General features: G+C 43.9%; 9 protein-coding genes and 1 pseudogene across 12 annotated transcripts; 4 read left to right on the forward strand and 6 right to left on the reverse strand.

The window, feature by feature from the left end:
* The first annotated feature begins 87107 nt into the window (after nt 1–87107).
* Nucleotides 87108–209394, forward strand: BSN (bassoon presynaptic cytomatrix protein). The gene is made up of 13 exons (XM_036739627.1): nt 87108–87512; nt 149388–149903; nt 150195–150449; nt 177989–178426; nt 178819–183732; nt 183778–185559; nt 194653–196849; nt 197191–198041; nt 199356–199470; nt 200203–200343; nt 201454–201508; nt 202285–202381; nt 208513–209394. The coding sequence occupies exons 1-11, from the start codon at nt 87108–87110 to the stop codon at nt 201492–201494; spliced, it is 11655 nt and encodes a 3884-aa protein (XP_036595522.1). The 3' UTR covers nt 201495–201508; nt 202285–202381; nt 208513–209394.
* A 15083-nt stretch (nt 209395–224477) lies between these two features.
* On the forward strand, nt 224478–243106 carry APEH (acylaminoacyl-peptide hydrolase). Its single transcript, XM_036737647.1, has 22 exons — nt 224478–224738; nt 224829–224961; nt 225670–225796; nt 226856–226949; nt 227264–227339; nt 227522–227679; nt 228998–229135; nt 229490–229581; nt 229812–229852; nt 230232–230353; nt 231196–231256; nt 235311–235408; nt 236585–236636; nt 237346–237434; nt 238431–238569; nt 239764–239847; nt 239936–240016; nt 240414–240502; nt 241155–241345; nt 241720–241822; nt 241914–242020; nt 242254–243106. Exons 1-22 carry the CDS (start codon nt 224727–224729, stop codon nt 242357–242359), a joined length of 2193 nt encoding a protein of 730 aa, XP_036593542.1. The 5' UTR covers nt 224478–224726; the 3' UTR covers nt 242360–243106.
* On the forward strand, nt 227749–228254 carry LOC118831073 (40S ribosomal protein S17-like). Its single transcript, XM_036738240.1, has one exon. It carries the CDS (start codon nt 227817–227819, stop codon nt 228252–228254), a length of 438 nt encoding a protein of 145 aa, XP_036594135.1. The 5' UTR covers nt 227749–227816.
* A 319-nt stretch (nt 243107–243425) lies between the features above and the next one.
* MST1 (macrophage stimulating 1) lies at nt 243426–262103 on the reverse strand. 2 transcript variants are annotated; one of them, XM_036739027.1, is made up of 18 exons: nt 261905–262103; nt 259294–259432; nt 257493–257605; nt 256370–256484; nt 255387–255523; nt 254699–254819; nt 254303–254421; nt 253526–253700; nt 252007–252137; nt 251774–251876; nt 251355–251485; nt 250736–250771; nt 250299–250410; nt 249774–249851; nt 249258–249404; nt 246458–246564; nt 244552–244691; nt 243426–243936 (listed from the first exon to the last, which is right to left on the reverse strand). In XM_036739027.1, the coding sequence occupies exons 1-18, from the start codon at nt 261954–261956 to the stop codon at nt 243775–243777; spliced, it is 2118 nt and encodes a 705-aa protein (XP_036594922.1). In that variant the 5' UTR covers nt 261957–262103; the 3' UTR covers nt 243426–243774. The 2 variants fall into 2 exon arrangements, with proteins under 2 accessions (XP_036594922.1, XP_036594923.1); XM_036739028.1 differs by lacking the exon at nt 261905–262103 and adding an exon at nt 260212–260277.
* Nucleotides 262104–268890: 6787 nt separating this feature from the next.
* RNF123 (ring finger protein 123) lies at nt 268891–386663 on the forward strand. 2 transcript variants are annotated; one of them, XM_036737990.1, is made up of 39 exons: nt 268891–269164; nt 279539–279650; nt 280050–280134; nt 283561–283640; nt 284300–284397; nt 284921–284975; nt 285311–285396; nt 296412–296498; nt 297104–297171; nt 298644–298769; nt 299027–299141; nt 299303–299407; nt 302048–302173; nt 302262–302354; nt 302800–302873; nt 305672–305789; nt 306893–306992; nt 307354–307415; nt 307724–307795; nt 311848–311968; nt 332518–332619; nt 335165–335271; nt 336081–336273; nt 338916–339061; nt 339744–339827; nt 341976–342083; nt 343348–343525; nt 347767–347841; nt 348988–349075; nt 349937–350024; nt 350643–350727; nt 355240–355379; nt 355809–355997; nt 360513–360588; nt 361038–361122; nt 385094–385236; nt 385756–385850; nt 386087–386172; nt 386262–386663. In XM_036737990.1, exons 2-39 carry the CDS (start codon nt 279569–279571, stop codon nt 386362–386364), a joined length of 3924 nt encoding a protein of 1307 aa, XP_036593885.1. In that variant the 5' UTR covers nt 268891–269164; nt 279539–279568; the 3' UTR covers nt 386365–386663. The 2 variants fall into 2 exon arrangements, with proteins under 2 accessions (XP_036593885.1, XP_036593886.1); XM_036737991.1 differs by lacking the exon at nt 268891–269164 and adding an exon at nt 269655–269686.
* On the reverse strand, nt 378090–381576 carry AMIGO3 (adhesion molecule with Ig like domain 3). Its single transcript, XM_036737992.1, has one exon. It carries the CDS (start codon nt 381012–381014, stop codon nt 379497–379499), a length of 1518 nt encoding a protein of 505 aa, XP_036593887.1. The 5' UTR covers nt 381015–381576; the 3' UTR covers nt 378090–379496.
* Nucleotides 386664–386837: 174 nt separating the features above from the next.
* On the reverse strand, nt 386838–391113 carry GMPPB (GDP-mannose pyrophosphorylase B). 2 transcript variants are annotated; one of them, XM_036737476.1, is made up of 10 exons: nt 390906–391113; nt 390606–390754; nt 390026–390106; nt 389665–389713; nt 389330–389472; nt 388680–388838; nt 388462–388540; nt 388252–388379; nt 387251–387433; nt 386838–387153 (listed from the first exon to the last, which is right to left on the reverse strand). In XM_036737476.1, the coding sequence occupies exons 2-10, from the start codon at nt 390735–390737 to the stop codon at nt 387022–387024; spliced, it is 1086 nt and encodes a 361-aa protein (XP_036593371.1). In that variant the 5' UTR covers nt 390738–390754; nt 390906–391113; the 3' UTR covers nt 386838–387021. The 2 variants fall into 2 exon arrangements, with proteins under 2 accessions (XP_036593371.1, XP_036593370.1); XM_036737475.1 differs by having other exon boundaries at nt 388246–388379; nt 390906–391008.
* Nucleotides 391114–394284: 3171 nt separating this feature from the next.
* IP6K1 (inositol hexakisphosphate kinase 1) lies at nt 394285–467419 on the reverse strand. The gene is made up of 7 exons (XM_036738116.1): nt 467233–467419; nt 465928–466007; nt 406661–407007; nt 402126–402336; nt 401424–401608; nt 399395–399570; nt 394285–398638 (listed from the first exon to the last, which is right to left on the reverse strand). The coding sequence occupies exons 3-7, from the start codon at nt 406881–406883 to the stop codon at nt 398141–398143; spliced, it is 1293 nt and encodes a 430-aa protein (XP_036594011.1). The 5' UTR covers nt 406884–407007; nt 465928–466007; nt 467233–467419; the 3' UTR covers nt 394285–398140.
* On the reverse strand, nt 444932–445074 carry LOC118832227 (annotated as a pseudogene).
* A 4693-nt stretch (nt 467420–472112) lies between the features above and the next one.
* On the reverse strand, nt 472113–507256 carry CDHR4 (cadherin related family member 4). The gene is given in 20 exon segments (XM_036737515.1): nt 472113–472352; nt 473615–473645; nt 474717–474842; nt 475089–475145; nt 490097–490236; nt 490361–490581; nt 491446–491602; nt 492098–492237; nt 492854–493057; nt 493627–493720; nt 494918–495074; nt 496429–496612; nt 496739–496875; nt 498554–498657; nt 500594–500692; nt 501794–501882; nt 502316–502478; nt 505263–505444; nt 506963–507046; nt 507166–507256. Coding segments are annotated over 20 exon segments (2700 nt in total).
* Nucleotides 507257–513682: the final 6426 nt, after the last annotated feature.

A 513682-nucleotide genomic window follows, 5' to 3' on the forward strand; every position in this document is an offset into this window, starting at 1 on the left:
TTTGTAGGAATTTCAGGAACCTCCTCCTATGCATCAATGACACAGCATTCTGGAGCTAGGGAGGCAGTATTGGCATGGCACAATTGAAAGAACTTTAATCTGGAGTCAGAGGACCTGGGGTCAAAGTCAAATGCCACTTCCCCCATTCACTATCTGTATAACTTTGTCTGGGCACTTCAATTCCATGGGCCTCAGATCCTTCATCTGTAAAATCAAGAAGTTGGACTAGATTGCCTCTGAGGTTCAAGATCCTATGACCTTCTCTCCCTTGACTTCCATAACATGGTTTTCTCTTGGTTCTCCTTCCACACATGACTGTATGCTCATTTTCTATCTCCTTCATTGGACTTTCTTTTTTTCTTCTGCCCCTCAAGTGTGAACACGTTCCCCAAGTCTCTGCCTTTGTCTGGATGTTAGGTGCAAAGGTTTAGCAGACACAGAGACACAGGTTCTGTGTCCTCACAAAATAGCCTTGAAACTTGACTGTGCCAATGTAGACTACCAGCCATGATAGCTACTGAATCCTATTTTCTCCTTGTTACTGATTATTTGTCCTCCATTTTCCCTGGTCTTGCTTCCTGGATCTCCTACATCAGAAAAACCTGCATTCAGTGCCTGGCTTCCCAAGATGGATTTCCTTGGTAGAACTTGGCTTCTGGCATGACAGCTCCCCAGATGGAACTGTCTATACCCAGAGCTGCTGTTCACAACAGACATTCTTCTTTTTTCTCTTTACACCCTCTTCCTTGGAAATCTCATCCATAGTTTCAGTTATCACCTCTGTATGGGTGATTGGCAGATCAACCCCCAACCTGAGCTCTAGTCCCAAATTTCCAATTGCTTATTGGACTTCTCCAGCACTTCTCAAACTGTTAAGTTCTCAAACTTAACATATCTGAAATCAAGCTATTCTCCCACCCCCACCCTGACCTCCCCTTCTTCCTAACTACTCTGTTTCTATCAATGGCATTATCTTTGAGTCTTCAAACCATGTCCAATCAGTTGCTAAGTCCTAGTGATTCTACCTCCACAAAACCTCTTGGGTCTAACCCTGTCTTCCTACTTATAATACCATTACCCTACTTAAGACCTTCATGATCTCACCTGGACTTTTGTCACAGCTTCCTGACTTATTTGTCTGACTTCAGTCTCCTCCTTCTTGATAGCTACCAAATCACTCTACCAAAAGCACAGGTCTCATCATGCCACTTAGTCTACAACCTTTGGTGTCTTCCTATCGCCTACCAAATAAAGTACCAGCTCCTTAGCCAGGTATTCAAAATCTTCCATGATCTGGCTCCAACTCACTTTTCCAGCCTTACTGCTTTCTATATACTCTCTATTCCAGCCAAATTGGCTAGATCTCATCCTGCTCTCTGATTTCATCTTGCTCCCTCTCCTCTCCCATCATGCTCTTTGCATATTTGTGTTTGTTGTTCCCCATGCCTAGAATGGTCTCTGTTTCTTACTTTTCACCATTTATCCACTTTTTGAAATTCCTTCTAGGCCCAGACCAGGTGCTATCTCCTCCTTGAAATGAGGCAGTTATGTAATGCAGTGGCTAGAGCACTGGTCCTGGAGTCAGGAAGATCTGAGTTCAGATTTGGCCTCAGACTAGCTGTGTGCCCCTGGGCAACAAACTTGACCTCTGTTTGCCTCAGTTTACTCAGCTGTAAAATGGAAATTAATAATAGTACCTATCTCCCAGGGTTGTTGTGAGGATCAAATGTGATAATATTTGTAAAGTGCTTAGCATAGTGTTATATGAATGCTAGCTGTGATGATGGTGAAGTATCCTAAGCCAAAGGTAACCTCTTCCTCCTCAAATCTCATGTGTCTCTGACCTCTCCTGTTACTTCTCCCTTTCTAACTTTTGTATTAGAGTTATTTGCCTTCATTTCTTAGCTTATATTGTAATCCCTTTGATACTAGAAAAAAATTATTGTTTTATCTTTTGCATCCTTATCACCCAATAGAGCATCTTGTTTGAACATAGTAGATGCTCAACACATCCTTGTTTAATTTGTTTTTTAATTGACTCAGCATCATCAACACACCAACACACATCCACCTATCCTAATCAATGTAGATCCTTGTGCTGGGCCTTGAGGTGGAGACAGAGACCTCAGTCCCTGTCCTTAGGAAGCTCACAATCTAGTTGGAGACATAGGACATGATTTAGAAAGATGGATAACAATATATATGCTAAGACTTAAAAAACCCCTTTTTAATGTTGAAAGAATTCAATTGATTCTTTTGCTTTGGCTACAATTCTTCCTGACCTCTGAGGACTTTGTGAAGATTCTGAGAGTCTCTGATGCTCTAATCAGCAGATGATAGAGGCAGCTATCAGGAATCAGAGCCAAACAGTCTCTGGACACCCTCTGATAAGCATGAAATAAATACTTTTCTAAAATTGGTTGCAACCAAATACTACTGTTTTCCGCAAGAGCCAATGAACTAGAATTTCACTTCTGGTCTTGAATCTTGACTACTCTGCCCTGGACCAATGGGAACACTCAGGGTTTGTTGGCTTTCTTGAACAATAAAATCAATCAGCAGAATGCTGATGGTGTCAAAGAGAACTCATTATGTTTTTCCCTAAACTTTGACCCTCCTCCATACTTGCCCATTTTTTGTGGAGAGTCCCATCACCTTTCTAGTCACCAGGTTTACAACTTTGGGGTCCTCCTTGATTTGAACCTTATTTTTCCTTCACCCTCCATAAAAAGTCTGATATCCAGTCTTGTCACATGAGCAGGTACAAGATCATAGTATCTTCAGAAGGGGCTGGTTTTCAGGTGTGAAAATCATGAGAAGTATTCTCAGTAAATTAAGGCTCAGGACTTTTGGGTTAGTTCTCCCTGACCTTCCAATAGGAAGATTGCTTTAAAGAATCATTCAATATTGATTGTGCTGGAAAAGTCCTTAGAGCCCACCTAATCTTAGCTTCCAAGAAGCTGAAATGCACAGAGAGAAAGAGGCTTATTCAAGGTCCCAGTAAGTTAGTAGTACTTTGAAGGCTGGAACCCTCAGTGACCACTTGGTTATGTTGTAGAGAGGCTTCCAGCATCATGTCAGGGTTGAAGCGGATGTCCTCTTTCATTTCTGAGATTCTATGATTTTAACTCAGAGCTTCTGATGACCAATCCAGTGTCCTTTTCAGTACAATGTGTGTGTGTGTGTGAATCTATACTGCTTAAAGTTATTTTTAAATTTAATTTTTAAAATTCTAATTTAACCAATACCAAAGAAGAATATTTCCATGTATAAAGTAGAAGGGGAAAAGAGGATTACATGTGAAACTATGCATTTCTATTATGTACATAGCCTGATCTTTTTAAAAGTACAAGACAAATTCAATGTTACTTTTTGTTTGTTTTTTTGGGGGGGCAGGGCAATTGGAGTTAAGTGACTTGCTCAAGGTCACACAGCTAGTACATGTGTTGCCACCTAGCTGCCCCATTCAATGTTACTTTCAAAGCTGTCCTGCTTATGTGTTCCTTCTGAACTTCTTTCTCTTCTTTTCTGTGCATTTTTAAAATAAAATGCCTTAATGACCTTCTTTTCTTTTTCTTTTGGTGTCAATACTATCGGAAGCTCCCTTGTACCTGCTCCGCTGCCCCCACCCCTCACCCCCCAGACAAAGAAATACACAATCCTTGTAGCAAGTAAGCATAGTCAAACAAAACAGTCACCCACATTGACTATGTGTGAAAATGTTGTCTTCTTTTGCACCATGAACTTATCATCTCTCTGTCAGATTGGCAGCATGCTTCATCATCAGGCCTCTGGAGTTGTAGTTGGTCATAGCACTGGTAAGAATTTTTAAGTCTTTCAAAGTTGTTTGTCTTTTTAATATTGTTATTACTGTGTAAATTGCTCCCCTGGTTCTCTTCTCCTCACTCAGCATTAGTTCAAACAAGTTTTCCCTGAAGAGTTTTCTGAAAACTGTCCCTTTCATCATTTTTAACAGTGCAGTAATGTTCCCTTTTCATTCATCTACCATAATTTGCTCAGCCATTTCCCAATTGATGGACACTCCCTTAGCTTCTAGTTCTTTTTTATAACAAAAAAGGCACTATGAATATATTTGTATATGTTGGTCCTTTTCCTCTTTCTTTGATCTCTTTGGGGTGTAGATCTATGCTGTTTGTCTTTAAGTCAAAATTTAGGGACTTCTGGGGCATAGTTCCAAATTGCTTTCCAGAATGGCCAGACTGATTTACAGCTCTACCAACAATGCACCAGTGGGCCTGTTTTAGAATACTTTGTTATAAGGACACAGGAAGATGTTTTTCCCCATTGGTACCCTGGGTTTCAGGTAGATCCACTTCTATGGATAGATATAGATTGTCAGCTCCTCACTATGGGCAGGAAGAATACTGTCTTTCTTCTCCTAACCCTCTCCTTTCACTCCCCCCCCACTCCATCTCCATGCTATACTGTGCTAAGGGACATATGTTGACTGTGGAATTTAAATCAGAAGGAAATAGGAGGCCTTGAGAAAGAGGATAGAAGAAAATAAAGAAGCGTTGAGGTGGGAGAGGCAGGAAAGATTGAATGGGAGAGGGGAGGAGAGGTGCAGCTCCTGAATGCAGTGTTTATGGGAATGCAGGATAGCCTAGACAATACTGGGAGAGGAGGGTAGGGGGAGTGGTGGGTGTGGGGAAGATGGAGGTGTGTATGGAACCATGTAAGGAGAAATGATAAAAGAAGGGGTGAGAGGCATAGAATATGAAGAAGAGAGAGAGAGAAAAGGAGTATCTTAGTAAAGGGGCAGAGAGTAAATAGAGAGAGGAGAGATGAAGAAAGTGAGGTGGGTGTGGGGGATCTGCAAAGGCTTGGGCTGTACATCTGTGAATAGGTGTGAGCAGTTACTGGGTGACAGGATAAGCAGTAGAGAGAAGGGAAGGAAGGTTGTGTATGTGAGCCTTGCAGGGTCTTAGGATACCCAGACCCATGGGGAGGGAAGAAGTGTCCACGGGTGTGGGGGCAGGCCCCGAGGCTGTGCAGAAGCGAGATGGGGAAGGGAAGTGTGTGTGTGCTCTCTAGATGGTGTGACATGCCCCACCTCCTTACAAAAATCACCAGATGCTACTATTCCCAGAGAGTGGCTTGCTGGTTGCTGTTTCTCAGATTCAGAGTTCTTCTGCCTCTCAGTGGAATTGATCTGAGAGTGGAATTTCTGCTAATTTCACAGTCCATTTCACTCCCCTTGGCCCTGGTTGGGGTGCCCCCTTTTAAAGAACAGGAAGAATGGGAAGAACAGGGCCTTCTGGGGTGGGATGGGGGGGCCTTGGAGACTAAGGCATCAGTTCTGGATGAAGGAAACTGGGAATAGGGGTGGAGAGGGAAGGCAAAGGGGGTTTGGGTATCTAGTTCTCTATATCACCGAGGTTGCCCCTTGCCATTTGACTCTGAATTGGAAACTCACAAATAACCTTATGTGGCTGTTGGAAGATTCCCTGGCCTTCTGTAAGATGGCTTTGTTATTTGTATAGCATTAAAGTAAGACATGGGCAAAGAGTGGTACCATACTGACCTGCAATATGAAACCTGTAAAAATAGACAGTAGCAGAAGCTGACCTAGACCTCCTACCCTCCCCCACCCCCCTTCCCATTTCCATCTCATCCAGCCCTGGCCTGCCTGGGCCCACCTGGTCCTGTGCCACACCCCTGCTTAGTTGGGGAGGAGGGGAGGGAGAAGCTGTGTTTCTCTCTTGCTTGAGAAAATGGAAAATGAGGCCAGCTCACTAACAAATTTTTGCTGAGCACCTGTTATGTGCAGAGCCCAGTGTTGGTTATGGTGGAGGAGATACAGAAACAGACAACAACTCCTTTTAAGATTTATATAATGCTTTCTTGATGGTAACCTTGTCAGGTGAGTAGCTGTCATCCCCATTTGACAGATGAGACAATTGAGGCTTTGAGGGATTAATGAATTTGCCCGTTATTACACATCTGGTAAGTTCCTGACCTGGACTTTAAACTCATCAGGTCTCTTCTATATTTAAGCTTGGTGCCCTTTCTACCATTCGAGGAGGACCCCTTCTCAGAAAAAAAAAAAGTTTTTAAATGCATAAAATAAAATAAAGAAGATTACAAAAGAAACCAAAAGTTAACAAAAGTTGAGTGCAATTGTTTTTTCCCTTCCAAGTTCATGGACCCCCGAAGTCTATCCACAGAACCCTTGGGGGTTGGTAGATCCCTGGTTAAGAAGCCTCTCATTGTGTCATAGCTCCAGCCTCAGGGAGCTCATTGCCTAGTGGGAGATACAGCCTATACCCAGATCACAACACCAACAACCATAACAGTTATTGTGATATGGATCATAAGCGAGGAATGATTGATGTTCTTTCTCTGTGGGAGGGAGGGTTCTCTCCGGGTTAGGAGCATAGCTCCACAGAGAAGGTGGCAGGGCAGAGGAATGAGGCACAAGGAGCTTGGAGGAAGACCTAGCTAGTCCTGCCCCTTTATATTACAGAGAAGGAAATTGAGACCTAGATAGGAGAAGGGACTTGCCCAAGGTCACTCTGCTGGGAGCTAGAAAGAGTTAGGATTTGAACCCAGGTCCTTTGCCTCTAGGCCTGGTTCTCTTTCCATTCCACCATGTGGCTGGAAGATTGTGGTCCCTTGGTTTCCCTTGTAGAGCTCTCCCTTGGTGTTCTGCAAAGAAGTTCCCAAAGTAGCCTTGTGTCAAAAATGGAGAACTCTCTGTGCTTTACAGAAGGCAGAATGGTCCTGGGAAAGATTCCAGGTGAGACTTACTGCCGAGTGAACACTGTCCAATGGCTAAGGGGGAACTTGAGTCCCTCTGCTGCCCCTGAGCTTTTCCTTTGCACTTTTTCTTTATACTTCCCTCCTCTGTCTTTGTTGATCTTGTCATAAACTCTGGTTTTCCACCTGTGGGCGTAAACACCAAACTGGGCATAGTGTATGGATGCCTGTGTGGTCTGGGGCCCTTGGGCCCACCTGAGATTGCTCACTCTGACCAAAAAACCTTTGTAATTAAAGGTACAGCCTCTCTATGAGCTCTCCCACAGTGCACATAGGCCTAACTTTCCTTTTGTCTTTCTCTAAGACTTTGAGCTTATTTCTTCTCCTTCCTCCAAATCTCCTTTTATATGTCTTCAGTCCCATCATGCTCAGATCCACAAAGATATCTCTCCCTCCCCCTTTCCCTCCCCCTTTGCCTCCCCTTTTCCCTCCCCCTTCCTCCCCCTTTGCCTCCCCTTTTCCCTCCCCCTTTCCCTTCCTCCCTCTCTCCCTCCCTCCCTCCCTTCCTTCCTTCCTCTCTCTGGGAATTCTGTGCGGTTAATTCATTAAGCACCAAGTATGTCAGACATTATACTAGGCACTAGGCTTACAGTGACAAAAAACGACACAATCTCTGCCCTTGAGGAGTTTACAGTTGATTGGAGGGAACAACCTATGTAAGTGAATATAAAATATAAACAAAGTAAATGCAGAATAACTTTGGAGTGGGACCCTAACAACTGATGGCATCAGGAAGGCCTCACATAGGAGATGGCCCTTGAAAGGATGTGAGGGATCATCAAGAGTGGTGGCGACAAATGAGAAAGAACATTCTAGGCCTGGAGCACAGCCTGGACAAAGGAGACAGGAAGCAGGAGATGGATTAGAAAGTAAGCAAGTTTGGCTGGAACCTCGAGTTCCTGATGGGGAGTAACGTATAAACCAATCTAAAAAAAAAAGGACCACAGATTTAGGACTGGAAGCAACCTAAGAGGTCACCAAGGCCAATGTTAATCATTTTAGAGATGAGCACAGAGAGGCTCACAGAGGATATGGGACTTGCCCAGAGCCATACGGCCTCACAGGTGGAATTCAAACCCAGGTCTTCCTGACCCCAAGTCCAGTGTTCTGTCCATTGTACCACACCGACCATCAAGATAGGTTGGAGCCAGATCGTGAAGGGCTTTAAATTTCAGGTGGAAGTATTTTTATTTTATTTTAGAGGCCGTAGGGAACCACTGGAACTTCTTGTGCAGAGGGATGACATGATGCTTTAGGAACCCTGTGCAGACCTGTGTTTTAGGATCTCTGTTTGGCAGCAGTGTGAATGATAAATTGGAGAGTGGAAGAGACTGGAGGCAAGGAGACCAATTAGGACCAATTAATTAACAAGAATCAAAGGAGCACCAGCTATATTTGGAGCCTTTTACTAAGAACTGCCCTTTGCCCAAGGTCTGGCCTTTAGATGGGAAAAGCTCTGTGGGAGACCAGATAATGCTTTTAGTGGTCTCTAAGAGAAGAAATTGCCCGCTCTCTGGCAAACTACTGGGGCTCCTGAAAGGCCAGGAGCATCAATTAAAATTCTAGGTTCAAAAGTAAGACTCTGAAAAGGAACTAACCTATAGACCATTGTTTCAAAATCTTATCCTATAGTCCCTGGAAACCTCTCAGGGGCTGCTAGGGTGGGAGTTTAATCTTTTCATTTTAAGAGGCCTAGATGGAGGCGCTAGGATGGGGTACCCTTTTTTGTCACTACTGAATGCACAGCCATAAGTGCCTTGTATTAGATAATGTGGTATATAATATTCTTTAGTAGGTAGGTAGATAGATAAAACATTTATTAAGTACTTAACTATGTTCCAGGTACCATGCTGAGTGCTAGGAATATAAAAACAAGAAAAGAAGATGAACCCTTCTCTGAAGGAGCTTACAGTCTAATAAGGAAAGACAAAACAAAAGGGAAAGGGGTGAGCGAGAAGAGTGGGATAGGTATTCCATGTGGGTACCTATGTGCTAGATATAGGAAAACTATGCTTAAGTAACCAATAAACATTTATTGATTATTACGCTATTTATTGATAATTATTTATTGTGCTTAGAGTACTGTATGCCTCAGGAAGTAGTCTGGGTGCTCCTCTTTACATCGCTTGGCTTTATCTGCCTCCATATACCCTGGACCTACTTGCGTATTCTGGTTTCCCCTTCTCCAGTTTCGCTCAGCTGTACCACAAAAGACTTATATTTGAAGAAGCACCAAAAAGCAAGTTATACTCATGTCTTACTCTACTGATGCTAAGACTATTGAGAAATCTCCTCTTTGTAGGGGTGAGAGAGCCCCTAACCTCTGACTTGCAGCTAGGCAGTTACTTCAGTACTCTTGAAAGTAAAGAAGGTGACTATCCAAAAGACTGAGGCATTCACCATGTTGTATTTTGACCAGTGACTTGACTGGTAAGAATTTGGGAAATTGACAGAATCTACAGGCGAATGTAATAGACTAACATGTTAATGTCAGAGTGACGGTTTCTTAATCTGTTCAGTTATCAGGATGGGGGAATGAATATTGCATACTACACCAGTGAGTCTGAGCTCCCAGGTTAGATACACACACCCGGAGAGATTCTGATAACATCACAGTGACTAGGAGCAAGTGTTTCAATCTCTGGCAGTCACAGGGCAGTGTGGCTTCAAACCCTCAATCACAGAATCATAGGGATTATAAATTTAGAGCCGGAAAGGTCCTCAGAGGCTAGCTTGTCCAACTGCTTCATTCGGTAGCTGAGGACACCGTGGCTAAGGGGCTTGCCCCAAAGTCACATGGGTAGTAAGTGGCAGAGGTTAGGTCGGAACCCCAGTCCTCTGTCTTTGAATCCATTACTCTTTCCATCGTACTACACTGAAGTCCAGAAGAACCAAGGCAGGATGGCTGTGGAAACAGTAGTGGAGGGGTCCTTGTTTGTATTCTCCTCAATGATGATCCTCCCCCAAGGTTTCTGTACAGACATTTTAGAGGTGGAACATTTGCCAACACACCGGTTTTGGTGGTTGGTGTAGTTCTCCATTGCTGCCTTTCCTTGTGAGGAAGGATTGTTCATGGCCTACCGGAGAGCTTGAGTAGTTTAGGATGCTCTGGGCAAGCTACACTGGGGACATAGCAAAGGATTGTGGGTTTCATGTCTTTGACATGCGTCGATTCAACAAGTTCATTTCAGCAAACATTTATTATAGGCCTGTTCTGTTCTTGGCACTGAGGATGCAAAGATGAAACAGGACCTGGTCCTTGGCCTTAAGGAATTTATAATATAGTAGGGGGAGTCAAGACAAATACAAGTATATTTGTACTATAAGATAAATGCATAGTACAAGTATAATACAAAATTGTAACTTAAGACTTGCATAGGGTGGGGGATGGGGGTGGAGAGGGGGAATGGTCCTGACCAAAGATGGAGCAGGGGCAATATTCATAGAGGAAGATTTGGGATCTAGTGGAGAGATGGGCGAAACCATTCCAGATGTGGGAGGTCAGCATTCATAAAGGCACAGAAGTGAATTTATGGGGTACCCTATGCAAAGAATGCTCCCCACTCCCATTTCCCTCTGAATTCCTATCCTGCTGAAATACTATCTCTTCTATAAGGTTTTACTTAATCCTCTGTCAGGAATGACTTTTCCTTTCCCGCCCCATACAGTATCTCATTTTGAAACTCTCCTCCTTATTTTGCATTCCCCTCTCAGCTTAGTTTCCAGCTCCCAGACATCCAAACCATGTTGTCTTATTCTGGAACTTTCCTCAAGACTCAGTCGTCTTCTGCCTGGTATATCCAACCACCCCTGCAGCCTTTTCAACCTGTAACATCCCTTCGCAAGGCCCACCCCCTTTTCCCATTGGTGAGTTCTTCTTGGAGCTGCCATTTTGTAGAGAGTCCCAGGCAGGCCTTTATTCCCTTCCTGTCTCTGTTCTTGGCTTTTGGACTTTGAAATCATGCGTCTTCCTTTATATCTCCAACCTCCCTCCCCTACCTCCCCCTCTCCGCCCCTACCCCTCACCATGCACACACACTTTTCAGCTTCCTTTTGTGTGTTATCTTCTTCAAAAGAATGTAAGCCTTTTGAGGGTAGGGACTCTTTCTTTTTGCGTGGTATTTGTATCCCCAGTACTTATCACTGTGCCTGCCAAGTAGTAAGCACTTAATAAATCTTTCCTTACACCGTTCTCATTTTATAGATGAATAAACTGAGGCCCAAAGAGGTTAATTGACTTGCCCAGAGTCACACAGGTAGTACCAAGGTACACAAGGATATGATGCCTGGTCCATTCACCTGTTCCTTTTCTATAAAAATATAATTCATTAAGAACCCAGCTTGTATACTTGCTAATTCTTACTCTTCTCTTGTAATCTGTGTAATAATACCCTCCTCAGAGGAAAGGTTAAAAGAATTACAGATACCCAAGTACAAATTAAATGCCTTGTTCCTGCTTAACTGTTATGGATACTATTAATCTAAATATTTTCCTTTCTTTCGACTTTAGATTTTTCCTTCCGTTTTTATTGTTCTCTTGCTTCCAGGCAGCCCCAGGACCTTTTTATGACTTTAATCTTGTCTGTTCTAGCTGGGATGCTATTTAAAGGAAAGGTGTTAATAACCTCCTTAGCACCTTCCTATTACTCTGCTTTTGAGGTCTGAATGCTCTCTTTTTTCTCTGAATTGTCCTAATCAAAATAAAAATGAATAACATAAGGAAGTGCTAACCACAAATTAGAGTTACCTGTTTCCTTGAGAAGCAGTAAGCTACTGTAATTGAAAGAGAAGTCAGGGGGCAGCTAGGTGGCACAGTGAGTAGAGCACCAGCCCTGGAGTCAGGAGGACCTGAGTTCAAATCTGGTCTCGGACACTTGACACACTTACTAGCTGTGTGACCTTGGGCAAGTCACTTAACCCCAATTGCCCTGCCCTCCCCCTTGCAAAAAAAAAAAAAGAGAAGTCAAGCAGAGTGTGGCTGACCATTTGTCAGGGATGATGCAGAGAGGATTCCTGGATGTGGAGGGAGGATGGACTAGGTAGTCTGCTACATCTTTGGTCTCAGGGTCCTTGCATCTACATCTTAACTCACTCAGAGAATGGCCCTTTTGATGGAAGGTTCCTCCACTTACCAATCTGACTTCTTAAAGGGGACAAACTCTTTCCCTCACAAACATTTTAAAGCCACCCAAGCAAAATAGAATAATTTTAAACAAGGCTATACAAATTCCTTCATGAAAGCCAATATTGAGTAGTCTTGGCTGCCTTGTTGAAACGTTACTCCAGTGGAATGGCTGGTAGCATTAACACAGAGAGTGTTTATTCTTAATGTTTTTTTAAAGCAGGGGTATAAAGCAGAGACACTTATTTCAAATCATCCTGTTCCATCTATTTTACATGGACATATGTGAGAAAGCAGTCAGGACCCTGGGTATTCTGTATTGCCATTCCTAGGAGAGTCTTTTTTTCCTTAGGAGTCATAGGATCTCTGGCCTAAAGACCTAGAGTTATTCAGGAATTGCTGATGCCTGTGTCTTGAGAACCTGGGAAGAAATGCAACAGATCAGATTAGTATGGAAGCCTGAGCCCAGCTCTGTGGAATCTTGTTTTCAATGGGCATTCTGAGTGGGAAGTCACATCAGCATTTGTTCCCAGCTGCCTCTTCTATTGCTCAGATCCAATCTGAAGCTCTAAGGAGGAGGAAAAGGATGAAATTTACTTTCTGTTCATGTCTTCAGTAAATTTGACTGGTATTAAAATGTTCGCAGAATTCCCAATGGCAACATGAGCCTTGCTGGCTCAGAAAAAGGGGTATTTGATTTCTCCATCATCATCACCATCACCATCATCATCAAACAACAACAACAAGCATTTATTAAATGTGCCAGGCATTGTGTGAGGCTCTGGAGATACAAACCTAATAGTGTGAGAGTCCCTGCTTTTAAAGATCTCACATTTGACTGGAAGGTTACAACATACTCACAGATAAGTAAATACAGCATATATTCAAAAGAAAAACTCAGTGATTTGGGGTGTGTGTGTGGGGAGGCACAAACAATTGTGGGAATGAGGAAAGGGCAGCACTTTGGGCTGAATCTTGAAGGGAGCTCGGGCTTCCAAGAGGTAGATGAGAAGATTGAGAGTGTTCCAGGTGTTGGAGGAACAGGCAAAGGCAGAGATAGATTTTTATGTGGCGAGAAGAGCAAGGAAGCCAGTTTGACTGGAACAGAGAGTATATGAGGGGGAGTTAGTTATGAGACATCAATCTGGAAAGATAGATTGGAGCCAAATTGTGAAGGAACTTCAACGCCAAGATGAATCTATATTTTATCCTACAGGCCACAGGGAGCCACTGAAGTATGTTGAGTAAGACAGTGTTACTGTCATATCTGTGCTTTCATTTTTCTTCAGTTGCATCTGACTCTTTGCAACCCCATTTAGAGTGGTTTGCCGTTTGCTTCTCTAGCTCATTTTACAGATGAGGAACTGAGGCAAACAGGGATAAGTGACTTGCCCAGAGTCACACAGGTAGTAAGTGTCTGAGGCCAAATTTGAATTCAGGAAGAGGAATCTTCCTGACTTCAGGCCTGGTGCTCTATCTCCTGCACAACCTAGCTGCCTCTGTGCTTTAGGAGTATCCATTTGGTGCCTGTATGGAGGGTTGATTGGGTGGGAGCCTAAGAGGCAGGAAACCAATTAGGAGGTTCTTGAAATAGACTGGGGAGAGGAGATCAGGCCCCTAACTGGGCTGGTGGGGAGAAGGGGCAAGATAGAAGAGATGTCGTGAAGGTAGAATTGACAACAATAACATGATGAAAAATAGAATGAAAATTACAATAACAGATTGGGAAAATATTCACAGCCAATATCGCAGGTAAAAACTTGACACCTAAGATCTATAAAGACCTCTTAACAAGTCTTAGCACTACCTCCCAGTCCCCAATGGATAAATGGTCAAAGAACATGCATGGACCTTTCCAGCCTTGTTTTGTACTGCTACCTTCACAAACCCTTCAGTTCAGTCCAAATGAAGTGTTAGTTGTTCCCAGAACTTGACATTCTCTGTCTCTTACTTCCATGTATTTGTACAGAGGTATGACCTTCCCTCTTACTTGGAATGCTCTCCCTCCCTTCTCATCTCTGCCTCTCTGAATCCTTGCCTTTCCTTCTTTGGTTCTCTTGAGGATTATTTCCTGATCGTTCCAGTTACTAGTGCTTTTTCCCTGCCGAAATCACCTTTTGTTCTTGGCTCTCCTCATAAGTGCTTAATAAATGGTTTTTGGAATGGCATTTAATTGAACCATTGAAGGAACAAGATAAAGAACAAGCACGATGATCAACTTCAGTAACTTCTCTGCTGGATCTACCTGCCTGCACAGCAGAAGTGACCTATCTGAGGTCACACAACTAGTTAATTATGAAGCTGGGACTAAAAGTCAGCCACTCATTTGCCTCTCTCTTAGCCTAAGAGCCCCTTCCAGTAGTCCACAGAATGAGGAGTTTAATTCAATAAACATTTATATGGAGGCAGCTAGGTGGCTCAGTGGGTAGAATGTTGGGTCTGGTGTTAGGAAAACCTGAGTTCAAATCCAGCCTCAAACACTTACTAGCTGTGTGACCCTGGCTGAGTCACTTAACCTCTGTTTGCCTTAAGACGCTGGAGAAGGAAAGACAAACAACTCTAGTATCTTGCAAAACAAACAAATAAACAAAACCCCACAAAAACTCATGGGCAGTATGGTCCACAGGATCACAAAGAGTCTGACAGAATCCAGAAAAAAACATTTATTGTATCCTGTGTATACAGAGTCCTGCCTTGGGGTTTAGGGAGATACAAAGTTCAGATAAAGCAATCTTTGCTTTCAAGCAGCTTACTATCTAATAAGGCACAAAGGGACCTGTGTTGGGCAGGTACAAAGCGAAGTGCTACATGAGGTGCCAGGGAGACCAGCCAGCCTGGTGATTGTTCTCCATCCATGACATTCTGTCTCCCACTTTGGTGCTTTTGTCCTCTATGCCTAGAACATTCTCCCTTCTTGTCAGCACCTCTTAGAGTCCCTAGCTCCCTTCCAGGCATAGCTCAAGGGCTTCCTCCTGTATAAGTCCTTCTCTGATCTTCCCAGTCTTTAGTGCTCTTGCTCACCCCCTCAGAATCACCTAGAATATGTTTTATGTTTATTGATGTGTGTCTTTGTTTCCCCTTAGTAGAATGTGAGCTACTTGAGGGCCAGGCCAGTTACATCTTTGTCATTGCATCTTCAGCACCTAGGTCAGTGCCCCAGCACATTGTAGCTGCCCACTGAATGCTTGTTGATGTGAATCATAATAGCCGGTTATCTAGAACACAAATATTAACTGATGCCAGATATGATGTTTAAAAAGGTTCAAGAGACATAGTTTCTGGGTAATTTAATCATTTTATTAATAAGGCCAGCAGGTTATTAATTAAAAATGGTCATTTGGCCATCTCTCTCAGACCAAAGATAATCATGGTAGGTGGGCTCACAGTTTATATACCCCTCAAAGCAGTAGGTGGTCCATCAAACAGCAATCAAATCTAATATAGGTGGACTATATTAAAATGAAGGGCTGGGTATCTCTTGGATAGAGAAAGTATCTCTGTATCAGAAGTCCTGTAACCAGTTTGATTCAATTCAATTCAACAAACGCTCTTTAAGCATCTGCTGTGGACAAAGGGTGCTCAAATTCCACTGGTGCTTTGTCATTGCACAAAGTGAGCCTGGGTGCCTGCAGGCTGTGGCAGGGAAGCATAAGGCTGGCTGTCCTACCCTGGGGAAAGCTCCCGAGTACAAAGCCAACAGTAACTTGTCTTCATCACTATCAACAACATCATTATCACCATCAATCATCATCACCACCATCATCATCACCATCAATCATCATCACCACCATCATCATCACCACCATTATCATCATCATTACCATCATCATCATCACCATCATCATCATCACCATCAATCATCATCACCATCATCATCATCACTATCATCATCACCATCATCATCACCATCATCATCACCATCATCATCATCACCATCACCATCATCACCATCAATCATCATCATCACCATCATCATCACCATCAATCATCATCATCATCACCACCACCATCATCATCATCATCACCATCATCATCACCATCATCATCATCATCACCACCACCATCATCATCACCATCAATCATCATCATCATCATCATCATCACCATCACCATCATCATCATCACCATCATCATCATCACCACCACCATCATCATCAACATCATCATTATCATAGAGGACCTGCCTTAGCAAGTGTAGGGAGGCTCCTGTCACTTGAGGGCTGGCCCACAAGTGCTAAAGTTTTCTGGCCATAGCAACTCAAGAAGCAGTCCACTAAGACTAGGAGAGGTTTGAGTCTGCTTGAGTGCAGGGCAGTGAATTCTGAGATCTTTGGTATAAACGTATACATGCTTTAAGTACTTGATAATGGATATACAGAGGTGAAAAACCAAACCTTCCTTTCCCTTTTCTCATACTGTAATAAAAATGGGATAGATGATGGGGACAGATAAATAAGTAAGAAAATTCATTTATTCAATAAACATTTATTAAGCACCTACTTTGTGTTAGGCACTGGAAATACAAAGGCAAAAACTAGCCTCTGCCCTCAAAGAATATTCTCTTGGGAGGAAACAACACATAAACAGAGTATATTATAATGAGAGCAAAGGAAGAGTGCATGGAGAAGGAAATATGGGGGAAATATACCTGATACTTGTGGTTTGGTAGTGTGTTGTACTAGAACGAAGACTGGATTTGGAGGAGAATCTGGCTTTGAATCCCAATTCTGCTACTTGTTAGCTGTTCCATTTTGGGCTGGACAGCAACCTCTCTGGGCCTCTATTTCTTTGGGACTCTTTGCAGCTCTAAATACTATGACTCTATGACTGAGGTTGGGAGAACTAGGTATATTGTGTTGTTTAGTAATTAATATTTTTGTAGCTGCAAGTTAAGAATCTAAGATGGCCCCCTGTTTGGGTTGTGGAACTAGCATATGGATGATTGTTTGAGAAACAGGCAAAACAGAATAGGGGAGAATATGCTCAAGTCATTCTCATTTTTTTCTCATACCAGGTCATCCTTTTTGAGTCTGCAGAGGCTGTATGAGTCTATTACCAGGGCCCCAGGTAAAAAATCCTTGTGTTTGGGGTAGGCACCTCAAAAGAGGAGGTAGAAATGGGCACCTTTGTTGAGTCATTGGAGTTTCTCAATCCACTACTGGCCTGCTGGCTAACAACAGCTCACATTATTATATAGCATTTTAAAGTTTACAACAGGCTTTCTTTACAATAAGCCTGCAAAAGTTCTTACTCTCATTTTAGAGATGTAGAAATTGAGGGAGTTTAAGTGCCTTGTCTATGGTGGTTCAGCTAGAAAGCATATGTAGAATCATAGATCTCTATAGCTAGAAGGCACTCTAGAGGCCATGTGATCCAGTCTCCTCATTGCACTGAAAAGGATTGAAATGACTTGACCAAAGTCACTTTGTAGTTAGTGGTGAAGTCAGGACTTGAACCCTGGTCCCCTGACTCCACATCTCCTGATTCTAAGTCCAGCCCATTTTCCATGGTGACACAATCTCCAGGGCCATGGGATGGAATCTTTCTTTTGGTTCCTTGGTGATGATGGTGATGCAGAATCTGTTTCCTCTGATTAGGTAGCTAGCTCCAACCCAGATCTTCCCTGACTTCCTTTCTAGGGACAGCTCCCCTCCTGCTTTGTGAAGCACTTGGCAAATGGTACTTCATGCTGATTAACATTTAAGCCTGAGATGAGGCACTTAACTCTCTAGCAAGGCTTGCAAAAGCCCAAGCTTGTCGGGGAAGGGCGGACTGAGCTTCGTGGAAGGGAGGGTCCTGATGAGCTGCCCTGGTGGAGGGCAGATGACTCAGGTTTTCCACTGACTCCAACACTGACTGAGGGCAGGTGGAGAATCTTTGGGAAGAGAGCACTGAATGTGAAGTCTAGCCTCCTTCTCTGGACAAAGAGATGGATGGCAGACTAGAGGTGTGCAATGAGGTGTATGTTGTCAGACCTGGCCAAAATATTGGTTTGTTTTGCTTAACTATACATCTGTTGATTATCCCCAGTTTATCCTGTACATAGCTTGGCATGTTGTCTCACCATTAGACTGTGACCTTCTTGAGAGCAGGGACTATCTTTTGCCTTTCTTTGTACCTGCAGTGTTTAGCATAGTGCCTGGCTCATAGTAGGTGCTTAATAAATGTTTATTGACTAACTACTTTTTAATTACAAGGTAGGATTGGGGGTGGTGGGGATTGATTGGAAAGTAATAGGCTGTTTTTAAAAAGTCATTAAATATTTGGGGGGTAAGAATTGTGAGCTCAATGAGGATGAGGTCTTTTTTTTAAACCTTTTTTGTTTTTAATTTTTTTAAACTAAAAAAGTTCAAAAAAAGAGAAGAATTCCATACTTACAGAACACAAAAAGAGGATTTGTATACCTAGTGCTTAGCACAAAGTTTGGCACATAGCACTTAATAAACACTTGTTGACTGAATAACAGAAGGAAGCCTTCTTTCCCAGGAGTAAGGGAACAAACAGGAAGAGAGAGCCCTGCTATGGCATCCTTATTTGCTGGCTTGTTTCCACTTGGGGTGCATTGCAAGCGTGAAGCTGGACCTACAGTACGTGCTGGCTCTGATTTTTCCTACAGTGGCATCCAATTAACACCCACAAGTTTTCACAAGTGCAAAGTGGTGCTGAGCAGTCCCTCCCACCCCACAGGCCTGGATGAGCTGAGGCCCACAGTGGAAGGAGCTGAGTTCCCATTATCTCTCTTTTTATTTATTTAGACTTTCTTGTCACAACTTTCCTGTTCTCTTGATTTTTCATCATGAGCCAAGAGAGGTTAGAGCCACCCACCCAAAGCTCCCCTTTGACTTGTGCTGTCTGGCTGTTCCAAAGGGCCGATCTTGGAGGGTGTGAAGAAAGTGAAATACGTGTCTCTTCCTCCTGCCATTTAGAGAGCCATAGGAGCATTGACTGTTAGATGAAGTTTGAAAGGACTTTATGGCTCTTATGGCCCAATGGTAGAGTAGAAAGAGCCCTGGCTTTGTAATCAAAGGTCTGGGGTTCAAATCCTACCTTTCTTACTACTTATGTGATCTTGGACAATCACTTTCACTTCTTTGGATGTCATTGTCTCATCTTCAAAATGAGGGGCCTGAACTAGATGGTCTCTAAGTACCTTTCCAGCTCTAAATCTATTTTGGTTTTTCATATATAAATGTTTCCCTTGGACTCTGAGGTGGGTTGTTTTTTATTTTTTGAGATCCTATGAATTTCATGTCCTTATTGAGATGTCGTCTGTGTCTGGAACAGTGCAAATTAGAGACATAGAACATCTCTTATATACTCTCCCCTTTCTCCTCTGACACTTCAGTCATCCTGGTACAGGTTTTGATCACCTGATTACTATTGAGGTAGCCAGTAGGTTGGTTTCTCTGCCCCAAGTCTCTCTCCACTCCATTCCATCCTCCACTTAGCTGTCAAATGGATCTTCCTAAAGCACAGTCCTGACCATATTACCTCCCGACTCAGTAAATTCCTTATTACCTCCATGATCAAATGCAAAATCATCTGGCTTTCAAAACTCTTCATAATCACCCTCCCCCCACTTTCCAGTCTTCTTATACCGTAGCCCTGTTGCTTGTACTCTCTGTTCCAGTGTCTCTGGCCTCTTTTCTGTTCATCTGCCAACTCCAAGCATCTTCACTGGCTCTGATACCTGGGATGTTGGCCTTCCTTATCTCCACCTCCTGCCTTCCTTGGCTATCTTCGAGTCCCAGCTAACATTCTACCTTCTGTAACAAGACCTTTCCACTCCCCCTTGTTGTTAATGCCTTACCCCTGAGACAACCTCTAATTTATCATGTATATAGTTTACTTGTACACAATCATTTGCATATTCCCATTAGACCAGGAGCTCTTCTTAGAACAGGGGCTGGTTTTGGTTTTTGTACCCCCAGCATTTAGCACATTCCCTGGCCCATAGTAGGAATTTTATAAATGTTTATTGAGTGACTGGACTTGATGCAGGTAGGGATGTGGAGATATACCCAGGCCAAGGCTTTGCCTTCTCTCTCACCTCAAATGATCTCATTTTGCTTCTCTGCCCACCGAAAGTGGCAATGCCCTTTAGGTAGTGTAGGGTCTGGGCATTGTTTTTAAAAGCCATTGAAGCCCTTTCCTTTGCTGTCCTTAATGAACATAGAGGAAGCCCAGTCAATAAATAAAGGGCAGGGCACTCAGCAGGCTTCACTAATGGAAACAAAATGAAGTTCATGAAAAGCCACAAGAGTTCTACCCACAGAACAGAGTGGAAAGTACTTGAGGAGGTTACTTCTTCGTTACAGGGCTGCTCACCAACTTCATACCACTGGGAGAGGGAAGCCTGAGCCCTCCCCTCTCTGTCTGTGAAAATAGATGGCCAGTCATTGTAAGGATTGAAGGCAGAATGGGTTGGGGGCAAGTGCCTAGAGACCTAGACTCCAGAATCTCACAAGGTTGTTCTCTTTGTCTCTCTGGGCCTCGGTTTCCTATCTGCAACAAGTACAAATACAGCCTTGGTTAAGTACCTTTTGTGGGTAGTGTGCACTGTCCCTCCTGGAGCTTATAGATGAGAGCCTTGGTCTCCTAGCTACCAACCCCACAATTGGGGGCGGAGAGAAAGAATAAGCATTTATTAAGCATCTATCATGTGCCAGGCACTGTCCTTAGTGATTTACAAATGATTTACAAATTTACAAAATGATTTACAAGTGATTTACAAATATTACCTCCTTTGTTCCTCACAACAGCCCTGTGAGGTAGGTACTATTATTATCATTCACACTTTACAGCTGAGAAAACTAAGGCAGAAAGTGGTCAAGTGACTTGCCCAGGGTCACACAGCTAGTAAGTAGATGAGGCTAGATTTGAGTTCAAGTCTTCCTCAATCCAGGCCCAGCCCTCTTATCTGCTGTACCACCTACCTGATTGTGGAAGGAACTGTATAACTTGGTGTAATTGGATTTGGCGTTTAAAGGACTGGGGTTTGAATCCCAGCTCTGCCATGACCAGATGTGTGTTCTTGGACAAATTCTTTACCTTCTCTAGGTCTCAGATTTTTCTCTTCAAAAATGAAGGGGTGGGCTCTTAAGGGATGATTATAAGGCCCCCCTCCAACTCTTAAGACTAAGGAGCCAGTGTTTATTCCACCAAATCACCTTGGAGTGAGGAAACTTGTATGTCTAGAGAAAAACCTGACTTTTCTCAAATCCATCCTGGAAGAGGAGGAGCTCCCCACAGCCTCAGTTGTTAACTCCTACCCTGTGTGTCATGGTGCTCCTTCCTTCCCAGGGCCCCCAAATGAGCATTTTCTTCTTTTAAAAAATTTTGGACTGGGCCTGTGATCTCATTGGAGATCAGGCAGTGCAGATGCCAATGCAGATCAGCACCCACTAGCTCTGTCATTTCTAGTCTTAGAGTTGCCTAGAGGGCATTGAGGGGTTGAGTGACTTGCCCAGGATCACACAGCCAGTATGTGTCCAAACCAGGACTTGAACTCAGATCTTCCTGTCTCTGAGGCCAGCCCTGTCACAGTGCCTTGATGTTGCTTTCCTCTTATGTACTTGTCTAGCCTGTCTTTCACCACTGTCTGTTTTCAGAAGGATGAACCTAGTAGGGGACATTCACTAATCCCTGGCCTAGAGTGTGGGGGTGGGGATGAGAGAAATGGAATATGCTGCTTCTTTGAATGGGGAGGCATTAGTCACATCAATTTTCTTTTAAAAATATTTTTTTTAATTGTGAGTCACGTTCTATATGGAAGAAGTGAGGCAGCAGATGAGTAGGCAGGCTAACACGCAACTGGTCACAGTAGGCTACTATGGGTACAAGACATTGAGCCTTAGTGAATGGGAAGGAAATACTAAAATAGGCCTGGGGCAGAGATGAGGAGCAGAATACCCCAGGGTTACTATGAGGAGTTTATCCATGGGCCATTGACAGCAAAAGACCCTTCACTAAAGAGTCCTTTTGAGGGTCACTGAAGAATATGACTAGCATGTACTTAGCTCCTGGCTAAAATGAGGCCTCATGCTACAGTGGAAAGGGCCCTGGACTCAGCCAGAAGGCCTCCCATTCATGCCCCCAACTCCGACATTCCCGTCTATGGACAAGTCACCGTCTTTGCCTTAACTTCTCAACTGTGAAATGGGGATAATTACGTTTGCACCACCCACTCACACAGGATTATTCCAAGGAAAGCACTTGGCAAAACCTTAAAGGTCTGTTGAAATGGAAGCTGCTATCATGATTTCATTATTGGCACTGAGGAATCCAGGTGGCCACATTTGCTCCGAAAGAATGTATTAGCTTCACCAAGGGGAAGCACTTGGAACACCAGAGGATCCACTGCCATCTCTAGAATATTTTATAATATTTGCCCTTGCCTTCTCCATCCATATTTGAAAGAACAAAACACAGCTTGAAAGACAAATTTCAGTCTCACGACAAAATGATTCATCTCCATATGTCATTGATGATGGGCCTCTCTTTCATCACTGCCTGTGTGGCAGCCACAGTCCTGCTGGTTGAGGGGGAGAAGGGTTGAAGAAGCACTGTGGCTACTCTCTTGTTTGCCTCGATACAGTTTTCATCTAAGCCTAGCCTGCTGTAGCTCAGTCTACGCAGGACCAGTGGAGGAGATATGTTATACATCTGTCTGGGCCTGGGTTTGGTATCAAACCCTGAGGCTTGGGAAGGAACACGTCCATGTTCCCAGAGGCTCAAACTGAAATTGTACAGCTTGGTTCCATCTGAATGGCTGCCATTGCTGTGGGGCAGCATGGGGTCGGACAGACTGCCAGGAAACTATGTGCCTGCCTGTTTGTTGCTCCCACATCAGCAGTGGTTTCAGCTGCCACCCATGATACAAATAGTTCATTATGCTGAAGCTGCAGTCTGTATCCGAGGAATTGTTTGGCCCAGTGAGGCCCAAGTGTTTATGGAAATGCCAATTGTATTGAGCATATGTTTGCCAGGGTCAAAAAGGTTCCAAATGTGTGTGGGGACTGAGGTGGATGCTGCTATGAGAGAGAGGGAATTCTCTAGGCATTCGTGGCTGGGCCGAGTGACTCTGGCCATCAGGAAAGAAAATAATGGCTTTGGGGAAGGATTGCGATACCAGATGTACTGTCATGTGTAGAACATGGCAGTGGGTTCAGCTGTGATGGGGTTTGCTTGATAACATCCAGAAAGGTTCCTTTCAGGTTGATTAACCCTTCTGTCTGAGCAGCAGGGAAATGAGCTCAGCAAAGCTCATGGTCTGCCTTAGGGAAAGTGACTATGTATATGTGTGTATGTGTGTTTGGTAGAATCAGTGACCACACAGGAGACCTGAAGTCCTTGGAGAATCAAGGTTAGTTGTGTGGGGGTCCTCAGGAGTGCTGCTTGGAAAGAGAGCTGGGGAGGTTTGGGGGCCTTCTGTTTCTATTTCAAACCAAACCAGGCTTGTTTGGCATTTAGAACTTTTCACAATCTCATCTCTTCCTATCTTTCCAGTCTTCTAATTCAGTCTTCTCCACACACTTGACAGTCTGGCTATCCTGGTTTACTCACTGTCCGCACACATGACACCCTATCTCCCAACTTGGCATATTTGTACTGGCTGTCCCCCATGCTGAGAATGCTTCACTTTCTCTCCCACATCCCCCTTCCTTCAAGGCTCAGCTTAAATTCAACCTTCTGTAGGAGGCCTTCTCAGCCCCTGTGTCAATACCCCCAGGTTCTAGTACTTTCCCTCAGAGATTACTTTCTATTCACAATTGTCTGTATCTTGCATAGGGGGCAGCTAGTTGGTTCAGTGGATAGAGTATCAGGGCCTGGAGTTAAGAGGATCTGAGTTCAAACTTGGTCTCAGACACTTACTAGCTGGATGACCCTGGGCAAGTCATTTAACCCTGTTTGCCTCAGTTTCCTCATCTGTAAAATGAGCTGGAGAAGGAAATGGCAAACCACTCTAGTATCTTTGCCAAGAAAACCCCAAATGAGGTCATGAAGAGTTGGACATGACTGAAAAAAATGACTGAACACCAACAAATATCTTATATGTACAAAGTTATATGCATGTTGTATCTCTCATTAGAATGGGAGCTCCTTTAAGGGAAAGAGCATGTTTTTGCCTTTCTTTGTAACCCGAGCTTAGCACAGTGGCTGGCACATTGTTGTTGTTCCTAGCTGCCTGGCACATACTAAGTGCTTAACAAATGCTTATATATAATAGATAAAAGTGGTCAAATATAAGTGATAAATAGATAAGTGGTCAAAGGATATGAGTGGTTTTCAAAGAAAGGACAGTGAACTATCAACAGCTTTATGAAAGAACAATTCAGATTACTAGTAAGAGAAATTCAAATTAAAACAACTTTTGAGGTTTTACTTTACAACTATCAAAGTGGCAAAGATGATAAAAGAAGGAAATAGACAGAATGGGAGAGGTTGAGGAAAGCTAGGGCACACTAATACATTGTTGGTGGAACTGCTTGTTTTGGTCCTACTGTTCTCCAAAACAGTTTAGAATTATGTAAGAAAAGTCACTAAGCCATTTCTTGTTCAGCCTAGTATTTTCTAGGCCTGTTCCCCAAGGAGAGCAAAGAAACAAAGGCCCCATATAAGAAAATATCCATAGGTAGCATTTTTTGTGGTAGCAAAAAACAAGAAATAAAATGGGTTCCCATTTATTGGGAAATGTACAAACTGTGTTAAATGGATATAATGGAATATTATAATGCTGTATGAAACAGTGAATATGAGGAACTCAGAGAGGCATGGGAAGACCTGTACGAACAGTTGCAGAGTGAAGTGAGCAGAACCAGGAAAGCAATATATACATCATGGCTACAACAATGTAGATGGAAAAGCGCTAAAAGGTAGCTAAACTCTTGACTATTGTGTTCAACCTCAGCCTCAGAGAAAATATTCAATTCCATTCAATTTAGTAAACCTTTATTCAGTCCTTCTATGTATCTGGTACTGTGCTAAGTGCGCAGGGATGCAAATTAAAAAAAAAAAAAGACAGCCCCTGCATTCCAGGAGCTTACTGTCTGATGGAGGGAGACAATACACATAAGGAAGTTGAATGGAAGGGGTGGGGCAGCAGAGGGTACCTGGCACAGGAGTGCAGGAGCATAATGTTTCATGGAGTAGAAGTGGAGCAGAGCTGCTCATAGAAAATGGAGTTACCTGGAAACTTCTGTTGTTGTTTAGTCATTTTTTCAGTCATGTCCAATTCTTTCTTCATGACCCCATTTTGGGATTTTCTTGGCAAAGATAATAGAATAGTTTGCCATTTTCTTCTGCAGCTCATTTTATAGATGAAACAAATGGGGTCGAGTGACTTGCCCAGGGTCACACAGCTAGTAAACGTCTAAGGCCAAATTTGAACTCACGAAGAGGAGTCGTCCTTATTACAATCCCAGGGGTCTGCGCACTGTGCCACTTATTGTTCCTTCCTCCAGCCCCCCAGTAGGAGGGGAAAGGCCACTGAGGGAATTGAGGAAGTGCTGAGTATGAAAAGCTGAGTCACCCAGTCTGGTGATGAGCTTTCAGGTGACTAGCTTATCCTGGGGGAGGCATGATGTTCTGAGGCTGGAAACTAAGCAGGATGGAAATCGAGACTGGAATGAACCACTGCCCTCTCTCACTAGAGAGGTGGGGGACTGTATCAGGAGGGCAGAGTTTATAATCTCAAAGAGGATCATAAACATGTCTGAAAGGTTCGGAACCGCCGGATATAAGAAACTCTCAACGTAGAAGGCAGAAGAATCAAAACATTTATTTAGGCTCCACAGTAACCAACCCATGAACCAGCAACCCCATTTTGATATGTTGATCAAAATCTTCCAGGCCCAATAAGTACGCCTTGCAAGAGTAACCAGGAGGCTACAGAGAAGCATGATTGCGTAAAGCAAAATCATGCTTCCCCCTCGATGGTAATAAGATTACCCACTGGCCTGAAGTCTTTGTTCAGCTTCCTCCCGTAGATCAGCTCTGCTACTGGCAGCTCCTGCCTCAGCTGTGTCTGTGTCTGTAACTGTAACTGACGTAACTGTCGTAACTGCCTCTGTAACTGCCTCTGGCTCCAACTGTCGCTGTAACTGTCGCTGTAATGGCCTGAAGTCTTTGTTCAGCTTTCTCCCGTAGGTTAGCTCTGCTACTGGCAGCTCCTGCTTCAGCTGTGGCTGTAACTGAGGTAACTGTCGTAACTGCCTTTGTAACTGTCGTTGTAACTGTCTCTGGCTCCAACCGGAAAAGGAAAAGAGAGTCTTCAAGCTGTCCTCTCCCCTCTTATAGGGTTTTTGACATCATCAAGCTCCGCCCTAATGACCAGGGCCGATTGGTTCCTGAGTTGGCCCCTCCCCCTAGCATAGCCGCCAACACCTCCCCTCAGCCAGCCCCATGACTCCTCACACAGGAAGCTGTCTGTTTCCCGGCATGCTCCCCGGGCCTCCTGCCCCGGAAGAGCAAGCCACAGTGTCCAGAGGCTCAATGAGGCAAGCTGAGCCATTCAAAGAAAACAAAAGCCATTATGGCTACAGGGACCAGGAGTGCAGAATGTTGCATACTGTGTCGAATGCAATACTGAGGACTGTTGATTTTTGCTTGACTGTTTTTCTTTGTTGTAAGGGAGGGAGTTCAGTGATTGGAGGTGGGAGTGCATTTGGGAAAATGACTGGTATAAAAACCAAAAAGCATCAATGAAAGTTTATAAAAACAGCTAAACCAGCCCCTTAGGAATGTTAATCAGCTGATAAGAAGCTTCAGAACAGCTGTCTCTGGGGAAAGATTCTCAAAGGCTTGTCTCTGTAGAGACGTGTTTTCTTGGCAGAGATTAGAGCATATAGTTAAAGAATTAATTTGGAATGAAGTAAAAAATCATTTATTAAGTGCTTACTATGGACCTGTAAGCTCAACCAGTTGTTTTTATCTGTCATTTAACAAGAATTTTTAAAGTCATACTGTAAGTAAGCTTGGATTCATTAGAATGTAAAAGGTGGGGCCTCCCCCCTCCCCAGGGCAGGGACTGTCTTTGTCTTTGCTTATATATCTATTCCCAGCATATTTGTTTAATGGTTTTGCAGTCATGCCCGACTCTTCATGACCCCATTTGGGGTTTTCTTGGCAAAGATATTGGAGTGGTTTGCCATTTCCTTCTCCAGCTCATTTTACAGATGAGACAAACAGGTTTAGGTGACTTGCCTAGGGTCACACAGCTAGTAAGTGTCACACTCGGTGACTGCTCAATAGATATTTGTTGACTTACTTTGTGCCAAGCACTGTCCTAGGGGTACAGAGACAAAAAGGAAACAGTCTTTGTTCTCCAGGAGCTTTTAATTTACAGGGTAAATTTTAATTTTAATTTACATCTTTTAATGAACACATTCCAATCCTTGATCTAGGAGACATCTTGGAAAGTCTTAACGTTCTGGCATGAAAATAAACTACTCAAGAAAAGCAGGCAGAATGCTGTCTGTCCTGTACTACTACTTCCTGGTCCTTTTTTGGACTCAGGCCTGAGGAACAGTATAAAGGACACTGGCACAGATGCTGACATCCTCTTTGCCCCCATCAAGTGCTGCTGGTAGAGGGACAGTGAGGAAAAGGGGGGGTGGGGAAGGGGAAGGAAGGAACATTGAGGATTGTTTGTGAGACATGACAAATAGTTTGGCCTTGATGGTCTGGGAAACACAAGCTGAAGTCATATCCTTGACCTTCACAGTACAAGTATCTCTTCAGTCTTAATCTAAACATTTCTGCCGTACCTATTTCTTAATTTTTAAAAATTTAAAATTTTTTTTTGCATTTATTTCTTTAAAAATTTTGTTTTTTAAATTGTGAACTTAATCATTGACAAATATTGAAATATACAAAAAGTGGATTTCATATGAAACTGTGAACATCTATTATGTATGGTTTTTAAACTATATTAAATTTAACAAAATATTAACAAATTTACCTTTTTTTTTACCCTTTTGAATTTTCTTTTATATATTTTGTTCTTTTTGAGCTGCTCATTGCTAGCTACTGACTTACACCAACCCCCATACAGAATCTCTTGAAATAGCTAAGTATAGTCAAACAAAACTAATGAACACATTAGCTGTATCCGAATGAATATCTATGCCTCTTTGTGGGGGGTGGGGGGGTCAGTCCTTTATCCCTCTGTCAGGAAATTGGAGGCATACTTCATCAGGCTTTTGAAATTATGCTTGGTTACTATGTTAACTAGAGTTCTGAAGCTTTTCATAGTTGCTTTCCTTTACATTGTTGTGGTCTTTGTGTAAATTATTCTCCTGGTTCTGTTAATTTCACTCTGCATTAGTTCTTACAAATCTTCCCCAAGTTTCTCTGGTTCAGGCATGTTTGAAATTTCTTATGGCACAGTAGTTAGTATTCATTACATTTACATAACACAATTTCTTCAATTGTTCCCCATTTGACAGGCACCCACTTTGTTTCTAGGTCTTTGCCACAACAAAACATGGTGCTAAAAATATTTTTGTACTGATGGATCTTTTCCCTCTGCATCTTTACCCCTCTTTGTGGTATATGCCTAGTAGTGGTACCATTGGATCAAAAAGTATAATATAGCTTTTATAATCTTTTTTTTTAGTATGGTTCCAATTAATTAATCAGTAAGTGTTTACTATGTGTTAGGCACTGGGGAAATACAGAGAAAGGCAAAGTGCCTCAGATGCTCATTTGCTGTGTGACCTTGGGCGATTAATCTGTTTGCCTTAGGTTCCTCTATGATAAAATGGAGATGATAAAATCACCAACCTCCTTCTATTGTCCTGGAGCTCAAATGAGATAAATGAGACAAAGCCAGGCCCTGCCTACAAGGGGCTTACATACAAGATGTAAGCAAACGGGTACTAGAAGATCCACATGAAAGAAATATAAGGTAACGTTGGAAAGGAAGGACCCAATGGCTAGTGAGCAGAACCTGGAAGGCCTCTTGCAGAAGGTGACATTTGACCTGAGTTTTGGAAGACTCCAGGGATGTAAAGAGGAGGAGGTGAGGAGGGGGAGCATTCCAGGCACCGAGGACAGCTAATATGAAGCCATGAAGATGGGAGATGGAGTAGTGAGAAGCAACAAGTAATCTGATATTTCTGAGTTATAGTGTTTGTGGAGGAGGGTGAAGTGTGAGAAGGCCGCAGAGGTGGGAAGGGACTGTGCTGAACTGGTAATCGGGCTTTAAATGCTGAATAGAAAGGAGGAGGTAATAGGGAATCACTGGAATTTACTGAACAGAGGTGGGGGTGAGTGATGTAGTCAGACCTACACTTTGGCAGCTATGTGGAGGATGGATTGGAGTAGGAAGAGACTTGAGGCAGGGAGACCAATGAGAAATCGTTCCAAATTGTTTTCCAAATCTTCTGCAACCCCATGTATCATTTCTCTGCCTTGACTGGAGGTGATAAGTGGTTTACCAGCTTCAGAAATCATTCTCATTAATCATATTGTCCTCAGTTTCCTTTCATTTACTTACTTATTTGTTTGTTTTTTGCTAGGGCGGGGAGGCAGCTTTTTCATTGCTTTGCCACTTTCTACTCTTTCTCTTCTTTGGGGTTCTCAGTGCAGTGGGCTGGCTGTCTCAGTGTGGGTTTCACAGGGTAATTGCTCCTCAAGGAGGTGGGTCATTAAAGTCAGGGCCTCAGTTTTTGAGGTTCAGGAGCATGATTTTGTCACTTTACCCAGGAGCCATCAGACTCAGATCAGTCTGAATGAGTCACCAGACTTACACAAGGCAAGCCTGACAAACCAGAATGCCAATCTATTAATTTGTAATGGGAGATGTACCTAGCATAAGAGCTTGTCTCTTTTATCTGCATGCGGCACACCCTTTCTGGTGGGTAGATCCAGCCGGGAGCCCAGAGGACAAAGTCAGAAGGCTGCTCAGGCTGCATAAATTTGGAGCAGAGGGAATTGGATGTTCTGAAGGGATATTTCCATCGGGCTGTAGCCTGATCAATGGCCCTTATCCACATGAAGGATATTTTGGGCCAAACAACTGGAACTGGTCGTGTAGCATCATCGTTCCCTTCCTCCCTGGGAGGAACCAGAGACACATTCTTCCTTTCCAGCCCGTTGCAAATTGTCTGTCATTATGATCTCAGCTGCCTCCTGGCATGTTGCAATTTCTAAAATTACAGTTGATTTGACATCACTTATCTTTTAGAGAGGTGGTTTCTGATGAGGTTTATGGGGGGGGTGCTTAATCTTACCAGAAAATATGCACCAATCACATTTTAAAATGCCTCATGGGGGGGAGGGGTCTGGGGAGTTCTGCAGGTGGTTGACCCTATCTGCTGTGTGCTAATTCCTGTTATCCTAGAATTATAGATATAGAGCTCAGAGGGACCTCAGAGGCCATCTTGTCCAACCCCTTGATTTTACAGATGAGGAAACTGAGGTCTGGGGGGGGGGGATTAAGTGACCTACCTAGGGTCACCTAGCGAGTAAATGTCTAAGACAGGATTTGAATGCAGATTCTCTGACTCCAGAACCCAGGAAGGCTCTTTCCTCTTTATTTCACTGCCTTCTAGTGGATGAGGGATATCCTCTCTAGATTCCAGATAGTCAGGAAAAGAGGTCAAAGGAGTATGACTTGGATGATTTGGTCATCAAAAGGGTGGTATTCAAATTGGAAAATCATTAGATGTTTTGAGGAACCTGGATGTTTTTAAGGTGTGGAGTGAAGGACCTCACAGGTCTTTTTCAGTCCCACAATAAAAGATTCCTTAGGGGAAGAGAAAACTGAATAATGGAGCCAAGGCTGGATTAGTTAGAGGAAAGGGAGACCCCAGGCCCTTGGAGCAGAGAAGTATCTCAACTATATAATTTATTTATTTATTCTTTTTTTTTTTAAATTATTCTTTTTTCCTCAGCTATATTTAGAAGCAGCCTGGCGCATATATAGCTCTGGGCCTAGAGTCAGAAAGACCTGAGTTCAAATCCAGCCTCAGATATTGACTAGCTCTGTGACCTTGGGCAAGTCACTGAACCTCTATTTGACTCAGTTTCCTCAATTGCAAATGGGGATAATAATAGCACCTCCCTCCTGGGTTGTTGTGAGGATCAGACGAGATATTTGTAAAGTATACTTAGCACAGTGTCTGGCACATAGTAGGTACGTAATAAACGTAAAGAGCTTTGCAGACATTAGAGAGATATATCAATACTATTACTATTTATCGGGGTATTATGAGACAAAAAAGGATGTGGGATCACAGCATAGTAGAGCGTAGGCAAGTCACCTCTCCCTGGGCCCCACTTTCTTCCTCTGTGAAAGGAAGGAGTTAGATTACTTTCCAATGTTCCTTCCCAGATTTCCTGTGATTACGCCTTTCCAGATTTAGTGCTTATTAACCCCTTACACACACACACACACACACACACACACACCCCTCTAAAGTTTACAAAGTGCTTTGCATACATTCTTATCTGATCCTCACAAGAAGCCTTTGATGACAGAAAAGGAAAATGACAAATGCTGGAGGGGATGTGGAAAAATTGGGACACTAATGCACTATTGGTAGAGTTGTGAACTGGTCCAACCATTCTGGAGAGCAATTTGGAACTACTTCAAAAGGACTATAAAACTGTGATCCTTTGTGATCCAAGCGATCTTTGATCTGGCAATACCACAACTAGGTCTGTATCCCAAAGAGATCAAAGAAAAGAAAAAAAGACCTATGTGTACAAAAATATTTATAGCAGCTCTTTTTGTGGTGGCAAAGGATTGGAAATTGAAGGGATGCCCATCAACTGGAGAATGGCTGAACAAGTTGTGGCATATGATTATGATGGAATACTATTATGCTATAGGAAATGATGAGCAGGATGCTTTCAGAAAAACTTGGGAAGACTTATATGAACTGATGCAAAGTGAAGTGAGCAGAACTAGGAAAACGTTGTACACAGTAACAGCAATATTGTAACAGCGATCAACTGTAAAAGACTTAGCTACTCCCATCAATACAATGATCAAGACAGTTCTGAAGAACCCATGATGAAAAGTGCTATCCACTTCTAGAGAGAGAACTGATGAACTCTGAATGCAGATTGAAGTATACTTTTTCTCACTTTATTTTTCTTGCTTTTTATTTTTTTTGCAACATGGCTAATATGGAAATACTGTTTTGCATGACTTCAGATTTATGATTGCTATCATGTTGCTTGCCTTCTCAATATGGAAATATTGTTTTGCGTGACTTCAAATTTATAATTGATATCATATTGCTTGCCTTCTCAATGAAGGGGAGAGAAACCTAGGGGAAGGAAAGAATTTGGAAATCAATTTTTTTTTAAATGAGTGGGTTTTTTTAAGCCAAGAAGCTGTGAGACAGATAATGTTATCCTTACATTATATGGATGAAAAAACTGAGCCTCAGAGAAGTGAAATAATTTTCCCATAGTCGTACAGCCAGAAAGTGTGGGAAGTGGGAATTCGAATCCAGGTTTCAAGTGGTCTAGATTCTTTTTGCCATCATGCTGCCTCTCCCATACCACTCTTGCCTTTTAAACCCTTATCTGCCCATCGTAGCCTATGTCAAATATCTCCATGAAGTCTTATTCTTCCCTAGAAAATTCTTCTTCCTCTGAATTCCTCTAGCAATTTGTATCTCTGTCATGGTTCTCATCACATTCTCCCTTATATTCTGTTTTATCTTTTCTATTGGATGGTAAACACCATGAGGGCTAGTATCTTCATCTTTGCATCCTCTGTAGCCTCTAACACAGGAACATTTTAGGTGCTCCTTAAGTATTTGTTAACTAAATGAATGAATCTTACTCTGTAGGGCCTTCTCATTCGTAAAAGAAAGACATTGTGTCATTTGGGAAGGAGGTTTCTAGTGGAGGCTTTTGGGCCCTGTTCTGTCTGATATTTTTTTTTATCGTTGAGACATGGACAAACTGGGAAGTATCCAGGGGAAAGAAGGGGAGACCAGGATGATAAGGGAGTCTGGAAATTATTTTATAGGAGAAGCTATTGATGGAACTAGGGATATTTAGCAAAGGAAAAGACAAGACTACATTGGGGGTGGAACGTAAGGGTGCTAAGGAGCAGGATGTGGTTGTTGTATTTAAGTATTAGGATGTTATATGGAAGAAGGGGCAGATTTACTCTGTGTTTCTGCATAGGGAAAGTGCTTAAGGACCAGCAGGAGGAAGTGATAGGAGGCATATATGGGTCAATATGAGGAAGACCTTTCTGTTCAAGAATGAAAGAACAAGTTCCCCATTACTGGAAGTGCCAAACCTGGGTCTGCAAGGGACATTGAATGGGGCTGCAAAGGTTGGACCAGATAACCTCGAAAGTCCCTTCTAGCTCTCAAATTCCATTTTTAAAGAAGCAATTTACTGAGTCACCATGTCAGTAATAACTTGACTAAAATTTGACAGGATAATAAAGGGTTTCTATCCTGGCCTTCCCTGGGGGCTTTGTCAGATTTTTTGCTACTCACATTTGCTGTGGCTACAAGTTCAGATCTTGTGCCAGTTTATTCTTTCATCTTTTCCAGGCCAGAAGGACTGAACTCCAAGTAGATTACTGTGGTGGGGTTTTTTTCTTCTTAAAACCCTGAAATCCAAGCCCTCTGAATAGTGAAGATAAAGTGTCCCTGGGAGAAACCAGCTCTGGACCTTAGGCCTAGCCTGGACCATAGTTACCTTTCTAGGGCTTCCACTGTTCTAACCAGAACCAGTCCAAGGGAACCGTGTCCTTAGTCTTAGGGCTCTGAACCTTCACTGTTTTATAAAGTAAGTCCCTGGGTCACTAAAGGAGGAATGTTCCAAGCTTTTGCATCCTTGGACTTGCTTGTCACCTTAGGTTCAGAAATCTGCTACACTCAAATCCTAATTGCCAGCTCAGTGGTGCCAGCAGCCACTACCATCTTTTTCCTCTGATGGTCAGAAAATCCAATAAGCAATTATTATGTACCACCTACATGCAAAGCACTGTGATAGATGTGTTGGGGATTAAAAAATGTAGAACTCACATCCCTCTAATCCAAAAGGGATATGGCATGAAGACAGATAAAGGTGGGGAGTAAATAACAAGGTGCTGTCACCATTTCTTGATGGCTTTCTCTCAGAGTCTATGTTCATCTTTCTTTGCCTCCATATCCTTCAGATCATATGAATTTTTTCCCTTGTTTTTATTTACAAGGGAAAAGAGGCTCTACAAATTCAGAAATAATATACCAGGGTTTAGGAAATTAGAATTAAGTAGAAAAGAAAATTACCAGGCTGAGTGGCACCTAAGCTTCCAATCTAATACTTAGCTAAAGTAGCATCTCAGACCTAGCCTAGACTTCATAATCCACTGTAGGTTGAGACTGGCTTCTTTCTTGGCCCCAGACAAGAATGGAATGCTGCCTTATTTCCCAGCATCCTCCCTTGCTTAGGAATTCTGGGTAGAGCTTATTTGTTCATTCTACCACCCCAGGATCACTGTTAGTTTATCAGGAAGCTTCTTGGTGCTTGATTTATATTATCAAAGAATCACAGTGTTTCAGAGGTAGAAGGGACCTCATTGGCCTGCAACATACTTGGCGAATGTCCATCTAAACTTTGTCCCTAGTTTTATTATTTGGAACCAAGAAACCCCAACCTAATTCTTCTTCCATGTGGTCAGCCTTTCAAGTACCTGAAGATAGCTCCCATGTTCCTTTTCCCTGTCATATCTTCTATTGAGGCTAAATCTTCCCAATTCCTTCAATTTATCCTCATTTGAATTTATACCTCTTCATCATCCTGGGAGCCCTCCTGTTAATGTTCGCCCACTCATCAATGTGCTTCCTAAAATATGATACCAAGGACTACACACAGCACTCCATTTACAGCTGGGGCAGGGCAGAACACAGCCCAGTACAGCAGACCATTGCCTCAATACCACTGAATGCTATTGCCTCTCCATGTGGCCTGCTATTGCTCTGGCTTTCCTGGCTTTCATATCAGCTGTTGACTCATATTGTGCTTGTAGTTCACTGAAACACCCAGATCCTTTTCAGGTAACCTGTTTTCTACCCATGCCTCCACTGTCTTGCACTTGTGAAGTTGATTTTTTGAACCCAGGTATGAGATTTTACATTTATCTCTATTAAATTTTATCTTATCTGATTCAAATCAGTGCTTTACCTCTCAAGATCTTTTTGGATCCTGATTCTTTCATTCAGTGTGTTAGCTATCCCTCCTACCTTTGAGTTTTTTGGTGAATTTGATAAGAATGCCTTTATCTGCCAGAACTGGGTAAAATACCCTGGAGCAGTCTACTAGAGACTGCCTTCCAAATTGACAGTCCATCGTTAATGGTTTTACTCTTTGGGCCAGGCCATTCAACAAATTATGAATTCACATAATTGTATAATCCTCTAGCTCATATTTCTCCATCTTTTCCACAAGCATAGCATGAGAAACTTCACCAAATGCTTTGCTGAAATCTAAGTAAACATTATCTACAGCATTCTCCTATTCTTCCAGTTTAGTAACCCTATCAAAAAAGGAAGCAAGGTTAAGCTGCTTGGATGAGGCCAAATTTTTTGATGGCTCTTTGTAATCACCATTTCCTTTTCTATATTTTCTCCAATTATATCCTTAATAATGCATTTCATAATTTTGCCAGGAATTGAAATTGAAGCACCTGGTCTATAATTTGCAGACTGCATTCTCTTCTTCTTTTTGAAAATTGGGATGACATTTGCCCTCTAGTTCTTCAGCACCTCTCTTATTCTTTATGATCTTTGAAAAATCAATGATGATGTCTTAGCCATCCCACCTGCCTTATCCTTCTATATTCTAATTTTAATTCATTGGTACCAGGTGTCTTGAACTATAGCTATGTTCTCTTATTTTTTCCTCACTTATCTTGGATATCTACTCCCTCTCAGTCATTTTTGTTCTATCTTTTCAACTCAAAGATCATCCTTCTTGGTAGAGAAAACAAACAGAATAAGAGATGAGCAGCATTACCTTCTCTCCATCAATAATTATCATCACCCCATATACCCTAAGCAATGGTCCTATTCCTTCTCTGATCCTCCTTCCTCCCCACCCCCTTTTGTTATTTTTAGCTTTCTTTATTAGCCTGAGTTCATTCTGAGCTTTAGCCCTCCTGATGCTATTCCTGATGGACCATGATATATTTTTGTATTAATCCTTTGTTATCTGCTCTTTTTTCTATCATCTGAACATGTCTTTAAACCATCTATGTTGGCTCATGAGTTCCCTATGCATCCACATCAGGCTTTCCTTTTCTCATTCTCATTGGAATTGTTTTATTTCTGTCTAAGAATTGGATTCTTGATACCTTCCCATCTTTTTTGGGGCAACTTCCCCTGAAGAATTTTGGTACTTGGGATCCTAGCTATCTTTCCTTTGAGCCCTAAATTATATAAACATTCTCTTTGTTAGACATCTCTACTCCCTCTGCCCAAAGTGAGGGAATAGTTAAGCAGAACTATTACATAAAAATTTTTCCATCCCCCAGAAATCCAAATTATTCCTCCTGACACAGAAGTCATCTCTAAAGTTCACAGCTCATTTTATACCCCTTTCCTAGGAGTCTAAAATTTGATGCAAGACTCTCAGGAACAGGGGCTTTTATCTTCACTGGCCACAGGGCTTAATTTTCATGGTTTAAAAAAAATCCCAGTAATCTCTTTTTGTGTTCAGTTATTCCAGCTCAGAAAAATGAACAACTGAGCTGGCAGAAGATCTGAACTAGTTGTTGTAGGGAGGCTAAAGCTGGAAACGGGAAGGAGGAAAGCGCTGACATGCCAGACGTATACAGGGCTGCTCTCATTAACTTTTTTGCCCTTAGGTTGCCAAGATCTGAGTTCCTTGGCTAGGTCTCTTGCCTCTTAGCAAAGCTCTAGGTCCTTGTCCTCATGTTCCATCTTTTTCAACACCACTCTGACCCCTCCTAACCTACTCCTAGATTCCTCTGGTGGCAGAGAATCTGCCCAGAGAAAGAGAGAAATGAGATTTTCAAATCCTCGTGGTGATAACTTGCCATGAGAGGAGCTGGGTATCTGTCTGTGAAAGATAAGAGAAGACCCAGCTAAGCTGATGAAGAGAGCAAATGTATACATGCCCCAGATAGGGAAATTGGTTCCAGCGCTCAGTCTCTGCTCTCCTTTTCTGTGGTCCATCCCGTATTGTAGCATTGGATCTCAGAGTTAGATGTAGCCTGAGAAGTCATCTATCTGGTCCAGCCTCTCCCTGAAACTTGGATCCCCATTATGATATCCCTGATGATAATTTAATGTTTACACATGATTTCAGTCGATCCTCACAACAACCAGGAAGATGGATGCTTGCATCTTGTTATTATGCTCATTTCATATGTGAGGAAATTGAGGCTTAGAAAGACCAGGTCACTTGCCCATGTTCAAGGAACTAATAAGCATCAGGGGCAGGCTCTGAACCCAGGTCTCTTCTGATTCCAAGTCCAACACACTTGGCCTTACACCAAACTGCCTCTCTATGTGACAAGGGGCAATTCAGCCTAGATTTGAGGATCTTTAGTGACAGGGAGTCCACTACCTAATGAGGCTGTTTATTTTTAGACAGATGTAATTGTTATGTAATCTTTTATGTTGAGTCAAGAAAAGCTTCTCTGCAATGTCCACACCTTGGTCAGTAATGCTATATCACAGGATAAAGCTATGTATAACACAGGCTTGGGGGCTCACCCTCCCAATCCCCACTAGTACTGGTAGGTTGGGTCCCCAGAGGGTGGTTGGCTACAGCTTCTCTCAAGGTTTTAGGGCTAACCCTAAGGAGGTGGGGGTGGTTTTTCTAATGTGCTTCTCTCATAAGCCCCTACTAGGCTTCCCTCATTGAGTCAGTTGATATCAATTAGTGAGCCGGACTTAATTAGCTTTTAGTTAAGTAAGGTATGAACACTTGGTACAAAAACATCCTCTTCTCCCTCCTGCATCCAGGAGAAAGTGGGCTCAAGCTTAGAGAGCTCATGTGGGAAAAGGGACAGACTCACAGCTCCCAATGTCCCCTTTGTGGAGTCCTCATCAAGGTCCCCTTAGGGAGGGTGTAGAATTCTTCCAGGATCCTTATAGAGTACTGAAGCTGCCTTTCCTCAAGGAAATCTAAAATTTTCTGACCATTCTGACCTTGATCACAAGGTCATTCTTTGGTAAAGGGCATGGGGTAGGAGACAGAGACTCTCCTTTCCCCCACCCCCAAGCTGTTCCCTTTAAGGGGCTTGACAGAAGGTGCTTCTATCCCTAGGCTGACCCAATAAACAATCAGATTTGGCTTGATGTTTTATAAAAGCTCTTTGGGGCATGACTGAGTCTGATCAACCAATCCCAATACACTTTCTATGCAAGCATTATTTTATTTCATCCAATGGTTTAAAACACTGTATAGCTGGTTGACCAGATTGTTCATGCTTAGTTTAATGCCTTTGATAGATTTAATAAAAGTGTTCTCACCTGATTAAGGTAGTTACTTTAAGAGATGTACAGTAATTGATTAATTCAGTCATCCCCCATCCTCACATATATAGAAATTTGAATTGTTATTCATGCATTTATTAAGCATCTGCTATATGTCAGGCCCAGTATTGAGTGCTGGAGCAATAAAGACAAAAAATGGAAATAATCCTGGTCCTCAAAGAGCTTACGTTCTGCTGAGGAAGATAATGTGTAATTACAACAAATAAGTAAAAAATATAGACAAGGTAAAGATAAGAAGTTTCCAGGTTGGAAGGAACTAGCACCTGAGGGGATCAGGATGAGCATCAGGTAAGTGGTAGCACTTAATTTAATCTCTGAAGGAAGCTAGAGATCATAATAGCAATAGCTAACATTTATTTAGCTCTTTAAAGTTTAAAAAGTGCCTTAGAAACATCTCATTTTGTTCTCATAACAACTCTAGAAGGTAAGTATTAAAATAATTAATATTTTACAGATGAGGAAACTGAGGTAAAGGTTAAGCGACTTGTCCAGGGTTACGTAGTTATTAAGTATCTGAGACCAGATTTGAATTTAGGTTTTCCTCATTCCAAGTCTAACACTCTGTCCCTTGCACCACCTAGCTGCCCAAGATTCTAAGAGGTTGAGATGAGACGGGAATACATTCCAAGTGTGGAGGACAGCCTGTTGCAGAGACAAGACGTGAAATATCATGTCTGGGAAATAACAAGTTGTCCAATTTGGCTGGAAAGGAGAATACATGAAGGAAAAGAGTAATGTGCAATAAATAGGCCGGGAAAGATGAGCTCAAGTCAATCTGTGAAGGGTTTGAAATGCCAAACAGAGGAATTTCTATTTTATCCTAGGGGAGCTCCTTATAGCAGGAGAGAGACACGGTCAGACCTGAGCTTTAGGAATACAAGTTTGGTGTGAAGGAGGGATTAGTGAGAGATGAGGCTTGAGGCATGAAGACCAATTTGGTTATTGAGGGGCCCCTCATATCCTCCAATCCCAGGTGAGATAGTGGCAGGTCCTGAACTAGGCCGATAGGCCTGTGAATAGAGAGAAAGAGATGGGTTCAAGATATGTGGTAGAGGTAGAATCAACAAGATTTGACAACTGATTGGATATATGGGATAAAGAAGAGAGGGGGGGGGTGAGGAAGAGAGCTGAGGATGACTCCAAGGTGGTGAAACAAGGTGACTGAAGGATGATAGTGCTATCAATAGAAATAGGGGAGTTAGGAAAAAGGGAAGGTTTGGGGGAAAAGAAAAGGAGTTGATGTTTTTTATCTTTGGGTTTTCCAGCAAGTAGAAAGAAGCTTGAATCCCAGCAAACCTCAGGCTTTTGTCTATGGCTTGTGTCTGGACTTGGGATCCACCGGTGCTGACAGATTTCAGGAGTCAGATTATGACTAACATGGTACTTCAGCACATCCTGCCTCCTCTTCCATTAGGAATGGTTTTTATGAGTCATATTCAGGCTCATTCAGTCCAGTGGCTTTCAGGACAGTGGCTCAGAGAGCTCTCCTCTTGGGGCTAAGGGCCCTGGGTTCTTCTTCTCTTAAGTTAATTTGGTCTTGGCCTTGGTTTTCTGGCTTGGATTTCTTCATCTCCTGTATGCATTTGCTCCTCCAACCTCACTGTGGCCTCAAGCCCATTCTGAGGTGAACTTGGCTGCTCTTCTAACTCATCTTGGGGCCTTCTGCCCTTTCTTCTGGGAGAGCAGGCCTGAGATTCTGTCAGAAGCTTCTCTGTCTGGTTGATGGAAACCTTTCCAAAGGGTTTCAAGCTTTTGTGGAGTCCTTTATTCTGTAAAGCCCTGCCCCCAAATGCCAGCCTCTGAGAAGGGGGTAGGAGGGTATTGAATGCCCACCCTCCCTTTGCCCGCCCTCCCTTTCCTTCAGCAGAGTGCTTTCCACAGAATTCTCTTCTCCGCTCAGAGTCATTCTGGTGCATCCTTTATGCTTTCCTGGTGCATCGTAAGGCATTTTATTTCTCTGGCTTATTGTTCTGTGCTCCCCATCAGCGAAGATAATTAATTGATATTCTTTTAATACTTTCAACTTCACAAAGAGACGCTAAGTTCCCCAGGAGCCTCCCAGTTCGTTCTTCTTCATCGAGCTAGTCATTTATTTTTCCCCTCCATCTTTGACTCGAGATCTTCTTCGGTTCTTAAACATTAGCGTTACCCTCCTACAAACTCCTCCTCATTCTTACAGCAAAGAACTCAGGCATGGAGCTTTAGAATCATCTTTGCCTCTCCCCTCTCCCTCATGCTCTACATCTCTTTTGTTTTTTTAATCATTGCCATCTTTTGTTTTTAATATCACCTATATTCCCCAATACATTTTCTCCTTTCCCCTTTCTCCACATCTAGTCAGTTGCCAAATCCTGCCGGTTCTGTTCTCCCAGTGTTTCTTGAGCCTTACCTCTCTGTACTTCCGTTCCCACTAGCCTAGGCCAGCCTCTCATTACTTCTGACTTGGGATGTTATGATCGCCTTCAAATTGTTCTTCCTATCTCCAGTGTCTCCTCTTTTCTTTATACCATGACTAGAGTAATTTACTAATAGGCCTGACTCCATTGTTCCCCTGCTAAGTAATTTTAGGTGGCTTCTTATTGCCTGAGAAAAGAAGCATATACTCTTCATCTTGGCCCTGGGTAATCCACTAATTCATTCAACAAACATTTCTTGAGCCTCTACCCTACTGTGTTCAAGGCACTGTACTGTGTGTTGGGGATATAAAAATAGATTCAATACAAATCCTGCCCACAAGAATCTTACAGTCTAATGGAGAGAAGTACAAATAACTGTGATGTAAGAGAGACTGGGAAAATGTAGATGAGAAGTCTAGTCAATGAGTCCAGTGAGAAATATGAGGGAGAGGTACCTTTTACCTGTGTGGGTGTGGGTCTGTGTATATGTGTGTATGTTGTGAAAGATTGCAAAACTCTTGCCTTGGTCAAGAAATTGAAGACCTTAGGGGCCCAGGTCATGTTTTCTGCTGCCTATGAAAAGCAAGAAATTCAGAAGAGAAATATAGAATTGGCAAGTAAGTAGCTTTCTTATGAAGGTAGTGTCTCTATATTTTCAGATGCAGCTAATGTGAGATTTGCTTTGCTAGACTACGTAGGTATATGCTGAGGAATCTTTTTGTTGGTTTTTTAGTTGTTTAAGTTTGCTCAATGTGGTTAGGGGGCAAAGGAAGGGCACAAGCAGTTTTTAAGTGCCTACTATGTGCCAGACACTGTGCTAAGCACTTGCTTTTCAAATATTATCTCATTTGATCCTCACAACAACCCTAGGAAGTAGGTACTATTATTATCCCCACTTGGGGAAACTGAGGCAAATGGAAGTTAAGTGGCTTCCTCAGGATCACACAGTTAGTAGTATTTGAACTCAGGTCTTTCTGACTCTAGGCCCAGCATTCTATCCACTGCGCCACCTAGCTGCCTCTGGGGCGATGGGGGTAGTAAGAGAGACAGATTAATTTTAAAACATTTATAACTTGAAAATAAAAATAAACTTTAAAAAAGAAGATGGTGTCTTTGGAGTTTCTTGAGCAGGGGAATGATGTGGTCAAACCTGTGCTTTAGGAATATCAGTTTGACAACTGTGTGGTGATAGGAGACACTAAAGAGAAAGAGAGTGTAGATTTTTGGAGTGGGGAGGACCTTAGGGATCATCTAATCCGGGGGTTTCCAAACTGTGGGCTGTGGATCCCTAAGGAGCTGCAGAGTTATTACAAGGGGTCAAAAGTCCAAAAATCCATGAGCAATGTTAAAAATGAAGCTATTCCTTCTATAGTCTGAATAAATGCTACATTTTGCACATTAAAATAGAAGAAGATGTGTATAAGAATGGATTTGGATTTCTGAACCATGACTCAAAATATAAGAATGACCAAGTCTATTTCCACTCCAATCCTTCCTCCGTTCAGCCACCAAAGTCATTTTCTTAAAGTGCAGGTCTGACTGTGTCATCTTCCTGCTCCATAAACTTCAGTGGCTCCCTATTGCCTTCAGGATCACATACAAAATCCTCTGTCTGACATCCAAGGACCTTTATAACTTTGCTCCCTGTTGCCTTTCTTGTCTTCTTAGGCCTTATTCTTTGATCCAGTGACGCTGGCCTCCTTGCTGTTCTATCAAGACACTCCATCTCTTGGCTGTGGCACTTTGGACTTGGCTTTCCCCCATGTCTGTGAGGCACTCTCTCCTCATCTCTGCCTGTTGGCTTCCTTTCAATCCCAACTAAAATCTCCTCTTCTACAGGAAGCCTTTCCCTACCCCTCTTAATTCTAGTGCTCTCCCTCTTAATTATTTCCTATTTCTTCTGTATATAGCTTGTTGTCTACCCTCCTTAGACTGTGAGCTCCTTGAGGGCAGGGACTGTCTTTTTCCTCTTTTTGTATCTCCAGTGCTTAGCACAGTGCCTGGAACATACTAGGTGCTTAATAAATGCTTGTTGATCCACTGCCCTCGAGGATCTTATATTCTAATTGGGGAGACAACATGTACACAAATAGCTATATACAGAGTAGATGAAAAGTAACCTTAGAGAAGAAAGCCTTGGGGTGGGGGATGGGAAGGGCAGAGAAAGACCAAAATAGGTAAAAGGGTGATGTTGAAAGAGTGACAGTGCATATGTGCTTTGCTAATATTTAAATTGGAGCCTTTTGTTTTTGCCTCATATTCATTTCAGAATTTATCCCTCTCCCTTCCCCTACCTAGTGATCCATATTTTATACTAAAGATTTTTTTTTCAAAAAGAGAAAAAAATCAGTTGAGCGAAATCAGCCAATGCATAGACTAGGTCCGGTGATATATTCAACATTCTACACCCATAACCCCCTACCTCTTCAGTGAAGGGAGAAAGGTACATTTTATCCACTCTTCTGTAGTATTAAGGTCAGTTGTGATAATTATGCATCATTCAGTTTCATTTGGTATTGTATATTAAGAATATGCACTCAGATGAGGAAATCCAGGAACCAGCAGGGAAGTATTGTAGAGAGTATTTGGGTTAAGACCAAGGGAGGAAAACCAGAAGTAATATTATATTGTCATTGCAGTCTATTGCAGATCACCTGTTGGTATTTCATAGTTAAATATTTCCCTTGGTTTCTCGGTTGGGTTTTTGTCTTTTTTGTTTTTTGAAAGAGGAAATGGTTGGAGTTCAGGAAACAGATCACCATGCTGGCAGAGACACAGTATAGTAGTGGTGGGGGACTTTAATTATCTGGACATCTGTTGGTGCTCTCTCTGTGCCCAAAGCAGAGCAGCTAACAACTTCTTGCCTTGCCTCAATGATAATTTAATCCTTCAAAGGATAGAAAAACCAACAAGGGGAACTTCTATTTGGGATGTAATTCTTATCAACAAGGAAGAAAGTGATTGCTTGGGTAGAAATGGTGAGAACCTTGAAGAGAAGTAGTTGCTCTATCTTAGCATTTGTGATAGAGAAGGAAAGTTGGGTGTAGGTCGACATCTCTCTGCCCACCTCCCCCTGATTTTAGAAGGGTAGATTTATGGGAGTTCAGAGAAAGGATAGGTAGGATCCCATGGATTACAAGTATTGGTTAGATTAGGTGGCCCCTAAGGTCCCTTCCAATGGTGAAATTCTGTGAATCCATTAGAGTTGAAGAGAGAATGGATTTAAGAGATAGTGCAGAGATAGACTATCCAAGTGATTAGATGTGTGGGTTAGGAAGAAATTCCTTTCTAATAATTCCAGGCTACCATTCTCACTTTATTAAAACAAGATGATGCGTATAAAGCACTTTGAAAAAATCTTAAAACATTATATAAATGTCAGTGATCATCATCATCATCACAATATTATTATTGCATGCTCTTCCCTTTACATACCATATTACAGCAAAAGTGAGCCATTCACTGTTGCCCACTCCCACCTCATTCTTTTCTGCCTTACTGTCTTTTCACACACTCTCCCCTGCGTGTAGTTTTCCTTACCATCTTCCTCTCTTTAAATACTTTCCTGCCTGTAAGACCCAGCTCAATCCCCATCTCTTCCCTGGAAGTCTTCCTTAGTAGTCCCAAGTAAGTGATGGCTCCCTCCTCCAACCTCTTGTTCCTCTGTTTGGGTCTCTGCTATCTACTTAGAACTTAAGAGTATTTGTGTTGTCTTCTTATCTCCTTTCTAAATTCTAATCACTTTGGGTTAGGGGCTATTTCTTGTTTCACCTTTCTATCTCCCCCCTCCTCCATGCAACCTTTATGTAACAGGTGTGTGATTTTCTTTTCTTTTATCATTGGATTAGATTGAATTGCCTACACTTGTCTCCCTTGCTAGGCCGTGGACTCCTCAGAATTTCCTGTCTTCCCCATAGTAGTACCTAGCACATAGTAGGCATCAGTAAAAGTTTGTTTATAGACTGATTGAATAAACTTTAGCTTAGGTCAGTCAGCATGCATTTATTAAACATTTCCTATTTTCAGGCACTGTGCTAAATGCTAGGGATAGGTTAGTGGAAAAAAAAAACAGTCCCTGCCCTCAAGAGACTCCCATTCTAATGGAACCTACAGCTCTTGCTCAATGTTCCATGGCACCTGAGAAGTCCAGCCACAGTCATCAGCAGGGGTAGGGCTAGGCATTGGGGCCTGGGATCCTAGTGGACTGCCAGCTTCTTTGTAGCCCATTCAGGATGAATAGAATTCCCTTTGCTCCTCCCCAGGCCTGGAGGGTACATATACTTTGGGTGGAAGCAACAGGTAAGAGTTTGTCTTCCTTTTCCTGTCTGGCAGTGGCTTTTCCCACTTTCTGAAATGCCATTTTCTCTGAGAAATTTCAGTTTTCATTCAGTTGTGTGTGATAGGATTTCACTTTTGTTTATTCACAACTTCATCAGTCTCCCCTGCTCTCAGTTTCATGAGCATTTGAGTGGAAAATTGTTTGCAGTAGTTCATTAGGAAAAGAGAGCCAAGAATATGGCTGGGCTTGTAGCTTTGTCAGTGTCCCCAGACAGTTCTCATGTACCTTGGAGGGGAAGTTAGAGTATAGTGAAAGCATGTCAGACTAAGAGTCAGGAAGCCTGGGTTCAAGCTGAGGCTTTACCATGTGCTAGCTGAGTGACCTTGGGAAAGTCATCTCATCGCTTCAATAAACATTTATTAAGCACCTACTGTGTGCAGAGCGCTGTGCTCCATACAGGGAAAAATCCATAGGGAACATCATTTGCAAAGACATGGAGGTAGGAAAATACTGGGTGTGTTGGGAAGGGGGCAGATTCCATTTGGAGTATAGAGTGTGTGGGAAAAATCATATGAATAAGCCTGGAATGGTTGCATGGCATCAGATTGGGGAGAGCCTTGACTACTAGGCAGAGGAGTTTGGACTTTGTTTGGTAGGCAGGAGGGAGTCATTGAAGATCTTTGAGTAGAGGAGTAACATAACCATTAATCTTAAATCTGGTGACAACATGAAAAGTGGATTGGAGGGAGAACTCTAGCGGAGGCTAGGAGACCCAAGCCTTAGTGAAATGTGAATGCTGATACCTGCAAACCTGGGTTAGCCCGTCAACTTGGGGAGGGGAGGTCCTTCTCCACCCCTCCCCTCCCATGCCATTAGTTTGAATAGAAATTTCTTAGTCCCTGGGATCATCATATTGAGGATTGCCCTGAGGCTGGCACAGGTTTTCTAGACTAGGAGATACCGGGGGTAGGGAGGATGCCTGGGACTTTAGGGTGGGGTTGCTTTCCTATTCTCATCATGTCTGAATGCTCATCCCTGGGGAAGGGTGGCTATCACTGGCAGTGGATGCCCTTTTGGCTAGGTCATCATTGTTACTCCTGTTACTCCTTCCCCTTGGCTAGGCCATTCAATACAACCAGAATCAGGGCCTTAGAGATCGTCTGGTCCAGCCCCCTAACTTTTACAGATGAGGGAACCAAGGCCCCGAGAGGGTAAGGTCATACCGCAAGTTTATGACAGAACCAGGATCTGAAACCAAGGTTTCCGACTCTACACCCAGATCTTTCTTGGCCACCACCCTGCTTCTTCCTCAGTTGAAGCTCGCCCTGGGTATGAAATCTCCCTCTGCCCCGGCCTCTAAGAGGATAGCATTAGAGGGCAAAAATGGCATACTAACAGAAGGGAAAGACAGAGGTGATGGATGCGATGGAGAAAGGGGAAGGCTTGGCTCTTCTCCTCCCTTGCCTTGCGTTTTAGCTTTCATCTGCCTTGTTCAGGCAGATGTTTCCCCAATAGGCTCCAGATAGGTTATTTGCTACTTGCTAATGTTGTTGTGGAGGAAAGAATGCACTTGGTCATTTAAGGCCTTTGGAGGACTGGCAGGAGTACAGATGGGTTCTCATAGAGGTCTGAGGATCAGCAGCCAGGTTTTATCCTCCCCTTCCCTATTCTGCCCTAGAACCTCATACTCTTTCCGGAAACTAGCAGGCCATGATGGTCTTTTGTCATGCTACCTTGAGAAATACAAAATCAGGTTTCTTTTCAGCCCATCTCATCATATGTGGTTTGCTCAGCTCTCCTTGAGCATTGGGGAAGCTCTTTCTCCTGGCTCCCATTATAATCTTGCCCTCAGTCTTTTTTTAGCTTTGTGCCCTTGGTGATGGGGAAACCAGCACAGGTATCCCTCATTGTACACAGTGGATGCATTCTAGCAAAGTTGGCCTGTAAACAGATTTTCCATTAAGTGAATCCCATTTCTATTCTTAAATCATAGATGCATTCCTGGAAGAAATGAAAAATCCTCTAGTAAACTGTATTCTTATCCTTCATGAATAGATATATAGCATCGAGATTAAGGGACACAACAGTTCCTCCTTTTATAGGGATAGCAAATGCACTTAGGGTGGCCCATTCCCAATGGAGTAGTGGTACTGCCATGAGACTTTTCTAGGGAGGAACACAGCTCTGTTGGCAAAGTAGAGGGCAGCTCTTACCCTGTAAGAGTAGGTTAGGGATCTGGCATTCTTCAGTAGATGGAGAGGGCAGCAGCAGGGATGCTGGAAGAGAGGGAGAGAGGGAGGGACAGACTCCTGTGCTTGAAGAAAGCACAATAATCATCCAGCCGTGATAATACTGCCAAGCAGCCTGCAACTAAGGAAATGGCTTTTCTGAAGAGGAGAAGCGTGTTTATGAATGAGCTTAACTGTGGTCCCTGAAGCACTTTTTGGGTTTCACTAATTGTGTTACTCCTCAGAAATCAGAATGAAAATGAGTTCTGCCTCCCCAACATGTCCCAGAAAAGGTGGAGCCAAAATGTCAGACCAATTGCATTGATGGCCTTTGTTTCTGGGTTATAACCAAGACTCCACATCGCTGGGAATATGTTCACTATTGAGTCCCTTTCCCGAGAAGAACAAACAAAACCAGGTGGCATGCTTAATAGTATTTCTGAAAGGGGCCCTGGATTTTTAACAACTGAACCTGAGAAGCTTTCTTAAGGGATACACCATTAGCTATTTTTGAGCAACCTTCTTTATTTTTAATTAAGCTATAAAAATTCCAAATAAAGCATGAACGCTGAACACTAAATTCTGACCTTTGCCATGAATTCATAGTTGATGAAGACCACAGTTTTGTATCAGGAGCCTTCCTGAAGACAGAGAAGATATCATCATGGGGTAGGGAAAGGAGCACTAGACTTAGGCTCAGAAGGCCTGAATTCAATTGAGATCCTTAGTAGAGGCCTGACCTTGAACCCTTCTCATCTCTGAGCTTTCTTCAAGCAAAAAAAGGGGTAGGAAGTTGGGCTAAATAACGTTTGAGATCACTTCCAGTTCTAATATTCTATGATTCTATGCTTCCTTTCTCTTGGGACTTTAGGACAATAGAAATATAAATTTACTTGACAAGGTCTTTTTTAATATCTAATTTATGCACAGATCTGTGCTATTAGCTCCATGATAGCAGAGACCATGTCTTGGCTAAACTTTTTATCTCCCCCCCACCCATGCCTAGCTCAAGGCTATACATAGAGCTGATATTTACTAAATGCTTATTGATTGAATAAATGAAATACAGTAAAAGTACAAGATATGTCCAGTGACTTCAAGTGGTTTATATTTTCACTGAGGAAGCCAGATGTACCAACATTAAATAACTAAATACCATTATGACACTTTGTGAGCTAAATGCCAAAATAACACAGTCTAGTCAATCATTGCTCAGGGAAAAGAGAGATTTGTGTAGATCAGAGTAGTCAGGGAAGGCTTCACAAGTGAGAGACATTTGAATTGGGCCTTGATGGATACACAGAATTTGGATAGAAGGACTAAATTATAAAAACTCAGAATTAGAAAGAACCTTAAAGGTCATCTAGTCTAGTGGTCAGCAAACCTTTTTGAATGTGCATTTATCAGTAAAAATTTTTTGAGCACATACTCCTATTGAGAGGCATAGTGAGTAAAGAGACAGTCTTGGATATAGGAAGACCTGGGTTCAATCCTGGATTCTGACGTACACAGACAATGTGACTCTGGACAAGTCACTCAATCCCTCAGTGCTCTAGGCCAGTAGTGGCAAACTCAAATAGAAAGGGATCCCTGCAGGATGTACTTAGAAAACCACAAACTAACATCATCTATGTTGTATTGTATTTTTGTTTATTTCATGAAACATTTTCCAAATACATTTTAATCTGTTTCAGCCCAGGTGTGTTTCAGCCGTAGACAACTCAGTAAGGCTATAAATTGTGGAAAAGGTGCCAACTCATATTGGCAGAGGAGCTTCCTCATCAGGAAGGAGATATAGCAATGAAATCACAGGGCTGGTTGCTATCCCAGCTTCCAGTATATGTATATTTACTTATACATAAATGATATGCATTATAAAACTTATAAAGATGAAAGAGTATTTGATCCTAGAATGAATAGAGAGCCCCTGGAGTTTGCTGAGTAGAGGAGTGACATGGTGATACCGGAGCTTTAGGGAAATCGTGTTGGCAGCAGGATGGCTAGAAAGGGAAGAGCCTTGAGTCAGGGACACCAATTTGCAGGCTAGCGGAATAGCTCAGGTGAGAGGTGGTGAGGACCTGAATTGGCGTGGTGGCTAGAGAAGAGGAGAAAGGAGGATATACACTTGAGATGTTGGGGAGGGAAAAATGACAAGTTTTGGCAGCTGACTGGGTTGCAGGCTTGGCGGGATTAGGAAACTAATGGTACACTCAGTGTAATAAGGAAGTCTAGAAGAAAGCATATGGCTATGTGAGTAGACAGAAGGGCAAAGATTTGAGAGATGTTGTAGGGGAGAAATAACAGTTGGCAACTGATTGGATGTGGGGGGGGGCGCGTGGGGGGTGAGGAAAAATGAAGAGCCGAGGATGGTGCCAAGGTTGCAAACCTAGGTGATTGAAAGGATGGCTGTCCCTTCAAAAGAAGAAGAGAAATTCAGAAAAGGAATAGGGTTTGAGGGGAAAGCAATGATTTCTGTTTTGTACACATTGAGTTTGAGATGCCTACTGGCCATCTAGTCAGAACTGTCTTAATAGGCAGTCAGTGATGAGGGAGTGGATTCAGGAGAGAAATTAGGGCTGTATATATTTGGGAGTCACCTGCCCAGAGATGATATTAAATCCATGGGAGCTGATGAAGTCACAAGGGAGAGAGTGTAGAGAACAAAGAGAAGAGGGCCCTGGGCAAAGCCTTGGGGTACCTCCACTGTTAGGGCATGTGATATGGGTGATGATTGGCAAAGAAGATCGAGAGGCAGTGTTGGGAGGAGAACTAGGAAAAAAGAAGTATCATGATGAGGAAGGAAACAAGCATTTGTTAAGTGCGTGTTATGTGCCAAGCATCGTATTAAGCATTTGACAAATATCTTCTCATTTGATTCTCACAGCAGCTCTGGGAAGTAGGTGCTATTTTGTTCCCCATTTCATAGTTGAGGAAACTGAGGCAGAGATTAAGAGATTTGCCTGAGGTCACAGAGCTAGTATCTGAGGCTGGGTTTGAATCCAGGCCCAGCACTTGATCCACTGAGCTGCCTAGATTACTCCAAGTTCAATGTTCTTTTCTAGCTACACCTGTCAGACTCAGAAACGTGCTAATTTGTTACCCTTTCTTCTTTTGTCTCTTTACTTTGATGAGAGAGATCTAGGCACACTATCCATTGTTTTGGACCAACAGGTCGAAAAGGCCACCCGGGTCAGAAAAAATAAGTCTTTGAAGTCAGGTTCTTACTAATCGCTAACTCACTAAGAAACCACTTGCCCCCTTTCCCAAGGAAAGGCATTAGGTGATCTGAGATGAAACCTACTAAAAACCAATGTGTCTTTAATGAGGCTTTATAAAAGAAATATCCTTTATGCATTGTGCTTTTGGATTTGGAAAATGTGTATGCATAGAAGACAGTGAGGAGTCTGGCTGGAACAGAGGAATTCCACAGAAGCGAATGGTAGGGAGTTAAGATTGGGGCCAGATAACGAATGCCATTGAATGATAGACATATACATTTTTTTTTTACCATATTAAAATTTCTTTTTCTTTCCCCCAATATATGTTTCTATTATTTTATTTTATTTCCCCCTCCCACTTAATAGTATTTTGTTTTTTTCCAATTACATGTAAAGATAGTTTTCAACATTCACTTTTATAAGATTTTGAGTTCCAAATTTTTCTCTTTCCCTCTCCTCCCCAAGACAGCAAGCAGTCTGACATCAGTTAAACGTGTACAATCATATTAAACATCTTTTCACATTAGTCATGTTGTGAAAGAAGAATCAGAACAAAAGGGGAAAACCACGAGAAATAAAAAGTGAAAATAGTCTGCTTCAATCTGCATTCAGATTCCATAGTTCTTCCTCTGGATATGGATAGCATTTTCTATCATGAGTCTTTTGGAATTGTCTTGGATCACTGTATTGCTGAGAAGAGCTAAGTCTATCCTAGTTGATCATCATTCAATGCTGCTGTTACTGTCTACATTGTTCTCCTGTTGTACTTAGCATCAGTTCATATAAGTCTTTCCAGGTTTTCCCGAAATCCCCCTGCTCATCATTTCTTATAGCACAATAGTATTCCATTACATTCATATACTACAACTTATTCAGCCATTCCACAGTTGATGGGCATCCAATTCTTTGCCACCACAAAAAGAACTGCTATAAATATTTTTGTATATGTGGGACCTTTTCCCTTTTTTATGATCTCTTTGGGATATAGACCTAGTAGTGATATTGCTGGATCAAAGGGTATGCACAGTTTGATGCTCTTTGGGCATAGTTCCAAATTGCTCTCCAGAATGGTTGGATCAGTTTACAACTCTACCAACAATGCATTAGTGTCCCAATTTTCCCACATCTTCTCTAATATTTATCATTTTTCTTTTCTGTCATATTAACCAATCTGATAGGTGTGAGGTGGTACCTAAGGGTTATTTTAATTTGCATTTTTCTAATCAATAGTGACTTAGAACATTTTTTTCATATGGCTATAGATAGCTTTAATTTCTTCATCTGAAAACTGCCTGTTCATATCTTTTGACCATTTATTAATTGGGGAATGACTTGTATTCTTATAAATTTGACTCGGTTCTCTATATATTTGAGAAATGAGGCCTTTATCAGAAACACTGGCTGTGGACTTAGAAATTTATACTTTATTTTGAGGAGAGTCAGTCAAATATTTATTAAGCACCCACTATATGCAAAGCACTGTGTGCTGAGGATAGAAATAAAGACATACAGTATTTTATTTTCAAGGTGCTCACAATCCAGTGGGGAGAGGGGGGACATGCAAATAGCTACAGATAAACAAGCTAAATCCAAGATAAAGGGGAATTAATCAACATAATGAAGGCACTGGAATGAATACGAATCAGGAAGGAGGATTTTAGCTGGAATTTGAAGGAAGCCAGGGAAGTCAGGAGGCAGAGATGAGGAGGGAGAGCATTCCAGGTATGGGGGACAGCCAGAGAAGGTGCCTAGAGCCAAGAGATGGAGTGTCTTGTCTGAGGAACTGCAAGGAGGCCAGTGTCACTGGACTGAAGAATATATGTCTTGTGGTGGTACAAAGTGTAAGAAGACTGGAAAGGTGTTGGGGTAGGAGGTTAGTTTATGAAGGACTTTGAACACCAAACAGAGCATTTGGAGGTGTTGGGGAGCCACTGGAGTTTATCAGGTAGGAGGATGACAAGGTCAGCTTTAGAAAGAAAATTTTGACAAATGAGCGGAGGATGGACTGCAGTAGGGAGAGCCATTGGAGACTTTGGAGTGGGGTGACATGATGAAAGTCATGCCCTAGGAAAATTAATTTGAAAGTAGTAGTGTCAAACTCAGATAGTAACAGGGGTCCCTAATCCATACATGAGGATCCCCGAGAGCTGAGTATTGTCTTAGTTTTAAAAGTTAATGTTAATTGTGTTTAATTTTATTTTTATTTATTTATTTAAATATTTCCCAGTTACATTTTAATCGGGTTCCTGTGGCACCTCAGAGTGTTGCTTATTGCATGTGGTCTTCAGAACAAAACAATGAAGTTTAGATTCAGTCAAAGAGCCATACCTGAGGACCTAGCCGAGACCACATGTGGCCTCGAGGTTACATGTTCCCCACCCCTGGCTAGATTCTGGCTCAGCCATCTCATTTGACAGATAAGCAACAAGAAAGCCTAGAGAGAGGGGAAGCCAAGGCCATGTGTGGTAAGTGGTGGGAGTTGAACCCAGGTCTGAACTGATTGAATCAGGTGCTTTCACCACTCACCCACACCTTCCAGGAAGTGATGAGCATAGTCAGTGGCTTGAGATAACTGAATCTCCTAGAAAGATAAATGGCAAACAAGGCTGGGGCTGAGAGAGCAGTGGGTAGGTGATAGGGTGACAAATGGAATTAGTCCCAATACCCTCTATGAGTGATGCTTTCTCTTTACTGCCCCTGCATTTGCACCAAATAAGGCCCTTTGGGGGTTTTTGGTCAGAGACCCAAAGCCAGTTTTTAAAAAAGGATTATAGATTCAGATCTGGAAGGGAAACTTCCAGATCCTCTACTCCAAGTTCTTCATTTTATAGATGAAGAAACTAAAGACCAGAGAATGAGATGACTTGCCCTGTCTATTGCTAGTAAGCAGCAGAACAGTGGGATTTGAACCATGCGTTCTCAAGTTCTGTGGCGAAGATATTAGTCTCCTGTGGTTTTGTGGAAGAAGTGGGGAGGGCTCCTGGGTTGCAGAAAATGAGAGCCCAATAGGGGATTGGGGAGACCTATGGCTGGGGAGTGTGACTCCCAGATTTGAGGGAAGGGAGAGATCACTTGCAGAATATGAACATAATTTCCATGGTAATGACTAAAGGGGGACTAGAATAGCACAGACAGATGTGCATGCATGTGTGCATGTGCGTGTGCATGTGCGTGTGTGTGTGTGTGTGTGTCTTTCACAGTGGGAAGAAATGTGCTGCTAGTTGTACTGGATGTGTTAAATGTTCATGCCATGTTTATTGGGAAAGGCTTCATGTTAAGCTAGGATTTCAGTTTTACTTAAGAAATTCTCCATAAAGCTTCTTCTGTGAAGGTTAGGATTTCTACCAGATATTGGTGTTGTTTGTTAGTTAGAGAAATCAAGGCACAGAGCTAATAAAGGGCTTCCACACAGGAGAAGCAAAGACCAATCCATGCCTGGTAAGTCTTAGCCAACTGTATCTCATAGAGCCTGTTGCATAGCTTAAGAGAAACATGGTCATATGTCTCTTTTCTGCTTAGAAATCATCCCTGGGTCCTGATTGACTAATGAGTAAAGTTCTACTCCTCTGCCTAGCATTCAAAGCCATTGGCAGCCTTGAACTACTCGACCTTTCTAGTCTTATACAGCCAAACTGGACTGCTTTGTGTGGCCTGTATAGGCCCTGTATTTCCTGCTTCCATGCCTGTAATAGCTCATACTGTTTCTTTTTCAGAGCATCTAGCTGGTACCTCCTCAGGAAAAGCCTAGTTCTTCCTACGCGTGTAATATTCTTCTTCTCCCTGTTGAATCCCTACCCATCCTTTAAAGCCTAACTCAAATGTTACTTACTGTGTGAAGCCTGCTCTAATGCCTTTTTGGTAACGTCCCTACGTACTCCCATCAGATCTCACACGACACTTTGTTTTGGAACTCTTTTATTCATTTCTCATAGAATAGTGTTCATTCCAATTGCCTTCTCCCTGTTGAATTGTAAGATACATGAGGGTGGAGACCAGGTCCTGTCTAAAGTTTCTGTCTCCCCAGTACCCAGAGCAGTAGGTGCTGAATAGATGGTGCTTGGATTGAATTGAAGGCCAACCCACTTTCCCTACCTCACAGTCTTAGGTGTTGGAATCTTTCCAATGGTTTCTTTCTAGAACACTGGTTATGAACATTCGGTAATGATGGCATCATGAGTTTTAATTGTCTCTCTGTATCACATCAGGATTACAATTTTTCTATTTGTCTTTTATTACTTTATCATTAGCACCATTCTCTTTTTGAGAAGGATTATTCTCTTATTTTTTTTCTAGCAGGTGGTTATTAGATTTCTCAAAAGTGTAGGATTTGTTTTAATGAGTCACTTAACATTTAGCTGAGATTGTGAAGACTGCATCTGCTGCCTTTGCCAGCTTCCCAATTCTGTTCTTCATGACTGAGCTCAAAGAGAAGTGAAAGAACTTAGCATTCCTTTGATAACCAGTCTCATTTAGCCCAGATCATTGCTCGTCTTGTCTGTTAAGTTCTAGCTTCCACCTTGGAAAAGACACTGACTGTATTCGCCTGGTTTCCTGGGGGGTTTGGAGGGGCTTCCTTGGAGTATACCAGCTTCTGTGTACTTTCTAGAATGCAGTTTGATTTCAAAGGACCCTTTTATCATCCTCTGGTCTTCTTAACTGCAACATATGAATAATTTTCATTCCAGAGGCTCTCCACCAAGGGCAGTCCACAGAGAAGCATGCTGGTCCGGGCAACAGTAAGCAGAAAAACTCTCTGAAAACAAAAGTTCCCTAGGCAGGTGAAGATGAATCAGAGTCAGGTTCGTTGATTTTGAAAAGTGGTCCTGATGGAGAGTGATGTAGGAAGCAAAGAGTAAATTATCTTTCCCATGGCCATGGTGTAGCATCTCAGTTTTTGGATTGGCTTTTCCTGAAGAGGGAGCAGCTGGGTGCTCTGAAAAAGAAACAGTTGCTTGTCCTCCAAGGAAAGAGGATCTAACTCCACAAACATTGTCAGGTGAGAGTTCATCAAACGAAGAATCAAAGGGAAAAAGAGATGAGTAGTGATGGTTGGGACCCCCTGCTGAAGGATATTGAAGAAGCTGTTGGTGGAGCTAATAACAACAGTAGAAAGGTCTATTGCCCTCTAGCACATGTATTTAAGATATGATTGGGAACCTCCTAAGACTTGTGCAACCAGATGACAATTACCCATTTCTGGTGGTTCAAGGAGAATCTACAAAGCATTGCAAAGGATGATGAAATCTTGGGTGAGGAACTGAACAATCCTAAGGCTATAGGTTGTAGTGTTTTGTTTTATTTATTTTTTAATCATTTCTACCAGTTGAATACAAGGACATTGGAAAGGAAAACCAGATTTGGAAACTGAAAAAATGGTTAAGTAGGTGATGACAATGGGATTTGGATTTCTGGACCATATCTTAAATAGAGAGTGTCCCAAAAGTCTTAGTGCACTTTTAAGCTTTAATAGCTTAAAATATTTTTGGGACACCCTGTAGTGGAAATAGGGGCTCCTGCCCAGGGATGAAGTGAACCTAACAAGGCAATGATAAGAATAAATGTTATCAATAAGACTTTAAATTGAAAAATAAGGGGTGGGGGAGGTGGAGAAACTGACTGTATACATCCACCAAGCAAGATATTATAGAATAGCTACGATTCAGAAAGAAAAACAGAAGTAGAGATAACCATAAGTTTTAGGGGCCATTAATAAGATCCATGGCCTAATATCTATATGGGAATTTACAAAGTATGGGCAACAAGCAATTTGACATAAAGATCTTAACATAAGCAGGCAAATTTGACCTGGTGAGAGCTCTCTCTTCCCCCAAGTTGCTAATGCCTTCCTCTTTCAGGTTAACTTTATCTCACTGTAGATATCTTGTATGTACTTAGTTATTTACATGTTGTCTCCCTCATTAGAATGTAAGCTTCTTGTAGGTAGGAACTGTTTTTTGCCTTTCTTTGTATTCCTGGTGCTTAGCATGGTTCCTGACACAAAGAAAGTGGTTAATAAATGCTTGTTGATTGAGACTTGATAAGATGAGACACATTACTGGAATATAACTCTGGAAGGGTATAGATTATTTTTTAAAAAATAGTGTGGATAAGAAGTGAGGTGCATATCAAGAAGACATACTTAGGCGAAGAACCAGGAGCCAAAAAAGAGGACGTATGGGAGAGAGCCTTTGGGTAAAGATTAGTAGAATCAGAAACAGGCGTGATTTTATCAACAGAGTATATTATATATTGCCAGGACAGTAAGATGAGAAATTTTCAAAACTCATCACTAGTCTGGTGCAGAGACATGACAGAGTACTGATAGGACTTAATTTATTAGACATCTACTGGTACTCTCTGTGAAAAGCAGAGGAGTCAACTTCTTGACATGCCTTAATGATTATTTTATCCTTTGAAAGATGGAGAAACCAATAAAAGTAAATTCTACTCTGGGTCCAGTTCTCACCACTGGTTGCTGGGGTGGAAATTATGGGAATCTAGAAAGGAAGTAACCATTTCATCTTAGAGTTTGTAATAGAAGAGAATCGCTCATAGTCTGATATACAGACTCCATTTTGTGGAGAGCCAATTTTAAAGGGTTTAAGTAAAGGGAGAGATAGGATCCCACGGACTAAGATTCTGTGGGGGAAGGAGGGATGGGAAACTCTCGAGAATGACATTCTGAAGACACAAAGAGAAACAGTTCCAATGAGGAGGAAAAAGGGGGAGTAAATACACTGAGATTGGATACACAAGCCAACTTGGATTTTTAGAAGCTGAAAGTAAGGACTGGCAATGGAAGATGAATACAAATAACATAGTAGAGTCCTGGAAGAATATTGTCAGGCATGTTAAAACTGAGAATGAGCTGAGGCTGGTAAGGAAAACTAAGAATAACATAAAGTGTTGGATTTTTGTTTTTGTTTTTGCTACAATGAGGGGAAGGAGGAGGATCAAAGAAGTAGTAGGGTGCACTTCATGTTTCACTTCTGTTTTTCCTTTAAGGAAGAATGAGCTTTGGATTTGAAGGGATAGAACAAAAATGGCTAAGAGGGAGCTGATACCAAAGACGAGTAGGTGGGTGCTAAGAGAGCACTTAGCTGCCATTGTTGGGTTCAAATCACCTGAACTACATCCTGAGATGGAGAAGAACTGACAGATGCAGAGCCATTGTCTTGATTTCTCAAAGATCACGAAGGCCAGGAGAGCTACTACAGGACTGGAAAATAACAAATCTTTTTCCAGTTTCCCAAAACATCAAGAAAATGGGGCCTGTAATCTAGAGTCCAATGAGCTTGACTTTTGATTCCTGGCAAGACTCTAGAAGGCTAAGTCTAATAAGAGAATATTTAATAGGGTTGAATGTGAGGTTTTACATTTAAGTTCAAGAAATGAATTTCGCAAGGACAAATTGGGGGAAGTTTGAGTGGCAGGTGACCTGGGAGTTTTAGTGAACTGCTGGCTCAAATATAGTGACAAAGCAGCCAGGAAAGCTAAGGTGGGTTTAGGTCACATTAAAGAAAAAATGATGTCCAGGAAAAAGGAGGTGATAGTCTCAACGTACTCTGCCCTGCTTAGACTGCATCTGGAGTATTGTGTTCAGTTCTGGGTATCAGATTGTAGAAAGAACATTAATTAGTTGGAGAATGTCTAGAAGAGGAAGAAGGGAAGAATGGGAGAAAAGAAGGAAGGAAAGGAAGAAAGAAAAGAAGGAAGGAAGGAAAGGGAATAAAAGGAAAGAAGGAAGAAAGGAAGGAGGGAGGGAGGGAAGGATAAAAGGAAGGGAGGAAAGATGGAGAGAAGAAAAGGAAGAAAGGAAGGAAGAAGGGAAGCATTTATTAAGCACCGACTATGTTCCAAACACTGTGCTAAGCACTTTACAAATATTATCTCATTTCATCTGCACAACAACACTGAAAGGAAGGTGCTACTATTATCCCCATTTTACAGTTATGGAAACTGAGGCAAGTGGCGATTAAATGACTTACTCAGGATCACACAGTAAGTATCTGAGACTGGATTTGAACTCAGGTGTTCCTCACTCTAGGCCAGGCACTCTATCCACTGCATCATCTAACTTTCACCTGGAAGGTGAAGGGCCTCCAGTTCATGCATTAGTCCTCTTTGAGAATGAAGAACAAACAACAAACAATAAGAGTGAGAAAGAACTGAGAATGTGTAGCCTGCAGAAAAGGAGAGCTACTAGCTGTCTTAAAGTGTCTGAAGGTCTATCACCTGGAAAATGGTAGAATTGTTCCATTCAGCCCCAGAGAACAGAAGTGATAGCAGTGAATAGAAGTTGAAAAGAGGTAAATGTGGTCTTGATTTAAGGAAAAACTTCCTTACAATATGCAAAAGTAGAATGGAATGGTCTTGTGGGGTTGAGAATTCCTGAACATTTATAGGATAGAAGGAATTCATTATCAATTATTAGCTGGACTCCAGGACCTCTGAAGTTTCTTCCTTCCGGATCTGAGGTTCTGTCATTCACTAATAAGTTGTTTGTGTCCTATCAGGTCCTCATTGGGGAAAGTAGATGGGGAGTGGGGTGGTGATGGTGAGGAGAGGCATGGGTCATAGTTCTGGCTTTCTTAGTGATATGAAAATTGTAAGTAAAAGAATGTTTGTGGAATACTTTGAGTTCCTCAAAAGAATCTTTTGAAATCCAAGGTGGCTTAGATAGGATGCAGAGAGTTCTGGGACTCAGCTGATCAGCCAAGCACATTTTGCCTTTCATACCAAGCAGACCAATGCTTGTTATCATCTATGGGGAATTGGGAGCTATCCAAGGAAGGAAGCAGTGTGTTGGCAATATTACCATTTCATTTGGATCCTTGGAAGCAGTTTGGGAGATGTCTTACAGTTCACATGAAATGAAGTTTACATGTAATCCTTGCTCCTTTTATATCCTCGCACATGGTGAACTCACAAACCCATCAACTGGTGTGACCCCTCTGTGTCTTCCCTTCCCTGAAAGCAGGTCTTCCTATCCTGATTGATTTCTTCCAGTTAAACACTTTAGTCTATTTGGTCATTGCTCGTTTAGAGCCCTTGTGACATTCAGAAATTGCTTTGTGGCATTGATTGGGGAGTCGCTAAGCAAATTGTGGTATGAGAATATCATGAAATATTGCTATGACATAAGAAACAATGAATATGATGAATGCAGAGAAGCATGGAAGGACTTACATGAACTGATGCAAAATGAAGTAAGCACAGCCAAGAAAACAATATATAGGAAGACTACAACAACATATTTGGAAAAAAACAACTACCATGAAATAATCCAAAGTGAATGTTGCAAAATTCCACAAAACAAGCATAACCCTAAAGAAAAGACTGAAAAGACATCTCCCCTGACTCCTTTGGTAGAGGGTCCAGGGTGTGGAACATTGCATTTAATACTAGATTTTTTAAATGTATTGATTGGCTTTGCTGAATTCTCCCTCTTCTTCCTCTTTTTCTTTTAAAAAATTCTTTGTTCTGCCTTCTGTAGGCAGGAGGGGGAGGGAAATGTGGGCAATGAAAAACAAAAGATATCAATACAAATGTATTTTTTAAATGTCTTAAAAAGAGATTGCCATATTGCATTGGGTTCTGTTCACATGCTAAAGGGCTCTCTCGAATAGCGCTCTCTTATTAATTCTCTAGTTTCCCAATTACACTGGACACATAACAGGGTGTTCATTATATTGAACACAAGTACATTGAATTACATAATGCTTATTGAATTACATAATGACTATTGAATTATCAAATGACTGACTCTGTCACTGGGAGACTTCCTACCAGAAGGCTCAGCGGCTGGGGAACACTGAGCAGGTCTCAAATCTGTTGCTTAGAATTCCTTGAAAGTAATTTCCCACAGTGACGGACCCTTGTAGTCTATCCCATCAAACTCAGGTGATGAATCTCCTGCTACTAGGTTGGCCATTCATCACTCGCTCTTCCGGCACAGTGAATACATCCTTTCTATCCTTACTCCACATTGAGGCCCAAGATCTGAAGCTTTGGACTTGTGAAAACATCTTTGCCTAAAGGGATTGTTTAGCCACTGCTTACTTGTTTTCCAGAAGCTTGTTTGTATTCTGCTTCTCACCATTTTTATATGAGTTTCTAGCATTAACATTTATCAATCAACAAGCATTTATTAAGTGCCTACTGTGTACTAGGTACTGGGTATAGAATAACAAAAATGGAACAGTCCCTGATCTCTAGGGTATACACACTCTTGGGGAGATAGCTTATACATATAAAACTATTCAAAATAAATACAAGGTAGGGGAGAGGGAGGAGATATGGAAAGGTTTCATGTAGAAGGTGCCGGTACTTGAATGGAGTTTGAGGGAGACAAGTGATTCCAAGAACTAGAGATGAGGGTGAAGTACATTCCAGGCATGGGCATGGTACATGCCCAAAGGAAGATGGAGTGTCCTATGTATAAAACAGTGGAGCTAAGTGACAACGTGGATAGAGTGCCAGACCTGAAGTCAGGAAGACTCATTTTCCTGAGTTCGAATCTGGCCTCAGATACTTACTAGCTGTGTGACCCTGGACAAGTCACTTAATTTTGTTTGCCTCAGTTTCTTCATCTATAGAATGAGCTAGAGAAGGAAATGGCAAATCGCCCCTGTATTTTTGCCAAGAAAACACCAAAATGGGGTCAGGCAGAGTTGGACACAACTAAAAAATGACTAAACAACAAAAATTGTGAAACAATTTGGCTGGAATTAGATCGTGTGAAGGGGAGTGCTGTATAAATAAGGTTGGAAGGGTAGGTTGGGGCCAGGTTGTGAAAGGCTTAAAAATGCCAAACAGGAATTTCTCTGAACTTAGAGGCAATCATACCATTGATTGCTCATGTGTGTACAATTTGTTTTTGGAGGGGGAAGGCAGGGCAATTGGGGTTAAGTGACTTGCCCAAGGTCACGCAGCTAGTCAGTGTGTCAAGTGTCTGAGGCTGGATTTGAACTCAGGTCCTCCTGACTCCAGGGCTGGTGCTTTACTCGCTGCGCCACCTAGCTGCCCCCTGTATAATGTCTTAAGGTTTATAAAGTAATTTCTTGACAAAAACTCAGGAAGCAGAGTGTAGGGGTATTCTTTCTCCCATTTTACACAGAGGAAGCTGAAGTTCATAGTGTTCAGTGACTTGCTTAGAGTTATGTAGCTACTGAGAGTCGGAATGGCGGCTGGACCTCAGGTGCCTTCTCAGTCATTACTCTCATTCGTTTGGGGTCTTTCCCTTTTCATGGTGTTGTTGTTCCATCATTTTTCAGTTGTGTCCTACTCTTTGTGACCCTGAGGCAAACAGGGTTAAGTGACTTGCCCAGGGTCACACAGCTAGTAACCGTCTGAGGCCAGATTTGAGCTCAGGAAGAGGAGTCTTCCTGACTTTAGGCCTGGTGCTTTATCCATTGTGGCACCTCCTTCCTACCTGCCGTTTTCATGGTCCTTCCAAACAAATGTCTCCTCCTTCCTACTGAGCAGCTTTGATGTTATGAGGACCATGAGGAGGTTAGCAGCAGTCAAGTCAGGGTAGAATAGGCTTATACCCAGATACCAGAAGGGGATGTAGAAATTATGGGTGTCACTAATCTTGGCAGTATCCTGGAAGTAGAAGCAGTAACAAAGAAAGAGCAGCGGGCATCTGTACCGAGAAAGAGAGCATGTTTGGGTGTGTTGAGAGACTCTAGAGTTTGAGTCCGGTTAACTCAGGCAGTAAATTCAGGATGCCATCCATCCCCTCAGGTGCATATCAGAGTTAGCTTGGCCACCATGATTCTATTCCTTATGGACACACTTCCCTTGGGCTACCTGCGCACTCACCTTTGCATCTGAGAGCAGGATAAATTGTCCTTCAAAGGGTGTTGGCCCACAGCCACACCACAGGCTTCAGAAACCCTCCTTATTTTTATTTTTTTTTAGCTGAACTGCCCTGAGCTGGTATGTGAGGAGAATAGATGACGCTTGGATGCAGTTGCTGAATGGTTAGCCCATGGGGAGCTTTTGTGTGCCTGGCAGACTGATGAAAGGTTTTCAAGACCTGTTGCAGCACACTCTGAAAGAATGACACAAACCTAAGCATCGTTGCCAGGAATCTGGACCATGCAAGGACCGTTCAGGCTGCTGATGATGTCACACTGGGCAGGGCAGCTACCTGACTGAGAAGCACACAATGATGGCATCATTCAAAACAAGGGGAACGGAGCTAACTGGGGCTAAGTTCAGTGTGGTAGAAACAGGGAAAAGAAAACAAGCCATACTAATATGGGGCGGGGGGTGGGGCAGAAATTACCATATATAAATGCACTGGAAAGGATCCAGGGGTCATAACGGACCCCATCTGGCCTCAAGTTTTTATGGCAAATTGGTGCTAAGAAGGCTAATTTTTCACATGCAACTATCCTTTTATTGTTTTAAAAAAACATGCTATACAAAAATGATCAACACAGTTATAGAGGATGTTTTGCACAGAATTCAAATGCAAGTCATATGCCCGATAAACAGTGAGGTTTACTCCAAAAACAAAGGCTAATATAATAATACCACTTGAAATGAAAGATAAAGGTTAGGGAAACCTACATAACCATTTTGCCATACTATGTTGTGTACTTTTAAGAGTGGTGTGCCCAGTTTAGGGTTCCCTGCCTGAAGAGATAGGTAGAAAGAGGAGTAACAGTGATTAAAAGGTTGGGAAATAAGGTTCATTAAAAAAGGGTAAGGAAATGGATGGTACAGTCAGTAGTCAATAAACATTTATTAAGCACCTACTATGTTCCAGACAAAGTGCTAGGGATACAAATACAAAAAAGAAAGACAGTTCCTGCCCTCAAGGAGCTCCCAGTCTACTGGGAGAAGATAACACACAAAAGGAAGCTGAAAAGTGTGGAGATGGTATGGCAGAAAAGTCAGTTGGAGAAGTCCTAGAGGAGTGCAGCCAGGTGAGGAATGAGGAGACATTTGAGCTGAGCTTTCTCCTTGAATGAAGGTTTGGAGTTCATGGCCCCACCCTGCAATCAGAGAGGCAGAGAAAGTGATGGGGGCAGGAGGTGGGAAGGAGTACCAGGGCTGATGAGATCTTATAGGATGGTGAGGTGTTTCCAGTCGTGAGCCTGTGCTCTGTGAACTCCTTATTGGGCGCTTTCTGGAGGAAGAGGAATCTTGGGCTTGATGAGAAATGTTAAAATCTGCAAGAGAATAGATTTCTCACCCTTGCCCTGTCTCACCTAATGAGTCTTAGTACACGTTACCCCTCTTCATGCACGTTACAGCCAAGCCAAGCTAACCCTCCCACTGTTCTTCATACTTGACACTTTATCTCCCATTGTTGTGCCTTTGCACAAAGGCTGTCTCCCATACATGCACATCATTTCCTCCTAAGAGAGCACTCAATTCGAGGCACCTTGAATTCAAATCTCAGCTTAGCTGCTTCCTTCTAGTTACTCCTTGGGTGACTTTGACAAGTCATAACTTCTCCAGGCCTTGATTTCCCCATCTCTGCTATGAATATGTGCTAACTAGATGATCTGTAACGTCCTTCCAACCCTAAATCCTGGGCAAGATGGAAATCCAAAGCCTAGAAGATGTGCCATGGAGCGTCAAAAACAGTATTGTCTTGACATTGGAAATTGATGGGGTGGCAAAGTGTTAGAGGCCCAGCAATCAGTGGCTGCAGCCTTGAACCCAGCTGTGGTCAGACTAGGCCCCCTGATCCAAAGGGAAACATATCTGTGCACATAACAGCTTTGGGAAGCCTAAGGACTGACTACATCCACAGTGTTCTTTGGAAACATTCAAGCAAGATGCTATGCCATTGTGTGTGAATTTTGTAATTTTGCATCTCTAAAGCACTTTCCCTTCCCAGACCCCAGATTACTTAAGGATATAAATTTGGCTCAAACTCACAAAATCTCAGAGGATGGGGAAAACTTGAAGAGAGACTTCTCACTTGACCAAATTCCAAGGCCGAGAATGCTATCTTATCCATCCTCCTTGGATGGATATCTCACCAGGATCAAGCCTCCAAGACGCCTGCTGTAGTCTTCCTGTCATGGCCCTACTTACTCCCCAGCATCTCCAAGTGACTGAAACTCATGCATCAGCCTCAGCTTCCCAGACTCTGATAGCAGAAGCTTTTGCCTTTTCTTGCCTGGAACTAGGCCTCCAGGACACTGTCTCAAGACCCTCACCACATGCTGGGAGGCTATCTTCCCTTTCCCTCTCTCTACCCTCCCTTTGTGTGTTGTATTACATGCTTGCATTTGTTTCTCCAGCATTTAACATAATTCCTGGCACATAGTAAACACTTAATAAATTCTCTCTCTCTCTCTCTCTGTCTCTATCCCTGTCTCTCTCTCTCTGTCTGTCTCATTCAGTGGCCTTTTCTCAATCCTCATTCTCCTTGACCCCTCTACAGCCTTCAACACTGTGGATCACCCTCTTCTCCTTCATCCTCTCTTCTCTCTAGGTTTTTCAGCACACTACTCTCTCCTGGTTCTCCTCTCACCTATTATATGACTCCTCAGTCTCCTTTGCTGGATCCTCCTCCAGGGTTCTCTCCTGGGCTCTCTTCTCTTCTCCCTCTATGCTAGTTCACTTGGTGTTTGAATCAGCTCCCATGGATTTAATTAGAATCACTATGCTGATGCTTCTCCAATCTACCTATCCTGCCCCGATCTCTCTGCTGGCTTCTAGTCTTGCATCTCCAACTGCCTTTCAGACATCTCAAGCTGGATGTCCAGGGGACATCTTAAACTCAACATGTCCAAAACTGAACTCATTATCTTTTCCCCTAAACACTTCTTTCTGCTAAACTTCCCTATTAATACCCAGGACTCCACCATCCTGCAGGTCCCCCAGGCTCTCCACCTAGGTGTGGTCCTCAATTCCTCACTATCTCTATCCCCCCTCCCAATATACAAGCTATTTACAAGGTCTGTCAATTACACTTTTGCAACATCTCTTGAATATGCCCCCTTATCTGCTCTTACACCGAGACCACCCCGGTGCAGGCCTTCATCACCTCATGCTTGGGGGACTGCAATAGCTGCTGGCGTGTCTGCCTGCCTCAAGGCTCTCCACACTCCAGTCCCTCTCCCTGCTTCAGCAAACCACACTGATTTTCCTAAGGTCTAACCTAAGGCCCAACCATGTCGTCTCTCTACTTAATAAACTCCAGTGACTCCCTATTGTCATTCGAAGATCAAATACAAAACCCTCTGTTTGGTGTTCAAGCCTTCTATACCCTCCACCCTATCTTTTCAGTCTTTTTAAACATTGCTCCCCTCCATATACTCTTTGAATGACACTGGCTTCTTGGCTGTACCATGAACAAGAAGCTCCATTTCTCAGCTCTGGGCATTTTCTCTGGCTGCCCCAACATGCCTGGAATGCTCTCCCTCCTCATTTCTGTCTCCTGGCTTCCCTGGCTTCCTTTGATTGCCAACTAAAATCCCATATATTATAGGAAGCCTTTCCTAACCCCTCTTAATTGTAGTGCCTTCTCTCTGTTAATTATGTATCCTAAATATAGCTTTTTTGTCCAGTTTCTTTGCTTGTTGCCTCCCCATTAGATTGTAGGCTCCTTGAGGGCAAGAACTATCTTCTGCCTCTTTTTGTATAACAGTTCTTGGCACTTAGTAGGCACTTAGTAAATGCTTATTGACTACCTGACTATCTAGGCAAAAGATGAAGGTTTCATACTGCAACTTGGGCTGCCAAGCTCAGGCTGTATGATCAAGAGATATTCATTTTAGGGAAATGTCTGGTGAGGACTGAAAATTCCCAAGTATCTCCTACATTTTACTTGCTGTCTCCCCCTGGTGTCCTCCCCGACTTTTGGTCAGGGGGACTTTGTTTTCTCACCTGCTATTGCAGTCATGGGCTCTTCTGTCTAAGCCTGCATTCCTTACTCCCTTTTGGGTAATGTCCCCAGTTCAACCATTGATGATGTTGCTTTGGAGATTCAGGATCTCCTTTGTCTTGTCCAGCATTTAGCACAGTACCCGGCACATAATAAGTGCTTAAGACATGTTAACTGGTTGGTTGTCCTTCCTCCTTGGAGCAGTATTGTTCCTGGGCATTTACTCTGCTCTACTGTAGTGGCTGCTTCCTGATACCATTGAGAGTGGTGATTTCCAGCTAATAGTGCTCAGGCTTCTCTTTATCTTTGGGTATAATGAAGATCTGAACCATCACTTTTAAAACTTCGAGCAATGATTTTGCATTTGAGAGCGCTTATTTGAGTGGAATTTTGATCCCTTTGCAACCAGGCACAGTTCCTGCATCTGTAGAACATCTACAACAGGTATGTAAGCAGAATGCTGTCCAGAGAGTGGAGGGTTTGGGGATGCATGGGAATAGTGCAAAGGATCCATCTTGTGGGACACAGTACCCATGCCACACCAGCACCAACACCAGCCTCCTTGCCTGTAATCAGTGTCTCAGGGAATCAGTGGAAACTCTCCGTGACCTGACTCCCATGTTACCTTTTCATCTTTGTCTCCCGCTACTAGGCAAAGTGGGCTATCATTCACACCTCTGTGTCTCTGCTTGCTTGAAATAATCTTTCCTTTTTTCCTGCTTATTGATGGATGACTTTTTGATCCTTTAAGGCCCATCTCCTTCATGAAATCATTGCCAACCATTCCAATCCATAGGGCTTTTTCTCCTTGATCACTTAGACTCCATTTCATTCAATTAGCCCACAGTATTTGTGTTGTTACTTTTGCCTCTTATGTACATGACCTGTCTCCTCTAGACTGTAGACTTCTTGAGGGCAGGGACCATGTTTTAGTGTTCCATATATACAGGTCCTAGCACAGAACTTCCATGAAACACTCAATGATGATTTCTGTGCTAGATATGGGGTACATATTATACAAGGAGAGTAACTTCAGCTGTGGAATTATTGGCCCAGATCCCGAATGGGCTATCCTGAAATTAGGCGGGGCTGGCCAACCAAGGCTGAGTAGTTGTCTCATTCAGGGTTCTGGGGTTTGGGAAGACTCCATGGTTGTATTACTGCTGCCTTTAGTCTGGGGGGAACAATGATTTCTCTAACCCCCAGCTTGGAAGGGGAGGAAAATATAGCTACTGAAGAAGCAACAGCAAAGTAGAATATAGGACATTTCCCTTTGAGCCTCTGCTCATCAGCTAGAATGGTGCATATGAAAAGAAGGTGGGAAAAGCAGTTCCTATTTAGAGGAGAGGTTTCTCTCACTCACTGTGATCTCAAAGTGTCACTTCCCCACCCCTGAACCAAGGCTTTTATTTTTATTATTCCAAAAGGCAGTGGAAGGAATTGCACTTGGAATATGGAGAGAGGGGAATAAGGAGTCTGAATGAATAAATTGGGGATGATGTTAAAGGCTAGCTGTTCTGGGATTTCAGAGGACTCCACCTGCAAATAAATGTCCTCTACAGGTCACTCTCACCTTCACTCTCATCTGGCTGAGTCTTCTCTACTCCCCTCAAAAGCTCCCCATGCCTTTCCCCTCATGATCTTTTCCAGCATCCATTTTTTCCTGACCTTCAGCATGAGTTTCCGGGACTTTTCTAGTTCCCACCTTCTTTCTTCTCTCATTATCTATGCCGTCTCTCTGGCCCTAACCCCACTCCTCCAACTCTTAGGATTCATCATTCATCCTCTTCTACTCTTATCAGTTCTACAGCATATGGTGCCTTCAGCCCTGTTGGCTAGAGCAAGCCCCAGAGGAGTTGTTGGTATACTTGACTTCCTTGACTTTAAGCAATGATATTTTTCCCTGAAGGCTTGTGAAAGGAGAAAGTGGCTCCTGGGTCTGAGGCCCAGGAGCACTTCCACTCTGAGCTTTAGCATCTGAGTTTGCCATGACTGCATCCCAAACTGAGTTTATCCTCTTTCCCCCTCCTCAAACTGGCTTTCTTTTCCCAGCTCTCCAGAAGCACTGTGGTGTAGTGAAAAGAACTATGAATTTGGAGCCAGGAAGACCTGGGTTTGAATCCTACCCCTGATATGTGTTAGCTTTGTGATCCTAGGTAAATCACTTAGTCGCATTTCTAAAATGGGAATAATAGCACCCATAGCCCAGGGTTGTGTAAGAACCAAGTATGTTAAGCACTTTGCAATCCTTAAATCGCTGTTTAAATGTCAGCTATTTCTGTCAGCGATGCAAACATTTATCCAGTCTCTGGATTTAGTAACTTTGGAGATATTTGGGACTGTTCCCTGTTTTCTCCTCTATATTCATCCCCATCACCCCTATTCCACCAATCCTGCTGTGTCCATTTTGTCACCAAGTCTCTTTTCTCCTTTGCAGTCACGTCTCTTGGGTTTGCTTGTTCCTCTCTACTCTCACCATCACCACCCTAAATCAGACCCTCATAGCCTCATGCCTCCTTTGCTGCCTTTTTCTAACTGGTTTCCCTTCCCAAAGTCTCTCCCTCTCTCTCTTATCCCATGCTGACCATCAAATTAGTTTTTCTAAAATATCATTTTCATCATGTACCTTTCCTACTCAAGGACCACCAGTGGGAACCCATTGTTCACTGCATCAAGTCCAAGCTCCTTTTGTGGAAACTCTTCTTCATCTAGCTATATCTGAGCTATCCAGTATTGTCTTCCGCTCTTAAAGACGTGACTACTATGCTCTAGCCATACCAGTCTCCTCATCACCCTCTGACCATGCCAGAGTCGCTCCGACTTTGATGCCTTTGTTCATGCTATTCCTCTTGCTTGGAATGCCCTCTCTTCTAACAAAACCTGGCCCATACTTTGAAACTCAAGTCCAGCTTTTTCCATGAAATTGTCCCTGACTACTCCAGCTTTCATGATCTTTCCTTTCTTTTTCTTTCTTTTTTTTTTTTAGGATTTGAAGAGATTTTTATTTCACTGAGTATTAACTGCTTCACAGAGTGATAATTAAAATGGAGTACAACGAGGTTAAGCTTTTTCCACTGGTAGTTAAAGTGTGTACATGACTAACTTTTCAGGCACCCTGTTAAAAAGTTTCAAGTCTTTTTAGGTGTGAGAATTTTCCAAGTTTAGAAATATTTTCCCTCTCAAGTCATCTTCATGTGTTTGTGTGGTCTCTTCTGAGCCTTTTTCTTAGTTTTTTTTCAATTATAAGCATTTACCTTTTCCTCTACACCTCATTCCACTCATTGAAAATAAAAGGAAGGAAACAAGGGAAGAAGCAAATAAGGAAGGAAAGATAGAAGAAAGGAAGGAAGGAAGGAAGGAAGGAAGGAAGGAAGGAAGGAAGGAAGGAAGGAAGGAAGGAAAGAAGAAAGAAAGAACAATGATCTTTAATGATTACCAAAGAGGACACATAGTCTAGAGAGATGGACTTAGAGTCAGGAAGTCATGAGTTCAAGTCATGCCTATTTGTCAACTTTACTCCCATTGGGAGACTCTACACTTTCCCCTTCACTGCTGAGTTTCAGTGGATCCCAATCACACAAACATGACACAATGTGATTGATTACTTATGTATTATGACTCTTTAAGGTTTTGATACCACAGAATCCGAATGAACAAATAATGTATAAAAACAACTACCATGTGTGCTATGTACAGGGCTCCTTCTAAATCCAGGCAGCCCTCAAATAGTCTTTGGGCACACCCCAAGATCATAATTTGCCATGTATTGTACTTTTACTCAGATCTTTCTGACAACCATGCTCATAGGACACTACTATGAAAAGATCCCAGTCCTATATCTAGTGAAAATCTTCTATGCTGAAGCTTGCAAGAATCCATTGCCTGCTATTTATGAACTTACCTCAGTTTCTTCTTCTTTAAAATAAATGGATTGTATGAGATTATCTCTGAGGTCCATTCCAGCTTAAAAATCTATGATTCTTTAATTCTGTCCAACATTACTTCACTCACAACCTCCTAAGGGGTGGATTTCTAGTTTGGGGGGTAAATTAAAGACCTGAAGTACTGATGATTCTTCCTTTCTTCTTACCCCTTTATTGCTGTCTGAGACCCTTGATCCTACTCTCTGCTTTTTTCCATGGCTGGGTTGGAACCCCAGATTTCCTTCCCACCACAACTTATTTATAGCCAGTGCAGAAGTAGCTAGAAGTCAATGGAAGACACAGGGATGGAAACATGAGTACTCTTCCCATGCCCACCATTGCTTTTCCTAATCTTCTGTTCTGTGAATGTCTGCCAGCCACATTTCATATTTCTATGCCTTTCAGCAGACCCATTTCTTGGGTAGCTGAAGCCCCACCTACCTCTGTCGAAGGCATTCATTAACTCTTTTCTCCTCTGTCCAACTTTTCACATTTGTCAGTCCCAATAGTGGACTAGTTGAGAGGTGGTGTGACAGTCCAGGAACATTTAAAAAAATGAAAAGAAGCTGATATAGACTACCTCAGTTTGGGCCATTTTTTCTCTCATTGGAGGCGTCGAGGAAAGGGAGGCTTCTAGAAGGCAGTCAACTATGACTGGTGATCTTTCCTTTCTCTGAATTCTTGCTGCAGCCCTTCGCTGTCATTGCCACACACTTACCACTCAGTAATCTGTCATTGGATGCTGTTTTCTCATTGCATCATGTCCCTTAGCTTGGAAGCCAGGGCGTAGCTGAGTGACCCACACAAAATAGACGCTCAGTACATATTTGTTGATGCCATCTTCAAACTGGACCATAAACTTCTTGAGGGCAGAGATCTTCCTCTTCCTGTCTTCCCCAAAGCAGCTAGGACAGGGCTGACTATAAATCCTTGCTGATTGGAATGGACTTTTAGCCAGGTCCATGGTGAGACTTTGTCCAGTGAGCTTGTACTTGCCACAGATCAGAGAGTGCCATGGTCCTTAGGACAGGAAAGCCCCAGCTTTTGTTCCTTGACCACTTCTTCTCTGTCTCCTTTGCTGAATCCTCAGTCTTTTCCCACCCCTTAAATATGGGTTCTGTCCTTGGCTCTCTTTTCTCTCTATGCTCCCTCCTTTGGTGATTATATCTACTTCCAAGACTTGGGTCATTTCCTTTATGCCATGATCCCCAAGTCAGATGATTTCCCAAAGTGAACTCACCATCTTTCTCCTAGAACCTCACCCTTTCTCTAAGGTCTCTTTTTGTGTTGATGGTACTACCATCCTCCCAGCCACTCAGACCAGAAACTTGACAGTCACCATTGGCCATGTCTTCTCCTTCTCCCCTATGTCCAAATCTTGTCAGTTTGACCACTACTCTATCTCGCTCACATCTGCCCTTTCCTCTCCAGGCCTCCTGACCCTGCTGCAATTTAGACCCTCATCTAGGTGGTATAATGTATATGACTCTGGGCATAGAGTCAGGAAGACCTGAGTTCAAATGCTGCCTCTGACCTTGACTGGCCATGGGGCCTTACAGGTCATTCAATCTCTCAGCCTTAGTTTCCTCATCTGTATGATGGGGATAAAAATAGCACCTAGCTCGTAGGATTGTTTGAGAATCAAATGAAATAATATAGGTAAAGTGCTTCACAAACCTTAAGGCACCATGTAAATGTTAGCTATCATCATCATCCTTGTCATCATCTCTTCTTGTCTAGATTATTGTATTGGTCTACTGACTCATCTTCTGCCTCCAGTCTCTGAGCTCTCCAATCCAACTTTCACTCCACTGCCAGAGTAACCTTTCTATTACATATCATATTAATTATATTATATTATTAAATATATTATTAAATATAATATTAAATATATTATATTGATTATATATTATATTAATAAGTAGTAATAATAATAATAGAAATGTCCTTTTTCTCCCCCAAAATATCAGTGGCTCTCCACTGTCTACTAACAATAACATATTAGCTCCTGGTCTTGAGTTCTAGAGTCTCCACACTATCTCTCCAGCCTTCATTTCCAGCTTCATTTTATGCTCCTCCCCTTCACGTACTCCACGTTCTACTCTTCTCTCCCATTCTCATCCTGCTTTCTGCCACCTCTGTCCTTCTCCTCGCCCTGTCCCTCATGCTCAGAATATACCAGCCACCCTGTCCCCCACCCCCACAATAGTAACAGCTTACACTTCTATGGTGCTTTAAGGTTTATAAAGCACTTTGTCCAGTAACAGCCCAGGAAGGGAGCTAATATAAGGGTTATTATTCCTGTTTTACAGATGAGGAAACTGAGGCCCAGTGAGGTTATGTTACTTTTTTTTTGAGGTTATGTTACTTGCTGTGGTTACACAGCAGTGTGTGACAAAGATAGGATTCAAACCCAGATCCCTTGACTTGAAGTTCAGCATGCTTTCTACTCCATCACTAAGGCCTTCCTCCCCTTTAAGAAGACCATCGGTCTCTAATTGGTCTAATCGATCTATTGATCTCCAATTCTTTACCTTGCTTATCCATACCCCTCCCCCGCCAAAGGGATTTCCAGAATTTTTTTTGCCTGGACCTCTCCTTTGCACTGAATTCAGAAGCCCAAGTTATTTGTTTATGTTCTGTCTAGGCTTGTGTTATATCTGTCTTTATATTCCACAGCTGAGTGCAAAGTTCTTCTCGTACATAGTAGATGCTTGATAAATGTTTGCTGATCTCAACTCAGAATGAATGCTACATAACTGTAATGACTAGTCTTGACCCTGGGGAAGAGATGAGAAATGGACTTCCCTTATTTCCTTCAAGAGTGCAGGACTATGGGTACCAAATGTTACATATATTGGCAGAGGAGCCCACATATTAGTTGATTTTGCATAACTGGTTTTTTTTGTTGTTACATAAGATTTTTTTTTTTGGCTGTGTATGGGGCAGACTACATCTGGAAGTCACTGTGATGTGAAAATAAAAAGATATCAATATAATGGTTTAATAATAAGTATTTTAAAGTTTAAGTAATGAAAATTTTAATTCTAAAATGAATTAAATGCTTGTGGAATTGAGTTGGCTTCTGGGAGTGGCTGCTGCCTCAGTGGAGATGGCCAAGGAGGCTTGTTTTGTTCCTCCTTCGTCTTGAACAGCCCTGGGAAAGGAACTGAAAGGCAGGATGATCTACCCCTTGGCGAAAGGCTGTAAGAGCAAGATTTGTGGTGAGGAGACCATGGAATAAGCTGACTCTGCATTATATAAGGACTTCTTGGCTCAGGATTAGAGGTTCCTCCTTCAAAGTCAGAAAGCAGGACCCCTGCCCCACTCCCCGTTCCCGTTTGTCCCTGAGCATAGGCTTGCTTGGAAGCCACGGGGAGGGAGGGCAAATCTCCCCAGAATAGTTGGCAGTAGGGGAGAGCCTTGGCTTGCCCTTCGGCTCACACTGATCAGCCTCTGGAGCCCTAAAACAGAGAGTAGGAGCTAAGAAATGCTGGCAGATGGTGTTGGTGCAAAGCAGCCGGAGCTGAGGAAGTGTAGGAAAAAAAGATTTCCCTCCCAAGAGGGACAGGCAGGGCAGGGAGATGCCAAGATTGCATCTCACAGTAGGGCCTTGTCCTGCTAGTCATGTGCAACAGGGGCAGGGCTGTCTTTGTCCACTTAGGTCAGGGAGACCTGGAAACCCAGGTGTGGTGTCCATCCCAAGTCTGGTCTAGCATCTCTGGTGCTTGGTTGTGAGGCTCACCATCACTCATCACATTTCAGGCTGGCCTGAAACCATACCTAGAACTGAAAATCCTTGGAAGTGAAGACAATGCCCCTAGGATGCTCCTGGGCTCCCTCCCTTATTGGAATGGGAAGGGAAATGTGCCAAGAGCCTTTGGAAGGATCTCTGGAACATCACATGCTCTCTCACATTATAAACTAGACTTTCTGGTCAAAATAGCATTTGGTATCTGTGTCCCAGAGATGAGATCTAGCTTGCTTGTGTCAGCCATCCGGCATGGCTGGCTCAGGGCAGGGTTCCGAGTCAGAGAGCCGTTGGCAGGAAGCACAGCGAATACCAGCTGCTATGTGTCAGGATCTTCCCGGACTTTGTTTCACATCCACCAGAGTCCTCCTCTGAGGCCTCATTGTGGTCAGGGAGATGACTCGGAGTTCTTGAAAGCCATGCCATTGTATCCTGTAATATGGTAGGTCCTACCAAGTTGGAAGGCTGGACCGTATGTCTTTTCAGGGGCAGCTGAGCTGTTTAGAGGGCCCCCTCACCAGATGGTTGGCCCCTAGGGGATGAGTTTGGGAGGCCTCAGCTTCTCTTACAGACGGGGAAGGGTTGTGATCTGGGGCACAGGAAGAAGAGATTACAGATCTCTGGGAGTATGTTAGCTGTTTTTCATTGAAACACGAGGCTGAGGCTCCTTTTGTGGGACTGAATTTGCATCTTAGCCCCTGCTGCTAGCCCTATCCCTGAAGCTTAGCCCCAGCCCCTATCCCTGCCCCCGGCCCCATCCCTGACTCTAGCCCTGGGGCCAAGACCCCTGACTCCAACCTGGGCAGAAACAGAAACAGAAACTGCTAGATCAGAATTCATACTCATCCTTTGTGCTTCTGAGGCTGGGACACAGGCAGGGTTAGCTGGACAAACCATTACTCTCCTCTTTTCTTATCTCATCTGGCTCAGACTGCTTCCTGTTAGGCAGGTCCTGGGAGTCACTTGTGGATTAGAAGATACTAAGTCTTAATGAATAAATGAAGAAAGCATTAGATTACCAGTGGCCAGACAAGTATTTTTCATTTTTAAGTAACCCTTGAAATAATCCTTTTTTCTGGCATAATAATGTAATTTTAAATTATATTTTTTTTTCAGTGGACAAAAATTTATTTTCTGTCCCTTCTACCTCCTTCAATGGAAAAAAGAAAAACAAACCCTATAACAAATATGTCCAGACAGGCAAAACAAATCCTAGCACTGGCCACTTCCAAAAAATATTTCTTATTTCCTACCCTGGGCCCATCACCTCTGTCAGGACATGAGTAGCATGCTTCATCATTGGTCCTGACACAATCAATTTTTTTAAATTAAAATATATTTTATTGGCAGAGTTTGTTTTCATGCTATGTACATTTCCCAATGTAGTTCTCCTCCCTTCTCTCCCCAGAGAACTATCCTTTATAGCAAAAAATAAATGAGAGGAAAAACAATTTCAGAAAACCTAACATTTAAAAAGGCTGGTATTACGTACAGTGTTCCCCAATTCTGCAAAGAAAGGGGCAGGGGGTCCCTTCTCAGAGTTCATCTTTGGAGCCTAGCTTAGTCCTTTCAGATATTGAAAAATAATCATAATCATCTTTTTCCCTGTATTATTTCCATTTCTGAATACATCTTCCATCCCTTCCCTACCCATTGACTTATCCTTTGTAACAAAGAGTAAAGAAAGAGGGTGGGGGAAAGTGGTTTTAATAAAACTGACCAACACAGTGAATAAGTCTGACAATATATTCGACATTCGAAACCCATATTTCATTTTTTATTCTGCGTATATAAGAAGAGGTGAGTGTGTGTGTGTGTGTGTGTGTGTGTGTGGAGAGAGAGAGAAAGAGAGAGAGAGAGAGAGAGAGAGAGAGAAACATATATGTATATATAGGCAGCTAGGTGGTACAGTGGATAGAGCTCCAGACCTAGAGTCAGGAAGACCTGAGTTCAAATCCAATCTCAGAAACTTACTAGCTGTATGACCCTGGTCAAATCACTTAATCTTGTTTGCCTCAGTTTCCTCATCTGTAAAATGAGCTAGAGAAGGAAATGGCAAGCACCTCTAGTATCTTTGCCAAGGAAACACCAGATGGGGTCACAAAGAGTTAGACAAGCTGAACAATAAACGTGTATATGCATATATACATATAACATATGAATGTACGTGTACCTATATACATACCTGTCTATCCCACAGTGTTGCCCAAACCAGCATTGTTTTGCATGAATGTTGCTAATACTCTATAATATAGTAAAGTCCTGTTGTACCATCAGTTCATCCATCTACTGCACCTTGTGCAAGTGGTTTAAATTCCATACTAGCACCCTCAATCAGCCCTCATGTCCTAGTCAGTCCAGTGTACACCCCAGGTCGGCTCAACTGTTCTCTGACGTCAGCTAGAGCCTAGCCATACCCTCCCTAGGAGGGTGTTTAGAAGCACCCTCTGTAGTATTATTTCATCAAATCTTATGTTTTCACTGAATTGATTTAAGGACATCAAGGTGTGTTCCTATAACACATTTTGCACACTGTAATAAAGTCTCAGTAATTCAGAATTCAATAAAGAAGGACTAGGGGTTACATTTTGTTTTTTAAGCAATTAAATCTACTCAAGGAAAGAAGTCATTACCAACCCTCAGTAGCACCAATTTGTACACAAAAATACTAATTACAAATGAGTCTAAACTGTTCGCTGAAGCAGGTCTGTCACAACTTCTTGGTAACACGTAGTGTCATTGTATATAATGATAATAATAATTATGATAATAATAATAATGATAGCAGCTGAGAGGCAGCGTGATGTAGAGCAGAGGTGTCAAATATGGGGCTGCAACACAGCTGAGTGTGGCCTGAACCGGATTAAGATGTAATCGGGAAATATGTAACCAAAAACAAATACAGTAAAACAGAGCCACTACAACACTTTAAAACCACGGTATGTACAGATTAGCAGCCCTGTTTCTACTTGAATTTGACACCCCTGGTGTGGAAGATAGAGACAACTGGGCCCAGACAAGCTGACAGGTGGTGTGACTCTGCCCAAGTCAACCTCTCGATGCTCTAGGCCCCTTTTGAAGGTTAGATGGTGCAGAGAAGGTTCTGACCTGCAGGAGAGGCATTCCCCACCTAGGAGTTCCTTAGCCCAGTGAAATCCCAAATCTAGTCCCTCTCCCTAATGGCAGCTCATAGTTACAGAACCCTTTATAATCTATAAAATGGGTGACAGAGATAGTACAAGGGTATTTTATTCCCAGTTACCCTCTTCCTTACACTTTACCTGAGGCATAGGTAATTAACCATTTCCTGAGTTTTAGCATCTTGGATTGTGATGATTGGATTGACTGTGCAAGGGCTCTAGGGGTGCGGGTGGGGGTTCAAGACTGAGAGATGAAGGAGATTAAGATTAAGGCGGCTAGGTGGCGCCACAGTGCTGGGCCTGAAATCATGATGACTCATCTTCCTGAGTTCACTAGCTGTGTGACCTTCTGCAAGTCACTTAACCCTACCTGCCTCAGTTTCCTCATCTGTAAAATGAGCTGGAGAAGGAAATGGCAAATCACTCCAGAATCTTTGCCAAGAAACCGCAAATGGGGTCATAAAGAGTCTGACATGACTGAACAATGAGGATAAGATTAAATGACTTGTCCAGGGTCACACAACTAGCAAAATGGTGGAGCCTGGACTCAAACCCAGGCCTCTTGACTCAGGAGCAGTGTTATTTCTACTTCCCCACACTGCCTCTCCAGTTAGAAATAACACAATTACATTTCCTTCCAAAATGTTTTGTGCCTCAGATGTTCTCCTAATTCTGGTTGGCCCTGTTCCCTGTTGGTCCAGGTGATTTGTGCGGTTTTAGTGTATTAAGAGGTCTAACCACAAGGCACTTAGGAGAGTAATGGAAGAGTGAAAGTGGAAACCAAACCCAGCTCCCTGGGCCCATGATAAGGAATGGTCCAAACCGGGCAGTTTCCTCAGATTTAGTTTCTTAAGGGTTGAATGTGGGAGCGAGGACCTGCCTCTTCTGAATCCAGAGCTGCAGGTCTCCTGTGGCAGCGCGTTCCACTTGGGCCGGCTATGGGGTCAGCAGTCCTCCCTCCCTGAGCTGATTTGGGCCTTCCCCATGTTTGCCCTCTTCCTAGGGTGTTTGCCACTGAGGACTTCCCCAGAGCTTGTAGGGTCATTAATTGGGGTGGTGATGGCGGTTGACAGTACAAGTGAGTGAGGAGTGGGCGTTTGTGGGCTCAGCTGCCAGCCTTGCCTTTCTTCCCACTCTGAATGCCCTAAAGTGGCGCAGAAGGAGACTTGGCTGGGGTTCAGCAAAGTAAGATGTCACCATAGCCCGGAGATCAGGAGCCATGTGTTCAAATCCTGACTCTGCTACTCAGTTTCCTTTTCCATAAAATGAAGGGTTTGGACCAGATGGAAACTAAGTTTTTTTCCTTCTCCAAGTCCTGTGAGCCCAAGATTCTAAGATAAACTGGCATGTGGATTGCTCCCTCTTTCAGATGTCAGCGCCATTGATTTCCTCTGGCTTCTGGGAATGCACAGTAACAACAGCTGTCTTTCTGATTTACCAGCAGCTTGACTCCTTCATTACAGTCCATCTTACTTCTTGGCTTGGACCCTGGCCTTTGGTGCGATCTAGGGGGTTCCTGGGAGGCAGTTTGGTGTAATAGTAGCAAACACTCAGGTAGTGACGTTTGAAGGTTTGCAGAGAGCTTCATATATATTATCTCATTTGACCTTCACAACGACCTTGGGAGGTAGGTGCCCCCATTTTGCAGATGAGGAAACCAAAGCAGGCATCAGTCAGGTGACTTGGGTCATGCAGCTAATAAGTATATAAGGCAGGATTGGACTGGGATCCTCCAGACTCAGATCCACCTGGCTGCTTTGTGCATTTGAAATCAGAAGACCAAGGTTCAAATCTTGTCTCTTACTGCTTACAGCCGTGTGACCATGGACAAGTCACTCAACATCTGTGAGCCTCAGTATCATAGAATCACAGTATCTTTGAATGGGGAAGACACTCAGAGATCAGCTAGTGTGACCATTCCCTGAACAAGAATCCCTTCTTCAAATGTTCCTTCTCAAACTTCCATTGACGGGAAGCTCACTACCTTCAGAGGTAGCCCATTTCCTCTTTGGGAGAGCTCTCATTGGTAAGAGGATTTTCTTTATGTTGGGTTGAAATCTGCCTTTCTGCAATTCCTCTTCTTGCTCCTAGTTCAACCCATCAGGGGCCAAGCAGAACCAGGCTAATCCCCTTCTCATGGCATAGCCCTTCAAATACTTGAAGACAGTCTTCTCTTCTCTGGGCTCAACACCCCCCAGCTTCTTCAACCAGCCCTTGCATGGTTTGTATGGGTTTCCAGGGACTTCACCATCTGATTGTCCTTGTCTGGAACATCTTCCTGAAATACCAGGAACTGAACCCATTACTCCAGGTACAATCTGACCAGCAGTGGGACTCCCACTTCCCTCCTGTCAGACACTCTTCTTCTGCCAATATGGCACTCTCAATATTGACTCATTGAGCCTGAGGTCTACTAAAACCTCTGGATCTTCTAGTGAACCACTGCTGAGCTTTACTTCCCTCCTCTTTTTCCTGTGCAGCTGATTTTTTTTCCAAACCAAATGTAGGATTTTACAATGATCCCTATGAAATTTCATCTTATTAGATTCAGCTCATAATTGTAGCTTGTCATGACACTCACCCTTCCCGGGATAGATCTTTAGGCATTTCCATAGCCCTTCGTGTTGGCCTTAATCCATTTATCATTTGCTGTTTGATTCAAGTCTTCAAACCAGTTCTTAATCCCCCCCAGAATACTTAAAGCCAGCCAGTCCATATTTCTCCATTTTGTCCTTAAGGATTTCATGGGAAAGTTTGTCGGACACCCTGCTGAAACCCAGCATCCCATGTCTATGGCATTCCCTTAATCCATCAGTCCAGTGACCTTGTTAAAAAATGCAATGAGGTCAGTTTGGCATAGTGACCATGATTACTTCCCTTCCTAAGTACCATCACTTTAATAAAACACTCCGGAATTAAGGCAGGTATTGAAGTTCAGCTCACTGGCCAATACCTTGAATAACCTGTACTTCCCTTTTGGAAAATTGGGCCTGTTGGCTGTCTCCAGCCCCTGTTGCTTTTCCTGTTCTTTACGGTTTTTTTGGAGATCGCTGACAATGTCTCAGCAGTCACATTCATGATTTCTTTCAATGCCCTGGGATGCAGTTCGTCTGGGACTGGTAATTTAAACTTATTGAGGGCAGTGAGGGTCTCTATCTCACCTTAATCTCAAGTTTCACATCTTTGTTTTCTATTTTTTTTTAACTTCTCGATCTGAAGGTTATTCTCCTTGGTAGAGAAAACAAGCAGAATACCAGTTGAGGGGTCCCTACCTTATTTCCATTGTCTATTACTATTTCCTCAGCTATAAAATGGTGCTACCCAGAGCTGTAAATGACAGTTTTGGCACCTGGGGCCAGCAGCACAAAATGACACTCAAATCAGCCTTTTCAGACAAAGTCATTTGGCTGGGGGAGACTTTTGGGAACCACTCCAGAGTAGAGACCCCAGAATACTATGAGGCCAATATTTGAAAGGCCACTGCCTGGGGTAAGCTGAGAGAAGGGATTACGTTTAGATTAGGGAGGAAGCATCCTATCATGTACCTTCCATCTTAACTAATTCTTTCTACCCAGGTGTTACTGACAGCAGCCTCTAAATTTTAGTGCCCAAGTACAAATCTCCAGTTGCCCTACCCTTGTTATAGTGCCTTCACTAACTACCACCTCACAGGGTTGCTGTGAGAAATATGTTATAGTAACAAAATAATAAGTATAATAGCTATGGTGTCAAGTACAGCTATGTAGCACAGTGGATAGATCTCCAGGGCTTAGAATCAGGAAGACTTGAGTTCATATCTCACCTTAGAAACTAGCTGTGTGACCCTGGGCAAGTCATTTAACCCTGTTTGCCCCAGTTTGCTCATCTGTAAAATGAGCTAGAGTAGGAAATGGCAAACCACTCCAGTGTCTTTGCCAAGAAAAACCCCAAATGGGGTCACAAAGAGCAGGACACTACTGAAAAACAGCTGAACAGCAACCACAAAGAAATACTTGAGTAAAAAACCCCATCAAGGACTGTGTGATCAGAAAACGAGGTAGACATGTCACATGGTGAGAACATTGTGGATCGATACACTCGAGTGCTCTGCTGGTACCTATAAAATGTTAACAGACCTAAATAAAGGAAGGCCAGTGACACATTGGGTGGTTCCTTTATGGGGGAGCCATAGGAGCATATGGAAAAGGATGGGAATGTGTGGGTGGACTGGGATTCGTCCTCATGGAGGAAGTGCCAAGATCAGGGATCCATCGAAGGAAGCATCAGTGGTAATAACTGACATCTGCATGAATGGCCTCCCTCTGGCTTTTACGGTAGCCAGAAATGATGTGCATTGGTTACCCAGGCCCCACAGGAACCATCACCAGAGGCATTTTGGGATTAAAAAAACTTTCCTAGTCAAAATAAGAAATAAATTTTTTAAAAAAGATAAAACTGATAACACTCTGCTTTGTGTTGGGCTTATTTACGTCCATGTCTTTCCCTGCTAATAGACTGCAACTCCTTCAGGGCAGAAGCTTTCCTATTTTTCATCCTTCTGTTTCTAGCACCTAGCACAGGGCCATGTACATAGTTATTATTTAATAAATGCTTGCTGAATTGTTGTCAAACTAAAACAAAACAAATGAACAAACACACACAAAAAACCCCAAGATGTTCAGAGCTTAGCTCTCCAAGACGCACGTAGCAATAGGGAGGCAGCTGTGGTGTGGGAACCCACTGGATCTGGAAGCTAAGGGCTGGCGTTTGAAAGCTGGCTGTGCTACTTACAGACCACATCAGATGTTAACCTCTCGGAGCCTCAGTTTCTTCTGCTGTAAAAGTGAAGATGTTGGCCTAGGTGGTCTCTAAGTCCTCTTTCCCTTTTAGCCCTTGGTGCTATGCTTTTTCTCTCCAGCAGCCAGCTACATTTTCTCCTTATGTAACTCATTCTCTACCTTTTTAAATCCAGCTCTGGTGTCTATCTCCCTCTGGTTTTTGAGCTGAGGACATCTCAATTCCCTTTTTGCTACTTCCCTCCTCTACCACAGTGGATCTAAGAGATGGGGGCTGATTGTCCTACTCTCCATTTCTTTGGGATTCCTAAATTTAAAGAGAGTCTTCCAGATATTCAAATTCCTTAGGCTGAATCCATGCTCTTAAATCTTTCCAGTTTAGAAGAAAAACAAAACAGTCTTTGATCTGTATTTGATCTCTGAGCCAGAGGACTGACTCTGGAGGCATAGGACCTGGTTCAAATCCTACGCTTGACACTTCTGGTGTGTATAAGAGTCACTTAACCTCCCTGGGTCTCTGTTTCTTTGTCTGTGAAATGAAGGGGTTAAAGGGGCTAAATAAAGGGGTTAAAAGCTCTAGATCTCTGATCCCACATTCTTCATTAATACTTAAAAGGATCCATGATTCTGTTGGCATGGGTCCTCCTTCCATTCGTGCCAATTCCAGCTCCTGGACACCTTGCTTTATGGTCTTTCTGAGTTGCTTTGGCTAAAATAATCCATGACCCCACGACCCAACAGGTGAGGAATCTTTGAATATCGATAGAAGGGCTCTTGGATGGTGTTTAAGAGAGTCCACTGCAGTGCCCATCCTTCCTTTCCCACCTTGGCAGTACTTGCCAGATCTTGCCCTCTGCTAGCCTAGCCTTTGAGAGCCCAGGATTACTACCAGACTAGGATGAGTCCGTGAAGGAGGACTCCAGGAGAAGTCGCAGTTGCTTCTTATTCCCAGTCTGGTTTATTCAGAGATGAGAGGTGTAGGCCAGGTTAGATTCCATTTTAGAAGCTGCAGAAATCCTTGAATGTCAAGGCTCACTGGCATTTCCTTGTAACTGTGAAGAACGCAAAAGCCTGCAGGGATGTCGAAATGGTTGGAGATTGTAGGAGGGACTGACTCGCTGCTCGATGGGGAAACATGGAGTTCCTTATTTAGAATCCTTTAAGAAAGCAGAGTCGTGTCCAAATGTAGGTTTGGCTTCCTAGACAGTGGGAAAGGTAGAGCAATGTTTTCTTTTACGAAAGCTTAACTTTTCAAAAGCATTTACTTTACTAAAAGCTGGAATTATCTCCTGAGCCGAAATTCTCTTAGGTCCTCATGTACGTTCCTGGAGGGATTGTCAGTGCCAGGAAACCTTGCCACAGTGCCTCTGATGTATCAGGGCATTTACAAGGGCCATATTGGGCCAATCCCACAGCCCGTCTTTGACCACTGTCCAGGCCTTGAAGGGCTCTCTGGGGCATGGATGTCCTGACAAAGTTAGGGATGTCTCCATGATGTTCTTGATTCCTTTAAGTGTTCCATTGTGGAAAGGGCATCTGTACATTTCCTGAAACCTTTTTGGAAGCTACGGTATTTCTATTTTTAGCCTATACAAAGTTCTGTAAGACAGTTTTCGTTGTTTGAAGTACCACTGGCCTTTTATTCACCTAAATTTACTGTTTTCAAACTTTAAGGAGTCCCTCTCCTTTCCTTTTCTAGGATCCTGGATTCGCTCTGTCTACCAGTCAATCAGTAAGCATTTACTAAGCACCTATTATGTGCCAGGTACTGTGCTAAGTGCCAGGGATACAAAGAAAGGCAAAAGACAGTCCCTGCCCTTAAGGAGCTTATGGTCTAATGGGGAGACAACATACAAACAAATATGTACAAGCAAGCTACGTACAAGATAAATAAGAAACTTTGAGCAAAGAGGAGGTACTAGAAATAAGAGGGATTGGGAAAGACTTCCTGTAGAAGGGGGGATTTTAGTTGGGACTTGAAGGAAGCAGAAAGGCCAGGAGGCAGAGACGAGGAGGTAGAGTATTCCAGGCATAGAAATATTTCCTTACGATTTTACAGATTCTTGTTTGTATCTTCTTAGCTTTTCCCAAGTCCTTTAATTTCTCTGGACCTCACTTTCTTCCCTTCATAAAATGAAGGAGTTGCATAATTTGGGGAATGACTTAAAAAAAAAAGACTAAGGTAGGAATATGATAGAATATTATTGTCCACTAAGAAGGGACAGGTAGGAGGAATTCAAAGAAATGTGCAAAAACATGTATGAACTAAAGCAGAATGAAATATAGAAACAAAAGAACAGTATACGCTATGAGTATAACAGTTGTAAATGAAAATATCACTAAAATTTAGGAAGTCAAATCCTGAGTAACTGAAAAATCAACAATGGTCTCAGAGAAAGGTTAATGAAATGGGCCTCTTTCCTTTTGGCACAGGGCAGAATGGTGTACATATTGTCAGATTTGGCATTGTAATAGGTTTTCGCATTTTTTTTTCTTTGTTATAAGAGAAGGTTCAATGGGGGAGGAGAGGAAAGAAGAGTATTTCCAGAAATAACTATAATGTAAAAACAAAAGACATCAATAATACTTATTTTAGAAAATGATAAAAATTAAATGAGGGGGCTGGACCAGATAAGTGATCCCTAAGAACCCTTTCAACCACAAATCCTGGAATACTTTGAACTGGTCTGTACTCAGAGCCATACTCAGACAGCATGGCTGGTCATTTTTCTCCCTTTCAGCTCCCAATCTCCCAATATCCCTTGGTCACTGTAATTGCCTTTCCCTGGACTATCTCTAACTCCAGTGTCCAAATTCAAACTCAGCCAGTATTTATCAAGCACCTATTATATTTAAGGCCCTGTGCTCTGCCCTTGGAATACAAAGATGAAGAAAATGATACTTCCTACCCCTGGGAAGCTTATGATCTAATGGACATTGTACAGGATGTGCACAACTAAATAGGATGCAAGGTCAAATATGAATAGGGACAGAGGAGAGTCAAGGCAGATCATCGTGAGAAATCTGAAGACAGAGAAAATGCCTTCACCTGGGATAGGGAGGTGTGGAGGTTGGCTCCTTACAGGAGGTACCTTCACCAGACTGGATCACAGATTCTAGGTGTGGTTGGGCTTTTGGTTGCTTTTCACAGAGGAACAGAGTTAGTTAGAGGGGGCTGCCACACATGGACATTGGTTTGGTTGAGGGATGGGCTGGCCTTCTTGGTAAGTTTTTCATCCCCTTAGGTTGAGGTCCGCATGAAGTTTCAGCATCCCAGTACCCACCATATTTTAGGAGTTTTTTTTTTGTTTGTTTGTTTTTAAATGTGTGTGGGGAGGGGGTAAGCAGGTTACTTTATTTTTAGCTTTTTCATCAACTTTCCTATAGGCTATGATATGCTACAATAAACATTTACTAAATATCTACTATACGCCAGGCACTGTGTTAAGTGCTGGGGATACAAATAAGAAAAAGAAAGATAATCCTTGCCCCCTCAAGGAGCTTATAATCTAACAAGGGAAGATAATACAAAAAAAGGAAGCTGAAAAATAGGAGGAGCACTAGAGGGTATCTCGCCTGGGGTCATGATGGTGATGGTGGCATTGAAACCGAAGCAGAACAACTAGTGGAAAATGAAGAAATGGCTAGAATTTTGAGCCCTCTGTAAAGAGAGGCTAAAGGAGGGTTTTTTGGTGCCACTCTCCAAACTGTCAAAGGCTCACTCTCACAGGAGTAAGGAGAGCAGGCTTTGGGACTCATGTCCAGTCGCCCTTGGTAGTCAGTGTTGGTTATTCCAGAGGCTTTGACTCTCCTGAGCTTCTCTTGATTCTAAAAACTGCTGAGTGTTCTTAGGGAGAAAAGGTCTAATTCTAGTCTCACTTGCCAGGGAGAGGGAGATGCATATTGTTGGCCAGTCACCTGAGGGGTGAATGGGCTCTGGGTTTGCATCTCTGGTTAGAAGAACTCACATCTACCTAGTTTACCAAACACTTCCCTCCCAGCAACCCTGAGGAGTAGGTATCCCACAAGGACTCCAGATGATTTGGACTCTCAGCAGTGTGATGTAAATCCCTCTGATACAGATCACTTATTAGTTGGTGGCTCCAACAGTTCCATCGATTTAGAGCTAGGATGGACCTCAGAGGCCATTTAGCCCAAACCCCTCATGTTATAGAAGATAAAACTAAGAAGAGAAGTTACTTGTCCAAGGTTATACATGCTTTTGTGGCCAAAAATGTCATTACCCAGTGATCAATTTTTTGGTGAGGAGCTTCTCTGAACTGAGCTGGTCCTTCCTTAGATATTAGGCACACAGAACTCCATATTCCATTATAGCCAAGAATTCAATAGCATAAGGATCTGTGATTCCATGGGTATTGGAACTTCCTGGCGAGGAAACTCGCTCTATCAATGCAAATAGATACCTTCCCCACAACTTACAGTTTTAGAGAGCTGCCTGAGGGAGGTTAAGTGATTTGCCTAGGGTCACACAGCCACTATGTGTTATAAACAGGATCTGAGGACCGGTTTTCCATTTACTATACCATGTTCTCTTTCACTTCTATTACATAAGAAAACCATTTTCCTCCAGCAATTGGAGGGCCACTTACTTCAAATGATAGTTGATACAACCCAATTCTAGTATAACCAAAAGAACACGGACAGTCCTTTGGAGTTGGACATGAAAAGGCTTGCTCTAGAAGTGCTTTCATTTGGACATCTGGAGCCCTGTCTATGGAGGGATGAAAGGTGATGGTCATTCCCCTGTGTTCATTTCCTTGGCCTCTCCTAAAGGAGTTCCCTGTAGTGCTATTCCTCCTCAAGCTACTCAATGCTTAACAAATGAGGAGGCCACTTAAAGGCATCTTTGAATGTTCCTACATGGTGCATTAGGCCTGGAGTGAATTCTGTTCAATGTGTTATATAAATAAAAATTAGGTCGACTTTGCCGCCTATTCTTATTACCCTGTACAAGGAGAGGGATTACACTGTTGTGGGAAATGCTAGCGCAGTAGCAAAACAGACTTCACTAGTATAGCTCTCATGTTAAGTGTGTTATCCTGAGGCTGGAAGGAGCTTCACGTTGCCTTTTCTAAGTTGCATCTCTGAATCACCCTTGTTTTCTGTGTTCTTACAGCATGTCCAGAAGACCAGATCCTAAGGAGCACCTGGATGGCCAGAGAGCAACATCCCCCACCCCAAAGCAGGCTGCTGCTCATAGCCATGAAGGCCGCCGGCGGGAGATGAGGACTCATGGACAGGCTGGCCCACAGGTAGATGGCCCCCATCGGACACTCCAAGTGGACAGCAGGATGCAGAGAACGGGCCGATCTCCCTCGGTGTCACCAGATCGAGGCAGCACCCCAACATCACCTTATTCAGTACCCCAAATTGCACCCCTCCCAAGCAGCACCCTCTGTCCTATATGCAAGACAACAGATCTCACCTCTTCTCCCAACCAGCCAAACTTCAACACCTGTACACAGTGTCACAACAAGGTCTGCAACCAGTGTGGATTCAACCCCAACCCTCATCTCACAGAGGTAACCACTGCTTAATTTTCTTATTAATGTCAACCCAGCAAGCTTGTTTGTCTGCCCAGAGACTACTCTATAGGAGGAAGTTATGCTGGCAATAGGAAGGGCCCCGGTCTTGAAGTCAGAGGAACTAGATTTCAATCCTAGCTCTGCCACTTCTGTTACCACCTATGCGACCTTGGCCAAGTAATTTCATCTCTCCTCTGACCTCCGTCTTCTCATCTGTAAAAATGGGGAAATTGAACTGGATGATCCCCAAAGTCCTTTGCATTTATAAATCTATCATCCCGATTGAGTTGGAAATGTCCACCAAGTCATGTGAGGTTATTGAGAAGAGCTACTTAACTGGTCTTCTCTCACCTCCCCCCCTCAATATATAAGGATAGGGCCTGGGCCTGGGCCTATAATCTCATTGGCACAGGGAAGTAGAAAGCAAGGAAATTTGCCATACCAATTCTTGTTGGCTCTACAACCTTGAGAGCTACCTGGACTATTGAGACACTTGTCCATAGTCACACAACTAATATGTGCCAGAGGAGAGACTTAATCCCAGGCTTCAAGGCTATCTCTTGATCCACTCTACCACATTGCCTCACCTTGATTGTATCTATTTATCTATCTATCTACTGACCCACCTTTCTATCTACCTTCTCTATGTTCCCCATCTCCCCACTACTGAGCATATGACTTGACCTTTTTGGCCTAATGACTTTTATATTCTTCTCTCCTCCATCACATCTTTATTTTCATCCACCTTCCTTTTATAATCTTTTTATCAACTTGTTTCCTTTTCCTTTTTGCTTTGTTTCCATTAGTTATTAGCTCTGCCTCTTTGTGGACAAGTCCTGGCTATGGGTTCTATGATTCCCAACTTACTGTGGGTGAACCCTGGCTATGGAATCTGTGTTTGAGCTTGCCTGGTTGAGCCCTGAATATGGGGTTTGTGATTCCTGCCTCTCTCATATCAATTCAACCTCTTTTCCATCAATGGAAGTGCTGATCCTCAGAGTAGGGTTTTAGCCACTCCACAGGAAGCTCATCTCAACCGAGAGTTTCTCGTGCATTTCAGAATATGCTCAGAAATGTCTCTTGAGATGCAGAATGAGGCACTCCTTTCCAAACCCCAAGCTAACTCTCTCTACTTAGGCCAGAGGATCAAGCTCAATGGGTGCAGGGGAGTTGCAGTGGTTTGGGGGAATGAGTAGATGGGAAATGGCCTGCAGGGCAAGCTGGGCATTGGGTGGTAGGCTTCCCAGGAGGCTATGGAAGTACAACAGCAGTTGCTTGTTTCTTAGAGTAATGGCCTGTGGTAAACCCCAGACTAGGGGTCATGAATTGAAAGGACCCAGGCATGCATTTAGACTCATTATGCATCTACTGTTTCTTCTGGCCCAAGCACTCCATCTGAGCCTGGGGGAACAGGATGTGCTGCAGTGTCACTCTCTCAAGCAGGCAGGCAGGCAGTCACCTTTTCTGCCTCTGAGGGAGCCTACTTATAGGAGCTCAGGCACCACTGAGACTCCAGCACATTTTAACTTTTCTCTGGAGGGGTCTTTCTCAGGGGAGGCTCAGCTAGCATGTGAGGCCAGCTGACCTCACCCTTCTTGAGGCATAGGCCTGAGGTTGGAAGGATTGACTGTCCCAGAGGTAGGCTCAGGACTGTGACTCCCAAGGGGACCAAGGAAACCAAGGGGCACCACAGCAGTGCCTTGCTTGTGATTCTCAGGCTGTCAAGAGCAGAGAAATCCTTTCGCCTTGGGTAGTGGGAGATAAGTGAGAATAATTGTTTGCAAGTTGGTGTCTATTTGTAAAATGTGGCACTGTAGGTGTGTAATGTGGGGAGGGTGTGAAAGGTAAGTGTGAGATTCTGGGGGAAGAGCTGACAATATTGGGGGAGATGAGTCAATTTGTTCCTTTGGCTGAGCTCCTAGTGTGTGGGCTTTATTAAGAGAGGTGAGTGCTCTTCATTACTTGGCACCAGTGACTAATTTTTTGTGGAGGAGCAGTTCAATTCTGCACACTGATCAGTTAGGTAAGTGCTTGCAGCTCAATATTTGGAAAGAACAGAGTCATGAGGGTCAGGAGGGTGCCATTTCTGGATTTCCTCCTGTGAAATGACCCACACTATTAGCATTGTGGTAAGATCTGAGACCTAGAAATAGGCTGTGGCAAAGGCCTTGTGAAGCCCCAGTCTGAAGAGACCATGTCTGGGGCATCCTGGCCCTGGAAAACCCAAGGGAGGGCAGTGGCTTCCTGGACTTCTTTGGGGCCATTTCTTCTGCATGAGTTCCAGCCCACCCCATCCCCCACCACAGCCCCACCATCCTGAGCTCTGTCTGGGTACCAGGGCCCTGACATTAGGCCTGTTTGTTTGTTTTATCAGACACAGGTGATAGGTGCACAATGGGTATGTCTGAATATACCCAGGTGTGAGAGTTTTGGAAAGGAGGCTTGGGCATGAGGGGCCAGTATTTTAGTAAACTCTAAATCAGGGGGTAGACATGCTGGCCTGTGGCCCCCTTCCCAGTGACTACTTCTGACCAGGCCCAGCCATACTAAAAGCTTGAGTACCTGCTCCAGAGTATACCATTGGCCCCAGTCAGACAAAAGCTCAATGTACTTCATTCATTCATTCCAGAACAAAGATTTAAACTCAGGTCTTCTTGTCCAAATGCAATATTCTTTCCATCATATAGTGTTAACTCTTATGATAGTAGTGTTCAAGTATCTGAAAGACTGTCAAACAGCAGAGAGTTAGATTTGTTCTGTTTGGCCTCAGAGGACAAAAGTAGAAACTATGGACAAAAGTTGTAGAAAGACATACACAGGCTTGATGTGAGGAAAAAGTTCCTAAAAATTGGAGCTACCCAAAAGGGAAATGGGCTGCCTTGAGGGGCGGTGATTTTGCCTTCCTTGGAGGTCTCCTTGAATAACTAGTTGCCATCAGTGTCATAGAAAGGATTCGTGGGAATGATATTTTTTTCCCCCAATTACGTATAAAAACGATTTTTAACATTCTTTTTTTTAAAGTTTTGAGTTCCAAATTCTGTCCTTCCTTCTCCCTTTAGTGAGACAGTTAGCACATGTGCAATCATGTAAAACATTTCCCTATAGGTCATTTGGTGGAAGAAAACTTGGTCATAGCTTTAGAGCCAGAGAGCCTTTGGAAAACAACTGGTCCAACTTCCTCATTTGGTAGATGTGAAAACTGAGGCCCAGAGAGGTTAAATGATTTATCCAAACTCACACAAGGTAATAAGCAGCAGAGATGAGAAATGAACCACAGAATCACTGACTAGAGTTAAAAGGGACCTCATTCAACCATATGTGAAAAGAATCCCCATCATGGTATATCCAAGAAGTGATCATTCAGCCTCTGCTTGAAGACCTCCAATGAAGGGGAACTCTACTTCCTGAGCATTCCACTCTCCTTTTGGACAGCCCTAACCATTAGGAAGTTGTTCTTTGATGTCAGTCCTAAATTTACTTCTTTAGAACTTCTATCCCTTGTTTCTGTGAGGTGGAAGCCAGGTTATCTGATGCCAAATGAAGTATGGGTTGGCCTCTGATGTTCCTTCTAACTCCGTGATTCTAGAATACTTCACAGAAAAGAAAGGCATCACGACTCAGAAGTGTACCCATGTTGAAGAAATGAATATGAGCCGAAGACTGAGAGCTAAAGGTGGGAGCCATGGAAGAGTAGCTTAGGGCATTGGAGAAAAGAAAAAGGAACAGGAGAATAAGGACTCCTTTCCAGAACACTAAACACCATCAAAGGATATAGCTTTCCTGCTGTGTCTATTTATCCTTTATTTCTCTCTCCCATACACTGATTCACTCCCTGAGGAGGTCTCCCCAGCTAGAGTCAGAAGGAAGGCATTTTAGAAGCATTCTGCACATAGACACTGCCAAATCAATGTGTTCTGGCCACGAGCTACATGGAGGGAGGGAGAAGGTGTCATGGGAGACGTAAATCAGCCTTTTTCCTAAAATGTACCTTAGGCATTTCACCTTGGACACAAAGGTGTATCCTCTACATTTTTTTATCCTGGTTCTATAATTTCTTCTGTGTAGGGAATTCCGATTTTGTACGTTTCCCTCCATTGATGCCTGTTGACAAGTCCTCTGCAATTTATGCTCTTAAAAAGTTGTCTGGGACACTGGGGCTGTAGGTTTAGGGTTAAAAGAGGCCTTCTAGGTTATCTAGTCCATCCTCCTCATTTTACAGTTGAGGAAACTAAGGCCAAAGGGGATTAAGTAACTTACAAAGGTCATATAGACAGTAAGCCTCAGAGGGATAGTTTGAACCTGGGTCCTCTGACTCCAAATTCAGTGGTCTTTCCATCATATCTCCCAAGTAAGAGCTTAAGTGCTTTACCCATGGTCACAAGACATTATAGGTCAGCTGTAGAAGCTGAACCCAGGTCTTCACGACTGTGGCTCACCTTTCATCTGCTGTGCCACAACTGCCTCTCATCCTGTACTTAGGTAGTAATGATGATATAATGATGATAACCAACATTTACGTAGAGGCAACTAGGTGGCACAATAGATAGACCACAGGACTTGGAATCTGGGAGGACTGAGTTCAAATCTTGCCTTAGACATTTACTAACTGCGGAACCCTAGGCAAGTCACCTAACCTCTGTCTGCCTCATCGGCAAAATGAGGATGATAACACCCACTTCCCAGAGTTGTTGTAAGGATCAAGTGAGATGATATTTGTAGAGGGCTTTGCAAACCTTAAAGCTCTGTATAAACGCTAGCTATTATTATTAATGCTTAATATATAAATGGCAAATGGGTATAATAATAAAAGCTGACATTTTGTATGGCATTTTAAGATCCAAAGAGTAGTTGACATACATTATCTCGTTTGATCTTCACAGTGGCCCTGTGGTATAGTTACTACAAGAATTACTGTCTCCTTTTTATAGCTGAAGTGGTAGAGGATTTGAGAGGTCATGACTTGTATGGAATTTCACAGTTGATATGTGATAGAGGTAGGATCTGAATCTAGCTGTCTCTTAACTCCAAATCTGATCCCCTTCCTACCATGCCATGGGCTTAAGTGTATGGTAAATATATGAAGAGAAAGGGACAGTGCAGAGGAGGAAGCAGAGGGGCGGGGGGGGGGGGAGAGAGAGAGAGAGAGAGAGAGAGAGAGAGAGAGAGAGAGAGAGATTTAATGGAGGAGGGGCCATCTTGGAAATTAAAACACCAGAATTTGAGAGTCAGAGGAGACCTCTGTGGTTGCCAGCTGGTCCAATCTATACTGACAGTGGTTCAGCAATTCTATCCACCAGTTCTTTCAAGACCCAAGGGTGTCTGTGGGCCTGGTGATTTCAACTCCTCAAGAATAGCTAAGGTATCTCTTACTCCCTTCTTACTTATCTTGGGTTTCAACTCTCTGATTAGCTTTTTTAGTTCTTCCATCTCCAGTGTAAAGGTTGTTCTCTTTGGCAGAGAAAAAAGAAGTGAAATTAGAATGAACAGTTCTACCTTCTCTCTGTTGTCAGTTATTACCATCTCATCCACCACAAATAAAAGTCCTATGCCATCTTTGATCACTCTTTTCCCAATATAGCTTTTTGTTGACTCTAACTTCTCTTACCAAGTCTAAACTCATTCTGACTTTTAATATTCCTAATACTTTTTCTAAAAGTACACAATGCCTTTAATGTCATCCTCTGTTATCTGGCCTTCTTTCCATCTTCGGTATATATCCTTTTAAAATTGAGGTTGGTTAATACTCTGTGCATCCATATCAGTCTCTTCAGACAACTTCCATTTTTCCTCTTTACTGGAATTTCCCTTTGTGTCTTCAGAATTTCATTCTTCAGTATCTCCCATCCTTTCTGGGTTGACTTACCCTATACAATTTTAATCCATGGAATTCTGAACTCTTTGAAATTTGCTTTCCTACAACTTAGGGTGCATGTCAGATTATGCCTAAATTTCCTTTCCTTTATCAAAAATTCTAGGAAGGAATGGTCACTTCCCCCAATAACCCCATCATTTCTACCCCAGTAACTACTTCTTCCCTGTTAACAAGAATTAGATCCAGAAGAGAATTTCACCTTGTAAAGAATGAAACTGTCACTGAGGTAAACCAAGAAGTCATTTAGCGCCTCAGCTTTTAGTAGAAAGGAAGAGATTGCCATTGATTCCTGGACACTTGAAGATGCATGACATTACTCTACTGTGACTCTGGGCCAGGCTTGTGATCTGTTTCCCAAACTCCTCATCTATGGCCTATTTCTGTCCAGGTTGTCTGTAATATATTCCAGTGAAAAAAAATTACTTCTGTTTTCTCCCACCATTAATCTTTACCCAAATACCCGTATTTCCCCACTCTGATTGTCGCATTTCCTCATGTGATGATACATGATGCATGCTGTTGTTTAGTCGCTTCAGCTGTGTCCAACTCTTCATGACTCCATTTGGGATTTTCTTGGCAAAGATACTGGAGTGACTTGTTATTTCCTCTTCCAGCTCATTTTGCAAATGAGGAAACTGAGGCAGACAAGGTGAAGTGACTTGCCCAAGGCCACATAGCTAGTAAATGTCTGAGGCCAGATTTCAACTTGGGCCTTCCTGACTCCAGGCCTAGACACTCTATCCACTGCACCACCTATTTGCCTTTTACAGCTCTGTGATGTATACCGTCATTAATATTTGGTGATACCTCGCACCACCACTGCTTTTAACCATCTAGCCCCGTGGTCCTGTCATGTGCTTCGCGGTGCCAAGTGTCAGTGATATATGTTAGATCAAATTTATCCGTTTGAATTAAAACCTCCAGTTCCTCTTGTATGATGCATAAACTTTAGGTGTTTGTGTATAGACATTAAAGGCCTTGGGTTGTTACTACTGGCTCCTTTCTTGGATTATGTCTCCTGTGAACTTTTGGCTTCCTCAACTGCTTCTCTTCCTTCTTTATAGCTACTCTCTCTATGGTATCTAACTTGGGAGATTAGATATAGCTATAGGTATGGGTATGGAAATAGATATAAGATAGATATGGATGTGGATATAGGCAGCCATAGATATGGATACCGACACAGATCTAGATATGGATCTAGAGCTAGTGTGGATCTGGAACTAGCCAATAATAAGCAGTCTTCTCCCTCCTCTATCCAAGCCTTTTTGGCTAGATTTGTAAGATACCAGCAAATAAATTCTTTTTTTTTGTTTGTTTTTTTGGCAGGGCAATTGGAGTTAAGTGACTTGCTCAAGGTCACACAGCCAGTATATGTGTCAAGTGTCTGAGGCCGGATTTGAACCTAGGTCCTCCTGACTCCAGGGCTGGTGCTCTACTCACTGCGCCACCTAGCTGCCCCTAGCAGCAAATAGATTCTTAACAGCTTTTTAAAAGAAATAAACTTTATTGATTTTTTTTTTGTTTTTATATCCCTTAAACTTCCTCCCATATTGTCTCCCTCCCAAAGACTATACAACAAATACTATTTTTAAAGGGGAAAAAAGAGAAAAAAAAATCAGCAAAACCAATCGCTATTTCAAAAAAAGTCTTAACAGTGTAGTCAGTGTCCCATCCCCACCCCTACCCCAATCTGCAAAGGAGAGATGAGGTGTCTTTTTATATCTCTCCTTTGGGCTCAAGCTTGGGTTTGTTTTTTGTCATTTTGCAATATTCATTTTCAATTATTTTGTGTTTCTTTACATTTACTTTGTTATTGTGCGTCCTCTGTATTTACCATGCTTGTCATTTTTTACAGCACAGTAATATCCTATTACATTTGTGTACTATATTTTGTTTAATCATTCTTCATTCACTGGGCATTTACTTTGTTTCCAATTCTTTTCTATCACAAAAAGTTCTCCTATAAATATTTGGTGTGTATAGTCTTTCTTTTTATCAATGATTTTTCTGGTGTGCATGCATGTACACCAACAATGGGTCAAAGGGTATGGACATTTTAACCATTTTATTTGCATAATTCCAAATTGTTTTTCAAAACGGTTGTACTAATTCATAGTCACATCAACAATACATTAGTGTGTCTCTCTCCACAATCCTCCAACATTAACTATTCTCACCTTTTATCATCTTTGTCAATTTGTAGTATGTGAGGTGAAACCTCAAAGTTGTTTCAATTTGCATTTTTCATTATTAGTGGTTTAGAACATTTTTTCATGTGGTTGTTAATAGTTTGAAATTCTTTTGAGAACTGTTTGTTCATATCCTTTGACTACTTATCAATTGGAGAATGGCTTTTGGTCTTATGTAATTATAATTCTTTTAGCTGTCTATGTACCTAACCCTCATCCAAGAAATTTGATACAAAGATCTTTTTTTCACATTTGGCCACTTCCCTTTTTATCTTAGATGCATTCTTTTTTTGTGTGCAATTTCACATAATAAAAATTACATGTATTCAATTTCATGTAATAAAGATGGTCTGTTTTATCTGTAGTAAATGCCTTTGGTCCTTAATAAGTCAGTAATATCCTGCCCATAACTGTAAAAGGTATGATCTTTTCTTCTGTTTTTTTTTATGGTATGATCTTTAATATTAAGGTCACATATCCATTTTGAATATATTATGGAATATGATGTAAGATGTTGGTCTAAGCTTTGTTTATGCCAGTCTTAACCTGATTATTGCTAGTCGAGTTTAAGTTATTTGGTACCTTGACTGGCAGTAATCTGTTAAGAATGAGACCAAAGCATCAGGGTCCACATATGTAAATATCATGGATGAAGGTATTATTTCACATGTTATAGGCAGATTTTTCTAGGAATGATGGGACAAAATTCAAAGAGGGAGAACACAGGCAGGAAAAAAGTCCAATTTTATTGCTAATTGGATGTGGTAGTCTCTCCTAGGAAATGCTGTGATTTGGGGCATTTAAATTTAGATTGAGTAGTCATTAACCGGCATCTTGGAAGAACAATCCTGAACTGATCAAGGCAACTTGGTAAGATAAGCCTAAGAAAGAGAGCTCAGCAAGATGGAAGCTATAAAGAGGAAGCCCCAATTCCTCGGCAATCTGTAATTAGGCTTCAATTAGATTTTTTTTTTTTGAAACTCGAACATAGAAAATGAATCTTTTTCATTTGGTATCCTGAAGAGAGAGTCACCAGCTGGTTTGTAATTCAGAATTGCTACACATATTAAAAGTTTGACAGAGCTCTTCTATTTAACAGCCGTGTAAGGACAAGTGAACTGAAAAGAATGAAAGAACAGGGGTCTTGCTGAGTTGATTTTTTTTAATAGGACAATTTTTAAATCTTATGACATCTGTTTGAGTTGAAAATTTTTTTTTCATGACTTTAGTCGGGCCCTATCGATATTCCAAACTGCTCCTCAAAATCTGTATCAAATGCAGGTAAAATAAATCTCTTTAGATGCAAGTCAGTATGTAGTTTAGAATAAACATCCTTCTCTTCAGCAGTAGATTTAAGCAAGAATGACTCAGTCTTTTCTGTTGATCCAAGTACCATTTGAGAATGAAAAACACTTTCTCTCCCTCCCTCCCTCTCTCCCCACCTCTCTATATCTTTGTCTCTATTTTTCTATGTCTCTGTCTCTCACTCTCTCTCTCTCTCTCTCTCTCTCTCTCTCTCACACACACACACACACACACACACACACACACTATTCTCCATCAGCTTTCACAGTCATTTACCCCCTAGATTTGTCTTTGTTGAGGAGATCATAGCATCAGAGGCAGCTAAGTAGCAAAGTGAGTGAAATGTTGAACTGGGAGTTGGGAAGACCTGAGTTCAAAACCTGCCTCAGGCTGTGACTCTGGACAAGTCATTTAACATCTTTCAGCCTCAATTTCCTTATCTGTAAAGTGGGATGATATTAGCCTCTACCTCTTATATGACATGTAACATGTAAAGGGTCTTGCACACCTTAAAGTGCTATGCAAATATTAGCTATTAATACTCTCATAAATTTAGAGTTGGAAGGGACCTTCAAGACCATTCAGTCCATACTTATGAGCATAGTGTGGTAGTGCCATTAACAGAAAGGAAGTTAGACCATGGGACAGGTTGGGTGTTGGAAGGGTGGGGTGGGGATGGAGAGATGTGAAGTTTAGTTTTTGATATGTTGAGTTGGAGACCTGTTGGAGATATCTAACAGGCAGTGGGAGATGTGGCCCATCTTCTCTTCTCCCTCTATATTACTTCATTTGATGATCTCAACAGTTCCTGTGGATTTAATTATCATCTCTATGCTGATGATTCTCAGATCTACCTATCCTGCCCTAATCTCTCTGCTGATCTCCAGTCTTGCATTTCTGTCTGCATCTTGAACTGGATGTCTAATAGATACCTTAAATTCATCCTCCCAGTCCCCCAGGCTCACAGCCCAGGTATCATCCTTGACTTTCCATTATCTCTTACCCCACTCCTGTATCCAATCTGTTACGTCACCTTTCCAGAATTTCTAGAATACTCCCCACCCCTTACTTCCACCATCCTGGTATAGGCTCTCATCACTTCACAACTGGATTATCTTAATAGCCTGCTGGTTAGTCTGCCCACCACAAATCTCTCCCTATTCCCATCTAGACTCCAGTCAACCACCAAAGTGATTTACCTAAAGTGCCCATCCATGCCATCTCCCTGCTCCTTAAACTCCAGTGGCCCTATCACGTCCAGAATCCTCTGACATTCAAAGCCCTTCATAACTTAGCCCCACTCTGTCTTTCTAGCCTTCTATCTTATACCTGTCCCACCCCACCCCCACATACTCTATCTCTTAGCTCTGGGCATTTTCCCTGGCTGTCCTCCATACCTTGAATGCTCTCCCTCCTCATCTCTACCTCCTGGCTTCCCTGGCTACCTTCAAATCCCAAGTAAAATCCCACCTTCTGCAGGAAAATTTTCCCAACCCCTCTTAATTCTAGCATCTTCCTTCTGCTGATTATTTTCCTATTTAACTAATGTATACCTTGTTTCTACATATCCCTTTGCTTGTTGTCTCCCCCATTAGATGGGCAGGACCTACCTTTTTCCTCTCTTTGTATCCCCAGCCCTTAGCATAGTACCTAGTATAGATTAGGCACTTAATAAATGCTTATTGACTGACTGACCAGAGTTCTAGCAAGGGCCTGGGACTAGGTACGTAGACCTGAGAGTTGCATAATTATTGACGCCATGGAAATGGATAGATGATCAAGAGAAAGAGAGAAAAAAAATTCAGTCAAATAAATATTTGTTAAATGCCTACTGTGTGCAGAGCACAGAGGCATGAGCAGGGATGGAAAGGAGACTAAAATACAAAACAGAGATAGGATACAGTCCCTTTCCTCATGGAATTTCCAGTCAAGTAGAAATTTTTAGGATGTGGAGAAAGGCTAGATTTCTTTCCTCATCCTCCCATCCAACCCTTAGAGATAAGGAAAGAGAGGCTCATAATTTACTAATATGTCCATATTATTTGCAAAGCAATTGGAAGAGCAGGACCTACAAACCATGCAAGAAAGGAGGCTAAGCAAGGTACAAGAAAATGGGGGAGGGAGAAATCCTCCTGTTCCACCTGCCCCAATTTGGCCACCATCTTCATTTGTGTAGATTAGTTCAATGTGACCTGAATTATGTGAGTAGCTTTTCCTGATGGTGTCTTTTTCTTACCCTGAGTATTCCAGCATCAGCAGGTAAAGAGGGATTCATAATTTCAACTTTTTCATCTGTCTTTTAGGACAAAGGAGAAAGCTAGAAGGCTATTCCTAGAGATAGTCTCTTAAGTTCTAGGTATTGGGGTGTGTGTGTGTGTGTGTGTGTGTGTGTGTGTGAGAGAGAGAGAGAGAGAGAGAGAGAGAGAATGAGAGATATTTTGCCATATGGGATCCTAGGGATGGGACTGTCAGGGTACTGATAGGAGAAAGTGGCCTGGGAGGAAACTAGGCCACATTAACATAATTCTGGATATATAATTGTCACTAATACATACATGTTTCAATTGTTCTGGTAGAGGGTGGGGCCAGGAGGGGTTTCTTTTCATTGAGTGGGTGGAAAGTTGGCATGGAAGCGTAGAAGCAGAGATCTGGGAGGGAGAACCTGATTTAAGAAATAGAGGAAATGAGGAAATGAGCTATCATGTTGCTCTATCTCTTTCTCATCTCTCATCGCTCCTCATTCTTAGACAAGATACTATATAGATGACTGGACTTAGAGTTAGGAAGAATTGGGTTCAAATCCCACCACAGATACTTAGCAGCCTTAGCCTGAAAGGGCCAGGGTCTCCCATTGCATCCTGGGCCATCTCCAGTCATCTTGATGAATATCTGGTCACTGGACCAAGATGGCTCAGGAGGAGAAGGTACAGCTGGTGACCTTGCACAGCCCTCCCTCACTCAAATCAAAGTCAACTTCAAGTCATGTCATCATTTCCCTGATGTCATGGTCCTCTTCGAAAATGAAGGATGAACACAAACTTTAGACAATCATTTAACTTCTCTGTGACTCAGTGTCCTTAGCTGTAAAATAGGAAGATTGGACTTGAAGGCTTCTAGAATCTTTTCCAACTCTCAACCTTTGATCCTATGAGTATGTCTTCTTTTGCAAGGGATGTCTGTCCCCTCTGCATTACTCCACTGATCTTCTGTGCTATGGTCGTTTATCTAACCATCAGCCTCTCTTTGTTTATAAGGGAAGAGACAGGAAAGAATCTCAGTTGCTCTTCCTCTCTCCAGTCTAGTAGTTGTTGCTCCTGTCAGGTAATAGTTCCCTAGAAGTCAGGAGAGTAGAAAAGGACTGATGTTAGCTGAGGGATGGGGAGAAGGAAATAAATACGTTTCTTTCCTTCATAATATATTCAGGTGTCTCACCAGCCTTTTAGAAAGAAAAAAAGAAGCTGTTCCAAGCTCAGTCCCTTCTGCTACCCCTGAAACTCATTTCCTCTTGTTCTATCCTCAGGGAACAGTTTCATTTAGTATTATCCTTTTACATAGCTAAAAGCTGTTGTTTAGTCATCCCCCAACCCCCTCTTCTTTAGCCTCAGTCTCAGTCTCTTTTGCCTTTGTCATGAGCCCTGTTTTCCAGGCCTTTGATCATTTTCACCAGAGAGGCAGGAACACTGTGAGCTGGAGCACCAGTGAAGGAGGGGTTGGGGGGAGTGGGGATAATAGATTCTTTGTCATATGCCCAATGCCTAGGGGGCCATAGCATGAGTAGGCTGGTTTAGCTTGGGCTTACCTAACTGGTACAACTCTATGTCATGCAGTACCAAATCCAAAGCCTTATTAAAGTCAATATATGTTATGTCTATCCCTTTTTCTGACTTGCTCAGCCCACCATCTGCCACCCAAGGAGAGGAATTTGGTCTGCTGAGATGTCTTTTCTGAATTCTAGAAATGTGTGAAGTACCTACTATGTGCAAAAGGCTGTTCTAGATACTGGAGATGTGGAAATGAATATGACACAGGTCCTGTTGAAAGGAATTTGTCTTCTCATTGGGAGGGAGACATATACAGAAATGATGACGATGATGATGATGATGATGATATAGAGGAGAATGTGGTGAGTGCAAAGAAGAGTTCCAGAAAAAATACGAGGAGAAATTTGAGGAGGGAGAGATCTCATTCACACCTTCATGGAAAATTAGCACCTGAGCTGGGTCCTAAAGAAAAGGAGGGACTTGAAGAGGACAGGGCATGGAGATCCATCAGTTTGGCTAGAATGTAGAGTACAGGAAGGAGAATACTGTAAGACCAGGAAAGTAGGTTGGAACCAGATTGTTGAGGCTCTTAAATGCACACCTCTCCCTCCTCCCCACCAGTGATTATACTTTGATGATTCTGTGACTTCATCATTGTGTGCACTCTTCCCATTGGTAAAATGTATAACATATACATGTTTTATCATTCTGCCCATGTCTCTTGTGCATATCTTCCAATAGATCTTCCATGGGGGGATCCATTCAACATACTGGAGTCTGTCCTCTAGGTCCCTTGGTATTTCATAGCTACCAGTAGGCAGCCAGGCTTCTAATCATTATCATCCTTTGTGCTGGCCCATCTTTTTTTCTCATCACACATTTCTATGATTATCTTGTCCAGTGGTAATATCACAGACTACTCAAGGCCACCTTTTTCCTTTGCTTCAGAGACTGGCATTTTATGATTCACAGCCATATAGCATCATTGGGTTGTTAAAAAGATGGGCCTCTGTGTTGAGGAAAAGCTCAGAGTCATCAAAACACTGAGCAGTTTTCCAAGGGCAATCCAGCCTGTTCTCCTTTTCTGAGCCCATCTTTTTGCCCATCTTACAGTGTCTGTCCAAGGCACATGTCCTGATTGATTAGCTCTATGAGTTGCCCACCTGTCTATTTATGACAGATTAGAAAATAGGTATTTTCATCTACTTGCTTTTCCCTCTGTGAATAATTAGATTTATCTCTGTGACGAAGTCTCTTGTGCTTTCTTCACGCAATGTATGGAAAGATGTGGGTTAGATAGCAATACACTTTCGTAAATTGAAAACCAGCTGAATGGTCAAGTCCAATATCATTATGGAAGCTGGTATCTAGTGGCAGGCTATCGGGATCTGTTCTTCATCCTGTATTGTTTAACATTTTTGATTGGTGACTTAGATGAAATTGTGGAGGGCATGCTTATCAAATGTGAAGCGAACACAAATTTGAGGACAGCAAGCACTCTGAATGATAGTGAGGGTCCAACAAAATACCAATAAGCTAGAACCTTGTCTGGAGTCTAAGAAGATGAAATTTAATAGGAAGGAACAACCACAATTCCAGAGAACTGATGATGAAGCATCCTACCCACCTCTTGTCAGAGAGGTGATGAAGTGAGGCAGACATTTTAGACCAATCTGAGAATTTGTTTTCCTTTGTTATGCAGATTTACTGCAAGGTTATTTTTTTTTCTTTTTCATTTCTGGGGATGAGGGTGAGAGGGAGAGAAAGGAAATGTTTCTAATTGAAAAAATAAAAGTTAAAAAGAAACTCATTAGGGAGAAGTATAAAGTCAAATCACAAGTACAAGGTGGAAAAGGTATGCTAGACAGAAGTTCTCTGAAAGGATTTAGGAGTTTTAGTGGTCTCAAGCTCAGTATGAATCAGCAACGTAAGGTAGCAATTGAAAAAGCTAATGTAGTCTTTGTTGAGAGGTGTAGTAAGAAGAAAATAAAATGAAGTTCAGAAGAGAATGCGAGTAATAGGGGAATGTTAAACTTTATGTGTTATATGTATGTGTGTATATATATAATGTATAGGTTATAATATATGTAATATATAATAATAGAGAACGTATATATGTATATATGTTGGTGAGGCAGTTTGGGTTAAGTGACTTGCCCAGGGTCACATAGCTAGTAAGTGTCAAGTGCCTGAGGCCAGATTTGAACTCGGGTCCTCCTGATTCCAGGTCCAGTGCTCTATCCACTGCACCACCTAGCTACACCCCATTAACATATATATTTTTAATATAAATAATATGTTAATATATTATGTATTAAAATATATTAATATATGTATTTTAAAACCTATGTAACATGGATTACATGTTACAAACATGAAATATTTATGTTTGTTGATGATTATTTTTTAATAAAAATTTAAGTTAAAAGAAAAAGAGGCATAGTACCCTAGAGCAGGGAGATGGTAGTCCTTATTGGACCACATTGGGACCATTATATTGAGTTCTGGTTGACAGATTTTAGAAAGGCTGTTGATAACATGGAGAGTGTTCAGAGGAATGTGCCTAAGGTAGTGCAAGAGCCTTGCGATCATGCTATGTGAGAAATGGGAGTGGTTAGCCCATAGAAAAGAAGTCTTGGGGGAGGCCTAATAGCTGTCTTCAAGCATCGGCAGGGATGACATAAAGCAGAGAGAGAGGTCATGTTCTCTTGGCCCTAGAGAGCTGAACAAGGAACACTGGAAGTTGCCAAAAGGCAGATTTACAATGATGAGAACTATTCAAAGTGAAATGGGCTGCCGTTATTAGGAGGGAGGAAGGTTCCTGATCACCCCAGGTCTTCAGATAAGGTTGGAATATGATGACTAATTCTCAGGATGTTGAAGGAGGTATTCTGGTTCAGACATAGGGTGGAGTACGTTGCATTCAAACTCTCTTCCAACTCTGAGCTTATGTGATTCTCTGAATATGTTTTGAGGTAGAGGGGGTTTAAAGGAAGAGAAGGAAATGGTTTGTGAAATAGACAAATAGCTATTCACAGCAGCATGTGGCTAGATTCAAAGGAAACCAAGCTATGCCTTACAGAAAGAGTGGCCACTTTAGAGATGGAATAAATCCCACTTTTCTGTAGTCTTTTTTTTTTAAGCTGATAAATTTTGTTTCAGTTTATCTTACAAAACCCCTGATGTATTCACAATTGAATCTTCCACAAGGTAAAATCCCTGAAAAAAAAAAAAAAGTTAAATGAAGCAGCATAAAAACAATTGCAAGTTATAGTAATACAACCTTCATTTGAATATTTTGCCATTAATTAAAAAAAAAAGATGAGGGCTTGGTTTATAAATTAATGTCATTGTTGTGTAATGTTTTTGCTGTAAATTTTGGTGTCACTTAAAGTTGTCTTCATTTATGTAGTTGTCATAATTATGCACATTCTTCTATATGTTTTGTTCACTCTGAATCACTTGAATAAAAGAATGAAAAAAACATATATAATAATTATAACAGTATTTATATAGCACTTTAAAGTTTGCAAAACACATTACAAATATTATTAGCCCTGTTTTACAGATGAGGAAACTAAGGCAGAAAGAGATTAAGTGACTTGCCCAAGATCACATGATTAGTAAATGTCTGGGGCTGGATTTGAATTCAGGTCATCCTGACTGCTCTATCCATGGAGCCACCTAGATACTTATTGCCATTATTATATTATTAAGTGCTTACTATGTACAAAGTCCTGTTTGAGGCACTGGGGATACAAATAAAAAAGCAAGACAGCCCCTGCTCTCATGGAGCTTATATTTTAATAGGGGGAGACAACAAAGATGTGAGGTTTTGGCTTCTACTTGGATGGATGGGTCCAGTAGTCTTTAGAGTACACTAGGAAAGCGGAAGGGAATATATTTTCTATAGTGTCATTTCCATTGATAAAACCACATTTGTTTCTGATATTGAACCATTTGTCAGTGACAAGAATTTTGGTGTCAAGAACATTCTTTCTCTTCTTTATTTTAATAGGCTTATCTACTAAGGAAGCAGAGACTGGCCGCACCTACAGTGGTAGGTGTTAGGTCAAATGAGAGTCACTTCTATAAGGGTTGCTTGTGTGGAAGATGGCTGCTAAGGCTGACTGGAAGCAGGGCCAGTGGTCTGGGATGGGGAGGGGATGGGGAGAGTGGGTTGCAGTGAGATGCTATTTGGGCCCTGGGCTGCCTCCACTGCCATCTGAAGGCAGGTAGTAAAGGGGGTTTGACCAAATTGACACATTTTGCCTCCTGTCACAGCTTCAGGGCACCTTGTTGCTTCATCTAAGCTGACTCTGCCTGACGCAACAGTGGTGGTTTCTTGGCAGCTGGTGGTGCTGGGGATGACAATAACTCTCATGCAGAAGAGCCCCACCTTCCCCACCACCATCAACGACTATCCTGCTGATTCCCCCTGATTCTTTCCATAATACTAATCAAATTTTTTAATAACTATAAACATAGATCTATAACACATAGCTTGGAATCATTACAGGTTTATAATATAATTTGAAATCTTGTAATGCCAAATTCCCTTCATTCCTACTTTTTTCATTATTTGCCCAGATAATCTTAACCTTTTGTTCCTCCATATGAATTTCGTTATCATTTTTTTCTAATTATATAAACTATCTCCTTGGTTATTTGATTGACACAGTATTAAATCTGTAGATTAATTTGAGTGGTATTATCCCTTTTATTATATTGATATAGCCTTGCCATGAATATTGAATATCTTTTCACATATTTCGGTCTTCTTTTATTTCTGTGATAATTGGTTTGTAGTTGTATTTCTTTAAGTTCTGTGCATATGTCTTGATAGACTAACTCCCAGAAACTTATTATTTTGTTTTTATTTTAAGTAGTGTTTCTCTTTCTCCTGGTGTTTGTCTCCTAAGATATACAGAAGTGCTAGTGACTTTTTAAAAATTGTTTATTTATTTTAAACTTAAATATAAGATGAGAAAAGAAAAAAAACACAGCAGAATGTGAGAGGATTCAATATAAAACAATAGATTTCCAATTCAAGAAAGCCTATATAATAAATACTACACATTGTTTTCAAAGCTGCCCAGCTTTTCTTTGCTTCCTTGTAGGTTTTCTTTTGTTCTCTTCTGTGCACTTTTTTTTTACTTTATCTTTCTCCCTCCCTTCCTCCACCCCATCCTAAAGAAGTCTATAGTTAAGCACAGATATATATCTATATATCTTTATCTATCTATCTAGCTATAATATACACTCATATGTGTATATATATGTATATATACATATAGTTACATGTACATGTACACTCATACACATATATGTAAGACTGTACTATGCTTATTTCCACTTGTCATCTGTTTCTTTAAAGGTGGATAGTACTTTCCTTCATAAGTCCAAGTCTTTCTATGTTTTTCTAAATTAACCAGCTAATTATTTGCTACACGACAGCACTATTCCAACCCAGTCACATCCTATCTGAGAGATTGTCTATGAAAGTTTTTTCCCCCAATTTTCTGCGTTGCTTCTATTCTTGGCTACATTGATTTTATTTATACAAGAAAATTTTAAGGTAATCAAAATTATCCATTTTATGCTCCAACAGTCTGCTACTACTGAATCTGCTTCCTTTACATCTTTTTCCCCTGGTTTCTTTGAAGTTCCTGACCTTTTGTTCTTCCAAATGAACTTTGTGATTATTTTTCTAACTCAGTAAGATAACTTTTGATAATTTAATTGGGATGGCATTAAATAAATAGATTAGTTAGGTAAAATTGTCATTTTTTATTATATTGGCTTTACCTACCCATAAACAATAAATGTTACTTTAGTTATTTAGATCTGACTTTATTTGTATGAAAAGTCTTTTATGTTTATATAGTTCCTGTGTCTGTTTTGGCAGTATGCTCTCACGTATTTTATACTGTCTAGTTATTTTAAATGGTCTCACAGGGTTGGGGAACCAGAGCCTCGAGGCCACGTGTGGCCCTCTAGGTCCTCAAGTGCAGCCCTTTGACTGAATCTAAACTTCACAGAACAAATCCCCTTAATAAATGAATTTGTTCTGTAAAACTTGGACTCAGTCAAAAGGCCACACCCAAGAACCTAGAAAGCCACATGTGACTCCCTATCCCTAAAACAATATTGAATAAGATTGCTGACACAGTGTAGTTTTCCTGTTTTTCTCTTTTGATTAAATCTTTTTTAGCTTTAATTTTGTCTGAGATTGTGATTTCCACCCATGCATTTTTATATAATAAATTCTACTCCTGCCCTTTATTTTATCTTTGTGTGTATCTCTCATTTTTATGGTGTTTCCTAATAGTAACATATTGTTGAATTCAAATTTTTTTATCGGCTATCCATTTCCATTTTATGGGTAAATTCATCCCATTCACATTCTAAGCAACAATTACCCGTGTATTTTCCTTCTTCCTACTTTTCCTGTCTATCCTTCTTACTCTATTTACCCTATCCTTCACTTATCTACTTTGCTTCTACTTGCTACCTTGCCCTTCTATTCCTTAACCTACCCATCCAAGAATCCCTCTCTTATCCTCTCCTCCCACCCTATCCCCTTGCCCTCTTAGTTCTCTCTGAATTTAGAGATATCTGTATCTATGTATGTATATATGTATATATCTATGTCTATATATATGTATGTATGTATATATCTATCTCCATATCTGTAGCTGTCTGTCTATCTATCTATCTATCTATCTATATATGTTGTTCCCTCTTTAAACCATTCTCCACGAGAGTAAGGTTCTAGCACTACCCGCCCTCCCCCCTACTAGCTTCTTCTGTATCAGTTTTTCCTTTTATGCCTCATTTGTATGAGATAATTACTCCTTTTTATCTCTTTCTACAGTTTTATTTTTTAGAATCACCCCATCATACTCATCTCAGCCCAAGCCTTTCTTTCAGACTACCCAAATAATGATGACAGTCATAAAAGTACTGATATTTTTGCATTAAACAATTTAATCTTACTGAGTCCCTTATAATTGGTCTTAATGTTTACCTTATGTTTCTCCTGGATGTTATATGCGACATTTTCCCTTAAGTTCTGCTTTTTGTCACAGATGTCTGAAAGTCTTTCAGTTTGTTAAATATCCATTACATTTTTCATTCAGGATTATACTTAACTTTGCTGAGTAAGTTACCCTTGGTCGTAACCCTAGTTCTTTTGCTCTACAAAATATAGTATTCCAAGAACTACAGTTTTTCAACATAGCAGCTGCTAAGTCTTGGGTTGTCCTTATTGTAGTATTGATATTTAAATTTTTTTTCTTGTTGCTTCCAATATTTTCTCCTTAACCTGGGAGCTTTGAAATTTGACTATGATATTCCTGTAAGTTTTCCTCCTGGGATTTCTTTCAGGTGGTGATCAGTGCATTTTTTTTTCTATTTCTGCCTTACCTCCTTGTTCTAGAACTTCAGAGCAATTTTCTTTGATGATTTCTTGTAATATTGTATGAAGATTCTTTTTTTTAATCATACTTTTCTGGTAGTCCAACTATTCTTACATTATTTCTCTATCTGTTCTCCAGATCAGTTGTTTTTCTGATGAGATTCTCTTCTACTTTTTCATTCTTTTGATTTTGTTTTATTATTTCTTAGTGTCTTAGAACATTATTTGCTTCCCTTTGCCCAATTCTAGATTTCAGGGAATTATTTTCTTCCTTGAGTTTTTGATTCCCTGTTTCAAGTTGGTTAACTTTCTTTTCATAATTTTCTTGATTTTCTTGGGTTGCTCTTTTTTTTCTTCTAACTTTTCCTTGATCTCTCTTATTTGATTTTTTAAAGTCCTTTTTAAGTTCTTCCAAGAACTCTTTTTGTACTTGGGACCATTTGACATTTCTTTTTGAAAAAGGAGTAGCCTTTTTAGCTCTACTATCTTCCTCTGAATATGAATCCAAATCTTCTCTATCTCCATAGTAGCTATTCATGGTTGGGTTCTTTATCCTTTGCTTACTCATTTTTATTTATTTATCTTTTGTTTTGCTTTTAGCAGCTAATATAGTCCTGAGGTATGAGGAATGACACCCTAAGCCTCAGGTCCTTCTTACTGTTACTTTGTGAGGTCTGTCCCAAGACTCAACCTTGGGCTCTCCTCTCCATTCCTAAGCCATGGATAGGGCCCCCAGCCACACTGTCCCGAAAAAGATCTTGCTCCCTGCCATCCCTCGAGTGACTGCTGACTACAGCTGTCCTCTCTGCTGGAACTGAAACCAGGTATTCTGCCCTCCTGCCAGTGCCCACAGACAAGCAGGGTTCCCACCCCTCTGCTACTGCACTCACCAGGTGTGTGCTAGCTCCTTCTCCCCTGCAGCCCAGCCTGGGACGCGTCTGGTCAGCATAGCTGTGCTTGGCATCCCTCAACAGTGGAAGGTACTTCAATTTTCTCCTCCTCAGCCATCAGACCCCCACACTGTCCAAGAGATGAAAGTTCCTAAGGCTGTGGCTGTCTCCCAACCCCAGCTGCCCCTAGGGCTTGTTGTTTATTGATTCCACAGAGTTGGCCTGGAGGTGTTTGCACTTCACTCAGGCTGAACCTCCTCCCCTAGAGATCAGGTCTTTCCTGGGGTCTTCTCGAGTTGTCTTAGGAGGACAATTGCTTTAACCCCAACTTTTGTTTATTTCCACTGCTCTATGTTCCCTCTGAGGTGATGTTCTGTCTTTTTTTTTTTTTGAGGAAATTTGGAGAGCTGAAAGTTTTCTCATGTACTCTGCCATCTTCCCCAAATCCTCCCCAGCTAATGACTTTTTAAATTCATTTTGCGTCTTCACACTTTAATGTGTGAGTCATTTGGTTGCCTCAGTTTGTTTTCCCTATAGTTTCTAGGGTTTTCTAAGGAAATCATCATATCATAATTTTGCCCTGTTTCCCAATGTACTTTCTTTTTCTAATCTTATTGTTATAGTTGGTATTTCTAGCACTATGTTAAATGGTAATGGTGAATCCTTGCTTCAGCCTTGATCTTGAGAAAGTTCCCACTGTTTCTCCTTTAGAAAAACAGTAGTTCTTAGTTAAATATTCTCAATTATATTTAAGAAAATACCTTTCATTCTTATACTTAACAATGTTTTAAAGTATAAATAAAAGCTCTATTTTATTAACGTCTTTTGAAGTCTTCACTCTTATATGCATGAGTTTTTAAAAATCAATATTATTTATTAACAGTCAATCAACAATTATTTATTAAACACATACTATATGCCAGGCACCTTTAGATTATGAGAATACAGACAAAAAATGGACACTCTCTATATTCAAGGAGCTTACTATGATCTTACTCGTTTTGCCCTTTCTCCATCCCATCCATTCTAAATATATATTCTGGGATTCTACTTTTGCTAATAAAATGCCTTTTTTTTAACCATTCCCCATGTAGCTCAGGTAAGAGTGAGGCCTACCACTTTCCCTTCCCCAGCTATACCATACCTATGGTCAGTCAGTCAATAAACCTACACCTTCTGGGTTGCTGGTGAGCTCCTTACAGAACCTGTGGGAAATAGCAAGGTCCCTGCAGCAAACCTTGAGAAGGTCTCAACTCAGATCCCTTCAGTCTTTCAGAATAGCTAATTCCATCTGTACCCTTTCAAAGGATTTTTCTCAAGTTCCCAGCTTTTGTCTTTTCTGTGATCCTTGCATTTGAGGTGACTTAAAAGTTGTAGTGTAATTTATCATCTTTTTGTATAGCATTTAAACCTAAAGTCATCCTTTATGCATTATTTGCTTTATGTCCTAGATTACTTTATTGAGTTTCAGCTGCTTGCTTAATTTGCATGCCAAAAATCCTGCCCAGTTCTGGATTTCTTAGCAGGAAATAATTAAATTTTCTGACCTCATTGAATAAATAAAACTCAATTAGTTTATTTAGCACAAACATACTGTTAGATTGTCCTAAAATTCCAGGAATATCTAACAACAACCTGTTAGATATTCCTAAAATTCCAGAGATCTGCTTGGCTTGCATTTCTCACTATAGAGATCTCTCATGTCAGCCTTCAACGTTTGCTATATCCATATTCAGTTATAGGACTGAGCTGGTTCAGCTGCATTGTCATCTCCAAAAAGCCATTCAGAACCAAATATTGAAAAATTGTCTTCTCTCGTGATGGAGCATTTTGATTTAGGTAATTTCGGAATGCAGTTTGATTTCCTTTGCTTTTCAATGCATGACATTCTATCCTTTTCTTTCATTTCTAATCACCACTGAGTAGTCTTGCACAATTCAAAATGGTACTTGTTGATCTGTGAATTGCTTCTTTCTGACTGCCGATAATATTCTCTCTGATTTTCTCTCGGGTAAAGTCCTTGAAAGCCCCGTTGCTTTGATTTATAGAGATCTGAAGTCTTCTTCCAGTTTTGCTATTTTAAAATTTTGCTTCTGTTGTTTTTCCTTCCACTGTTGCATTTTTTTTGTTGTTATGTCTAAGTGACTCTGCTCTTCAGAGAACTCTTTCACTGTGGCTTTCCACTGTCTTTCCTGGGTTATTGATCCCTCATGTTTATCTTTCTGAGCTCTTCATTTACTAGTCTTATTTCTAATCTTATACATGCCAACCCTTTTTTATCTCTCTTATTTGATTCTAAACAATTCTTGAGTTTCTTCAGTTTATTGATCCTTTCTCCTAGAAGTGCCCCTGATGTGGTGGTTTTTGTTCTTTTTTCCTGGATATTTCTCCTCTCTCTTTTACTCCCAAAGTAATCGTTCATTGTATGGGAAGCCTCTTTTTTATGTATTCATATTTTCCTGTCTTTCTGTTAGTTTTCTTGTAAGTTTTTTTCTCAGTGAACATTTATTTCCTTTCCCTTTTCTTGTTGTTATTCTCTTATTTTATTTGGCACTGTTTTCAGGTGGAACAAGAGGCTTAGTCATGAACACTCACTCAGCCATCTTGCCAGAACTCCTCTTTGGATGAGGTTGTCATGGGGCTTTACATTTAAGGGAGAACTGGATCTATTTGCAGGAAATCAGTGCCTTGGCTTCACAGATCTGAGGGGTATTAGTGGGGAGAAGGGGGAAGGGAATGGGCAGAGCAGGGCAAGAATATAATCATTAGCATCATTCAGCCACAGCAAATATTTCTGAAGCTCTTTGAGGTTTACACAGCAGACTTGGTCGGGTAGTAACATTCCTGTCTTACAGAAGAAAACCCTGAGGCTCAGAACATTGCCTGTGAGTGTGGGAGCTGGGATTTCATGCCAACCCTTCTGACTCCAAGGCCAATGTTCTTTTTTCTTTACTGCTAAGTCTCCTGGATCACCATTAAGCTCCACTCAGAACTGATGGCAACAAGATCCCTGTAGCAAGTTTTGAGAAGATCTCTTAACTCATATCCCTATATTGGCAGATCAACCAAGGCCAGGCTGACAGCAATGATGAAAGAAGCCATTGGCTTCCATTCCTTCTCCTCTGGCTATTCAGCAATCTTTTCCATGCCAGAAAATTAGGTTCCTTGCCTCTTTTCCCTCTTAAGTCTTGCTAGAACTCAGCTTCAAAAGCCCTGCCACTATGAAAACAAAACAAATTGAAAGAAGCATACATTGTCAGGCATGCCTACTGGCTTGCTTTGTTCTGGGGGTAGTTTGGGGGGCAGGGAATAGGAAAGGGGAAATGAAGATGAACCCCTACCCAAAAACAAAAAAACAACCGTCCATCGATAAAACAAGGGAAAAAACAAGTCAAAGAGTATGTTTGTGATAAATGCAGCCCTTTTGCCAAAGTGACTGCCTGAGCTTTGGGCTTATGAAGGGCCATGCTTCTCAGGATTACATTTTATGCTTCTGAATCAATGAGCAGTTATCTTCTCTCATGGAAGTGGGAGCCTCATAAGCCTAAACCCACACCTAACCATACTAAAGAAGGGCTGGTTGGGGGGTGGTCCCCCGGTCCCCTGTAGAAGGCGTGTCATCCTCACTTCACTTTTTAAATCAGCACAGTTACTAGTGGGGGAGAGATGATTTGGAGCAAGTTAATACATAGCCAGGAAGCATCTTCATTGCAAGGACAGAGCTGGCTTCTGTTAGAGAATACTGCTGCCTTAGGATGGAGGCAGAATAGAGAGAGGAAAAGAAAACCAGAAAATTATAGCCCTGAAGTACATGATAAAGCGTCAGTGTGGGTACCACATTTTAGAAGATATGTGAACAAGCTCAAATACCAGCTCCTACAGAAAGCCTTTCCTGATCCCCTTGGCTGCTGGTACCTTCCTATCCCCCGTCTCACACCACCCCACTCCAATTGCTTTGGATTTATTTTGTATATGTGTGTGTTGTCTTCCCTGATGCCATATACAAGCTCCTTGAGGTCAAAGACTAAAGTTTCACATTTGCCTTTGTGTTCCTCCCCACCTAGCACAGGATCTGGCATTGTTGTTGTTGTTGTTCAGTCACTCAGTTGTGTCCAACCCCTTGTGACCTCATGGACCATAGAACACCAGACTCTTCTGTCCTGTACTACCTCTTGAAGTCTATCCAAGCTCATGTTTGTTTTTCCTGTGACACTATCCATCTCATCCTTTGCTGTCCCCTTCTCTTTTTCCCTTCAATCTTTCCCAACATCAGGGTCTTTTTCCAGTGAGTTCCATCTTCTTGTTGTGTGGCCAAAGTGTTTAAACTTCAGCTTCAGTATTTGACCTTCCAGTGAATAGCCTGACTTAATTTCTTGAAGTATTGACTGATTTGATCTCCTTACTGTCCAAGATACTTTCAAAAGTCTTCTTCAGCACCACAATTTGAAAGTGATGAATTCTCAGCACTGAACTTTCCCTATAATACAATTCTCATGGCTGTATGTTGCTATTGGTAAAACCATAGCTTTGACTATGTAGACCTTTATCAGCAAGGTGATATCTCTGCTTTTTAGCATGCTGTCCAGATTTGCCATTACTTTTCTTCCAAGGAGTATCTTTTAATTTCATGACTACAGTCACTGTCTACAGTGATCTTTGAGCCCAGGAATATAAAATCTGACACTGCTTCCATTTCTTCTCCCTCTATTTGCCAGAAATGATGGGACCAGTTGCCAAGATCTTAGGTTTGTTTTTTTAACATTAAGCTTCAAGCCAGTTTTTACATTCTCCTTTTTCACCCTCATCAAAAGGTTTCTTACTTCCTCTTCACTTCCTGCCATCAGAGAGGGATCATCTGCATATCTGAGATTGTTGATATTTCTCCTGGCAACCTTAACTCCAGGTTTTGATTCATCTAGACTGGCATTTCGAATGATGTACTCTGAATATAAGCTAAATAAATAAGATGACAATATATAGCCTCGTCATACTCCTTTTCCAATTTTAAACCAATCAGTTGTTCCATGTTCAGTTCTAACTGTAGCTTCTTGGCCTGCATATAGGTTCCTCAGGAGAAAAGTGAGATGATTGGTACTCCCATCTCTTTGAGGACTTGCCACATTTTTGTTGTGATCCACACAATCAAAGCTTTAGTATAGTCTATGAAGAAGTAGATTTTTTTTTTTTGGAACTCCCTTGCTTTCTCTATAATCTAGCGAATGTTGGCAATTTGGTCTTTAGTTCCTCTGCCTCTTCAAAAACCAACCTGCTCTTCTGGTAATTCTCAATTTGCATATTGCTGAAGCCTAGCTTACAGAATCTTAAACATAACCTTGATGGCATGTGAAATGAGTGCATTTGTTCTGTAATTTGAATACTCCTTGGCATTGCCCTTCTTTAGGATTGTTATGTAAATTGGTCTTTTCCAATCCAGTGGCTATTGTTATTTCCAAATTTGCTGGCATATTGAGTGCAGCACGTTAACAGCATCATCTTTTAGGGTTTTAAATAGCTCAGTTGGAAGTCCATCACTTCTACTAGCCATATTATTAGCAATGCTTCCTAAGACCCAGTTGACTTCATTCCTCCAGGATGTCTGGCTTTAGGTCAGTAAACATACCATTGTAGTTATCAGTCATGTTTCTTATGTAGTTCTTTTGTGTATTCTTACCACCTCTTCTTAATCTCTTCTGCTATGTTAAATCCTTACCATTTCTGTTTTTTATCATGCCCATTTTTGCATGAAACTTTCCCTTGTCATCTCTAATTTTCTTGAAGAAAGCTCTTGCTTTTCCCTTCTTTGTTTTCTCCTATTCCTTTGCAGTGCTCATTTAATAAAACCTTCTTATCTCTGGCACATAGCTGGTGCCTAATAAATACTTATTGAATGATAGATTGAAGATGATCAATATATCACCATCAATATCTCTTGTCTTTCCCTTCTATTGTTTTTTTCTATTTCTTTGCATTGCTCCCTTAAGAAAACCTTCTTATCTCTGGCATATAGTCTGACATATAGTTCGTACCTAATAAGTGCTTATTGAATGGTGCATTGAAGATGATAAATATGTCACCAGAGAGCAGAATTAGGAGCATTGGTAGAAGCTACAGGGAGGTAAGCCTCCTAACAATTGTTGTTGTCATTTAGCCATTTTTCAATCATGTCTGACTCTTCATAACTCCTTTTGGGGTTTTCTTGGTAGTGATGCTGGAGTAGTTTGCCATTTCACTCTACAGCTCATTTTACAGAGGAGGAAACTGAGGCAAACAAGGTTAAGTGACTTGTCCTGGATCACCAAGCTAGTAAGTGTCAGAGGCCAGATTTGAACTCAGGAAGAGGAGTCTTTCAGACTCCAGACCCAGCATTCTATCCACTACACCATCTAGCTGCCCTAACAACTAGTGCTATTCAAAGGTAATATGGGCACCTTAGGAGATAGTGAATTTATTGTGAATGGAGGTATGTCAGGGGTATTGATCAGGGATATGCTGATATATGTTTAACAACCAGCTCTCTGGGAAACAAAATGTATCCATGACACTTTAGGTTTAATTAACATTTTACCCATCACTTTCTTAAGTCTAGACAATCAACAAAACAATAAATCAAGCCCTAATTTGTGTCATTTTCTGGCTTCCAAGGTGTAAATGCTCACACAAAAATTTAACAATCAGCTCTTGCAAGCCAGGGCTAAGTCTCCAAGCCTAGTGTTCCTACCACTTTGTAAGTGGCGCTGCCATTTTTCCATCTACCAGACTCAAAATCTTGGTGTCACCTTTGATTCACTCCTCTCCTTCATTTCCCGTGTGTCTCGTCAGCCACTAGGTTCTATGAATCCTCCCAAGTATTCTTTCTAGAGTTTAGCACAGTGCCTGGCATATAGTAAGTGATTAACAAATGCGTGTTCACTGACCTTCCTTCCCATTCTTACCATCTTAAACCTATTCTGGGCCCTTATCCTTTCACATCTCAGGTGGAAGTTTGACGTAGTGGAAAACAGCACTGGCCCGGAAGTCCAAAGACTGATGACACCTGGAGCTCAGGGCTTAGCTGTACCTCTTGCGGACCTTATGACCTTGGGGTGAATCACATGTCCCAAGCAATAGAGTGATCTTTGTTCACACCCAATATAGTTTTTTATATATTATTACTGTTACACATGACAAGGAAAGGAGCCAGCAGTATAACAAACCCAAGTCAGTCTGACTCACTGTACCTGGCCCTGAGGCAAATGGAGCAACAGAAATGCTTTCTAGGATATCTCCCTTTTAAAAACCCAGAGAGCCACCTACAATCCTACTGCCTGGGAGGAGACAAAGACGTGACTGCTTTTGGCATTCACAAGGACGGGGAGTGCAGTCATTTCATAAGTTTTAGGCTAGAATGAAGCTTCTAGGGCATCTGGTCCAATCCTCTCCCTTTACTATACAGAAACTGAGGCCCGGAAAGGGGAAGCGACCACTCAGAATCATACAGGTAGTCTTAACCTTTCCTGGAGGAAGCTAGGTGACACATGAACCTGGAGTCAGGAAAACCTGAGTTCAAATCTAGCCTCAGATACTTACTAGCTTTGTGATCTTGGGCAAGTCATTTAACCTCTACCAGCCTCAGTTTACTCATTTGTAAAATGAGGATCATAGTAGCACCTACCTCCCAGCATTAGTACACAGATAAAATACGGTAACATTTGTAAAATGGGCTGCAAACTTTAGAGCTATATGTGTGTGTATTCATATACATACATATATATATATGTATATATACACACACACATATATGTACACACATATACATATATCCATATATGTATATATATTGCTAGCCATTTGAAGAATTATTTTTCTTTCTTGGAGAAACTTGTTTAAAAAAAAAAGATATTTTCCCCCAGTTGTTTCCCTTTTAATCCTAGCTTTATTAGCTTTATTTCTGCAAAACCTTTTTAATTTTATGTAATCAAAATGATCCATTTTCTCTTCTATGATCTTCTCTATTCCTTGTTTGGTTATAATGATGGGCAATTTTATCCATGTTTCTCTAATTTGTTTATGTTGCTGTATATTTCAGGGAATCTTATGAAATTTTGAAAAAACTAGATCCCATAGCCTTTTCCCCCTTGCCATATTACAGTGTTGATTCATAATGAACTTGCTGAAGTCTACTAAAATTCTTATCTGTTTTTCACAGGAACTATCGCTGAGCCATGACTCCCCATCCTATACTTGGGAAGTTGTTCTTTTGAACCTAAATGTAGAACTTTACACTCATCCCTTTTTTAATTTTAGCTTTAGATTTGGCTTATTTTTCTATATACTGTCAAAGTCCTTTGGGGATCCTGGCTCTGATAAACACCATGGAAACTATCCTGCCCAGCTTTGTATCATATAAAAATTTGATAAATGTGCCATCTGTGCCTTGGCCCTAGTCACTGATAAGTGTTGAACAGAAGCAGGCCAAGGTTGGGCTTCCTTTGCTATGACTGTACACCATAGTATAGTGAAAAGAGCACCTGACCTAGAGTCACCATCCCAGATCACACACTTACCAGCTCTATGAGGCTGAACAAGCTATTTCACTGCTCACAGTCTCAGTTTTGTCATCTTTGAAATGAGAAAATAATACTTTTACCTCAGAGTACTGTTGACAGCTGGAGTACAAGCAGAGGAGGTGATTCTAACACCTAACACCAAAGGATTCTAACAAATAGTTTTCAAAAGAAGAATGATAAACTATGAATGACCATATAAAAATGTATTCTCTACATAATAAAATAATAATAATAATTTAAAAATAACAAAAGACTGGGAACCCCCTTGAACTCTCCTTCAATCTTCCCACTAGATCTGGCCTTTGCCTGAGGCCATAAGCCTCTCATTATCTAGGCCCAAATCTCTACCTGGCCTAGACCTCCATTGTCCAGCTGCTTCCCACCCTTAATCCTATCAAAATCCCATTCTCTTGTTTCCTGGAGTCTTGACCTCTAATCACCCCAGTCACATCAAGATCCTCCTTAGACTCCTCAAGACCCTCCCTAAACCCCCCCTCTAGTCACCCCAGACTACTATACCATCCCTCAATCCCTCCCACAATCTTTCAGTATAGAAGATTCATCTTGCCTCCATGACACGCTCAGATTCAATCTAGCTCAGCTCAGATTGATCTGGAATGCTGGCATTAGCTTCACAAATGCTCAGGCTCCTTAAGAGTCTACCCAATATGGCAAATCCTTAATAGACTTTGCTTTTCCTTGGCAATAATAATAATAATAATAACAAAAGAAATATAAATGAACAACTCTGAGGTTTTACCTCATACCATATAAATAGGGAAAGAAGACCAAAAATAGGAGGTCAATGTTGGCAAGGCTGTGGGAAAACTGGCATAGCCATTGGTGGAGCTGTGAATCATTCTAGTCATTCTGAGTAACAAAACTGTGTAAGAAAAATGTACTCTTTGACCTGGCAATCCCACTAACAGCACATAATATCCTCAAGGAGATCAAAGATAGAAACAAAATTCCATTATCTACCAAAATATTAACAACCACCCTTTTGTCATAGCAAAGAACTAGGAATAAAGTGCTTGCCCATTAATTGGGTGATGGTTGAGCAGACTATAATTGTACATGATTGTAATACAGTATTATTCTAAAGTAAGAAATGACAAATATGAGGAATTCAGAGAAATGTGGGAAGATTTGTATGAACTGATGCAAAATAAAAGAAGCAAGACCAAAACACTACACATAGCTAGTGCATTGTAAATGAAAAGGCCACTCAAAGGAAGCTAAACTCTGAGTAATTGAAAAAAAACAAACAAAAAAACAACCCCAAACCAAAAACAAATAGTCCTGGAAAACAGATAATGAAACATACCTCCCTCTTCTCTCCTGAAGACTGTTGCTTACATTGTCAGATGCAGTCACTGTATCAGTTGTATTAGCTTGACTGTTTATTTTAAGAGAGGGTTCAAGAGGGGTTGAGGAGGGAGGTAAATCCACAAATGACTGTGATGTAAAAACAGATTAAAGTAGTTATATCAGGCATAGACATCTTTGTTATTAAATATGTAATAATTTTTTTAAAAAATATCAGCAAATACCAAATAAAATAAGGAATAAAATTCCTAAAAAAATTTTAATTCCCAACTATTTACATCTTGATAGGAAAAAAAAAACTTTTACAGAATAACTTCTGTTTTTAGTCCCCTTTTGCTCCACTTTCCATCTGTGTTCTCAAAAATTTTTCTTGCATAGACAAGTTTTTTTTTCCTTAAAGACTATATCTCCTTATCTCATTCCTGTTAGAAGTATAGTGGGCACTCATGGGCCTGATCCCACTGCTGATTGGTATGAAAACTTTAACCTTTCCCATTTCCAACCTTAGGCCGGCCCCCTGCTGTCAGGACTCATCATATTGATGTCAGACTTAGTATAGATACATACTGTAACTCAGAATTCCCAAGCACAAGTGATTCACCAGTCTCAAAAACACCCCCCACAGTAGGAATTACAGGTGTGCACCACCATACCCCGAATATGGACACTTTGGGGGGGTAGAGATGAAGAAGGGTGATTTTTTTGAACAAATTATGTTGTATTTATTTTTAACATTAAAATTTTTTTGACCAAATAATTATGAAATGCAAAATGGATAATTTTGATTACATTAAATTAATAAGTTTTTGCATAAGCGAAACCAATACAACTAAGATTAAAAGGAAAGTAGAAAGATGGGAAACAATTTTTACAGCAAGTATTTCTGATAAAAGCCTCATTTCTCAAATATATAAAGAACTGAGTCAAATTTATAAGAATACAAGTCATTCCCCAAATGATAAATGGTCAAAGGATATGAACGGGCATGTTTCAGAGGAAGAAATTAAAGCTATCTATAGTCATATGAAAAAAACACTCTAAATCACTATTGATTAGAGAAATGTAAAATAAAACAACTCTGAGATACCTATCAGATTGTCTAATATGAAAGAAAAGGAAAATGACAAATGTTGAAGATATGGGAAAATTGAAACACTAATACATTCTTGGTGGAGTTGTGAACCCATCCAACCATTCTGGAGAGCAATTTGGAACTATGCCCAATGGGCTATAAAACTGTGCATCCCTATGATCCAGCAATACCACTACTACATCTGTATCCCAAAGAGATCATAAAAGAGGGAAAAGGGCCCACATGTATAAAAATATTTATAGCAGCTCTTTTTGTAGTGGCCAAGACCTGGAAATTGGGGGGATGCTGAACATCATTTGGGGATGGCTGAACAAGCTGGTACATGAACGTAATGGAATACTATTGTGCTATAAGAAATGATGAGCAGGGAGATTTCAGAAAAACCTGGAAAGACTTGTATGAACTGATGCTGAGTGAAGTGAGCATAACCAGGAGAACATTGTACACAGCAATAGCCACATTGTGTGATGATCAGCTATCATTGACTTGGCTCTTCTCAGCAATACAATGATCTAAGACAATTCCAAAGGACTCATGATGGTAAATGCTATCCATATTCAGAGGAAGAACTATGCAGTCTGAATGCAGATCAAAGCATACAATTTTCATTTGGGGGTTTTTTTTGTGACTTTTCACTTTTATTCTGTTTCTTCTTTCACAACATGCCTAATATGGAAATATGTTTACCTGATTGCATATGTGTAACCTATATCAGATTGCTTGCCATCTTGGGGGTATGAATAGAAAGGAGGGAGGGAGAAAAACTTTGAAACTCAAAATCTTATAAAAAAATGAATGTTGGAAACTATCTTCACATGTAGTTAGAAAAGATAAAATACTATTTATAAAAAAGTAATAATTCCTGAAAATATTTTTTTAAATTCCAGATTCTCTCCTTTCCTTTCTCTCTTCCCCCACCCCTTGAGAAGGCAAGCAATATGATATCAATTGTACATGTGAAATAATGCAAAATATATTTCCATATTAGCCATGTTGGCAAAAAAAAAAGACAAGAAAAACAAAGAAAGTACAAACAATTATACTTCAGTCTGTACCCAGAGTTCATCAGTTTGTGGACAACTTTTTAAAGAAGTTTCTCTGTGAAGGGGGAGAAGAGAAATGGAATGGTAGCTAGATAGGTTAGCAAGGTCAAGGGAAGCCTATTTTAGGACTGGGGAGACCTGAGCATGTTTATAAGCAGATGGGAAAGAATTCTTGGAGGAGAACCCAGTTTCCTAATACAGCATTTTACCTTTTGAATTAGAGGATTTGTTCCTAAGTGGCAGGGGGGGCCAGTATCCTTGGCTTAGTAAAAGCAGTGTTTAGGACAGGGGAGGCACCCAGTACATGTGAAATCTTCAGCAGAAGAGGCGGGAAGTGTGAAGTGAAGAAGGGAGGGGGGGGAAGAAAAAGATCCAAGCCCCTGCAACAGATGGACCCAAGGCCCACTGGCACTGTGCCACCTCCTCCTCCTCCCCCCTTTGGCTGCCTGCACTCCCACTCTTTTTCCGGCAAGGGCACTGAGTTCCAGATGGTAGTGGGAGGTGGGCATTGGTGAGTGGTAGATGGCTCTACCCCTGTCTGCCATGCCCAGTTCCTCTCCTGTCTTTCCTTGGACTGATGCCCCAGAGCTTCCCCAGCTGTAGCATGGTATTTTCAAGAACGTCCCAATGTCTGTACTAGCCACCAACATGAGTCCCAAGGGGAGAAGAACATAGCAACACAGTGTTAGAATCCAAAGGACCTCAGGAAACCTGGAGTAATCTGCAAAGGTGGGAACTCCAGGGCCAGCGTACTTTCGATCAGTAAGCACATACTAAGGGCCTGCTTTGCAACCCAGCAGGCACCATCTGCATCTCCCCATTATTTGTCTTTACCCCTTCCCTTTGAAGACCTTTCTGTTCTGTCTCTTCCAACTTCCCCTCTGTGTCTATGGGTTTGACAGATCTAAGGTGGAGAGGACGTGAAGGGTAGTTTTAAGGAAAAGGCAGGGGGCGGATTTTCTTCAGAGGCAACATAGCTTAATATGAAGAGGTCTACAATCAGAGTCAGGGGGCCTGGGTTCAAATGCTGGCCCCAACACTTCCTGCTTGCCTGAGGTGAGTCACTTTGTGTCCTGGGTCCTCAGTTTCCTCTTCTGTAAAGTGGGCATAATAATTCTTGTGCTCCCCACCCACAAGGTTGTTGTGATGAGAAGTAATTCACCAGCCTCTAAGTGAATGAGAATTATTGTGCTTATTTCCACCTAGAATTTAGTTCAGTTTAGCAAACATTTATTTGGTACCAATTGTACGCAGAGCATTATACTTAGTGCTGGAGGAACATTTTAAAGTTTAGGAAAAACAGTCTTTGCTGTCATGGAGTTCACACTCTAATATGGCTATTATATATGTATATATCTCAATATATTTTTATGAATATATAAACTATCACATGATAAGTGCACAAGAGAGGTATGTAGTGAAAGTTAAGGGTGGAAAGGTCATTATTGATTAGGGAGATGACAGAAGACTTCCTGGAAGAGGCAGCATTAAGTTATAGATTAAAAGGATGAAAAGTGGAAATTTTAAGTGCTTCTAAGAATGCCCTACATCCAGGAAAACACAAAGAATACAGTCTAGATGGGCTTGAAGCTTGATTGTGGAAGGTCTTGAATGGCAGGCCAAAAAATTTTTAACTTTGTAGCCTGTGGAGAATCATTGAATAATTTTGAGCAGAGGAGTCACATGACCAGATCTATGCATCAGGGAGACTGGTCTGGTGACCTGTGATTGACAAGAGGTGACTATGGGAATGAAAAAAAGCAGATGGAAAGGGGTATGATCATTTATCCCTAACCCTAATAAGAAAAGTCTGAGGAAGAGGTACAGGTCTTGTGGGGGCCACATCACTGCCTGTACCCTGAAACAGGGAAGAGGGTTAGGGAAATTCACTGACATCACCAGCTGAGATAAAGTGTCAACAGTTTGTAAGAAATCTTCACAGCCAGAAGCTTATGGAGGTGACAGAGGACCTCATGGACTAAAGAGGAGTTCCAGGTTTAGGTGAGGAGTTGTAGGGGTCAGAAAATCTTTGAACTTTGGACCTTTGCCCTTCACTTGTTCTGTAAGTCCCATGGATTGTACAGGTCTAAGGAAAGGGAGTTGGCTTTCTAGTGATCCTGAGTTCTAACCATCTTTGGGATGGGGGAGAATCATCCCCCTCTCCCAGGATGTGGTTGTAAGTCTATAATGATTGGAGAGGTCCTTGAGGAAAGGTCTCTACCATGGGAAGGATTTTTTGACTCCATGGCAACCCTGATTTCTTTCCTCTTGCAGGGAAATCAGTCTAAGGCAGTTCTATAAATTGGGAGTATATAGGTCCCTAAGGAAGGTGGGGCCCACCAGAGGGGGTGAGTTGTCCTAATTGTTTATGGATTCAGTTATGAGTTCCTTGGGCTCGGTTTCAGGTTAAATATCTTATATTCAATGCATTAACTTGTGTATTTGCATGAGAGCTGAGGACCCCTTAAGAGACAGGAGCTAAATTTTTATGATACCAGGGGGAAACCTTGGGTGAATGCATGAGCCAAGGAATTAATTATTGCGAAGTAAGAAGAGATAGGTCCACATGAATCTAGAGCTATGTACCATAAACGCTCTTCAACCTAGTACCCAGATCTATGGAGTGCAGACCCTGGAGTATAGAGAAGGAAAGAGAGCTCATCAGATTACAAAACTGGCTCATTGTGGCTGATCCACATCAACCCAGAGGACAGAATGAAGCCTCTTATCACTTTCCTGGGAAGAAAGAAGGAACATCAGGAGGCAGGTTCTGGAAAATGACGGGAACTTTACAAATGAGATTTGATTAGAAATTTCTCCCAAAGTAGCCAACTGCCAGTGATAGACTTGGTTAGTGACTTGTAAGTGTTAATTAGCCTATTCCAACCCACAAGATTACACGGCTCTTTCTGTCCTCTGTGCCTACAGGACAGCTTGTGGCAGCCAAAGTGCTAGGCTTATTTCCAAAGGCCTCAACCTGTTACTGTCATCTCCCATCTGTCCCTTTAAGACTGTGGAGTTCGGGTTAGGTTCCTTTCTGGCAGTGGTGGTCCGAGGCCCTTTTCTTTGGGTATGGGCCAACAGTTGTCTTCTCTACCCTATATCCAATGACTTTGGTGCTTTCTTTGTGATGACACCAGAAATACTGGATGGAGGTCATGGAAATGGCTAGACTAGATGGTCTGTGAGGTCAGGACAGAAGCATCTCTCCTCCCCAGCAGCATTCAATTCAATACAACTCAACATGTGTCTGTTAAGAACCTACTGGGTGCCAAGGGGCACTGGAGAGGCTAGAGGTAGATAAGACAGAGTTCCTACCCTCAGACCGGGCAGGTAAGTTTAGGACAAGATATAAGAGATATGGGCTGGATAATAGTACATTAGGAGCATTCAGAACTAGCTGAGTGGACAGAATCAGAATTAATGGCTGGGGCAGCTACATGGTGCAGTGAGTAGAGCACCGGCCCTAGAGTCAGGAGGACCTGAGTTCAATTCTGACCTCAGACACTAGACATACTTACTAGCTGTGTGACCTTGGGCAAGTCACTTAACCCCAATTGCCCTGCCTTCCCCCCTCAAAAAAAAAGATTAAGAAAAAGAATACAGAATTAATGGCTAAATATCAGCTTGGAATGAGGTCTATGATGGAGGGCCCCAGGTTTCTGTGTTGGCCCTGTGTTGTTTAATATTTTAAACAATGACTTATATAAAGACTTAAACGATACGTTTATCCAATTTGCCGTTAACACAAAATCAAGAACAAGAATTAATGGGTTGGCTGACAGAGTTAGGATTGAAAAAGATTTTAACAGGCTATACGTTTTCACTGAATCTAAGATGAAATTTACTCCAAACCAATGACTTCATTAGGCAGGAAGCTCTTGGCACAGAACCTTTCTCCATTGGTGCAGATCAACAGCTCATCAGTAATTTATCATCTCAAAGATTGCCAAGGGGCACTTGAAAGATTAAATGACTTGCCCTTTGTCACACAGTGAGAATATGGCAGAATCAGGGCTTGAACCTAGGTCTTCCTGATTCCAGGAACAGCCCTCTATCTATTACACTATGCTGTCTCGGTAGGTTGACTTTAATAAAAATAGTTGTTTAAAAAACCTATCAATTACAACCAGTGTCTTTGATAAAGGCCTCATTTCTAAAATATAAAGTGAACTGAGTCAAATCTATAAGAATACAAGTCATTCCCCAATTGATAAATGGTCAAAGGATATGAACAGGCAGTTTTCAGAGGAAGAAATTAAAGCTATCTTTATGTCATAGGAAAAAATGCTCTAAATCACTATTGATTAGAGAAATGCAAAACAAAACAACTCTTAGGTACCACATAACACCTATCAGATTGGTTAACATGATAAAACAGGAAAATTATAAATGCTGGAGAAGATGTGAGAAAGTTGGAATGCTAATTCATTCTTGTTGGAGTTGTGGACTGATCCAACCACTCTGGAGAGCAGTTTGGAACTATGCCCAAATGGGCTATAAAAATGTGCATACCCTTTGACCCCCAGCAATATCATTTCTAGGGTTGTATCCCAAAGAGATCATAAAAATGGGAAAAGGACCCACACATACAAAAATATTTATAGCAGCTCTTTTTGTAGAGGCCAAGAACTGGAAATTGAGGGGATGCCCATCAACTGGGGGATGGCTAAACAAACTGTGGTATATGAATGTGATGGAATACTATTGTGCTCTAAGAAATGAGGAGCAGGGGGCTTTCAGAAAAATCTGGAAAGACTTACATGAACTGATGCTGAGTGAAGTGAGCAGAACCAGGAGAACATTGTACACAGTAACAGCAACATTGTGTGATGAGCAACTTTGATAGACTTAGCTCGTCTCAGCAATGCAAGACTCATGATGGAAGATGCCATCTACATCCAGAGAAAGAAATGTGAAGTCTGAGTGCAGATCAAAGCAGACTATTTGCCACATTTTTGATTTCTTTTATTTTGTTTTTTCTTTCTCATGGTTCCTCCCATTCCTTCTAATTCTATACAACATGACTAATGTGAAAATATGTCCAATAAGAATGTATATAGAGAGCCTATATCAGATTGAACGCTGTCTTAAGGGGGGGGGAGATTGAAGGAAGGTGCAGAAAATTTAAAAATTATGGAAGTGAATGTTGAAAACAAAAAATTAATTTATTAATTAATTTTTGAGGGCCCCATTAACTTCACAAGTACCAAATGAGGGCAGAATCAGCAGTTCATCGAAGATCTGGGAATTTTAATGGAGGCAGCTTGGTGGTGTATGATTAAAGTGCAGGATGGAGAGTCAGGAAGACCTGAGTTCAAATCCTGTCACACACACTTGCTAGCTTTGTGGCCTCTCTCTAAGCCTCAGTTTCCTCGTCTGTAAAGTAGGGATAATAACAGCACCTTCTTCCCAAGGTTGTTGTGAGGATCAAATGAGATATTTGCAAAGTGCTTTACAAATCTTAAAGGCTTTATAAATGCTAGCTGTTATCATTATTTTTCATAGTAATAGTAGTAGCAGTAGCAGTAGTAGGAGTAGTCGTAGTTGTAGTCGTTGTCGTGGTCATCTGCAAACCAAAGAAAATTAAAGCAATCTTGGGCTGACTTAAGGGAGGTGTAGGGTCTAGGCCTAGGGAAGTGACAGTCCTGTTGCATTTTGCCCTTTTGAGACCTAGTCTAGAGTAGAGTGTTCAGTTGTGGTCACCACCTTTTAGGAAGGGGATTGATAAATTTGACAACATCTAGAGGACAGCAGTGAGGAAGGACCTCAAGTTCATGCAGTGTGATCATTAAAAGAACCAGGGGTGTAGATCTTAAAGAGAAGCCCGAAGGTGCAGGTTTCTTCAGGTGTAGGAAGAGCCATCCAGTGAAAAGAGACTAGCCTGACTGTGCCTGGCCCCAGTGGATAGAGCTTGGAGGGGTGAGGGGAAGTCATAAAGAGGCAGATTTAGACACCGTCAGGAAAAAATTCCCAATGCTTAGAACTGGCCCAAAGTGGGGCAGGCCGTTTCAGGAGGTGGCGCATTTACCCTCATTGGAAGGCTTCAAGCCAAGGCTGGACTGCCACATGTTGGGCACCTTGTTCAGAGGATTCCTGTAAGGATTCAGCTCAGACCTATGTAGTGTCTAATGTCCATTCCCATTCATCTTCTGGAATGCTGTGGAGGGAGGATATTGCAGGTGTAATAAAACCATGAACGAAGATGGAAAGGCGCAAAGCAAATTCAAGGGACAGAGTTAGACTAGTTTGGCTAAACTGTTGAGTGCCTGTAGAGGAAAAGAGTGAGACAGATCTGGAGAGGTGGTATGGCACCAGATTACAGAGAATGCTATGGAATTCAAATTTTACTTGGTAGACAATAGGGAGCCATTGGAGGGTTTTGAGCAGAGGAGTGATGTGACCCGATCTATACTTAAGGAAGATGATTCTGACAGTGATATGAAGGATGGCGTGGAGGGACAGAATAAGGGAATGGGGAGACCTGTAAGGAGGCTATAGGAATTGTCCAAATAGATGGGAAGGAAATCCTTTATTCCTGTGGTGTCAGGGGGAACAGAAAGGAGGGGACTAAAGCAAGAGATGTTGTCAAAGTTCAGTCATCAGGACTTTGATTGGCTATGAGAGTTGGAAAAAGGGCTACTTTCTTACTGCTCAGTAGCAGGTGGGCTTTCCTGAGGTCATTTTCTAGTTTCTCTTATGGCTAGGGTGGACAAGCAGACAAGGAAGTAGCTAGGATAGGCTCCCAGGACTCTTTCAGATGGATGCCGTCCTAAAAGGTTGGGTTCACTTTACATTGTCACAGACTGAAATTCTCATCCGTTGGCCTTGGGTTTAAAGAAGGAGGAAAGCATGTTGCTTTCTTAGGTGCTACCTTCTGGGGCTTTTTATCTCACTGGTTAGAACAGCATGGCTGGATGTTTCCTAAGCTCAAAGTGTGAGTTCTTTTCCCATTTGGACCATTTTGTTTTCCTCTGCTCCATGGTGACATGGTTCTCCTTACCAGGTTTTTTTGGATATGTGTGTTATTTGTGACTAGGCAGACTGGGTCAGAGAATTTGGAGGGACAGGTGTGAAAAGCATAGCATCAGAAATCTAGGGCTGGAATGGACTTCAGAGAGCCATCTCTTTCAATACTCTAATTTTACAGGTGGGGAAACTGAGGTTTGGGGGTTTAAAGTGACTTAGCCAAGTTCGCTTGGGCAGTAAGCAGCAGCCAGTACTAGAGTCACAACTCAAAGCATGCACACTGTTAAGGGGAGGTCAGTGGCATGAGTTTTGTACATTCGTTGTTCAGTCATTTCAGTCATGTCCAAATCTTCATGACCCCATTTGGGACTTTCTTGGCAAAGATCCTGGAGTGGTTTGCCATTGCCTTCTCCAGTTTTACAGATGGAGAAACTGAGGCAAACGGGGTTAAGTGACTTGCCCAGGATCACACAGCTAGTAAGTGTCTGAGGCTGGATTTCCTGATTCCAAGTCCGGCTCTCTCTCCACTGCACCATCTGGCTGGTGTATTATTAGGGACCATGGAAACTTTATAAAATTATTATTTCTTGGCGTCTCATGATGCCAAGAGAGCAGGCATTGACTTGCCCAATCAGGTTAATTCACTAAATATTTATTAAACACCTACTATGTGCAGAGCCTTGTGTTTAGTGCTAAAGATACAAGCATGAAAAACAACACAGACCCTGCCCTCAAGGAGATTTCAGGTTTTCCAACTTGGGAGACAAGTCCCTGCCTGTGAGAAGCTTCCCATCTAAAGGTGGGGCCTTAGTATTCTTAGTAAGAACAGTAAGGGTCAGCTTTGGTTGTTAACATATACTCACTGAGCATGCATTCTGTCAGTATTACTGTCTAATGTAGCCTTCAGTTACCTATGTAGTGTCTTACTCTGTGAGGGACATCTCCTCTGGGGGATGGGAGACTTTAGATGCTAAGAGGAGAATGGAACCTTCATCATCAAAGACCCTGACTGGGAGCTAGGAGAAACCCTAAAGGTCACCCAGTCCAAATCCCTCATTTCAAAGAGAGAAGAAAACTGAAGTAGGGGGTGGGGCAGCCAGGTGGCAGGGTAGACAGAGCACTGGCCCTAGAGTCAGGAGAACCTGAGTTCAAATTTGACCTCAAATATTTTCTAGCTATGTAACCCTGAGCAAGTCACCTAACCCTGATTGCCTCCAAGAAAAAGGGGCGTGGGGTATGATTTACCTAAAACCAACAAAGGTAGTCAGTGGCAGAACCAGATTCACACCTAAAGCTGCTCATTCCAAATCCTGTGCTCTTTCCACTATCCCTACACTAACTCCTTTTAAGTCAGGGCTAAGTAGTGTGAAGAGATTATTTGTAAGAGTGTGGAGAAGGACCCCATGCCCAGCCCTGCCCTCATGGGATGGCTCTGCAGTCCCCATGCATGGAGGGCTGGTGGCCCAGGGGCTGCTGATGCTGGGACCCTGGAGTTTCTGGGCTGTGGCCCTTTGGTCTGGCCGGGGCAATGACGCATACACTGCAATACTTAAGTCAGTGCTGGCAGAAGGGCTCCACAGGAGCTCCTGTGTTTGGCACCAAGCTCAGAGGGCACCTCTATGTGTCATTTCTGTGATTTTTCAACTTATACCAAAATGGAAAGACCAGACAAGGCATCTGGTGTGGTATGAATGACGTATTGAGCAGAAACATTCAGAAGAGATGCTGGGGGTCCTTCAGCAGTGAAGAAAGTGCTTTCCACGGGCAGGAAGGGAGAGATTTCTCCTTCCCATTTCCCGTCAGACTGAAGGCAAATGTCGTCCCCTCTCAGCAGGGCCCTGATGCCAGGGAGGCCAGGAAGGTCTGATGACGACAACAGTGATGATGATTAAAGCTAAGCAGCTGTTTTTAGCTTTTCTCTGTATTTTCATTTCCCAGTCAGTACTGGTCTAGTGGAAAGAGCCCTGGATTGGGGGTCAGAAGACCTGGGTTCAAATCTGAGGGGTGCCACTTACTACTCTTTTTTGGGCTGCAGTTTCATCTACATGAAAAGGAGGAGGCAGGATGGTACAATGGAAAGAGCCTTAGATTTGGAGTCTGAGGACCTGGCCCTGCCATTTACTTCCTGAGTAACTATGGACAAGTCATTCCCGCCTCACTGTGCCTCAGTTTCTCCATCTGTAAAATGAGGGGGTTATTTTAATGACTCCTTAAGTTCCTTTCCAGCCCTATGCCTCATTGGATTTTTAAGGTCATTTCCAACTCTAATCCCTATAACCTATGGCTTCTTGTCTGAATGCAAGACTTTTAACTTGGCTGTGAGGAATCATGGCAAGAAGCTGCCCAGGCAGCTGTCCTGCCCAACACTATCCAATGATGGTGCACTGAGGGATAAGGAAATAGCTGGGGAGGCTGGCAGAGTGTGGGCATAATGGGACAGGAGACATGCACCCCCTACTGAAGAGCTCTCCTGATATGATACCTGCCTCTGTCCCAGAGGTCACATTTCATTCCTGGCGGGTGGCATCTGTGTCATCCCAAACCCTGGGGACTGGCCCAGCCACACTGCCAGTCAAGTGGGTCCTGGGATATAGCCAGATGCTTGGCACTGAAACGAAACTCATACCAGCCTAGCTTCTCTGGCCTAGATGGGAGTGGAGAAAGGACTCAGCTGGATCCCAACCATACTTTGTGCTGAGCTCAGCAGGACAGGGAGGGCAGGGTGCTCAGCCTCAGCCACAGGGACCAAGGACCCCATTCAGAACCAAGGTCAGCTAGGTGGGCTAGGAGTTCTCTGGGAGCAGACTTGGCTGCTAGAGTTTAGATGCCCCTTCCTCTGTTGGAAGTGATCTTTCTCTGCAAATTTCCCAAAGCATTTCATTCAAGCCTCTCCTTGGCACTTTACCTCACTGTCCCTTGAATTGCAGTAGAGATTCTTGTCCTCCCTATCAGATCATTAAGTTTCTCCAAAACAGGTTCTTGTGTGTCCATGATTGCAACTCTTAACACAATGCCTTGTAATAGAAGGCAAACACCTTGAGGGCAAATTCGTTTTTTCTTTTTGTCTTTGAATCCACAGTACTGAGCCCAGTGCCTGGCACAGATTAGGCATTTAGTAACTGCTTGTTGAACAACTGGCTGGCTGGCTGGGTGGGTGGGTGGGTGGATGGATGGATAGGTGGATGGATGGATGGATGGATAGGTGGATGGATGGATGGATGGATAGGTGGATGGATGGATGGATGGATAGATGGATGGATGGACGGTTGGATGGACCTTCCTCCCCTACCTTCCCACTCCCCAAGTAAGGGCTGGAGAGAGAACTCAACTGTAGGTCTCTCTAAATCAAGACACCACTTGACTCCAAGTCAAGAAAACCCTACACATACATAACCCTTAATCCCTCCTACCCCAAATACCCTTTGTACTTTCTCTATCCTGCTTACTACTACTGGGCTTTAATAGCTTCTGCCCCCTAATGGGAGCCCTGGCCTGTCCCCTTTCCCCTTCCTGAATTTTCTTAGGACCATGAGGATCCCCTCCTTCCTCTGCTCCTGACTGATCCCCTGGAGTCCCAGGCCCACTCTGTGGTCTTTGCTTGGGGTGAGGAAATTAAGGGAAGCAGGGAAGAGGGTGGACAAAGTGCCCTATCTCTAGGCTCCAACCTTTTGTTGGCTCTCAGTTTTCTGCTTTTCCTTCTCATTATCATCTTCCTTCTACCACCTGAGCTCCAGCTGGGGAAGAAGGTGCTAATGGAAAGCTAATGTTCCAGCCCCATCCCCATTTACCCTGCTAAACACAGAAGCCTCTCTCTTGTTAAATGCTGTACTTTCCACCTCCCTGTGCATCTGATCTTGGCTTTGAATTGAGTAAAAGCAATGCATTGAAAAAGATATAGCTGGTTTCAGTTCCCTACTAATGAGCTGGCAGGCTCCTGCCTCCCAGGGGGGGAGTAGAATTCTCTGCCTCAGCCTTTCCCTGTCTCCTCTGTGCCACCAGGGAAACAGGAAGGCAGAGCATCTGAGAATATTTGTGTGAGTGAGAGTGGGGGTGGCAGAGGGAGTGTGGGGCAGGTGAACATCCACCTCCCGAAACAGGTACAGATGTTTAGCTTTCTTCATCAGGATGGTACCTTGCTGACTTGCTCACTCACTGGAATCCACTGAGACTGTCAGATCTTTTCCTACTATACCTGAATCAAGGTAGTGTATCACTTTGCCAGGTTATGACCCTCAATATTAGATGGGTTGTTGTGCAGACCAAATGAGTTAATATATATAAAATGCCTTGCAAACCTTAAAGCTTGATATATATGTATACATATGTACATACATCTATGTATATATACATATGTAATAGCAATTATTATGACATCTTTCTTGAAAAGATGAATGTACTAGGAGTCAGCAGAACCAAGTTTGACTTCCACCCTGAGCTCTCTGAACCTCAGTTTCCTCATCTGTAAATGAAGCGGTTCCTTTTATAGCCTGGTATAGTGGATAGAGAAGCAATATTGGAGTCACACTGGATGAAGAGTTAAAGTGGTTTCTAAGGAGTGGAGTAGGAGAGACGTGGGAGCTCACAACAAACAGCCTTGAGTTTCTCAGTAAAGTTGGGTGAGGCCGTCTACTGAAAGAGTAGGAATTATGGGTGGGTTAGGGAACTTGAGGAAAGGGTAAAATTTAGAACAGCCACTTAGAGGAATGGATAATAAATCTGAGAAAAATAAAAGAATTGATGTATATTAGGGGTTTCTGACCTTTTTTTGGGGGGGGGGTAGCCTGGTGATCCTATGGACTCCTTCCTGGAGCAATGTTTTTTAAATGTACAAAATAAAATACATAGCATTACAAAGGAAGCCAACTATATGGAATTACAGTTATTAAAATATTTTTAAAGTTTATGGACCCCAGGTTAGGAACCCATGCTGTAGAATAATAAAGGCTTAGTTGAGATTAGATAGCATAATTTTGTAATGTATCCAGTTGGTGTAGTTGCCTGACTTTCTCCAGTGGTGTTCAGCAGAGCAAGGGTAGAAGAAGAGAAAGTAAACAAGGAGGTGACCCAAGGTTGAGGATTGATAGGATGTGAATAACCTCAGTACTGGGGGCAAGAGTTTCCAGGGTGAAAGACATTGTACGTGGTTGGTTTGGCCAACCACAAGGTCAAGAATGTGAAAAGAAGAAAGTGAGACCAAAGTAAGAGTAATAGGTTGGGAAGAACAGAGAGGGACAGAGAGACTAGAATTGCTTATGGAGATGAAGAAGCAGGAAAAGGCAAAAACCTGGGAAATTATGATGAGGGAGGGAGAATTTTAGAGTTCAAAATCACGGAGATGGCAGAATTATGAGTAATGGTAAATTGAGATTTCCCTTTGAAAAATTGGGGTATAGTTAAGAAGTCAGAGATTCATACACTGAGAGGCCAGGGTACTCGAGGAGATGTCAATACATTAAAGGAAATCTCCAAGTATGAGAGAAGAAAGTGTGGAGAGGAAGACAGTGGAAACAGTTATGAACTCCCATTGAAAGGATAGTGAAGGGGGCAGCTAGGTTGAGTACAGCATGGGCCCTGGAGTCAGGAGGACCTGAGTTCAAATCCGAGATACACTTACTAGCTGTGTGACCTTGGGCAAGTCACTTAACCCCAATTACCCTGACTTCCCCCCTCCAAAAAACAAAACAAACAAACAAACAAAAACGAAAGGATAGTGAAGGGGAAGGGCAGTAGATAAAAGCAACCAGGATCTGGCCAGTGTGACAGTGAACTAGAGGAGGACTGGTTGCTGAGTTGTTGGTAGAAGAGAAAGGGTCTGGAAGTGCCCTGGAGTGCCAACTCCTGTTTCCCTAGCCTAGTGGGTCAAGGTCAGAGGAGAGAATAACTCATATTGTAGACCATGGTGAAGAAAGAGTAGGAGCTCCCAAAGATGTAAGGTGTGAGACGAAGAGATACAGTACGAAGGAAAGTTGTTACTTTTTGGAAAAGAGTGTGAACTCTTAAGTTCACAGTGACCTGAGAGGTTTTGGCATGGCCCTTGGGCTGATGTGGATAGGAGTGAGCGTATGGGGAGAGGTAGCAGGGGAAAAGCACTTTCCTGAACAGGAGAGCCAAAAGGAAGAGAGACTATAGAGGGGTTGCATTGAGGTGACTAGAGATAGGTAGCAAGGGGAAAAGATTTTCGTTTGGGCAGGTGGAACCAGTCACAAACACTGGGCAGTTTACCAGCCATGGAATTGGCGCAAGAACCAGTTGATTAGGGTCTCCACCAATGGAAGTCCTTTGACCATCTAGTGTGGTGTCAGTGGCATTGATTTCCTCAGTTTATTACTCCAAACACTAGAGAACTGGGAGGAGTTCTGGTTGGGTATTTGGGTTAATAAGTACCTGGTGATTGGTTCCCAGGGCCATAATGAACTCATACTCAGAAGCCATCTCTGGTGGGAGATGAGATGCATCCAGAAGATATTCCAGACTTGGCTTCTGGTTTCTTACTCCTAGCCAGTGAAAGTCTTCTGGTGTCTCTGTGCCCTAAGGCACAGGATTTCTGGTGGATCTCAGTGACCTTAACACATTGTCTCTGGCTCCCTGAAAAAGGGGCCTTAGAGATCATTCAATCCAACCCCCTCATTTTGCAGAGGAGGAAACTGAGTTCTAGAGAAGAAAAGTTGTTTGTCCAAGGTCACAAAGCTAGTAAGAGGCACAGCTGGGATTGAACTTGGGTGCCACTCTTTCTTTCCAGCTTACTCTCACTGCCTTCCATGTTCTCTATTCTTCAACCAAACTGGACTACTCTTTGCCCTCTAATGCATAATTTGTTAGTTTTCCTCCATATCTTCACTTAGACTCTTTTCTGTGCCTAGAATGGCCTCTATCTTCCTCTGTTAAATTACTTCTTGTCCTTTAAAATCCAACTCAAATGACATGTCTTCCAGGAAGCTTTCTTTGATCCCTCATTGGATAGTGACCACCCCATCAGAAGGAATGAAAGTGTTCCCAGGTAGGGTATCTGTGACAGACCCACATCGTCTTGCCATTGCCAAGAGATGGTCCTTTTGACTTTTGTGGGGATCCAGTGGCATCAGCATCTTCCCTGAAGAGTTTCGATAAGTCCACATCGCCATATATCCCTGGCTTTAGAAATCAGCTATTTGAGAATATTAGCGACCTGGTCTGTGCTGGGCTTTACTGGATTTGGCTGACCCTCTCTGGACCTTGTTCAGTTTCTTTGGTCAAACTTTCACATTCCAGCCAAACTGGACCACTGTTCCCAAACTCAACTCTCCCATCTTCTGCCTCCCTTCATTTGGGTTTTATTTTCATTAAAAATATTTTTGAATTTAACAAAAAAAAAAAAACAAATAAAATTAGTTTTTCCAAATAGCCTAGGATTGCACATGAAACTCTGAATCTCTGTTATGTAGATTCTGCTTCTGTTTATACAGCTCTGCTTCATGCCTACAATCCGTCAATAAGAAGCCTTCTCTGCCTTCGAGACCCAGCCCAAAAGCCATCTTGCCCAAGAAGCCTTTCTTGATTCCTCCTATTGCTAATGCACTCTCCCCATTCAAATGACTACATGTCATTATTTTATTTGTGTGCGTGTAGTCCTCTTTCCGCCCCACTCCCCAATAGAATGTAAACTCCTTGTGGGTAGGGATAGTTTTGTTTTTGCCTAGCTGTTTGTTATTGTTCAGTTGTATCTGACTCTTTCTGACCTCATTTGGGGTTTTTTTTTTTTGGCAAAAACACTGCAGTGGTTTGACATTTCCTTCTCTAGCTCATTTTATAGACAAGGAAACTGAGGCAAACTGGCTTAAGTGACTTGCCCAGGGTCAAACAGCTAGTAAGTGTCTGAGGCCAGATGAGTCTTCCTGACTCCAGGCCCTTCTTGCCTCAGTCTACTAGCTGCCCAATATAGTATCCTGAACAGAGCATTTGTTTAATCACTATTTGTTGAGTTGTTGAATAGACTCCTTTCCTACCTCCCATTCCAGGAGAAATCCAAGACAGGTTATGTGAACTCCCCCTACTATACTAGCTAGTTCATTTGTAAGATGTCCTGAAGATTGTGGGAAGGAAGGCAAAGGTACACAATTCCCATTCAGCCTTGTTAATTAAGGGAATCAGGCGTCAGTGTGTCACAGAGAAGGGCTCTCCAGGGGGAAATATTTCATTTCGAACCACTTAGCCCTTATGGTTCAGCTTTTTCATTTGCTAAGTAAGCATTTGCTTTCCCAGACAATAGTTTGAGTGACTGAGAAAATATATGTACCAGAACAACCTTTTCGCCCTTTCCCCCTCTTTCTTTTTCTCCTTACAGATTCTGTTTGTGGTCAGAAGGTGAGTATTGCTACCTCAATCCAAATTTCCCTATTCCTATTGAGAGGGCAGACTGTCACCCTTCTAGTCCCCTAGGTTCCCAGCTTCACAGTCATCCTCTCCTTTGCCCTTTCCCATCCAGTCTGTTAACAAGTTGGATTTTACCTCCACAATTTTATCTCCCATCTGCCTCCTCGCCACTCATAGGGCTCCCTCTCTGGCTAAAGCTCTCATCCCCTCTCAGCTCGATTCCTGCAATAGTCCCCTAATTAGTGTCCCTGCCTCCAGTCTCTCCCCTCTCTAGTGCATCCTTCACAAAGCAGCCGAGTTTGGATTCTGAAAACTCTAATTTTACCTCATCACTCCTTTGCTCAAGAATCTTCAGTTGCTCCTTATTATCCCTAGAACACAGTACAAGCTCCTATCTTTGGCACTGAAAATTCTTCCTACACTGAAGTCACATTAAATCCCTTGCTCCTGATTCCCCTTAATTCTAGAGCCTTCCCTTCTATTAATTATTTCTAATTATTCTGCATCTGTTTGTACATAGCTGTTTGCATGTTGTCTTCCCTCTGTTACACCATGAATAAATACCTTGAGAGCAGAGACTATCTTTTGCCTTCCTTCATATCCCCAGCACTTAGCACAGTGCCTGGCACATAGAAGGTGTTTAATAAATGTTTATTGACTGAATGACTGACTTTATGCTCCATCCAAACTAGTCAACTTGCTGCTCCCTACACAGAACATTCCATTTCTAGTCTCTCTCTGTGTCTTTGTAAGGCCTGTCCTCCACGCCTGAGTTGCTCTTCTTTCTCACCTCCATTCAAGGCTCACTCAAATGCCACTTTCTGCACAAGCGCTTTCCTGATATTCCCAAATGTTAGCACTCCCCTCCTGCCCCCAATGACTTTGTATTTACTTTTTCTATCTTTTGGTTTTTAGTCTTAAGAGTTTGCCTGGGAAACTGAGGTTAAGTGACTTACCCAGGGTTACACAGCCAGCATGCTTCAGAGATAGGACTTGAACCCAGCTCTTCTTGACTCTGAGGCCAGCCCTCTACTTTTTAAAATAAATTACTTATTTTTAACATGAATTTAAAATTTTTTGAGTTCCAGATTCTCTCCCTCCCTCTTGCCCCTCTTCCACCCATTGAAAAGAAAAGCAATATGATGTCAATTATACAAGTGAAGTCATACAAACATATCTCCATATTAGCCATGCAGCAATAAATAAATAAATAAAAAGCAAGAAACAAAGAAATTGAAAAAAGCATGCTTCAGTCTGCACTCAGAGCCAATCAGTTCTCTCTCTGGGTGTTTTGGAATTGGGTGTTTTGGGATTGTCTTAGATTACTGTCTTGATCAAAGTAGCTAAGTCTTTCACAGTTGATCATCATACAGTGTTGCTGTTACTGTTTACAATGTTCTCCTGGTTCTGTTCACTTCCCTTTGCATCGGTTCATATAAGTCTTCCCAGGTTTTTCTGAAACCACTTCTCCACACATACACACACACACACACACACACACACACACACACACACACACTTCTTACAGTACAATGGTATTCCACCCCATTCGTATACCACAACTTGTTTAGCCATTCCCCAATTGAGGGGCATCCCCACAATTTGCAATTCTTTGCCACCACAAAAAGAGCTGCTATAACTGCCCTTGTACAAATAGGTCTTTTTCCTTCTTTTTTTTAATCTCTTTAGGATACAGATCCAGTAGTGGTTCAATGGGTTTTTAGCTCTTTGGGTATAGTTCCAAATTGTTTTCCAGAATGGTTGGATCAATTCACAACTCTACCAACATTGCATTAGTGTCCCTATTTTTTCACATCCCCTCCAACATTTGTCATATTAGCCAATCCGATAGGTGTGAAGTAGTATGTCAGAGTTGTTCTAATTTGCATTTCTCTAATCAGGAGTGATTTAGAGCATTTTTTCATGGGTCTATTGATAGCTTTGATTTCTTCTTCTGAAAACTGCCTGTTCATATCCTTTGACCATTTATCAACTAGAGAATGACTCTTATTTTTATAAATTTGACTCTGTTTCCTATATACTTGAGAAACGAAGCCATTATCAGAGCCAGTTCTCTATTCACACTACCTCTCCCAATGCCAAAATCCTGTGTATGCAGTTATCTGTGAGTATGTTGTTTTTCCCCATTAGGAGTCAGGTCCATGATGATGGGGACTATTTTCATTTTTGTCTTTCTATTCCCAGAACCTAGCACAAGGCCTGGCACAGAGTGGATGCTTTGTAAATGCTTGCTGAAGTTAATTGAATTAGCAGCAGGTATGTGCAGGGTAGGTTTGACATGGTTCTCCACCCATGAAAGAAGCAAGCCCTCTGGGGATGAGGCCCAGATCCGTATTTGACTTTTGGTGTCCCTATCCAGGGGTATGCTAGTTAAATGTTTAACAACAGGTTTTGTTTATAAATGCGCACAGGATACATTTTTAAGTTTAATAGTCATTATTAACATTTCCTAGACCATTTTCTTAAAACCAGACAAACAAGAAAATAATCCATCAAGCCCTGATCTGCAGTGCTCCCTGATTTCCAAGGAGCAAATGTTCACACTGAAAATTTAACAGTTGGCTCTGGTGATCCAGTCCTAACTGTCTCCAGCACATCCCTGTATCAAAAGCTTGTCCTTGTGACCTCAGTGATATTTGTGGCCTCTGCCTGAAGGATAGAAAATGAGTGTTTTAGGAAGGAATAATTCTGCCTTCGGAGAGACCAGGGACCCAAAGGGAAGGACTCCTACCCAGCTGATGGGTAGGATGCTGTGATTTGAAAAGGTAAGTAGGGCTTTGGAGTCATTTAGGAGGCAGACTTCTCGTCTTATTCTTTATAATCACTGGGTGACATTCATCCCTGCAGTGTCTGGTTGGTGTTCCCTGTTGTCTGCTTTCTAATTTCAGGGTGAAGCAGGGCTAGGGGATGGGGCGTGATAACTATCTTTAAGTATTTGAAAGGCTTTCGTGTACAGGAAGAACTAGATGTGCTTGTCTTGGCCCCAAAGAGCAGAATGAGGAACAATGGGTGCCAGTTGCCAAGAAGCAAATTTCAGGTACATATAAGGAAAAATTTCCTGACCATCAGAGCTGTCCAAAAATGGAATGGAATGCCTCATTAGACAGCAAGACGGGTGCAGTGGATAGAGCGACTGTGCCTGGAGTCAGGAAGACCTGAGTTCAAATACAGCCTCAGACACTTATTAGCTGTTTGACCTTGGGCAAGTCACTTACTCTGTGTTTGCCTCAGTTTCCTCATGTGTAAAATAAGATAACCCTCGAAGGGTTGTTGTGAGACGATGTTTATAAAGTAGTTAGGATACTCTCTGGCACATTTGTTGTTGTCATTTTTTTCAGTGGTACCCAACTCTCTGTGGCCCCATTTGGGATTTTTTGGCAAAGATACTAGAGTGGTTTGGCATTTCATTCTCCAGCTCATTTTATGGATGAAGAAACTGAGGCAAACAGGGTTAAACAACTTGTCCAGGGTCACATAGATAGTGTCAGAGGCTGGATTTGAACTCAGGAAGAGCACTCTATTCAATGTGCCACTTAGCTGCTGCCTGGCACATAGTAAGTGGGATATAAAGGCTAGCTATCACTATCATCATCCTGACACGTAGTAGGCTCTCCCTTTCTGTCTTAAAAAGAAATGAATAACTTTTAATCTCCATGTATTTACCAGTATATGTCTTAATATATAAACAATAACAGCTAGGTAGCACAGTGGATGGAGCACTGGGCCTGCAGTCAGGAAGACTCATCTTCCTGAGTTCAAATCCAGCCTCAGACATTTACAATAGCAAAACAATAACAAAAGAGAGGAAAACACAAGCAAAACTAAACAATATGAAAAAGTGATTGTAAATGACTGTCTTTTTAACTGTATACTTCACTTATTTACAAAATGCCAAAAGAAACAAAAAGTATATATGCTCTAGTTAACTAGGCAGTAACAAAGTCATCCAACAAATTGAATCTGGATTTTGTTACTATTTAATATAGTCTTTGAACTGCATTATTGTAATCAGTGTAGATGCTGTTCTGTTTTCTTCACTCTATACGAACGTAATATAAGCCTTCCTATATTCAAAGAGATCTATCATTTCATCTGATTGGCTATTCCCTCTGCTGATGCGTATGGCAGCTCATTCATGTAGGCCCATCCTGTGTGATTCTTATCCATGTCCCCACATAGGTTTCCCAAGGGAACCACCTCTTGTGCTGGGGTCCCTCCTCCCTTTCTCCTAACATCAAAAGGATACCAATACCCAAGCTGTCCATCTGTTACCTCACCCTTGCCTCATGAATCTTCTTCTTTGATTGTGCATTTCTCTGATGAAATCCTTTACTCCTGTTCTCTGAAGTTCCTTATCATTATATGGTATAGCCTGTTCATACCTACCATGTGTTTCCCCCACTGCTTTCTTCATGATGCATGTCCTTTGGAGATTGTTGTATTTCATGTCCCCCAGCAATATACAACCTATAAACACCTTTGATATTACTTTGAATGTGTCATATTTGTCAATAATATACCATTACATTTATATGTCATAACTTATTTGACCATTCCTCAATCCATGGGCACATAGATTACTTAAAGTTTTCTGTTTTGTTTTGTTTGTTACTTTTCAAAAACAAATAGGTTGTTTTGTAAACAACTGTTAATAAAGTCTTTTGGGTAAAAACCTAATAGTAGAGGGGCTAGCTCACAGGACATTAGCTTTTTGTAATTCTTATTGCAGAATTACATATTGCTTTCCAAGAAGACTGACCTAGCTCAAAGTTCCACCAATTATATATTCCTTTCTCTAGAGGAGTTTAATCCAGTTAACATTCATGGTTCTACTTGCTAATTTGAAGATATGGATTTTTATTTGCCTTATTTTGTTTCGGTAGATTGTATCTTGCAATAGCAAATGGGGGTACAAGCCACCTAATTTCACTAGTATCAATCTACTCTTAGTTTTTCCATAGACCTGTACCTACTAGCCGCCTCTACCAACACCTAGGCATTATTCCCAAGTTGCTTTTATTACTGGTACAAGATTTTCAGAGATCTTCACCCAATCCGGGATAGAGATTATCACCCCCTAAAAGCCCTTTGTCTCTTCTCCTTCCTTCACTTTTTGGAGGGAGGGATACAGGGTAGTCCTTACCTCTCTCTTCTCCCACTTCATTCTTTGTTAGTCAGTTAAAAGCTATTGTTTCTTTAATGTTCCTCTTACCCGATCAACCTCGTTGTTATTTCATTTTTTTCCCTTTTGACGTCCTCTTCACATTTTTTGTTTTGACTTTGCCCCATAATGTTTCATCTTTGTGTTAAAACTTTTTTTTTGCTCACTATTTTAATTAGTCTTTTAGCTTTTCTGCAAGACAATTTATTTTTGTGAGGATTTTGTTGTTGTTTTCTTGTATTTAGCACATTTTTGCTGCTTTTGAGGTACTGAAGGGAAGCTAGAATCACTTAACCTCCCACTCCCCCACATTGCTGGTCTCCCATTGGAGGTCTTCAAGCAGAGACTGGATGTATGTAGCAGAGGGGATTCCTTCTTCAGACAGAGGTTGAATTGAGTGATCAAATTCTGAAATTCTGTTTTTATGTCAAGGCTTTAATGTAAGGATATACTGACTGACTACAACTGAGGATGACTCTAGGCCTTTTCTTCCCTGCCATTCGTTTCCTGGACAATGGGGAGTCAGCAAAGAGTTTAGAAGATTGTCAAGACCCATAAAGAAACATGCCCCAAAGGGATGTTATGTCCATCCTGGTAGGGCCCTCAATGAGAGATAGTTTTCTCTCTTCTTATGTAGGAGTTGTACTCCCCATGGTGGACTAGTGGCTGGATGCCAGGCAATTGGTATTAGATGGAATGCACAAGAGAGCAATGTTCCCCCTTCGTGGAAGGGGCATTTGGGACCACAGAAACAAAGCACAAGAGACTATAGAGGTCATGTAGTCCAGGGATCCTTAGCATACGTGGACAGATTTTAGAGGGTTTGTGAACTTGGTTAGGAAAAACAATCATATCTTTATTTTCACTAATCTTTGGTTTCCTTTGTGATCCTATGTGTTTTATTGTATACATTTAAAGACATTGTGAGAAGGGGTCCCTAGATCTTACCAGACTGCCAGACCTCAAAAAGGTTAAGAACCTTTGACTTCATGCAGCCCTTTGTTTTATACAAGAGGAAGCTGAGCCTCACAAAGGGAAGGCGACTTGCTCAGGGTTGAACAGCTAGTAAATGGCAGAGCCAGGACTCAAAGCCACTTCTTTTGGTTCCAGTCTAGCATTTTTTCCTCCTATGCCGCACTCTCGTCCAGGGAGGAAAAATGATAGAAAGAAAGTAGCTGAGCTAGGATATGACAGGGACAGGCTGTGAGAACCAATGTGGATAATCACCCTCTAAGTCTTAATCCTTTGGGTACCATGGCACCCATACCATGAGTGCCCCTTTGTCAGTCTGGTAAAGACTATGGTCTCCTTCTCAGAATAATATTTTTAAATGCATACCATAAAAACACAAAGATTACAAAGGGAATCAACTACATTGAAATGCAGTTATGAAAAAAAAAATTATGTTCACAGATGATAGGTTAAGGGCCCCTGCTCTATGGTACATGTTGGAGTTTTATATAGGGGATTCTTATTCAGGTATGGGGTAGACCAGATTATCTCTGAGATGCTGTGATTTTTTAAATTTGACCTGATTTTGGATGTGAACACACATAGGACAGATGATATCCAAACTTTGCCTTAGAGAAGAGAGAGATAATGATTTGAACAATGGAAAGAAAGAAATGTGACTAAAGGGATTTAAATTGAATTCAATTTAGTGCAGCAATTATATATTAAGTTCCTACAATGTGCCAGACACTACATTGAGACAAAACTAAATGATCCCTGACCTCAAGGAGATGACATTCTAGTGAGACGAAACAACATGAACACATATGCATACATATAAAATAGATGTAAATTAATTTCTGGGACAAAGGAACAGGTCTAATATGAAGGGGGTAGTTTTTTAATAATATAACAAGAATTTCAGAGGATACAATAGCAAGATAGGGAAGAGTGGGACAGAGATACCAAAGAAACGAGGCTGATCAGGATGAGTATGAAGGATCAGAGACTGGTGGCCAGGGAAGGGAATTTTATCCTCATCAGCCTACCAATTCAGGACCATGGAATAAGGCATGGAACCCCAGGAAAGTTGGTTGTCACAATTTGATCACAAATTTCAGAGAAAGAAATGGATCAGAAGAGAGAGGCAGCAAAACAATCTGTGGTCCTGCCTCATGGCCAAGAAAAGGTCAGTGGAATCTTAAATCCAGGCTGATTATAGAGAAATATCTAAGGTATTCCACACTCAGCCAAGGCAGCTCAGATCTGCACCAAGACCCACTCCAGTGTCATCTAGATCAGGGGTATCCCACATGCTTCCCACAAAGCCAGCAGCAAGAACCAGATTAAAATATAATTGGGAAATATTTAACAAAATAATGAAAAATGCAGTAGAACATAGATAATGTTAATATGTAATTGTCTGTCACTCTTTGGCCTGCAGGGGTCCTTATATACAATTTAGTGGCCCCATTTCTATTTGAAGTTCACTGGTCTAGACCATCTCCCTGAGGACGAGGGCAGGGGAGGGGGAAGTGGAAAGGAGAGACTTTTTTTTCCTAGACTGGTGACCATTGCTGAGTGGAAGAGAAGCCAAGCAAATGTCCAGTCCTTGGTCCTTCCTGTCTGTGGAGATGACATTGCATAGTAGTCCTTGATAAATATTGAATGAATGAAATGAATGAATGAATGAAGCAGGCTGATTTCATGCTTTTTCTTTAAAACTGGAAACAAGAAGGCACCTCTGCAGCAAGCTGTCTCTGCTTTTGATCCACATCCATCCTGGGAAAAGGGAGGGACAGCTATATCAAAAACATGGACTGAGCTGAGCCCCACAGGATGCTATCTGTCCCAAGAAAAGGGACTGACATCTAACATTCCTCCCTCTGCCCCCTCAAAAAGTATTCTTTGGATGCCTGTAGGTGGGGGTGGGAAGGCAAACTGGGGGAGTTGTTTAAGACTCTCTATCTTAGTCTGGAGAGAGGCAGGAAATAGCTGGATCCATCTGGGCTCTGAGTCACTTAGGTATATTTCAGTCATTTCTTTGGGAGTTTCTATTTTGGGTAAGATGTCTGTGACACATTCCAGAGAAGAGGGTGGTGCTGGCCAAGGCCCTTTAAGCTCTTGTGGTCACTGACTAAATCTTTTCCCAAAGGGAAGAACAATATGGCACTCTTTCCTGGGAGACACCAGTGTCTGATGGGCTCCTGAAATGGTCAATCCAAAGTACAAGCCATAAGGAGTAGATGGAGGAGTGTTGTCCTAATTTAAGGATCTTTGATTTCATCAGTATGATTGCTTCCCTTCATTGACACAGATCGAAACGCCTACCACGCGTTAGCATAAGATCATAATGAGTGACTCTGCCATATATTAAAATCTAACTATATTTATATATACATATATTTGTTTTTGTTGTTCATTTGTTTCAGTCATGTCCAATTCTTCATGCTGGAGTGGTTTGCCATTTCCTTCTCCAGCTCATTCTACAGATGAGGAAACTGAAGTGGGTTAAGTGACTTGCCCAGGGCCACACAGCTAGTAAGGCCAGATTTTAACTCATGCAGATGAGTCTTCCTAATTCCAAGCCCAGTGCTCTATCCACTGTGCCACCTAGCTGCCTTTTATATGTGTGTGTGTGTGTGTGTGTGTGTGTGTGTGTGTGTGTGTGTATTTATTTATCTCAAGTAGTCACCAACCATCTGGTGATGAGCCTCTCCAAACTTAGCTAGGCTGAGTCTCAGTGAAGTCTTCCCTTATCCCTCCAGTTGGCCATCTTGCCCCTTGGACCTCATATAACATTTTGCTTACATCTCTGTAATGCAAGAAAAAGTTGAGTATTAATTATCTGTCTCTGCTTTGTCCCCCTGTGAGCTCTATGAGGGCAGAGGATATATATTATCTAAGCTTTGTGCCTCCCCCCAGTGCCAAGGTCAGATGTCTGTACCCAGTAGGGAAATCCATCAATTTATCAGCAAGCTTTTGTTAAGTGCCTACTCTTTGCCAAGCACTGTGCTAGATGTTGAGGATACAAAGACAAAAAAAGAAAGCATTCCGTGCCCTTATGGGAACCTACAGTCTATCAAGTTCTTAATAAATGTGCATTGTTGTCCTTAGAGAAGAGACACATTGGCCATCATGAAAGCATTCTAACTTGGCACTTGCCAGAGTTGGCTAGCCTCGGTTTAGAGAGCCCACAGTCATCGCCATATCACAATGTGGCATTGGAGAGGACTTGAGTGGAAAGTTCCTTAAGACAGTTATTATAATAATCTGAGACTGGCCCACTGACCACCTGGAGTAGCTTCAGAAAACCCAGGATGAACTGTGGTGTTAGGATAGAGGCATGGAAAGCTTGAGAATAGAAAAGTTACCTCTGGGTCTTAGGCAGACTTCAGTGCTAACTTACTGGTGTGCCCTCGGCCATCTCCTCTTGAGAGGCTGTTCAGCTCTCAATGAGGTGACAAGGTTCCCTCTCTCCTTCATCTCTTCACAGAGTCACAATCCCTATCCTTAAGCAGCCCCTCATCTGATGGGAATAAATATAATGTTTCTCCCGGAGAGCATCCATGCTGTGAAGAAAAGGGGAAATAGATACTTGTATCTCCTTGGGGTAGGGCTCAGAGACCAAAATTAGTTGTTCTGCAAGTTGTTGGAGGGACCCGTCCAAGTGCATAGAAGAAGTTGATACAGGGCTTTAAAAAAAAAATGAGGATTTAAAAAAAATGTTGAACTATTTAATAATGAGGAAAAAAACAAGGAATTTGATGGAAAATGTCATTGAGTCTCAAAATATCCCCATGCATATATTTAGTATCATAATTGGCATTGAGCTTGGCAATCGTTTTTATTGTTTACATTGTTTTCGAGGCCCTGAATCAAGTTTTTGTCTGCCTTGGGCCAGATCCCATTTGGCAGTTTGCAGATGTGCCCCCTTCTGCCTCTGAACTTTACCATGAAAATGGAGGTAGAAGTGACAGACACACATGTGCACTCAGCGACAGCTCTGTAGAGGTCATCATGAGGACGATGTGACTGGGTTTGGGGCCATTGACCCAAAAAGAGGTCATGAAAGGCTCCAGGAAGGAGAAGAGGTTGCACTAAAGTCTGAAGGTACAGAGGTGCCTGGCTTGACAGAGAGAATGGGAAGGTATTTGTGTCTAAGAGCAAGCTAGAAGACCAGTCAAATGATTTGCTTGGTGGAGAAAAGTCCAGAAGAAGACAGCCATCAGAAGTCCTTGTGGTTATAATGCAACGTGTCTTATTGAATGAATGAAAGAACAATTGGACTGATGAACAAATACTCGTGAGAACATAGGGAAGGGCCTAGGAAGGTCAAGTCCCATAGACAACTAGCCTAATCCCTCCCCCCCCCCCCACACACACACACTTGGGCAGGGAGGAGAGACAGAGAGAGAAAAACAGAGAGAGAAAAACAGAGAGAGAGAGAGAGAGAGAGAGAGAGAAGAGAGAGAGAGAGAGAGAGAGAGAGAGAGAGAGAGAGAGAGAGAGAGAGAGAGAGAGAGCGCTGAGGCTAAAGAAACCAGGCAACTGGTCCCAAAGGAATGACATCACATCTGCCATCCCTCAAATTTTTTCATAGCCCATCCAATGAGAGCATTGGAATCAGGGACCTCTAAGACCTCTTCAAAATCTACATTTCTATGACCCAGACCTCTCCTTTTCACATACCATACCCTTCCTAGGGCAGTTAGGTGGTGCAGTGGATAGAGCACTTGGCTTGGAATCAGGAAGACTTCAGTTCAAATCCAGCCTCAGATACTGACTAGTTATGTAACCCTAGGCAAATCACTTAACCCTGTTTGCCTCCGTTTGCTCGTCTGTAAAATGAATTGGACAAGGAAATGGCAAACCACTCCAGTATCTCTGTTTAAGAAAACCCAAGAAAACCCCAAATGGGGTAATGAAAAGTTGGACACGACTAAAGCAAGTCCCTGGTCCCTCAGGGACACTTTGAGGAGTGGAGAGTTGTGTTAGGGGACGGAAGTATCCTCCTCCTGAAGCAGGTAATGCTGCTGGGCCATTTTTGCCTTGGGCACAGAAAAGCATTGTCTAAATTGAATCGATGCCCCAATAAGGACTGAGTAGGGGCAGGGAGGTGATGAGAGAACGGAAGAAGAGGTTTAGGGGATAGAGACACTGACAGATACCTTGCTGGCAAAGGCAGGCAGGAAGGGAGGAGGCAATGAATTTCGGGTGTGCTTGGGAACCTGATGATGTGCAATTGAATGGGGAGGTAAAAATAGATGTGGGAAAGAGTCCACTCTGGCAAATTTGGAAAATGCCCTAGTTGGGGAAAGGCGGCTAATCAGCCCTTCCCTGGACCAACTTGTCTCTTAGAGCTATTTTTTCTCTTCTGCTTCTTTCCGCCAGCCAGCAATTGTGTCGTGCCCTTATTGAAAATGTTCCTTTAACTGTGTGGGGCAGGGATAGAAGCAGCCATTGACAGTTAAAAGGAAAGGAAGGTGGGTTACTGCTGATAAGCTCTCTGCTCCAGGAGGTGGATACTGGTTTTAATTTTAGCAATTTAAAAGAGCATAAGAAGCCAGAAAAGGCTTCCTTCCTTTTTCGTCTGTAGAAGGAATGAATGGTAGGAGGCACTCCCACACACAGAAGGGAATTTTGACTGGGCCCAAGGGTGGCTGTGTCCCCAGGAAGTTAGTGTAGTGCAGTGAAGAGGGCACAGCATTGGAGTCAGTCGGCCTAAGTTTCAATCTTGACTCTTCTTCTTAGTACTTTTATGACCTTGGTCAAGTCCCTTCTCCTCTCTGGGCTTCACTTTCCTCATCTATAAAACAAGGGGGTTGAATCAAGACACTTTCTAAGATCTCTTCCACTCTAGATCATGGAAGTACTAGAAGACCCTGGGGCCTGCTGGATTAGCTTAACCAGGGGTGGGGAACTTGCAGCCTCAAAGCCACATGTGACCTTCTAGGTCCTCAAGTGGGACCCTTTGACAGAAATTGTGAAGTTTGGATTCAGTCAAAGGGCCCTACTTGAGGCTAGAGGGTCACATATGGTCTCAAGGTTACAGGTTCCTCACCCCTGAGCTTAACCATGCACTAAGATCTCACAGTAGGGCAGATGGAAGTAGAATGGATTTCCATTGGCTTATCCAAGTGGTGTGAGGTTAAATAATCCATTTCTTCAATGCTTCAAAAGCATCCATGATCATCTCATCATGGATACTTCCTTCACAAACATAGATTTCCACTTTTACTGGACAATTCTTCATTTGATTCAATTCAACAAACTTTTATTAAGCTATAAGATACTATGGCTGAAAATGTCATCCCCTGCTGATCAAGCATCTGGCAATCAGCTTTTCTGCACCTGAAGGCTGGTCCTCAGCTGGACTCATTCTCGAAGCCTCCTTAGCTTATAGCAACCAGCCAAAGCTTTCTCTAGCATAACTTTGGAGAACTCAGGACCACTTTGAGCTCGTACTAGGGCATCAAAATGGAAGTAATTGGAAAAAGCATTCTGTTGTGACTCCAGAAATCTGTTCCTTTGGGGTTAGGTGGGCAGGAAGGACACTTGAGTTTGCTTTCCCAGTGGGCACTGGATTCACATCAAGGTGTAAAGACTCTTTGTAATTTGTATTGTTGAGTGGGAGCACATGTGTGCGCACGCACATACACACACACATCCTGTAGCCTCACTACATCCCATTGACCCCCTTTTGATGAGCAAGCAACTTGCCATGCTGGTGGGGCTGGGAAGGTCATTTCTTAGGGGTGACTGTGCTGTGTTCTCTCTCTTCCAGGTGAAAGAATGGTTGTGTCTGAATTGCCAGATGCAGAGAGCTTTGGGGATGGACATGACCACTGCACCTCGCTCCAAAAGCCAGCAGCAGCTGTACTCACCTTCCCTTTCTCCTGCCCACTCCCCAGCCAAACAGCCGCAGCCCCAACACCAGCCTCAGCCCCAGCCCCAACCCCAACCCCAGCCCCAGCCCCAGCCCCCAACACAGGTACAGGGGAAGCCTGAGCCAGAGAAAATTCCTGGAACAACACAGCCTGGGCTCCAACAGGGGCCTGGTGTCCGGCAGGCTGAAGTGCCCAGAACTCCTGTGGTGCCAGGGCAGCGGGAAGCCCAGAGCCAAGGACAGGCCAGACCTGCTGTGCCTCAGGAAGCAGGAAGGGTTTCCCCTCATACCCATCCTTCTCCAGCCAAGGGAGTCACTCCAACTCCTGGGTCTGGGGCTCAAGAACAAACCCAAGAGGGACTCACAGGGAAGCTTTTTGGCTTTGGGGCTTCTCTGCTGACCCAGGCCAGTACACTTATGTCTGTCCAGCCAGAGGCCAGTCCACAAGGCCAGCCATCTCCCAGCAAAGGGCCCCCCAAGATTGTCTTCAGTGATGCCAGTAAGGAAGCAGGGCCCAAGTCATCAGGGACTGGACCTGGACCTGGACCTGGACCTGGGGCTGGACCTGGACCTGGGGCTGGACGGGGACCTGGGCCAGCAGCTGGACCTGGGACTGGACGGGGACCTGGGCCAGCACCTGGGGCTGGAGCTGCACCTGGACCTGGGGCTGGAGTTGGGCCTGGGACAGGCCCTAGAACTGGACCAGGATCTGGGGCTGGAGTTGGACCTGGAGCAGGCCCTAGAGCTGGACCAGGATCTGGGGCTGGAGTTGGACCTGGGGCTGTCCCTAGAGCTGGGCCAGGATCTGGGACTGGGCCTCGGCCTGGGGTTGGAACTGGACCTAAAGCTGGGCCTAGTCCTGGCCCTGCTTCAGGGCCTAAATCTGAGCCTGGGTCAGGACCTGGGGCTCTTGGTCTGCCAGCGGGGGCACCTAGTCCAAAGCAAAGTAAGGCCGACCATCAGACGGCTCCCAAGGCTGTCCCCAAGCCAAAGGAAGTGCCGAAGGAAAAGGTCAAATGCCCACTGTGCCAGGCCGAACTCAACGTGGGCTCCCGGGAGCCACCCAATTACAATACATGTACCACCTGCAAGCTACAAGTGTGCAACCTGTGTGGCTTCAACCCAACTCCTCACTTGGTCGAGGTAAGGAATGAAAGTGCCCTAGGGGAAACTGGCATCCTGTTCAGGGTTTGGGCCAAGCCAGTAGAAAACTAGGAATAGAGAGAGTCCCTGTGCTTTTCCCTATTAAATCCTTTGTCCTACTAGGTCTTCAAGGGAAGGAGAATTTAGGAACTGGGCTCGTAGCTCAGGCTCCCACCCCATTATTTTTCCTGAGTGCTGAAAACCTTTGCTGAACAACATTGAGCTTGAGGTGGTGGGGTAGTTGTCAAGGAGATGCTTGGCTTGGTGGCTGGGCAGTTGTCATACAGCATGGCTTCTGGTCTGCCTGTCTGTACATGGTAGGATCTAGCCTAGGAGATGGGTGGAGGTAGGGGAGGGGGAGCAGATCTCAGCCCCAGGAACAGGGGAGGGCTCAGTTGCTTCATAGAATGAAGACTCTAGTGAAGCAGCTAGGGCATTGGCAGCATGGCCTCCCTTTTCTCGAGTACTAGGGATAAACTTCTAGGGAACAGAGGGTGGGTTAAGCTCTGGGCACGACTTGCAGGCTGCCCCTTCCCCAGAGGCTGATTGCTAGGACTGGGCCCCAGGCATAAGCTGGGCCCGGCTGAGCTAGCCTTGTGACTGTGTCCTTAGTTCTCTCCGGCCTGGTTCTCCGATTTGGCCTAACTCAGCTGGATTTGTCCCTCTTGCCTTTCTTCTGAATATAGGTGTGAAATGAAAACTAGTATGGCCTTTGGAAAATCTTGTTATCAAAGAGGAGGAACCTTCATATGTCAGCTCAGGGCAATAAATGCAGTGCTTAAGCACAGTACATTTCCAGCATCAGCCTGGCACTGAGCTAATACCTGCTGTTGGCAGGTTCACCGGCCCGGTCTAGCAGCGGAAGAGAAACCCCAACTGCCGAGGTTCACAGCCCCTGGACACCTGGGGGATCTGGGTAGCCAGCCACAGGAGGTGCTTTGGGCCCAAACAGATGCTGGAGGGCCTTGAATTTAAGCTGCTCTCTAGCTGAGCCCTGTGGGGTGAGGGCCAGAAGGCCAAGCAGAACCCACCTCAGAAAGTGTCTGCCTCCCTTGCAAGAAAAGAGCTCAGAGGCAGGGAATGAGAACCAGGGCTGATGAGAGAAGATCAGTGGAAGTCCTGAGGAGCTCTGGAAGGCCGGGGCTGATGTTGGAGGCTGGCTTCCTGAAGCCCAACATTTCCAGCGTGTTGTAGTGGAAATGAGCACTAAAACTGACACCAGTAGACTCTGTTTCTATCTTCTCTGAGCCTTAGCTTCTAGGGGTTTGACTAGAGGGTCTTCCTCGTCCCTTCCGCTTCTAAATCCTGTGCCCGTGAGAGCAGTTATAAAGCTGCATAAGTGTAGAAAGAGCCCTTGAGTTGGAGTTAGGAAACCTGAGTTTGTCATCCAGCTCTGACACATAGTAGTTTTGGGACCTTGAGACTGTGGCACATCTCTGAGCCTCAGTTTTCTTCCCTGTGAAATGGGAATGACAATTCTTATACTACCTGCCTCACATAGTGGTCGTGACTAATGTGCTTTATAAAACTTCCTTTATATAGAAGTAGGGGCTATAAGTTTAGGGGCTTGTGTGGGCCAAGTTTCATGACCTTCCTAGTTTTTATAAAACTCCTCATTTGGGGATATCTTCCTTAGTTGTAGGACATCTCTTTGGAACATTATTGATGAAAATATATTTTTAAAAAGGGAGGTCTTCATTCCCACTGTCATTTCAGTGGACTGTATCCCCTCAATTCCTTTTCTCGCCATGGCCAGTTGTTGGTCTTTGTCCAAAGCAAGTGCTGTCTCCTCTACTCCCTCAAATAATAGGTCATCCTGATGGCTGATGGGGCAGGGTAGGAGTGGGGAAGGATGGACCCAAGAGCCATTGAGATCCTACCACCATTCTGAGGCCTCACAATCGCAGGTATGGATTTGAGTGGAACTCCTAGAATGGACCTCTGGGTCCTTCTCAGCACCCCCAAGCTAGTACCAGTTCACATTTCTGTGATGATCGAGAATTTGCAAAGCACTTCCTATAGTGTTCCAGCCCTTTGGCAGCAGTTCTGGACTCAGAAGAGGTTTCCAAGTAGAATCAGATGGGCCAGCTGGGCATAAAGCAATAGGACTCATATTATGACACACACTAACTCCCCCTAAGGAAAAGCCTAAAATAACTTCCCCCCCATCTCTTGCCCCCCGGCCAAGCAGGAGCATGGGGGAGCAGGGGAGGAAGGGGGTCAGTGATGGCCACCCTGAGCGTTTCCATCACTCCTGCTCTCTGTGGGATTCCCAGGTCACAATCATCTTCTCACCAGGGTAGCTCATTAAGACGCTGGAGGTGATGGGTTTTATAGGAAGGGGGCAGGTTCTCAATAGGGCCTTTTTTATTGGTGTCACATCCCTGGCAAACACTTGGTATTGCTCATGGCGGGGCTGTCCAGGCAAAGGCATGATCAGCAGCATGTAGAGAGTCCTGCAGCCCCTTCCCTTTCTCTGCAGCTGCATGATGCACTCTGTTCATGGAAGGATCAGCAGAAGATTTAGAGCCAGTAGGGACCTTAAAAATCAAGTCCAGCCCCTTCTGTTTACATACAAGGAAACTGTGGCTCAGAAAGTGAGGAGATGTATACCTAAGGTCACAGCTAGCAACTGGCAGAGTCAGGATTCACACCCAGGTCTTTTGACCCCAAATTCTGTGTTCTTTCCATTAGACCACTGCCTACCCTGATACCAGAAAAGGCTTCCTGGAGAGAATTAATAAAGACAACGGGGCCAGAGAGCAGAATCCTGGCAAGGAAAAGTCTGCCCTCGGAAGCTGGGGTTAGGATGGGTTGTCTCAGATTACAGCCTTCTCTGCCAGTTCAGTTCAGCAGTCATTAAGAGCCGACTAAAAAGTACATTGACCTTTGCTAGGCCCTGGGGACACCAACCCCACCCCCACCCCAAACTAACAGCCCTCACCTGCAAAGGGCTCATATTCTACTGGAAAGAAGCAGAGCTCCGCCTCTGACTGCCTGAAAGCACCTGCCCAGTGGTATTGGCCTTGGCTCCTCTGGCCAAGGTGGTGCAGGGGATGGAGCACTGGGCCTGGAGTCAGGAAGACCTGAGTTCAAATCTGGCCTCGGATACTTATTAGCTGTGTGACCCTGGGCAAGTTATTCAACCTCTGCTTGCCTCAGTTTCTCCATCTGCAAAGTGGGGATAATAATAGCACCTACCTCCCAGGGTTGTTGTGATGATCAAATGAGAATATTAATTGTGAAGCACTTATATAAATGTTAGATCATTATTATTCTCTGATGGGTGTAGGAAAGTAGGAGGAGCAGGAAGAGAGTCCAGTGGCAGGCTCCAAGCTGATGTGCTACCCCTCACTCCTCGGGCCCCTTCTGTCTACCACACACTTGAGCCCTTAGGCCTTACTCCATAATTTCTTCTACCATCCAGAATTCAATGATTTCTACCCTCATTATTAGAATAGCTTACATTTCTATTGTACTTCCAAGCTGTTTCTGCACTCAACACAGTGTCTGGAACATTGTAAGAGCTTCATAAATGCTTGTTGACTGACTGATTGAGTCATAGGGTTTGAACTTGGAGGGAGCTTTAGAGACCCTCCCTTCCCAAGACCATTTTATAGAGGAAAAACTGAGGCTCAGGGTGATTAAGCAATTTTCCTAAGGACACACAGTGAAGCAAGTTGTTGGGTGGGGATTTGAACCTGGGACAGCTCCAGATCCAGGGCTCTTTCCACCACTGCTGCTTCTCAATTCACTTCCCTTCATTTCATAAAATCATACAGTTTAGAGAAGTATAGGCCACAGAATGCTAATAATGTGATAATTTTCCTCCTTTTTTAACTTTCTTTATGCCATTTGTTTTTACACCACTCATTTACTGCTATATCCTCCTTCCCCCTTTAGAACTCTCTCTTCTAACAAAGAAACAGTTAAGTAAAATGGATACAACGGTACCGTATGCGACATTCCACACCCCTGGTCCCCCACCTCTACCAGGAGAAGGAAGATGCATTTTTTTAACCATTTGCCTAGACAAAAAAAAAATCATAGGTTTAACACTAGTTTGGAACCAGAATCCTTTCATTTTGCAGGAAACTGAGGCCCAGTTCAATTCACTCCAACTTACTTCAACAACAGTTAGTGCCTACTAAATTGCAAAGATCCAAATCCCAGCCCCCCCTATGGTTAGAGCCCTTAGGTGTCTGGGCCAAAGGCCTGGCTTCCAAGTGCAGACAGGGGTGGGACTATGGTGGCCCAGCGTGCCAGGCTCAGTGATGAGCTCAGTGATGAGCTCAGTGAGGCTGGTGCCTTGAGACAGAGCCCTGGGGCCTAGCCAGCAGCTGAGGTGGCTGCAGGACTCTCTGGGAGCTGCTGATCAGGTTGGAGGCTGGAGATCCCTTTAGCTTGCTCAGAACGGGCCTTCTCCACCTGGCCCCAGCTCACAGTCTAGGCCAAGACCTCATCTGCACCCTAGTTAGCCAGATGGCCAGTCAGCCCCTTGGGAACAGGCAGGGTTTAGAAAGCCTTGTTTGCTCCAGGTGAGTAAATATTCCTGACAGCTCCTCCCTGGTGACCCCTGGACAAGGCCTGAGGAACTGCTGATTCAGTCCAAGCAGAGATTTTTCAAACATTTGCAAACTATTCCTGTCCTGGGTTGTTATTTTCGGTCTCTTATTAACTGCTTGGCTCTGGCACTCAGCGTCTTGGCTGCCTGCCCCATCCTGCTCCACGGGGGGTTAGTGCTATTCAGGGGCTTCCCTTTACCCCCGAGAGATGTCCCACTGCCCCTCTGGGTCCCATCCCTCTCCTGCTGAAATGGTAGCTTGGCTAAATTCTTCTTCCCTTCGTGGTCTGATACTCCCTTTGGCAACTACAGTTGTTACTGGCAGAGCCTAGGCGAGATGCAGCCAGGATCCAAACCCAGGGCCTATCTGGGGAGGAGAAACGATACCTATGTTCTCCAGGGACCTCAGCTGGCCTTAGTTTTACTGTTTGGGCTCAGGGAACGTCCTAGTGCCTGTCAATCTAGACCCAAACCCCTGCCTCTAGTGATCGATGGGGCAAATGAAACCTTCCCAGACAACGGGACACTGCCCTCAGTGAAGGCAGATGGGGGTGGGAGTCCAGAGGATGCTCCAGCTCGGCTTCCTCATCTGTATAATGAGAGGGCTGGGCTGGAGCAAAGCTTAACCATTTCTGTGTCACGGACTCTGCTGGCAGTCTGGTGAAGCCAGTGTACCCTTCCTCAGGATTCTGTTTGGTTGCCTATGTTTCTAATTTGAGGGAATGATAGATTTCATTTGGAGGTTAGGGAAAATAAAAGTGTGGGTTTTTTTCCCATCCAAATGCACAGATTCTCTGAAATCTATCCAAGGGGTTCATGGACTCGAGGCTAAGAATCTCTAAACTTTAAAAAAAAAAAAACCTTGGACTGGATAACCTTTAAGGTTCCTTCCAATTAAAATCCTTTTGTTCTTCTTCAGGCCTCTGAGGCTGTTGTGTTTCCTTATTTTCTTCATAGTACCTGATGGCACATAGTGTGTATTCAGTCAGTCAACAGTCATCAAGCATCTATTAAGCACCTACTATGTGCCAGGCACTATGCTGGGCACTGAGGATGCAAAGACAGAGAATAAAACAATCTGTACTCTCAAGGAGCTTCCACCCAAATGGAAGAGACAACAAGTACATGTATAAGTATTTGCAGAACAAATATAAGAAAAGAAAGACAAATGCAGAATAGTTTGAGATGGATGGTATTTGTAGTTGGGCTTCTCACAGAAGATGGTGCCTGAGATACACCTGGAAGGAAGAGAGAGATTCTGTCAATCAGTCCATCCCTCAGTTGAAAAGCATTTATTGAGCACTTGCTGTGTGTTGGGCACTGTGCAGAGCACTGGCAGAAATAATCCCTGTCCTCAGGGAGCTCACATTCGAATGGGAGAAAAACCTGTAAATGACTAGGTATCTACAAGATACAGACAGAGTGTCCAGGAGGCCATCTCAGGAGGGAAGACACTAGCAGCGGGAGGCAGAGATGAGAAGGAAGTGCATTCCAAGCCCCTGAGGACTGCCAGTGCAAAGTCACTGAGTCAGGAGGGAGGTAGTCCTCTGTGAGCAACAGAGAGGCCAGTGTGGCTGGATTGCCGAAAGAGGAATAATGCATAGAAGGTTAGAGAGATATGGTGGGACCAGGTTTGAAGAGCTAAACAAGAGATCATATTTGATTCTAGAGGCAATAGGAAGCCACTGAAGTTTATTGAACTGAGGTGGGGCTAGATGGTTAGAATAGGTGCTTAAGGAAAATCATTTTGGTAGCTAAGTGAACTGGAGTGGGGAGAGGTTTGAGGAAAGGAGACTGATTAGGAGGCTGTTGCAGTAGTCCAAGCCAGAAGTGATGAGGGCTTGAACCAGGGTGGAGAAAAAGGGATAGATGTGGGAGATGGTGGTAATGATATGATTCAGCATCTTCTGTCTCCACACATATTCCCTCTTCAGAGCTTTGCAGTCCATACCACTGCCCTAGAATATAGATAGCAGTATGAAAATGTTGACTAATATTGATACTTTGGTCTGTGTCTCTCTTCTTTTGACCATTGATCGACACTAGCTCGGTCTGCTGGGATGACAGGCTTAGGCCTAAAGCAACAGCTGTGTGTGGTTAGGAAGCCTTATGTAAGGGCCACAGGGAGTGGGAAAAGATATCTGTTAATGGGGATGGCAGTTGGTACTGCTGCTGCTCGTCCTGCTAATGGCAGTGATGAGGATGAGGGTAGGGATAATACATAGAGATGATGGTGAAGATGATGATGGTAAGAAAGAGGAGGAGGATTGGGGTGGGGGGAGCCTGAAGTATGGTGGCTTTGGCTACTCTATGTCCATCTCAGGCTCCAAACCTTATTTTTTAAATGAAATCTTTAAGTACACTTAAACCAGTCCTGAGAGCTCCCATAAGTAAAGCATACCAATTTGTATTCTGTACAGTTTCACTTCCTTCCTTGTGACCTACTTTATATCTTCTTAGTTGTTCCTGATTTCCCTGGCAAGTATCCAAGACACCTGTCCCAGGCTTAGGAAAGAGGCACTAATTTTTTTAGTTCTGCCTGAAGTTTTAAGTTTGACTTTAGATAGCTCTCTCTCCCTCTTTCCCTCTTGTTCTCTCTCTCATCCCCCTTTCTCTCTATCTCTCTCTTTCCCTCTCTTGCTCTCTTTCTCTCCTCCCTCTTCCCTTTTTCTCTATCTCCATCTCTCTCCCTCCCTTCCTCTTTCTTTCCTCCCCCTCTTTCCATATCTCTGTCTCTCTCTCTGTCTCCCTCCTCCCTCTATCTTTCTCTTCATCATTCCTTTTGTCTATAAGTCTCTGTCTCACTGGCATGCCAACCTAAATTCCTGGGGTAGTGTAGGTGGGGGGAAGTAAACAAAAGAAATAAAAGTTCGAGCCCCACCCTCAGGAACAGCACAGGCATGTTGGAGGAAGCCTAAGAAAGCTTACAAATCAGTAAATGTCAATGATATAAATGGCCCCAGTTCTAGTTTCTGTTTGCTGAGAACCGTAGGGTTGGAGCGATTGGAGGTAGAGATGAGGGGGCGATTCATCAAGGAGGGAACTCTTGGTCTCAGTACTTTTCCAGGCTTCCTCATCCGAGATTAGGAATGGATGCCCTGCTCCTTTCTCCTTCCCACCAACCCCCACCAAGAATTTTTCTTTCTTGCCTGCCCAGGCCTGAAACTCTGATGGGCCCTCTCTTTGCTGGCTCTCAGCTCTAGACCTTGTAAGCCACCTCAGAGTCTGAATTGTGTCTTCTTTGTTGTGCCACAGGACCCAACAGAAAAGCTGTAGGGGCAGAAGGCTCCATTTTGTTCTCCTGCTTTGGCCACGTTGACTAGGAGCAGTCTGCTTTACAATGAGTGAGAATCATGTGACCTGATGATTTATTAGGAGAAAAGGAACATGTCCCCCAAATCAATGGATGTCTCTTTTCTTGTACCTGGATGTCTGGTTCCCAGTTGCTTTGGATAATAGCTTACTCCACATTGTATTCGGGATCTCATTAATGGAGGTCATACCGATGCATATCCTGTTGTGTGCCTCTTGTCCATATCCTCCTGTAAAGTCACTCCACAGGGTCCACCCAATGAGCTAGAAGCCTTCTTTGAATTCTCTTGACGTTACAAATGAAACACACAGATTGTCTCTTTCTCCCCTTCAACTAAGCAACCAACTCATCTCTTTCATAAAATTACAAAATCTTAGTCAGAACACACCTTAGGAGTCATTTAGTTCAATCCATATCCAAAGGACAAGCTCCTTGCTACTAACTAGTAGTTTTACATCATGGGAATATGCTCTGCCTCCTTTGGGGAAATACTTCTGCCTCACTCAGTCCTTCTCTTGATTTTTTCCCTCCCCATCACAACCTGGAATAAATTGTCTGCAGTTCTAACCTCCTTAGCCCCCCTAGGGGTTTCCTGAGACCCAAACAATCCCAAAAGAAAGGCCTATAAAAATTCCCTATGATCCAGGGAGAATTTGATCATACATTTCTTGGATGACTCCCTTTAAACCATTTTCCCTGCGTAGTTATTCATTTATAATTGTTACAGCCTGCTTATACCCACTGTGAGCTCACCATTGCCCTTTGGGGATCTTCATCTTCAGTTCTTCAGGGACCATAGTATCCCATAGTTTGCAGTCATATAGCATCACCAGATGAATCTTGGTATTTTAAAATGGGCCTTATTTTGAGAAATTTGAGATCCTTGAAAGAACTTTGCCATTTTCTAATGGCAATCCAATCTGCTCTCCTATCATTCAATTCTGGACCCAGCTCACTGTCCATTTGGAGTTTCTGCCTCAGATGTATGTGCCGTTGAATAATCTCAATGGATTATTCATCCAACTTTATATCATGGTCTAACAACAGGCATTCTTCATCTATATGGTTTTTCCTCTGTGGATAGTGAGACCAAACACTTTGGTGTGATTGTTTAGGAGCCTCATTTAGAAGCCTTCACAGTGTCTGGGGGCTTGATCCAGTTAGGAGAAACATCAGACAGAAGCATCTGGAGAATCTATCCATCTATAGAGAATCCCTTTGTTAAATGCTCTGTAAGTTGGTTCTTTTCCATGACAGTGACAACCATCATCTCTGCTGAACATGTTATCTTTGTTGTTCAGTCATTTCGGCCCTATTCGACTCTTTGTGACCCCATTTGGGGTTTTTTTTAGCAAAGATACTGGAGTGATTTACCATTACCTTCTCCACTGGTGAGCATAGGGCTCCAATTTTATGTCTCTGTTGATGTCAATGATCATGGTGTTGTAAAACGAGGTCATTTCTATTGTTGTGTCTTTCAAAGAATCTTATAAGATTTCAACATGTTCTTGGGAAATACCTTGCCTTTGAGGCAGTATTTTGCCTTACCAAATAAAGTGCTTTTTAGAATAGCCAGCAAGCAATAAGTGCAGTGGAATTGTGTATCCTCTATACCTTTGAGTCCATTTTGTGATACTAAAGATGTGGTCTTCTGTGGTATATTGACTATGAAAGTCTGCCTACTTCCTTCTAATACCCTAATCAAGGATGTCATTGCTGCATGCCAAATATACTTATTAAAAATTCTATATATATATATAGGAAGGTGGGCTTACAGTTTATAGTTATTGATGCTCCCTTAGTCACCTTTTATTTGTAATAAAGTCCAAAAATGTTTCCACATCTTTGCCGTCTTCCCCTCCTTCAGATACCTTGAGAATCTAACCTTCAGTGTCCTCGAAAGTGTGTTGCTTCCAGCATGAAACTCCTCCATGTGTATTGGTCAGGTCCAGCTGCTTTTCCTATATTTCCACTTCCTCTAGAAACACATCTAGAATCTAAGCTTGACTGCTCCACTGTACTTCGGAGTGAAAAGAGTTTGTTATAAAAATCTTTGCAGATCTTTTCCACATTTCTACCATTTGTTGTCTTCTTCTCACTTTCATTCTTAAAGGCCTTCAAATGATTCCTTGGTCATCTCTTACCAAGCTTTCTTTAAACTTTTTTCCCCCACAGTGCTCTTCACTATTTTAGGTTGATACTGCTCATAATCTTCTACCGTCCTGCTCTATAAAATCTTATGAACAACTTTATATTCTAAACCAGTGTGACCTTTGTCTACTGTATCTTTTTGATTGGTAAGTAGGTCAAGTATTTGCTGACCGAGGTGAGTTTCAGGCTCTTTTTTTCTTATTGTTAGGGATATAGTTTCATATAAATTAAACTTCAATATGAAATTGCTATAATTGGTATTGTCTTTTCCTCCATCCATTTCCCATTTTTTCAGTGTCAGTTTTTAAAAATTAATCAAGCTAGAATAATTTTAATTGCATGTCATAGCTTTATTTTATTTTTTTCTTATAGCTTTGTTTCAGTTTTGATCTCTGCTCTAATGAGTTGGTGGTCTGACTAAAGACGCTGATTCATGAATGTCTTCTACATCAGCAATGAGTCATTTCCTGTCCTTTAAGATATAATCAGTTTTATTTTTTTATGATGTTATTTGGTGCTTACCATATCTCTCACCTTCAGATTCTTTTCTCGGAGAAAACGTTTGTGATGTATATAGTCCTGAAGTCTTTGGCCACTCTTATTACTTACTCCTGAGCCATATATTCCAACAGTTTTTTTCATCGACCTCACCTATGCCCATTTTTGCATCAAAGTCACCAAGTATCATCCATTGATTTAATTAGGAGGGTGTCTTCCAATATTTTATAATATTTCTTTCACCTCTTCGTACTCTGCAACAAATGTTGGCTCATAAGCTACAATTGCTTTAATGATGGTCTTTTTGCAAATATTAATGATGACCGCCTCAAAGCGAAACTATCAAATGTTTCATGAAATTATTTTTCTAAGACAGTAACTTATGTGTTTTTCCTAATCTTTCCCTCATACCTGCTCCTTCTGATTTCATTATGGTAACATTTCTGTCTGTGATACTACCATTTACCCAATACCTAGTGTTCAAAAGCTCAGTTTTTCTCAAGGATTATCTCTCTCTCTCTTCTTCCTTCTCTCATATCCAGTTGCCAAATCCTATTGATTCTACCTCTACTTTATTTCTGAAATTGTCCCCAGTTCTCTCTTCCTACTATCCTAGGATAGGCATTCACCTATACTAGGCTTCCTAATAAGTTTTCTCATCTTCATTCTCTGCCCTATCCATTCTGTCCTTAGTAACATTGTTAGAGAATCTTCTGCAAAGATCTGGTCATATCATTATTCTCCTTGAAAATCTTCAGTGGCTACCTTCCAATTACCTACTGAGTAACATATGAGCTTCTTTAATCAATGAATCAATATCAAAAAATCAATCAAGAAACATTTATTAAGTGCCTGCTATGTGCCAGGTACTTTGCTAAACACTGGATACAAAAAGAAGCAAAAAATATTCCCTGTCCTAAAAGAGCTCACAATTTAATGATCCTTCACTTGGCATTCAGTCACCTGTCACTTCCTTTTCAGTCTCATTTCACATCACTGCCATCCACTTACTTTATACAAACTGGATGACCACATATGCTCTGTACTTCCATGCTTTTTCTTAGCTTGTCCTCTAACCCTAGACTGCCCTTTCTTGGTCTTTTGAATTCCTACTTATCCTTAAAAGCCCAACTCAAATGCAAAGTCCTTCACCAAGTCTTTCCTGATCATCCCCAGCACTTAGCATGGTGCCTGGCACATAACAGGTGTTTAATAAATGTTTTGTTGATTAATTGATCTCTCCCCAACTACCGCTGCCCCAATCCAATGCTGACAATGGCCTTCCATCTTGAAACTCAGAAGAGCTTTCTATTTGCATCTCTCTAATGCACATATATGATATTGTTTATTATAGTGATCTGTTTATATGTCTTATTCCCTCTACTGAACTTCAAGTCCCATGGAGGCAGGGGCTCCCTCTTATTTCTCCCTGCACCTGGCACAGTGCTTTGCACACAGTAATTTTGTTGAGTTGAATAATGAATGAGCAAATATCTCTGCAAAAGAGAAACAGACTTTAGTTTACTAATCTGGAGAGTGGCCCTCCCCATTCCTTGGTCTGTGCCAGGAAGCATCCTTCTTGGCCATCAGTTAAAATTCTTCTGGCCTTCTCTGGACTACATTTGTAAACCCCCCCCCCCCAAAAATAGTTTTTTTCCCTGACTTCCTCAACAATCAGAAGGGATGGTTAAATTGAATTTCCTTTCCCCTGTCAAAACCTTCTCTTTTTGAAAAATATAAACATAGAGCTCTTCAGTGAGTCATTTCATAATTAAGAGTTGTTGCTTCCAAATTCACTACCTTGTTTATTTTTGAAGGATAATAATACACTCAAGCTTAATTTTTAATTTGCTTTCTATCCAAAATAAAGAATTTGCAAGAAAAGTGGTGGGCCTGGGATTAGCAGAGTTAGGTTTCCAATTTCTTCTTTTTTTAACCTTACAAAAGTTCAAGTGACCTTCCCTGGAAGCTCAGGGTCCAAGGAGAGCCCTGATTACTGGTACATTAATCATAGCTTCCATTAATAGAGCTCTAATAAAACACGTTACTCACAACAGCCTTGTGAGGTAAGTAAAGTGTGTTTTAATATCCCCATTTTACGGAAGAGGTAACTGAGCCCCCAAAAGGTGATATAACTTGTATCCAAGGTTATACAGCTACTTAGGGGTATTTGCACCCCCTGGTTCCAAGTTCATTGTTGTCATTTTTCTACTTCATCCCAGAGGGGCTGGCCTGGGAGAAGTCCAAAACCTTTGTCCCCAGGACAATGAGTGAGCAGGTGGGAGGCAATGACTAATTCCAAACAAGGGCCTCTAGATCTGAGAGGGCCACTGCAGAGTGGCTTGTGTGATGGGGGAAGGGAGAATAAAAGCAGAGGATTTGACTCCTCCTAGAGCCCCAAGGCCTCCAGAGAGGTCCACTCCAGCTGGGATCTTTTCTGACAAAAAACCTCACCAGGCACTGATCCCCTCTGACCCTGGGGATAATGAAGGCAGGGGCAAGAAGGCACTTAGTGTGGAGTATTTTCACTCTTGACATCTGAGGATGATTGATGATCCCAAGGCGAGGTCTTCACAGCTGCTTCCCCTCTCCTTCCCCCAAGCACACGGTCTGGAAAAGGCACAGGATGTGGAATAGTCCAAGAGAAATGCAGGCAGCCCCTGAACAAATCCCTGGAGACTGGTTGCTGCCTATGATCTGGATACCTGGAATTCCCAATTTGGGAGTGAGGATGGCCAACAATAATGGGAAAATGTTTGTCCCAAAAGGCCATTCTGCTATCATCCTTGGAGAGTTGATTAATACTTCTCATATGGTCTGGATCCTCGGGCAAGTCACTTAAAGTTTTAAGATCTCTACCTTCTCATCTGTAAAAGTGAGGTTGGACTAAGTGCCCTCTAAGGTCCCTGCCAGCTCAAAAACCTATGATTCTGTGAGCCAGTGGTTCCGCATCTCATCCCCCAGCAGCAGGGTAGGAAGCAGTGCTGGGCTGACTTAAACTGGGTTACTTGATATTAATGATGGAAGGGTTTGTTGAACAACTACTTCTATGGTTGCTTTTATCAAGGACTCTTTACCTGAGCTTAACATATGCGTAAGAGACTCCTTGTTGGGGGAGTCTTTTAAAGAGATGTTTTTCTCCACCAATTCAATTTTTTTTTTAAATCACCTAACAACAAACACAGCAAGGTCTTGTACTCTCTGTATCCTGTCAGTCAATTGCGTGACTGTAAAGATGTGGTCTACTGGAGAAAATCATTTTCGAAAGCGTGCCTCTTTGCTTCTCCTACTTTCATCAATGAAATATGCATGTAGTTCATTCTTATAAAGATTTTATAAAAATGAAAAAGTAGGCATATGAGGTGGTGGTTATTGACGTTCTCTGGATTTTCTTGTAGGGGTAATAATCTCATTTGTGAATTTCCCCCCGATTATTTCGGCCTCTTCGCCTCCCTTTCATTCATTGTAAAGCTACCCCTCAGTGATTTCAAGATCAGGTCATCTCCAGCATGAATTTCCTTTGTGTATCCATGGCCTAGGCCAGCTGCTCTTCCTCCCCCTCATCTCAAGTTTCATTTCTACTTCCTTGTAGAATTCATTGGGACCTGAATCATTAGGGTTCAGCCATGGTGGCTCCATTGTCCTTGATGAAACGGTCATCATAGAAACAGAAAAAGTCAGCCCATCTTCTGTTTGTTGGCCCTCTGCCAGTTTAGTCTGTGACAGCTCTTGAAATCATGTGGATCGGTGTTCATTCGATGGGAAACCCAACACAAGGGTAAACAGACGTGTGCTCTCCATGACCCAGCTCTTCCTTTGTTCTGTTTAAGTCAGGGAGCCCTATGACCCCAGATTATGATTCATCTCTTTGAGGCAGCTGAATTGGTGCGGTGGAAAGAGCTCTGGATCTGGAGTCAGAAAGACCTGGATTCAAATGTAGCCTCAGGCGTGTACTAGCTATATGACCCTGGGCAAGTCACTTAACCTGTGCCTCAATTTTTTTCAACTGTAAAATGAGGATAATAATAGCCCCTACTTCACAGGATTGTTGTGAGGAGCAAATGAGGACGTAATGTTTGTAAAGTGCTTAGCACATAGTAGATGTTTATTCCTCCTCTCCCATTCACTTCACAAACGTTTAATAAGGCCTATGCATTCAGAATCTCAAGTTTAGATAGAAGAGTGGTCCTTGCCTTCGTGGGGTTGCCAGTCTAGTAGGGAGATGAGATACTCATAATACCCAATATTGCATCATAAGTGCCTGTGAAAGGTGAAGGCAAGACGCTCTTTGAGGTTTGAGTAAAAAGAGTTGTTACTGCTGGGGGGCATCCAGGAAGGCTTCCTGGAGTAGGTGGCATTTGAGTTAGACTTCAGAGTATGGGTCGGGGTTTAGCACTCGTTCATCAGACCAATGAATGAATAAGGACAGGGAGCTGCCAGAGCAAAAACAGTAGTAACTCCCATTTCTTTGACACATTTCTTTATGAGATAAGAAGGATAAATATTATTTATCCCTATTTTGCAGATAAGGAAATTAAGGTCAGGGAGATAAATTGATTTGCTCGTGGTTACATGTCAAAATCAGGGTTTGAGCTCAAGTCTCCTGATTCCTTTCTACTATGCTAAGCTGCTGGCTCTCATAAAACGTAAGATTCATGGTCAGTGGACCCCAGAGATGGAGGAGGAGGGCTCTGGAGACCCAGAGAGCCCCTGGCCACTCCTTCCTGCTCCCTTCCTCCAGATCCCACAGTCCAGGATCTCCGCCCTTCACTAGGGAACTGGCTGGGGTCCATACCAGCGGTGCCAGGTAAGTAGAAGAGAGCCCTAGTTGAACTCCAGCATTTTATAGATGGAGAAACTGTGGTTCAGAGAGGGCCAGGGACCTCCCCACAGTCACACAGGTAAGAAGTAACAGGACCGTGATTCAAACCTGGATCCTCAGATCCTAAACCCAGTGTTCTTCCCATGAGGTCCAGGTGCAGAGTTTGACTGCATAGACAGACCCTCCAAACCTCACAAGAGCCAGTAAAGCTTAGGTCATGTGCACTGAATACAGCCCTTCACATGGAAGAAGGCACTTAATAAGTGTGTGTTTAGTTGAACGGAGAACCACTCCAACTTCTGATCTCTCCTGAGCATCTCTGGGGTAGGGATGCGCCCATGGCTGGCGACATTGCTCCCTCTGGTGGTCCTGACTGTCACTGCAGTCCTTAAATTCCACTTAATGTCCTACGTGCTCAGACTTCTCCTAGACACTGCTGGAAGTGGACAGAAAAGGGGGAGACAGTACTTACATGCATGAGACAGGGAGAGCAGCATAAGACAGAGGAGATCCAGGAGCCCTAACGTGAGGGTCACTTGTACAGATCCTAGGAAATCAGAAAAGCTCATGATTAGGGAAGTCCCCATGGAGGAAACAGGGATGGAAGGAGGCTGCTCACCAGGGTCAGCTAAGGGAGAGAGGGGACAGTGACTACCCAGAGCTCCTTGGCCCAGGTCACCATGATGGGGCAGAAATAGCACAGGAATCAGGAGCCCTAGATTCAGATGACACTTGCTAGCTGTGTGACCTGAGTCTCAGTTTCTCTCCCTGTAAAATAGGAATAACTTATTTCATAGGGTTATAGTGAGGAAAATGTATCTCTAATATCTCTAAAACTTGTGGTTCCTATGATCCTATAAGCCTAAGAAAACCCTGATAGAAATAGGAGCTGCCTTAGGGTGAGCACCTTTGGAAGGGGTAACTCTTCTCTGTAAGCCATTGCTTTGCTGTAGCTTAAAATAGCTCAGCTGTCAGCCATTTCCCTTCAGGAGAAAGGAGGAGAGGGAGATATTAAGGGAAGACTCCCAAGATGCCACCCATCCCCAAGTTCACGTCACTAGTACTGTCCCCTCTTTTGTCTGACCTCAGGAAGCAGTGCTATCATCAGTCAGGGATGGGGAACCTGCAGCCTCAAGGCCACATGTGGCCCTCTAGGTCCTCAAGTGCGGCCCTTTGACTGAATCCAAACTTCAAAGAACAAATCCCCTGTTCCTCCCCAAATCCCCAAGTCTCTCCCTTCCCTGGTCCATCTTCCACTCAGCTGCCAGAGTGATCTTCCTGAAGTGCAGGTCTGACACACACCCCCCTAACACACACACACACACACACACACACACACACACACACACCCCTTAATAAACTCCAGTAACTTCCTATTACCTCTAACATAAAATATCAAATGCTCTGTCATTTGAAGTGCTTTATAACCTGACTCCTTCTGATCTTTCCAGTCTTCTTATACTTTACACACTAAAATCCAGCTATCAGTGCAGCCTACTTGGCTGGTCCTCACACACAACACACCGTCTCCCTACTCTGTCCCTTTTACAGGAAGCCCCTGTGTCTGGAATGCTTTCTCTCCCCATCTCTGTCTCCTGGCCTCCCTAACCTCCTTCCAGGCTCAACCCCAGTTCCCACCTTCTTCAAGAGGCCTTTCTGTGGTACTTCCCACCACCCCCGATTACTAGTACCTCTCAGATCACCACCTATTTACACCATGTGTGTCTTGTATGTACATAGTTGTTGACCTGTTTTTGCCTAGATACTGGGCAAACTTGGGTAAACTTGGGGAACAGCCATGGTTAGGGGATGGGATGGGGTGGGTGATGCAGAAAAGAAAAACTAGCCTCACCATCCTACAGGTAGAAGACCCAAGAGATAACTGTGTCACCAAAACCCAGGAAGGAGAGAAGGTGGTGACCCACAGTACCAGATGCTGCAGAGAAGTCAAGATGACTTGGCAATCAAAAGATCATGGGTGACCTGAGAGGGGAAAGTTTCAGTTGAGCGATGAATTTGGAAGCCGGATCACAAGGAGCTGAAAAAAATCAATGTGACAAGAGCATGTGGAGGCTATGAGTGCAGCGAGAGCTTTTTCTAGTTTTACTGTGAAAAGGAGGAGGGATCTACCGCGATAGCTTGAGGGCATGGTTGGGTCAAGTGGGGAGCACATTTGTAGGCAGTATTGAAGGAGCCAGTAAATAAGGAAAGACTGAAAATGTGAGAGTGAGAGGGGAGGATTATTTTTTTTTGGTTTTTTTTTTTTTTGCAGGGGGGAAGGCAGGGCAATTGGGGTTAAGTGACTTGCCTAAGGTCACACAGCTAATAAATGTGTCAAGTGTCTGAGGCCGGATTTGAACTCAGGTACTCCTGACTCCAGGGCCGGTGCTCTACTCACTGCCACCTAGCTGCCCCGAGAGGGGAGGATTATATCCCCCACTGCTAGAGATGAGAAGGGGTGGGATCCAGGTCATGAGTGGAGCACTTTGTCAAGGGCAAGAGTCATATATTCATATGAGACTGAAGGCTGAGCTTCTTCATCTGCAAAATAAGGAGATTAGATCAAACTCTAATATCTCTTCTAGTTCAAAACTTAATGATCTTCCTCCTCCTCTTCCTCCTCCTCCTCTTCATCACTAATTCCAAGTGCACATCTATGTGGAGTTCTGCAATAAGACATAGTTGATTTGAGGATTAAACTAGATCATCTCTGAGGCCCTAGCCAACCCAAATGTTCATTATTCACAGGCCACATTCCCCGCTGTGGTCCAGAAGGGGTCACTTTAAATGCCCAAGCCAATCTTTTCTCTAAAATATAACCTCCTTGAGAGCAGCTATTCTTTCTTTCCTTTTCTTCCTCCCTCCCTCCCTCCCTTCCTCCTTCCTTCCTTCCTTCCCTCTTTCTTCCTTCTTCTTCCTTCCTTCTTTCTCCTTCCTTCCCTCTATCTTCCTTCTTTCTCCTTCCTTCCTTCCTTCCTTCCTTCCTCCCTCCCTCCCGCCCTTCCTTCCTTCCTTCCTTCCCTCCTACCCTTCCTTTCTTCCATCGTTCCTTCCTTCCCTCCTACTCTTCCTTCCTTCCTTCTTTCCTTCCTTCCTCTTTATCTCTAGCACTAGCACAAGCCTTTGAATATAGTAGGTACTTAACAAATGCTTGCTTAGTTACATTGGTGTGAATTCAGCTCAGGAAGCCTGAGCCATAGGGATGTGTCCCTTATCCCCCCACTCCTGTAAGCAAATGAACAGCTCCCTCCTGCTAACTCTCCTAATCCTAAAGGAAAACCTCTGGCAGTGGAAGAAGGCCCGTTCTTGGCATTTTCCCAGTTTTCATCCTTTTTAATCCCTCTGCAGTGGATGACACCAATGACGGCCCCCTTCTGCTGGATGTTCTCTCCTCACTAGGTTTTCCTGACAATCTTATTGTGGTTCTCGCCTTAATCTGTTGGGCCAGTCCTCAGTCTGCTTTTGCAGAATCGTTAGGCATGCCCCACCTCTTGAATGGGCCTCATGTCTTGGACTTCCTTCTCTTCTCTCTCTCTACTCTCTTGGTGATTTCAGTTGCCAAGGTTTCGACTATCATCTCCATGCAGATTACTCTCAAACCTATCTGTCTTTCCCTCATCTCTCTCTGCATCTCCATTGCAATGTCACATAAATAACTCAAACTCAATATGTCCAGAAGAGACTTTGTTATTTTTTCTCTTCCTTTTTACTTTCCTATTTCTGTTGAGGGCATCACCACTCTTTACGATACCCAGCTTTGTAACTTAGGAGTCACCTTCAATCCTGATCATCCCTATGCCCCATCAGTTTCCGAATGTTATAGATTACACCTCCAGGTTTCCCATGCCCATCCACTTCTCTTTGTTCACACCACAGCTATCCTGGTCCAGGACTATAGAACTTCTCAACTGAAGTGTCTTCTCCATGGGCTTTCTACCTCAAGTCTTGAGCCCCTCCCATCTATCTTCCACAGATCTATAAGTGTGATATTCCTAAAGCACAAATCTAATCATGTCCCTCCCCTGCTCAAGAAGCTTCAGTAACTCCCCATTGCCTCCAGGATAAAATATAAATTCCTCACAGTATAGCTCCTGCTGTCTTGCCAGACTGATTACATGTTACTCTATCTGCTGTTCCATATATAGGACCTTCCATCTCCTGCCTCCATATATTTGTACTGACTGTCTCTCATGCCTGGAATACTCTTCCCCCTTCTCTCCACCTAGCTCCCTTCAAGGCTTAGGTCAAGTGACACCTTCTTCAAGAAGCCTTACCTGATTTCTCCAGTTATTAGTGCCCTCCCCTCCCCACACCCACCCTGTCACAGAGTATTTATTTTGCATATATCCTGTATTTACTTTTCTGTGAACCGTGGTGTGTCCTCTCCCCTAAGGCCATTAGAATATAAGCTCTTTGAGGGTAGGAACAGTTGTCACTTTTGTGTTTGTATCCCCACAACCCAGCCCAGTTCTTAGTTTGCCTTAGGCATTTAAGAAATGCTTGTTGCTTGATTACCCAAACCTTAGCTGTAATGGGCATCTTGGATATAGGGAGGGGTCAGCCTGGGGGGATAGGTCCCAGCAGTTTGGAGTTAGGGTGCTTGCCAGCAAATAAAGGGTTTGATCTTGGAACTACTATGAATATCTTACTTGGCTTTCGACATCCAGTTCCAATGCCCCTTCCATGGGTTTCTTCCCTTCATTTCATAGAAACAGCTTCAGATGTGAAGCACCTCCTTCATTCCTCACTCTGCCGAAGTCTAGAGGAATTTTAAAAAATGAAACCAACTTTTCCTGAATCCTCTTTTGTTGATTATACTGGGAACCTATCCAAATCCATTTCCTCCTAGGTTATTTTCATTCATTCATTCAACAAATATTTCTTCTTCTTTCCCTGGAGCTGACAGCATGATGAAGTGGGGAGAAGAATAGATTTGGAAGCAGAAGACAGAATCTTTATAGTAGGTTGGAGCTGGAAGGAGCCTTAGAGATCATCTGGCCTAACTACCTGCCTCATTTTTACAGACCAAGAAAATGAGACCTAGAGAAAGGGGAGGGATTTGGCCAAAGTCACAGAGTATTAGTGAAACAGCTAGGGTTCAAATCCACATTTTCTGACTCTAAGGCTAATGGCCTCTCCCCTACAACCCATTTCTTGGGTCTGAAATCTAGTTCTGCCACTTCTAGGGGCTGTTGATAGAGGAATGGAGCTGGGGAAAGCCCAGATTCAGCAGCAAGAGTCTCCAGATCAGAACTGGATACTCTCACTCACTGAGGCCTGCTGAGGACTATGTTTGATTTGTGTAAGTTTCCTGACCTCCAGTGAATTGAATCCATTATGAAGAAGTACTAAATACTGTATCTTGGCTTCCTTCTCAAGAGTGGATAAATGCAATTAGAAAGTGTTATAGAAAGAGCAGAATTGAAGGCAAGGACCTGCATCTGAATCCCGTCTCTGTCACTCTGTGACCTTGGGCAAGTCATTCTTCTTCTGTGATTCTCATTAGTTAAAAAAAAAATAGGGAATTGGACAAGGTCAAAGGTTCTTAACTTGTGGATTTTCAACCTGTTTGAAAAATATATTTTGATAACTGTATTCCAATATAATTGGTTTCCTTTGTAATCGTATGCATTTTATTTTATGCATTTAAAAGCAATATCCTGAGAAAGGTTATTCATCCATAGTCTTCACCAGAGTGCCCAAGGGGTCCATAAAAAGTTGAGAGTCCCTGGGCTAGATTATCTGTAAGATCACTTTCTGCTCCAAATCCTGTAATCCTATGACTTGGGGCTTTCCCTAGAACTCCACATGATGATCAGTTTGAAGTCTGGGTCTGCCACTTCCTGAGGAACCTTTGGTGAGATCTCAATCTTTCCTCTAGCGTCTCCTGTGACTTAGAGGAACAAGAATCTACAAAGAGAGGAGGGTTAGATCCCAAAAATACTAAAGGGAGGAGGGGCTGCCTGGAAAATAAGTACTATCAGTGAATTCAGTTGACCTTACTTAGTTGAGAAGGAAAGAAAGCCTCTGCAAAACTCAGAGGAAGCATGATAATGATAAAAAATTTCTTTATAGGACTTTCCTCCCCCAAACCCTGAAAGGCAGGTGGTATGAGTATTATTATCTCTATCTGGCAGAGGAGGGAACAAGCAAAAAGAAGTGAAATTAGTTTCCCGAGGTCACATTGTTAGCCTGTGTCGGATTTACAATCTGAGAGTCATCCCCACATCTTCACTCTCTCTCACCTCTGATATCTAGTTATTTGTTGACTTCTTATCATTCCTCCCTCCAATAAATATCTCTTACAACCATCCTCTTCTCTCCACTCACACTACCATACTCTAGCTCATCATCTTCCATCTGGATTTTTGCAATGACCTCCTCATTCAGGAGGGCTGAAGTGTGTTTGTGTGTGTGTGTGTGTGTGTGTGTGTGTGTGTGTATCTAGGACACTGCTGTCATTCTGACAAAGCCTATGGATCCCTTCTCAGAATAACATTTTAAAATACATAAAATAAAATTAATAGGATTACCAAGGAAACCAATTGCATCAAAATACAATTATTAAAATGATTTTCAAAACATCTCATAGACTCCAGGTTAAGAATCCTTGTTCTAATCAGTCTCCCCTGTACCACACTCACCTCTCTGCAATCCATTTCACGCCCAGCTTTCCTAATGACTCTTTCTAAAATGCAGCTCTGGCCGTGTCACAATCCAGTCTCTGAGACAGACACAAACTCTTGCTCTGATGGCATTTAAGGCCCTCCACATGGGGCGCCAGCTAACCTTTCCAGACTTCCTTCACCTCATTTCCCTTCATTGATTGATTCCTCTATGTTTCTGCCGCCTTCCCCCCACCACTACCTCTTTGCTTCCTTGAAGACATAGCTTAGGTGCCACCACCTCTGGAAAGCTTTCTCTAATGCCTTTTCTTCTCAGTGCTTTCCCTTTCCTAAAATTATCTTGCTTTTGTTGTTGTCATTCAGTTGTGTCTGACTCATCGGGAGCCCACTTTGGGGTTTGTTTGTTTTTTTTGCAAAGATACTGCAGTGGTTTGCCCTTTCCTTCTCTGGCTCATTTTACAGATGAGGAAACTGAGGCAAGCACAGTTAAATGACTTGCCCAAGGTCACACAGCTGGTAAGTATCTAAGACCGGATTTGAACTCATGGAGATGAGTCTTCCTGATTCCAAGCCCAGTGCTCTCTCAACTGCACCACCTAGCTGCCCCACCTCACTTTTTTACTTGTCTGTTTAGGTATTGCACTGTTCAGTTAGCACAAGCCTCTTATGGGCAGGTGTCCTTTTTCATTTTTGTCTTCATATTCTCAATCCTTAGAAGAGCATCTTGCGCATTGTTAGACATTTAATAAGTGGTTGTTGAATTGAGTCTAGTCTAACAAATCTAGTCTAACTCTGCTTGGAGGCAGCAGGAAGTAGCGGAGAGAACATGGCGTCAAAACCAGCTGGGTTCAAACCTCACCTCAGACACTTACCAGCTATGTGATGCTGGGCAAGTCTTTTAACCTCTTAGTGACTCGGTTTCCTCATCTATAAAAAGAAGAGGTTTTGTTTACAGACTGCTGAGATCCTTTCCAGCTCTAAATTTATGATCCTATGACCTTTAGTCACGAGAAGCTCACTTCTTCCTAATACAACCCTTTGTACTTTGGGACAGTTCTGCTCAAGAGGAACTTTTTCCTCATATCCAGCTGAAATCTACCTGTCTGCAACAAACACCCATAGCTCCTAGCTCTGAGCTCTCTTACCAAGCAAAATATTCATTATCCCTCTTCCACTTGGGAGTCCTTTATATCCTTGAAAGCATCAGTCATGTTCCATGGAGAAATCTCCTCTTCCCCAGGCTAACCACCTCCGTTTCCTCCAAATGATCTTTGCATGGCCTGGTTTTGAATCCTCTTACTATCTTGGTCACCCCCTTCCAGAACTCAGCCTCCTTTTAATATCCAGGAACAGACTGAGGGGAAGAAGAAGGTAATGTCCAGCAAGGCTGGGATCTCTGCAGTCCTTTCAGGGTCCAGAGACAGTCTCCTTGTAGGAGTGCAGTCTGTGATTCTATTTTCTAGGAATTTCCATTCAACTCAACAAAGATATACTCATCATTTTCTATGTTCAGGATGCTGTGGTCAGAGATGAACAAGCAAAGATGAAAAATGACATAATCCCTGCCTTCGAAGTTCTTACAGTCTAAGAGAGGGTTAGTATAATATGAGGAAGACCATAGGTAGGAGCAAAGGAGAGATTCAGTTAGAGGGCTATGAGAAATTTTAGGAGGAAGAAGTCATTTCACCTGGATTACGGAGGAGGGAAGGAATTCAGGAAAGTCTTCACAGAGGAGCTGGGCCTTGAAAAAAGAAAAGGATTCCAATAGTTAGAGAGTTGGTTCTAGGTATGTGGGAATGGTCTACTCAGGGGTGGGGAACCTGTGGCCTCAAGGGTACATGTGGCCCTCTAGGTCCTCAAATGTGGCCCTTTGACTGAATCCAAACTTCACAGAACGAATCCCCTTACTACTAATAATTATAATTACATATATATGTATATAATAATAAAAGGATTTGTTTTGTATAACTTGGATTCAGTCAAAAGGCCACACCTGAGGACCTAGAAGGCCACATGTGGCCTCAAGGCCACAGGTTCCCTACTGCTGGGACCATATGAATGAAGGAAGACAGGACAAGGAAGGATGTAGGATCATAAATTTAGGGCTAAGAGGATCATAACTTTGGAGCTGGAAGAGACCTTATCATTCATCTAATCCTATGCCCTCTGTTGTTCAGATGAGGAAGCTGAGGCTAAGTGACTTGCCCAAGGTCCCACATCCTCTAAGTGCTTTATCCACTCCACCATGCTTCTCAAGTGGTCATAGAATCACTCCTGATTGAGTGGTTTGGCCCTATCAGAGAAATACTGTCAGGGAAGGCTGGAATTGTAAGGGAGTCAGGTTATAAAGGGATATGAATGCCAGACTAAGGAGTTTGTCTTTTATCCTGTGCATTTTTAAAGTGTGGGTAGCTGGGAGGCTGATGGGGCCATCAAAAGACTTTGAGTAGTTGGGAGGAAAGGCCAGTTTGGTGGGGGAGATGAGTTCTGTTTTGAGTGAATGGAGTTGGAGGAAGGCCAGGTGGAGCTAGCTATTACAGGCAGCTGAAAGTATGGGACTGCAGTTTACTATCAGGAGAGAGTGGAGTAGGTATATGGATTCGACAGCCAAAGAGAAGGAGGCCAGAGAGAGTCAGGTAGGAGTGAGGTTAAGTATGGCTGGGGTCCTTCCTAAAATGCTGAGCTGGAGAGGGAATCCCCAGGAAAGTGATTTTTTACTCCCAAGGAGTAAAACAAACAAAACAACCTTAGAGAAAGCCTTCACCGGCACTTAAGAGATTGTAGGGCAAGGGGGAGAAACTGGGGCCTAGCTGGTGGTGAGCTTGGGAGTTTAACCCCCAGGAGGAACCTGCTTACTTTGCCACTGCTCCTGAGGCACCCCCCCACTCCTGCTCCACACCTCAATCTTCCTCATCCTGAGTTTGTAACATGAGTGTGCATAATTGATGCCCTCCTGCTGCCCAAGCCAGGCCTTTGTTTAGAGAATATTGCTGAAGGCCCTTGAGGTAGTTCCATTAGTGAGGAATCCCTGATGGGCTCCACAGCAGTGTCTGAGCTTCTGTGTATCCTGCCCGGCAGGTGTCGACAGGATTAGAACACTCCTCAAAGGTTGAAGGAGGGGAGGCATGCCAGCTTCCTAAGGGGGCTCTTGAATACCCAGATGGCCAGATATCTTGATGGCCATTAGTAGAGGAATCAACTCCCTTTATGACCTTAGGTGAGTACCTTCACCTCTCTTGGTCTTAATTTCCTCATCTGTAAAGCAAGGAAGTTGGACCAGATGAAATAGGGTCCCCTCCAGTTATAATTCCTATGCACCTATGTTCCCCTGCCCTTGAGAAGCAGTGTGATATGGGATAAGGGGCTGTGAGTCGGAGTCAGAGGACCCCGCTTCAAGGCCTGACTCTATTCAGTGCTCTCTAAAGTCCTATCCAGATCCAAAGTCAGACTCTTTAAGGTGCGTTCCAGTTCTGAAATGCTGTGAGGCTAGAGGTGTCCGGGGAGTGACCTCTGTTCTGACCATTTCTGTGGTCCAGATGGCCAGATGCTGAACCACAGTCTCCTCTCTTGACCCCTGTCCATGACCTGGTGGGGGAGGACCACTGATTCCCTGCCTGGCCTAGTAGGATCCAGCTTCTGCTGGGCTTGAGCCCATGTCCCTGACTGGTACCCAGATGGTGGAGGTTGTGCTTTACCTGGAAGCTTCATAGATCTGTGGCCTGAGCCAGCCCTGGAGCCCAGGTCTTCCTGAACCAAACCCAGGACCAAAAGTTGCCAAGGTGACCCAGACAGCAGTTCCTCGGCTCTGATTGCCTTTAGGTGCAAATGAGAGCCCTGAAGGGCACTGTCAGTGGTCCTGAGTTCAAATCCTATCTCATCACTTACTACCTTGGTGACTTGAACAACTCACTTGACTTTTCTTGGCCTCAGTTTCCTCATCTGTAAAGTATGGGAGTTAGACCCGAGGGCATGGGAAGGAGAGAAGCACACGAATGGAGTATTGAACCTGAGGGTCTTCACTCTGGGCCAAGCAGGAATGAAGCACCTTTACTCTGTCATCAAAAGGGAAGCAACAAGATGCAAAGCCTGGAAGCTGAGAGACAGGAGGAAATCGAAGCCTGAGAGATCTTTCTATTTCTGGCTACTCAGGGGAGATAAAAATAGCTCTTCTTGCCTGGCAGGAGCCCCTGATTTCTCCTGGCTCTTGGTTTCTCCCTGGGGCTGGGCTCTGGACTCTCTTGCCCTGAGGCTGGGCCCTAGGCCCTGGACTAGGCTGTGGGTTCTTTGTCTTGGGGCCCTGGGTGCACTCAGGCATGCCCTGGAGTGTTCTCTCTCTCTCTCTGTCTCTCTCTCTTTCTATTTCTCTCCATCTCTCTCTCTCTGTGTCTTTCTGTCTCTCTGTCTCTCTCTCTCTCCCTGTCTTTCTCTCTCTCTGGACTCAGGGTTCAGGGCTAGGCTTTGGGGCTCTGGACTCTTTCATTTTAAGGCTAAGATCTGGCCCTGGGCCTGGATTTTAGGTTCTTCTTATATCCTGGGTCTGAGCTCTGGGCTCTCTCTCACTTGACTCAGGGCTCAAGGCTGGGCATGGCACTGAGCTTTGGGCTCTGAGCCTGTTGCACTCCCCAGAGCTAGCCCCCATGGTTGCATGTAAGTTTCCCCCAGGGACATAAGGCCTCACTTTATACCTGACCTGGGCCAGCCACCCTAATCAAGTTCAAATATCCTAAAGCTTCCTATTAAATTTGAGGGCTAGACTATTAGAAACAGGGGACAGGAGCTAGAGAAAACCCAAGGAACTAATGTCCAAAATCTTGTAGGTGACAGGAGAGTAATGAATGGGTGTTCTTTGTTTGGAACAAGCCCTATTTGGAGGCAGCTCCTTCCATGGAGAGAGAGAGGGGCAAACAGGGGCTCCCTGCTCAAGCCAAGCATGCCCTGATCCTAACGCCAGGCTAAGGCCCTGGTGGGCTCTGCTCAAGCCTCACTGCAAACTGCAGTTGAAGAATTAAGACCAGGCCACAGAAGGATTGGTTAAACGAACTGGGACTATTTATTCTGCAGGGAAGCAGATTGGGAGTGACTGGGCAGTGCTCAGCATGAGCTCTATTGGGATAATGGCTGTATTTGAGTATTTGAAGAGCTGTCATTTGGAAGAGAAGTTAGGTTTGTTGTGCCCAGCCTCAGAAGGGCAAAACAAAGAGCAACGAGGGGAGGAGCAGAGGCAGCTCTTGGTTTGATGGAAGAGAAAACAGCAATCAGAGTGGTGCCAAGGAGGATGGGTTACTCCAGGAGATAATGGAGTATGCGCGCCCCCCCCCTCCCCCTGTGGTGTTCAAGTGCAGGCTAGCTGGAGAGGGAAGAGAATAAACAGCGATTAAGCTAAAGAAGTAATAACAAAGGCTAGCATTTATATAGTGCCTACTGTTTGCCAGGATCATTGTCTCACTTGATACTCACAGCCACCGTGGGAGGCCAGTGCTTTTATTATCCCCATTTTACAGATGAAGAAACTGAGGCAGAGAGAGGTTAATTAATTCTGCCTTGTATTTGGTCCTTCTTTTGCAGAAAAATGAGTGGCTATGTCTGAACTGCCAAACACAGAGGCTGCTGGAAGGAAGCCTTGGTGACCCAGCCCCTGTGCCCCTGCCTACCCCAAAACAGACACCAACAAGTTCGCCACGACACCAACCCAGCCCATCCCCCCAGAAGCAGAAGGGGCCACCTGCGCCAGGACCAGGGCAACCCGCAGGACCCCCTCATACCTCTCCCAGCCTGCAGACCAAGCACCTCAGGGCATCCGAACCCAGCAAGCCCCCAAGCGGCCCCCAGGAGAAGAAACCTAGCGGCCCAGCCGAAGCCAAACAAGTGCCGAAGCCATCCCCTCTGCCAACCACGTTCACGGAGGCCCCAAAGACAAAGGATGGGCCCAAAAGGGCTGAACCACCTCTAGCCGACAGCAAGGTTGTCTCGATCACCGAGGCACCAAGAGGCAGTGAGCACGAGGTCAGTTTCCTTTCTCTGGGCCCAAGATGGGGAGGGGTCCCAGAATGACTCACAGTCTCCACATGGGCCCTTTCCCTCTGCCCCCTCTCCTCCAAGCTTGTGGCATAGACCATCCAGGGTTAGAGCTGGAGGGACCAGAGGGCTCAGAGCGCAGGAGAAACCACAGGATTTAGAGCCAGAAGGGACGTACTAGACATGCCATCCAACCCCCTCATTTTATATGGGGCCCAGGGAAAGTGAGGACTTGCCTAAAATCACACAGAATTTTAGTAGCAGAGCCAAGATGAGAATTCAGGTCTCCCCACAAAAAGTATGGGACTCTTTCCACCACAAAGTTCTCCCACCATCCTTGCTTTGCTTCTCCTTTGTAACAGTTTCTGTTTCCCTTGCAGGACCCAAGCAAGCCTTATTCCCAGGACCTGTCCCGGAGTCCCCAGAGCCTCAGTGACACCGGCTACTCCTCCGATGGGATCTCCAGCTCCCAAAGTGAGATCACGGGGCTCGTACAGCAGGAAGAGGAACAGCTGAACACCGCTGGGGTGGTGAAGCCCAGCCCGCCCAGCCCCTCAGAACTCAACAAACTGGAAAGCAGCATGAGGCCCCTCCTGGAGGCCCAGGGTGGTGCCCCAGGGGAGCAGGCCAAGGCCCGCCCCCAGCCTCGGGAGGAACCAAAGCAGAGACAGAGGCCTAGGTCTCTTTCCATCACACCTGAGGCTTTTGACTCTGATGAGGAGCTGGAAGACATCTTGGAAGAGGATGAAGATTCTCTCGAGTGGGAGAACCAGAGAGATGGGAGGGATACGGCTGAGTCGTCTGATGACTTTGGCAGTAAGCTGCGCCATGACTACGTGGAAGACAGCAGTGAGGGGGGGCTCTCTCCACTCCCAACGCGGTCAGCAGGCAGAGATGCTGAGGGTGCAGATGAAGACTTTATGAGGAGGCAGATTTTGGAGATGAGTGCCGAGGAGGACAACCTAGAGGAGGAGGATGCTGAGTATGACCGTGCTAAGTATAGCTTGAGGAAAGCCGGGACCAAGCCAGGACCGGAGCAGGGCCAGGAGCCTGCTCCACCCAAGAGAAGACTGCCTCACAATGCCACCACCGGCTACGAGGAAGAGCTGAAGGACATGGGTGCTCCTGAGCCCGACGACGTGGCGGCCCTCCAGGGGGGCCTGCGCCGCTTCAAGACCATCGAGCTCAACAGCACCAACAACTATGGTCGAGAAATGGAGATCGGCCAAGAGGCAGACATCAGCCTGGACAGGGAGCCCGAGCTAGAAATGGAAAGCTTGACTGGGTCCCCCGAAGACCGCTCCAAAGGAGAGTACTCTTCCACACTGCCCGCCACCACCCCCAGCTACACCTCGGGCACATCCCCCACGTCCTTGTCCTCCCTCGAAGAAGACAGCGACAGCAGCCCTAGCCGCCGGCAGAGACTAGAAGAGGTCAAGCAGCAGAGGAAAGCCCGGCACCGCTCCCATGGCCCCCTGCTCCCCACTATTGAGGACTCCTCGGAGGAAGAGGAGCTCCGAGAGGAAGAGGAGCTGCTCCGGGAGCAGGAGAAAATGCGGGAGGTAGAGCAGCAGCGCATCCGCAGCACAGCCCGGAAAACCAAGCGAGATAAAGAGGAGCTCAGGGCCCAGCGGAGGCGAGAGCGGTCCAAGACCCCACCCAGCAACCTGTCCCCCATCGAGGATGCCTCCCCCACTGAGGAGCTGCGCCAGGCAGCTGAGATGGAAGAACTCCACCGATCGTCCTGCTCCGAGTACTCCCCATCACCATCTCTTGACTCTGAGGCTGAGGGCTTTGAGATGGGCCCCTCCAAGCTCTACAAGTCTGGCAGTGAATACAACTTGCCCACCTTCATGTCTCTCTACTCCCCAACTGAGAAGACCTCCAGCAGTACCAGCTACTCCTCCAGCAAGCCCTTGAAAAGTGCCGAGGAGGCCTATGAAGAGATGATGAGGAAGGCTGAGCTTCTCCAGAAGCAGCAAGGGCAGCAGGCCCAGTCCAGCAGCACCTACAGCAGCTCCCGGGGAGCGGACCGAGGCCAAGGCAGCTTTGAATACCAGTACATTGAAGACTATGACTACATGTCCAATCAGCTGGGTTCCTCTCAGCCCACCTATGAGCCTGAGGCTGCCGATGTAGGAGCTGTATATGAGGAGATCCTCCAGACATCCCAGAGCATAGCCAGGATGCACCAGGCCTCTTCCCGAGACCTGGCTTTCCAAGAGGAGAAGAAGGATCGAGAAGACGCTTACCAGGAGAAGCAGTTTCTGAATGCAGAGAGTGCTTACAGTGAGCTGATGAGGCAGAACGGTGGTCCCCTCACCCCGGGCACTAGCCCCACCCAGCTGGCAGCCCCCATGTCCTTCTCCTCAGACAGTGGTGGAAGCCGGATTATTCCTGACGTGCGAGTCACCCAGCATTTTGCAAAAGAGCCTCAGGATGCCCTCAAGCTTCTCAGCTCCCCTGCTTCTCCCAGCTCTGCTCTCAAGGGGGTGACAGCTCCTTTCACTTACAGCAAAGGGACCCCTTCGGTCACAACTGTGGCTTCGAGTACAGCCGGCAGACCGCGTATTTACACAGCTGCAACATCCCCTGGTGGCCCAGAGCCTCCGCTCCCCACCACAGCAAGCTATGGCTCCCAGACTGAAGAGATGCCCCAGACTCAGGTTCTCCCTGACACTGGTGGGTTACCTGCAAGAGAGAGGCTTCAGAGCGTGAGCGACAGCAAGACTGGTGCTCCTTTGTCATCAAAAGGCTATCCCAGCTTCAAAAGTGCAAGCCCACCCCTTTCCCCAACCTCTCCGATGGAGGGACTTCCCTCTGTGATTGGAAGAATGGGGCCCAAGTCTACCGCAGAGTTCTCAACCCAGACCCACAGCCCACTTCTCCCCTCCGACATCCCCCGGAGCCCCATTTCCTCCACCCCGTCCTCCATGGTTGCTCAGGGCACGCAGACACCACACCGCTCCGGCTCACCTCGCCTCACCAGACAGCAATCTTCCCAAGAATCTCCCTTTATGGTCATCACCTTAGCCTCAGATGCGGCCAGCCAAACCAAGCTGGTCAACGCAAGCTCTTCCACCTCACCAGCATCATCTCCGACCAGACATCAACCTACCATTCACAGCTACAGTCAGTCAGTACAGGTCAACGGAACACAGTTCCAACAGGAACAGCCACTGCACAGCTTCCCCAAGGGTGAGAGAACCCCCACTTCGAGTGCCATTGTTCCCATGAATGCTGCCAAGGGGCACATGGCCCCAGCCATGGACGGCACAGCTGCTCTGTACGGCTGGGGCTCCCTGCCTGCCGAGAACATCTCCCTGTGCAGGATCTCATCAGTCCCTGGGACATCCCGGGTAGAACCAGGGCCCAAACCACCGACTAGCTCTGCAGTAGACCTGAGGACCGCTATGAAATCCACCCCAATCATCATCACCGACCGAGGCATGGACCTGACTTCCCTGGCTGCTGAGGCCAGGAAATACTGTCTCACCTTGGACCAATCTCCAGGACGGCAGTCCACCACGGTGCAGCCTCTCATCATCAACCTCAATGCCCAGGAGCACACCCACACCTTCATTGGCGCCTCCACCACTGTCAGCATCACTGTGGCTTCCTCCATGCTCGTGTCTCAGCCAAAGCAACCTGTGGTCTATGGGGACCCATTCCAGAACCGGCTGGACTTTGGACAAGGGACAGGAAGTCCTGTGTGTCTGGCTCAAGTCAAACACGTGGAGCAGGCCGTGCAGACTGGTCCTTACCAGGGAGGGCCCCGTGGAAAGCCCAAAGAAGCCAGCAGTCCCCAGCAAACCAAATTCGCCAGGTATAACTTGCCCAACCAGATGGCACCTTTGGTTAAAAAAGACATTCTTGTTACTCAGATGAGTGCCACGCAGAACGTCAGCATCAAGCCATACCCCGTGGAGCCAAGTGCTGATGCATACCGGGGTGCACCTGCAGAACTCAAAGCACACAGTGTGCCCACACACGTTGGTGGGAAGAAACCTCACATGATGATGGTGCAGATGGATGACATGGCAGCTGGGGCAGTGACCAAGCTGGTCAAAGAAGAACCTGCCAGTGCTTTAGACCTCACTGGGATCAAACCTGAGAGTCAAGTGGCTTGCTGTGATGTGGTTTACAAATTCCCCTTCAGCAGCAGCTGTACTGGGACTTTCCATCCCTCCTCGAAGATGCCCGAGAAAAATGTAGTGGACACACCCCAGCCAAGCCAGAGCAGCCTTCCATTTTATGGGCCCCGGGATCAGGACCTTCCTGAGGCATCCCCATACAGGGAACAGGCTGCAGCAGGTCCCAGGCTCTATGAGGAGCAAAAACTGTATTCTCATGGCCTTATGGGAAGGCTTTACTCCTCAATGTCTGACACTAACCTGGCTGAGGCTGGGCTGAGTTATTACCCACACAAAAGCGACCAATTCTTCCAACCCCCTGGGGGAGACGCAGCTATGGACCTCACAACCATGAAGCATTCCTACAGCATTGGCTTTGATGGCCGCTATCTGCCCCAGGGAATGCAGTACGGCTCCTTCACAGACCTGAGACAAGCCCCAGACCTGATGGGCCACCCGCTCCCCATGAGAAGGTATAGCTCAGCATCTAACATCTACTCTGATTATCGATACTCACCACGAGGGGACCTGCCAGGCTTCCAAGAATCCAGCCTGGCTCAGTATAGTGCAACCACAGCCCGGGAGATCAGCCGCATGTGTGCTGCTCTCAACTCCATGGACCAGTACGGGGGACGGCATAGCAGCAGCCCAGAGCTCCTGCAGTATGGCCCCAGGCCTGGGCCTGGGCCTGGGCCTGGAGCCAGTGCCCAGCAGGGCCTGGCAGCCATCAAACCCAACATGATGATGAACCCGAACTTCCCTGAAGGCCGGCAGAGCTTTGGGAAGCTAGCCCAATACAGTCCTGCCGTCGGGCAGGGAGCTGGGGCCATCAGGCAACTTTTCCCTTCAACAGCGACTGTGCGTGCAGCCGACGGGATGATTTATTCTACCATCAATACGCCAATCGCCTCAACTCTTCCCATCACCACCCAGCCGGCATCGGTGCTTCGGCCTATGGTTCGAAGCATCTACAGACCCTATGGCCCGGGTAGCATTACCCCTGTGCCTCTTGCTAGCCTGACACGAGTACCAGTGGTCGCCCCCAGGGTCCCGCTAGTGCCCCAGGGGCTGTATCGATATCCAGCCCCAGGCAGATTCCCAGCCATCACAACAGCACCTGGGATCGATGGCCCCTTATACCTGGGGAAGGCAGGCCCAGCTGTCAGTGTGGCTGGGAGCAGCGTGACCCCTGGACCTGCTGGGAAGCCAGTGGTGGCAGCAGCAGCTGGAGGTCTGCAGAGAACTGAGCAGCCTCTGGGAAGCTCTAGGGAAGAGCCCCCGGCAGCAGCCTCAGTGGGGTCCAAAGAGGCAAGCCCAGCCCCATCCCAGCTGCCCGGCCAGAAGCAGCCCGGAGAAGCGCCCCCAGCTACCATCCTGAGCAAGGCAGGGGGCGCTGAGAAAGAAGAGAGGGAAGAGGAGAGACAGAGGAAGCAGCAGGAGCACCTGCTGCAAATGGAGCGGGAGCGTGTGGAGCTGGAGAAGCTGCGGCAGCTGCGGCTCCACGAGGAGCTGGAGCGGGAGCGGGTAGAGCTGCAGCGGCATCGGGAGAAGGAGCAGATGCTGGTGCAGAGGGAGATCCAGGAGCTGCAGACCATCAAGCACCAAGTCTTGCAGCAGCAGCAGGAGGAGCGCCAGGCCCAATTCGCCTTGCAGAGGGAGCAGCTGGCCCAGCAGCGCCTGCAGCTGGAGCAGATCCAGCAGCTACAGCAACAGCTGCAGCAGCAGCTGGAGGAGCAGAAGAGGCAGAAGGCTCCCTTCCCCCCAGTGTGTGACCCCTCCGGTAGACTGCCACCCCAAGCCGTCACGGAGATCGCCCTAGAAATGCAGCGCACCATGGCCCCGAATGGCCAGTACTGGCCTCCGATAAACCAGGCCTTCATGGCCACTGCAGCCATGGGGATGGAGGGGACGGGGCAGCCGAGAGAGGCGGGGCCCCAGAGGCCCCTCCCCAGCTCGGCCTCGGACATGTCTCTGCAGACGGAGGAGCGCTGGGAGGCCGGCCGGGGCCTCCAGAAGAGACACTCGATGCCCCGCCTCCGGGATGCCTATGAGATGGAGGAGGCCCATGAACCTTATGTTGTCAAGAAGATCACCGACAGCAGCGTGCAGACCGATGAGGAGGATGGCGAAGAGCGGTACTTTATGTCCCGGAGACGTCGAACTCGGCGGAGCACGGACTGCAGCGTCCAGACGGACGACGAGGACAACGCTGACTGGGAGCAGCCCGTCCGCCGGCGCCGCACCCGCTTCTCGAGGCACTCAGACTCAACCTCCGACAGCAAGCACGACTCCTCCTCCTCATCGAGGGGCAAGTCGAGTGTTGGCATCCAGACCATCAGCGACTGCTCAGTGCAGACCGAGCCCGATCAGCTGCTGAGGGTCTCACCATCCATTCACATCACCACCCCTGACCCCAAAGTGGAGATCATCAAATACATTTCGGCCCCAGAGAAGACTCAGAAGGGAGAGAGCCTGGCGTGTCAGACAGAGCCGGAAGCACAAGCCCAGGGGATTGTGGTGCCTCAACTCCCAGGGCCAGCAGCCATCACTCCCTACACCCCCAGTATTCAGATTGTCACCACTGGGCCCTTGGAGCCTAGGCAGCAAGGGCTTGGGAAATTTGAGAAGAAGAAACCAGACCCCTTAGAGATTGGTTACCAGTCTCATTTGCCTACTGAGTCCCTTTCCCAGCTAGTAACCCGCCAGCCCCCCAAGTCTCCTCAGGTTCTTTACTCACCTGTCTCTCCCTTGTCCCCACACCGGCTCCTGGAATCCTCCTTCGCTTCCAGTGAGAGATTGAACAAGGCTCATGTAACACCACAGAAGCATTTCACTGCCGACAGCGCCCAGCGCCAACAGACTGTGCCTCGCCCCATGAAAACCATGCAGAGGTCCCTGTCGGACCCCAAGCCCATCAGCCCCACTGCCGAAGAGTCAGCCAAAGAGAGGTTCTCCCTCTATCAGCAACAGGTCCTCCAGGGCAGTCAGGTAAGGGAGACACCTTGGGGGTGAAGAGAGAGGAAATGCTATCCACCCAAAGAATACTTTGGGGCCAAAAGAAATGGGCAGCAAGGTGGGGGTGGGGGTGGAGGAAAGGCCCACTAACTCTCTGGAGAACAGCACCTTGTTCTAGCCCTTTAAAAGAAAATAGGAGGAGCCAGTGATGTTTCCTTAGGTAAGAGAGAAGGTGGCGGAGTAGGAGCTCAGGAGAGGTATGGCGTCCTGGCTCTCACGTCCCACCACTCTTACTCTGCCTCACCTGGACATGAAAGAAGGGCTTGTTCCTAACCTGTGCCCCTGCAGACTGGTAGCCTGCATGGGAATGCATACCCACACATCCTTGCAGATGAGTAAACTTGGCGCCATTTTGTCAGACAGAAACAATACTGCTTTGTATGGTTTAGCGGAAAAGATACTAGACTTAAAGTTAACAGACTTGGCTTCAGTTTCCATTTCTGACTGTCCCTAACCAAGTGACTCTAGGGTCATTCTCCCTCTCTGGGCCTCAATTTTCTCATCTCTGCAATGAGGATGATACTATATGTACCACCTGCCTCATGGGATTGTTATGGGGAAAGTGCTTTAGAAACCTTGAAGGGCTATATGCATGTCAGTTATTACTATTAAAGTGATTATAATAACTATTATTTGTAAGACATTCTCACTCCCTTGCTTAAAATTCTTCAATAGCTCCCTGTTGCCCACCGAGTAAAGTCTAGTTCCTTAAACATTAGCCTTCAAGGTCATCTATAGTCTGGTGCCAACCTGATCTCTTACTGCTCTCCTCTGTGAACTCTAGACCATAGACTATGTATTCATATATACTTATAGGTTGAAAGGATCCCATATTTAGAGCTAGAAGGGACCTTAGAGGTAATCTCTACCAGATGAGGAAACTGAGGCCAAGATGGATTAAGTGACCCATCCAAGGTCACATAGGTAGTATGTTGTAAAGCCAGAATTTGGATCTTAGTCCTCTGATGCCAAATCCATCCCTCCCTTGTTTAAGGACACCCCGTTACCTCTCCTGCTGGCCTAGCTTAATCATTTTTTCCCAAAACCTACTTTATGCTTTCTTGCCTCTCTACCTTTACTTAGCCCATTGAAATCCTACTACTCATCCTTGAAGACCAAGACCAAATGCCACTTCCATCTTGATTCTCCTAATTCAGTTCATTAAATATTTCTTGGAGTGGCTGCCATCTGCGTGAGTTGACGTTGAAGATACAAAGATTAAAAACAATAGTCCCCATCCTTAAGATACATACAGTATAAATGGGGAGAGGGGGCAGCTAGGTGGTGCAGTGAATAAAGCACCAGAGGACCTGAGTTCAAATCTGGTCTCAGACACTTGACACTTACTAGCCATGTGACCTTGGGCAAGTCATTTAACCCCCAATGCCTTGCCTTCCCCCCTCAAAAAAAAAAACAAAACAAAAACAAAACAAAGTATAAAGGGGGAGGAAGGAAGACTGAGACATGTATGTAAATCAGTATATATTAGGTAGAATGTTATATGGGATAGGCAAATGAGATAAGAAAAAAATTTAAAGAGAATGGGATCAGTGTAGCTGAAGGGATTGGGAAGGCTTCATGGGCAGGACCTCCAAGGAAGAGAAAGGTCTCAGCAGAGATGGAGAAGAAGCATTTTCCAAGCATGGAGGATAAATGAACTATACAAATGTATAGAGGCAGAAGATGGAAGGATGTCAAGAGACAGCTAGTGCCCCTGTCTGTCTAAAATATTGAGCATGTGAAGGGGCTGGAAAGGTAGGCTAGAGCTAGAGGGTAGAGGGCCAAAAATGCCCAAAAGTTGGTATCTTGCCACAAATGTCATCAAAAGCCACTGCGGGCTTTCATCTGGGGAATAACCTGACCAGATCCTGTGAAAGAGAGATTAGAGAGAAGAGAGATTCAAGGCGGGAAGACCAGTTAAGAACCTATTATAAGAATCCAGGTAAGAGACAATGAGAGCTTGAATGGGGTGATGAAAGCACAAATGGAGAAGAGAAGACATGCAAGAGATTGCAAAGGCAGAATTCACAGGGCTCAGCAACCGTTTGGATGTAGGGAGATACAGAAAAGGGAAGAGTCAAAGATAACACCAAGGTTTCAAGCCTGAGGAGGTAGAAGGTTAATTAATTTTGCCATCAACACAAAGAGGGAAGTCTGGAGGAAAGCCAGGTAAAGGTGATAAGCTCTGTTTGGGACATGTTGAGTTGGAGCTGTTGGTAGAACAGTAGACAGAAATGTCCAGCAGGTAGCTGAAAGCGGCTGCAGGATTAGAATGACTAATTTTGGTCTTAAGAAGAAGCCATCCCCCCCACCGCCACTCCTTTACAGAAATGAGGGACTATGGGTGTGGGATATACCGCATATAATATCAGACTTTTTTGATATACAGGGTGTTCCTGAAGTCCAGACACATAGGTAAAAAATGTGTATCTTCAAGAAATGAAATGAATGAAATTTTGAACAACATTTTATTTAATTGGAATATTAACACATAACATCTTCCATATGATTTCCATCATTCGTGATGCAAAGGTTGATGCACTTTGTAAGATTCACGTGAACTCGATTCAATAACTCCACATTTCCTATGTGTCCAGACTTCAGGAACACCCTGTATAGTTTATAGGGAACTTTTCTTCTTCCTTTCTTTATACCTCCTCCCTTTGTGACAGATGGTTCTCTGGAATGACAAGAGAGGGAAATATAGGCAATGTCAAACCCAAAGATCCCAATACAGTTTTAGGTTTAAAATAAGTAGAGCTGAGGTGCAAAGGAGAAGTCTGATCTGTAAATAAATATTTGGAAGTCATGTGCATAGAGGTGATAATCAGAGCTGTGGGTGTTGATTAATTCGTCAAGGGAGATAGTAGAGAGAGGTGTGCCAAAGATAGTCACACCAAGGCGAGAGAAGGAAGATGAACCAAGCCAAGGAAAGAGACTAAGGAAGGGTCAGCCAAGAAGGAATATCAAGAGAAAACAGTGTCACAGAAGGCCAAGGAGAAGAGGATAGCAAGAAGAGATTGGGCTATAATATCAAATGCTACAAAAGGTCAAAGTGAACGAGCCCTGAAAAAAAAAGTCCGTTGGATTGGTGGTTATTTTTTTTAATTTTATCTTTTTTTCATTTTTGTCTCTTATTTTTATGTAATTTTCATTTCTCAATATTTATTTTCCTCCTCTCCTATGCAGTAAATCATCCCTTGTAACAAAGATTAAAAAAGAAAAACCAATCAACATGTCCATAGTATATGGAACAGTCTAGGCAATATAATAATAGCTAGCATTTATATAGGCTTTAAGATTTCAAAGCACTTTACAAATATTATCTCCCATGTACTCCTACCCCCAACAACCCTGGGAAGTAGACGCCATTTTTATTCCTATTTCGTAGGGAGAGGTAAAGTGACTTGCCCAGGGTCACACAGCTAGTAAATATCTTAGGTGGAATTTGAACTCAGGTCTACTCCTGACTCTAGGCCCAGTACTGTATCCACCGCACCAGACCCCTAGCCTCTGCAATGAAGAGAAGAAGATACATTTCCTCCTCTCTCTTCTGCCCACTATGTCATTATAATTCCACATTATGGACATTCTTTTGTCCCTACCTCAGTACTTTCTGATTTATCAAATTTGGAAATTCAGGAGTCTTTTGTTACCTTAGAGAGAGAAGCTTCAGTAGAGTAGTAAGGAAGCCAGATTCAAGAGGCTGAGCAGGTGCTGGGAAAGTAGAGGGAGGAGGTGTTGGTGACTCTTTCTGGAAGTTTCACAGGAAGAGAGCTAGAGGATGATCGTCTGTTAGACTTGGCAGAGCCAAAGGAAGGGTTTTTGGTCACCGTCACTGTTGCTGTTTAGGATCTGGAGGACCTAAGCAGATTTTTGGGCAGGAGGGAAGGATTTAGTAGAAAGGAAGAGACTGAAGGTGAACAAGAGAGGGAATGTCAGGACGAGCAAGGTCCCAGAAGAGACAGAAGGAGATGGAATCAAGCCCATCAACAGTTCAGACCTGGGACTTGACCCCAGGTCTAATAACAATAACAAACGCTAACGCTATTCATTACCACTGTTACGCTGACTTGCAGCTGCGATGTAACTTCCGCAAGGTACTCCTGGTACAGAAATTCCTTTTCTTTAACCTTTAGTAATTCCTTTAGTAATATAAATTTAAGAAGGATCTCTGATTTTTGTCAGCATGGGCAATTCCTAGTGTGGGAACAGCTTTGTACTGACCCAATCATATTCTTCTCAGACTTAGTAGAGAAAGGCTAAGGAATTAGCTGAGGCACAGAGAAGTCTGGCAGTTTACCCAGGGGCACACAGCCAGTAGTCATCAGAGACACGGTACAAACCCAGGTCTTCTTAGTTCCAGACTAGCACTGTATCCACTGTGCCGAAGGTTTTTAAACCGGGGTCCACAGACCCCTTGATATATTTCAGGGAGTCCATGAATTTGGATGGGGAAAAAAAGCACATCCTTATTTTCACTAATCTCTATCTGGAACTTGGCATTTCCTTGAATTATGTAAAAACATGACCCTCAGAAGGAGTCTGTGGCACAAAATAGGTTAAGAACCCCTGCCCTATGCCATGCTGCCCCTAATAATATATTCCCTTTAAAAATATGTTTTAAAACTTAGCCAGGAGTTGAAGTCAACCTCATTTGCAATGCCACCCTTTTCCCTTTTTGCAAAATTGGGATATTTCCCCTTCTCCAAATCAAATGAGATAATATTGTTAAAAGGCTTAGTGCCATGCTTGGCACATAGTAGGTGCTATGTAAATGCTTATTCCTTTTCTTCCCTTCTCTTCTCCAATTCTTTGGTGCTTATCTCATTCTCCATGATCTTCCAGAGACCATTGGCCTCCGTTCAACAGTCGCATCTGCCACTTCTTTCAGTACCCTGAGCCTAGTGAACTTCGATTTATTGGGGTTAGCTTGGTACTCTATTACTGTCTCCTCATTTCTCTTGGGTATCTATTTCCCGTTAACCATTTTTGTTTTATCCTTGCCAATCCAAAGATCATTCCCCTTGGGAGAAAAAAAACAGAAAGAGTAAGAATTCTGCCTTTTCTCCATCACCCTATCCTTTTCTTTGATCCTCCTCCTGTTCTGGAAGGAAGGAAGGAAGGAAGAGAAGGGGAAGGGAGGAAAGAAGGAAGAAAGGAAAGAAGAAAGAAAGAAAGAAAGAAAGAAAGAAAGAAAGAAAGAAAGAAAGAAAGAAAGAAAGAAAGAAAGAAGGAAGGAAGGAAGGAAGGAAGGAAGGAAGGAAGGAAGGAAGGAAGGAAGGAAAGGAAGGAAAGGAAGGAAGGAAAGGAAGGAAGGAAAGAAGGAAGGAAGGAAGGAAGAGAAAGGGAAGGGAGGAAAGAAGGAAGAAAGGAAAGAAAGAAAGAAAGAAGGAAAGAAAGGAAGGAAGGAAGAGAAGGGGAAGGGAGGAAATAAGGAAGAAAGGAAAGAAGAAAGAAAGAAAGAAAGAAAGAAAGAAAGAAAGAAAGAAAGAAAGAAAGAAAGAAAGGAAGGAAGGAAGGAAGGAAGAAAAGAAAGAAAAGAGAAGAAAGAAAGAAAGAGAGAGAGAGAGAGAGAGAGAGAGAGAGAGAGAGAAAGGAAAAGAAAGAAAAAGGAGGAAGGAATTCTTTTCTTTCCCTCATGCTTAGCATTCCTTACTAGTCTCCACCCATCCTGAGCTTTAGTGTCCTAGTAGTAACACTACTCTTACTGGACTATGCCATGCTTTTAGAGTCATCCTTCAACCCTACCACTGCTACATGTGTCTTAAAATAGGAGTTGATTAGGGAGTTCCCTGTGCATCCACATCCTTATCTTGGGGCAGCTTCTTCTTTTCTTTGTCATTGGATTTGTTTCTGTTTCTGTTCAGCATCTCAGTGTCTAGAGCTTCCCATTTGAGGAAACCCTTGTCCTTAGCCAATAGTATGTCTTCTTTTACTCATTTGTGAACCTTAATAATCTCTCATCCTGGCTTGAGGTACTAAGTTCCTGAACTTTTCTCTATTATGCTTTATTCCTTTCAATCTTCCCCTGGCTGCTGCCAACATATCTCAGTGCCTAGTTCTGACATTCCCTCCCTCCTTTCTTCCTCCCCCTGTCTGCCACACACTCTAGACCCACAAATGTGCATTTTCTAGGGTTTTTATTTACAAGGGGAAAAGAATATATAAATTCAGAAATGCCAAGATAAGAAAATTAGAAGTGTGTATAAAATATTCTACTCAGCCAAGATTGGAGAGGACCCAAGCTTGCTAAGCTATTCTGTAGCTCATGTTTCCCAAGCCTAGCTCAGTCCCATGATTCCCTAAGCCTGAAAAGCATTTCCCCACCTAGGCATTCTGGACCAAGCTCACTTACCTCCTATAATCCCAAGGTCACTCTCAGCCAATCAGGAAGCCTTTCTTATTGTCAAGATGCTTTTGGCACTCCACTGGACATTCCTACCTAAGTAACTGCTTTCCCAGGAGGGAAGAGAAAAACGACCTCATATAAGATGTTACAGTTGCATCCATAACCTAGGAAAAATTAATTGAACTGCACACCCAATTCATCTCCACGGTTCATAATAACAATAAATCTTATTTCTGTGGAGCTTTACAGTTGACAAAGCACTTCTCTCAAAGCTCCATGATACAGCCACTCCATGTATCCCCATTTTACAGATGATTAAACAAGGCCTTGAAGTTAAGTAACTTGTCCAGAGTCCTAGCTAGTGTGTATCAGAACCAAGGTTCAAACACAGGTCTCTTGATTCTCACAGTTCAGGGCTCCTTCTATGCCAGCACTGCTCTTTCCCCTACGTTATGTATTGATGCTACACTTTCCTAACAAGTTCTAATCCAAGTTTTTATTTAGGATAGGGAAGACTTGAGTATGTCTGCAGCAATAGAGAGGGAGGGGAAATTGAAGATTTAGGAGACAGAGTGCGTGATTGATAAAGCAAGGTCCCAGAGGCAACAGGGTAGGATCAAAGGCATATAGCCTTGGAAAAGAAAAGGGTTAGTTAGTTCTTCCTCTGAAATGGCAGGGAAGAAGGGCAGAATGGGTAGAAAAATTAAAGGTGGAGACTCCTCTCCCCAAAGGAAAACCCCAGTGCAGGCCACCCAGAACGAGACCCTGGCATATGGCATGTTCCATAGAGTCTCCCAGTTAGACTACCTCAAAGAGGCCAGGAGCTCAGACAATATTTCCAAGCAAGGGAGTCCAAGGGAAATCTGGCCAGGAGCCCCTGCCAGCGATTGAAAGCAGCAAATCCTACTTTTCGCCTTCTCACTTTGAAAATGGTACACATTTTAGCTCTTTAATCATGGTGCATTTTTTTCCTAGTTCCATAAGGTAAAAAAGCTTCAGCAGATGTCTCCTCCAGCTCCTTCCCACTCATACCTCCTTTCGAGAAAGTGACAGCCTATCTAGGGCCCCCATACTCTGCCTTGCTTAGCCTGACCTCAGCCGCAAAGGGACTTGACATGTGAGGTTACAGATGGGGAAAAGGACCCTCTCTGGGATGAGAACCATCAGTAGGGTATGGTAAATCAGGGTGCTCACCCTTGGGACTGTGCTCAGGGTAGGGGGAGGGTGGTACCTAGCTCTGAAGTGACTCAGGGAGCAGGTGGGAGGAGTAGATGGCATTACCAGCTGGTGCGAAAAAAGACCTGGCATTCAGCATGTAGCCCCTTCCTTCTCTTACCTCCCCCAACCCCCCAGCTGTCACCAAGGCAACAAGAGGGAACAGAGCTTAAGGCCACCTCTCTGGTAGCACCATCCCATTCCCCTTGCTCAGTTTGCCCTCTTCCTGCCCTCTCCTGTCTGCTTCCCTGCCAAGGCAAGATTCATTGGCTATTCATTGTAATCTGAGGTCACCTGAATACCAACCTTGGGGGAAATCTCAGCATAGTGATCAGGGCCACTGATCTGGGCTGGCCACCACTGAAGGTTTGGTTCAGGGAAAGTGTGGCATGAAGTAGTCCCCAGTGGACCTGGCTGTGGCATAGGGAAGGGAGATGGGCTTCTGGACTCAGCAGAGACATCTTGATTTAGGTCTCCCCACCAACGCCACTGCCACCACTTCTGCTGCTGCTGCTGCTGCACCCCCACCATGTAGGCATCACATGCTGTGGCCCTAACTCTCTGCTCCTCATTCTTAGAGTCAGGAGCCCTGAGTCAGGAGCTGTGAGATCCTGCAGCTGCAGCTTTCTCACACAACAGCTGACTGAGTGACTCGGCCTGGGCCTGTCACAGCACTGCTCACCCTGTGCAGGAGGCACCGGGAAGCACCTGATGTTCACTTGTCTGCGATTTCATGCCTCGGGTCGCCCCCACCCTGGTCACCACCCCTGATGGCTACTGGAAGTTCTCCCAGGAGCACTGTGAGCTGGCCAGCCTGCCTACCCCACATCTCTCACTCCCTTCTTTCTCTAGCCCACTTTGCCCTAGGTCTTTTCCCTTCAGCCCAGGTGCCAAGTGTGGCCTGGGCATCCTGTGGCCATCCAGCCCTCTTTTGCAACCAGCTCAGGAAAAACAGTTCCCTGGCACCTAGTGACTAACCCAGCTCGGCTGTTTTAGACTTGTAGAGAGGCAATGTAATTTAATGGTCTGAGAGTCAGAAGACCAGATTCTGCATAGCATTGCTGTTGCTTATTAGTTAAATGACAAGTACCCCACCCTTCTCCAGACCTCAGTATGCCCATCAATAAAGTAGGAGTGTTAAAGATTGCACCTTATAGGTATGACATGGGAATGATATTTTTCTAGTCTTAAGGAATAAAAGCTAGAAAGATCTTTAGGACAACTTCATTTTATAGATGGGAAAATTGACACTCAGAAATAGGGACATGACTTGCCTAAGGTCAGTGACCAAGCCAGGAATAGAGTCCAGGTCTCCTGGCACTCAGACCAGTGTTTTTCCCACGGCCCCTTCTTTCCTCTCATGGATGGGGAAGGCATTTTTTAGTCCTGAGATGTTTATTATTAGCATGATAATAACTCAAGATCCTTCAAGTATTTTTATCTCTGGTGCATAAATCCTCTCAATTATTATATCCAGGCTTCTTTCCTTTGCTCCTTAGATGTCAGCATTTCAGGCTAACACCCTCATTCGAAAGGTGAAGCGGACACTGCCCAGCCCCCCTCCAGAGGAGGCCCATATGCCCCTCCCAAGCCAAGCACATTCCCAGATGTATATGGCCAGCCTCCTTCAGAAGGGCCTGGCAGGGCCACCTGTCCAGGTGACCAAAGCCAGCCTGCTCAAGGAGCTGGACCGTGACCTCAAGCTGGTGGAGCATGAGTCCACAAAACTGAGGAAGAAGCAGGCCGAGCTGGATGAAGAGGAGAAGGAGATCGATGCCAAGCTGAAGTACCTGGAGTTAGGAATCACTCAGAGGAAGGGCTCCCTGATGAAGGACCGAGTTGGCCGAGATTACCCCTATCTTCGGTGCCTTGGGGAAAACCGAGACTACATGTCGGATAGCGAGCTCAACAATTTACGCCTCGCTGGCTATGAGAGCGGGGCCGTCCATGTGAGGCCAAGCACAGCTCCAACCAATCAGTATTCTGACTTTTCAGCCACTCAATACACGTCGGCTTCCTCCTACCCTCCCTATCAGTACCCACCAGGGCAGGGTCCTCCACCAGCCCCCACAGCCTTCCAGCACACCCGCTTCCAGCCTCCCCAGTACCCAGTGGGCAGTTCTGGCCCTGCTCAAAATGGCTTCCAGGCCAACCAGGTGCCTGCCTACCCAGCTCAGGGCACATACCCAGCACCTGCTTTCCCTCCAAGCGCAGGCTACCCGACTGAACATGGTCTCCAGGGCCAGCAGAACTTCCGTCCTGCTCCCCACTACCAGCCCCAGACAACTTACCCAGGCCAAATGCCCCACCCACCCCCTCAAAATGCCCTCTTCCCAGACCCGTCTGACGGTCACGCCTCCCATCAGAAGCCAAGGCAGACCTCACTAGCTGACTTGGAACAAAAGGTCCCTACAAACTATGAAGTGATCACAGCACCCCCAACCGTAATGTCTTCGGCCCCTTCAGAGCCCACATACAGTGCACCGGCAGTGACCAGCAGCTATGACCAGTACAAGGCTCCAGAGCCCCCCAGGCCCAGTGACCGAAGTAGTGTGAGCCAGAGCCCTGGACCCACTTACTCTTCTGAATCACTGTACACCAACCTGGAGCAGAACATTCCTAGGAACTATGTGATGATCGATGACATTAGCGAGCTGACCAAGGACAGCACGCCCTCGGCAGTGGAAAGCCAGAAGCCAGAGTCCCGGCCCCAAGGCAGTAACGGGCGTTATGCAAAGGACAAAAGTGACCTGGGAGAATCTGAAGGCCCCAGCGTTCCCTGCTGTTACTCAAAAGGGGAAGAAGAGTCTGAAGAGGATGTCTATGATCACCATGGTACTGACCACCGAGGGAAGAGCAGTTATCACCGGAGCTCAGAGAGTGATGGAAGGATGTCAGGCAGTGGAGGGGGGTCCTCCTACTACTATGGGGACAGTGACTATAGACACTCATCTCGGCCAGAGAAACATGGATCCAGCATGGGAGGACCAAAGCATTCTTCTAAGAATCTGGCCCCCGCTGTCATCTCATCGAAGCGCAGCAAGCATCGGAAACAAGGCATGGAACAAAAGATCTCCAAGTTCTCACCTATAGAAGAGGCCAAAGACGTCGAATCCGATCTGGCCTCCTACCCCACGACGCCCTCAGTCAGCAGCAGCATGTCCTCCAGAGGGAAGAAGTTTCAAGATGAGATCACCTATGGCCTTAAGAAGAACGTGTACGAACAGCAGAAATACTATGGAGTGTCGAGCCGGGATCTGATAGAGGAAGATGACCGCGCATACAGCAGCAGGTCCCGATCATCAGTGAGTTATGGCAGCGACAAGTCCAGCCACGATATAAGCAGCCGAGGCAAGTCCTATGAGCGTGAGCGAGAGAGCATGGAGAGGTTACAGAAAGCCAGCTCAAAGCCATCGTCCCTGAGCATGTCCCAGAGCCGAGGGCGGCCCCCCATGCGTAGCCAGGCTTCTGAAGAAGAAAGCCCCATCAGTCCCTTAGGAAGGTCTGTGGGAGGACCCCGCTCTTCGGGAGGGCCGCTCCCTCCAGGGGCTGGAGATGGCTGCTCTCCATTCTGCTCCAGTCACTCCTTGCCTGATGTCCAGGAACACATCAAAGATGTGCCAAGGACCCACTCATACAAGCATGAGGAAGGTTACAACCTGGACGATTCCCACTGCGTGGTTTCAGACAGCGAAGGTAACGGCTCTCTTTGGTGATTTCTGACAGAGCATGTTCAAAGCTGAGCTTGTGCAAACCAGTATGGGGCCCCTGCTATTTGCCTGCCCGGGCCATGCTGTTGTCCCATTGCTGGCTTCTGTTGGCCCAGCTCCGTGTCCTGCCTGTGCGTGTCCCATGTGGCGATGTTCTCTCTGGGTCTCTAGAGGGTGGGTGGGTCCGAGGCTTGGGGGGGCTCTTTTTCTTTTTTTGCATGTGGTGAGCTGCTTGCATTCTTTCATTTCGTTGCATGGCTTCAGCCTGGCCTACGTTCCCGGTGCCTGAGCGAGAGATTGACTGTGATCTGTTTTTGGTTTCTGAAGCTTATCACTTGGGTCAGGAGGAGACAGACTGGTTTGATAAGCCCCGAGAATCCCGTTCAGAAAGGCTCAGACATCATGGTGGCCACTCCTCATCCTCCTCCTCCTCCCAGAAAAGACCCCCTGTCAAACATACTTACCATGATTATGATGAGCCCCCTGAGGAGGACCTGTGGCCACATGATGAGGGACTCCAGGGCCGCCATTCTTCCAAAGAGCATCGGCACCATGGGGACTATGGCCGGCACTCCTCGGGGTCTTCATCTTCCCGCCACCAGGGTGAGGAGTCTTCTCGGAGGGTCTCGAAGCCACACCCCCGAGACTCTGGCCGCCATGAAGGCAGACCTCACTCGCAGCCTTCTTCCCAGAAGAAGGCCCAGCAGGCCGACCCAAGGAGCCAGCCATCGTACCCCAGCTCTCAGTCGGAATACTCACAGCCATCCCGCCAGTCAGCGGCCTACCACCATCCCTCAGAGTCCAAAAAAGCTCAGCGGCCGATGCAGTCCGGCCCCTCGGCTCAGCCCCCTAAGTCTGAGCCTCTGGCCCACTCACAGCCACAGCAGACAAGGCAACCTCAGTCAGGACCTTCCCAGCAGCCGCTGCCACCACAGTCCTCCAGGCAGCAGCAATCTCGCCAACCCCCTCCGCAGCAGCAGCAGACGAGCCACGGGCCACAACCAACTCAGTCTCAGACGCAGCAGACACCGTCACAAGCTCGGCTGCAGCAGCAGCAGCAGCAACAGGGGATGCCAGGGCAGCCTTCCTCCCGGGGCCAACAGCCCCCAGCTGGTCAGCAGGCTGGCAAATCAGTGCCAGGCCATCCCCCGTCGGCAGGTGCCCAGCCTGCAGGCCCAGTGAGTATGCCTCAATGTTTGGGGGTCCTCTGCTGGGACCTATTTTTCTCATTCTCTCCCCTTCCACCAACCTGGCTGCCACATGTGTGGCAGAGCCACTGGGAGTCCCAGGAAGTTGAGGCTGATAGTAAGTGTCCTCGGGGTCTAGGGGAAGGTTGGATGAAAGAGACAGTCCAACATAACTGGTACTTTCATTAACCTAACAGCCAACATTTCTTGGGTCCTGTGTAAGGCCCCTTTCCCAGGGGGCCACTTCAGAAGGCCTTAGGAGGCCTGTATCTTAGATATAGGCTACAAAGACAAACCATCTGGCTAAAAGAAAGTGATTTTGGTTTTGCAAGCAATATTCAAGAGCGGGATTAGCTGGAGGAAGCCCAGTGTGAACCGGATACAAAACAACTTCTGCTTGCTGTGGAAGTCATCTGCTGTGAGCCACCTTCAGGTGCCTCCGGGGCAGGGGCAGGGGTCCCTTGTCTTAGGTTCCCTTCTATGTGCTTCCTAACCCAAAACAGAGATTCCCATCGACCAGTAGAGCTGGAAGGAACCTCAGAGGTCACAACCTCATTCTCTCCTTCTACAGTGAAAGAAATAGGCTCAGAGAGGTTATTACATGGCTTTCAAATCACACATGTTCATAAGATCTAGAGCTGGAAGGGCCGTTAAAAGTTATGTAGTCCAAGCCCATGATTTCATAAATGGGGAAACTGAGGCCCAGAGAGAAACCAGCTTTTTAACCAGGCCCCTCCATAGCCAGAGCTACTTTTTGGCCTTATGAACCTCCATATTGAAAGCTAAGGCCCTATCAGGCTTATGATCCAGCTCATGTGGTTCTGACAGGTTTCCTCAACAGAATCTTGTATAAAGATAGAGCCAGGGCTTCCTTAACTCCCTGCCCTGGGGGAAATGAACTCACTCAGCTGCTATCTGAGCCTTGAAAGAGCCTTCTCCTGGAGTCCATGCTAACCTCGGCCATCCTGGGCCCTCCCCTTTGTGGGGCTCATGCCTTTTCCTTATCCCAGGAATTGTCCCACCCTGTCCTCCTAAGTCCAAACCCTCTAGTCTCCTGTCCTGCCCTCAGCCTCCATCCTTCCCTAAGGAACCCTGGGAGCTACTGGACTGGGATTTGCCCCATTCCTCTTTACAGATGTCCTGACCACCTGTGGCCCAGGCACCACACTCTTGTGGTGAGGGCCTGTTCCTGAACTCTGGGCCGATTCCAGGCCTAAATGATCAAGGGATGGGAAAAGGGGAAGGTAGGAAAAGGATGTGCCCAGAAGTCTCGGTCCTAACTAAGGAGACTGTTTAATATTGCAGCTGAAAGCTGAGCATCTGGACAGCTCCAAACCCACAGCCAAAGTGCAGCAGCAGCAGCAGCAGCCGCAACAGGGGAGGGTCCCACATGCCCAGCCACAGGGGGCTGCCACCGCAGGTGAGATTTCAGCCCTAGCTGCAGCACGGGATGCTGCCTGCCTGCACTCTGACCGGAATCAGCCCCAACTTCTATTGATTCATGACTGAGAGGCCCCTTGGCCAGGGGCCAAATTCTCCCATCCTTGAAGGCACATTTGCTACCCATGGAGAAGAACTTGCTACAGACAAATGGGTCAGAAAAGGAGAGCCCAGGGTCAGAGGGGATCACAGGCAGATCAGGTGTTATTGAGGTAACCCTGGTACTACAGAAATTAGCACAGTGCAGGAACCCTAAATACAAGTGTTGTCTTCTAGCTTTAGCTTTGCCCTTGTGGGATTCCGGAGCATGCCCCTCCCCAATCTCCTTCCTCCCCTCCTGCCCTCCCCATTTCCTCCTCACATTTTGGGAGTTTTTCCCATTGTTCTCTCCCTCATCTCCTCCTTTCCCCTCTTCCTCCTCCATCCTTTTCTTCTTCCTCTTCTTCCGCCTCCTGTTCTTCCTTCTGTCCTCTTCCTCCTCCTCTTCTCCTGGCATCATATTCCATATCCTCATTCCATCTGGTCAGATTCAGAAACACAGAGCTTCATGGCTGTCCCTAATATTCTAGGATTCTCCAGATGCCAGAAAGGGAAAGGGGAAAGCTAAGACCACATGGCCTCTTAGGGGTATCTAGTGGTATTGATGTGTGACCCTCCAGTAGGGGCCAATGGATGGCTTGGAATCACCCAGGGTTTTGAATTTCTTGCTCAGGTACCAAAGTGGGAGTGAAGCCTGGGGGAGTCCCACCAGCATCAGGAGTCCCCACAGGCCAGCCTGGGGCCGACGGAGAAAGTGTGTTCTCCAAAATCCTTCCCGGAGGGGCAGCAGAACAAGCAGGCAAACTGACCGAAGGTATAGCTGGACTCTCAAAGACACTGCTGAATAATCTAGCCCCAGCCTCCCAGGGCTTGGAGATAGATGACCTGAGCCCCACCCTTCATTTCACTGAAGCCTGTAGAGAGGCAGTGACACAGCCACAGGCTGAACCCAGGATCATAAATAGAAAGCTAGAAAAAAACCTCGGAAATCATCCAATTCAACCCCGTCATCTGACAGATGTGGAAACTGAGGCCCAGGTTCTCTGCTAGTATATCCAGCTGCTCTTTCTACCTCTAACTTTCCCTCTCCCTGGCAGAGGTATGGTCAGATGCCAGTGAGGCAGCTGTACCAGATGCCATTGGCAGAAGAGATTATGGAAAGCTGCCTTCAGTCTCCCCCCAGTCACTCTGGTTAATTTTCCTAGAGTTAGCCCTGGGACTTAGGGGTGCTTCTGTTACCACCCAAATCCACCCAGGGACTCTGACAGTGGCCTGGGATTCTCTAGCTGTGCTATGATCCACTGGAGTCAGGATGTCAGGGCCTAGAAAAGCTAGCTTAAATCTGCCAGAGCTGGAGTCCTGAATAGGTTCTCTTACCCTCCCTTCGCTGCCTCCCACCTGGCTCTGGCCTCAACAGTAAGAACAGCAGGAAATGAGGGCCTGCTGGCTGAGAAAGTAGAACTATACTTCCCTTCTAGGTACAGCCCACACCTTGAGTTAGGGAGAGGGAGGAAGGGAGGGAGGGGAAGAGAGAGAGAGAGAAAGAGAGAGAGAGAGAGAGAAAGAGAGAGAGAGAGAGAGAGAGAGAGAGAGAGAGAGAGAGAGAAAGGTAGGGAGGGGGAGAGAGACAGAGACAGAGACAGAGCACGTGGGCAGGTGTGTAAAAGGCTGAGCCTGTAAGAATAAGGCCAGGCAGGCATGTTGGGTGAACGTTGGGTGTATTCTATGAGTCCAGGTTGAGAAGGGGGTGGTGGGAAGAGAGCCTTGGTGATAACTGGAAGAGGAGTCCAGGCTGAATATCATGCAGGAAGATGGAGGGAAGGCCGGGGATCCTCCTCCTTTCCATGACTGTTCAGTGCCCCCAGAAACTTTCCAAGCAGTCAGGTTCACACCCCAAAGCTCCTTTTCTCTTTGTATTTTACAGCTGTGTCTGCTTTTGGAAAGAAATTTTCTTCATTCTGGTGATCCTGTGCTGTAGGGTGAGTGGATACCACTTGAGAATCACTGGAATCATCCTCAAAATAGAAAGAACCTGATTCGAGGATCTCCTACCCTCCTCTTCCCACTAGGCTTTTGCCCAAGTTAGGTCTCAACCATTTGGGAGATCTGAGTCCTTAAACCAGCACAGCCCTTTTCTGCTCTGAGTTCCTATCCAGCCACCCTCTCTTGTCTAGTAGGACATGCCTGACTGTCTGAACAGTAGAGAGGGACCCCATTCTCCTGTCTAGAGGAGAGGGGAAGAGTCTAGAGGAAGCCTTCCAGGTCCCTGCACTAGCCCCATACAGGCATGTCTTACGCATCAGACTATTTCAAGCCCTATGGTAGGGGCTGATGTCTATATATGAGAAATGTAGACACTACCCAACATCCAACTGGGGTCATGGCATCCCAGCTGAGCTGGGCTTCCTAGGCCCTCAGCTCTGGCCCTAAGAAAAAGCGTCCAACCAAAAAAAGAAATGTCTCCATTCTGAAAGTTTGTGAGGTCAACTGTAAGCCCTAGGTTGTTGAACAGGCAAACATCCACCCCCTTCCCTCAGGTTCTATAGCCAACATGGTACCTAGAAGCTGCAATGATTCTAATTGCTTTTTCTCTTGCTTTCTCTTCCCCTTCTCTGCCTCTGATCTCCCTGTCTCTTTTCTTTTGTCCCTCCCTGACCTGTCCATACTTGCTCCCTCCCCACTGGGTAATCTCCAACCCGGTTCCTCCTCTGATTCTGGATCCTTCCTGGTTTCCTACTCTTCAACTCCCTCATAGATGTTTTGGAAGATGAATGGAGATAAAGTTATTCCTGTGGAAAAACCTATGAAGAAACTAATGGATTTCACCACAGCCTAGGACTCTGCGTATAACAGTAAGTGTGCTGCCTGTGGTGTCAGGGCATGGGGAATCACAGTAGCCTAGATTTATTTAGAGCTGGAAAGGGCCTTCGATATCATCTGGTCCAACCCTTTCCTTTTACAAATGAGGTACCTGAGTCTTGGAGAGACTCAGTGGCTTGCCACATGTAGTAAGTGGCCAAGCCATGTTCAAACCAAGTCCCTTTACCTGCAGATCCAATGTCTTTTCCATTCTTTCACTGAATAAGGACCATGGGTTGGAGCTGGGTTGTTTTGTTGTTTGTTTGTTTTTTGAATTGGAGCTGTTTTTCTCCCTGAGCATGTTCTAATTCCCATGAGTCTCTGCAGTCATGGAATTCCTTCATCAATAAACACGTATTAAGCACCTTCTGGGAGCAAGGCCCTTAGTTCTGTACTGGGGACATAAGGGTAGACAATGGCACAGATCCTGCCCTCAAGGAGTCTGCCTGTGAGCAGAAAGGAAGTCCTCAGACAGAAGTAACGAGTTCACGGGACTTCCTCACTGCAAACCTGTGACATAGAAAGTGCCGGTATTTTTTTATCCCCATTCTGCAGGTGAGGAAGCTGAGCTTCAGGGGGGTAAAATGGCTAGTGTTGGAGCCAGGTCCTATGATATCATATCCAGTTCTTTTTTTCATTATACCATGCGGTTTCTGACGAACCAGGAATACGAAGACATTAAACAAGTTGTCAGCAAGTATGGGCCTACTATGTGCCAAGTGCTCTCAAGAAGTTTATGACCTGATAGGAGGAAAGTAAATAACCAGGGTGGGAAGGCAAATGACGTAGAAGCAAAAGAGGAGGTTCAGAAAGAGGAGGGAGAGGTGACCTTCGTCTAGGGAATAGTGAAGGGGGAATCAGGAGGAGGTAGCAGCTGAGTTGAGCCTTCAGATTAGAGAGGGACTTCTACAGCTGGAGGTGGATGGGGAGACCATTCTAGACTTGGGCGGTGGTGGAGGGCGTGGGGGGGTCAGTGTGAACAAAGACGCAAGGATGGAAGAAGGCCAGGCGAGAGAGAAGGGCAGAAAGCCATCCATCTTGGTCCAGTCTGACCTGACAACGACAAAGGAGAGTTGAGATGGAGCCACCAAGCTGGCCCTGCCCGGCTGGGATGAGTGAGATAGGCTTTCAGGAGCAACAAGTGCCTTGCACATAGTGGGTGCTTAATAAATGGGCTTTGAATCAAATAGAAACAACTGAGATGCAGATGGTGAGTTCCCATGGAGGCTGAGTGTAGAGAAGCCTTCATGGTTCTGCTCCTGTCTGGGTGCCCCATTCTTCATGATTGAGGCCCGGTCCATTCGGGGGCCTGTGGAGTGAGAGGCTGGGGAACACACACCCAGAACTCAAGGGAAAATGGTTCTCCCTGGTGAATTTCTCACCAACCCTAGAGTAGGCGGGAGAGAAACTTTATTAGCAAGTTTGCTGCGTGACAGAAGCAGTGGCATAAGGGGAAACAGCTCCTGATACTAAAGCTCCTTGTCTCAGGGCTAAACAATATAGTTTCTCTCTCCCCTGATAAGGCTGAGTGGGATGTCCCCCATCTACTGGCCCTTCTTTTTTGAACAAAGGGTCTTCTGCTCCTTCTTATACCTCTCTCCTCCCTCTGTTCTTCTAGCCTGCTATCTCTTTCCCTCTGTGTTCTCCTCCCTGCCCTTCACCTGAACAAGTATCCATTCACAGGACAGGGCAAAAATAATCCTGGGCTGTGAGGCCTTGGGTCATAAGAAGTCAGATGTTGGAATGAAATTTGTCTAAGTCAGTCAGTTACCCTGAATCCATAGATGGGGTAAGGCGGTACAGTGGAAAAGAGAGTGTTCCTTGATCTACTCAGTCTGAAGGGTTGAGGGAGGGATGGGGGCTAACTTTTAGTTAACTGATCCATTCCCTCAAACACCCCATTTCTTAGAATCATAAAATGGCAAAACTAGAAAGGATTTCAGGAGTCATCTTGCCCACCTCCCTCATTTAATAAGAGAAGGGAACTAAGACACAGATTGCTTGTGACTCATGCCCCCAGTGCTTTTCCCTTGGTGCTGGACGTATGGCTAGTCATGGCTGGAGCCAGGACCCTTGGCTTCTGACCCAAGTCCACTGCTTTCTGATTGTTCCTTAGAGTGAGGAGTTGGCTACTAACCTATTAGCACCGACTTCCTCCCAGCTCCCTCTGAATCACTCATCACACCGTTGAATGTGGTACCTTTGTCCTACTTCGCTGGTTAGTCCCTAAGCCCTGGAGCAGAGGAATAAACATGGTTACTGCAAGGGCTTTTATGAGGAATGACCCCTGTCTGCTAGTCTGTGTAGATGCCCACCAGCTCACAAGCACAAGAAGAAGAAGCCTTTACAGCTAGACCATCTGCTTGTTCTGGATGATCTAGGTTTGACAAGGAACAGAAGTAAAATGTGGCATCTTTCAGTGTAATGGGGGACTAGCCAATGAAGGCCCACTCCTAGGAGTGTGTGAATACTTGGCGAGCCTGCTTCAGGTAGGGATTTCTATTTTGCATGCCCAGAAGCCAGCTCACTACCATCCATGAGGGTCCTCTGCACATGTGCCTAGTACTGAGCACTCGTTGGCCAGTCCTCTGTCATGCCAGCCTGAGCATGAGCAAGATCATAGTGTTCCTAAGTTGCAGGCCTCACTTTACCCCAAGTGCCTGACCATCACTGACAGCTCCCCAGAGTAGATGATGCAATAGTCATAGTCAGCGGGCCGGATGAACACTTAGGGGATCATCTAGATTCTAGTTGAACCTCTTCATTTGGCAGTTGGGGAAACAGGCCAGTATCCTTTTTTCTTTATGCTAGATGCCAGCACCTTGCCTGGGCAGTGTGAAGTTTCTCCAACTTATAAATGAGAGCTTATTCCTTTATTAATTAGTTTTTTTCTGTTCTCCCTGACTCCCTCTTCCTCTCCTCCTTCTCTCCCTGCTTTTCTTTACCACCTCTCTTTTCCTCCCTTCTTTTTTCTCCCTTTCTTCTTCTTCCTCCTTCCTTGCCTTTCTTTCTTCTCCTTCCTTTCCTTTCTTCATTATCAGTTCCTTTGTGCTGAGCTGAACTTGCATACATTATCTTTCTCTTGCAGTGAAGGTTGGTGGGACTTTGGGGAGAGTGGGATCCCCAGCATTTGTGACAGAGCCTCCCATGTCAGGCAGCGTCCCCTCCCCCACATGATCAGCTCAGTCATTTCTCCAGCACAGAGTCCATGGGGGTGTACACCTGAGTCCACGGAGAAGAGAGTAGCCATCGGAACCTGACACCTGGCAGCTGGCATGGACAACTCACCCTTGAAACACAGTGAAGCCTTGACATGGCCCAGCAAGAAGGGTAGTGTCCCTTAAGGCTTCAACTGCTTTATTAAGCAAGCAATATGGGGCACTGGCCTCTGGCTTCAGCACAGTGATGAAAGTTCCACCCCCTTCCTGGGCCCTACCTACTAAGGTATCTCTGTCCTCACAGAGGGCCTTGTTAGGATATGGACCACACCATTTCACCAGGGTTGAGGAGCAGGAGGAGTGTAGTGGCATCCGAAAGCCTTCATTACTCAAATATCCCTAAGGAGATCGCCCCTCCCATTCTGGCTGATGGCACCTCTGGCACATGGGGCCATAATTCAGCCCACAGAATGAATGTCAGCAGACATTGGAGCAGGAAGGGGGTAATACTGAGGATGGTCCTAGAGGATAGCTAATCCTCACCTTAAAGCAGGACCTCTCCATATAAAGATGGAACTTTGGCCAGAGAGCCATGGTGGCAAGTTCACCAAGCAGCCTTGAGTCTGGGAAGAGACCCAGAGAATGGATTTGCAAGGAAAAGCTTTAATGAAGTTCCCAAAGAAGGAGTTCATAGGTTCAGAGTATTTAGAGCTGGAAGGAATCTGAGAGATCGTCTTGTCCAGCATTTACAGTAGGGGAAATTCAGGTCAGGTTCAGGGCCTGCCCACAGTCACCCAGGCGGTCAGTAGCAGTGCTGGGATTTGAACCCAGTTACTCTGACTCCAAATCCAGTGCTCTTTCCACTCTACCACAGGAATGTCTGGCACCCAGAGTTGGCAGGCCTGCCTGGAGCTCCGGAAATGCCTGATCAGCCACAGAATTAGCTGAGTTTAAAATAAAAGAGCAGTCATGTTTCACATGTTGAATTTGTTGTTGTACGTTATTTTAGGCTGAACACCTCAAGGGAAAAGTTAGGGAGAAAGAGAGTACCAAATGAAGCATAGACTAGCAATAGACCAGAGTGCAGAGACAGATCAATTAGAGCAGGCAATGAAGCCCATAGATTGGATGCCCCTTGCATGCCAAGCCTTGGTGCAGCAGCACCTGTCCCTCTCCATTCTGTTTTGGACCTGTCCATCTCTCCCAGAGGGCCATTATGGTGGGGCTATAGTGTGGGGGCAGGGGAGGTTAACTCAATTCCCCAAGGAAAGCATCCCCAGTGCAAGAAGCAAAAGCCCCCCCACCACCACCACCCAAGAACCAGTTGTTAAACATTTTAATAGCATACTCCTGCATACATATAGTTCTATGGCCAGTGCTACATGTCAGATAGCTCTTTGACACAGTCCTGAGCCATATCAAAGGCACTTTTTCATCAGCCCAATCCCCAAAGTGGCTTAAGTCCATGGTATCTCAATGGAGTCTAAGAATTCTGGTAGATTTTCTGACAATGTGAAGGCAGCTGGAGAGAGCACTAGACTGTGGGCCTATGGGGCTGAAAGGGAACAGAGAGAACAACCTAGCCTGAGATAGGATCTGCCTCACTGGCCTTTCTACCTTCCAGAATTCCTAGGCTCCACTGAGCTAGGGCCCAGGACTGTGTCTATGGGCTGCCTGACATTTAGCGCTGGCCATGGAACTCTATTTATGCAGGGGTATGCTGGTAAAATGTTTAATAGCTGGTTCTCTGAATTTTTTAAATGTGCCCACTACACACTTTTAAGTTTAATTTGGATTTTGTTCCCCACTTCCTTGTCTAGACAATCAACAAAACAATAAAGTAAACCCTGATTTGTAACATTTTCCAGTTTCCAAGGTGTGAACACTCACACCGAAAATTTAACCAAAACCTAGGACACCCCTGGGTGTATGGCACCAGTCTAAGAAGTACTGGGCACTTTTCAGAGGGCAGTTTGCCCAGCACAGAGTCAGCCTGTGCCCTTTGGGGCCAGGGACATTTTGCCATATCCAAGGCATAAAGAGGCTCTTAACACCTTGATCTCCTTTCTTTCCTCTCTCCCTTTGTGGATTGCCAGTTTGTGACACAGAGGATGGAAGTAGTGTTAGCAATGCTAGGGAGACGATGGAGGGTAGGTGGACTGCAGGGGGAGGGGTATATGTGACACACACTCCCCTCTTTAATGTGTTTAGAGGTAAGGAGGCTGACCTTGAACATCTGACTGGATTAGACAGGAAATACTGCCTTTCTGCTCTCAAACATCTCCAACCACAGCCATTCAGTGAGGCCAAGAGCAATGGAGCCCACATTAGCTTACTTCTCCAAACCTGCTATCACCTGGGCAATATCAGGGCCCAAGAGCAATTCAGCAGCCTCCGGCAGCAAATTCTGTCAACTCTAAGCACTGTCTTTTCTGAACCAGGAGAGAAATTTCATTGTATCTATGAGCAGTAGATGGGAGCCTAATCAGTGCTAGGCCAAACGAGGTCCAGTCCTACTCAGAAAAAGTAGGACAGACTAAGGGACCTCTTTGAGTCCCTTCTTTCTCAGACACTGTGCAAAGTGATGGTTGTTGCCAGGGAGGGTTTGTAGAGAAGTAGCTCTATAGAAGGGTTGCTAGTCCACAAGGGCTTGCACTAACCACATAGTTCCTCTGCAATTTCTGCTCCTTCTAGAAGTGAAATAATTCTCTTTTTCTTTCCATTTCTGTCGTGAACTTGGGGATCTTAAGGCAATGCCATCCTTGGAGACAGCAGAGAGTGCATGAGGGGGACTGGTGTGTAAGGGAGCAAAAAAAATAGGCATGAATAGCCATCCACTGTTCTTGCCAAAATAACTAACTTTCCTTCCTTCCTTCCTTCCTTCCTTCCTTCCTTCCTTCCTTCCTTCCTTCCTTCCTTCCTTCCTTCCTTCCTTCCTTCCTTCCTTCCCCTTTTTCTCTTCCAAGCATCTGAACTCATGGCAAACCCTAGGCTCAGTGACACAAACAGGACAGTGGATGCTTTTCCAGCTGGAGTCACCAGAGTGGGGCATCTGCCCGGAAGCCCCCCAAGGAGTGTCTCCCTCAGAACTGCTCTCCAAAGACAGTGTCTGTAGTGACTCATCCTCCTCTCTGGTGAGCAGTGGCTAGAATGAGCCACAGTCATTCTCGGGGAGACTTTTCTTGAGGAAAACTTGCCAAAGGTCCTGGTTGGGACTGTCCAGAAGCTTGGGGTTCCCACTTTGCCCTTGGAGAAGACTCTTGAACCTCCAAAGGCAGCGCCCCTGCCCAGTGCTCCCCCTTGCCAAGTGGAGCCTGGAGCAGGGCCCAGGGGCCTTTCCTTCAGGGTTATACACAGAGTTCCAGCTCATGCTGACTGGGACTTCTTCACTCTGGAGCCTTCAAAGGTTTTTCCACAGCCTTGGAGATAGGCTTTGAGTTGAGGGCTGGGAGCCAAGAGCTCCATTTCCTTCACATTCCAGTTGGCCCCACAGCTCCCTCTGCGGGCACCCTGTCCTTGGTGATGGAATGCGTGCAGCGAGGGACTTGTGGGATTTAGAGAACTTTAAAAAAAAAAAAACACTAGGACCTAACACTGTTTCATTATTGAAATATGAGGCCATAGGACTCTACAAGGCAGCACGTGCAGACGGTGGCAGGCCAAATGTGTCTGCAGCCACCTTGAAGCCATCACCAAGCATTGTGAAACATCCAAGTGGCAATGCTTTCGTAACAACCATCTCCTTATTTTTACCTATGCCTGAAGATTTCTTTTTATTTCAAAAGCAGCCTTAACCATTCCAATTTTATTTACTTGTATACCTCATAAGCATTTTTCTTTCATTTTTCTTTCCTCTTCCTCCCCCATCTCCCTTTGCCACCCCACCCCCAACACACTTTTTTTTAACTCCTTCTCCCTTTACTCTGTACCTGGTTATCATGGGGTGTCCTCTGTAGAAGCAATAGAGTGCAGTAGGCTACATGAACCCCACGAGGAGGTGGGATGACATCAGGAGAGGCCGCCTCTGCCATTCTCCTTCTCTTACTGTGCAATTCAAGTCCTTCTTAAGCCATTACCAGTGGGCGTGCTCAGAAATTTAAAAACAAAAACAAAAACCAACGAAGCCCATGTGGTTTGAGTTGCCACTCTGAAGGTCCTAGAACCTCTGGCATGGGAAGCGAGAGGGAGCTGCGGTCAGCAGCTGGTGAGCCCAGGGTAAGGGTGTCCCGGTTGGCACCAGGATGACTGCGTTAAGCCAGCCGCTCTCGCCTCAACAGTGTTCCAGACAACCAACCTGATGGTCCCATACATTGGAGCTTCCCTTCAACCTGAGCAACAGCAACAAGTCTCATTTCTAACGTTCTATGCAATGAAATACAAAAAAACAAAAAAAAAAACAAAAAAAAATTAAAAAACCAGAACACACTACACCTGTTAATATTTAATAAACTAAATGTTACGTAATAAGAATTTAATTGCAAATGTGCTATGGAGAAACTGGATGGATATGTTTCTAGCTAACACCTGTGTGCGTGTGAAGTTTTCAATTTGTGGCATGTTCGACCCATTCGAAGGACGTATTGTTGCCAAAGGGTGACCATGCTGCTGTGACTGTCTCCCGTCCTAGAGTAGAGCATGGCTTGCTACCTCTTTGCACGAATTCATCTACTTTAAAATGCTTGCCGTACTTTGCTCGGGGTTCTTTTTGCCTCAGTCCCTCGCCTATACTCAAATGCTTCTTGTCGACATATGCACTTGTTATTAAAGGATTGTCTGTGCTAATGGGAGAGGTGCCTCTAGTCCAGAGAGAGGTCCTGAGCCCTCCCACCCATGCTGACCTGCTGATAACTCTTTCCCTCACTGTCTCCTTTTCACAGATCTTGAGCCCTGTTAACAAGTTCCAACATGGAAATGAGCCCATCCAATCTTGAGCCCCCATAACCCAATGTGCTCCTCTTCAGTAGATCATAGGAGTTAAAATGGGAAAAGGCCTTTGAGAAAATCTAATCCAACTCCCGCTCCCCCACCCTCCCGTTTTATAGATGTGTCAGCTGAGGGCCAGAGAAAGAAGAGGCAGTAACTTTTGACTAAGATCAAACAGGAAGTAAACAGTAAAGGTGGGATATGAGTCTGAGTCATCTGACTCCATATTCAGTGCCCTTCTCATTACACCAGTCTTCCCAAAGAACCGCCCCTATCACCACCTCCACATACAGACCATATACCCCAATGCCTGTATCAGAGACAATACCACGAGCCTTGACGTGGAGATTAAAAAGCAATTCAGAAGAGAGTTTGAGCAGTCCCAGATAGCCACTGTATAATTTCTGTCCTTAAATGAGCTTATCTTACCTCCATTAGCCCTAGTTATGAGGATTTCCCAAGGACTGTGCTCAGGGCTTAGAAAACTGTCTGTTCATGGTAAACTGGAGCCTTCAGCCTCTGTGAAACTCAAAAACCAACATAGCTACATTGGCCCAGGGCTTTGCAGGGGGCGGGGCTGGAAATCCATTTTCCGAAAAATGGATTTGATAGCAATGGGCTCTGGGTTAGGACTTGAAAGGTTGTTTTGTTGGTTGTCCTATTGTGGAAAGGTTTGTCATATCTTGGTTTTACCAGTTCTTCTAAGTCCTGACTAAAGCAGGCCATTCCCTGAAAGGGGATGGAGCCCTTAAGGAGCTAAAATGAGTACAAAATCTCAAATTGCTCCACTTCTCCCTGGAGGAAGGGCTAGGACTCAGGATTTGGAGGCCTCTTTACTCAGCTTTGATCAAAGAGAGACTTTCTAGGAACCTCAGCCCATATCTAAAGCTTTAAAAAACAAAACAAATCACAAACCCAAAACTTTCAAAGGCTGTAGAGAGAAAAGGGCCCAGAATGAGTAGGGGGCAAAAGGAATAATCCTTGGCGTTTATGAAGACCAGTGTTGGAGCTGCTGACCTTTGGAAATAAAACAAAGGCAGATTGGCAAAGGACATCCAAACTCTATCTGGGACCCTTGAGGGTTTCTGGACTGGCAAGGTGTGAAGCTTTTCTTTCCCTAGACCACCGTTTCTAAGGCAGCACTAACTTCCACCATGCCTTGGGAAGTTCCCAGGGGGCCCAAGTGCATCAAAGGCATTGAGCCCACAGCCTAACCTTTTCCAGAGCTATTTGGGTTGCACCATGCATTTCTTAGGACTTCATATTTCTTAGATGTTTTTTTCCTTGGCAGCTCTTGGACTCAGGAGGGAAGACTTCTCTCTCTGTTACTTGTCTCCATCATAGACTCCAGGCCTTGAAGCCTCCTTGCCCAGAGCCTCATTTTGGTCTGGTTTTCCCCAAGGATATATCCTGGTCCCTCTCTCTGAGTCCAGAAGAGCCTTGGTAGGCTATCCCAAGAACCTCCAAAGGGTTTAACTCACCTCAAAGGGCTGTGTTTCTTAGCTGCCATTTGAGTGGAGGGGACCTTCCTAGCCCCCAAGTCAGCAGGGACAAATGGCTGAGAAAAGATTACTTCTTAATGGGAATGAATGAGACAGTATTAGATTGGAGACTATGTGTGGGGAAAGGGGCCTGCTTTCACCAGGTCTCCATTCTCCCCAGAGACAGACAAGAAGGGCCTTGATGCCCTTAGCTCTAAGGGTAATTGGTAGGTGACTCATGTAGCGAGCAGTTCCCAGTCTGGGTATTGACCAGTCAGCATTTGTATTAGGAATGGCCTGAACTTCCTTCTGCACTGCTGTTGGGGATTAGTATTCTTAATGGCATCTGCCTTTTGTTTGATTCTCCTCATTGAAGTATGGAACGGAATGGAATAAGCATTCATTAAGCGCCTACTATGTGCCCAGGCACTGCGCTAAGCGCTTTACAAATACTATCACATTTGTAACAATACCTCTCACTGACATGGCCTCTTCAACAGGACCTCAGCTCACTTTGCTTGTGTGATCTTTTCTAATTATCTACCAGATATGTGTAAAGCAGGGAAGGGGAGATATTACTCTCCCTGTTTTCCTGATTTGGAACCTAAGGCAGAGAGTTTCAATTACTTGACCAAGACCAAACTACAAGGTATGAGCAGAGGGTTCCTTTCTGTGATAAGCCCTTGCCCTCTATCTTACCCTTCTTTGTCTAGCCTTGACCGTGTGTGAAGTCAGTCTCTACCCCAAACCCATCCCTTCTCTGAGCTCCCAGATGGCACCTGAGAGGAGGTTCTTGGCTGCAGAACTGTCTGGTAGCTGGTTTAGAACACTTTCTGTGAACATATATAAGGGACATCCACCTGGAGGTCAAGATAACACTTTGGGCAGTTCAGATGAAGATGCTTGGCATGAAGTCTTGCTAAGGCACCAGGCCCAAGTGACTTGAGGCTATTACCTACCACATGAAGCCAAGAGTATTAGGGATATCACTGGAGTGGTAGGTGGGGAGAGGATAGAACAGGCAGGGTTCTGGATCTCTTCTGCTGCGTGGGGGGCAGGTGTCGGGTGCTTCCACACATACTTTATTTGTACTGAGGACTTTGTCCACCAGTGGAAAGCTAGCACATTCTCCATACTTCACCTTTGACAGCCCTGAAGGCTACCTCTACCAGGCAGCTTCCTCTTTGGAATGCACACGTACTCACTACAGCCCTGTTATCAACAGTCCTTGACCCACCCTCCAACCCCAGGGACAATCATAGAACTTTAGATCTGGAAAGGGCTCTAAAGATCCTCCAATCCGACACTCTCGTGCTACAGATTGGGAAACCAAGGCTGAGAGGGCTGCCATGAGTGACCCTAGAGCATGAAATCAGTTGAAGGTAGACTAGGAACTAGCACCCAGGATCCCTGACCTCCAGTCTAGTAGTATACATACCACCCTGCCTCGAGAGGGGAGACAATAGGAGCTTCTCTGATCAGTTTCTGCCGTTAGATGTGATCATTTAATATTTAGAACCAAGCAAAAGCTGAGGATTCGAGGATGTCCAGAAAAGATCATCATTCCCTAAGTATCACTAGATACACACATGTTCTTTGTCCATGTTGTTGGTTCTCCAAAAGCAGTGGCCTCCCCTTCAGGTACCCCCAGAATGGCCAGTATTTCCAGAGAGCCACTGGCATGACAAGTGCATACAGTCCGACGTCCTCCCAGGCCCTATTCCCCCATGGGTCATCTCTCTTGGGGTCTCCATGACCTGCACTCTCCATTCCTGGCATGTAAATACATTGTACAGTGTGTAAATCTCGTGTGGCAAGGAGAACAAACTCAAACTGCAACTTGTGTTGGGGGGGTTCACTTCCCAACACCAGCACACCTTTTGCTTTGATGTACAAAAAGAGAAAGCCAATACTTTAATGGGTGTGTGTGTGTGTGTGTGTGTGCACAAGAGAGAGAGTGAGGAGAGTGTGTTTGGGGGAGAGAGACTGCCTCATTTAGTCCTTGGGATTGAAACCCGAACCTCTTCTGCCTTCCCCTAACCTTTCCTTCTCTTCCCTCAAGTCTTCTCTTCTTCCTCTTTCTTCCCCTTTCCTTTCCCAAGGTAGAGGGGTCATCTGTAGAGTTCATATGGTTTTCCCAGCCCCTTCCACCTGGTGGCTTCCATGCCTTTCTCGGGCTATTCCATTTTGGGGTGGGGGTTTTTTGTTGTTGATGGGGCAGGGGTGGGGGTGGGGGGGTTGTACAAAGTCAAACCAACAAGTTTACAGTTGTAAGTGCAATGACCTAAGTCCTCTATCTGAACATTGTAAATTGTGTGTCTGTCCTGCTGCGCCCTGTGAGAACTCTGTAGTATTTCAATGTACCACCTTCTGTATTGTGACTCAGTATGAGATATTGCCCCTACAAGGTATTTCTGTGATAACAGAATAAAAGGACTTGATATAAAGCATGCGTCGGCTCCTGCATTGTTCCTGTTTTATTGGGGGTGGGGGGGTGGGGGTGAGAAGTAATTAAAAGCAGCAAACACAAGTGTCCACAAGAGATGTTTGTTCTGCCAATCCATGGAGGCTGCTTTGGCTTAAACACTCATGGGAACTTTCGTGCTAGATGTCCCATAGGCATCCAACATTCACCACAGCCAAAACAGAGTTCAGCACCTTCCCTACCCTGCCCTTCTCCCAAACTTGCCTGTTTCTCTTAAGGACACCACCATTGTTCCAGTAACCCAGGTTCATCGCCTTGGTATCATCCTCAACTCCTTCCTTTCCCTCACCCCACATAGTCAATCAAGTTGCCAAATCTTATCATTTCTAGCCCCCTTGTGTCCATTCCCTCCTCTCCAATCACATGGCTACTCACCTACCTCAGATCCTCACCACCTCTCATCTGGACTATTACAACAGCCTCCTAAGTGACCTCCCTGCCTCAAGTCTCTCCCCACTCCAGTCCATCCTCCACACAGATGCCAACATGGTTTTCCTAACGCTCAGGTGTGATCGTGTCATTCTCCTACTCAATAAACTCCACTGTCTCTCTGTTACCTATAGGATCAAATCAAAACTCCTCTGTTTGGCATTTAAACCCCTTTACCACCTGGATTCATCCTATCTCTTTAGTTTTATTACTCATTACTCCCCTTCACATTCACTACCCTCCAGCCAAACTGTCCTTACAGTTACTCACATATGGCACATCACCTTCCAACTAACTCCATGCCTTTAACTGGCTGTCCCCCATGTCTGAAATGCACCCCCTGCACAGCAAGGTGGTGCAGTGGATAGCGCACTGAACTTGGTGGAATCAGGAAGTCCAGCGTTCAAATCCTGCCTCAGGCACTTAACAGCCCTGTGAACTTAAGCAAGTTACTTAAACTCTTTGCCTCAGTTTCCCCAAATGTAAAATGGGTTTAGTAGCAACCACCTCCCAGGGTTGTTGTGAGGATTAAATGAGATGTTATTTGTAAAATGCTTAGCACAGTGCCTGGTCCATAGTAGATGCCATCAAAATGTTAGCTATTATTATTATCATCACTAATTACCTTTGACCCTTAGAATTCCCAGTTTCTTCAAGGCTCAGCTCAAGAGCCACCTTCTGCTGAAGGCTCCTAATGAAGCCTTTCCTGATCCACCCCCACCCCGTTAATAATTCCTTCCTCCCAACATTTTCTTGTATCTATCATGTATCTATTTCGCATATTCCTATCTATATGTGTTTGTCTCCACTCACTAGATCATGAGCTCCTCAAGGACTGATTCATTGTTACCTTTATATTCCCAGCACCTACCACAGTGGTAGTGTACAGTAGGGCTTAATAATGCTTATTGCTTGGTTTATTTATTGGGTCCCAATCAGGCACTGAGAAGCCCCGGGTCACCGAGACCACGGAGACACCTTCGGATACTGGCCTAATGGGTTCAGTAATTTGCCTTGGTAAACTTGCTTCTCTAGAAGACCCAGCAGGTCTGATCTGTATCTGCCCAAGATGTAGCTCCATGAATTCCCCCTACCTGATCTGTGATTAGTGAACTGATTAATCCATTAATTCCCCCTGGAATGGAGGGAAGGGGGCAACAATTGAAGGGCTCTGTCCTTGGCCCTACCATTCAACATTTTTATCAGCTACTTAGATAATGGCATATCTGGCATTCTTAGGAAATCATGAAAGAAATGAAACTGAGTATACATATACATGTGTGTGTGTGTGTGTGTGTGTGTGTGTGTGTGTATTGGACCACAGTTTAAAAATCTGTAACCTGCTTCTGAATTTAAGGAAGAGAAACAAAGCTCATAGTTCCAGAGAACTTGCCTGTTTTAAGTTAATAAAATAAGGTCTTGTGCCAGTCTGAGATGCAGCCACCTGAGAGCCTTTCTTTATAATCCCTAACATATCCGAGCAAGGATAAGCTTTCCTAGTGCCTAGCACAGTGCCTTGGCCATAGAAGGCACTTGACCAATGTTCCTTGAATTCATTGACTTGAATCACAGAATTGTCTGTAGACTAACCTCAGTGGCTCCTGAATATTGGGGCATGTACTATTTTATGCTCAGCAATAAACAAAGCTGATCTCTTTACACATGTACCAGCTCAGAGTAAACAGGTTCAGGAACATTTGGAAATGTCCATCAATAGTAAGCTTGATAAGGATACACACCAGAACTGGGGGAATTCTTTTTTTTTTTTGGAGGGGAGAAAGCAGGGCAAGTGGGGTTAAATGACTTGCCCAAGGTCACACAGCTAGTAAGTATGACAAGTGTCTGAGGCCAGATTTGAGCTCAGGTCCTTCTGATTCCAGGGCCAATGCTCTACTCACTGTACCACCTAGCTGCCCCGGACTGGGGAAATTCTTTTGGTGCTCAGTGGTTAGACCTATCCATTCATCATCAGTCATCCTAGCTCTGTTCCCTCCTCCTCCTGGGAGAAGTAAATGAAAAAATCTCAGTAAGCTGGAGCAGCGGGCAAATCCAAAAGAGATGGAACATTTAGTAGGAATTAATGTAAAGCTCTATATTTTGGTTCAAAAAAATCAACTATGCGGGTACAGAATGGGGGAGAAATGTCTAGGCTGTTACACATAAAAAGACCCTAGAGTTTTTCCAGGACTCGAAGGATCGTATGAATCAATAGCCAGAAAAAGAGTCAGTGTGGTTTTACGTATTTCATAGATTATAGGGCCATAAATCTGGAAATGGAAGGGACTTTGGAGGTCAACCCCTTCAATTACAGATGATGAAACCAAGGCCCCAGGGAGGTTTACTTACTTGTTCAAGGTCACACAAGCACAGTGTCAGATGCTGGGAATACAAAGAAAAGCAAAACCAGTTCCTTCCCTTAAAGAGCTCACATTCTAGTGGGTTAAGGCAACTTGTGCATAATTGGGTACAAAAAGAATATATTGTCCAGGGGATTCCTGTTCATGTCAGGGTTCGACTAGATGACCTCAGAGGTGCCTTTGAACTCTGTTTCTTTGCTGAGGACCAGATGCATTAGAGAAGTGGCTAAGCTGCTACCATTTAATGCAATATGAAGCCTCTAGCAGATTCCGCACCACCCCCCACCCCCCCAGCTATCTTGTACCATGTAGTCATGCTGTGATTCATTCAGGTATCTGCTCCTGTCCCCAGGCCTATCGCTCCCCAAATACATTTTACGAGGTCAATGTCCAGGGACTAGAACAGCCTCAGGGAATTTGGGAGTTCTCTTTAAGTAGGAAAAAACAGAGTCACTGCTGAGAGCTCACCAAGCAGAAAGCTGGGCACTATAGGCAGGTCAGATAACTTCCCAATTAGAGTGTTTTGTTTTTGTTGTCTTTTTTTAAATTATTATGAACCTGACAAACAAACAAACATGAATAGTCCTCTATACAAAGAAGAACAGAAAAAGACGACTAAATAGGAAACCATGTATGTCCAGTATAAATAGGTTTTCTGGTAGATTTCAAAGCTAGCATGATATTGGATACCTGTTAGTATTAGAGTTCCAACACTGCCCTGCTTATCTGTGTCTCCTGAATTTTCTTATGCTCTCTTCTGTTTAGTTTCTTAATGATTCATTGACCATCTTTTCTTTATTTTCTTCCTTTTAGTAGTAGTGAACCTCCATCCAATTTTCCTGCCACCATTAAAGTTCCTTCCCTTTTTTTTTTTGCAGGGGGGAAGACAGGGCAGTTGGGGTTAAGTGACTTGCCCAAGGTCACACAGCTAGTAAGTGTGTCAAATGTCTGAGGTCGGATTTGAACTCAGGTCCTCCTGACTCCAGGGCTGGTGCTCTACTCACTGTACCATCTAGCTGCCCCACCTCCTTCCCTTCTAACAAATAAGTGCAATCAAGCAAAACAAACCCACACTTTGGCTATGTTTGAAAATGCACATCCCATTCTGCACCACTAGTCCATCACCTCTCTGCCAAGAGGTGGGAAGTTTGCTTTATCTTCTGAAGCTGGGATTAGTCATGGTGTTGACCTTAATTAAGTCTTCTAAAGCTGTTTTTCTTTCTAGTGTTGTTGTGGCTGTATTAATTGTTCTCCTGGTTCTGTTTACTTTGGTCTTCTTCTGTTAATAGAGTCCTCACAGGTTTCTCTGAATCTACTCCTTTCACAGTTTCTTATGGCACAATAACATCCCTTCAACTCATATGCAATAATTTGCTCACCAATTTCCCCAAATGATAGGTGTCCACTTTGCTTCCAATTCTTTGCTACAAAAAAAAAATGCTGCTGTAGATATGTTTAAACATATGGTCAAGTTGGTTGTTAAAACCAACAGGAATCAGGAGAATCTGAGTTCAAATTTGGCCTCATTTGCTTACTTGCTATGTGACCCTGGGCAAGTCACTCAACCCCATTGCCTCAAAAAAACAAACAAACAATTTTATATTGGTCAATAACATCAGCTTTCCCAGGTATACCCTTACCTTTAAGAAAAGCGAGAAGCCATCCACATCAGATTCAAAAACTGATGAGAATGGACATCCAGCACCCTTCCACCAGACCACAGTCCAGCCTCCGAACCTGATAACATAGATGCAAACCTGAATTCCTCCTCATTGCTTTTGTTCCTCCTGTCCATAGCACCCCACCCTTACAGATTTAATAATTTTATTATTTCTGCATTACTTTAAGATATACGAAATGCTTCCCTCACAACAATCCTATGAGGGCAAGTATTATCATCCTCATTTTTTTTGCAGCTGAAGAAACTGAGTCTCAGAGATTAAAGTTAACAAGTTCATGGTGATAATATCTCACTTTTTAAAAAGTAGAACTGAGGGGAATGAGCCTTGGAGTTAGCATCTGAAGCTCTAGATTTAACTAGATCATCTCTGAGATACCTTCCAGCTTGACATAATAGTTGTTTTCTTCTCTGTAAAATCAATCAGTGAGCATTTAGTCTATGCCAGGGTGCTGTGTTAATGCTGGAGTTACAAATCAAGACAAAAATAAGCCTTGCCTTTAAGGAGCTCACATTTTAGTGGGGAAGACAACATGTCAATAATTAGGTCCATACAGGATACATAGAGTTGATGGACGGTAACCGTAGATGGGAAAACTTTGGCAGCTGGGGGTGAAGAAAAGGCAGGGACCAGCAGATTCTGTATTGGAATGGACTCTGAAAGGAAGCCAGGAATTCTAGGAATGGGAGATGAGGAGGCAGAGCATTCTAGGCCTGGGGGACAGGCAGTGCAAAGGAAGGAGGCAGAGTGTCCCATTCCAGAAACAGCAAATGGGCCAGTATGGCTGGATTGTCAACCTCATGAAAGTGAGTCAAGACTGGAAAGCTAGGACAGGGCAAGGTTATGAAGAGCTTCAGATACCAAACAAAGGACATCTGATCCCGAGGTTAATAAGGAGCCACTAAAATTTATTTAATAGGGAGGTGACATGGGTATGACTCCATTTTGGAAAATCACTTTGGCAGCTAAGTGGAGTATTGATCAGTCTAGGGAAAGACTTGAGAAAGGGAAACCAGTTAAAAGGATATTTCAATAATCCAGAAAAGAGGTGATGAGAATCAGAAGTAGGGTCGTAGCTGTATGAATGAAGAGAAGGGGACATATACAAGAGATGTTATAAAGGCAAACATGACAAGATTTGCCAACTGAATGGATAGGTGAGATGGCTGCAAGCAAGGAGTCAAGGTGGACACCAAGGTTTGAAACGTAAGTGACTAGGAGGATGGTGAAACCCTTGACAATAACAGGGAAGTTCAAAAGAAGGGGGATTTAGGGACAATTATAATGAGTTCTGTTTGGGAAATGTTGAGTTTGAGAGGTGTATTGGACATCCAATCTGAAATGTCCAATAAACAGTTCGTGATGTGGGTTTGGAGCTCAGGAGATAAATGAGGGCTGGATATGTAGATCCAGGAATCATCTGTATACAGATGATAATTGAACTCTTGGAAGTTAATGAGATAGTAAAAAGAGAAAGAAAAAGAAGAGGGCCTATGACAGCATTTAGCACAGTGCCCCAGTGCTTGGCACAGTGTCTCAGTTTAGGTCTCAGGAACTCTTTATATTCCCTGATTGGGAACCCCAAAGAGCTTTGGTTTGTGTGGGTTATATCTACCAATATTTACCATAGTAGGAATTAAAACTGATCATTTAAAAATATTCCTTTATTAAGTCATTTAAAATAACAAATGAACCCATTACATGTTAATACAAATAACATTTTTATGAAAAATAATCATAATTTCCAAAACAAAAAACAAATTTAGTGAGAACGGTATTATTTTATATTTTTGTAAATCTCTTTAATGTCTAGCTTAATAGAAGACAAATGGATTGTCAAATCTGATTCTGCATTCCATCTGTTATTTGTTTTGTTTGAAGTATATGAAGAAAATGCAGCTTCACACAGATATGGAGTTAGATAAGAGAGGAATATTTTAATGGCCTTTCCACATAATTATGGCTATCTTCTCTGATGCTACATCAAAACTCAACAGGTGCTAGTTTCTTAGAGGTTAGTTGCAATGGAAAATACATCAGTGAACTTTTCACACTCTATTATGTTAAAATTCAATGGTCTGTCTTGCACTTTGAATGGATCTTTTACCCATGTGTGATTTTATAACATGGAAATTTGGAAATTGTTGATCAATTAAATCATGCAGGGCTTCCAAACGTTAACACATTTCGTTATATAATATCCAAAAAAAAAATCACATTTGTAAATATCACCACCCACCTCATCTGAAAAGCCTTTAAGTACTGAGAAGCTGGGAAGCTCATGGTGGCAGATAGAAATTTTCGAAAATTCTAATATTCACTTAAAATCTTGAATTTTATCACTGACAACAAATGCTATCAGTTGTTTTCCTTGATGTGACAGGCTCACTTCATTCATTATCAAGAAAATGTCTCCCAGATACCTAAGTTTGCATAACTTTCATTTGTCTGACATTCTTTCAAGTAAAAATGGTATTCCTTAAAAAAAAAAGTGGCTAGTTCAGCTCATGACTCAGTCGTACAAGTGTTTTTCTTCAAGACAATCATCTCACTGTGGCATGCAGAAGTGATTTAAGCACCATACCCATTTTGTCACACAGATGTGTACTCAAGGGCAGACATGTAATAGAAATGATTCATTTTTAGTGCTTCACTAAAGACATTCTTCAGTGAAACTGGCTTGTGTCTTTTTTTTAACTGCAAGGCACCAAGGGGTGCCATTGCCTTAATTCAGGCCAGCAGCAGGGTTACCTACCATTGGATTTGCACCATCAGTACAAATGTCAACACAGTTGTCCTATGATGAACCATGAGGTTCCAGGAAGTTAGTCAAGACTTAGAATATTTCAGCACCCCTTGTGTTTGTTGCCAGGTGTTCAGATAAAAGACTCTCTTCTTCGGTGATTAGTTGGTGCTGACAATCAACAAATGAGAGCGAAAGAGCCAGTCCAGTCATGTCTGTAGATTCATCCACTTGGAAGGCAGAAGTACAATTCTGCAGAAGAAGGAATAACTCAGTCTCTATGTTTGCTGCTAAATTGTTAATTAACACGGGTCATGTAGCCTCTGGAAAACTGCACTGTACACTTGTTGAGAGAATGAGTGTGAAAAAGGTAAAGTATTACTATTATTATAAAAATAATTTCAACCTCACCAACCCCCTGACAGGATCTCAAGGATCCTCTGGGACCTATGGACAACACTTTTGGAAGGTCTAGCCTAGGCCATTCTCTAAGATGGTCTGGACCAGCAATGGTTGAGGGAGTTTCCATATATAGAGTTCTCTATAATAATTCAATCACATATTCAGTTCCTATCCCAATTATTACAAAATGATTTCCTTCCAACAACCTTCTGAAGTACACAAATATCATTATTCCTCCTTAAAAGATGAATAAACTGAGACTCAAAAGAGCTAAACATACCCTTGGTTCCAGAGCTATTGAGCCAGAGCTAGATCTTCCTGAGTGAATCCAGTATTCTTTCACTACACCGGAGACCCTGGGCTCAATGTGGTCTAGTGTCCAAAGACCTAACTATTTGAATGCAAAAAGATTTACCTACCACCAGGTTTGGCCATAAAGGGACATGATTCAGTGGAAAGTGTGCTGAACTGGGAACTTGGTGTCACAAAGCACAATGTCTAGTACATTTAATAAATGTTTGTTCACTTGACTGTACCTGATTTCCACTACCTACTCTACAGTTTATGGCTCCAGTGTACTTGGGGAATGAATGAATGAAATACCTACTATTGAGTACCTACTATGTGCCAGGCATTGTACTAAGCATTGGGGTTGCAGAGACAAGCAAGCAAGACAGTCTCTGAATTGTAATAGGAGAAAACAATACAAGAGTTGGAAGGGGGGAGGAGGAGGAGTTAGAAATGCAGCATAACTTGGAGATGCCCTGAACTGGTTTGATCAGATCAACCAGAGCCCAGGGCCCCACAGGACATCACTCATTACCTCTTGCACTCAGTTTGTCCGTTAAATGAAGATGTTGGACTTAACCTGTAAGACCTTTTCTATCCATAGATCTATGGCCCTAGGACTTCAGGACAGATATATATGTGTACATATTTTTGCAATAGTAACTTATTAAGAGCTATCTGCTAAGGAAAACTGAGGCTCCACTACACTAAATCTCTTTACTACACCAATCAAATCCCTAAATCATCACTAAGAACAGTTATCTAAGACGTTTGCCTGATTCTTTCTCTGTAAAATGAGGGGGTTCAACAAAGTGACTTATGGAGTCCATTCCAATTTTAAGATCTTATGATCCTGGAAAGGGGCTGCCACCAGCCTGGTGAAGGGAACTCACCCAAAGATAAAATCATGGATCTTTCCAAATATGGAAGGAGTTTGCAATCTTGCTCTAAGATGGTTATTACCTAATATAATAACATGAAAATAAATAGATTAATTCCTTATCGCTGCCTTCTAGCTTCCCTGGCTTCCTTCTAATCTCAGCCAAAGTTCCACCTTTTGCAGACATCCTTTCCTGGTTCTATTCAACGATAGTGCCTTCCCTTTGAGACTATGCCCTGTTTTACCCTGCCTCTATCTTCTTTGTACTTAGCTGCTAGCACCTTGTCTCTTCCATTAGACTGTGAGTTTCATGAGAGCTGGGGTTGTTTTTACTTTTATTAGCATCTCCTATGTTTAGTACAGTGCCTTGCACATACTATGCACTTAAACAAATGCTGGTTGAGTATGTGTGTGTCAAAAGACCACCGACTCAAAAAAAAGAGGTTTCTCATAAGGAAAACAGAAGCTTTATTTGATCAAGTCTTTCGAGAGTTGGGCATCTCTCTCACTACCAGGGCAGACTAGCAGTGATTGGGGGGGGGGGGCAGGGCGTGGGAGGCAGGGTGGGAAGAGGGCAAGCAGGGAGATATATACCCTTGTACAATTCTAAGAAATCCCACCCCAGAGGCTGGACCCCCATCCCCACTGGCAAGGACAGGTGGCTTCACAATCTAACCAGGAATAAAGAAATAAGTTTTACCTAATACAAGCACAGAAATCACAGAATTACCTTATAGAGGAACTCTAATGCTAAGATGGCAGTTTGCCAAAATAGGCAAGGGGAGGGGGAGAGGGGAATACCATCTGATTTCCCCAAAATCATATGATTTACAGGAAAATGAAACTTAGGCCTGGTGAGGTTCACATCCTAACTAAATTTTTAAGTACTATCTCTATTTTGAATATTGCCTTGCCTGAGTTATTCATAGGGAATCTTTCACGGTCTTGTATTCCACTCCCGTAGAAAGGATTCTAAGATGTGGGGACTTTGGAGAAGACGTGTGTAAATGGTTTCTTTTGCCCAAGGATGCTGGATGCTCTCTCCGGAGCCATCTGGGTCCAGTGGCAAGATACAGATCAGAACGAACTGGATTTTTACAAGTGGACAGGCAATGCTAGACTCCTATACCTCCCTGGCCCAAACCGAAGGGGCATTGGAGGAAAGGTGTAGTCCCCGCCCACACGCACCAACCAGAAAAGCCGCGCCCCTTAAGCCCCGCCCCTCAAGAGAGCTAGAGTGGAGGGGGCGTGTCTTCTGGTGGGTGGGGCCTCGGCATATGGGGAGCGGCGGAGATTGGTGAAAAAGCAATCCGACTCCGCCTTCCCTGAGCCGCACCCACTCCGGTCCCACCTCCCCCTCCTATTGGGGCGCACCGTGGAGGGGTGGGGGGTCCATCCCAAGCACTTTGCCCTCGGGCGCTGCGGAAATGCGCTCTTGGCCCCGCCCCAGAGCTGACCGGGCTTTTCCGGGCTGCGGAGCGTTTCCACCCCCAGACCGTCGAGAGCCACCTCCATGGAGCGACAGGTACGGGCCCGGCGCACTTCCGCCCCGGCTCCGGTTCGGCTCTCCCCCACTCGGCTGCCGCGGCCTGATCCGTGTGTTCCCCCCGCGCAGGTGCTGATGAGCGATACGGACGAGGCCGAGGCGCTGTACCGAGCGCTGAGCCGCCACCCCACGCTGGTCACCGCCGGCCTGGGTCCCGAGATCACCTCCCAGTACGGCGGCAAGTACCACACCGTGCATACAGGTGCAGCGGCGGGGGGCCCGAAGGGGAGGGAGGGATGGAGCCTACCCGGCAGAGTGAGCGCACAGCCCCCTCAGAGCCGGCCTCAGGCGTGGGGCTGCAGGTCACTCGCTGCCCAGAATGTACCTGCGAGCATGTGTGTGGATGTGTGTGTGAGGAAGGGGGCAATAACCGGAGCTTAGGGGCGGGGATCCAGGGACAGAAGGATGCCGTGGGGAGTGGGGCGCGTGACGCCGCGGAGAGGAAGGCTCCTGGGGGGAGTCTAGTCTCAGGAGGGCATGTGCTGGCTGACCTAACAAAGCAAACAGGCAGGAACGGGTAACCGGGAGATTGGGCTTGGGGTCATGGCCATGGAGAGGACCAGGAGGCCCCTGGGATGTACGGGATAACCTCGGGAGGTAGGAGACCTGGCTTCTGGTAAATGGCTTTGTGGAGGACCTCCAGCGAGTTATCTCCCATGTTTGGACCTCACTTTGCTTCTCTGGAAAATGGTGGAGTTGTACTAGATGAAACTAAATTCTCCTTCGGCTTTAATCTTTCTATTAGTCCTAGTCTTCTAATGCACTGTGTTGCTGGGGGCCTGGTGGCCTCTTTGGAAGAAAGTGAAGTCATTTCCAGCAGTGGGGAGGGATGGGGAAGGGCTTGGGGTGAGAAGCTTGTATGAAAAACCAGGCAGAGTTGGGGCTGCAGATTCTGGGCTTTCCCTTGCAGAATGGACCCAGCGAGACCTGGACCGGATGGAGAGCATCCGGTTCTGCCGCCAGTATCTTGTGTTCCATGATAGTGGCTCTGTGGTGTTTTCTGGACCTGCGGGAAACAGCATTGAAACCAAGGGGGAGTAAGTGTTAGGGGAATAGCCCCAGTACCTGCATCTGCAGGGATACTTGTTCAGATGTTCCTAATCCTACTTCTTCCAAGGATACACTTCTGCTTTGCTTCCCTGGGATGTCACAGTAGCCACCTACATAAGCTAGCCGATTCTACTTTCAGTATTTTCTCCTGCTATTTCCGTATGACCTGATGCATCTTACAGTTTTATTCAATAAGTATTTACCAAATGCATAACTACTTGCAGGGCCATTCTGTGGGAGGTAAGTCTACCCTCCCAGAGTTTACAGTTTATTTAGAGAGACAGAATTTTAAAAGGTAAAAGAATTCGAGAAAAATTAATGCTAAACTGTTTAGCACTGATTTTTTCCTGTTCCTTACATTTTTCCAGACCTCTCCTCATCTCCAAGAGTCTTGAAGTCATTCAGAACTGTCATTCAAAAACTGTTTTATCTCCAAGGCGCTTCCCTTCTGTCCTTGCCTTCCCCTTCTAAAACTCTCTCACACTGCGTGAACTGGTTTTTGCCTTCATTGGGACTTCTAGGCCTCAACTCCTCCCAGATCTCCAGTCCTGAACCCTAGGATCAAAAATATCATTGCCTTTTTCATTAGCATCCAAAACTTCATGATTCCCTTATCCTCTTACTAAGATTTTAAATGTACTAGCAACTTGGAGAAGGGAGGTATCTTTGGATATCCAAGTAGTTGGAGGAATTGGACTTTGAACCAAGTCTTGAAGGTTGAGTTGGACTTAAATTTTTGTTTGAGTTTATGGTTCATGTCATGTTTTATTTGTGAGAAGTCCCAGCCCAACAATAAGAGTTACTTTTTTAAAATCAAATTTTATTTTTTAATGAACAGAAATCTATTTTCTCTTTCTCTTACCCCTCACCCCAACTGAAAAGAAGAAAAAGAAAAACAAATTCCTTGCAGCAAATATGTGTAGTCAAGCAAAATTCAAGAAGAATTATTTTTTGATAAGAATTAATCTGGTGGTCTGGCAACTCCCCAACAGACAGAACTAGCTTTGGGCAGGTCCAGGAGTCATCTGGTCATGATGTTCCCACAGGCTGCTGAGCAGAGATTCCCCCTCAGGGGCACTGAAGGCTGTGCTTCGTAAGACTGGGAGTTCAAAGCCTGGGGAAGAGAAACAGTTTCTGGAGGCAAGTCTTGGCACTGGTTCTGGTGTTTGGTTAGTTACCACTGGGTGTGGTACCTTTAGGGCCTGGTGGTAGGACTTGGCTTTATCTGTGGCTGGGTGGAGGGTTCTCCTTGAGGGCCAGAGTGAGGGAGCATCTAGTAGATAAGGCATGTATCTGGAAGAGGTAGTCCTGGGGAACTTACTTTTTCACAGAAAATGACTAAGCCAGGTGCAAAAAAAAAAAAAAAAAGCTGGTACTAGTGCTTTTGGAGAAGAAGGTGACTGACAGTAGATGGAGGGGCACTAGCTGAGACTTTCACGCTGTCTTTACCTCAGGTTTGGGCAAAGAATTGTAAGCTGAAGAGCGTCAACTTAACAGCGCTGGAGAAGCACGGGATTGTGTATGAGGATGGTGAGATTCCATAACAGTGATGATACTGATAATCACCCACCATAATGTGCCGCTTTATTGTTATAAATTGAAAGTCAGCCATATCCAGAGTCTGAAGGCAGCCACCCGGAAGGGGAGGGATGGGGAATGACTGTATAACCCAGATCCAGGCAAGATTTAGGCACTTTTGTTCTCCTTCCTAGATTGTTTTGGGTGCCTGTCCTGGTCACACTCGGAGAGCCACCTTCTCTACGTGGCTGAGAAGAAACGTCCCAAGACAGAATCTTTCTTCCAGACCAAAGCCTTGGAGCTCAGTGATGAAGAGACAGCCAAGTCAAAGAAACAGGACCACGCAATCAAGGTACAGACTGGTTTTTGCCCTAATCCTTTGTAATTACATTTCCTTGGCTTAAAGGGAGGCCTTCTTAGTCCATCTTTGCTGTAGCAGTAATCACCCTTCAGTATGATAACTCTAAGACAGTAGTTAAGAAGGGATTGATGGTCCCTCCACACTCCGAAGCCAACATGGGTCGAATTCGGACCAAGACCATGAAGAAGGCAGCTCAAGTCATTATCGAAAAGTACTACACCCGCCTGGTCAATGACTTCCATACCAACAAGGGCGTGTGTGAGGAGATCACCATCATCCCCAGCAAGAAGCTCCGCAACAAGATCTCGGGATATGTTACTCATCTGATGAAGCAAATCCAGAGAGGCCCTGTGAGAGATATCTCCATCAAACTACAGGAAGATGTCCCAGAGGTCTCTGCCTTGGATCAGGAAATTATTGAGGTGGACCCTGACACCAAAGAAATGTTGAAACTGCTGGACTTTGGCAGTTTGTCCAACCTGCAAGTTACCCAGCCCACAGTTGGGATGAATTTCAAAACACCAAGAGGAGCTGTTAAATATTTACTTTTGCCTTCTTTCCAATAAACATAGGAATGCCCCCCCCCCAAAAGAAGGGATTGATGCAATTTGAGAGGTTCAGGGACCCCACAAGGACTAGAGTACAGGAGAGGGTCATCTGGAATGAATTCATGGACTCAAGCATTCTCTAAGTCAAGTTGGCAAAGGTTTATTGTAACATCAATATGGAGGGCAGAGCTCCAAGAATGATGCTAAAGCTTATATAGGAAAAGTAGTGGATTGTCTGGCCAACATGCTAACGTACAACCCCAGTCACAGGCATCATTCACTACTGGAAACCAGGGGAAGGAGTTTCTAAGGGGTGTATTTTGGGTCTTTTATGTCTGTAGCAAGATAGCTTTGAAAGTTGATGTCTATAGCTTGACCTCTGAATTGTAAACGATAACTGTGGAATACATGATACTTCTGTGGTTGCAAGATAGTCCTGTTTTAGAATTTCTTCAGAGGTCAGCTGGTTCTCGTACCAGGGAAAGATAGTTTGTTTACTGGGGCCCATTCATGAGTAATTGCTGGGCATAGTGTTCTTGGGCTAGGGAGAAAACTGTCAGGCATAGGGTTTTGAGGCTAGAGAGAAATGTGATCTTAAAATTGAGGTCCAAGCAGAAGCACCCAAGCACCCCAACAGGATCTCCTGGAAAATCTGAATGGGGTTGATGGTATGGAATATCTGATCAAAATTAGTTTGAGAGTGTTTTTGGTGGTTTCTGGGTTTTGAGAGTGTTTGGTTTTTGTTTTGTTTTGTTTTTCAGGGGGATCAGTATATATTTCATGAAGACTGGGGAGAAAATTTGGTTTCCAAAAGCATTCCTGCCCTGTGTGTTCTGGATATTGAAAGTGGGAACATCTCAGTGCTAGAGGGAGTCCCAGAGAATGTCTCCCCTGGACAGGTCAGCACAGCTTTCTCCTATTCCTGAGCAGGACAAAGGAACAGTCCTTCTGAGGGTGGTCATCTGAGGGCTGAGAAACAGGACTCATTCAGTGATGAAAGCTTGGGGTTTTTCAGTGAATCCTGAATAGGACATTATCTCTAATGTCATCACTGAAGCAGGGGCTGCTCCCATACTTTGACTCAGTGTGGATGAGATGTAAAATTGTGTGTGTGTGTGTGTGTGTGTGTGTGTGTGTGTGACAGTGTGACAAGCCTCAGTGAATCCTGGCCCTTTGGGGACCTTCTAGTTCTGGCCACACTTCCCCTGCCCAATCGCACGGTTGCTCTGAGTTTGGTTTTCTGTGTCACATAGGCATTCTGGTCTCCTGGTGACACTGGTGTGGTGTTTGTGGGCTGGTGGCATGAACCTTTCCGACTAGGAATGCGTTTTTGTACCAACCGCAGGTGAGAAGAATGGGAACAGATTGATCGGGAAAGGCTGGTCTAACTTCTCCCTGTGCTTCCTATACTTGGCTTGGCTACTTGCTCTGAACTGGAAGCTGGGGTCCTGGGTCTTTCTGTACTCTTGTGGTTGCCTGTCAGCTCTCCTCCAATGTGTTGTTAAGGGGGTGAAGGAATAATGGGGATAGGAAGGCTCCAAGCTGGGGAATTTAGAATCTCTCTGCTGGTTCCAGGTCGGCTCTGTTCTACGTAGACCTCACTGGTGGCCAATGCGGTAAGTGACTTACTTCTTGTGTCCTACTTTTGCCCTAACTCTCTTAGGTCCTACCAGCAGAGATTCCTTTCTTTTCTTTTTTAAACTTGAACCCCTAAACAGAATGGGAAATAAGAGTATTTAATATTAGAAACCTTTCACACAATTCTTAAAAACGCAGGCATTATCAGTAACATGATTCAAAGACCAAATCATACACATAAAACACACTGCTAACTTCAGCAGCAACAGATGGATATAAAAACAAGACATGTCACAGTTACCCAGCTGTCCCATCTTTGAAATTTTGCTCAAGTGGTTGAAGGATTAGAGTCCAGTGTTGTGCCTTCTTTCTAGTGTGTAGGAGGTGCCCTTTCTCACACCTTATTTCTTGTCATAGAGCTCCTCTCGGATGACTCCATGGCTGTGTGTTCCCCCCGGCTGAGTCCAGACCAGTGTCGTATTATCTATTTGCGGAACACTAACCTCAGTCCCCATCAGCAGTGCAGCCAGTTGTGCTTGGTGAGTCTGGAGCAAGCCTGCTATCGAGTACTGCGGTTCTAGAATTGAGATGAGGGAGTTGGCGAATGCACTTGACAGGCCAGCCTCATCTCTCTATAGGCCACGTGAGCCTGCCTTGCATCTTGTTATCCCTGTTGGTGAATGACCATTTATTGTTGCTCAGCTAGAGGTAGTGGTGGGTCATTGAGTTCTGCAAAATCAGGTTCAGTCTTAGCAACTGAGCATGGACTGTAGTAGCTACAGACATTTGGTATTATTCTACATATATTAACATATGTACTTGTTTTTCCTTCTAGAATGTAAACTCCTCATGAGTAGGAATTGTTTCATTTCTTATATTTGTATCTTGAGTGCCTACCACATTGCCTGGGGGGTTGATTTGGAATATCCTGGAGCCTACCCGTGCGGCTTCTCTTTGGGTTGGAGGTACACCCCTAAGTAATGAGCAAAGATTCTTACCTGCCTGGTTAGAGAGCTGTCTCTAAACTGCACTCGGCAGGTTGGGGTTCTGTCTTGTTATTTGGGTGATGAGAAAGTGATCTTATAATATGGGTCTACCTCCCTGAGAAGCACCTGTAAGCCTGTGTTAACATCTTATCTGGGTACAGCAGCAAAGATCTGTCTAGATTGTAGGCAGGCGGATGCTGTTAGAGACAGTCAGGTTTCCTCCCTATCACTAACATTAACCCTGAGGCCTTTGTGAGCCAGGTTAAGAGTTGGACTCTGGTCTGTCATGGGACAGACTCTCTGAGGCCCAGGTGGAATTGGGCTGGTAGCCCATTTGGGTCGATATGGGAAATTCCATCAGCTGAGATGTAACCATTTTCACACTTTTCTTTCAGTATGACTGGTACACGAAGGTCACCTCAGTCGTGGTAGACATTGTGCCCCGACAGTTGGACGGTGAGATGCTGATGACTTGTCATTACTTGTTTGAGGACTGTGGTTTGTGGGGCACAACTACTTGGCCCTCCCCTCTGCTGTAGTTTTGATGACCGGGCATGTTTAAAGATCCTGGGGTAGCTACTGCTCATAATTTCTATGTCCCATCTGTCAATCTTTGACAAATCCCTGTCAATCATTTATCCCCATTGACCTAACTTTTGTCAGGAATTGGACAGAATTAAAGCTTTCCTACTCCCCTCTCATGATCCCTTGGGTGAGAAGAAACAAAGGCCGCAACAGTTGTGTTATCACAGCTGTTCCCAGCAGAAGCACAGTCAACAGAAGTGCCATTTTCAGACTTGTTACTGCAACACAAATTGGTAGCTCTAAAACTTTATAACTAGGCAGGTCCATCCCTCTTACAGATAAGGAACAGTCCCAGGGACAGGCAGGGATTTGCCCAAGGTCACGCAAGTAGTAAGGAGCGCAGCCAGCATGCAGACCTCAGATCTCTTGATTTTAAAGTCAGTATCGTTTCCATTATACCGTGCTGCCCTTCAGGACCTGAGATTTGGGGCAAAGCCCCCATGCCTTGTACAACTCTGTTCAGTACAAACTCTGTGCTAGGTTCTGGGGCTACAAAGACAAACTAAATGGCCCCTGCCCCAGCAAGCTTACATCCTCCTGGAGGGAGTACCCCCTGATAAATATCCAACAAGGTAACTTGAGAAGGTCAAAAGCACTAACAGCTTTAGGGGCTCAGGGAAGTCTTCATGAGGGGCTGACACTGGAGGAGTTTCCAAAAGGCTTTGCATTCCAGAGGGAAGGGAGAACTTGTAGGAAAGGAGAGTCAGGAGATGGCATGTTCAGTGTGTGAAATAACAGTAATTCAGTGCAGCTAGAACAAAGAATGGCTGCAGGGGAGTAGTGAGACATCCGGCTGCAAAGGGGGGTTGGAGTCAGATCGGAGAGGCCCAGGCAGACTTGGCTCAGCTGGAATGTACAGCATTGGTGTGGCAGCCCCCACCTTGAGGTGCTGTGCTCCTCAAAATGAGACCCACTGAGGCAGAGCTAGTAGGCAGGCAGATGTGGGCTCTGGATGCCAAAGTCTCCCTCGTATTAAGGAGGGTTCTTGAAACCTTTGTGTTTTAGGAAGCTTGGGGAAACGCTGCCAAGGTGATTGTTCTTACCAAGGGGGAGCTGGGTAGAGCAATGTTATAGGTCAACTCCTGCCAGGCATGAACCCTGGGGGGCTTGTTCTTTTCTGCAGCATTGCATGCCTCTTGAGGAGGGATTAGACTTTGAACCATTGGCTTCGGTCCCTCATCAAGTAGCTTTTTAATGAATTCTCTTCTAATTGGGATATTGTACTTTGGAAACTAGTCATGTTACAGCCTTCCAGTGGTGGTGGCTAGTAAGGTCTATTCACCTTCCATCTCCCTTTGGAGAGAGCTTGGCAGGGTCTTTACCTCAATATTCTAGCAGCTGGTGTAGCTGCCTCAGGGGAGTCTTGTGTGTCGTTGTCCTTGTAGAGGATCACTTCACCAGTTCATTGGGTAGGAGCCTATTTATACCATCAGCTCTGACCTTATGCTAGAACTTACCTGCCTGCCTGCCTTAGATTTCTGTGTGGATTTGGCGAGTCTTCAGAGGCCACTGGCCTGGTAAAAAGAGCATTGCACTTGGACGGACCTGGGTTGCATCCTGGACACTTCCTACTTCTATGCCATAGTGCTTAACCTCTAAGCCTCAGTTTCCCCATTTGTAAAGTGAGAGATTGGCGTCTGCTCTTACCTCGCAGGGTTATTGTGAGGAAAGTAATTGGCAAACATCAAAGTTCTATAGAAACATAGACTCCTACTGTTGTTGTCTCTTCGCTGCAAGGACAGCTCATGAGTAGCTGCCGCTGTGTGACACTAATTGAGACTGCTCACCCCTCACAACAGAACTGCATGGAGGACACTAACTGGCCACTGCTTAAACAGCCTTCCTTATTGAGGCTCTCACCTCCTGTTTCAAAATTGGAAGATCTGGCTTGGGGGTGTAGTTTAGATCTAGATTCAAAGATTACAAATTCTCTTCTCAGCTGGAAAGAAAACCTTTTTTGTGGCTTTATCAGTTCATCCTATGTTTAGTTGCCCTTTCCTAGAAAAATGTTGACTTGTCCTCTCCTAGAAAAATGATTTGAAAGTCTGTAAGCAAGTAATGACCTCATTACCTAGAGGTAGCATTAGGGTTAGTCAGGCCTAGACCCAGATAGGCCTGAGCAGCATAGTCCTGCCTCTGGGGTTAGAAAACATACACATTAGGATGAAGCTTTGCAGGGCTTGGGGCCTCGATACCCTTTGGATGAAAGACCGGCCTTGAGAGGCTCATTGGGTTGTGAAGTCCTTTTTGGGACTGAGAGCAACTACTCGCCTCTAATACGAGGCTTTTCTAGGAACCTGAGACGACTACTGTGCAGAAAAGGAGCCCCTCCCACTAGACTGGTACCCTTTTCCTGTCTTGGAACACTAATACCATGTAACCCTGATCAGCCACTTGCTTTCTCTGCCCAGAGATCCCATCTGGTCAGTGGTCAGCATTCAGCTTTCTTGGCATGATCCCAGAATTACCCGGGTTTTCTTGGGGGGTGCCTTAGGTTTCTTCTGTATGCAGATAAAGCCATTGACACTAGACCTAAATATATGTGCCCCACACACAGAGGGGTAGAGACTGTACCTATGATGTCACAGGTGAGGAAGGAATAAGTATTTATTAAGCACCTACCATGTGCCTAGTACTGTATTAAGTACTTCATAAATATTATTTCATTTGATCCTTACAACAACCTTGTGCCGTAGTGCTATTCTAATCCCCATTTTATAATTGAAGACACTGAGGCAGGCGTGGTTAGGTGATTTGCCAGGGTGAGACAGCCAGTATATCTCAGAGGCCAGCTATGAAACCAGGGCTTTCTAATTGAAGGGTCAGTGCTCTCGATCCACGGTGCCACCTAGCTGCCTCTCATGTGCACACGTGTGTGTACATGGAATATGATTTTACATACAGAGTCAAGCCTTGTCATGTTTATGGCGCACATGTTAGCGAGAAGGCTTTTAGTATTACTGTGCATCTTAGATATCAGGAGGGTTAAGTGGTACCTGTGCTTTAGAGATCCCCGTGTCTCTGCTTTTTGTAATCTTGCTGAATAGCACAGGTCTAGCTCACCAGAGAATCAGTAACAACAGCACCTCCTCCTCGAATGCTTTAAGGCTTGCCAGAGGCTTTCTGCAGAAGTATTCGTATCCCCGTTTTACAGATGAGGAAATAAACGTGCCCTCAGTTACACCATTAGGTAGTATACAGAAACATTGGCAAATAATTATGACTTAGGTTTTATGTTATAGGATGCCCATAGACACACATGTTTTTAGGCTCTATTTCATGCCCAGACTTCTATGCAGTGACTTCAATAGGATTATTCTTAACTACCCTGGAATCTAGGGGTTTCTTAGTGCCTGTTTTACAGATGCGAAAACTGAAGCCCCAAGGTTTTAAAGAGGTAAACCTATCAGAATTCAGGCCAACAGGAGGCTTCTTTCTCTAAGCAAACTCCAAAGCTGCCCACCCTCCTTTTATGTGGTATTCAGTGAAGATATTCCACTTAAATTTTTTTTTCCCTTAAAACTCATATCCACTTTAGGGCCCTACTAGTTTCCAGTCAGATCTCTAAGAAACCTTTGAAGACTGCTTTTCCTTGTTCTTAATGGGCCCTCCTTCCTCTCACCCAGGGATTAATTCTAGCCCCAAACAGTATTTCTCTTTCTCTCCCTGGGTTAGCTTTTTAATCCTACAGGATACCTGTTTTCCACATTCACCTCCTCAGCCAGACTTGGTTCCAAAGTGGAAACAGAATTCATCTCCTTGTCATCTTGTCTTTCTCATTGCTTTCTGAGCAGTCTCCAAGTGACCCTCTGAGTCTCAAGCTTCCTTCTCAGAGGCCTAAATTTTTATTCTTCCGATGGTGAAAAAGCTGTTGTAAGTCATGTGTTTTCCAAGATTCTATTACAAATCTGATTGTTTTCCTCAGATCACTTTTCTGGAATCTTTTGCAACCTGTTGCCTTTGGGGTGTTGGTCAGCGGATAGTCAGAGAGTCGTCTTTGATTCTGGCCTGCGGAGCCGACAGGTAAGGAGAATGGGCATCTCTTGCCACAAGAATACATTTAATACCAGGCAACATTCCGTACTTGGAAATGGCATACCTTGTCCTTCCTGGGGCCCTTGAAACTCTGATTTACATCCCTGGCCAGTTAACACAAAACTTGAGGCTCCTCCCTTAGGAAATCAAGCCAGGCAGAACGTGTCCTCCTGCCCTCCATAGACAAGGAGATGCCTCTCTGGGGGTTAGGTGTCTTATGGCATGCATGCCAGAGGTGGCATATTTAGTGATTTTGAGTGGCATAGCCAGGGCAAAATGGTCCTTTGTCTCTGCTGCTCCTGTCTCTTTTTTCTCTCCTTGCAAAATTCACTTCTCCCCTTTAGTTGACTCTCAACTGATCCTTGCCGCAGTCTTGACTGACAGTTGAGCTATTCTTAGCTAACACTTTTAAGTTATAATCTCTCTAAGAGGGATTTGGATTTTTGGAGGGAAAGAGAAAAGAGAAAGGAGTCCATCTCTAGCCCGCCCCTTCTCCTTGTCCCTGGGCTGCCAGTGTTAGGGCTTAGGAGGATGTTTCCCTAGGATGTCCCACATAGCTGGCTTCTGGGTGAGACAGAAGGAGGGTATACCCAGTGAGACAGCAGTCAGCCTCCCACTTCCCTCAAGCCTTATCTTTTCTAAAAAGCCTCCAACACTTCCCATAGGCCATTAGGTAAGTATCTCATTCCTCTCTGGGTTTTCTGCCCCTAAACAATGATGGTGATAGTAGGATTCAGAAGGAGAGCTTGTGGTTTTTTTTTTTTCCTGCCAGTCAGAGACCAAGACAGCCAGAGGGAAACAGAGGGTCTAGGGCTACTTAACATTTTACAGATGTTAAGAGGCCCAGAGGAGTGAAAGAGCTTGCCCCCGTATCACACAGGTAGGAGGTACCAGAGCTGACACATAAACCAAGGCTTCCCGAGCCCAGATCCAGGTTTCTTTCCATAAGCACTGAGCTTTGACTCTTAGCTTTCAGCATCTAGGTACAAAGAGGCAATTGCCTACTTGAGGACAATGAAAGCTGTTGGTGTAAATCATGGAGATTGCATCCTTTTAGACCACTAGGAAGCCAAGAAATGCAAAACTTCATTGTAAAAAATACTTACTTGGTGCTGAGCTAATGCTCTAACATGGGACTGTCCTTCATTCCCCTTTCTCCTACAGGATCTGTTTGCTGTGAATATCCAAACAGGCAGTGTGACCTCCCTGACAGCTGGTATGGCGTGGCAAGGGAATGTGGTAGCTCAGTGCCCTCCAAAAACTTGAGAGCTCAGAGTCACCGTGATCCCTTGGGGAACATATTCTGATTTACCACTGGGCAAAGGATATGAGCTGCTCCAGCAGGTGCCGGGCTGTCTTTCATATGCCCTGCAGTAGCATTGCAAGCCCATCTTCCTTTGAGGCAAATCAGCCTTCATGTGTATCAGTTAGCATTTTCTAGAATTGATAATTTTTATTATTCAATTTACAAAAATCTCTTTTCTATCCACCTGCCATTGAAAAAAGAAAAACAAGTAGCATAGCCAAGCAAAACAAATTTCCCAAATGGCCATGTCCAAAAATAGCATTCATTGAACACCTGTGTATTCCCAACCCTGTGCTAGCCAATTGAATTGTTGAATACAAGTGTGGGATCTGGTCTCTGCCTTAATGCATTCAGCCTGTTTGGAAAAACCAATGAACACAAGAAAAACAGCCAACAGGATCTGACAAAATAATTAAATACTAAATTATTTAATACAGACTCTGTGCCTGGGGTTAAGACACTGGTATGGTGTTGAGGGTAGGGAGAGTGTCAGTGTCCCTAGAACTCAGCACATTTGAAGGGTCTATTTAGTAGGACCTAACTTTGCTCAACGGCTAGGGCAGTGGCGAGGCATTTGTGTCCAAAAGAGATCCTCAGAACCCTATCTGCTGCATTCTAGGGTTGCCTTTGGGAAGCTGGAAGCTGCTCACAATTGACCAAGACCTCATGCTAGTTCAGTTTTCCACTCCCAACCAACCACCGAGCTTGGTAAGTACTTTACTTTAAATGCCTTTGAAACAGGGAAAATAACAGGGCCACATCCATCTCTCAGTTTCCACCTCTTTTTGATTCCTCCGTTAAAAGTTGCAGGAAGTGCTAGGATAGGCCCAGTGGATTCTACTAAGACCCACCAAGTCTGTGGGTAGTGGTCTCTTACATGGAGAAAGCCATATAATTCCTATTTCAGACCAAAAAGAAATAAGAACAGTGTTTCTTGGTTGAAGAGACTCAGCCTTGTACCCTCCCTACCTCCTGAGGCAGGAATGAGAGAAGGTGGTGATGTTCCCATCATACCAGGTGTGGGCTTGGCAGAAGATGATGGCATGTACCTCCATGAACAAAAGCAGGAGGCATAGATCAGGATGTTGCAGATGTGGTCAGATGTAGTCGGCTTCACTTAACTGGAAGATGAGTTATTTCACATGCATTGAGTCTGAGATGTCTCTAGCACATCCAGTTTAAAATGCCTAATAGGTAGTTGGTCATGTGGGACTGAAGTTCAGGAGAGAGAGTAGGGCCGGATGGATAGAGGCCTCTGAGTCCTGTCAGGTCCCGGGTCTGCCCTCTAGTATATGTTTAAGTTTTTGGTCACACTCTGTATTTTGACCTTGAGGCTCAAACCAAGGCTTAATTGAATAGGAAGGCATGCCTCTACAAGGTCCTTTGACCTTGTTATGAAATGTCTGTCACATGCTCACTGCCCGTCCCCCACCAGTTCATTTCAAGCTTGAGAAGTCACAGATGAGTCATCAGTTTGAATTTGGTGATCTGAGTTTGTACATTGTAAAGTAGAAGTTCTCCATTTTACTCAGCATTGTCCTTACATTGAGGCACAGTAGACCACATTTTCCTTCATATTCCTCTGATCCAATGGTAAATTTTAAGAGGTTTCAAAATGCATTTTTTTTAAAAGGAAGGAAATGAGGTGAAGAAGCCAGTTAAAACCAGCAGGTTCTTCTATAACAGGTTTTCTCTCCTTGGTAGAAAGTGGGATTCCTGCCTCCCTCAGGGAAGGAACAAGAGGTCCTCTGGATAACCCTGGAAGAGGCAGAGTCCATCCCAGAAATCACTTGGGCTATCCGTGTCCTGAAACCTCCTCCTGAGCAAGAGAACCCAAAGTACCGTGAGTCTGAGCAGGAGTCATCCAGGGAAGGGAATCAGGGGACACCAGCACTGGGGATGGCCCCAGGGATGAGGCAGCATTCCAGTGGAGAAGAGTAGAAGCTCATTCCTCCAGATTCCATGAAATGACAGGCCCTTCCACACACTCTCTGTTCATATCCCCAAGGGCCTCCTTTGAGCGGATTCCGCTGTGCTGCTCTCATATGCCACAGGCACAAATCCCTGTGAATGTTTAGAGTTTGCCATTTCAATGCAGTGTGACATTAGTAACTATCTTCTGCCTCATAATTTGTTACTTTCATACGGCCATCATTGTAACAGTGTTGGTATCTTAGCCAGTTGTAACTTTACAAGGTTACCATTTGACTTGACATGAGCTGATAGCAATACTGCTTTAGATTTAGACTGTGGGCCAGCACAGCTAGAAGGGATTGTACAACACAGGATGTCAGAGGTCATTTAGTTGAACCTCCTCGTTTTCCAGGTGGGAAAACTGAAGGCTGGAGTGAGAAGTAACACAGATTTTCTTCTCTGTCCAAGGTATCAGGAGGGCTGCTCAGTGCTAACAATCACAGGCCCAAGTGTCAGGACCCAAGTATTCAGGAAGCTGCAGGCCAGATAGGTGAGGCGGTTAGCATGTCAGAGTTCACAGAGTGTAGGATAGGGAAAGCAGCAAGATTCAATTTCTCATGACCTCCCTGATGACAGAGTCAGCTTCTGTGTGCAGGCAGGAGGGTGGCTGCAGCTGCTCCTGGCTCCGGCCGCGTCAGAGTTCTAACTCTTGGGCTGGGGAGGGAGAGGAAGGGCCTGGCCCTTGATAGCATCACACCCACGCACTCAGGCTCCTGAGAAACAGTGGCTCAAAGTCAGGACTAGAGATGTGGTCTCTGAAAAGAAGGTAATGGGGAGGGCCCCTACTTCATGTTTACTGAGGCTTGCACTGAGACCATTACCTTCATCCCTGTCTCTCTGGGAGAGCAGGCCCAGCTTCCAGCCCGCCCAATGTGCATGTTGGCAGCCTTTGTCAGGCTCCTGCTCCCTGGGGTTCTGTCCAGCAGAGGTCCTTCTGCAAGAATCCATAGTGTTTCCTTCAGAGGAAGCCTTTCTCTTAGCCAGGCAAACTCATGATTTCTAAGAAAATCCTTTGAAACAATGAGATTTCTCCAGCTGACTGTCCTGGTTTTTTCCCTTGTAGCTGGCCTTGACTTTGAAGTGATCCTCCTTCAGCCCCACAGTACAGCTGAGAAGTCCAAGATCCCACTTGTGGTCATGCCTCATGGTAGGCTTCCCACTCTCCCAGTCTGACACTCCCCACCCCCTCCTCCCCTTTGGAGCTCCTCCCAACCTAAATTTACCCTGTCTTGTAGGGGGACCCCATTCATCCTTTGTAGCAAGCTGGATGCTCTTCCCTGCTGTTCTCTGTAAGATGGGCTTTGCTGTCCTGCTAGGTGAGTGAAGGTCTGGGGGAAGCATTGTCTGAGGGCACCTGCCTCATGGCAGGTGGTGTGGTAGGGGTACACCCCGGAAAGGTGATAGTGCAGCTTCTCTTGCTGGAACATCACTGGCTTCTAGCAGAAAGGAGCTCTTCCCAGCTGCCCTGGAAGCCACAGAGTTGGCATTCATACCCGTGTCCTCTGGCTCCAAACCCAATGCTCTTTTTACACTACACTGTGTTGTTGTCTGTCTGATTGTAAATTCTAAGCTGAACACTCTAAAGGGCGCTAACACTTATGAATCATAAGCAACACAAGGAACTTGAGGGGAAAAATAATACCTGCCCCCCAGATATGCAGACCCCTGGGGTACTGCCCTGATGACCTCTCTGCTCTCTCCATCTGTTTGCAGTGAACTATCGAGGTTCCACAGGTTTCGGGCAGGATAGCATCTATTCCCTCCCTGGGAATGTGGGAGACCAAGATGTGAAAGATGTTCAGGTATGGGATGAGCAGAGAGGTCCCTTTGTACAGCCACCACTGTAGGGAATGAAAAGCAGTTCCTTAGCCCTGAGATAACTACAGCTTGGGGCTTGTGGACTGAAGACTGTTTCCTTTCGATGTGGCCAGGCCTAAAGCTACATGCCACTCTTGGGCAGAAAGCAAGGACATGCCTGACATTTCAGTGCCTGTGAGCCCTGGGGTTGCCTAACAAATCCCACACATAGTCCCAGCCATCCTGACCAGACACAGCAGAGGCCTGCTCCTTGGGGCCTCCCTTAATTGCCTTTGACGCCTGTTTTATGGGGCCCACACAACAGAATCTCCTTGTATTTGTTCCTTACCCCCTTGACCAGCAGTGTCCGAGGCCTGCAGTCTGCCAGGCCTCTCTCAGAGCCCATCTGCTACGTCATCCGCGTTCCCCACTGCAGTCATTGGACTGTTGACTAGCAGCCTGTTCCTGCTACAGGGATGTGTCCCCTTTTCCTCCATCCAAAGGGAATGGCAGATTGTATCCTTTGGTCACTTGCTTGCTAGGGTCTAGCAGAAATGCCATTGCCTTAATCCTTTCCTTGTGGGCTGCAGCCCTCCTCATGGAAGGGGAGAAAGCCCAGGGAAGACCTGCCACAGCTCCTCCTTCTCTGTCTTGCAGTTTGCAGTGGAGCAAGTGCTGCAGGAGGAGGAGTTTGACAGGGGGCGAGTGGCACTCCTGGGTGGATCCCATGGGGGTTTCCTGTCTTGCCACCTGATTGGTCAGTATCCAGATACCTATGGTGCCTGTGTAGTTAGGAATCCTGTCATCAATGTGGCATCCATGTTCTGCATCACTGATGTTCCTGACTGGTGAGTGTGTCCTGCAACAGAGGTGGCTAGGGGAGAGCAAGGAACCCTAACCCCATGCCCTCCCCTATGTTTTTTGTGGATATCAGCTGTTTACCCCCTTCTCACTGTGCATCTGATGGGCCAGGGAAAACATGCCTGAGAGAGAGCTCCCATAGGCCTCAGACCCATCGCAATGGTGTCTACTAGAGGGTTTCCAGATAGTGCTGGCCCCGTCTTACCCTTGGAGGAAAATTAGCCGGGGAGTGACTTCTCTGGACCATCCCCATGAAGTTAGCATAAGGTTGAAGGAAAAGACCAGTTGGCATCACTCCATCTTTCTCTCTCTTTGCTCTGAGAGTGGGGTGAGTGCAGTACTCAGTCTGGCCTCTCCACAGGTGCATGGTAGAAGCAGGCTTTCCTTACACAACTGATTGCCTCCCTGATCCCAACGCCTGGGCAGAGATGCTGAACAAATCGCCAATCAAGTATGCTTCTCAGGTGCGGTACCTCCTTCTGCCCTTCCACTGCCCCTTCACCAGGGGAGGAGCTGGACCACAAGCAAAAGCACTCTCCCTCTTCTCCTCTCCAGGTTAAGACGCCCCTTCTCCTCATGCTTGGTCAAGAAGACAAGCGTGTTCCTTACAAACAGGGGATGGAGTATTATCGGGCTCTTGTAGCCAGAAAAGTCCCTGTGCGGTGAGTAGTAGCACCTGGGGAACTAACCGCTCAAGAGAAAAGGGATTGGCCCAGCGGGGCTTGCACATGGTGGGTTAGGGAAGGCTGACAACCAGGTCAGGAGCCTGGAGGGTACCAGGAGCCTGAAAGTCCTGAGTTAAGTTATAGGGGGCCTCGCTTGGCAATGCTGTGAAGTCAGCACTCTGCCAAGAAGGGAGGAAGGATAGATCTGTGAGATATCCTGTATTCTCCAGATTCTTGCTGTATCCCAAGAGCAACCACTCACTCTCCGAGGTGGAAGTGGAGTCTGACAGCTTCATGAATACCGTCCTCTGGCTGCACACACACCTGGAATGCTGAGGAGTCAGGGCACCTGCTCATTTGTCCCTGATCTTTCTCTCTTACCCCATGCTGTGATAACACAATACTGACATTTCCATTTGCCATGCTGTCTTAACAAGGGATTCATAATGAGCTAAAGAGGAGGATCCTGAATGTAGCCCCCAGGCTACATACAGTGTAGCCCTTCTGGGCTTATACCCCTTCACAAGCTAGAGAGAGATGAGAGAAGAACTCCCACATTCCCTATCTGGCCTTTCTTAAAAGGAGAATCAAGGAGTAGGCCAAGTCCTTCAGCAGAAAGAGCAAGGAGCCATCTGTGCCTCCAGCACAGGATTGGGCTGTCCAGTCTGACTCCACCTTGGAGGGCAGTGGGGGTACAAAGGGGCGCACCTTGATGTCCAATTGCTAACCTGCAAAGTTGCTCTTTGGGGTTGAGTTTGGGCATTTTCTGCAGGCCCCTTCCATATTATCACAACCCAGCTGTCCCCAGAGCTGGGCTCAGCACTAAGCCCTTGTCTTGGTGCTTTAGGGGGTGGTTTTTAAGAAGAGAGAAGCAAGATGTAGAGAACAGAGCATTTGGCCCATTTCCTCATCTGCTAAATGAGGGGTTGAACTAAATCTCCCGGAAGCCATCTAGCAAATTCCTGTGACCCACGACTGACTCTAGCTGGCCCCTGAGACTAGGTACTAGGCACATTGTGGCCCATAGATCTTGACAGTGCTCAGCAGAGGTATGTGCTAATAAACATGACCCTGGTGAAAAGATGAGTTTCTTGGCTCCTTTTCTTGTGAGAGCAGCAGGAGCCTTCCTTCCTCAGAGGCCTTGGTGAAAGCTGAAGCTTGTACCACTTTGAAATAGGCACGCATCCCACTGCCAGCACCAAGCTGGCTCAGCCTTCCCCACAGAGCTGCAGGGGCTGACTATATGCCACAGGGATTGGCTTGAGGCCCCCTGAAACGCAGTGACTAAATACTCCAGTGCCACCGACAGGAAGGTTGTGTGCTTGTATGACAATGATGCCCTTTCTGCTCTTCGTCACACCCCCACACCCTCCAGGCCTTGACAATGATGGCATTAGCAGGCTCTCAGCAAGCATTTATTGTTTCTTCTGTGACAGATGCTGTCCTAAGCCAGGAGATACAGAGTAAGAGCAAAAACTGTCCCTCCCCTCATGGACTTTACATTCGAATGAGGCAGACAACATATGTAAATCAGAACATAAATACAGAGTTGGTGGAAGATAACCTTAGAGGGGTTGGACTCCCCAGGAAAGGCCTCCTGGAGAAGGTGGTGCCAGGGCTGCACCTTACAGGAAGCCAGAAAACCTGGGTTGGGTAAGGACCATTAAGAGCCCAAGATGCGTAGAGACGGGAGAAAGGCCAAGGTGGGGGTGGGAGGACACTGAAAAAAGTACCTTTCCTCTTCACCTCCATCAGCTCAGTTTTATGACTTTGTTTATCCAGTCAACATACATAGAAACCCGCAAAAAGATAGCTGGCCATCCAGGGCGGGCACAGACACGATTTGGGATGATGATTCCCTCTAAGACCCAACAGTCATGGGTGAAGCAGGCCAGTGGGCCTCCATGGTCCCCCTGGAAGGAGAAGGAATGGTACAAGTGAAGCCTTGAGGTTTGGGGGAATCCTAGAAAGGGGAAAATTGAGGTCTTCACTACACAGTGAATACACGAGCTATTAAGGGGACGAGAAGACCACAGCTCCTTTCCTGAGACATCATGGTGTTATGGATAGTGCCAAACTTGGAGTCACTTCAAATTCCACTTTTGACACTGTGTAGGCTAGTCACAACCTCTCTGAACCTCACCTCCCTCTATAAAATGAGGGAGCTGGACTAGGTAGCCTTCAGAGGTATTCCACAGCTCCAAATCTATCATCCTTGGATCCCAATGTGGGGAGCTTGAGTAGGGTGGAAATAACCACCTGAGCCCCATCCAATTTCATCCTTAGGATACAGGCATGACTTATGGGATGACATCCTTAGGATACACATTGACTATCTAGGAGCTCAAGCTAACTGTTCTTGTCTCTTTTCGTGCCTCAGGCATGAACTCCACTGCCAGTGGGACTTGACATTCTTCTGTCAACCTAAAGCCCAGGGAGTATGATATCTAAGCAAGGGAGTTCTGTAGGGCAGCTCCTTCTGCCTTCCCACCTCCTCCCTGCCCCCAATCCTCCACATCTCACCATACCTCACAGGCCCCTACTGGAACCATCGGGCTCATGGTACATAACTCGTTATTTTTCACCTTGCCCCGATGCTTGATGTTACACTCTTCATTGGCAATGACCCGAAGCTGGGCCACATTCAAGACTGTGTTGTTGCCAGTTCCTAGGGGAGAATGGGATGCTCTGGTACCTTCTCAGCACCATGTAGCCAATGAAAGGCCCCACGCCCCTTTCCTCCCAGCTTCAGAATGAGCAGAAATAGAAGGGGAAAAGACCAGTTAGGCATTCTGGAAAAAGGCCAATAGCATCTATGCCCTTTTATTCAGCAAAACCGCTATTAGGCCTATTCTCCTAGGAGGTCAGTGAAAGAGGAAAAGGACCCATATATACAAAAATATTTACAGAAGCTGTTTGTGGTGGCAAAGCACTGGGAACTAAAGACATGCCCATCAATTAGGGAATGACTGAACAGATTATGGCATAGGAATGCAACAGAATATCATTGTATGTGATGAAAGGGGTGGCTTCTGAGAAAACTGGGAAGACATATGAACTGCTGCAGATGGAAATGAGCAGAACCAGAACAGTTTCTCCAGTAACACTATTGTAAAGACAACTCTGAAAGAATTAAGAACTCTGATCAACCACGATGCCAGAGGACGGATAACTCATTCCACCCACTTCTTAACAGAGGTGATAAACAACTCACTTCTGAGTGAGAAACATTTCTTGGACATGGCCAATGTGGGAATTTGTTTTGCTGGACTATGCATATCTATTACATTTTCCCAATGAGGCAGGAGAAGTAGAAGAGAGAGAAAATAGTTTTTTTGCTCAATGAAAAAACAATGTAAAGAAAAAAAGAAAATGACCTCCAGCTCAGGGATTCAAGGCCATAGACTTGGCCTAATTGGGTAACCTGAGATGACCCATTTGTCCATTCTGTTTCCTTTCAGGAGTGATTCAGAGGTGATCTTTCCACTGAACCATCCTGCCTCCCAAATGTGGGAAGGATGAGGAACAAGGGAGGGGTAGGACTTGGATAGGCAAGGAAAGGGAGAGATTCCATCTCCAGAGATCCTGTTAAGTAAAGGTGTGAAGGCAATAATGTAAGGCAAGTTTGGAGAGGTAGATGAGAAGGGCCAGATCCTACAGGACCCTGAATGCTAAGCTAGGCCAAGGAACTGGAAATTTTACCGATTACGAAAGAGGAGAGAGAAGGGCTTAGCTAAGATTTTTGAGCAGATGATGGTTGTACCCAGAGAAGTGTTTCAAGGTTTAATCTGAGATGGAGGTGGAGGAGAGGACTGAAGCAGTCCCTTTCTCATAGTAGACTCCTGATGAATGCTTGAGTTGGATCAAAATCAATTAAGAGGATACTGTAGTAGGCCAGATACAAGGGAATGAGGCCCTGGACTAAGGTGATGACAGTGGAAATGGAATGGACGTGAGAGAGACGAAGAAAATTACCAACCTTGATAAGTGACCAGCTCTGGCTGGGAAAGGGAAAAGTTAAATCCTTTGAGAATGAGAGACAGGGAAATTGGGTATTATCGACAGAATCAGGGAAGGCAGCAGGAGAGGCTGATTTGGGGAAGAGATGAATTGTGGGATCAGCACTTGTTGAGTTTGAGGTTCCATTGGGACATCTAGGTGGATCTGTAGGCAGTTGGATAATGAGCAGGAGCTCAGAAGAGATTTGGAAGTCATCTACACACAGATGGTTATTGCAACCATTAAGGTAGATGAGTTTGACAACATGCAGAAAGTAGAGAGAAGCAGGAGACCAAGTAATGAGTCTTGGGCAATGCCAGTGCTTAGATAGCAGCAGGAGGAAGGTGATCCAATCAAGGAGGGGCCTCAGAAGAGGAACAGCAATGGAGGGAGATAAGGGTTAATGGTACTCTCTGGGACTATTATGTTCCTTACCATTGGTCTCTCCCCATCCAGCAATCTCACACTGGGTTTGACCTGGCACCAAGTAGTTTTCAGGGGGCAGGCAAATAAGGGCCACGCGGTTGTTGAGCACTGCAGGTCTGTAGGGACAGCACAAAAGAGAGAAAGAAAGCTCAGGACCAACCAAAAGCCTGTGTTCCTGTGCCAATAAATAGCCCTGGTCCAGGGGCCTGGCTCAGAAAAATTCAGTAGCATCTCAGCTCCTGCACAGAGTCCACAGGGGGAAAAACATCACATGAACCAGGGGTCGACACGTCATGACTGCGGCTGGGAGAATGGATGAGAAGGTGAATCTGAGGATAGTGTCAGGACTTGGGAGTCAGGAAGATCTGGGTCTCAATGCCATCTTTGACACTCACTAGATAGCTGTGCAGCTTTGGGCAAGTCATTTACTTTTCTGAGCAAAGGTTTCCTTATGTGTGAAATAGGAATGATAATAATGAGTACCCACCTCACAAGGTGGTTGTGAGGCTCAAATAACACTTTGTAAATGCCAGTTTTTAGGTTGGAGAGAGCCAGTTTCTCCAGAGGTCCAATCACACATCTCCAACTGCCTATTGGTTATTTCAAACTAGACATCCCACAGGTATCTCCAAATCATCTTTCCCCCAAACCTCCTCTCTTCTGAACTTCCCTGTTTCTGTCAGGGCCACCACCATCTTTCCACTTTCTAAAGTCCAACACCTTATCCTCACTCTCCTTCACCCCTCGGAGTCAGTTACCAAGTCTTGCTATTTCTGCCTCTGCACCTCTCACCTCTGGCCCCTTCTCTCTGCTCACACAGCCACCTCCCTCCTTCAGTCCCTCATCATCTCTCACTTGGACTTTTCAATAGTGTCTTCCTTGGTCTGTCCCTGCCTCAAGTCTCTGCTCCAAACCATTCTCCACAAGCTGCTAAGTGATTTTCCCAAAGTGCTGGTCTGACCAGTCCATCCTTCCATACAATAAACTCTGATGACTCCCCATTGCTTCTAGGATCAAATATAAACATCCTCTCTTTGGAATTTAAAGCCCTTTATGACCTGGCCCCACCTACCTTTCCAGGCCTATTCATCTCCTTACCATGCTCAGATAAACCAGTGGACTTACTATTCTTCATGCACATATTCCGTCTCTAGTCTCCCTTCCTTTGCAATGGCCATTCCCCATGCCTGGAGTGCATTCCTTCCTCACCCTGTCTCTTAGAACCCTTTGAGTTTCAAAAACTTCCAAAACTCAGCACAAGTGCCATCTTCACAAAGCCTTTCCTGATTTCCCCAGCTTCTAGCGACCTCCCTCTCCTATCCCCCCTATTATCTTATATTTTTCCCATATATTCTGTATATACTCATATTTAAACATAAATACATATATATACACACACACTTAAATATAAATGTATACATATGGTCTCTTGATGGATAGAATGAAAACAGACATTTAAACTTGATTCTATGTCTGGCACAGGGGCTGGGCCATAGCAGGTGCTTAATCAGTGCTTGTTGACTGAATGAGAAGTAGCCCCACACATTGGATATCAGACTAACCTTGGAACCTGGAAGACCTGAGTTCAAGTTCTGCCCTAACACATACTAACTGAACATGGACAAATCCCTTAATCTCTAAATGTTCCTGACAGCTCTTTAAGATTATGAATTACAGACAGGTTGACAGATCTTCACTGTCAGAGATTCATATCCAGTGGGTGGACACTGTCCTCGATGAGAATAAGTGAAACCACAGGTCTGGACCACCCTCCCCCAAATAATGATGACAATGGCCAGCACCTTCATAAACAGAGTGTTCCTCACATACAACCCCAGCTCCAATTTCCCTGACTTCACACTGGCAGTCCCCCGTGCCTGGCAGGCAGATTTTGATTAACCCTGGGGCAGTCTAGGTATCACTCTAAATTAGCCTCATTTTTAAGGTGATGGAAACACTGTACTTGTTTTGTATTTTCTTGGTTATCTCTTGGGAGAGGAAAAGTAGTGAACTAAGTGACTTCAGAGAAATATGGGCAGAGGACCCACAACTCACAGTGTTATCAGAGGGCTTTCCCATTGGGATTCCTTTTGTGAGCCTGAGGTGATCAAGTGGACCAACAAAATCCATCTAGCTGAGCATATTCCAAAATTTATTTTGAAGAGTTCTAAATGGGAGATACCAGGATCAGGAGGATTTTAGACACTCCAGCCTAGAGAGAATCAGGCCCATCCACACCAGGCCTGGGGCACAAAAGCGAGATAAAATACTGAGTCACATAGGACTGGGCAAATCCGTACACCCCCTTTTTCAAAATTTCTCAAATTCTTTTGCCCTGCTGAATGGGCATATTCTCATTAACTTTTCGAATAAACTTGAGAAAACATTCTTGTAGTCTCAATTGTTTAGCTAGCAACAGGAGGAAGAAAAAAGGAAGACTAGTTGATGTTTAAGAGTAATAGATAGGGCCAAAAGCCAATCTCCCATAGCCATAGGGAGATGAATTCTGAAACCTAAGGCCTGGAGCCCAGTTCTGCATCCTTCCTGTAGACCTAGCATGCTGTGGACATTCTACCCACATTCCTTTGTGGCCATCTTCCTTAGCCAATTGACTTAACCCTATCAAGGAAAAACAAAACAGATCCAGAGCTCCCACCATTACCAGAATCTGACTCCAATAACCAGGAGTGGCTGTGGGCGTGTATCCACATTCCCTTCCATCTAAAGTCCTCCCAGCTAGCAGATCCTCTGTGCTTACCTGATGCAGGCCAATCTTTTTTTTTTAACATATCCCCACCCGCTCAAGTACCTTTCTAGTTTGATCATGACGAGCTGGGAGCCAGGAGGACCACACACCATCTGTATCAGGGGAATCTTTTGTAGTCCAGGATCGCTGGGCTGAGGGTCCTTAAAAAGTGTGCCCAGCCAGGCCTCGTAGCCTGTGAGGGGGCCGCGACTGGAGGAAAGGAATTGGGGTCCTCTCTGAATTCTCTGGAGCCAAAGTAGATATATCCCTCTTCCCCCACCCTTGTCCTAGGGAGCTTCCAAGCCTGATGAGGGGGATGAGAGAGAAACACAAGGAGTCAAGGGAAATAGGTCATTGTAAAGGGGTGAAAATGTGTTCAGGAGAAAACAATTGGGCAATTAGCCTAAAAAATGGGTCAAGTCGACCCAGGAAGGTCAAAACTGGAATCAGTTTTACATTTGGCACATAAAAGAGGACACATGAATCCTGTGGGTTGGTCTAAAAGTGCACAAGGTAGTTGGGGCAGAGCCCTAAACCAAGTACCTTGTGATTCCTTGAAAAGCTGACAAGGTCTCTTACCAGGATGAGAAGCACTGGAGAGCTGAGACTACCCACTGGTCCTTCACCAGCGACCCACCACAGAAGTGCTGGCCTTGCCTAGGATACAATAAGGTGGGGTGGGATGGGGACAGGCCAATGATAGAGGTGACAGAGCAAACCTCCCCCCACCCCTCCCACACACAATATCTTGGATCATTTCCCCAAGAGCTCTCCCAAAGGACTTGTGTCTATAGTCTTCTACAAGGATCAGATGCATCACAATAACTGAGGTCAAACCTCATTCTGCCTTTTTCACAAAGTCAGCATGATATAATAAAGAACCACTCCTGAAAATATAGTGCCTAGCACATAGTAGGCACTTAATAAATGCTTATCGACTTGACTCAAAAGCAGAAAGGCCTAGGTCCCACCTTGGCCACATATGACCCTGAGCAACCTCTTAGTGCCCTAAACAGCTCTCAACCTATAAGTTACAGAGAAGGTGCCAAAGTACATTATTGGTGCTAGATGATAACAGACTCCAGCACATTCAGGAGGACTCACCGGTTCCTCAAGCTGACTGTCCAGGGTGAGTTGCCAGGCCGGCCCCCTACAACCCGTAACATCCTTGACCTCCGTTCCTCTCTCTTGCCACACTCCTCAAACAGCACTGGGTCTGGGAGCAGGGAGAGAAAGAGAAAAGGTCTAGGGAGCTGGGAATAGGGGAGGAGAGGGGAGTCCTGTGTGCCCTGAGTTAAGGAGGCAAAAAGGGATTAGGGGCTAGGGAAGAGGCAAGTATGAGGAACACAAGGGATGGGCTCTGGTGCCATAAAAAGTGGGGGGAGTTGGAAGAGGATAGGAATGGGACCTATCTGTAGGATAGGGGGGCCAAGACCCTTCTTAGGAGGTAAAGAGTGTCCCCTCTGCCTGTCCTTGGTACTGAGAGCTCTCTTGCCCTCATAACTCTCAGTAGGCAGGCAGGTGGGCAGGCCCTGATTCACCTGAGGTCTCCAGGTTGGATGACTTTGGGCCACTTCCTGAAAGAATAAAGGTAAGACAAGAAGTCACTGTAGCAAGGTGGGTCCCAAAGGCAGTAGCTGGATCAAATTCTACTCTAAAGGCAGTGAGAAACTCAAGTCCCCCTGGTTGGAGTGGGAAGATATAGTCAATTCAGTAAAACCTTCCCCCATCTCATCCCACTCCATCCCCCAATAGCCATCGTGATCTCTTCCTCTGAAGTGATCTCCCATCCTTGGGAGAGAACTCAGCCCTTGAAAGACAGTTTGGAATAGTGGAGAGGGCCAGATTTAATCAGAGGATCTGGGTCTGAATCCTAGTTCAGTTTTCTCACCTATCAAACAAATATGTTACCCTCGAGGATCTCTTCCAGATCTAAACCCTACGGTCCTATTACTACCTTATCTTGTCTCCAGTAAGGAGTCTTTATTTTCCCTGCTGGATTATAAGCTTTGTGAGGACAGGAACCAGATTTTAGACATGTTTCTTGGGTACAAAGCTCTGCTCAGTAAAATGCGTGCTGGTTGATTCGTGTGTAAAAACCCTAGTCCTTGCAAAGTGGGATGGGCTGTTTGAGGACAGGATGGAGTAAAGGGGACTCACTGCAGGGCTTGAGGGCACAGTAGTCGAATGGAGTTCCAGGGTCTGTAGTGTAGCACCAAGGACCATATTTATCTCCATCTGGGTTCCGACAGAAATTCTCTTCCAGCCATGGATAAGTGGTAGGTGTGAACCTTGAGATGGGGGTGGTAGAAATGTTGAAATGAAGAAAGTTCCAAATTATCCTCCCAGCCCCACCCCCAATTTGCCTCCAGAATTCTCTTGACCTGGGAGACCTTCACCACCATCTCTGACCCTTCAGTCTCCAATAGGACCATGGGCAGGGGTCAGGAAAGAATGTACAGTGGGTCCCAAGCTAGGGAACAAGGTTAAGCAGAGTAGGTTTGAAGTGCAGAGGAGACACCACTAGTTTGGAGGAATGACCTCCTTCCTTCCCTTTGCCCCAGGAACCCAAGACTCACTGAGGCTTGTGAGGAGTCTTCTGGGACCAGTGCTGGCAGACAATCCCCTTCCGGGTCTTACTAACAGAGCCCCGGTACTGCTCTCCATTTTCATAGTAACAATCTGTGGAAACAAGATGAAGCAGAGAGGGTCACTTCCACCATTGTGGAAGGGGCTTAAAGGGAGGGATAGGAACAAGGGGCACAAGCCCTGCCTGAGTCTTGTTCCCTACTCCCCCACTCCCCACCCTCACCTTCTACCTTGATGTCATCAGTACAGCGCTTGATTTGGAAACAGAAGGCCACACGCATGCCAAGCCGAGAAGTGAAGCACCAGGGAGCCTCTGAACCATCTGGATTCCGACAGTAATTTTCCCGTAAGTCCCTGAGGATGGAACCACAAATAATCAGTAATTCTTGAACCCAGGGCAAGAGGCATGGAAGGCATCTTCAGATCACCTTTTTAAGATAATTCTTGTGGAGGGGATAAAGATAAAGAGAGTTCAGAGCTCAGAATACAGGACCCCTTATACAGAGGAAGGAAGAGAGGAAAGAGATCAGGAAATACTAAGAGGCATTACTGAAAGGCCACTGTTGGGGAGGGGGCAGGGCAGAACTGGGCCAGGGAAGGAAGTAGGCCATTTGGTCACTTCCTACCTGATTGCTCTCTGCAATTCATTTGTTTCTACCTGCTGAAGAAAGTACAAGTACTACCAGCATACCTTAAATTTTTGAGCCCTGAGTCAAAGTCCCAGTTACCCACCACAGTTACAACTTGGGTAGGGTAGAGTGAGGTAGTAAGGAATGATCTTATCCAGAAAGACTACTTGCCTCTTCTCTTCACAGCCCAGGTACTTAGTAAATGCTTGGCTGAAGTCAGTGAAGGGGAGGACATAGTTTAGGAGTATGAAAAGATACAGGGAAGGGGTTTTTAGGATGAAATGGGAAAATGTGAGCACATTTGTAATTAGTAGAGGAAGAACCAATAGAGGAGAGAAAGAGGAGTTGATGGATGAGGCAAGACCCAAGAGAAAATGGGCAGGAATGGAATCAGGGATACTTCTAGAGGCACGGAAGAGGACTACATCTTCCTTTGAGACTGAGGGACAGAAAAAGTCATCCAGTACATGGAGAGACTAGAGAGACACTGAGGAGTGGAGGAGAGGTGATGAGGGCACCCACATAAGCAGGATGGAGTGGCAAGAGGGCTGGGTTTGGATCCAAGCTTACAGCCACTTACTATCCAGGTGGTTGGGGAAATGCCCTGCTCCCTCTCTCTGGTCTTCAATTTCCTCACCCATAAAATGATGGAATGGACTTGTTCTCCCTAAGGTCCTTGCCAGCTCTAACTCCTGTATTGCCATGACAGAGAGCCTTACCCTTCTCAGTAAATATGGAGGAAGGTCATCAACAGAGAGATGCCATGTTGGAGCAGATTTGGGGGCTTGAGGAAAAAGTTTCGGATATGCTTGCATGGAATATAGTGAGTGCGGAGTAACAAAAGATGAATAAAAGGATTACTACAAAGCATTGAGGGTCCTATTGAAGTTAGGGAGAGTCTGGTGTCTGGGCTGCTTATCACTTCCTATTCCAAGTATGTGGGCATGAGTGAACACTCTCTCTCTCTCTCTCTCTCTTTTTCCATCTTTCTCTGTTTCTCCTGTCTCTCCATCTCTTTGTCTTTCTCTGTCTCTGTTGTTCTCTGTCTCTGTGTCTCTTTCTCTGTCTCTATCTTTCTCTTTCTGTTTTTCTCTCTTTTTTTCCAGAACTCACTTGCATTCATAGTTCTCAGGTAAGAAGTGGTGCTGGTGAGGGGTCTGGGCATCCCAGCGCTGGCATGGAATCCCCGTAGCTGTAGTGTTGGCTGTTCCTCGATAGTTTTCCCCCTTCCCCTTGAAGCAATTGTGGGTGGTATGTTTGGGTGGCGGCTGCTGCTGCCGTGTTGATGCTGAACAGACACAAGGATTTAGAGTGAGACCTGGATCTGATCCCCATCCCAAGGTCAAAGGCCTCTGTGGACCCTCATTGACTCTCCTTTGAATAATCACAATATCCTCCTAGCTCCTCTTAGCATCCCATCTTCCTTTTCCCTTAATCTAGGGCTGGACCTCCTGAGGATAGGCCCAGGAGAAGACACAGCCTTGCCTTAGTGATGACCCGCCCTCTCTGTCCCCCCAACTGTGCCTGGTGGGAAGCCTTGCAGAGCAGACAATTCAGAGTATAGTGGAAAACGCTGTTAAATTTAAATCAGGAAATTTCCATTCCTGTTCCCTGCCACTTACTACTGGTTGGTCTTTGTGGAGTTCTTTCCTCTCTCTGGGTCTCAGTTTCCTCCTAGATGAATTCTAAGTCACACTCCAACTCTAAATCCTCTGACTCTATACTGTTAAAGTTCCAAGCCCCACCCACCATTTTAACCCCTAGGCTCTAAGGAGCCTGGTAAAGTCTAGACACACAGTATGCTCCTGAAGGGGAGGTGGAGGGAGGTATGGGCCAATCCCCAACATCCTGGCCTTCCCCACGGCGAGCTTCCCCCCCCACCCCACTCACGGCATCTGGGGATGCTGCAGAACTCTCGCTCCTGCAGTGGGTTAGTGGTGTAACACCAGGGGCGCTCTGAGTTGTCTGGGTTTCGACAATAATTGTCATCCAGGTTTTTATCTGGATACCTGGGGTGGGAGGAGGCAGGAGAGCAGAGAATGAATGGGCCCTTTGAATTCTGCCATCCTCCCCTGTCTTCCAGTAGAGATCAGGGGGAAGGACTGAGAGAAAGGGGGAGCCTGCTGATGGTGTCAATGACCCTGAGCTTCCCCCTGGCCTCCAGCAGCTCCCCCACATACATACACACTGAGGAGCCCTGGGTACTGGTCCCCCTGCTTCCTGCCCCTGTACTGCCCAAGAAGTGCCAGGTGATGCCCCCTGCCCCCTCCCAGCCCGGAATCATACTTGTTGGGTTTGTAGGGATGCTTGTGAGGATACTGGAGGTCCCAGCGCTGACACTCTAGGCCTGACTCTGTGTAATCTAGAGAACCTTGGTAATCTTCCCCATTACAGGTGAAGCAGGTAGCTGTGGGGACAGGATCACATAATTAGAATGACTCCTAGGATTCTAGGGGGTTTTCATATCAGCCACTCTGAGAGGCAGATAGTGCCAGGACTGGACCATCAGGGCCTCTGGGTTTGTTAGCAAACTCCAGGTAAGGAAACTCCTCTCCCCCTGCTCTGCAATTTAGAATCTTAAAGAGCTGCTGGAGTGCCCAGAGCTAAATGACCTTCTCAAGGTCACACAGCTACTAAATGCTGAGACAGGATTTGAACCCAGATCTTCTGACTCTAAGTCTGTACCACACTGTTTGTCCATGAGGGATTATGAGTCTCTAGAGACATCTGCTTTCTCAGAGTGTGCCTCAGGTTTTCCCAGGGCTATGGGGGAGAAGTCATTGCTCATACCTTAATGATGCCACCCTCCTCCATCCTGTCCTGAAAGCAATAGGATGAATGCTCTGAGGGAATCTATTACATCTAGGGGGGAGGAAACGGAGGAGGGAGCAGCATTGGTGGGAGCCCACCCCCCCACCCAGATGCCTTGGCCTGGCATGGGGGAGCAGGAGGAAGGAAAGTACCTGGGACTCACCCTCCTGACAAGTCTTGATACCACACGTCTGATATCGGATCTCGGGGTTGGTGGTGTAACACCAGGGGCCCTGCTGGTCACTGTCAGGGTTACGACAATAGTTCTTCTCCAGGCCATTTCGGGAATCTGGAATATACCTGAAGAGAGGAGAGAGGGAATTGGATCACTGTCTTCCAGTGTTTGAAGAGCTCTTATGGGGAAGAAAGTCTAATATGTTCTGCTCAGCCCCAAAGACCCTCCTAGGAACAGGAAGTGGAATGCTCAAGGAGTCAGATTTGACTTCAACATAAGGAAAAACTGGATTGGCTTGGCTGCCTTGGGAGGTAGTAAGCTCCTCATCACTGGAGGCTGGTTGATCTCTTGGTAGGGATGCTGGGAAGGTAATTACTGTACAGGACTAAGTCTTCTCTGAGGTCCTTTCAGCCCTGACTTTCCCATCAACAGAGAGATGCCATGTTGGAGCAGATTTGGGGGCTTGAGGAAAAGGTTTAGGACATGCTTCCCCATGGGAAGGACAGCTTAGGGGGCACCCTTCTGTGACTAGTCATGCCAAAGGTGGAAAGAAGAAGGGATTGAGGAGCAGGGCTCTAGCTCTGGGTCAGGCATTTATAGTGAATATGAGTGTGTCTCCCAGGATCCTCTGAAAAGGGAAGTGGTTTGTAGAGACCCTAGGGCCAGAGAAGCCTGGACACAGCCCAGGCATAGGGGCATCACCCATAGCGGGGTAGGAAGGATTTCCTTTCTGGGGAATCTTTTGTACCTACCAGATTTCCTAACTTCTCCAAAGTCCTGGCTTTATCCTTTCTGTCTAATCAGCAAATATATATGGATGCCCTTTCTCCAGGGATAGGACATACACAGTTTTGCGCCTGAATTCTGTGCCCTGGGGTCTGGCCTTTTAGGGGAGTGGGGAAATAGCAGTCTCTTGCCTTTACCCCCTCCTTCTCCCTTTCCCCCAACCCAAAGCCCAGAATAGCTCAAACTTGTGGTCTGCTGGGAACTTGTGGTTCCAGTGTTGACAGGTGATGCCTCCAGCTGTGACTGCAACAGTGCCCCGGTAATTGAGCCCGTTGTTCACGATGCAGTCCCGCACGTAATCTGTGGAAGATAGCCCATCACCCCAGGACCAAATACTTTAATGTCTGGCCCTACCAGGCTGGGTCCACCCTACAATTCAACAAAATTGAGTATCCTCAATTGGGATAACTGCCTAAAGCATTCCCTGCCCTCCTCCTATCCCTGACACAACCCACCCTGTACAGGCTTTCCAAGCCAACTTTGGTTTGCATCCTTCTGGCTATATCACAGCTGAAAGACCTTCAGGACACTGTTCCCGATTGCCTAACAGAGTCTAAATTCTTGCTTTTGACAAGGACAAGGTCCTTGGCAGTCAGGCTCCAAGCTACCTGTTAAGCCTGGCCATACTGTTCCCCTTTACTCCCTCAAGTCAAAATGGACCATTTACAGTGCCACCCCATTAATCTCAACTCTCTCATTCTACAAATGAGGACTTGAGAGTCTAAGTGATTTGTCCAGGATCGCCTGCGTAGTAAGTGACCAAGGTGAGATTTGAACCTAGGTCCTCTTATTCCAAATCCAGGGCTTTTTAATTCTTTTCACCTCTTATGTCAGGTTCTCTTCTGTCCACCATCCCCACTAGGCTATAAACTCTTAAAGTATAAGGACAATGCCATTTAAAAACATTTTTGTGTCCCCAGCACCAAGGACAGCTCCTCAAAAATAGCTGACATCTTAAAATGCTTTATAAATTCAGTTAAAAGCCCTGTGGTTCATAGCAAAATACAAAGATATGTAACACAGGTCTCTGGGGAAAGAAGCATGGGGTGGGGCATCCAACAGCACCTAGAAGTGGGGAATAAATGGAAGGAATCATTGTCCACCAACAACAACTGATCTTCTGTCTAGTTGAACCCTATTCCCAGCAACTGGCCCCAAGACCACTGCCCTCTGATGGACTTTAATATTTCTCCTTGACTTCTAGGAAGTTAGGTGGTCTGAGAGAGAGAGCCCAGGGTTCTGGCTTCATCTCCCCTACTTCCAAACTGCCAATGCCTTCCTTTAGTTCTGTCCCCAAGCTAGACTTACCTTTCTTCTGGTAAAGGTCATACAGCACATTCTTTTGGAGCTGGGCCTGTGCAGAGTGTTGGGTCCAAGACAACAGCTGGCATCCCTGGTTCCTTGGGATGTAGTGGAAAGCACTGGGGGGGTATGCCACAAGTCAGCTAAGGGAGGCCTGGGAACCTTTCTCTCCCTCCCCTGATATGTGGAATTAGGAGCCTAGGGACAGATTCCTGGAGCTTCTATTTATGCTCCAGCCAGTGGCCTGGAGGCAAAAGACCCTCTAGGAGAGAGAAAAAGCCACAACCCTGTACTAAGTTCCTGTACCCTACTACTGGGTCCTGGGGAAGGAGGGTGTCTCTTTAAGCTTTTCTCATACCTCATTGGACTAGTATCTGAATCTAGGGCTGCCTACTTTCATTTTACCTGTTTTGGAAGTTACTTCATCTGGTTTTTCTGGTTCTAACTCTAAATCCAGAGACAGGCTACGGTGAGGGGTATGGCTAGCATGGCAATGGGTTATGTATGTGGGTTGAGTGGAAGGAAGGAGGTAGGAGCTCTGAGAAGGGGCTTTTAAAATGTGAGGCTGAATTCCCTTAGAGTATTCAGTGGCTGAACTCAGAGCAGTCTGAAATGCCTTTAGCCATAGGACAAGAGCTAGTATCAAAAAGAGATCTCTCTTGTGAACTTTGGGGGTTAATTGGTTGTTGTATCAAATGACATTTGTGTGGGTAAGTAGGCAGCTAGGCAGCCCAGTAGAGTGTTGGTCTGGGAGGCACGAAGACACGAATTTGAATCCTAACACAGACACTTAGCATCTCTGTCACCCAGTATCCTCTAACCTCTAGGTAGTTAGGTGGACCACTGGATAGCATGCTGGTCCTGGAGGTAGGAAAACCTGAGTCCAAATCCAGCTTCAGACACTTACTGGTTGTGTGACCCTGGGTAAGTCACTAACCTCTTCTATTTGAGTTTACTTATCTATAAAATGGGAATAATGACACATGTACTACCTACCTGAGGGTGGCTCTGAGTAAAGTGCTGGGTGTACCCTAGAGTGGTACAGCAATGGGAGTTATCATGACTATCACTAACACCCAGTCTGTGAGGGGGTCATTTTCTTCCATAGTCATTTGGGATGACTTTCCTCTGGTGTATGAATGTATATATTCTCTTTGGTCTTGTAAGGAAATCCTAGAAAGCCCCACCCCAGTGGTGTGGAATAGATGGCTACAGGCTAGAACAGAAGGAGGGAACAGAAGCCAGACTTAGATGTCCAAGAATGGAGGCAGGGGCAGGAGAAAAGGAAAAGGAACCCCATAGGCTCAGGGACCACCAGGGAAAGGTAGCTTGGAGGAGTAAATTGAGCACTAGACTTTGAGTCAGACAGACCCAGCGGTATGACCCTGCGCAATCACTTAATCCCTATGGGCCTCAGTTTCCTTATCTGTAAAATGAAGGAAGTCAATAGTCTCTAAAGTCCTTCTAGTTCTAAATTTATGATCTTATGATCCTTGGGGTTGGATACCTGGTTCAGGGCAATGTGAATTGGGGAGTTTAGAAATTAGCAAAGGAGAAAACCCTGAGGCCAAAGGCAAAACATCCCCTGGATCAGTTCAGGAGAGAGGGAGGCACCCCAGACAACTAGACATGCTCTGTAAGACCTTAGGTCCAAGGCCAGATTCATTTCAGAGCTAGAATGGAGAGAGGAGGGCATGTGGGAACAAGGACCCAAAGATCTTCCCAGGAAGGGCACAGGGACCTGAGGAGGGGGACAGGGCCCCTTCTAGTTCCTTCCCCCCTCCTTCCTTTTTCCATCCCTTCTCACCGGCAGTCCAGGAGCTGGTTACATAGCTGGGCACACTCTTCCACATCCATCAGCCTCTCCTGATTGTCCGATTGGTAGGATGGGTGTCTCAGCTCCGTGGCAGTCAAGGACTGGAAGTCATTGAGTGGGGACCTTATTCCTGGAGGCCATGGAGAGGGATGGTCAACCTTGGTCAGGCAGGCCCCCATTTCCTTTGTCAGTCTACAATGTATGCCTATGTTCACAGGAATGTATGTATGTATGGGTGTTTGAATGTGTGACTGAATCTGCATGAAAAGCCATGCAAGGCAGGGTAACTAAAACTTTGTCTCAGCGTTGGGGAATTTCCAAAGAGCAGGACGATTTCCCCAAGGGGGAGAAGTTAAAGGGATAACTGACTTGGAATTCCTCTAAAGGAGTGGGGGCCAAGCAGAGGACCTGCTGCTGGCGTGAGGAGTATGACTGTTGACAGGTGAAGCCAGCGGCAGGACAGTGAGAGGGAAGGAGGGAGGGAGTAGTCTGATTGTCTTGCGGGGCTCCTGGGACAGAGTCTGAACCTGTCAGATCTAAGGCTCTGCCAAGACCCCAGTTCAGGAAACCAGCAAACATGTCATCAGGGCTGATTTACATGAGACTATAAGCTTCTTGAGAGGAGGGAATGTCTTTTGACTTTCTTTGAACTCCCAGGGCTTAACATGGTGCCTGGTTACATAGCAGGTGCTTAATAAATGCTATTTGACTGACTGATAGATATATCAGCTCTTCAGAGGCCTTTTGGCAAATTGTCATGATGCCCAGGAAAAGGGGGCAACCTCTGAGAGCAGTATCAGGCTGGGAAGGGTTCTACCTCCCTTCCTTCCCTTCTTTCCATGACCAGACTTTTGAGAAGAGACCCTTCAATCTGAGGGCCAAAGCAGCAGAAATAAAGTAGTGCCTCACTTCTTGCTGAGGGATCCACTCCTCTGATCCTGGGCAACTATCTTGTTCCACCGTGTTTGCCCTCCCAGGCTTATCAAATGATCTCAAGTTCTGGAACCAAGGGAACAGGAGAACCAAGCTGAAAGTATGGCAAGTTCCCCTGTGATGATACAGCGGGAGCTCCTGTAGGTCTGTTCAGGGTGAGGAAATGCTTCCTGAAGCCTAGGAGTTCTCAGCATGGTCTGTATCACAAGCTAGTGACTAGCTTGTGATATGGACGATGGGGGCTCTGCTTCTAGGTCAGCAAGGCCAGGGAGAGAACTAGCTGAGCCCAGAGCTGGAGGACCAAGCTTTCCTGGAAATACCTCTGTCTCCCCTAGCCCCAAGGTTTTTTTTCCCTCAAAGTTTTGCCGCCTCCCCCCAACCCCCAACCAAAGCTACTAAAACTCCCTTGCAGCAGAACTGGGGTTATAGGGGTTGGTAGAGGATTAATTTGGGGCCAACATTTTCGTGGGAGGACTAAAGCTTCACTTCCTGTTTAGTCGCTTGTCCTGAGCCATGAGAACAGAGCCTCCTGGTGTGCAAGATCAAGAGTCTCTGGGCCCCTCTGCTCCCAGGAGAGGCAAAACAGATGCTGCAATGGTTGAAGAATTGGTCGCTCATCCGAGTTCTGACACTAATTTTAGTTTCTTCTCTTCCACCTCTTTAAAATGGGAACGTTGACCAGCGTGGTTTCTAAGGTCTCTTGCGTCTTTTGATAATCTATGAATCTGAGAGTTGGGGTCCACCTCAGCTCAGACTCAATTTCAGTAAGAGTACTAAGTCACTGACCTTCTCTAGAACCTCAGTTTCCTCTGATGCAAAGCTAAGGCTCACAGGATCATAGATTTCAAGCTGGAAGGAAACTTAGATGTTATTTAGACTAAGCTTGTCATGTTACAAAGAAGGAAAACAAGACCTTTTACAAACAAGAGAAACTGAGTTATACTCTACAAGGTCCCTTCCTGGGCTAACATGACTCTTGGAGTTTTTTGTTGATTTGGGTTTGGGGGGGGGCAATGGGGGTGTTAGAAAAACATTAAACTGTTTGCTATAAAGTTTTGCCCCCAACCTAGGCTCCCAGGACACCCAGGATGAAGAAACCATTAACCTTAGCTCCTAGTTGTCAGGAATTAGGTTAAACAGGAAGTCACCAAATGTGAGGTAGAGTGGAATGGTCAGCCTCACCAACTGAGGCCTGGTCATGTCCTAGACTCCCTGTTTCCAGCTGCCCCCCGTTGGATGGTACCTTTTATGGCCAGAACCCTAACAAAGGAATGTTTGTGGTGCTTGTAAAAGGTCACAAAATTTCCTAAAGTTTTTCTAGTTAAGCAGTATCCGTAACTGTGAGTGTGTGTGTGGGTGTGGGTGTGTAGGTGTGTCTGTTAGCTTAGGTGGACTAGTGAGAATCACCCCATCCTGGGGCCAATGGTGATGGTATTGGGCTGGTCCCATGGGGATGGGTAAGAGGGGAGCCAATTGCATTGCTGATGGGTATTGTAGAGGAGAAGAAGTGCATTGTACATGCATGCATGTCTATGCCTATGATTTGCTGCAGGCAGGAACAGAAAAGGGGAAGGGACAGTGGCAGGGGCAGAAGACAGTGGTATTTGAATCATGGACTTCCCTTCCTCCCTTTGCCCCACGCCTGAGGAATGAAAGGAAAGGGACTCACCTGGGGTGCTGGCACATAGGATCGAAGGCAGGAAGACCATGAAGGGCCACATCCTCCCTGTTCTAGGATTTTTGGATTAAGTTGACCCTGGGCACCCTTCTGCCTCTCCCACCCCTCCTCAATCCTGGAGAAGTTGCATCTAAGTCCACACAATCTTTCCTCCTTAGCCCACACTGTTCAATTTCAAAACACATTTGCCTCTGATCACGTGCCTGTGCCCAGGGAAGGGGAGGGACTAGGGGAGAGCCTCTGGGGAAAAGATCCAGTAGGGCTGGGCTAGTGGGAAGAGATCCTGGGAGCCCTTCCCAATCTATCCACCTATAGGAGCTGCTCCTGACAATTTGGCCTCTGCCCTCACTCCATAAACAATTCCCCAAAGGTGCTTAACCCACCCCTTACTCCGGGAAGCAAAATTGTGAAATCTGTCTTTGTGGGAATCTCTCATCAGGGTAATAAGCCACAAGATTTAGGGAAGGTCCAAAACCCAGGAACTGCCCCGCCAAACTCCTCCCTCTCTCCCTTTCTCCAAATGGAGTGTGAACTTGAAGAGTGTCAGCCCTCAAAATAGTTATTGAAATTACTGTTTGTGGGGCGGGAATGTAGGGGAAAGGTTCACATCTGGAGAGGGAGGAGAGGCTGAGGTTGTTAAGTCTCCCTCAGACTTGTCAAAATTTCCAAGTCATCTGTAAGGCCTGGGAAAATTAGCCTCCAGGGGCATGATGGGAATTGAGAGGAATTCATTTATCCTAATCAGAGGGAGCCCAGAGTCTTCCAGTTGAGGAGAGGGAGAAGCTTGGCAGTGAGGTTGAGAAAGCTTTGACAGTTGTCTGAAGGGCCCTAGGATGTGTGTGAGGATGTACTAACTAACCCTCAGGCGTGCTGATTGGGGCAGTCCAACAAAAGAAGACAGTCCTGCAGTAGATGACGTCTCTAGCTGATGGCAATATCGGCTTTGCTGAGAAATGGAATCATGGGATCATAGTGAAGTTTTTCAGTGAGTTGATACTAGGAGTGTGGCTTGCCTGTCGGTTCCCACTAATGTGGGAATGGGGACAAAGAATGATTCCTAATTGATTTTTCCCCTCGTTATTTACATTGTTCAGTCCTTTCAGGTGAGTCCAGCTCTTTGTGACCCCATTTGAGGTTTTCTTGGCAGAGATATTGGAATTGTTTGCCATCTCCTTCTCCAGCTCATTTGACAGATAAAGAAGTTGAGGCAAACAGGGTTAAGTGACTTGTCCAGGGTAACCCAGCTAGTAAGTATCCCAGGCCAAATTTGAACGTAGGTCTTTCTGACTCCAGGCTTGGCACTCTACCCTTTGTGCCACCTAGCTGCCCTAGAACTCACTGTCTATTGAGGCAGTCCATTCCAGAACAATTTTGTTAGGATTGTTTTCCTTACATTGACAGTCTGTCTCCCTGCAACTTCTACCCTATTCCTCACCTCTAGCACAACAGATGACAGGTAGCATGGAGGGTGGAAAGTATTCTGTGTTTGGAGTCAGAAGTTCTGGCTACAAATCCTTGCTCTGCTACTTACTAGCTGTGTGGCTTTGGGTAAGTCACCACACCTCTCTGAGCTTGTTCTCTTTATCTGTAAAATAAGGAAGCTGGGCTAGATTTTCTAATGGCCCTTGCAGATCTAAATCAATGATCCTGATTTATCTTTCACTTAAAAGCCCTACAAATACTTGAAAATAACTATTATGTCTCACCAACCCCAACTCCCCCAAGTCTTCTCTTCTCCAAGGTAAACATCCCCAGCTTCTTCAATTCTTCCCCCTGCTTCCTCCGAAGAGGTAAATGTAGCCTGACAGAACACCATAGAGTTAGGAGTCTGGAGTTCTGAGTCCCAGCAACCTTAGGCAAGTTGCTAAAAGTCTCTGGATTTAATTTCTTCCCTCTTCTCCCCGCCCCCCCCCATTTTATTTATTTATTTATTTCTCTCCTTTTTTTCTAACTCTTCTATTTCTTTTTTTAAAGAATTATTTATTTTTAGTTTTCAATATTCACTTTTGTAAGATTTTGAGCTCTAAAATTTTTCCCCTTCCCCCTCTTCCCTCAAGACATCGTGCAACCTGATATAGGCTATACATGTACAATCATATTAAACACATTTCCACATTAGTCATGTTGTGAAAGAAGAATCAAAACAAAAGGGAAAAACCATGAGAAAGAAAAAACAACAAATGCTTTGATCTGCATTCAGACTCCATAGTTCTTTCTTTGGACGTTGATAGCATTTTCCATCATGAGTCTTTTGGACTTGTCTTAAATCCTTGCATTGCTGAGAAGAGCTAAGTCTATCAAAGTTGGTCATTGTACAACGTTGCTATTACTTGTGTACAATGTTCTCTTGGTTCTGCTCACTTCACTCAGCATCAGTTCATATAAGTCTGTCCAGGTTTTTCTGAAGTCTGCCTGCTCATCATTTCTTATGGAACAATAGTATTCTATTATATTCATATACCACAACTTGTTCAGCCATTCCCCAATTGATATTTCCTCCCTCTTCTTCAGAAAATTGCAGTTAAGCGAACCTTTTCACCTTACAGGAAAAATGGGAGCATAAAATAGGGCAGAATTGAGAGCTTGAAGAACCTCGAAGGCTGTTCTTCCAGCTACTCTGTATAGATCTTGTATCTACCTAGTCTCCCCCATTAGATTGTGAGCTCCTTGAGGATAGGGATCCTATTTTTGCCCTTCTTTATACCCCTAGCATTTAGCAAAGTGCCTGGCACATAGTAGGCATTTTATAAATGCTTGTTGATTTACCTAGTCTTACCTACAGGGTATCCCTCCTGCCTCAGCTGTGTCAGCTAACTACTCTATTTCTGCAGTCTTATCAGCTGCCAGATGGTGGCTAGGCTGGTCCCACAAAGGAACAAAGGGCCTTCTTCCTTCATCCCCACCCTACAAGCTCAGACTCTCAACCATCTGAGCTCAACTAGGGATAAGTGACTGTCTCCTCCCTGCCTTCCCTCTAATTCTTTTCAATGTGATTCAATCTAATAAACATTTATTAAGTGCCTATCTTAGGCAGGAGCCTAGGATGGGGGAGGGGGCATACAAAGACAGATAAAATACAGATCCCGCTATTAAGGAGTTTACAATCTAATGGGGGGAATAAATATTAGAATGTAAATAGCTTTACATGAGAGTGAACTGTGCAGAAGAGATTTTTCAGGCAAAATGGGATGAGAAATGAATCCAGAAAGACACCTCTGGGAGTGGAGGAAGAAGGTGAGGGAAGCAGGAAATGGAAGAAGCAGATTGGTGCAATTGGAAGTTCCCTGAATTTGGAGTCAGAAGACCTGGATTAACTACTTTTCATCTGTGTGCCCTTAAGCTAATCACCCCTCTCCACCCTCCTCTGGGCTTTTCTCCTCATCTCTAAAATGAGAATGGTGATCTAGATGACCTCTGAGGTCCCTTTAAGGTCTACATCCTAAGAGACTATGATTGTTTGTTCTGTGTTACAAAATGACTCCAGATTCTGACATTCTATGCTTCTGTAAATGGAGCTGTTCATCCAGACCTGATCTCTGGCCCTGGCCCTAGGTGTTCTAGAACCTCCTAAGAGGCTTTACAAATAAGTCCTTGGAAAGTTGCCTCAGGCTAAAGGCACACTGAGGATGAGCAACCATCCAAAATCATACTTTACAAGCCCCCAGTGATGCGTTTACATTTACTAGCTAATCAGAGTCTAGCGCATCAGTTGAGAACAAAAGATGAACAGCCTAGTAAATAAAATGATGGGAAAACATCCTTCTGTCTATGCACACAGGGTACACTCCCCCACAGGTAAGGGAAGCCAAGCACACAGAGAACATAGCAGGAGGGGAAAGGACACACACAGAGAACACCTGTGGCTAAGGAGCATCCATAGAAGGCTCCCACTTTGGAGCATATGTGGTCACAGTCCAAATGTGACAACTCACATCTCTAAAGGTACACAGCTTTTCATATTGACTAACCAATCAATCAACAAGCATTAAAAAGGTCCTACTATTGTCAGTTACCATAGTAGGTGCTGAGGATAAAAGGATAAAGAATGAAATTCAATAAATATTAAGTGCCTACTATGTGCCAGTACTGTAATAAGCACTGGGGATACAATTAAGAAGAAGAAAGACAATCCCTGCCCTCAAGGAGCTTATAATCTAATGGAGAGAACAACAAATACATACATAAATATATCCAGCACAAACATAAAGTGAATAAATACAAAGTAGTTGCACATTAGGTAGTTTGGGAGAGGGGTTCTAGCAATTAGGAGGATCAGGAAAAGTGTAAATAGAAGATTGTGCTTGAGATATAGCTAAAAGAGAGAGACTAGGAAGCTGAGATAAGGAGAAAGGGCATTCCAGGAATACAGGACAGCTAGTACAAATGCACAAAAAAAAGGAGGTGGAGTGCACTAAGACTTTTGGGACACCTTGTGAGCATACAATATATGTATATATTTATACATACATATAGGTGTATATCTGTAAGTCATCTGATAGTCAAATACAGGGGAACTGATGAGGTTATCAAGATAGAGCATAGAGAGAAAAGGCCCAAGATAGAGTCTTGGAGATCACCAAAGAGGCACGATGATGAGCTAGTCGAGGAGATTGAGGTCAGACAGGTAGAAGGAAAACCAGGAGAAAACAATGGCACAAAATCCTAGATATTAGAAATCATCCCAGGGGAGAGAGGTGGTCAACAGTGTCTAATGTAGCAAACAGGTTGAAAAGAATGGGAACTGAGAAAAAAAACATCAGATCTGGCAATGAAGAGATCATTGATACATTTGGAGGGCAGTTTCAATTGAGTGATGAAGTTGGAAACCAGATTGTAAAGGGTGGAAGAGTGACAAAGAATGGACATAATGAATGTAGACTTTTTTTCAAGAGTTTGGTTGAAAAGTGAGGAGAGACACATTAGCTTGAGGGGATGACAGAGACTAGCCGTTTTTTGAAGCATTAGGGAAACTATGCATATTTAAAGGTAGAAACTGAAGATGCAAGAGAAGAGGTAATGATTGATGATAAAATCTGCTGGAGATGATGGAAGGGGATGGGATTAAGGGGATCCATAAAAGAGTTAGCCTTGGCAAGGAGAAGGGTTACCTCTTTGTCAGAGACTTAGGGAAAGGAAAGACAATGGGAAAGAATGGTAGAGGGGTGATCTATTGGAGAGGGTTCTGGCCTTGGAAATTCAAAGACCTGAGTTCAAGTCCTGCTTCAGCCACTTGCAAGTTGTGAGACTTTGGGCAAGTCGCCATCTCTCTGTGCCCCACTTTCCTCATACGTTAAAAAAAATGGGCATTAAAAATAGCACCTACCTCACCTTGTTGTGAAGATCAAATGTGATAATCTGTGTACAGTGCTTTGCCAAACCATAAAGCACTATAGAAATACTAGCTATTATTATTGAGATGAAGAGAACGGAAGGAGTTCACATCTAATGGTCTCAGTTTTCTCCAAAAAGAGCCAATATCCTTATGTGGCATGATAGTGTGGATGATAAGGTGTGGGAGGCTTGAAGAAGGAAGGGAAGACTTGCAATAACTTCTTTGGGGAGGGAGATTGGGAACAAATGAAGGAGGAACAAAAGGTCTGCCTTATAAGGGCCCAGTTGGAGCTGGATAACATGAATTATAATATATCCAGTCAACATGGTTATGGGACATCCTCCAGCTCCATTACTTTGTGAGTAGGAGAAGAGGAAGGGAATAGTTTGAATAGTCCAGGGCTGAGAAGTGGAAAGAAATGAGCAGCAACAGGACATTGGGAGCAAGGGATTGGAAAGCAGTCCATCCTACCGTCTGGGTATCTAATCTTGGCTACTTAACCTCTTCAGGATCAGCTGTGTCTCTCTGTTACCATCTGCTCAGATAGAATGTTTCTTTGCTATTTTTTTTTAAATTTTCAATATTAATAAGTTAGAATGCTTCTTTTTGGCTGTGTGGCATGCAGGGTTATGAGCCACCATATCCATCCGGGCAACCAGCAAAAGCTAGCAGAATACCCCAAGCTAATATATTCTTCTGTCCTATTTTCTCCTGGTGCTAAAGAGCCTAAATCCCAGAAAACTATCTGAATAGAAAGATACTTTAGTGGCTGAAGGGAGGATGGATTAGAATGGGTAGAGACTTGAGGGAGGTGGACCCCCCAGCAGGCTGTTGTAATACTCCAGGTGGTAGTGTTAAAGACAGAGTTGTGCACGTATGACAACTTGGCTGTGAGCCTAAGGTTGGCATTGCCCTCTTCGACAATGAGAAGGTAGGAGGGGGAAGGTTTAGGGGAAACAGTTGTTTTGGAAATGTTGAGTTTCAGCTATCTCCTGGACATCCAGTCTGAGATGTCTGAAAGGCAGTTGGAGATGTGAAATTGGGGGTCAGCAGGGAGACTGGGGCAGGAAAGGTAGATTTGAGAATTGTCAGTATAGAGATTAAATCCAGGGGAGTCGATGAGATCATCAAAGAAGTAGTATTGAGGGAGAACAGAACAGGGGCCCAGGACAGAGCCCTGAGGTTCATTTATGATCAGGGGGTGTGATCTGGAGGAGGATCCAGCAAAGGTGCAGTCAGATCCGTAGGAGGAGAACCATCACCACTGCGCTACTAATTTACCTCCAATTTATTTATTCTGTATATATCTTGTTGTACATAGTTGTTTGCACGTAGACTGAGCTCCTTGAGAGCAGGTACTGTCTTTTGTCTTTCTTTGTATCACCAGCGCCCAGCACAGTGCACTTGGCACATAGTGGGCACTTAATAAATATTTCTTGACTGACTGCTAAGCCTGAAGGGAACGCACATCTATCTCAGCTCTCCAGGACTAGGGTGTGGGGCTCTGAAAGGGGCCCGGCACAGAGAGAGCTCCTGTCTAAAAAAGCGGGGAGGGAGGAGATGGGCAGGATGGGAGGGACGAAGGCGTGGCTTAGGGAGAGGAGGGCGGGGGAAGGAGAAGGGGCGGAATAGAGACTTGGGCTCCAGACCAAGGGAGGAAGGGGGCGTGGCTTTTGACAGGGGTCGGAGACCGGAAGGGGCGAAGGACTTGATTGGGAGGCGTGGCTTACGAAACGGAGGGCGGGGGAAGGGGGGGCCGGGACGAGGAGGGCGTGGCGGGAGGTAGGAGAGAGATGGAAGGCGTGGCTCCGGGAGCGCGCGGCTCAACACTTGCTTCGCTTGTGGCCGCGGTTTGGCCTGAGCCGGGAGCCGTAGCCCAAGCGGCCGGGCGGATGTTGTGTGAGGCGCCGAGGCGAAGGGTGAGTGTGGCTGCCGGGACGGGCGCGGGGACCTGGGGAGGCCCCGGAGCCGGGGAGGCGGGGTCTGCGGGCTCCCGAGGCCGGCCAGGCTACCGTAGTCCATCGACTGGAGGACGAGGGGGCGGTGTCGACCCCTCCGTCGCCTCCCCTCGGGGTGTCCCCCTCACCGCGTCCCTCTCCCCTCCTCGCTCTGGTCCCCTGGGCGGAGTGGGGGCGGCGGCCCTCCCCTCCCCGCTCCCAGCATCCCCTCGGCGGGACCTCCCTGCCCTGTGTCTCCTTCACCATGACCTCCCCTCCGCTGCGCCGTGCCCCCTCCCTGTAACCTCTCACCCCAGCCCCGCGAAGTACAATCCCCTCCTTGTCACCCCGCCCTCCTCTCTGGGAACCTCCCCCTCGTTGCCTATCCTCGTAACCTTGCCCCCCCCCCCCCCCCCCCCCGTCACTTACCATCCCCCCTCCTCTTCTTCCTGGGCACCTCCGGCCTTGAGCCCTCCTCCCTCCCTGTGATGCCAGGGCCTTCAGGTGATCCCTGCTGTGACCCTCCCGCTCCTCCTCAGCCTCTCCCCCGCTGTCAGAGTGCCCCCTCTCTCCCTGACCCCCTCACCCCCGGGGGCGCCCCCTTGTTTCACTCTCCACTGAGCGGCACAGCCCTCATGTTCTCACACCTAACCCCCACGCTGTGCCCCTCTCAATTTCACCACAACCCCTCCCTAACCTCCTCCTCCTCCTCCCCCTCACCCTCTCCTGGTCCCCCCCACAGTCCCCACTGTAACCCCCGTGCAGGGGGACCCTCTCCCTCCTAGTCCCACCTGGGACGGTCACCTTTCACCACTTCCCTCATCTTCCTCCTGCAGCCCTTACTGTGACTCAGTCCTAGTGCCCACCACCCCCTCCACCGCTCTCATGGCTCCCCCCGCCCCCATCTTCACTGTCCTCTCCAGGGTCTCATCCCTTTCACACATTCACACATGCAGTGAAGTGTGAGAGAGAGGGGTGATGAGGGCCGTGGGGGTCACCTCATCATCCCTCTTACACTCACCTCACTGTGACTGCTCTGTCCCTTATAAATGACTTCTCCCCAGAGCTCTGCCCTTCTCACTGTGATGACCCCAAAGCCATTTTTGTCCGTCCTAACCCCTCACGGTGACAGTTTTGTGCCTCTTCACTTTCTTTATATTCCCTTACTCTGTCTCATTTGTATCCCCTCACCCCTCGTGGCACTATTGTGACCGCTCCCAAATATTCTTTTTTGTTGTTCAGGTGCCTCAGTCGTGTCTGACTCTTCCTGACCCCTTTTGGAGTTTTCGTAGCAAAGATACTAGAGTCGTTTGCCATTTTCTTCTCCAGCTCATTTTACAGATGAGGAAACTGAGGCAAACAGGGTTAAGTGACTTGCCCAGAGTCACCCAGCTAGTATGTTTTAGAGGTCATATTTGAACTCAGGACTTCCTGAATCCAGGTCTGGCACTCTATCCACTGCACCATCTAGCTGCCCAAATTACTCTAATCCCTTGCAATTCCCTCCTCCTTCAGTGTGGTCTCCCATTCCCAAAGTGATCTCTCATTGCATATATTAGTGGTGTCAAACTCATACAGAAACTAGGGGCAGTAATCTATATGTAAGGATTCCTGTAGGCTGCATATTTATTTAGTTTTAAAATGTAATGTTATTTATGTTTTATTGTATTTTTATTTTGTTAAATATTATGCAATTACGTTTTTACCTGGTTCCACTGACACTCAAGAATGTTGCCCAAGGGCTTGATAACTCTGGTTTACATTGTAACTGCATTCCCCAAACTTCTACAACTTTTCCTGGGACCCTTCCTCTATTTTCTTCAGTCCTTGGGTCCTTTCTCCTCTATTTCTTCTTGCTTCTTTCTCTGCTCTTTCCTTGGAAGCCACCTTCCAAACATTCTGATCCTGATATTCCATCTCCCTTCCCCCGTTGCTCAGTGCCCAATCCTGAACTTTGTTCCAACAGGTTCAGTCTTTGGAAGGCAGTGGGTTTCTGGTGTGTCTGGGCTTCCTGACTTGTTTGGTTAATAAGATCCAAATAAAAACTAAGGTAGCATGGGGGCCTTAGCCGAGCCACTGGGTTCTACCAGGGTTAGGTATTCCCCTCATGTGCGACTCTGACCCAAACAGTGCCTTCTGGGGAATGAGGATTGGTAGTAGGGATTCCATGAGCTTTGAGAAGGTCCCTGGGCCAAAGGCTATTTCCAGAGGAGTTAGTAGTCAAATTCTGCACTGACTTTCAAATTCCTGCTGTGTTGAGGCAGCATAAACAGACACCTCCAGTGCTTGTCATCATTCATTCTCTGTCTTCGGGTGGAGTTCATCTTTTGCTCCAAGCTGTCAGATGTAATGTTTAAGACACACCTGGTGCTGGAGAGAAGTAGGTAGGAAAGCCTAGGGCCTGAACTTGCCTAATATCACTCAGGCTTCATTAAACTAAACTCTGCCAACACAGGTTTTCTTTCCTCGCTGTTGTGCCTGGAACTCCCAGGGTGGTGGTTGGATTGGTAGGTAGGGAGGTTGTAAAATTAACACAGTGAAACTCTTAGGAAATATCCTGATATAAAATGGGCAGGCCCAGGACATCTATGTATACACAGAAGAAGGGACTGTGAAGAGACAATATTTTATTCTTTCTATTTGGCTAAAATTAATGTAAATACTTAAAAAAAACCCAAATAGTTTGTAGATAGCCTTGTAAGTTAAGGTTTCATATGGTTTAGTTTTTTCATTGATTATTGGATTTTAGTTTTTGGTGGTTATTAAGTTTATAATAATAAATTACTTGAAAAAATTGTGTGGAGTCCACTGGGTTCTGAAACCTCCTGTCCAAAGGACTCCCCACCTGCAGGGGACTGAGAGGTTTCTCAGTATTACATCTGAAAAGGGAGTCAGATACGTTAGTCTGTAGCTGATCCTTGGAGAAGGTCCAGAGAAGAGCTGTCCTTAGAGGACTGGTTAAAGAGATTAGAGCTGTTAGGAGAGGAGCTTCAGAATCAACGCCACTGTCTTGGTTCCTCATAGGAGACCACATAGGAGGAAATAGTCTTAAATTAAAACAGGAGAAATTTGAGATGGGCATAAGAAAGGATTGTGGGACTGTGGCAGTGAGTGGACATCTGAGGAATTATGTAGTAATTCACCATCCATGCCTGACTGACCTGAGTCTGGAGCAGTGAGGGGGTCAGAGGAGCTCTTTAGGTCCTTCCAGTTCTAGGATCCTGTAAAAGGGTGCAAAAGGTAGTGGTTTGCTTGGTGTGTTTGTATGTGCATGGGTTCTGCCTTACTGGTGGGGTTCTAGACCACCTTCTTCAATGGTATCCACCCACAGCTTGCTGTTGTAAAGGACCTGACATCTGTGTTTCCTTCCCTCTCTCAATTTAACAACCACAAGCATTTATTGAGCTCCTACTGTTTGCAGTGTCTCAAGTGCTGGAGATACAGAGATGAAAAGAATGACTTCCATTTCTTTACTCTTGGCAGGTTTACAAAGCACTCTTCTCATAACCACCCTGTGAGGCGGGTAGTTGCATATAGTATTATTATCTCCTTTTTACGTACAAGGAAACAGCCTGAGAGGTTAAGTCATTTGTTCAGTCATACAGGTAGGAAGTATTTAGAGGTGGAATTTTTTGAACTCAAGTCTCTGGACTCCAAGTTTAGTGTCATTTTTAGTATACTATATTTAAAGGTGGGGGTGGGGGGTGAGTGGGCATGTCAGTAAGAGTTTATTAAGTGCTTATTATGTCAGGCACTGTGCTAAGTGTTGGGGATACAAGGAAAGGAAAAAAATAGTCTCTACTCTCGAGCTCATACTCTAATGGAGGAGAAGACATGTAAATAACTGTGTATGCACGAAGTATATACAACGTAAATGTCAGTGGCAGTGGGGAGGGCTGGAAGAGATTACAGAAGGTGAGATTTGAGCAGACTTTTGAAGGAGGCCAGGAAGGGAAGGAAAAGGCACCAAAGACTGCTGTGTACAAATAGGTGAGTATGGAGGGGGAGTAAGGTATAAGAAAACTAGAAAGGCAGGAAGGAGCCAGGTTATGGCTTTAGATGCTAAACAGAGGACTTTTTAATTGATCCTTCAGGCAAAAAGGAGCCACCAGAATTTACTGAGTAGAAAAGGGTGACTTAGACCTAGGCTTTGGCAGCTTAGTAGACAATTGATTAGGGTGGGGAGAGATCTGTAGAATGAAGACCAACCAGAAGCTTATTGTAGTAGTCCAAGTACAAGATGACAAAGGCCTGCATCAGGGCGGTGGCTGTATGAGTGGAGAGAAGAGGATGTAGATTAGAGCTGTTTTGAAGGTAGAAACTACTTGAAGAAAGACTTGATTGGATATGTGAATGAGTGAGGAGTTGAGTGCCTTTGCCAGTAATAGGAAAGTTGGGAAGAAGGGGAGGGCTTTGGGAGAAAGGTAATGAGTACTGTGTTGGACATGTTGAGTTTGAGAGAGTTATGTTAATTTGGTAGTCATTCCTTTCCTCACTGCCTCTAGCATTTGGGAATTCTCAATGGCTGTTCATTGGTAGCAGGCACTGATGTGTTATTTTGAAACTTATAGCAGGCTGAGCACTGCTGCTATTGCCCATACTTCCTGAGCAGATTAGAGTTAACAAGTATTTATCAAATACCTACAGTGTGCACTTGGGGGAGATAGAAATTGAAGATAGTTTCTATTTGAGGAGACAAGATAAGTGTAGGAGAAACAACTTGGGGATATAAACAGGTTATGATCTGCTGGGGAATTCTTGTTTCTAGCCAGTCTTATCTAGAACAGACTATGAGCAGATCTTTATACTCTCCTTGTCTAGGTGATGACCTGTTCTTTTTTCCCCTGCTAGAAAGTAGGACCCTCAACACTCCTGCCCCCTGGCACTAATGCTTTCCTTTGCTTCTCTAAGCAGCTACTATACTCAGGGCATCTGGGGATAAGATAGAGGGTTTTCAGGTGACTTGGAAGAGAAAATGAGTTCCTTAATAATTTCTCTTGAGCTCAGGACACTTAAATGTTGGAATGTAGCACACATCAGTATCTGGACTTTTCCTACTGGGAATCCTCTCTTGTATCTTCCAAGACTTTTCTGCTTATTTATGCCCTTTGATGTCTCCCCTTCTGGTTGACTCAATGGATGAGTTTCCACAGGAGTTCCAGGACTTTCCTGACTTCTTATCTTGACAAATATATGTTATATTTCCTATTGCATTACCAAGAATGGTAGTTCTTAGCCTGGGGTGTGGTGAAGTCTTTGGACCTCTTCTCAGAATCATGTTTTAAAAATGCATAAACCAAATACAGACTATTGCTAAGGAGATCAGTTATGTTGAAACAAAGTTATCAAACTGCTTTCAAAAACCCAAACGAACATGTTCTTGGTCCCTAGGTGAAGAACTCTTGTCTCAGCCCATTTCTTTTACCCAGGCAGGGAATTGCAATGCATAGTTACTATTTTTGCATTGCTGAGAAGTGTGTGGAAATGGAAGGAGGATTTGAATTATGAGGACTCAGGTTCAAACGTCTATTCTGCTTGCCCAAGAACACCTGTGTAGCCTTGAGCAAGTTAATGTCTCTGGTCCCCCAGTTTCCTCATCTTTAAAATGAATTTAGATCAAAACGTGATCTCTGAGGTTTTTTTCAGCTCCAAATCCTATGATTACACCTGGAATGAAAGCAATGAGCTTTATTCTTCTTTAAATCTCTGGATCATTTGTAAAAAAAAATCATATTCGTATATCTAACTGCCATTTCTTTCATCTCACAATTTGAAGAAAAGTCAGGGTGAGATGGTTTTGGGAAAGAGACTCAGCATGATCTAGTGGAAATGGCACTGGATCTGACTCTGTATCTCTAAGTTTTGGGGTTTTTGAACTGTCTTGTCTCCCCCAGAATACAATACAATAAAGTAAACATTTTGTAAGTGTCTATGCCGTGCTAGGGACTGGGTCAAGCACTAGAGATACAAATAAGAAAAGGACAATCTGTGCCCCCAAGGAGCTTACACTCTTATGGGGAAAGACCACACAAAAGGATGCAAAAAAGTTGAGAGGGGAGAGAAGGTACCTGACTTGGGCATAATAATGATAGAATAGAATCTAGAGAGTACAGCTGATGGGAAATGAAGAAGAAAGTGCCTTGTTGGAGAACACTGCACGATAAGATGGATGGTCAAGAAATGGGCTGCAGTGGGGCAGCTAGGTGGTGTAGTGAGTAGATCACAAGCCATGGAGTCAGGAGGACCTGAGTTCAAATTGGGCCACAGACACTCGACACACTAGCTATGAGACCTTGGGCAAGTCACTTAACCTCAATTGCCCTGCCTTCCCCCCCTCCAAAAAAAAAATGTGCTGCAGGGAGAAGAGGTAGACCAGAATGGTCAACAATCTTTTCTTGGATATGCTAATCAAAAGAAGAAAAGAATGAAGACAGCGTAATGTCCCATATAGCTACTAGTTGAAAACGTGGAACAAACACATAGTAACTTCTCAGCTGTGCAGTCTAAGATAGAAGTCATAAATGAAATACTAAATGGGAGAATAGAAAGCCTTGGACCAGGCAGGTATACAAGTGAAGACTCTCAAATATATAAAGAGCAATTAGTACTTATGCTATAAAAATTATTCTGAGTAATTGAAAAATAAGGTTCTCTATAAAACTTTTATGAGACAAATATGTCCTTAATACTCAAACCAAAGAGGGATAAAGCAGAGAAAAAGAATATAAGTCAATGTCAGTAGTCAATATTAATATAAAATTTTAAAATAATTCTAATAAAAAGACTATAGCAATTTATCCAAAAATTATTCGCTTTTGCCAAGATAGAATGGTTTAACAATGAGAAAAATTAGCACAATTAATCATGTTAACCAAAAAACAAAACAAAACAACCCACAGGATAAAGGCTTTGGCAAAATTCAATATTCGTTTCTACCTTAAACCCTAAAAAACAAAGGCGTGGAAAGGCCCTTTAAAAATCTTTAAAAATACTGTTTTTAAAAAAGTCTATTTCTGAAACCAAAAGTTAGTATCATTTGCAATGGAGAAATATAAGAAACTCTCCTAATAAGCACAGGAATAAAGTAAGGACAACTTTCTCTCTACTACCGTTATTATTATTATTTTAAAATTAATGTTGGGTGTTTTTTTTTTTTTTGGCATATGGTAGGGAAATTCCTACTCCCAGAAACACTATTGCGACCTTATTGCTTATGCAGTTAAGGAGACACTGAGCTATAGAAAAACCCCACATACTCTAGTCTTAAGTTACTCCTGTAAAGAACTCTCCCTCTTAACTAGGAACTTAAGGGTATATCCCAGGAAAGGTGGCCAGATTGAGGATCTAAGAACAGAATACTTTCTGGCAAGAGCAGGGTCCAGGAGTGTAAAGCAACAGAGCTGATGCAAGCCCTCCAGACTGCAACAAAAGGTAGGGTCCATAAGAGAGGGCAAGTAGCATAAAATTGTTGTTTTTCAATCAACAAAAATCTGCCTTCTTTTCCTCCCCTTTCCTCCGTTGAGAAACAAAGGGAACAAAATCCCTCTTACAAACCTGCATAATTAATTCTCACACTGGCCATGTTCCCCTCTCAGTCTGTACTCTAAGTCTGTTACCTCTCTATCAGGAGGTGGGTAGGATGTTTCACCATGAGTCCTCTGGAATTATTGTATGCATCAGGGTTCCTGAGTCTTTCAAAGTTATTTGTCTTTACAACATTGTTATTATATAAACTGTTCTCTTGATTCTGCTCACTTCACGTAGGTCTTCCCAGGTTTCTCTGAAATGTCCCCTTCATCATGTCTTACAGCACAACAGTATTACATCACATTCATATACCATCATGTGTTCAGCCATTCCTCAGTTGATGGGCACCTATTCAGTATTTAATTCTTTTCCACTACAAAAAAACCTTACTATATATTTTTTAATACATTTATTTCTTTGATGTCTTTTGGGTATAGACCTAGAAGTGGGATTTTTGGATCAAAGAATATGCACAGTTTAACATTTTCCACACTGACAGTTTTAGAATTACTAGTGAAATAAGACTAGAAATTAAAAGCATAAACATCAGCAAAGTGGAGAAAAAGTTACTCCTGTCTTTAGACATGATTCTTTACTTAGAACACTACAGAGCATGGGGAAGCTTATTATTAGTAGCTTCGGTAAAATAGGAGGATACAAAGAAAATTCCCAAATATCATTTCTGTATAGCAGTAACAAAAACTAGTAGGGAATGAGAGAAATCCCACTTAGAAAAACTATAAAAGGCACAAAATATCTATGTGTCAACCTAACAAGATACACTGAAATCTTATAGAAAAATACAGAATACTTTTTACAGAAATAGAAGAGTTAAATAAGTAGAGAGATATTCATTGTCCCTTTTTGTGTTACACTAGTAAAATATAAATGATGGTGCTCAATTTATAGATTTAGTGTTATGCTAATCAACTTAACAATTGTCTTTATAGAATAGAACAAATAATGACAAAATTCATTTAAAAGATAAAGGTATAGAATCGTAAGGAAAATAACTAAATTAGGAATGAAGGATATCACTCTCAGTCTTCAAAGTATTTCATGATGCATAAGCTATCAAAACTGTTTACTAGTCAAAAAATACATCAGTGAGACAGACTTGGTGAGCAAGAACCAGAAACAATGGAACATAGTATCCCAGTATCTCAGTATTTAGACCAAAATTTTATTAAATATGCCACAATAATTTTCAGATGAATATGTGACCTAAAATAAAAGGTCATAGCATGATTAAAAATTATGTGATGGAAGAAGGTACCTTATGATTTGAAGAACTTTTGATCAAACAAGGGGATCATAAAAAAGAAAATAGAAATCCACATAAAATTGTAAAGCTTTTGCATGAGACAGAATCATTGTATCTAGAATGAGAAGAAAATTGATCAGTGGAAAAAAATCTTTGCATCAAATTTTTTTGATATTCAAGACATACAGAGAATTTATATAAATATTTGAAAACCAAGAACACATTCAGGTGGTTAAAAGACTTAAGTTTTCAAAAGAAGAGTACAAACTATCAACTACCGTATAAAAATTGTTTCAAATCACTAATAATAAGAGAAATGCAAATTAAAACAATCCTGAGGTTTACCTCACCCAGTAAATTGTTAGAGGTGACAAAAGACAAAAATAATCCTTGTTGGAGAGGCAGTGGGAAGACAGATACACTAATACATTGTTGGTAGGGTGTAAATTGGTCTGGCCATTCTGGAAATTAATTTGTAATTAGGCAATACAAATCACTAAGCTGTTTATACCCTTTGACTAGAAATTCTGCTGCTGAGCATATATATACAAGGAGGTTAGAGAGAGAAAAGAAGACTCCCATGATGACCAAAATGTTCCTAGTAATACTGTTGTTGCAGTTAATTATCAAGCATTTGTTCCAGGCACTCTGCAGAAATAAAAATGAAACAGTCTACCCTCAAGTAGTTTTACATTCTATTTGAAGGAGACTACATGTACATACACATGTGTGATTTTAAAACTTTTGCAGAAAACATTTGAATATATATATACACGTATGTGTATATGTGTGTGTGTATATATTTGTGTATGTGTACACACACACATGCAAACTAAATACAAGGCAATATTTATGGAAATGAAATAGTAGCAACTGGGAAATTAGGAAGGGCCTCAGGTAGGTGGAGGTGAGATGGGGGGGTACGTTGCAGGCGTGGGGGCCATGCCCTTCTGAGGAACCCAGGAAGTCCTGACCTCCCAAGGTCTGTCTCTGTCCGTCACGGTTTAGTCCGTTGTGCTCAGGGGAGAACATACAGAGCAGAAAGGTGGTTAGGGCCGTGAGAGTCAGTCTCATGTATATGTGGTCAGCACATACTCTTGCTGCCATTTGTAAGCAGCCTCTACTATTTAAAACATATATACATACATATATATATATATACTTATTATGAACCTGACAGGCATCAGCTAACATGAGCATTTCCATAGACAAAGGACAGAAAAAAAGGACTATATAGAAAACCATAAATCTATTATGAGCAGCTTAGTGTTCGAAAGTATACTTTCAGTGTAACGTGGGAATGCCGGCACTACCCTGCTTGTCTTCATCCCTTTATGAACTTCTGCTCTGATCTGTGTATTTTTAAATGTTGCTTTGATACTTTTCTGTCTTTTTTTTTTACAACCCTCCTACAACACTTCCACCCTTTCTTTCCCTTCCCTCTCCATTTCCCCCACCCTGATCCGAAAATTCTCCTTTGTAGCGGATAAGTATGGTCAAGCAAAACAAATTTAAGTTGTATTAATTGTTTGTGAAAAATCTATGTTTTGTGTTCCCACTCCCAGGATCACTGACTGTTCACTGAGAAATGAAGAATGACGTCAAAAGGGGCAGGCACATCTTTCTCCCAAAAGAGTTATAGACTGACCTCTGATTCTGAGAAGCCTAAAGTCACAGGTGAGAGTCCTGGGCAAGGAAGGGGTGGGAGAGGCCATGGAGAAGAGAACTGTAGAGTACTTGTTGACCACATTACCAGCAGTTATTAAAAATTCAGTCATTTAGGCCAAAAAAATGTTTTGAGGAGGAGAGGCAAAAGGCCCAAAAAAGCATAAATTAGCCCACCAACCCCTGAACCGTCCATCGACAATGTTTTCCTTTGTCTCCAATAGCAGTGGGTTGTATAACTTGCCGAAATTCTTACTCCTTCCTGCCAGACGTGCCTTCCTTTCCTCAGTATTTCCTTAGTTCAGCTGGGGAGTGACCAGCCCAAATATTGTGTAATTGACTTAGCACCTTGTTAACCATAATGACTTCCATTCCCTTGTTTTTTCCCCATTTGGCTTCCTGTGTTTACAGGTATTGTTAATGAAAAGTTACTAAATGACTACCTACAGCGTATCTTTCCCAGCGCAGACCAGATCCCCTCCACCACTGCGACCAGGTATGGTGGATGTCTTCTGTCTGTCAAGTACGGGGCTGTTTTGGGGTGGGAGCTGCTGCTACTCTTGGCACCCATCCTTTTGGAGGTAGGGTTAGCAGGTGTTCTGTCATTAACAAATGATGAATAAATATTCATTACCTTCTATATGCAGAGCTTTATAGCAGGCACTCTCAGGAATACAGAAAGGTTCCTTATTGATGTGAATATAGGTCATGGATGAGTATGGGTCGCACCTCTGAAATGAAAAGCAATACATAGGTAGATACAGAAAAGAACACCATTTCAGGCTGGCACTTATGTTTTCTAGCAGCTGGATGGAGGGGTGACGGGGGGGTGGGGGGAAGGAAGGCTGGCTTTTATTTTATCTGGCTGATATGATATACAACACATTCCCTACCTTTTTCTTCTAAGTTTCCAGCCTGTATAGGACAATCAGGCATTCCTGCTGTGAAAAGACAAATAATTCAGGACAGTGCAGTCCAAGTAAGCGTTCAGTGAATGGGATAGCCAGCAAGTGTGTTAGGAGCTCAGCAGAAAGATCCTTCTAGGCTGGGAGTGTCAGGGCAGGTTTTTCCAAGAAGCTGAGCCCTAGAGATAGCATAGCACCTGAGGCTTCTGGTGTGGTCAGACTACCAGCCAGGACCCCAGGGGGCCTCTTGTCCTCCAGCAGGGTCGAGCCTCATGTGAGTGGATGGCCGTCTTGGTCGGTATTCACTGATAAGCTGCTATTATCATTATCATTACCTTACATTTGTAAAATGACTTATGCTTTATAAAGTACTTACTGTACCCGAGTTTCATTTTCTTCATTGAGGCGGATACTTTAGAGGTGGTGTTATTCCCATTTTACAGCTGTGGAAGCTGAGGCTCAGAGAAGGAAATAATAATCTGCTCGAGCTGAAAGGGATGGAATATTGCCGGAGCCAGGCCTCCATCCCGATTCCCCTGACTTGAAATCCAATCCTATTTCTCCTGTGGCATGCTGCTATTTAAAGACGTCCTGTGGTGAATTTTTTGGGAAAGTGAAGAATCTTTTTCAATTCAGTAGCCATTTTTAAGTGTCTGCTGTGCATTTAGTGCTGGAGATCCAAGATCTCTTGGGGGTTAAGGTGGACAAGGTACATGTTCACAGGTAAATATGATGCAAGAGAGAAGGTTATAGGGACAAAGGATACAGCTAGAGTACTCTAGTTAAGTTTGAGGAAGGAGAGATTATTTTTAGCTGGAGGAATTGTTTTGGAAAGTGAATTTCTTATGCATGAATTGCCTAGACCTTTCAGTATTGGGTTTATTTATTTTGGGTTTTTTTTTTTTTTTGAGGGGAGAAGGGTTGTGACTTGCCCAAGGTCACATAACTAGTAAGTGTGTCAAGTGTCTGAGGTGAGATTTGAACTCAGGTCCTTCTGACTCCAGGGCTGGTCCTCTATTCACTGTGCCACATAGCTGCCCCCATTGGGTTTACACCTCACAAGTGGGTAGGTGAGTGGCAGTCCTAGCTAGTAATCACTACTGCGCCCCCCTGCCAGCATTTGGATGGGTCCTGATAGCTCAGGAGCCTGAGAGCCATGGCACCAGGGAAATTATGGAGACATCACACCCAACTTCCTCCTGCGGCTTACTTACTTCCTGGGTAATCGAAGTAAGATACAGGAGGAAGTTCTAAACTGCCGAGTCCGAGGCCTCTCTGCTGCCTTGTTGTGGGAATGATATAGAGAAGGAGAGAACCCTCTCACAACCCTCCTTTTGCATTAGCAATAAAAGGATAATTGGATGAGAACTGTGTGGTAGGAAAGGACCTCCTGAGAGTGTGCTGCAGGCAGGTTTTCATTTGGTGAGGCCAGGATAGATAGTTGGAGTAAGAGAAAAACTGCAGACAAGTATCTGTCATTGCTGGGCTGGCAGTAAGTCTGAGTGACTGGTACCTTTTGCTACTGGTGGTTGGGCCCTGGGGCCCTGTGGAGAATTGTTTGGGGGAAGGATGCCCAAGAATACATTGCCTAAGCCCTGCTAAGGTTACATTCCTTCCTCTATTCTTAGATGCTGAGCTCATGTCAGAGCAGCCAGGGAAGCTAAGAATAACACCAAGACCTTTTTACTATTGGGAAATGAGTTAAGGTTATAGTGGACAGGAGGGAAAGCAGAGGTTACCTTTGTCCTGGGATGAGGGACTGTTGGTGACATTGTGCATGCCTGCCTTTAATATTTGGGGATTCACACATGCGGTTAGGATGGTGCATGGTAGCTGAGGGTGAGGGGGACATTTTTAAAAATCACCCCAGTTATATTTCTCTCTTTTATTTCTTCTGGGATTGAGTCAAAGAAGAGTGGGACAAGTGGTAGGGAGAGATGTTTATAGTTCCTCTACCATCTTCTACACATCTATCCAAAATTAAGGAATGGTATGACATTTACACTTGTGTTATAGATCAGATCAGTGTTTCTCAGAAACAAAGAAATGGGGCTTAACTTACAATCAGGAGAAATGTAGCTTATATATGTAAAAAGGATTTTCTGACATTAGATATAGGACTGAGTGACCTAGTAAGCATCTAGCCTCCTGTTCTTCTTAATTAGTCTTTTGCAAGTCCAGACATTTGTTAGTGTGGGGTAGATTAAATCTACCCACTAGTCTAATTCAGCTTAGTTTTTATGTTGACATTGGCCTTGGAGCTTCTCAAGCTAGTGTTCTTAGCATTGGTACTTTCTTAGCCACAGAGGATAAGACTAAGAGGGGAAAGTACTAGGGAGATTGGCTTAGATGATCCAGGTGGTTCAGTGGAGAAATGTTGAGCTTTAGGAGGTGGCAGGTTCACTGTCCATCACTAGTTGTCTTCAAGCAAAGGCTAGTTGACCACTTGTTGGGGATTCCTCTTTGGAGATCCCAGTGTCTCAGAGTGAGTAGATCCCACAGAAGCTACATCTAGTCCAGCCTGTATCTAAGCAAGAATCTCTCCCACAACATCCTTGACAAGTAGACATCAGCTCTTTCGCTTTATTTTTTTTAGAGATCTCCTGGAAGGGGGAACTTGCTACCTCCCAAGGAGTCTTACTCCACTGTTGAACAACTCTAATTGTCAGGAATTTTTTCATCCATCAAACTTAAATGTATGAGTTGGATTGTGTGACCTTTGAGATCTCTTTTAACTCTGATATTTTGAGATTCTGTTTGTATCTCTCTGGGACTTACTGCTATCTGTCTTAATCCATCCACTTACAGTGCCAGCTCCCCAGGGCCACATCCTGCAGCACCAGGACATGCGGCTTCATTAGAGGGGGATAACAATGGTTTACTTGACTGTCATTGGTATTTTGTGGCTTCTTCAGGGTTAGGGAAATATGGCTCTGATGCCTAAACCCTTGCAGCTCAATAAACCTCTATCGCCTGGAATAAATGAAGTAAGTCTCCCTCTTACCCTCTTTTCCCAGAAAACCTCTGACTTTTCAGAACCTTCAGGAACATCTGGACCAGCTGCTGAAGGAGGAGGATGAGGCTGAAGAGAGTGAAGGTAGAGATTCCTAAGGTGGCAGGAACCCATCCTCTCTTGGTGACGATGACTGAAAACCAGTTTTTTGCACTAGGTTCATAGGCAGAAGGGTAAATGAGGAATTTTAGAATGGAGCAAAACTGGGGCACTGGGATCTCTTGTGAGCAAAATGCTCATGTGGCTACCCTGTTCTCCTAGAATGGGACCCCAGGAGGATTGTGCATTTATGAAATGGCTAGTGCTTGCCTTTTGAAACTTTCCCGTTCCCTACAAAGGCCCTTCAAAACAGGCCTGGATCTCTCTCATCCTCTTCTAGCTTCTTTCTTATTTAGCAGACCTCAGGACTTGCTTTGGGCTTCTCAGAGGGGTCTTTTAAACAGAGGAAGTTCTTATAGAAGCTTTGACTATCCTTAGATTTAGGGAGCAAGCCCAGGCTGAGAATATTGCTGTAATCTAAATAGGTGACCCCATCATATAGTGACTTCCTTGTGAAAAGCTGAGGCTTTGAAACTTGTCCTAAGAATTTCAGTCTGATTTTAACCCATCAAGTGAGGTGGTTTGTGACTGACCACAAGAGAGAGCCTTCTCACTGGTAGCACAGCTCAGCCTTCTGCTTGTTTGGGTCTTTGGTTTTGCTCCAGATGATTTCAGCTGACTGTCCCATCTCTTCTCTATTTCAGAACAGACTGTAGAAGGGCGGCTTGGGCCATCTACTGTGGTCCTGGATCACACAAGTGGCTTTGAGGGGCTACTCCTGGTGGATGATGATCTTCTTGGTGTGAGTTTGGTGGGGACTAAGAAGTGGAGAGCAGATAACCTCTGTCAACATTAGGGTGGTGGGGCCTCACAGTTGGGGAAATCCTCAGATGATGGCTGTTCTAATTTGTGCCATGCTGAAACTTGCTGCTTAGATTTTGATACTCATAGCTTGAGTCTCTGATTCATCTGGTCAAAGTGCATGTAACCTGATGGTTTGTGCATGAGGAACTGAGTTAAGCTTTCCAGGTTTGGTGGTGAATCAAAGACAAGTTACACAGTAATGCTAATCCTCCTTAACCTTGAGGGGCCTGGCTGTGTCTCTCTGCTATTCTTGAGCGTAATTATTAGGGGAAGGAATAACATGAGGACTTTGACCAAATCTCATTGAGATGATATTTTAGTATTCTTTCCCTTATCCAGGAGAGACTTTTTGTTTCTCTTATTTAAAAGTTCCAAAGGGGAACAATTATTTTTTATTGCAAAAAGGAGCATAGCTAAGGGTTTATCCTGAGCACCCAAATCCCTTTTCTTCTTTGGTTTAGGTTATTGGACACAGTAACTTTGGCTCTATTCGGGCCACCACCTGTGTTTATAAAGGTAAGTACCTTCAGCTGGTTGGGGAGAATGTGATAGGGGCAGGGAACTTTCATGGAGTCTCCTTCAGAGAAAGGTAAAGATTGTCTCGTCCTGCATGCTAATTTTTCTGGGACCTTTAAGGTTTTAGGTGCTATGTGCTAGTGTGGGTTACTGAATGCTAGACTAAGCAGATCTCAGTGGGAAGGAGGCAGGACCTGGAAGCATCCTGCGGCCCCTGTGGAGTGAGGCCTGCCAAGAAAAAATGAAAGTCTTTCTTTTAGTGTGGTGTTTACCATGAGTAACATGATTATTAGTGAATTCATTAGTGAATCAACTTGTGTCTGACTTCTTTCTAGGGAAATGGATCTATGAGGTGCTCATCTCCTCCCAGGGGCTCATGCAAATCGGCTGGTGCACCCTTAATTGCCGATTCAACCAGGAGGTATGTTAGCCTGGAGTGCTTGTACTCAGCCTTTCACCCTGTCCTATAGTACCTCACTAGAGCTTATCAGAAAATAGAGGCTTGTGTATAGATTCCATAGTTCAGGAAACTCCTCTTGCTTTGGGAGTGCTCCCAGGAGTAAGGCCTTTCTGTCTGAGAAAAGCCAAGTTGACGTTACAGCAATAAGCCCCCTACATTCCCCTCACAGAACAAAGTGTCTTTATCCTTCCTCACTCTGCCCTCTCTCTTGCCAGGGTTGGAGCAGTCTGTGAGAATATAGTCCCAGACAATATAATATGATATAATAAGCATCTATTAAGTGTGTAATGGGGGCAAATCTGTGTCGGTTTCCATGGGAGATAGAAAACTTAGTGGAGATAAAACCTATTCCCTCTTCTCATGGAATTTCCAGGGTATGGTACATACATAAATAACTATTTTTTAGTCATTTCAGTCATGTTCAATTCTTGGTGACCCCATTTGGGGTTTTCTTGGCAGAGATAGTGAAGTGGTTTGCCATTTCCTTCTCCAGCTCATTTTACAGATGAGGAAACTGAGGCAAACAGGGTTAAGTTACTTGGCCAGGGTCCCACTGCTAGTAAGTGTCTGTGAGGAGATTTGAACTTAGGAAGAAAGTCTTCCTGACTCCAGGCCAAGCACTATATCCACTGCACCACCTAGCTGCCTCATAAATAGCCATAATATATGATAAATAAGAAAAAAGTCCTCTTCTGATGCCTCCTCTTACTTTGGAGTTGACTCCAAAGGATTCTCAAAGGTTTTGGCAATGGAGCTCTGGCAGGTTCTACTAATCTGGAAAAAGTATAGTCACAGTAGCAGAGACTCTGTCTGCTGTAGGAGAACCAGCCTAGCTAATACAGAGAGGGCCCTCACCAGTAGATTGACTATTGGGTGATGAATTCTTTGGCCATGGCAGCCCACAAAACAAACAAAAAAATACAAAATGTTCCATGGTTTTGTGAAGCCCTCTTCTGCACAGAGTTCTCAAAGTCAGTTTTTAGACAGTCTACGAACATTAAATCTTAATTCTTGGTACCCTGAGGAGGAGATCCTTGTCCAGTGGCCAGCGAGTCAGTGTATCACTGGAGGAACTGGACCACATCAGTATTGAATTTCTTACTGTACACAAAACCAGACGACACAAGAAGGTCGCAGCTAAATGGAAGGGTGGCTTGCAGGTTCTCCTAGGAGAGACAGAGGAGTTGGCAGCGTTGAGTTCATTGTGCACCCAGAGGTGCATCATTGAGACACTTGCATCTTACCTTTCAGTGCTGCCCTTGATGGACATTAGCAAAGAGACCGCTATGAATATAAGCTAGGAAAAAGTCAAAAATGTTTTCCAAAAAGAAGCCAATGTGTACATTGACACTTAGAGACTTCATCATGAAGGTGGGTGGAGGGGAGAATGTTGAAAAAATCATTGGAATATATGGTTCCAGAATGAATATATGATTAAGAAACAAAAAAGCCAGAGACCTTCTGCATCTATATTGTGCATATTTATCTGTAGAATGGAGATAGTAATAGCCCCTGCCTCCCAGGGTTATTGTGAGGATCGAATAAGATAAGGATAGTGCGTATAGTAAGTGCTATATAAACGCTACCCAGTATTATTATCATTATTGTAGTTATGACGTTCTTCCAGATAAGAGTTGGAGGGTGTTGAACGTGGCAAGCACTAACCCACAGTACCAAAAATGAGTTATCTTAATAGATAGGAAATAGCTAGTTATTAGTATGAAAGGCATTTCTGAGTCAGCTGTGTGCGATTAGTTTGTTAATTAGTTAGAGCAAACATTAGAATTTACACCAAACCAGAAGAAATTGTTGGCAATTGTAACAGTTCTCTTCCTACCTATTTAAAAAAAAAACCAAACCAAACCATCGATTTAGTGCTTTAGAATTTGCCCAAATTCTATACATTCTATACATTATTTTATTTCCATGTCACCCCATGAGGAAGATGCTTTAGGTATTATTGTCCTTATTTTACAGAAGAGAAAACAGGATCAGAGAGTTAAGTGCTTGTTCATGGTCACAAAGAGCTGGAAAGGGTCAGAAACAGGATTTTCTTCTGACTCCAAGTCCAGCTCTCTTTCTACCATCCCATGTCACTCCTCTTCAGCCAGCTGTAAACACTCAAAAATTAAAACTAGGTAAAGGAAAAGATATTGATAATGACAATTGCTTTTGCCTATAGTGAGTACAGTGAGGAGGCCTTAAACCCCTAAACCCCTTCCGCCAGCAGACACTTGATTTTCTGACTAAGAGGAGGGATGTGGCAGCTGTGAACAACCTAGTTTAGAATGTAAACATTTATAGAATGTTATAGAGGAGAATGCTTGTGAATGCCACTTGATAAAATAGGAAGGTGCAGTAGAAGGAAAAAATGAGTCGGTGAAAAGCCAGATCATCCCAACAGCATTTATAGATGAAACTGAGAGAACAATAAATCATCCAGAAAACACACCAAATCTGCCAATGTTTCTGTAGTGACTTCTTTTTGTCATCTAAGTCCATCATCTTTGGACTCAACACCTCAGTTTCTGATATGCTATGAGGAAGTGGAAATATCACTTAAAAATGAAATTGAGAGTAAAGAACAGGATGTTCAGTGACTACAACAATGCAGATGAAAACACTGAACACAGGTCAAATATAATGGATGATGTTGATACCAAATTATTAACATTAAAGCTTATACCTTTCTATGACAGTCAACTACGAAATTATCAGTCACAGCTTAGCTATTTTGGGGGATATACTTTGAGGGGAGGTTTTTAGGATGATATCTTCTGTATCAAAACAAACTGTATCAAACTAAGAACAAAGAAAATAAAGTTGAGAATAGCCCCTGGAGCAAACCAAATATAGAAGAGAGAAGAAAACTATTAGAGTTAATAGTTTTGAAAGCATTAAAGGATTGGTTTTTCAAGATATTTGAAAGAAGGGAAGATGCCAGATAATTGGGGGGAGGAAATCACAGACAGTATTATTACCAAAAAAAGAAGTGATCAGGGGGATATAAATAACTATCAGCCCATACGCCTATGCTCTCATAGCTCTAAAATCTTGATGACATCACTGGTGAAAGTGGCACCATATTTTCACAGTTACACATTTGACTAGTAGGCGTTCCACTTTGCTCATTATAAAAAAAGCACTTGATTTAATGGAGCAAAATGTTGCCATAAAGGTTGTCTCCTCCAACATGATAATTTTCATGCATATGTTCCCATCATAGAAAGTTTGTTGGTAGATGCAATCACAGAGAGAACATGGTTGAACTGTATTCTAACCACTAATGACAAGTGAAACAAGTGGGAACATGTATGCTTGCCAAAGGTATTTGATTCCATCATGGAAGATATCTGCACAGAGTCCAGATGAAAGGAGGATTTCTTAAAGCTAATGAGGAGGCTTCTAATCTCATCAATATTGTGTTAAGTGCATCAAGCCCTCAAATACTACAGGACCTCCTCAATGAAATCTGTGATGACTTAAAATAGATTAGCTTACCAGTCCACACAGAAAAAACTAGATAAGGAATATCTATTGCACAGATTGTGCATTCAGCTGGACAAACAGTCCAATGAATTAGTATATTGGTACGTATGTTTTTGACCGTCATTACAGATGGACATTGAACTGGGCCAAGAGCTGAATAGAAGAAACTTGGTGGGTTGAATTCCATTTGGGAAATTGTGTAGTGTATTCAGTGACCTCAGGCTGTTGCTTGACACAAAAACCCATTGTTTTAACAACGTTATTTTTCTGGTGATGCTATATGCCTATAAATTATGAAACTCCATACTTTGAGGATAATCAAAATTACAAATGATGCAAAGGGCAGAGGAAAGAAATGATAGGTTTAATTGGGCTATAGCATATTACAAGTGATGAATCATGTAAGAAGTGGCATAAAAGATATTCAGGAAAAAGAAAACTGGGCATATATTGAAAGCAAGGACTCACTCCATCAAGAGCAGTTATTAAGCACCTACTAGGTTTGGGGCATTATATTAGATATGGGGGATGATAGAAGGATGGCCCAAGTGCTATACTGGTACTCACAGAATGTAAAACGACCTAGAGAAAGGCTCCTAGTACTTGGTTAGATTCTCTATAGAGGACTTACAGGATCCAGGCCAGAATCCCAGAGGAGGAGAGTGCATTGATGTATCGGAAGTTCTCCCATTGGAGGGAATGAGTACACTGAAAAGATCATACATCCACTTAAATTTTAGTTAAGTTCCTGAATACTAGAGGTACAAAACAAAGTGCCATGGGCCCGAGGGAAATTTCATTACCACAAGGAAGGTAGCTTTTGATTTAGGCTGTAAGCATGGGTAGGAATTCAACAAAGAAGGGAAGTGGGGGCATCCCGGGCATTGGGATTTCTGTCTTCAAGTATCTGAAGGACTTTGACCATGCAAGATAGTGCCTAAAAGATTGGCCTTGTCCCTTATGGGCAAAGTTGCAAAGATGCAAATGTATATTTGACAAGAAGGAAGAACTAATTTGACAAGAAGGAAGAACTAACAATTAGAGCTGTTCCAAGGTGGAGTGGCTTCCTCAAAGGGTCCTGAAATCATAGAGTTTTAGAGTTCAAAGAAAGAGAGACCTCAATACCCACCTGGTCTAACCTGTACTTGAAAAAACTATCTTTGCCACAACATACTTAATCAGTGGCCATCCAGCCTTTCCTTGGAGCCTTTCAGTGAGGGAGAACCACATACCTACCTCCATTTCCCACTTTATCTTCCATTCAGTCTTAGCTCTAATAGGAAGTTTTCCCTAGTGTCAAGCTTCAGTTTGCCTCTTTGTAACTATTACCAGTTGTTTCTGATTCTGTCTTCTGGGGCCAAACTAAGTGAGTTCAATCCTTCTTTTATATGAAAAATCTTTTGATATTTGAATGTAGGTACCATGTTCCCCTTGAGTCTTCTCTGCTGCAGGCTAAGCATCTCCAGTTCTTTCACTCCATCATTCTATGGTATGGACTCAATGCCCTTTACCATCCTGGTTATCCTCTTCTGAATGCTTTCCAGTTTATCAATGTCCTTTTGCGAATTGGCATCCTGGATGGGACTTGTTACTCCAGATGGTGTCTGACCAGGATAGAATACAATGAGGCTGTCATTTCTTCATTTCTCCTAATGAAATGCAAGATTTAGCTTTTTTGACTGCCATATATATCACAATGCTAACTCAGATCAAACTTAGATTTTTTTGCACACAAACTACAATTCAACCATTCCTCTCTGTCTTGTACTTGTGAAGTCTGTTTTCACATTTGTTCCTTTTATATTTTGTGCCTCTAGTGTATTGAGTCTTGGGATACTGATTCTTTCACATAACCTGTTAGTTATGCCTTCTAGCTTTATGTCATCTCTAAATCTGAAAAGTATACCTCTATCTAAGTCATCGATAAAAAGGTTTCAATAGCATGAGGCCAAGCATATATTCCTGGAGAATTCTTCTATAAGCCTCTTTCCATATTGATATTGACTCAGTCATAATTATAGTTTGGTTTGGCCTCTTAACCAATATGACTTCTGTTGTCTAGTACCCATCTATGGTAGCCAAGAAGAGAATGGTATGAGAGGTTTTGTCAAATGCTTTGCTTAAGTCTAGGTATTTGCAGCATTCTTTTCATCTGTCAGTCTAGTAATCTTGTCATCAGAGGAAATGAGTTTAGTCAGATATGACTTCCAAAAAATCCTCTTTTTTGATGACTTCTGTTTATTATACTACAATTCCTTTTAACAGTAGAAAATAACTAAAAAAAACTGCTTCTGATATTATATGCAACACTGTTCCTATCACTCTTCCAAGAGGAGGGGAGTATTTTATCATCTACTCTCTGGGACCAAGACTAGTCATTGCCTTTAGTCTGAATGCATCTGCCTTTTAATGTTGCCTTCTTTACAGTATGTTAGTCATGGTGTCTGTGGTACTCTTGGTTCTGCTAATTTCACGTGTATTTCTGTGTTTCTCTGAATTCCTCATATTTATTGTTTCTTAGGCTACAATAATCCATTATAATTTATGTGCTACTATTATTTAGCTTCCTATCAGTGGGCACCCACTTTGTTTCTAGTTTTTTGCTATCATAAAAAGTGCTGTTATGAATTTCTTTGTACCTATGAGGCATCTCTTTTTGTCTTTGACTTCCTTGGGGTATATTTCTGGCAGTGGAATTGCTGGGACAAAGAATGCAAACTGTTTATTGGCTTTTCTTGCATAATTCCAAATTGTTTTCCAGAATAATTGGATCAATTTGCAGTTCCACTAACAGTGTATTAGTGTGCTTGTCTTCCCACAACCCAACAACTGTTATTATTGCCACTTGCATGGATGTGAGGTGAAGCCTCAGACTTGTTCTGATTTGCCTTTCTCTTCTTATTAGTGATTTGGTTTTTAATAGTTGGCAGTTTTTGTTTTGAAAACTGTATCCTTTGAACCCTTATCTATTGAGAAGTGACTCTTGGTCTTATTTTTTTCTAATTAATTCTCTATCTAGCTTGGATATTAGATTTTTATCAGAGATATTTAATGAAAAAAACATTTATTTTAGCTACATTGATTTTGTTTGTACAAAATTGTACAAAAGCTTTAAAAATTTTATGTACTCAGAATTTTTTGTAATTGCCACCATTTTTTGAGGCTCCTTTTAGGAAAAAAAAATCCTCCCAGACAAAAAACAAAACAAAACACTGAAAGGCATCCAGATTGTTTAATTGTAATGACCAGTTTCATCCCTGGAGAATAGATGTGGAAACAAACCTTATTTCTTTTGGTAGAGAGGCAGGGCTACAGGAATGAAATGTTCCTTAAGTTGTCAGCCAGGGTTGCATGTTAGTTGGTTTTGCCTAACTCCTTTTCTTTGTTATAAGGGAGGGTTTAATGGTAGGGATATATTGGGAAATGACTGTGGTATTAAAAACAAAAAACATCAATAACAAATTTTTGAAAGAATAATTCTCCCCCTAAACATCTATTAAAAAGGCATCTCCTTCCATTCTCCTTAAAAAAAAAATGTAACCTCTTATATTTATACTGTATACCTAATTGTTATTTATTGTGTTTATGATACAAGATTCTATTCTTAACTTATTTTCTGCCAAACTGCTTCCTAGTTTTCTCAGCAGTTCCTATCAAACAAGTCCATTCTCTAGGAATTTATGTTCTGGGATTTATTGAACATCGAGTAACTGTTCAGTTGCTCAGATGAAGCTGTGCTAGCACTTTATGACCCCTGCTTCCTTTAAGCTTTTAAAATTTTTTTTTTAAATTTGCTTCTTTATTATGAACTTTATAATGAATGACAAACATTGTAATACACAAAGAACACAAAAGAGGATTGTATATAAAATTGTAAACTTTTGCTATGTGCAGTTTTAAAAAAAGTATATTCAATTTAGCAAGATGGTAACAATATTACCCTGTTTATGTGACTTTTTGTCTTCTACTGGGTATTTTTAATGCCTTATTCTCTTTTCCCCACATCTCTATCACTACCTACTAATTCATCCTCATCCCCACAACTCTCCCTTATAAAAAATAAGTATAGATAAGCAATACACATCATATGTGTATTCAGACCATGTCTGAAAATATATCTCATTCTTCCCTTCTAGTCCATCACCCAGAAAGCATGTTTCATCATCAGTCTTTTCGTATCATAAAAGGTTACTTTATGGATCAGAGTTCTGAAGTCTTTCAGAGTTATTTCCTTTATAGAGTGATAGCTGGGTTTTTTTGTGGGGGGGGTGGTATAGAGTGATAGTTGTATAAATTGTTCTCCTATTTCTCCTCACTTCATTCTGACCAGTTCATTCAAGTCTTACCAAACTTCTCTAAATCTGTCCATTTTCTCATTTCTTAGAGTTTAGTAATATCTTTTATGTCAGTATACCACAATTTATTCAGCCAATTCCTGAGTGATGGATACCTGTTTTCTTTCCAGTTCTTTGCTGCACCAAAATGTGCTACTATAAACATCTTTGGACATGTGGGTCTTTTCCCTTTGGCTTTGGGTAATTCTAACAATATTAATTTTGCTTGTGCAAAACTTAATCAATTTAATGTCATTGAAATTGTCCATTTTGTCTTCTGTGATCAACTCTTGCTCTTGTTTAATTAAGATTTCTTGCCATAGTCATAGTTGTGAAAGGTATTTTCTTTCCTTCTCTAATTAAAAAAAAAACAAACGACCATTTATATTTAGTTCTTGAATCCATTTGGCGGTTACTGTGATATGTGGTGTAAGATGTTTGTATAAACCTTATTTCTGCCAGGTGCCTTTTCAGTTTTTCTTGCAGTTATAATTGAATCAGGGAGTCCTTATCCCTAATAATTAATTTTCTTGGATTTATTAAACACTACTGGACTATTATGTTCAGTTGCTTTGGGGTCTTGTTTACCTAATCTAATCCATTGATCAGCTTTCACATCTTTTAACCAGTACGAAATGATTTTAATGATTATTGCTTTTATGGTATTCACCAACCACCTCTTAGAATTTTGCCAGGAATCAAATAAAAGCTCTGTGACCTTTAATTTGTACTCTTTAGCTCCCTTCCCTTTAAAAAAAAATTGTGTCAACCTTTGCTCTTTTAAAGTTCTGTAGCACTTCTCCCATTCTCCTTGATCTTTCAGAGATCACTGATACTGGCTTAACATTCACATCTTACTGTTTTTTTTTGTTTTTTTTTTTCCCCAGTGCCTTGGGATATTGTTCTTCTGGGCCTAGTGACTCAAACTAATCCAGGGCAACCACAGATGCTCTATTACTGTCTCCCTGCTTATCCTGAGCTTTATCTCTGTTAGCCATTTTTGTTTGGCCATTTCCAATGCCAGGATTATTCTCTATGGTAGAGTGAAGAATTGGAGAATAAAAGTTATTAATTCTGCCTTCTTCATGTTGTGCAGTATCATCTTGTCCCCAACCCTGAACAAAAGTTCTTTAGTACTCTCTTTTTTTCCTAATTATAACTAAGAAATGCCCCCTTTTTATTGTCTGTGAGCTTTCCTGATTAGACTCAGTTCATGATGAGCTTTAAGGCTCCTGACTGTTTTTACAGGACCATGCTACGTCTTTGTATTCCTTCTGTGTTAAATACTCTTCCAAACCTTTTGCTCCTGTCTTTAACAAACATGAGGTGATTGGCGAGTTCCTTGTGCATCTACATTGGTCTCTGTAGGAATTATTTCTCTTTGTGTCTTCAGATTTTCAGTTTTGAGAGCTTCCCATTCTGCCTGGGCAGGCTTTCTCTATAAGATCTTAATTCACAGGATTTTACCCATCCTTTTTCTGAAGCCTTTGAAATGTCCTCTTCCACAATCTAGGATGTATGTCAGACTAATTCAGACATTCATAGGAACATCAGTTTAGAGTGGGAAGGAATTTAAAAGGTTATCTAGTTCACTCCCTCATTTTATAGATGAGGGAAGGTTAAAAGGTTAAGTGACTTCCCCAAGGTCACCTAGGCAGGAAATAGCAGAGGCAGGATTCGAATTCAGGCCCTGTATCTCTACATTCAGCACTCCAAGTTCATTACTCCATTCTGCCTCCCCTTAGAGATTTAGATCTGGAAGAGACCTTAGAGTTCATCCAGTCCCATCCCTCCTCTTACAGATGAGGATATGGAGTTCTGGTGTGGTTGTGTGACTGGCCTTACAGATGAGGACACTTACATTCTGCTTGGGGGATATAATTCATAAGTAAATATAAAAGCTATACAAAGGAAACACAAAGTAATTTTTGGGGGTGTTGGTAAAGAGCATTAACAACGGAGAGAACTGGAAAGGACTTAGTGAGGAGGTGCATTTTCTAAAAGGGAGAGACAAGAAGGGTAGAGAACTCGAGGCAGGAGATGGACTGTTGTTTGTGGGCTTGGCTACCCCAGAGAGTGTGTGAAGGGCACAGTGGGGTGGGGGTGGGGGTGGGGAGAGGAAATAAATATTGGTATAGCACCTACTATGCACCAGGCACTGTGCACTTTACAAATATTTTCTCATTTGATCCTCACAACAGCCTTGCAAAGTAGGTGCTGTTATTATCCCTATTTTGCAGTTGAGGAAATGAAGGCAAAGTGCCTTGGCCAGAGTCACATAGCCAGGAAATATCTGAGGTCAGATTTAAACTCAGGTCTTCCAGACTCTGAGCCCAGCACTCTACCTTCCTACACCTAGCTTCCTCAGGGGAGTTGTGAGGAAATAATTATGGCAAGACAGGTGGGAGTCAGATTTTGAAGGGGAGGAGTTTGTGTTTATCCTAGAGGCAATAGGAAATCCCCAAAGCCTCTTGAGAAGATCAGTAAGATGGCGTGACTTGTGCTTTGAGTGCTTAAGTTTGGAAGCTGTGTGGAGGATAGGCAGGAGAGGGAAGAAACTTGGAAACAATATAAATAAGGTGCTGGGCAGTATGGGCAAGAGGTAATGAGGGTGCCAAGGAGGGCAGCGGCAGCCATGTAAGTATAGAGAAGGGGATGAAGGGGAGAGATGATGTTGAGAATCCACATGAGTTGGCAGCTGATTGCATTTGGGGCTTAAGGGAGAGGGAAGAGTCAATAATTACTTCATTGTGAACATGTGTGGCTGGAGCCGGTCAGTCCTGCCCAGCTGTGTCATAGGCCTGCTTTCTTGGAGCTGCTGAATCCCTAGTGTGTCAGCTTCTATGTCCTTGAGCTGCAGAGCTGATGGCTGCAGATCCTGGGACTGCTGCATCTTGGTGCTATGTATTTCCCTCGCTCAGAGAGTCCTAATGCACTTATCCTGTAATATTGTGTAGTAGAGCCATGTTGATGTTTTATTCCCATTTCTAATCTAATGCTCTCTTGGAAAGCAGATCTCTTGTGTCTTATATAAACCGTAGCTCCCCCAATATCCAGGATAGTGCCCTGCACACAGAAAGCACTTAAGAAATGTTTGTTGTGTTCAGAGTGGGGGAAGGAACTCTTATGTCTTCATTGTTTTTTCCTATGCAGGAGGGAGTTGGAGACACACCTGACTCTTATGCTTATGATGGTAATAGAGTGCGTAAGTGGAATGTGACCACAACTAATTATGGCAAAGTGAGTATCCTCCTGGGAGATGTGGGTACTGTAGTCAGATTATGGGTCCATAAGTCCTTTGTGGAGGAGAAGTATTCTACCTTGGCTTCTGCTCCCAAACAAATGGCTTTAGTTCCCACTCTGCACCCTGTCTCCCCAGCTGGGGCCATGTACTTCCTCTGACCTCTATCTAGTGTTTATGAACTAGCCACTCACTCGTTCTACTGTATCCTTCCTCCTCCTTGCCTCCCCATGACTTCCCATCTGTCCTGTCCTAAAACCTTTGCTTTCAATATATCCCATAGGAGAGGAGTTGGGGCAGTTGGTGCACTGCTGCTCATGGGCTCCAGACAGTAGAGAATTGATTATAGGGAAGGAAGTAGGTCTTATTTACAGATGGTGGGAGTTCCTCCAGTTCCTTGGCTCTGTGTCAGGCTTTCTTTGGACCCAGGAATTGTTTATTGATAATGCTTATCCTGAACATAGGCCTAGAGAGTATCAGAATTCTTCCCTGTTATGGAAGTGCTTCAATATAGGATTGGGAAAAACAGTTTCAGATAGGATATATCTTTGTGAACCTCTGAAATGTGTCTTTCTAACCAACGACCTTTTCCTACTCTGGACAGTCATGGGCAGCTGGAGACATTGTGAGCTGTCTCATTGACCTGGATGAGGGAACCATTGCCTTTTGTCTGTAAGTATTTCTGCACCTTAAACTTTTGGCTCATAGACCTTGCTTTTCTCTACCTAAAGCTGACATTCCTGCCTGAATAGAGGTGGGAGAGATACAGGGCTTCCCTGCCATCGACAGACTGTTGATCTATGCTTCTAGTGGTTTGGAGGTTCCTTCTGACTGTGAGGCTTTAATGATTTTTATTATTTTAATAGTCTTGGTGGTGTTTATGATCCTATGTTTGGGCCTTCCCATAGAGATGGGACAAGGCCCCCTAGGCCTGAAAATCTGTAGACTTTCATTTTCCTTTGGGACATAGGACCACTGGATTTTGCTTGTAAGACCTCTGATTGATCACAGCCTGGTCAAAGTCAGTGGGGTTTTAACTCAGCTGTAATGGGTATATAGGAGTCTCTCTGAACTCCTTCTTAGGTATTCCAAGGAATTGGGAGGCACTGTTGAGCCATAAGTCGGATTATCTTACTGATCATTCCTTGGCCTGAAATTCAGAATGGTTGGCCAGTTGGTTCCATGTACCCCTACCCTTACTCTTAGGAAAAGCCTGAGGGAACTTGAAAGGAGCAGAGCAAGATGGCCCTAGACCCTAGAGGAAAGAGGATAATTAGCCTAGATTGGGCGTATGGAAGTTTGGCCTCTGCTCTTGATAACACAGTTGTCTGGGGGCGTTGTTGTTGCTGCCCTGACCTTTTGGCTCATGAGTACCTAACATCTTGCACTCTTGATGTACTGAGAGATATCTGTCCACTAATGTCCCCTGAGCACGTGACACGTGTCTTTTTTGTGTTGTTTATTCATTTATTCATTCATTAGACAGGCATTTCTAGGCCACTTAACATGGACAAGGCTCTGTGCCAGCTGCTGATAATAATAGCTTATAAGTCTATGGCATGTTAAGGTTTATAGACCTCTTCACAACAGTCCCATGAGTTAGGTACTGTAAATTTGTAAAATGAGGAAACTGAGTCTCAGAAAGTTTCAATGTCAGATCCAGAGCTGGAGCTCAGGTCTTACAACTCTTAAGTCAAGTGTTCTTTCCCTGCATACCACACTCCCTTTCTGTAGCTCATAAGCTTCAAAGAAATGTTTGCTCAACATGAGAGAGATTGCATCATGTTCTGTTGATAGCCAAAGAGCTATCCATGTAACATCCATTTTTCCCCCATGAATGATTTAGCCTGAGATTCTCAGGTGTAATCCTAGGCTTTTCAGTGAGCCTAGTACTAGTGTGATTATCTCCCTTTGCTCAGCCTTCCACCTTTTTCCCTTTCTGCTCTCTTCTAAATGAGTACAGTCTGCCCAGTGGGGCTGTCCATTTTAGTCCCTGGTTCTTCCCTGCCATTGCCTCTGTTCTCCAGATTATTGTGGATAGGCACTATGTTTTAGTTAAACTTTGTGTCTCTCCTAATAACTAATCTAATGCTTCAAATACAGTAGGTACTTAATAAATGCTTGTTTTTATTGTTCCACCCCAGGAATGGTGTCTCTCTGGGAACTGCTTTTGACAACATCACCAGGGGCTCTGGAATGGCCTATTTTCCAGCTATCAGCCTCTCTTTCAAAGAGTCTGTCGCATTCAACTTTGGCAGCCGGCCACTGCGATATCCTTTAAAAAACACACCCACAAAAAGAAAAGAAAACAAAAAACCCATAGCAGCAAGCTGGGGGCCTGCAGCCACAACCTTGAGGAGCTTATTGTTGCAAAAGGTTTGAAGCTCTTAGATTATCTGCTGAACATCTGGACCCAAGACTCCTGATTGCTAGTATTCATTTCCTGGCTTGGCTAGCAGGAGGGTTTGGGGTCCTCATCTCTCAAACTTGTGTATAGAGTGGTGTTTCCTACTTAACTCCCTGCTACATATCCGATGGAGGGTTATCGACCCCTACAAGATGCCCCTACGACTGACCTGGTCAAGGCTCATAAGCTTCTTGGTTACCTGAAGAATGTCCTGCAGCTGGGGTTGGACCCAGTGGTGAGCCTTTGGACTCGGGGTTGGTATGGTCTTGCTGAAGCATGTAGCTTGAGAGAGCCAGGTTTATCTCAAAATAAGGAATTAGACCAAAAAGGGGTAAAAGGATGATGGCTAAGCAGCCACCCTCTTGGCCCCCACCTTATGACTTGCCCTTCTTACAGGAAGGGAAGCTGGTGGAGAGGGAAAGTTCGACGTGGCAGCTTCGGGGAGAACCCACAGTGCTTATCACCATGGCACACATCTTCAACCACTTTGCGCCACTCATGGTGAGTGCCACAGGCTTTCAGTCCTTTCCCTCCTTTGCTGGTGGTCCCATCTTCCTGAGCTTGGCCTTGCGGACCCTAGGATGCAGACTCAGTTTGAGATAGACTGGGGATCTGAAGGGGTGGGAAGAGGTGAGAAGCTCTCCCATTTCCTCTTAGGAAGTATCGAAAGCTCCTTCTACCTCATTTTTGTCCCATACAATATAAGCTTCCTGAGGGCTGGGACTGTTCTGTTTTGTCTTGGCCTCCTTGGGGCCTAGCATGGTGTCTTGCATGTCAGAGGTGTTGTTTAAGAAACATTGACTTGAATTATTAGACAAGTTATCTTCCTTCCTTTTCCTAGGAGAAATGGTGTGCTTAGTGCTTCAATTTTTTTGTTGGATTATAGGGTCATAGATGGTAGGACCATAGATCTAGAGCTAGAAGGGACTTCAGTAGTTGTCTAGGCCAACCCTTTTGTTTTACAGCTGAGGAGGGTAAGTGACTTCCCCAGAGTCACCCAGGTCATAAGCATCAGAGGCCTATCCTCTGGCCCCAGTCAGTGCTGTGTCCACTTGGCCAGGCTTCATTCACTGGGGCTCAGAGTTATTTGTGTCACCAACAACTGGTAATGAGGCTGTGATCAGGTCTGTGCATCGTGCTCTGCATATCTGCTAGAATGATTTCCTAAAGCACAAGCATGACTATGTTACTGCCTTGCTCAGGAATCTCTAGTGATTCCTTATTGCCCCAGGATAAGATGTCAATTCCTCTGGCTTTTGCCAGAAATGACAGTCCTTGCCCGAGTAGTCTCATCCACTTTCTCTACCAAAGTCATACCCTATCATGGCATGGAAGTGACTCCAGGTTCACAAAGGTTATGCCAAACTGATGAGTCCTACCAAACTATAAGGGCTTCATATTTTTTTGGGGGGGAGAGGAGGCTACAGTAACTTGTAAAACCATCTGTTGAATTGTGGGGGGTCGTGCTTTGTGTCAATGGGGTAGTGTTTGCATCAATGAAATCATGAATCTTTTGAAATGTGAATGGGATGAACTCAACCATGAAGTGGAAGCAGATAGCAGAATGGATTAGAAACCAAAATCCAGCAAACTGTCTTGTTTACAAGAGAGAGAAAGAGACCCACAATTAAAATAAGGGGCTGGAGCAGAATCTGTTATGTTTCAGCTAGAGTTAAAAAGGTAGGGATATCAATCAGTCTCAGACAAAGCAAAAGCAAAAATAGGCCTAATTAAAGGAGATAATCAGGGAAACCACATTATACTAAAAGGTACCATAGACAATAAATAATATAAAAAATTTTTGCAGCAAATTTCTTTGATAATGTCTTTATTTCTCAATTGTATAGGCAACTAAGTCAAATTTATAAAAATAAAAGCCATTTCCCAACTGATACATGGTCAAAGGATATGAACAGGCAGTTTTCAGGTGAAGAAATCAAAGGTCTCTATTGTCATAGGAAAAAATTCTCTAAGTCACTACTGATTAGAGAAATGCAAATTAAAACAACTCTGAGGTACTGCCTCACACCTATCAGATTGGCTAATATGACAGAAAAGAAAAATGACAAATGTTGGAGGGAATGTGGAAAAATTGGGATACTGTTACACTATTGGTGTAGTTGTGAACTGATCCAACCGTTCTGGAGAGCAATTTAGAACTATACTCAAAGAGCTATAAAACTGTGCATAATACCCTTTGAACCAATAAATACCACTACTAGGTCTGTATCCCAAAGAGAACAAAGGGAAAAGACCACATGTACAAAAATATCTACAGCAGCTTTTTTTTGTGATGATAAAGAATTGGAAATTGAGGGTGTGCCCTTCAATTGAGGAATGGGCGAACAAGTTGTGTTATGTGGTTGTGATGGAATACTATTGTTCTGTAAGAAATGATGAGGGAGATGGTTTCAGAAAAATCTTGTAAGACCCATATGAACTGATGGAGTGAACAGAAGTAGGAGAATATTGTACACATAACGGCAATGCTGTAGGGATGATCAGTTGTGGAAGACTTAGCTACTCTTATCAAGACAATGATCTGATGCAGTTCCAAAGGACTCATGATAAAAAATTTCCTCAAGAAAAAGAACTGATGAATTCTTGACTATAAACTGAAGTATAATTTTTTTATTTTATTTTTCTGGGGATTTTTTTGCATGTATAACATGGCTAATATGGAAATGTTTTGCATGATTTCACATGTAAGGTTGATACCATATTGTTTGTCTTCTCAGTGGGTGGGGGAGGGGCCATAGAGAGAATTTGAAATCCAAAAAAAAGGCTATCTAAATAAATAATTTAAAAAAAAAAGAGGGAGAGAGAGAAAATGGCTATGGAAAGACTAAATTATATTTGCTGGCAAAAAAACTTTTAAAATAACTTTTAATATTTTTGTTGTTTTTCTAGTTAGATTTTTAAATTTCTAGCGGTCAGAGATCATTTCTTATATTTCTTTGTGTCCTCTTGAGCACCAGACACAAGGTTGAGCACATAGTAGTCACTTCCATAAACATCTGACTCTGAGGCAAATAAAAGCCCATTACTCAGAAGTACAAAAAGCCAGTCTCCTGAAGCATAAGTGCTGCTGGAATCTAGGTGTTCAGTTTGTATTAATTTCTCCTCTTTTGTTCTATGTAGTGCAAAGTATACCTAGTAGAAGATGTTCTCATGAAATTTCTCCTGAGCATCCTGGACAGAGATGGGTCAGTGGAGTCTTACCCCCTCATGCAGCAGCTCCTGGATCTTATGTGGCTCCTCATGGAGGTGAGTTACAAAATTATAGAACGTTTGAGCTAGAAAGGGATTGACAGGCTCTGGATCATCCCTTGAGTTCTTCTATGCCTCCCCTCAGGATTATGAGGTACAGGACTGCCTCAAGCAGCTGATGATGTCCCTACTCCGTGCCTACAGGTTCTCCCCCATCATCCCAGACCTGAGCTTACAGGTGAGTGGGCACAGAAGCAGGCCCTGAGGCCCAATGAGAAGGATTTTCTGATATTTCCTTGGGGTGGACCAGATTTGTGGCTAGGCTGGTGGAAATGCAGAGATGGATGACATTGAATATTAATGTCTATAGCATGGGCTGTATTCTGGGCTATCAGTCCCTCCTGAATATCTTTCCTTGCCGTCCTCTACTGCCTTTTTCTTTGCCTTGCTAGCCAGACCCCTTTCAATTTAATGACGATCATTTACAATTATTATATCATTTGATCCTCACAATAACCATGGGATGTAGAAGCTATTATTACCCTGATTTTACAGATGTCACACAGCCAATAAGTGTCTGAAGCCAGATTTCGCCTTAGGTCTTTCCGACTACAGGGCAGGTTCTCTATCCGCTGCACCACTTAGCTGCCTCTAATTTTATTTAATTCTCTCTTCATTTCTAGATGCACTACCTTCGTCTTACCATTGCTATCTTGAAGCATGAGAAGTCCAGGAAATTTCTACTTAACAATGTCCTGTATCCTTGGTTTTTTACTCATTCTCACTCTATTCCCTGTGCAAGAGCAGTAGGGACCACGTGCATTAGAGTCCCTGAGCCACAAGCTGGGTTCATACTATCAGGAAGAAGCCTGCTTTTCTAGGTGCAGGGTTGGAGACTTGTGTTTGACTGGAAAGGAGGAGGCATGAGGTTAGGCTGTGCTCCTGATTGTTTTCCAAGCATCTGGCACTATCCTTAAAAGAGGAGAGAATGAGGAGTCACGGAATAACACAGTTAAGACTAGAAGAGACCTTAGGACATAAGTCAGAGAATGTCAGAGCTAAAAAGGACCCAGATGTCATCTAGTCCAGCTTCTCATTTTGCTGTGTATTGGGTGGGGTGGTAGCAGATGGCATTCGAAGACCGACCAGTTTCATTTTGGAATTTGAAGAATTATACTTTATATCCTTTCTGAGTTTTTTTCTATTGTGCATTTAGGTTACATGCTGTCTCATTTAGCGTTGTTTAGGGATGTGCATGTGTGAGAGTTTTCTTGCCAAATAAGCAAAGTTAAAATAACATGCTACTCAACCGCTTTGTTCCATGAAATGTCTCACAGTCATTTCTGGAGAAAAGAAATACAGAGGAATGCAGAGTATTAAACTGCTCTAAGTGCCATATGAGATAGGCATTTCTCTAAAGGTGCCATGGAGCATGGTGGTGGGGCAGCCACAGGCAGGTAACTTCCCAAACCTGTGCCCTTTATCCCTGTTCAAAAATGGGTGAACTGACTCTCAGAATCAGTCTTAATGGTTCTCAATCAAGTGCGCATTGTTTTACTGGAACCCACTGTGAAAACATAGAGGAGGAAAGTATGTTATTTATGCTTTGTTTTCCTGTTTTGCTTCTGAGTATTTGTATTTTCTTGTATTTAGTTTGGGCAGGAGAAGGAGATGCCTGGGAAATTGAGGCCCTTTCTCCTGCCTTCCCCTGTCAACCATAGCAAGGACCCCATCTGTTGTGGCTCTGATGACAGGGACTCAGTTGGAGTTTTCTGATGTCAGTATACATATGTGCAATCTTTTGTTCATTCAGCAAACATTTATGAAGCCCTCATTGTGGCTAGAGGACTGTGATGGGTGCTGGGGGAAAGGAGAAGTTTAGGTGAGACATGGCCCTTGCCCTCATGGAGTTTATAGCCACATACAGAGATAAGACACAAATACAATGTACAATGCTACATGATAACATCATTAGAAAAGTGCAGAATAAAGCATTCCCAGAAGTCAGGCCTGCTCCCCATCCAATGCAGCTGCCTGGCAAGCTCTGGATCTCAGCCAGGCCAGTGGGGCTCTCAAGAATGGGCCCATACTTGGTTGGTCTGTGTCTCTTGTCTCTCTTTGGTCTCTCTTTTCTGCTTAGCCTCTTCTCTGGCCTCCATCACCCTCTAGCAAAGCACAGGAAAATGCAAGCCCCAAAGAAAAACCCAAGGAAGCAGAACAACCTTAGGATGACATCTCTCTTTTTGATTGTTTTGCTTTTAAAGAGTAGATTAGCTCAAAGGGCTACTGCAGTAGAGAGAACATTAACATATTGGAGTACTGACTTTGGGTTGTACTCTTCTGAATGTCTTTGCTCCTTTCCATTCTCCTAAGCTCTGCTCAGAGAGCTGTAATGGCTGGTTTCATTGGTACCTTGGGAAGAGTTTAAGGCTGGAAGAGATGGGCTTTGGTAGATTGGCAGAGCAGGAGAGGGTGGCAGGATATGAAGGGAAAAAATCAGGAGATGAAGGTTGAAGTCAGATCTGTTTACATTCTGAAAATTGCTTTAGAAAAGCATTATTTGAATGTGAGTTTATTATTATTTGGGCAAGTCTCTAACATGTAGAGTACTAACAGTGAAATTAATGTTTCTAGACAGTCTGAAAAATGACTGAGCACCCCTGGCTCCCTTTTCTCCTGCTCTGACAGTGTTGCTGCAGAATGGTGTAGCATAGGCCTGAGGGCCATTTTGTATTTTTCTTTGTTCCCTGGGTTGCTAGTTCTCATGCTGATGGCTTGCCTGCTGGTGATGACCAGACACAGTCTGTCCTGGTAGTCATTTTCTTTCCAGTTTAGTAGAACTTGCCTTGTCTTGGAAACCCCTGTGGATATAGCTCCTAGGAACCCAAGGGGCCCCTGATGCCATATGGAGGCCTCAGAGGATGACCTTCACGCTGCTTCTGAGGCTGAGCTTCTTCATTTATGGAATGGGGCTGATTAATACCTGCCCTTCCAGTTTCCTAGGATTACCATGAAGATGATCAGGGAGATATTATGGCTGTGAAAATTTGTACAACTGTGAGGGAAGGCTCCTTTGGGGGGGTGAGGAGAGTTAAGGGTCCTGTTTGGGAAATAGGAGCCCAGACCCCTGTGTAAACAAATTGGAAGTTTATCTTTGATGCCCTCCTGGGCAACAAGGCCTTGCTTTCAGCCAGTTATCCTGGCTGCAGAGTTTCTGATTATCTTACTAAACTATATTGTCTGTTCAGACTTGAAGTGGCACCCTTCTCAAGTATTTGAATATTCACTTGAAATCTGGATAACCTCTTAAAACCCAAAAGAATAAAGCTGTAATGGAGAGAGTTCAGACATTGTGACAAGCCAACAGAGAAAATTTGTTTTTTTTAATTTAGGGTGGTCTTCACATGATATTCTGCCTACTCAGACCAATTGTGGGTGGGATGGAAGCGATGGGAGGAGCTAGCGCTGCCGGGGCTGAGTTCTGGGAGCTGCTGTATGCTACACACTCAGGGTGCATCAGACTCTGGCCTAACCCCTTAGCCATCCTCCCTACAGCTTTGATGTGCTTCGTTCTGTGGTTTTCTTCTACATCAAGAGTCCATTGCGAGTGGAGGAGGCTGGCCTTCAGGAACTCATCCCCACTACGTGGTGGCCCAATCGCTTCAGTAAAGAGGTAGACAGCTGCCTTCCCACTCCCGCCTGGCCAGAGTGAGGGGTGCTCCTGGCTGGACAAAAAGGCCTTCTGTCTCTCTAGGTTTCTGATAAGGAAAGTGAAATGGGGATCTTCTGGGATGATGTCACATAAATAGCTTCAGAGAGAATCCTGGCCCCCACCACCCTCTGAGCCAGCCATAGAATCTAGGGTCTAAACCTCTTCCATCTCCTCCTACTTGGCAAGTGGGAAAGTTTAAAAAGTGACAGTTCCTCCCCTCCCCCTGCTCCAAACACCCAGACCACAATGGGGGAGAGGTGGTGCAGGGAGGAGTCCATTGCTTTAGGAGGTGGGAAAAGAAGCCCTGTCCTGCCCCATCCCTCTGTCAAGAGGACTGCAATGGCTTTAGGTTGCACTACCTTCAGTAATTGGGGAATGGGCAGGGGTGACCAATGTGAAGGACCACTTTCAGCCTTCTATCTCCTGTCCTAATTTCAGAGATTCCCTTAACCAAGAGAGAGAAGGGAAGTGTGCTGCTCTGTCAGCAAGAGTTCCAACACTCAGTTTTTTGTTGTTGTGTGTAGAACATTAAACAGATAGTATTTTTGACTAAATCCAGACTGCCTTTTTAGGAGGAGAATTTTTGCTGATCAAGACTAAAGTGTCACGTATTCTCTGTATATACACAGAAGAAGGGTGTCTCAGGTTGGGATATTTATAGAACAGATACCCTAGTGGATACCATCGTGCCCATGGGAATCTTGCTGGGGCTGAGCCAAGCTCTCTGACCAATCGAATGTAGAACTTTAGAGCTTCGACCTGAATGAGGTCTCCATGTGTGCTTTCCCCAGCTAGTTCTGTGGACGCTGTGCCCAACACAGGTACCAGGAGCCTGCTGCCCTGCTGGGTTGGAGGTTCCCAGCAAGTCTGATGTCCCTACGTTGGTTATGTTTTGAGAAAGAAGAGACAGTCCTCTCACAGCACCTTTAGGGCTCCATTACAGTGGGTGTATGAAATCCTCTGGGTTCCCTGCCTTGGACTGGAGGAATATTGTTCTGTGGCTACCTCCTTAATCTGCCCTTACTCAGTCATGTTTATGGGGGCCCTCTCATTCCTTACTTCAGGGCAAGGAGACTAAGGAGGTGAAGGATGAGAGTGCTGAGGAGCGGCTGAGACGGCGGGCATATGAGAGAGGTTGCCAGAGACTGAAGAAACGAATTGAAGGTCGGACTACTACCTCATCTTTCTCTCCTTATGGCAGGTGCCAGAGGAGCTCCAGGGGCCACCACCTCTGCTGAGGAAGGACTTTTTACCTCTTCCATTATCTTCTTTTCCCCCATCTACATAGTCCTGTCCCCACCCAAGCACCCCTCCCATCAGGGAATCTGGGAGTTGGGGAGTATTTCCTGATCTGTGCCCAGAAGGGCTAGCTTGACTCATGGTTGAGGATGACTGTGTCTCCCAGGAGGACTGGTGTCTCCTGTTTCACTGTAGGAGGGGTGGTAGCCTTTGCTGCTAGTGCTTTCTGCCCTCCCTAGGGCTGGACTCTGGCCATCTGGACTGATGGTCTGCTTCTCCCTTTCAGTGGTTGAAGATCTTCAGGTTCAGATCCTGAAGTTGCTGTTGAATAATCAAGATCATAATGGGGTAAGTGGGCTTGCATGAGGGAGAATAGTAGTGCTGGAAGGTTCCTTGGGGCATATAAAGCAAAATATCAGGGACTTTAGTACTCAGGATGAGGAGACCAAAGCCTAAGAGAGGGAAGAGGACAGCTTCATACATCTGGGAGCAACCTAGCTGAGCCTTGTGTGGGGTGTGCAGTTGGGCCCATTTTGTAGGAGAAAACACCTCATATGCTTCTGTGGTTGGTGGGTAAGTGGGTGGAAGGCTGGAGAGCATCGATTCCCCTTCCCTGGCTGCTTCTTGCTGCCAGTCCAGCTTTGCTTCTCTCCCAGGGTGAAGCTTCCAGATACATTTTCCTCAACAAGTTTCGAAAGTTCCTGCAGGAGAATGCCAGCAGCCGAGGGGTGAGTGGTTTGTTCAGGCTAGTGGGGTACTTGCCCAAGGGCCTTAGGCGTGGGGGTGGGGTGGGGGCCCTCCCCATCTTAGGCCGAGGCCTGGGGACCAACCAAAGGACATTTTGGGCAGCTCTGACAAGGCTATTGCTTGGGCCCCGAAGAGATATGCCTGGCACAGAGCTGGTTCCCTGGAGACAGTGAAGAGGCCAGAGGGTGGGAATTTCCAGAATTTACTCTGCTGTAAGGCTTCATGATAAATCACTCTTCTTGTACACTGAGATTTACAAAGTACTTTCCTCACAACTCTGTGAGGTGCACAGTACAAGTATTATTATCTCCTTTATAAATGAGGACGGTCTGACTGAGGGTCAGGGAGTCTGGAATGAGTTGCTCAAAGTTACATAGCTAGTAAGTGGTAAAGTTGGGATTCAAATACAGGTCCTCCCTGGACTCCAGGACCAGTTCTGTTTCCACTGCACCATGCTATAGGCTCGAGAGCTAGGGAACTGCCCTCCATTTCCATTCTCTCCCTTCTCCTCTTCCCCTCTCTCCTTCCTTCCTCTGCCATATTCATAGTGGTTCTCTGTGCAATCACTGCCCTCCTTAGGAGTCTGTCATCAGAAGAGAAAGGGGTTCATGGATTACCCCAGACCTAGAGCAAGACGGGCTTTATTTGGATTTGAATTTTTAAAATTTGGAAATTAACACTAAATAAAATGAACATTTATTTCCCTGTATGAAGTGGAAAAGTAAAAGAGAATTGTACGTAACACTGTGAATCTCTATGATGTAGAGTCTGCTTCTCCTTTAAGTATATAATAAATTCGACATGTAACTTTCAAAGCTGTTCTGCTTGTCTGTTTCCTTCTGGCCTGGAAGGGACCTCAGAGGCCATCTAGTCCAACCCCCACATTATACAAATGAGAAAACAGAGTCCCTGGGTCCCCCAGGTAGTTAGGGGCAGAGGTCATCTGACTTCAGAGCCTGCGTGCTCCCCGCTGCCTCATGCCGCTTCTCGTTGCAGAGCAGAGTTGAGTTCTCAGGGGAAAGGCCTTCTTCTTCCCAAGAACCTCGTGGACCCAGCTGCCAAATGAGGGCTCAGGCACATGCCCTTAGGCAAGAGCTCGGTTGTAGGGGGATGATAAGATTCTAGATTTAGAACTGGAAGACACAGTCTAGTGCAACCTCCTTATCTCACAGATGAGGAAACTGAGGTCCAGAGATGTTAGTGATTTGCCTGTCTCACAGAGACAATAGAGCAGCATGGTTTAGTGGAGAGAGAGCCAGCCTTGGAGCCAGGATGACCTGGGTTCAAGTCCTGACTCAGACACACACTGACTGAGTTAGTCATATACCCTTCAGTGCTCTAGGCAACTCTTAAAGACTATAAGTTGGAGGGAAGGCGGCTAGATGTGTCAGTAGAGAGACTTCCCTTACCAGAGAGGTTCCTGTACCAGAGCAATCAGAGGGCTAGTCCCTCTCTCTATCCCCAATAAATGGCACAGCTGACATTCAGGCCCATGTTGAGATCCATTCCAGAGGCTGCTCTTTCCGACATTCCATGCTGCTGGGCACTTCTGGTTTTTAGCATGGTTTTGGTAACCTATCATGCAAATTAGGGATGAGTCCAGACCTGAGTTTGAATCCTGCCCTCAAAACTTACATAGCTGTGTAATCATGGTTAAATTTCTGAGCCTCTATAAACCTGTTTCTTCTTCTGTACAGTGGGAATAATACCTATAAGAGCCTTTGCAGGATTATTGAGAGGATCAAAGGAAATGGTTCAGGTCAAGTGCTTTGTAAATATCAAAGTACTATGTAAAAGTCAGCTATTATTATCCTAAATTAGGGTGAAGTCATGCCCTCTGTTCTAGGACAAGTTCCTATAGGTCTGGCCCTCTTGATGACTTCAGGAGCTCCCATTTAGGCCCTAGTGTGTGTGGCACCGGTGGAAAAGGCCAGGTGGGAACCAGCTTCTTGTTTGCCATCCAATCCTGCCCCACAAAGGCTTCATTCTTCCTTTGGAACCTAGCTGGGTTTCACTGAAGTTCTGGGTACAGAGTTAGGGTGTCTTTGAATTTCAGGGTGAGCTGGGTTGAATCATTCTGATCTTAAGGTAATAGGAACTCTCCCATGCATCTGTACAATGCTGTATCAGAAACATTTATTAGGTGCCTACTGTGCTAAGAGAGATACAAAGTGTAAATTCTACATGGCCCTTGCCTTCATGGAATTTATAACATAGTAGGGGGATAAAAAAGAAACACAGATAACTATAATATGTAATGATACATATTAAATGCTTTGGAAAAGGGCAAACAAAATTCTATGTGAGGTTCATGGGGCAAAGGTCACAAGCAGCCAGAGTGAAGACAGACATAACAGAAGGCTTCCTGGAACAGGCGGCATTGGAATAGATCTTCAGAGATCAGGTAGGAGTTAAATGGGTGAAGAGGAGGAGGAAGGGCAGGCAGGCGTTCTTGGCTCTGGGAACATTGTGAACAAAGTAAAGGAAGCATGAGAGCACTGTGTGTGTGTGCAGGGACAGAGTAGTCTACTTTCACATAGCTTCGAGGGGAAGGATAGAAATTAAAGCTGGAAAGATAGAGGGGGAGGCGTGGTTGATTGCCCAGTAAAGCAGATACGCTTAAAGAACTATAGCATTTGGTCATTCAATGGGTGGAGTCCACTTTGTTTGCTGAGGGTGGGTCTGGGATTAGGAGAGCTTGGTCCAGAAGGTCCAGATGGACAAATCCCAGATGCCACTTGTGTGTGTTCTCAGTGTCCAGGTGGGGGATATTTGGAAGTTTAGGGCTACATTGTCTGGTAAAGGATAGATTTACTTTATAGGAATTTCTAATTACTATGACCTGTTTCGTAATCTGCACATCAGCCTCCCCATCTCTGAACTTGATAAATCTAACCTAAAAATTTTCTTGTTCAGTCGTTTCAGTCATGTCCAGTTCTTTGTGACCCCATTTGGGTTTTTCTTGGCAAAGATACTGGAGTGGTTTGCCATTTCCTTCTCCAGCTCATTTTACAGATGAGGAAACTGAGGCAAACAGGGTGAAGTGACTTGCCCCAGGTCACAAAGCTAGTAAGTGTCTGAGGTGAGATTTAAACTCAAGAAGATGATTCTTCCTGACTTCTGGCCCAGCACTATCAGCTGTACCACCTAGCAGCCCCAAGAATAATAATATCTATTGTGTTATTTGATGGGTTATTTTTAAGTTTACATTATATCTCTCCCTTGTAAACAAATGCTAGAGAACACTTTTTAGGTCTGATGTTTGTAGAAATCAACAAGCATTAATTATCTATAATATGCCAGACACTGGGCTAGGTGCTGGGGATCTGAGACAAAAAGAGAATGGATCATGCCCTCAAGGAGCTTACATTCTATCAGGGGAAACAACATGCACACATGGATTAGAAAGGAAAAGAGAGAAATGAATGCTATGAAAAGGAGCCCAGAGATAGTGGTAGTGGGATGGGTTCTATGCAGCAGGCCTCTGAACTAGGGAACCAAGAAGCCCCAGAAGGTTTGGTGCTCGGTTGAGATTTCAGGGATCAGGGAAATTCTATTAGAGAATTTAAGGATAAAGAGCTGTGGGGTCAAAGGCAAGGTCCCCTGGACAAATTCTAATTAGCAGAGTGAGTGTCTTGGGAAGCTAACTGTGGGTCAGACCCTAGCCTCCTGCACACTCTGACATGTTGCTTCCCTTTGGGGCTTGTGCGTCCCTCCTTGTGCCAGGGGTTCCTTAAGGGCTCTTTGTCTCAGCCACCCAGCAGAGCTATCATCATTCCCTGTATTTCCTTCCTTCTGCCCCCTGGCTGTGCCAAGAGGAGGGGCTCTCAGTATGTGGACATGAGCAGCTAATTGACTATTGCTGTCCACATGGCTGGGACATGTCTGGGGAAGGATGGGCAGCTTGTGAGAAGTGGTGCACTGGAGAAATTGGGCTTGATGATGGTGGGGGAGCATGTTAACTGGAGCTGTTCTTGTGAAAGACTAGAATCAGAATTGGTAGCAAGCTGTTCTCTTCTCTGTTTCTCTTTAGAACTTGACTGTTCTCTGCCCACCGGAGTACATGGTGTGCTTTCTGCATCGGCTGATCACGGCCTTGCGGCACTACTGGGATGGCTACAAGGCTTCAAATCCAACAGCATCATTCAGTGAAGGTAAGCTGATGGGGATCCCGAGTCTCCTGGTTCTAAGTTGCATCATAGAACCATCAAAGGTGGTTTTTCTGGCCATGCATTAATCTTCCTGACCCAGGGAAATAGTCAGGTAATCTAGATTCTGCACCTGACAAGTTGTAAACTGGGTTGTTGGTCTTAGTGCCCTATCTCAGACCCATCTGAGACTTTCAGAGCCTTTTCCTCTTCCCCTCTGGCCTGCCAGATCCCTCAGATGGAGGTCATCAAGTGGCAGTCTTCAAAGGAAAGGATCAGGCTGAGGGCCAAACAGTAGTATTGATTACCTTAATCTCACAGATATCCAGTAACTCTCCATCTCTGTCAGGCTTCTCCCTTTTTCTTGGAACTGTGCTGTGTGCCTTTCCTAGCCTCTTAGTTGGCACATGCTCAGAAAGGATACAGTAAGGGGTTTGGGGGGCAGGATGGAAGGCAGAAGAAACATAGCCCTTGTGCCTTCTGAATTCAGTCAGCAAACATACATTCAGATGAGTATCTAGTTGTCTGCTTTTTTGATTATCTGGGTTTTAATTTTTCCAGGTCATTGAGCTACTGGGTATAATTTCATCTTGTATGCATTTAACTCAGCATAGGCCCACAGTAACTAAGGCTCCTTTGCTCAGAGTGGTCAGATTTTCTGGTTCACTCTTCTGTGTAGTAGAAAGAACTCTGGATTTGGAGAAGAGGATGTGTTTGAGTCCCAGAACTGCTGTTTACTGTGTGTGACTTCAGGCAAGCTACATTACCTCTCCTTCCTCAGTTCCCATCTCTATCAACTGAGAGGATCAGACCAGAGTAGAACTTCTTTTTTTTCTTTCCCCTAATACATGTTTTTATCATTTTATTTTTTTCCATTTAATAGTATTTTATTTTTTTCAATTACATGTAAAGATAGTTTTCAGCATTCACTTTTATAAGATTTTGAGTTTCACATTTTTCTCTCTCCCTTCCTTCCTCCCCAAGACAGCAAGCAATCTGATATAGGTTATACATGTACAATCACATTAAACATATTTTCACATCAGTCATGTTGTGAAAGAAGAATCAGAACAAAAGGGAAAAACCATAAGAATGAAAAAACAAAAAAAATGAAAACAGTATGCTTCAATCTGCATTCAGACTGTATAGTTCTTTCTCTGGATATGGATAGCATTTTCCATCATGAGTCTTTGGGAATTGTCTTGGATCATTGCATGGCTGAGAAGAATTAAGTCTATCATAGTTGATCATTGCACAGTGTTGCTGTTACTGTGTATAGTGTTTTCCTGGTTCTGCTCACTTCACTCAGCATCAGTTCATGTCTTTCCAGGTCTATCAGAAATCCTCCTGCTTATCATATCTTATATAGTATAGTAGTATTCCATTACATACCACAGCTTGTTCAGCCATTCTTCGAATGATGGCCATCCTCTCAATTTCCAATTCTTTGCCACCACAAAAAGAGCTGCTATAAATATTTTTGTACATGTGGGTCCTTTTCCCTTTTTTATGATTTCTTTGGGATACAGATCCAGTAGTGCTGTATTGCTGGATTAAAGGGTATGCACAATTCTGATTGCCCTTTGGGCATAGTTCCAAATTGCTCTCCAGAATGGTTGGATCAGTTCACAACTACACCAATAGAGCATTAATGTGTCCCAGTTTTCCGCATTCACTCCAACATTTGTCATTTTCCTTTTCTGTCGTATTAGCCAATCAGATAGGTGTGAAGTAGTACCTCAGAGTTGTTTTAATTCACATTTCTCGAATCAATAGTGATTTAGAACATTTTTTCATATGACTATAGATAGCTTTAATTTCTTCATCTGAAAACTGCCTACTCATATCCTTTGACCTCTATCAACCTGTATTCTTATAAAATTGACTCAGTTCTCTATATATTTTAGAAATGAAGCCTTTATCAGAAATACTGGCTATAAAAATTGTTTCCCAGCTTTCCGCTTTCCTTCTAATCTTGGTTATATTGGCTTTGTTTGTACAAAAACTTTAATGTAATCAAAATTATCCATTTTGCATTTCATAATGTTCTACATCTCTTGTTTGGTCATACATTCTTCTCTTCTCCATAGATCTGACAGGTAAACTATTGCTTATTCTCCTAATTTGCTTATGGTATCACCTTTTATGCCTAAATCATGTATCCATTTTAACTTTAGCTTGGTATACGGTGGGAGATGGTAGTCTTTGCCTAGTTTCTGCCATATTGTTTTCTAATTTTCCCAGCAGTTTTTGTCAAATAGTGAGATCTTATCCCAGAAGCTGGAGTCTTTTGGTTTATCAAACAGTAGATTACTGTAGTCATTTACTACTGTGTCTTGTGTAACTAACCTATTGCACTGATCCACCCCAGTATTTCTTAGCCAGTACCAAATAGTTTTGATGATTGCCATTTTATAATGTAGTTTTAGATGTGGTACGGCTAGGCTACCTTCCTTTGCGCTTTTTTTTTTCATTAATTCTCTTGATATTCTTGACCTTTTGTTCTTCCAGATGAATTTTGTTATTTTTCCAACTCTATAAAATGATTTTTGGCAGTTTGATTGTTGCGGCACTGAATGAATAAATTAATTTAGGTAGAATTGTCATTTTTATTATATTAGCTCAGCCTACCCGTGAGCAGTTGATATTTTTCCAGTTGTTTAGATTTGGCTTTGTTTGTGTGAAGTGTTTTGTAATTATGTTCATATAGTTCCTAGGTTTGTCTTGGCAGATGGACTACCAAATATTTTATATTGTCTACAGTTATTTTAAATGGAATTTCTCTTTCTATCTCTTGTTTGGGCTTTGTTGGTAATATACAGAAATGCTGATGGTTTTTGTGGGTTTATTTTATATCCCGTAACTTTGCTAAAGTTGTTAATTATTTCAAGTAGTTTTTTTTAGTTGATTCTCTAGGATTCTGTAAGTATACCATCATATCACCTGCAAAAAGCTATAGTTTTGTTTCCTCGTTGCATATTCTGATTCCTTCAATTTCTTTTTCTTCTCTTACTGCTAAAGCTAACATTTCTAGTACAATATTGAGTAGTGGTGATAATGGGCATCCTTGTTTCATTCCTAATCTTATTGGGAAAGCTTCTAGCTTATCACTATTACATAAAATGTTTGTTAAGGGTTTTAGATAGATACTGCTTATCATTTTAAGGAAAACTCCATTTATTCCTATGCTCTCAACTGTTTTTAATAGGAGTGGGTGCTGTATTTTGTCCAAAGCTTTTTCTGCATCTATTGATAAAATCATATGATTTCTTTTAGTTTTGTTATTGATATGGTCAGTTATGCTGACAGTTTTCCTAATATTGAATCAACCCTGCATTCCCACCTGGTCAGAGTGTATTATCCTCATGATAAATTGCTATAATCTCTTTGCTAATATTTTATTTAATTTTCGCAACAATATTCATTAGGGAAATTGGTCTATAATTTACTTTGTTTTGGCGCTTACTGGTTTAGCTATCAGTACCATATTTGTGTCATAAAAAGACTTTGGTAAGACACCTTCTCCTATTTTTCCAAATAGTTTTATAGTATTGGAATTAATTGTTTTTTAAATGTTTGGTAGAATTCACTTGTAAATCCATCTGGCCCTGGAGATTTTTTCTTAGGGAGTTCTTTGATGGCTTGTTCAATTTCTTTTTTTAAGATGGGGTTATTTAAATATTTTATTTCCTCTTCAGTTCATCTGGGCAATTTATATTTTTGTAAATATTTATCCATTTCACTTAAATTGTCAGATTTATTGGCTTACAGTTGGGCAAAATAGCTCCTAATTGTTGCTTTAATTTCCTCTTCGTTGGTGTTGAATTCACCTTTTTCATTTTTGATATTGCTAATTTGTTTTTCTTCCTTCTTCCTTTTTTTAATCAAATTAGCCAAAGGTTTATCTATTTTATTGTGGATTTTTTTTTTCAGAAAACCAGCTCTTAGTTTTATCTAATAGTTCAATAGTTTTCTTATTTTCAATTTTATTAATTCCTCCTTTGATTTTCATGATTTTTAATTTGGTATTTAATTGGGGATTTTTAATTTGTTCTTTTTTCTAACTTTTTAGTTGCATGCCCAATTCATTGATTTGTTCTTTCTCTATTTTATTTATATAAACATTTAGAGATAAAAATGTCCCCTAAGTACTGCTTTGGCTGCATCCCATAAATTTTGGTATTTTGTCTCAGTATTATCATTCTCTTTGATGAAATTATTGATTGTTTCTATGATTTGTTGTTTCAATCACTCATTCTTTAGGAGTAGATTATTTAGTTTCCAATTAATTTTTAATCTATCTTTCTATGGCCCTTTCTTATACATAATTTTTATTGCATCATAATCTGAAAAGTATGCATTTAATATTTCTGCCTTTCTGCATTTGATTTTGAGGTTTTTATGCCCTAATACATGGTCAATTTTTGTGTAGTGCCATGTACCATTGAGAAAAAGGTATATTCCTTTCTATCCCCATTTAGTTTTCTCCAGAGGTCTATCATATCTAACTTTTCTAAATTTTATTCACTTCCTTAACTTCTTTCTTGTTTATTTTGTGGTTAGATGTATCTAGTTCTGAGAGGGGGAGGTCCCCCACTAGTATAGTTTTGCTGTCTATTTCTTCCTGTAACTCACTTAACTTCTCCTCTAAGAATTTGGATGCTATACCACTTGGTGCACATATGTTTAGTATTGATTTTACTTCATTGTCTATGGTACCTTTTAGCAAAATGTAGTTTTCTTCCTTATCTCTTTTAATTAGATCTATTTTTGCTTTGGTTTTGTCTGAGATCAAGATTGCTACCCCTGCTTTTTTTACTTCAGCTGAAACATAATATATTCTTCTCCAGCCTTTTACCTTAATTCTGTGTGTATCTTTCTACTTCAAATGGGTTTCTTGTAAACAACATATTGTAGGGCTCTGTTTTTTAATCCACTCTGCTATCTGCTTCCATTTTATGGGAGAGTTCATCCTATTCACATTCACAGTTATGATTACTGTGTTTTCCTTCCATGCTATTTCTCCTCCTATTTATACTTTTCTCTCTCCTTTCACCCTGTCCTTCCTCACAGTCTTTTACTTCTGACCACCACTGCTCTCCCTGCTATCAGCTCCCCCTCCCTTTTATTTTTCCCTTTCCCCTTTCCCTCCTACTTCCCTATAAGGTAAGATAAATTTCTCTACCAAACTGAGAGTGTATGTTACTCCCTCTTCTAGCCAAATCCAATTAGGGTAAGGTTCAAACAATACTCACCCCCTCCCTTATTTCCCTCTACTGTAATAAGTCTTTTGTACCTCTTCATGTGATGTAATTTACCCTATTCTGCCTTCCATTTTTCTCCCAATACAATCCTTTTTTTCACTCCTTAAATTTTTTTTATATCATCACATCAAAGTCAACTTATACCCATACCCTCTATCTCTGTATACTCCTTCCAACTGCCATAATAAAGATACAGTTCTCAAGAGATATAAGTATCCCTTCTCATGCAGGGATATATAAACAGGTTAACCATAGCAAATAGCATGGTGTGTGTTTTTTTTTCTTTCCTGTTTACCTTTTTATGCTTCTCTTGAGTCTTGTATTCAAAGATTGAATTTTCTGTTCAGATCTGGTCTTTAATTCAGGAAAGCCCAATTTCATTTAATGTCTCTCTTTTCCCCTGAAAGATTATGCTCAATTTTTCTGGGTAGTTGATTCTTGGTTGTAATCCAAGGTCCTTTGCCTTCCAAAATATCATATTTTAAGTTCTCTCATCCTTCAGTGTAGAAGCTGCTAAACCCTGTGTAATCCTGACTGTGGCGCCTTGATATTTGAGTTGTTTTTTTCTGACTGCTTGCATTATTTTCTCCTTGACCTGATAATTCTGGAATTTGGCTACAATATTCCTTAGAATTTTCATTTTGGGGTCTCTTTCAAGAGGTGATTGGTGGATTCTTTCAATTACTATTTTGTCCTCTGATTCTAGGTTATCAGGACAGTTTTCCTTGATAATTTCTTTTTTTTTTTACATTCTAACTTTATTACATATTTCAAAGGAATAGCAAGTTGTACATAATCAATTTGCAGTTTCATGTGCCATCATCTTTTTTATTATGTTATGGAAATCTGTTTTATTCTATAAATTAAAAGTAAAATAAATAAAACTTTAAAAAACAGAGTAGTACCAAAGAGTCAAACTTGTGACCAACAGCTATCTACAAAACTCTGGAATGATGTCCTAACCAGATTAAAATGTAATTGGGAAATGTTTGACAAAATAAATAAAAATACAACACAAAACAGATAATGTTGTTCATTTGTGATTTTCTAAAGCAATATGCAGCCTGTAGGTATCCATTTCTATCTGTGTTTGACACCACTGGCCTTCAGTTTCTTTTTATTTTTTTTTCTTTTTAAATTTTTTTTTATTTTTGGTTTACAACAATCAGTTCTACATAATTTTGAGTTCCAGATTTTCTTCCCTCCCTCCCCCCCCCCCAAGATGGCATGGAATCCTATATAACTTCCACGTGTAACTTCGCATTGAATTAATTTACACACTAGTCAAGTTGTGGAGAAGAATTATGACCAATGGAATGAATCATGAGAAAGAAGAAACAGAACCAAAAAAAAAAAAACCAACCCAAAAACAAAAACAAAAGAGAGAAAAAGAAGGGGGGGAAAAGGCGAGCATGAAGTGTGCCTCAATCTGCATTCCTACTTCATAGTTCCTTCTCTGGATGTAGATAGCATTCTCCATTGTGAGTCCTTTGGAGCTGTCTTTGCACCTTGTGTTGCTGAGAAGAGCAAAGTCTGTCAGGGTTAGTCCTCACAGAATCCATATATCTGTGATTGTGAATAATGTTCTCCTGGCTGTGCTCCGCTCACTCATCATTATGTCGTGTAGGTTTTTCCAGGTTGTTGTGAAGTCCATATCATCACCATTTCTTATAGCACAATAGTATTCCATTACCTTTATACCACCGCTTGTTCAGCCATTCCCCAATTGATGGGCAGCCCTTGGATTTCCAATTCTTTGCTACCACAAAAAGAGCCACTATAAATATTTTTGTATGTATGGGTCCTTTTCCCACTTGTGTGATCTGTTTGGGATACAACCCTAGAAGTGGTATTGCTAGGTCAAAGGGTATGAACATTTTTATAGCCCTTTGGGCATAGTTCCAAATTGCTCTCCAAAATGGCTGGATCAGTTCACAACTCCACCAGCAATGTAACAATGTTCCAATTTTCCCACATCCTCTCCAGCATTTATCATTTTCCTGTTTTGTTATTTTAGCCAATCTGACAGGAGAGGTGTGGTACCTAAGAGTTGTTTTGATTTGCATTTCTCTAATCAGTAGTGATTTCAAGCATTTTTTCATATGCCTATAGATATCTTTAATTTCTTCCTCTGAAAACTGCCTGTTCATATCCTTTGACCATTTATCAATTGGGGAATGACTTGTATTCCTATATATTTGGCTCAGTTCCCTGTATATTTTAGAAATGAGGCCTTTATTGGCGATAGTAGTTGTAAAGATTTTCTCCCAATTTTCTGCTTCCCTCCTAATCTTTGTTGCATTGGCTTTTTTTGTACAAAAATATTTCAATTTAACCTAATCAAAATTATCCATTTCGCATTTTGTAATGCTCTCTATCTCTTATTGGGTCATGAATTCTTTTCTTTTCCATAAATCTGATAGGTAAACTATTCCTTGCTCTCTCAAATTGCTTATAGTTTCAGCTGTTATTCCTAAATCATGAATCCATTTTGACTTTATTTTGGTATATGGTGTAAGATATTGGTCTTATGCCCAGTTTCTGCCCTACCATTTTCCAATTTTCCCAGCAGTTTTTGTGAAATAGTGAATTCTTAGCCCAGAAGCTGGCCTCTGGGTTTATCAAAGAGTAGATTGCTATAGTCGTTGACTTCTCCATCTTGTGTACCTATCCTGTTCCACTGATCCACAACTCTCTTTCTTAGCCAGTACCAGGTAGTTTTGATGACTGCTGCTCTATAGTACAATTTAATATCTGGTATGGCTAGGCTACCTTCTCTAGCATTTCTTTTCATTAATACCCTAGATATTCTAGACCTCTTGTTCTTCCAGATGAATTTTGTTATTATTTTATCCAGCTCTGTAAAATAATTTTTTGGTAGTTCAATTGGTCTGGCACTGAGTAAGTAAATTAATTTAGGTAAAATTGTCATTTTTATTATATTAGCTCAGCCTAACCATGAGCAACTGATATTTTTCCATTTATTTAGATCTGACTTTCTTCGCGTGAAAAGTGTTTCATAATTATGTTCATATAGGCCCTGGGTTTGTCTTGGCAGATAGACTCCTAAATATTTTGTAGTGTCTACAGTAATTTTGAATGGAATTTCTCTTTCTGTCTCTTGCTGTTGGGCTTTGTTAGTAATGTATAGGAATGCTGAGGATTTATGTGGGTTTTTTTTATATCCTGCAACTTTGCTGAAGTTGTTTATTATTTCAAGTAGTTTTTTACTTGATTCTCTAGGATTCTCTAAGTAAATCATCATATCATCTGCAAAAAGTAATAATTTAGTTTCTTCTTTGCCTATTCTAATTCCTTCAATTTCTTTTTCTTTTATTGCTACAGCTGATGTCTCTAGTACCAAATTGAATAATAGGGGTGATAATGGACATCCTTGTTTCACCCCTGATCTTATTGGGAATGCATCTAGATTATCCTCATTACAAATAATGCTTGTTGATGGTTTTAGGTAGATGCTATTTATAATTTTAAGGAAGTCTCCATTTATTCCTATGCTTTCTAGTGTTTTTAATAGCAATGGGTGTTGTATTTTGTCAGAGGCATTTTCTGCATCTATTGAGATGATCGTATGGTTTCTGCTAGTTTTGTTGTTGATATGGTCAATTATGCTAATCGTTTTCCTAATATTGAACCAGCCTTGCATTCCTGGAATAAAGCCTACCTGGTCATAGTGTATTATTCTCATGATAAGTTGCTGCAGTCTTTTTGCTTATATTTTATTTAAAATTTTTGCATCAATATTCATTAGGGAAATTGGTCTATAATTTTCTTTCTCTGTTTGGACTCTACCTGGTTTGGGTATTAGTACCATATTTGTGTCATAAAAAGAATTTGGTAAGACTCCTTCTTCACCTATTTTCCCAAATAGTCTACAAAGTATAGGAATTAATCGTTCTTTAAATGTTTGATAGAATTCACATGTAAAACCATCTGGCTCTGGAGATTTTTTCCTAGGGAGTTCATTGATGGCCTGCTCAATTTCTTTTTCTGAGATGGGGTTATTTAGAAATTTTACTTCCTTTTTTGTTAAACTGGGCAATTTATGTTTTTGTAGATATTCATCCATATCTCTAAGGTTGTCAAATTTATGGGCATACAATTGGGCAAAATAATTCCTAATTATTGTTTTGATTTCCTCTTCATTAGAGGTGAACTCACCCTTTTCATTTTTGATACTGATAATTTGATTTTCTTCTTTTTTTAATCAAATTGACCAAATGTTTGTCAATTTTATTGTTTTTTTTTTTCATAAAACCAGCCCTTTATTTATTAATTCAATAGTTTTCTTGGTTTCAATTTTATTAATCTCTCCTTTGATTTTCAGTATTTCTAATTTGGTATTTAATTGGGGATTTTCAATTTGTTCTTTTTCTAGCTTTTTCAGTTGTATGCCCAAATCATTGGTCTCCTTTTCCCCTATTTTATTCATATAAGCATTTAGAGATATAAAACTTCCCCTAAGAACTGCTTTTGCTGCATCCCATAAGTCTTGGTATGTTGTCTTGTTATTGTCATTTTCTTGAATGAAGTTATTAATTGTTTCTCTGATTTCTTCTTCAGCCCACTCATTCTTTAGAATTAGATTATTTAGTTTCCAATTAATTTTTAGCTTATTTTTCCATGGTTCTTTGTTACAAATAATTTTTATTGCATCATGGTCTGAAAAGTATGCTTTGACTACTTCTGCCTTTCTGCACTGGATTGTGAGGTTTTTATGCCCTAGTACATGGTCGATTTTTGAGTGTGTGCCATGTACCGCTGAGGAGAAAGTATATTCCTTTTTATCCCCATTCAGTTTTCTCCAGAGGTCTGTCATATCTGCCTTTTCTAAAATTCTGTTCACTTCCTTAACTTCTTTCTTATTTATTTTGAGGTTAGATTTATCAAGTTCAGAAAGGGGGAGGTTGAGGTCTCCCAATATTATAGTTTTGCTGTTTATTTCTTCCTGTAACTCCCTTAACCTCTCCTCTAAGAATTTGTATGCCATACCACTTGGTGCATATATGTTAAACAATGATATTGCTTCATTGTTTATGGTGCCTTTTAGCAGGATGTAGTGTCCTTCCTTATCTCTTTTAATTAAATCTATCTTTACTTTTGCTTTGTCTGAGATTAGGATTGCTACACCTGCTTTTTTTACTTTAGCTGAGGCGCAATATATTTTACTCCAGCCTTTTACCTTTACCCTGTGTGTATCTCCCTGTTTCAAATGTGTTTCTTGTAAACAGCATATTGTAGGATTATGGTTTTTAATCCATTCAGCTATCTGCTTCCGTTTTATGGGAGAGTTCACTCCATTCACATTCACAGTTATGATTTCTATCTGTGTCTTTTTCTCCATCCTATTTCTCCCCTTCCACTCCTCAACAAAGTTTTGCTTTTGACCGCCACCTTCCTCAGTTTACCCTCCCTCTTTATTCCCCTCCCTTATCTTACCGTTTCCCACTTGCTACTTCTCCCCTCCCTTCTGACCACCCGCCTCCCTTTTTTTCCCCTTTTCCCCTCCTACTTCCTGCAGGACGAGTTAGATTTCTATACTTATCAGAGTATGTTATTCCCTTCTTGTACCAGATCAGATGACAGTAAAGATCAAATACTGCTCCTCTCTCTACTAAAATGTGTTTTTGTGCCTCTTCATTTGGTGTAATTTACCCTTTTCTACTACCTCCTTACCTCTTCTCTCATAGCCCTCCCTTTACATCTCTTAATTTTGTTTTTTATCCTTATATCAGTTATTTTATATAGACATTCACAGTGTATGTGTATCCCTTTCAATTGTCATCATAGCTGTACTATTCTCAAGATTGACATATATATGTATATATATAAAAAACATACATAAGACGATATAATCCTATATAAAGATGCAAATAATTTGCCCTTATTGATTAATAAGGTTTGTGGAGGTTTTTCCCCCTGTTTACCTTTTTATGTCTCTCTTGAGTTTTGTATTTGGAGATAAATTTTCCACTGAGTTCTGGCCTTTTCATCAGGAAGGTCTGGAATTCCCCTATTTCGTTGAATGCCCATCTCCTTGCCTGAAAAATTATGCTTAGTTTTGCTGGGTGGTTGATCCTTGGTTGTAGTCCCAGCTCCTTTGCCCTTCTGAATATCATATTCCATTTTCTCCTGTCTTTTAATGTAGAAGCTGAGAGATCCTGCATGATCCTGATTGTCGTTCCACAATATTTGAATTATTTCTTTTTGGCTGCTTGTAGTATTTTCTCCTTGACTTTGTAATTCTGAAATTTGGCTATAATATTTCTTTATGTTTTCAGTTTGGGATCTCTATCAGGGGGTGATGGGTGAATTCTTTCAATGACTATTTTGCCCTCTGGTTCTAGGATCTCTGGACAGTTATCTTCGATAATTTCTTCGAAGATACTGTCAAGGCTCTTTTTTCATTGTAGATTTCCGGTAGACCAATAACTCTTAAATTGTCTCTCCTTGATCTATTTTCCAGGTTAGTTGTTTTCCCAATCAGATATTTCACATTTTTTTCTATTTTTTCATTCTTTACATTTTGTTTTACTACTTCTTGATGCCTCATAGAGTCATTAGCTCAACTCTAATTTTTAATGAGTTACTGTCTTCATTTTGCTCTTGAGGCTCCTTTTCCAATTGGTTGATTTTACCTCTCAGGGTGTCATTTTCTCTATTTAGATTCTGAATCTCTATAGCCATTTTGCCAATCTTATTCTTTAGGGACTTGATTTCGTTGGTGGATTTTTTTTTTCCATTTTTTCCATTTTTTTCTTTTACCTCCCTAATTTGGTTTTTAAAATCCTCCTTTAGCTCTTCCAGTAATGCTTTTTGGGCTGGAGACCAGCTCACATTACCTTTTGAGGTATCAGGTGTGGGTATAGTGTCATTGCTATCCCCTTCCAAGTTGGTATTTTGATCATGCCTGTCTCTATAAAAAGAATCAATGGTCCTCAGTTTTTTTTGTGTTCTTCTTCATGTTGGTTAGCTTTTTCCTGGCTTTACAATAAATATCTGCTTTTGGGGCTCAGGGCTCTCTGTCCCAGCTTTCTTATTCTGGGGATTGTGAGTCTAGGCTTTGTGAATTATAGCCTTTAGTTTCCTGAGGTGTGGGGGAGGGGTCTGGCTGCCTGAAGTCTGTTCCCCTAGGGTTGCTCTCCAGCACTGTTGCTCTTCAGCAGTGGTCTCAGCTCTTTGTTGTTTGAGCTGGTGTCTGGCACTTCCCCTGGGGGAGTAAGAGTACGTCTGGGCTCCTGGTGTTGACCCCTGCTGGCTCTGCCCCTCTGGGACTCAGGAACTCCCAGTACTCGACCACTGAAGCCACACTTCGGTCTCCTCTGTTCCAGCGTTTTTTCCTGAGGAATTCTCTGGGTGGGGAGGGGAGGGATTAGAGCTGTTTACCTGGCCCTTATGTCTCCCGGAAGTTCAAGAAGCCGAGTTTCATACCTTTGGGCTGCAAGCTCAGGAGTTGATGTCTCATGGCTGGTGGCGTTGCGCTGCCTGTTGTCGCTGCGCTGCCTGTTGTTGTTTCCACAGACTGCCATCCTGTGTTGGGAGGCCTGGGGATCTCTGCTGGTTTCGGGCACTCATCGTTCTCCTCCTTGATAATTTCTTGACAGATGCTGTCCAGGCTCTTTTTTTGATCACATCTTTCAGGTAGTTCAGTAATTCTTAAATTATCTCTCCTGGATCTATTTTCCAGGTTACTTGTTTTTCTAATGAGGTATTTTACATTTTCATCTGTTTTTTCCTTTTTTTGATTTTGTTTGACTGATTCTTGATGTCTCATAGAATCATTAGCTTCCACTTGCCCAAATCTAATTTTTACGGAATTATTTTCTTCAGTTAGCTTTTGTATCTCCTTTTGCATTTGGCCAATTGTACTTTTTAAGGAGTTTTTTTCTTCAGTGGATTTTTTTTCCCATTTGGCCGATTGTGTTTTTAAAGGTATTGTTTTCTTCAGTCAATTTTTGTCCTTCCTTTTCCAAAGTGTTGACTCTCTCTTGCATATCTCTTATTTGTTTTCCCAATTTTTTTTCTACCTCTCTTATTTGATTTTTAAAATCCTTTTCGAAAAAAAAAAATAAAATAAAATAAAATCCTTTTCGAGCTCTTCCAAGAAGATTTTTGGTGCTTGAGACCAATTTATGATCCCTTTTGAGGTTTCACATGTAGGCATTTTGACATTGTCTTTTTCTGAGTTTGTGTTTTGATCTTCTCTGTCACCATAGTAGCTTTCTATGGTCAGGGCTCTTTTCTGTTATTTGCTCATTTTTAGCCTATTTCATGGCTTTTAAAGTTGAGCGCTGCTCCTCAGGCACCAGAGGCACTGTCCCAGTGTTGGGGGCCAGAGGCCTGGTCACTGGCTGTCTGTGCTGGGGCCTCAGGTCTTGGTGGCTTGCCCACTGTTCTGGGGTGGCCTGGCCTAGTAGTGTCTATTGTGCTCTGGGTTCTAGGGCTCACAATTTGCCTTCTGAGCTGGGGCTGGAGGCCCCCAAGCTGGCCTGCTGTGCCACTTGCCTCCTGAGCTAAGATCAAAGTGCCTTAGTTGTTGATCTGTACTGTAGCTAAAAGCCTCCCACTAGCTTTCCCAGAAACCATCTACACTGGGCTGTGCTCCTCTTTTACTCAAGTGAGACAGACCTTTCCTGAAGTCTTTCTAAGTTATCTTAAGCTGGAGAATTACTTCACTCCATTTTTTAATAGGGTCTCTCACTCCAGAATCCATTTAGAGGCTTGATTTAAGAAAACTAGGGAGAGGTTAGGCAAGTTCCTGGCTCCACCTCAGAGCAGGACTTCTTAAATTTTTTTGTATCATGCACCCCTTCGGCAGGCTTATGAAGTGGATGATTCCCTTCTCAAAAGAATGGTTTTAAATGTATAATTACAAAGGAAACCAATTATTTTAAAGGACATTTCTCTCTCTGCCTCTCTCTTTCTTTCCCTCTCTCTCCCCCTTCATCCCTTCCTCTCTCTTCTTTTCTCTGTCTCCACACACACACACACACACACACACACACACACACACGTGCGCGCGCACACACATGTTCACAAACCCTAGCTTAGGAACTTCTGAATTATGTGATCCCCAGTGTCCCTTCTAGGCCTTAATTCTCTGAACCTCTCTCTCAGCTCTGTTGTACTAGAGGCCACACATCTAGTCCTGCTCACCCTCTGAGGTGTGGTGCCATGTGTCACCTTTGTAGTAATGGATGGGGGTACCTCAGCAGAGTTTCCTCCAATATGTCAATTCATTTGGGAATTCAGCAAATATTAATTTTATTTTTAATAATATTATAAACATCATAGACTCATAAAATGTCAGAGCTGGAAGGGACCTTAGAGAGCTTCCAGGTCACCCCCTTCATTTTACAGAACGGAAAACTGGCCCAGAGAGAGTAAGATCCTAGAGAGAGTGAATGGCAGAGCTGCTGGTAACAACCCCCTTCTCCTGCCTTCTGTTCGTATGCTCCGTCTGCTATGTCACACTGCAGCCTCTGGGTTTGTCTAAAACACAGAATGAAAAGCTATTTCCTCACACTTTCTCCAGCATCTTTTTAATCATGTTATTTCCATTTCAGGATACTGTGATCGCTTAAATTCCATCACATTGTAAATGGTAGTGAATGATCATTGGCTTTTAAATTTCTCTTCTTTGGTGGCTGTCGCTCCTAATTCCCTTTATTCCTAAAATCTCAGTTCTCCCCAGAGCTTGCTGCTGTTGTGGCCATGCAAGGCCTCCAAGGTGATAGACATGGAAATTTGGCTACTCTTTCCTTGATCCCCTTGCCTTCCCAAGAGACACAATGACACCCCTTTTCTTGAGTGAAATAGAGCAACTCTTTCACTACCATCACAGGGAACTTTCACTCGGGTATGCTCTTCCTGGTCCGTCTAAGGCTTTAGGAAGCAGTTCCCCAGCAGTTTATCTACTGCGTTTCTTCTAAAAGCTGAAAAAAGCAAATTTCAGGTCAATATAAGGAAATACTTCCTAGCAATTATAAAGCTATCCCAAAGTGGAGTGAGCTTGTAAGGTAGTGAATTCTCCATCAGCAGAAGTCTTCTAGTAGAGGTTACTGGGGATAGTGTAGAGGAGATTCTTCCAAAGGTATAGGTTGAATTAGTTGCCGTTGAGGTCCCTTTTAGCTATGAGGTTCTGTAAAACATGATGCCTACTGGAGATTTTATGATGATTTGTTGCTGGCAAACCAGGGGAAAAAATAAAGTGGGTTTCAGAGGTATACCCATTCTACCATGATCAAATTTGTGCCTAATGAGAGACATCTGAGATCCCTCCTGGGATGCCTGCTCCTTATTTATATCTCTGATCTGCTCTTCTTAGTCCCAATTTGCTTCTAGTTGGATATTCCAGCTGCCCCTAAACACTCAGATATCCTTTCTGGGTTTTTATCACCCTAACTACAGATTACTCCCCCTGTCCACCCCTTCCACTCGTACTCATATGCTCTTGAATGGAGCTTGAGAAAGTCATACAACCTTGCTGACTTGATATACTATGAATTAATGTTATACAACTTCAGCCAGAGGGGAACCCTTACTGCAGCAAGGCAGTCTTTTTATTCTCCCCTAATTAATTCTCTATCTTACTCCCTACAGAAACTATTCCAAATCCTTTCTTCTTCCATACCTCTTCCTCCTTCTTCTTTCTTAGCTTTCTCGTAATTTACTGAGAAAATTGAGGATATTTACTGAGAGCCTTCTTCCCATCTCTTTCTTTCAAAACTCCTTAATATCTCTCAGGTTTTCCTCCTTTCACTAAGCCTCTGATTATGAGAGGATTCTTTTATCTTCTCTATAAGATATCCCCCTCAAATCTTTCTCTTTCTCTCTCTCTCTCTCTCTCTCTCTCTCTCTCTCTCTCTCTCTCCCCCCTCCCCCTCTCTCTCTCCCCCTCTCTCCCCCCTTCCTCTTCCTCTCTCCCCCGCTCCCCATCTCTCGCTCTCTCTTTCCCTCTCTCCCCCTTTCCTTCTTTTTCTCTCTCTTTCTTGTCTCTCTCTCTCCCTCCCTCTCCCTTTCCCTCTTTTCCCCCCTTCTTCTTTCTTCCCTATCTGTCCCTACCTGTTGATTCCTTCACTTGTGACTTCAGACAAGACTAGATCTCCCTGATGCTTAAACAACTTTGACTAGACTGTACCATTCCCTCAAAATATCACCCTATGTCTCCTTTCCTTTTCTCAGCCAAACTCCTTGAAAAAAGCAAAAAAATACTCTGCACTCTTTGCCTCCATTTTTCCTCCTCTCACACATTCCTCAGCCCTTTGTAGTTTCCTCCTAACCTCATCACTCACCGAAATTGCTTTTCCAAGTTACCAATGACTTTTAATTGCCAAACCTGATGGTCTTTTCTCAGTCCTCAGTTTTGACCTGTCTGCCACTTTCCTCTCTCCCTGAATACTCTTCTCTGCGTTTTCCTGGAGCTAGTTTCCTGCTTCCACTCCTATCTCTCTGACTGCTCTGTCTCAGTCTCCTTTGCTACCTTATCAGTTATTAAAATGCCCTCTAACTCTAGGTTTTTCCAAAGGCTCTGTCCTGGGTCTCTTCCCTTTTTTTCTATCCTTTCTTTCTCTTGGTGACTTCCTCATTTCCAATGAAGTTATTTCTCTCTATGTGGATGACTCACAATCAAGGGGGCAGCACTGGCTCCAGAATCAGGGGACCAGGGTTCAAATCTTCTCTCTGATGCTTTTTACCTGTGTGACTTCAGGCAACTTCTCTACCCTCTCTTGACCTCAGTTTCCTCATCTACAAAATGAAGGATTGTTTAGATGGCCTCCGAGGTCTCTTAGAGTTGGAGATCTGTGATATTATGATCTCTTCTCTCCAACCTCTGTCTTCCTCCTGAGCTCCAGTGTAGTATCACCAACTGCCTAGGAGACACCTTGGCCTGGCCCTCCCCTTCCCACTCCTGTCACTCAAATAATATGCAACCAGGTGTTTTATTTATGGAAATCACTCACTTGGACAGGAACCAGAGAAGGCATTAATAACATTTTTGTAGCAAGGAAAATGTTAAATATGAACTTACTGAAGAATGAAGGACTTTGGCAGCAGTATTTACCTTCAGTCAATGATTGTGCAGATTAAATGATTTTTATGTGTATGTAAAATAAAAGACTCCAAACAAATTGTTCCCCTTTTCCTGTGAGCAGTGTTACTTCAGAGTTATCTACTGCTTGAAGGGAATAGAGTATAGGACTTGGAACTAAAAAGTGGGTTCACATCCTGCCTGACAGTTACTACCAGGTGACCCTCTGCAAGTTATATAACCTCTCTCTGTCTTAGTCTCTTCACCTGTAAAAAGAAGGAGATTGAACTAGATGGCCTTTTAGGTACCTTCCAGCTCTAAACCTATGATCCTATCAATCAATCAATATTTATTCAGGCTAGACACTGGGCTAAGTGCTGGGGATACAAAAAGAGGCAAAAGATGGTCTCTGCCCTCAAGGAACTAATAGTCCGATGCATGAGACAACATACAAACATGATGTATATAGGATAAATAAGAATTAACAGAGGGAAGGCACTAGAATTAAGAGGGGTTAGGGAAGGTGTCCTGTAGAAGGTGGGATTTTAGTTGTGACTTAAAGGAAGCCAGAGAGGTCAGTAGTCAGAGCAGAAGAGGGAAAACACTCCAGGCATAGGGGATGGCCAGAGAAAGTACCCAGAGCCAAGAAATGGAGTGTCTTGTTTGTGGAACAGCCAGGAGGCCAGTGTTACTGGATTGCAGAAGATGTGGGGAAGAAGGTGTCAGAGGACTGGAAAGGTAGAGGAGGCAAGGTTATAAAGGACTTTGAATGCCAACAGGAAGCCACTAGACTTTATTGGGGGCTGGGGGTGTGTGTAACATGGTCTGACCAACCACTTTGGTGGCTGAAGATAGATTGGAGTGGGAAGAGACTTGAGGCAGGCAGACCTACCAGCAGCCTATTGCATTAGTCCAAGCGTGAGGTGATGAGGGCCTGCCCTAGGATGGTTTCAACGACAAAGGAGAGAAGGGAGTATATTTGAGAAATGTTGCAGAGGTGAAATTGATAGGTCTTAACAACAGATTAGATATGGGGGCTGAGAGATAGTAAGGAGTCAAGAATGACTCCCAGGTTGTAAGCCTGAGGGACTGAGAAGATGGGGTTACTCTATAGTAATAGGGAAGGTGGGGCAGGGGAAGGTAATGAGTTCTGTTTTTGACGTATTGAGTTTAAGATGTCCACGGGACATACAGTTCAAGATGTCTGTAATGTAGTTGGAGATGCAAGATTGGAGGTCAACAGAGAGATTGGGGTAGATAGGAAATGTAAATTTGAGAATGATCAGTGTAGAGATGGTTATTATATCTGTGGGATCTTAAAGATCACCAAGTGAAGTTGTGTAGAGGGAGAAGAGAAGAGGGCCCAGGACAGAACCTTGAGGGCCACCTATGGTTAGGGGGTGTGATGTGGAGGAAGATCCAGTAAAGGAGTAGAGGAGGAGGGGTCAGCTAGGTAGGAGGAGAACCAGGAGAGCAGTGTCCTGAAAACCTGAGAGAAGAAAGGAACCAGGGGGAGAGCATGATCAATAGTTTCAAAGGTTACAGAGAGGTCAAGGAGAATGAAGACTGAGAAATTTGAAACTCAGCATATTCAAAACAGAACTCCTTATCTTTTCCCCCAAACCTGCCCCTCTTACAAACTTCCCTGTTTCTATCGAAAGTACCAACATTTGGGGCAGCTAGGTGGCACAGTGAGTAGAGCACTGGCCCTGGAGTCAGGAGGACCTGAGTTCAAATCCAGTCTCAGATACTTGGCACACTTACTAGCTGTGTGACCTTGGACAAGTCACTTAACCCCAATTGCCCTGCCTCCCCGCCTCCAAAAAAAAAGTACCAACATTTTTTCAGTCACCCAAGTTCATAAGCTTGGTATTATCATCAATTCCTCATTCTTCCTTGTCTCACATATCTGGTCATTTGCCAGATCTTGTCTTTTCTCCTTCTACAACATCTCTTGTATCAGACCCCTTCTCTCTGCTCACGCAGCCACCATCACCTGTCTTCCAGAATGTTGCAGTGGCCTCCTCATTTTTCTGTTCTTAAGTCTCTTCCTGTTTTAATCCATACTACACACTGTGACCAAAGCATTTTACCTCAGATCTAACCACATCAATCAACTCCAGTGACTCCCTGTTGCTTCTAGGATAAAATTTAAACCCCTCTGTTTAAGTTTTAAAGCCCTTCACAACTTGGCTCTAACTTCTCTTTTCAGCCTCAGTGGACATTACTCTCCCTCCCACATTCTTCAGTCCATCCAAACTGTCCTTCTCTCTGTTGCTCAAACCCAGCCCTCTATCTCTCATCTCCATGCTTTTGTAGAGGCTATTGCTAAAGCCAATAGTATCCCTACCCTCCTTCAAGATGGCAGTCAAGTGCCCCCTTTCACATGAAACCATTCCTGGTTAGTACCCAACGGCTAGTTCCTTAGTGCTCTAACCTAACTGGTATTTAATTAGCTTGTATTTCTTTGTGTTTATTCTCTTCATGTTTATTTGGTTAAGGCTTAATGCAGTTTTTGGCTTTAATAGCTTTTAACAGCATAAAGGCTTTTGGGACACCTATCATATATGCTTGTGTGTATACACACATACATATGTGCATATATTTTTATATGCGCACACACACATATACATACATACATATATACACACATACACGTACACACATACATATATACCTATACACACATATGTTGTCTCCCATTAGGACGTAAGACACTTGAGAATACAGATTATCACATTGTTTGTTTTTATATATTCCCAGAACCTAGCACAGTGCCTAGCCCACAGTAGGTACTTTATAAATGCCTGTCGATTGATGGTTTCAATCATTCCTATATTTCCCATCCTGTGACAAGGAGGATCATAACTTTAGAGCTCAAAGGGACTCAAGAGATCACCTATCCCATTTTACCAATAAGAAAACTGAGGCATGGAGAGTTTAGGTGACTTGCTAAAAGGCACACAGGTAGTACATGGCAAAACCAGGATTTGAACCCAGGTCTTCTAATACTAGATCTAGCACTTTTTCTACCGTTCTGTATTACCTCCCCAAATGATGAAACCAGTAGAGAAATGAGGGGTCAGTTCTGGAGTCAGAGCCCTGGGGTTCTCTTCCTCTGTGGGAAAGTAGAAGCCCAAATATCAGGATGACTTTCAGAATCTCTCCCTGCTGGACCTAAGAAAGGATATTAGATTTTTTTCTTGACAAGATACTCTTGCACTCTCTCTCTCTCTCTGCAGAAGCCTATGTGCCCCCACAACTCTTCTATAATGGGAAGGTGGATTACTTTGACCTGCAGCGACTGGGGGGCCTTCTGTCTCATCTTAAGAAAACCCTCAAAGGTATGTTTGTGTGAGGCCTGACAGGGCATATCTGAGCGGGCAGGGCCCGTAGGAGCTAGTGGTCGTCCCTCAGAGCTAGCATGGATTCATCAAGAACTAGTCATGCCAGACCAAGCCCATTTCCTGTTTTTGACAGTATTACTTTGTAGATCAGGAGAATCCTATAGACATTGTCAACCGCATTACTGAAATTCAGGCATAGTCTGTCATACTTGTGAACAAGCTGGAGGGATGTAGAAAAGATAGCATGGTTTTTAGGTAGATTTGGGTGGATTACCTCAAAGAGAGGTGATGAAAGAATCCATGGCAACAAAGAAGTAGGTCTCCGGTAGAGTAACCCAAGGCTATGACATTTGTTATTCCATTCACATGGATGAAGGCATAACAAGCATGATTATCAAATTTGTGAGTGACATTAAATTGGGAAGCGACTTACGGGTCATGTAAGCAACCAGATGGTAGACTAGACATTTTGTCGCATCTCCATGGCTGCTTAGACCTTTCCAAAACAGAAATTATACACCAAAGTAACCAGTGTTACATGCTCGAGTGAAAACCCAAAGAGATTTTAGCAGGCCAGCATAATGCTCTGAATAGAAGAATATGAAATTTCATGGTAATAAATTGAAAGTCCTGCACTTGGATTAAAATTCCTACCTGTACAGGTTCCAAGTAGGAGATGCCTGGTTTGACAACAATTCAGTAAAAGGGACCCAGGGGTTTAGTAGCTGTAACCTTGATATGCGTCAGTGGTGTAACATGCTCACTGAAGAAACTATGCTATCCAAGACTGTGTTAAGAGAAATGATGTCTAAAATCTAGATGGGGATAGGGATAGGCCCTAGTCTGGAGTACTGTGTTCCATTCAGGGCCCCACATTGACAAAGGATGTTAATAAACTAGTATGTGTCCAGAAGAGGGTGGTCAGTGCCATATAAAGATGGGTTTAAAAGTGCAGAAGATGTTTAACCTGGAAGATTTAAGGAGAACATGATTACTAAGGAGAAATTCCCTAAGAAAGAGAGTCCTTTGTGAAGCAGTGAGTTTCCCATCATTGCAGGTCTTCAGGCAGTATCTGTATGACCACTTTTTGGAAATTCCATAGAAGAGATTCCTTTTCAGATAAGCATTGGATTAGATGACCTCTGAGTTCTCTTTCAGCTTTGTAATTCTGGTCTCAAGCATGATGAGGAAGGGCAATAGAAGGAGACAAAGTCCTAAATCTGGAGGGGCCTGTGATCATAAGTGGTAAATTGGTTGAGTTTAACTTACAGGAGGATAGCCTTCTTCATTAGGACCTCGCTGCTACCGATCCAGAAAAAGAAGAGTTAGTTTATATGGAGAGAGCCTTCCTGGCTTTTTAGATCAGTTCTCACATGAAGATTTATAGCTGGCCCTATTAAGGGAAGCCATAGAGGACAAAATCCAGATCTGGACATCCATATCTCTGAAAGCTGCATTTGGTTGTGCTATCTTCATGGCCCTTGGTTTCCCCCAGGCTCCTACATTCCCATCTTGGTCAATTCCCAGACTACTTTTCACACTTGGTCCATGTTGTGCAGGCTCCTTTTCAGCAGAGGGAGCCAGAGAATCTCATTTAGTCTACAGATAGGGAGTGTAATGTGTTTCCTGATTGAGGTTTCATGGTGTCAATGATACTGTACATTTGCACAGGCTTTTAATTCTTTCTTAAGCCCTTGAACATCTGTTATCTCATTAGATCTTCTCAACAGCCTTGGGAGGCAGGCAGAGCAATCCAGTTCAATAAATAGGCACAGATTCAGTGGTCAGTGCCTGGGGCTCTGAGGATGACTGGGCCAGTAAGCTTCCTCTCTGCTCTCTCACAGGTCAGGGACCTGGGCAAAATGGAGGCACAAAAGTTTTAGACCACACAGCTGCGTAGTGGTAGACCCAGGCCAGCCCCAGGCTCTCCTTATGCCCAGTCATTTGCTCTTTTTGCCATCTCCCTAGGCACCAAGTCTTTTCATATATTTACTTATTCATGCAAATGTTGTTGTCCTCCTTATCGCCACCCCATCCCCCAAAATGTAGGGACTATTTTTTGTTGGTTTTTTTTTTATACTCCCCCAGTGCCTAGACTAGTGCCAGGCACGCAGGAAGTGCTTTATAAAAGCTTTTAATTGAATTGCTCAGCTGGGGGAGGTAGGTGGATTTTAGATAAGACTCTCCTTGCTTAGGTGAAAATTATACTGTATTGGGAATAATTCAGAAACATGGGTAGCTGGAGCTGTAACACACTGTGAATAATACAAGATAAGGACATTCGAGAGGCACAAACAAAAGTGCTTAAAGTCACTTGCTTCCCTTTAAAAATGTGGCCCTTTTTCTTGATTGCTGGGCACTGGAAGAAACTTTGTAACCTGAATGAGGCTCAGTCACAGACCTCCCTCTGAGTTGGCTGCCCTATCCTCTGGGGACTTTGGACAGCTCTTTCAGAGCTCTAGCAGGACCAAAGAGTGTCAGGCTTTATTGCCCACATCCCAAAGCCTGAGACCAACCCCCACGCCCATGCCCTTTCTCCCAGATGACCTGGCATCGAAGGCAAACATCTTGATAGACCCCTCAGAGCTGCAAGCCATCACCATGGATGACCTTGATGAGGATGACGAGTCAGCTACATCAACTGCACAGGTGACCCTTCCTTAAGTACTTTTTCTTGCCCTCTTTGGACCTCTCAGATCTCTCTGGGTTTACCCCCAAGTATTCTTCTACTCCAGGTGACTTAGGTCATCTCTGGGAAGACTTCTCCCAGGTCAGCCAGGTTAGACACCCAGAGAAGGGGCCTAAATGCCAAGCAGCTCTCACTGAGATGACATCACTCCCTACCCCTGCTTTAGAGTACAAAGCATCCTTTCTGAATTTCGCCTCTTCCCTAAGCTCAGGCCTGTGGAGTTCCTTGAAGATTCACATGAAAACAGAATTTATATTGCTGTCTTCCTTTGGGATAGTGGTCTTGCCTTCACTCGCTCCCATTTACTTCCCAGGGAATAATAGTGCTACCTTCTAGTTATACAGTGTTTAATAGTTTATAAAATACCATCTGTAGCCATTATCTTATTTAATGTTCTCAATATCCCTGTTAGATATGCAGGTTAGGTCATTTATTTATTCAGCAAGCATTGATGAAGTCTTTGTTGTCTTCAAAGCATTGTGCAAGATGCCAGAGGTGATATAAAGTTCACACAGTCCTTCCCTTCATTACAAAAAAGGAAAATAAGGCTCAGAGAGGTGATTTGTCCAAGGTTTCACCTCCTAGTAAGTGCAAGAGCTGGAAAAGAACATATCTTCTAGTCGAAGGCTCTTTCTAACCCTAACCATACCACAGCTACCTCACTAACTTGAGAGTCTTAGCCAAGCTCTGCCTAGTTTTTTTTGCGGGGGTCAGTGTGGGGGGAACACTGGGGAGGCTCTCAGTATAATTGGTCTCTCTTCTTTCTCAGCGCCCTGTGGCTGCTCTAGCTATTGGAGGGGCCCTGGCCAGGCCTAGTTGGCTCAGCTCCCCAACACTGAGTCGGGCCAACCGCTTCCTCAGCACAGCAGCCGTGAGCCTCATGAACCCCCGAAGGCCCCTGGGCACCATGGAAAAAGTGAAAATCCGAACGCTGAACGTGGAGCAGAGAACAGAGGAGGATAGTATGTAATGAGGCTTAGGGGGTGCTGTGACAGTTCAAATCAGCAGGATTCAGCAAACATCTTTTAAGGGTCTACCAAGCACCTAGCCCTGGGGATACACAATTGAAAAATGAGACAGTCCGTGCTCTAAATGAGCTTGCAGTTTATTGGTACGATTCTACAGGAACAAGTCTAATATAAGGTAGAGAATGCTGGAGCAAAGGGAAGAGAGAGAGAGAGAGAGAGAGAGAGAGAGAGAGAGAGAGAGAGAGAGAGAGAGAGAGAGAGAGAAAGAGAAATCAAGCGAGCTGGAAGGAAATTTCAAGAGTGAAGAGTTACTTTCACTTGTGAGGATCAAGGAAGGCCTCAGGGAGGAGGTGGCACTTGAGTTGAGCTTTGAAGGAAGAATAGCATTTCAGTAGATGGAGGTTAGGAGATGGTTTGTTCTGAGCACATTCAGGGGGTAGCCTCTGTGAAAGCTACAGAGATAGAAGGTGGCATAGCAAGTTTGGGGAATTAGCAAGTGGTCTGGTTTTCTGAAATGGAGAATTCTTTTTTTTTTTTTTTGGAGGGGGGAAGGCAGGGCAATTGGGGTTCTGACTTGCCCAAGATCAAGTGTCTGAGGCTGGATTTGAACTCAGGTCCTTCTGACTCCAGGGCCAGTGCTCTACTCATTGCGCCACCTAGCTGCCCTGAAATGGAGACTTCTTGAAGGACAGTAGAGTGAAATGAGGCCACAAAGGTTGGTTGGAACCAGGGGGCCTTACATGCCAGACTCAAGAATTTATTTATTTATTTTGGTTCTATAGTCAGTAGGGACCCACAGAAGATTTTTGAATAAGGGAGTAACATAGTTGAACTTATACATTAGAAAGATTCTTTTGCAAGCTGTGTGGAAGAAGGACCAGAGAGGACAAAGATGAGAAGTGGATAAGACTGGTATGACAGCAAAGGACATTAATGAGGAGGATGCCCCTATGCCCAGGGTAACAAATCCCACTAGCTTTGGGCCCTGCCCAAAGGGGATTTGGGCTTTGACAGAGCCAGTCTCCCAAGGACCCTGATGGCTCTCATTAAGACCCAACCTCTTCCTTGGAATGAAGCATTCTGTTGCCCAGATTGCAAGGAATGCAGCCTTGGCAGACTGCCAGTTGGGTTTCCTTGTCTCTTATGGGGTGATAAGGGTGGTCAGTAGTTTTCTGGGCCTTTCTTCTTCCTATGCTGTTGGTGGACCTCTGTAGCAGGTCCCTGCCCTGTTGGTTGGCTCTGCAGTCCTAGAAGTGATGCTGCTTCCTCTGACATTTGTATGCTGTCAGGGTAAGGAGCCAAGGACTCCAGAAGGGACTGGGGGTCATCAGGAGACTCTTCTTCAGGGCCTGGATCAGTGCCCAGCCAGACCTCAGGAAGATATTCTGTCCCCTCAGACCCTGACCCAGCCCTGCCCTGGGTTTAGGTGACCACTAATGGCTGCATGTGGGTTTGGGAAGAGCACCTTCAGGAGTGAGGAGATGAAATGAGGAAATTGATGCTTTAAAAATAGCTCTCCCCACTGCTTTTGCCCGGATCTGACCTTGTGAAAGTACTTGTATCATGGGCTTTCCCTGCTGCTCCTTGTAGGACTCTCCAGGGATCCAGCAGGGCTGATCGAAGAACTTCCAAATTGGAAGAGGCTTCAGAAATCCTATATTCCAAACTCTGTGAACAAGAATCTCCCCTCTGTAGCGTCTCTGACAAGTGCTTATCCATCTTCCTCAGGAAGGTGTCCAGTGACAAGGAATTCATTGCTCTTCATCCAGGGGCAGTTTTCATTGGGAAGAAGTTTTTCCCTATGTTGTACTGCAGTTTGCCTCTCTGTAGTTACAAGTCATTACTCTGATTTTACCCTCTGTGGACAATTAGACTAAATCTATTCGTTCTTCTACTTCACAGCCTTTCAAACTGTGATTATATGTCACTTCTCCCCACCCCTCCAACAACTCAGCCTTGTCTTTTCCAGGCTAAGTATCCCCAGCTCCTTCAGGTGCTCCCTTCACAGAAGGCGTGTCCTCCCATGGATGTACTCTAGGCTGTCCAAAACATGGTGCCCAGTTATGCTCTGATCAGAGCAGAGTGCAGTAGGACTCCTTAACTCCTTTGGTCTGGATCCTGTCTCTTAATGTAGTCTAAGCTTGCATTAGTTTATTTGGCTGTCAAATTATACTGTTGACTCTTATTGGTTTTCCAGGCCTATTTTATTAAATCAAGTGTAAGATGGTTCATTTATACCAATTTAATTTAATTTAATTTTGGAGGTGTGAAGGGCTGTAAGTCATTGTTCCCAAGGCAGGCAAGAGAGTATTAGCCTTTATTCAGATGGTTCTCCTTACCCTAGACATCCAGGTCTAGTCATATTAGAGTGGGCTTGGCCATTTTAGCCATGTTCTTTGTGTGGCCCTGCCTATTGCACTAAATTACCTGACTTGAGGCCCCCCGACTTGTTACTTGCACTATAGTATGTTTCTGTTTGAGGCCCTATTCTTCTTTTGTGGCTGGGGCACCAAATATTGGCCTAAGGCAGCCATTGAAAAATCACTATTGGTTAGTGGGAAGTCCTCTTGATCCATTGCTTTAGGGAAGGGGCCAGGGAGATTGATTGTTGTCCTAAGCCTCTCTTCCCTGTGCAGTTGAAGGGAGCCTTGGGAATGAAGGCCTATTGTTGGGGAGGCCCCCAGAAGAGCCAGACCAACCCCTTACGGAGAACTCCCTACTAGAGATCCTGGATGGGGTCATCATGATGTACAACCTGAGTGTTCACCAGCAGCTGGGCAAGGTGAGCAGGGGATTGATTTCTTCTCACCCAAGAGAATTCAGACTTGGGCCCCCTGGCAGAGCTTGATGGGAAGTGGCTCCTTAACAACAGAAAACTCCCTGGTCCTACCAGTTTCTTCTGGCTTAGGTGGGGCTGAGCTAGGTATCCCTCTCCACACTTGGAAACCAGAGTCTTGGCCTTGCACAGTTGATCATCCTAGTCCATGGGTGTCCTGGGAAGATCTGCATGCCCTTGTAACTTATTTAGGAAACACAGTGAGACAGCCTGAGGGGTGGAAGGATCTTTAACAAAAGATTTCCTTCTCTAGATTTGCCCTGGTGGGTGGGGGTGAGTTAGGACTATGTGAGCAGTGGGTTTCGAGGGAGGACAGAAGATCAGCTTTGCTGAGGCCCCTTAAAACCTAAATCTATATCCTTCTCTTTGAGTGGGCCCTAGAACTGTCTGTGTGTGTGGGCAATGTGGCAAGGCTAATTTCAGGAATTTTTCTTTGATTCTCCCCTTCCCCCAAATTATAGCTAATTATGGAATGTTCATCCTCGAGCCTGTAAGGGGAGGGTTAAAGGGCAGGGATGGGCAGGATTTGTTCCTGAAGTGAGTGGTTCTGGACTTGGGACCAGGGCTATTAGGCTTACATGGGGAGAGCAGATAGAGGAGCTGTTTCCTTGTACTGGTTTGATCCTAGATGGTGGGTGTTTCTGATGATGTGAATGAGTATGCCATGGCCTTGAAAGACACCGAGGAGAAGCTCAGCCGATGTCCAAAGTGGGTAAGAACAGTGTCTTTTGAGCCTTAGAGCTGGGATGGTGAGTAGGGTCACTGAAGGCCAGTCCCTTTGGGTCCAAGAGGTCCCTCTGACTTCATGCTGTCTCTTAACATTGTAGCCCCATAAGAACAGTGCTAATTTCCTATCCTGAGGGCACATCTTCGCATCATGTTCTGTTCCTAGAAAACTGCCCCCATTCCCTTCTCCGCTGCCAAATATAGAACCCAAGGAGTTCTCAGATATGTGACTCCTTTTTCCTCTTTTTCTTCAGTATCTGCTTCATACCCTTTACCTGCTTTAGAAAAATAACCCTTGCTTATTCTTTATTATTAGATTGTACCTTTAATCTTTCTGGACGTCTGGTGTTTGGCATTTTCCCTGGGCCTGTGCCTGGGCTAGATTAGCTCATTAGCTATTGGGCCTGGGCTGCTGCTGCCATCAGGGCTTCTGAGCAGTGAGATGCTGTATTAGCCCCTGCCCCCACTTTGTTAGGGAAGTCCTCTCAGTCCTGTTAAGTGCTAATGTGTGGGTCTGGGAACTCATACACAGCAGTGCTTGGGAGAGCTGGCTGCTGCTGTGCTGTTTATGATGAGAGCATCAATTATGAATCTGAAAGGAAAGTGCCCATCACTTGCTGAGTCATCAGAGTTCCAAACACAAGGGATCGACATTTCTCTGTCGCTCTGCCTCCTCCCATCCCAGTCTATAGACATGCTGTGGAGCAGCTAGCTTTCCTTTAGGGGACCCTGGCCCTAGGACTCTTGGTCAGAAACAGCCAAAAAGAGAATATTCATTTCCCCTCACTCTGGAAAAGCTGGGTAGAGTCCCATGGGATTGAAGGCTGTCACTCATTCAAAATATCAAGTACCTATAGAGTCCTGGGCTTACAAAAGGGATGCTATCAGTTCCCTTTCTCCTCCTGACCACATAAAATGACCTCCCTTTTTCCTCATTTCCTCAGATTCTTTTATTTGAGCAGGTGGTTTGGATCCTCCTGAGCTCTCCTAATTGAAGGTTGTATGTATGGCCAGGCCAGTACAACTGTTTAGCACTTCATAGAGTGACAGAATCTCGGAACTGAAAGGTTCCTCAGACGTACCTGAGTAGGAACCCCATCTAGAATGTCCTGACCAATGGCTATCCAGCCACTGCCTAAGCTTTCTACCCCCTTAGTCAGTAAACTCCAAGTGGCTCCCTGTTACCTTCAAAACCAAATATAAAATTCTGTTTGATGTCCAAAGCCTTTCATGATAGCTCCCCACATGCACACCTTTCCAGTTTTCTTACACTTTGCCCCCCACACACACTCCATCCCCACCTCCACCCCCCACTTTGTACTCTTTGATCCACTGACTCCATAGTTCTCCCTCCATCTCCTGACTCAGAGCATTTTTCTAGCTCTTCCTCACACCTAGAATGCTCTCCTTCCTCAGCACCACCTCCTGGTCTCTCTAACTTCTTTCAATCCTAGTTAAAATTCCACCTTCTAGAGAAAGTCTTTCCCAGTCTCTCTTAATTCTAGTGCGTTCCCTCTGTCAACGATCTCCTATTTGTCCTACACACAATATGTTTGTACATAGTTATTTACAAGTTGTCTCTCCCATCAGATTATGAGCTCTTCAAGAGCAACAGTTGTCTTTGATTCAGTTTGCATACTGCCTGTCACATAGTAGGTACTTAATAAATGTTTATTGACTGAGTAAAACAGCCCATTCCACTTTGGGAAGGTTCTGATGTTCAACAAGATTTATTAAGCATCTACTTATGTGCAAGTCATTTTCATATTGAACCAAAAGCAAGCTCCCTGCAAATTCCTTGAAGAGAAGGACTTAGTTTTTGGTCCTTTAGGTGCTCTATACTGATGATGTGTCACCGAGAACCTTCATGAAAGCCTGGGCTGTTCTTTGTGCCATCATTTTTTGGTCTTGTCACTCCAGTTTCTGGGATGAGGTTGCCGTTGATAGCTCTGGATTGGGAAGGGAGGATGGGCAACAGGGAGCTTCTGTTTCCTCATTAAGCTGTACAGGACTGTAAGTAAGTGTCAATCTTAGGTATATTATAGGGTCTCAGAGAGAACAACCTGTGGGTGTGGTCCAGGGTTAGGGAGAAAGGATGCATTTACTGAATCTTCTCTCCTGGGGACATCAACAGAGGAAAGACATTCAGGAAGAGTTGATGAAAAGTCAGAAGGTTTTCTCTGAGAAGCTGAATCATTTGAGTCGCCGTCTTGCCTGGATCAATGTCACTATCTACTCTAAGGTGAGGGCCTTTTGGTTGGGGCTTAATTTGGATCAGGTTGGTCACTTTATCCTCTCAAACCACTGATGCCTTAGATTTCTTGGATACTGATCTGATCTTGTGGCTGAGTTAGGCAAGAGACTTCTCTCTGCCCTGTGTTTGTCACCTGAGACTGTGGTTCTTACCCAGCTAACCTACATGATGAAACTGTGAATTGGAGAAGGTAGAGCTTTGTAGAGCTCAAGAAGAGTGGTCCTGCTAACAATGGCAACCACAGAATCGTGGGATTTGGACCTGGAAGGTGCCTTAGAGGCCATTTTGTCTAATCCCCCGTTTTTATAGATGAGGAAGCTGGGATCCTGAGAGACTTGCCCAAGGTCCCATAAGTAATAAGTAGCAGAACCAAATAATAGTGCTAGCACTTATATACTGCCTACTATGTACCAGACACTGTGCTGAGTGCTTTACAAACATAACCTTCGAGAACGTGCTGTTACTATCCCCATTTTACGGATGAGGAGACAGACAGACAGAGGTTAAGTGACTTGTCCAGAGTCACCCATCTAGTGAGTATCTGAGTCAGGATTTGAGTTTGGATCTTCTTGACTTCAAGTCCAGTGTGCTATCCACTGTGCCACCTTACTGCCCAAGGTCCTTGGATCCCAAATCCTGTGTTCTTTCTTGCTTCACAGAGTCGTGGGAGGATCACATATGTAAAGCACTTTGCAAACCTTAAGTCATCATAATAATCTCAGTTATTAGTATTATTTTTATTATTATCTTTCAGCTGAGAGCTGAGCTGTTCTTGCCATCCTTCTCCACTGTCCTCCTCCACCCCAAACCAGTTTTGTCCCGAAAAGCTCAGAGTATCTGGTCTCTGTGGGTTGCTAGATGCTGATTAAATATTACAAAGAGGAGAAATCCTTAGGAGCTTTTTGGGTATTTGGGGAGTAGGCAAAGTGTGGAAGCCTCTTTGTTGAGTACAGATATTATCCCAGCCCCTATAGTCATCCTCCCATGGTTCCTGTGTGGCATTTGACTAAAGCCCAGGTATGCCCTTTCTTCAAACTGTTTTCTTGGTGTGTTAGATTTTTCTCACTGAATCTCCAGATATTCCAACTGCAACAAGTAAAAGAAGCCACCTGCCCCCTCTCCCTGTCTCAGTGCTCGGAGGCGACTCTGTTAAGCACTGGCCCTGAGGACATGGTGGGCCTGGTCCCGGCTGTATTATTGCTGGGAATCATGTGTGGTCCAGTCTCTCTTTTCAATCCTGTCCTCCTCTCAGGAGAAGATGCAGGACATTTACTGGCTCCTCCGGGTTTGTACCCGCACCATAGAGCATGGAGACCGCACGGGCTCCCTCTTTGCATTTATGCCGGAGTTCTACCTAAGTGTCGCCATGAACAGCTACAGCGCCCTTAAAAACTACTTCAGTCCTGTCAATAGCATGGAGGAGCTGCCAGGTAAGTGAAGCCCAGGTTTGGAGTAGGGGAAGGGAGATCCTTCATGAGAGGATGAGAAAAATCTCTTCCCATAGGCATTTGCCTGTTCTTCTGTTTAGGACTCAGTAAAGTAGAACACAATTCCACCCTGTAGAAGCCCCCATCTAACAAGGGAGGCACAGCCTCTGTCTTCTGGGAATGCCTGCTCCAGCAGGACGCTGCTCTGCGCTTGTGAGCTCTCAGTCTTAGGTAGGAGATGGAGTATGCACAGGAACAAAGCTCTCAAACCCTCCCAGTGGCATGCAAAGAATTGCAAATGAGCAGAATGCAAACTGGGCCTTTCCCTAGGGATGGCCTCTTGCAACCAAACTAACATCTGCAGCATCAGGGCTGATTCCAAACAATATTCCTCCAGATTTCCAGTTTCCTGAGAGTAGCCAGTGAGGCTGAAGCTTTGGAGATAACAGAAATTTCGAAGTGGAGACAAGACCCTTCCCAGGAGAGTAATGTGTTAGCTCCTGGAGCCTCCTGTTTGAGAGTCCCCAAGATTGGTTCTGTTTCCCCAGCCGTGAGCACTATGGTTGTCTAGCTAACAGTTTGAGAGACTCCACATTGTTCTGCTTCTGCAGCCTTCCAGAAAGGAAAGCCAAGGCCAGGGTCTCTGCTCACCATGTTACCTCTTCCGTGCTGGGATGTGGTTATGGCTCATCAGTGTCCTAGAGTTGAGGAAGGTCGAGGACAGAGAGGGAAGGAGAAGTACGAGATGCATTGGAAAGCAGCTGGGCCCTATTCCTTGAGGGCAAACTGGCAGTTTGATTTATAGCTGGCTTAGTGGGGATGGGAATGTTTCTTCTTACAAAACAAATCAGCAAGATGTAGCCCAGCAAAGGCTGGCTTTGGGCTCCATTTGGGAGACAGAAGTAAGGACATAAATGCAGTTTGGAATGATATAACACATTGGAAAAGTTCCAAGGGGATGGGAAAGCATGAAAGGGGGACAGCTGATTTATGATTAAAGTTGTGCTTGTTTGGGGGCAGAGTGGAGAGCTGTTGGTTTGGGGTTATTAACAATCTATGGACACAGGTTTCTCAGCTGAGATCTTGGCATGTGTAGGTACAGACTCACTTTCAGAGGGCATCAGGTTTTACACAGGTGGGCATTTTAGGCTTGCTTCTCAAAGGTCATTGGGCCTCTTAAAAAGAGAAGAGCAATTATTCCTGGAAGACCACAGCCTAGGACATCCTTGTCAAGGCTGGTTGGATAGGGAGATCTGCTGGCCCATGCCCAGATTCGATGAGAGAGGGAGAGGGCACCTGTGGCCTGGCAGAATTGAGACTTCAAAGGGAGACAGAGAACTTGCATAAAATTTCTGACTCTCCAGGAAGTCTTTAGAGGGAAGGGGAAGCTACATGTTGAGAATTGTGACCAGATCCCTTTACTTACCCATCTCAAATCAGAGGGGTCATGGCACCATGAAAGAGTAAGATGCTCTAGCTTTTTGTGACAGAACTTGTGATGATCCTGTGATTGCCCCCAATAGTCTGCTTATGTTTCTCCTGGCGTTCAGAGCTGCCCTGGCACAAGCTGCTCTTGCATGGCTCTTCCAGACTTAGCCTTTTTAGGTTCTATTTTTGGGTGGTTTTCTTCTCATTGCTCTCATCCCCTCTGATCTGCCCTTTCAGGGTTCTCACCAATGGATGAAACGGGTATTCTCACCTGGTTCCATGCAGTGATTGCCACACTCTGCCCCATCTTAATCTTTGCTGGGGCTTCTAACCGTTTCTGGGTTGGGGGGGGATGGGCCAGTGTGATTGGATATGAGAGAAGGTTTAGAGAGAAAGGTTCAAAGGATGATCTTCAGGTTGGTGATAATTAATTACCTTTGAACCTGATTTACTGAAACAGCCAGGCTACATTGTCTGTAGGCAAATGTAAAGTACATGCAAATATTTTGTGTAATGATCTTTCTTGTGTCTTGTGTGAACTATACCTGCCTGTGGCCTTGGGCCTCCTTGGAAAAGACTGACAACCCTGACCTAGCCCCTTAGGTTCCTCACAGCCCAAATCATTTGGGTACTGGGTTCTTGAACACCTAGAAGTGTGTACATACATGCAGTAGGAGAATACTGGCTTGGCTCAGCTTCCTGCTGCTGTAGTCCTTTATCTTATATGGGGGAAATCCCTGAATTTCTTGAGGTTAGGTGTTGGCCTCAGAGGACATCTTAGGGAGTAGTAGGTCTTCTTGAATACCAAAGGAAGGGAGCACCACAGAAAAGCAACCTTGCCCAATATTCACTGTCTGCCCATCCATTCTCTTCCCCTTTCTCCTTTCCCATCCCCCTCACATTGTTTCTTTATCCTGAAATGTACCATAATCTATTGAGAATGCAGATTCTTTTTTGTATGTGTGAGAGTTTGACCAGCACAAAGGCCCAAACACCATTTCCTAAATTTGAAGAGAAAGCACATCTGCTTCTTATCTGTCCCATCAAAGGGAATATATCTCTTATATAATAGAAAGAACTTCAGAGTAAGTAGGAGTTAGGAGACCTGGATGTTAGTGACTAAGCCTCAATATCTCCCACTGTAAAATGAGAAGGTTGGATTAGATAATCTCTGGGGTCTTTCAGAGCTCAGACAGTGGCACACATAACGCTCATGTAGATGTTTTTTTTTTCTTAATTTAATTTTTTTAATGAGCAAAAAAGTATTTTCCCTCCTCGTACCTCTCCCCAACAGAAATTTTTTTGGTAACAAATAGGCGTTGTTAAGCAAAACAAATTCCTGTGTTGGCCTTGTCCAAAAGATATAAGTCTCATTCTCTACCCTGAAGCTGCTGTCACCTCACTAGGCCTCTTGAATTGTAATCAGAGTTCTTAAGCCTTTTAAAGTTGTTTGTTTTTATGATGTTATTATTGTATGGATTGTTCTCCTGGTTCTGCTCACTTCATTCTGCATTGGTTCATACAAGTCTTCCCAGGTTTTTCAGGTCTATTTTCTAATCGTTGTCTGGGCCAGAAGAGAAGTATTGTTCCCTTTGGTCCAAGAATCACAGGATTTAGAACTGGAAAAGGCCTCAGTGATCATCTGGTCTGACTCCCATCATTTTACAGATATGAAACAGGCCTAGAGAGGTTGGAACTTACCCAAGGTCACACAGGCAGGCTACTTACTTGATTACCATTATATTCAAACCCTACCATTCCTACTCCAAATCCAGTACTCTTTCCCCATTGAACCCTTCACTTGATAGGGATAGGAATGCACCTAATGTGGAAATGTTGTTAAGCCCAGGGGCAGAAGTGCCTAGCACACAAGGAAAGACAATATGATGTGTTCTTAGATGTGGGCAGGGCTTAATCGTGCTACTACTCTTGGCCTCTGGTCCCCTTCCCAGTGCTGAGGTTAAGGGGGATGGAAATGTGTTGCGATTAAAAAAAAAAAAAATTCCTGGGCGGTACCAGATCCTTTGAACAGCAACCAACTCTAAAATGATCCTTTTTTTTTTTTTTTTGATGCAGCTGGTTAGGTCCATCATTGGATTTTCCCTCTCTAGCTGACCCTGGAGTAGAAGAGATGATGTCCAAATCCAGTGGCAAATACATAATTTTCCCTGTGGTTCTGTACAGAGCTTTGCCTATCTCTGACTGAAGGACACATCCACCTTCTCCTTTTTCCTCTTTTGTAACAAATGGCCTTGAGCAAAGGAAGAGCCTATCACACTGGCCTTAAATGTGAAAAGCCCTGACAGGCATGTAGGACCCCTACTCTCTGCTCTGTCTGAGGTACACCGTTTGTCTGTACTCTTTGGTCTTAGCTTAAATAATGATGACCCTTTATGGATGTTTCTGTGTACATCTGTATCAGGTATCTTTTGCTTGGTTATAACTACCTGGGGTTTTCCTTTTCTTTGTGTTAAAATCCTTAGGGTTCTCTTAGCCCTTTGTGTATTGGGCACATACATGGAGAAGGTAAGGAGTCTGTTAACTTAGCCAGGCCATGGCAAGGGGTTCTGGAGATATGGCCCAAGAAATCCTCCCATAGAGCAAGAAGAGTCAGAGAAGTAAGCAGGAGACTATCAGTTCTCTCTGCAGAGCCGTTTGAAGATTCTAGCCATAGAAGGGGAAGACTTTGTTTCCCTTTCATACTAGGTGGAAGCCTCTTTGGAACCAACTTGCCTTGATTCTGAACTAGATTCTCACCACAAGCACAAAATCTCCAGGATCCTGGGGCTGGATCTTGAGACTTTTTCCCTCCACAGGTTACGAGGAGACACTGACTCGCCTTGCTGCCATTCTAGCCAAACACTTTGCAGACACAAGAATTGTGGGCACAGGTGAGGTGGTTTTCTCACTTCTTTAGAGGACTGTGCTGGGAGTGGGCTAAGTAAGGATGTTTGCCCCAAGGACCCTGAACTTACCAAGAGCCAGGAAAACTAGCAACTCTTGAAGGCTTGATTTCCTAGTTATTTTAGTCTTTCAATTCAATTTGACAAACATTTATTAAATGCCCACTATATGCAAGGTGCCAAGAATATGGAGACAAAAAAAACCCAAAACAGTGCCTTTCCTTAAGGAGCTTTCTTGATGGGGTACAATATGCATATGAATAACTTAATTTCAGGTGAGGGAGGGGATGAATGACTGGAGGTGGGGAGGAGGAAGGGTGGTTGAATGGTCAGGGATAGTTCCTCCCACCCCACCCCCCCCAAGTGGCAGCCCAGCTGAGCCTTGTAGGAGGTTAATGATTCTGAACAGGGGTCTTGAAGATGCATACTCCCAGGAGAGGGGAAAGCTAATGCAAATGTATGCAGGTGGATGATGGTATTTCAGGTTTGAGGAATGACTAGTTTTAGCCAGAACCTAGCCTACATAAAGGGGAGTAATGTGAAATAAAGCTAAAGAGGTAGATGGGAGCCAGATTGAGCAGGTAGGGCTTTACATGGCAAGTTAAGGGGTTTGTATTTTATGTTCAAACCTCAGAAAGGTTTTGAACAGGGGAGTGACATAGTCACATCTTCCTCTTGCCTTGTCCTGGGAGGTATAACCAAGCTCTGTCAAGTGTCAGGTGGATGAAGAAGGGTCAAGGTGTGGTTGCTGTTTGTGCTGTCTGACTCTGGCCTCTCAGACAGAGGGAGTCAAACGTGTAGGAAGGAAGGTCCTCCTAATTGGTCCCATCCTATAGGATGACCTGCCTGTTGGACCCTGGACTTGGGCCTTGGCTGCTCATTTTCCCAGAGAAGGACCCACAGTTCGGGGCCCCCTGGTTTAACCCTTCACCCATAAAAGCCCCAAGCTCTTGGATGAATGGGATTTGGCCTGGTAAACCAGAGGAGTAGCATTTTCTCTAGCCTAATGACATTGAGAAAACCCATCCTTGGCCTCTTTGCCTTCAAAGATGCCTTGAGCCACTTGTCCAATGATGACCCTTTCCAGTCCCCATCTCCCTTTCTGGGTCCTCAGACATTTCTGTCACCACTCAGACATCCGAGATTCACTGATGCAAGCACTGGCCAGCTACGTCTGTTATCCCCACTCATTGCGTGCTGTGGAGAGGATACCTGAGGAACAGTGAGTTCTGGAGCACCCCCACCCCCTGCAATTGTTTGGGACCCTGTGCTAGTGGTGGAAGTAAAGCTTGTGGGTGGGAAAGTGGGGAGGTGGTGGGGGCAAGTAGGGACAAAAGGGGAAAAAGAAAAGCTCCCTGCTGGAGGGATATGAGGGGGGAGGGTTGGAATGAGGTGTGTGGCTCAAGATCACGTGAAGTATTCCTGCCTTGCCTCTATATAGCAGGAAGACAAGGAAATTGAGCATTGTTCCTTTAGTTGCTGGTGCAGTAGATAGAGCTCAAGGCTTGGAGTCAGGAAGACCTGAGTTCAAATTTGGTCTCAGATACTTACTTGTTGTGTGACCCTAGGCAAGTCACTAAACCCTGTTTGCCTCAGTTTCCTCATCCGTAAATGAGAGAAGAAAATGGCAAACCACTCTAGTATCTTTGCCAAGAAAACCCCAAATGGGGTCATGGAGTCAGACACGACTGGAATGACGACACCACTACCAGTCTGCCCAGTTCCACTTGTGACCTGACATTCTTATCTCTCCCCTTCCCTGTGTTGGGACAAGAGCGAGCTGCTTCTAGTAGGCTCCTTCTGCTCACCTGTGTGCTCAGCCCGATTTAGATGCCAAGGTCCTCCCATATCCCTTTTGTCTTTTCATTTTTGAAGTTGTATCAGTGCCCTTTGTTTCTTATTCCACAGTTATTTTTATGATATATTCCTTTCTACCCATTCCATTGGACCCTCCCATGTAACAAAGACCTCGCCTCACCCTGGGTTCTTGAAGGATGTGGCACTGTCCTTAGATCCTCACGTTCTTCCAGAAACCCAGGGAGCTATCTAGAAGTGACTGACATGGTCCCTCTTCCCTTGGCAGGCGGATCACCATGATGAAGAACCTCCTGGCTCCTTATGAGCAGCGTCCCTGGGCTCAGACGAATTGGATCCTTGTGCGGTTGTGGCGGGTAATAGCTCTGGCGTCCCATCTTGCGATTCCTCTGGTGCAGAGCTCCTTGCTGGGTGAAGAGGACGGGGGAGGCGTCACTCCTGCCTGTGGCTAGTTGTTTGGATTTGCCACTGAGTGTAGGGTTTATACTTGGAAATGTAGGTCATGCTGCCCTCAGGAAAAGTCTGGCTCTTCAAATGTGTTCACAATCAGTGTTTTCTAAATTGAGTCAATTTGACATTTGAAAATGTCTCTCTGTGCCCATGAGCACAGAGCTGGGCAGAGTGAGTGAAGCAAGTGGTGGGGGGAGTGTGGGGAAAAGGTATCTGAGTGCAAAGACAAGGGAACTGGGTCAGGGGCTGTCAGAGAGGGAGGTAGAATTTGGGGTCTGCGAGGCAATAGAGGAGTCATATTGGTGAAAGACCTGGACCCAGAGATAGAGGTCACAGTACGGGATAGAGATATCGCCACAATATGGGAGCCGAGCTCACAGATTTAGAAGTCCAGTGGGGTGGGAACCCATTGAGGATCAGAGGTAGGAAGAAAGCAGTGTTGGAGGGCTGGCAAAGTCTAGGTCCTGGGAGAGAAGGAAGGAAGACCCAACCTGACCTACCCCCACTTGGCATTTCTCTTTCAGGGCTGTGGATTTGGGTATCGCTACACTCGGCTGCCTCATCTGCTGAAAACAAAGCCTGAGGATGCCAACCTCCCCAGCCTGCAGAGTGAGTACTGGATCTTAAGGACTGAGGGCAGGGAAGCCTACCTTTTCAGCCTAAAGACTAACAGCTGGAACTTCTGAAGACTGGGATGAGAGGGCATGAAAGGAGGGAAGGCGAGGGCAAAGTTCTTGGTCAGGGGCAGGAGGTGACCCAAGTCACAGGTTTAGCTAGAGCATCTTGGCCTGGGCCTGAAGCTGTTCTGCCAAATGTTTGGCATCATTTTAACTTCCTGTGTGGGGGCTGCTGGGCTCTGGCAAGGCAGCCTGTCTGCCTGTCCCAAGGGAGAACTCAGTGCACATGCTCCAGGAATTACCGGCTGCAGGGGCTGGGGAGAGCTTTCCTGTTTTCTCCTTTGGGTTCTGTGTTTGCAGTGCTTTGCCCTAGGTCACAACACTGCATTAGCAGCAGGGGCAGGACTATAACCCAGCTCTCTTGACCGGAAGGCACCTGCTTGCTCTGCTACACCACATTGGGCACGTCTCTGATCTGCAAACCTCTTCTGAAGGCCACTGTCCCCTGCAGCCTTCCTGTCTCTCCCTTTAACATCTCAGCTCTGTCCCCCTCCATCCCTTTCCACCCCCCTCTGCTTCTATTTTGGGTTCTTCATCTCTCTCAGTTTCTTTTGGTTTGCCTTTTGTCCTCTACCTTCTCCGCTAGCCCTCTCTCATGCCCTTAGTCAGTGGTTGTCCCAGCCAAGGCCTGTAGCATTCTTTATTTCTGACCTTGACTTTTTCTTCCTTTGCCTTATTGACTTCTCCTCCCTCCTTCTACCTTTCACCATCCCTTCTTCTATCCTTTTCTCCTACGTTTCAGTGCTTTGGCTCTAGCTGAGGGTACTCTTAGTGTATCTGGGGTGGTTTTTTCCCTTGTTCTTCTTCCCTGATTCCCCTGGTGGGCTTTCTCCTCTGTGCCTCTCTGGGGCATTCTGCCCTTCTGTTGCCCTATTGAGCTTAGATGTGGAGTCCATCAAGCTTAAGACCTAGTGATACCGACCATGAAGAACAAGTTAAAGGGTTTAACAATACAGTTAGCTAAGATTGATTCTGTCTGCAGCCAGTGTTTCATTCCTTTATACCATTCATTAACTCAACAAACCTGCTGTGTATACAGAACACTGTTCTAGGTGCTGGGGAAGACCAGGTTTAGAGAAGACACTGTTCCTGTCTTCATTGAGACCCCAGTCTAATAGGGGATGACACAAACACAGATAATTACATACAATATTACTGACAAGTGCGTTAAAGTGGTATAAACAAAATACTCTGGGAGGAAGGAAGGTTATGACTTGTCTAGGAGGATCATGGCCTATTTCCCCACTCCTCCCAGGACATCTAGGACTTGTCTCATCATACTGTGAGCTCAGGGACTGAAATCAACCTTAGAAAACACAAAATCATAAAACCTAGACTTAAGAGGGAACTTCTCAAGTCATGGAAAGCGATCCCTAGGCAAAGCAGGATCCCCTTGTACATATCTTCAGTACACAGTCACCCACCCTTCATCAGAAGATCCCCTTCGGTTGGAAGCTTACCACCTCTCAGGGCAACCCAGTCTACTTTGGGGCAGTTCTTGTGGTTAAGAAGTTTTTCATTCTATTGAACTGAAATCTGCCTCCTGGAAACTTCATTTATCGGTCCTTGTTTTCCCTGTTGGTGCCCAGAACTAGACCTTACTTTCCAGCTCTGGTCTGAGTTTTTCTGTCATGGATGCTGAGGGAGAGAGGTTAAATGACTTATCCCAGGTCATCTAGCATGCCAACAGCAGGGATGTATTAGGCCTCTCCATCCCTGAGTCCCTCTGCCTGAGCCTTGATTCCTCCAGCCTGTCCCCAGGGTGGAATGTGAGCTGTGTGCTGGGCCAGGAGCCTGCTGCAGCAGGAGCTATTGATTTTCAGTGGGAAGGGCTGGAGAGAGAGGCTATCTGGTTCTCCCATTGTTGCCACTCAGAACAGAGGGTACCAAGAGCTCTGATTACAGACATCACTGTCAGGGGGTGTGTGACCAGCAGGCCTAGATGCCATCTTTGCCCTTAGCCAGACAGTGGCAGGGCTCTTCCCACCACCCTGGCTGCAGGCTAGGTGTCTCTGGGACAGCCAGAGATAGAAATCACTGACATCAGGCAGCATTGAGAACAGAATGGAGGGCCAGGTTGGCCCTCAGCTCAGGCTATACTTAGTGGGAATTGCTTTAAGGACAGACACATCAGCTTTGTAGAATCACAGGTTCTTTCATAAGTTTAGTGTGAGAACATAGGAAAACTCATCCCCTAACCCTAGTGCCATAACAGGCCTACTCCCAGCCTACTTTTTCTAGTACTAATACTGAAGGACAGGAGAGGAAAAAAAAAGTAACTCTGCCGTTATAGTGGTTAGAAAGGTTAAGGATGACTTCAGTGTAGTGTGGCCATACTAAGAGAACCCTATTATGGCCCTGGAGAACAAGGGCAGCACTTTTATAATGGTGAGCTTTGTAGGATTAGGCTGTATTAACCCTTTTATAGCACTGAGAATAGCCCTGGTAGGGCCCTGAAGCTGGAAGAATGGAATAGCTCTGTTCTAGCACTGAGGCTGGAAAGTTGGCATAGCTCTTTTTATAACACCTTGCAACTATGCAATTGAAATAACCCCATTATAATGATGGGATTGGGTGGACTGGGAAGCCCAGTTACAATCCTGGGACTGGGGATCTGGGGTTGTTATAGTCCTGGGGTTGGAGGACTAAAAATCTGTCAGTATCTATCTAGCAGGGCCTTGATGGAACATGGAGAGTTAGCTCTGGGATGGGCCTTTTAAAATGGCAGGGCTGAGGAAGTGGAGTATCTGTGAGAGTGCTGAAGAAGGCAGGGCTTCCCTGAGGATGATGAATGAGGTGTGACAGGGCAGGACTGAAGGAGAGTTTTTCAAGGTCAGGAACAGAGCAGAGAAGTTGTGCTGAGAAGATAGTTTCTTGTCAGGCCTGGAGCCAAATGCATGCCTGAAACAAAATGTGGGAGGAACTGCATGAGCCAGGATAGCAGGAGGGAGAGGAAAGGAGAGGGGGAAGGAAGAGGAGGGGAAAGGGGGAGGGGAGAGAAGAGAAGATGGAGAGAGGAGAGAAGGAGAGGGGAGGGGAAAGGGATGAAGATGGGGAGGGGAGAGAAGAAGAAGGGAGGGGAGAGGAGAGAAGGGGAGGGAAGAGGAGAGAAGATGGGGAGGAAAGAGAAGAAGAGGGGAGAGGAGAGAAGATGGGGAGGGAAGAGAAGGAGAGAGGAGAGGAGAGAAGATAGGGAGAGAAGGGGAGGGGAGAGAAGAGAAGATGGGGAGGGAAGAGAAGAGAAGGGGAGAGGGGAGAAGATGGGGAGGGAAGAGAAGGAGAGGGGAGGAGAGGGGAGAGAAGAGAAGATGGGAAGAGAAGAGAAGGAGAGGGGAGAGGAGAGAAGATAGGGAGAGAAGGGGAGGAGAGAGAAGAGAAGATGGGGAGGGAAGAGAAGAGGAGGGGAGAGGGGAGAAGATGGGGAGGGAAAAGAAGGAGAGGGGAGAGGAGGGAAGATGGAGAGAGAAGAGGAGAGGAGAGAAGATGGGGAGAGAAGAGAAAGGGTGGGGAGAAGAGAGAAGATGAGGAGGGGACAGAAGGAAGTGGCGGGGATCAGAGAGAAGCTGCAGAATTGGTGGCAACTCCCAGGGAAGAGGGGCTAGAGAAGGACCTCTCTGCCCAGCCTGGGAACCATTGGCTTTTGGTGGTAAAATTGTTCCACAAGATCCAGGAGAAGGAACCATAAGCACCTAGAGGGAAAGGGACTACTCTGCCTTTTGTTTGCTCCTCAGCCTGGGGCTGACGCTGGTGGGCCCCCGTACATTAGAATGAACGGGCAGAAGCAAGCATTCCCTGGGCTCCAGGGGAATCCTGCTCTGCCCAGGACAGCCAGAGGCATCACAATATAATAGTGGGCAGTGTGCTAGCCTTACAGTCAGAAGATCTGGGTTCAAATCTTGCCCCAGACACTCACTGACTGTGTGACCCTGGGGAAGTTACTTAACCTCTGTGCCTCAATTTCCTTATCTATAAAATGAGAGGATTGGACTCAGTGACCACTGAGGTCCTTTCTGGATCTCAGTCTAGGACCTCATTTGACACTGCTGGCTACCTTCTTCCAGATGCTGTGATCTCTTGTAGGGCTAAATCTATAATCCAGTTCTGTCCAGTTTAGTTGGCCAGATATGGTAGTAGAAGAGGCAAGCAGGGAAAAAAATGAAAAGAGCCGGATTAGGGCCAAACCTCAGGCCTGAACTTTGGCATAAATTAAGGAATGCAGACCACTTGTATCCAGTCTCCTGGGAGTTGGCCTTGCAGAGAAGTGCCCCAAATGCTGGAAGTGGGGCAGGATGGCCCCTGGCTTCTCTTTGGAGGCCAAATGATTGTGTTGGGCTAATGGCAATGTCATGAAGCCTCTTTTTGAAAGGATTGGGTGTGTGCCTGGGGTGTGGGGGAGGATCCCTGTGGGCCCCCTCTGATCCATGTGCCTTCTTTCTGCCTGCAGAGCCCTGCCCCTCTACCTTGCTGCAGGGCCACATGGCTGACCTGCTACGGAGTGACCGTGACATGGCTCCTAGCTTCCTCAACAGTGTTCTCAACCAGCTCAACTGGGCCTTCTCTGAGTTCATTGGCATGATCCAGGAGGTGAGCTAACATGGAAACAGGAGGCATAGGCAAGAGCAAGGACTTGGAGTCAGAGGGCCTGAGTTTGAGTGCTGGCTGTTCATATGCTATGTGACCTTGGACAAAGCACTTCCCCCCTCCCTGGGTCTCACTTTCTCCAGCTGTAAAATGAGGAGGTTGGACTAGTCATTTACAGTCTTTCCAGCTTTAGATCCTGAGATCCTGTTAAAATCCCCATCCCTAATTGAAGCTGATCCTACAACCTGGGGAAGGCAGGCCAGCTGTAGGAGCAAGCTGAGAAATACTCCAATGGAGTCCTTGGGAATGTTGTTGGGGAAGGGAAGAGGACAAAAAGAGGACTTAGATTTGGGGGATGTCTAAGTGCCTCTAAGCCAGGGGAGCTGGCACTGCTGATCCTGCCCTTGGTGGGGCTGGGGTGGGGTAATTCAGATTCAACAAGCAGCCGAGCGCCTGGAAAGAAACTTTGTGGACAGTCGCCAGCTGAAGGTGTGCGCCACCTGCTTTGACCTGTCAGTGAGCCTGCTCCGGGTGCTGGAGATGACTGTCACCCTGGCCCCTGAGATCTTCCTGGACTGGAATCGGCCCTCCTCTGAGCTGTTGCTCCGGCGGCTGGCACAGGTTGGTGGAGGGGAAGGGCTGGAAGGTGGGACCCAGGACCCAGCTGTCTCTGCTCTTGTTGGGACAGGGTGTACCCTGGGCATTCTCACTTGGAGCCTTGAGACTTCTGCTCTCATCTTGTCTGTCTGTCTCCTTGGGACCCCCTGGATAGCAGCTCTAGCGAGGGCTGGCACAGACTATTAGGAACTTCCATTTCTTTTCACCAAGGCCTGGTTGAGGCTATAGCAGCTCTTGGCTCTGTGCTTGGGAGCAGTGCAAAGGGAACTGAGTGTAATAACAACATGAGATCACATTTCTAAACAAGGTTTACAAAGCATTTTCCTTACAATAACTCCATGAGGTAGGTAGTACAAGCACTGGGGCTTCCAGAGATTAAGTGACAGTCCCAAGGCTGTCAGTCAGTGACAGCCTACATTCAAACCCAGTTCTTTGTACTCCAAGTCCAGTTGTCTTTCTACTGCTGCCCATTGCCATCCCTCCTCTTGGTGGACCTGGACATCTCCAAGCCTGTAGAGAATACACAGTAGAGACACAGCGCCCAGCAGCTCACTGGCGTCTCTGTGTCAGGCCCAGGGGAATAGTTTAGCAGTATGTTATTAGATCCAGCCTGGGCTGTTTGCCAAAGAAGCTTCCTGGGATAGAACTCCTTGGAGCCAATTGAGAGGAATTTTGTCTTTTGGTCCTGGGAAACTTGCTCATTTCTGAGCCCTGGGCCAAGGCTGCAAGTTCTCCAGCTTTCTCGGTCTCTGAGCCTTCTTACCCGCCTCGGCTCAGGGATCTGTTTGCTTCATTCCTTAATTACCTCTTCTTCCACAGCTGCTGTGACAGTCCCTGGATCCCCTGGCTTTAGCACCCACCCACATAAGATTATTCAGTATTCAACTGGAAATGACCAAAGATCTTAGAAATCAGTCAGTCAACAAGTATTTATTAAGTGCCTACTGTAGGCCAGGAACTGTTCTTGGCACTTGAGATACTAATCCAATAAATGAAACGCTCCCTACATATGCAAAGCTGCATTCTAATGGAGGAGACCAATGTCTATGTGTGTATATGTACATATGTAGATAGATGTAGATAGAAAGGTACACACACACACACACACACACACACACACACACACAGAACTATAAAGGAAATAAATACAAATAAATATTAAGGAGTTAACTACAAGGTTATTAGAGCTCATCTAATGCAGTCACCTCATTTTGCAGATATGGATCCTGAAGCTTAGAAAGGGAGGCCCCATATCTAGTAAGTAGCAGAGGCAGGATTCCCAGCACTCTAAACTCAGGGCTCTTTCTACTTCCCACTACCACCTCATCCAATCTAAGAAGGGTCAGAGGATCATAGATTCAGAGTAGGAAGAGACCTCAAAGGCCATCTGATCTAACCCACTCATTTTATAAATGAGGAAGCTTGGGCCCAGGGAACACTGAGTGACTTTCCCCAAATCATAAAGATAATAAGCATTAGAGGCAAGATTTGAACCAAGGTTCTCTGACTCAAAAGCTAGTGCTTTCACCTCTGTACATGCTTCCTTGGTGGACTGTGTATTTTAGCTTCTGATTCTACCCCCTAGTATGGCTCTTTGAGGTGATGAAGTAATGTAGAGCAAACATGGATTTATCGAAGTTATATTCATGAGCCTCCATAGCTCTAGCTAAAAGGTAAAGGATTAGACTTGCTCTAGGTACAAAGCCTAGACATATTTTGATGAACATTAAATTTCCATCTCTGTAATGTCTGCTGGCTTTGCCCCTTCCCAGATTTCACTCAATCATTCCTCCAGGATGTCCCACAAGAATGTTTATTTTGATTTGCCTGCTCTTACATATGCCTTCCATATGGTAAGGCTCCATTACCAGGATGATGGCTCAAATGAGTCTGGTTCATTATTAGTTTAGCTGTAGTCTGTCTGGTTCTTCTTGTCCCACAGTCATCATCTCTCCTCATCTCCCCACCCTACCCACCCCTGTCTTTGATCTCTCCCTCTCCAATGGTTCCTTCCCTGCTGCCTACAAACATGCCTGTCTCTCTCTGATCCTTAAAAACTTTCTCTAGAACCTTACAGCCCCTCTAGCTTTTGTCCTGAGTCTCTTCTTCCTTTCATAGCCAAACTTCTCAAAAAAAGTTATCTGTGCTCATCACTTTCACTTTTTCTTTGATACACTTTTCAACTGGAATCTGACTTCTGACCTCAACTGAAAGGACTCTCCCCAAAGTTATCAGTGATCTTTCAGTGGTCAGACAGATGGCCTTTTCTCACCTTCTTGACCTCTCTGCCACTGTTGCTGCTATTGAGCTTCATCTTCTCCTAGATCCTCTCTCTTCTCTGTATTTTTGTGACACTGCTCTTTCCTGGTTCTGCTCCTATTTGCCTGACAGCTCCTTCTAAGTGCACAACTCACTCCCTAACTGTGGGGGTGGGGGCAGGGTGTGCCCTTGGGCTCAACCTTCGGCCTTCTGCTCTTTTTTGCTCTATTACCATTTCATTTGGCAAGTCCATCCCCTTCCATGGGCTCAGTTATCATCTCTGTGCTTTAGCACAGTGCCTGGCACAGACTTGGCATTTCGTAAATACTTATTGACTGACTAGCTGTATGCCCAGCTCTAGAGGCTCTCCTGAGTTCCGGTCTATCACTAACTGCCTATTAGATTTTTCAAACCAGCCATCCTGTAGTAATCTCAAACTTTGTGTGTCCCAAGCAGAACCCACTGTCTTTCCTTCAAGACTTGCTCCTCTTCCCTATTTCTACCCAGGTACCCCCATCTTTCCAGTCACCAGTTTCAAAACCTTGGGGTCGTCTTCATCTCCTCACTCTCACTTATTCCACATGTCCATTCGGTTGCTGTATCTTGTCATTTCTACCTCCATTACATCTTTCCTGTCTGTCCTCTTCATCCTCATAGTCACTACATTAGTTCAAGCCCTTATCATCTGGACTATTGCAAGAGTTTCCTCCTTGGTCTCCCCACAACAAGTCTTTCCCCGCTTCCAACCCACTCTGCACAGGGCTCAGCTACTCCCCAAAGCACAGGTCTGACCACAGGACTTCCCTACTCAATAAGTCCCAGTGGTTCTTCATTACTTCTAAGAGTGAATACACAATCCTCTTTTTGGCACTGGAAGCCCTTCCCAGCCAGCCTTCCCGGATTTGTTTCTCTTCATGCACTCTGTGGGCTAGTTCAGCTGATCTTTGTGCTGCTCGTACACAACACACTGTGTCCCATCTCCGTGTCTTTGCCTTCACTTCCTCCCTCCGTGTCTGGAATGCACTGCCTTCTTGTATCCATGTCTTAAATCTCTCATTTCCTTTAATACAGCTCAGGTGTCACTTAGTATGCAGAGTCTTTCCTGATCCCCCCAGCTGCTGGTGCCCTATCCCCATCACCTTCTGTCTATTTCAGCATATATGTAGAGGCAGCTGGTGGTGCAGTGGCTAGAGCACTGGCCCTGGAGTCAGGAGGACCTGGGTTCAGATCTGGCCTCAGACACTTACTAGCTGTGTGACCCTGGGCAAGTCACCCAAACCTGGTTGTCTCCAACCCCCCCTCCCAAAACAACAACAACAGCTCCACATCTCTGCATGTCCATTCTCTAGTAGAATGTAAACTTCTTGAGGTCAGGGACTTTTAATTGTCATCTTTGTATCTTCAGCACCTAGCCCAGTGCTTTGCTCTGGTGCTCAATAAATACTCGTTGGTTGATCGATTGTTTCTCGTTGCTGACTTGGCCCCTTGGTAGTCACTTGGGGCTTGCTTCCTCCCTCTGGGGTCTGTGTTCAGTCTCTTGAATAGCCATTTCTTCTTCTTGGGTTTCTTCATCTTTCAGATGTCAGGGTGACCCAGTTTCTCTGTGGAGAAGGTCTCCTCCCCCATCAGTCTTGTCTCTCATAGTACGGTACACCCCAGACTAGCCATGGACCCTTTCATTGCAAATTTTCTTTCCCTCCTTTAGCCCCCTTTACAGCATGTAGGGGTATCCACATTAGGGTAGCAGGTGATCCAAAGTGTGACTCAGCCCAGGCAGGGTGGTGCCCAGAACTGCTCAGCTCTGCTAGCTAAAGGACCTAAGTCTGCCTTATCTGCTCCTTAGCCCGACAGCCTTTGCCCTCTTGGATGCAGCTTCTGCCCTGACCTAATAAGGAAATGGTGGCCCTCACCTATATATTGCCACCTTCTTTTCCTAGTGCATTTTTAGGATTGGTCCACTTGGGCATTCTGAACTAAGTTTGCTCAGGCTTGCTTCAGGCAAATAGGAAGCTTCCTGTTTGCTAGCAGACTTTTAGTTTTCTACTCATATGATCCTACTTATTTACTATGTCAAGGCAGAATCTTACAGTGGAAAGGGCCCTAGACTTGGAGCCAGGAGGTCTGGGTTTGAATCAGGTCCCCAAGTCTATCAAGCCTCAGCTTCCTTACCTATAAAATATTGATAACAATACTAGCACTGCCTACCTTAGGGGCTTGTTAAGAGCTTCCCCTCCAACCCACCTCCTCTCTCCCCTTCAGCTACTGAACCAGGTCCTGAACCGAGTGACGGCAGAGAGAAACTTGTTTGACCGAGTGGTTAATCTCCGGCTGCCGGGTGAGTCTCCCTTTAGTCTGTTCTTTAACCTGAAATAAAACCTCAAATCTCATCTCAGAAATGTTTGCCTAGACATCTCATCTCGACCCAGCTCCCATTTAGAGCTCCAGTTTCTAGCTCCCTCACGTTGCAGGGGCATTGTAGAACCATGTTCTTCCACATCCTTCACTCTATCCTAAGCACCTGGAATTGGGGTGGTGGAGAAAGGTTTGGTGCTATCCATTTTACTCCAATTATGTATGTCTTCCCTATGTGGATCCTGAGGGGATAACTGAAGATACCTAGGGAATAGAGATTAGAGTATTTGCTATTCAGGAAAAGGAATTCAGTAATATTCGTGAGGCCACCGAAATCATACCCTGACATTTAGGCCGATTGGGGCTTGTTCCTGAAGCAGAAAGGCAAGGTGGGGGAGTTTGGATGAAGACTAACTGAGATATCCTCCCCAGGTTTGGAGAGTGTAGACCACTATCCAATTCTTGTTGCTGTGACTGGCATTCTAGTCCGTCTCCTAGTGGACAGTGATGTAGAGGGGTGAGTATACTGTGTGATTTGCTTCTCATTCTATTGAGCAGCAGCCTTTGTGGCCTCTTACCTTCCAAGATGAACTTTGAACCTGTTTCCATGCCCATCCCCAGGCTCTCTGACTGCTTAGGTCTCTTAATTTATTTTAGGTCTGACAGTTTGTGTTTGGGCAACTTTAAGTCACCAGAGAGACAATACTTCTGGCTGGGACTGGGGATGGAGTGGGTGGCAGCTATTGTGTGTAAAGTGAGGCCATTTGGAAACCAATGGTTTGGGGAGTTACTCATGACAAGGATGGGTAGAGGTCCTTCATATCAGAGAGCTCTTATGTTCTGGGGAGGGAGATTAGGCTAGACATCCAGAGAAATAACCTAAGGCTTCGACAAACATTAATTAAGGCCCTACTATGTATAATTCCCTGTGCCAGACACTGGGGGATACACAAACAGATACAAAAAAGGCTGGGATCTCAAGAATTTTATATTCTAATTGGGGAAATACTTGCTTTTCCGTGCCTTTGCACCCTATATGAAGCTGTTCTGTGCCCTCTATAAATCCTTTACATGTGGAGGACTTTCCTGTTGCTCACAGAACCACAGAATTTGAAAGCTGGAAGGAGCCTTGGCAGCCATGTAGTCTAGCTCATGCACAAAAGGCGTCTCTAATATAATGTAGCTGACAAATGGTTATCCAGCCTCTGCTCAAATACCTCCATGGAGAGGGAGCCCACCAGCTCTTTTATACAGCTCTCATTGTTAGGAATTTTTTTTTCCTGACACTAAGGCTAAATTCGTGTCTTTATGACTTCCACCATTTATTCCTGATTTTGCCCTATGGGGTCAAAGATCTAGTATTGGGTAGACACCTGTGAAGCCCAGAGGCTATTCATTGGTGATCCCTCATTTTTGCTAGCTGATCAGCCCACCTCTTTTTCCATTCAGACCTTTCTTTGAGGACATCTAGCACAATTCTTCATCGGTCGTATTTTGCAGCATGCTCACATCCACAATGTGCCTCTCTTTTGTCTTTTGTGGGACCTGTGGTTTTAATTCTTTGGAGACTGATATTCTGTGACTTGCAACTGGTTAGCATCCCCAGAACCATATTGATGTTTAAAAAATTGGCCTTCATTTCAGGTAGAAGCTGTGGATTCCTAAAACCATTACACAATTTGCCAAAGGCAATCCACCCTTCTTTTCTTGTTCAACTCGCTACTTATTTTATTGTCCATTTGCTATATCTGTTCAAAATATGTGCACTTATGGATTAGTTCTATGAGCTATCTCCGTACCTGGACTCAGAGACGTCTGAGTCCCTTCCAGATTTAAATTTATAATCCTTTTAACTGCATGTCATAGACTGGACAATAGATATTCTTCATCCACTTGGTTTTTCTTGTGTGAAGAATCAAGCTGAACTCTTTTTAGGAGACTTTACAGATGGTGGGAGTTGAGTTATCCAGACAAGGTTTAAGCATCAGTAGAATGGGGAAACAAGGGATTTGACGGCATTTATCTGAGGACTATTTATGATTAAGTTCCCGAAGCATTTTCAACTCTTTCCTTTCCCTCACCTCCCTCATTCAATCAGTTTCCAAATCATGCTTTTGCCTCCATAAACTGTCTTCCACCTATGCACACAGACATCACCCCAGTTCAGGTTGGACTCTATCACCTTTCCCCAGGACTAGTGAAACAACATCCTAATTGGCCTCTCTACTTCCAGTTTTTCCTCTTTCTAATCAGTCCTCTGCTGAGCTGCTAAGATAATCTTCCTAAGGCAAAAGATTGATTATGTCACTCCCCTGCTCAAAAAGGGGCTTCCTTTTGCTTTTAGTGAACAATCCAGCATTCTTGGGCTGACATTATTTAAATGGACTTCTACAGTCTGGCTCCAAGCTACCTTTTGGCCTTATCTCACATCCGTCTCCTTCACAAACTCTGTGTTCTAGCCACACCAGACTACTGGTTATTCCTCAGACTCACTCCCATCTCCTACCTCTATGCATCTGCACAAGCTCTCCTCCATGGCTAGAATGGGCTCTTCCTCTCCTCCTCTTAGAATCTTTATCTTCAAGCACCCAGTTCAGATGTTGCCTTCTCCCCAGAGCCTCTCTCTGTTGTTCATGCTTTCTCCTTTCTCAAAGTACCTTGAATTTATATATCTCTCTCGGGTGGAAGACTGAGTTTCTGATTGTAGAGGCTGTTTCATTTCTGAATTTGTATCTCTAAGGACTCGTGCTGTACAGCACTAAGAATATAGGTCACAAATGTAAACGTGAAGCTGAAAGAGGCCTCAGAGGCCATCTTGTCCAACCCCCTCACTTTGTAGATGAGGAACCTGAGGCCTAGAGAGGCTAAGTGTCTGTCCAAATATCAGTGGTCCAAGGCTGAAGTCGAACCCAGTTCTTCTGACAACAGAGCCCATGCTCTGTCCACCACACCATAGTGCCTTCTGGTAGGGGCTTAGCAAATGTTGTTGAACTGACTGTAGAGTATGTGGCATGGGGCAAAAAAGATACTGGTGGAGAAGTAGTGTAGAGTCAGATTTTGGAGGCCTTGGGATCAGGAGGCTGTACTCTGTTCTACGTGCAGTGGGGTGCCCCTGGAGAAGGTTTTCTTTTTAAATTAGAAAAGTAATCGATCAGAGTGGTGCATTAAAAAGCTTCCTAAGAGAACGTGTGAAAGACGGGTTGAAGAAGACATGGAGTGGCAGTTAGAAAGGGACCACTGATTCAGGCAGAGGTGATGGGGGTGTGATAAAACTAGAGTGGTCAGAGGAGCAGGGCAGGTAGGGATGATATTGGGGGGATAGGAGCAGTTGGCAAGATGTGACAGCGATATTGATAGGACATACCAAGAAACAGAGAAGTTGGGGACTTTACAGAGCATGTGGAGATTTGTCTGGCCGCTCAAAGGAACTGGAATGGCTAATTGTCTACCTGCTAAAAACTATCAGAGGTCTTCCTGGGGCATGTGTCTAAAACATAACAGAACCTCTTAAGTCTCAACCAAACACAGAACTGCTGCCCAGTTTTGGTGGTTCACGTGGGCACAAATGATACTGCCAGAAGGAACCTACAAAGTATTGCCAAAGATTTTGAATTCTTGAGCAAGAAACTAAATGCCACAGGGGCATATGTGTTGTCTTCACTATTGCCTTTGGAAGATATGGAGTATTAAAGAGAAAAACTGGTTTGGGGAGGAAATAGCTAGCTAAGACGGTGGTATCTGATAATGTGATGGACCACAGCTTAAAACATAGGGATGACAGATTCCTTACCAGGGATGGAGTGTACCTGATAGTGATAAGAATGTATTTGTCAGGGGTCTTGGAGATCTAATCAAAAGGGCTTTAAACTAGAAATCATGAGGCGATGAGGGTTGGAACTAGGATAGTGTCAGTAGCAGAAGTAGTTTGGCCTCTCTCTATCCACTGAGCTAGACACCAGAGTAAGCAACTTCAGTGAAGGAAGAAGAGAAGCAGGCAAAGCACCCAGAGGTTCCCATGGGACAACATTTAAGAAAGTGGTCTGAGCAAAACCCATGGCCTCAAATATCTATATACGGATGCCAGAAATATAGGCAACAGGCAAGAGGAGCTGGAGCTCCTAATGCATGAAGGCAGTTTGACTTTCTAGGTATCAGTGAGATGTGGACTGGAACAGTCTCAGGATGGGTGGGTACACCTGAGTCAGAAGAAGCAGGGGCAGGGAAGGTGTCATTGTATATTAAGAAAATATACCCATGTGAATGGAGGGTGTGGGAGAAGGTTAAGAATAGTGGAAAGCTTTTAGGGGAGGAGCAGTGGAAGGTGGGTGAAGTGATTTTGTCATCAGTGTACCACAGGCCATTTGGACAGAAAGAGGAAATAGATGAGGGGTTTGAGAAACAGATCGTGAGCCTGGCACAAAAGCAGCCTTAGGAGACTTCAGTTATCCAGACATCTGCTTGATCTTTTTCTCTGCCAAAAGCAGATACTTTCCTTAGTGATTAATTTTATCCTTCAAAATGTGCAGAAACTGTACTGGACCTGATTCTCACTAACAGGCAGGAACTGGGGTGGAAATGATGGGGAGCTTTGTGGGGGGTGGAAAGTGGAGGAAGTAGCTTCTCCCTTTACTTTTCTCCTCCACTTTTTAGCTTGCAGTCTACTAACCCAGGGGGCACCACAGCACACAGAGGCCAGGCCTGGAAGGAGAAGAGAGCTGGGAATGGTCTCATATGAATGGTGGATTTGGAGAAAGCAGAGTTTAGAGGGTTTCTAGAAAGGCTCGATAGGATCGCAGACTAAAATTCTATGGGGGAGTCAGGCCTGAAGAGATGGGAAACTATCAAGAAGAATTCTGAGGAGGAAGCTGTCCCTGAAGAGAGAGTTGTTTGTGGAAACCCATGTAAACATGCAGGGAATTCACTTATCTCAACAAAAAGGACATGTACAGAAAATGGAAGCCAAAGCCAGTAACAAGATGAATGGAACAGTATCATGGAGTCCTGTGAAATAGCCTCCAGTACCAGTGAGCTGAGGCTGCGGAGGGAAGCTTAGCTCAGCAAAATACCACCTTTTAGCCCTCGGCGGGGATGAAAAGGACTGCAGGAGAGATGGTGCAGGATCCCTGCTCAGGGCAGATGGGATGGCGATAACTGAAAACAGAAAGAGTTCACAGCTGCTCAATTCTTATCACACTTCTGTCTTTCCTGCCAAGGAGAATTATTCTTTGTATTGGAAATGACAAAATACCCCAGATAAGTAAGAAGATATTAAAAGACCACCTAGCTGCCCTTAATGCATTCAAGTCACCTGGCCCAGATGAATGACATTCTCAGGTACGCAAAACAGTAACATGTGACTTCCAAGCTATTGTCATTGATCTGTGAAAGATCACAGAAAACACAAGAGTTTCTGCAGGACTGAAGGACATACGTCTCAATTTTCAAAGAGGGGAAGAGAATAGGATCTGAAAAATAAATAGGCCCATGAACTTTTATTCCTGGGAAAGTTCAAAAAATGGTGCCATAAGTATATTATTAAATGGATCATTAATAGCACATGATAAGTGCTATATGTGATGATGATGGAGATAATGGAAATGTAACAAAGGAAGCAGGGTTTGCAGAGTTAGCATGACATCAGGAAGCATTTATCATACCAGACTAACCTTATTTCCTTTTATGGCCAGGCTGTTAAACTGATAAATCAGGGGAATGCTGTCAGTAGAGTTTACTTCTCTTTTAACAAAGGATTTAATATTGTATCTCTCAGTATTTTTATGGAAAATATGGAACTAAGTGGACTAGAAAGCAATACAATTATATGAATGTGGAACTGTTTGAATAACTACGACTCACAGTCAACTTAGCAGGAATACTCCAGTGAGGACCATAGTCCTAGGGATTTGTGCTAGACCCTCGGCTATAAACATTTTTATGAGTGGCTTGAATGATACAAAGGCAGGAGAGAGAGAGCTAACGTACTGGGTGACAGAGTCAAAATCCAAAAGGATCTTGACAGGCTAGAGCCTTGGACTAAATTTGATAAAATTCAGAAGGGATAAATGTCAAGTCTTAGGTTTAGGTTCAAAAAATCAACTTCACAAATACAGAGAGTTGCGGAAGTATGGTTAGTTTTCTGAAAAAAAAAAAAAAAAAGCATGGGGGGTTTAGGAAACAGAGAAGGAAACAAGCACTTGTCCTATGTTCCAGGCACTGTGCTAAGTGCTTAGCAAGTATTATCTCAGTTGATCCTCACAACAGCCAGGAGATAGGTGCTTTTATCCCCATTTTACAGATGAGGAAACTGAGGCACATTGAAGGGGACCACCTTGCCTGGGGTCACACTGCCAAGTAAGTGACTGGCTTTGAACTCCGGTGTTCTTGACTTCAGGCCTGGGGCCCTGTGCACTAGCTTAGTAGACTGTAAGTTTAAAGAGTCTCCACCCGGGGCCTCTCACATAGGAGAGATGCAGAAGGATTTGCTGACTGGCACAGTTTCTTCAGAACCAGCTCCACGGCAGCTTTCAGGCAGCAGAGACTTCAGCACAGGGTGGGGGTGGGGGGCTGCTTTAGCATCCCAGGGCAGGAGAGGGGGAGACCCTGGGCAGAACTCTCTGCAGCATGTTGCAGGAGCCAGTTCCAGGGGCTTTGTGGACGTTTCTGAGAGGGCAGCAGGAATAGGGAACACAGCTCCTCAAGGCAAACAGCAGTCTTGTCCCCGCACCCAAATAAGAGGTCACTGGAGCTGGACAGAGACAGTGGGAAGGAGAGTGCTGCAACTCTGGTCTTACTGCCTGTGTGACTTTGGGCAAGTCAGCTCCCTATCTGTGACCATCTATAAATGAGTGCTTGGGCCAGATGACCTCTCAGGACTCTTCCAGTGCTAAATCTAAGATCCTGTGATCAGGTGACATTTAAAGTCCCTTTCAGCTCCAAATCCCATGACCTCCCAGCTATGTCAGCAGTGTGGTGGGATAGTCAGAAAGCCTGGTGCTGTCTTGGGCTTTATTAAGGGAAGCACTCCTTCCAGGATGAAGGAGGTGGTCATCTATCTCTCCTCTGCCCTGCTCAGACCTCCTATGGAGTCTTCTGTTTGGTTCTGGGTGCCGTGGCTCTGACATTAAAGCTATCCAAAAGTGGAGTCAGTAAATGAGGCTCTCGCCCTCCTTGGAGGTATTTAATGGAGACTAGATGACCATTTGGGCATGTCAGGAATTCTTCTCGGGCATGAGTTGGACAAGATGACTACAGAGATCTCTTCCAGCACTGTTATTCTATGGTTCATATGAAAGTAGTGATTAGGGCAATGGGACATCTTTTAAAAAAAAATTTATGTTAGTATTTTGTTTTTCCCCAATTATATATAAAAACAATTTTTAACATTTGTTTTTAAAACTTCCAGATTCCAGATTCTCTCCCTTCCTCCCTCCCTCCCCTGCCATCATTGAGAAGGCAAGTAATTCAATATAGGTTATACATGTATAGTCATGCAAAACATTTCATATTAATCACTTGTGAAAGAAAACATAGACCAAAAAAAAAAATCTCAAGAAAAATAAAGTAAAAAAAAAAGTCTGCCTCAATCTGTATTCAGACTCCATCAGTTCTTTCTCTGGGGATGGATAGCATGTTTCATGATAAGTCCTTCAGAGCTGTCTTGGATTGTTGTATTGCTGAGAATAACTAAGTCATTCACAGCCAATCATCTTGTACACCGTACATTTCACTTCACATCAGTCTTTCCAGGTTTTTCTGAGAGCGTCCTGCTCATCATTTCTTATGGCACAATAGTATTGATCATAATCACATACCACCACTTGTTCAGCCATTCCCCAATTGATGGGGGCATCCCCTCGGTGGGATGTGCTTAAAGCCTGGGTCTGTGACTGCAGGAAGTTGGGTCTCCCTTTCATGCCATTCCCTTAGCTGAATCAACTGGACCCAGTGAATGAGATGTGCCATCTGTGATGTTTTGCTTCAGCCACTGGGGCCAGAGGAATGTACTGACCCTTAGGGGTTCCTCCAGCCCCCAGGCAGCCCTACCCAGAGCTCCTGTGTTCCTATTTCAAAGGAACAATGCTCCAGACAGTCTGACTGCAGAATACTAAGTGTTCTCTTTCCTTCATATTTGCTTCTTGAGGCAAGCAGAAGCACATAATTCTTCTCCTTGAACCAGTGGAAGTCTGGGGATTCCAAATGGAAGGGAGGAGTTGAAGGAACAGTTTTAGTTTCAAGGGGGTAGTTGGGACCAGTATCTGTTTGTCCATCTGGGACTGTAACAAACTGTGGTAGGGGACCTGAGTTGTGTCTTGGTTGCCTCCCCACCCCACCCACCCCCTGTCTTACCCCCAACTCCTTTCTGGGCAACAAGACGTCAAAAGAAGTAAGGCAGCCTCCCCTAGAAGGGCCCCTGCACTCCAGTCCCTCCCACTCACAGATCAGATGGACATCAGTCTCCAAGTTGGCTTAGCATCAGTGGTCTCATTAAGCAGCTGTTTGACTTTCCCTAGTAATCTAGAGCCAGGTTTCCCACAAGGCTCTAGTCTAGCATGACTGTGCTTTTGGCTTTTAGAGAGGCAGCCAAGGTGTTGCAGTGGATAGGCTCTGGGCCTGGAGATGGAGGACCCGAGTTCAAACTCAGACATTTACTTTGTGCCCTGGGCAAGTCTCTCAACCTGTTACCTCAGTTTCTTCAACTCCTAAAATAGGGATAATAACAGTACCTACCTTTCAGGGTTGTTATGAGGTCCAGATGAGATAATATTTATGAAGTTACTTAGCACAGGCCCTGGCCTGTAGTAGGTGTTATGTAAATGCTTATTCCCTTCCCTCTCATATAGGCTCAGAAAGGCTCAAGGACTTGCCCAGGCCGTATAGTGAGGTCAAGACCTGGAATCAGTGGCCAGGAAGTTTTTTCCACTTGGGTGTTTTTCATTGCCTTACTGGGAGCAATTGATAATAGATGGAGTCATTTCACTGGCAAATTTGGTGCCTTGGACCACTGCGGCCTCTTGTTCTCCTGGCATTGCTGTCCTACTACTGGGTGTGTTTACTTAGCTCCTCTTTGGTGAGACCTGCCTGTACATATGGGGCAGCCCCTCCCAGTCCTTCCTTCTGGGGGACTTCCTCACCCTGGAGCAGTCCCACTCAAATTGGCAGCAGGAGTTGTATGAAGGAGTTTGAAGTTCAAGTAGGTCTGGGAATATGAGGAAGGTGGCATCATTCACTGTGAGCCTGGAGAGGAGGAGGCCGAGGTGTTGGAGCTAGGGTGACACGGGCATCCCTCTCCTGACCAGGGCTAGTACACAGGGCCTGGGGGCTTAGGAAGGGCCCTTCTTTGTGGCTCTGTCCAGGGCTTCTGAGATGTGCAGCTGATGGTGTCACAGAAAGACGCCTGGCCTCGGGGTGTGCTGGCCAGTGATCCCAGTCTGAAATACCGTCACTGTCACTTCACTCCTTAGCCTCAGTATCCTCGTTTGTGAAATGAGGACAAGAATAATGTGCTTCATGAGGATGTTGTGAGGAAAGCAGTTTGCTAACCTTAAAGCACTATAGAAATGGGAGTTAATACTGTTATTTTTCTGGGAAGGGTCATTCCAGAATCATAAGGTACAAGGCTTCTGGCTAAAGGGGTGCCCAGGCGATGGAGATGTGGGCCTTGGGTGGTTGCTTCCTGACCCATGGTCTTGTTTCGGTGCCTGGAGCCCCTTTATCAAGGTTCTGGCCAGGGTGGGGTTGGGAATATCAGGGGTAAGAGGAGAGGGGAAGGGGACCTGAGTGGTAACCGCTGCTAGGGAGGAAGGGTCAGAGGAGGATGCTTTAGCCGTGTTGTAGAATGCTTTGAATTTGAGTCGCGGCTTTGTTGTCTATCAGTTTTATGACCTTGAGGAATTAATTTTTCCTAAGTGAGCCTCACTTCCCTCTCCTATAAAACAAGAGGGTGGGACTAAAAAGGACCTCAGCTGTCCCTTTCTCCTGGATGGCTACTGTGGCCAGAGTGTAGGCAATTGGAGTGCTTTGTAAATCTTAATGTGCCATAGAAATGGGAGCCATTACTACTGTTCATCTGGCTGTCCCTCCATCCGTCGCCCTCCTCACCAAAATCCTAGAGTTTTCTCCTGCCCCTGAGCCCTTTTCTCTCTGCTCAGACTCACAGTTTGCCTTCCCATTCCTGGGAAGCTCTCCCAGTGTTTGTTTGCAACTCTCCATGGGCAACACCGAATGACCACAGGCACTGCTGGGCAATTCTTGCTTTGTCCGTGGACTGGGCTCTGTGAACCAGAAGGGCCCCTCATTTGCATGTAGCACGTGGGATGTTGTTGGATACAGAGAAACGAGCTAGTGTGGAGAGACTTGTGCCTCCCCATCCCAAACCAGCTCATCCTTGGCCCTCTAAAGGCCCGTGCAGGAGAACAGTGGATGCTGGGCCGAACCACACAAGGACCTAGAAAAGGTGCTAGACTTGCAGATCCAGAAGCCTGGAGTTTCACATCCTGCCTCAGACATTTTCTAGCTTTTTGACCCTGGGAAAGTCACTTAATCTTTAGCCTTAGTGTTTTCATTTGTAACATGAGGATAATAACACCCACCGCACAGAACTTTTGTGGGGATCAAATGAGATAATATATGGGACTGGCTTTGCTAACCTTAAAGTGCTATATAAATCTTAGCTGTTATTTATTTATTTATTTGTTATGAGTCAAGAGCCCTCAATTTGGAGTCAAAAGACTTCTGGCCTTCTGGCTTTTTCATGTAACTAGCAGTGTGCCTTTGGCCATTAGGACATTTCACCCCCTTTGGGTTTCAGTCTTCCTGTGCGTAAGATGACAGGGTTGGACTAGATGATGCCCAAGACCGGTCCCAGCCCTGAATTCTGAGATTCCTGTGACTGCCACAGCTTTGGCATCCTCTCCCTCCACAAGAGATGTGCCACTTGAGTTGCTGTCCCAGGGTCACAGCTGGCATTCGCCAGCATCAGTCCAGAGATGACAAGGTCTGCAGCCTGGCTGGGCCTCATGATTGCAGCTTACTTGTTCCAGCTGTGCCTTTGTTCTGTGTTGCTGATGACCCAGGGATTCCCCAGGTGTGGAGGAGGCTGCACACCTGTGGGCATATGCATATGCATGTGTGTTTGTGTGTATGCATGCAGATGTGCATGTGTGTATTGGGGGCATGAGGGTGTCAGAGTATTTTTCATCTGCTCAGGGCATTGGATTTGGAGTCAGAGAACTGGCACAGGCTCACCGTGTGACCTTGGGCAAGTCATTCCTTCCTCTGTGGGCCTGTTTTCTCAGTTATCTCAAAGGTCCTTCCTGGCTCTTCTTCCTGCAGTCCCACTGTTGTTTGTCCTTTGTTCTTGAAAAGGATCGTGACCTCAGGGAGGTGATGCTGTGGCATAGAAGTGAATTGGATTTGAGTGAGGGAGGGCTGTGCAAGGTCGCCAGCCTCACTTTCTTCTCCAGAGCCATCTGGGTCCAGTGGCCAGATGTAGATCAGGAGGACTGGAGATGGCCCCAGATGTAGTGGCCTTTTTAAGCTAAGGTCTTTACCGGGGTCTCAGTTGGACTGAGGCAACGCCCATTCAGTGATTAAGGCTAAGTAAGAAATCTTGCCATGGTCCCATATCTCAGTGGCATAGGTGTGCTTTCCCTTTCTGCTGAAAGTGCCTGGATGGCTTCCCAGACTGTGGTTTTATTGTAGACGGGGCATTCATGTGTTTGTGTATTCTTTCACTCATTCACTCAACAAACATTTGTGGATACCTGCCTTATTCTGGGTCCAGTGATCAGATCCCTGGGAACAGATATTTAGGCCTTAGGCCAAGACATTTTGAGGAGATATGTGACCTTCAGTGAATCTGAGTGCAGAGGTGTTAGTGACTCCCACTGAAGGGGGGAAGAGGAGATGGGGGGCTTTGTGTCAGAAGCGCTGCCAAATAACAAAGCATAAATAGAGATGCCCTTGAAAGGCAGCAGGAGGTGGAGGCCGGGGCAGCTCCCAGGGCAAAGCAAGTCCTTCTGACTGAAAGACAAGTAAGTGGATGTCTGATCTCTGGGAGGCAATGGCTGCCATGCCATCTCAGGCTCCCACCTGCATCAGGGGCTGATTCAGGCCAGTCAGGATTGTCCTGTACAGTGGCCATGGGATTTAGAGTTGAAGATACTTAGACACCATCCAGGTTATAGGAAGGGTGACAGGACTCACACTTAATCCCAGATGCTACTTTATGGCAGAAAGAGCGCAGCACTGGGAGTTGAGAGTTGCTGTTGAGTCCCAACTCTTCAACTTAAAAGCTATGTGACCTGGAGTCTTAGTTTCTTCCTCTGTAGAATGGCCCCTAGGCTCTTCAAGGCCCCCAGATTTCTTAACTTGGGTGAAGATAAGCCCTTTCTTTTCCTTAGTTCCCAAAAATTTTCAGAATGGATTTTAAATAGAGCCAAAGACTTTAGTTTCAGAAGCTTGAGAATCTTCTCCTAAGTGTCCCTAATCTGTCCCTAACTGCCAGGACAGTTTGGCTGAGTGCTCCCCCGTTGCCCATCTAAGTCATTTCTGAGCCTGGCCTTGCCCTGCAGCTGGCGATGCCCTAGAGATGGGTCTCTTCATGGCTGCCAACGTTTCCTGGATTCTGCGCTCCTGTTCCCCTGGGGCACTTGCCCTTCCTTCCCAGGGTTCAGCTTTCTGTCTATTTGCACACCTTGAAAATCTGATACCCCAAAGAACCAATTAAACTTGCCCATGACCAGTCACTATTTGTTCTCAAATACTAATCATTCACAACTTGGCTCCTGACCTTCAGGGAAGTGTCCGTCACCTCACAAACATTACCCAGCTAGTGAAGTAGTAACTTCCACTTTTCCCCGCTATAAAAGAAGGGTAATCCTATCCTAGCCCTCACTGGCACTACTATGTATCCTCTCAACTCTGCTCTTGGCACTCAATCTGTTGCCTGGGGCACTCAGACCTTGGATCTGGGCAGCCGCAGGGTTTTCTGTCAATGCTGCAGAGAGCCTGCTGCATCCCTAAGGGACCCTCATTAAATTTTCAGAGTTCTGCCTATCAGCGAACAGGCCAGGGAGTGGGCCAGGAAGGCTACTCTATTCCGCTGCAGAGACCTAGGGGACCTTGAAGGCACGAGACCTGGCATTGACCCTGTGTCCTTTAGCAGTGTGGTTTGAAGTATCATCCCAGGGGCTTAGAATCTCTGACCTGACCTCCCCAAAGGTGGGAGGCATTAGCCTGAGTTCCTATGGGTCCCTAGCCCAGCCCAAGGTAGGGTGAAACTGCTATTATGGTGGGTTTTTTTTTTTAAATCACCCATTTAGAACTATCAAGGAACTCACGGTATTCCATATATATTGTCTGATCACATCCGTTGGGAAGCATAGGCAAGGCTTTAGTAGAACTGAAGAACTGAAGCACAGGGAGGTTATATGATGTGCTTTCCATCACTGGTTGCTAGATGCAGAATATTGAGCTAGAACCTGGCTCTTCTGGCTCTCAGTCCAGTATACTCCCACCAGGATGCCTGGTTGTGACCATATTTCGTTGAGTGGTTTTTAAATTATTAATAATGCTTGGTATTTGTGTAACACCTGACATTTAAAAGCTTCAAGTGGGAGGCAATATGTTCCCCTGGCAAGAGAAGGGGCCTGGAAAACTCACTTCCTCTCTCCTGAATCAGGCAGGAAGGGAGTCCAGGCTCCTTTTCCCAAGAGAAAGGAAGTATTGGATAAGTGAGGACCCTTCTGGTGCCTGGAAATCTACCAGATATCTATCAATGGGAGAGCTCATTCTTTTACACGTACTAAAGGCTTTGTTCAGTCATATCAGTGGTGTCCGACTCTTCGTGACCCCATTGGAGGTTGTTTTGGCAAAGATACTGGAGTGGTTTGCCGTTTCCTTCTCTAGTACTAGAGACCCACCTCCCCTTAAACTAAGAGTAGATACAATTTCCTTTGCTCACTCTCCAGGAGGTGTGAAAGTGTGGAGGGCTGAGGGACTTCTGTTTCTCACCTCTTTAAATCCAACTTTGCTGTCTCTGCTCCTGGTCACAAAACACATTCCTGTAACCCTGCCAGCTCTTAGTTGTCTATATCAGTCTAAGGCACTTTGGGATAATGGAGAACTTCTGGATTTGGAGCCAGAAGACTTGGGTTCAAATACTGGCTAGGTGGCACAGTGGTTAGAGTATGAGGCCTGGAGTCTGGAAGACTCATCTTTATGAGTTCAAATCTGGCTTCAGACACTTCTGAACTATGTGACTCTGGCCAAGTCACTTAGCCCTGTTTGCCTCAGTTTCCTCATCTGTAAAATGAGCTAGAGAAGGAAATGGCAAACCACTCCAATATCTTTGCCAAGAAAATCCCAAATGAGGTCACAAAGAGTCAGACACAACTGAAAAAATGACTGAAAACCATTATAATGTTGGCCAAGTTACTCGGCCTCCTACAGCAGGCTCCTTTCTGCTTTAAGTGCTGCGTTCCTGTGAGTTGGCAGAGAGAACCTGAAAACTCCGTCTTTCGCTTTGGAATGCATTCTGTGCTCTTCTGTTTCAGTAACATTTTCCCTTCCCTATACTATCTCCCTTAAACTGTGGCTGTCATGGATGGGTCAGTTCCTCCTTAGTCTGGACAGTTGCCAGAGAGAAGGAAGGTAGGCAGGTACAGGAGCAGCCAGACTTGGGGTTTTTCCTTTTTAAAATGTTTCCCATCTTTGTTCCTTAAAATTTCCCTTGGTGCTGAACAGTCTTCCACCAGACTCCCCTTACTGGGACCTGGCCTTTGGCGGTGAGCACCGTGTCTTCTGGCGGAACCCCAGGAGTCAGGTTTGATCTCTATCTGTAGCAATGCCGTGGATTTACCTATCCCCTTCTTCTCTCCCAAAGGTTTCCACTATCCCACAAGGGAATAATCTTCCCCACTTCATAGATAGGAAAACTGATGTCCAGGGGAGATAAACACCTTGCCTCAGGTCTTACAATAGGCATCTGGGGCTCTACCTGCTGGGTACCCGTGGCTCTCTTTCTTCCTTCACCATCAGGAGGGAGGGTGATCACAGTGCCTGCTGACTGGTTTCTGTAGCCTGTCTGGCAGCCTCCCTCCCACCTGAGTGTCTCCTGCTCTTTGGGGTTCCAGCCTCCACCCTGGAGTCTTAGGAGAGACACAGAAGAGCTGCTGTCTGAGGGAGGTGACACCCAGACCGCTCCAGCTGGGAGCGTTCAGGCGCCAGAGACCAGCTCCCATGGACGTGGTTTAGCATAACTAGGGGGAGGGAGGGAAAACTCCGAGGCAGAATTACCGAGAAGGATTTCTTCCCTATGTGTGTCAGGAACCAATTCCAGGGGCTTTCTGAACTTATCTGAGAGGATGCCAGCAATGTGGAAGACAGTGGTGTCCATCCCTGGTGTTTGGATAGGAAATCACTTAGAGATGGACAGAAAGGCCTTGGTGGGATGGGGGGAGGGGGAGGACAAGTTCTCTGGGAGACGTGCTTTAGAGGTTCTAGAGAGGGTGCTCGCTGCTTCTGGAGGCCAGGGGACCTGGCTTCCAGGCTTAGCACTATTCTTACCATCCGTGTGATTTTGACTAAGTCACTTCTCTTTCCTGTGCCTAATTTTCCATATCTGTAACATCCTCTGATTAGGTGACATTTAAAGTTCCTTGCAGCATTGAATCCCATGGCCCTTTGTTTAATAATCTAGAATATACACACATATGCATACACATACACATATAAATATAAATGCATATATACATATGGATGTATAGATGTATCATCATTACTCCAGTGGTGGCCTATTAAGCTCAAGTGGACAGGCCTGGATCTGGGGTAAGGGAGGAGGAGGCATTAAAGAGGGAGCTTGTGACAGCTGCAGTAGATGTAGGAACAGGGGTAGGCCGTCCCTTAGGCCATACTAACCAATCTTTTCTGTGGCCAGACTGTAGAAATAGTAAGAACAGAAGGCTGTGCTCTGTAAACACATCCCTTTCTAGGCATCTGGGTCTTGTTTTCCTTTCCCTGACTTTTCCACTCACATTTTCTTGAATAACTCCATGCTAAAGGATGGACCGTGGGGCCTGGAGTCAGAAAGACTTGAGTTCAGGTCTGGCCTAACTGCGTGACCCTGGGCAAGTCACTTAACCCTGCTCTCCTCAATTTCCTCATCTATAAAATGATCTGAAGAAGGAAATGGCAAACCACTCCAGTGTCTCTGCCAAGAAGATCCCAGCAGGCCATAGGGAGTTAGGCACAACTGAAAAGGACTTGAACAGCAGCAGCAAATTGTGCTGAAGTCATCTGACCATCAGATTTAGAGCTGGAAGAGACCTCTGAGAGCGTGTAGTGCAACCACTTATTTTGTAGATGGCCTGAAGCCCAGAAAGGGGAGAAGAGCTGCTCGTGGTCACACAGATAATGAAATAGGAGAGCTAGTGTTGGAACCCAGATTTTCAGACTCCAGATCCATTGGGGGAGAGGGATTTTGTTCCACCTCAGTCCTGCTCAGAGGCATTGGAGGCCAAGGGGTTGGCCCACCTGTCTGACCAGAGCTATAAAAACAGGAAATAACCTTCAAGTCCAACCACCCCCACCTTTTTTTTTAACAAATGCTAAAATCAGCTCAGAAAGGGGATGTGAGTTATCCCAGGTCATGCAGGTGATAAGTAGCAGACCACAAGAAGGCCCAGCCTTTGGCAGTGGGCACAATATCTCCTGGCTAACCCTAAGAAAGTAGATTTTAAGTCCTTAGAAAGTCTGTAGCAATCTCATGAATTTACCTGGCCCCTTCCCACTCCCAAGACTCCTGCTAAACTTCTCATATTTTATACTGAGGAACAGGGCATAATCTCCCCACATTACAAATTAAGGTCCAGAGAAAATAAATTACTTGCCCAGGGCCATTCAGTGGATTTGCCTAGGGTAATAAAAGTGGCAGATTCCAGAACCAGGAGGAGAAGGAGGGCATCTGCCTATGCGTCTAAACCTGTCCTAGCAATGCTCAAGGCAGGGATTTGACCTCATGAACTTTTCAGGGGCTGTGACTGAACCCCAGGGGCAAGGAGGAAGGAAATGAATGGCTCTGGCCAGAACACGGACTATAACTTTCCCTTTGATATGTGGACTCAAGTATAAAGTGCTTTTCTACAAGAATGTTTCAGAATGAGTCAAATCCATATCAGGCAGAGCTCTCTTAGTGAGGAGTGATCAGAACACTCAAAAGTGGCAAGAGAGTGCCCTTCAGCTGATGCTCTGGGGATGGCACAGCAGCCTGTGAATTCTCAGTGGCACCAACACCCACGTCTAGATTTGCTGTCTCAGACAGTAGATACTTGGGCCCTGAACCAGGTAAATACAGGCAGGAGGAAAGGGGGGCCCTCAATTAGCCCCCCAAAGATGATGGGAGGAAAGATGTTCAGACTAGAAATTTAGAAAAATAGGCCTTTTTAATTCAAGTTGACTTTGTGGCGAATGAAGAGGCTACATGGATGACTGTCCTTGGGGCCTTTATTTAATAATTGCAGAACTACCAAGGACTGCTGCATGGAGACGTGGAGCAGGGTGACAATGGGAGTGTTAGCTCAGGGATTCTCACCCAGCTGCCAGGATCTTCAGCAACATCGACCAAATTTGCTCTTCTTGGGGAGTGTTGATCTCAGAGGACCATACCAAGTTCTGAGGAGGGTAGGGGCTCATCCACTTCCCTGTCAGTCTGAACCCTCCTCCCCTCCTGTTCCGGGAGGAGTCCTGAGGGGAGCAGGGGGAAGTCTAATGCAGAATCAGCTTTGAGGAAGACCTCAGGGAATCCAACCATGCCCCTACTTGGATCAGTTTAGAGGCAGATTCTTTCCTGGTAGATAAATTCCTGGGCAGTCAGGGCCCAGAAATGTTCACATTGCTTCCCTTGTTCAGCTATTTCTATTCCTTCTGAGAGGCCCTTCCTCTCCTGTGCCCCATGTCTCTTGCAGTGTGAGCTGGCCTAGGTATTAATGCTGCAAAAGTCATAAAGACTGTTCTTAAGAGGAAAACATTCCCCTCCTGGAGGGGAGGTGCATGGCGCTGAAGCTTCTAGGGAGCCCAGATCTGTGAGAGATGTTCTCTCCCTGGATGGGGGGCTCAGACCGAGTCTGTACAGACTTGAGCTCCAGCCCCTGGTGTGCTGGAGGGATTTCTTTTTAGCCAGGAAGGTTTGTTTGCTTGTTTGTTTTGTAGATGCAGGGGATGGACTGACCTCAGGGGCCTGGAGGCATCCTGGCAGCTGGGGAACTGCTTAAATTCAGCTCCAGCCTCTAGAGTTTGGGGGCAGGGACTGTTTGTTCTGTGTGTTGGATAGAAGACTCTTGGAAACCCAGCCTAGGGCTTGGGCTGGGGGCAGGTGATACGTAAAACCACCCTCGGCAGAGTTCCAGCTGCAGAGAAGCTTGGCCCTCAAACAGCCCAAATGGCCCCCCGGGACAGTTCCTCCCCACAGTGGTACAGACTGTCTAGCGATGCGCTCAGGAAAACAGCAAGTCTTCTGGCTTTTTCCCTGAAGCCTGCCAACACACCTTCCCCACTTTGAGGGGTGCTTCTGCTTTGACAGAGAGAGGACCCTGGGCCATTTTCCCCTGTGCTCCCACCCTTTGGGCTGGTCCCGATGAGAGATTAAGTCCATTGTCAGCAGCTACTAATGGCTTTGTTTCTGGCAAGTTTGAGTTGTGTTTAATGGATAGGAGGGGATGGGATGCAGGCGAGGCTGACAGATGGAGCAGCACAGGTATTGATCTACAAAGAGGAAAACCCGGGACTCTGGACGTATATGGTGCTCCTCTACCCCCCAAGGCCAGGCATGGTCCATCCATCTGGAGGACCTCCACTGCCCCAGGCCTCCCCCCAACCCTGACTGCCCTGTCATCACTATGACATGATAGGTGTGTCAGAGAACATGGAGCTGATGGATTCCGAGTCTGACTTGACCTGCAGGATTTTAGGGTTCCTAAGGTCAAAGTCCTCACTGACGGCCAGTTTAACCCTGCCATTCTGGCCTTCTTTGACTGGCTCCAGGAAGACGACATGTTTGTGGGTGCTGGCTTTGCGACCAGGTCCGTCAGCGGCAGGTGGGGTGGAGCTGAGGATGGAGGACTGGGCGCTGCACTCCTGGGGTGGAACAAGGGGCACAGGACGGCAGCAGCGGCAACAGCAGGAGCAGGGTGTGAGGAAAAGATAGAGCAAGACCAGGATCAGGCTGACCACACAGCCCAACAGTGTGGTGAGGCCCGTGTTGAAGGGTTCAGACTCATGCGGCGGATAGCGGACAGTTACGTTGTATTCATGTGTTTGGTTATGGTGAAGACGACTCCCGGCTGCCAGGCACACGAAGACACCAGTATGGCTGGGCTGGGCCTCTTTGATGGACAGGCTGCCATTACTCATCACCCGGATGGTATTGTCTTTGTTGCCTGGGAACACAAGGAGCTCATTGCTTGGGGAGACCCATGCGTATCGGGCAGCCGGAGCACTTGCATCGCAGTGGATGAGCAGGGGCTGGCCCACTTGCACCTCCAGGTGGACGTCTGACTGCTCTAGGCCAGGGGCTGGTGAGGAACAGTTCTCAAAGACCTTGCTGTGAGTGAAAAATCGCACTCGAGAGGAGGGCACGTCAAAAGCGATGCAGACATGTTCCTCAAGATAGTCACAAACAGAGCTGAAGCCCCGCTGTCTCCAACGGAGCAGCATATGATAGAGGTTACAGCCGCAGCGGATAGGATTGTTGTGCAGGTAAAGACCATTCTTGATGAAGGCAGGAAGGGTGACCACCTCATTCACGGGGATGCTGGCCAGCCGGTTGGTGGAGAGGTCCAAGACCCGCAGCTGCCCAGGGCTCAGTCCATGCAGGTCGTGGAAGGAGAATGTGGTGAGGCGGTTGCAGCTCAAGTAGAGCCGGCTGAGTCTCCCCAGCCCCCGGAAGGCGCTGTGGTCCACAAAGCCAATGTGGTTGTTGTAGAGCAGCAGCTCCTCTAGCCCTGTGAGCCCCTCAAAGTCATGGTGGCCCACAACATGTAGGCCATTGGAGGACAGGTCAAGACGGCGGAGTCCACTAGCGTTGTGGAAAGTGCCCCGGCTCAGACTCCTCAGTTGGTTGTGGGCCAGGCGAAGGATGTGCAGGCGGGGCAAGGCAGCCAGCCAACCAGGGTGGAGGTGGGGGAGGACATTATAGCTAAGGTCCAGCACTGTGGTCATGACAGGTAGAGGTACAGGCACAACATGGAGGTGTCGGTTGGAACAGCTCAGCAGATCTGATGCACAGATGCACACTTTTGGGCAGTGGTGGAGGACGTGGGACACGTTTTCTGGGGCACTGTGGGTGCTCGTCTCAAGCAGGGGCAGCTTCCCCAGCCACAGCCACAGCATACAGACCAATATCAGAGATGCCATGGTGGGGTGGGGATGGGTGGCAGCCAACCCCCAGGACAGCAGATCCCACCCCCACCCCAGGAGTTGTCTGGCAGGAGTTAGTGGCAGCCTTCGAAGTGGGAAAGGAAACAAGTCCTCTAGGCGCAGGCTTCCACAAGTTGGGAACAAAATTCCCTGTCCCAGGTAGGAAGGGACTAGCAAGCTAGATGTGCTTGTCAGACCCAGAAAAGCCAGGAAGAGGGCAATCGCTTGGGGGCAAACCCAGGCACCAAAGGGACACCAGCTGCTCCCTCAGCCGAGTGTGCCCAGCACTGGACAGTGCCATCCCATCCCCAGCCAGGAGCTGCTGAGCTCAGCCTTCACACAAGGGAATGGCCCCCACCCCGTCCCCCAGCATCGTGCCAGCTCGACCGTCTGGTCCAGCCAGCCCCTTGGCCTCACCTCCTGGCCAGCTGCCCCCTCTTCAGGTAGGACCAGCCCCGGCTGTTGGGTGCAGGGTGTGATCCTTGCTCCCACGCCCGGACTTAGTTCTCAGCCGTCTTAGTTGCTGCTCCTTGCTTTCTCTGGCTGTCTCTGGCTTGCTCAGTCTGTTGGTATTTACACTGGTGGCCCAGCTGGGAGCTGGGTAGGGTGAGGGGGTGGGGCTACCAGCCCTCTGATTGGTCCTTGAGAGGGGAGGGGAGGGAAAGGAAGAAGAAGAGGAGGAGGATGCCCAGGGAATTAATGAATGGCTTGCAATTTCCGGCTGACCGCCAGAGGACAGCATGCACCCACATGACTCCCTGACACTGAGCCCACCATCCTCCTTTCCTAGGACAGTGTTTTGTCTTTGACTGCTTTTTGTGGAAGAGAGATAGTAGAGGGAAAAGAAAGAAAGGGTCAAAGCACATGTTAGAGAGTCGTGTCCATTTCTGGGCACCACACTAGCAGAGTGTGCCTGGAGGGCAACCAGGATGGTGATAATTATGAACATTTCCATAATATTTAATTAGGGTTTAGAAATTGCTTTATGTACATGATTTCATTTGATCTGCCGCAGAATGGTCCCTGGTGGTTGGAGTATTATTGTCTGTGTTTAGGAAAATAAAGGAGGGGAGTGCAGCTTTGAGGGGCGATGACTTGGTCAAGCCAGATGGCCAGTAAGTTGTGGACCTGAGATCTTACACCAGGTCTTCTAAGTCCAAATCCACCATGTTTTCCACTAGACCAGGCTATCAGTCCGAAGGAGCAATTACAGGGCTTGGAGGTAGCCTAGAGAGAAGATTCAAGCACTTGAAGGAGGGAGGGGCCGTTGTCATGTGGAAGAGACTTGTTCTGCACAGTCAGAGGACAGCTAGGCCCCTAAGAACTAATAGAGCTGGCTGAAAATGCTGGAGTGCCCGGGGGTGCTCTGTGGTATTAACTGGTGCCCCTGTCCCGGAGTGTCCTCATCTGGGAGGCTGTGGAGGGGATTCTGGCCAGAGAGATTGGGTGTCACTGATCCTTGGGAAGCGTGTGATGGGAACACCTCACTCTTGCCTTACCTGGGGTTCAAAGAGGATTGTGATGCCCCCATTCCCTTTTACTCTCTCCCTGCTCTGATGGATATGAGGTCAGTCTTTCCCTAAGAAAAGAATGGGGAATAGTGTAAGGCTAGGGTGTTCAGGGCCATTTCCAAGGGATCTTAGAGCCAGGGCGGCCTCAGCCTGAATTCTCTCTGTCAGTGCCCTCCACCTCCAGCTGCTCACGTCTAGCTGATAGAAGTCGAAGACATTTTAGAGGTCACAGCTTATTGCTGGTGACTTTGCTGTATTGATTTGCCTTCTCCTTCCCCCTCTCCCCACAAACACTGCTGCCAAGGGCTGCAACCCAGGTACCACTGGCCGTTGAGCTTCCAGAGACACTGAATGCCAGAAGCCCTCAAGTCTGTAGGAGGGCCCCCTCCTTCAGGGACTCCATGTGCTTAGAGCTGTCAGCCTCCCTTCAGGCCACCTCTCTCCTTTTTCTCCACCTCTCCTCCAAGACCTGGCTTCATTCCATGTGTAATTCAGCATGACAGTGAGGGTAATGGAGCACACACTATATAGACTGAGGTAGGTATATCCCAGGAACACTTACCTGGGGAGGTCAGGAAGGTATTTGGAATCAAAAGGTATGTCCCGATATATTATTGGGCAGCTGAGCGTGTCCTGCTGACCCCCAGGTTCCTGCCCCCCTCACCCCCATTCAGCTGTGTCTACTGAATCTTGGAGAAATTGCTAGCCCAGATTGGAAGGATTCAGGGTCTGTTTGGGAATGAGGCCTTATTTAGCCCAGAGGTAGAGAATGAAGGGCTTATGAAAGTTGGGCTGGAAGAGGACCCTTGGCGTTAGGACCCCAGGGTCCAACTTCCTGGTACTATGGGAGTAGCTGCTCATCTGCATAAATTCTTAGAATTAGAAAGGACCTCTCAGCTAATGCAGGTACAGCCTATACCTGAATAAAAATCCCTTCTATAGTAATAATCCCATTTCTGTCTAAAGCTCTCCACTAATGAGAACTCCTTACCTCTCAAGCCAGCCCATTGCATCTTGGGAAGTTTGTATGTCAAGACAAAATCTGCCTCTCTGTGCTGCACTGCCCCTGGATCTGCCCACAGGGGCAAAGCAGGCCTCTAAGCCTGCTGACCTTCCACCTTTCCCACACCTGTAGGTGCTTGCGTCTTTCTGACCTCCTCCCCCAGCCCTGGCCCCCAAGGCTTCTTGTTCCCAGGCTGACCCTCTCTCATCCCTTCAGGTGCACAGCCTCCTCACTGTCCTGGTACATTTCAGCTTGCAAATATCCTTCCTGTAATGTAACTTGCAGAACTAAAAACAATATTCCATGTTTGGTCTGCTCAGGGCACCTCTCTATTGTTTTTATCCTTTGAAAGAGGTCTATCCCTGCCACCACCTCCTAATTTGTGCCAGGCACTGTGCTAAGTGCCCGGGATACAAAAAGAGGCAAAAGGCAGCCCCCTGCCCTTAAGGAGCTTAGTCTCCCTCCTAGCAAGCCTCAGAAGTACTGGGTAACAAAGGCCTGTTTTCCTTCTGTTTCAGCTGTGCTGAACTGCCCTCTGTTTTGCCATAGAATGGGTTTCTGGGTCCAGGTATGGAAGTGGGAAGTCACATTCTTTCCCTAAGTAGTACAGGCCTTCCCAAGGGAAGGAAAGACTTGAGCAAGGAGGAAGACTACATGGCAGATGGGTTGTGTGTCAGGAAAGCACAGAGTGACTGAGTGGGAAGGAGAGAGTGAGACAGAGCTGGAAGGAGGGTCTGAGAGGGACAGCTGATGCTGGCATGTGAGCAGCAGCTGACCTTGGTGCTGTCCTAGGGACTCTCTGCCATGAATGGGACTTAGTGATCAGCTTTCAGCCCTCGAGGAAGACTCCCAGAAACTTAAAGGCAAAAACAAACCACCAATCTTTTAATCCCTGGAAGGGCACCATGAGTTGGGTGGACAGATCAGATTAGCACTACCTTCTAACCAGCCAGCGCGGTATAGAAAGAGCATTGGATCTGGAGTCACAGGGTTCCAGGGCTAATATTGTTGTGACCCTGGCCAAGTCCTTTCCTTTCTCTGGGTCTGGCTTTCTACCATTTAAAATGTGGCTATTGGATCAGATGCTCTCTAAAGCCCCTTCTAACTCAAAACCCTCCGATTAGTCTTGTGTGTCAGATGGGGAGGGAAGGAAAGGCAACCTCAGCTCCCTAGGTGAGTAGTGCTGGGAGCTGTCTGCTGCATGGTGCTGAACCAGATTCAAATGTTCCTGGCTGTTTTTCCTGTCTGGCCCCACCAGATTTTTCTTCTGGCTTCACCAAAGGAAGGGACTGATGAAAATGCTCTTTGCCTCAGAGCAGATCCTCATCTTCATCCCATGGGGATGTTCATCCCTGGTCAGCCTTGAGTCCTCATAATGGCCCTGCTGGCTCCCGCTCCAGGGATGGATGGCTACACTGTGGGAGGGAGTGGCTGCCATTCATTCTTCCCAGGGGTAACCAACCCTTCATCTCAACAGCTCCAGTGAGAGGATGGTGATCTCTTAGGATTTGGTGTGTCTGCATCATGAGTGGGCTCTGACCATGTGTCTATCCTCCCGCCAGGGCCAACCGAGCCACCGAAGTGCTCTTAGCGGATCCGTGCTTCCAGCTCCGCTCCATTCAGTACCTCCTGGGCCAGCCGGAGCCCACGGCCTCTGGGGCCACACCACCCCCTCCAGAGAGGAAGCACTTCTCTCTGCAGAGTTGTGAGTATGGGACTCAGGACAATTTCCCTTTGCAAGGCTGTGTGGCAAACAAGAAGCCCTGGCTTGGAATCCAGCTCCAACAGGATGGGCCTAGGCAAATCAGTTCCCATTTCAGAACCTGTGTCTTCAGCTGTCAAAAAGGGATAATAACCCTTCATCTACCTAAGATAGGGTTATTGTAAGGGCTACAGAAATGAAGGTCTACATGTCCAGGCCTTGGGAGGCTGTTCAGTTCTCCTGCTCTTTCCAGAGACCACTATTCCCATCGCCAGGCCATTCTTTCAGCTCTGTGATCACTGTGCCTGGGAGAAAATAGGTACGGGGTTCAGCTCTGCCACCATCCTGCCCCCACGTTCCAGGCACTGTCTAGGTGACAGGAGGGGCATCAAGATGTCAAAAACAGGGCTCCAAAAGAGCAGGCTCTCCCTTTCCTGTGCTAGGGAGGTAAGGACCCCCAACCCAAAGTTAAGACACCACCAGGGCTAGAAACAGGATAAGATTTACCTTCACTCTCCCCAGACACTGATTACATCAGCCGGGAGGAATTAGCTAAAGTGGATCTGATGTTGGGCCATCTGAGTGAGGAGTCCAAGCAGGCGGCTGCCGCCACGATGGTGAGTATATGCACTCCATTCCTGTTCCTGTCTTCCTGTGTCCCTAAGTCATTGTGTACATGTTTGTGTGTGTGTGTGCGTGCTTGCCTGGGGTTTCTGTGCAAATAAGACATCTGCCCATGTGTGTGCTTAGCTTTGGAGGTCCCTGTAGAGCTAAGATCATTTCCCCCATGGGAAATAGGAAGAACCATGTATCCCCGAAGGTCCCCCTAACTCCCCTTTCTCTCCTCACCCAGCCCACCAGCGAGGAGGACCTATGCCCCATCTGCTACGCCCACCCCATCTCTGCTGTGTTCCGGCCCTGTGGCCACAAATCTTGCAAGTGAGTACCTAACCTGGGGGAGGGCTGGGCTCTATTAGGAAGACTCTGAAACTTGGTTCTCTGCCCACCCATCCCCTTCCCCATCACAGAGCCTGCATCAACCAGCACCTGATGAACAACAAAGACTGTTTCTTCTGCAAAGCTACAATCACTGGGGTGGATGACTACGAGAAGCCAGCTTCCTCATCTTAGACCTCTGTCTCTGGGTGGGGACCCCCAACATGCTCCTTGGGCCCCAGGGATAAGGCTGGGGGAGGATAGGCACATTCATCCCTATTTAGAAGCCTCCCTTTCTGGACAGCTCCTTTACCAGCCTGGGCCTGCCTTGAGGAAACCAGAGGGAGGGGGATGAGAGACTACTTGGCAGCAGCAATTCTTCCTTGCTCTTCCAGTGCAGAGAGGACAGGGGTTCCCCTTCTTTGGCACTGGCTTTATAAAAGGGTGGGGAGTGGACCGTTACAGGTGTGACTATTAAATTATTATTCCATACAGCCCTGCCCTGCCTCTTTTCTAGGTGTGGGACAAGAGCCTGGTCCTGTCTCCCCATTTGTCAAATAAGGGGAGGTACTAGATGAACTCAAAGCCCCCAAGTTCCAAGAAAAGCAGGGGTAGGCTGGCTGCAGAGACAGACAGAGCCCTGCTCCACAATGCACACACAGCCATACTTAAACAATATAACTCCAGCTTTGTTTAAATTCTTACATTATAAACAGAGCTATTTACAGGGGCCTTCCCCTTCCCTTTGTGGCAAGGGGCTGGGGAGAGGGCTCCAGCTCCCTCCCCTCGGAGGCACAGAAACACCTGAGCCTTGGCCAGGGCAGCAGGGGCTGCTGTGCTCTGCACCTCAGCTCACATGATAATTCGAGGCTCGGGCACCGATTCGCCAATGGACTTGTGGGGCAGCACACTGGCCCCATTGAGGTAGAGCTCATCACCTACGATGACATCCTCTCCCAGCACAGTCACGTTCTCCATGCGCACCTGGGGGCAGGTGGGGGGTAGAGGTGGGATTCAGGAAGTAGCTGTCCCCTCCCCAGGTCCTGCCATTCAGCCACTCCCTATCACATCCCTTGCTCACCCACTGGCCCACACGAGAGCTCCAGCCCACGATGCAGGAATCAAGCCATGAGTGAGAACGGATATGGGCACCTCGCAACACCGTGCATCGCTTGATACACACACCATCCTCCACCACCACGCCAGGGCCCAGGCTGACGTTGGGCCCGATGATACAGTTCTGCCCAATCCTGGCGCTCGGATCCTGGGGGAGGAGAAGCATGCACAGGGCTGACTTAATGGTTGAAGGGCTCTTCCTCCCACAGTTACCTCCCTGAAGTCTAAAAACCCACCGTTAGAGATTCATTCCTTTCATTAATTCAATTTATTAAATGCCTACTCAGTATTGTGCTCAACTTTAGGGATACAGTGATGAAAAATTAACGGTCCCTACCCTAAAGGAGCTTGCACAGTCTACCGAGGGAGGGCAGAGAGGGGATATAAAAAAGCCCCTGCAACAGAAGGCAAAAATTTGAGGGAAGCCAAGGAGAGAAGCAGACTAAGTGCTGCAGGGTGGGGCTCTAGAGGGACTAAAGAATGCAGATGCACCACGATGGCATGGGCAAATGTCCAGAGGTAGGAAATGAGGAGGGAGATAGCTAGGAGGCCAGTCTGGCTGGAAAACAAAATGCATGAAGGGAAAGCCATATATGATAAAGCCAATACAGTAGGCTGCAGCTACATTGTGGGAGCCTTGAGTGCCAAGCAAATGAGTTTGTATCTAGCCACTGAAAGGTCAGACCTGTGCATGAGCCATGTGATGGTTTCATACAAGGGATTGGAGAACAGAGAGGCAAGAGGCAGGCAAACCAATTGGGAGACATATCATCCCAGTAGTGGAGGTGATGAGGCCCTGGACTAAGGGGTAGTACAGAAGCAGCCAGGCACAGAGATCACGGAGGCAGAATCATCAGAACGTCCATGAGTTCAATAATAAAATACATTCAGCCTTACTGATACCTAAGGGAGAATGAGTTTGTCAGAGTCCTTTGCAAGAGCAGGAAGGACGGCACTCGCACTCACCACCAGCACGTTGCCCACAATGCCTGGGCCAGAGCAGAGCCGCTCAGGCTGCGTTTGCCTCAGTGACTGCAGGAAGAGGCACATCCCTGTCAGGAAGTCCTTGGGCTGCCCGATGTCCATCCAGAAGCCTGAGGATGTAGGCACAGGGAGCCTGATGGGGCAGTCCCGTCAGCCCCATCCGGCCCTCTGTGACCCAGCCCTCACATTTACCTGGGAGCTCCATGGCATATAGCTGCCCTTCCTTGGCCATCACCGGGAAGATTTCCTTCTCGATAGACGTGGGCTGTAACTGTGGGGGTGCAGAGATGCTCAGCCCTTCCTGTGCTCACCAGCTGCCCAGAGGCAAGCTCTGGACACTGGCTCCAGGCTCTACCTTCCCTCAAGCCTGGCACCTCAAGCCCCACCATCCTCCCAGCCCCCAGCCCCACCTGGATACGCTGTAACACACTGGGACTAAAGATGTACATGCCGGCATTGATCTTATTGGATACAAAGACCTGGGGCTTCTCCACAAATCGGTGGATGCGGCCTGTGTCCGCCTCGCTCACCACCACCCCGTACTTGGAGGGCTCCTCCACTTTGGTCACCTAAATTGGCAAAGGAAGAGGGCCGACACTAACCTGGCAGGTTCTCAGAGCATCCCACCCCTGGGTCCTTAACATCATCTCCCGGGGCCAGGGCCTCTACAAGTGGAGATGAGACCAAGACGGTTTCTATCCAGGCAGACACACTAAGGACATGTACAGGGGAGGCTGGGGGAGGGGCAGGCGGGAGGATGGAAGGAAACTCACCAAGGGCCTGAGAAGCTTACAGGCCTCCCAGGCCCTCGAGCCACAAGGGATCCGTCCTAGGGACCGGCTGATCAAACCCTTTGGTTGTTAGAGAAGGGAAATGACTGGGCCACTGTTACGAGGTGGAGAACCAGGTCCTCTGACTATGGCACTGGCCTTGATGCTAGGCTCGGCTCGGTGGGGCTGAAGCAGACTAGCCGGCAAGGTCAAAGGTAAGGAGGTCGGGTTCACATCACTACCCACTCCTTACCATGGAGGGGAGTTGGGGGGGGCAGGGGATGTCTCACCACGATGGTCCCCTCCTGCCCATGATGCTGATGGAATTGCACCATCGCGGCAAAGGGGAAGTCACAGATGATGTCACTGTTGAGAACGAAGAAGGGATCCGAATTCTCTGTGAGCAGCTCCCTGGCCAGTGCCAGAGGCCCCGCTGCAGGGACACAAGGCAGCAGATGCTCAGGGCTGGCCCAGGGTGAGCTGCGTCCCGTGCCCGAGCTCTGCGCCCCTCAGCCCGTGCTCCTAGGTCCACGCTTCTGTGCCCCCTGGCCCCGTGCTCTGCGCCCCTCACCCCCAGCTCCTCTCCGCAAAGCCTGCCTCTACCCCAGGGGTGTCTTCCACTGACCTGTTCCCAGAGGCTCCTGTTCATGGGACAAGGAGATTCGAATCCCGAGCTAAAAAGTCAGAGCAGACTCAGTCATCGGGGGCAAGTCTCTCCTGTCTTCAAGGCCCCACCCAGGGGCTCAGGTGTGGGACCTTTCCACCCCCTTCAAATCAAATCATATTTGTAAAAGCACTTATCTCAGGGCCTGGGCACACAGTGGGTTCTCTCATGCTTATTCAGTCCCTCTCACCCCCCACCCCTCCAAGGGATGCACAAACACTTCCCAGACCTGGGTCCTAGGGAGCCCTCCACCAGGGATGCCATTGCAGTTCAGGCCTGCCTGGCCCTGCTAAGGACCCAGGGCTCGCCTCATTCTTCTCACCCTCAGCTCCTGTTCCTTCATTTCCTTCTCCAACATCTCAGACATGTAGCTCACAGCCAAGATCACATGATTCACTCCTGCCTGTAGAAGAAAGCACGGATGTGCCCCTCCCCTCTCTTGGTGGTCAGTCACTGGGCAGTCAGCCCCACCCCCACCCCAGCTATCCTGAGGCTGCATGGAAACTCCAGCTCAAGCCCTCTCCTCTTTCTCAGCCCCCCTTTCAGTACAGTAACAGCTGATAAGTATATGTGAAACTCGTGCCAAATCTCTAGCTCAAGCCCTCACCTCTATCTGGGGCCCCCTCTGAACACAGGGACTCGTGCTAAGTCCAGTTCAAGCCCTCACCTCTTTCTGGAGCTCCCTTTGAACACAGGGACACCCAGTAAGTCCGACTGAAGCCCTCACTTCTATGTGGGGCCCCCTCTGAACACAGGGACATCCGGTAGGTGCAGCTCAAGCTCTCATCTCTATCTGGGGGCCCCTAGTAAGCGCATGCAGCTGGGGGGGTCCCGGCTGCTCCCCCCCTCCCACGAGCCGCGCCTGGCCGTGTCGCTGTCACGCCCGTGGGCCGCGGCCTCACCTTCTTCACCAGCGCCTCCACCTGGTGCAGCAGGATGGGCTTGTTGCAGAAGTCCACCAGCGGCTTGGGCGTGCTCAGGGTCAGGGGCCGCAGCCTCGTGCCGTAGCCGCCCACCAGGATCAGCGCCTTCATGGCGCCCACGCAGGGCCCTGGGGGAGGGGAGAGCGGAGAGGCCGGGGCTCAGCGCGCGCCGTCTCCGGACCCTGTTCCCGGAGCCGGATCGGCCGGGGCTCCCCCTCCCCTTCGCGGGCCCTGGGCCGTCCCCTCCCCCCCCCCCCCGCCCTCCCACTCCCTCCTCACCGGCCCCGGCTCCGGCTCCGGCTTCACCTCCAGCTCAGGGTCCGGCTCCGGCTCCGGCCCCGCCCACAGCCGCCGGTGCGGTCCGTGGCCTCCCCTGGCCAGTGACAGGCCGCAGGCGGCCGCGCAGTGAAAGGGGAGGGGCCGGACGCCCAGGCCCGCCCACGGCCGGCAGCTCGCGGCCAATCGTGGAACGCCTACGTGGCACGGCAGTGACGCCACGGCGCCGACGTGCCGCACCCCTTCGAGCGTGGCCAATCATAGCCCAAGCGCCCGAGGCACCATGGCGACGGCGGAAGGGACAGGCGGGTCAGTCGCCCATTGGTGGATCCGAAGAAGCCCTGGCGGCAGGGGCGGGGCCGCGGCTCCCTCGGAACGCCCACGTGGCTCCTGGGCCGGCGCCCCGCCCGGTGCGTTGCGGGGCGGGGCCCACGGAGAGCGAGAACTCCCTTGGCCCAGGTGCACCCTGGGGTTCCAGGCATGCGGCCTCAGATAAGCCCTTCCACTTATCTGGGCCTTAGTTTCCTCATCTGTAAAAACGAGGAAGGTGGTGGTCGTTACTGTGCCCTCGTGCACTGATGTCCCACCGGACCCTTTGGGGGGATTTTCTTGGCAAAGATCCTGGAGTGCTTTGCCATTTCCTTCTCCAGCTCATTTTACAGATGAGGAAACTGAGGCACACAGGGTGAAGTGACTCACCCAGGTCACCCAGCTCTTACGCGTCTGAAGCAGGATTTGAACTGAGGTCTTCTTGCCCCCACGCCATCTAGCTGCCCAAACGAGGAAACGCCCTAGGATAAAATCCCGCACTTGGCGGTCGTTTCTTGTGAGACCTTGTGCAAAACACTTAACTTCTCTGGGCCTCAGTTTCCTCATCTGTAAGCCCAGGAAGGACCTTGGACTAGGATGGTCTCGAAGCCCCTTCCAGCTCTAGCTCGAAGAACTAGATTAAAAATCGAGGTTATTAGCTGTGAGCCCCCGGTTCTGCCACTCTCCTCCGCTTTCACATGATGACGTGGCCTTGCTCCTTACCAGGGCGAACCCCGACACTTGTTCCAGCGATTTCATTCCATCCCCTCCTCCTCCCTCCCACTTTTTTTCACTGTCTTCATGTCCACTGCCTACAAACATGCTCGCGTCTTCATCTCCCCCACCTCCACCCCCCCCCCCAAATCCTCACGAGTCTTCTCCATCCCTGCTAACTACCGTCCTGTATCTCTCCTGCCCCTTGTGGCCGGTTTCCAGAGGAGGCGCCTGAGAGCTGGAGATGTACAGCAACTGACCCAGGGTCACAGCGGAAACTGGAACACAGGTTTTCTGATTCCCAGCACAGTACTCTAAGGCAGCAAGTCGTTTTCCCCTCTTAAAAACACAGTTCAAATTCCACCCACTACATGGAAAAGTGGTACTTGGTATAATGGAGAGATTACTAGTCAGAAGTCCTGAATTCACACCCTAGCTCTGACCTTGGGCAAGTCACTCCACTCTGAGTCCCTTCGGTCTAATCCGTGGGGTTCTAAGTAGATGATTCAGTTTCAGAAATTCCATGACCCTGCTATGGGCGGGTCATTTCCCAAACCAAGGCTCAGGGGTGGCAGGGTACAGACTGCGCTAAAAATCCGGAAGGAAAGTAGTCCATTTTGGCTACAGCTTCTGGTTCTTGGAGGGACCCATAGGCTGACAGGTGGGATGGTGCCAGGTTATTTAGGAAGTCTGAACGTTACCCAATAGGCAACTAGGACTCACTGTGCGATAGGAGGGCTTGGCTATATTTGTTCAGAGGAGAGAAAATGAGATAAGGAAATAGAAAGGAAATTGAAAATAGCTGTATAAATGGGAGAGATTGTCCTCACCATCCCCGTGGGAAGTCACTTAGGGTTCCCAATGAGTCTGTTATGGCCCCTGGAGCTAGGACGGGGTGGGAATTGGGGAGAGGTTGGCTGAGGGCTTCTCGTGCAGAGGAGGTATTCAGAACTATCTCCTTAAACTAAGGGAACTGGCTGGGTGACTCTGGGCTCAGGGAGATTGCTTCTTCTTTGAGGTAGTCTGAGTTGCGTTCTTGGAATGCTATTGGCCCCTCCAGAGTTGCCCCTCTCCCAGCTGCCTGGTACCCAAGCAATGGAGGAGCTTTTAGGAATGGCATCTCCAGCTCAGGGGCAGGCCCCACCTTCTCACCTCTCTCCAAATTTCATTTTCCACCCCTAGAAAGGACAAAGGTCAGATGGGACAAAGTGTGGAAAAAAAAACCCCACTTTCTACAAGCAGAGGTAAGGCCTTACCCAAATGACGGTGAGCTGGATTCAGAAAGGCATGGATTCTAATTTTGCTTCAGGTCCTATCAGCCTGAAATCATTTAAGGCTTCTGAGCCTCAGGTTTCATCTATAAGGCAGGGGCAACAAAAGCACCCATCTCCCAGGTTGGTTGTGCCAACACCACTTCCTGCTCAAGGTTGCCATAGCAGAATGAGCTAGAAAATCTCTCTGGGGCACCATGCTCCTGAGTCTGGGAGCTCCCTGTTAGTCCTTTCTCTCCACAATAATCTGTGGCATCAGGTTATTCCTTTCCTGGGGAAGTGCCCATACCAAAGCCCCCCTCCCCCAAGCAGAAGTGGGCCATCAGCCACTGCCAACAGCGGCTACTCTTATAGCTGGGGACTTGCATGTGTCACCATGCTTTGGGCAGAGGGGGCCACAAGTCTGCTGGGCAATGGTTTCATTGGAAGGGACGGAAGCTATGCTGGTGGGCCTTGTTGAAGTGCATCAGGAACCCAGGATTCTAAACTCCCCGTGGGTTACTGACCTGCACTCAAAGGCAACCCTGGAGATAACTGGATGAATTCCATTCAGTTGTTCTCTCTCTCTCTCGTGCCAGTATTAGGGGTAGCAGAGTGACACTAGCCAGGCCAAAACACACACAAGAGTTAAACTAGCTTTTAAATAAGGGTACTCTTGAGCCTCCAAGCCCTCCTTCCCAGGGGACCTCTGTTCAAGTTGGCTGTTGTTTCCACAGCTACCCAGACTCTTCCCAAACTTCTTTCCCTCAGAACCCAACTGACTGGTCATAGCTGGCTTTGGGGCTTCAGCCCAGGCAGGAATGAATGTGGGAAGCTCAGGAGAAACAAGTCTCTTCCTTCCAAATCACCTCACTTTTCATCTCTAAAGCACTTCTATTATGTCACATTTCCCTCCATGTCACACGTCCCTAGTAGGCTGTGAGCTTCATCTATGGAAGCAGAGACCTCTCATCTGACTGTAACTTCTGAGCTCTGCCATCAGGAGGTACCGAATGGCTGCTCAATCTGAAGGGACCTCAGAGCGGGTCAATATGGATATCTCACTCGAAACCTTCCCTGAGGAGCATCTTAAACAGAGAACACACTTGTACATTTCTAGGTGACTTTATTTTTATATACATGACTTTTAGACAGAAGGCAAGGGAACAGTGCGGGGTGAATACAGACACTGTTACAATCATGCCCCTAAATAAGTTCCAGAGAAAACTAAAGATATCCAGAAAAATGCCAGAAGACAAACATAATAATGCCACTATGCAGGAGGAGACTGGACGAGTAGAGAGTTTTCTTCTATGTCAGCAGGACTGACATGGCTGATTGTCCTTATCCTTCCAGGAAGAGCAGTGGGAGATGGGGAGGATCTTGCCAACTCTCCCACAAGCAAAGCAAGCAGTGCTCCCCTCATGGAAACAGAAACCTATCAGAATATCCTCATATGGCAAAGCAATGTTCTATGGTTCTTGGGGAGTCCCAGCCCTCCCTGGTCCATTCCCATGGACCATTTTTTGCAAGTGGCTAGTGCTTCCTCATTGGCCCCCTGTAAATACTGTACAGAGATTTCAAACACAAGCACCTGTGTGTGCGAGGCTCCCTTGCCATCCCTCTCTTTGGTCCAGTGCTGGGATCACACAGCCCCTCCCTCCAAGTTGGCTACATCTCCAAGATGCAGGCCACTGGATGGGATGTATGGGCAGGAGGAAGGATGGCGAAGGGCCCATCAACTCCAAAATGTCCACTGCCCAGCGCCCCTGGATGGGAGCCATCTCTTTTATGGCCCCTCCCCCTTGACGTTTTGGCCAAAGAGTGTCCTGGTACGCTCTATTAAGTCTGACAGTTGGCTTTTACTAGTCATTTCTGGGCAAGCAAAAAACACCATCCCCATCCATGTGGAACTGGGCATAGCCAGTGCCCGTGAGCGGGGCACGTGGTCTGAAAACGTCGTCCTTAGAAATCTAACACACTTCTATGGTGGCCACCTCCTCAAGTTGTTCCCTGCTCTAAGGCCAACCTTATCATCTGCCATTGTTACATATCCATAGGGCCCAGCTCGGGAATACTGGGGCCCAGAAATACTAAGTAGGCACAGCCTATTCATCCTCAGCAAGGCGCAGCTGGGCTCAAAATGGAGGGACACTGTCCCACGGTCCCTGAAACACTGATTGCTCCAGCCAGGCATGGAAAAGCTAAAGCAGGTATGCTGCACAATCACCCAAACACCTCCTCTGCATAGCACTGGGAATGAACACTGTCTGCTCTTAAAAGGCACCTATCTCCCATAGAGGAGGCCAGAGCAAAACATAAGGGAGAAGTGGGTCATCACCAGAAGGTGGGATCACTGGGTTAAACCAGGCAATGGCATTTTAACATCAAAGTCCGTTCTGGCCTAGGGCTCACCCCAAGGTCCAGATATAGAGGCCAGCCTACCTCTGAGGGAAACTCTCATAGCTCCAGGGCCAAATTACAGATGTAGCGCCTGGATGTCTAAAAAGGAAGAGACCATCTCATTTCCTGGTCTCATCTAGAGATGGCTCAGCTCCCTTTCCACGCTGAAGCCAGGAGAGACATAAGGTAACAATGATACATGCTGAGTTCCCTACAGGAAGATGAAGTTAAAGATATCATACACACAGCTCTCTCGTGCACACGCATGCTTCTCAGTCCCTCTTGAGCCTAGGAGCATGGAACAGTTTGTCCTCACTGAGCTGTCCAGACTGGCAGCATCACTGACAGCCCCTGGGAGACTGGGGATCCAGGTTGGCTTGACACTCCTGGGGCTTTCAGGCCCAATATGGTGGGTCACTTCTCAAGACTAGTCTTAGGCTTCAGACCTGAGAGCCAGGGCGAAAATAGACAGAAAAGGCATGGCAAACAGCCTCTTGAGCACCCTCTGTTCTGGCCCTTCCCACAGGTGCCAGGAGAGAGGCCAGGGCTGGGCCAACATCCAAAGCTCCTTTGGAACCCAGAAAACTAAGCTCCGAGCTTTCTCTGTGCCTTCCCTCCAGCCACCTCCCTTGGATTATGCTAGCCATTGTGCACTGACTGGTGAGGAAGAGCCCACCACCCTGGTACTTCCTACAACTTAATCCACTTCCTCCAGAAACTTCAGCATCTACAAAGAGTCCAACTCCAAGGGAAGAACCTCACTTAGTAGCTGCTTGAGAAGGGCGTATGGAGGAAAAGCTTTATTAACAAAGGAGTGAAGGTCAGTGGGGAAAACAAAGCCAGCCACCATCATCAATGCACAGGGCAGCCCATACCTAGGAACAAACCTGGGAGCTGGCCCAGGTGGAGACAAAAGAACCCTCAAATATCACTCTCGACATTCTCCCTTTTCTTAAAATTCAGCACGCACCACAAAGAAGTCAGAACCGGCCACGGCTCTGGGCCTGCAGCCCAAGCTGCTTGTTTCCAAGGCCGGCACTTCCAGGTTCTGTGTTCTGGTTTTATTTGTCAAGTGAGTCCTGCTGCTCCTGACCAAGCCACACCTGGAGCAGGAGACACAGACCACATGACACCTCACAGTTTTACAGAATCTCGGGCTCCAAGAAGCAATATGGCAGCCAAGGCTGGAGATCTTAGAAATCTTGAGAGATTTAAGTGACTTCCTTCTTTGCCCTAAACCAACAAGTCTCCAGCCCCCACATCTAGGCTTGGCCAACCACTAAGGGAAGTTGATGGCTATAAGCAGCCCTGGTCATGATCCATACTCCACCCCCTCCCCACCCACCTCCTAGTGCCCAAAAAATAATCTGCTGGGGGAGGGGAAGAGGGGGGAGGAAGTAGGGGAAAATAGGAACAAAATTCACTCCTCTAGGTTTGTGAAGGAAACACTTCTCATGCTGCTGGAGTCTGGGTGCATGCTACCAGGTGGTAGGAAGTGGGGTAGGGTTCAACTAGGGGTACCAGGGGGGCCAGAGGAAGCCAAATGCTTGCTAAGGCTGGCCTTTGCTAAGTTCCTGTGTTCCGTGCTCACCTGGCTTGTTTTAGCTACCAGTCCAACTCCACAAACCTGTTATCTTCCCCATCCCATCTTCCAATGGCTTAGTTCAGTCTCTTGCAGCTCAATTTTAACAGGCAAGAAACAGCAGAAGCAGCAGCAAGTAGCTGGGGGGGGGGGGGAGAGGGGGGAAGCGGAGGGGCGGGGCAGGGAGAAGGGAAGTGTAGTTCCAAGACTATCTCTTCAGGCAACCTGGCTTACCAGAGAAGTCTTGCTGGCTGTTTTTCCCCATCCCTGCTAGGATGCTGAAAAACACACACACACATTCTCTTTCTCTTAGTCATTTCTCTTTGTTGTCCACAGACACAAGAGAAAGCTCACACCAGGTTATTTGCTACCCAGAGTCCCTCTTGCTTTTCCCCACCTGCTACAGGTAAGTCTGGTGACCCCCAGAGCCTCTCAGGAATAAGTGACATGCAAGAGCCTAGGGGCTGGAGTGCCTGACTGAAAAGCCTGCCCTTCAGTCAGGCTCCTGCTCTCAACTGCTCCCCCAGCTTGAGGCTTCAAGTGAGTCAGTGAAAGGATCAGTGGAGTCTAAAGAGCCTTGTGGTCCCTGGCCCCCGCCTGAAGCCTCCTTTTGGCCACAAACCAGGCAGAAGCCTGTGAACTAAAAAGGCCAGAGCAGCTGACAGTCTCACCAAGGCCAAAACATTCAGAGATCCTCTTCCTAAGCCAGCCTGGACAAAGTCATCAAAGCCACATGTTAATAAAATGGCTGAGCACATCTTCTGCTTTCTCCTCTCTCTCCTTCACTTTTATATATATGTATTCCAGGCTACAGCTAAAATCATTTCTTTTAGTTTACACCAAAGAGAAATATAACCCTTTAAAACCAAAGTCTGTCTTGTCTGCCCTCTGTGGTGAGTTCAGAGTGGGTGGTCCCTGCCTGTGGGTAGAGGGAAAAGGGCTCTGGGCAGTGACTGATACGGGGAGCCCAGCGTAGGACACTACTGGTTTTCTTCCCGCATCTGCTCCATGATGGTGATGAGGCTTTCTAGGCCAAACATGTAGCCCTTGTCGGGACCATCGTGCACAGTAGGGTCATCCCGAAAGCCCTTGAACGTGCTGTGTGCAAAGTCAATCATGCGGACGTCCACCTTGGGTGTGGCAGAGGGAGATGTCTCGGGGCTGGTGCTAGGGCTGGTGCCATCAGGCATCGTCTCAGGGAGCCCCGAGTCCACATTCTTCGAGCGCATATCCGCCCTGCACTCCTTCCCATCGTAAATGATGAGGAGAGAGCTGGAGTAAAATCGGTAAGAGGCCTGCCTCTCCAGCACAGACTTCAAACCCCGAAGTTTGCTCAAGATGGGCTCAAATAGATCTCTCCGGAGGTCCAGGCCATTGTGGAGATACTGGTATAGAGCATTGCGGAAGCCTTCGATTGAGAGCCCACGACCATAGTATTTATTCCTGCACAAGTAATGCCCTGTGTCCAGCTGAAACACCTGAAAGATCAGGAGACAGCATTAGTACACTGGTTATGGACGATGGCTGATGGCTTCCTTTGCATGGTCTGTCAATAGACCAGGGCTTTAATGGATACTGTCATCCAGTAAGAGCATGGTAGGTCCAATTCACATGGCAAACAATGGTACTGACAGGAAAGAACCTGAGTCTATCCCTTAGGCTAAGGGTCTGCGCCTCCCTCCTCTCTTCCCCATCTGCTGCACCTCTCTATTAGTGGAAGGCTATGCTGCAGCACTGGGCCCACCAAGACCTCCCTCCAGAGCTGATTTCTGGGAACCAGCAGGGCCTCCTTAGACAAGAAGAAACCACCAGAGAGGGGCAGTATCCTGAGAAGCCTCTAGTACTTCCCAAATCTGGGCTCTAGAGAAGACCTCAACAGCCACAGTCCCTGCGAGCCTCAGAGAGCCATTGTCCAGATACCTAGGTCTTAGGCTGAAAAGTAAAAACATGAAGGCTGAAGAGCTCACCTTCTGCAGGCATAAATAGGGCAGGAAACGGTCAGGGAGCACCCTGTGGTGGAAATTCCCTCGCAGAGATGACTCTGTGACCGTCACACTCCTGAAGGCCTGGCCTGCACAGGACCCAAAGTGGGAAGGGGCGGGTTGAAGGGGGCTCACGGGTATGCGACCCCTGAGCCTTTACATCTGCCAGCAGAGGGAGCCCTGACACTACCGGCAGCCCCTCCTGGGGCTCATCCCCAGCAGAAGCCCCGACGGCCACGCCGGGGCCTGTACCTGCATTCCACAGACTCGGACGCCCAGGGTGGCGGAGGTGCTCTGTTCACACTTCCTCATCTGCCGGGCAGCCTTCTCCTCGGAGGCATCATCGCCGTGCTGCCTGGTCCCCATCTTCAGATCTAACACACAGGGGAACTTGAAGTGATGCACCACATTCTCCAGCAAGAGGAACTCTAGAAACTCAAGTCAAGGAGACTGTGCGGCTGCCCTCCACGGGCAGAGCCGGGGTGGGGCCGCGCGGGTTCAGAAGGGCCACCTATCTGGCTTCTGCAGGCAGGTCACTTCCTCTTTCAAATGAGCCTGCTGGGCTAGACCACCTCCAAGGCCCCTTCTGGCTCTGACTTTGATCGTCTCTATGTTCACTTGTTGAATCCCCATCTTGGGGGCTGATGCCTTTGTTTTAAATTTTGTCTTTATACCCTCAGTACTTAGTACAGCATTTTGTACACAGTATGTGCTCAATAAATGCCCACTGGGTTGGAGTGGATGGATCCCTTTGATCTTTGATCGCTGATTCAATTTACGCAAGTTTTCCTATAAAGGGGTCATCCTTACTTATTGTTTGACATTCATAAGAAGGACTCTATGCATTTTAACAGCCATTAAAACAAATCAGATGGATTCTGTAATAACTGAGTGACCACATAAACTTCAGAGATGAAAGGGACCTTAGAAATGATCTAATCTGATCCTCTTATTTGAGGAGGTGGGGATGGGGCTAAACGGTGGGAAGCAGGTGGTAGGGGTAGAACCAAGGTCCCCTCAGAAACAGAACCTGGTTTCAAACCCACATCCTCGTTCCCAACCCTGCCACCACACATGGTAAATTGTGCTCTGAACATTCAGGCACAACCCTTCAAATCCTCTTTTCCTGGGATGTTCACAGCTTTAGTGGAGTCTTTGTGACACAACTATGACTGGTCTGACCAATGCCCACAGGTGCAATGATCTCCCTCCCACATTCCCAGAGTCACTGATAATCTGAGGTCATGGTGCACATCTTTCCTACCGTGTCATTCCCTCCCTGCATCCAAATTAAGTGAGACACCTGGAACATCTGCTGAAGAAGAGGCTCTTTTCTCCCTCCCTTCTCTTTGCCCAGGCCACACTTTCATCACCTATAGCACCTTGTTGGCAGGCAGTGCTATCAAGGGTAAAGACTTGCTTAAATACATGCGAGATTGGGCTTGCGCGCACACATGCATGCACGCACACAGACACACACACAGAAAGGTAGGCAGGCAGATCAAGCCTGTTCTAAGTCTAATTATCTCCTTTTATACATGAGGAACTAAGGTTTAAGGAGAAAAAAAGGACCTACCTCAATCACACAGAAAATGACCCTGGAGAGCTGGAATTCAAAGTCTGGCATTCTGATTCTGCGCCCTGGCCAACTATGCACAAGGCAGGACATTCCTGTTTAATCCTACACATTCTTTACAGTAGCATCTGGTACCCTACAACCAGCTTATTAGGATCTACCGGCAAGTATTCTAAAAAGACTTACATGCCTTCATCTATGTACTGCCCCAACCACCATGTGATGAGAAGCCATAACTGCTGGTTCATGATGCTATCTAAGCTTTCAGCTCTCTACCTTGCTGCACTGAAGGCAAAAGAGCCTATGAGAATCAACCATGGACTTGGGAGTGAGAGTAAAAGGGACGTGCCAGTCTTTTGCTGTACAGCCCTCGCACTGTTGGCTTCTTAAAGCACTTTGTATAGCACTGACCACGCAGGGTTCTTTAATTCTGTTTTCACAAAAGCACTGAAAATTAGGGTTTCAATTCTTCTACCCTGGCACTAAAGGGGCAAAAAGGCTGTCAGTGATTACTGGGCAGGGGAGAGAGAGTAATATGATGAGACACAAATACAAGAGAACAAACACTGCTGAAAAACACTGGTGGGGAGAAAGAAAAGAAGGGAACTGATGGCACGAGAGAACAGGTAAGGCATACAACCTCCACCTGTGGGACTGCCCAAGAGGAGCAACAGAAACCTCCCCCCTGCCCACTCTGGAGGATACTGTAGAGCTTCCTTTCCTTAGACTCAGAGCGCATCCGGCTCAGCTGCTGCTTGTGGCAGCGCAGGCTCCAGGGGTTGTAGCTGATTTTTTCTGAGCTCAGGCCACTGTTCCCATCAAGCATCTGGAAGGGGACATCTGAGTGGATGTGCAGCTCCACCTTGGGGCTCTTCAACTCCTGTGAGATGCTGAGGGAGGAAACAGCACCAGAGTCATGGGCAAGGCCCCTGGATCCTGCAGACGTGCCCTGGGCACAGAACCACGAGCCTCAGAGGCCATTCCGCCCACCCGAACCTGAATATCAGTCTTCACTCTGACAGCTACTCTTCTGCTGATGCATTTCTATGTGGTTACCCCAACTTACGTTAGAAGATCAGAGGTGAAGGGAACTCACCACCTCCCATCCTAACTTAGGGACAGCTCTGACTGTACTGGGAGCTGAGACTGGCCTTCTGGCCCTTACTCAGAGGACGTACAGGATTTTGTAAGGACTCCATTCCAAAGACTATTATTCCATAAGCTGGGCACCATCTTTTTGTGAAAAGTATTTTTTCTGACCCTCTTTTTACAAGAAGCTCAAAGAGTTTATCTTCATCCCACATGTGTCCAGCCCATCACTATGGTGTTAGAGACAATGTACCAGCTGCCAGCCATTTTCCTGGTGACCATGCTGGCCCAGGCTCCCCTGCTCTTGCATCCTGTTACCTATCAGAGCTCTCTGGGACCAGCCCTGCCCGTTCATCCTTGTGTTCACTGCCGCTGCCTGAGCGATGAAGGCTTCGGCGAGAATGCTTGCGTCGGGGCTGCTCACGCTCTGGTGGGTCGTCTTGCTCCAGAGCTTCACTTTCCACATAAGGATAGGCCACCAGGTTAATGTAGCCATCGCTGTCCCCTTCGAAACAGACAGACACAACACCTGCCAGGAGGAAAGGGAGAAGAGAGCTTGCAAGCATTTAATGTGGTACAGTGGAACAGAGACCTAGGCAACATCACCCTCCAGAAGATGGAGAACATGTTACTCTTCTCGAGAAGCTTGCACGAGAATGAAGAAAACTGTGGGTGTTTTTGAGCCTCCCCCAACCTCGTGCCTCCTGCAGAAATAGAAACACCATAAAGGACGACAGGAAGGAAGGCCTCAAGGAAGTCCATGAAAAACCCTCCAAACACAACAACTTCCTCAAGTTTCGCTTGACCACAACAAAAGCTCTTAACCCTTTCAGACTTTCTCCTTTCTCACCTTGTTTTTTAATGATGAATTCCTTACTCTTGCTCCACCATAAAGTACTCTGCTTCCTGGGCAAGTATGGCTACCTTTAAACCTTGGGTGTGAACACACCATTCCCATGACATTCTATTCCTATTCCATGCCTTCCCACCTTTTACCCTCACCTCATAAAATAAGGGGACTGGATTAGATCATTTCTAAGACCTCTTTCATCTCGGAAATTTATGTGGCCATTCAATTACTACAGAATTCATCTAAAAACTTTTAAAATGACTTATTAAAATGCATAAAGCCCCTATTATGAACATGTCAAACAAGAAGGTCTCTCTTCCTCCTTTTCTACCCTCTCTGCCAGTGTTAGCAAGGAATATCTTAGAGGCAGATGATATTTCCCAAATTAACAGCTTTGAGATTTCTAATTCAGCTCTTTCAACCTCACTCAAGGGGTTCTTCCGCCACAGGACCATAAGCATCTTCTACAGGCTGAAATACTTTACAGTTTTGGTACTTTCTTAACCCTTTTAGGTTTTTCTATTAATGCCCCTCCCACAGCTGCTAGCCTAATGCAGTCATTCTATTAACAAGCTATGCACACAGTGTCTCCTGGATCTTTATCAAAGGGGCTAAGACTATAAACGCCAGCTCAAAGAGAAGAATGAAAAGTAATGAATCCTGAATACTTAACTGACACTTGGAGGCTGGCTTAAAGCCTCTTCTGGGTCAGAAATTCTCTTTTACGCTATAAGAAGAAAAGGTTCCAACCTCCAGATTCAGGGTTGGAAAGGGACCTTACGGGTCATCTAATCCAGCTACTTCATTTTACACAGGGAGTCTTGGGGTCAAGATTAATTCTTCAAGTCTCCTTTGAGTCAAAAGTTGTTGTTGGTTTTATTGTAAGAATCAAAAACATAAAAAATCCCTAAACCCTATAACCAATTCTGGTACAAGAGAAGGACACAGTAGCGACATGGCTGATTTCAACCTATCTTTTTCTTAGATTTGTGGATAGATCAGCTCTATGTGCTTAGAAAACATTTTTCTGAACTCTCTTTTCCACAGGTGGGCAGGAAGAGCCATCTGGAATCTGGAGACTCTTAGAAATAGCCTGTAGCAATAACCTTCAAGCGTCCTCATCTGCCATGCTCTGTGGCAAATTTTCCCAGCTCCATCCATAACAATTATCTCCGTGATCCCCAACCAATCAAATGCTAGCAAAGGCCATGGAAAAATCTACAATTTCTACATCAGATTCAAGAAAGAACCAGAAATCTGGAGGGTGAAGGGTCTGTATGTTATGTGTGTGTGTATATACATTTGTCTGTCAAAAGAAGCAGGTGGAGAAAGATTCAATGCCCCATTACTGGCTCAAAAATTCCAAATTCAAACATTTTCCCTCTTTTGCCTTCACCCTAGGTAGGTAGGAAGAGAAAGGCACATTCACTAACATTTGGCTTAGGCCACAATTTTCTGGGCAAGACTGATATACAACAGGCAGGTTTTGTTACATCACCTCTCAAAAGTCTACCACCAATAACCCCAAAGTTTGTTTTATTTTAATGGGAGACATTTAAAAATCACTCTAATTCCTGTGCCAAAAATAACAGTAGTGCATCAGCTTTACTTCTGCTGTGCGAATGGGAAGAACTGAAAGTAAATACATGGAACAAGTCAGCTCCTAAAACTCTTTAATTAGGAAGAGACTGGCATTGGGAACAACAGTCTACCTCTGTGGTACTACAGCCGGGAAGTTGTTTGAGTGCTCTTGCCCAACTTCCCAGAGCTAAGAGCTTGCCTGAAACACTGCAGCTAATTTTGAAAGGCCTTAGAAGCCCCCAAACAGCCATGTGATACTCAAGAGAACTTTAGCAGCACAGGGTCATCGATTTGGAGATGGAAGGGACCCAGAGCGTCATCTAAACCTGCTCATTTTACAGGCAAGGAAGTTTAGGCCCAGGAGAGTCCAGTGGCGCAGTCAGTGGCAGAATCTCCGAGCCCAAGTTTTGTACTCTTTCCACTGTCTGGCGCTGCTCCCCATGCTTGGACCCCACCCCCAACTCCTGCAGTTGGAAGAGAGGCAAAAGGCAAGTACTACGACCAGTCTGACCTGAGAGCTTCGGACAGAGGGATGTAGAGGAGAGGGCATGGAGTCAGGATATAGCTGGGCTCCCATTTGACCTCCAACACTTACATCCTCAGGTGCCTCATGTGTAAAGTAGGTAACAGCATGTACCTGCCTTAGAGGCTGCTGGGAGGATCGCATGAGGTATGGCATATAAAGTACTCTGCAAACATCAGCACATCATCAGCCCTTCTTTTCAGCCACATCAGTGCATGCACCACATGGAGCTTATGGGGAAGCAGAACCACATGGAAAGCTCTGCCTCCACTTACCTAGCGGCTGACAATCAGAACAGCAGCACTGGGAGCTGCTCCCCGCCACAATCCGGCAAGTCACAGCCTCACTGCTTGCTCTAAACATCTCAACACAGCAGAGAGAGCCAACAGCACCACCAGCTGGGAGAAATCTGTCACATTCTGACTGATGCCAGGGAAGACTATCTCCTTTTCAGCACAGACTGACCAGAAAAGCCAGCTCCTTACATACAGAAGGCACATCTGAGTCACAGTCACCAAAGCTAGGAAGAGATGAGTTAGGGCTTCACAGTGATTCCTTAAGAAGAAACTTGACCATCTCAAATTCTGCCTCAACTCCCTCTTTCCTCATTGATGAGAAAGCTCATTCCACAAGGAGTTCTGGTGCCAGCAAGGAAAGATAAACACCAAATTTCTGACAACTTGGGACAGAAACCTAAAATCACCAGATCATGCAGTCCAACCCTCTCTTTTTATAGACATGAAAACTGAGTCTCAGAGAGCTTAAGCCACTTGCTCAAAGTCCTCAAGATATTAAGTGGCAATGGTGGCCCTCCAGCCCTCTGACACTTAGGTCCAGTCTTCTTGTCACTCTATCACATGGCCTTCCTCAAATGAATAAATTTGTGAACCTGTAATAGAAAGATTTAACAGTCAATCTGACTAAGCAGAAGAGTGAATAGCTCACCACTGGGGACAAGAAGATACTACTCTTTCCCTTTTCCTTAAGTATCAATCCTCATCCCTTTAAAAAACTTTCTGTGGACAAGACTTCACCTTTACTTCATTATACCTGCTCTGCTGCTCTTCACCAATTAAAAGAGTTCCTTCTACCAGATTTTTCCTAAAAGGGCAATCATTGACATAGCTGGGTTTTATGAATTTCCTTGCTACTGTCCTTCAAATGTCAGTTCTTCCAGGTCCCAGTCCTCCTCACAATCCCTTCTAATTCATCTATGGTTCTTTAGTATAGACGGGCCCAGGCTTGACAATATCTTTCCTCCCTCATCAGCTATACCCTACACTTGAATGAAAAAAAGCTCCAAAATACTCTTTAAAAAAACCAAAACAACCCAGGAGAGTTACCACCTCTTCTGCTTAAGTCCACAAATACAAGGCACTAGCGGACACCACTACACACCAGAAGCATGATCAACTCTGATGCCTCAACACAGTGTGCTGCACAGTACAGAGCACCGGATTAGAACTCTAGAACCTAGGTAGGGGTCAGAGGGCTCACCACCTGTGAGACTTTTAACAAATCGTAGAACCTCGCTGGGCTTCAGCGTTCTTAATCTGTAAAATAAGGGGGTGAGACTAGATGAATTCTAAACATTTCCTGTTTACAGGCCAACTGGAACTCATTTTGGGAGGAAAACAACCTGAGAACTTCTGAGTGCCTTGCTAAAATCAACACCACCAATGGACATTTGTTCGCATGAGAGGCTTCTTTAGAACACTTAGGAAAAAGTGATGGAGCTGTTCTGGAATGAAAACCACAACTGTTGATTCTGGGAACAGGAAAATACAATTACAACCCATTATTAGCTAATGAAAGTAAATAGAAATATCACCTTAAGAGAATTATGGCAATCTACCAAAGCAGAAAACTCTTGCCCACCAATGGACAGCTGGGGCTTACCTTTGTATTCAGGGGTGAATTCCTTCATTTCCGGAGGGAGAGACTCGTAGAAGCGCTGCTCCCGGGAAATGAGGGGCTTGCACACGGTGTGGTCATCGTAGCGCATCATGCTGCTGTGCCCGCCCACCTGGTGGATGAAGGGCTCCAGGAGGACTCCCCGGTCTCCAGCTCGACTCGCGTTCTTGCCGTACTTCCCCACTTCCATGGTTTGACAAACACACATTGCGTTTGGGGCCAGTCGCACGATGAGGGCAAAGGGAGCAGCGCATGGGCCGCAAGGGAAGAGTGTGATGAAAGACCCGGCTAGTTGAAAGCCAACGTTCTGATTCTGCTTGCCTTAATCCTTCCTGTTAAAAAAAAGGGGCGTGGGGTGGGGAGACAATAAAAAAAACTTTTAAAAACAAAGTTAGAACAAGGAAAAATACACACACACACACACACGTGAATAAATCTCCCTGAAACTTTAGTCTCTATAAAAAATAAATTTATCAAGCTCTCCTGCTCCTCATATCCCTTGTAAGTTCTCCTAGACATCCTCTAACCTAAAAGCCTAATTGTTAAGGCCCTTAAAAAAAAATGATACACGTCCTCTACATCTATTAATCTTGGATCTCATATTTAAGATGTAAGAAAGGAAAGCTTAACCACAGGACACCTTTATGTTTATCATGTATGACTCACTGCTGTGCCTATTCAAAGTCACCTCAATTGTAACTCAGAGGAAGAATGTTCAGTTGGACTAAAAAATAGGACTGTAGGCCTTTTTAAAAATCACTAGCTTTCCAACTCTCTTACCAAGGACCAGCAGCATCTTGGAATGGAAAAATGACTCACTATTTTCAGGAGAAACTCAGGTTTCAAATTTCCTCCTAGATTTGCCTCACCTAAAGTTATTGCTACTTTTCCCAATCATACAACAAACCAGCCTGATAGCTTTCCCTCACTGGCTACCTACCTGTGCAAGAAGAAAGGAAACAAAGGTTAGGGAGCTCCTTAGCAGATAAGAAGCCTTTTTATAATTTCCTAATATGACCTTTTAAGTAATTGTTATCTCAAGAAAATTCAAGCGGTTCACAAAGCTATGAATTAGGAAGGCAACAGGTATGCTCTCACTGAAACAGAGAGGACAGAATGGAAATGATGAACTACAGAGTGGCGATATAATTCTCAGGATACCCAAGATGCTTTGCAGAATGTGTCATGGTAAACAAACGCAAGATGCTATCACTACTGCTCTTCTAGGCTGCCTAAGGTCACTGTGAGTCTGGGCAAATTCTCCAAGTTTTCTCTGCTACAACTGCTCCATACACAAAATGCTAACAATACCTTGACTTCAGGGAGATGAGGAAAAACTAATGAGACAATACAACTGAAAGTGCCCTGACTTTTTTGAGGAAAGGAGTCACAAATGAAATCTTGCATGTAATCAATTCATAACATCTTTGGTATCTACAGTGCTTCCCCAGTTAGAGTAACCTGGTTATAAAGCCATGAAATACGCCCCACTAGCCATACCCCTAAAGAAGTGAGTGGCAGTCCAACAAAGCAGGTTTTATATTGCCTCTAGACACACACCCTCTTTCTCTATTAAATGAACCAAACTCCAGAGGCCAGAGAGGATATATGAGGATCCAAAAAGAATTACTGAACAAAGGAGATGCTCTCCTTAAGTAATAAATAGTCTTTCCCTCCCAAACAATTTTCCCCAAGGTTACCTTCTAAAAGAAACAACCTCATAATACAATGGAAAAAACCTGGGAATCATAATACCTGGATTTGAGAGTTCCAGTTATTAGGGTAAATTAACTGAATTTCTATAGCTTTTAATTTCCTTATCTGCTACATGAAATAATTTTACCATCTGCAAAGAGTTGTTTTAAGTAAAGTGCTTTGAAAACTTTAAAGTGCTATGGAAATTACTTTGTCGTCAATAGTAATAAAGGCTGGATTTTAGGCTTTCATTTAATAAAAAGCACACATGAGTTATTACAAGTTCTCGAGCATTGGGAAAAAAGGAAGAAAGACTTAAAAGGATAGGTCTCACGAATGGAATATAGCTATGGAAAAGTACGGCTTGCTTAAAAGAAATAGATCTGATAAAAAGGACAGCACCAGAGTAAGAGGTATAAAAGGAAGGAGAAAAGAGGTGATATGGTGATCTGTCCTACGGACTAACTGGCTAAGTGAAAGATATAAAGACTGTGTATGTGAATGTATGTGATGCTTTTATACTCCAGGTTGTAAATTCATAGAGGGAAGACAGAGTAGTGAGTCTGATGTACTCAAATGATCTGTTGGAAGTTCCCTTCAGTGATGCAGATCACAACTTGTCCAGGCCTACCCCTCCCTCCTGTGAGACTCTTGCCCAGGTCCTGCCACCACATTCCACACAGATCTGCCCAACGCCTAGACGGCTTCCTTCATTTCTCCTGACATCACAAAGGCATTACTGTAGTTCTGGCAGTTGACTAGTCATCCTTCCCCCTCACCACCTGACCAGTCTATCGTCTCTCCTTATCATACCATTCCTTGATGACATCTTTTACTCCTGTTCTTCTTTCAAGTTCCTCATGTTGCAACCTGAACACACTCTTCTTGTGTTAACCTTTAACATTTTTTGGAGGCTGTTGTATTTCACATTTTGCTGCTCTACAAAAAGTAAGACCCCATGGTAAGCTTGGGATCATGAAAGGAGCTTTTCAGTTTCCCAGAGACAATCCAATCTGCTCTCCTTTTCCTGTATAACTCCAGGTCTAACCTGTCAATCTGTACTGTCTGTTGAGATATACAAAATAACAGTAAAAGCTCTACAGGTGCCCACCGAAACACATGTTGTAATGTCAGCAATGGCTATCCATAGAGTAAACTTGGTCTCTCCTTTATGAATGGAAAGGCCAAACTCTTTTGAGTGATTACAAGTCTCTTCCAAGAGACTCTGCAGTGTTCTGGGGCCTGATGAAACTGGCACAATGTCATACTGTGGAGGATGGATTGGAGGAGGAGGAGGATGACCATTTCCTGGCTTTTCCTTTTCAACTTGGACAATATACTAGATCTCTCCCATCATAACTGCAAGCGTTTTTGACAGTAATACATCTTGTTTTACATTTTCTTATTAGAGCTAATTTTTTTTTAATCAGAGGGTCATTGATAGGATTATTTCTGTTGCTTCATATTTTAAAAAGAACCTCTCTGGTAGCATTTTGCTCTAAAAAAAATCAAATATGTTTTCGTGGTCCATTGCTGAATACTGCTTGTTTCAGAGCCTACGTGCTCCTACAAACCCCTTTTTGAGGATGCCCTCAGCTCATGCATAGATAGATGCCTCTTGTAGAAATTCTGCACTAAGGAGAGTGTAGGCACACTGACTGATGGTCACTGATGCTCAGTTGCTGTAACCAGAATGGCCTTTGTTTTCTCTGAATGACTCAGCTTACCTCATTGAGCCTCTGGATGCTGTGGCTTGCTCTTCCGGGGCAGGAAGCCTAGAGAGCATGTCAGGAAGCAGAAAACTTCCTGTGTGATGAGTCATGGGGCTGGCTGAGGGGAGGTGTTAACGTCTACCCTAGGGGGAGAGGCCAAGTCAAGAACCAATCGGCCCTGGTCATTCAGGCGGCGCTTGATGATGTCAAAAACTCTATAAGAGGGGAGAGGACAGCTTGAAGCTCTCTCTTTCCTCTTCCGGTTGGTGTGGGAAGCAGCGGCAAGCAAGCGTGACTCTGGGCCAGCCCTTGCTCTCGGGCCGAGCCCAGATGTTGGTAACTATGAATTGTGTTGGGTCTGTCTGTTGATATTTGTAATTTGTTTGTCTTTTGGTTTTGAGGTTCGGGGTGCTGGTTTGTTTTTCCCCCGAACTAAATGAATGTTTTGAACCTCAGGGTGCTGGTTTTTCCCCTGAAGTAAGTCAATGAATCTGTATTTGGTCTGTGTCTTGATGCTTCTCTGTATGCTCCCCTGAACTAACTGAATGCTGGCGTTTTCCACTGAACTAAATGATTGTTGTCTGTATGCTAACTGAATGCTGAATTAAAGTAAGCTGGTCAACCCCTTCACCGTGCTTTCCTTGTTTAAGCAGATAAAAAGAACCTGTGCTTTCCCGGCAGCTTCCTGGGTCCCGGCAGCGGGGGAGGGATCTTACGCCCCCACTGAAGCTGCTAGCTGGGTTGTTAAAACAGTTGCCTCGTGTGTTGGTCCCATAATGCCCTCATAATTGTTATCAGCTCCAGCACAGATCTTTTCCATAAACACCTGGTCCAACATCTGGCTCCCCTCTTTTCTTTGCTCTCTTTAGTACCATTTGTATGTTTCTAATAGCACATTAATATTTCGGTCAAAAACTCATAGATGAGGAAACACTAATGCTGCAGATCAGGGATCTATCTCTATTCACATATATACCTCTTTATCAGACAGTACTGCTCATAACTGTCCATCATCCTTTGTAAGAGTCTAAAAAAGGTTTAAATTCTAACCTAATGTTGCCTTTGGCAGCCATTTTTTTTTCTATTTGGTGAGTAAGCCAGCTGTTTGTAAAACAGTCCCTGCACATACTAGGAGCAATAAATATCTGTTTATTGACTGGCATATTTTCTTTGTTGTGGCAACTAAATTGCACGGGATAGACTTCTTTAAAAATTACCATAATCAATCTTAATGTCATTTCTGTAAGCCATTTTCCATTTAGCTGTCAATTCCTTAAACAGTTCAGGACTGAATTGTTTCAACTGTATACCATCTTTTCCCCATTCTTATGTCTTCTCATCCTTTATTAATTCTAATCCTAGCTTTGACAAATTGTCGTTTGACTACACATACAGCTGATTCTTGGGTAACTCCTACAACAATAATATATCTTTTCCTATCTATTAAAATACAATCTATTTTGTTTTCTGCAATGTTAGTTGCCAGTTATTTGTCCAGTGCCTACCAATCACTGAAGTGTTCATAATATACAGTCCCAAAGTTTCAAGGTCAAATACAAGTCTGTGGCCTCTTATTTTTTCTTCCTGAAGTATGCTTTTCTACTTATTTCACCCCATTGTCACCTTTTCCTATCTTTCCAGTCAAAACAAAAAACAACCAAGTATCAGCATATTTACTGACTTAACTTGGAAGGTCTAATTAAGTACTTCATAAAATTTCTTTAGCTCTATCTTCAACAACCAATGTTAGTATATAAGAAGCAATTATTTTCATGGTAGCCTCTTTGCAAAAATTTTTCATTAATACTGCAACACTCAATGACCAAATATACCAAGAAATGTTTTTTGAGGTCTTTGTAATGTATATAAGCATGATAAAATCCATTCCATCAACACTTTTCTTTGCCTCTTCTAAGACATACTTTCTACTCTCTTGATTTCTTATTTACAGCAAAACATCAAGATTGATAAATGACTCAGTTCTTCCAACTTTATGCCCACTTACTGGAGCAGCCAGGTGGTACCATGGATAGGATGCCAGGCCTGGAGTCTGGAAGACTCATCTTTGTGAGTTCATATCTGGGCTCAGATATTTAGTAGCTGTGTGACACTGGGCAAGTCACTTAACCCTGTTTTGCCTCAGTTTCCTCATCTGTAAAATGAACTGCAGAAAGAAGTGGCAAACCACTCCGGTTTCTCCACCAAGAAAACCCCAAATGGTGTCACAAAGAGTTGGAAAGGACTGAAAACAACTGAATAACAACAACGGTCATTAGAAAAGAACTTCATATTTAGAATATCAATAGTCAAATTAAATTTAAAGATAGCTGAAAAATGTGTGATTCTAGTTCCCATCGGTACCCTCTGCCAATCACTTTAAAAGCAAAAAAGGACCACAAAGGACTGAAAGCTACTTTGGTCCAAAGATTTCTCACTAAGTGGCCAGTTTTAACGGTGATATGCCTTCTACTTAGGCACACTGGTCCTTGGAAAACAGATGTTTTCGCCAGGGCTATCCTTGCAGCCTTCATAGCTCATGTTCATCTGTCTCGGCCTTGAGACCTACATATCCAAATGAGGCACCGGAGAACTCTAATGCGCTAAATTCAATTTAACAATTACTAAGCACCTTCCACGTCAAGGCACGGGGTGTTCTTCACCTTTTCTGTTAACAATTTAGTTTACTTTAAAAAAAAATACATTTTATGGATTATCTTCTGACTGATCAAAATCATTTTAACTCCCTACACCATACAAACCTTGCTTTGTGGAAAATTAAAGCAACAAAGCAAAAACATCCCATTTGGTCAATAGAGCACTGGACCTGAAGTCAGGAGGACTCGAGTTCAAATCCAGCCTCAGACTAGCTGTGTGGCCAAGTCATTTAACCTCTTTCTGTCTCAGTTTTCTCAATTGTAAAATAGGGAAAATAACCTTTTGAGCACAGACCAAGCTCACAAAGCTGTTGTGAGGATCAAGCACTTCACACAGTATCTGGAACATAGGTGATCTATCGATGTTAGCTATTTATTATTATTAATTACTAGTACTGGTATTCCCTTGATTAAGCCATGAGGAAGGAGCTTTGTTTCATTAGTTGTTCTCTAGGACCGTCACTGCTTTATCTTTCTAATTTCACTGATATTTTGTTTTTATATCACCTTCATTTCTGAATACAGCCGTCCCCCTCATAGTGAGCCATCCCCTATAAAGAAAAAGAAAGGGGAAAAAAAGCAGTTCAACCAAACTAACACACACACACCAACTAAGTCAGACTGCAAATGCAACGTTCCACACCAGGGTCTCCTCTGCTGCAAGGAAGGCACGGAAAAATGTTTTCTCACCCAAGAAGGTGTTGTTACTTCATCGGCTTTTTAGAACTTTAGTTTTCGACTCAGAATTCCAATTCCTTAGAGTGATCTTTCATTTACAATGTTTTAGCCACTCTGCGTATTTTTCTTCTGGTCTCATTTCATTCTGAATCAGTTCATACCAATCATCCCATGTTTCTGTGATTCCTTCTTTCTACATAAAACAGCATTCCGTTCTATTCACATACCATTGGGGTTTTTTCCTTCTTCAGCCATTCCCTATCAATGAGCACCCATTTTGTTTCCAGTTCTTTGCTACCACAAACAATGCTGCCATGGCTATTTCAGTATATACTGATTGGACTTTTGCTTCTGACTTTCACTTCCTTGAGATTACTGAGGCAAAAGGTACAGACCGTTTAGTCACTTTTCTTGACCAATTCTAAACTGAAATCAGTGAAGAACAAAAAAGGGGAACTGATACTTCTGTAACTTTGACCTTAATTTTAACCAACAAAAGTGGCTACAGTAGGAGCAATGGGAACCCTGGGGAAAAATCCATCGTATTAAATAGAACTGAAGAGTTCATGAGAGTGTTTAGAAAATAGAAGACTTAGTTATGATCTGAAAAAAGGAAGAGACTTGTTCTACATGGTCCTAGCAGGTAAAACAAGGACTAGCAGATGGAAATTACAGGGAGGTAGCCCAATAAAAAAAAGTCAAGTAAAATCAGTTTTTTCAAAAAATGACTTTTTAGATAGTGAATTCCTCATCACTAGAGGCTATATAATTGTCAAGAGTTATAATGGCTTTCAGCAAGGTGTATGAGGTTTAATTAAATGACCTCTTAGATCATACTCAATACTAAGAAGGCATAGCCAGGTTTTAGTTTTTCTAAGTTAGCATTTATATAGCTCTTTAAGATTTAAAAAGCACTTTACATGTATTATCTCATTTGATCCTTACAACAAACCTAGCTGTAAGGTAGGTGCTATTATGATTTTCAGTTCACCAGTGAGGAAACTAAGACTGAGAAAGGCTAGGTGACTTGCCCCAGGGTCCCACAGCTAGTACCTGGCTCTTCCTGGCTCCAAACACAACACTCACTTGATCATACCGCCTAGCATTCAATCTTGTTATACAGCTCTGGGTGATTCACTGTTCTCTGGTAAACAGGAGCTAGAATCTCACAGATTAATTGATGAAAACTTACAACCCAAGACTAGTCCTTTTGTAATATGGTAGGTTCAAATTACCCTGTTAGGGTAAAAAGATCAAGGGAGAAAAGGGTAAATTCATTTGAAGTCACTCAATAAAAATTTAATTATGCAATTTAACACAGTATTTTTTTACTCAATCAACTTAACTGTATTCCTCCTAAAAGGAGAATTCAAAACCTTTTACGACTGGCCACAAGGAGTCATGAGTGTTCTAGGTTCCTGTTGTCTATTTTTTTTTTTTAATGGAGGAAGGGAGGAAAGGAGAAAAGAGTGCCAGTGAATAACAGGTACACACAAAACAAATGAGCGAAGCAAAAAGGTAGTACATTTAAGGGAAGTGAATCATGTACAAAATGACTTCCTCTGTATATCATACGGAGAGGAGATCCATTTTCACTCAACTCAAGACTCTTTAAATGAGTTGGACACAGAGGCCTGAGGGCCATTCTATATTTTAATGTTTCATAAACAGAAGAAACTCCAGCAGAGAAATTACTTGAGCATTGGCACGTATTCAGAGCAGCTGAGACTTCTTTCTTTTTACTTTGTTACTGAACATACACAGAAGGCCTGACAGGGGCAGCTCAAGCAGCATGGAAAAAGCCATCAAAAACAACGATACAAAAATAAGATTTCCTCACCACTACAAAGGCTCATCCCAACACTCCCACCAAATGACAGACTACTGATCAGCTAAGCAGTATATCCATAGGTAAGAATCAACTTCCCAAATTGGCCAAAAGAATATAGTTCAGTAGGAACACAAAGAATCTGTATCCAAGAGTCTTTTGTAGTCTATCTAAGACCCCCAGTAAATCAGTATAAGAGCAGGGATTAGAACACCCTAAAATAAGTCATCTGATTCACAAGTGAAAGAACCTTTCAGCACTGACAGTTTTTCCCTTTGAAATGTTATATCCCATGGCTAAAAATAAACCCATTACCAGGAGTAGCTATTAAAAGATGAATTTTTGCATTTTTTAAATAAAATTTTATTCATATCTGTTTTTATATCACCTACATTTCTCACTCACTCTGTCTAGCCCTTTCCAGAGAATAAAGAAAAAAGGAAAAAAGTTCAGCGAAACTAAGCAATATACAGGGTGTCCCTAAAGTCTGGACACAGGAAAAATGCATATTTTCAAGAAATGTAATGTTTTCAACATTTTATCTAATTGGAATATTTTTTTTATTTTTTTTTATTTTTTTTTTAATATTTTTTCTGGGGTATGCTAAAGGAGAAGGTATACTCAATGAAAATCACCAATGCAACAAATTTGACTGAATGGATAAAGAGTGAATGTGCTAAAACTGACAGCAATGTGGAGTTATTGCATCAAGTTCACATGAATCTTGCAAAGCTCATCAACCTTTGCATCACAAATGATGGAAATCATATTGAAGATGTTATTTGTTAATATTCCAATTAAATAAAATGTTGCTGAAAACTTCATTCATTTTTTGAAAACATGCATTTTTGCCTATGTGTCCAGACTTTAGGAACACCCTGTGTATGTATATATATGAATATAACTTATGTCATATTATACACAAATGTATAATAAATTCACCATGTAACTTTCCAAGCTATCCTGCTTGTCTGTGATTCCCTTCTGGCTTTCCTTCTGTTCTCTTCTGTGTATTTCAGAAACATGTTTCAATGACCCTCTTTTTTTCCCCTTTCTTTTTCTGGGGACACTTTCTCTAGCTTTCCTTCTCCTTTCCAAACTGAGAGAGAAGAAGAAAAACAGTTGTAAGAAATATGCATAGTCATTCAAGCAAAACAAATTCCCACATTTGCTTTCTCCAAAAATGTAGGTCTGATTCTGCAACTTGAGTCCATGAACTTCTCTGAGTTAAGTAACAAGCTTCAGCAGTCTTCTGAATTGCGGCTGGTCAATGCATCAAATAGAGATCCTAAGCCTTGCAAAGTTGTTTTCTTTGGGCATCTCTTTAACTTTCAGTTCTTTGCTATAACAAAGAGCACTACTATAAATATTTTTGTACATATGGATCCTCTTACTTTCTATGATCTTTTGGGGGTGTTAGGCTAGTAATGGTATTTCTGGGTCAATGGATATTACACAGCTAAGTGATATTTTAGGCACAGTTCCAAAGTGCTTTCTTGAACAGCTAGATCAATTCATAAGCTCCATCAACAGTGCATTAGTGTACCCGTTTCCTCACAGCCATTCCAACAATGGTCACTTATCTTTTTTTTGGTCACCATTCTCAACATGACTGGTGTAAAGCAGAACCTGAGAGTAGGTTAGTGATCTCTGGAGAATTTTTTCATATCCTTGTTAAGTTGGGTTTCTTTCTTTGAAAAGTGCCTTTGATCACTTATCTATTGAGAAATCATCCTTGTTTTTATAAATTTGTATCACCTCTTTCTATTTTGAATGAGACCTTTATTGGAAAGACTTACTTCATTGTTTATTTACAAAAAAACTTTTTAATTTTATGTAATCAAAAGTGTCCATTTTAATTTTTGTGATCCTCTCTATTCAACGATTGGCCATGAACACTTTCCCTATCCACAATCGTACAAGATATTTTCTTCCTTGTTGTTTATAATGTGATCCTTTTTATCTAACCCATGTATCCATTTGAAGCTTATCTTGGTATAGAGTGTGAGATGCTGGCTGTACCTAACTTCTGACCAACTGCTTCCAGTTTTTCCAGTTGTTTTTGTGCAACAGTGAGTCCTTTCGATTGCTTTGTTGTTGTTTTTTTTCCATTTACATTGCTATAGTCATCATGTATGTTATTTCCTTGATTCTGGTTACTTCACTTTGCATCTGCTCTCACCAATCTTCCCATGCCTCTCTGTACTCAGCACACTGATTTCCTTACAGCACAGTAATATTTCACTACATTCATGTATCACAATTTGTTTAGCTCTTCCCCACTCAATGGACTACTATTTATTTTGTGTTATTATAAATGTTTTTTTGTTGCTATAAATGTTGGTATATATGGGGCTCTTCATTTTCTCACTGATTGAGATTGCAATTTTATCTCTATGTCAAAGCATACAGACAACTTTGGAATAGCTTCTTAAAAGTTGTTTAGATGCAAGTTTTTTCTCATTCTACTCAATACATGCCTAAAAATGTTTTACAGTATAATGGCAGGGAGGAGGAGGAGGAAGAGAGAAGAAATTTAATTCATCACAAATTGGCTTCTTGATATTAAAGGTGAAAACACAATCAGGTTGGAGTCACTTCAATTCAACAAGAGTTTTTTGAGCATATAACTACTGAAATGGGGTAAAATTTGATGTTTTCAGGCAAATTCAAATTAGAGAACATCTAGTTCCAGAGACGGGCCTCCAGCAAAATTAAGGAATACTTGAGTATGTCTAAAGTTGAACATAGTTTCATTTTTATTTAAAGTCAACAATATTGTATATACCACAGTTCTTAAGGGAAAAACTGTGCTAGGGTCCATGCCAAGACTGAAACCAAGAGGAGGAAATGCCACAGCACAAATGCCCTCCACTTAGCCACTATTCAGGAGCCACCTACTCTACAAGTGTTTTGGAAAAGAAGAGGATGGATCAGGGAAGAACTGCATCCTAGACCTGAACTGAATCAGCTACGCAACAATGAAGGAAAGTTAGCTACTATGTCAAGAGCTTCCAAATGTAGTTTCAAGAAACTCCCAGAATCTTCCTGATATGTGTGGATACTTTTTTAAGATTTTGTCTGTGAAGAAGGAAGCAGAGTATATACATGGTTGGCACAGCCCATTACACTCACTCACCTACCCCATGAACTCCATGCTGTAAACTCCATGGTGTAAACCCACTTGCTGGCTGTGATCTATACCAATCATCCCAACTCCAAGCTCTGTGCTTTTTCACATACTATCGCCCAGACCTATTAACGCCCTCCCTTCTTCATCTCTGTCTCTTGGATCCCTGGCTTTCTTCAAAGCTCAGCATAGATGCCACCCTGACAAAGAGCCCTTCCCAGTGCCTTCTGTTCTTAGAGCCTTCTCCCTCCCTTTGTATTTATTCTGCGTGTGTGTGTATACACACACATACATACATATACGTATGTATATATATGTGGGGGAGAAGGGGATATGTTCAGAAATTAGTAAATTACACACACACACACACACACACACACACACACACGCCCCTTCACCCTGGGAACTGAGCCCAACTTGAACATAAAGTTAAAAATCAAGAAACAGGATGGAAAAATGAGCAAACAACAAAAAAAGAACCTTACCATAGAAAGATACTATGATGACAGGTAAGATCAAATCACAAACCCAGAAGATGACTATGTCAAAACAGCTACATCCGAAGCCTCAAAGAAAAATGTAAACTGGTATCACACCCAAAAAGAGTTCCTGGATGAGCTCAAAAAGGATTCTAAAAATCAATTAAGAGAGGTAGAGGGAAAAATTTGGAAAAGAAATGAGAGTGATGAAAGAAAATAATGAAAAATGAGTCAACAGCTTGGTAAAAGATGCACAAAAAATACTGAAGAAAGTAATACCTTAAAAAAAAATGTAAGAGACCAAAGGGCAAAAAATGTGTAAAAATTCACCGACGACTCCTTAAAACAAAAAAGAATTGGCCACATGGAAAAAGACGTAAAAAAAAATTCACTTAAGAAAAGAATTTCTTAAAAAGTAAAACTGGCCAAATGGGAAAGGAGATACAAAAGCTCAATGAAGAAAATAATTCCCTAAAAATCAGAACTGGTCAAGTGGAAGCTAATGACTCCACAAGACATCAAGAAACAACAAAACAAAGTCAAAAGGATGGGGAAAAATATGAAATATCTCTTTGGAAAAACAACTGACCTGGAAAATAGATCCAGGAGAGATAACTGAAGAATTATTGGATTACCTTAAAGTTAAGACCAAAAAAAGAACCTAGACATCATCTTTCAAGAAATTATCAAGGAAAAACTGTCCTGATATCCTAGAACCAGAAGGTAAAATAGAAATTGAAAGAACTCACTGATTACCTCCTGAACGAGATTCCAAAATGACAATTCCCAGGAATATTATAGCCAAATTCCAGAGCCCCAGGTAAAGGAGAAACTATTGCAAGTAATTGTACTAACACAAGATAGCAGTTTCTACATTAAAAGAGAGGAGAGGCTTGAAAGGTGATATTCCAGAGGGCAAAGGAATTAGGATTATAACCAAGAATCACCTCCCCAGCAAAACTGAGTATAACCCTTTAGGGAAAAAAATTAACACTTAATGAAACTGAACACTTTCAAACATTCCTGATGAAAAGACCAGAGCTGAATAGAAAATCTGACTTTCAAATTCAAGACTCAAGAGAGAAGCATAAAAAGGTAAAAATGAAAAAGAAATTATAAGGAATTCAATAAAGTTAAACTGTTTGCATTCCTACATGGGAAGATGATGCTTGTAACTACTACGAACTTTATCATTACTAGGGCAGTTAGAAAAAGTATACATAGACAGAGGGTATGGGTGTAAGGTGACTGTGATATAATGATATAAAAAAATTTAAGGGGTAAGAAAGAGGGATGCACTGGCAGAAAGAGGAAGAGAGGTAGAATAGAGAAAATCATCCCACATAAAAGAGGCAGAAAAGAGCTTTTACAGTGGAGGAGAAGATATGGGGGGGGGGGGGTGAGACACACCATGCTTGAACCTTACTCTCATCAGAATTGACTCAAAGAGGGAATAACATACACACTCAGTTGGTCACAGAAATCTCTTACCCTACAGAAGGGGGAACTAAAAAGGAGGAGGGGGTGCTGATAGAAGGAAGGGCAGATAGGGGGAGGTGGTGGTCAGAAGCAAGACACCTAAGAAGGGAGGAGGAGGGAAGATGAAGAGGAGGAAAAGAAACAGGTAAAATAAAAAACAAAAATTTTCTGGGGAAAAGCAGAAACTAGGAATAAACCAACATCTTCACACTGTATACCAAGATAAGATCAAAATGGATAAATGATTTACACATAAAGGGTAATATCATTAGCAAATTAGGGGAGCACAGAATAGTTTACTGGTCAGACCTATGAATAAGGGAAGAATTTAAGCTCAAATAGAGCGTTACGACATGCAAAATGGGTAATAATTGATTACATTAAATTAAAAAGGTTTTATACAAACAAAACCGATGCAGTCAAGATTAGAAGGGAAAGTAGAGAATCGGAAAAAAAAAATTTTACAGAAAGTTTCTCTGATGAAGACCTCATTTCTCAAATATACAGAGAACGGAGTCAAATTTATAAGAATGTAAGTCACTCCCCAACTGATAAACAGTCAAATAATGTGAACAGGCAGTTTTCAGGTGAAGAAATTAAAGCTATCTATAGTCATATGAAAAAATGTTCTAGATCACTGATTACACAAATGCAAATCAAAACAACTCTGAAGTACTACCCCACACAACAGATTAGCTAATATCACAGAAAAGGAAAATGATAAATGTTGGAGGGAATGTGGAAAAAATGGGACATTAATGCACTATTGGTGGAGCTGTAAACCGATCCAACCATTCTGGAAAGCAATTTGGAACTATGTCCAAAGAAAAATTAAGCTGTGCATATCCTTTGACCCAGCAATATCACTAGTATGTCTGTATCCTAAAGAGATTTAAAAAAAAGGAAAAGGACTTATATGTACAAAAACAAATTTTGTGATGGCAAAGAATTGGAAGTTGAGAGGATATTCATCAATTGGGGAATGGCTAAACAAGTTGTGGTATATGAGTGTGATGGAATATTACTGCGCTATAAAAAACAACAAACTTTCAGAGAAACCTGGAAAAACATACATGAACTGATACAAAGTGAACTGCAAAGAACCAGAAGAATTTTGTACACAGTAATAGCAATGTTGTAAGGCTGATCAACTGTGGAAGACTCAACTATTCTCAGCAATACAATGAATGATCCAAGACAATTCTGAAGGACTTGTGATGAAAAATGCTATCTACCTCCAAAGAAAGAAGTGATGGGAGTCTGAATGCAAATTCGAGCATTTTTTTTTACTTTACTTTTCTTGTCTTTTCTTTTTACAACATAAGTAATATGGAAATATATTTTGCATGACTGTAAAACCTGTATCAAATTGTTTGCCTTCTCAATGAGGGGAGGGTGAGGGGGGGAGCAAGGGAGAGAATTTGGAACTCAAAATTTTAAGAAAACCAAACGTTACAGATTGTTTTTACATGTAATTGAAAAAAATGAAATATTTTTTAAAAATTAAAATACAGCTGGGAAAACAAACAGGAACCAAAGCTTTTTTGGCTTTTAAATATCAGTCTAAAGAGTTGGTATTTCATCTAGGTCACTGTCACTGAAAATGTTCTAATTACCCATGCATTAGGAAAAAGCCCTAAGGAAAAGCTGAAAATTGGGGGGAGAGAGAGGTATATCATCAAAGGGGCAGAGACAGAAGGGGAGGAAATCAAAGGCACAAGCAGAAGAATGGTTGTGGAAAAGGACAAGAGCTACTATATCCTTTCCAGTTGAAATAAATGAGGAAAGAAAGTGGGATGATGCTGAAGTGATATGAAAGGTAAAGCTGGGTAGAAGGGATCATTTTTTGACTGATGACCTCGATTTTCTACTTGAATTATGAAGTGAGGTCCTCTGCTGAGAAGTATGTCTTCATCAACATGTATGTAGGCTCCTCTACAGCAGGAATTTTTCATTTTTTGGCTCTCGTGTCTAGCACAGAGTAGGCATTTAGTAATTACTTACTTAACTGATAAAGAAGACAAGGTTTGGAATTGTCACTTCGAAGAGATGGGACAGAAAGTCAATCAAAGAAGAGAAAAAAGGAGGCAGAAGTGAAGGCCCGACATCTAGGGTAACACACGCATAGTGTACTGAGTCAAAATTGGTATGGCTTTCTCTGGAAACATTCAGCAGCACACAGACAGGGGTAGAGAAGGCAGGCAATGGGAGGAGTGATAGGGACAGAACAACTAGACAAAAGATTCAAAGGTTGAGCCCATGTACAGTTGAATTAGTTAAATATGAAGATCAGTGAGCTGGAAGAAGTAGGGACATTTAAGCGTGGAGAAGACAAGAGCTAGGAGGATACTGTAGTTGTTGTCAAGCATATGAAGGGCTATCAAGAAAAAAGGAGTCATGCTTGGTCCCAAGGTGTAGGCAGCAAAGAAGCAAATTTAGGCACTTTAAGGGAAGCTTCCTGTCAGAGCAGTCCGAAAGCAGAATGGCTAACTCAGGAGGCAGTGGGCTTCCCTTTCCCTGCAAGTCTGCATGCAAAGACTGGATGATTATTTGTCAAGGATCTCATACAAGGGATTTCTATTCAAGTAAGCATAGGATGACAAAATCTCTTAAGTCCCATCCAAAATCTGAAATTCTGTAATTCTAAGTAGTATGGTCAGACAGATACATTAAAATGATTATTTTAGGGGCTGCAGAAAGAGTGGATTAGAGAAGGGAAAGACAAGATGCTCTTATAATCATGTAAGCAAAAGCAAATAATCAATAGCTTTTATGGAACCACCAAGGCAATTATTATCAACTGTGGTATGCCACAGTACATAACTAGAGTATTATCAAATATCTGAGGTGTTACGAAATTCTTAAAATGAAATTTAAGTTTCGACAATAGTGTCCTGGAGAAAAGAAGGAAAATATTAGAAAGCCAAGCATTAAATAATGCTGGCACTCCAAAAAGGTTGGTAACTTCAGTCCTATGGAATACTTTCCTTTCCTCTGTTTTCCTCATATGTAGCCAGAGCAGCCTTGAAGTTAAAAGAGTTCATAAAGATAATTTTAGACTTCACATTTGTCTGGCCTTGTCATCCACAAGTCCTTACATGAATTATTAAAATGTTACTCATTTATAAGCTGCTTTAACTTCCCTCCTCCTTCATCTTGTTTTACAGGTTTGCTCTTGCAAGCCCCCGGAGATAAATTCCTCAACACAGAGACCAAAAGCCAGAGTAGGGAGAGTATTTGGTTCCTAGCAATGCTAGGACATGCCCTTCCTGAGTATCCAGATAAAAGACTGTTCAACAAAAGGCTCCTCTGATCTTAAGACCAGGGTACTAAGACCTGAATCAATAGAGTTGGAAGTTACCAGGAAGGGCCTTCTCCTTTGTTCTAAGTTGATCTAAAACATGGGAATCTGCATTATTGAGTCATTTTCAAATGTTAAGCACCACCCAACCCTCAAAAGCAGGTCCCAGAAGGGCCTCACTAGAGGCCTAGAGCAAAGCAGTGGAGTGTTATCAAGGGTACTTACTTGCTTTTCAAAGGTGGCTACAAAGATTACCTTTACAACCTTAACTTTGACTTCTGGGTCTGTTTTGTCACATACAACTAGACTAAAACAGCAACTATTGAAAGGCAGCTAGGTGAAGTAGTACATGAGGGTGCGGGGTTTAAACCCTGCCTCAAACATGTAATGGAAGTGTGATTCTGGGCAAGTCACCCAACCTTTCTCAGTTCAGCTTCCCCATCTGTAAAATGGAAGTGATGATAGCTCACAGGATAGCTGTGAGAACAAATGAGATAATGTGTATAAAGCACTTTGTCAACCTAAATGAGAGATATAAATACTTTAAAATATTCACTAGATACTATCATCCTCTCAAGCTATCATCCTTTATCTCCCCTCCTTTCTCAGCCAAATTCCTTAAAAAAAAGTACCTAGACTCCTCACCTCCATTTCTTGCTAAGACCTCTGCAACTGGGCTTCTGATTTCATCACTCAAACGACAATGCCCTCCCCAAGCTTACCAAAGATCTCTTAATTGCTAGATATTATCATCCTCTCTCAATCATCATTTTTGACCTGTTACATGTGACATTGGTGACCACCCTCTTTTCCTTGCTGTTCTCTCTGGGTTCTCTTCCTGTTTTCTCAGTCTTCCTGCTGGCTTATCATCCACAGCACCCCACCCAAGTCCTAGGTCCTTTTTCTTTCCTCCTCCTCCATTCTGTCCTGGTAACCTCCTTAGCTCCCATGAGTTTCACTACCATCTTTATGCAGACAACACAATTATATGCCCAGCATGAGTCCCTCACTCATCTGTCAAATTGATCTTCCTGAAGTACAGGCGTGCCCATGTCACTCTCCTATTCAACCAACTCCAGTGGCTCCATATTAGCTCTATGATCAATTATAAAAACCCTTGGCTTCCAAAGCCCCTCCTATCTTTCCAGTCTTCTTACATCTCATATCCCACTTGCCCAGATACTCTTCAATCTAATGACATGGGCTGCCTCTTTGCTCTCTCAAACAAAACCCCCTCTTCTGCAGTGCCTGAAATTCTTTCCTCCCTTAGCTCTGCTTCCTAGAGTCAAGTCTTAGCTAAAGCCTCCCCTTCACCTTCACTGGAAGCCGTCCCTCTGATCAGCTGCTCTTTCTCCTTTGTAGATCGTGTTTCCTCAGAGCTGTCTGCATGTCGTACTCCTCATTAGACTGTGAGCTCCTTGCAAGCAGTAACTTTTCATTTTCCGTTGGATCTTCAGTACTCAGCAGAGTTCCTAGGCCATAATTGGCACTTAATAAATACTCACTGACTACTAGGAAAGACCAACATTCAGAGTACCACAGAAACATCTGGTGATCTCTGCTAGCTCAAGAGCCATTTTATTTTTGTGGGTTTAAAATTTTTTTTTCAATTATTTAAAGTCTGCCTTCTCTCCCCCTCCCCCCCACCAACATTGAGAAAGTAAGGCAAGAAAAACAAATCCCATTTGTAAAACATGTATAGTTGAACAAAACAAATCCCTACACTGGCTACATCCAAAAACACGAAAAATCTCAATCTTTACCCTGAGTCTGCCCCCTCTGTCAGGAAGTGAGTAGGATGTTTTATCATGAGTCTTCTATAATCATGGTTGCTTACTGTATTGATCAGAGTTCCAGAGTCTTTCAAAGTTGTTTGTTTTTACAATATTGATGGAGGCAACTAGGTAGAAGTGCCAGGTCCGGAGTCTGGAAGACCTGAGTTCAAATCCAGCCTCAAACAGTTACTAGCTGAGTGATCCTGGGTAAATCGCTAGTCCTCTCTTTACTTCTGTTTCCTCATCTGTAAAAATGGGGGTGATAATAAGAGAACCTACATCCATCCTAGGGCTGTTGTGAAGTTCAAATGAGATAATAATTGTAATGTACAGAGGATGGTGCCTGGCACATAGCAGATGTTAAATGTTAGCTATCATTGTTACTAAAATTTTCATTTTCTTGGGTTTTGCTCATATTCTCTTCATCAGTTCAAACAAGTCTTCCCTGCTTTCTCTGAAACCATCTCTCCTTTATCATTTCTTACAGCACCGTAGTATTCCATGATGTTCATTTGCCACAGCTTGTTAAACCATTCCCCCTCCTCCAGTTCTAGTTCTTTGCCCCCACAAAAAAAGTGGCTTCACACATTTTTTCCCTCTTTGTTTGATCTCTTTGGGACATCGGGTAGCTATCTTGCTGGGTCAGAAGGTTTACACAGTTTAATAGCTTCCTGGGCACAATTACAAATTGCTCCCTAGAATGGCTGGATTCATCAAGAACCACTGTGAAAACACGGATGATGCTTGTCACACTCACTCTTAGCAAAGCTTCTTGCACAACAGAAGTTGGTTAAGTTTTCCCAAAAGACAGTGAACTCAAATTCTTAGTTCACGGTAACAGTCCCATCTTCACTACGAGAATCTGGCAACAGCTCATTTGTAATCTCTGAAACATCTCACTCCCAAAGAAGCAAAGGTAGAGTAAGATTTGGCAACAGAAGGAAATCTACCACAGTCAGACTGGACATTCGCTCTGTCACGGGTGAGAACAATTAATTCCCTTTCCTAGAAATGGTCCCACTGTAGCTTGATCAGTAGCAAAACCTGGAGTCCTTAAAAGAACTCTCACCAAAATACCATTTATTCTCATGGCCTCAGTATGCTGTAGAATTATTACAAATCAGCACTTGCTTTGGGTAAACCCCTCTGAAAAAAATTCAATGTCATCACTTAATCTCATTTCCCATAGTGTGACTAATCTCCACAGACTTTTTAAAGTATGATGCACAACTTCTAATCTCATTTTAAGCAGCTCGCTGGGCAAAACTGGAAATCTTGTAGCCTTCAAAGTCTAGACTCTTTTCTTAGACTGTTTCCAGCCCCAACTACCACACACAAAAAAGGTGAGATGGCAGCACTAGCTACCACTTCCCCTTCCAAAATCCAATCACTGCTTCACCAACTAGCTTTGTATAAATAACTACAGCACCTGACATACAGTGAGTGTTTAGTAACTATTTTTTCGCAGAATTTGAGAGTTGGAAGGAACCTCAGTAGTCACTTAAATCCAACCAATACACTAAAAGATCCCCTCCTATAAAATAACCAGAAAAAGATCATTCAACTTCTATTTAAAGACTTTAAAGGGGGACAAGCTAGGTGGCACAGTGGATAGAACTCCAGCCCTGGAGTAAGGAAGACCTGAGTTCAAATCCAGCCTCAGACCCTTACTAGCTGTGTGACCCTGGGCAAGTCACTTAACCCCAATTGCCTCCAAAAATTAAGAAAAAGACTTTAAAAGGAAAGAGAATCCACCAGTTCTCCAGACACTCTAATTGAGCTTCCTAGAAACATCCACTCAATGCTCCTAATGCACTCTGAGACCAAATAACAGGAATCAATGTTATTGCAATTCTGACAAGTATGCTATCTCTCTAAGTCACTGAAAACTGCCATGTTCACAGCTCACCATTAAGAGCTACTCTTGGTTCAATCATCCAATTAGTTCTGAGTCCACCTAACTGTATTATAGTCTAGTACACATCTCTGCATCTTCACGACAACAACAGCATGAGATAGTACATCAAAAGTTTTACTAAAATCCAGGCAAACTATTTCCCCAACATTCCCCTCATCTACTAGTTTAATAATCCTATCACAAACAGAAATTAGGCTAGGCTGGCACAACTTCCCTTTTTAGATGTTCATCAACTATCTCTTTAGTAATCCATTGTAAATTTTCACAGAATCAAAGTTCAGTTCACTACCTTCAAAACAGGCAGAATCTGTTGTTTTCCCTTTTGTGAAAATCAAAACATTTGTCCTTCTCCAGTCTTCTCCATCTGGCGTTCCCATTTTCCATAATCTTTCAAATATCACTGATAATGGGCTCAGCAATCATAGGGCTTCTTTCATTACACCTAGGGATGTACCTAATCTGGATCAAGGGTCTTGCACTCTGTAAGTAAGGTGAACTTTAGTGTAGGTAAGGTGGATTTTTGTTATTACTTCTTAGAGTTCAGTTTCCCAGGATCTGTGGCCATAACAATCTCTGTTTCCCAGGTATTAGATATGAGTTCCCAGGCCCATGGTTCAAAACATCTCCACCACGCTTGTGCAGCATTATATAAGGATAAATCATATAAACATGTGTGCTGAAACTGTAAACATCCACTGCGACTGCGCAGTGAGATACAGGGATGAGGTGATGCAAACTTGTGATGCTACTGCTAGCAACATGCCTTCTTTGTCTGACACCCTATAAAATAGGTGGTCAGTGAGTTGGGGAACCCTTATGGTTGAATGCACAAGCTGGGATGCTGTGAGCCTTCATCGGCCCCCATCAAGGATCAGGAGAGGGGAATCTGTGTTTGCTTCAACCGGCCCCCATTGAGGCTTGAGGGGATTTAGGGGAACCCTTTAGGGTTGAATGCACAAGTTGTGCCTGTCTCGATTGTCCCCATCGAGATGTAAGGGTAGTTGCCCCCCCATTCTCCCCGGACCCTGCAAGAAGGGTGATCGGGGAATACTGCTGGGAGTTTGTAGTGCTCCTGTTATCAGCAATGCTGTTAGAGAAAACTAGACTAGAATAAAGCTTATTATTAACCCCTTTGAAGCTTGTGTTTCCTGTCTGACCAAATCAAGAACGAACCTGCTAGAGGCTGGAGTCCAAACCTCCATTGCCTCCTGTGTATTATCTGTCTAACACACTCATTAAGAGCAGCCAGGAACTCTCTTACTATCTCCCTTTTTGTCTTGAGTTAACTGTCAACCATTTGCTTCCACAGTACCAAAGTCACTCTCCTGGGCACAGAAAAAGAAGTGAAATAAGAATTGTGCAATTTCGATTGCTCTCAGTTGTCAGTTATTATCATTCCATCTTCAACAAGCAAAGGTCCTAGCCTTTCTTTGATCCTCCTTTTTTCTTCAAATATAAAGGAAAAAAAAACGCCAGTCTTTTTCTTGTCATTTGCTTCCCTTGCCAGGCTCAACTCATTCTGAGCTTTAGAATTCTAGATACTTATATTCATTCTCTTATCAGTCCTTGTTTTCATCTTTTGTACTTATAAATAATCTAAGACTATTGCTAAGCTCTTTTGGCCTCCATGTTGGCTTCTTCAGACAAATCCATTTTTTTGTCCTCATGGAAATTGTTTCCCTCTGTGTCTTTAGAATCTATTTTTAAACATCTCCTGGTGACTTATTCTGCAGCATTTTAATCCATGAAATCCTCTTTTCCCTCTGAACCCTTTGAAATCTGTGTTTCCAGAATCTATGTTTAGATTTCCTTTTCTCTATCAGAAGGTCTCTTACCCTCCAGGTTCCCATCATTTCCACCTCAGCAACCATCTCTTTCCTGTTAATGAGAATCCCATGTGGAAGAGAATTCCTCTTTGTAGGAGTTTTCCCTCCCTTCCAAAGGGAGCTAAATTACCACTAAGGTAATCTACAAGTAATTAACTTATTTGCTTTTGGAAGAAATAGAAAGAACTGGAGGCTTCTGTCACTACTGTATTCTGCCTCAGTGCCAGGCTGGTGATGTGTCCCTCAAACTCTTCATCTAGCTTCTCTTCTGGTCCAGGTGGTTTGGATTTTCGCATTAAGTCTATGAGCATTTCTAACTATGTGCCAAGTACTGTGCTATACTTCAGTGACCATGTTGCATAAAGCTAAATGGTCACTAGATAAGGTTCAGATTTTCCCATGAGACAGACTTCAGAGATATTCAATTACAAAGAAAATGTCATTCTTTTAAGATTTCTCTTTCATAGATCATAGAAGCCAACACTCTATAATAATCTCCAAATCAAAATACCCTAGAGTAAAAAGACAGAACAGATGACCTGGTGATACTCTCTTGAGGTACTGTTATTTCTATACCTACGAATGTCACAAGGATTGCATGCTCCAACAAACTGGGCCACCATCTGTCAATTCATGCTTCAAAGTGAAGAAAAGGCATATCAGAAGACAACTGCATTTTACCAACACTGTCCTAAAAGGATTCCAAGTCTATTAATATAAATCTATTAGGATTTGCTAACTCTTCTTCTGCAAAAGCTCTTGGCTTTGTTGCTAAATATAGCCTAGGAAAACGAATGCTTTCTTGCCTTAACCAATTTCTTTAAGCCCATGAACTCCACTGCAATTTCTTGTTTTCTGACCTGATGGTAGTATCTTTGCTCTGTAGCCAACTGATCTTAAGAGAAACACCTGAAGAGTAGATTCCAAAAGGGTACAGCTTTCCCTTCACCTGGTGGGACTCCAAGGCTTAAAGTCTCCCAACAGATCAAGAGTAGGCGAAAGGTTGGAACCATTTCTCCAAATGCTTCCAAATTAAACAAGGTCAAACAAAAGGTCAACCGAGGGTCAGGTATCCATTCTCACTACTTTTGTGCAAGAGAAAGTCTTGATAAAAGGTAACAGTCTGCGGAAGGAGGGTGCTGAAATTAAGATGGCCTCAGAGCACAAGCTAATTCCATCTGGAGAGGCTTTGGAAGACATTTAAAGAACAGAGTTGACTCAGACAAGTATGATCAGAGGTGCATCTTCAGTGGAGAATGTATGAGATTTCTTATTTATTAGCAGCTGGGTGAACTGAGCTGAGATGCTCTCTCTGGGCTTCATTTTTTACTGTTAAGTGAGGAGGTCGAAATGGATATGGATTAAGATCCTTTTCTAGCTCCAAGCCCTACTGATCCTGTCAATTCCTGTGCTAGAGAGGAGGCTAAATATGCAATCCCTGTCAGCATCAAGATTATGTTTCCATTCAGCTCTACTCCATGTGGGATGCAGAAGTCCAGGACACAATCACTACCCTCAAGATGCTTTGTTGTGTTTGTCCAGTTGCTTCAGTCATGTCTGACTGTTTGTGACCCTCTTTTGGGATTTTATTGGCAAAGATATTGGAGTGGTTTGCCAGTTCCTTCTCCAGCTCATTTTACAGATGGAGAAACTAAGTGACTTGCCCAGGGTCACATAGCTATTAAGTGTCAGAGGCTGGACTTGAACTCAGGTTTTCCTAACTCCAAACCATCACTCTATCTGTGCCACTTAACTACCCACAATCAAGAACCACAATTTGGTTAAGAAGACAAGATTTTCACAGCACTAACAACTAGTGAATAATTCAGATATATTACAGTGTTAAATTATAAAATATAAACTGTAAATAGAGAAGCAATGCAGTGTAGTATATAGATGGTTTAACTTCAGAATTAGGAAGTGTGGGGTTCAAATCCCACTGTTATATACTAGCTGAGTGACCCTGTTCAAAGCCATAACTTCCCAGTGTCCTTGGCCAATAATCTTCAATTGTTTTAATCATGTATCTATCAGTAAAAATTTTGAGTACACTTTTATAAATAATAAATCTATATTTATTTTTAAATCATGTACATGTTATAATATATAGATATAAAATCATGTACACTTTTTTTTACATTTCTAAAATATTCTTTATTAAGACAGGTTTAACTCTCAGCAGCTATAAAAATAACAAACAGCAAAGACGAATAAAATCACAGAACAACTCAGCTTGGCCAAATTCAGAAAAGACACAGAATATAAGCACTGCTTATCTTCAAATGTGACAAAAAGACTACAAATTTGGTTCTTTCTCTGGCATGATTTGCCTTAAGGGGGCTGGGTTTGTGAATGATAACTTGGAAGTTAATTGGCATCTGTTTCAGAATAGAAAAAAAAATGCCAGTGATGGATGAAGTCCTTACTTTAAAATGTTCCTTTTTTAAAAATATGCATTTATTAATATATTATGGGAATTATAAAACACAAAACAGACATTTTAGGAGAATGTGATAGATAAAATAAAACAGTATTTGATAATATTTTGTTCATTTACAGTACAAAAAAAGTTTTTGCCAAGGGCAAGGAAACTTATGGACTGTACTGCAGTGTCAGTGGAAGTAGGATGCCTGGGGCAGAAGGAAAAGGACCAGATGGGACAAGAAGGGGAATGACTGCCTACCTCCTGAAGTTCTCGTGAAGAACAAGAAGCCAGGGCTTGAGTCAGGTAGAGAATAAATGGCTGCCTTCAGAAAGAGAACAGCAGAGGTTGGTGGTGACTGAAAGCCCACTGAACAGCTGTGCTGCACTCCTTGGTTCTAACATTTTCAAGGTGTACCCCAATGAATCATCTTGGATATCCGACTCTGTAGACCACAGCTCTAAAAACTGTTTATTCTTATGAGAGAGTAACAGACTCAAGTGCAGAGCAGGTGCCAACTTGTACCAGAAGAGGGAATTTCTGATAAATCATCAATCCCATCCAAAAAAAACAAAAAACACCTGTGTTCACTAAGAGTTTAAATCAAGGAAAGATCAATGCTGATTGGAACATAAGTTTCATGGAGGAGGTAGAACTTGAGCTGGACAAGCCTGGGATGGGAGAAGACTTTCCTGGAATAGTGAAGTATGACATGAAGAAGACACCAAAGAGATAACTCAATTTGATGAACTTTAAGTGCTCATAATGAAAAAGGCATTGTGCTGAATCTTAAGAGCTACAAAGTTAGATCTGACACAATGCCTTCACTCAAAGATTTTACACTTTAGAAGAGATATAGATGACATGTGCACAAATAAGCATGATGTACATTATGAAGCAGGATAAAGGTAGAAGAGAGATACAGCCAGCTTGCTACAAGAAACTTGCAGAGGTATAGACCATTTTCAGCTAATGGTAGGCATGGAAGGCGGCAGCAGACAAAAATCAGGGATGGTACCTAAGTTGGATCTTAAAGAGATGAAAAAGAGCAGTTGGGAGATGTAGAGAGCATTACAGACATGGAGGACTGTGATATGGAGACATATGCAGACCAGCAGCCATTCAATAGCTTCCCTTGGAATGTACATGGCCAATACCAAACACAGGGTGGAAAAAATATTCTTCTAGACTGAACTAGAACCAAGTCCTTTGCATACGATTCTTGGTCTAAGCCAGTGGTATCAAAAAAAAAAAAAAAAACCAGAAACATTCCTACCAGCCACACATTGACTTCAGAAAACCACAAATTAACATTATTTATGTTGTGTTGTATTTTTGTTTAAACATTTCTCAATTACCTTTCAATCTGGCTTCACCCTCCATGTGTTTAACACTCCACAAGTCTGACACCTCTGGTTTGGAGTCTTTATTTGAGCAACAAAACATCAATCCCCACCCCACCCCTAAAGAAGGTGGATTCCTCCCTCTAATAGGAATACCAACCTGTGTGAAGCAAACTCTCGGTATCAGCCATCATAATCAAAGAATTCTAGATACTTAGCCAAGAAAACATGCAAAGCAGCTGCGACTGTTTAGAGCCATCTTGACACAACTACCTTCTATCTCCTGTGCATTCAGAAAATCTAGCAAATCAACCATGAGAATATTCTGTTTGTCAGACCAGGGGAATCCTTTGAATCCAAAACATGTATGGCTACACATGCTCTCAACCACAAAGGCCAAGGAAGCTCCTTGCCCCCAAGTTCACAAATGTCAGTCTAATGGATACAGTGGGATATCCTGGTCAGCCTAGAAAAAAAGGATTCCCAGACTTCTAGTTGAGAGAGGGTGAAGGGAGAGGGTCTTGAGCAGCACCACCTTCTTGGGACATGGACACACACCTGAGGAGCAGTGACGTACACTAAGGCCATGAGAGGGGTAGTTCCCCTCCCTCCCCCCGAAAAAAAGTCAACTTTTCCCTATGCTATTCCCATGAGATATTGTTGCAGTGCAGGTCTGGTAGGGTTGCCTGTCTATCCACCTTCAAATTTGTTTCCTTTCTGAGGAATTTCCAAACCATAGGGTGGTGCTCTGAACCTGAAGGCAATTTACTCACCAGAATGAGAAAAATTTGTTCTTGGGCTATTATGAATGCTATATATGTTGACGATCTTCTGTGGGGTGAAAAAAGGGCTTTCCCATACCCAATATTTATTGTCACCTTGAGTACTAGAAGGGAAACTATTGACTTTTGCCTACATGTATGTAAATATGGACAGGGACCTATGTTCTTTGATTTTCCAAAGTCAACTTGAGGTGAAGGCAAAATGAACCAAAGAGAAGTTATTTGGGTGGACCACTCCCAAGAGTGAATGCAGTCTTGAGGAAGCCTGGAAAGATAGGCCAAAGGTTAGGGGCTTTCAATGGAGACCGCTATGCATCAGCCTTGTATGTCTACGTGCAGCATGCATGTGCGCACCTACACACACAATATCATCATCTTTTCTTTATGCAATTATACATCACAATCTAGCCAATAGTCTCCATTAGAATGTAAGCTCCACCTGGGCAGGAGCTGCATTGGAATCGAGCGCTCTCAACACCTTGCAATTATGTTGCCTTCAGCACACCCCTCCCCCATTGTGTGTACCTACCCTAATTCTGTTGCTCTTTCCGTATTTGTTTTCTGTAAATGCTACTTCTAGTTCTTCACATCTAGGAGCACCAGTCATCCAAATGTCATAGGTCCCACTGTCAATGACAGAGGGAAAATGGCTTCTTGTTTTATGAAGCAACACTGCTCATTATCTTCTATCAATCTCCTCAAGATTTTACAAACAAGTTTATATTCTCAATCTTGGGTCATCAAGCATTTGCTGAATAAAACTAAGCTAAGTGGTGAGTGGATAGTGTTCTATTTGGCGTCAGACTAGATTTCAAATTCTCCCTCAGACAGTGATTAGCTGCGTGACTTAACCTCTCTCAATCCCAATTTCTTCATCTATAAAATGGACATTACTTCACACGGTTGTTATGAGGGTCAAATGAGAAACCATAAGCAAATCACTTTGCACACCTTAAAGCATTATATAAAATATATAAAGCACTATTATCATTGCCATTATAAGGTAGTTTCTAGGCTTGCAAATGATTCACACCGGTTAAATTTCTGTAAGAAATAGCAATAGTATGTCAATGTCTATTCTTTTACTCCCTTCCCATTTTTCAGAATCGACTGCTTATGTAAATGGCTCAGGTTTTATTAAAAAAGGTTTTTAACTACATAGCATATCTTAGTTTTTATTAACTTTGTCCTAATTTGGCAATGATTTTTATCTTAGCTTTGTAAGCTGATGGTCTGACAATAGAGAACCATATGGGCAACAAGTTGTTTTTGATCTATTAAGATAAAAACAATTTCGTGTTTAATGCTTACCATATCCAGGACCTCCTAACACTTCTCCAATATTCACGATATATAAACATGAGACTTCTTTATGGTTCACAAGTCTTTGGGCTCCATTTCTTACAATATAGAGTTATATTTTGAAACTTTTTTCTATTTTCCTCCCTTATACTACTCAATCCTTTATTGAAGTCATAAGTATTAAAGCATAAACTGACATAAATTAGAGGATTTAATGAGGTCTTTGTGTCTTTGTTGAATCTGTTAAATAGGGGCAGCTAGGTGGTGCAGCGCATAGAGCATTGAGTCTGGAATCAGGAAGACCTAAGTCCAAATGTGGCCTCAGATCCCAGCTGTGTGACCCTGGGCAAGTCACTTAACCTGGTGTTTCTCAGCTTCCTTATCTAAAAAATGGGAGTAAAAATAATACCACCGGGGGGGGGGGTGGAGCCAAGATGGCAGCTGGAAAGCAGGGACTTGCATGAGCTCCCCACCAGGTCCCTCCAAACACCTATAAAAAATGGCTCTGAACAAATTCTGGAACTGCAGAACCCACGAAACAGCAGAGGGAAGCAGGGATCCAGCCCAGGCCAGCCTGGATGGTTGCTGGGTGAGGTCTATCACGCACAGAGTGTGGGCAGCGGCAGGACCAACCAGACCAGGAGCTGGTCGGTACAGGCCCTAGCGCCCTGAATCAGTGAGCTGTGGCAGTTACCAGACTTCTCAACCCACAAACACCAAAGACAACACAGAAAGTTAGTGGGAAAAGCTGCGGGGGACAGAGTGAAAAGAGTTTGCAGTTCGGCCACCGTCAGGCAGCGGGGGTGGTGCAGCTACAGAACTACAGCTACAGTTGCTTCTGGCCCCAGGCCCACCTGGTGGGAGGAATTAAGTGACTGATCAGAGCAGATCAGAGATGGAGTGCAGAGCCAGCATAAGATCTGAGTCAGGTTCAGGTTGGTAGTTCTTGGGGAAGAAGGAGTGCTAGTGTGGCAGAGCTGGCTGTATAGAAATAGCTCTGAAATCAACGGTGCATCCCCTCAAGCTTGGAACAAAGTACTCTTTACCCTACAAGCAGTCATACCCCGACGAAAAACTCAAGGGTCAAGTAAGTTGGCTGGGAACACGGCCAGGCAGCAAAAACATACTCAGATTCAGACTCAGACTTTGGAATCTTTCTTTGGTGACAAAGAAGACCAAAACATACAGACAGAAGAAGTCAACAAAGTCAAAGAGCCTACAACAAAAGCCTCCAAGAAAAACATGAACTGGTCTCAGGCCATGGAAGAGCTCAAAAAGGATTTAGAAAAGCAAGTTAGGGAAGTGGAGGAAAAATTGGGAAGAGAAATGAGAAGGATGCGAGAAAACCATGAAAAACAAGTCAATGACTTGGTAAAGGAGACCCAGAAAAATACTGAAAAAAATATTGAAAAACACACCACCTTAAAAAATAGACTAACTCAAATGGCAAAAGAGCTCCAAAAAGCCAGTGAGGAGAAGAATGCCCTGAAAGGCAGAATTACTCAAATGGAAAAGGAGGTCCAAAAGACCACTGAAGAAAATACTACCTTAAAAATTAGATTGGAGCAAGTGGAAGCTAATGACTTTATGAGAAATCAAGATATCACAAAACAGAACCAAAGGAATGAAAAAGTGGAAGACAATGTGAAACATCTCATTGGAAAAACCACTGACCTGGAAAATAGATCCAGGAGAGAGAATTTTAAAATTATTGGACTACCTGAAAGCCATGATCAAAAAAAGAGCCTAAATATCATCTTTCAAGAAATTATCAAGGAGAACTGCCCTGATATTTCAGAGCCAGAGGGTAAAATAGAAATTGAAAGAATCCACAGATTGCCTCCTCAGAAGGATCCCAAAAAGAAAACTCCTAGGAATATTGTCGCCAAATTCCAGAGCTCCCAAGTCAAGGAGAAAATACTGCAAGCAGCCAGAAAGAAACAAGAAATCAGGATAACACAAGATCTAGTAGCTTCTACACTAAAGGATCGAAGGGCTTGGAATACGATATTCTGGAGGTCAATGGAGCTAGGATTAAAACCAAGAATCACCTACCCAGCAAAACTAAGTATCATGCTCCAAGGCAAGATATGGACTTTCAATAAAATAGAGGACTTTCAAGCTTTCTCAGTGAAAAGACCAGAGCTGAATAGAAAATTTGACTTTCAAACAAAAGAATCAAGAGAAGCATGAAAAGGTAAACAAGAAAGAGAAATCACAAGGGGCTTACTAAAACTGAACTGTTTTGTTTACATTCCTACATGGAAAGATGATGTGTATGATTCATGAGACCTCAGTGTTAGAGTAGCTGAAAGGAATATGCATATATATATGTGTGTGTGTGTGTGTGTGTGTATGTATGTATCCATAATGTATGTGTATGTATGTATATATGTAGGTGTATATAAAAATAAAAAATAAAATCAAATTAAGGGATGAGAGAGGAATATATTGAAAGAGGGAGAAAGGGAGAGATAGAATGGGGTAAATTATCTCACATAGAAGTGGCAAGAAAAAGCAGTTCTGTAGGAAGGGAAGAGAAGGCAGGTGAGGGGGAATGAGTAAATCTTGCTCTCATAGGATTTGACCTGAGGAGGGAATATCATACACACTCAATTGGGTATCTTACCCCACGGGAAAGGAGGAGGAAGAAGATAAAAAAGAGGGGACGACAGAAGAGAGGGCAGATGGGGGAGGAGGTAATCAAAAACAAACACTTTCAAAAAGGGACAGGGTCAAGGGAGAAAATTCAATAAAGGGGGATAGGTTAGGAAGGAGCAAAACATAGTTAAGTCTTTCACAACACGAGTATTGTGGAAGGGTTTTACATAATGATACGCATGTGGCCTATGTTGAATTGCTTGTCTTCTTGGTGGGGGGGGGGGGCGGGAAGAGGGGAGAGAATTTGGAACTGAAAGTTTTAAAAACAGACATTCAAAAACAAAAAAAAAAAGTTTTTGCATGCAACTAGGAAATAATATACATAGGCAATGGGGCGTAGAAATTTATCTTGACCTACAAGAAAAGAAGGGAAAAGGCGATGGGAGGGGAGTGGAGTGACAGAAGAGAGGGCTGACTGGGGCAACCAGAACATACACCATCTTGGAGTAGGTGGGAGGGTAGAAATGGGGAGAAAATTCGTAATTCAAACTCTTGTGAAAATCAATGCTGAAAACTAAATATATTAAATAAATTAAATTAAATTAAAAAAAATAAGTAGGGTAAAAAAAAATAATAGCACCTCCCTCCCAGTATTGTGAAGATCAAACGAGATAATAATTACAAAGCACTTAGCACAATGCATAGCACATAGGAGGTGCTATATAAATATTAGCTGTTATTATTATTTCTCTACAACAGGTGTTAGGGCATAAGTTTAAACAATCTTTGTGGTGGATTTTTTCCCCACAAATTTTACAAGCACTGCAATATGACTTATGAAGTTATATTTCTTTTTGCCTTTGGATGCATGACAAAACCAATTTAGCCAACTCCTTTATTTGCCTCTCCAATGAAGGACCTGCATCCTTACCTTTAGCTGTAGATTCCTTTTGTCTTTGTTTTTATTTTTACCAAGAATTTGAAATTTGATATGATTTAGTTCCTTAATTATGTCAACTAGTTTTTACAACTGCTCTAAAATATAAAATGAAAATATGGTACCAAAAAGCATGCAATCTTTCTAAGACAAAAGAAAAAAAGTTTAAGATGGAAATGATAAACTTGCTGTCTCCCCTTTCCTTTCCAAAAAACAACAAAAACTGAAACGCCACAAGTCAATAAGGGCTCATAAGCTGGAAGGATAAAGTTAGTGCCAAAGCACATTTGGACAAACTGTTGATAAAACTATTTCTGTTGAAAAAGTGCAGATGTAGATTTGTTTATAGCAACATTTTAAAATAGTCCTACAGGACAGTGAAGAACATGTGATGGTAGTAAGCAATTAATGAGTTATCTAAGTATGAAAATGAAAAATTAAATTATTACTCACTGTAGTGGGAAAACCCAATATTCTCAAAATTTTAGTATTGAGATCCCTAAATCCTCATTTCTCCAACTTTCCAAAAAGAAATTTCTATCACGCTAAAAGTAAGTAGAGATGAATTTGAGCTTCTACAGTACTAAAAGTGTAATGTCAATAATTAGCAAATAATCAGGGCAACAACATTTAGATGACAGTGAAATCTGAAGAAACCAGGAACAAAGAAGGCCAGTCATTTGACAAAACTTTAAATTAATGAAGGGAATGTGAAACATTCTATGTTAGGTCTCACAGCAGATTTGATACAGCACAACAGAGATAAACAAGTCTAATACGACTTGGATAAGAATACCATCACATGACTAAAGAAAATATACAAGTCCAGGAAGTAGGATGCCAGAAGAAACAGTATTAGGTCTGGTACTTGAATATTTTTATTTAAAATTAGACACACATCATATAAAGCAGAAAATTAATATGGCAATAACCTAAGTTAAAGGGCATCAAGAACTTAGTTAAAAGAATTATGACAAGAACAAAACATCTCAGGAACCAGAAATAAGATAAATTTTTATTTAAATACAAGGACAATACAAACCTGAAAAATGGCAACAAATAAAAGCTCTGGAATATAAAGAAGAGAATGATAAATCTTCATACTAACAGAGTGATCTCCTCAATTCCTTTTTCTGTTCAAAATCTGTTACTGGCTAACACCTACCAAGTAAAATTCATTCCAACCTCTTATCTTAGGCTCTCAAATTCTTCTACATTACAATATTGTCCTGTCCTTCCAGTTTTATCTCACACTACTCTCCCCTCTCAAACTCTACACTCAAGCTAAACTGGCCTTCTTAGTACCTATGCACATGCCTACACACACACACACACACACACACACACACAGCCGTTTCTCATACCCATGCATTTGCTAACATTGCTCCTTAGGCATGCTGTCTCTGCCACCAACCACCCACATACTGAATTCCTGCCCCTTCTTTAAAGACCAACTCAAATGCACATTTTTCCACGTAGTCTTTCCTGATTCTTTTGTTAATAATGGCCTTTACCCCTCTTCAGCCATCAGAGTTCACACAAAGCAGGGATTCCCTGTGAGGTCCTCCAAAGGCTTCTAACATTATGCCCCAAGGTACACTGCAGAACCTCCTAGAAGAGATCTGTAATTGCCAAAAGAATTTGGTCTGTCCACCCACACAAAAAAGACCAAATGGATAAGGAATATCTACAGCCTAGATTTCAACATGTATTTGGATAGAGAGCAAGTGTACCTGGGATAGACAATATAGACAGACAATAAGCTGGGTCCAAAGTTGAAAAAGTGAAAAATTAAGAGCTAGATTGCTTTCAGAAAATTGCAAAAGCTTTTCTTTTTTACTGACCCTGAAGTTTCCCCTGAAGTAAAAGCCCACCTTTTTCAATACTAATATTTTACTGGTATAGCTATATAGCAGCAAAATGTATGTATAACATCATTGCCTCCAAAGAACTGTCATACAGTTGAAAGAGTACACAGGCTCTGGATTCAAACGCCCAGGGTTCAAATCCTATCTCTTAGCAATTTGGCAAACTGTGCATACCCTTCAATCTAGCAATACCACAACTAGGTCTGTACCCCACACAACTAGGTCTGTACCCCAAAGAGATCACAAAAAAGTGAAAAGGACCTACATGCACAAAAATATTTATAGCAGCTTTTTGTGGTGGCAAAAAATTGGAAATTGAGGGGTTGCCTATTAATTGGGGAATGCCTGGACAAACTTTGGCATATGAATGTAATGGAATACTATTGTGCTGTAAGAAATGATGAGCAGGCAGATTTCAGAAAAATCTGGAAAGACTTGTATGAACTGATGGCAAAGTGAAATGAGCAGAAGTAGGAAAACAATGGACACAGTAACAGCAACATTATGTGACGATCAATATTGATTGACTTAACTCTTCTCAGCAATAACTCAGCAACATTTCTGGACTAGTTATCTCCCATTGCTGATTCGACTAGAGTCTATCACATGTATCATGCGATTTCCTATTGCTGATTAAGGGGACCTGGGTAGAATAAATTTTACAGAGAATGAGCAGAAGCCTTTGATTATTCTCCCTTCCCTCTTAACTAGTGACAACTCTTAGAAATGCAATGTGCACAGTTAATTCTCAATTATTTGTATATACTAGTAGTGAACAAATAATCCAGACACATTTTATTTTGGAATCCACTGAGCCAATGACAGGTGGTTCCTGCTGAGGAAACCATTTTTAATGCTAAACATTCACTATCCACAAGAAAAAGTTATCGGAATTTTAAATCATTCTAGTTGTTTGAGTCTTACAGTTTTTCAAAAAAGCACTACACATATAAGGGAAGCCTTCATCAGGAGAGAAAAAGCCCACTCCGTTGTCCCAACTCTTTCTGATCACAGGATCATAGATTTAAAGCTAGAAGGGCCCTTAGAGGCCAACTCCCTCAGGACATGAACCCTTCAGGTCTTCCAGGTTCCAAGCCAAGTACTTTATTACACAATGTTGCTTCCAGCAACATCAACTGTACCAGTTCTTGCCAGGATTCTGAGGCCTTTGGAAACACTCTCATCCTCCTCACTAGCCTAACACCCCTCCTACTTCCTTCATTTCTGGCAAGTCTTACTTCAACAAAGACAGAGTTGAGGCAAAGCAAATGAACTGGTGGACCTCTGTCCCAAAATCTACACAACGTCAGTTGCATATGTGGTAAAACTTCAATGACTGAAGCTAGGAATAAGAACTTCTAAACTCATCCATTCTAAGCTTTTGTATTTTTTTAAGTTCCTTTGAAAAAATTCCAATCTTGTCTCACAGTGATTTAAGAGGTAATCTATCCACATATATGCCAAGACAGTTAAGAGGCCAGGTGCAGTGGTAGTGCCCCTTAGTAGATAAGAATCTCAGGAAGATCCAGCAGAGATATGAAAATGCAGGTGGGGAAGAAATAGGAGTAGGTGACCATGTTTTTAGGGTTTTCCCTTGTAACACATCATTTTAGTAAAATGTGCTCCATATATCTACCTCAGAACAGAAGATGATGATATGATATACAAAGTGACTTACAAACCTCAGAGTAATATTAAATATCAATTATTATTTACTATAATGTCATTTGTTCACTGTAGATTATGATGTATAAACCCGTGCTGTAGATCACAAGCCGTATGATAGAAAACTGTTGCCTTGGACTCCTGATAAACTGACCTTTACTCAAGGGTCTTATGGAATACCTTTATCATGAAGAAACAAAGACTGGAAATAAGATTCAGAATTTGGAAAGAATTGAACATCAGATACTATCTATGATGTGACCTCCAAAGTCTATTAGAAGAGACCCGGCCCTTCCTGATATATACCATCCTACAAAGGAGACTGAGAATAGCTCGTTCGTTATACTGTAAATCTCTCCCTCAGACTAGGGGATTACACAATTATGATCAAGTCTTGTCTTTCCTGTTTGAATGGCACAAAAATACTTCTGAACTTCCGCAAGATCAGTAGCTTTTTAACCAAGTGTTGAACTTGTTGCCTTCTTTTTGTTCAGACAGGAGAAACAGCACCAGCAACACCAATTCCAATGGAAAAATCTCTCTGAGCACCTCTTCAACCTCTGAGAATTCAATTTCGCTGAGAGCTCCCACTTTATCTTACCTATGTAGCTAGCACAGATTTTAAATTCACATTTTCAGGTGTCCTTGTCTTCTCAAAGAAACATTTGTTTATCTATAACTCGATTATACTCTTAATTTCTCTGGTCTGAACCAGACCAGGAGCAGGAAGGATGAAGAATTCTGTCACAGCAGATTAACTGACTAAATTAGTGAGTAAAGACAAATGCCTCAACTAAGAAGCAACACCAGCTCAGTGTTAGCCAATGTTCTTCATGAATTGGTCAAGGAGGACATTTCACCCCAGTCTTCTATCTGCCAAATCACATATATTATTTATTTTTATACCGAGACACCAACTCTGTTCTCCCTCTACCATGGTTTTATCATTCCCTATAAACCTAATCAAAAAATGTAAAGAGAACTGAGAAAACCAGGGAGTCTATAATATCATATAGCAAAGAAAATGTCTTGTACTACAATGCAACGGTTAGGAAATAGTATCTTAAAGGCTAGTCATCCCCATCAATATCCCTCAAAAAGTTCCCTTCTATTGAAAATTTGTCACTTTTCTTGCCTGGTTCCAAATTAAAATCCAGAGTGGCTGGTCTCTTTCATGACTTCATAACAACACAACAAAAACACCAGTCTTCCCATAGTGCTTTCAACATAGACTATCCCTATCATTTTTGACTATCCCTATCATTTTTTCATTTTTGTCTATTTCCATGATGTGATAAACTTTCATTTATTTTCATTTGCTGTTCTCTTGCTACTATAGTAAGCATATTTTAATGTGGTGATTTTTAATTTGCAATTCTTCTCATAATAACTCTACCACTCACTTATCTGTTGGTGAATACCTCTTGATCCTATGTATATGCATCAAGTCCCTGCATATTCTGCAAGGCTAACATTTATGATACGTGAAGAAGATATTTTTCCTTAGCATGGAACAAAAACAAAAGAATGACAAACAAGGTCTTAATCCCTTTGTTTCCTTAGTTGCAACGTACCAATTAAAACTCAAAATCGACCAAATTAAGTTGGATCTCACACCAGCATACCAACTCAAAAGAACTTATGACTGGTTGTTGTTCAGTCGTGTCCAACTCAGACTTTCACCAATTCAAAGGAATTCTGCTAAGTACTCACTCTTAATTTATCATTTCTTGAAAGTACTTGGATTAAAATGTGCAGGCTAATTAAGATGTTCTTCCATTCACTAGTATCATGAAAGACTCAGTCCAAGTTTGCTAAGAAACTACTTGCAGATGAAACGATTATATACAGTAAACACAATAAATTCTTATTTCCTTCCTTCCATGGCAAGGAGAAAGCTACCTCATCATGTGACACAGGAGTAAAAGAGGAGACAGCTCACTGAACTTGTGTCAAAAGAGATGTTGGTGTAATCTAATGTTGGTGTCTTTTGTTCTATCCAGGTGAAAATATAAAAACCATCATAAATGGGGATATTCTTGGAAAAGGAGGATGAGAAAGTTATCCCATTCCATCCTGCTTTCTCCAGCCGACTTACTCCTTATCAACCCCTCTCTCTCACTAAGCTTCAATTGCTCCTTATCTATATGCTGCTTCCCAGCTGCCTGCAAACACACTCATGTCTCCTCCATCCTAAAAAAAAAAAAAAACATTTGACCCACCCACATGGGTCATTTATCTTTCCTCCATTTCATGGTCACCTCCTTCAGAAGACCATCTCTAATGGAAGCCTCCACTTCCTTTTATCTCACTCTTCCAAATCCTCTGCAATCTGACTTCCAGGCTTACCATTCAACTGCAACTGCTCTTTCCAGAATTACTTATGATCTCTTCTAAGTGCCAAATCTAATGGCCTTTTTTCCTCCTTTTTTTCAGTTGCTATATAATGCTTTGATACTACATGTTTATAAAGCATCCAGTAAGACAGACATAAGTAGAATTACTATGACTCCCATCTGTTCAGACATATAAAAAGCAACTTTTAAAAATGACTAGAAATCCACAACTTAAAAGGTAAGGAGACAGACCAGTAATCAAAACTAGCATTTCTTTATCAAACACCATGATTCAATTATCAGAATCTCCCACAAAGGTATAGGGGTCAGAGGAGTCCTAGGGGAGAGGGAGGAAAATAAAAAAGGATAGCTTTGTTGTTATGAATGTATTTTAACTCAAAGGCAGCTCAGTGTAGCTCAGGGAAAAGAAAGTCACCCAGTCCTTGAGGAGAGAATAGGAGCTTTTGTTTTGAACAGGAAAGCATCCAGACAACATTACTACATGTTGACATCAAGGGCTAGGACCTAGCCGCTAGGTGGTTTCGTTTTGGCATCTACATTTTTTTTTTCTCTTCAAGTTTTTTGGCCAAGTTCGGAACTTCATAGTTCTGAGCCAGATACGTCCCCACCACATTGCTGAATGTAAATCCTAGCAAAAAGTGAATCATGGTGATGGTGGTGGCAGCAGCTGAAGCAAGAGTCTAATGGCCCTTTCTTAATGCTCACCCTTCTTGACCTCTTGGCAGTCTTTAATACTACCAATCATCTTCTCCTTGAGTCTCTTCTCCATAGGTTTTTCTTGACACTCTTCTCTCTTGGTTCTCTTCCTCCCCATTCCAACTCTGTCTTTGCTAGATCTTCAGCCAGTCACCCATGCTAACCATAGGTGCCTCCAGGGCTCTATCCTAGGCCTCCTCTTCTCCCCCTATACTAATTCACTTGATGATCTCGTCAGCTCCCATGGTTTCAGTTATCATCTTTATGCAGATAATTCACAGATCCATCCAAACTTAAAACTCTCTCCTGACTTCCAGTGTTGCTTCTCTCACTGCCTACTGGACATCTCAAACTGGACGTCCTATAGACATCTTAAACTCAACATTTCTAAAATTGAACTCATTTCCCCCCATAAGTAACCCTCACCCCACATTCTAACTTTCCTATTTATGTTGAAGGAACCAGCATCCTCCCAGTCTCCCAACTCAGTGGTCATACTCACCTTGACCCTTCACTTTCACCTTCCATAGCCAATCTGTTGCCAAGTCCTGTTGATTATACCTTTGTGACATCTCTCACATATGTCTCCTCTCCTCTGATACTGCCATCACTGTGCAGGTACAATTCCAAAGGACTCACGATGGAGAATGCTATCTACATCCAGAGAAAGAACTATGAAGTTTGAATGCAGATTGAGGCACACTTCATGCTTGCCTTTTTCTCTTCTCTTTTGTTTTTGTTTTTGTGTTTTGTTTTTTTTTTTGGTTCTGTTTCTTCTTTCTCATGATTCATTCCATTGGTCATAATTCTTCTCCGCAACTTGCCTAGTGTATAAATTAATTCAATGCGAAGTCATTCTTGGTAGTTATATGAGATTCCCTGCCATCTTGGGGAGGGAGGGGGGAGGGAGGGGAGAAAATCTGGAACTCAAAATTATGCAGAACCGTCTGTTGTAAACTAAAAAATAAATATTAAAAAAAAGAAATGGATCCCTGTAACCCACATACTGACTTAGAAAACCACAAATTAATATTATTTGTTTTATTGTATTTTTATTGATTTTTGTTAAATATTTCTTGATTACATTTTAATCTGGCTTAGGAGTTTTGTGGACACAAGCTTGATGCCTCTGATATAGGCCAAATTGGGGAGTTACTAATAGCGCTAGAAATAGGAATCGAATTAAAAAGGGTCATCAGGATTGGAATTTAGAGGAATTACAGGATAATTAAAGGATAGGTTATATCATAGGAAAACCAGCAGGAGATCTTAAACCTTTTTAGGCTATGGTATAATGGTAGAAAATGACAATACAACAGTATACACACATCTATATCAAAGAAGTGAGGAAAAGGAACTTATGATCAAAAGAAATCTGTTTTCTGATTACTGTTACTACAACATGAGGGTAGAATAGATACTCTTAAGCCATATTCCCTCACCAAGATCTTTGATTCTATAACTATTAAGGGGATTACTATGAAAGGAAAGCTCAAAAAGACATAAAAGACAGCTCCAAAAACTGGCCCCATTACATAGAATTATATCAAGTCCCATTTCTAACCCAGGAACACATTACTATTGAGGAAATATGGTCATAGTAAAAAAAAAAAAAAAAAAAAGGAGGAAAGGAAAGCAAATACAGACAAAAAAAAAAAACCTGAACAAAGTAACTTCAATAAAAATATAAGTGCTTGACTTTAAAGTTACTTTTCATAAAATACTGGTTTCTTATTCAGTGAGTGTTCAAGGAATATTTGATGCCAAATACCAAAGTCATAACAAATTTCCACTGCTTACGCAAAAGTTGAGAAAGAACCTAAGCACCAAGTTCAAGATATGCATTATTAAGGCTTTGTGATTTGTGGATAGGCACACACGTATACAGATAACCATGCTAATGTTTCATCTGTCCTAGAAGTCCATCCAAACGCCATTTGGCTTCTGGCCTTGAAGTAGGATGTTTTCACATCAAGCAAGCTTCTGTAAAGTATGTACAACGATTCCTTGATTAACAAAGCTTCACTAACCAAAAGTTCCTTTCTTTAATAAAATTGACCTAGACATGGTAGAGAGTTAAGGTAAATTCTGGTGGTCTCAAAAAACTACTGTGGCAGTAATAGTACCAGCTTTCTCAACAAGCAGACTTGTTATTAGAGTCTGGGGCCAGCTAGGAAAAGGGTCCCACTACCTAAATTTCCAGAGTCTAGTCATGTGGGAATATTATTCAGTAACAGCTGATACCTGGCTCACTAGGAGTACAGACTTTAAATCTGTATCTCCTCTCTATTTCATTAATTACTATATCTAACAAGGAAGTTTCCGACAGTATAGCAGGCTGCAAGAGCCATTTCCATAAGCTGACGCATTACAGTGCAGTTTTATAGTAAAGTAGTTTCACTTTCAAAACAATGAAGAACAATACACTTTCTGTGACATTTGCTCTATTCCTATTCTGCAAAAAGGAATATAGTACAACACCAAAATATATGAATGCAACTTTCCCATGGAAACACATGCAAGCTCTGTCCATTAAACGACAAAGCTGCCTTGAAATATTAGGGTTTCCACCAACTAAATGAGAGGTCTGATAACTCAACATACAAGGATAATGCGCTGATGCCAAAGGTACAAAACCAATTTCAGGTAGTTAGCATATTTAGGAAATAACACTTGGCACAAAATTAATTTGAAAAATATTAGGCTAAATTTTGAACAGCCACTTTTGCTTCACAAGTTACAAAAATCCAAGGACTCACGACAACATAGGAACTTTTGATTTTGGTCAAAAGACATTTGATATCCAAAGGAAAATCATAATTAATCCCACCTCCAATATGCTTTATTTCTATGGGGTTCAAAATACTTCACATTTATAATCGCATTCTCATAACTTAAAGGCCAAGTGACAGTAGGTAGTATTCCCCTTCACATTATTCTACTTCACAAATGCAAAACTTGAGCCCGAAATACAACTTGCCAACAAGGTGCATTCTAGTAATAAAGGTAATACAAGTGCATTACTATTCCTTTAATACAGCTTTCTTCATAGAAATAACATACCATTTTATTATTCATATACCACAACTTATTCAAACATTCCCCAATCACTGGGCCCATGACTTGTTACCAGTTTGTTTTGCTACTAAATATTATTTTTTTAATACAAATAGTTTTTTCTCCAGTTCATAATGTCCTTATGGCATAAACTAGCAAAGATCATATTGTGCATATCAGAAAGTGTGGATGGTGACATATACTTTTTTGGATCCAGCTAATGCAGGAATTTGTTTCGCGTGTCTATACACGTTTGTAATAGGAGGTTTTGTTTTTCTTGCTTTCTCAATAGAGGTAAGGGTAATGAGACAAAGTAGATCTTCATTTAGACCATCTTTTAGATCAAAATGTATGAACATATTTCTAACTTCTCATATACACTTCTTTATGATTTTCTTTAAAGGTAGAAAAAATTTCCAACTCTACAAACAGTGTACCAGCATATAATGGCCAGTATTGAATTCCTCCTTCTTTTATTACCCATGTCAATTTGATATAAGGCAATCATCAGAGTAGTTTTAATTTGCATCATGTTACTATACATAAAAATTTGAATTTCACAGGCAATCTTCTTTCTGTACATTGAAATGTTCACTGCAATCACTGACATCTATCATAATTCTAAATCTCTTTTCCAGTTCCCTACATCATCTACCTTCACAGCAGAGGTCTTACCTCCTATTTTACTGAGGAAAATAAAGGCTATCTCACTACAGGAAAAAGCTTCCTCTTCTCCTTTACTTCTCTCGCATCCAAACCATTCTACACAATCCTCTATTCTCTCCAATTTTGCTTCAGTATCTGGGAAGTGGCCCTTGTCTTTGGCAAATTCAATCCTTAAATTTGTGTTTCGATCCCATCTCCTCCCTATGTCCTCTGAAAGCTCACTCACCTCACTGGTCATCCCACACCCCCATTTCATCTTCAGCTTCATCTTCTCCAATGGACACTTTCCCTGCTGCAAACAAACATGCCCTTTGTGCCCTTCTGTTGTTCACAACCAAGAAAAAGTGTCACTTTCGCTCACATTATCTCCATTTTCTCACCTCCCATTCACCTTTTGATCTGCCTTCCAACCCTATCAATAGACTGAAACCGACCTTTCCAAAGCTATGAACAATCTTAAATGTTAAATCCACTGATCTTTAAAAATACATTTTAACTGATGTCACAGTTATTTTAACCATCCTCCCATGATAAGCATGACTTTTCTGCTTGGTTCTCAGCTCTGAATCACTGTGAGTTGTAGGCAAGTCACTTCCCTGGGGACTAACTGATCCCACCTTCACATTCTAAAGAGAAAGAAACTGCCAGAGAGGGGAAGGGTCTATTTAAAAAGTGAGAGTAGTTACCAATGAAAATTTAGACAAAGAAAAACAATTAAGCAGAACTATCTGACACAGTGACCATACTTGACATTGTCTTGTTGCAGTCCTCCTAAGTGTCTTTTCACAGGCCTCATCCTCTATCTCCCTGCAGTTTCTGACACTGCTGACCATAACCTCCCCCCACTCCCCACCCCGAATACTCTCTCCTCCTCTGACTTCAGTGACACAGCTCTCTTTTAGTTTTCCTACATCATCATACCTACTAGACCTCCTTCGGTTACAAGGAAGCAGTCTGCTTAAATCCAACAAGGTCAGATATAATATCATTGCATCCTAGTGTTATTAGCAATTGCTGGCACCCCTGACTACTTGTGCCAGAGAAATAACATAAGGAACAACATGGAGCATGTGTATAACTGGAAAAGAGTGTGTATTTCATGTGACAAGAATGAAATACAAAGACAGACAGCCTAAGTAGTATACTGGTACTCTGATATGTTAAAATAGAAAGGCCTCAGTAGCTGAATGGATTTTTATTTCAGATTTAGATGAAAATTCCCAAGTACCTTAATGTTTATAAAGTATTTTTAAAACATCTTCAGTCAATAACCCTGTGATTTAGGTATTGCAAACAGTATTACTCCGATTTTATAGATGGGGTAGTGACTTGTGTTCATGCATTGTGATATTCAACCTCCCAAAACCTGAACGTTTGGCCCTTTAGCCACAGAAACTTCTTTGCTTTGATCACAAATCCCTAATTAATAATTGTTTGCCTGAGGTTCTCCACTAATTTGCTACTGTTCCTGGCTAAACAGTAGCTACACACTTCCCAAATCAATCATAACTTTTCATCATACACTCTCAAGGACATATGAAATTTATAAGGCAAAGTCAAGCTCATGGGAAAAAAAATTATCCATTACTAAATGTACAATCTGAAACATAGAACAAATACATCTATTTACATAAGCCTTTCCAGCATAAGCAGAGAAAGAAAAAACTTGGTCAGTGCAAGTTTATGACATGGAAACGTGCTACAATAAAAATTTTAAGCAAAGAGAAGCACATTTAGAGCACAAAAACTGCTGTTAAAAAAGAAGCAAGTTAGAAATTATGTCAAATTTTGAATATAAGCAAGGCAGTGAAGAGCAAACAAATAGCAAACCGGTCTTGCAGTCAGGGAAGACCTAAGCTGCCACCTAGAAGATGTACAAGTCATCCTGAAGTCCAGTCACTACTCAGTGTCTAAGGTAACTCTCTGAAGACTGCAAATTCCAGAAATGATGCTCATCTACATTGGCAGAGGGAGCTCCTCACTGGAAACTTCCCTGTACCCATGAAATTACATGTCTGATCCAAAAAACTTTTTTTTTTCAAATTGCTGAGTTATTTTTTTAAAATAGTGGCTACATAAACCCACTAGCCACAAATATAGTTTCAGAGTAAAGCACAAATTCAGCACTATACTTGAAATATTAACTGGAAATTATATTCTGTCCCACAGGGCTCCAAATTTTCACTGGTAACTGTTCTCACTTACTTAATAAAGGGTAAGACCCTTCCCCTCTCTGACAGTTTCTTCCTCTGCAGAATGTGAGGGGAGGGATAATTTAGTATCTAGGGAAGTGACTGATTCAGAGCTGAGAGTACAACTCTAGCTTTTGATAAGGGAAAAAGCAGAAAAGTCATGCTTATCATTTATCTGATAATAACAAGTAATTTCATGGGGATAAGGAAGTTCCCAGTGAGAAACAGATCAGCATATTTTCTGAAACTTGCAGTCTTAGTGAGTTACCTTGGACACTGAGAGGTGACGTGATTGGAGCAGGGTAGCCTGAATTAAAGTGTAACCAATCAAATTATAAATGGTTCTATTTCCTTATTTTCCTGCCTTGTGGAGCCATATTGTAAACTTGTTTTGTAGCTTTCCAAGACCCTTTTGATTCAAAAAGCCAATTAAAACTGCCAGAGGTGTTGAGTTTATTAAAACTCTGATGAGTCTTCAAAATTTCCCAAGGCCAGAAGGTATATCCTTTATATCCAATGATTAAGTAAAAAAGTACACTGAAGGAAGGGCAAGATGAAGTTAGCCCAGTAGGGAAGAAGCATAGTTTGGGTAAAAATGAGCACTAAAGTAGAAGGGCAGAATTCTAATCCTGGCTCTGCCACTAACTTAATGCCTGACCTTGAGCAAATAACATCCTCACTAAGCCTCAGTTTCCTCATGTGTAAAATGAAAGGTTTGGGCTAAATGACTTCAAAGGTAAGCCTTTTCTGCTGTCAAAAAAAAAAAAAAAAGATTCTGATCTCAGAAAAAAATTATGCTGTATAACCTAACATTACACCCTATACTGTTAAGGGAAAGGATAGTATTTGAAAAGCTACTCATCACAAAATGAAAGCAATCTTTAAAATCAGTTAACTTGATAGTGAAAAGTGAAAAGTTATGATATTCAGCAGCATCATACATGGTCAAGAGAGACCAAAAAGAAAGATTTCTCAAGGCGTAATCAAAGAAAAGGTTCTTTAGGCATAATGTAGGGGAGAAACCACAAAAACCTAAATACATTGATTACCTGAATTATAAAATTTAACTAAAACCGTCTCAAAAATTGTCACTGAGAAGAGAGTATGTGGTGGAGCTTATGTTTGTCCTATCAAATATAACTAAGTCCAGAAAGAAACAGTTTCAAAAACTAAGGCCAAGCTATGCTGACAATGTAACACGAACACAAATGTAACCTACATTTTCACTCTAGCTCTTAGAGATGTAGGAACAGAGAGTACAACTAGAAGACACAAGGAAATAAAGATAAGCAGCTGGCTGGCTTTAAATCTACTAACTCAGCTCTTCAGTTATTTCCTCTAGCCTGGGGGTTCTTAAGCCTTTTGTGTCATGGACCCTCTTTGGCTGTCTGGTAAAGCCTATATAGCAAACCACAAAAGACTACAAAGATAACTGAGCAAACCCAAGGATGGGACTGACATGGACAAAGGAGCAGGAAGTAATCAGAGAAGGGATTTTTGACTTAGGAAGCATATAGCATCATTACCAGGTCTTAAACTGTATTATAAAACAGTAATCATCAAAAACATTTAGTACTGGCTAACAAATACAAAAGTAGCTAAGACTTGTTAAGAAAAGCCCAAAAGGAGCATTCAGTTTAATGTTTTTAACCCAAGACCACAAACTAATGGAGAAAGGACAAGAACTGCTGGGAAAACTAGGAAACATTTTGGTAGAGATTAGGTTTATACCAGCAAGTTATATCATATACCATAAACTCCAAATGAATAATTCAATCTAAGCATACAAGGTCACATCATAAAAAAAGGGAATAACAGAACAAAACTACGATTAGAGATAAATTCTAACCAAAGGAACATAAGTGATCACAAAAGGTAAAAGGAAATTTTGAGTGCATAAAATTTAAAAAACTTTTATGTGAAAAAAATTTCATCTAGAATAAGAGAAACTATTAGACACAAAAAAACCTACCTTTCCATAAAACATCTCTGATAAAAGTCTGCTATATCCAAGATACTCGGGGAAAAACATCACATATACATATACATATATATATATATACACACAAATATATATAAAAATACATACACACACACACACACACACACACACACCTGTATCTCTAGGATAAAATATCTCCTCTGCCTACCTTTTAAAGCCCTAGAGAACCTGGTCCCAATCTACCTCTGCAGCATCACTGGACATTTCCCCTTTTCTGTGCTCTGAGATCCAGCCCAAATGGCTTTTGTTCTATTCCTTACACGACACTCCATACCCATCTCCCATCTCCACACCTTTGCCCTGCCTGGACTACACTCTTCCTTACATCCATTTTACTGAATCCCTCCCTGTCTTCCTCAAGCAGCACCTCCTCCATGAAGCCCTTTCTGATCTCCCAGTTGTTAGTGCCCTCTTTCCCTAATCAAATACTGTGCAAATGTTTCTATTTATTCACTTTATGTTTAATGTTGTATGTATCTCTATTTGTACTTCTGGTTTCCCTCATTAGAATACAAGCTCCTTCTGAGTAGGGATTGTTTTCATTTCTTATACATAAAGCCCCAGAACTGAAAATGGAACCTAATACAAAGTAGGCACTTTAAACTTGCTGACTTATCAATAAATATGTATACAGTATGTATGTGTGTATATGTATCTCCAAATACCTTGGAGTTAGGAAGCTGAAGTTACATATGACCAAGAGCCCTTGCCCCATAAAGGAATATGAACAACTCCCACAAGAACTGCAAACTATCAACAACAATGCTTTGAATTACTGATGAGAGAAAGGTAAATCAAAACAACTCTTTAGGTTCATCTCGCACCCCTCAAAATGACAAAGGTAATAAAAGACCAAATTGTTAGCATTGGCACAAGTACAAAGTAAGTGCTTAAAAAATGCTTGTTGTTGACTGCATAATTTATGGTTACAAAAAGACAGGCTCACTGTTAATGATATTTTGAACTCATCCAACTATTCTGGAAAAGAATTCTAAATCATGTAACAAAAACTCACTAAACTTGTTCAAACCCTTTGGCCAACGCCAAAAGGGAACCAATCTCTGATTAAATGTAATGCCCCAAGACAAACCCAGGGATTATAATGAACATAATTACAAAACACTTTTCACAAAATATAGGCAGATCTAAACAATTGGGGAAATATTAATTATTCATGGATAGGCCAAACCAATATAATAAAAATAACAATTCTACCTAAGTTAATTTACTTATTCAGTGCTATGCCAATCAAACCGCCAAAGAATTATTTTATAGAGCTAGAAAAAATAATTACAAAATACACCTGGAAGAACAAAAGGTCACGAATATCAAGGGAATCAAAGGAAAAAAATGTGAAGGAAGGTGGCCGAGTAGTACTAAATTTCAAACTATATTACAAAGTGGTACTCATCAAAACAATCTGGTACTAAGAAATAGAGGGGTAGATCAGGTATGCAACACACAGTAGTAAACGACCACAGTAATGACCACAGGAAAAACTGGAAAGCAGTTCAGAAGAAACTAGGCATAAACCAACATCTCACACTATACATCAAGACAAGGTCAAAACAGATGAACAATTTAGACATATAGAGTGATACCATAAGTAAATTTAGGGGAGCCTGGAAAAACCTACCTGTCAGATCTATGGATTAGAGAAGAGTTTATGACCAAACAAGAGATGGAGAGGATCAAGGGAAGTAAAACGGATTAATTTTGATTTTGTTGTTATGTCATTTCAGTTGTGTCCATTCATGACCCCACTGGGGGTTTTCTTGGCAAAGATACTGGAGTAGTTTACCATTTTGTTCTTCCATTTTGTCAGGCAATGAGAGGTTAAAGTGACTTGCCCAGGGTCCCACAGACAGGAAGTGTCTGAGACTGGATTTTAATTCAGGTCCTCCTGACTCCAGGCCCAGTGCTCTATCTGCTATGCCACCTAGCTGCCCCTAATTTTGATTACATGAAATTTAAAAGCTTTTGCAAAAATAAAACCAACGCAGCCAAAATTAGAAGGAAAACAGAAAAATGGGGGAAAATTTTTACAGTAAATTTCTTTGATAAAAGCCTTCATTTCTCAAATATTTACGTGATTGAGACAAATTTAGAAAAATAAGATCCATTCCCTAACTGACATATAGGTCAAAAGATAATGAACAGGCAGTTTTCAGAGGAAGAAATCAAAGCTATCTATAGTCATATGAAAAAATGCTCTAAATCACTATTGAATGGAGAAATGCAAATTAAAACAACTCTAAGGTACCACCTTACACCTATCAGATCAGCTAACATGACAGAAAAGGAAAATCACAAATGCTGGAGGGGAGTGGAAAAACTGGGACACTAATGGTTTGTTGGTGGAGCTGTAAACTGGTTCAAACATCCTGAAGAACAATTTGGAACTATGCCTAAAGGGCTATAAAATAGTACATACCTTCTGATCCAGCAATATTACTACCAAGTCTATATCCCAAAGAGATTAAAGAAAAGTGAAAAAGGCCTATTTGTACAAAAACATTTGTAGCACGTGTGTGTGTGTGTGTGTGTGTGTGTGTGTGTGTGTGTGTGTGTGTGTGTGGTGGTGGCAAAGAATTGGAAATTGAGGAGATGCTTGTCAATTGAAGAATGGCTAAAGAACCTCTGGTATGTGATTATGATGGAATACTATAGTGCTGAAGGAATTACAAGCATGACAGTTTCAGAGAAACCAGGGAAGACTTTTATATGAACTCATGCAAAGCAAAGTGAGCAGAACCAGGAGAATATTGTACACAGTAACAGCAATATTTTAAGGATGATCAACTGTGCTACTCTGATGAAGACAACTATCCAGGACAATTCCCCAAAGGACCTATGATGAAAAATACTATCCACCTCCACAGAACTAAAGAACTCTGAATACAGAATTGAAGCATACTTTTTTAACTTTCTTTATTTTTCTTGGGGTTTGTCTGTTTTCTTTTGCAACATGGCTAATGTGGAAATAAGTTTTACATGATTTCTTATGTATAACTGATATCAAATTACTTGCCTTCTCAAGGAAGGGGGAAGAGGCGTCAGGGAAGCAGATAATTTAAAACTTAAAATTTTTAAAAATGAATGCTAAAAATGTTTTATATGTAATTGGGAAATATTTAAATATTGAAAAAAAAAACCCGTAAAGCCTAATCCCCAAGCAGGAGAATAGATGAAATGCTACCCCCCTTATCTAGGGTAGAAAAGTAGAAGACTACAGAACCAGAAAGCTATGCACAGTCAGATTATCTTTGATATAATGGAGAGGTGGGAGTGAGGGGAAGAGTGGGGGAAATGGGAAAGAAATGATACCATGAAACCACTATGGTATAAAAACACAAAAGGAAGAAAGACTGAGTATATTCCCACCAAGAGACTATCTGCTTCTAAGGACAAGTCTAGCTATGTGTGGAGTAAGGCAAGAGGGTTTCCTGAGGCATGTCAATGAAGGACATGTTCTGGAAGATTTTACCAAGCTGGAAAGGTATGCAACAAGCTTTAGGCAAAAGACAGTTATCTGCTTTCTGAGGAACAGCCTAGCTATATACCAAAATCCTAATCACCAGGAGGTTGACTACTTGGGAATGAACTCTGGTCATGGAAATCTATTAAACAGAAAAACACAAAATGGCACTTGATTCTATGCAGCCCCATTCCACGTTCTGTAAACTTACTTAGGGACTAGTACTTTAAATGTGAGGTCCTTGTCCAGTTACCAGTGAGTGAATATACTACTGGGAGAACTGAACTGAATCATATCAATCTTGACATTCTCAGTAAAAGTGAAACCACAAGACCAAAAGTTGAAACTAAATAAAACGATTCACAGATCCTCCTCCATGAGGCAAATAAAGTAGTTTAATTGGTTTTTATCATGCATCCAAAGGTAACAAAAACCTTTCATGACACATTTGGGCATCTCATATTGCAGTACTCTCAACAAGCATTTATAAAAAGAATCCTATGAAGATCATTGCAATTCATTTAGCAACATCTATTGCAAAACACAATATGTAGAGAAATTCTACAAAGAACTAGGTAAGACCATCCAAACTGAATTAATGTATACCTTACTACTTGGTGTCTTCAATGCAGAGGAAAGCATAGGGGAGCACAGTGAAAAAAAATGTTGGAAAACAAGGCTCAGAAGTAAGTAATGAAAGACGTCAATGGATTCTAAAATACACAGAAATCTTACATCTATATGTCATTTTTTTTCTTTTTTATCACTCAACAAATATTGATTGAACACATTATAATTATATGAAAGACACTTGGATGGAATACAAAGAGAACAAGATAAAGTCCCTGTTTACAATCTAATTGCAAGTATTTTTTTCAAGAAAAGTCAGATGGCAGGGGACACAGTAGTCACCTAATAGCATTACCACCACTCCCCCCAAATTAAAAAAAAAAGGAATAATCAATGATGGAGAGGCTGTGGGAAAACAGGTACAATAAGGCATTGCTGCTGGAGCTTTGAAATCAGTAAAACCATTCTGTAAAGTAATTTGAAATTATGCAAAGGTCATCACTAAGAAAGTCCCCATTTACACCAAAATTTGTTGTTGTTTAGAAGCGTCTGACTCTTCATGACCCCATTTTAGGTTTTTCTTGGCAAAGATATTTGGAGTGGTTTGCCATTTCTTTCTCCAGCTCATTTTACAGATGAGGAACTAAGGCAAACAGAATTAATTGACTTGCCTGGGGTCAGGCAAGTGTCTGAGGCCAGATTTGAATTCATGAGGCTGAGCCTTCCTGATTCCAAGTGTTTAGTGATACAGTTCATTTTTTACATTCCTTTAATCCAACTATTTCAAATTGTTTTCTGGAATGGTTGAGCCATTTTAGTTCACAGCTTCACCAACAATGAAGATTCTGATGCCTCAATTTCCTTGTCTAGGCCATAGAGAATACGTGGATTCCCTCACGTTGGAGGTTTTCATGTAGAGGTTAGACAACCACTTGATGGGTAAGTGGGAATTCACTTCATATAGGTTTTGAACTAGATAAGATTTCTTCTGAAATTTCCCTTTCAACTCTCAAAATTATTTGATACGACATACCCCAGTTCATTTTAGTTGAACTTTTAAAGGATAGCTCTTGTTCACTCCTTTTGTCTTCTTTGCTGATTCACTGATATTCTCCTAACCCAGGGGTGGGGAACCTGCAGCTTCAAGGCCACATGCCCTTTACATCCTTGACTTCAGCCCTTTGACTAAATGCAAACGTCACAGAACAAATCTCCTTAATAAAAGGATTTATTCTGTAAAACTTGGACTCGGTCAAAAGGCTGAATTAGGTTAGGACATAATGTCTATAAGGCTTCCCCATAAGGCTATCTTTGATCTCCTCCTTTGTCAATTTGATGCATTCCTATGGTTTCAATTATGACCTCCGTGCAGATGACTACTAAATCTCAGCCTACTCATTGCCCCTGAACTATATATAGTCTGGCATCTCCAACTATCTGTTGGATATCCCCACCTGGATGGAGAGCCTGCACTTCAAATTCATCACGTATAAAATAATCCTACCCTTATTCACTTCTCTATTTCTGTTTGAAGCACCACTGTATTCCCAGTCACCAAGGATAAAAAAAAAAACAAAAACAACCAGGAGTCATTCTTGATTCTTCCTTCTCCCACACTATTTTCACATCTAATCAGTAATTAAGTCCTGTCAAGTATACCTCTCCTTAATATTCCTCAAAACTGTCTGCTCCTCTTCACATATGCTGCTGTGTGACGTAGTGAGAGAATAAAGTGTGAAGACTTCACAGGGTATATGTGTATATATATGTATATAAGTATTTATATCTAAAATGCTTGGGAATCAATATTTAGAGAAGGCGCAGGAATGGGAACTAGTTGAGCAGGATGACCGACTAGATCCTGAAGAGAAGACCAATGAGTTAGATCATGAGGTTGAAGAAGTGTATAAGGATTGGTGTGGGAATCTTTCAACTATGGAATAAGAGGGGGGACTTTGAGTGGAATACAAGATTGTGAAAGCTTTCCTATGGATAACTCAGGTAAGGTGATACTCAAATAGTACAAATTGAATTAGGATGTGGACCTCACTAGGCCTAAGTATCGTTTTCCTGTAAATCATATGATTTTGGGGAAATCAGGTGATATTCCCCTCTCCCCCTCCCCTAGCCTACTTACAAACCACCATCTTAACATTAAAGTTTCCCTATAAGGTAATTCTGTAGTTTCTATGCTGGTATTGGGTAAAACTTATTCCTGGTTAGATTGTGAGGCCACCTGTCCCTGCAAATGGGGAGGCGGGTCCAGCCTCTGGGGTGGGATTTCTTAGAATTGTTTGTACAAGGATATATATCCCCTTGCTTGCCTTCTCCCCCTTGCCTCTCTTCACTACTATCTCCGCCCTGGTAGTGGGAGATGCCCAATTCTCGCAAGACTTGATCAAATAAAGCTTCTGTTTTGTTTCTACCTTGAGAAAGCCAAGACTCCTCTGTTTTTTATTTGAGTCAGTGGTCTGTTGACCCACACACTGCCACCACCCTAGTGTAGTCTTTTATCACTCTGGGGCCTTCATATTTAGTTAGGAAGAAAGGACATACATATGAAATAGCAAATAATAATGAAAAGGTCCTAAGTGCTAAAGTGATAAACAACTGACGCAGCCACAAGAAAAGCTTCACGTGCTTGACAGTGAAGCTAGACACCAAATTAGCACATAATGCAGCACTTTAAGTCTTGCGTGGCACTTGCCATACATGATCTCCTTTGATTTACACATTATATATTGAGGGGAGAGAGACTATGTCCCAAACAAGTTAAATGACTTCTCCAGGGTTACACAGTGAGTAGGCATGAAACGCAGGATCCAAACCCAGGTCTTCCTAAGTTCAAGTCGTGCACTATGTAACCACAACGTAACACTGCCTCTTGAAGGCACAGCTTAAATGAACAAAAAAAAGATAAAATGTGCAAACTGCAGCCGAGAACTTGTGCTGAGGAAGAGTAGGCTCTAAGGATAGTGAGGTAGGGAAGTAGGTAAGATCAATGAAGGTGGAGGCACCTGAATATCAAGCTAAGCCACTTGTCCTCTCTCGGACACAGAATCCCAGAATGTCTGAGTTAGAGTGAGGGATCACCTCATCTAGTCCAATCCCCTCATTTAAAGATTCAGTCACCTGAGACTCAAAGGCTATTTAATGTCACAGAATTCACTAAGTATTATTACTAAAAATTTATCTTAAAAATGTTTCCAAAGTAGCTCAAAACTTTTTATTTTGAGCAACTCATCATCTCTGGATGGTGGGAAGTAAATAATTCATATCCAAAATATGAAAGAAATAGTGTAAGACCAAAATATACACAAGAGTTGGCCAAGTGGACTCAATGGATCAGTCATAAGTTCTAGGCCCTGAACCCTTAGCACTTCCACAAAAAGGGGATTCTCTGAACAAAAGGCCTCAAAACACAAATCCCAGCCCTAATACCATATGCTACTAAATCACCAACAGCTTCTTAGGGGAAGAAAACCAACTCCAGTTAAATGGAAGACATACATTTGTCTAGATTTAAATGGACTAGTGAGTCCACATTCAATTATAGCTATGAGGGTGTCAATGAGGCAATTTTACACAGTAATAAAATAATTTCCATTAGTTATGAAAAGAGCCCAAACCCCTGGAACAATTCAAGGGTCAGATTTTTGCCACTATGCGAAGACAAATGCAAAGAGAGTGTAGACAGAGGCACAGTCCCCAGCATTTGTAATATTTACAACCAAAGGACTAAGGAAACTATTTCAAATAATAAACCCATTACCCCTAAAAATAATTGTGAAAAAATAGAATCCTATTTCTCCAAAAGAACTTTAAAGGCTTTGCTCCTATCTAGTTGTAATTTGCTATGTAATTAATGTATGTTTATGCAATGAATAAGGTAACCTTATTCTTCTCTAAGAAATGTTTTTAGACATAAACATACTTATTGTGGTCACTTTTTTCTAAGCATATAGAGCAAGAATACAAGTAAAAGAGGAACAAAATCAGAGGAGGGAGAAACTACTTCAAACTTAATAGATGAGGGATGAAAGAATGAGGCAGCATTTGACTGAGAAAGCATGCTTCTGCAGATTGGCAACACGTACTGAAAAATCTAAAATAAAGAAGTTCACTTCTATAGGCACCAAGAGGCAGCTTAGCAGAATGGATAGAATGCTGGCTAAGTGTGAGGAAGGCCTGGGTTCAAATCTCACCTCCCACTCTTTCTAATGATATTACCTCTGTGTCTTGGTTTCCTCACCTGTGAGATAGAGCTAATAATAGCTGTAACTACCCACCTTGCAGAGCTGCTGTGAGGAGCAAATGAGATGAAGTAGGGTACAATAAACTGAAAACTTTAAAGTGCTATATTTAAAGTCAAGAAGCAGTTATTAAGTGCCTACTATGTGCAAAGTACTGTGCTGTGTTCACAGTATTGTCAGTTGTTATCATTAATGGAAAGGTCACACTAAGTGGTAAAGCTGAAGCTGGAACCCAAATCTCCTTACTCTCACTTCTGTGCTTTACTTCCATCTTAGGCCTTGATTTCCTTTGCATCAAAATTATATAAAAATGCCTGCCTTATTACAGGGAAGCAGGCACTCTAGTCCACTGCTGCTAAACCTGTAGGGGTAGTACAAGAAAAAATGGCAATACAGAATTATCACAAAACTCATCATTCCTTTCACCTCAGTAATTCCACTAGTAGAATTTTATTCTAAAAATATTTAAAAGGTGGGGGGGGAAGCTATTAACACAAAAATATTTATAGCTATTTTATTTGTAATAGCAATAAATTATAAATAGCCTATATATCCAATGACTAGAGCTGAATAAAATATTCATTATATTGTTTTAATGTTAATACAATATTATAGTACCATAAAAATAAAAAAATAGGAAGCAAACAAGGAAATAAATACCTAAGCAAAGTAATATAAGGTAAAATTAACAGAAACATGATAAAAACATTAACATATATGTGTAGCTATGAAAATATAGCAAAAAATAGAATTTCATGCTAAATTGACAAAGACATAAATATTTTTCATTTATTTGGTTGTTTTGTTAAATACTAAGGGTTTACGTCAGATTTTACTTCACAGTTTACATGTTAATTTGTCACTATTAATGGTTAAGTGTTTAATTTTTAAAATAACTGTCCTGCTTTAACTTCACAGGTTTTTGGAAACTAAAATAAGGGTGTATGCAAAAGCACTTTGAAAAGCTCAAGTGCTATACTAACATAAGGAGAGCAGATAGTGAACTCCAGGTGAGGAAACCACCAACACAGATCAGCACCTTCTTTGCAACTTTAACCTTTTTTTTTTTTTGCAACTTTAATCTTAAGAAAATTGACTAGAAGCACTGAGAAGCAAGGGGACTTGCCCAGATTTGTACAACAGGGTCAGTAATATCTGAGATGGCACCTGAACCCAGATCTTCTTGGCTTCAAGACTGGATCTTTATCCATTAAGGTGAATGGAATATTCTGGTAATGATACACTTAAACATACACCCTGTTTACAGATTATTTTTAATAATTTTAGGGACAAAAAATACACTTAACAGTAAAATCAAACATAATTGTTTTTTCAGGATTCTAAAGGCATTTTGGAGCAGCTAGGTGATCAGAGTGCAGGGCCTGGAATAACAACCACTCAGCTACCTGAGTTCAAATCTGGTCCTGGACACGATTACTACCTGCGTGACTCTGGGCAAGGCACTTCACCCTGTTTACCTCAGTTCCTTGTCTGTTAAAATGAGCTGAAGAAGAAAATGGCAAACCGCTCCATTATCTTTGCCAAGAAAACCTAAATGGAGCCACAGAGAGTTAGACACGGCTAAAACAACTGAACAAAAGGCATTTTAGGATCTTGCAATCCTTAAGGTCATGCAATTTAAGCAGAGATTATCATCTAGTACAAATGTCTTATATTACAAATGAGGAAAATGATGCCCAGAGAGAATAAATGACTTGCCCTAAATCACATAGGTAATGAGTAACAGAACCAAGATTCTAATCCAGGTCCAAATTCTGTGCTCTTTTCTCTATACCATGCTGCTTTATTATATTGGCAAAGTCTGGAAGTGTTGGCTTAAAGAGATTTCTAATTGACAACATATCAGAAAATTCAACTTTTTCTGTGCCTATAAATATATAAATGGTATTAAGAGGTAGGTGAATCTCTTTCCAATAGGCTTCTTTACAGTTTAGCTGGTTAACAAGTCTTCGAGCCAAAACAGCTCTATACCAATTACTCAATTGTCCTTGATGTGGATATTAAAAGCTACATATTTCTCTTTTCAATATAGCCAGTTCCTGTCACTCATGTTCATGTTGACTGGAGGATTACATGAACAAGGAACAGGAAGCAAAACTAAATGGAAATACACAGTAAAACCAGTGAAAGGATTTTTTTAATCCTATAGTTACCCAATTTACTTAAATATTACTACTTTTAAAAACTGCTCAAGTGCCTCCAGTTTTAGTGGTTTTCTCCCTTAGGAGATACTCCAAAGAAATAGTAATCGGACAAATAACTAATGCCTGCCTTTCATATTCTTAACAAGATAAAAACTAGCCTTTGCTACTATCACTCACTTCTCCTTGATACTTTCTAGGTTTCCATGTTACTACTCTATCCTGGTGCTCTTCCTACTTGTCTGACCACTCTTTCTGTTTCCTTTGCTGGATCTTTGTCTAGGTCAAGCCTGCTAATGCAGGGGGCCCCACGTGGCTCTTTTCTGAGCTCTCTGCTCCTGTCCTTCCATACAATTTTACTGGATGATCTCATCAGCTCCCATACATTAAATTTTCATCTCTATGCTGATGATTTTCAAAGCCTTACACAATTCTAACTTCTCTCCTAACCTCCAGAAAGGCATCTCCCAACTACGTACTGGATATCTCTAACTGAATGACCTATAGACATATTAAACCTAACAGATCCAAAAGTGATTTATTTTCCCTCCAACATTCCCTCTCTCCAACTTCCTAACTCCCTTACTACTGTGAAGGAACCACTGGCTACCCAGGCTCATAACCTACTTGCCATTCTCAACCCCTCTTTCTGACTTCCTGTGTCCAATCTTGCCGCTAAGGCCCATCAATTTCATCTCTGTAACATCTATCAAATATGCCCCCTTCCCTCCTCTGACACTGCCACCACTCTGGTGCAGGCCTTCATCACCTTGCACCTTGACCACTACAATAGCCTGCTAGTGGGTTTACCTGCCTCAAGTCTCTCCCCTGAGCTTCAGTCCGTCCTCCTGTCAGCTGTTAAAGTGATCTTCCTAAAGCTCAGTTTGGACCATATTCCAAACCTACCCCCTACTCCAGCGGCTCTCCATCACCTCCAGGATTAAATATAAAATTCTATTTGTCATTACAAGTCATTCATAACCTGACCCCTCCTACTTTTCCAGTCTTTTTATACTTTTCTCTTCCCTCTTCGCCACACTACTACCTGTCCCCCATACTCTCTAATATAGCGACGCTGGCCTGCTCAATTTTCCTCACACTAGACCCCACATCTCCCTATTCTGTGTACTTTCTTTTCACCCTAGGCTTGGAACCCTTCCCCTTCTCATCTCTACTTCCTGGTTTCTTTCAAGTCCTAGATAAAACCCCACCTTCTACAAGCAACCTTTTCTGATTTTCTTCAATATAAGTGCCTTCCCCTCTGTTAACTCTAATTTAGCTTACTTTTTTGTGCATAGTTGTTTTTGTGTTGTGTCCCTCATTAGAAGATGAGCTCCTTGAAACAGGGACTGTCTTGCTTTCCATTTGTATTCCTAGCACTTGGAACAACGCTTTTCACACAGTGAGCACTTAGTAAGTGCCTCATTCATTCATTAAAAGAAAGAAGGCAGCTGGAATACCATCTCTCTTTTATTTTGGCACTCCTCTCATTCCTAGCCCCACCAAAAAAAATAAAAAATCCAAGAATTTCAGAAAAGCATCTTCTGGGAGCAAATGGCTTGTCGTCTTCTATAATGAACTACGTACTATTCTAAGGTGCCCAGATTTTGCCACACATGTAATCCAAGGCATAGATTCACTTTCCTAGGTTTCCTACAACTAGGTCTGACCAGAATCAAAAATCAGATTTCACGAACTTGGAACTCAAAGTCCTAAGTGTCATTTAAGGCAAAGGAAGGGAGAAATTGGGGGTGAACTGATACTCTTAATCTTAGAAATAAACCTCACCAACAGAGAAACTATAAAGGAAACCCCCTCCAATGTTTCTGTTTCCTTATGACAAAGACTTATAAATACTTAGGAAGCATTTCAACTTGTCATTAACAAGTGCACATTTAACTAGAAGGCTGAATTAAGGGACCAAGAAAAAAAAAGATAGCTTTCTTTGCAATGAAATTTGGGGATTGAGGTGAAGGAGAAAGTAATTCTTATAATAAAATAGCTTAGTTTGACCTGTTCCACAGATCCTATTTTCTAAACCTTCAAGTTCACAAACCAAGATGAAGGCTAATTAACAAATGACTTTCACAAATAAACAGATATTCCTTTTCCTGGCTTCTGTGCATACTCCCATTTTAGCACCGTTTGAACTTTTATTTGTGGTAGAATGGGATTCAGGGTAATATAAATTCTGTTTTCCTTGACCTACACAATCAGCTCTATTTCCTAAGCTTGATGTAACATCAGATACCAATACGATGAAGTTAGCAGAGTACTCTTATCTCTGTAAAGGAGGATCAATGGAATCCTATTCCATATTCTCCAAAGCAAACAGGAAGGCCCTACTATGTTCCTGGGTGCTCCAGTCAAGAGCAATATGAATATTTAAAATAGGCTACCTATCCATAGAAACAAAATAAGTACCTCTGAAGTATTTGAACTGTGTGTGTCTTTGGGTAGGTATATGCAAGGAGGCAGCAGAAGGGCATGTAGTACAAGGCACCCTGAAATAAAGAAAGAAATGGTTAACACAAAGTCAACAGTCTGAAGAGACATTTTTCATTTCAAGAAGCAGGAACTACCTTTCCAGGAGGGACAGGAGGAAAAAAAGCTCTTTCCCTTTCTACTTGGGAACAAAATGATGACATTGACAGCATCAGACCGGGTCTGTCTGTGCTGCAAGACTCAGAGGCCAGCTTCCCACTGAGCAAGCACATCCTAATGCACTGCACACCCTGCCCTGGATTACTGAGCATTCAGACCGCTACTTCTGCCCAAGAGGAATAAGGCAAAAAGCTCTCTGACCCAAACTGAGGCAAGTCCCTGAGGAAAACAACCTGCTACCCACAGAGCTTTGGGCCCAATCTGTCTGCAACCCACTTTCCCAACAGTGAGGAAAGCCAACGGTCCAGCATCCTGTCTTTACTCCACACAGGGAGGGGCCTTGCAGACCCTTACTTATTTATGAGTATGTATAGATGTATGCAGTACACACATGTATACATGCATGTGCGTATATATACATGCGTTGTGTGTTGTATTTCCCCTCCCTCATCTGTAAAATGGTAAGAATACCACCTATTTCCCAGGATTATTGTTAGAATCAAACGAAATAATTGTAAAGCCTTTAGCACGGTGCCTGGCACGCAGTAGGAGGTAAAAATATTAGCTATTATTATTATTATATAATCTCCGTTCCCTACCTTTGGCCTACTGCTGCTCCTCTGAACATCTCCACCTCGCAGCCCCCTCCCTCCCAGCCCCCTCCCTCCCTCTTTCTCCTATGCGGGGCTCTTTCTCTCTAATCGCCCCCTCTCCCATCATGATCTCTAGGGGTTGTCTCTGGGCCTCAGTTTCCTCATCTGTAAAGGAGACCAGGTTTCCGTGTCCTCTCTCTCAATGTCTCAACGGCCTTATCTTCCCATCTCCTCCTCCCTTCCGCATCCTAGCCATCCCCCCCCCCCACTCTCCATCCCTCGCCCCCAAGGATGCTCCAAACCAGGATGCCCCTGCCCCCTACGGGATGCAGAGCAGGGCAGCGCACTCGCCTCTCACCCTCACGATCCCCCCCGCCCCCCCCCGTGACCCGGGGGTCCTCAACGCCCCCCTTCCTACGCCCTTGGGGCTCAAGCACCGCAGCTCTCCCGTGGCCCCCTCCGCTCGCCCCCCCCACCCCCCACCCCTGCTCTCACCCCGTCACTACGGGCTGCCTTCCTTTCCGTGACTCACCCGCGGGGCCCTGGCAGCTGACGGCCGCGGCTCCCCCCCGGGGGCTGGGCCCCCCGGGCCTCCAGGGTCCGGTCCGCCCAGCCGGCAGGCAGGCAGCGCTGACGGCTGAGCCCCGACAGCGGCGGCCCTTCAGCGGCCGCTCCGTACCCGCTCCCGGCTCAGTTCGGACTGGGTACGAATCAACAACAAGATGGCGGCCAGCCGAGGGGGCGGGGGCCTGGCGTCATAGCAACCATACCGGCAAGGAATACGCCCCTCACCGGGACTGGTTCCCCAATCACAAGCCGCTTCGCCCACCGGTTGAGGTCAGCGCCCCCTGCTGACAGGTCGCGCGGCCCGTCAGTCCAAATCCTCCTGCATCCCCAACGCCTACTCAGGTCCGCAACGCCAAGGGCACGTGACTATGACGGGCCTCTGCGCCTGGGCCGCGCGCTCCTAGACCGTGGGCTGCGCTAGCTCCCGGGCCGGGCGCGCGACGGCTGCTAGGTCACGGGCTGGACTGCGGTACCGCAGGCCCGGCTGGGCCCAGCTCTGCCGTCAGTGAGGCGCCCGAAGCAGCCCCGCAGCCCCCGGTGTCTTCCTGTTCATTTCTCCACCTGACGCGGTGGATGGGACCGTTCTGTAGCCTATTGTCACCTCCCACCCTCCCCATTCGCCACTGGGTGGCCAGGGGAGGTGTAGACGGTTGCCCCTTCGCCAGCCGGCCCTTCAAAATCCTCGCTGGAGATGCGGAAGCTGCTATCCCCGGGTCCAATTAGGTTCTGAACTGTGTAGGTGAGGAAATACGGCCAGTGGCCCACGCAGGTGTAGACCTGGCCCTAAGCTGCCCTCCCAAGGGAGTGACAACACCCCCCGAGCGCGGTGACTAGCTTCTGCGCGGTGGAAGTCACCTGTTGGTACCCACCTGTCTATACCTGCAGCCAGCCGGATCACGGGGTTTGAAAAAAAAGCGGGGTTTTGAGAAGATGGGGGAACAATGTCTCCCAGAAGGAGTGCGCTGGACTCTAGTCAGAACACCTTGGTTTGAATCTTGGCTGTGCCACTTAACCATTTTGACCTTGGTCAAATTAGTCACACCCCATCCCACGCCCCACCCCCTTTTTAGGGCCTCAGTTTCAGCCCCAGCCCAGACACCGCATAGAGACAGTAAGCTGGTCTCAAACAGTTGGAGAGTCGCTTAACCCCAACTGCCCTGCCTTACCCCCTCCAAAAAAAAAAAAAAACCGGTTGGAGGAAGGGATGCAGCTAGATCGCATTTGGGAAATTGTATAGTGCTCACCTGCCCTTAAAAAAATATATTTTTTAAGGCTACCATTATTCCATTGATGCTATATGGCTTTGAATCAGGGTCCCTCAGCTGGTGTTTATTAGATTTGAACCCACATTTCCATGGCTTCAAGGGTAGCATACTTTCTACCTTTGCCACCCTGCCTCTGACCACAATCTCTAAATCAAAATTTGTGTGACTCAAAGGGCAGTTGAGGCCAATCTGGTTGGTGTAAAGAGGCTGGAGATTATATCAAAGATAACCTGCGCATGAGGAGCGATGGAAGATAACCAAGATGTATGCTCACATGGACCAAGATGGAGCAAGAGCCAGTGACAACAGATGGATAGCCCGACTCTAGCACTAGGACTCTCCTGGTGTTAGAAAACATTCTGAACATTAGAAGGCATCCGCTACATTGAGTGAAGGATTTATAGGACACCACAAATGAGGTCCGCACAGGATGAGAGAGTATGGATGGCTTATGAGCTGCACCTTTGCCAGGGCCTACATAAATGACATTTCAGATCCATGGAGCATTAATGTTGTTTTCCTCCTGTGTAAAGCAACCTACTTAACATTCTTCTCAGCTGCCATGGAGACCTGTTCTGACACATTTTATTTGGCTCATCTTTGTAGAAATCAGTCAGGAGTGGCGAATACAGGTCCTAAAAGAATAAATGTTCCCCTCATACAAGCCAGTTGCATTTTTTACTTGGCAACTTCCTACACGTCCTGAGTGACTATAAAATGGGGCCATCTCAGGTCAGAGGAATAAGGAAATTCCATGGCTCAGGGCCCTCTAGTTCCCTGAAATTCAGACCTATGAACCATTATTATTAGCGCTACAGCAAAGTCCAAATGGCCTCAGTGATCAGGAAGCAAAGAGGGAATGTCACCGGAAAGAGAATGGGCCTTCCACGGGGAATTTGAACATCATATTAGGCTCAATTATGACTATGATAACTGTAGTAGTGTTGACTAATGAGGCTTGTTAGGGCTTTAAAAAAAGAATTTGGCCCAGGGATTGGGCTCCTACATTAAACCGTGACCTTGGGCATTTCCCATGCTATTGCCAAGGGATTCCAGGAATCCTGAGAAGTTGAAGCAGCTGTGACTACCCAGCATACCAAAGGTCACAGCCTTTATGACATGCTTAGTTTCACCCAATCAGTGCATCTAGAGAGCTTCAAACGTTTTCTGATATCACTGGAATCCTTTCTGGATCCCCAGGTACCCAATAAATGATGACCTAAGCGCAAGTAGTACTTCTAAGCTACCTGCCAACAATGAGGCTTATAATCAGGCAGGGACAACCTCCCTACAGGTCCATACAGGATGACTGGGGAGTTATGGGGAGTTGTACTGAGGAAAACTAGAGTTTTGAGCATTCACACCCAAATGCCTAAGGGGAGAAATGCTGGATGTAACTAATTAGCTAGGATGAAAAGGACTCCACCTCAATTTTTTTTGGTGATGCAACCAGGATAGGAAGCTCCTCAGGACACCAGACCACTAGGCAAAGCTCCCAGGTCTACTAGGCCCCTTTGGCTTCCTTTTCCTTGGGAAAGGTCCAGTTCACAACATGTGACATGAAGCAAATGCTCAGTCGCCCTACTGGGAAGGGTTCCCCAATTTTGGTTAGAATTCATACTCTCTTGCACATAGTATAAATAGCATTTAATCTAGCATTAAGGTTCCCTACAGTCTGGAGGCAACCTGCCTTTCAGTCAGTTTATTAGACTATGAACTCCTCCATTAGATTTTCTAGCTTCTTGAGAGCAAAGACTCTTTGGCTTCTTTCTTTTTGTATCCTCAGCATTTAAGCACAGAGCCTGGGACAGAAGCACTTAAGTGCCTGCATCAAATAGGAACTTAATAAATGCTCGTTGACTTTCAATCAATTAATCAATAAACATTTATCAAGCTTCCCATGTGCCAAGCACTGTGCTAAACACAGGGAATACAAAAAGAGTCAAAAGATACTCAAGGAGCTTACAATCTAGTGGTGGAGACAAAATGCAAATAAATATATACAAAGCAAGCTATATACAGGATAAATAGGCAATAATTAACAGAGAGAAGGCACTGGAATTACCAGAGGTTGGGAAAGGCTTCCTACTTTCCAGCCTTATTTCACATTGCTCATTTTCACATACCCTGTACTCAAGCTAAACTGAGCTACTTACTAGTCCTCTCTCACATCTGGATATTCTTCCTTGCATGGAATGCACCATTTGTTCTTGTCTCTACCTCTTGAGATCTTTCTCCTTCAAGGCCCAGCTTAGGTGCCAACTCCTTCACTAAGTTTTCCCTGATTGTTTCAGTTGAAAATGATTCTCTAACCTCACATTTTCCTAGAGAGCTTTATCTGGATCTCTTCTTTGCCTCTTTCTCAATCAACCTTCCTTTATACATGTCTGTAAAATGTCCCGTCTTCTCCTCCATTAGACTGTAAGGACCTTGAAGGCAGTGACTTTCGTGTTTCATCTTCGTATGTCCAATGCCTAGCGTATAATAGGTACATAATATTTGTTAAAGTGAATTTGACACAGGGGCTAGTTGATGATTGGGGTACGGTAAAAGAAAAAGGGGGAAAACGAGTAGTTGGAAATTGATCCCTTTTCTGCTTCCCAAGAATGGAATGCAGACTGCAAAGGGAAGATTTAGGCATACCCAGCTCATTAATAATGATAATAGCAGCTTATATTCATTTATCATCAATCATTATGGAGCTCAAAGCACTTTATAATTTTTTGAAGAAAAAAAAACCCTTATTAATCCTTCCAGAACATGCCTGGAAGGTAAGATGAGGGCAAGTTATTATAGCATTCTGCATATTACATCATAACTGCTATTATAGCAGCTAGGTGGCACAGCTGATAGAGTGCTGCACCTGGAGTTGGGAAAAACTGAGTTCAAATCCAGTCTGAGACACTTTCTAGCTCTATGAGACCCTGGGCAATTTACTTAACCTCTTTCTGGGTCAATTTCCCCATCTATAAAGTGGGGATAATAAAGTGAAATGAGATAATACTGATTAAACACTTTGCAAACCTTAAAGCACTATATAAATATTAAATATTTTTATTATTATTAAGAAGAAGAAATGAGAGGGTAATAACTGAAGCCTACCTGGAGAAAAGACTCAGGTTTCCTGTTTCCTCTACTACTAATGTCTTCACTTAGATGGTGAGGGCTTCTGAGGCTGTTTCTCCTAAGGTGGGATAGCATCCTCCAAGGGAACGGTAACATTCCCTCAAGTTCAGGATGTCAAGCAATGTTATTGATGGCATGGGATAGCAAGGGACAAAGTCATGACCTATTGTACCCGATAACCCTTATGTGCTTTTAACAATGTTTAAAAGTACGAAGGAAAATGGAAGAATAGTAAGAAGGGACTGAGGCCTCTTTGGGCTCTCAACGAAACACTTAGAGAATCATTGGCTGCCAGGCCACTGGGATGTCTTCTGCTCATTACGGGGTGATCTGACCCTGCTGCTTCTTTTCTCTTTCTTTAAGAATTATCTTATTGACATTCAATCTCACATTAGAGTAAAATAACACCTTTATTTTTGTAAGATCATTCTGATAGCGAAACACAAACTGGAAGTTAGGGTCTGTGGTGATAGGAGAAGAGGAAGGGAGGGGCTGGGGGGAAGTAGGGAGTCAGCAGCGTATGACACCAGCAGGGAAATGAGTCAGCCTGGATCCCTTTTATGTATCTCACCCATTTCCAAAAAAGTACAGCTACTAATTTCTTAAAACAGCTCTTGCCCGTGCTGTTCAGATTGGTCTCAGAGCCAACGCCGTGCTCCTGTGCTGCTGCTGAAGAGGTAATCTCTGCCTGTAACTAGATGTGAAAAGCAGTGAGCTCTATATGACTTCACCCTGGCAGGTCCAAGCAGGATCTTAGGGTGTGTAATGGAAGTAGCATATGGCCAGCCATTTTCATCTAGCTACAAAAGGCAGTCCCAAGACATAAGGCAATTCTCACCAGGGAAGGCTAGAGAATTTGGTACTATGCCCCCAAAAGCTATTAAATTGTACATATTCTTTGACCCAGTAATACCACTACCAGCTCCATATACCAAAGAAATCAAAAAAAGAGGGAAAGGACTCATATGTACAAAAATATTTATAGCAGCTCTTTTTGTTGTGGCAAAGGATTGGAAACTGAGGGGAGGCCCATCAATTGGGTAATGGTTGAACAAGTTATGGCATATAATGTGATGGCATATTATTGTGCTATAAGAAATAAGAAGCGGATGGTTTCAGAAAAACTAGGAAGATTTGTATGAACTGATACAGAGTGAAGTGAACAGAACCCGGAGAATATTCTACATAGTAACAAAAATATTGTAAAGATATTTATGATATAAACTGAAGGACTCTGATCTGAGTAAATTCTGATCAATGCAATGACCCACCATAATTCCAAAGGACTCATGATGAAACAGACTATCCACCTCCAGATAGAGAACTGATGGACTCAGAATGAAGATGGAAGCATATTCTCTCTCTCTCTCTCTCTCTCTCTCTCTCTCTCTGACACTCTATCTCTATCTCTGTCTCTGTCTCTCTATCTGTCTCTTTCTCATGGTCATGGCTAATGCAGAAATTTGTTTTCCATGACTATACTTTGTATATTTGTAATGGGTTTTGTTTTTCTTGCCTTTTCAGTTGGGGTGGGGGGAAGGGAAAAGGGAAGGAAAGAATTTGGAACTGAAAAAAAAAGAATTAAAAATCTAAGAGGGGGAGAGAGAGAGAGAGAGAGAGAGAGAGAGAGAGAGAGAGAGAGAGAGATCAGGGGAAAAAAGAAGGGGGTAGAAGAAGAAGGCTAGAGAAGCAGAGGGGTTGGGGTGGCCCTGTAAGTCCTGAATTGCTTTCAGTCTAGGCCAAAAGAAAAAGTATGAATAAGCTTAAAGCAAAGGGACATCAATGTCGGGGTGTCAGAGCATAGGGAGTCTGGCCAAGGAAGCCTTACTTTTTCCTAAAGGGTCATGGGGGCAGTGATGACTGTTGTTCCAAACTGGATTCTGTGACAGTATATCCCTTTATTTGCAGAAGGGGCTAAGGTGAAAGTAAGTACAGCGCAGAAAGTAGAGAACTCACCAGGGTCCTGGGCTCTGCCATCAAACTGCTGCTGCTCAGTGGAAAAGAAAAATGAAATGAGAGAGAAGCACTTAGCAGTCACCCCGCCTGCACACACACCCAAATCAGCATCTAGTTCTAATATCCAGAACTGCTATGCCCTTTGTTTATTCTAGCCGAAGGTACTAGATATGGCTAGCTCCCTGATTTAGAGCTCTTAGCCATCAATCAAGCAACACACATTTATTAAGCACCTGCTGTCTACCAGGTGGAGCTCTGAGCCTGGAGTCAGGAAGACCTGAGTTCAAATCCAGCCTCAGACGCTTACTAACTGTGTGACCCTGGGCAAGTCACTCAACTTTTGTTTACCTTAGTCTACTGGAGAAAGAAATGCCAAACCATCCCAGTATCTTTGCCAAGAAAATCCCATGATCAGTGTTGGCATCCTATGGTCCGCAGGGTCATGAATGACTGAACAATAACAGTCTACCAAGTAACATTCTAGGTATTGCAGATACAAGGACAAAAAAAAAGTCCCTGCTCTCAAGGAGCTTATATTTGAATCATGGGGAAGTCAATATGTACATATGTTTGTTCAGTTGGTTTTCAGTCATGTCAAACTCAGTCATTGTGACCCCATTTGGGGTTTTCTTAGCAAAGATGCGGAATGGCTTGCTATTTCCTTCTCCAGTTTATTCTATAGATGAAGAGATTGAGGCAAACAGGGTTAAGTGACTTGCCCAGGGTCACACAGCCAGTAAATGTCTCAGGCCAGATTTGAACTCAGGAAGATGAGTCTTCCTGACTCCAGGCTTTGCACGCTATCTATTATGCCCCTTATATACGTTTGTAAGTACACACAAAATTATATACCAAAGAAATACAAGGTGACTGGGTGGAAGAGGTAGGCTACATGCGTAGAAGGTAGCATAGACTGAATTTTGAAGTAAACAAGAGATGGGGAATTTGTGGAGAAGAAGGGACAATCAAATAGTAGTGATATCTTGGAGACAGCTCTGGTGCCAGCGGTCAATAGTGGAAGTGCCCTTTGAGATAATATTTATAAAGTGCTTAGCCTAGGGCCTGGCACATAGTAGGTGCTTAATAAATGTTCATCTTATACCCACTTCCCTTCCTCTCAAACCCCATTGATTGGAACAGGCTTAGCAGTACCAGATTTAGGTTGCTGCTAGCTTCTTCATTCTTCTTTTTTCTTAGCTCACCAGCAGAATTTTCATTTCTCCTGGTGCTAGGTGAAAGAGAAAAGTAAAGGAAGAGCTGGAAGATGTCTTCAGGGACTTTAACATTAGTGATCTTGAAACCTCTGGTAAAATGGTTTTTAATAGGGCAGGAGCCTCAGCAGAGCAGGTTGCTTGTGCCATAGAGTAGCTTTCAGACCCCAGCAACTGGCTTTGAAAGGTAAGGCAATTGAGTGAGGATGAGCAAAATCCTGTGAAACCCAGGGAGAAAAGGGAAAAGGAAGTTGCTACTTTACCTGTCTAACAACAGAGTCTGGGAGGATGGTCCATGTGTTTGCTGGCTTAGAGCCATCCTAGAATAAAAGGAAGAAGTATTGAGGATAAGTAAGTGGAGTGTAGATGCTACCCTGCCTAGAGGAATTTCTACTCTGCCTATTACCCCATACTCTCTTTCATGATGACATGTTAGAGCATCACACTTGATATGGGGATAAGTAATTTGGGTAAAAAATGACCCACTGAACCCACAATCTATTAAAGGTTGAATTTTGTTGCCACTCCTTATTATAATAAGGGCCTCTAAATGGAATAAGGGGCCATAATACTTAAAGAACTATTTTCAGTGCCTGTTGGGTGATGCTAGATGAGGTAGGCAGAGAAAGAATCTTATACCAAGATGCTGTGTCCATCCATCCAGTAGACATTTCCTGAGCATCTACTGTGCGCACAGCCCCTGGGCTCAATGCTGAGGGAAAGGAAGATATGAAAATTCTACAGTTGAAGTCAGAGAAGGAGGAAAGGGAGATACTCAAGAATAAATTCTGAAGACAAAAAGGGGAACAAGTCCAATGAGGTGGAAAAATAGGATGTCTGAAGAGACAAACGTGGATAAACAGGAAACCAACCAACTTAAAGGGAAAAAAGAAATATATGGAAGAAGGAAATAAAGCTAGGTAATAGCAAAATGAAATAAAAGCATGACATGGTTGCCCTTAAATAATTCAAGACACCTGTCCCAGATGAACTATATCTCCAGGTACCAGAAGAACTTGGAAAAAAAATGGAAAAGGTAGCACAAGATTGGAGAAGGGCAAATGTCCTGGTTTTCAGAAAAAGAAAAAAAACAGAAGCTGCAAACTATAGGCTAGTCAACTTGATTTCAATTCTTGAGAAATTCTGGAATGGATCATTATAGAGGTGCTGGTAAACTTTTAGAAAGGGATGTGGTGATTACCATAAGCCAGCATGGCTTATCAAGAACAGATGATCCCAGGCTTCCTGACCCATACCCAGCCCAGAAGAGCCAGAGGCCAGCACACTCTCTTCCTATATCTCTTCTCAACCAGCCCAGAGGAGCCAGTGACAATGCGAATAAGGCCCAGTGGATTCTCTTCCTCTTCTGATGCCCTCTAAAATCAGCTGCCTCCACCCACATTCATCCCAGAATAGCAGTCAGGTGACAAAGGACCAGCGTCCCCAGCCTTTAACTTGAAACACCACCTGATGGACACAGTGAAGGCTGTAGAGCAACCCAACTCATCTGTACCCACCCCAAGAAATATTGACAAGGGCCCTAAACAGAGCAACGATTGGAAAACCAAAAGGAACTGCTCAAAAAGACTGCCAGAAGCCACTGGAGGCTATGAGAGGGATCACTCAGGGAAGTCTAATAAATGGACTTGACGTCTGTGAACACTGGGCCTTCACAGGGCAAATATGAGTAAAAAGAAGAAAATACCAAACACAATGAGGAAATACTATGAGTTAGGAAAGTTTGACACCTCTGATTTAAGAGCATTAAAAATGCAACTAAAAATTAATCGGAACAATAGCTTTGGTCAAGTAGTAAAATATAAAATAAAAAATGCTTCTTTATGTTACTAACAAAACTCAAGAGGTAAAGACAGAAAAAGAATTTTCTTTCAATATAATTGCAGAATGTAATATCTGGGAGTCCACCTATAAAGACACATACAGAAATTATATGAATATAACTATAAAACACTTTATAGAAATATAGACCTAAATGACTAGAGAGATATTAATTCCTCATGGTTGGGCTGTGATAATATAATACAAATGATAATACTACCTAAATTAATTCATACTAATCAAATTAACCAAGTTTTACTTTATAAAACTAAAAAAGAAGTCATAACAAAATTCATCTGGAAGAAGGTTAAGTAAGGGCCTCAAGTTAGATCATTTTTAAAGTGGGAAAGAAGTGGGCCTAGCTGTACCAGATTGAAAACTAGACTATAAGGCAATACTTGTAAAAACTTATCGAGTAGTTATTAAAAAATACAAAAGTTGATCAGTAAAATAGATTAGGTATACAAGATCCAGATGCGATTGATCATAGCAGCATAGTGTTAGATAAACCCAAGAATTTAAAACACTAGGGGTTAAGGCTTATTTGACAAAACTACTAGGTAAACAAAAAAGTAGTTTGGAAAAAATTAGGATCAGGCCAATGTGTCACACCATACCATAAACTCCAAATGGATATATGACCTAGATATAAAAGTTCATCACAACTATAAATAGGAAAAGACTTCTTGACCAAACAGCGGACAGAGTAGATCACAGTTGATAAAACTAGGTGCTATTGATTGAATAAAATTAACAAGTTTCTACACAAACAAAATCAATATAGTTAGAAGGAAAATAATTACCTAATAATTGCAGCATATTTATTTCCCTCATAACGGTTTGATATCCAAGATAGATAGAAATTGATATATAATCAACTGACAAGACCAAGAGCCATTCTCCAAGAAAGAAATGGTCAAAGGATATGAAGAAGCAGTTTTGAGAGGAACCACAAACCATCAACAATCATATTTTTAAATGCTCTAAATCAATAGAAAGAGAAATGAAAATTAAAACCACTCTGAGATCCTATCTCACGTCCATCAGATTGGAAAAGATGGCCCCCAAGAAAGGAAAATGGAAATTGTTGAAGGGGCTGTGGAAGGATAGACATACAAATGCTCTGCTGGCAGAGCTGTGAATCGATGTGATCATTCTGGAAAGTAATTTGAAACTCTACCCAAAAAGTCATTAAACTGTAACTGCCTTTGAACTCAATGACACCACAATTGGATATCTTCCCTATGTAGATCAAAGAAAGAGGGGAAGGTCCTATGTGCAACACTTTTTTGTTATAGCAAAGAACTGACAGCAAAGGGGATGTCCATAAACTGGAAATGGCTAAACAAACTATTGTATATGACTGTAATTTAATATTATTATACCATAAGATATGAAGAAAGGGAAAGATTCCAAGAAACCTGTGAGGCTGTTATGAACTGATGTGAAGTAAAGTGAGCAAAATCAGAATAATTTACAGTGTAACAAAGTGGACTGACCAATAAGCCCAGTCCTAATGAGGATGCAGAGGTGGCAGACTCAATCTCCATGTGGACTTGAGTATGTGTGTGTAGTTATTATTTCCGGTCTGATCACAACACAAAAGGAGGAGCCTTTTCGATTGACTTCTGAGCCCCACTGGGTGTGCATTCAAAAGGTAAAAAAGTAAGTATCTTTCTTCCTCATGTTTCTCTGCATGAGTTCAAATGAGGTTGTAAAAGCAATTGAAGATGGCTACAATTTTGTGAGCTTCAAAAAGTCAGGAGTGAGCCATCCAGAAGGCCAGGATCTGAGTTCATTCTGGGGTTTGGTAAAAGTCTGACTTAAAGGTCAAACTCTCAGGTGACTTGCCTGACCCAGTCCAGCAGTAGCAGAAATGCAATTCATCCATCTATCAGCCATGTGACATTTGGAAGTGAATTTGATGGGACAAATGCTCTGTAGAAACTGTAGCCAGTCTCCCTAGGGACCAAGGTAGTACAAAGGAGAGTATAACCCCAGGTGTTGGGGAAAATGTATTTCCTTTCTTGCTATATATTCATAGTAAATATCTGTTTTCCAGCAAAAGCAAGACCCCACCCCCAGTGGGGACTGCACATTTTAACTGCTGACCAGTTCCCCATTACAATACGAGGACAATAGGAAAACAATATCGAAAGAATTAAGAGCTATGAGCAATGCAATGACCTATCACTAAAAAGTGATGATGCATCACGCTCCCCACTTTTTGACAAAGAAGGTGATGAACTCGAGGCACAGAACGAGATAGACATCAAGAGACATTGTTCATGTAGTGTATCTGTTTTTCTTGACTATATTCATTTTTTACAAGGGAGGGTTTTTTGGGGGAGGGAAATATGTGTAAGGAAGTGGAGGGGGTAGTGATAGTGATATCAAAAAAAGAAAGAAAGAAAAGAAAAAAGGAAAGGAGGGTTTATGAAATATTTTTAAAATGCAAAGAAATGAGCAGAAGAAAGTTTAGAAGGGGATTCAGATAAGCAAGAAAGGTGATACTGGAACTAACGTATTGCTTCATATGTACTAAAAAAAAATCCCCAGAAAGTATCTAATAGAGATTCATAGTGTCGTGATTTCTTTGTAAAAGAAAGTGTTCATGTTTATTGATTTTCAGCAGGTTCATAATAATAAAAATGATTAATTTTTTAAAAGATTAAGGTTAAAATTTTTTTTGACAAGGTTGCTATGCTGATAGAAGAAAATGCAGTAAATATAATTTAAGCTAGCTTTTAGCAACACTTTTGAGCAAGTATCTCATGTTCTTCTTGTGAAGATGGAGAAATGTGGAATACATGGTAATACGATTAGATTGATTCAAAACTTCTTGGATGGCTGGATTAGAAGAATAGCCATCAATGGTTTGAATGTCACTCTGTCAGAAAGTCTTGAGTAAACTAGCTCAGAGCCCTGTACTTGGTCCTGTTACGTTGAACATTTTAATGATTTGGGTAAGGTCTAGAATCAGTGCTTGTTAAACTGTGGGTCACGACCCATACGGAGTTGTGAAAAATTTGGCAACAATAAAAGGTTTCTGAGCATGCAACAACCAAAAATTAATTAAAAATCAAATGTGTAATGAATCCAAGGTGTTTCTGGCAGCTCTTGCCCAGGTCGCATCTGGCAACTTCACTGCAGCCTCGGTTCTGAACACAAAGCATGCGCACTTTGCACCGCACTTGCCCTCAGGCCATGCAAGACCAACAAACACTGCCAAAATCTGCATATGACACAAAGATGGGAGGGGATGGGGAGGCACTGAATGACAGAATCAGGATCCAAGAAGATCTCAACAGGTTAGAAAACTGAACTAAATCTATATAAAATAAAATCCAGTGAGAATAAATGTATTGTCTTATACTTGGGTTAAAAAAAATCAACTTCATGAATACTTCAGGATAAGGGAAGCATGGATTGACAGCAGCATGTCTGAAAAAGACCTGAGGTTTTCATGAATTAGTAACGTGATTTGGCAGCCAAAAAACCTAATGCAATCTTGGACTGCATTAAAAGAGACTTAGCTTCCAGAAATAAGAAAGCCATACTCCCTTTTTACTCTGTCCTTATCAGATCTTACTTGGGGTTTTGTGTTTAGTTCTAGTTTCCTTGGTTTAAGAAAGCCATAGATAGATAACCTAGAGAATGTCCAGGAGAAGGTAACTAGATGGTGGAAAGAGTCTTACCATATGAAGAGCAGGTAACAGAACTGGGGTTGTTTAGCCTGGAGAAGACTCAGAGGGGACTTGATGTATGTGTTCAAATATTTGAAGGGTTTTCATGTGAAAGAGGGATTACACCAGTTCTATTTGACCCACGAGGGCAGAATCAGGAGCAATGAGTGGAAGTTACAAAAAGAGGCAGGGTTAGGCCCAGTAGTTTGGGGTGGGCAGATATTCCTAACAATTAGGGATAGGGGTAGGAAATAAGGATAGGGATAGGGTTAGGGATAATTTTATTGGCATAATGAAGAAACTCCCTCAACTAACGCAAGTCAGAACCTTCTCTGCAAATTATAATCTTAGAAAATCACCTAGAGCCCTGTGAAGCCCTGATGGAAATTTGAAAAGCAATGCCAAAGACTGTCATCCTTAGGTCCAGAAAATTACTCTGATCATCTTGCAAAAGCTGCATCATGCAAGTCGTCAGAACAGAATCCAATTCAGTGACCTCCAGTCTTTGCTTTGTGCTGTTCTTCAAAATGTTCTCTGGAGAGTTCAGCACTTACACACTTTGCAGATTTCTAATGTTGTCACGGCATCCTTAGTGAGGAAGTATTTGTCAATGTATACTTATGAGTCTTTTTTGTTTCAAGTATTTTGTTTTGTGGCACATGAAATAAATAGCTTTCCTATATCTGATATCTACTGCTTTGTACATTGATTATCTTTTCTAGATGGGACTTTGTCAATTCCTTTTGGAGAAACTCAAGCTTTGTTTAAGAGACTTTTCCCTTGAACCTTTTCCAGGGTCGTAAACAACTAAATCAGGAGATCTTAACCTTTTTGTGCATGTCATAGAGCCCATTCACAGCCTAGTGAAGTTTCTGGACCCCCGCTTTGAGAATAACATTTTTAAATAATTGAAGGAAATGATAATTTTCATTTAGAAGGTAGTGAAAATAAATAGGAATTTTTTTTTCTATCCAAGTTCACATACCCTCTGAAATCTATCCAGGAAGTCCATGGATCCCAGGTTCAGAATCCCTAAACTATATGTATGGATCAGCCCTGCTTGACTCTGTCAAGTGGATCAATCCACCCAAGACTTCCTGCTCTGTGGGGAGCCAGCATAGCCTAGCAGTAGAATGACTCAAAATCACATAATTTGAGAATCGAAAGGGACTTCAGTGACCATCTAGTCCAACTCATCCACAAAAAGAATCCTTGTTATAAAATATCAGGTAAGTAGTCATTCAGCCTCTGCTTGAAGACATCCAAAAAAGAGGAAATCCACCAACTCATGAGGTAGCGCATTTTCCTCTTGGACAGTTCTAATTATTTTCCCTTTGAAACTTTCCCCCATTGTTTCTGGTTCAGCCCTCTGGGACCAAACAGAATACGTCCTCCTTCCTCCACAAGACAGCCCTTCAGACATTTGAAGGCAGCAATCATCTCTCCCTTGGAATCTTCTTTTCTCCAGGCTAAATATTTCTAGTTCTTTCAACCAATTTACATACATCATAGATTTATGGGCCTTCACCACACCGGTAAGTCTTCCACTGGACACTCCAGTTTTATCATCATCCTTAAACTGACCACACAACACTCCAGATGAAGTCTGACAGGGACAGAACACAATGGGACTATCTCCTTCTTGTTTCTGGAAGCCATGCCCCTTTTCATGCATTCCAAGATTGTATTAGCTTTTTTGGCTGCCACATCACAAACTCTGATTCATATTGAGTTTTTAGTCCACACCAAAACCCCCAGATCTTTTTTCATGGTGTCTAACTGTGCCTCCTCCAATTTATGCTTGTGAAGGTGACTCACCCCCATCATTGACACTAGTGCCTTGCCCCAAAGTGAGCTCACCGCAGAAAGAAAAGGTATCTGGCCCTGCTGTTCTGTGGTTGGGAATCGCCCAACGCATTTGCTTCACAGAGTCCTCTAACGTTCTGCCCACTCTTCCTCTTCCATAGACTCTGTGTGAATTTAAGGGAGGATGCCCCTTTTCATAGGGAGTTCTTTATAACTGTTATTCTTGCTGTGTTATTTAGGTAAATGTCTTTTTTAAAAACCAAATTCAATCATTTTTTTAAATGAACATAAATCTACTTTCTCTCCCTCCTACCTCCAGCCTCCACCACTGAAGAAAAAGAAAAAGGAAAAGAAAACCCTTGTGTAAATGGGTTTTTTCTTTAAAGAATTAATCACATTTACTAGGTGATTGTTAATGGGAATCACAGGCTCATGGCTATAGTGTTAGGAGTTATTCCATAGGGTTAATCTTGGAACTTGAGGAAGCAGTCACCTGCTCCTCTGGGTATACAAACTGTCTGTATGAATGCAAGTTGGGGGAATGAACCTAAAGGAACATATATACATATATACATGTACACACTATGATGGTTACCTTTGGCAGCCAGTACACCCAATTAGCTGAAAGTAAAGGTATTTACTAAGATGGCATAGTGATGAGGATAACTACAAAACTTTGCTCCCATGAACCTGAAGCATACCTCCCACAAACACGCATAGTGTCAATAGGAAGGGTGGGCACATGTATAGTGTAAACTGGCAATATGTATGCACATACATAAGGATTACATATGTCCAAAGTGACTCCTATCTGCGGCACTGCTGAGTCCAGATGTCCTATTTCTTCTCATGGTGTCTTCATGCTGCTCTTCATGCTAGGCATAGAGTCTCTGCTAGGCAGGTGGCTCAGCCAAGTTCCCTGGGCCTGCTCATCTCCACAACTCAAATCTTATACCCCAGGGCTAGTTTCTCTGGAATTCATAATCAGTTCTTTTATCTGCTACCAGTGGAGATGCCTTTACTGACTGTTCCCTTGAATTCCTGGGCCTGTTCCTTGTTGGGTGTAATGTCTCCTATGGGGAGAGCAGCCCCGCCGTAAAACAGTGGGTGGTGGAAAGGAGAGAGAAATCTCACTGCCATCTGGAAGAGGAACATGGGGAAAGGCCAACATGGGTTCTGTCTCAAGAGCTGGGTTCTTCCTCATAGCTGGCTCTCCTTTAAACTACCAGAGGTCACATTCTACAAAGCTCTCTGGCCTTGGCTGTGTCCAGAGCTCACAAGCTAGCTTTTTAAAGGCCACTAGGAGTATGGCTAAGATTCAGCTAGCTACATGGCAAACTAAATTCCATTAGGGAAAATTTCACACATCCTAAAGGGGTAACAGGGCATAGACATTAACACCGTGGCCTTGTTACTTGCCCCTTCTGTGATTTCAACAATCAGACTGGAGGCAGAACAAATAAATTAATTGGGGCATCATGACCAACTCTATCCCTTCTACATGTAAATATTTATTCTGTTTATATGTATACAGAGGCTTCTGTTTTTTGCCTCTGGGACTCTCCAGGGGTACCGCTTCACCCTGATTCATGTGGCCAGCCACATGTGACCCCTGTTTTTGCCTCTGGGGCTTCCCAGGGAGTACTGCTTCATCCCGATCCAGCTCCAGCCTGCCTTTGTCCTCTGCATTTGTCCCGGGGAACCCCAGATCAGCCTGCCCTTCGGTGCCCTTTGCCTTTGACCTCCCCCCCACCCCCATCAGCTCCTATCCAGCCTGCCTGCTTGTGGCTTCCTCATTCTGGAGTTCTGTGTTGGACTGTATCTTTAGCTCCTCCTTCCTTTGTGAGGTAGACCTCCTGCCACAAGGTTGACCATCAAGAGGGGCCCCTGGACAGTCTAATCACCTCCCTGCCTCAAAGGATTTTTTCCAATTGCTGATAATCTACCTAGATTCATTACTCAATGGCAAGCATACTCCCACCCCGTCATACCCCCTTATCCCAGTGGTTCTGAACCTCTGTCTGTCATTGTACAAAATTTGCTCCCTGTCCTCTACTTCCTCCTCCTGTACTGCCACCTCTCCCCCAATAACCCACTCCGGATCCACCCACCTCTTCCACTGTGCTCTCCGGAATGCCTGGTCCACAGTTAAGTTTGCTTTCATCTTAAATTGTTTCCTCTCTCACTCCTTCCATCTTCTGACATTCACGGTGACCTGGCTTCTTCTTGATGGCACAGCATCCTCGTCCATCCTTTCTGGCACTGATTGTGCTTTCATTCATACCCACTAACTCACTGGCTTTGGTGGGGAGGTCAGGATACCTTGATCCCTGTTACTTTCTCTAGACTCTACCTCTTCTATCATTATTCAGTAACCTCTCCTCCTCCGGGGAGGCTGATTCAATCTATATTTACCACCCACGCAAGATTCTGGTTGCTGTTATCTACTGACCTCCAGAACTCTCTCCTTTCCTGGCTCACAGTCTTTCTCTCCTCTTTAATTCCTCCCCTTATACTAGGGGACTTCAATATGTATGTATGTGTATATATATATACACACATATATATACATATATGTATATATATTTGACACTCCCTCGAACACTCTAACTTCCCAGTTCCTTCATTTATTTGTTTCCCATGACCTACTCTTCTACTCCACCTGAGCTACTTGCAAGGATGGTCAGACCCATGATCTTGCTATCACCCTTAGGCATTCTACCACCATGTTCGTGAAACCTGAAATTCTTGAATCAGATAATAATCTCTTATCGTTCTATCTGCCTTACAACCCCTAAACCTGTTCTTTTTCTCCCTATCCTTTCCAACCCCTTTACCTATCAGTTCTTTTCCAGGCTATCACCCCTGTACTAGCCATCTTCCTTCCCTTCCCCACCTTGACCTCTTGATGAACCAGTTCAACTCTACCCTATCTTCTGCTCTCAAGTTCCTTATCCCCCTTTTGCTATCATCAATCATGCCCTGCCAAGCCTTTGGATTACTCCCACCATCCAATGCCTTGAGTAATGAATGAAACTGGAGAAAAGCACAAAACTGTGATAATTGGGGGACCGATACAAATTTATGTTGCATAGTCTCAACTGGGCCCTTGCAGTAGTGATACAATTCTTTTACACCTCCTTAATTGATTCCCTAGCCCACTCACCACAGTGACTTTTCCAAACCTTTTCATTACTCCTTAAACCACCTGTGTCTCTTCCCCACCCTCAAAACAAAAATCTCTTCATTCACCCAGCCTGCTCCCATCCTCTAGTTCTCCTCCCTTTGGCAGTTTAACTCCTTAAGAAAGCCATTTACAATCAATGCCTCCACTTCCTTTCCTCCAACTCTCATCTCAGGTCTCAAATTGCTTTTGATCTCATCATTCAACTGAAACTCTGCTCTTGTGAGAGCTCAAGTGAGCTCTTGCTTGGCCAATCTAATGGTTTTTTCTCCATTCTCCTTCTTGACATCTCCGCAATCTTTGGCATAGTTGATTACCCCCTTCTCCTTGGTTCTTTCTTCCCTCTTGGTTTTTGTAATTCTCCTGATTCTCTTTCTGCCTCACCAATTACTCTTTCTCAGTCTCCTTTGATAGATTTTTTTTTTCTAGGTCATGCCCTATAACTATCAGTATGTCATACCCATAGGGTTCTGTCCTGGATCCTCTGCTCTTCCCCATCCATACTATTTCACTGATGATCTCATCAGCTTCCACGGATTTAATTATCATCTCTATGAAGATGATTTTCAGATCTGTTTATCCAGACCTAACTTTCTCCTGACCTCCAGTCTCATATCTCCAACTACCCATTGGGGATCTCACATAGACATCTTAAACTCAACATGTAAAAAACTGAGCTCATGATCTTTTTTCCCAAAACCTTCACCTCTTTCTGAATTCTTCCCAATTTTTGTCATAGGAAGCACCATCTTTCCAATCACCCAGGCTCACGATCCTGGTGTCATCCTCAACTCCTCAATCTATCTCACCCTGCATATCCATTCTTTTGCCAAGTACTGTCAATTCTACCTTTGCAACATCTTTCACATAGGTCCCCTTCTGTCCTCTGACACTTCCTGGTACAGGCCTTCATCACCTCACATCTGGACTATTGCAATAGACTTGTTTGGTCTCCCTGCTACAATTCTCTCCTCATACCAGTCTATCTTCCACTCAACTGTCAAGATGATCCTCATCTCTGCCTCCTGGCTTTCTTGACCTCCTTCACATCTCAGCTAAAATCCTACCTTCTACAAAAAGCTTTCTCAGTCCCCCTTAATGCTAGCATAATGTAATCACTTAATACATGCTTCCTGATTTGAATGACTGACTGACATATATGTACAGTTATATCCCTAATAGGATGTAAATTCCTTGAAGAAATTGTTTCATTTTTTTATCCCCAGCATTTAGCATGGTGTCTGGCCCATAGTAGGTCCTGAATAAATGTTTGTTGATTGCTTGATATGTGCCACGGCAGCTAAGAGAATTATTTACTGTCACTCTATTTTCTCTATCCAGAGACATAATTATTTTTCTGACTCATTTCCTGTATTAGACTCTCTACCAGTGGCAGGACTCATGGTAAGCTCTGTGTACATTATGGTAATGCCTTGCTTCACACCATCCACAAATCCTTATCTACTCCTCTGGGGTTTGTGATCTCCAAATCCAAAAAAAGGTGGCACAGGGTTTAAACACATTCTTTAGCTTGTTATGTTCTCATCTGGTTGTAGAGTCTATCAGAAGCTAGCAGCGTGACTAATAAAGGTCAAGGAATTGGATAAAAGTGGATAAAAAGGAGAGAGAAAAAAAGAAGAAGATAGAGAACAGAAAAGGCAGAAAGATAAACCATTAGGGGAGAGATAAGAGAGACATAATGATTCACAAGATAGATGAGGTTCATTGGAGTTAAAACTAGGAGGAACCTTAGAAGCTGTCTCATCCAACCCAACACTTTTCTGATGAGGAAACGAGGCCAAGCAAAAAATGAACTGACTTAACCAGGTAGTAAATAGGAGAGCCAGGATTTGAACCCAGCTTCTCAGAATCTGACTCCAAGCATCTTTGAATTATGCCACACTGCCTCTAGAAGTATACCAGACAGAAATTTTGGCTTCAGCTGTTCTCTAAGCTGCTTGTTTGTTCTTTGTGGTGGAGATGGGAATTTCAGCTGCTCTTTTCATAGCTCCTGACCTTGCTTCTATAGGGTGACAGCTGTACAGCCCAGCTGACAGGGCCTGCTCCTTGTCTTCTGGACTCATAGCTGAAAGGAGTGTTACCTTGAGGCCGGCTAAGCGATGAAACTGCCCTTTTGAGAGCTGCAATCTGACATTCACTGTTCTTTACAAATGACACAGAGCTAGTACTGAATCTTAAAAGTTGGCTGCTCAAAATGCTCAAGCATCCCTCTGGAAGTTCATCTCAGCCTCACGATCTAAGAAACAGGACAGAGCCTGGGTCACCTCACTCTCTTTACACTTCACTTTTCCTGTCTGATCCGGAGATTCACCTCTCAGCTGAGCTTCTAGTCCTAAGGTCCAGCTCATTTCATTCTCTACTTGACCCGGCCTTCGAGAATTTGCATCAGCCTTCTTCCCAAGGGACCTAAACATCTTAATCAGAGCTTGATACACTCAGTTAATTTAGAAAGGGAGGAGGGGTGACCAAGAAAGCAGACAGCGACAAAGGAACAAACTGTCTTGAAATTCTTGACATTTTTTAATGCTCCGAGCCATCCCGAAAGGAGATCCAGATGGGTGAGCTTCTTTTCCCATCCTCCTTTTCTCTCCAAGAATACCAAGTTATCAGGCCCCTGTGAATAGCTTCTATTATGCTTCTGGGAGCACAGAGCATTCACAAATGGTGCAAAAGCATAGTCTGAAAGGCTCAGGTATGTGCTGAGTGATGAGCTCTTCAGCACGATCCAACCTGGTTCTCAGGTTGCATCATGCTGATTTGTACTGGTTGACATTTTTTTTCTTTGCTAGATTTCTTGAGTCATAGATGGCACTGTCCTGACTTAAGAACAAACATGATCAAAAAGGTTTTAGGCAGCATGAACAAACATACTCATGCACAGAGTACCTAAATAGTGAGGGAGAACAGACTGCAAAAGCTCACTATTTAAGGCCAAAAGTCTCCCAGGAATGCTGCAATGCTATGAATCATGGGCTTCTAAGAACCATAATCTCAGAATAATTAAAATGTCAGGAGCCCTAAAGGGCAATGGAAGGATGCGTGACTGTTGTTAAGTAGACCACAGCATGTTACCAACGATGACTTGTACGTGAGAATTGGTATAAAAGGCAGTCAATTTCAATTCAAGAGACATTCATTAAGCAATAAGTAGGGCACTGCATTAGGTGCCAGGAAGGCATTTTAGAAGATACCTCTGACTAGAAAAGGAGGTGAAACAGTCATATACTGAGAGTAAGAGAAATAGATGGTCCAACCATTCTGGAAAACAATCTGGAATTATGCTGAAAAAGGGACTGACCCCAAAATTCCACTACCAGATGTTTACCCCAAGGAGTCAAAAAAGACTGAGAGGTCCCATATATACCAAAATATTAATAACATCATTTTTGTTGTTTTGTAGTAATAAAGATATGGAAACAACAAAGTCGATGACTGTCGATTGGAGAATGGATATAAGCGTATTGTGGTACATGCATGTAATGGAATATTTACTGTGCAAGAAAGAATGATGAGGGTTAAAAATTCAGAGAAGCACAGAAGACTTATGAACTGATGTCAAGTGAACCCAGCAGAAGCAGGAAAACAGAATTCACAATGACTATATGATGTAAAGGGAAAGAATCAGTAAAACAGCAACAAGTGTTACCATAATGACGAAACTTGGACCAAAAGAAAAAATGAGAAGACGCACTTCTCTCTCTTCTTTATAGGGGTTGGGTACTAAGGGTAGATAACATTCAATGTACTCTTAGCTTTAGTTGATGCATTGGTTTGTTTTAATGACTTTTTTTCCTCTTTCTCATTCTCTATTATAAAGGATGGCTCTCTCAGTGGGAAAGGTAGGAGGGAAATATACAGAAATGAAGGTGATATGATAAAAGATATCAATACAAAATTAAAATTTTTAAAGGGTTACTCTTTTTAAAAAAGAGAGAGAGATTATAGATAAACAGCTTGAATACAGGTATCTAGAAAATATTAAAAGAACCAAAGGAAGACCTTCCTCTTGGATAGATCCTTCATAAAGACATAGACAAAAATTTTGCAGAAGGAGAACATGAAGACAGATTAAGATGTATTCTATTGAAAGAATCATGCACATTGGTGAGAGCATAGATTCATCAAAGAATGTTCTCAATCAATGTTCTTAAATCTTTATCATGTCCTGCCCCCTTTGATGATAAATCCCTGTACTTCAGAGACCATGCTCTGGTTTCTTTTGAATACACCCATAATAGTAACTGGCATAAGGCTCCCACGTAGGGGCTTGACTAGTTATTCGGCTTGTGATATCAAAGAAGACTTTCTCAGATGGCTCCTTTCCAGTGTCCTGGGGCTTGAAGCCATTACATCCTAAGCAATAATTTTTCTTTGATATATCCATTATCTCATCAAGATGAGCACTCCCTCCATAGAGGCAGCTCACCACCCCTACTTACCTTCTCATTTGGTAGGATTCTTGTCCATGGCTCTCCATAAGTCCTCCAAAAGTTAACTACCCAAAAATTACTCTACATGCTAGAAGACTTCCACAGGTGCTTTGAATATTCCAAGGAGAACAACAAAGTACTTGGGGTGTCTACTTGCCATTCCTCTCTCTCATTCTCTGACCTACCCAATTCTTTTCACAATTACTCATGTCTGTAATGACATCTTTTATACTCCTTGTTTCAACCTTTTCATAAGCATACTGAATGTAGAGACCTAGTAGAATGGGTGAGATTAGGGCACTTACCTTCCAGGCCATGTGCAAAGGAGCCAGCCCAAGACAGTGAATAGAAGAACTCCAGTCACTGTTAACACAACCACAAACCAAGCTTCTGGAGCCCAGTAGTCCTCAATTCTAGTCACTAGCAAGGGTGTGGGTGAGGAAATCTGAAAACAGAGATGGACATGCCTAGGAGGGATCAGGCAAGGCTGTGGGAAATTGGCAAGGCAAGAAGGGAGACCAGGAGAGAGAGTCTCAGGGCTGCCCCAAATTGGGGGAGGGGAGCCTCACCATCCGGGGCTTTGTGCTGGTGGTGGGCATGGTAGCCATCCAGGGAATCACATGAACAATGACGATGGCTGTGGTACTGAAGAGGGGAAGAGTAGGTCCTTTGTCAGCCACTCGGACCAGGAGCTCGTAAGTGTGGGGGTCCAAGAGCCTATCAGGCTGGAAGGAAAAGACGTTGTGGAGTAGAATATTGTCCCTCATGTAGAACCTTCCATTGCTGTTTCCTATTGAGGAAAGTCATAAAAGAGGTCAACTTTATCATCTCTTGTCTCCTTTAAAAAATTTCTTTTTGCTTCCTTCCCCATTGGAATGTAAGTTCCCACTCTCAACAGACACTCTCTACCATGCCTTTCTCCTGGGACCTAATGGCCTGCCCACCGTCTGTCAAAGCTCACCGTTGGCAATTTCTTGCTGCATGGGGAGGGGTGGGTTAAGAGAGATGACTGCAGCTCTACTTTTTTTCCACCCCCTCTCTCTCTTTATCCTCTGTCACCTCCCCCGGCCCCAACATGTCTCTTCCTGAGGCAGGGGGCGGGTTAAAATCTCTGAGGGATGGGCCTACCCTCCCCTGGCACAACAACACCCAGCTGGGCCAGGGACCATGACTTTGTGGGGTGGGGCACTCTAGTAGAGGTAGTGTTGGCTATCCACTAGCTCTGAGATTTTGAACATAGAATCTGCACATGCAAGAATCAGGGGCTCACACAAAGACCAGCTAATTGGGGTAAAAGCCCACAGGAACCATCTGAGGTGAGATCCCAATGCTTTTCCACACCCTACTTGAAACGCCAGCCCTGATTTGCCCTTAGCAGTAGCCTCCCCATCAGCAGCATGGAAGCCACTGTCCTAGGGTCTTCTCACTGCAAGGGACCTTGTGGCTCGAGGTACAAGACCTCTCCCTGGGGTCTTCTCCTGCAACTGAATTTGTCTTTCAAAGTTGATTTAAGGATGCCTTTCCTGCTTGACCCAGAACATTTCCTGGTACCTAGGCACCAGAACAGCTTTGTTCCATTGTACTCCTCAGCCTCTAAAACCATCCCTCTCAACCCAGGTCCAGAGGCTTACAGTCCCAGTCGACCATCCCTGACCTCCAACAATGGTGAAAGAGAATGCTGCTGGGGCTTGCTCTGGCATGTCCCTGTCAGAGCACGTCAACCTTGTCACCTCTGCATTGATGCTTGGGGCAGAAGAGATGGTGAGCTCTTGGAATGGGGGTTCACATTCTGGGACATGGTCATTCACATTCTGCAACAAGATAGAAGGGGGTTCAGATTCCTCCTTTCTGACTCAGAGGGAAAAGCTTCAGAGCACCGAAGCCTATGTTCTAGCTCCTTTCTGGAAATGACATCTCCCTTTCTTCAAGTTAACCAAAAAAGGGGCAAGGGGGAGGGATCTGTCAGGGATATTGTGAGGGGGACTCCCAAGCCCAGAGCTCGGGGAAAACTCATCCCTCTATTTGCATGAGGATTATTTGTACCATAGAGCACCTTCAAGACTATAAAATATTTTCCCCAGAATCCTGTTGGAACAGTGGGGCTGGTCAGCAGGAGGAAAGGACACCAGCTGAAGTGGAAGGATTGGAATAAGACCATAGATTTAGAAGTGGAAGTGACCTTACAGGCCATCTAGTCCAACTCTCTTATTTTACAGGTAAAGAGTCCCAGGGAGGTTGAGTAACTTGCCAAAGGTTGGCCAGGTAGAGAGGTTAGGGCCAGGATTCTAACACAGGGCATGGTTTACCTGAACCTCAATGGTGATGGTGCAGGAACCAGATTTGTGTTGTGTAGGATTCTGGTCCTGGTCTCGATCAGTTAGAAAGATCACCAGCATATATGTCTTCTGTTTTTCATAGTCCAGTGATGCCAGAAGATGGAGTTTGCCTGACAGGGAAGTTTGTCCTCCTCAACTTCCCAAACCCTGATTCCAAGCCCGAGTCCAACTTTTCTCCCAGGCCCTCTGTCTCAGAGGCATTGGGGTGTGATGGAGAAAACACCATTTCTAGAAACTGAAGTCTTGGGTTTAAGCTCTGTCTCCAACACTTACTAGCTGTATGATTAGAGATAAATCACTTAACCTTTCTAAGCCTCAGTTCCTTCATTTGCAAAAGAGATAATGAATGAAAGCATTGATTAAAGATTTTCACAAAGCCCTGGGATAATCGTCCTGAAATTTCCTGCCTCTAAGCATTCTTATGAGGAATGTGCTTTTTAGCCCTAAAAGTGCTGGAGAATTGGGAATATTTCCCCTCTTTCTCTGTGGTACACAAGAGGGACCAGTAATAATGAGAGAAAGTAGGAGATGCCCCAAAGGGGCTCTTAACCTTGTTTATATTTGGACCCCTTTGTCAAAGTAAAACCCATTGGTCCCTTCTCAGAATATATGGAAATATTAAAAATTAAAAGCAAAACAAAACAGAGTTCATGGAGCCCAGGTTAAGAAACTACAATTTAAGGGAAAAGGGGAAGTTTTGTTAAGCTTATGGTGGAAGGTAGGTACCACTGCGAGGGTCAATGTAGAAGTTGGCTGATGAGTCTGAAATGTGGTAGTCAATGCTGTTGAGTGGATAGTCACGGTCTGAGCCAAGGACGGTGCCAACCAGTGTACCATGAGGAGCATCTTCTCTGACCAGGAATGTGTGAGCAGGACAGATCGGAGAATACTCATTCACTGGTGTCACTGTCACCAGCACTGGCACTTTGCCTGGTGGTGGGGATAGGGGTGGGAGGATGAAGAAGAGACCGGGAGCTTCATTCAGACTATTTTCCCCAATTTCCCATTGCATGCAGCAGCACCTAGATGCCACTGGAAGACTGGAATGACAGCCCCCCCCTCAGGAAATACCTACATTGAGGAGACCAGGCACCTACTTTTGGGGAGCCTCCATTCAAACTTTGTTCCTTGGGTAACAGCTGGCATGAGGGGGATATGGGGTCCCTGGCCTCCAGGAACTAAAGGCTGAGAAAGGGGAAAGCTCTTGGCTTTTGGGAGTCAAGAGTTTGAGAGAGAGACATTGTTCCCATCCTCAGGGAGTTTCTGGACTAAGGGGCTAGGTGAGGTCCTCCTGAAAGGAAGCAGTATGTACCAAGCAGGATGCTATCTAATTAGAGGTTACAGCAGGGCAAATTGAGGCCACCGGTACACGAGAAACAAGAAATCTAGGCCCCTGAGGTCAGATATAGAGAAGGAGCTGGGAGGAGAACTGGGTCCTGATAGACTCTAACCCTAGGAAAGGGGGAAGTTGGACGAAGCCCAGGCCCAAGAGAACTCACTGGTTTGGGGGGGCTGGCCACTGTCAGTCACCAGGATGGTGGCCCTGTACTGGACGTTGGGTGCAGACGAGTCATAGTCTAGTGTACTGTTCACCTGCCAAGAGAGAAGAGAGAGAGGAGAAAGAATCTCAGACGCTGAACAGGATTGATTAGGGTTTGATTGAATGAACAGGGTTGATGCCACCCCAAACTCAGGAGAAGCTAATGTGTTCCAGAGGGATTCTCCTGGGTGAAAAAGGCGGAGGGGGAGTTTCTCACATAGCAGCACTCAGGGGAAACACTCACCCTCTACGCCCCTTACCATAGATCCTTCGCCCTTTGGCATTCCCATAAAAATAGTCACCCCAATACTGAGGAAGGGTATCAAATGAATAATACCTCACATTTATATAGTACATTACATGTGATACTTTACATGTGATAACTCATTCTCATAACTACCCAATGATATTACTAACTTCATTTTATAGATGAAAAAACTGAAGCTGGGAAAGTTTAATGACATGAATTGGGAGGTGTTAGGGAGGATGTGAACTCGGGTCTTCCTGCCTTCAAGTCTGTCTCATTATCTGCTGTGCTTCCTAACTGCTATGGTAGTTCCTAGGACCCAGGCCAATCAAGGTTTCTCTCTACTGAAATATTGGTATTACCCACAACATAAACAGAACCGAACCTTGAACATAGATTTGCAATAAACGTTTGTCTAACTGAATTGTGTGACCTTGTTGAATGACTTAATCTATCCAGGCTTCATTTTCCTCATCTATCTATTGAACAAAATTATTAAGCACTCCGTGTGTGTGGAACACTGTGCTAGGAGCAGGGGAGACACAGGATTTAGAGAAGACCCCATCCCAGGCTCTTTGAAGCATACACTAGAGTATAAAATACAAACACAGATAACTCTAACACCTCATAATGCCTAATAAGGATATCAGAGAGGTTCAATAGGAGGAATAATCTCTCTCTTTCCTGTCCTTACTACATAAACTTGTGAGGATCAAATAGATATGAAAGTGTTTGGGGAAGGGTAAGGAATATATATATATATTATATATATGTATGTATACATATACATATATGTATGTACTATATATATATTTATATAAAGCCACCCACTCTCCACCCTCCCCACAGCAAGTCACAGGGCCAAGCCTTGGTGGAAATCCTAGCCCTTGGCTGCTGTATCAGGTCCAGGACTGCCCATTCTGGAAATGGATTCCCAGGGTCGACGACCGCTCCTGGTGGTGTCCAGAGAGACCCTGGGTCAGGAGTGAGGCTGGGGTGGCACCTGAAGGACCGGACCCTGCAGGCGGAAGCTGTGGCTTGACTTGGTCTCATTGTGGTGCCAGAGCTGATAATGAAAGGTGCTGCTGCTGGAGTCTGGGTCAGAGCAGGCCAGAGTCATCAGGATGCTGCCCACGGGAATGGTCTCTGGGACTTGTTTGCTGTTGGAAAGATGTGGGGGTTGGTGTTAAGAATCAAAGTGAGGGATATTCAAGGGGAAGACAGTGCTGGTACATTGGGGAAAGCTTTGATTTGGAAAGAGAAGGCCAGTTATGTGATCACAGAAGAATTGCTTAACCTTCCTAGTTCTTGGTTTTCTCATCATGAGGAGCGAGGGGAAGGATGAGTTGGATGGGATGCTCTCCAAGGCCCCTCCCAACTCTAGCATTTTATGTTTGTTTGGAAAGGCTATTTCAAAGGCCAAGGGAAAGGACCAGCAGGGAACCTGTATCAACAAAATTTCCCAACTCCATTCTACTCTGAAAGGCTCTAAGCACCAGTCCTGTGTGGAAGTCCCTTTAAGGGGCCATAAAACAAACACCTTGAAGGATAAGAAAGACCTCTACCCTGGGCCTTAGGCCTACCTGACCTTCGGTCTATTTCTGATCATACCAGCTCCTCTCAGAGCCCATCTTGGGGATGTTTCCTTCAGTCCTTTTCGCTTTCATTTCACAATTTAAAAAATTTCCTTGATCCTTGAATCCACACAGTCATTTCTTCAAGGACCTTTCCGGTCCCTCAGCAAACTTGGCTCCTTGGTTCAGAGGCTTTTCTCTTCCTCATTTCTAATCACTTATCCCCATACCCCTCCTCTCGCTGCTACGTTCTCCAATTCCCTTTCCCGTCAATCAGTTAATCAACAGTCCTGCTATGTGTGAGGTACTGTGCTAGCATACCCTTTCCCTTCTCTTCCCTGGCTAATGATAGATAGATAGATAGATAGATAGATAGATAGATAGATAGATAGACAGATAGACAGACAGGCAGACAGGCAGACAGGCAGGCAGGCAGACAGGCAGGTAGGCAGACAGGCAGACAGACAGACAGATAGATAGATAGATAGACAGACAGACAGGCAGGTAGGCAGACAGGCAGACAGACAGACAGATAGATAGACAGACAGACAGACAGATAAATAAAACAACAGCCATAACAATATGTTTTCTAGCATTTATACAGAAGTGAAACAATATACAAAAATTCAGAAATCCATACAAGGAAAAGTCATTGGAAATGCAAATACAATGTCAGTTCTAGACTAGGAGGCCCTAAACTATCCTACAATCCTCCCAGGCCTAACCTGTCCTGGCCGTCCATACTCCCCCTGGACTAGGAAGGATACCTTTGGACTCCATGGACTGAGTTCCTTGGTTTATTCTATAATCATAGGCTCATTTTCAGCCAATCAGGAAGCCTCTGCTATCTTGGGCACCAGGCTTGGTGGGCTCTGGGTGGTGTGGGTTACATATGAGTAGAAGCATCCAGAAGGGCAGAGTCTGGCTGCTAACAACTCACACTAGCAAAGCAGGGGTGCAGCGAGGGGCCCAGGTGTTGATGGGCTGCACATTGATGGTGACACTGAGCTGGTCACTAATCGAGGGCTGAAATGGATCATATGCCTTCACTTGTAACTCTGTGACCACAGCCCCAGGGCTCCGCACCAGATCGAAAGGAGCTGTGGTCTGTATCTGTCCATTCCCTGTGAAGGCAGGTAGGGAGGAGTGAACCTATGGACCAGCCCACAGCGCACACCCCCATCCCACCTGTCCTGGTCACCTTTGCCCAGGCCCATCCCCAAATCTTCCCCATACCCAGGAAGGCTCACCAGAACTGATGGAGTATAAGGGGCAGGGGATAGGCTCAATGATCTCATATCGAACACGGTCGCCATTGGCTCGGACCTGGCCAACCACTTTGCCAGCTTCTAGGTCTTCAGAGATGTTGAAGGTCTGGAATTGAATCCTACATGCCCAAGAAATCTAAATACTTTCCCATTTACAGATCTATTCCCTAGCATTGCCGCCCCCCCTCCCCAACCTGAGCAGAGTAACCAGATGAGAAAGAGAGAGGTGGCTATAGTTGGGCAGCCCCTTGAGACCCAGCCCAGAGCTGAACACATTCTACATTCAGAATCACAGATCACAAGATCTCAGAGTCAGAATAGGTATCCCCTCTCCAACATTCAATTCAATAAGCATTGAAAGACAGTAGCATAGTGGACAGAGTAAGTGCTTAATAAATGGTATTCAATTTATTCATTCATATGGACTTAAATATCAATGCTACAAGAGAGAGTGGGATGCATGTAAAGGGGAAGTCCAGGGAGAATGCTATAAGAAATTGGAGAAGGGAGAAATCTCTTTAACCTGGAACATCAAGGAAGGCTTCCTGAAATAGTATATTATGTAAGTTTTAAAGGAAGAGAAGGATTTAATATAAGGAAATGGAGATGGGGGGAGGAGGCCAGGAGAAATCCATCTGAGGCATTCTGGGAAAGCACAAGCAAAGGCACTTATATGTAACTTACAGTATTCATTATACGCCTTATCTCACTTTATATTTGCAATAACCCTGTGGATGGAATTATGCAAGTGTTATGACTCCCATTGTACAAGGAGGAGACAGAGGTTCGGAGAAATAAAGAGACTTACCTTCTTGGGTTTCAGTTTCCTCGTCCATAAAATAGGGGAGTTGAAAGCTGTGTGATCCTGTGACTGATCCCCAAGGTCACACAGACCCAGTCCCCTCTTACCTCTCTGCACTACCTCAGAGGGGAGAGAATGAGAATGGGAGACCCAGAATAGTTCAGTTGGGCTGGGAGAAAGAGAGTAGGATGAGAAAGGTCTGGACGAGTGAGTTGGAGTTAGATTGGAATGGTTGAGAATGCCAGGATCAGGAGTTTATGCTTCATTCAGTAGGCAAGAGAAGATTTCCCAGACAACCATGTGAAAGATGGACCAGAGAGGGGTTACGCTGGAAGCCAGAGACAACTTCCCTGATGAGTGGCCATCTAGATTCCCCTAAAGACCTCTGGGGAGGTCTAACTAATACCAGGGCCCGACCATTCAACTTTTGGACATTTCTAATCATTAAGAAGTTTGGAGTTAAATGGAACTCAGTAAATATTGTTGGAATGAAATAAAATGTTAGTCTCTTTTTCTTAATAAGACCATTAAAAATACAATAAACATTTTTTTAGCTGCCTTCTATGTTCAAGGCCTTCTTCCTACCTCCTCTTTGGAGCTCTGGTAGAAGAAGTCATAAGATTGTAGTCTAGAGCTAGAATGGCCCCCTAAGGCCACCTAGTCCAATCTCTCCCTTCTCCCATCCCATTTACGGATGGCCCTATGGAGGTTAAGAAGCCAAGGTAACAAGCTTCAGGAGGAAGATTTGAACCGAGGGCCTCTAACTCCAGAACCAAGACTTTTTCCATCGTACCACAATGTTTCCCTCCCACATCCATGCCTCCAAATCCCCAGACTAGAAACTGATCCTGGGGGCTCCTAAGAAAGTAAGGACAGTCTCAAGGCAAAGTGCTAAAGAGAAGCTGCTCCTGGAGCTGCAGCTTGGGGCCAGATTCCTCTGTCTTCCCCAGGATGTAGGATTCAGCCCTAGACCCAGAGGGAGGAAGATTTCCTACCCAAAGGAGACCTTGTTGGAGGGATTGGGCAGAACCTCCACTGTCAGGGTCCCTTGGCAACTCTTGCCTTGTCCATCAGCGACCATGATCTTCAGCCGGAAGTGCTGAGGTGAGACCCAGGAGAAAACCAAAATAGAGGGTGAAGGTCCATGAGCCTGCCACACTAACTGGAACCCTATCATAACAGCATCATTTGTTCATTCATTCATTCATCCATGCAATAAATATTATGCAGGCCTGGAGGACATATGAAGATAAGATGTCCTTCTGGAGTTTGGACCTTTAATAAGGTTTATTGGGTTAAAGAACCCCGCTTTTAAAATACTACTACCCTAGAAAGGGTTGACACATTAAGCTATTGGTTATTCACTCTGAGAAAGTCTGGGGGTGAATAGAGTAGGAAACCCAGATTTAAAGGCTGACTCAATCCATTTACTACCTGTGGGGATCTTCTCTGAATCTCAGTCTTTTCCTCTGTAAAATGGGGATAATAACATTGGCCCTGCTCACCTCAGATAAAGCCCTTTGTAAGCTGCAAAGTGCCACATAAATGTTGGCTTATTATCATCATTATTATTATGATTACACTTCAGTGTGCATTGGTTTAGTCATAGGAGTATAGATTTAGAATTAGGAGGGAACTAAAGAAGTCCTTGAGTTTGGCTCTGTCATAATTAGAGACGGGGAAACTGAGGGACAGAGGTGCTAAGTGATTTGCCCAGGGCCCCACAACTAGTAAGTGTTCAACGTAGAACTTAAACTTAGGTTTTACTGATTCCAGGTCTTTCACTCTCTCTAACCACTAGGCCATGCTTCCCTGCCTCTTAATCAGCTGTTTTTCCAGACCTTGAGGATATTTGAATTTTAATGAGGGGAAGAGTGAGAAGAGCGTGCTTTGGAGCCTTGGGGTTGTTCTCGATTCTTCCCTTTTCCTCACTTCCCCTATCTCAGCACTTCCAAAATATCACACCCTCCCTTCTCCTCTGTTGTAATCACCACCACCCTAATGGAGGCCCTCATCACCACCAGGCTTGCATCCTTACAACTCTCAGTTTGCTCCACCCTGCTCTGCCCCCTGTACCAAGCAACAAACCACTCTTTAGGCCAAGAATCATCCCAAGAATCATCTTCCTTATCAACAGAACTGATCACTCCAGGCTTCTAAGCTCAACAATCTTTACTGGCTCCCTACTGCCTCCAAAATACCTGTGCCTGGCCTTTCATAGTTTGATCTTACCTTTCCAGCTTGATTTCTTTGTTTCGCACATTCTATACTCCAGTGCAAGTGAATGAATCTCTTCCCCCATTCTGCATATACCCTAAATGGCTCAGAACGTCCTTCATGCCTCTCTCTCTTCACTTTTCCGATTCCTATCCATCTATTAAAGTCCAACTCAAATCCCAGTTCTTCTCTCTCTACTCCTTGTGGTTGAGAGTCACTTTCTCCCTGAAATCTCATGTAGCACATGGTTTGGGCCCCTCTAAGGCTCTCTCCACAGAATACTATTCTTCTTCTCTGTGTATTAGATGGTAATCTCATGAGGGTAAGGGGTGCATCTAAATTGCCTTTCTTCCTCAGGGCCCAATATGGTGTTTTCCTAGTAATCCACCTATGACCCTCTAAGGTGACCTTGCTTCTACTCTGTAAACAGGTACTGTACATACACATGGTCTCCCCCATTAGAGTACAAAGGGCAGGGACTGGTTTTGTGTTTTTGCTTTTCTTTGTATCCTTGGCTCTCAGCAGAGTGCTCTCAATAAATGCTTGTTGGTTGTATACAATAAGTGCTTAATTCGTATTGGTTGAATGAATTAATGAACAGATCATTTGGGCAGCAGGCAGTGCAAAAAGAAGCCTGAGCCTGGGACCATCTTTCCTATATTCATCTTACCCACCATTCCCTCTCTTTCAGCCTAGAAGTTTTCTTAACCTTCACCCTGCACACTTCCCATCATTCCTCCCTCCTTCTGGGGCCCCCACAAACCCACCTCAGTGTCTCATCCATTTCCCCCAGCCCCCAGCAAGCAAGCGACACTCACCTTGTGGGCACTACCAATGAGGCCCTGGCTGGGGGTTAGCACCTGCCCCAGCTCATTAATAGAGAAGTCTCGCGTGTCCTGGGCGCTTGTGATCGCCATCTGCGGGGAAAGAGGCTGGAGTGGGCAATCAGGGACCCCAGCTTGGGCCTCTTCTTCTCTAAGCTCTCCACAAACCAACTTCACTGTGATAAGGGAAAGAGTGCTGGGTCCAGAATCAGAAGATCCGGATCTGAATCCACTTTCTGATACTTACTAGCCAAGTGACCTGGAGCTATTCACTTCCCTCAGTTTCCTCATCTGTAAATTGAGAAAATCCTATACCTACCTGTCTCTTCCACTGCTTCCCTGTATATAGCCACTCGTGTCCCATGTCTGATTATTATTTCCGATATACAATAATATTATGTGTAATATTACATAGCATGATAGAGAGTATATAATATTAGATGTATGATAATTACATAATTTTATCTGTTATTTTATATAATATAATTATATATACTTTGTATATGACGTCATATAATACCATGATATAGTTTGTTGTTGCTTGGTCTTTTCAGTTATGTCTGACTCTCCATGACCCCATTTGGGGTTTTCTTGGCAAAGATACTGGAGTGGTTTGGCATTTTCTCCTCTAACTCATTTTACAGATGAGGAAACTGAGGCAAATGGGGTTAAGCGACTTGCCCAGGATCACACAGCTAGTAAGTGTTTGAGGCGAGATTTAAACTCAGGTCTTTCTGACTCCAGGCCTGGCATTCTATCCACTATGCCACCTACCATAATGTTATTATTACTGCATCATCGTCATCATCATCGTCATCACCATCACCATCATAGCTAACATTTAGATAAGGCTTTAAGGTTTGCAGAATGCTTTGCTTTTAGCTTCTCACTTGATTTTCACAACAACCCGGTAAAGTAGGTGCTACTCGTACCCCCATTTTACAGATAGGTCACACAGCTAGGAAGCATCCAGACACGAACACTGGCCCTCCTGCTCCCAAGCCCAGCATGCTCTCCGCTAGGCTAGACCTTCTCGATCGCCCTTCCTCACAATGTCTCCTCTGCTTAGAATCTCTATTATTCTACAAGTCTACGCCTGGCTGCCTGGGGTTTAGAGATGGCTAGCCCTTGCCTACTGCTCTCCCCCTCAGTCCCCAAGCTCCAGGCTCCCAAGCCCTGGTCCTCTGGGCTCACCTTGACACTGGTCAGACCTCTGCGGAGCAGCACCACGTAGATTGGCGATTGGGGTTCCACAGTCTCCAGAACCTGCACCTTGTCCCCAGCTGCCCCAGGCAAGATCACAGGATTTAAAGGATGGAAAGGACCTTAAAAAGGATCTGGTCTAATTTCTTCATTTCACAGAGAAGGAGGTTGAGACTCAGAGAGGTTACAAGAGGGGGGGATTCGGTCCCAGATTCTATGTCTCTCAATTCAGTGCTCCTTCCATTCTGACCCACTGCCTCTTTGTGCTAGATTGCTAATAGAGGAGACTCCCCCTCTCGCTTCCTCTCTAGCTCTCAAGTGCCAGAAAAAAGGGTTTTATAAAAGGCATAGGAGGAGGCATCACCCCTCCCCATGTGCTCCAGGTCATGGGCATGGTGCCAGAAGAACGATAGAGAGTGTTCACTGAGACCCACATCACTGTGCCAAAGGTGCTGGGGCCAGGCTGAGGCAAAGCTCCCAAGAACCTCTGTGTCCACCCTGTGCCCACCTTACCTGTGCTGGCAAAGCGGCCCAGACAAATGGGGTGACCATGGACCTTAAACACCTCAACAGACAGGAGCAAATTCCAAGTTTTTCCCAAACACGTAAGCTTCAGATTGAGTTGGTAGTGGTTTACCCGCCGGGCATCCAGCCTGGCCGCACTGCTTAAGGTCATCTAGGGGCAAGCATGACAGTGTCCAGTGAGTACCTCATAGCTGGCATAGTGGATAGAGTGCTAGACCCAGAGTGAGGAAGTTCAAATCTCACCTTAGATACTTAGTAGCTTTGTGACTCTGGTCTGCCTCAGTATCTTCATCTATAAAATGTGGATAATAATTTACCTATCTCTCAGGGACAGTTAGGTAGTGCCATAGTGCATAGAGCCCCAGTCCTGGAGTCAGGAAGACTCATCTTCCTGAGTTCAAACCTGGCATCAGACACTTACTAGATGTGTGACCCTGGGCGAGTTACTTAACCCTGTTAGCCTCAGTTTCCTCATCTGTAAAATGAACTGGAGAAGAAAATGGTGAATCTTCCAGTAACTCTGCCAAGAAAACCCCAAATAGGGTCATGAAGAGCTGGACACGACTGAAAAAATGACCAAATATCTCCCATGGTTGTTGTGAGGGTAAAATGAGAATTTTGCAAAGCATTTTACAAAACCTTAAAACGATATAGTTTTGCTATTATTAGAGCATTCCAGAGCCCCTGAAGAACCAGAGAGCACTGCAGTTAGACTCGGTCTCCACAATGTACTAACTATGTGACTTTAGGCAAGTCCCAAGAGACGCAAAAATTAACAACCAAATTAGCACCTAATTAACAAGAAGAGTTAGTTTAGATAGGAAGCTTCAGGATGCACCTTGTTATGAGCAACCAGGGTAATCGCTAGAGTAAAGAATTCCTTTCTCCCCTTAACTTTGACCAAGAAGCAGTAGCGTGGTGACTTGGGTTATTTTAACATCGTAAATCGATGATTTCAAAGCACATTTTATGCCAAATTGTGTGTGTGTGTGTGTGTGTGTGTGTGTGTGTGTGCTGCTTTTCTCACACTGCCCTGTTTAAAAATTTAACCTTTAAAACATCTAAGCCAAATATTACGAGGCTTTACAAACCAGGCCATGAAGTATTTTCTTCACACCCCCTTCTGTAGTCTTTCTCATGGCATATCCTAGGACTTCCATTGTCCTTCTCTCTGTCTTTCTCACGTTGCTCTTCTGGCCCTCACTCATCATTTTTGTAGGGCTGTCTTATCCTGCCTTCTCTACTCCTTCCCATATAAGGATCCTTGGATGAGATGTGCAGTGGGGAGGGAGAGATTCTGAATCAAATGTGTTGCAAAAACAAAAGGCGGCCTTTTCTTTTAATTAGAAAGAAATATCCTGCCCAGATCATGTTTTTCCTCTATTCTTAGATCTCAGTCCGTTCCCAGGAACTCATATCCCAGAAGGGGCAGGTAGGGGTAGCTCCTCAGGATGGTGGAGGTAGACTGGAGAAATTAGAAGTAGCTACATCCCTTGGACCCCCACCTTAAGGGTGTCCTGAAGGCTCTTCCTAAGAGTCAGGGTCTAGGGGAACAGGTAGGAATTGGCATGTGTGATCTCTTTAGGCCTTTTCATCTATATATAAAATAAGAAGGTTGGACTACCATAGATTCCCTAAGTGGGTGTTACCATCCCTTGGGGGGTGCTAGAATGATCGGGGCAGGGCAGTAGTAGCCCAAGGTGCAATTGTGGGCTGTTGAATAAAAATAAGGGGGTGGTGGAAGCATAAAGAAACTAATAAGAAAATTTTGAAAAACCATTTACAAGTATTTCATCTGTTGTGTAAGAGAGTTAAAGTCATAGTGATTACATTATTTTCCAAATAAACACAAAAAATGCAAGTTACAACCAAACAGTGGTCAAGTCCACCAACAGGTCTTAACAAGCAAGTGTTGGCAGGCAAGCGTGTAGCACATTTTCCAAAGTCCAGCATGCATCGACAGGAATACGTGCGTGTAATGACTTGTTGACAATATTATACTATATGGTTACATGACACAAATTGTGACACCAAAATTTTAATGCAGGAAAAACCCCCAAAATTTACAATAAATTATTAAATTTAAGATGCATCATTTAAAAAAATTTTTTATGATGCAAAAAAACCATTAAAGGATTAAAGAAAGTAGGTTTTCAAGGGGAGCTATTTTCTTTTTGAAAAGGGAATGGTAGGCCAGATAAGTTTGGAACCTCTGGACTAGACCAATCTTCTTGTTTTTGTTTTGTTGTTTTTCAGTCATGTCTGACTCTTAAGGTCCCATCTGGGGTTTCATTGGTAGAGATACTGGAATGGTTTGCTATTTCCTTCTCCAGATCATTTTAGAGAGAGGAAACTGAGGCAAACAGGGTTAAGTGTCTTGCTCAAGGTTACACAGCTAGTAAGTGTCTGAGGCCAGTTTTGAACTCAAGATGAGTCTTTCTGACTCCAGGCCCGGCACTCTCTCCACTGTACCTCCTAGCTACCCCTGACCAACCTAGATGACTTTTAAGGTCCCATTCAGCTCTCGATCCTAGGAACCCTGCAAATGCCCAGGGCTCTCAGACCTCCTCTGCTCTGGGAATTCTCTCTCAATATCTCTATATCGCTTTAAGGGGAGGGGCTATGTCTGGTTCACAGCATCATAGAAATGCAGAGCTGAAAGGGACCTCATCACCTTGCCTAGAGTAGGCCCTCCTAAATATTTGTTGAATTGAATTCAATCCAATCCTCTCCTTTTACAGATTAGTAAACTAAGGCAGAGAAGGTCAACGCATCGACATCCCAAAGTTCCTACTCAGTGTCTAAGGTATTTATCCCCTACCCACCCACCTACCCAGCCAAAGGGAGCCTTAAGTAAGAGTTGATAGAAAGTTTGTCTGAGGCCAGCCCTGGTTCTCTTAGACCTCCTTCACCAACCCAACCTGGCCCCTCATACCTCTACAAAATGCCGTAGGTGATATCTATATGTACTGGGCTGGTTAAAGAAGGAGCTGGGGGGCTTCACGCTGTCGAGCTCTACGGTGGCTGGGCAGGAGCAGTTGAAAGAGAACACGTAGATGACCGAGCCAGGTTCCTGTGCCTCAGAGATATTCACAGTCCAGGGTAGCTTCGGCAAGCCTGCACCCAAACTGCTTGGTGATCTGGATTCCTTGTGCCCTTTGCACCCATAAGAGCATCACAGGAACCCATGCATCTAATTGGAGTCAGAGGACCTGAGTGCAAATTCTGGCTTGAAAACCCTGAGAAAACCACTTATTTACTCTGGGCCTCAGTTTCCCCATCTGTAAAGCTGGAGAATTAGATTAGATGAACTCTAATACTGGTTCCAATTCTGCATCCAGTGATTCCCTCACCTGCATCTCAGATCATAATGAAAGAGGTTTGCTCCCGGCCCTAAGGCAAAGGGATGGGTTGACAATGAGCATGACTTCTCAAGGCCTTGGTTTTCTTTGCAACGTGGGCAGAATTGCGTCTGCCTGTAGAATCCAGAGACGAAAAGGACTTCAGCGATTGGCTTCCATAAACGCTTCATTTTACGGGTAGGGAAACAAAGTCCCAGAGGAAAAGAAGCAAAATGATAGCAAGCATTTATATAGCGGTTTAAGGTTTGTAAGTAATAACAGCTAAGATTTATATAGTGCCTGCTCTGGAGGTAACTGGCGCTGTGCCAAGCGCTTTGAAAATATCATCGTATTTAATCCTTATAGATACCCTGGGAAGTAGGTGCCATTATTATCCCCATCTTACAGATGAGGAAACTGAGGCAGACAGAGACTAAGTGACTTGTCCAGGGGTCACACAGCCGGTGAATGTCCGAGGCCGGATTTGAACTCAGATCTTTGTGACCCTAAGCTTACTTACTCTATCTACCGTACCACCTCATTGCCCCCAAGTAGTATACATATATTATCTCACTTGAGATACAGTTCCTGGCACACAGTAAGTACTCAATAAATGCTTATTGACTGAGATATGTCCTGCTATCTCTATTTTACAGGTGAGAAAACTGAGCCAAAGAGCTATGACGTGACTTGACCAGGGTCCCACAGGCCAGAGTCTGAGGCAGGATTCCAACTCTGGTTTTCCTGAATACAAATCCACCGTTATCCACTGTGTCACCAAGCTGCAAGATTTACATTTTTGGGGTTTTTTTTTGGCATGGCAATTGGGGTTAAGTGACTTGCCCAAGGTCACACAGGTAGTGAATGTGTCACATATCTGAGGTCAAATTTGAACTCAGGTCCTCCTGACTCCAGGGCCGGTGCTCTACTACTCACTGTGCCACCTAGCTGCCCCAAGATTTACATTTTTAACAGAAAAGTTAAGTGATTGGTTATACCTGTAGAAAGCCATAAAACATCTTTGAACCCAGCTCTCCTAACTCCAAATACAGAACTCTTCTCAGCATACCATATAATTCCCAGAGTGGGGAGTGGAAGGTGGAAATCTCTGTTGTGTGATAGGGGACCTTTGGGGTGGTTTAGAAGGGAGTACTCAAAGGTAGTTACATTGGGGAGGTTAGGCGGCTCAAGGGGACCCAGAGTTTGGTGCTGAGGTTCACCCTGGACTTCCCTCCCTTTGCCTTGCCCTCAGGCTCCCTCCCACCCTAGGGGCCTCCCCAGGAGGATAGCTTACCTCTCAGAACCTGGTCTGTAAGGTCAGGAAGCAGGTTAGGGACTAAGCTCTTGCAATCCTCCAAGATGAGTAATCCTGAGGTACCTTCAGAGACAACAATCCATTCTGACTGGGGGTGGGGTGGGAAGGTAAAAGGCCATACCCCAGGAGAGACATCTCCCATACCCTTACCCTTGCCCTTCCCACCCCCAACTGCTCCATACCCCACATTTCCAAGGCAAAAATGAGCCCCCCAAAATAGAGCAGCTTCATGTTAGGGGTCTATAACTGAGAGGGTGGCTAGTACTCCCTCATCTGAAGTCTCTGTCTCTTAGCTGGTGTTTGTCATACCCATAAGGTTGCCAGGATGCATTGCCTGGGAACTGAGGACACCACCTTCCACTGCCCCGCCCAACCCTTGCTTTGGGTTCAGAAAAAATCCCTGGGTCCTGATCCCCAGGTGTAAACTACCTGTCACTTCACTGGGCGACCTATTCCCTACTTTGTGAACTTCATTCTCACCTTGGGGCTCAGAAGGGTGGGGATGAGTGCCTCCATGTCATAGAAAGGGAAACTGAGGCCTAGGTAAAGCAAGTGACCTACTCAAGGTGACCCAGCTTCTTCACAAAAGAGCTGGGATGAGAACATCACTTGGCTATCCCCCTGGTGCCTCAAACTCAATCTGCTCTCCCTTCTGACTTCACCTTCTGTCTATTGAACCATCATTCCCTTTCCTTCACTTCCCTGTAACCATGGGGCCATCTTTGACTCTTCGCACTCTCACCTCTCCTATAAAATCAATGACCAAGTCCTGCTTATTCCCCCTTTGTCCCTATAGAGAGCATGACTAAGAGGAACTTGGTCAAGATGAACAAGGTTAAAGGTTAACTTATGTCCTGGTATTGAAGATACCTCTCTATAGGATAGGGGTTCTTAACCTGGAACCCATGGACCAAGGAGTCCATGGATGAATTTTAAGGGATTCATGAACATGAATGGGAAAAAATTATATTTTTATTTTCACTAGCTTCAAAATGAAATTTATATTTCCTTCAATTATTTTTTAAAGCGCTTAGACATTTCGTTATTCTTTTTTTTTCTAGTTCCAAATTCTCGTCCTCCCCTGCTCCCTCTCATACCCAATAAGCAGGCAGGAAAAGCAAAACTTATTACAAATATTTATAGTCATGCAAAGATATTTCTGCATTGGCTACATCCCCCCTCCCCCCCTCCAAAAAGAAAAGAAAGGAAAAAATACACTTCAATCTGCACTCTGAGTCCATCAATTCTTTCTCTGGATGTGGATATCATATTTTATCATGAGTCCCCTGTAACTGTGGTAGGTCATTGTGTTGTCAGAGTTACTAAGTCTTTCACAACTGATAATCTTTTCAATATTGTTATTATGGTGTAGGTTGTTCTCCTGGTTCTGTTAACTTCACTTTCATCAGTTCATACAAGTCTTCCCAGGTTTTTCGGGAACCCACCCCCTTTATTATTTCTTATAGCACAAGTATACTATCATATATGTATGTACATGTATACGCATACACACACACACCATAACTTGTTTAGCCATTCTTCAATTTATGGGCATCCCCTCAGTTTCCAACTCTTTGGCACCACAAATAGAGCTCCTCTAAATATTTTTTAATTAATTAATTAAGTTTTTGTTTTCAATATTCGCCTCCATAAGATTTTGAGTTCCAAATTTTCTCCCCCTTCCTCCTCTACCCCTACCCCAAGATGTTGTGCAATTTGATAATAGGTTCTACATATACATTCCTCTTAAGCATATTTTCACATTAGTCATATTATAAAGAAGAATTAGTACCAATGGGAAGAACCACGAAAAAGAAAAAACAAACAAACAAAAAAAGAGAGAGCAAATAGTCTGCTTCAATCTGCATTCAGACTCCACAGTTCTTTTTCTGGATGTGGATAGCATTTTCCATCATGAGTCTTTTGGAGTTGTCTTAGATCTTTGCATTACTAAGAACTCTTAATGTTTTTTTAATACATAGGTCCTTTTCCTTTATCTTTGATCTCCTTAGGGTACAGACTGGCAGTAGTATTGCTGGGTCAAAGGGTATGCATAGTTTCATAGCCTTTTGGACAGGGTTCCAAAGTATTTTTCAGAATGGTTGGACTAATTTGAAGTTATACTAACAGTGTACCTACTTTCCCACATCCCTTCCAGCATTCATCATTTTCCATTTTTGTTATCTTAGCCAATCTGATGGCTATGAGGTGGTACCTCAAAGTTGTCTTAATTTACTTTTTTCTAATTGTTAGTGATTTAGAGCATTTTTCCCATGTGGTTATTGATAGCTTTGATATCTTCCTCTGAAAATTGCCTATTCATACTCCTTGACTATTTATCAATTCAGAAATGGTTCTTATCCTTATAAATTTGACTCAGTTCCCTATATATTTTAGAAACGAGACCTTTGTCAGAGAAACTTGCTGCAAAGATTGTTTTCCTGTTTCCTGTTTTTCTTCTAATTTTAGCTGCGTTGGTTTTGTTCGTGCAAAATAAAACTTTTAAAAATTTTTATATAATTAAAGTTATGTTTTACCTCCCATGAACCCATCTCTTACTTGTTTATTAACTCTCCCCCTATTCATAGATCTGACAGGTAATTTCTTCCATGCTTCACTAATTTGCTTATGATGTTGCTCTTTATGTCTACATCATATAGCCATTTTGAGCTTATCTTACTACATATACAATGTGAGATGTTGATCTAAGTGTAATTTCTGCCATACTACTTGTAAGTTTTCCCAACAGTTTCTGTCAAATAACGAGTTCTCACTCCAATAACTGGTATTTTTTGGATTTATCAAACACTTAGGTTACTTTACTCATTTGTTTTTCTATATTACGTACCTAACCTGTTCTATTGATTAACCACTCTATTTCTTATCCAGTACCAAATTGTTTTGATGATTACAGCTTTGCAGAATAGTTTAAGATCTGGTGCTGCTAGGCACCCTTCTCTCTCTCTCTCTCTCTCTCTCTCTCTCTCTCTCTCTCTCTCTCTCTCTCTCTCTCCCCCTCCCACTGATTCCCCTGGTATTCCTGACCTTTTGTTCCTCTAGATGAACTCTGTTATTATTTTTTCTAGTTCAATAAAACCATTCTTTGATAGTTTGATTGGTATGGACGACACTGAATAAGTGAATTAATTTAGGTAGTATTGTCATTTTTACTATATTGGCTTGGCTTACCCATGGTCAATTAATATTTCTGTAATTATCTAGGTGTCTTTGTGTGGAGTGCTTTGTAATTGTAATTGTGTACACATAGTTCCTGTGTATCTTGAGCTGGAGTTGGAGGCATTTATGGTTAGAGTTGGAGTCAGCTAGGGTAGTAATTTTAAATGTAATTTCTTTTTTTATCTCTTCCTGCTGGGGTTTTGCATATATAGAAATAAGGATGATTTGTGGGGGTTTATTTCATATCCTGTAACTCTGCTTAAGTTGTTAAATGTTTCAACTAGTTTTTTACTTGACTTTCTAGAGTTCTCCAAGTAAACCATCATATCTGCAAAAAGTGATAGTTTTGTTTCCTCATTGCCTATGCTTATTCTTGCAATTTCTTTTTCTTTTCTTATTTTGCTACAGCTAATATTTCTTGGGCAGGGACCTATTGTTGGCCAATCAATGAGAGCCAGAGTGAAATGGGTTTAAGGCATGGTCTTTAAGAAAGAAATTTAGCCTGTAAGTCCCAAGATAACTAGGTAGGTTTCAGCCATCAAAATTTACTTTCCTCTGGGCAGAACTCCCTCACGTAAGGTCATGATACCCCATGTGGGAACAGGAGAGGGAAGAAGAGTGAAGTGGAGGGGAGGAGAGGGGAGGGGAAGGAAGTGGGGGAGAGGAAAGGAGGATGAGCTGAGTTACCCAACTGGAACTGGCCAGCTGGGTCCCCATTGGGACAGCTCAGACTACTCACAGGTTGCGGTTTGTCCTTTTTTCCTGAAGAGGACCATGATATCAGGAAGAGAAGAACATAATTTGTGACTGAATTGGATTTAAGTGAGGGAAGGCTGTGCAAAGTCACCAGCCTCTTTATCCACTGGAGCCATCCAGGTCCAGTGGCCAGATATAGATCAGGTCAACTGGAGATGACCCAGGATGCAGTGGGAGATCTTGTTTCTCTTTCGGACAGCAATTCTAAGGATCTTCCCCTCCCAGTTTGATTTTTTTTTTATTAAAGGGACCATCCCTTGACTCACTTCTTAAACAGGCCTAATCACTGAATGGGTGTTGCCTCACTCAAAGCGAGAACTTGGAAAAACCTTAACTTAAAAAGGCCAAGGTCTCCCACTGTATCCTGGATCATCTCCAGTTGTCCTGTCCTGATGAATATCTGGCCACTGGGCTCCAGAGAAGAAAGTGAGACTGGTGACTTTGCACAGCCCTTCGTCACTCAAATCCAATTCAATTGCAAGTCATGGCATCATTTTCCTGATGTCACAGTCCTCTTCAAGAATGAAGGACAAGATTCAGGCTGGGAGAAAGCTGGGCACCTGAAACCGGTGGAGATCCCCAGGCCTCCCAACACAGGATGGGAGTCTGTCAAAGCGATGGAAGTCAGCAGCGCAGTGCCTGTGGCCACAAGACATCTACTCCTGAGGCTTGCAGCCCAAAGGTTTGAAACTTGCCTTCTTGAACTTCCAAGAGACATAATAGCCAGGTAAATGGCTCTCATCCCTCCCTCCCTGACCCAGAGAGAATACCTTGGGAAAAACCCTGGAATAGAGATGACAGAAATGAGGCTCCGGTACCCAAACAGTGGGAATTCCTGAGTCCCAGAAGGGTGGAGTGAGCAAGGGTCAACACGAGAAACCCAGACATGTCTTTGCACAGCCAGGGGAAGCGGCAGACACCAGCACAGACAACAGCTGCGACCACCCCTTCTGGAGAGCTGCCCCAGGGGAAGAAGAGACTTCCAGCAGCCAGACGACCCCTCCCCCACACCTCAGGAAACAGAAGGCCACAACACATAAAGCTAGTAACTAGGCTCACAATTCCCAGAACAAGAAACCTGGAATAGAGGTCCATGAGCCCCAAAGGCATAAATCCACTATAAAGCCAGGAAAAAGCTAACCAACACGAAGAAGAACACGAAAAAACTGAGGACCATTGATACTTTTTATGGAGACAGGGAAGATCAAAATACTAATTCAGAAGGGGGCAGCATTGACACTATACCCACATCTGATACCTCAAAAGGGAATGTGAACTGGTCTCAAGCCCAAAAACCATTCCTGGAAGAGCTAAAGGAGGATTTTTAAAACCAAATTAGGGAGGTAAAAGAAAGAATGGAAAAAAAAAACCACTGATGAAATCAAATCTTTAAAAAGTAAAATCGGCTAAATGGCTAAGGAGATTCAGAATCTAAACAGATAAAATGATACCCTGAAAGGTGAAATCAACCAATTGGAAAAGGAGACTCAAAAGCAAAATGAAGACAGAAGTTCATTAAAAATTAGAATTGAGCAAGTGGAAGCTAATGACTCTATGAGGCATCAAGAAGTAGTCAAACAAAATGTAAAGAGCGAAAAAATAGAAGAAAACGTGAAATATATGATTGGAAAAACAACTGACCTGGAAAACAGATCCAAGAGAGATAATTTAAGAATTATATTAATCTACTGGAAAGCCACAATGAAAAAAAGAGCATGGACAATATCTTCCAAGAAATTATCATAGATAACTACCCAGAGGTCCTAGAACCAGAGGGGAAAATAGTCATAGAAAGAATCTACGAATCACCCCCTGAAAGAGATCCCAAATTGAAAACTCCAAGAAATATTGTAGCCAAATTTCAGAATTATCAAGTCAAGGAGAAAATACTGCAAGCAACCAAAAAGAAACAATTCAAATATCATGGAACTACAGTCAGGATCATGCAGGATCTTTCAGCTTCTACATTAAATGACAGGAGAAATTGGAATATGATATTCAGAAGGGCAAAGAAGCTTGGACTACAACCAAAGATCAACTAGCCAGCAAAATTGAGCATAATTTTTCAGGCAAGGAGATGGACATTCAATGAAATAAGGGAATTCCAGACCTTCCTGATGAAAAGGTCAGAACTCAATGGAAAATTTGATCTCCAAATACAAAACTCAAGAAAGACATAAAAAGGTAAACAAGGGGAACCCCTCCCACAAACCTTGTTAATCAATATGGGCAAATTGTTTACATCCTTATATAGGATTACATTGTTTTATATATGTTAATTATATATACATATGTCAATCTTGAGAATAGTACAGTTATTATGACAATTGAAAGGGATACACATAGACTGTGGGTGTCAGTATAAAATAACTGAGATGATGATAAAAACATAATTGAGAGATGTAAAGGGAGGGTTCTGGGAGAAGAGGTAAGGAGGTAATAGAAAAGGGTAAATTACATCACATGAAGAGGCACAAAAACATATTATAGTAGAGGGAAAAAAGGGAGGGAGAAGAGTAGTATATGAGCTTTACTCTCATTGGATTTGGTTCAAGAAGAGAATAACATACTCTGATAAGTATAGAAATCAAACCTGTCCTACAGGCAGTAGGAGGGGAAAGGGGAAACAAAAGCGGGGGTGGTCAGAAGGGAGGGAAGAAGTAGCAAGGGGGAAAGGGTAAGATAAGGGAGGGAAATCAAGAGGAGAATAAATTGAGGAAGGCGGTGGTCAAAAGCAAAACTCTTTTGAGGAGTGGAAGGGAGGAG

Source organism: Trichosurus vulpecula, chromosome 9 (genome assembly GCF_011100635.1).
Source record: "Trichosurus vulpecula isolate mTriVul1 chromosome 9, mTriVul1.pri, whole genome shotgun sequence".
NCBI lineage: Eukaryota > Metazoa > Chordata > Mammalia > Diprotodontia > Phalangeridae > Trichosurus > Trichosurus vulpecula.

What these genes read in the sequence shown, in the direction of transcription:
- MST1 (XM_036739027.1), bottom strand. Translation starts at nt 261,956, where the DNA reads ATGTGGCCCTTCATGGTCTTCCTGCCTTCGATCCTATGTGCCAGCACC. An exon ending in TGACCTTTACCAGAAGAAAG is followed by an intron (nt 256,485 to 257,492) that starts GTAAGTCTAGCT and finishes TATCTTCCACAG; the next exon opens with ATTACGTGCGGGACTGCATC. An exon ending in CCTGAGAACTATGAATGCAA is followed by an intron (nt 252,138 to 253,525) that starts GTGAGTTCTGGA and finishes TTCCATCCTCAG; the next exon opens with GGACTTACGGGAAAATTACT.
- BSN (XM_036739627.1), top strand. Translation starts at nt 87,108, where the DNA reads ATGTCCAGAAGACCAGATCCTAAGGAGCACCTGGATGGCCAGAGAGCA. An exon ending in TGGGGAAGGCAGGCCCAGCT is followed by an intron (nt 183,733 to 183,777) that starts GTCAGTGTGGCT and finishes CCTGCTGGGAAG; the next exon opens with CCAGTGGTGGCAGCAGCAGC. An exon ending in ACAGGGGGCTGCCACCGCAG is followed by an intron (nt 199,471 to 200,202) that starts GTGAGATTTCAG and finishes TTTCTTGCTCAG; the next exon opens with GTACCAAAGTGGGAGTGAAG.
- IP6K1 (XM_036738116.1), bottom strand. Translation starts at nt 406,883, where the DNA reads ATGTGTGTTTGTCAAACCATGGAAGTGGGGAAGTACGGCAAGAACGCG. An exon ending in ATTCACCCCTGAATACAAAG is followed by an intron (nt 402,337 to 406,660) that starts GTAAGCCCCAGC and finishes TCCTCCTGGCAG; the next exon opens with GTGTTGTGTCTGTCTGTTTC. An exon ending in TAAGGAAAGGAAGCTCTACA is followed by an intron (nt 399,571 to 401,423) that starts GTATCCTCCAGA and finishes TTGAGTTTCTAG; the next exon opens with AGTTCCTCTTGCTGGAGAAT.
- RNF123 (XM_036737990.1), top strand. Translation starts at nt 279,569, where the DNA reads ATGACGTCAAAAGGGGCAGGCACATCTTTCTCCCAAAAGAGTTATAGA. An exon ending in CACAAGAATTGTGGGCACAG is followed by an intron (nt 347,842 to 348,987) that starts GTGAGGTGGTTT and finishes GTCACCACTCAG; the next exon opens with ACATCCGAGATTCACTGATG. An exon ending in TGTGGCCACAAATCTTGCAA is followed by an intron (nt 386,173 to 386,261) that starts GTGAGTACCTAA and finishes TCCCCATCACAG; the next exon opens with AGCCTGCATCAACCAGCACC.
- LOC118831073 (XM_036738240.1), top strand. Translation starts at nt 227,817, where the DNA reads ATGGTCCCTCCACACTCCGAAGCCAACATGGGTCGAATTCGGACCAAG.
- APEH (XM_036737647.1), top strand. An exon ending in AGAATGTCTCCCCTGGACAG is followed by an intron (nt 229,136 to 229,489) that starts GTCAGCACAGCT and finishes TGTGTCACATAG; the next exon opens with GCATTCTGGTCTCCTGGTGA. An exon ending in CGTTTTTGTACCAACCGCAG is followed by an intron (nt 229,582 to 229,811) that starts GTGAGAAGAATG and finishes TGCTGGTTCCAG; the next exon opens with GTCGGCTCTGTTCTACGTAG.
- GMPPB (XM_036737475.1), bottom strand. Translation starts at nt 390,737, where the DNA reads ATGAAGGCGCTGATCCTGGTGGGCGGCTACGGCACGAGGCTGCGGCCC. An exon ending in TGAAGGAACAGGAGCTGAGG is followed by an intron (nt 389,714 to 390,025) that starts GTGAGAAGAATG and finishes CTGACTTTTTAG; the next exon opens with CTCGGGATTCGAATCTCCTT. An exon ending in ATATGCCATGGAGCTCCCAG is followed by an intron (nt 388,380 to 388,461) that starts GTAAATGTGAGG and finishes CTACATCCTCAG; the next exon opens with GCTTCTGGATGGACATCGGG.
- AMIGO3 (XM_036737992.1), bottom strand. Translation starts at nt 381,014, where the DNA reads ATGGCATCTCTGATATTGGTCTGTATGCTGTGGCTGTGGCTGGGGAAG.